The following is a 499,274-nucleotide window of genomic DNA, read 5'->3' on the forward strand; positions in this document are numbered from 1 at the left end:
AGAATTTACTTACCGATAATTCTATTTCTCATAGTCCGTAGTGGATGCTGGGCGCCCATCCCAAGTGCGGATTGTCTGCATTACTTGTACATAGTTATTGTTACAAAAATCGGGTTATTGTTGTTGTGAGCCATCTTTTCAGAGGCTACTTCTGTTATCATGCTGTTAACTGGGTTCAGATCACAAGTTGTACGGTGTGGCTGGTATGAGTCTTACCCGGGATTCAAAATCCTTCCTTATTGTGTACGCTCGTCCGGGCACAGTATCCTAACTGAGGCTTGGAGGAGGGTCATAGGGGGAGGAGCCAGTGCACACCAGGTAGTCCTAAAGCTTTTTACTTTTGTGCCCAGTCTCCTGCGGAGCCGCTATTCCCCATGGTCCTTTCGGAGTCCCCAGCATCCACTACGGACTATGAGAAATAGAATTATCGGTAAGTAAATTCTTATTTTTGAGTGAGAGTGAGATAGTGAAACTTTTGTTTTTTGATGGCTCAATGTACACAAACCTTGTTTAATGCACAAAGTTATTAAAAATATTGTATTAAATGACCTTCGGGCTGTGTGTATAAGAAACATAAATGAATTGTGTGAATGTACACACACTTTGTTTAATGCACAAAGTTAGAAAAAATATTGGCTAAAGTGACATTCAGGCAGTGTGTATAAGGTGAAAAAGAAATACCCAAAGGTATTACTATACCCAGGCGCTAGATGGGTGGTTCTCCACAGCAGCTATACAAAAAGGGGTTGGTCAGACCCCCAAACAATATGTATACAAGGAAATACAGCGCTTAAATGGTCACATAAGCAAAAACAGGTAGCATGTAAAATCTTTGTTTTATTTAAAACATGGAGTAAAATTAAATTTAAAAAGTATATAAGATGGTTGAATCAAGTGCACATAGCTGCAACTGCCACATAAATTCAAGTATAGATCAAGAAGGTGTTTTTCCTAGTGTCAAAGTCCTTGCAGAAGGTGGGTATTATATGGAACCTGTTCCTATGATAGTCCCCTTGAATATAGGACCCTAAATCCTATCCGTGAATTATAGTTACCACCAGCGTCCCTTGAGGTAATTAGGCGAATCTGCGTCCGCAAATGGCTGTTCCTCAGAGGGTGGTAGATGTAAGTCCTCCACGGTGTAGTATAGGTTCTTTTAAGGGTCCAGTTGTTGAAAAATCAATAGAGGGGGCTTGGTCCAGGTCCAATCCTTCCAAGGTCTAGGCAAACACACTGTCAGGCAAGTCCCACCAACGCGTTTCGTTGCTTGCATGCAAGCAACGAAACGCGTTGGTGGGACTTGCCTGACAGTGTGTTTGCCTAGACCTTGGAAGGATTGGACCTGGACCAAGCCCCCTCTATTGATTTTTCAACAACTGGACCCTTAAAAGAACCTATACTACACCGTGGAGGACTTACATCTACCACCCTCTGAGGAACAGCCATTTGCGGACGCAGATTCGCCTAATTACCTCAAGGGACGCTGGTGGTAACTATAATTCACGGATAGGATTTAGGGTCCTATATTCAAGGGGACTATCATAGGAACAGGTTCCATATAATACCCACCTTCTGCAAGGACTTTGACACTAGGAAAAACACCTTCTTGATCTATACTTGAATTTATGTGGCAGTTGCCAGCTATGTGCACTTGATTCAACCATCTTATATACTTTTTAAATTTAATTTTACTCCATGTTTTAAATAAAACAAAGATTTTACATGCTACCTGTTTTTGCTTATGTGACCATTTAAGCGCTGTATTTCCTTGTATACAGTGCGTATAAGGTGTATATGTAACATAAATACATTCTGTGCTTAGACTTGGGTCCCATCACCATGATATCTCATTATGGTATGGAATTATTCCAAAATACGGAAAAATGCGATATCCAAAATACCTCTGGTCCCAAGCATTTTGGATAAGGGATACTCAACCTGTATATACATCTAGAGTGACGGCGGCGCTGTCTGTGCCCAGCAGGGAGGAGAGGAAGGAGATGGAGAAGTGCCCTAGCTAGTACACTCCTAGATCCAAAGCATCGCTCGTCGCTGTACATCGCTAGCCGACACGGAGAGAAGGATTTCAAAATAAACCACCAGTTCAAGCAGCCCTTGCTGTCCAGCAGCAATGGCTTCTGGGAGCAGTAGTTTGTTTTGCGTGTGCAGTACTGTGCAGAAACTCAAAAGAAACTACCGCTCCCAGCCGCCCTTGCTGACAGGCAAGGTTTACTGGGAGCGGTAGCTTCTTTGGAGTTTCTTCACAGTACTATAGCAGAGGCGTAACTAGACTTTTTGGTGCCCTGTGCCAGAGAGAGAATTGTCACCCCCCTCCCCGCCCATTTTTCCAGTAGATACATAAGGCGCATGTCACATTGGGAAGGGACATGACAAGATTGATCCCAGAGAAAGCCCATGCTATGATGCCCCTTTCCACATTATGTATATATACATACATACATACATAGGCAGTCAGCTGCACTCCTTTCCATATTCATAAAAAAATCTCTGTAATGGCCGGTGCCCTCCATAGGTAACAATGGTAGTTCCCAGGTACATACAGCGGCTGTTGGCTGCACTCACGGCTCCATGCAAATTATGACTCAAGTGCATAGACGTTTCAATGTTTATATTCAAACCTGTCCTGATGAAAATGTTTGATCATGAACATTGAAACGTCGATGCACTTTAGGCCGCTTTGAGTCATTATTTGCATGGAGCCGTGAGTGCCGCCAACAGCCGCTGTATACTGCCTTACCCAGGATTCAAACCTATAACCAGTTGAATTCTAATCAAACACCCTACTCATTGAGCTATTTGATCCTGCATAAACACTATGAACACTATATAAAGCTACTGGTACTTTGTACAAAAAAAAAAAAAAAATCAGCATAGTAATCGAACTGATCTATGTAGTGTGGAAGACACTACATAGATCTGCTTAGCTGAAACGCTGGTCATTTTTTCACAAAGTACTAGGTAAGCTTCAAATAGAATTCTCTAGCTTAGAATTCTCTGCCTTTCTATGCAAGGGCAGATATTTCAATGAATAGATTGTCTGACTGCAATGCCACAGGCAATGGGTTTGAATCCTGGATATGCCAGCATATTGAAATGTAATAAAGGACAGTGTGACTGAATAACAAAGAAATCTGAAGTTGAGTTCATGAATGTTGTATAGGTATTAGCGACAGACGGGGTCAGTGTAGGAGACAGGTGTGGTCAGGAGATGCTGGGCTTCAAAAAACTGCAAGTGAAAGTAATTAAAACAGGTAATTGCCAAGTGCTACCAGCAGTGCCCCCTAGCCTGCAGCGCTATGTGCGGTGCCCCCTTCGCACACACCTAGTTACGGGATACGCTGTCAGATATGGTGCGGCAGCGTCAACACCACTGCCTGTTCGGCTAGTCTTGGGGAAGGCGCTGCACAAGGGGGCATTTCAGATGGGCCGCAGGAGGTTCCAGAACGCCTGATGATGTAATTGTACAAAAGACCTCAGGAACGGCGTTCTGGAGTGTTCCGGCTCAAAAGATAGCCCTGAGTAACACAATACCAAGAGGCTACTACATGTTATGTTTTTTTATAAAGGCTTGGGATCTTTTATACAGAAACCTGTTACCAAGTTCTGAAATCTAAAAGCAAAAAGAACACAATTGTTTAATGAAAATATTCTACTCCTAGATGTGTTCAATGAGCATTTCATTCTATGCTCACAGGACCCTATTGAGAATGGGTTGCTACTGAGATGGGATCGCATCTTGCCGAATATATACTAAGTTAATACTCGGATAAGGGAGATGCGATTGCATGTTACTATTGTGGACGCCTCTGTCTGACTGAAAGGCAGAGACATTTGCGGGGCAACGTTGTGGGGGCGGGCTGGCTCAAACGGGGGCGGGTCAGCAATTAATGCTGAACAAGGTCCACTGTGAGGAGCACTGCTAAACTATTTAATTAAGATTAGAATGGCACAGGAAGTATTTGGAAACTACAGATATTTTTTTTAATGTAATTTATTATGATGGACATGATTCTCCAAATTACTGGGGGAAAAAATGCATATCTGGAAAAGCCCAGGGGATATATTACCTAAAAATGTGGGCTTTCAAATGTGTAGTGGTTACCTATAGCAACCAGTCAGATTGTAGTAGTACCTATCATTATCTAGCACCTTCCTGAAGATAATAGCCAGAATCTGATTAGGTTGCTATGGGCAACATCTCCTCTTTTCTAAATGTGCTCTTTAGTTTACAGTATATACCCCCAAGTCACCAGATTTTTTGGTAATAGATGCAAAGCTTCTACTTTAAAATGGTGTTCATGATGCTATTAGCTGTGCTAATAATGAAGGATAATGTGATTATACGGAAAGTAGAGAACTGAATGCAGAAATAACGTTTATGTAACTAGCTGTGAGAACAAAGAACGGCATATACTGTATACATGCGGTATATACTGTATACATGCGGTATATACTGTATACATGCGGTATATACTGTATACATACGGTCATATTTGTCTAACAATGTCATAACTAGCATTATCCTTTAAAATCAATAGATCCACCTCCTCCATTCTGAATATCGTATATAACTAAATTAAATAAAAACAAAACAAAACAGCTTTTTACTGGCTTTACCACATACAAGTATGATAATACTGCTTGATCTATAATTTACCCTGAAGATAAAAAAATAAAAACAAAACACCAATTACTAGAATAAAGGAGATAACTTATACCAGCCACAGTAAGTAAGCCACCTGCATTTGTCTTGATGATAAGGAAAATCGTAGGAGACAAAAGAACTGGGCCGATTCAGTTCGCCTCAAAGTTGCTCAAGTGTTCTTAACGGGCTGGGGATTCCGGCGGTCAGCATACCGACTGCGGGATCCCAGCGGCGGAATGTGATCGACACAGGTTCTATTCCCACTCTGTGGGTGTCGTGGACACCCACGAGTGGAAATAGTTCCTGCTAGTGGGCATGCCGACTGTTGGGATTTAGAGGGGGGCGGGATGTAGCCGTCATTAATGTGAGACCGCCGGTCACATAACTACATTCCGTTCTCAACATGGGTTAGTCAGAAAGGATAGCCTTGATCTCTCTGCTCCCGTTTATTGGCAAGCTGCTCAATCAGCTTGTGATGTCAGTCAGGTGCTAAAAGGGAGGGGTAATTCTGGGTAAGAGACAAACATATAGCTATCCCTAATGCACACTGAGTGAGAAATAACACTACATAATAATCAGATAATACAGAGATCTTAGTTGCGTATATCTGCAGATATAGGGCTAAGGCCCCAGGCCGAACGGCAAGGCGTCTCTGTCACTGGGGGTCCCTAATACTAGGTGTGGGTTCGGGGTGCGGGACCCCATCATGCTGGTACAGGTCGGCTACCCCAGGTCAGAACACAGGTGAAAATTAGTAAGGGTTAATAAGAAGCACATAAGTGCTATGTAAGTGAGGTGTGATTAAAATAATACAAAAATATATACAATGTGATAGGGAAAAACAAAGTGTTAATAAAGTGTTAGGAAGTGCCAACCTGAAGCCGCCCAGCCATACCAACACAGGGAAAAATGCACCCCAAACCCACCCCATAAATAATGACAAATATGTCTGGGTCTAATAGCCCAGTGTAAGGCCACATGATAATGGCTCCTACAGCATCTGAGAGCCAGCTTACCTGGAGACACCCCTAACTTTGCCAATGGCACTCTGGAGTCAGCAATCCCTCCTAATGCTGACGGAGCTGACCCATCCATGCCTCTCTAAATACAATGCACATATGATGGTGAGCTGCTCAATCAGATTGTGATGTCACTCAGGTGCTAAAAGGGAGAGTTAATTCTGAGTAAGAGAAAAACATATAGCTGTCCCTAATGCACACTGAGTGAGAAATAACACTACATAATAATCAGATAACACGGAGATCTTAGTTGCGTATATCTGCATATGTCTCCATAAGCGTATGCATATGCGTATGTCTGCTCCCGCCCAACAGCGAGTCAAGCAAAAACGAGCAATGTTTACCGTTCCTTAATGCACACGCGGAACCTCGTGCTTAACTGAATCTGCCCCACTGTGTCTGCCACATACACAACCAAAATTTCAGTTCTTAAAAAGTAAAAAGAAAAATGAATGAAACATTTACAGTTATATATGTCTATATACATACGTGGCTAATATCATAGTATTACTATGTCAAAATCAAAACCTCTTTACAGTTTTTGTAAACACTAATAATCAGATAGACAGCCTTACCTTTCTCAGAATATACAACATGCTTTATTTTTGTGCAGCTTAATCTTAATTTTAAATCACCGTTTCTGCACTTAAACTTTAATTGCATTAATGGGTGTGACAACGTGATATGGATGCATTCTACCAATCAGGAGCATCCTGCAACCGTCATCATCATCCTTAGCTGATAGCCTGACCCATGGTTTTAGTAACCGCAAGTGCAGTCCTTCCAAACTGGCACATATCTGATCGCAATTAGTGTCACACCCAGGGCAGTCGGGAGCCGGGATGGGCCCAGGTACTTTTCAAGGGGTGTGGCCTAATCACAGGAGGTGTGGTCATGTACCCTTAGAAAAAATACTGTAAAAAATTGTATTTTAAGCACCTCCATGCCCACACTGCAGCCCAGTACACAGCAGCGTGTGCTGGGCTGAGGAAAAGAGCTGCAGCTACTGCTGCTAGGAAAGGGGGAGGGGGCCTGGGCCCCTACTGGACCCTCACTGGGCCCCTCCATCAAACCTGGGCTCGGGTAATTTGTACCCTCTCCCTCCCTCTCTCATACCTCCCAACTGTCCCGATTTTTGCGGGACAGTTCAGTTTTTTAGGGACTGTCCCGCTGTCCCACCCGCGGGCCGCAGTGTCCCGCGGTGGAGGGGGGGCAGCGTCTATTCAGTGCAGACAGAGGGAGAGAGGGCATGCCAGCAGCTCACAGAGCGCTGGGCATGCCCCCTCAGTGACGAAAATGGGGTGTGGCTAGTGATCGCGGGTCCTCCCGCGATGCCACGCCCCCTTTTCCATAGGCCGTGCCCCTTTTTCAGGAGCGCGCGCGGCTTCGCCGCGCATGTGTCCCTTTTTGTAAGTATGAAAAGTTGGGAGGTATGCTTTCTTGGCACCACTGGTCACACCCACATTATGCCTTACTGTACTTTGTCAGCATCTACATGCTTCCTGCAACCCCTGGCCGCTATTTGCTTTTACCTCCAAGTCTGAATGAGGTCCTATGTGATTTTTTGCTTTCCTTTCTTCCCCCTTTGGAAAATACATCGTACATGGCCAAAATATATATATATATATATATATAACGCATATCCAAGCTAATGAAAGTGTACCATTTACGCTGCATCAAGCTACTTTTATGGATCCATTTGTCCAGCTGGCTGTAAGTTTTTAGAAAACACAGAACTTTTGATGCTGCAGTGTAAATTCTCTTGCCAGAGATACCATAGAGCCAAACGACTTACGCGAGTGATAAAATACCTGCTGAATCTGTCACCTTATATATATAGAAAGTAGAGAAAACAGATGGAGGAGGCCGATAAAAATCTAAAGAAGTACAATTTAAATTGTCAGGCGCACATAGAAAATAAGAATTTACTTACCGATAATTCTATTTCTCGGAGTCCGTAGTGGATGCTGGGGTTCCTGAAAGGACCATGGGGAATAGCGGCTCCGCAGGAGACAGGGCACAAAAGTAAAGCTTTTACAGGTCAGGTGGTGTGTACTGGCTCCTCCCCCTATGACCCTCCTCCAGACTCCAGTTAGGTACTGTGCCCGGACGAGCGTACACAATAAGGGAGGATTTTGAATCCCGGGTAAGACTCATACCAGCCACACCAATCACACCGTACAACTTGTGATCTAAACCCAGTTAACAGTATGATAACAGAGGAGCCTCTGAAAGATGGCTTCCTAAACAATAACCCGAATTAGTTAACAATAACTATGTACAAGTATTGCAGATAATCCGCACTTGGGATGGGCGCCCAGCATCCACTACGGACTCCGAGAAATAGAATTATCGGTAAGTAAATTCTTATTTTCTCTATCGTCCTAAGTGGATGCTGGGGTTCCTGAAAGGACCATGGGGATTATACCAAAGCTCCCAAACGGGCGGGAGAGTGCGGATGACTCTGCAGCACCGAATGAGAGAACTCCAGGTCCTCCTTTGCCAGGGTATCAAATTTGTAAAAATTTACAAACGTGTTCTCCCCTGACCACGTAGCTGCTCGGCAGAGTTGTAATGCCGAGACCCCTCGGGCAGCCGCCCAAGATGAGCCCACCTTCCTTGCGGAATGGGCCTTAACAGATTTAGGCTGTGGCAGGCCTGCCACAGAATGTACAAGTTGAATTTTGTTACAAATCCAACGAGCAATCGACTGCTTAGAAGCAGGTGCACCCAACTTGTTGGGTGCATACAGTATAAACAGCGAGTCAGATTTTCTGACTCCAGCCGTCCTTTAAATGTATATTTTTAAGGCTCTGACAACGTCCAACAACTTGGAGTCCTTCAAGTCGTCTGTAGCCGCAGGCACTGCAATAGGCTGGTTCAGGTGAAACGCTGATACCACCTTAGGGAGAAAATGCGGACGCGTCCGCAGCTCTGCCCTATGTCGAATGGAAAATTTAATAAGGGCTTTTATAAAACAAAGCCGCCAGTTCAGATACTCTCCCGGCCGAAGCCAGGGCCAGTAACATAGTCACTTTCCATGTGAGATATTTCAAATCCACATTCTTTAGTGGTTCAAACCAATTGGATTTGAGGAAATCTAAAACTACATTTAGATCCCACGGTGCCACCTTAGGCACCACAGGAGGCTGTATATGCAGTACTCCTTTGATAAAAATCTGGACCTCAGGGACTGAGGCCAATTCTTTTTGGAAGAATATTGATAGGGCCGAAATTTGAACCTTAATAGATCCCAATTTGAGACCCATAGACAATCCTGATTGCAGGAAATGTAGGAAAACGACCCAGTTGAAATTCCTCCATCGGAGCACTCCGCTGCTCGCACCACGCAACATATTTTCGCCAAATACGGCGATAATGCTTCGCGGTGACTTCCTTCCTTGCCTTTATCAAGGTAGGAATGACTTCTTCTGGAATGCCTTTTCCTTTTAGGATCTGGCATTCAAACGCCATGCCGTCAAACGCAGCCGCGGTAAGTCTTGAAAAAGACAAGGACCCTGCTGAAGCAGGTCCCTTCTCAGAAGTAGAGACCACGGATCGTCCGTGACCATCTCTTGAAGTTCCGGGTACCAAGTCCTTCTTGGCCAATCCGGAGCCACTAGTCTTACTCCTCTTTGCCGTATAGTCCTCAATACCTTTGGTATGAGAGGCAGAGGAGGAAACACATATACCGACTGGTACACCCAAGGTGTTACCAGCGCGTCCACAGCTATTGCCTGCGGATCTCTTGACCTGGCGCAATACCTGTCCAGTGTTTTGTTGAGGCGAGACGCCATCATGTCCACCATTGGTTTTACCCAACGGTTTAATAGCATGTGGAAAACTTCTGGATGAAGTCCCCACTCTCCCGGGTGAAGGTCGTGTCTGCTGAGGAAGTCTGCTTCCCAGTTGTCCACGCCCGGGATGAATACTGCGGACAGTGCTATCACGTGATTCTCCGCCCAGCGAAGGATCCTGGCAGCTTCTGCCATTGCCCTCCTGCTTCTTGTGCCGCCCTGTCTGTTTACATGGGCGACTGCCGTGATGTTGTCCGACTGGATCAACACCGGTCTTCCTTGAAGCAGAGGTTCCGCCTGGCTTAGAGCATTGTAGATTGCTCTTAGTTCCAGAATGCTTATGTGAAGAGACTTTTTCAGGCTCGACCACACTCCCTGGAAATTTCTTCCCTGTGTGACTGCTCCCCAGCCTCTCAGGCTGGCATCCGTGGTCACCAGGATCCAATCCTGCATGCCGAATCTGCGGCCCTCCAATAGATGAGCCTCCTGCAACCACCACAGAAGGGATACCCTTGTCCTCGGCGACAGGGTTATCCGCAGGTGCATCTGAAGATGCGACCCTGACCATTTGTCCAACAGATCCCTTTGCATGGAATCTGCCGAAAGGGATTGCTTCGTAAGAAGCTACCATTTTTTCCCAGGACTCTTGTGCATTGATGTACAGACACCTTTCCTGGTTTTAGGAGGTTCCTGACCAGGTCAGATAACTCCTTGGCTTTTTCTTCGGGAAGAAAAACCTTTTTCTGAACTGTGTCCAGAATCATCCCCAGGAACAGCAGACGAGTTGTCGGCATTAATTTGGATTTTGGAATATTCAGAATCCATCCGTGCTGCTTTAGCACCTCTTGAGATAGTGCTAAACCCATCTCTAGCTGTTCTCTGGACCTTGCCCTTATTAGGAGATCGTCCAAGTATGGGATAATTAATACGCCTTTTCTTCGAAGAAGAAATATTATCTCGGCCATTACCTTTGTAAAGACCCGAGGTGCCGTGGACAAACCAAACGGCAGCGTCTGAAACTGATAGTGACAGTTTTGTACAACGAACCTGAGGTACCCCTGGTGTGAGGGGTAATTGGAACGTGGAGATACGCATCCGTGATGTCCAAGGATACCATAAAGTCCCCTTCTTCCAGGTTCGCTATCACTGCTCTGAGTGACTCCATCTTGAACTTGAACTTCTTTATGTACAGGTTCAAGGACTTCAGATTTAGAATAGGCCTTACCGAGCCATCCGGCTTCGGTACCACAAAAAGAGTGGAATAATACCCCTTCCCTTGTTGTAGAAGAGGTACCTTGACTATCACCTGCTGAGAATACAGCTTGTGAATGGCTTCCAAAACCGTCTCCCTTTCTGAGGGGGACGTTGGTAAAGCAGACTTCAGGAAACGGCGAGGTGGCTCTGTCTCTAATTTCAACCTGTACCCCTGAGATATTATCTGCAGGATCCAGGGATTTACCTGCGAGTGAGCCCACTGCGCGCTGTAATTCTTGAGACGACCGCCTACCGCCACCGAGTCCGCTTGCGAAGCCCCAGCGTCATGCTGAGGCTTTTGTAGAAGCCGGGGAGGGCTTCTGTTCCTGGGAAGGAGCTGCCTGTTGCTGTCTCTTCCCTCGTCCTCTGCCTCGTGGCAGATATGAATAGCCCTTTGCTCTCTTATTTTTAAAGGAACGAAAGGGCTGCGGTTGAAAGGTCGGTGCCTTTTTCTGTTGGGGAGTGACTTGAGGTAGAAAGGTGGATTTCCCGGCCGTAGCCGTGGCCACCAAATCCGATAGACCGACCCCAAATAACTCCTCTACGCATCGCCTGTCCACTGTCGTGTCCATAAAGCTCTTCTGGCCGAAATGGACATAGCACTTACCCGTGATGCCAGTGTGCAGATATCTCTCTGTGCATCACGCATATAAAGAAATGCATCCTTTATTTGTTCTAACGACAGTAAAATATTGTCCCTGTCCAGGGTATCAATATTTTCGATCAGGGACTCTGACCAAACTACCCCAGCACTGCACATCCAGGCAGTCGCAATAGCTGGTCGTAGTATAACACCTGCATGTGTGTATATACCTTTTTGGATATTTTCCATCCTCCTATCTGATGGATCTTTAAGTGCGGCCGTCTCAGGAGAGGGTAACGCCACTTGTTTTGATAAGCGTGTTAGCGCTTTGTCCACCCTAGGAGGTGTTTCCCAGCGCTCCCTAACCTCTGGCGGGAAAGGGTATAAAGCCAATAACTTCTTTGAAATTAGCAGTTTTTTATCGGGGCACCCCACGCTTCATCACACACGTCATTTAATTCTTCTGATTCGGTAAAAACTACTGGTAGTTTTTTCACACCCCACATAATACCCTGTTTAGTGGTACCTGTAGTATCAGCTAAATGTAACATCTCCTTTATTGCCAAAATCATATAACGTGTGGCCCTACTGGAAAATACGGTTGATTCGTCACCTTCACCACCGGAATCAGTGCCTGTGTCTGGGTCTGTGTCGACCGACTGAGGCAAGGGACGTTTTACAGCCCCTGACGGTGTTTGAGGCGCCTGGACAGGCACTAATTGAGTGTCCGGCCGCCTCATGTCGGCAACGACTGCTTAAGCGAGTTGACGCTATCCCGTAATTCCACAAATAAAGGCATCCATTCTGGTGTCGACCCCCTAGGAGGTGACATCCTCATATTTGGCAATTGCTCCCGCCTCCACACCAATAACGTCCTCATACATGTCGACACACACGTACCGACACACAGCAGACACACAGGGAATGCTCTATACGAAGACAGGACCCACTAGCCCTTTGGGGAGACAGAGGGAGAGTCTGCCAGCACACACCAAAAAGCGCTATATATGACAGGGATAGCCTTATGATTAAGTGCTCCCTTATAGCTGCTTTTATATTAATATATTGCCATTTATTTTGCCCCCCCTCTCTGTTATACCCTGTTTCTGTAGTGCAGTGCAGGGGAGAGACCTGGGAGCCTTCCTGACCAGCGGAGCTGTGACAGAAAATGGCGCCGTGTGCTGAGGAGATAGGCCCCGCCCCTTTTCCGGCGGGCTCGTCTCCCGCTATTTAGTACATTTAGGCAGGGGTAAATATCTCCATATAGCCTCTGGGGCTATATGTGAGGTATTTTTAGCCTTTTTAAAGGTTTTCATTTGCCTCCCAGGGCGCCCCCCCCCCAGCGCCCTGCACCCTCAGTGACTGCCGTGTGAAGTGTGCTGAGAGGAAAATGGCGCACAGCTGCAGTGCTGTGCGCTACCTTAAGAAGACTGCAGGAGTCTTCAGCCGCCGATTCTGGACCTCTTCTTGCTTCAGCATCTGTGAGGGGGCCGGCGGCGTGGCTCCGGTGACCATCCAGGCTGTACCTGTGATCGTCCCTCTGGAGCTTCATGTCCAGTAGCCAAGAAGCCAATCCATCCTGCACGCAGGTGAGTTCACTTCTTCTCCCCTCTGTCCCTCGTTGCAGTGATCCTGTTGCCAGCAGGAATCACTGTAAAATAAAAAAACCTAAGCTAAACTCTCTAAGCAGCTCTTTATGAGAGCCACCTAGAATTGCACCCTTCTCGGCCGGGCACAAAAATCTAACTGGAGTCTGGAGGAGGGTCATAGGGGGAGGAGCCAGTACACACCACCTGACCTGTAAAAGCTTTACTTTTGTGCCCTGTCTCCTGCGGAGCCGCTATTCCCCATGGTCCTTTCAGGAACCCCAGCATCCACTTAGGACGATAGAGAAAATATGTTGTGTAGGTAGCTTAAAATACATGAAAGTCCCCAAACATTGGTAAACTGCAGCGTGCAGTCTGGCTGATTTACCACTGCCGCCCTATGAGAAAATAAACTAGCAGTGAGCAATCGCTCCTTATACGCATGTATGGAAGTTTGGAAACTCTTGTGCTAAATATTTGTCTCTTTCTGCATGTAGGGCCTACTTCAGAGTTTATCACAGCAGCAAATTTGTTAGCAGTTGGGCAAAACCTTGGGGGTCATTCCAACCCGTTCGCACGCTGCAGTTCATCGCAGCGGTGCGAACGGGTCGGGACTGCGCATGCACGGTGGCCGCATCGCACAGGTGAATCGTTGCCCGGTGTACGAAGAAAGCGGTCGCAGCGCCGATCGCAAGAAGATTAACAGAAGGAAGGCGTTCCGGGGCATCAACTCACCGTTTTCCGGGCGTGGAGCAGCGAGTGCAGGCGTGTCCAGGCGGATGTCTGACGTCAATTCTGGGACCTTCATCGCTGGATCCGTCGCACAGGGTAAGTAACGTCAGGGCTGGTCTTGTTTTACACAAAACTTTTTTAGCATAGCAGGGCTGCACAAGGGATCGCAGCCCTGCTATGCTAAAATACACTCCCCCATAGGCGGCGTCTAGTAGATCGCACGAGCAGCGAAAAGTTGCTACGTGCGATCAACTCGGAATGACCCCCCATGTACACTGCAGGAGGGGGGGGGGGGCAGATATAACATGTGCAGAGAGAGTTAGATTTGGGTGGGGTGTGTTCAAATGGAAATCTAAATTGCAGTGTAAAAATAAAGCAGCCAGTATTTACCCTGCACAGAAACAAAATAACCCACCCAAATCTAATTCTCTCTGCACATGTTACATCTGCCCCCCCCCCCCCCCCCCCCTGCAGTACACATGGTTTTGCCCAACTGCTAACAAATTTGCTGCTATGATCAACTCTGAATAACCCCCTTAGTGTGTTCCAGGTTCTACCCTATGGATCCTATTCAGTGTCAGTTGCAGACTCTGCTACTTAATGCAAAAGAAGTTTAAAGAACTATTCCGTGCGCAGAAGCCTGTCAATGGTGAACTCCTAGATGTGTCCTTCACCCCTCACCAATAGTGCAAGCATCAACAAAAAAATGGAGAAAACCACTTAACCAGCGCTTCCGTTTGTTCAATAGTTTACTCAATTCTCTTCAGATCATCCCCGTCATATTGTATAAGTAACAAAGAAATGGGAAAGAGAATATAGCGTAACACAGTTTTTAATTTACAAACCACATATAAAAACAATTAAAATCCAATGGTCTGTGCAAAAGGCATAATATTAGACAAGGTAGGCTTCCCAGTCAAATAGATGCAATGGAGGTTTACCAGATTCGGTGGAACTGTGGTTTAGACAGTTCAAAGACAGCACATAAGGTATGGTGGGAATCCCGGGAGCACCACTCACAACCGTCCTGGCTGCTAGTTCCACCAGGTTTTCCTCTAAAGTATCAGAGCTGGAATGCCTCCTCCACCAACGCGTTTCCTCCCCTACTGGGGTCTTTGTCAAGGTTTCAATATCTAACAAATTTGCTGCTATGATCAACTCTGAATAACCCCCTTAGTGTATTCCAAGTTCTACCCTATGGACCCTATTCAGTGTCAGTTGCAGACTCTGCTACTTATTAAATTGCATGCTGGGCGCCGCCCAGCATGCTTCTCGGCGGACAGCATTGCGATCGTAAAACAATTGCAATCGCAGCGCAGAGTCAAAGATTAGGGTTGACCCCCTGCATACGCAGCGAGGCTGCATGTGCAGGCGGTCCAATGCCATTTTTCGGGTCTCAGTGGCCACGTGACAGCACGAAAACAGTCCAGACACGCCTCCGTTGTCTGGACCACGCCCCCACTTCTGTGCCGCTTTGTACTGGAGAGGGGGGTGCAGTGGGCCTCTCAACCAGGAGGGCATGATCAGTGTGATCACTACCACCACCCACACAGGCTGCTGCTGCTTAATGGCAGCGGCCTCCCTGGCTATACCGCAGCACAGCACACACCGACGTCGGAGCCAGACCCCTCCATCAGTCTCGGGCCTGGATAATTAGTACTCACCCCCTCTTCCCCCTCTCGCCGCCACTGCCCAGAATGAATCAACTGTTGTGGTCTGCATTATTGTCGCAGAAGGCCGATGTTTGACCGATGTGGGTCTGATGGTTGCGTCTTTGTGCACAAGAGGCAGTTCAGAGTCGCCGCTGGTGGGTGTCCTGATACAAATCCTGATGGCTGCGATTTATGCATATTGTCGCACATCTACTGCGTTGAAAATCAAAACTGTGACGACATTAGTGTATATCTCTGAAACAGGCCCACAGGGCGAAACAACAAAACCTCTGAATTTAATATTGATGTGACTTTGTAAACCGCCATCTATTTCACTTGGTTTACAAATGACCTAACTATCTATGTCTTGGTCAAAACCCCTGTAAAACTGCCATAATCTGTGCTAAATCACCATATCTGTCTAGCCAATCATTATGTATTGCATAAGGAGGCAGATAATGTCAAAAGATCAACAATAAGTCAACAGGGTGGAAAGGTCAACATACTTGTGAGGGTTTCCTCGGGTGCTCTGATTTCCTCCCACACTCCAAAAATATAATTGGCTACTGACAAAAATTAACTCTAGTTTGTAGGTGTGTGCATGTACATGGGCAGACTAGATTGGCCCAGTGGTTCATCTCCACCGTCACTTTCTATGTTTCTACTGTGTGTTTCTATGTGCTTAAGTTAACGAGGTTAAAAAGTTGACATTCAAATGATCTACACAGAAGAGGTCAACATATTGGTTTTCATGTTTTTCCCCCATGATTTCTAGGGTTAGGGTTAAGCACTAGGGAAAGGTTAGGGTTAGGCTACAGAAGGGGATGGTTAGGGTTAGGCCTTTGGGGAAGGGTTAGGGTTGGGCACTGGGGGGGGGGTTATCCACTTGGGGAGGGATAGAGTTAGCACTAGGGGTATGGTTAAGGTTAGGCACTTGGGGAAGGGCTGTGGTTAGGCACTAGGGGGAGTGTTAGGGTTAGGCACTTGGAAGGGCGATGGTTAGGCACTAGAGGGAGGGTTAGGGTTAGGCACTTGGGGAAGGGCTATGGTTAGGCACTAGGGGGAGAGTTAGGCACTTGGGGAAGGGCTATGGTTAGGCACTAGAGGGCGGGTTAGGGTTAGTACTAGGGGAATGGTTAGTGTTAGACACTTGGAGAAGGGTTAGGCACTTGGAGAAGGGTTAGGCACTAGGGGGAAGATAAGGGTTAAAATAACCAAAAGATGTTTACACCATTTGCACGTCAACCTTTTGACCATGTTGACCACTTGATCCCATTGACCTAAGTCCATGTCGACCATTTAACTGTCATCTTTTTGACCTTGCTGACCTGTCGCCTGTTGACCATCTAGTGTCAACTTATTGACTATCTATGTACTGTCTATCCTTCAAACCACAATCGGCAGATAACATAAATAATACTTTTATGGAGGACATATTATTTTATTAATATACTAGTAAAGGTTCACACCGGTCCTCCTGCTGCTCCGTCCTACAATCAGTTCTGCCCCACCCCCCTCTCTGCCCACCCCACACTAAGCTCCACCTTGTCTCCTACTCTGTCCCTCCCCAACTCTGGTGCATACTCATACAGTACCCCTGCTACGGTCTGTCCCGTTGCTTACTGCAGTGGGAGCCATTGGAGGGGCAGCGACCCTCCCAGTTCCCAATGCACAGGCATGTAGGAAACGGGACAGACGTTAGGAGATTATTATACAGATTAGGAGAGCAGTATTATTTAGTCATTCTATTAAAGAGCAATATTAATGAATTGTTAATTGGTGTACTTATACAGGATTTCATGACATTAAATACCTGTACATAACATTTATTATGAGTTATTTCTATCTGCGGTGGATGAGGGAAGACCAGACTCTATGCACTCTGAATCATTTTGCCACCATGTTCAAAGTGGATTTACAAGATGCATGCCGTTCCATAAAAGCAGATGCTAGTTAGTATGCAAGGGGATACGTAAATGAAACACTTTGCTAAACTGGCATTGGTATCACGGTATACTTGATGACTAAATGAAGTAAATTATGCTACATTTCATTAGAAGAAAACATTCCTTTAAATTATATTTACGCAAGGCTTGCCAAGCACCTAATGACCATTTTTCACTCGTGCGAATTTTGATTAAGTAAACGCATGCAGAACAAGTGGGAGGCTGGTCTGATATACACGGTGTAATATATCACTAGTAAGTTATACTGCATGCATAGGCATCACCATTTTATTAGACAATGTTAATTACTCCTTCTAGACATGCTGAAAATACATGCATAATTATAGACTCTACTGCCTAAATATATTAACAGCTGGGGCTATATATTACTGCGCCGACTTCTGTAACACCGGTGCTCCCCATTGGAGTCACATATTTTGTCTGAGAAATTCCGGTAATAAGTACTATAAAAGAAGAATGAAACTATATTCCTGAAAAAGAACTGCGGCAAGATAAGGTACACACCTTATTAATGGCCATTAGGAACGCATTCATTTCAGCATGACTACAAAAGCGATTGTAATTAAAGTATGAGCATGAATGGTTTACATGAAATTAATTATATATTGTACTTGGAAATTCATTTAATTACAGGGTAGTTCTTTTTTGAGGATAGATAGATAGATAGATAGATAGATAGATAGATAGATAGATAGATAGATAGATAGATAGATAGATAGATAGATTTATATGGGTGTGGTATGTTAGATAGAAAAGACTTAGGTCGACAGTGACTAGGTCGACCACTATTGGTCGACAGTAAGTAGGTCGACATAGTTTCTAGGTCGACATGTCTAGGTCGGCATGAAAAAAAAGGTCGACATGAGCTTTAAAAAAAAAATTGGTGTCATTTTCTTCGTAGAGTGATGGGGAACCCCAATTAGTGCACCGTGTCCCCTCGCATGGCTCACTTCACTGTTTCTGGCGAGGTACCTCGCTCCGCTACCACTGCGCTCGGCACAGGTTACCGTTCCCAATTGTAGTCCACTTGGATCGTAAAGTATGAAAAAGTTCAAAAAATGAAGAAAAAAAAAAGTGACAAATTCATGTCGACCTTTTGTCATGTCGACCTAGAAATCACATCGACCTACTTACTGTCGACCAATAGTGGTCCACCTAGACACTTTCGACCGAAGTCTTGTCGACCTAGAGACCGGATCCCGATTTATAGAGTGATCAGGTATGTAGCATGCTGTGAAACATAGTAAAGTGCAGTAAGACTGGCATGTTGGATCATTTACTCATCAGGCCTAACTCTTGGTCTTATGGAGTCCAAAGGGAGCCAGCCACGCCCATCTTCTCCTGGCTTGGAGTGGTAGTGTACAAAAATGGAAACACAGATATAAGGGGGAGATATATATAAAGCTTAGAGAGAGATAAAGTGAAGAGAGACAAAGCATCAACCAATCGGCTCCTACCTTTCATTTTTCAAACCCAGGAGGTCATTCAGACCTGATCGCACGCTAGTTTTTTTTTCGCTGCGCTGCGATTAGGTCAAAACTGCACATGCGCATGCACCGCAATGCGCAGGCGCGTCAAAGGATACAAAGCGGATCATTGCTGGGCGATGGGTTTAACGAAGAATCCATTCGCACAGCCGATCGCAGGGAGATTGACAGGAAGAAGCGTTTATGGGTGTCAACTGACCATTTTCTGGGAGTGGTTGGAAAAACACAGGCGTGTCCAGGCGTTTGCAGGCTGGGGGTCTGACGTCAGTTCCGGGACCGCACAGGCTGAAGTGATCGCAGCAGCTGAGTAAGTTCTGGGCTACTCAGAAACTACACGAGTATTTTTTGTACTGTCCGGCTGCACATGCGATCGCACACTTGCAAAGCAAATATACACTCCGCTGTGGGCGGCGACTATCTGCTCGCAGCAGTGCAAAAAAAACCCTAGCGAGCGATCAGGTCTGATTAATGCCCACCGTCTGTAACATGGCAGTTAGCAGCTGATTGGTTAATACTTTTTCTCTCTCTATTTTAAGTCTCTCCAAGCTTTGTTAAATCTTGCCCTACTGTAGGTCACAGGATAGGACTATGAATAGAAAACGTATTTAATTGAAAATTCACTTGCTAAAAAACGTGCCTGGGTTTCTTACTGTACCCACCTGAGTGTGTCTCTGTAAGGTTGCCCATGTACTGAATATTTAAGCTTTACTACTAGATAACAAAATAAATGCAGATCTGCCCCATTATGTACCCTACCCAGGGCCGCCACAAGGTTCCATTACTCAGTATAGTACTGCTAACATTGCTGAATTGAAATAATAATAGGAAAACAATAGTACTTCGGAGTTTAACTATGTATTCCGATTAATAACTTTACCATTGAAGTACAGCTGATGCAGCTGAAAGCACTGGGCAGTCAGAGAGTTTTTACCTCAATTCAGCAACTTTGAGATTACTTTGTCATAGACTGCAGAATTTAAACACATTTTGGTGCCATCAAATTGATGTTTATCTTAGAGCAGTCATTAAAATTCTGAAGCTGCCTGTTCTGCGCTCACTGCTCAGAATTATATCGCAATAAATAGATGTTTTCTTCAGCACAGAAGTCTTTTGATCCATATTTTTAAGATTTGTGGCCTGAATGTCAATTTGTTTTATATAGTTAAGGTCCAGGCCCTTTATCGTATATAAACGATTTTTCCATTGACCAAGTAGATTCAGCGATGATCTCTCCACTGACTCCATTTATCAATCATTAAACTTCATTGATTGTATTCAGATACATTTAAATAAATCAGTAGCAAGGGTGGCCAGGGGACTTATTAAAAATCCATTCATAGTGCTTTTCCCTTCAGATTTATTGGTTTGCCAGTCTTTGTTAAAATCCTACTTTTAAAGCGGTCAGTCATCGGATGATCAGAATCACAGAAGAAACTGTATCAGGAAATAGATGTTCTTATGCAGCAACGGACTGGCCCACAGGGGTACCAGGGAAACCACCGGTAGTCCCCACTGCCTGAGTGCCCACGCCTTCCTCTAGGGATCAGGTTCCAGACTATGCACTTGTATTATACATGGTAGATATGTTGCATTACACTGCACTAGACTATTGTGTATTTCAAGCCTCTGTAGAGGCTGGACACCCCCCCTTTGTAGGCTGGCCACACCCCTAAGTATTGGCCCCTATCACTGCATTCCCCCGGTGGGCCCTTCATGCCCCAGTCCAACACTGTTCTTATACTTTGTGAGGCAGTGGCTTGTCAGTGTGGGTTTTGTAATGCGGATATCCTTGTGATGGGGCAGTATCATAATGTGAGTAGGAGAATGGATCGGGATGCAGTCACTGTGTTGACAGTCTTAATGTCGGCAGTTATGATGTCTACATTGTTTCCTGCGTCATTATTTGGCAGTTTATTTGGAGATGTGGAACTGGGCCATATATCTAAATGCAGTGGCGCGAAAGCGTCATATTTACAAAGATCGTGCCAGAAATATGGCACAATGGCAGAGGACTCTCACATAGGGGGAGATTTATCAAAGCTTGAAGAGAGATATAGTGGAGAGGACGAAACGCGTCATCATGAGGCAGCCCTCCCACAAATTACCTTGTTCAGATAAGAGTAAACTCATGATGATGCAGTCACACTTGCCCCGTGGACTTCTCCTCCTGGATCTCCTAGAGGGGAGGTAAATGAAATGTCAGCAAGTATACCTAAAATGTTGATAATGCTGATTATCTTTACAGGAATAAAAGCTATACCTTAAACACACCGTAAATACACTTTAAACCTTTAGCCGCTGCGGCCGCTATACTTAATTCACACTACGCACCTTTTATGATATTAGCGTAAAAGGGTTTTGTAGTGTACGGACTTTGCGTACACACGCCGCGCTGACGGTACAAAGTACTCACAGCGCATACACACCCAGAGATACACTTTAAACCTTCTACAGCAATGCTATGCAATAATAGTACACTTTAAACCTGACTAGGGCAATGAGGACACAACACCAATTGTGATTTTACCGCTGGGTTCCGACACCACAGTGGATTATTTCTGAAAGGGGGTTTACAATACAAATTATACACTACAATACAAAACAATATAACAGAATAATGGCTACAGTCAATGTACATACGTGAGTGGATTCGCTTGCGCAACCCGGCCGGTCCCCGGTCATCTGATAGATAACTTTGTGAGTCTTGTGTGTGGCCAGGCTGCAGCAGGCTTTATTTATACAATTATTCCAAAAGCAATACAATGGATACTGTAATCCCTTTGTCCATTGGACACAGGGATGCACTTTTACAGTACAGGAGAGATCATAGGTTGATTTGAAAAGGTAGGCGATGTCTTTCTCAACTGCACTTATGGGTGGTCTCCTCTGCATTCCCGCCGCATACATAATATACAGTAAATACAGTTTATATCTATATTCTGCTTCTGCACATAACTATCCGCAGGAACATGCGATCTTCCGCAGACCAACACCGGAATGTTACCCTTAAAATACCCTACAGCTGGATACCAAATACCACCTTACAACCTTAGTCTGTCCCCTCTTATCCTGTAAAGGTGAATCCCTTTGTTCTGCAACCATTTAAACAGCTATAACTTTCTGATGTGGTGCAAGGAGACTATGTGTACATTGTGCACTATTTGGATTAAATATGTAATGTGTTTTGATGGCTCTCCATGCGTACACAAACCCTGCCGTAAATACCCATACCACGCGCCGATGCGCAGGACCGCGGGAGCGACCATACGCAAATTGCGGATATGTGCACGCACGGCAGAACAAGTGCACGCGCAGAGGGCATGTGTGCGCAGTTTGTACGTGATGTGTGTTCTGCAATATTTTTCGACTTTGACAATGTCTACCCAGTTTGTCTCCCAGTCCTAACCTATACCTCAGGACATACCTGCCTATCCTCCTGGAACGGCCGGGAGGCCCTTGAAAATCAGATGACGCTCCTGGCTCCCCGGAAAGGCATGCAGTGCTCCTGCATACCGCTACAGCCCCCCCCCCCCCCCCCCCCACCTTGGCCGCCCACAATAGAGAGTGCAAGTGGGTGGACCGAGAGGACCGGATGACGCAATTCACCGTGAATTGCGTCATCGTAGCACCACTCCCTGCTATACAGTGCCTAGTTTCTCTGCACTGTAGAACTGGGGTGGGGCCACGATAACGCGATCGTGCTGCCAAGCCCCTGGACAGCCCTCCTGCATGCTGGTCACACCCCCCTATGCGCCAACTGAGCTGACTCCTCCCGGAGAAGGGGGCAGCCAAGTTGGTACGTATGCCTGAGGAGTCAGGACCAAAGAAAAATCTGAACTTCTCCATTTTGTGTTAGTGACATCTATGCTAGAAAGTTCCGTGAATATGAACATAAGCAATGCTGGAGGGAGCCATTTTGAGTAAAGCAATTTATGAATTACCAGTGCCACAGGAATATTAGTTTATGAATATTAGCATTGCCTCAGTGGTTGCTAGAGAAGTGTTAGGCTGTATTATTGTAGTAGTTGAGTAGTTATTATTGAGTAGTTCAGTCAAAAAATTGCTACTTCCATTATGTATATCACAAAAGATTTTGTTTATCTGGCTTTCTGACAGGAAAAATATTATTTTAGGATTTAAAAATTGTACTTTTAACTGTCCTTTAAAAAAACAGTTGGAACACAGTGAGGACTGAGAGTTGAATCTGCAATTGGAGGATGGTGTAAAGCGGTCTGTGTGAAAATCACTATAGGAATCTGGAGAGCTACAGAAGTGTGTCCAGAGGCGCAGCTAGGGTTTTTGGAGCCCAGGGCAAGATGGAAAATGAAGGGGTGTGTCCACGCACCAGAAGGGGTGTGGCCACTGAAAATGGCCCACAGTGCCAGTTACATTGCCCCACAGTGCCGGATACATGCCCCACTGTGCCAGATACATGCCCCACTGTGCCAGATACATGCACCACAGTGCCAGATACATTGCCCCACAGTGCCAGATACATTGCCCCACAGTGCCAGATACATGCCCCACTGTGCCAGATACATGCCCCACTGTGCCAGATACATACCCCACAGTGCCAGATACATGCCCCACAGTGCCAGATACATGCCCCACAGTGCCAGATACATTGCCCCACAGTGCCAGATACAATGCCAGATACATTGCCCCACAGTGCCAGATACATTGCCCCACAGTGCCAGATACATTGCCCCACAGTGCCGGATACATGCCCCACAGTGCCAGATACATGCCCCACAGTGCCAGATACATTGCCCCACAGTGCCAGATACATTGCCAGATACATTGCCCCACAGTGCCAGTTACATTGCCCCACAGTGCCCGATACATTGCCCCACAGTGCCAGATACATTGCCCCACAGTGCCAGATACATTGCCCCACAGTGCCAGTTACATTGACCCACAGTGAGAATTACATTGCCCCACAGTGCCAGTTACATTGCCCCACAGTGCCACATACATTGCCCCACTGTGCCAGATACATGCCCCACCGTGCCAGTTACATTGCCCCACAGTGCCAGATACATTGCCCCACAGTGCCAGATACATTGCCCCACAGTGCCAGTTACATTGACCCACAGTGAGAGTTACATTGCCCCACAGTGCCAGTTACATTGCCCCACAGTGCCAGATACATTGCCCCACTGTGCCAGATACATGCCCCACCGAGCCAGTTACATTGCCCCACAGCGCCAGATACATTGCCCCGCTGTGCCAGATACATGCCCCACTGTGCCAGATACATGCCCCACAGTGCCAGATACATTGCCCCACAGTGCCAGATACATTGCCCCACAGTGCCAGATACATTGCCCCACTGTGCCAGATACATGCCCCACAGTGCCAGATACATGCCCCACAGTGCCAGTTACATTGCTCCACAGTGCCAGATACTTTGCCCCACAGTGCCAGATACTTTGCTCCACTGTGCCAAATACATGCCCCACAGTGCCAAATACATTGCCCCACAGTGCCAGATACATGCCCCACTGTGCCAGTTACATGCCCCACTGTGCCAGATACATGCCCCACTGTGCCAGATACATGCACCACTGTGCTCCCCCGAGTCCCCACCCCCCCGCCGGTCACTCACCGCCTGTTGTGTCTATGTGAGGGGAGGAGAGCGCAGCGCCTCTCCTTCCCCTCACCACTCCAGGTCTCCGGCGGCGGCTGTGTGACGCCGGTTCGCCAGCCAATCAGAGCTCGCGGACCGGCAGCCAATCAGGAGCCGGTCCGCAAGCTCTGATTGGCTAACGCCGGAGACCGGACACACGCAGCGCTGCTAGTGCTGGCAGCGGCGGTGAGGGGAGGGAGAGACGCTGCGCTCTCCTCCCCTCACATTTCGGCGTGATGGGGGCGAGTGGGGCATGATGCTCTGGCCGCCGGCGGCGCCCCCCTCTCCTGGGCCTGTCAAGGCGCCCAGGGCACATGCCCCACTCGCCCTACCCTAGTTACGCCTCTGAGTGTGTCTTTACTAGCTGCAGCCCTGCTGAATTAGGTCTGCAGAGGCACTTCCTGAATAACAGGTGGAGAGCAGTGAATCAACTTTTGCCACCCACATTAAAGCAACGTAGCATGCATCTACAGATGGGGTAGAATTTGAAACAACAACCTTCAAACTGGCCAAGTCCGAGTTTATAACTACAGGCTCTTCTTTTAGTGTTTCCAGACCACTAGTTAGTAAATCCGGCCCAACATCTTTAGCTCAACATCGATATTCCATTTAATATTTATTTTCAGATTTAACTTTGTGCTAACTTTGTTCATCCATAGCCTAGATCATGTCTAATCCTGCCAGTTACAACATATTCCCCTATAGGCGGCTGCACATCTGGTCTGCAATGCTCCTTGACAACAGAAAACATTCACAGCAGTTTTGGCTGACCCTCTATATCAGAATTCCAGCTCAGGAAGGATATATGTCAAACTATCGGAGTAATTCACCTAGAAGCTATTAATCATTTTTAATGCTCCATAGATCTATTTTGATTGGTTATTGGCCTTTGTAATAAGGCTGTGGATGGTTTTATTAGTTAATAATGGTAAAAAAGTGGCTGATTAAGTATTCATATTTCATGAAAATTGCTATGCAAGCTGACCTAATTGCTTTCTGGAGGACACTGAATTAGGAAACCTTTTAACCACAGCAGCTAAGCACAGTAGGTTTAATATTACTCTGAGCAATTGAATATATGTCTGATTAATCAAGCGAAAGTTAGCAAGGATAGTACATATATTTTAGATGTAATATATCCATATATCTCGCAGTTAATTAGCAGATAAAGTTGTTCATTTAGTCTCTAGATTTATGTTTAACTATCTGTAGTAGCACTGTAGGGATCAAATAATGTTTCAAATGCATCATTCTTGAAAGCCAATTTTTTTCTGCATTTTTATGTTAATGATGAAAGGAAACGGGGTTTCCACTTTCAACTGTTTGAAATGTATTAGTTTCTATTTATACAGCTGTAACTTTTGCTTAAAACATTGTTCTTTTTACATATATAAATATCTTCTGTCTGTGCTTTTCAGCCATGTTAATATATCATCAGTCAGAGTTGTTTACATTTCATGCCCTGGGATACTACTTTATCCAATGCAGATACTAGATACTACTTTATCCAATGCAGATAACTTGGCCAAGCTGTATCTTTATCCCAGGGCAATAATGTTAAGCAATTTCCCTTGTGATATAAATACTTGGTTAAAATGTCCAGATGGAAGCTAGAAAAAAAAAGTACAAATTGGATATACCGTAAGAATTTAATTGAATTTAGCGGTTTATTTGACACCACAATCAGCTTCCGATTTTAAAGAGCTTTGAGTCACTAACGGACTCTTCTTACGTTCTTGCCATTTTAAAATCATCAGTCAAAGCTGCTGATGATCAGTGACTTTAATAAATTGTGGCGTAGTATCCGTTGTACTGCAGTGTTACGTCACACATTAAGCGGCCTATTCATCATGAAAACAAATGTGTGATGTGCTAATTAAGGATTGAACTTGCATCAAGTTCAATGTAAATATCGGAGGCATTCCTTATGCCTCCAGTAGATAATTATCACTTCAGAAACACTCCTCTTTCTGCGGAGACAGGTTTTCGGAAGAGCGAGATACTTCCCGTTTCCTCACCTCTGCTCTTCTGGCAGCCTCTATTATATTGTCGGCCGTGAGGCGGTGCTGAGTGCAGAGACATGTCCCCATGTCAGCAGGGGAAGTTCTCCCTGGTGCCGCTTCTCCCCCGACTGTGAGCGACAGTGCTTGGGCGGCGGTTTTTGTCTAGGTACTGCTCCATGTCTATGGGGCAGCCCAAGACTGTCACTTCCCCCCAGTGTCCCTGCTCCCTCCCCTGATTCTGCCAGGAAACGCACTATGATATGTTACTCTGTCTTTATTCTTCAACATTTTTTACAAGTTAAGCCAAATTGTGTTTATTTGACTATGGCTAGCATTGCAGAATTAATTAGGTTTAACGTTCTAATAGCTGATATCTGTATTTGCTGTTCTGTAGAAATCTTCAGCATCTAGGGGGCCTGCTTCCCCCATCCACTAGACCCCCTGCCGAGGGCTTCCTCCATGGATCCCATTGGGGGACCTCTTCCCCCTAACACCCTTTGGCAGTTCCTTTTATTCCCTTACATCAGGCCCTATGAAGGGGGGGGGGGGGGGGGAGCCCCAGCTCTGAGGGGAGCGTATTTCGGCTCAGTATTGCTAACCTCCAATCTGTAGGCATCCTGACTATATAATCTTTGTGGTTGATTGTTTTATACTGTAATGTTATATCATGAACTACAGTGTATTACAGTTGTTTTTTTTTTCTCATTCATGTTTTCCTCCAGGATTTACAAATCATCAGTACGGATGAAAACCAGGTTTTTATTGCGGTCCAAGAATGGTATCAAACAGACACGTACAACCTGTACCAGTCAGACCCACAAGGAGTCTATTATTCCATTGTCCTGGAGAATGTGAGGAGCAGTAAGCAGCCGGAGGAGAACGTCCTGATAGATATTCTAGAGGTGAGAACGCCTTATTCCAGGGCACTCTCCCGCCAGATTACATTATTCCGTTAAGAATCAGTCTGCATGAGGCAGCACATTGTTCCGTAATTGGTTAATATAGCAAAGTTATCAACTAACGTGTGTGTGGGCAGATTAAGGTGACTGTTAATATGCTAATGGGCTAGCAATTTGTTATTGCACCTTATGCGTTCATTTTCCCAATGAATGCTTCTGACTTTAAAATGTGCTATCTGTAGACAATACATAATACTTGCCGACCATTGGGCTGCCCCTGTGGGAGGAGCAGCCAGGTCGGCACTGAGGGGGCCCCAGGTGTGGCAGAATTGGGCGCTATTGAGGGTGTGATGATGCTATTCTGTAATGGTTAGCATTACTGCCTCACAGCACTGAGGTCATGGGTTCGATTCACACCATGGCTCTAACTGTGTGGAGTTTGTATATTCTCCCCATACTTGCGTGGGTTTTCTCTGGGTGCTCCAGTTTCCTCTCACAATCCAGAAATATACTGGTAGGTTAATTGGCTCCCAACAAAATTAACCCTACCATGAATGTGTGTACATGTGATAGGAAATGTAGATTGTAAGCTCCACTGGGGCAGGGACCGATGTGAATGGCCAAACATTCTCTGTACAGCGCTGCGGAATATGTGTGCGCTATATAAATAACTGGAAATAATAATATTCAATGCAAATCACATCATCGGCTTCTGTACCACTCACTTTAATGTTGAAATGGGCGGCTGGGTGGAGGGCGGTCCTAGGAGACTTTCCCACTCCTCCGAGGTGCCCAGGAGCACCACACAATTATTCCAGAGCCTCCCAGCCATCCCGGCGGAGTAGGCAAACATGTAATAAATATATTAAAAGTATTTTTTTTTTTAACAGGCCGAGAAGAATAGCTAGTGACCTGGGCCAGAATAACAATGAGTGGATGGAGCTTCAGCTCCAGACCTCCACTTACTAATAGGCCTATTAGCATTGAAGTAGGATGATGACTGGCTGGCCACATAGTCAGCTATAAATCATAAGTATTAAAATAGTTTTTCTGGTTTTCTCACAAAATGATGCAATTTTTCAAATTTTTTTTATATTAAAACTGGGTACACCCTGGGCAATATATCGTCCGTTCCAGCAGGTTGGCAGGTGGGTACAATCGATATGTCTGTGAATAATTTGTTCACAGACATATTGCATCGGCTCTGCAGCAGAGCCAATGGACTATATACCTTCTATCTGCAGAAATAGTGGGACATCAGGCTGTGTGCACGGGCGTTCTGCCGACCGCCAGTACACTAGCTGCAGGGACCACCGACACAGCTGGACAGGCATTTGAATTCAAATGCCCATCCAGCTGTGACGTCGGGACGACTAATCGAGCAGCCAATCGGTAAGTGTGTATACTTACCTGGATTGGCCGCTGTGTTGATTTGACCTTGGGTCCGTGAACATGTGTCATAGTGTTTAGTGTACCCAGCTTTAGGGACACAGTGGAGGCTTACAGTGTAGGGGGTGTACACACCCACATGGCTCTGGCCACACCCACACATCACCAGTCACACCTACATGCCATTGACCACACCCCCACAGTGCTGATCGCAGATCCTCCCTTTCTCAGTATTGGCCCTTGAACATTTGCAGCCCCAGACCCATGTGGCCCTTAATTCGGCCCCGCTAGTAACCCAACAAATCATGGGTACAAAAATACTAGAATATCATAATCTCTCTAGTTCTCATTAACAATATCATGAGTTGTGTTAGTGTCTCCTTCTCACTTATTCCTCAGACCTGAAAAGAACATTCAAGACAGGCATCAAGCATATGTCTCATGATCATTACAGCAGAACACAAATCTGTTTTCCGAAGAAAATTTATATAGAACGTTCTCATTTCTTGTACATACTTCTGTTTAAAAATAAATTAATCTTGTGTTTAATTGTTTTTTGTTTTATTTTACCAGTTCATTAACCTTCCCAGTATGCTGTGATAATGTCAAGCAAATAGGTCATTGTCTATAGAAATATTAAATAAAAAGTATTAAACAGCTGTTTGCCCATTGGTGTAAAAAGTCCCTTCGCTTGGATTACCACTTCTCTAAACAACTATATAAACTAACACCACAATAAAAAGGGATTGTAATGTGCATCTGTGCATGAAAAGACTCCTACAACTGAAGCATGTATTGATCTCGCTGCAAGTGATCCCAGTTATGGAAAGCACTTGTAGTAAAATTAATGATCCAGGAGGTACAGCAAAACATTTTTTATCAAGAGCCAGCAGAAGATTAGCTCAGATGAAACGTGCGTGGCCTGGCTTTTATCTTCCTTTCTGGGATCTTTATTGTTTGCATTGTTTGAAGTCGAATGAACGCAACGCAGGCATGTGTGCACACAGGACTATGGCCTTCACTCAGAGTTGATCGCTCGCTGCCGTTTCTCGCAGCGCAGCGATCAGGTAACTACTGCGCATGTGTATGCACCGCCAGTGGCGGAACTAGCGAGCGGTGGGCCCAGGTGCGACAAAATGCTTTGGGCCCCCCCCCACACACACATCCCATCCAAGTCCACCCCCTCACCCCTGGAGAGGATCTGGTGAGGGGGACCTGCTCAGGGCCAGAGAAATGGATACCTAGCAACAGTGCCGTAACTAGACATTTTAGCACTGTGTGCAAGAAACGGCATCGAAGCCCCACCCCTGCATGCAAAACAGGGGCAGTGCGCGCCGTAGGCGCGCGCAAAAATACATAGTGGCGTGGCTTCGTGGGGAAGGGTTGTGGCCACAAAATAATACCAATTCATAAAACGGTGCACAGTAGTCTCCATTATTCAAATTACGCCGCACAGTAGCACCACTACACCAGGTAGAGACCCTTTTACACCTTACGGCGGACAGATTCCTCTTTTTACACATTACGGCAGACAGCGTGCCCTTTTTACACATAACGGCAGACAGCGTGCCCTTTTTACACATAACGGCAGACAGCGTGCCCTTTTTACACATAACGGCAGACCGCGTGCCCTTGTTACACATAGCGGCAGACAGCGTACACTTTTTATACATAACGGCAGACCGCGTGCCCTTGTTACACATAACGGCAGACCGCGTACACTTTTTACACATAACGGCAGACAGCGTGCCCTTGTTACACATTACGGCAGACAGCATCCCATTTATTACACATTACGGCAGACAGCGTGCCCTTTTTACACATAACGGCAGACAGCGTGCCCTTTTTACACATAACGGCAGACCGCGTGCCCTTGTTACACATAGCGGCAGACAGCGTACACTTTTTATACATAACGGCAGACCGCGTACACTTTTTACACATAACGGCAGACAGCGTGCCCTTGTTACACATTACGGCAGACAGCATCCCATTTATTACACATTACGGCAGACAGCGTCCCATTTTTACACATTACGGCAGACAGCGTCCCCTTATTACACATTACGGCAGACAGCGTCCCATTTTTTGCACATTACGGCAGGCAGATTCCCCATTTATTACACATTACGGCAGACAGCGTCCCATTTTTTGCACATTACGGCAGACAGCGTCCCATTTTTTGCACATTACGGCAGACAGCGTCCCATTTATTACACATTACGGCAGACAGCGTCCCATTTTTTGCACATTACGGCAGACTGCGTCCCATTTATTACACATTACGGCAGACAGCGTCCCCTTATTACGGCAGACAGCGTCTCATTTTTTGCACATTACGGCAGGCAGATTCCCCATTTATTACACATTACGGCAGACAGCGTCCCATTTTTTGCACATTACGGCAGACAGCGTCCCATTTATTACACATTACGGCAGACAGCGTCCCATTTATTACACATTACGGCAGACAGCATCCCATTTTTTACACATTATGGCAAACAGCGTCCCCCTTTTTTACACAATACGGCAGACTAGATAGATAGATAGATAAATAGATAGATAGATATACTTACCGTTTCCACTGGCTCAGGCTCCTTGTGCAGCTTCTGGCAGCCTTCTGGCAGGGGAGAAGAAGGAGGAGGGGGGTGGAGGAGGGAGCCGCAGCAGCGATGTGTAATTGGTAGAAGCGCTGCTGCTGCTGGCTCTCTCCTTTACCATAGGCCGCCCTCCACCGCTGTGACTGCTGGGATGCCAGTGCGCATCCTCTCCTCGGCCTCGGCGGCGGCACACAGCGGGAGCCAGGCGGCATGTAATGAGTCAGTTTGACTCATTACATGCCGCTCTGGCTTTGGGCCCCTTCACAGTGCACTGCCGCTAGTTCCGCCTCTGTGCACCGCAATGTGCTAGTCCTACGGGTACAGACAGCATCGTTGCTGTGCAATGCTTCTAGCAACTAATCCATTCGCACAGCCGATCGCAGGGAGATTGACAGGAAGAGGGCTTTTATGGGTGTCAACTGACCGTTTTCTGGGAGTGGTAGGAAAAACACAGGCGTTTGCAGGGCGGGTGTCTGACGTCAATTCCGGGACCTGACAGGCTGAAGTGATCGCAGCGGCTGAGTAAGTTCAGACCTACTCAGAAACTGCAAAAAACGTTTTCGTCCCGCTCGGCTGCACATGTGATTGCACACTTGCAAAGCGAAAATACACTCCCCCGTGGGCAGCGGCATTTGCCAGCTGCAAAAAGTAGCTAGCGAGCGATCAACTCGGAATGAGGGCCAATATGTATAAGCAGTATTGTGTGAATAGAAGCCCTTATGTTACAGTTATCCTTGCAGTGGAATGTGACCCAGAGCCGGCCTTAACCAATATGATGCCCTAGGCAAGATTTTGGCTCGTGCCCCCTAGCACCACCGCTGGTTCCGCCTCTGACCCTGTACCCCTTTCCCAGCACCATTACTCCTCACCCATAGCAGTCCTTATTTTGGGGTTTGTAACCCCTATATTTTAAATAGGAACAGTTCGCACATTTGGCGCACAGCCCAAAATGGAGTGTGTTTTTGCTGGCAAGGGGCATGGCCAGACAATAGTAACCCCAATTCCAATTACGTCACACAGTACTGCAACTTTATTCACATTTGATCATGCAATAGTGTCCATAATTCATATTACATCCCACAGTAGTATCACTTTACCTTATAAACGTTACTCCGCACAGTAGAGCCCCTTATTCACATTACATCACACTGAATTGCTCCTTATTCACATTACACCACACCCTATTGCTCTTTATTCACATTAGACAACACAGTAGTGCCCTTTCTTTATGCAACGCCACATAGTAGAGCACCTTATACACATAATGCCACACATTAGTAATGCATTTATACACATAAGTCCACACAGTAATGCCCCTTACACATATAAGACACATTATTAATGTCCTTATAAACATAATGCGCCTTACACATTATGACAACCTTTATTAATGCCCTTTTACACATAATGTCCCTTACAAATATGCCGCACATTATTAATGCCCTTATACACATAATGACATGCATAGTGCCCCCTACACATTTGCTGCACATTATTATTCACCCTATACACATAATGACACACATACAGTAGTACCCTGTTACACATATGCTGCACATTATTAATGCCCTTATACACATAATGACACACAGTGCCCCTTACACATATGTTGCACATTATTAATGCATTTTTACATGACACACATAATGCTCCTTACACATATTGCGAACACTACTGCACAACCAACCTACTCACATGCACACAGTACTCATACTGCCACTAACACTGTGACCTCTGCCTCTGCTTGGATACAGATGTGTCCTCATAAATCTTGCCTCAATGCTAACGTCGGGCACCTTTTTTATATGAAAATGCATCTTATTTACATTGGTATGTGGCTAGGATGCACAAGCAGCTTCTGCTGATTAAAATGATATGCAGCATGCCTTTATACTGTGGCTGTATCTGCATATGAAATGCTACACACAGAATATAGGCATGCTGCATATCATTTTAATCAGCAGAAGCTGCTGATGCCCCTAGGCATATCAAATGCCCTAGGCAATTGCCTAGTTTGCCTATGCCTATGGCCGGCTCTGATGTGACCTGTAATTGCCTGCAGCTTTAATGGCCACATACTGTATGCTGTATTGAGCAATTGGACTGATTTCACAGGATGTGAAATAAACTCATATACGTTCTAGACACAATTATACTATTATAGCCTATGTCATAGCCAATCTAACATATCAGAAAATGGGCCCTATTTATCAATTACAATTACAATATTGGAGATATCTGCTACAGTCTTCCATTTTTTACATTTGCGCAATCCTTTGTTTCACATTATCATGATAAGAAATTATAAGATAGACAGACAGAGATAGATAGATAGATAGATAGATAGATAGATAGATAGATAGATAGATAGATAGATAGAATGTTCTATTAGGGGTCTATTCATGAAGCAGTGAAAAATGTGGAGAAGTGAGTCAATGGAGAAGTTGCCCATGGCAACCAATCAGTATTTATGCAATTTTTATAATTTGCATACTATACAATTGTACGGAGCAGCTGATTGGTTGCCATAGGCAACTGCTCCACGCTTTTCACTGATTCATGAATAGACCCCTTATTCTCTTTGCTAGAAGATACAATGTCACACACATACAAGAATTTTTTTTGTGTTATTATTTTGATTGTTTTGAAATAAGTTGAGTTAAGTTGGTACACATTAAATGATAATGTGTACCTAGCGAGATCGGGAACAACGGACCCAGGGCGGGAATGCCGGCATCGGCATACATGCTGATGCCGGCAGCGATAGAGCGACGGCGGGAAGGGGCGGAGCAGGGGCCATGCTGCATTCAGTAATATGGCATCACTAGTGACATCCCCAGAATGAGCTGCATGTAAAGATGAGAGGGGATATCGCTGGTGACCCTGGGGAGCACGCATCAATATTGATGAAGTGGGTAGACAATAGGACAATTTGATCAATTTGTCCTAACGATGCGTTGTTATTGGGCAAATCGCTTAAATTGTCAGCTAATGTGTACCCAGCTTATCAAGAGTATTTTAAACTGGCCCCAGCTCAAAGGGCCCCTGTTTGAGAGCCCCCTACAAGAAGTTGCCTGTTTTTTGTACTTATAAATTTGTGTATATATACAGCACTGTGCAAAAGTTTTAGACAGGTGTGGAAAAACTGCTGCAAAGTAAGAATGCTTTAAAAAAAAGAAGTATTAATAGTTTTTCTCTAACGTCCTAGTGGATGCTGGGGACTCCGTCAGGACCATGGGGATTAGCGGCTCCGCAGGAGACAGGGCACAAAAATAAAGCTTTAGGATCAGGTGGTGTGCACTGGCTCCTCCCCCTATGACCCTCCTCCAAGCCTCAGTTAGGTTTTTGTGCCCGTCCGAGCAGGGTGCAATCTAGGTGGCTCTCCTAAAGAGCTGCTTAGAAAAAGTTTTTAGGTTTTTTATTTTCAGTGAGTCCTGCTGGCAACAGGCTCACGGCAACGAGGGACTTAGGGGAGAAGAAGTGAACTCACCTGCGTGCAGGATGGATTGGCTTCTTAGGCTACTGGACACCATTAGCTCCAGAGGGATCGAACACAGGCCCAGCCATGGAGTCCGGTCCCGGAGCCGCGCCGCCGACCCCCTTACAGATGCCGAAAAGCGAAGAGGTCCAGAAACCGGCGGCAGAAGACTTTTCAGTCTTCATGAGGTAGCGCACAGCACTGCAGCTGTGCGCCATTGTTGTCACACACTTCACACCAGCGGTCACGGAGGGTGCAGGGCGCTGCAGGGGGCGCCCTGGGCAGCAATGAGAATACCTTGTTCTGGCTAAAAAATACATCACATATAGCCCTTGGGGCTATATGGATGTATTTAACCCCTGCCAGGTCTCACAAACACCGGGAGAAGAGCCCGCCGAAATAGGGGGCGGGGCCTATCTCCTCAGCACACAGCGCCATTTTCCTGCTCAGCTCCGCTGCGAGCAAGGCTCCCAGGACTCTCCCCTGCACTGCACTACAGAAACAGGGTAAAAAAGAGAGGGGGGGGCATTTTTTTTGGCGTTTTTGATATATATTAACCTGCTATAAGGGAGACAACACTTCTATAGGGTTGTTCCTATATATTTATAGCGCTTGGGTGTGTGCTGGCAAACTCTCCCTCTGTCTCCCCAAAGGGCTAGTGGGGTCCTGTCTTCGATAAGAGCATTCCCTGTGTGTCTGCTGTGTGTCGGTACGTGTGTGTCGACATGTATGAGGATGATGTTGGTGTGGAGGCGGAGCAATTGCCGGTAATGGTGATGTCACCCCCTAGGGAGTCGACACCGGAATGGATGGCTTTATTTATGGAATTACGTGATAATGTCAGCACATTACAAAAATCAGTTGACGACATGAGACGGCCGGCAAACCAGTTAGTACCTGTACAGGCGTCTCAGACACCGTCAGGGGCTGTAAAACGCCCTTTACCTCAGTCGGTCGACACAGACCCAGACACGGACACCGAATTTAGTGTCGACGGTGAAGAAACAAACGTATTTTCCAGTAGGGCCACACGTTATATGATCACGGCAATGAAGGAGGCTTTACATATCTCTGATACTGCATGTACCACAAAAAGGGGTATTATGTGGGGTCTGAAAAAACTACCTGTAGTTTTTCCTGAATCAGACGAATTGAATGAAGTGTGTGATGAAGCGTGGGTTAACCCCGATAGAAAACTGCTAATTTCAAAGAAGTTATTGGCATTATATCCTTTCCCGCCAGAGGTTAGGGCGCGCTGGGAAACACCCCCTAGGGTGGATAAGGCGCTCACACGCTTATCACAACAAGTGGCGTTACCGTCTCCTGAAACGGCCGCCCTCAAGGATCCAGCAGATAGGAGGCTGGAAACTACCCTGAAAAGTATATACACTCATACTGGTGTTATACTGCGACCAGCCATCGCCTCTGCATGGATGTGCAGTGCTGGGGTGGTTTGGTCGGATTCCCTGACTGAAAATATTGATACCCTGGATAGGGACAGTATTTTACTGACTATAGAGCATTTAAAGGATGCATTTCTATATATGCGAGATGCACAGAGGGATATTTGCACTCTGGCATCGAGAGTAAGTGCGATGTCCATATCTGCCAGAAGAAGTTTATGGACGCGACAATGGTCAGGTGATGCAGATTCCAAACGGCATATGGAAGTATTGCCGTATAAGGGGGAGGAATTATTTGGGGTCGGTCTATCGGATTTGGTGGCCACGGCAACAGCCGGGAAATCCACCTTTTTACCTCAGGTCCCCTCCCAACAGAAAAAGACACCGTCTTTTCAGCCGCAGTCCTTTCGTTCCTATAGGAACAAGCGGGCGAAAGGACAGTCATATTTGCCCCGAGGCAAAGGAAAGGGTAAGAGAGTGCACCAAGCAGCTTCTTCCCAGGAGCAGAAGCCCCCCCCCCCCCCCGGCTTCTGCAAAGCCCTCAGCATGATGTTGGGGCTTTACAAGCGGACTCAGGGGCGGTGGGGGGTCAACTCAAGAATTTCAGCGCACAGTGGGCTCACTCACAGGTGGACCCCTGGATCCTGCAGATAATATCTCAGGGTTACAGGTTGGAATTCGAGAAGTCTCCCCCTCGCCGGTTCCTAAAGTCTGCTCTGCCAACGTCTCCCTCAGACAGGGCGACGGTATTGGAAGCCATTCACAAGCTGTATTCTCAGCAGGTGATAGTCAAGGTACCCCTCCTACAACAGGGAAAGGGGTATTATTCCACACTATTTGTGGTACCGAAGCCGGACGGCTCGGTAAGACCTATTCTAAATCTGAAATCTTTGAACCTGTACATACAAAAATTCAAGTTCAAGATGGAGTCACTCAGAGCAGTGATAGCGAATCTGGAAGAAGGGGACTTTATGGTGTCCCTGGACATCAAGGATGCTTACCTGCATGTCCCAATTTGCCCTTCACATCAAGGGTACCTCAGGTTCGTGGTGCAAAACTGTCATTATCAGTTTCAGACGCTGCCGTTTGGATTGTCCACGGCACCTCGGGTCTTTACCAAGGTAATGGCCGAAATGATGTTTCTTCTACGAAGAAAAGGCGTATTAATTATCCCTTACTTGGACGATCTCCTGATAAGGGCAAGGTCCAGGGAACAGCTGGGGGACGTAGTAGCACTAACCCAAATAGTGCTGCAACAGCACGGGTGGATTCTGAATTTTCCAAAATCTCAATTGACCCCGACGACACGTCTGCTGTTCCTGGGAATGATTCTGGACACGGTTCAGAAAAAGGTGTTTCTTCCGGAGGAGAAAGCCAAGGAGTTATCCGAACTTGTCAGGAACCTCCTAAAACCAGGGAAAGTGTCTGTGCATCAATGCACAAGAGTCCTGGGAAAGATGGTGGCTTCTTACGAAGCGATTCCATTCGGCAGATTCCACGCACGAACTTTTCAGTGGGATCTGCTGGACAAATGGTCCGGATCGCATCTGCAGATGCATCAGCGGATAACCTTGTCGCCACGGACAAGGGTGTCTCTTCTGTGGTGGTTGCAGAGTGCTCATCTGTTAGAGGGCCGCAGATTCGGCATACAGGACTGGGTCCTGGTGACCACGGATGCCAGTCTGAGAGGCTGGGGAGCGGTCACACAGGGAAGAAACTTCCAGGGAGTATGGTCAAACCTGGAGATGTCTCTTCACATAAATATACTGGAGCTAAGAGCGATTTACAATGCTCTAAGCCTGGCAAAACCCCTGCTTCAGGGTCAGCCGGTGTTGATCCAGTCGGACAACATCACGGCAGTCGCCCACGTAAACAGACAGGGCGGCACAAGAAGCAGGAGAGCAATGGCAGAAGCTGCAAGGATTCTTCGCTGGGCGGAAGATCATGTGATAGCACTGTCAGCAGTGTTCATTCTGGGAGTGGACAACTGGGAAGCAGACTTCCTCAGCAGACACGATCTACACCCGGGAGAGTGGGGACTTCATCCAGAAGTCTTCCACATGATTGTGAACCGTTGGGAAAAACCAAAGGTGGACATGATGGCGTCTCGCCTCAACAAAAAACTGGACAGGTATTGCGCCAGGTCAAGAGACCCTCAGGCAATAGCTGTGGACGCTCTGGTAACGCCGTGGGTGTTCCAGTCAGTGTATGTGTTTCCTCCTCTGCCTCTCATACCAAAAGTACTGAGAATTATACGGCAAAGGGGAGTAAGAACGATACTCGTGGCTCCGGATTGGCCAAAAAGAACTTGGTACCCGGAACTTCAGGAGATGCTCACGGAAGATCCGTGGCCTCTACCTCTAAGACGGGACCTGCTTCAGCAGGGACCGTGTCTATTCCAAGACTTACCGCGGCTGCGTTTGACGGCATGGCGGTTGAACGCCGAATTCTAAGGGAAAAAGGCATTCCGGAAGAGGTCATTCCTACACTGGTAAAAGCCAGGAAGGAGGTGACTGCACAACATTATCACCGCATTTGGAGAAAATATGTTGCGTGGTGTGAGGCCAGGAAGGCCCCCACGGACGAATTTCAATTGGGTCGATTCCTACATTTCCTGCAAACAGGATTGTCTATGGGCCTCAAGTTGGGGTCCATTAAGGTTCAAATTTCGGCCCTGTCGATTTTCTTCCAGAAAGAATTGGCTTCAGTTCCTGAAGTCCAGACTTTTGTAAAAGGAGTACTACATATACAGCCCCCGGTTGTGCCCCCAGTGGCTCCGTGGGACCTTAATGTAGTTTTGGATTTTCTCAAATCCCATTGGTTTGAGCCACTCAAATCGGCGGATTTGAAATATCTTACATGGAAAGTAACCATGCTACTGGCCCTGGCTTCAGCCAGGAGAGTGTCAGAATTGGCGGCTTTATCGTATAAAAGCCCATATCTGATTTTCCATTCGGACAGGGCAGAACTGCGGACGCGTCCTCATTTTCTGCCTAAGGTGGTGTCAGCGTTTCACCTGAACCAGCCTATTGTGGTGCCTGCGGCTACTAGCGATTTGGAGGATTCCAAGTTGCTGGACGTTGTCAGGGCATTGAAAATATATATTTCAAGGACGGCTGGAGTCAGAAAATCTGACTCGCTGTTTATACTGTATGCACCCAACAAGCTGGGTGCTCCTGCTTCTAAGCAGACGATTGCTCGTTGGATTTGTAGCACAATTCAACTTGCACATTCTGTGGCAGGCCTGCCACAGCCTAAATCTGTCAAGGCCCATTCCACAAGGAAGGTGGGCTCATCCTGGGCGGCTGCCCGAGGGGTCTCGGCATTACAACTCTGCCGAGCAGCTGCGTGGTCGGGGGAGAACACGTTTGTAAAATTCTACAAATTTGATACCCTGGCTAAAGAGGACCTGGAGTTCTCTCATTCGGTGCTGCAGAGTCATCCGCACTCTCCCGCCCGTTTGGGAGCTTTGGTATAATCCCCATGGTCCTGACGGAGTCCCCAGCATCCACTAGGACGTTAGAGAAAATAAGATTTTACTTACCGATAAATCTATTTCTCGTAGTCCGTAGTGGATGCTGGGCGCCCATCCCAAGTGCGGATTGTCTGCAATACTTGTACATAGTTATTGTTACAAAGAAATCGGGTTGTTATTGTTGTGAGCCGTCTGTTCAGAGGCTCCTACGTTGTCATACTGTTAACTGGGTTCAGATCACAAGTTGTACGGTGTGATTGGTGTGGCTGGTATGAGTCTTACCCGGGATTCAAAATCCTTCCTTATTGTGTACGCTCGTCCGGGCACAGTATCCTAACTGAGGCTTGGAGGAGGGTCATAGGGGGAGGAGCCAGTGCACACCACCTGATCCTAAAGCTTTATTTTTGTGCCCTGTCTCCTGCGGAGCCGCTAATCCCCATGGTCCTGACGGAGTCCCCAGCATCCACTACGGACTACGAGAAATAGATTTATCGGTAAGTAAAATCTTATTATTTTTTTTATCAATTAACAAAATGCAAAGTGAATGAACAGAAGAGAAAACTAAATCAAATCAATATTTGGTGTGACCACCCTTTGCCTTCAAAACAGCATCAAGTCTTCTAGGTACACTTGCACACCGTTTTTGAAGGAACTCGGCAGGGAGGTTGTTCCAAACATCTTTGAGAACTAACCACAGATCTTCTATGGATGTAGGCTTGCTCAAATACTTCTGTCTCTTCATGTAGTCCCAGACAGATTTGATATCATCACTTCCAGGACTCCTCATTCTTCTTTACGCTGAAGTTAGTTCTTAATGACATTGGCTGTATGTTTGGGGTCATTGTCCTGCTGCGGAATAAATTTGGAGCCAATCAGACACCTCCCTGATGGCACTCCATGATGGATAATTACCTGCCCGTATTTATCAGCATTGAAGCACAAAGAAATGGGCAACGTTGAGGTCCATAGACGCAGTGGCCAGCCAAGGAAACTTACTGCATCTTGATAAAAGACACATCATGCTTACTTCACTTTGAAATCAGAAAATGTCCAACAGTGCCATCAGGTCACAACTGGCAGAAACCAGTGGGACCCAGGTACACCCATCCACTGTTCGGAGAAATCGGGCCAGAAGTGTTCTTCATTGAAGAATTGCAACCAAAAAGCCATACCTTCGACATGTTGAGGGATTTGGTCAAGATTTGTGGTGTCCTCAATGCTGAGAAATACAGGCAGGTACTTGTCCATCATGCAATACCATCAGGGAGGCGTCTAATTGGCTCCAAATTTATTCTATAGCATGACAACGACCCCAAACATATAGTCAATGTCTTTAAGAACTATCTTCAGTGTAAAGAAGAACAAGGGGTCCTGGAAGTTATAATATGGCTCCCACAGAGCCCTGATCTCAACATCATCGAGTCTGTCTGGAATAACATGAAGAGAGGAGAAGGATCTGAGCAAGCCTACATCCACAGATCTGTGGTTAGTTCTCCAAGATGTTTAGAACAACCTCCATGCCAAGTTCCTCCAAAAACTGTGTGCAAGTGTACCTACAAGAATTGTGGTGTGATATAGAAGATCTACAATGTCTAGGTCTACAGTAATTAGGTCGACCCCATATGCCCGACATGCATTAGGTTGACACTGACAAAAGGTCATCCTATGAAAGGTCAACACAGGAAAAGGTTGACAGGTTCAAAAGGTCGACACGTGAAAAGGTCTACACGGAAAATGGTCACACGCAAAAAGTCGACACAACATTTTTTATTTTCTTGTGACTTTGTCACCGTCAGAGCACAGGAAACCCCAATTAGTGTGCCACATACCCTTGCATGGCCAAGGGCAGGTTACTATTTCCAATTGTAGACCACGTGAATGTAAAGTATGAAAAAAGTGTAAAAATGCAACAAAAAAACACCTTAAAAAGTTGTGTGTTGACCATTGCCACGTCGATCATTTGAACCTGTCGACCTTTTGTCAGTGTCGACCTACTACATGTCGACCATATGGGGTCGGCCTATTGACAGTCGACCTAGGCATTGTCTGCAGGGACATAGCCAGAACTTTGTGGGCCCCATAGCAACATTTTGAAGGGGCCCCCGTCCCAATGCTTCTCTGCAGCAGCTATTAATTTTATGCCCCATAACAGTTCCCTAGCTCATTTTCTCAATTATAATAGATCCTTAGTTAATGTTATGCCCCATAATAGTGCCCTAGTTTATTTAATGATCCATAGTAGTTCACATTATGTCATATTGTATGGCTGCCAGCACACATTATGCAGCACAATACCCCCAATCCATGTTATGTTATACCCTGTAAGGGCCCCAATATACCACCCAATGGTGAAAAATATATATAACACATGTAACTGTCACAGGGAAGGTGGGCCCCTCTCAGCTCTGGGCTCCATGGCAGCTGCACTCCCTGCACCTATGGTAGCTACCCTTGATTGTCTGTCTATACATTGGAACCCAAAGAACTGATGCTGTAATAAAGGCAAAGGGTGGAGACACGAAATATTGATTTGATTTAGATTTCTATTTATTCACTTTGCATTTTGTTACTTAATAAAAATAAACTATTAACACCTCTATTTTTGAAAGCGGCATTGCTTTGCAGCTTTTTTACATACCTGCCTAAAACTTTTGCACAGTATTGTATTTTTAAAATATTTATATTCAGTTTGCTACTCAATTGCTGGAAAGGAAATGTGTATGCCCAACAACTTCTGTTTCATACTTACCCACCTCCTGTGGAGCTGTGCCTTGCCATTTATACCCTGATTATATATATATATATATATATATATATGCTATTGAGAGTGTTTTAACTTATGGAATTATAGTCTTGTACGGAAACTGTACAATCCGTGAACAAGGAAAGTTAGAGCACTTGGTTCACTCAGCTGCATACCTCCCAACTTTTAATATTTGTAAGTCGGGACACTCTGCGCGGCATATCCGTGCACGTCCCGAAAAGGGGGCGTGGCCTCGGACGGGATGGGCGTGGCTACGGTCGAGTGGGCGTGGCCACACACAGAGGGTCCATTTTTGTCATTTTGGGAGCGTGCCCAGCTCTCCCTGAGCAGCTGGGCAGCCCCCGGCTCACTCCCTGCACTGAATAGATGCTGTGCGCGTGTGCACAGCATCTATTTAGAGATCACTCGCTGCTTTGCAGAACAGAGCAGCGGGTGATCAAAGCCTCCTCCAACTGCCTCCCCGCACGCGGGACACTGTGACCCGCTGGAGGGACAGCGGTACAGTGTCCGGATAGCGGGACTGTCCCGCTGAAATCGGGACAGTTGGGAGGTATGCATCTGGTAAAATTATTGGGGTCCAGTCAAGGCCGTCTTTTCATATGGGCTCAATGGGCAGTTGCCCAAGGACCCCAGGAGTATAAGGGCCCTAGGCTGATAGCTGAGGGTCCCCTCTTTCCAGGGGTACCAGATTTTTGAAAATCAGCCCTGGGGAACCGGAGATATTCGACTTTAAAGCAGTGGTCCCCATCCAAGCCTGTTAATTGCTCTTCCTAGACAGGTATCTCGGGTTTTGTCTGACGTAGAGTTTTTCTGAGGGTATACTCCAAAAGCTGGGACTCTCCCCTTTTGGTGGACACTGGCAGCTTGTCTCTACTATGCCCAGAACCAGAGATATCAGCCTTCAAGTAGCTGGTCCCTGCTCCAGCTCCACGCACCTGATATGCAGTTTTATATTTTCATTGGTGGATTGCTCTGGCTCCTGAGCTCTGATCCCCAAGTCCCCAGAACCTCCTGAAAGGTGGGACTCTCTTTTAATTCCATTCAAAGCTAAGAAAACCTTTTTTAGGAACTTGAGATATCTGCAGTCAAACAAGCTGCCCTCCTACCAGAAAATTATGACTATTTAACCCACCTCCACTATCCGCCCCTCCTCTTAGTATTAAACATCCCCTACCACCCTGGAAATCATGTACCAGTGCCCCTTTATTCAGCCCAATGCCCCCTTCTACAGTTTAGTGTTCTCCCTCCCTCCCCATCTGTGCAGTAAAGGTGTAATTAGCAGAAATTACTGCTCCAGGTTCTACATGCTGACGGAAGATAAAACACTCCCTACCACCTGCGGGACATCAAAGCTGCCAATGATCGCACTTACCCCGCCCCTAACGCTGGAGGATGGGTAGGGGCCCAGTGCGTTGCTGTGCCCAGTGGTCTACACTGCTGTTAAGATGGCCCTGGGTCCAGCAGCAGACTGTTAAAGATTTCTTTGCAGCAAGATTGATAAATAGAGCTAGGAGAATACTGTCTGATTCTAGTCATCCGTCTGCTTATCTTTTTACTAAGTTGCCTTCTGGTAAGCGTTTTAGATCTTTGAAGGGACGCACAAATCATCTACGGAACAGCTTTTTTCCAACTGCCGTGCGCATGCTAATGGGGGTCATTCTGAGTTGATCGCTCGCTGCCGATTTTCGCAGCGCAGCAATCAGGTAAAAAATGTCAAAACTGCGCATGCATATGTGCCGCAACGCGCACGTGCGTCGTACGAGCACAAAGAGCATCGCTGCTGTGCACTGAATCTAGCGAAGATTCCATTCGCACAGCCGATCGCAAGGAGATTGACAGGAAGAAGGCGTTTATGGGTGTCAAATGACCGTTTTCTGGGAGTGTTTGGGGAAACGCAGGCGTGTCCAGGCGTTTGCAGGGCGGGTAGCTGACGTCAATTACGGGACCTTCGTCGCTGCAATCATCGCACAGAATAAGTAACTACAGGACTGGTTTTGTTTTGCACAAAATGTTTTTGTACCACTCAGCTGCACAGGTGATTGCACACTTGCAAAGCGAAAATACACTACCCCGTGGGCAGCAACTATGCGTTTGCACGGCTGCTAAAAGTAGCTTAGTGAGCGATCAACTCGGAATGACCCCCAATGTGTCATCTGTAATGTGTTTTATTGTATGATCTTTTATACCTATATCCTACTTTTTTTTTATCATCATTTGGTGTGTTGTACAAATTGAATTTCACTGTCAACTCTTGTTTGATAATGACAATAAATGTATCGTATCGTATAATGTGTATTTTGCTACACAAAGAGTAATAAAAGTCTCACTCGATATTGGAACCGCCAAAATGGTAGGCAACACTCAGAGTTATGCAATGAACTTTGGGGGTCATTCCGAGTTGATCACACGTAGCAACTTTTTGCTGCTCGTGTGATCAACTTGACGCCGCCTATGGGGGAGTGTATTTTAGCAGCCCTGCTATGCTAAAAAAGTTTCCTGCAAAACAAGACCAGGGTCAGACTTGCTTACCATGTGCGACGGATCCAGCGACGAAGGTCAGACATCCGCCCTCCAAATGCCTGGACACGCCTGCTATCGGATCTCCACGCCCGGAAAACGGTGAGTATCATCCCCGGAATGCCTCCCCGCTGTCAATCTTCTTGCGATCGCGCTAGCGATCACTTTCTTCTCTCTTCTGGTTATTGCCTCGCTGGGCAACGAAGTGCGTGCTCATTGCAGGCACTGCACATGTGCAGTTCCGACCCGTTCGCACCGCAGAAAAGAACTGCTGCGTTCGAACGGCTCGGAATGACACGCTATATCAGCTCACAAAGCATCCTACCTAGGGTTCCATATGAGAGGTAATACTACCCCCTAAACTAGGATACTTTGCATTACCAATGATATGTTAGTGAGGACTGAGGGATTCCGTGCACAGCAGACGGCCATTTCTGCGCTCTGGAATATTGTGTGCATGTACTGTCGGGGCAGAGTCTCAGTGCACAGAATGTTAATATGTTTAGTGCACAGATGTTCATAATATGCATCAGACTAATTGGTTCATATAATCATGATAATTGACTGCTAATTTCAGCTTTGCAAGTGTTATGAACCAGAGTCCGTTAATCAGCACCAAGGATAATTTGCAGTGCTGTGTATGGCAGTTTATATGTGTATAATGAAGAATATTCTGATGTGCCATATTTATAGAAGGAAGAGAGAATGTCATGTAGGGTAAATATTTTCTCAATTATCTCATCTCACCTGTCCTTCAAAAGTGATGTAAGTAGTTGAGTAAATACTCGCCCCCACCAGCAGTATTAACAGCTTCCCAGCAGTGAACACCTGGAGAAATGTGACACTACCCATCCTGCACTGACACTGCCCATCCTGCACTGACACTGGCCATCCTGCACTGACACTGCCAATCCTGCACTGACACTGCCCATCCTGCACTGACACTGCCAATCCTGCACTGACCTTGCCCATCCTGCACTGACACTGCCAATCCTGCACTGACACTGCCCGTCCTGCACTGACACTGCCCGTCCTGCACTGACACTGCCCGTCCTGCACTGACACTGCCCGTCCTGCACTGACACTGCCAATCCTGCACTGACACTGCCCGTCCTGCACTGACACTGCCCGTCCTGCACTGACACTGCCCGTCCTGCACTGACACTGCCCGTCCTGCACTGACACTGCCCATCCTGCACTGACACTGCCAATCCTGCACTGACACTGTCAATCCTGCACTGACACTGCCAATCCTGCACTGACACTGCCCATCCTGCACTGACACTGCCCATCCTGCACTGACACTGCCAATCCTGCACTGACACTGCCCATCCTGCACTGACACTGCCCGTCCTGCACTGACACTGCCCGTCCTGCACTGACACTGCCCATCCTGCACTGACACTGCCAATCCTGCACTGACACTGCCCATCCTGCACTGACACTGCCCATCCTGCACTGACACTGCCAATCCTGCACTGACACTGCCCATCCTGCACTGACACTGCCAATCCTGCACTGATACTGCTCATCCTGCACTAACCCTGCCAAGTCTTCACTGACCCTTCCCAGTCTGCACTGATCCTGCACTAACTCTGACCTGATCCTGCCCAGCATGCACTGATCAAGCACTTGTCTTGCCAAGCCGCCACTGATCCTGCCCAATATGCACTGACCCTGGCCATCCTGCACTAACCCTGCCAAGTCTGCACTGACCCTGCATTAACCCTGCCGATCATGCACTGACCCTGCACTAACTCTGACCTGATCCTGCACTGCATGCACTGATCCTGCCAATCCTGAACTGACACTGCATTGATCTTGCACTAAACGTGACCTGATCTAGTCCAGCTTGTTCTGACCCTGCTTAGCCTGTTCTGACCCTGCTTAGCCTGCACTGACCTCTCCCAGCCTGTACTGACTCTGCACTGACCGTGCCCAGCCTGCTTTGTCCCTGACCAGCCTGCACTGACTCTTCCAAGCCTTCCCCAGATTACACTGTCCCTGCCAAGTCTGCACTGACCCTTTCTGTACTCTCATCATTTATGATTATGTAAATCCACAGATTACAGCAGTGCACTGATACCCCCGGGGTGGTTCCTCATTCACACACCACCCAGGATTGCCACCTCCATACAAGGGAGAACTATGCACTCCCTCACATTAGCTATGCGCTAGCGGGTCCTTAGTCTCATTTTCCCACTCCAAGCACACCTGCAAACCTTCCTAGCAATAATTTCACCCCCCCCCCCCACACACACACACACACACACACACATACAAATACACACACACACACACACACACACACCTCAAGTTGCACTGCTTGTCCATGTGTCGCTCTATGGACAGTAAGGGGGAGATGTATCAGACCAACTAAAGAGGTCAAATAGACCCATAGCAACCAATCAGATTGGGTTTGATAAATCTCCTCTCTAAATAAATCTCTAAATACAGATGTAACCACGCATCGTAGCCACTGCATCTAGAAGCGAATGCGCCTTGATTGCAGTGACTGGATGCATGCCCGGCATGCGTGTGTGTCTTAGGTGTGTCGGGCGTACAGGTATTTTGGACTGGCCCACCGGGGAACAGGGGAAATCCCGGTGGGCCCCAGCACCCAGGCCCCCACCACCTCCTCCTCCTCCTCCTCTAGGGATCAGGTTCCAGACTATGCACTTGAATTATACATTATACATACATACATACATTATACTGCACAGGACTATTCTCTACAGTGCATTGCTGTTACCATACCTCCCAACATTTTCTGATTGAAAAGTGGGACTCCTGCGTGCGTGTAGCGCGCATGCCCGAAAAGGGGCGTGACCTAACTGAAAGGGGCGTGGCCTCACGACACTGCCGCGATCGCGAGTCACGCCTCCATTTTTCATCACTAAAATGACCAGCGCTCTGTGAGCCGCTGGCATACCCCCTCTCCCTGTCTTCACTGAATAGACGCTATGTGCACAGCGTCTATTCACCGCTGCTCTGCTAAGTAGAGCAGCGATGACAGGAGCCTCCCAACTGCCCCTCCCCCACCACGGGACACTGCAGCCCGCGGGTGGGACAGCGGGACAGTTCCAAAAAAACGGGACTGTCCCGCGAAAATCGGGACAGTTGGGAGGTATGCTGTTACTAATCTGATACATTATCATGCATGCACTATAAGTATTTACTGCCTCACAGCATTGAGGTCATGGGTTCAATTCCCACCATGGCCCTAACTGTGTGGAGTTTGTATATTCTCCCCGTACTTGTGTGGGTTTCCTCCGGGTACTCCGGTTTCCTCCCACAATCCAAAAATATACTGGTAGGTTAATTGGCTCCTGACAAAATGAACCCTAATGTGAATGTGTGTGCGTGTAAAATGTGCTAAGGACAGAGGCGTAGCATGGAGACATGACACCCGGAGAAGGGTCATGTCATGGCACCCCCACCCACCACCACACACACATACATACATAGATTCACATACATTTAGGCACAGACATACATAAACACACAAATACAATATACACAGATATATACACACTGTGACAAGAACACTGGGATAGTGTTTGAGGGCAGGTATTTTTGTCCCAGGTTCTTGTCTTACATGTTTTAGAAAATGTTAACTTCTAGGAAAAATGCTTTTTGTTTTGTCTGAACCTTTTCAGTTTGCTGTAAAAGCTGGGTAAAGGCTCTGAGAGAGAGATAAGGCGAGTTCTAGACATTGGGCCCAAGGAGTCTAACAGTGAGTGGTCCAGTCCCATAGTGCTCATCCCGAAGCCCGACGGTAGCATACGCTTCTGTAATGACTTTCGTAAGTTAAATGAGGTGTCCAAGTTTGACGCATACCCCATGCCCCGTGTGGATGAGCTTGTAGAAAGGCTGGGAACAGCCAGGTTTCTCACCACATTGGACCTGACCAAAGGTTACTGGCAAATACCTTTATCTGATAGCGCCAAAGAAAAAACAGCCTTTTCGGTTCCGGAGGGGCTGTACCAGTATAAGATGTTACCCTTTGGGTTGCATGGGGCTCCAGCAACCTTTCAACGGGCGATGGATAAAATTTTGAGGCCCCATAGAAAATATGCAGCTGCCTATTTGGATGATGTGGTAATTCACAGTACAGACTGGGGGTCACATTTGGTTAAAGTACAAGCAGTACTGGACTCAATCAGAGAGGCAGGGTTAACTGCTAACCCAAAGAAGTGCTGCCTCGCAATGGAGGAGGTCAAATACTTGGGCTTCACCATAGGCAGAGGTCTGATTAGGCCCCAATTGAATAAAGTTGATGCTATTCAAAACTGGCCTCGTCCAGTGAATAAAAAACAGGTAAGGGCTTTTTTGGGAATTACTGGGTACTATAGACGGTTTATTCCTAATTTTGCGACCACAGCGGTGCCGTTGTCAGACCTTACCAAAGGGAAGCAGTCAAATGTGGTGAAATGGAACCCTGATGCAGAAAAGGCGTTCCAAGCGTTAAAAGTGGCTTTGTGTTCACAACCGGTGTTGATAACACCAGATTTTTCAAAAGAATTTGTGGTACAGACAGATGCCTCAGAGGTAGGGATAGGTGCTGTGCTGTCCCAAACCAGAGATGGGGACGAACACCCTATCATTTATTTGAGTAGGAAACTCAATGAGCATGAAAAAAGGTATGCCATTGTGGAAAAGGAGGCTTTGGCCATTAAGTGGGCACTAGATACCTTGAGATATTACCTCTTGGGTAGACAATTCAGACTAGTGACAGACCATGCCCCTTTAAAATGGATGTATGTAAATAGAGGCAAGAATGCTCGTGTAACTAGATGGTTTCTAGCGTTGCAGGACTTTAAGTTTACTGTCGAACATAGACCGGGAACACAATTGGCCAACGCAGATGCATTGTCTCGCATCTTCTGTTTGGGGGCTACAAGTGTTCCGGCCCCTAGGTCGAAACAGGGGAGGGGGATATGTGACAAGAACACTGGGATAGTGTTTGAGGGCAGGTATATTTGTCCCAGGTTCTTGTCTTACATGTTTTAGAAAATGTTAACTTCTAGGAAAAATGCTTTTTGTTTTGTCTGAACCTTTTCAGTTTGCTGTAAAAGCTGGGTAAAGGCTCTGAGAGAGAGATAAGGCGAGTTCTAGACATTGGGCCCAGTTCGGGTCTTTGGCCTCACAGAGGGCTAATCAGGGTTTCAGCTGTGTAAGAGTGATATAGTGCTTCTAACCTGATTAGTATGGGCAGACTGCCTGGGAAGGCTGCAGGATCTGTGTGTGAGAGACACGCTTTCTGATGCAAGTAAGCTATACAGTATGTACTGAAGAACTCTGTGTTTTGTTTAGTGACAGTTAGGAACATCTTATGTTTAGTTAGTGCCGGACAGGCAAGGTATTTTTATTTTGGGGTTTGTTTTATTTTCTGTTTCAATAAAACTGGCCGGGGTCAGTTGTACCAGAAACTGGACTTGTGTTGTTCCTGAGCTGCTGCGTGCTGCCATATTCCCCAGGAAAAGGCACCTTGCACCCCTACAGTGTTACAACTCACATAAACACACAAATAATAAGATTTTACTCACCGGTAAATCTATTTCTCGTAGTCCGTAGTGGATGCTGGGGACTCCGTAAGGACCATGGGAAATAGACGGGCTCCGCAGGAGACTGGGCACTCTAAGGAAGATTTAGTACTACTGGTGTGCTCTGGCTCCTCCCTCTATGTCCCTCCTCCAGACCTCAGTTAAGGAAACTGTGCCCGGACGAGCTGACATTACAAGGAAAGGATTTTGGAATCCAGGGTAAGACTCATACCAGCCACACCAATCACACCGTATAACTTGTGATAACATACCCAGTCAACAGTATGAACAACAACAGAGCATCAGACAAACCTGATGCAACCATAACATAACCCTTATTTAAGCAATAACTATATACAAGTAATGCAGAAGAAGTCCGCACTTGGGACGGGCGCCCAGCATCCACTACGGACTACGAGAAATAGATTTACCGGTGAGTAAAATCTTATTTTCTCTAACGTCCTAGTGGATGCTGGGGACTCCGTAAGGACCATGGGGATTATACCAAAGCTCCCAAACGGGCGGGAGAGTGCGGATGACTCTGCAGCACCGAATGAGCAAACACAAGGTCCTCCTCAGCCAGGGTATCAAACTTGTAGAACTTTGCAAAAGTGTTTGAACCCGACCAAGTAACTGCTCGGCAAAGCTGTAATGCCGAGACCCCTCGGGCAGCCGTCCAAGAAGAGCCCACCTTCCTTGTGGAATGGGCTTTTATTGATTTTGGAGGCGGCAAGCCAGCCGCAGAATGAGCCTGCTGAATCGTGTTACAGATCCAGCGAGCAATAGTTTGCTTTGAAGCAGGAGCACCCAGCTTGTTGGATGCATACAGGATAAACAGCGAGTCAGTTTTCCTGACTCCAGCCGTTCTGCCTACATAAATCTTCAAAGCCCTGACTACATCTAGTAACTTGGAATCCTCCAAGTCACGAGTAGCCGCAGGCACCACAATAGGTTGGTTCAAATGAAAAGATGACACCACCTTTGGCAGAAATTGCGGACGAGTCCGTAATTCTGCCCTGTCCATATGGAAAACCAGATAGGGGCTTTTACATGACAAAGCCGCCAATTCTGACACACGCCTAGCCGAAGCTAAGGCCAATAGCATGACCACTTTCCACGTGAGATATTTTAACTCCACGGTCTTAAGCGGCTCAAACCAGTGAGATTTCAGGAAACTCAACACAACGTTAAGATTCCAAGGTGCCACTGGTGGCACAAAAGGGGGCTGAATATGCAGCACTCCCTTTACAAACGTTTGAACTTCAGGTAGAGAAGCTAGTTTTTTATGAAAGAAAATGGATAGGGCCGAAATCTGGACCTTAATGGACCCCAATTCTAGGCCCAAAGTCACTCCCGACTGTAGGAAGTGAGGGAAACGGCCCAGCTGGAATTCCTCTGTAGAGGCATTCCTGGCCTCACACCCAGCAACATATTTTCGCCGTATACGGTGATAATGTTTAGCCGTCACGTCCTTCCTAGCCTTTATCAGCGTAGGAATAACCTCATCCGGAATCCCTTTTTTCTACTAGGATCCGGCGTTCAACCGCCATGCCGTCAAACGCAGCTGCGGTAAGTCTTGGAACATACAAGGTCCCGGCTGCAACAGATCCTGCCCTAGAGGCAGAGGCCATGGGTCCTCTGTGAGCATTTCTTGCAGCTCTGGATACCAAGTCCTTCTTGGCCAATCCGGAACAATGAGTATTGTTCTCACTCCTCTTTTCCTTATGATTCTCAGCACCTTGGGTAAGAGAGGAAGAGGAGGAAACACATAAACCGACTGGAACATCCACGGTGTCACCAGTGTGTCTACAGCTATCGCCTGAGAGTCTCTTGACCTGGCGCAATACCTCTGTAGCTTTTTGTTGAGGCGGGATGCCATCATGTCCACCTGTGGCAGTTCCCACCGACCTACAATCTGCGCGAAGACTTCTTGATGAAGTCCCCCCTCTCCCGGGTGGAGGTCGTGCCTGCTGAGGAAGTCTGCTTCCCAGTTGTCCACTCCCGGAATGAACACTGCTGACAGTGCTCGTACGTGATTCTCCGCCCATCGAAGAATTCTGGTGGCTTCCGCCATCGCCACCCTGCTCCTTACATGAGCCACTGCGGTGATGTTGTCTGATTGGATCAGCACAGATTGGTTGCGAAGCAGGGTCTCCGCTTGACTTAGGGCGTTGTATATGGCCCTTAGTTCCAGGATATTGATGTGAAGGCAAGTCTCCTGACTTGACCACAGCCCTTGGAAACTTCTTCCCTGAGTGACTGCCCCCCACCCTCGGAGGCTTGCATCCGTGGTCACCAGGACCCAGTCCTGAATGCCGAACCTGCGGCCCTCGAGAAGGTGAGTACTCTGCAGCCACCACCGGAGAGACACCCTGGCCCCGGGGGATAGGGTGATTAACCGATGCATCTAAAGATGTGATCCGGACCACTTTGTCCAGCAAGTCCCATTAGAAGGTCCTCTCATGGAACCTGCCGAAAGGAATGGCCTCGTATGATGCCACCATCCTTCCCAGGACTCGAGTGCAGTGATGCACTGACACCTGTTTTGGTTTTAATAGATTCCTGACCAGTGTCACGAGCTCCTGAGCTCTCTCTATCGGGAGATAAACCCTTTTCTGGTCTGTGTCAAGGATCATGCCTAGGAGAGGCAGATGAGCTGTAGGAACCAACTGCGACTTTGGAATATATAGAATCCAGCCGTATTGCCGTTACACTTCCAGAGAAAGTGATACGCTGTTCAGCCACTGCTCTCTTGATCTCGCTTTTATGAGGAGATCGTCCAAGTACGTGATAATAGTGACACCTTGCTTCCGCAGGAGCACCATCATTTCCGCCATTACCTTGGTGAATATTCTCGGGGCCGTAGAGAGACCAAACGGCAACGTCTGAAATTGGTAATGACAATCCCGTACCGCAATTTAGAGGTACGCCTGATGAGGTGGATAAATGGGGACATGAAGGTATGCCTCCTTTATGTCCCGAGTCACGATAAAATCTCCCCCTTTCAGGCTTGTAACGACCGCTCTTAGCGATTCCATCTTGAACTTGATCCTTTTCAGGTATATGTTCAGGGATTTTAAATTCAATATGGGTCTGACCGAACCGTCTGGTTTCGGGACTACCACATGGTCGAATAATAACCCCCTCCTTGTCGAAGGAGGGGAACCTTGACCACCACCTGTTGAAGCTACAATTTGTGAATTGCAGTTAACCCTGTTTCCCTCTCGTGGGGGGAAGCCGGCAGGGCCGTCAGTGAGGAGGCATCTTCTCAAAGTCCAGCTTGTATCCCTGAGACACAATATCTATTGTCCAGGGATCTAACAGGGAGTGAACCCACTTGTTGCAGAACTTACGAAAGCGTGCCCCCACCGGGCCTAGCTCCGTCTGTGGAGCCCCAGCGACATGCAGTGGATTTTCATAGAGGCCGGGGAGGACTTCTGTTCCTGGGAACTAGCTGTTGTTGTGCAGCTTCTTTCCTCTGGCCCCGCCTCTGGCAAGAAAGGACGCATCTCGGACTTTCTTGTTTCTTTGTTCGAAAAGCTGCATTTGATAATGACCTGCTTTCCTAGGCTGTGCAGGAATATAAGGCAAAATATCCGAATTACCAGCTATAGACGTGGAGACCAGGTCCGAGAACCCTTCTCCACACAATTCTCAGCCTTCCATATGCCACTTAAGTTGGCATCATCTTTCCATTGCATATTCTACAGGACACGTCAAGCAGAAATCGACATAGCTTTGACTCTAGGACCCAGTATACTCATGTCTTTTTGGGCATGTTTGATAATATATATCTCTTAAGACAGCATCTTTAATATATATACATATCTCTCTATATACATATATATATACATATATATATATGTATATATACATACTAGGGTCTCAATTTCTGCTGATAAGTTACCTGTCCACGCCGCCCCAGCGCTATAAACCCATGCCGACACAATCGCCGGTCTGAGTAGTGTACCAGAATGTGCACGCCATCTGCAGGATCCCTGAGAATAGCTAGGGCTACCTTCTGGGCAAACGTGACACCCTAGGGGAAGATTCCCATCACATCCTGGCCCTAGTGGGGAAAGGATTCTGCCTGAGAATTCTTTGTGGGAAGCTGCAGTCTCTTGTCTGGAGATTCCCGCTCTTTTTCCTCATGAGAGGAGGGAAATTTACCTCAGCTTTCTTCCCCTTAAACATGTGTACCCTTGTGTCAGGGACAAATGAGTCATCAGTGATATGCAAATCATCTTTTATTACAATAATCATATATTTAGAATACTTTTCTGCCATCTTGGCTGTAACTTTGCATTATCGTAGTCGACACTGGAGTCAAACTCCGTGTCGATATCAGTGTTTATTATTTTGGATAGTGAGCATTGTGAGACTCTGAAGGTCTCTGCGCCATAGGGACAGACATGGGTAGATTTCCTGTCTGTTCTCTAATCTTTTGTGCAATAAATTCACCTTAGCACTTACACATATCCAAACAGGTGTCGGCGTTGTCGACGGAGACACCCTCTCACACACATATTTGCTCTATCTCCTCCTTAGGGGAGCCTTTTACCTCAGACATGTCGACACACACGTACCAACACACCACACACACAGGGGATGCTCTATTTGAAGACAGTTCCCCCACAAGGCCCTTTGGAGAGAGAGAGAGAGTATGCCAGCACACACCCCAGCGCTATGTGACCCAGGAATCACACAGTAACGTAGTTAACCCAGTAGCTGCTGTATATATTGTTTTTACGCCAAATTTATGTGCCCCCCCTCTCTTTTTTGACCCTCTTCTATCGTGCTTCTGCAGGGGAGAGCCTGGGGAGCTTCCTCTCAGCTGTGGAGAGAAAATGGCGCTGGTGAGTGCTGAGGAAGAAGCCCCGCCCCCTCAGCGGCGGGCTTCTGTCCCGCGATTTTGTGTAAAAATAATGGCGGAGGCTCATGCATATTACAGTGCCCAGCTGTATATATGCTGCTTTTTGCCAGGAGGTACTCAATTGCTGCCCAGGGCGCCCCCCCCCTGCGCCCTGCACCCTACAGTGACCGGAGTGTGTGGGTTAGTGTGGGAGCAATGGCGCATAGCTGCAGTGCTGTGCGCTACCTCATATGAAGACAGGAGTCTTCTGCCGCCGATTTTGACGTCTTCTTGCTTCAACCCGCCGGCTTCTGTCTTCTGGCTCTGCGAGGGGGACGGCGGCGCGGCTCCGGGAACGGACGACCAAGGTTAAGTTCCTGTGCTCGATCCCTCTGGAGCTAATGGTGTCCAGTAGCCTAAGAAGCGCAACCTAGCCGCAGTTAGTAGGTTTGCTTCTCTCCTCTCAGTCCCACGTAGCAGAGAGTCTGTTGCCAGCAGAAGCTCTCTGAAAATAAAAAACCTAACTAAAATACTTTCTTAATAGCAAGCTCAGGAGAGCTCACTAAAATGCACCCAGCTCCTTCCGGGCACAGATTCTAACTGAGGTCTGGAGGGGCATAGAGGGAGTAGCCAGTGCACACCAGTAGTACTAAATCTTTCTTAGAGTGCCCAGTCGCCTGCGGAGCCCGTCTATTCCCCATGGTCCTTACGGAGTCCCCAGCATCCACTAGGACGTTAGAGAAATACACAGACATAAACATATACACACAGACATACATAAACACACACATATACTCACACATACTGTATACAAAGATATATACACACAAAAACACACATACATGTATACACATTAGCACACAGACATATACACACAAACACAGACATATACACATAAACACACAGTATACACATACATAAACACATATACACACAGTACTTCTCACCAAGAGGCCAGCAGCAGAGCAGCTCCTCGTTCCAGCCTGGAGGGGAGGAGCTTCTATGTGATTGACAGGCTGGGCCTCCGTGGGTAGAAGGAAAGGACTGAGGAAAGGGAAGGGCTGGCCAACACACTGCCTGCATGTTCCAGATCACTGAATTCAGATCCCTGACAGCCAGGAAAGTTCTTCTGACAAGCCTTCAAACCTCCCCTCTTCCCTGACAACACACCACACTGCACTGTGCAATTAGTGATATGCAACATGCAGGCCGTGTGGTGGCCACCCCTTCCCTCTCTTCTAGTCATCTCCTCCTACCCCTGCCCGAGATCCCGGCACTCGGCTGTGCAGTGAGCCAGCGCCTTCTGTCCCCAGCGGCGCCTGGAGCTCGAGCTCCACTTGTTCCACCCTCCCTACGCCCCTGGCTAGGGAATATAGATTGTAAGCTCCACTGTGGCAGGGACTGATGTGAATGGTATTCTCTGTAAAAGCGCTGCGGAATACATATGCGCTATATAAATAACTGGTAATAAATAAATAAGGGGCCCAGCTCATGCACTCTCTAATGGTTAGCCAAACCTCTGTAGCGGCTAGCCACACCCCCTCTGGAGACTGGACACACCCCTAAACATGGGCCCTTACCACTGAATTCCCCCGGTGGGCCCTAAATGCCCCAGTTTGACACTGGTGCTTATACACATTGCTCTGAGGAACTTTTTGTAAAGTGTTATTTTATACTTCCTATTAGGCAGATGCCACAGTACCTGCATCAACTGTTTCCACTCAAAAGCGCAGCCCCAATCTCAAACCTTTTTTTCAGGACCCTAGTCTTCCCCACTGCGGTACCATGTTATTTATTGGTTATATGTAAGAAAAACAGAACACGTACCTGGCTTACTATATTTCAATGCGTTAGGACGGATTGGCGTCACTTTTTTTGTTTTGTTTTTAGAGATTTACAAGCAAATAAAATGATGGGTCAGGTAAAGGCTATATGTCTGAAACTTTTATTGGGCATATTAAGTTATGGTTCATTCTGATTCCTTGCAGTCTTCAGAATTAACTCTTTTTAGTTTATTTTACAACTGATTCATTATACACAGGCGAAGATCGCAACCCTAACATGTGCAGTCCCGGCACATACTCCTATCAATGTACTTGGAATGTGAAGTATTTTCTATGAGCAGAAATGTTCACGGGACAGCATTGAATGAGATTTTAATGGTGTTGACAAACGTTGTGTTGGAACAGTGTTATAAATGATCTGTTACACAAACTTCATTTCCAAGCCAACCTGACTCCAGACCCACTGCTGAATAGCTGACTTTACAAATCAACAGTAATTAAATCACATTTCCAGTGTGAGAAAGCAAATCATCTTGCATTACTCAATACATGTTAACCCGTAAAGCACAGCGTTTTATTTCCTATACCTTTTTACAAGCTCACCGTGCAGGCTATGAGAAGTAGCCCATCAGCTATGGGTGGTCATTCCGAGTTGTTTGCTCGTTGCCGTTTTTTGCAACGCAGCGATTAGGTGGAAAATGCGCATGCGCATGGTACACAGCCCGCATGCGCTAAGTAATTTAACAAAAAACTTTGGAGATTTACACAAGCTCGAGCAATGTTTTTTCAATGCTCGAGTGATCGTAGTGTGATTGACAGGAAGTGGGTGTTTCTGGGCGGAAATTGGCCGTTTTCAGGGAGTGTGCTAAAAAACGCAGGCGTGACAGGTAAAAACGCAGGAGTGGCTGGATAAACGGGGGAGTGGCTGGGCGAACGCAGGGCGTGTTTGTGACGTCAAACCAGGAACTAAATGGACTGAGGTGATCGCAGTCTAGGAGTAGGTCTGGAGCTACTCAAAAACTGCAAAGAATTATTTAGTAGCAGTTCTGCTAATCTTTAATTCGCTATTCTGCTAAACTAAGATACACTCCCAGAGGGCGGCGGCCTAGCATGTGCAATGCTGCTAAAAGCAGCTAGCGAGCGAACAACTCGGAATGACCACCATTGCTCGGCCGCTGCAATTGGAATATTGATCAGATTCTTGTGGAAATGGCAGAATATCCACATAGGATACACGCCCTTTTGCGGGTGCAGGAAGTTCTCACATACTCTTGTCAAAGCCCTCCTGCCAGTCTGATCCTTCTATAAATCATACAACTGATTGGGTGGAGATCATGTGCCAGAGGTGGGGGAGGGGATGTATTGGGATGTTCCATGTCATTGGGTAATGGCCAACATGCAAGTCCTGCAATTAAACAGAGTGGGCAATTATGGTAGAGGTCGGGGGTGAGGGGGGAGTGCACTTATTCAGTAGCTCCATAAGATTTCCTACATCCAAGTGGTTCTCACATTTTCTTGTACCAAAGCGTCCTAGAGTATCAGCATTTTTTTCACAGCACCCCAAGGACATAAGTTTCTTATTGAGAAATTGAGCAACATATATTAAATTGCGCTTAACTGGTCAGGGTTGTGCTTCTGTTTGTCCACATAGTTTATGATTGGTGTACGCCAGCACTGGATTTCGCCCATTACAATGATCATTAACACGTTTGGTCGACATTTGATAGGTCGACATGGAAAAAGGTCGACATGAGTTTTTTTTTAACCTTTTTTGGTGTCGTTTTCTTCGAAAAGTGACAGGGAACCCCAATTAGTGCACCGCATCCCCTCGCATGGCTCGCTTAGCTCGCCATGCGTCGGGCACAGTGCCTCGCTCTGCTACCGCTGTGCTTGGCACAGGTTACCATTCCCAATTGTAGTCCACGTGGATCGTTAAGTAGGAAAAAGGTCAAAAAATTAAAAAAATTGTGAAATACTCATGTCGTCCGTTTTCCATGTTGAACTAGTACATGTCGACCTAATGACTGCCATCCCTTAAAATTGTGTCTGATAAATGATCTTTGCATTCCTATTAGACACAGAGTTAGAATAGTTGTGAGATTCAGTGTCATGCGCCTAGTGAATAATCGTGCAAAGAAGACCTGTCTTGTAAAACGTTTCATTTCAAAACAAACATTTATTGCATTTATTACATTTGGCACTCATTCTATTGATATTGGCTCTTTATAGCCATATTTTCACAAGAATAACTTTTGGATCCGAAGATGAGATAGGACGGAGATGCCATAACTTTTCCAAAATAGTATTTATGAGCCAATAACTGGCATCATTCCGGGGCCTGACCAGCGGGAGTGCGGCTGATCTTTGGATCTCACTTTGCACATTTTTTGTTTCGCTGTTAGCAGTCACTTTGAAAATATCTTTTATTTTTCTTTGCATTTTCTTTTTTCTCTACATTGCTGGATAACTGTATACTAAGAAATAAATAGCAACCTCTGTCAAAGTATTATTCCCAGAATTACACTTAATTACACTAATTGCTGAAACAGGTCTGCACTTATCGAATCACAATTTGGTGAACTATGAACGGATAGCTGAACGGTGCGCTCGTTCCATAAAAGTATGATTCGCGGTCTCTGTATGCATTTTCAAAGATGCTCATTTAAAAAATCCAGTTTGCGTTTAGAATAATCTGAGTGTAAAAGGGTAGCAGATTGTTGTATGTGTTATGGAGAAATCCAAATAAAATTAGGGTTTAAAATGAAAAAGTGGGGAGGGGATGGGGGGGTCAGGTGCACCATTAAGGGGGCGCAGTTGGAACCAGGACTGAGATGCGTCCTGGGTGGCAGCAGTGAGGATCAGGGGCCAGGCTAGCTGCCTGCGCACCGGCAGGCAGCCACGGGGGAACCATGGTGGTATTCTTACTATAGAGCCGACCGTGAGCCACGTGGACTGGCAGCCAATCAGGAACTGACGAAAGTGTCGAAGTTTGCGGTACCTGACTCATTTACTAAGAGAATAGTACAGAATATTCTTGTGAAAGCACGGACTAGAATCTTTCCTAACCCACTTGGGGGATATAGTTATTAATTTATTAATTATCGAGTTCTAGACCTCACAAGTGCAGGGTGGGGGACTTAGCTGAGCCCTACCCCAAGTTTTGTTGCGGGGCCTTTACCTATAACATGTGATTTCAAATGATCTTTTGGAAAATCATCTAGACAGCAAAAGGTAATCTTGCAATGAAAACTCTGGTGAGGCATAAATCAATAAGGAGTCTTACTGTCACCTTTAAGGACTCATTTTTCCATTTGAAGCAACATCGCTGAAGAGAGAGGCCAATGAGATTTTAATGTAGGAACTCCTAAATCACATTTGATTTTTTTTTTTCTCTGTGTAAATAGTGAAGTTCTCAAACGGCGCCAAACTTCCATGTGCGGCGGTCATTAATTTTCAGAATATTCAGGATCTTGCTCGTCTTTTTTAATTCCAAAGCCACAAACTGCTGCAGAAAAAGCAAATGTTTGACTGTATGGGTGTAAGCCAGATCCGTCCTGTGGTGATCTCATGACCATACTCAGGGATAAACCAGAGCACTAGAGATGCTGACAACGCAGAATGTGGGTCATCAGCACTTAATGACTTCCAGCTTTAATTTGCTACGAACATATGCACCCAAATACTTCAAAAGCATCCAGAAAATATGAGTCTGTATATTTTCCTGTCTTTACTGCCAGGTGGAGAAGATACAACATTTTGTGATCCCGCAGAGTTCCAGGAGACATAAACCTGAATGTTCCACCTCAGCAGTCTCCGTTCTATAAGCAGGGAACAAATTGCACATGAAGTTAGACTGCGATGTGGGAACTGTACAGTTTACAAGGACAGTTAATGGGATGGACCAAAATAGAAATCCTTATTAGAATTTAGAACAAAAATGGGTTGGTAAATTATGCCAATTCCTACTGGCCGCAACGATTCTGACTCACTAGTGAAAGTCACAGAAAACACATGACACAAAGGGGGACATTTACTAAGCAGTGATAAGAGCGGAGAAGTGAGCCAGTGGAGAAGTTGCCTATGTCAACCAATCAGCACTGAAGTAACATCTATAATTTGCATACTATAAAATTATACAGAGCTGCTGATTGGTCGATGGGGCAACTTCTCCACTGGCTCACCCTATCTAGCTCTTATCACTGCTAAGTAAATGTCCCCCTAAATGAATTGTAGATTGGTTCAAGTCGATGTTTCAGCACTTTGTAAGCTTGGTCAAACAGTGTTAAATGAAGACCTTTAAAGGTCCAATAACCTTTATTTGTATTGGTTGTAAATATTTACAGGTGAATCTATCATTTTAGATAAGTTCTTTTACTAAAAAAGAAAGATCCCTTGATCTACTCACAGGTGTTAATTCAGTTGGACAAGAGCTGGGACACTGGAACCACTGGTAATAGCCCACAACTTGCCCACCTCGCAGCGCAATTTTACCCCGGACTCATGGATTTTTGTATGTAGCCCTATAGCCCAGGGAGGGATTAAAGTTGGGGTGGTGGGGCTGGGGGGTTCGGGGGGAGGGGGTCGATTCCATCAACCTTAACCCTTTAATGAGCCACAGCAGTCTCTGCTTTCTCCTGGCCCATTGTGCTGCTGCTATACAGCTGTAGTGGGTAGTGGTAGATACCCACTTGCTCACAGCCGCAATTTATACGCCCCTAATTGTATCAATCACATAGAAGGTCCATATAGAATGTGGATTGGTACAAAATAGTCGTGAAAGCATCTTCTTATCGCCTTTCCTGTGATGTTCCAACCTGATCTCTCACAAGCTGCAGCTGATGACGTAGTGGTTAGCATCACTGAGATCAGTTTTGGGTCATGGTCCTTCAGTGTGGAGTTTGTATGTTTTCCACGTGTTTGGGTGGGCTTCCTCCAGGTGATGCGGTTTCTGCTCCAAAAAGATACTGTTAGGTTAATTGGCTAAATTGGTTAAAAGGACATTGGACTGTCCACTCTTTGATAAAAGGCCCTGTAGCGCCTCCTTGGTAATAGTGAATTGATCAGCTGCGCTGACATAGACCACTCACTGGCTGCATCTGCTGCAATGCTAGACAGTAAAGTAAAGTGAAAGTAGGTTACATATGATAGCCTGGGACTAGTGAGCTGACAAACGCTTATCTCCTTCACAGCCGAGACACACAGGAGCTGGTTTTGATCCCACTTTAAGCTAAAATCTAAATTCCTTCCCATATACATTGTGTTGTTAGGTGAACATATTTTCCATTTCCACGCTGTTAGGTTTCACATACATTATACAGCTTGAAAGAAGAAAAACTGCCTTAAATCATTGCCTCCTGGAGCTTTAAGCTCCCACTTTAGAAGGATGTGCTATAATTTCTCTTCTACAGCTTGACTAAAAGAAAATAGATTTATACAGAAATACACAATTTTACATTTAGTAAATCTTCACCATGGCAGATCGCGTGGAACATATAAAACTTCAGTATAGACCACTATGGAGATGGAATTTTTCTGCAGAGTATTTATAGGCACATGGAACTGGGACAAAACACACCATTGTGAATCTCTAATTTGCCCACTGTCCAGGGATCTGCATACTCGTAGATGACATCACCGACACTGTAAGTCATTGGCCGAGTTTCACTGAAGACCACGGTTGCAAAGAAAATAGTACAGTAATATAGGTTTAAGAAACTGCTGCTCTGGATTATCAATTACAAGATCTGCAAACATTTGGTGGTTTTATTTCATTTGATTTAGAAAAACTAAACTACAAAAGAACTACATTATATTTGTAAGGGGATCCAGTCAGAATACCGACGCCGGAATACAAACACTGATCCGAAAACCGACACAGGGATACTGACATGGATCACAATACCGACACCAGAATCCCGACTGCCGGCATCCCAATCGCAAGTATGCCAGGGAGAGTTAGAGTCAGGCAGCGGGGGGGGGGGGGTGTTAGGTTTAGGCTATGGGGGAAGGGTTTGGCTGTGTGTGTGGGGGGGGGGGTCGAGGGTGTAGGGTTAGGCGCTGAGAAGGGGGAGGGTAGGCACTGTGGGGGGATGGTTAGGGTTAGGCACCACTGGGAAGGGTTAGGCTGTGGGGGGGTGGAGGGGTAGGGTCGGGGGTAGACAGAAAGGGTTAGACTACTTTCCTATCAGGTGTTGGGATTATGCGATTCGGGATGACGCTGTCAGTATTCTGACTGTCGGCATCCCAAGCGCCGGGATCCCATTACCATCCCATTTCTAAGAACATCATTCCAACATTTCATATGACTCTCGGTGCGCCAGCTCCCCTGCGACTCTGCTACCGTTGAACATCTTTTCTGCATATTTTTACCCGAAAAGGCGCCTTAAGCTGGGTACACACAGGCCGATATATCAGCCGTTTACAGACAATATATTGTGAGACCATTGGCACGGGTGTACCCCTGATATGTCTGTGTATGACATCTAGCTGTGTGTACGGGTGGTCCACTGACCGCCTGTACACTTGCTGCAATGGGCTGACGTCACAGCTATGCCGGCAAATTCAAAGCCTGCCCAGCTGGATGTCCCGACCGACACATTAAGCGTCCGTTTAGTAAGTGTGTATACTTACCTGGATCAGCCACTCGGATGGTGCGACAGTGGGTCTGCTGACACGTCGGTCAGGTGTGTACCCAGCCTTAGTTGCAAAGCGATGTGACTAGGACACCCCTGGAGACTGTGTTGATTAATTTGATATGCAAGATATACAAGTTCCATTGTGCTTTGTATACAGACTCCATGCTTTGTATCAGCTGCGATGTATAATTTTGTAGAATGCACTTGATAGAAGTTTCCTCAAAGCTGATTGGTTGCCATGGGCAACTTTTCCACTGGCTCACTTCTCCACTCATGTCAACTGCTTCATGAATAGACCCACTAGTGTTAAAAACACGGCCTTACGTTAGGTGCAAAGACAAAATGAAAATTTAGCGATATAGCATTATGGGGGTCATTCCGACCCGTTCGCACACAGCGGTTCTTCGCTGCGGTGGGAAAGGGTTGGAACTGCGCATGCGCGGCGGGCACAATGCGCACGCGCGTCGTTGCCCAGCGACGGCTGTCGGCGGGCAGCGGCTATAACAAAGAAGAAAGTGATCGCTAGCGCGATTGCAAGAAGATTGACAGTGAGGAGGCGTTCTGGGCGTCTACTCACCGTTTTCCGGGGAGGAGATCCGAACGCAGGCGTGTCCAGGCGTTTGGAGGGCGGATGTCTGACGTCAATCCCTGGACCTTCGTCGCTGGATCCGTCGCACAGGATAAGTAACTCTTACCCTGGTCTTGTTTTGCAGGAAACTTTTATAGCATAGCAGGGCTGCACAAACGATCGCAGCCCTGCTATGCTAAAATACACTCCCCCATAGGCGTCGTCTAGTTGATCGCACGAGCAGCAAAAAGTTGCTACGTGCGATCAACTCGGAATGACCACTTATGTCTGTTGAACATTTGTGACTCAGTCAATATGGACAGAATGACCCCAGCTGCTCAAAATCCAGAGCAATCCATAAAAGACGTAATTTCGCCTCACAATGTCTGAAACAACAGCGCAGAGGCTGACTAAATACACCATAAACTGGAAAGTGGCCTTTGCACTCCGTCCATCTGGTGAGACGGTCATCCCCTAAGCTACAATTCTGCTTACATATAAAAAGTCACACAAACCCCAACATGGTAAAACTCCCCATAATATACTCATTATGTGTATATTTTAGATTTTGCCCCTGTGAGAATTTATCACACGTTTCCCCGTCATAGGAATCTATAATCCCCATGGATACGTATGTTAGAGATCCATCTGGTATGATAAAGCAGCATATGTGGATCAGTGTGAGTGATCAGCAGATGGGGTTGGGGTTAATAGTTTGCTTGACTTTAGACTGGTATCTGTTCTGACATATTGCATGTTTTATAGCGCATCATGTTGTGCAGGGATTACACCGAAATAGATCCAGACATTGTATGAAATGCAGCTTTCTGAAATATGAAATGTAATAAAAGAGGGAATGTATACTGTAAATGAGGAAGGCGTGGAACTAAAATAGCATTAACGTGAATATTTCCTTTATGTACCCTTTCGGACAAAGGGCCTAATTCAGATCTGATCGCAGCAGCAAATTTGCTAGCTAATGGGCAAAACCATGGGGGTCATTCCGAGTTGATCGTAGCTGTGCTAAATTTAGCACAGCTACGATCAGGCACTCAGACATGCGGGTGCATGCCAGGCACAGGGCTAGTCCGCACCGCATGTCAGTGCTGCCCCCGACCCCCCCCCCCCCCCCCGCAGAAGTGCAAAGTCATCGCACAGCAGCGATGCCTTTGTACTTCAAGAGTAGCTCCCGACCAGCGCAGCTTTAGCATGCTGGCTGGGAGCTACTCATGGCTCCCCGGCCCACAGCGGCTGCATTTGATGTCTCGCAGCCGCTGCAGGCCGCTCCCCGCAGGCGTGGCCGGACCGCACCCACGAAACGGCGCCCAAACGCCACTGTTCCGCCCCCTCCCGCCCAGCGACCGCCTCTGCCTGTCAATCAGGCAGAGGCGATCGCAGCCCAGCTGTGTCCTTCTGGCATGCGCCGGCGCACTACGGCGCATGCGCAGTGGGTACCCGTTCACTCGGCTGCGATATAAACCATGTTGCACTGCAGGGGGGCAGATATAACATGTGAAAAGAGTTAGATTTGGGTGTGGTGTGTTCAATCTGAAATCTAAATTGCAGTGTAAAAATAAAGCAGCCAGTATTTACCCTGCACAGAAACAATATAACCCACCCAAATCTAACTCTTTCTGCACATGTTATATCTGCCTCCCCTGCAGTGCACATGGTTTTGCCAAACTGCTAACAAATTTGCTGCTGCGATCAGATCTGAATTACCTCCAGTATATGTCCAGCAGGGGTTAAAGTGGGGCGGAACGGGACGGAACTGCGTTCCGTCAGTTGTATTGGGAGGCGGAACGAGTTCCGCCACCTCCAGCCCACTTATTGCCTGGCCACAGGACTCTGTGCAGGGCCAGGCAGTGCCGTCTGATTGGTCTGAGCGGCGTCCCCAATGTGCTGCGCCGCGCCTCCTATGTTAATAGAGGAGGTGGACGGGTAGCACAGTGTTTCCTTTAGCCCCGCCTCCGCTTGTCCCTCTCGCGCTGGCAGCAGGAATGAGACACGCAGGTCCGTCTCTCCTGCCGTGTAAAGGGTAGGAGCTGCTGGCGCAATGGTCAAGACAAGGAGCGGAGGACCCATGCGGACACTGTTAGAGGCTATCAATGACGGAGCAAGTAGCAAAAGAGGTAGGAAAGACCTGCATGGGTGAGCCACATAAGGGGGAGCTGTGTCCGGGGTTACATGTGCTGTGGGGAAGGGGGGGGGGGGCAGCTATATGTGGGGTTACATGTGCTGGAGGAGGAGCTATGTGTTGGGTTATATGTGCTTTGGGGGGGAGCTGTATGTGGGGTTACATGTGCTGGGGGGGAGCCGTGTCTGGGGTTACATGTGCTGGGGGAAGCTGTATCTGGGGTTACATGTGCTGGGGGGTAAACTGTGTGTGGGATTACATGTGCTGGGGGGGAGCTGAATGTGGGGTTACATGTGCTGGGGGAAGCTGTGTGCAGGATTACATGTGCTGGTGGGGAGCTGTGTGCAGAATTACATGTGATGGGGGAAACTGTGTGGATTTACATGTGCTTGGGGGGGCTGTCTGTGGGGTTACATGTGCTGTGGGGGGGAGCTGAATGTGGGGTTGCATGTGCTGGGGGAAGCTGTGTGCAGGATTATATGTGCTGGGGGGAGCTGTGTGTGTGGGATTAGATATGCTAGGGTGGGAGAGCTGTGTGTGAGATATGTGTTGTGGTGGGGGAGCTGTGTGTGAGATTATATATGCTGGGGTGGGGAGCTGTGTGTGAGATTATATATGCTGGGGTGGAGAGCTATGTGTGAGATTATATGTGCTGGGGTGGGGAGCTGTGTGTGAGATTATATATGCTGGGGTGGGGAGCTGTGTGTGAGATTATATATGCTGGGGTGGGGAGCTGTGTGTGAGATTTATGTTGGGGTGGGGAGCTGTGTGTGAGATTATATATGCTGGGGTGGGGAGCTGTGTGTGAGATTATATATGCTGGGGCAGAGAGCTATGTGTGAGAATATATGTGCTGGGGTGGGGAGCTGTGTGTGAGATTATATATGCTGGGGTGGGGAGCTGTGTGTGAGATTATATATGCTGTGGTGGGGAGCTGTGTGTGAGATTATATATGCTGGGGTGGAGAGCTATGTGTGAGATTATATGTGCTGGGGTGGGGGGAGCTGTGTGAGGGATTATATGTGCTGGGGTGGGGGAGCTATGTGAGGGATTATATATGCTGGGGAGGGGGAGCTGTTGGCTGGTTGCGTTGGGGGCACTCCCCCTGTTGTTTCAGACTAGATCTGACTTCCACATAAAAGAAGTCTAGCCAGATTCAGAGGTTTTTGGTGGGCTGTTACACTGCCTGGGGTCAGCAAGATGTGTAGAAAGAGAAAATATGAAAAGGTATATGTGGACTGTGTAGAAAGTAATTTGGGTAGAATAGTTTGTGGCTCTGGAATATGATAAACTGCCTGAAGATGTGGATTTTAGAATGCTTATAGGTTTGGAGACTGGAGGAAAGTCTTGTGAATGGAAGAGCATCACACAGAGTGGTTGCTGCATGAAAAAAATCCTTTAACTGCAACTGGGAGCAGGCAATGCTTGTGTGAGATACAAAGATCTTGTGCAGAACGGATGGGCGAGTTGGGAGATAATGTGAGATAAGGGAAGAGATGTATGTTGGTGTAGTTCTGTTAATAGAATTGTTTCAGAAGTATTTTATATGGAAATTGGTAAACTACAGGCAGCCAATGGAGAGACTGAGGGCTGAAACACACTACCCGGTTTTCCCCGGATGGCAAAAAGCCGGACAAACTTTGTCCAGATTTTTGCCACCCGGCAGAGTCTTTCACACACAACGGCTTTGAGCCGTGTGTAATGCTGGGCGCATGCGCTGCTGCAGACACGGCTTAAAAAAAACGTTGTGTGTGAAAGCTCCCCTTCACACACACGGTCCACTGTCTACAAAGACGGCATGGTGCCGGCCTGGCAGCTGGACCTTCCAGTGGATATTTCCGGCTGCAACCCGGCAGCCGGGCCCGGGACGTGCAGTGTGAAAGGACCCTACCCCTCACACTGTTAACTACAATACCGGCACGGGAAAAAGCTATCCGGCTTTTTCCCGGCCGGCAAAAGTCGGCGTGTGTGTTTCAGCCCTGACAGAGTGGAACAGCAGATTAAAGGTTTCCAAGGTGGGCAAGAAGGGGAGGGACTATGGGCGTGGCATCTGCTGGGTGGGAAAGAAGGGGAGGGGTTAGTGATGTATCAACCACAAGGGAGGGGCTGGGGGGGTGAGTTCCACCACCTCTCTAAGACCACTTTAAGCACTAATGTCCAGAGATAGACACTCATAGTATTGCAAGTGCGTTTTTTTCGGTTTCGACACTGCAGATATCCGCAAGTGAAGCTGCCGGCCAGAAATGAAAAATACGCCCACTTAAACAATCACAACCCATTTGCAATTGCGTACACATTTGCAGACTACATGCAGGAACAAGGAACATCGGGCTTAAGGGTAACCCTATGGAAACAGGCTGGACACAGTAATTTCGACACAGGCGCCATGTTTCTGTATGTAAGAGCTCACAGCTGACGCCAGATACACGCCCCAAAAATGGCCACGCCACACCTGCATTTTTGCAACCACTCCCTGTAACCTCCCCCAAACAGTCCCTCCCTGTCAATCACTTTGTGAATGAATCCTCATTGTGAGCGGATACAAAGCGGCACCTTAACGCCTGCGCAGTGTGTCGCACACATGCGTAGTCTGCCGAAAATTGCTCAGCGTGGAACATTGGCTTTGCGTCTATCACAGAATCAGGCCCTATATTTTTATAGCTAAGGGCCTGATTCCGCGATGTACACAAATTTATTTACAAATGCGATTCTCACCCGCTGTGCAATTGCGAAAATCTGCTAACGGCTCAGACGCTGTCTTGTGCATAGAGACGCCCACTGCCAGCATCCCGCATTTGCTGCTTACGTATAAAAGCGAAAACATCGGATGCAGATCGGTCGACAATGGAACGTATGAGTAAGTTCAAACAGCCTGGATTCACTGGGGGGAGATCGCGTCATACAAACCTTATTTACTTTTTTGACTGTGTGACTAAAGTAATAGCTAAAGGTGGAGCCGTAGATATAGCATATCTAGACTTAAGTAAAGCTTTTGTCACTGTCCCACATCACAGACTGCTAAATAAACTCAAAACCTTGGGATTGGATACTAAAATGGTTGAGTGGATAAGATCTTGGTTGCAGGATGGAAAACAGAGAGTTGTAGTAAATGAAGTGCATTCACAGGAGGGAAATGTTACCAGTGGAGTACCCCAGGGATCTGTACATGGACCAGAGCTTTTTAATATCTTTATTGGTGACATTGCAAATGGCAGAAAAGGGAAAGTATGCCTTTTTGCAGATGACACAAAGGTATACAACAGGGTAGACACACCAGGAGGAGTAAAATAAATGATTGAGGATCTAGATAGACTAGAGGAATGGTCAAGAGCATGGCAAACAGTTTAATGCCAAAAAATGCAAAACCATGCACTTGGGTCTCAAATTCAAAAGGTAAATATAGTATAATGGCAATATACTGGGAATTACTGAGGTGGAAAGGGATTAAGGAGTCACCATTTCAGGTAACTTAAAGGCAGGTAAGCAATGTAACAAACAGGGCCGGTGCTAGGGTGTTCGGCGCCCCCCTGCAAACGATAAATTTGCGCCCTCTCATACATAATAAATGGATAGGCGTGCACTACAAAAAGGGGTGTGTTATCACAATAGTACCCCCAATTCAAATTACGGCACACAGTAACACAATCTTATTACAACGCACGTAGTGCCCATGATTCATGTTGTGCCACATAGTAGTGTACCTTATTCATGTTACCAGACACAGTAGTACCCCGCATACACGTAATGCCCACAGTAGTAGTGCCACACATAACACCGACAGTAGTAATGCAACACATAATGGCCACAGTAATAGTGCCCCTTACACTTATGTCCACAGGAGGGGAGAGAGGGGGGTGGGGGTGGGGGGAGTGCAGTACTTACACAGGAGATTTCAGAGAGACTGAAGAGCTGTGGCCGTCAGGGCCATATTTACAGCAGAGTAGGCCCCCAGGCAAAGGGGACCCTACCGGAGGCGGTTGTGTGGGAGGGGGAAGCGGTCTGCTACTGGCGCAGTGAAGTCTGTGGTAGGTGAGGGGGGGGGACTATCGGCGGCAGTGGCAGTGATGTTCGGGGGGGGGGTAGTTGAATGTGTGGAAAATGCATAGAACAAAACGTTTTATTAACCTTTATTAAAGTTTTTAATGTTCAGTATCTCAGTTTGTGGAACCTTTAAATCAGTTTCCCTTAAGTCCCACCAGCGGTCATGTAAACAGTGGTAGCGGCAATCCATACTTAAACTAATGAATATATAACTCACAGGTGAATGCTGCTCAGTCTCTCCAACGTAGGTGTCTGACAGTAGCAAGGCGGCTGTTCACTCCTATTCGGAGCGCCTGGGAGCCGATGGTTGTAGTAGCGGGATTTCTTTCCGTCTGCAACTGTTCGGTGCACCTAGTTCCGGGATCCGCGGCTGTGGATGGAGATGTCCTCTGTGGGGGCAGCGCAAGGGATGTAGTGTCCACTCCGGGGTGTACTGTTGTGCACGTCAAAGGCATGCGCGCTGAAAAAGGGGCGTGTCCTCGGACTGGATGAGAGGGAGGACACATGGTGGACAAAGGACTGAGGAGAACGGGGGCAGTGGGTGGGAGGAAGACATAAGGAGAGGGACAGAGGAAGGGGGGGATGCAGGGTGGGAGAGGGATATATTGTGGGGGATTGGGACACTGGGTGGGAGAGGGACATATTGGGGATTGGGACTCTGGGTGGTAGAGGGTTGCAGGGTGGGAGAGGGGCACCAGGTGAGAGGGGGATGCAGGGTGTGAATAGGACATATTGGGGAGAGGGAAAGAGGAAGACAGGGACACAGTATGGGAGAGGGACACCAGGTGAGCCGGGGGTGTGCAGGGTGAGAGGACGCAGGATGAGAGGGGGGTGTGTAGGTTGGGAGAGGACGCAGGGTAAGAGGGGGGTGTGTAGGTTGGGAGAGGACGCAGGGTGAGAGGGGGGTGTGAGGGTTGGGAGAGGACACAGGGTGAGACGGACGCAGGGTGAGAGTGGGGGTATGCAGGTTGGGAGAGGATGCAGGGTGGGAGGGGGGGGTGCGGGTTGGAAGAGGATGCAGGGTGAGAGGAGGGTGTGCAGGGTGGAAGCAGGGTGAAAGAGGGTTGTGCAGGGTGGGAAAGGATGCAGGATGAGAGGGGGTTGTGCTATGCAGGGTGGGAGAGGACGCAGGGTCAGTGGGGGGCTGCAGGCTGGGAGAGGACGTAGGGTAATAGAGGGGTGAGAGGGGGTTGTGCTGTGCAGGGTGGGAGAGGACGCAAGGTGAGAAGGGGTGTGTGCAGGTTGGGAGAGGACGCAAGGTGAGAAGGGGTGTGTGCAGGTTGGGAGAGGACGCAAGGTGAGAAGGGGTGTGTGCAGGTTGGGAGAGGACGCAAGGTGAGAAGGGGTGTGTGCAGGGTGGGAGAGGACGCAAGGTGAGAAGGGGTGTGTGCAGGGTGGGAGAGGACGCAAGGTGAGAAGGGGTGTGTGCAGGTTGGGAGAGGACACAGGGTGATGGAGGGGTGCGCAGGGTGAGAGGAGACGCAGGGTGAGAGAGGGGTGTGCAGGGTGAGAGAGGACTCAGGATGAGAGGGGGGTGTGCAGTGTGGGTGAGGTTGCAGGGTGAGAGGGGGTGTAGGGTGGGAGAGGCACATATTTGATCATTTGGATTCAACAACAAAGCCTACCAGTGGGTGCATGCTGCGCAGTGCAACCCACGTGGGAGCCCGGCGGCAGCGACAGGAACCGGGAGCCTGGCGTTAGCAGGGACGAGAGCCGGGCACATCACACGTGGGCGCCCGGCGGAGCTCCGGCAGGGACGGACGGGAGCAGCATCTATAAGTACAGCAGGGGGCCACTTCCTCCGCCTCCTGCTGCACTCGGCTGCCCTGACCTGTCTTCTATGCAGCGTTGGCGGCTATGAGTTTGCCTGCCAGTGCCGCAAGGATATGGGAGCGCTGCAGCTCGGGTCGGAAGATCCGACCTGTGACGGCTGATAGGGGGCCCGGGGTACTTACCCCCAGGAACCCCCCCTGAATCCGGCTCTGGCGGCAGCGCACTTCATGCTGACGACGCTGCTGCTAAAGGGTAGGGGAGTCCACGGCGGTGGATGAGATGTCCCCTGTGTGGGCAGCGCACTTCAAGCTGGCAGCGCCGCTGCTGAAGGTGCAGGGGAGGAGGGAGAGAGGAAGGAGGGAGCCAGAGGATCCTGAGCAGAAGCCAGTAGCAACAGCAGAGTATTCAGCAGTGCGGGGAGAGCACCTCTTCAGCAGTGGCGCCTCCCTGCATTGCAGGATCTGCTGAGCGGGTTGTGCCGGCTCTGGTAACAAAGCTACGAGGAAGGCTAGTCAGATGCTTGGTTGCATAGGGAGAGGAATCAGCAGCAGAAAGAAGTAATAATGCCATGATTGTATAGGTCATTGGTACGGCCTCATCTAGAATACTGTGTTCAATTCTGGAGGCCATATCTTCAGAAGAATATTAATACATTTAGAGACTGTACAAAGAAGGGCAACTAAAATGGTGCATGGCCTACATCACAAAACATACCCAGAACAACTAAAACAAATCTCAATATGTATAGTTGGGAGCAGAGAAGGGAAACGGGGGACATGATATAATCTTTAAAATATATCAAGGGTTTTAAGAAAGTCCAAGAGGGAAACATTCTTCAAATGAAGAGAAGTATTAGAACACCAGGACATGCACTGAAACTGGAGGGAAGGGGGGTTTGGGGGTGGGGGGGGGGGGGGGGGGGGGTGAGAGAGTAGTGGACAAGTGGAATAGCCTCCCATCGGAGGTGGTAGAGGCTAAGACAATTTAAATATGCATGGGATAGACATAAGGATATCCTTACAAAAAAATAAGGATCAACTAAGGTTGGAGGTAAAAATATGGTAAAGGGGCAGACTAAATGGGCCAAGTGGTTCTTATCTGCCGTCACATTCTATGTTTCTATGTTTTTAAGTCTGTGATGTCTCAGACAGAGCGGTTCTCCTAAGATGCCGAGGGCTCTCCAGCTGCAGTGGCTGACTTTTGTTCCCCCAGAATGTTGAGAAAACCGACACCCTGTTACCTCCCCCTAACACTGACTACCTGTCACTCACTTTGCGAATACTCTTTGTGTACGCTATCACAAACCAATTGCAGCTCACACGCAGGAAGTTTTGGTGCACGATGCGCAGTGGCTAATAACTCCATTGCAGGCATTTCTGAATCAGGCACTAAGAAAAGTCAGTGATGGTGAGTATCTACAGTAAGCACTGGATAGGTTATTGTTTTGGTTTTCGTAATTCAGAAATATACAAAGTCCAAATTTAAATTTAACCAAACCAAATAATTTTCTCTAACGTCCTAGTGGATGCTGGGGACTCCGTAAGGACCATGGGGAATAGACGGGCTCCGCAGGAGACAGGGCACTTTAAGAAAGAATTTGGATTCTGGTGTGCTCTGGCTCCTCCCTCTATGTCCCTCCTCCAGACCTCAGTTTTAATCTGTGCCCGGACGAGCTGGGTGCTGTTTAGTGAGCTCTCCTGAGCTTGCTATAAGAAAGTATTTTTATTTTCAGGGAGATCTGCTGACAACAGACTCCCTGCATCGTGGGACTGAGGGGAGAGAAGCAGCCCTACTCTCTGCAGATAGGTCCTGCTTCTTAGGCTACTGGACACCATTAGCTCCAGAGGGTTCGTACACAGGATCTCACCCTTTGTCGTCCGATCCCGGAGCCGCGCCGCCGTCCCCCTCGCAGAGCCGGAAGACAGAAGCCGGGTGAAAGAAGCAAGAAGACTTAAAAATCGGCGGCAGAAGACTCCAGTCTTCACTGAGGTAGCGCACAGCACTGCAGCTGTGCGCCATTGCTCCCACACTACACCCACATACTCTGGTCACTGTAGGGTGCAGGGCACAGGGAGGGGCGCCCTGGGCAGCAATTAGGACCTCTTGGCAAAAGATGGACATATATACAGTTGGGCACTGTATATATGTATGAGCCCCCGCCATAATATTGTACAGAAACGCGGGACAGAAGCCCGCCGCTGAGGGGGCGGGGCTTCTTCCTCAGCACTCACCAGCGCCATTTTTTCTCCACAGCTCCGCTGAGAGGAAGCTCCCCAGGCTCTCCCCTGCAGATTCACGGTAGAAGAGGGTAAAAAGAGAAGGGGGGCACATAAATTAGGCGCAAAAAACATAATATACAGCAGCTACTGGGTTAACACTAAGTTACTGTGTGATTCCTGGGACATATAGCGCTGGGGTGTGTGCTGGCATACTCTCTCTCTGTCTCTCCAAAGGGCCTTGTGGGGGAACTGTCTTCAATAAAGAGCATCCCGTGTGTGTGACTGTGTGTGTGTGTGTGTGTGTGTGTGTGTGTGTGTGTGTGTGTGTCGGTACGCTTATGTCGACATGTTTGACGAGGAAGGCTATGTGGAAGCAGAGCGGGAGCAAATGAATGTGGTGTCTCCGCCGACGGCGCCGACACCTGATTGGATGGATATGTGGAAGGTTTTTAAATGATAATGTTAATTCCTTGCATAAAAAGTTGGATAAAGCTGAAACCTTAGGACAGTCTGTGTCTCAGCCCATGCCTGATCCTATGTCGCAGAGGCCGTCAGGGTCTCAGAAGCGCCCACTATCCCAAATTGTTGACACAGATACCGACATGGATTCTGACTCCAGTGTCGATTACGATGATGCAAAGTTACAGCCTAAATTGGCTAAAGCCATCCGTTATATGATTATAGCAATGAAGGATGTGTTGCACATCACAGAGGAAACCCCAGTCCCTGACAAGATGGTTAATATGTATGGTGAGAAAAGGCAGGTGGTGACCTTTCCCCCTTCACATGAGCTAAATGAGTTATGTGAAAAGGCTTGGGAATCTCCAGATAAAAAACTGCAGATTTCCAAATGGATGCTTATGGCGTATCCTTTCCCGCCAACGGACAGGTTACGCTGGGAATCCTCCCCTAGGGTGGACAAAGCTTTAACACGCTTATCCAAGAGGGTAGCCCTGCCGTCACAGGATACGGCCTCCCTAAAAGATGCTGCGGATAGAAAGCAAGAGGGTACCCTGAAGTCCATTTATACACATTCAGGTACCTTACTAAGGCCGGCAATTGCGTCGGCCTGGGTGTGTAGTGCTGTAGCAGCATGGACAGATACCTTATCTGAGGAACTTGATACCTTAGACAAGGATACTATATTAATGACCCTGGGGCATATAAAAGACGCTGTCCTATATATGAGAGATGCTCAAAGAGACATTAGCCTACTGGGCTCTAGAATAAATGCAATGTCGATTTCTGCCAGAAGGGTCCTGTGGACTCGGCAATGGACAGGCGATGCCGACTCAAAAAGGCACATGGAGGTTTTACCTCACAAGGGTGAGGAATTGTTTGGGGAGGGTCTCTCGGACCTGGTCTCCACAGCTACTGCTGGAAAGTCACATTTTTTGCCATATGTTCCCTCACAACCTAAGAAAGCACCGTATTACCAAATGCAGTCCTTTCGATCACAAAAAGGCAAGAAAGTCCGAGGTGCGTCCTTTCTTGCCAGAGGCAGGTGCAGAGGAAGGAAGCTGCACCACACAGCTAGTTCCCAGGAACAGAAGTCCTCCCCGGCTTCCACTAAATCCACCGCATGACTCTGGGGCTCCACAGGCGGCGCTAGGCCCGGTGGGGGCGCGTCTCCGATCTTTCAGCCACAAGTGGGTTCACTCCCAGGTGAATCCCTGGGCAATAGAGATTGTGTCTCAGGGATACAAGATGGAATTCGAAGAGATTCCCCCTCACCGATACCTCAAATCGGCCCTGCCAGCTTCCCCCCTCGAGAGGGAGATAGTGCTAGCTGCAATTCACAAATTGTACCTTCAACAGGTGGTCGTCAACGTTTCCCTCCTTCAACAAGGAAAGGGTTATTATTCGACCATGTTTGTAGTACCGAAACCGGACGGTTCGGTCAGACCCATATTGAATTTAAAATCCCTGAACATATACCTGAAAAGGTTCAAGTTCAAGATGGAATCGCTCAGAGCGGTCATCGCAAGCCTGGAAGGGGGGGATTTTATGGTGTCTCTGGACATAAAGGATGCATACCTTCATGTCCCCATTTATCCACCTCATCAGGCGTACCTCAGATTTGTGGTACAGGATTGCCATTACCAATTTCAGACGTTGCCGTTTGGTCTCTCCACGGCACCGAGAATATTTACCAAGGTAATGGCGGAAATGATGGTACTCCTGCGGAAGCAAGGGGTCACAATTATCCCATACTTGGACGATCTCCTCATAAAAGCGAGATCAAGAGAGCAGTTGCTGACCAGCGTATCACTTTCTCTGGAAGTGTTACAGCAACACGGCTGGATTCTAAATATTCCAAAGCCGCAGTTGGTCCCTACGACTCGTCTGCCTTTCCTGGGCATGGTTCTGGACACAGACCAGAAAAGGGTTTATCTCCCGATAGAGAAAGCTCAGGAACTCATGACCCTGGTCAAGAACCTATTAAAACCAAAACAGGTGTCAGTGCTTCACTGCACTCGAGTCCTGGGAAAGATGGTGGCATCATACGAGGCCATTCCCTTCGGCAGGTTCCATGCGAGGACCTTTCAATGGGACTTACTGGACAAGTGGTCCGGATCACATCTTCAGATGCATCGGTTAATCACCCTATCCCCCAGGGTCTCTCCTGTGGTTGCTGCAGAGCGCTCACCTTCTCGAGGGCCGCAGATTCGGCATTCAGGACTGGGTCCTGGTGACCACGGATGCAAGCCTCCGAGGGTGGGGGGCAATCACACAGGGAAGAAATTTCCAAGGTCTGTGGTCAAGTCAGGAGACTTGCCTTCACATCAACATCCTGGAACTAAGGGCCATATACAACGCCCTACGTCAAGCGGAGACCCTGCTTCGCGACCAATCGGTTCTGATTCAGTCAGACAACATCACCTCAGTGGCTCATGTAAACCGCCAAGGCGGCACAAGGAGCAGGGTGGCGATGGCGGAAGCCACCAGAATTCTTCGCTGGGCGGAGAATCACGTAAGCGCACTGTCAGCAGTGGTCATTCCAGGAGTGGACAACTGGGAAGCAGACTTCCTCAGCAGGCACGACCTCCACCCGGGAGAGTGGGGACTTCATCAAGAAGTCTTCAAGCAGATTGCAAGTCGGTGGGAACTGCCACAGGTGGACATGATGGCATCCCGCCTCAACAAAAAGCTACAGAGGTATTGCGCCAGGTCAAGAGACCCTCAGGCGATAGCTGTAGACGCACTAGTGACACCGTGGGTGTTCCAGTCGGTTTATGTGTTTCCTCCTCTTCCTCTCATACCCAAGGTATTGAGAATCATAAGAAAAAGAGGAGTGAGAACAATACTCATTGTTCCGGATTGGCCGAGAAGGACTTGGTATCCAGATCTGCAAGAAATGCTCACAGAGGACCCGTGGCCTCTGCCTCTAAGACAGGACTTGTTGCAACAGGGGCCCTGTCTGTTCCAAGACTTACCGCGGCTGCGTTTGACGGCATGGCGGTTGAACGCCGGATCCTAGCAGAAAAAGGCATTCCGGATGAGGTTATTCCTACGCTGATAAAGGCTAGGAAGGACGTGATGGCTAAACATTATCACCGTATATGGCGAAAATATGTTGCTTGGTGTGAGGCCAGGAATGCCCCCACGGAGGAATTCCAGCTGGGCCGTTTCCTTCACTTCCTACAGTCGGGAGTGATTTTGGGCCTAGAATTGGGTTCCATTAAGGTCCAGATTTCGGCCCTGTCTATTTTCTTTCAAAAAGAACTGGCTTCTCTGCCTGAAGTGCAGACGTTTGTAAAGGGAGTGCTGCATATTCAGCCCCCTTTTGTGCCTCCAGTGGCACCTTGGGATCTAAACGTGGTGTTGAGTTTCCTGAAGACACACTGGTTTGAACCACTTAAAACCGTGGAGTTAAAATATCTCACGTGGAAGGTGGTCATGCTATTAGCCTTGGCTTCGGCTAGGCGTGTGTCAGAATTAGCGGCTTTATCACATAAAATCCCCTATCTGGTTTTCCATATGGACAGAGCAGAGTTGCGAACCCGTCCACAATTTCTGCCTAAAGTGGTGTCATCTTTTCATATGAACCAACCTATTGTGGTGCCTGTGGCTACTCGTGACTTGGAGGATTCCGAGTTACTAGATGTGGTCAGGGCTTTGAAGGTTTATGTAGCCAGAACGGCTAGAGTCAGGAAAACTGAGTCGCTGTTTATCCTGTATGCATCCAACAAGCTGGGTGCTCCTGCTTCAAAGCAAACTATTGCTCGCTGGATCTGTAACATGATTCAGCAGGCTCATTCTGCGGCTGGATTGCCGCTGCCAAAATCAGTAAAAGCCCATTCCACAAGGAAGGTGGGCTCTTCTTGGGCGGCTGCCCGAGGGGTCTCGGCATTACAGCTTTGCCGAGCAGCTACTTGGTCAGGTTCAAACACTTTTGAAAAGTTCTACAAGTTTGATACCCTGGCTGAGGAGGACCTTGTGTTTGCTCATTCGGTGCTGCAGAGTCATCCGCACTCTCCCGCCCGTTTGGGAGCTTTGGTATAATCCCCATGGTCCTTACGGAGTCCCCAGCATCCACTAGGACGTTAGAGAAAATAAGATTTTACTTACCGGTAAATCTATTTCTCGTAGTCCGTAGTGGATGCTGGGCGCCCGTCCCAAGTGCGGACTTCTTCTGCAATACTTGTATATAGTTATTGCTTACATAAGGGTTATGTTATAGTTGCATCAGGGTTGATCTGATGCTCTGTTGTTGTTCATACTGTTAACTGGGTAAGTTTATCACAAGTTATACGGTGTGATTGGTGTGGCTGGTATGAGTCTTGCCCTGGATTCCAAAATCCTTTCCTTGTACTGTCAGCTCTTCCGGGCACAGTTTCTCTAACTGAGGTCTGGAGGAGGGACATAGAGGGAGGAGCCAGAGCACACCAGAATCCAAATTCTTTCTTAAAGTGCCCTGTCACCTGCGGAGCCCGTCTATTCCCCATGGTCCTTACGGAGTCCCCAGCATCCACTACGGACTACGAGAAATAGATTAACCGGTAAGTAAAATCTTATTTTCTTCACCATGTGTAATTCCTTGAAAATGAAAATGAAAGTGTCCCACATAAAGTCACTGAAATGGAACATTGGACTGTAAATTGCCAGCCGGCCAGTTTATATTAGCCTGGCCAGTAGAAATAGGAGTCAGCGAGAATATGGTAAATATACACTACGGATGTTATGGGAATGTTACTCTTTCCGCCATGTGCAATTGCAGCAAGACTCACAACCTGGATACAGTTTCGCCATTTGTACATCCACATATTTTCCAGTTTGGTAAATGTCCCTTTACGTTTTGCAGGTGAGAGGCGTTAAAGGCGTTTTTGTGGCCAATCAAAAAATTGACGGAAAAGTTACAACACTTATCACTTACAACAAAGGCCGCGATTGGGACTATCTACCTGCGCCAAGTGTGGACATGACAGGCAAGCCAATCAACTGTAAAGCGGTAGGTCTTATTCATTTGTTTATCGATCATTCGTGTTGCAAATTATCCATAATCCGGACAATTTTTTTGTCTCATGTTGCGTCCTGTAAATGTGAAATTGCATAGTCCTTACAGATACTGTACTGCAGAGGTAGGACCAGAGTATGATTCATTCGTCATGTGGCCCTATACAAGGTGCTGGTTTGGGCCTCCTGCTCCCTTCTCTCCACCTCCCTAAGACACTGGGCACTAGCGGGGTAAACACTAGGGGATGCACCCATAAGACTCTGTGCATAAGGAGACAGGTACAGAGTGCACCATTATCAAACAGTTGCTGTATATATGTTTAGAAGGGGCCCAGGGATGGCGGTTATTAGGTCAACATGAGTTATGTCGACATACATCGGGTCGACCATGTTTGGTCGATGTGCATTAGGTCGACATGATCACTATGTCGACATGGTCATTAGGTCGACATGTACTAGGTTGACATGGAAAAAGGTCGACATGAATTTTTCACAATTTTATTAATTTTTTGACCTTTTCCATACTTCACGATCCACGTGGACTACAATTGGGAACGGTAACCTCCATGACGAAGCAAGCCATGCAAGGGGACACGGTGCACTAATTTGGGTTTCCGGTCACTTTAAGGGAGAAAACGACACCAAAAAAAGTAAAAAAACTCATGTTGACCTTTTTCCATGTCGACCTAGTACATGTCGACCTAATGAACCACACCCGGGGCCCAGACCATACTAATAGTTGGCCAAACCTCTGTGGTAGCTGGCCACGCCTCTTCTGGAGGCTAGCCACACCCCTAAGCATGGGCCCCACCACAGTATTTCCCCGGTGGGCCCTTCATGCCCCAGTCCGTCACTGGCTCCCTGTCATTTCCAGCCCTGTGTCACATTGCTCCATAAGAAGGGATAACGGAGGCCAGTGACTAGAGTTCCATAGCTATTAGGGTCCTGCTAGATGAAGTGGTAGGGTCCCGGGAGACAGACCATCGGTGACGTGCAAATTGCTTGAACTAGATGTTATTCTTTTTTATTTGTTACTATGGAAGGAGTTCGTAACCTCAACAACATACAGCAAATGCAATGTACTATTTTCTAAATGTGTTTTCATAGGATAATAATCTGTATTTTGATCTCTCTTGTATCTTGACAGCCTGACTGCCACCTTCACCTCCATCTCCGCTGGGCAGATAATCCTTACGTATCGGGAACTGTCCACACCAAGGACACTGCCCCCGGCCTGATTATGGGAGCTGGTGGGTCACTTACAACACTCCCTCTCTTATCTAGCCATTGCACTGTAATGTTATAGAAAGCTTTTCCTGTGTGACCTACTGTAGGAATACAAAGTAGATCTAATCTCTGATTCCATCATTTCTAATGACCAAAGAGCTACGTGTGCAATGTGTCACCTTTATAGACAGAACAACCCACAATCATAGAGTGATGGAAAACACTCATATACTGTAACAGTATAGTGGGAGATTTATCAAAGCTTTCAGTGTGATAAAGTGGAGTGAGTTTGTACCAACCAATCAGCATCTGTTATTTTTCAAACACAGCCTGTTACATTGCAGTTTAGAGCTGATTGGTTGCAGGGCCGGATTAAGGTCTGTAGGGGGCCCCCAGGGCAACTAACTTGCAGGGGCCCCTACTAATAAAATTACATTATGCTACACAATGCCCCCATTATGCCACAATGTCCCCTGTATAAACATTATGCCACACAGTGTGTCACACAGTGCCGCCATAATACAACACAGACTATATCTCTCTCCAAACTTTGATAAATCTCCCCCTATATGTCTACACACCCCACACAGAAATAAATACTATAAAATTATAGAGTGGATAGTATTATAACGTTGTAAAAGCCTACTGATGAGTGTATTCATATGACCTATGCATTGGGTCTAGAAAAGGGACAGTATGGAAGGAAAATGACACCTGAGGAATCGGTCCAAAAGAAGGTTCATCAATCAAGTCCAGTTAGTCCAAATCAAGGTTAATTGCTCTTAGAATGTTGAAGTTAAAAATCTGCATACTCATTTGACCAGAAGTTTAGTATCTGTTGCATGGTTCCTTTTGCATGACAAAGTGGAGCAGTTATAGAAACATATTCATCACTTGTCCTGTTAATTTGAATGATACAGAATGCATGACCATAAGCAGTATGAGTTACATTTCTAGTGGACAAAAGGAACACAAGTACATGTGGACACAACGGGGCACTAGGGATGTTCTTCCCTGGGAACCCTGCCTCTAATCCCATCATCCGCTATGTGCACCTGCCCCTGATTGCCTGCATATAATACAACTTTCCCAGGTGCATGTTTTTTTTCCCTGGTGGCAAGTGTTTGGAATTATGTAAACACACTCTCACTTTGCTTGACCTATCCAAGAACACCCCCATTCAGCCCATCCAGGCGCAGGTTAGCATAAGTGCAAGGCCATCTTAACATATATGCACACTGGGCAGCTGCCCAGGGCCCTACGCTTCTAGGGGCATTCGAACAGGGGTGGGTGGTGGTCATACAATAAAAGCGGCAAGGCAGCATTCTCTACCTACCTACCAGCCTGCAGCTAGACAGTGAATTGCTGTCAGCATGCTGGTTGGTGGGCGGTTGGAGCTATCCACCAATCAGAGTGCTGAAAGCCATTCACTGAATGGAAGCATGTGGAGAGATGGCACAGGACCACAGGAGAGGTATGCTATGGTTTTTATTGAATTGGTTCCTACAAATGGGTGGGTAGGGGCCTCAGTGCATTGCTTTGCCCAGGGCCTTCAATGTAAGTACTGTTCTGTTCTTTGCCCAGGGCCCTGCGTAAGTACTGTTATGGGCATGCTCACTGCGAAAACATGCACTACACCAAATGGCACAGTACTTACTCTGCATCAGCCATTTTGTATTTAAATGGTTTTCTCCAATAATTTAAACATACACTTGGCTAATGGGTTTCTGGAGAAATTGTCCATGGTTTGTGTTGTATGTCAGTGATTAGGTTATTAGATTGTAAGCTCCCCTGGGGTAGGGTTCAGTGTGCCTTTTTTATTTGTGCAGCGCTATGCTCTATGTCCGCATTATTTAAGGAAGCGATACAAATAATAAAAGCCTCCAGTGAAGACATAAAATGAGAAGCCAAAGGTACTTGTTTGAGAGAAGATCAAGACCAGCAATTAACAGAATAAATAAAGAGAACAGTCCTATTCCGTGTAGTCATTGGAAACACTACTATCCTACCTGAGACATAGTGTTCTCTGTCTCTCTAATGCAGGTAACCTGGGCTCCCAGCTGGTGGAGTACAAGGAGGAAATGTATATAACATCCGACTGCGGAAACACATGGAGACAGGTGAGAAATTGACATTATATATACATGGTTGGTGTGCCAAGTTCAGTACATGTGTTTATTTGTTGTCTGCCACTATAACTGTAGGCAGAGACGGATTGTGCTGATACAATTGAGTGTAGGCCACGAATTGTGCCAGTGGATGAAGAAATAACTCACTTTTTGCATTTTAAATAAGCCGACTGTGTAGCCTTGTTAGGCAGCAGGTCATCATCATATTGTCATGATGATGGGCCTTGTCCGGGACCTCAGTTTATCCCTGATCTGTTTGGAAGGACCCTGCGCTCTAGCTATTGGTCAGGGCACAGTGATTCAACACACTTTACTGCCACTACCCATGATACCATTAAAAAAAGGGGGTCACACGTCCACAAAACCTTTATATAACTATTGCACATAGTCTTAACGATATACACATTCACGCAATCTGTGATATCGCACCCTAATTCGGCAATTTATATCAGTGTATTATTAATATCGTGTCGGTCTACAATTTCTCCAAAGGATTGGGTTCTGAGAGCATATATGAATTAACTAACAAAGAAAAACTTTATTTACAAAAAGGATACAATGCTTATTTAGAAAAAAATGTTAACAAAAAAATGATTACAGAGTGCATACAGGCAAGCAATTAAAATTAAAATGGCAAACCTTACAGAGTTAACGTGCAGCTAATCTGTCCCAGGAAAAACGGAAGGAAATTGCAGACTGCAGGTTGCAAACATCCATGCCAAGCATAGCTTCTCCAAAGGCTGGACCCAGAACAACAGGTGCTCTGCCCTTTAATCCAACGAATGCACCCCAGCTAGGTTTCATATTAGTTTCCACACGCTACGCTGTTATGAACATATAATTTTAAGTCATAAACCATATCCAATATGATGTGCTTTTACTCTGGTGCAGTTTCCTTTTTCAATACACATGTGACCTAATTACACCCCACTGGTTTGCTTCCTGTAGATGCCAACACAGATGAAAGGTCTGTGTCCTGTCAGGCAATTAGCCTCTTCCTCTGAATTCAATTTCCTTTGAGGTAATGACCCGACATCAACCAAAAGGACTTCCTAGGCCTGAATTAGCATTGATATGGCAATGATACTCTCCTAGGTGCTAACAAAAGGTTTCCAGTATCTGCTTTCTCTAATACCCCTTTCCCACTAGCTCTAAAAACACGGGTAAAATGCGCGGGGGCGCGCATTTACCCGGGTTTTTTCCTAGTGGAAACGGGCCCCCCTGCAAATTCCCGAATCAAATGATCCGGGAATCCTACCCAGGTAAGCTGTGTAGTGTGAACGGAAGCCGGCAGTGCCGTTCACAGTGTATGGAAGGGCGGCGCTGGGAGATCATGTGATCTCCCAGCGCCGCCCCTGCCAAGCTACTAGCAGCGTCACCAACCCGGCCGGGTTGGTGAGTGCTGTGGGAAAGGGGGCTGTAGCATGGGTCGCAGCTGTGTCAGGCTCCCGGCTGCGACTTGTGCTACAGGTGGAAAAGGGGTATTACTGTTAATTGTCAGGAGTCAGGGGCTTACTACCAGAGCTGGGGTCCGGGGCCTGCCCGTTCGACTGGTGGCGGTGCTGCGTATCCCTGGTGAAGCGGGCTGTGGTAGTGACTGGTGTGGCTTCCGGAGGGTGGGAGACGGGAGTCCAGGCAGGTGAATGGGCGCACCCTTGTGAGTCTGCAGCGCTGGGTGCTGCCATGTTGGAGACCAATTCACTGTGGCCAGTGGTTGAGGCTCTGTGGTGCGCTCAGCCAATCCCAGGCAGCTTCCTCTTACTAAAGGGGTCAGCTTAGTCTCCAACGCTGCCAGTGCTTTAAGTTACTGCCCAGTGCAGAAGCTCCAGCTCTGAGCTCCCTCAGGAATTCCCTGTGGTTACTTCCTGTGCTGCAAGGGTCTATTGTTCCGATCTTCTAGTTTTCCCGCAACCTCCTGCTGTACCCTTGCCGGTAATTCCTCAGTTCCGCAGTCCACAGCTGTTCCCCCTCTGGGCAGCGTACCCGGGTGCCTTGTGACCGTAGAGTATCTTCCCGGACATCTGCAGTGCCCCTTCAGTTCAACATACATTCTTCAGCAGCATTCTTCAGTGATCTTCAGTCACGACTATTCAGCATTCATTCTTCAGCGGCATTCTTCAGTGCTCTTCAGTCATAACGACTAATCAGCATTAATTCTTCAGTATTCAAGTCTTCATTCATCAGTGTTCTTCATCCATGTTTGCCGAGCATTTATTCGTCAGTCTTCAAGTCTTCATTCTTCAGTGTTGTTCAGCCACGTTTGCCAAGCATTAATTGTTCAATCTTCAAGTCTTCATTCTTAAGTGTTCTTCAGTCACGTTTGCCGACCATACATTCGTCAGTCTTTATTCTTCAATTGGCCATTCTTTGAGCTCTAAGATATATGAGAAGGAACTATATCTGGTCTCCTCGATTTCTTCCCATATTGGCATCCACTCCACCAGCTGACGCCCATTCGTCAGTGCCTCACCTTCAGCCCAGAGTGAAATTAATAGACAAAGCCAACATCCTGCATCATAGGACTTATCACTCTACTGACAGATGCGCGGCAGATTCATAACTCAGTTTTAAACCAAACATGACTTAAAAGTCTAATATTGATATTCTATCCTTAGAATCTATGATACTTCACAGGCCTATATTCATGTGTAGGCCTGGAGCTGGAACTCCATTTGCCCCATTGCCTTGCCCTGGTTTTCACCAAATCCTTTGTTGAATTGGAAACATTATTACATTTATAAAATACAACGTTCCTTTTTATGCTGCCATTAATGAATCTTCTCCATCACAGCTACAATATAACACATCTGTGGCATTCACCAGAAAACTGGACCGGCCTGGGTTATATTCAGGATGTTAGTATTTGAATACCAGCTGAATTATGTGTGCAAAGCTAATGTACCATTCCGTTATACCCTGCATTGTAATTACATCTGCGTGCACTCTCTCTGTCTGGGTGCATATTGATTTTGCAGCCAGCAATCAGCCTTTGCAGCTCTCCCTTCAGGCAACTGTGCCAGATTAGGAACGCTGTAATTATCATTACAGGTAATATTTTGGGATGGATCGGGTCTCTGGGGAGGGCTATGAATTTACAGATGGATAGAAAGTGGGAATTAGTTTGGAGGTACGGTACTGAGGGTTCTTAATTAATTTTCAGAAGGGCCCATCCCTTTTCTGTTGTCGTGACTGCATGTTATGGGGCCTTGCATTCAGTACATACTGCTAGTTCCCTGCTATAGTCTTCACATTTGCTGTAGTGTTCTCGAGCAGTCTACAGAGAAACTAATGATGAAGTTATTGCAGAACAGGGTGACATGAACTTGTTAAAGAAAAACAGCCTTATATTTCTGTAGGCTCCTTCTACTGTCACTTCTCTGAGTTGTTATAAATATATAGTATAACACCCCACTGGGAATTGAGGAGGGATAGAGATGAGAAAGAGATGGGATGGAGAAAATGATAAGAGAGAAACAGACTGGAGGGGGAGACGGATAAAGATGAGAGAGAAACAGACTGGGATGGTGGATGGACAGATATGAGAAAGAGAAATGGGCAGAGAAGGGAAAGAGATGAGAGAGAGATGGGATGAGGAAAGAGATAAGGGAGAAGCAAACTGGGGATGGGTAAAGATAAGAAACAGACTGGGGTGGGGTGGGGAGGAGAGATATGAGAAAGAGAGACTATTGTGAGACAGAGATGAGAGTGAAGGGGGGTACACAATTTCTAAGCAATCTGACTAGATTTCTTAGAAATTAAGCACGGATCTCTCTGTGTGTATGCCCCATAGTAGCGATAGCGATGCACGACACTATCGCCAGTACTAGATTGGCCTGCATTCAGGCACAATCTAGTAGATCGCTCACTTCACCGCTGTGTGCTGAGCGGGGGGTGAGGTGTGTTCTGAGCGGTCTGTGCTAGATCGCTCAGCACACTTCTCCCTGTGTGTACAGGCCTTAGGAGACAGAAAAGGGTGTCAGAGATCAGAGCGTTAGACAGAGATGAAGGAGAGAGAAAAAGACCAATGGGGGAAAAGCAGACACGATAGAGACACATACGGGGGGTTGAGAAGAAACAGAGGTGATAAAGTGGTGGAAGACTGGTGAAAATAAAAAACAACAACTATGCAATTACTAGTGATCCAAAATCTGAATTCTAAACGTACACACATGTAACCAATGTCTTGTGTTTGGTGTTTTGTTTTGTTTTTTTGTAACTTTTTACTTTTTGTTATTTTTTTGTTACGAAAAGCCTGATTTAAGGGGCTCATATTATTTTGGAGGATTTCTTGTAGATCATTTTTGTGCAAATCTACTTTCATTACGGAACAGGACATGTCACATGGATACAATCTTTTTCTTGTTCTTTTTTACACTTTTACCATGGCAGATTTACACTGTAGTTATAAATTCACATTTTTATGGACTTTTCAATCTTTAAATTAAGCAGGGTCAATGGGCTATTCATGTGGAGTGGACTCCACCTCCCGCTGTACAACGCCATGATTTGTGGATTTCTGCAGCAGTGACATAGTTTAATGCAAATTTCCATCAATCCCTCAGACCTCCTACTTCACCAGGGAACTGACCAGTATCGGGGAGGATGGCATACTCTCCAGAGCCCCTGGGATAGCTCACTGTAATTTGAGAGTCTCCAGGACATTTTGTGAGAGTAAGCGATATGTGGTGAACAGCTACATAAAACACAGAGCTTTAGGTAACAATCCAACCAGACCAAATCACTCCAGCCCATCTTATAGGTTTTACAGCTGACCCCACACTCAGGTATGAGAATTTGCCACAGAGCATTGGGAAGTGACCAAGGGCGGCTCCAGAGGAGGGGCTGCAGCTCAGTTCAAAATTCAAATAGAGGAGCCACACCAACTGCCAGTGAGTCAGTTTAGAATGGCAGTTGGTGACAGTTGGTGTTACTCCCGTTTGAAATTTAAACTGACCTGCAGCCCCAGCTCCTTGCTTAAAGTATGTCTCTTTGTGGTACTTAGGTATGTCACTTACTGTATATGTAGCCTAAAAACTCTCTATATCTAGACCTGTGCATAGTGTATCTTGGATTTGTGGTCCTAGGGTTGAATGTGTAAATTTAGTACTTTGAGAACGTCCCCTGGAGACAGAGCCGGCCTTAGCTATAGGCAGGCTAGGCATTTGCCTAGGGCATTCAAGCATGTCTAGGGGCATCCAAGCATGTCCCTGCAGTATCTCATGCTGAGAGGGACAGTCCGCAAACTATCTGTTACTTTCCAAATGTATTCAATCAGTACTTGTATACACTGCTGTTTACATTTGTCAAAAAAATGCACACTGTGCCTTAAACTTTCTCTGACATGCTTGAATGCCCCTGACTTGTGAGACCTCAGACAGACAGCAGAAGCCCAGTAAATGCAATTCCTGGACCTGTGACATTTTTACTGACTATATAAGGTTATTACTGGATGGCTTCTTATGATAACACACGTGTATTTTGGAAGACTGCTTCACAGAAACCTGACATCACCTATACTGCTTGTGCACATGGGGGAGGGGGACCCTGCTATCCTGTGTCCCTTATCCCTGTGCAAACCCCAGGTATCTGCAGGGACATAACATGGGTAGTGTTCTCCCCACACTTTATTTCCTAGTCAGTCCATACCGTAAAATTCCCCTGCCATCTAGCACTGTAACGTGGTCAGTAAGTTGCATTGTGCTATTTCTAATGAAACATCAGTGCAGCGTGACTTTTGGACACATCAGACTGGAGGGCAGAGCATTTAGCTCCCACAGTATAAAGTAAAGTGCATGCAGTTAACGGGAGTAACAGACACCAGCAAACACACTGAATAGTGAAGAGAATGGACAGTTTCTACATGTTTGATACTGATCTTTTTGTATAACCAGCAAGTGTGGCAGTATCTGTGGCAGTATATGTGTATTATGGGCATTACTAATGTGGGGCATATGTGTAAGGTGCATTACTGTGTGGCATTATGTGTATTATGGGCATTACTAATGTGGGGCATATGTGTAAGGTTCCTTTACTGTGTGGAATTATATGTATTATGGTCATTACTGTGTGGCATTGTGCAGAGTTGAACTGGCCCACAGGGTAACCCCCCGGTGGGCCCCACTACCTGAGCGTTGCAGGTACAGATGCAGAACTAGCGGCGGAGCTAGGGGGCACCAGACAAAATTTTGCCTAGGGCATCAAATTGGCTAGGGCCGGCTCTGCCTGGAGATGTGACCTAAGGGGGCCTGGCACATCCTCAAGTACGCTTCCTAGGAGGTGCATCTTTTGCTGGTGCCAGAGACCTGGTGTAAAGACGCAATATGGTGACACAAGAAGCACCTCTGATTAGCTGCATGTGTCCTGATCCATCCAGCCTTTATGGCTATATTATATATATATAAAAGTCAAAAAAGGAGATTGACTCACTGATTGACTCATCACGAATCTCTTAAACCACAAGGCATGCAATCTTGAAACTTGGCAGGTAGCTTCTCCTTAGGTCCCAGGTGCTTCCTAAGAATCGGTTTGCAAATGTCGCTGTCCATCAACGGAAATCGCAAATAATGGATGTGTGTGTGTGTGTGTGTGTGTGTGTGTGTGTGTATGTATGTATGTATGTATGTATGTATGTATGTATGTGTATATGTATATTCCAGCATAACTCCGGAATGCCTGCAGCAATTTACACCAAACTTGGTACACATATGCCTTACAATTTTGGAACACACACTGGAGGGGGGGGGGGGGGGGGTAACACACCCCTAGCACCCCTAGGGGAGGACAGCAGCACAGAGTATATCAGGAGACAGCATAACTCCGTAATGCCTGGACCAATTTACACCAAACTTGGTGCACATATGACTTACAATCTGGGAACAAACACTGTGGGGGTAAGACACCCCTACAACACCTAGGGGTGGGACATCAGCACAGAGTATATCAGGAGACAGCATAACTCCAGAATGCCTGGACCAATTTACACCAAACTGGGTACAGATATGACTTACAATCTGGGAACAATCACTGTGGGGGTAAGACACCCCTAGTACCCCTAGGGGTGGTGCACCAGCACAGAGTATTTCAGTAAACAGCATAACTCCGAAATGCCTGGGCCAATTTAAACTAAACTTTTACACATATGACTTACAATTTGGGAACAAATACTGTGCGGGTAAAACACCCCTAGCACCCCTAGGGGGGAGACATGCAGCATAGAGTATTTCAGCAGACAGCATAACTTGGGAATGCCTGGAGCAATTTACACCAAACTGGGTACACATATGACTTACAATCTGGGAACAAACACTGTGGGGGTAAGACACCCCTAGCACCCCTAGGGGTGAGGCAGCAGCACAGAGTATTTCAGTAAACAGCTTAACTCTGGAATGCCTAAAGCAATTTACACCAAACTTGGTACACATATGACTTACAATCTGGGAACAAACACTGTGGGGGTAAGACACCCCTAGCACCCCTACGGGTGGCACATCACAGAGTATTTCAGGAGACAGCATACATCCGGAATGCCTGGGCCAATTTACACTAAACATTTTACACATATGACTTACAATTTAGGAAAAACACTGTGGGGGTAAGACACTCCTAGCACCCCTAGGGGAGACATGCAGCATAGAGTATTTCAGCAGACAGCATAACTCGGGAATGCCTGGAGCAGTTTGCACCAAACTTGCTACACATATGACTTACACTCTGGGAACAAACATCGTTGAGGTAACACTCCCCTAGTACCCCTATGGGTGGGCCAGCAGAACAGACTATATCAGGACATGCATGATATGTCAGTGATAACAGGGCTGCATGTGGCAGGGCCAGTGACATGATGTGAGGAGGGGAATGCAGGTAGCACAAACCCACACACTGAGAGTTATATAGTGGAAGTAGCACAGTCCCCCAGCAGCACAGAGTATATCAGAAGATGCATAATGTGCTGCGCTATATAAAAAACTGTAAATAAATTGATAATTTCACAGGGGCACTGACATGATGTGAGAAGGGGAATGGAGGCAGCAGGAAGCCACAGACTGAGAGTTGTATAGTGGGAAGAGCAGGGTCCCTTGGGGGACCAAAAAGGTGTCCGGCCACTACATAAAGTGGGTCAGGGAAGCAAGATATGCCTATATACTAGATCTCCAACCAATGTAAATTGATGAACAACTATAACTCTAATTTACTATCCTCATCCCGTAGCGAAGCACGGGTATTCAGCTAGTGATATAATATAAATAACAAGACATTACACTCATGGGTATATGATTCTTCATGTAATGTGTACAAATACGGTAATGCAACTTTCTGCTTACTCTTACACTGTGGCGCCACATCTCTATGCTATTGCTGGGTGTAGGTGTACGCAGTTATGTTTCATTTATCTTCAATGAGATTCAACATACAGTACACTTCAGACTGCGATTCTTGGGACATCATTCTTACATGCTCATTTTGGGCTCAAAATGCATCAAAGCGTAAACGAGGTTCCTAATGAGGTACTAAGAGCAGAATATAACCATCAGTAATATTAACAGACATACATTGTCTTTTGTTCATTTTAATGTAGGTAATCAATTAGCTCCACGCTACATCCCGCTGTTGTGTGAAATTAAGTTTTCAGGGCGCGAGACGGATCCTGTGAAGACGGAGAAATATTTTTATACATTACTTTGCATCCAGCTGTTATTACTAATACTAACCCTCTTATTTGCTTTGCTGCGTAGTGAACCCACATCTCATTTATTTTATGCTGGGAACAATACTATCTGATAGGAAAAATTCAGCTGCTAAGTCATTGCGATTTCTACGCTGTCACTGGGGATTACCTGCGCAAAGAACGTGGGATTCCTGACATTCCTGTAGAAGGTTTCACAGCCGGACACTAACAAGGAGGAGGGGCGGACGCCTCTAGCCAAAATAAAGGGTCTCACTGACACAAGGACGTCTAGATATCATTTATTATAATTAAAATAAAGATTCAACTGAAAACCAAAATATCAATATTATACTGTATTACAAAGTAATTATATTGCTGTATTCATCATGGGAATAATAATAATAATAATAATAATAATAATAATATTATATAGAATAACAGTCATCCTGTAGTATATTATGTGAATATTGTTCTACATACAGTATGCAAGTGATAAACATTATATTTAAGTTTGATGTACTGCATACTTGCCTACTCTCCCGGAATGGCCGGGAGGCTCCCGAAAAATCGGATGACCCTCCCGGCCCCCTGGAAGAGCAGGCAAGTCTCCCAATTTCAGGGGTCCCCCCCCTGCCCACCCGCCCACTTAGCGAGTAAAGTGGGCGGTCCGGGCAGGCGATGACGCGATTCTTGTTAAATCGCGTCATCATAGCCACGCCCCCTGCTGTATAATGCCGGTAATAGCAACATTACACAGCGGGGGGCATGGCTTACGTGATGCGATCCTTCCGCCATGCCCAGTTCCGCCTCCGCCACACCCCTGTTCCGCCTCTGGTCTGCCCCCCTTTGCACGTTATGTTACTGCCTGCCCCCCTGCTGAGCCGACCTGGCTGCTCTCTCCCGGAGAGAGCAGCCTAAAAGTCGGCAAGTATGATGTACTGTTATGTAAACATAAACATTGCATAACCACTTAACTGGCATGGTCAGATCTCGTGCGCCTTCCCACTGTGTCCCCCGCCCCCTGTTTTTGACAAGGAGATCCGTTCTGCAGATGTGCAGAATATAATATTTAAATATTTTTAAAAAATACTTAAAATTTAAAAAACAATGTTATTAACAGTTTTGAAGGGGGGAAAATCGTCAGTTAAGTGGTTAAAAGACCATTATAAAATAGAAGTTAATTCAACTTATACAGAACATGTAGCCACAGCCAGATTAACCATGGGGTGGAGGTGACTACAGCTCCAGGCCTTTCACAAAAATAGGCCCATTGTCTTGTAAGCAAAAAAACTTGCACACCATCATTTCCTTTAGATACATGGAGTTTGGTCCACACAGATCTAGCTATTTAAATGTATGAAAGGTGGAGCACCCAGCGAGCGGCTATACAAATAATGTACAAGGGCACTTGCAGTTAGGTGGTGAATTATAGAGGACTTGTGTATTCAAGGCATATATCGCTGTGCACGGTCTGTCACGTCTGCACAATTTACAGCTGTGGCCTCAACGCTGAGACACTTTCATATGTTGTCTTCCAAGTTACTTAATAAGGGAACCTTCTCGCTAGGAAAGATATTGTATCACTAACTAACCCTTGCCAGAGCTCAGCCTTGTTCTTGTCTCTAAGTTATTACCTCAGGCAGTGTATAATTGTCATCTCAGGCTGGCGGGTATACTGTACCATCAGATCTTATTCATAATCTGGCTCACTGTATGTTCCCTGTGAATAGAACATTGCAATTATTAGATTTCACACATTACCCCAAAATTAATGTTTTATTAAATTTACATATGGTAACAAATGACAAAGGTAACCTAGCCACAAATATTGGGGGATAAAATTAGAATATACACAAGATAAAGATGTGGGGGTATATGTAGAAAAGAGGAGAGAGCATAGGGATACTTAAAAAAAAGTAGGGACAAATCGTGAATTAGATTTTGACATTATATCTCGAAATATTACAATATTTAAGCAGTCAGTGGCTGTTTTTATACATACATGGATTAAAAAATACTATTAACACTAATTGTAACTTAATTTCCTGGTTATGTCGCTGTTGCTATGGATTACTGCAAGTTTCCTGTGCAGCTGTTTTCTTAATATTCCAAATATCTCCTCTTCTCCCCCATGGGTTTTGCTCTGTGACCTGCATTTAATAAAATAACGAAAACGAGATGTATAAATGCTTGGATAGAGATAAAAGTATCAACCAATCAGCTCCTAACTTTCATTTTTTAAACACAGCCTGTACTTTATATCTCTCCACTCTTTGCAAGGCTTGATACATATCCCCCAGAGATTGAAAAGTGGGCTGGGTGCAATTCACCGCAGAAATCTGGGGAACTGCAGAATTGTGTCTTTACTAGCTGCAAGTCATGCTAAACAATAGTTGCAGAGGCACTTCCTGTATAACAAACACTTCCTGTTTAGCAAGGGGATGGCAATGATGTAACTACTGCCATCCACATACAGAATACCTCTACAGAGATAATGGCCATATGAGTCACTTCAGTGTATGGTTTATTTAAGAAATAAAAAAAGGAATATATACACTGCTCAAAAAAATAAAGGGAACACTAAAATAACACATCCTAGATCTGAATGAAATATTCTTATTAAATACTTTGTTCTTTACATAGTTGAATGTGCTGACAACAAAATCACACAAAAATTATCAATGGAAATCAAATTTATTAACCCATGGAGGTCTGGATTTGGAGTCACACTCAAAATTAAAGTGGAAAAACACACTACAGGCTGATCCAACTTTGATGTAATGTCCTTAAAACAAGTCAAAATGAGTCTCAGTAGTGTGTGTGGCCTCCACGTGTCTGTATGACCTCCCTACAATGCCTGGGCATGCTCCTGATGAGGTGGCGGATGGTCTCCTGAGGGATCTCCTCCCAGACCTGGACTAAAGCATCCGCCAACTCCTGGACAGTCTGTGGTGCAACATGGTGTTAGTGGATGGAGCGAGACATGATGTCCCAGATGTGCTCAATTGGATTCAGGTCTGGGGAATGGGCGGGCCAGTCCATAGCATCAATTCCTTCGTCTTGCAGGAACTGCTGACACACTCCAGCCACATGAGGTCTAGCATTGTCTTGCATTAGGAGGAACCCAGGGCCAACCGCACCAGCATATGGTCTCACAAGGGGTCTGAGGATCTCATCTCGGTACCTAATGGCAGTCAGGCTACCTCTGGCGAGCACATGGAGGGCTGTGCGGTCCCCCCAAAGAAATGCCACCCCACACCATTACTGACCCACTGCCAAACCGGTCATGCTGGAGGATGTTGCAGGCAGCAGAACGTTCTCCTTGGCGTCTCCAGACTCTGTCACGTCTGTCACATGTGCTCAGTGAGAACATGCTTTCATCTGTGAAGAGCACAGGGCGCCAGTGACGAATTTGCCAATCTTGGTGTTCTCTAGCAAATGCCAAACGTCCTGCACGATGTTGGGCTGTAAGCACAACCCCCACCTGTGGACGTCGGGCCCTCATACCACCCTCATGGAGTCTGTTTCTGATCGTTTGAGTAGACACATGCACATTTGTGGCTTGCTGGAGGTCATTTTTCAGGGCTCTGGCAGTGCTCCTCCTGTTCCTCCTTGCACAAAGGCGGAGATAGCGGTCCTGCTGCTGGGTTGTTGCCCTCCTCCACGTCTCCTGATATACTGGCCTGTCTCCTGGTAGCGCCTCCATGCCCTGGACACTACACTGACAGCCCCACAAACCTTCTTTCCACAGCTTGCATTGATGTGCCATCCTGGATGAGCTGCACTACCTGAGCCACTTGTGTGGGTTGTAGACTCCGTCTCATGCTACCACTAGAGTGAAAGCACCACCAGCTTTCAAAAGTGACCAAAACATCAGCCAGAAAGCATAGGAGCTGAGAAGTGGTCTATGATCACCACCTGCAGAACAACTCCTTTATTGGGGGTGTCTTGCTAATTGCCTATAATTTCCACCTGTTGTCTATTCCATTTGCACAACAGCACGTGAAATTGATTGTCAAGCAGTGTTGCTTCCTAAGTGGACAGTTTGATTTCACAGAAGTGTGATTTACTTGGAGTTACATTGTGTTGTTTAAGTGTTCCCTTTATTTTTTTGAGCAGTGTATATATATATATATATATAATACTGTGTATACACACACACACACACACACACACACACACACACACACACACACACACACACACCCTGAAACATAGTAAGTGCAAGCTACCTAATACTCTGATCACCCTTCCATGAGGGCATTACAGCAGCACAGTAGTATAAGGACTGCAATCTGGTATCAATATAAAGGGCCGTGGGAACGTCTCCGTTCCTCCATACAGCTAAATAAAGTTGACAGATCATTTTCAGCAGATGATGAACAAATGCAGCATCGCTGCCAGCTCCCCAAATGAGTCTCCTTTCTGATATTGCAGTAAGAAATCCTCCTTTCCACAAGGCTTTCTCCCCAGACAGAGGAAACTGGAGAGAGAGAGAGAGATTTAGGAACTGGTAGAGTGACCTGGTGGAGATTAAGCCGATTGTCATCAGAGTATTAATCTGTCACTCTGTACAGCCCCAGCTACAGGCATCTGTTTCAGTGCTGTCAAACAAAGTATTAGTCCAAAACAAACAAGTGCGTAGAATAACATGTCAGGCACAGAAATAACACTGGGCGCAAGTATCGCCTTTCTGGGCTTAACAGTTACTGTAAACTTGGGGTGAAGCTCCTCTGTGACTAACACTAAAATAACATTGGCCGCCTGTGTGATTATCCTGCAAGGCCATGTCTGCTGAACTGTGCTAAAGGGTTGTTTATTTTTAAGATCTAAAGGGGAAAAGTCAATAGATAACGCAATGCAGAGTAGTAGTACGGCTGTCAGCCCCTGTTCCGTAGATTACGCAGTGGGGCTCATTCCCTTAGTACAGATGTGTCCTCATCCGCCCATCCTTTTTGCGCTGTATAGTCGCATCACCACAGGTAACAATACATGGACTTTTGTACCTATATCTTAATTTATCGCCTGTGTCACATCACAGCTGCATCCAAAGTCCTTTTTAGTGTGCCTGGTGCTAAGGATATGTAGTTTGTCACGGTGGAGTTGGTATAAAGTCGCAGAATAAGCACAACGCTGCCTGGCGGGGGGTGCACAGCACAGGTCACTCGTTGTTGGTTCTTGGTGTTTTGCTTCTCCCAGGATAGCGCACGCAGTTGCTGCATGCTGTGCCAGCGTCATTGTTCAGGCTACTGCTGCATTGTGCGTTTGTCACAGTTACGGTGCGAATAAGACGCGTTTTGTGTACAAAACTGTGTGGCGGGACGCTTGGCGAGGATTAGTAAAATAATATATGGTGCGATTTGAGAATAGGTTAGTGTGGACACATCTGTACACTACAGTGCGGTCACGTTATTGTATTTATAAGGTGTGTCTCACTAGGGTGTGAGGACTATTCTATATTCCCTTTATATCTGCTGTTTGTCCGAATCTGCCCAGTATGGAAGTGAGTGAGGATAGAACAATCTGTAACATAATTTATTATTTATTTATTACCAGTTATTTATATAGCGCACACATATTCCACAGCACTGTACAGAGAATGTTTGGCCATTCACATCAGTCCCTGCCCCTGTGGAGCTTACAATCTATAGTCCCTATCACATGTACACACAGACACATTCACACTATAGTTAATTTTGGTTGGGAGCCAATTAACCTACCAGTATATTTTTGGATTGTGGGAGGAAACCGGAGTAGCAGAGGAAACCCACGCAAGAATGGGGAGAATATACAAACTCCACACAGTTAGGGCCATGGTGGTAATCAAACCCATGACCTCGGTGCTGTGAGGCAGTAATGCTAACCATTACACCATCCGTACTGCTCTCACAGCATCACAGAGTGTTTCAGGAATGTGTGCACCAACTCTTTTTATTATTATTATTATTATTATTATTATCATTATTATTATTATTATTATTATTATATCATCAGCATACTATATACATTTCTGTATCTTGAAAACTTTCCTAATGTCTAACATTGGCTATACTGATGTCACCAAAATAACAGTGTTATCAAATTATAATATTTTTAGATTGTTTTTTTCTGCAGCATCTGTTATACCCCCTTCAGACATAATCCTATTGCCCGTGTTTTTCGCGTGAACACGCATTGACCTGGGTCCAGCTTATGTCTGAAAGGGTCTACCCGTGTTTAAAGTCCCGGGTCCACAACCCAGCTCGTTAGCAGTGTATTTCCCAGGACTTGCAACCCAGGTAGACGACCTGGCTTAAGTGTGAAAGGTGCGACCCGGATCTTGATGACCCGGGTAACAGAAAATGATTGGCCAGGAACAGTAGCACTCGGAGATGACATCACCTCCAAGCCCATTGAATGCTGGAAGACCTGGGTCACTTGAAGACCCGAGTTTGGTGTGAAGGGGAGGTCCTGGAAATAATCTGCGTCATCATGCATGTATGAAAGGAGTAGCCCCCACTTCAACCTGTACTCTGTGCCCCTGGTCCGAGCCGGGATTTTATGTCTGAAAGTGATATTTTTTACAGGCTGTTCAGTTCTGCCAGACATTACCACAATGTCCGGGTGCGCACAGCAGCGTCTATTACGGTAGACAGTATACGCTAATTTTCCTGGTGTGTGTGTGGAAAAATGAGTGAAGTTATTGATGGCAAGGTGCCCGAGCACTACAGAGGCACCATGAGGAAATGTATAGTGTTCCTGAGATCATACATACAACTAGAAGCTGGATCAGGAGCAATGAGGAGCAGAGCTGGAGCAATGCAAAAAAACAAGTAACTTTGCACCTGGACCAACCACGTTACATTGCAAGGGGTGCAAATACCATGTATTATGTTTGCTTGCAGGGTAAATACTGGCTGCTTTTGCATATAGCCCAGACATGCTGGACAGCTTTATTATTACATTGCAATTAGATTTGAGCTTGGACCGACCCCTCGCAAATCTATCAGTCACTGCACGTGTTACTTGCTTTTTCCCCCCCGTACTTCTTCCTCAGTATCAGCCAAGCATGTCTAGTATCCTGTGTGTGTATCACGTCTTATGTGTCTATGGTGGTCATTCCGAGTTGATTGCTCGCTAGCAGTGTTTAGCAGCCGTGCAAACACATTGTCGCTGCCCACTGGGGAGTGTGTTTTCGCTTTGCAGAAGTGTGAACGCCTGTGCAGCAGAGCGCCTGCAAACACATTTTGTGCAAAACAAGACCAGCCCTGTAGTTACTTATCCTGTGCGTTGATTCTAACGTTGGAGGGTTGGCTTTTGACGTCGCCCGCCCAGCGTTCGCCCAGCCACGCCTGCGTTTTCCCTGGAACGCCTGCGTTTTTCGAAGCACTCCCTGAAAATGGTCAGTTGACACCCAGAAATGCCCACTTCCTGTCAATCTTCTTGCGGCCGCCAGTGCGAATGAAAACGTCGATAGAACCTGTGCAAAACCACAAAGGACTTTGTACCCGTACGTCGCGCGTGCGCATTGCGGTGCATACGCATGCGCAGAAATGCCAATTTTTAGCCTGATCGCTGCGCTACAAACAACGGCAGCTAGCAATCAACTCGAAATTAGCCCCTATGTTCATCACAGACAGCCATCTTGATTCCTATTCAATGTATAATATCAAGCATAGCAGCCCCACACCGACTTCACACAACCGCTTGCACCACGCCCAGGATCGTACATGGGAAGACTACAGTAGATGGGACAAGTGGTTCTTATCTGCTGTCAAATTCTATGTTTCTATGTTTTTGCCCATCAGCCATCAATGGTTAGCAACCATCGATGGTCTGACATTGGTGGTGAATAGGTTTACCACTGATGTCTGCTTATCCATGGTGAACATCGATACAGGAGTCTGATGGCAGCTAGCGCCCACAAGCTGCACATGTGCTTTCTGGTGACCATTAATAGTTCGACCATCAATGGTTTCTTCCCAGTGGTTTAAACACATCAACCATCAATAATTGTCCCATCAATGGCCATCCATATCTTACTTATATCCTAGCACTGTTATACCGCATTCAAATCGCAAATGCCGGATCCCACCCGGTAAAAGAAACGTGTACTTACCGGGTGGGATCCGGCATTTGCTCCCCTCTGCTGGCTTTCCGACCCGGCAATATACCGGGTCGGTTGCCATAGCAGCGGAGGGGCGCAGCAGCAGCAGGGACGGGGGTGGAGGCGGCGCTGGGAGCTGAGCTCATCTCCTGCGCCGCCTCTCCCTATGCTGTGAATGGGAACCGTGTCGCATCGACGCGGCTCCCATTCACACTGCACCTGACCCGGTATTCAACCCGGGTATAATCCTTCTTTTATACCGGGTTGAATTACTGGGTCAGAAGACCCGCTAATTCTGGCAGAGTGCTTTCACATTGCACACTGACCCGTGTCGACACGGCAATATGCCGTGTCGATACCGGGTTATTTGTGCGATGTGAAAGGGGTATTAGTGAACACACCCTGAATAAGTAGCTACTATAACACCCCAGATGGCCAATTACAGGTCACATACAGTATACTAAAATAAATGGTGGCAAACTGCTCTAATCAAGCTGGTAACAATCCTCAGGTGCTGCGGGAGGGGGTTACTCTAGACAAGAAAAACAAAAGGGATTTTTCCCACGCACTCTGCTGGCTGTTAGTAAGAAGAACTATATACTATGTAATAATAGAAAATGTAGAGCTCTTCGTTATATATGTTTTGCAAAAGATATGATAAGCCTCCAGGCCACTTCACGGCTGCTCTATTACTGGAGGTCCCTAACTAAGCATAAGTCCAGGGCTTGGACCCCACAAAGTCGGCTCAGGCCCGACCACCCTAGTGCAGCACACCATTGAAACACTAAAGTGTTAATATGTGTTAAGAAAGAAGCAGAAGCTATGGGTTAGAAAGTGCTACAGAAATAAGGGTGTTAATAAAATACTCAAAAGAGTAATATTAGTGAAAAAATAGGAGTGTTACATAAGTGCTAAGTAAATAATATGGCGTGCTGCCCCAAGGTAGCCCAGTCACACCAGACCTGAGGGGTACCACTCCCCAAACTCACACACATACAGTATACTGACAGTAATGGATAATAAATGACAATTGCATGCTGTTTTATGTATTTTATATTGGTAATCCACAACTTTGTTACAAATTTGTCTTTTGAGACATGTAGCTGCATTCTATGCTTTGACAAATATTTAATAAAATGATTTATTTTATGATTGTGAAGAGATAATTAGAAAAACAATAATCTGTGTGTAATATCGTCTGCTTGCATCTCCCTTTAGGTCTTTGAAGAAGAACATCATATCTTATATTTGGACCATGGAGGAGTTATTGTGGCCATCAAGGACACGTCTATTCCGTTGAAAATACTCAAGTAATGTGTTATGTTCATCCACAACTTAAACTGTGTGTTCAGAAAATACAATGCAGCATTCAGTGACAAATGAGCGACTTTTATTTAGTGTGACGGCGGTGATTGAGTGGCTGTGCGGGTTGTTGACAGCTATGACATTTGCCAGTAAATAAACTAAATAAAAGTAAAGGTGAGTCATAAGGACAATGTCAGTCCTTCACGAAATGACTTCTTTTCTTTTTTTTTAAGTCAATATACTGTTGCATATGTACTCGCTGGAACTGCCAGCCAAGCATTCTCCTTGAAAATAGGTGTTTGTAATAATACCAGAATCTCACTCTTCCTTCTCTGAGAGTACACAGTACACAGAGGCGTCATTGGCGCAGAGGGTATTTATAGCGGTACAGTGGGCCAAAAGTCTCCATCTGAACTGATATTATGGTGGAAATCTGTAAATTAAGCATTAATGAGCAGCAGCTCCAATTCACGGCCAGTGTAGAGATGAAGACAAAGCTTTTCTCGGTTTAAAGAAAAAAATGGGCTCCATCGGGGGGGGGGGGGGGGAGTTTCCGTGCACTCACATACCCTCCCTGAGTGCGCCACTGCAATACTAGTATTTTATACCTATAAACTCACCAAGTAGAATTCCACTCTGTACATTAATCTTATCAAGGTTATGCATCACTCCTTTTGTACAGCTGAGGTAGGTCATATTGTTATTATGTCATGTGACACCTTAAATACTTAGGCTGCTTCCACATTATAAACTTTGTGGAACTGTCCAGTTTTTTATCTGTGCTATGTAGAATATCATAAGCGTGGTCATGCATTTTACAGTGCTCCAGAGTTCTCGATGTTGCACTGTGTACCATGCCCATCTGTAAAACACAGGATCCGGTTAGGTTCCCGATGGTCGGTATCCCAGCTGTTGAAATACCGACACCGGAATCCCGACACTGGGCCTAATTCAGACCTGATCGCTCGCTAGGGGTTTTTCGCACTGCTGTGATCAGATAGTCGCCGCCCATAGGGGAGTGTATTTTCGCTTTGCAAGTGTGTGAACGCATGTGTAGCAGAGCTGTACAAACAGATTTTGTGCAGTCTCTGCGCAGTCCAGGACTTACTCAGCCGCTGTGATCACTTCAGCCTGTCCGGGACCGGAACTGACGTCAGACACCCGCCCTGCAAACGCTTGGACACGCCTGCGTTTTTCCAAACACTCCCAGAAAACGGTCAGTTGCCACCCACAAACGGCTTCTTCCTGTCAATCTCCTTGCAATCGCCCGTGCGAATGGATTCTTCGCACAAACCCATCACTGAGCGGCGATCCGCTTTGTACCTGTGCAACGCACCTGCGCATTGCGATGCATACGCATGCGCAGTTCCGACCTGTTCACACAGCGCTGCAAAAAACGCTAGCTAGCGATCAGGTCTGAATTACCCCCCCCCCCCCCCCCTAGACTCATTCACCTCTGTCCATTGCTTTAGGAATAGAAGATAAAAATTGTAAGGAAATGAATGAACATTTTTTTATGCATTTTTTTTTATTTATGTATCTTTTTCTTTAACCTGTTTTAATGTTTGATAATATACTTAATTTGTATAAAGCTAAGATATTTCTCTTTGCTATACAACCACGCATACATGCCATGCAAGTTAGCAATTACAGGAACAAACAATGAAACAGAAGGTGAGAGGGCCCTGCTCATTAGAGCGTGAAATCTAAAGCAGATGAGGGAAAGCAGACAGAAGGTAGAAGTGCTTGTTATGTACAATGGACAAGCCAAGTGTGTATGACAAATATGAACGCTGTCAAGTGCTAAGCATGGCTGTGCATACCAGTCAGCAAGCACAGGCATCAAATGCTGTGAGAATCAGATATTGGTGGGGGAATAAGAAAACACAACCAGGAGGACGTTGTAGGGGACAGGTGTAGGCAATAGCGGAGTTAGCTGCTTAGAATAAAACCTGAACATGTGTAATCAAAATACAGTGGGATCTATGCTGGCATGTGTCAGTTATAAATGAGTATTATCTACTGTACTGGTTTATTACTATGCAATCTGACCTCAGCTTGTTGGGAAGAGAGTGGGAGCTGCAGTGATGATCTATTGTGTGTAGTGGGCATTACCATGTGTAAAATGCATATAGTACAGTATGTATACAGTTAAAGGAAAGTTTAAATAAACGCATCTGCAGCATTACCAAGGTGCAGCAGCATTGGAGGGGGAGTGAGCGTTAAGATTATGAGACGTTGTAATCATGGACACTGTGGCTTTTGTGATGAATTCAAACATGAAGAGGCATGTGCAAGGGGGAATAAGCTTCTTTCAAAGCCACTGTCCCTGCATGTGTTTTGTGATACATTTCTGACGAAGTCTTATTGTTGCAATATTTGACATTATATCATTTCTGGATAAATATTAAATATGCCCCTAAACGGATACATTTTATAAACCGTTTATGTTGGAATGAAAATTTGGTAATGGATGAGAGCAAATGGCAATCGACCATTTGCTCCCAAAAACTGCAAAATGGACAAAAACAGTTGTTCATCCAAGTTGGTTAAATTTGTGTTTAGTATGAAAATAGGTTTTGTTAGTTTTCCAGTGTTTGGGAGCAAATGGTCGATTGTCCATTATCAGATTTTCTTTCCAACCAGCTAGATCTGGCAAATTATCTGCCAGATAATTGTAGTGTGTACCTAGCTTTAGTGTGCCGTGAGGACTGTGGTTGGGATCCCCTGGTCTAGCTGCACTGCAGTACCACAGTTTAGCCTGCAGGTGTCCCTGTTGCTGCTGTCTTCATTTGTTTCTCTTCCACATAAATGCATTGCATGATATAAAAATAATTCTGATTTCTGCAGAAGCAATCTAAGAAATGTAATGAGACATAGTAATGCTTTATTGGGAAAACCATCCACTGTACATTATCAAGAACACATTTCAAATGAGGCTCAAAACACTAGAGACGGATATCTAAAATGATCATTTTATCCACGAGCAATTTCAATCCTGTAAAATAAATATTTGCTATAATCTGTTTGGTGTAGATTTCTCTCTTAATTATTCAGTATTAAAACAGTTTTTTAGTGAAATAGTATGAGCAGAGCACATGTGATGTAGCCCATAGCAACCAACTAGTCGCTGCGGACATGACGGTTGCTAGGGGTTACAGTTTGCCGATCCTATATTCCAGGGCTGGCCAAACCGGTCCTCGAGATCTACCAACAGTTCATGTTTTCCAGGCCTCCTGGAGATCTGTGGAATTGTCAGTTAGGAATGAATGCAGCACATCTTACCTAATAATGACTACACCTGTGCACCAGCTAGGTGGTCTGGAAAATGTGAACTGTTGGTAGATCTCGAAGACTGGTTTGGCCAGCCCTGCTATATGCTTTGTGTTAGGAAACCTGTGGCTGGCATGATCATTCAGGGGTAGATTTACTAAAGCTTCTAAAACTGACAAGTGGTGTGTTGCCCCATAGCAACCAATTCTTAATTGCAGTCTAGAAAATGATAGACAGGATCTGATTGGTTGCTATTAGCAACAACAGCACGTCTCTGTTTTAGGGGGGTATTTACTAACGCTTGGCAAGAGATAAAATTGTGAGAGATAAAGTACTAACCCAGAGTTTCTCAAACGCGGTTCTTAAGGCAACCCAATTCCAGGTTTTAGATGTATTCATGGTTCAGCACAGACGGTTAAATGAAATTGACTGGAGTGCTAATTAAGGGGGACATTTACTAAGCAGTGATAAGAGCAGAGAAGTGAGCCAGTGGAGAAGTTGCCCATGGCAACCAATCAGCACTGAGGTAACATCTAAAATTTGCATACTATAAAATGATACAGAGCTGCTGATTGGTTGATGGGGCCACTTCTCCACTGACTCACTTCTCCGCTCTTATCACTGCTTAGTAAATGTCCCCCTAAGTCATCTGTGGCCAAGCATGGATATACTTAAAACCTGGACTGTTGGGGTGGCTTGAGGACCTCTGTGTTAACCAATAAGCTCCTAACTGACATGCCACACAGGCTGTGTTTGAGAAATGACAGGAGCTGATTGGTTGGCATTTCATCTTTCACTATTTTATCTCTTGCAAAACTTTGATTAATTTAATACCCCTATTAGACCATTAGTAAATCTGCCCCTCAGTCTAGAAAGTTAGTAGAAATTGGTGACATCACCAAGAGACAGCATTATCAAAGTTTGGAGAGAGATAAAGTGGAGAGAGATAAAGTACCAGACAACCAGCTCCTAACTGCATGGATGGTGTAATGGTTAGCATTACTGCCTCACAGCACTGAGGTCATGGGTTCAATCACACTATGGCAATCACTGTGTGGAGTCTGTATATTCTCCCTGTACTTGCGTGAGTTTCCTCTGGGTACTTCGGTTTCCTCTCACAATCCAAAAACATACTGGCTCTAAACAAAATTAACCCTAGCATGAATGTGTCTGCGTATACATGCGATAGGGAATATAGATTGTAAGCTCCACTGGGGCAGGGACTAATGTGAATGGCCAAGTATTCTCTGTACAGCGCTGTGGAATATGTGTGCGCTATATAAATAGCTGGTAGTAATAGTAACTGTCATTTTTCAAACACAGTCTGTAACATGGCAGTTAGGAGCTGATTGGCTGGTACTTTATCTCTCCCCACTTTATCTCTGTCAAGGCTTTGAAAAATCTGCCACTCTAGTATGAGGCACAGATTTTTTCAGGCGGCAGCTGAAGTTGAACCCCCAAAACAACCACGTTTTTGCTAACAAAATTAATAAATTGTCTTTTTTAAAAATACAAATAAATAATAATTCCTTCCCCACAAATCACCGCCACGGGTCGCCTTCCAAATACTCAGGTCAGATGTGTGTTAGGTATACAGATTAGATTTAATGTAAACTGATGAATGTGTTGTCCTCACCTCCCATTAGATTCAGCGTAGATGAAGGCTACACATGGAGTGTACATAACTTCACCAGCACACCGGTGTTCGTGGACGGCCTGCTCAGTGAACCTGGAGACGAGACCTTGGTCATGACGTAGGTTACTTACTGTCTACTAGCATTGAATTGCGGTTTTATCACATGACAGATATTGTTTTCCTCAAACGCGGCTGGTGAGATTAAAGCAGAGATCATGAGGTGGTATACATACAGGTGGCAGTGCCATGTTTTCCAAAGAGTCAGGGGGGAGACTGATGTGTGATGGTAGCACAGTGCTGCCATGAGTAAAAGCCATTTCCCCCAGCTATGACTGCACCCCAGTGATCACGGAGCGCCAGTCTCAGGAGTATTGTCAAGCCCAAAAAGTGTCTTCCTCCACTACAGACTCATGTACTGTATTGTGGGGACTTGTACCAGACTTCCTTCCCAGGTCTCTCCCACTTTCTTAGAGTAATGGGCATGTACGCGTTTCACTGTGAATGGCGTCACTGTAACCCTTTGATCTCCATTCCAGGCTCTATGAATGTGGGGGTGGGGACATTTAGTCACAGAATTGTTCATATATTATGAGACATAGGTTTGTGCTCAATGTGTCAGGATTGGATTTGGGGATTTGGGGATCTATTGAATTCCATTAGAGGGCAGCGTGGCCAATCATGGGGCACCTTGTTGAAAATACCAAGGCTCTCTTCACATGCTGCGCCACCTGCTGAAGTGGATCTGGTCACGTCATCTTGGTTTTGTTCCTACACCTGCTCAGCATCTTGGTACCCCAGAGAGGCCTTGTTTTTGTACACTCCCTCCACCTCAGGACCCCTGTCCAGCTCAGTCACATATTATAAGGGCAAAATGCAGGAATGTGGAAGCTATCAAGTCATTTTCATAATTAACATGTGACAATGTCCATATTTAACAGAACATTTGAGGCTCTGTGTGTCTCAGTGGTCATTGCAGGCACCAGGGTAACAACTGTGAATATGCCAGTAAGAAAGATGGCTGCACTGTACACAAGACAAATTTGTTTTAGTGTTAAAGTGTCATGCTGTTAACGAGGGGAGTTATAATGCCTATCCCACAGGCAAGCACTGGCATAACAACACAGGTACTGTAGCATATGCTTCCACACCCAAGGGCGATGAGGCCCAGCTGTGCTTCCCGTACTCTGCCCGATACGTTCCCTGTAGGGGCTGTGGCAGCCAGTATGGGCAACCAGCAGTTACAGAGGAGCCCCACTGACGGCAGTGCCAGTGATACGCGTCTGTGTGTGTGGCTGTAATACAGATTAGGGCACTGTGAGGGGGGGCCGGCTTGGATCTTGCAGTAGGAGCTATTTAGCTAACAGCAGATTGTTATCCATGCCGCTGGCAGTGGTTTAATAAGTCTTCATGTAATTGCCCAGTGGAGTTTGGCATCGTGACACTAAAAGAAAATAGAAATATCTAATCTCCTTTGGCTACGATGACAAAATTCCAAAATACCAGTATTTAATACGTTTTACAATGAAGCTGGAGGCAGTTACCTGGAAGACGAAGCAGGGTAACAGGGAATTAATAAACTCATGGCTGGATGACTATAAAACATGTTTTAATGAGAACAAATCGCACTTGGGAGAATTGTACTGAAAGGTGCAAGTTTTGACTTCTGAAACGAGCTGCTTATTATTATTAATGAGTCTTGGCGGCAGGGCCGGGACAGAGGCTTTTGGGGCCAAATGCAAAACTTCTAATTTACAGCAGAAAATGTAGGTGGGGCAGGCCCCATGCGTGGTAAGATAATGGGGCTAGGTAGTAATATAAGCGTGGTTGGGTGACATAGGGCAGGGGTGTGATATAGGGGTGTGTCTTCTATGGTTCAGCCCAGGGGCGGTGCTTGTTTATCCCTGTTCTTGCCTATTGAGGGTTTGGTGCTGTCACTAGTCATAGTCTGTGTGGGCTATAGAGGGGTGCAGCACATTTAGGAGGCATCCTCATATACCTTCAGTAGGATTTTCTTGCACTTTACAGATGCAATGTGTATGGGAACAGCATGTTTCTAGGCGCATGTAATAAATACACTGATCTATACAAAATGTAGCTCTGGGCACTGGCATATTTTCCATGTTTGTATATGACCTTTCCTGACTTCTGACAGACATTATTATTATTCAGCTAAATGACCCTTATTATTATTATTATTTGTTATTTTCTTTTTTATTATTATTATTATTATTATTATTATTATTATTTACTATTATACTATTTATCCCAGTAGTTTTCAAAGTAGGCTGCAATCACTGTAAAGTAATTATTATTATTGCAGATTAGAACCAAGACAATACTAAACTATGTGCGTAATAAATATATTGGCTACATCAGCACAATCAGAGGTCTGTACATGTAGATATTCCTTTTATTGCATATACCTGTATACAATTACCTTGCATTACATCCAGAACAACAAAAGGAGAGGAAAAGCCTGTTTAAGTTGATCTATGCTTTATTTTTTAAAACCTTTTTTTTATATATAAAAGCCATCTTTCTGACTACATCGCCACAAAGATGGCTCCGCCAGACCAGCATAGGGAGGGTTGGGCGGCTGCATGGCCTGTCACAGTGGTATTACCAAATCGGTCAGAGCAGGGTGCAAAGCTCCCCTGGACCCATGGGCACTGCACACCCTGCACCCATGACACATAAACCCTTGGATCAGGCCTATAATGTCCAATCATAATTCCCTACTCACTCAGAAAGTCTGGGAGACTCCCTTATTTCTGGGAGTTCTCCCAGACTCCAAGTAGAGTAGACCAGCCTCCTGGATCCAGACCACTTCGGGGGGGGGGGGGGGGGGGGGGGATGGGGGGGCCCAATCACACTCCCAGAATCAGTGTAGCCGTGAAAAGAGAAGCGCATTGACTGACAAATATGTGGCGGGGGTCTATTTGATAAGCGAGAGATAAAGTACCAATTACCCAGCTCCTAACTGTCATTTTTCAAACAAAGGGGCAAATGTATTAACCTGGAGAAGGCATTAGGAAGTGATAAACCAGTGATATGTGCAAGGTGATAAAGGCACCAGCCAATCAGATCCTAACTGTAAATTTACATATGGGAGCTGATTGGCTGGTGCCTTTATCACCTTGCACATATCACTGGTTTATCACTTCCTAATGCCTTCTCCAGGTTAATACATGTGCCCCATAGCCTGTAACATGACAGTTAGGAGCCGACTGGCTGGTACTTTTTATCTTGATTAACTTTATCTCTCTCCAAGGCTTATACCCCTTGTGAAAGGGGTCACTGACGAATTCCTGGGTCGCCTGACTCGATAATTCAAACCGAGAATAAAGAAGGGTTATTCCCGGGCTATTACCGGGTCAGGTGCAGTGTGCACGGGTTGCCGGGTCGATGCGACCCGGGACCCGTTCACAGCAGAGGCGGCGCAGAGATGATCTCCCAGCGCAGCCTCCGCACCCACTCTCGATGCCGGCTCTGCCCCCCCAGCCCGCGATGGCAACCCTACCCAGCATATTGCTGGATCAGGAAGCCTTTGTGACAGGGTCCAACGCCGGGTCGCCCCCTGGGAAGGACCCGTTTTAAATTTCTGGGTGGGACCCGGCATTGCGATCTGAAAGCAGTGTCGGACTGGGGCTTGTAGGACCCACCGGGAAAATGCAGTGGCAGGGGCCCATGTTTAGGGGTGTGGCCAGTCTCTAGAGGGGGTGTGCCCAGCCACCACATTGGTTTGCCTAACCAAACCAATGTGGTTTTGGTCCCCTAAGTGTTGGTCCCCTAGATAAATATATACAGTAAATACTGTAGTGTATGCAAGATAATGTACTAGATTAGTATCAGCACAGTCTGGAACCTGATCCCTAGAGGAGGGGGTGGAGCCCCAGGTAGTGGGGCCTACCGGTGGTTTCCCCTGTACCCCTGTGGGCCAGTCCAACCCTGTCTGAAAGAGGTATTAGTAACTAGACCCCATAGCCCATACAGTAGTTGTAGAAAAGCCGTCTCCAAGCTACTCCACTGTTGATAAAAGATCTTACGTGTTGCAGCTTGTTTGGATAAATGTTTCAAAATAAGGATGTGAAGATGTTGAACATGGTAAATGGAGCATAGTAAGAGGAATGAAGTGGGAACCGTAGAAAAATTAAGTTTTTATGTAAAATTACAAAACACACAGAGAATTTCCTTTAAGTATCCTCAGTCCCTCATCTCCTATTTTTGAAGATAAATGTAGCGTGCGTAAGTGTAATACTAGCAGATGTTCTGTAAGCTTGGTATCTTATCTGGAGTATTTAAAAAAAAATAATTTAGCAAAAGTAACAACAAATTAATCTTATGTCTGTGACTGATAGTCAGGCTTTATATAACAGTGCCACCCAGTGGTGAAAAGTGGAATTGTGGAATGGCAGATTTTAATTAACATTTTCAATATTACTGTATATCTGCCAACCATCTGAGCTTCCTGACCCGTGTCATTGGCTGCCAGGGTTAAATGAGACAATATTTAAAACGTATGTATTTTAAAAGAATGCAATCCTCATCCGTTGTGTATAATGTTCACCATCTCCTTAGCTATTAGAACTGTATATCACACTCAGCAATTCTGTTTTATTTGTGTGATATTTTATAAATCTATAGACCTTCATCTGTCATCCCTCTTTCCTGCACAGAGTGTTTGGACACATAAGTTACCGGTCAGACTGGGAGCTGGTAAAAGTGGACTTCAGACCTTCCTTCTTTAGAGAGTGCACTGAGGTTGACTATGACTCTTGGAGCCTATCTAATACACAGGTATTGTAATGATATGACAGTCCTCAGGAAACCAAGTGTGCTTAAAAAGGTCATTGTCACCTGTAAGGCTGGTCAACTTAGCAAAATGTCCAAAGAACTATAGTTCAGTGATGACTGTAGTGCTTGTTATATATAAAACTGTTTCTATTCATACTTAAGTTTATTCAAATATCCTGCGGTATTCAGAAACATTGCTACATTTTATATGTTTAATAGATTATGTGCAGTAACGCCTTATGGCCAGCAGGAGCCACTGTTTATATTTCTACTCGTATGTTGCATTTTCTCGTAAAATTTCTTCAACAACAGGAAAAGTAATGGATACATTCTATGTAACAATATACTGTGGGGCGCTGACATCATAACAGTAAAATAGCTGTATTTATAATTAATAAGCAACTGATTTGAGGGCAGAATCCGATTCTATTGCACTTGTGTTACTGTATATCTAAAATATATATTTTTATTATAGAGCATTGGTTCTGAAACTGGGTCATCTGAAGCCCAAACAGCTCACGTTTGCCAGGCCACCCAGCTGGTACACAAGTGTAATCATTACTCACCAACACATGTAAAAAAAAAATCCACAGGTGGAGCTAGTTATTTCCCTTATGATTCTGACAGGAGATCTGGAAAACATGAACTGTTTACGATCCTGAGGACCAAATTTGAGGATCTATGTTATAGTGAAGACTAGGGAATAAGTCTCTCATCTGATATATTCATTTAATAATAATCCATACACTTCACGTGCAGGGCGGAACATGCATTATGGGTCAGCAGAGAAGCTTTCGCAGGAGGAAGACGTCATCCTGGTGCGTTAAGGGAAGAAGTTTTACATCAGTCTTGGCTTCGAAAATCTGCCAGTGTGAAAGCACAGACTTTGTGTGGTAAGTTTGTGATAACGGGAACAGAGATATAGTATCCTCTTTAGGTGTGTTTCACTACTGCGTAAAACTCTATTGCAGTTTTGTTATTATTATTTTGTTATTGCCTTTTATATGTAAGCAGCTTTCATGGGTTCACAGGTCTTAGTGATTAGGTTCATAGGTCTTAGTGATTATGGTTTTCTTTGTCATAAGATGAAATCAGTTTTTACCCGATCGGTGCTATAAAATGCCCAGAAGATCAACCTGAACCCAATCAGTGCTTTAGGGTGTTGTCTAGATTAACTTTTCCCAATAAGTGCTTTAGAATGGTACCTAGATCATCTTGTACCCACTAAGTGTTTTAGAATGTTGCCTACATAATTTTGTACCTAATCAGTGCTTTGGATGGTTGCCTAGATCAACTTTTCCCAATAAGTGCTTTAGAATGTTGCCTAGATCAACTTGTACCCAATAAATGCTTTAGAATGCTGACTAGATAAACTTTTCCAATAGGAGCTTTGGAATGTTGCTTAGATCATCTTGCACCCAGTCAGTGGTTTGGGTGGTTGCCTAGATCAACTTTTCCCAATAAGTGCTTTAGAATATTGCCTACATCATCTTGTACCTAATCAGTGCTTTAGAATGTTGCCTAGATCAACTTGTACCCAATAAGTGCTTTAGAATGTTGCCTAGATCACTTTTCCCAGTAAGTGCTTTAGAATGTTGCTTAGATCAACTTGTGCCCAATAAGTGCTTTGGATGGTTGCCTAGATCAACTTTTCCCAGTAAGTGCATTTGAATATCGCCTAGATTATCTTGTACCTAATCAGTGCTTTAGAATGTTTCCTAGATCAACTTTTTTAATAATGAAGGCTGCTGAAAAAAATCACTAACCAAAAACTTTGGCTATAATTAGAAGTATTTAAGCACAGTGGAATATTTTCTAGATAAACTTGTACCCAATAAATGCTTTACAATGCTGACTAGATCAACTTTTTCAATAAGGGCTTTAGAATGTTGCTTAGATCAACTTGTACCCAATAAGTGCTTTAGAATGTTGCCTAGATCTAATCGTACCCAATCAGTGCTTTAGAATTTTGCCTAGATCAACTTGTACCCAATAAGTGCTTTAGAATGTTGCTTAGATCAACTTTTCCCAATAAGTGCTTTAGAATATTGCCTAGATTATCTTGTACCCAGTCAGTGCTTTAGAATGTTGCCTAGAAGTGCAGCGTCCGCATGTCAATCTGCGGTCTCCTCTCCCTCCCTGCTGTGTTGGAGGGACACGGAACGCACATCGCGCGTCTCTCCTGTGTCCCTCCCTGGCTCTCCCCCGGCCGGTCTAAGGAAGTGCAGTTCGTGAGCTCTGATTGGCTCACGAACCGGCACTTCTTTTATTAGACCAGCCGGGGGGAGAGCCAGGAGGGACACAGGAGAGACGCGCGATGCGCTCCGTGTCCTTCCAACACATATGGGGGGGGGGGGGGGGGAGCAGGCACAGGGGCATATACCTGGCACTGTGGGGGGAAGATCTGGCACTGGGAGCATATACCTGGCACTGTGGGGGCAGATCTGGCACTGGGGGCATATACCTGGCACTGTTGGGGGCAGACCTGGCACTGGAGGCATATACCTGGCACTGTGGGGGGGAGATCTGGCACTGGGGGCATATACCTGGCACTGTGGGGGCAGATCTGGCACTGGGGGCATATACCTGGCACTGTGGGGGCAGATCTGGCACTGGGGGCATATACCTGGCACTGTGGGGGCAGATCTGGCACTGGGGGCATATACCTGGCACTGTGGGGGGAAGATCTGGCACTGGGGGCATATACCTGGCACTGTGGGGGAATATTTGGCACTGGGGGGAGCAGGCACTGAGGGGGCATATGTGGCACTGTGGGGGAATATTTGGCACTGGGGGGAGCAGGCACTGAGGGGGCATATGTGGCACTGGGGGGGGGGGTATATGTGGCACTGGGGGCATGTACCTGGCACTGTGGGGGAATATCTGGCACTAGGGGCATATACCTGGTACTGTGGGGGAATATCTGGCACTGGGGGCATATGTGGCACTGGGAGCATGGCCCTAGCAACAAGCACTACCCCCTAGCAACGAGCATGACACCCAGTGCATGAAACCCCTGGCAACGAGCATGACACCCTGAGCATGAAAACCCCTGGCACCGTGCATGGAACCAAGAGCATGAAACCCCTGGCAACGAGCAGGTAATTTAAAAGTAATTAGAAGCCTTACTGTAGAACTTAATGTGTAATGGGCATTACGGTGTGTGGCATAATGTATCACGGACATTGCGGTGTGTGTCATAATGTATCAGGCATTACGGTGTGTTGTATACTATATCACGGGCATTGTGGTATAATGTCTCAGGATCATTGTGGTGTGTGTCATACTGTGTCACAGACATTGTATGTGCTATAATGTATCAGGGGCATTGCATTGTGTAGCATAATGTATAACGGGCATTACGGTGTGTGGCATAATGTGTCTGGGGCATTACAGTGTGTGCATATTGTGTCATGTGCATTATTGTGTGTGGAATAATGTCTAAGGGCCATTGCAGTATGTGGAATAATGTATACTGGGCATTACTATAAGGAGGAAAAATGACAAATAATGTAAGGGGCATGAATCAGGATTATTTTTCTTTCCTGTGGTGGCCAACGTCTGGGCGTGCAGGTTGCAAAACTGGGGTATAAGGTAGTCTTTTCCTGCAATGCCACGCCCTCCACGCAAAGCCACGCCCATTTCGGCAAAGCCACACACCCTTTTTGCAGGCGCGCGCCTGCGGCGCACGCATTTTTCTACCTTTGCTAGTGACAATTACGGGGGGTATGGGGGGGGGGGGGGGGGCGCCGAAGGATTTTTTGGCTTGGGGGAGAAAAATTTCTAGTTACGCCACTGGTTGCTTAGATCAACTTTTCCCAATAAGGGCTTTAGAATGGTGTCTAGATCATATTGTACCTAATCAGTGCTTTAGAATGTTGCCTAGATCAGCTTGTACCTAATAAGTGCTTTAGAATGCTAACTAGATCAACTTTTCCCAGTAAGTGCTTTAGAATGTTGCTTTAGAATGTTGCGTAGATCATCTTCTGCCCAATCAGTGCTTGGATGTATTCCTAGATCAACGTGTCCCAATAAGTGCTTTAGAATATTGCTTTGCTTATCTTGTACCTAATTAATGCTTTAGAATGTTGCCTACTGTAGATCAACTTTTTCCAATCAGTGCTTTAGAATGTTGCCTAGATCATCTTGTACCCAATAAGTGCTTTAGAATGGTGCCTAGATCAACTTTTATCCAGTCAGTGCTTTAAATGGTTGCCTAGATCAACGTTTCCTAATAAGTGCTTTATAATGGTGCCTAGATCATCTTGTACCTAATCAGTGCTTTAGAATGTTGCCTAGATCAACTTGTACCCAATAGGTGCTTTAGAATGGTGCCTAGATCATGTTGTACCTAATCAGTCCTTTAGAATGTTGCCTAGATCAACTTGTACCTAATAAGTGCTTTAGAATGTTGCCTAGATCATCTTTTCCTAGTAAGCGCTTTAGAATGTTGCTTAGATCAACTTGTGCCCAATAAGTGCATTAGAATTTTGCCTAGATCATCTTGTACCCAATAAATGCTTTAGAATGTTGCCTAGATCAACTTTTCCCAGTAAGTGCTTTAGAATTTTGCCTAGATCAGCTTGTACGCAATAAGTGATTTAGAATGTTGCCTAGATCATCTTGTGCCCAATCAGGGCTTGGATCGATTCCTTGATCAACTTGTCCCAATAAGTGCTTTAGAATAGTGCTTAGTTAGATTATCTTGTACCTTATCAGTGCTTTAGAATGTTGCCTACTGTAGATCAACTTTTTTCCAATCAGTGCTTTAGATTGTTGCCTAGATCAACTTTTCCCAGTAAGTGCTTTAGAATGTTGCTTATCTCAGCTTTTCCCAGTAAGTGCTTTAGAATGTTGCTTAGATCAACTTGTACACAATGAGTGATTTAGAATGTTGCCTAGATCAACTTGTACACAATGAGTGCGTTCGAATTTTGCCTAGATCAACTTGTACCCAATAAGTGCTCTAGAGTGCTGGCTAGATTAACTTTCCGAATAAGTGCTTTATAATGTTGCCTAGATTAACTTGTACCCAATAAATTCTTTAGAATGCTAACTAGATCAACTTTTCCCAATAATTGCTTTAGAATGTTGCCTAGATCATCTTGTACCCAGTCAGTGCTTTAGATGGTTGCCTAGATCAACTTGTACCCAATAAGTGCTTTAGAATATTGCATAGATTATCTTGTACCAAATCAGTGCAATAATATTTCTTAGATCAACTTGTACCCAATCAGGGCTTTAGACTGTTGCCTAGATCAACTTGTACCCAATCAGGGATTTAGAATTTTGTCTAGATTGACTTATACCCAATCAGTGCTTTAGAATGTTGATCAACCTGAAGTCAATGTGAGTGCTAGAAGGTTCACAGCAAAAAACAGAACCAAGTTCTTTAGACACAGCAATATGAGGCTGATATGGTGTTAGCCGAGCACTGTAATACCCCTTTTACACCGCCAGCATATAACACGGGTTATTGCATATGAACGTGCATAACCCGTGTTGCTGGCTGGTGTAAAAGGGTCGAGTTGGAACAGTCCGGGTCGAGTGACCCGGTATTCCAACTCGGGAAGTTTGCGGGGTTGAACACGTGTTCAACCCGGCAAACTATGCAGTGTAAACGGAAGCTGGGTTGATGCGACCTGGCTTCCCGTTTACAGTCTTATGTGCGGGCGGCGCATGGAAATCATGTGATCTCCAAGCGCCGCCCCCGTCGCGTCACCAGCAACGTCACCAACTCGGAAATATGCCGGGCTGGTGACTCCGGTGGGAAAGGTGGCTGACGTGGGTCGCAGCCTGGTAGCACCCGTGTCAGTCTCCCAGCTGCAACCCGCTATTTGTGGTCTAAAAGCGGTATCATTTAGAGCATAATATCAGTGTGCAGCTACAGTACAAATCAGAATCAGAATTGACTCACGTATACTAGGAATTGTTTGTGGTTTACAATGCTTCGCCAAATAACATAAAAGGAAAAGGCATAACAAAAACACACATACACACATAACATACATTAGTATAAAACACTGTTTACAATTACATAGCAGTTCATTGCACCAGACGTGTTAGGCATAATTTAGTAAGTGCACAGCTAGTGGAAAGACGCTTTTTTTTGGTTCTGGTCAACTTGGCGAGAATGGACGTATAATGCCTGCCTGATGGAAGTGTTTCACAAAGCTATCATTTATAAGGTGATGTCAAAATACAAATTGAAACAAGTGCTATGCTAACATGTTTCATGCTGATGCATAAAGTAGCAGATTTCTAAGTGTCCTCTGAAAATGGTGCAAAGTTCTGGGGGAAAGTCTATAAAAGCAAATTGCGCGCATTGCGACTTCTTATGCTGTATCATATTACATATTACTATTACTAGATCTGGCCTATCAGGGCATAAATATACAGGTATAATTAAATTTTAATTGTATCCCTAATGAACAATGAGTGAATTTGTAATCATTGTTATTATTATTATTATTATTATTTATTTTTTTACTATAAGCAGCATTAAACTTGGCATTAATGCTTTCAAATAGTCTGGTCGCTATAGAGTTAATGCTGTATGCTTAGTGAACGAATGGGCTACATTAGTTTATAATTCATTTCACAAAAATCTATTGAAATTCCAGACTCAGAAAAGTGGCATTCAACAGAATGTGCCATGTCTAGAGATCCCTGGTTGTCTCTGTCCCATAGGTCCCATACATTGGGTCATTTCCCCCTATCGTTGCTGAGGTGCTCTATTTTCAATGAGATTGTATGCTAGTTACTAAGTTTTAGACATATTCATGATCTTAATAAAAAGAGCTTTATCAAAAAGATTGTACAAAAATATGATTATGCAGGCTTGAATATTTTGATTGCATAGTACTTGAAAACAATTGTATCTCTGTGTGTGATCTTAATTTAAAAATCTTCATACTGCGTATTCTTAATGTAGCAACTTTCTTTTCATTAAAGTTTATAAAATCATGTAATGTGTGATCATCAAAGAGTGATAGTCTTGAATGATAAATGGTGCTCCAGCCAATCAGCTCCTGTCATTTTCCAAACACATGACAGTTAGGAGTTGATTGGCTAGAGTACCATTTAACATTCGTAACGAGTGATAACAAGAATATCGCTCATTGTTAAATCTGCCCCATAGTCTCACAAGAGAACAGTTTGTGGGTGTAGGGTAGTGGCAGGGTGTAGGGTGTAGGGACTGATGTCATTGGTGCATGTGATACGGTCGGGGGCTCTGACATTGGGAAACAATGATAGTGGTCAGGTCAAGGGAGACAGCTGCAATTGCCTATGGGGGAGATTTATAAAACCTCCTGAAAAAGGAAACTAGAGGTGTTGCCCATGGCAACCAATCAGATTCTAGCTATCATTTATCTTATGCATTACAGAAAATGATAGCTTGAATCTGATTGGTTGCTACTATAAATGCAGCACCTGCACTTTAGAGAAGGATTGATTACTCTCCCCAAGTTTTAAATACAGTTCCCATTCCAATATAATGTGATCAGTTAATTTCTTCTGAATCCTGGCCATCAATGACAGCACATACTGTAAGACTATTGTTTGTACAATGCAGAATTACCATGAGAACCGGAGACTGTCTGTGACCTCATGTGACATCACTAGGGAGGGACTATCGCCTAATGCGGAGGCTGATCCGTGGCAAGATTACAGCAGTGTGTGGTGACGAGGAAGGGGAGGATACAGCTTTGCCCCTTTTACTACGATATTCTATGTATATACGTACAAATACTGCACCCACTGTATACAGCTAGCAAAGCAGTACTGTATCTATAAAAATTGTATACACCCTTATTGAGGTCACATAAAAACAAAACCCATTTCTGTTCATGTAACTGTCTCAGGGTACAGAACAGATATATTTGGTATCTCTATAATGAGGACACCATGACCAGGGCCATCTTAGTATATAGCGACACTGGGCAGCAGACACAATTCCAGGGGCCTTGAGCAGGAGTGGGCTATGCTGGTGCCTCTGCAGCTTCTAGGGAATTACACCCAATAATAGGCCAGGCAGCATTCTCCACCTGCCTCCCAGCCTCCAGCCAGTCCGAGAATGAATGTCAGCATGCTGATTGGTGGATGGCTGGAGCTATCCACCAATCAAAGTGCTGACAGCCTTTCCCTGTATGGAAGCATGTGGAGAGCCGACACGGGACTATAGGAGGGGTAATTTATGGGTTTTCTTATTTATTACCATGAATAGGTGGGTAAGTGCCCCGTATATTGCTTTGACCAGGGCCTACAATGCTGCTAAGATGTCTCTGGCCATGACATATAACTATCAGGGTCATTTTAATGTTAGGTAAGTAAAGACAACAATAGAAACAAATAACAGTGTCTTTTCCATGCATTCTGTTTTTATATCTAATGTCAGGAAAATAATATCTATTTAACTATAGAAAGTGCTGTAGAAGCTGGAGGTGCTGTATGTAATAACTGTGTCTATAGAAGCTGGAGGTGCTGTATGTAATGACTGTGTCTATAGAAGCTGGAGGTGCTGTATGTAATAACTGTGTCTATAGAAGCTGGAGGTGCTGTATGTAATGACTGTGTCTATAGAAGCTGGAGATGCTGTATGTAATTGTGTCCATAGAAGCTGGAGGTGCTGTATGTAATAACTGTGTCTATAGAAGCTGGAGGTGCAGTATGTAGTAACTGTGTCTATAGAAGCTGGAGGTGCTGTATGTAATGACTGTGTCTATAGAAGCTGGAGGTGCTGTATGTAATAACTGTGTCTATAGAAGCTGGAGGTGCTGTATGTAGTAACTGTGTCTATAGAAGCTGGAGGTGCTGTATGTAGTAACTGTGTCTATAGAAGCTGGAGGTGCTGTATGTAATGACTGTGTCTATAGAAGCTGGAGGTGCTGTATGTAGTAACTGTGTCTATAGAAGCTGGAGGTGCTGTATGTAATAACTGTGTTTATAGAAGCTGGAGGTGCTGTATGTAGTAACTGTGTCTATAGAAGCTGGAGGTGCTGTATGTAGTAACTGTGTCTATAGAAGCTGGAGGTGCTGTATGTAGTAACTGTGTCTATAGAAGCTGGAGGTGCTGTATGTAGTAACTGTGTCTATAGAAGCTGGAGGTGCTGTATGTAATCAGGGCCGTCTTTTCGTATGGGCTCAATAGGCTCTTGCCCAAGGGCCCCAGGAGTGTAAGGGCCCTAGGCTGATAGCTGAGGGTCCCGTCTCTCCAGGGGTACCTGATTTTTGAAAATCGGCACTAGGGAACCGGAGATATCCGACTTTAAAGCAGTGGTCCCCATCCAAGCCTGTTAATTGTTCTTCCCAGCCAGATATCTCGGGTTATGTCTGACTTAGAGTATTTCTGAGGGTATAATTCAAAAGCAGAGACTCTCCCCTTTCAGTGGACACTGGCAGCTTGTCTCTACTATGCCCACAGCCAAAGATACCATCCTTCCAGCAGATGGTCCCTGCTCCATCTCCACGCACCTGGTATGCAGTTTTATATATTCGTTGGTGAATTGCTCTGGCTCCTGACCTCTGATCTCCAAGTCCCCAGTACCTCCTGTAAGGTGGGACTCTAGTTTTTTATCCTGTTAAAGCTAAGAAATCTATTTCCAGGAACTGGAGATATCTGCAGTAAAGCAAGCTGCCCTTGCACCAGAAAATTATGACTATTAAGACCACTCCACTATCCATCCCTCCCCTGTGTATTAAACATCCCCTACCACCCTGGAAGTCATGTACCGGGGCCCCTCCATTTCGCACAATGTCCCCTTCTACAGTTTAGTGTTCTCCTTCCTGCTCCATTTGTGCAATAAAGAAGTAATTAGCAGAAATTATTTCTCCAGGTCCTACATGCTGAGCGAAAGATAGAACATCCCCTACCGCCCGCGGGACATCAAAGCTGCCGCTGATAGCACCCCCCCACCCCTACCGCTGATGGGTGGGTAGGGGCCCCAGTGCATTGCTGTGCCCAGGGGCCTACACTGCTGTTGAGACGGCAATGTTGTAATGACTGTGTCTATAGAAGCTGGAGGTGCTGTATGTAATGACTGTGTCTATAGAAGCTAGAGGTGCTGTATGCAGTGACTGTGTCTATAGAAGCTGGAGGTGCTGTATGTAATAACTGTGTCTATAGAAGCTGGAGGTGCTGTATGTAATGACTGTGTCTATAGAAGCTGGAGGTGCTGTATGTAATAACTGTGTCTATAGAAGCTGGAGGTGCTGTATGTAATGACTGTGTCTATAGAAGCTGGAGGTGCTGTATGTAATAACTGTGTCTATAGAAGCTGGAGGTGCTGTATGTAATGACTGTGTCTATAGAAGCTGGAGATGCTGTATGTAATTGTGTCCATAGAAGCTGGAGGTGCTGTATGTAATAACTGTGTCTATAGAAGCTGGAGGTGCAGTATGTAGTAACTGTGTCTATAGAAGCTGGAGGTGCTGTATGTAATGACTGTGTCTATAGAAGCTGGAGGTGCTGTATGTAATAACTGTGTCTATAGAAGCTGGAGGTGCTGTATGTAGTAACTGTGTCTATAGAAGCTGGAGGTGCTGAATGTAATTAATGTGTCTATAGAAGCTGGAGGTGCTGTATGTAATAACTGTGTCTATAGAAGCTGGAGGTGCTGTATGTAATGACTGTGTCTATAGAAGCTGGAGGTGCTGTATGTAATGACTGTGTCTATAGAAGCTGGAGGTGCTGTATGTAGTAACTGTGTCTATAGAAGCTGGAGGTGCTGTGTATGTAATAACTGTGTCTATAGAAGCTGGAGGTGCTGTATGTAGTAACTGTGTCTATAGAAGCTGGAGGTGCTGTATGTAATTAATGTGTCTATAGAAGCTGGAGGTGCTGTATGTAATAACTGTGTCTATAGAAGCTGGAGGTGCTGTATGTAGTAACTGTGTCTATAGAAGCTGGAGGTGCTGTATGTAAGTAATGTGTCTATAGAAGCTGGAGGTGCTGTATGTAATAACTGTGTCTATGGAAGCTGGAGGTGCTGTATGTAGTAACTGTGTCTATAGAAGCTGGAGGTGCTGTATGTAATAACTGTGTCTATGGAAGCTGGTGGTGCTGTATGTAATAACTGTGTCTATAGAAGCTGGTGGTGCTGTATGTAATAACTGTGTCTATAGAAGTTGGAGGTGCTGTATGTAATAACTGTGTCTATAGAAGCTAGAGGTGCTGTATGTAATTGTGTCCATAGAAGCTGGAGGTGCTGTATGTAATAACTGTGTCTATAGAAGCTGGAGGTGCTGTATGTAGTAACTGTGTCTATAGAAGCTGGTGGTGCTGTATGTAATAACTGTGTCTATAGAAGCTGGTGGTGCTGTATGTAATAACTGTGTCTATAGAAGTTGGAGGTGCTGTATGTAATAACTGTGTCTATAGAAGCTGGAGGTGCTGTATGTAATAACTGTGTCTATAGAAGTTGGAGGTGCTGTATGTAATAACTGTGTCTATAGAAGCTGGAGGTGCTGTATGTAATTGTGTCCATAGAAGCTGGAGGTGCTGTATGTAATAACTGTGTCTAAAGAAGCTGGAGGTGCTGTATGTAGCAACTGTGTCTATAGAAGCTGGAGGTGCTGTATGTAATACCTGTGTCTATAGTAGCTGGAGGTGCTGTATGTAATGACTGTGTCTATAGAAGCTGGAGGTGCTGTATGTAATGACTGTGTCTATAGAAGCTGGAGGTGCTGTATGTAGTAACTGTGTCTATAGAAGCTGGAGGTGCTGTATGTAATGACTGTGTCTATAGAAGCTGGAGGTGCTGTATGTAATGACTGTGTCTATAGAAGCTGGAGGTGCTGTATGTAATACCTGTGTCTATAGAAGCTGGAGGTGCTGTATGTAGTAACTGTGTCTATAGAAGCTGGAGGTGCTGTATGTAGTAACTGTGTCTATAGATGCTGGAGGTGCTGTATGTAATGACTGTCTATAGAAGCTGGAGGTGCTGTATGTAATACCTGTGTCTATAGAAGCTGGAGGTGCTGTATGTAGTAACTGTGTCTATAGAATCTGGAGGTGCTGTATGTAATTACTGTGTCTATAGAAGCTGGAGGTGCTGTATGTAGTAACTGTGTCTATAGAAGCTGGAGGTGCTGTATGTAACGACTGTGTCTATAGAAGCTGGAGGTGCTGTATGTAATGACTGTGTCTATAGAAGCTGGAGGTGCTGTATGTAGTAACTGTGTCTATAGAAGCTGGAGGTGCTGTATGTAATAGCGGTGTCTATAGAAGCTGGAGGTGCTGTATGTAATGACTGTGTCTATAGAAGCTGGAGGTGCTGTATGTAATGACTGTGTCTATAGAAGCTGGAGGTGCTGTATGTAGTAACTGTGTCTATAGAAGCTGGAGGTGCTGTATGTAATAGCTGTGTCTATAGAAGCTGGAGGTGCTGTATGTAATGACTGTGTCTATAGAAGCTGGAGGTGCTGTATGTAATGACTGTGTCTATAGAAGCTGGAGGTGCTGTATGTAGTAACTGTGTCTATAGAAGCTGGAGGTGCTGTATGTAATAGCTGTGTCTATAGAAGCTGGAGGAACTGTATGTAATGACTGTGTCTATAGAAGCTGGAGGTGCTGTATGTAATGACTGTGTCTATAGAAGCTGGAGGTGCTGTATGTAGTAACTGTGTCTATAGAAGCTGGAGGTGCTGTATGTAATGACTGTGTCTATAGAAGCTGGAGGTGCTGTATGTAATACCTGTGTCTATAGAAGCTGGAGGTGCTGTATGTAGTAACTGTGTCTATAGAAGCTGGAGGTGCTGTATGTAATAGCTGTGTCTATAGAAGCTGGAGGTGCTGTATGTAATGACTGTGTCTATAGAAGCTGGAGGTGCTGTATGTAATGACTGTGTCTATAGAAGCTGGAGGTGCTGTATGTAATACCTGTGTCTATAGAAGCTGGACGTGCTGTATGTAATGACTGTGTCTATAGAAGCTGGAGGTGCTGTATGTAATAACTGTGTCTATAGAAGCTGGAGGTGCTGTATGTAATGACTGTGTCTATAGAAGCTGGAGGTGCTGTATGTAATAACTGTGTCTGTGATCCAGTGAGAGGGTCAGTGGGAAAGCAATTATATATTGGGAGTGTAAAGTGCCTCCGTGACAGGCCACATTAAGCGTATCTATAAATGAAATTAATTGGTATTGCATAATATTGTAGCAGTGTAGATTTTTTGTACTTTTTATTTGTTTGATATTTGAATGTGATCGCTGGAAACATGGATCCACCTGGATGTTCTTTTTTTCAGTGATTATGGATATGAACGTGAGATCAACCAAAAACCAACTAGCAGATGCTTTGCTGATTTCTGGTTTAACCCGGACTCTCCGCCAGAGGACTGCACCCTGGGGCAGAGCTACACCAGCACCACTGGGTAAGGGCTCAGAGTTCCACTGTATATTATGATGTAATCAGTAACTGTTCCAGGAGGGAGAAGTGGATGGGAGTATGGGCTGCACCCCCTACACCCCCCATAATTATCACTACTGTCCCTGGCATAAAGGAACATCCTGGTATTTTATTACAGCCATCCCCATACAACCCCTCATTGTGCCCTGGGGATGCTATGTAACGGGATCACAGCCCAAAAATATTATTTCAGCATCAATTAATGGCACCTCTACGTGTACATCTGTTGTGCAGGGCGAGACTGATTTCTACTGATTTATATTTATATTTTGAATCAGAGGGTCCTATATACAGTATGGTTATACACTGCTCAAAAAAATAAAGGGAACACTAAAATAACACATCCTAGATCTGAATGAATGAAATATTCTTCTTATTAAATACTTTGTTCTTTACATAGTTGAATGTGCTGACAACAAAATCACACAAAAATTATCAATGGAAATCACATTTATTAACCCATGGAGGTCTGGATTTGGAGTCACACTCAAAATGAAAGTGGAAAAACACACTACAGGCTGATCCAACTTTGATGTAATGTCCTTAAAACAAGTCAAAATGAGGCTCAGTAGTGTGTGTGGCCTCCACGTGCCTGTATGACCTCCCTACAATGCCTGGGCATGCTCCTGATGAGGTGGCGGATGGTCTCCTGAGGGATCTCCTCCCAGACCTGGACTAAAGCATCCGCCAACTCCTGGACAATCTGTGGTGCAACGTGGCATTAGTGGATGGAGCGAGACATGATGTCCCAGATGTGCTCAATTGGATTCAGGTCTGGGGAACGGGCGGGCCAGTCCATAGCATCAATGCCTTCGTCTTGCAGGAACTGCTGACACACTCCAGCCACATGAGGTCTAGCATTGTCTTGCATTAGGAGGAACCCAGGGCCAACCGCACCAGCATATGATCTCACAAGGGGTCTGAGGATCTCATCTCGGTACCTAATGGCAGTCAGGCTACCTCTGGCGAGCACATGGAGGGCTGTGCGGCCCCCCAAAGAAATGCCACCCCACACCATTACTGACCCACTGCCAAACCGGTCATGCTGGAGGATGTTGCAGGCAGCAGAACGTTCTCCTTGGCGTCTCCAGACTCTGTCACGTCTGTCACATGTGCTCAGTGAGAACCTGCTTTCATCTGTGAAGAGCACAGGGCGCCAGTGGCGAATTTGCCAATCTTGGTGTTCTCTGGCAAATGCCAAACGTCCTGCATGGTGTTGGGCTGTAAGCTCAACCCCCACCTGTGGACGTCGGGCCCTCATACCACCCTCATGGAGTCTGTTTATGATCGTTTGAGTAGACACATGCACATTTGTGGCTTGCTGGAGGTAATTTTGCAGGGCTCTGGCAGTGCTCCTCCTGTTCCTCCTTGCACAAAGGCGGAGGTAGCGGTCCTGCTGCTGGGTTGTTGCCTTCCTGCGGCCGCCTCCACGTCTCCTGATGTACTGGCCTGTCTCCTGGTAGCGCCTCCATGTTCTGGACACTACGCTGACAGACACAGCAAACCTTCTTGCCGCAGCTCGCATTGATGTGCCATCCTGGATGAGCTGCACTACCTGAGCCACTTGTGTGGGTTGTAGGGAGGTCATACAGGCACGTGGAGGCCACACACACTACTGAGCCTCATTTTGACTTGTTTTAAGGACATTACATCAAAGTTGGATCAGCCTGTAGTGTGTTTTTCCACTTTAATTTTGAGTATGACTCCAAATCCAGACCTCCATGGGTTAATAAATTTGATTTCCATTGATAATTTTTGTGTGATTTTGTTGTCAGCACATTCAACTATGTAAAGAACAAAGTATTTAATAAGAATATTTCATTCATTCAGATCTAGGATGTGTTATTTTAGTGTTCCCTCTATTTTTTTGAGCAGTGTATTTGGCGCTGTATAGAAAGACCTGCGGGAATCGTCTTCCCTCTATAATTGATTTCTATAATTGATTTCTACTTTTTTTTTTTTTACTGTCAGTAAATTTACTGACAATTGACAACCCTGGAGAAGAGAAAGGGGCGTTCTTCCCCAGCACAGAACTTGAAGGTTCAATCAATATTATATGTGTATATAGCACTGCACTCAATACATTTAAACTTGCATGCTCAGCCCTCATCAAGGGACCCCATTTCTCTGCAAGTCCTATAGGTTAAAACCCGTGTACACTGGACAATAGTGAATAGAGAAAGGGAGAGATCAGTGGTGGAAGTGAGAATAAGAAAGGATGAAAAAATGACATACAATTATTAATAAACACCAACACCAAAATTCCAAAAATTAAGAATAATTTCAACTAATGTACAGTAGCTGATATAAAGGGGTACATTTACTAAGCAGTGATAAGAGCAGAGAAGTGAGCCAGTGGAGAAGTTGCCCATGGCAACCAATCAGCACTGAAGTAACATCTATAATTTGCATACTATAAAATGATACAGAGCTGCTGATTGGTTGATGGGGAAATTTCTCCACTGGCTCACTTCTCCATTCTTATCACTGCTTAGTAAATGTACCGGTTCTGGTGGACCGAAAAGGCTATTCTTTCTACGTTTGTTGTAATAAATTGGTAATTAAGAAGCAAAGTTGCACAATCATAGGAGGTTTTCGTAACAATATATGGTCTCAAATGTAAACTAGCATACTGCTGATTGTTATTCCCCTTTCACACTACATTGCTGGGTCACACCTGGGATTTTGTACATGGGTCCTCCTTACTGGGTGTGACCCAACTGCAGACCCCTTTCAGACTGGCAGCCTGACCCGGCTTATTGCCAGGTTGATGACGTCACCTCCGACACATCCCGAGCCAGCGCTTGGAGATGAGATGATCTCCAAGTGCCGACTCTTCCTATGGTGTGAACGACCCGAGATACCTGTTCACACTGCACCGCGAGCCCGGTTGAACCTGTGTTCAACCCTGCTCGCCACCTGGGTTGAAATGTCGGGTTGCTTGACCCGAGTAATTTCAACATGGCACACTGCACAATGGGGGTCATTCCGACCCGATCGCTCGCTGCCGTTTCTTGCACCGCAGCGATTGGGTCGGAACTGCGCATGCGCCGGTGCCACAGTGCGCCGCCACATGGCAGCCGTCGTTGCCTAGCGATCGCCTCTGAGACAGAGGCGGTCACTGGGCGGGAGGGGGCTGGACGGCGGCGTTAAGCCGCCGTTTAAGGGGGCGCAGTCCGGCCAACGCAGGCGTGGCTGGACCATTGAGGAGGAGGTCCGCGGCGGCTGCGTGACGTCACACGCAGCCGCTGCGGGCCGGGGAGCGATGAGTAGCTCCCGGCCAGCACGCTAAAGCTGCGCTGGTCGGGAGCTACTCTTGAAGTGCAAAGGCATCGCCGCAGTGCGATTCCTTTGCACTTCTGAGGGGGGGCCGGCACTGACATTCGGGGCGGACTAGCCCTGTGCTGGGCGTCCCCCCGCATGTCAGTGTGAATGATCGTAGCTGTGCTAAATTTAGCATAGCTACGATCAACTTGGAATGACCCCCAATATCCTGAGTTGCTGTGCATTCACATGCAATAACTGAGGATATTTATGGCAGTGTGAACGTGGTGTGCTCTCATATAACTGAGGAGATTAGCGTTAGAATAGTAGCTGCCTAATAAAGGGACAGTAAAGGCTGAGAACTTAAGTCTTTGACTGCTACTGTCCCCAGAATGGTGCAGAATTATAGCAGAGAGCAGGTAGAACGTAGCAGACACACACAACCCCATAGGGCTGCCCATTGCCTGCACAGAAGGTTGCGCAGAAACATATTCCTATGCTCATCACAAGTAAGCAAATCTAATTGGAAAGGCCCATTGTGAGAAGCGGAGAGCTATGAGCAGTGCTGTGTGAGTGAGGCCAGTGCCTCCTTCACAGTCAGCCCCAATATCTCCTTTTGTTCGTCGGGAGGCTTGTCACCTAGCAACAGCTGGTGGGTTAGGTGCAAGCCTCCCGACAATCGCTGGAGAGGTATAGTGAAAGAAAACGTTCACTTACCTTTCCACAGCCTGGGGGAAGCGGGGACAGAGCCGCGGGTAGTGGCCGCTCCCGGACCCGTTCGCGCGCATTGCCCGCGTCACGGGAGCGTGCGCGCTCAGCCGGGCACACGCGCGCTTGCTGGGCACGTGCACGCGCACCATATAAGGCGCTAGGCCCCGCCCCCAGTTCAGATTTTACCTCAGCGCTGCAGGATGGAGGACACAGTGTCTGTGTCAGCTACAGACACCCTCATAGTGTCCCCACAGCGCAGCAAAAGAGGCAGGCAGCCTTCTAGGAAAAGCCTAGGAGAACCTGCTGACACAACTTCCTCAGATCAGGTCGGATGACAACAGGGACAGCTCTGAGGAGGGAGAAGTCAGCCAGAATGCTGAGACTCCTTCTCCTCCTGCATATTCTCACAGAGTGGTGAGAAAGTGCACAAGTAAAACGAAACACACTGACCATGTTTCTTCTAGAGATGCCTGTTCAGGTAAAAATATCTCTTTCCCAGGTATTGCCAGTGCTTGGAATACCTCTAAGGGCCATAGCAGACCCCCCTCTCCTGCCCACAGCCGACATACATTCCCTGTCACTGATCGGCAACCTGCACAGGACCGCGCTCATAAGGAGACTACTCATAGTCATACAACCCCCCTTTCCCACGCATTTAGGGAAACTGGTTACCCTCCAGTAGATTGGGAATCAGAGGAAGTAACCAGGACTAGTGCATTCTCTCGTAGAGGCGAATATAGTGACTTGCAGATGGCCCTTGTAGCCTTAGCGGGCAGAATGCCACCTTCTAAAATATATTCAGCCCACTGGGCTCTGAGCGAACGCTCCCAAGTATACAATTTTGCCCAGTTAGCCTTTAGAACGGCATTAGTTAAGGAGGATGACATGGTTCTCCGTAACCACACTGGCATCCCAGATATTCCGGCCCTATTTGCCCCTGACATCGACCCGGCCTTAACTTCACTCGTGGGAGAAAAAGTCCAGAGTGACACTATGGATAAATTGCTAAGAAAAATCCAATTTAAGGTTTCAGACGCCGCCGGTCCTTTATTATTTGTCCTTGACAAAGCAGAAAAATAAGGCGTCTCAGGGGGCTCCCTAGATTCCCTGGTAGCTTCTAAAATGGCACTCATAAAGGCTATTAGTAGGGCTACCTTAATAATTGGTCAGACATTTGATTTCATATCGAACTCACGTTGAACTCGCTGGCTAGCTAATGCAGGGCTACCTAACCTAGCACCCAGACCAGTAGATGTCCCCAATCTGATAGATTCTGACCTTTTCGGACCCGATTTCATAGACGAAGTGGAGGTCCGCTATAAAGCTCGCAAATCCTTTGTGGACCTTAAAGGACCTCAGCCTTCCAGGCGGCCCTTTCATCAGGAGGGTTGTCCTGCGGGAGCCAGCAGCTCGACCCGAGACTACAGAGGCGCTCACTGAGGTGGCCCTTCCCGTACACGGACCGCAAGAGGCGCAGGGTCCGGCGGCACATACGCCCCCAGGAAAGACAGAGGATACGGTAAGTCACTTTACTTTGCAACCTACTCCTTGTCTTTCCCAGGCAATAGCCTCCTGGAGGCAGATTACCACAGACAGGTGGTTGCTAAGAATCGTAGAAAAAGGTTTATCCCTCCCCCTTTTACATTTTCCACGACAAATTTTCCCCTGCTCAAAAAACGCCAATCCGTTATTAGATGGAGTACTGTCCCTTGCCCTACAGTTAGGCAAAATAGAGTTGGCAGACACTTCCACAAGAGGCTGGGTCAGTCACCTTTTTCCCGTCAGGAAACAGGACGGTTCATACAGACCAGTCTTAAATGTCAAATCTCTCAACCGACACATAAAACCTCGCTCTTTACGTATGGAGGGCTTAGCCGACATACCTTTCCTACTAACAAGGAACGATTTCTGTATCAAAATAGATCTCAAGGAGGCCTTTCACACAATTCAAATGCACCCAAACCACAGAAGACTTCTAAGGTTCCTGTGGAAAGACGTTCTCTATCAGTGGACCGTCATGGTTTTCGGCCTCTCCAACGCTCCCTACACGTTCACTCGTTTTATGAAAGCAGTGATCTCTCACCTACGCCAGAGAATGATCCGTTGCATAATCTACCTAGACGACTTGTTAGTAGTCCATGCAGACCAGAAAACCCTTCTGCTTCACAAAGAACTAATTCTTTCTCACCTCCAGAACCTAGGGTTTACAATAAATTACGACAAGTCCGTATTAACACCCACCCAGTCAATTGTTTTTCTGGGTTTCTTACTAGATACCCCTTCTTTCTCGATAGCAGTTCCCCCAGACAAGTGGAGAGACATTCAGGACTTAGTAACTCGAACCCTGAAACACCGTTTCTCGCTGAGAGACTTGGCCAGAGTCATAGGGAAGATGAGATCTTTAGATCCTGGTTTTCTCCACGCTCCCCTTGTCTGCAGACACTCTCAGATTCTCCTTTCAGCTCTCCTTCGTCAGGGATGGACTTGGTCAGACAAGATCATCTTGACACCCTTGGTTCTCAAAGAGATTCGCAGATGGAGGGACCTTCGGCTACCACCCCCCCAGACCTCTCCTACCTCCTCCTCCAGACATTGTCATCACATCAGATGCGTCCCTCGGGTTGGGGAGCATTTACAAGAGACCGAGCGGTAAGGGGAAGATGGTCCACTCAAGAATCGACAGCGCACATCAATCTATTAGAATTGAGGGCGGCAAAGTTAGCACTTTCCTCTCTAGTTCCCCTGACCTTCCAGAACAACTCAGTTCTTCTATGTCTAGACAACAGGACTGCAGTGTCATACCTCAACAGAATGGGGGGCACTCGATCCCTGACACTCTGTCAAGAAGCTATAGACATCTGGAACTGGGCGGTGGAAAGATCCATACTTCTCTCTGCAACATATATCCCAGGAGAGCTAAACGAGTTAGCCGACTCCTTATCCAGGAAGAAATTAACACTGGATTGGGTGACTCTGAGACCGAAAATTTTCACCAGTATCGTGAGAACCTTTGGTCAACTGCAAGTAGACCTGTTTGCAACTCCATCGAACACACAGGTCCCAACCTTCGTGTCCAAAATCTGGACTCAAGGGGCGCTCCACTCGGATGCAATGTCCTTTCCGTGGACAGATCTAGTTCTCCCATATGCTTTCCTTCCCCCAGCTGTTAGGGTCTCCTGCTCTGTGCTGCCACGTCGTCATGGCAACCGGGAGACAAGTGCTAGCGGAGTAACCTGAGCGTAGCTGATACTCCGGTTCGGGTCTTCTGCTGTGCAGTGGTTACAGGCTCTGTGCACGGCAGGGGATCCGGTGCTGGTTTTTGTGCTCACAGTCTGTGAGGTCTGAGTGGGGCGTGGACAGCACCTGCTATATAAACCCTCTTCTCAGGTTAGGCAGATGCTGCTGAATCTTTGTTGGTTAGTCAGTTCCTGAAAGCTAGCTAGTACTGTGTAAACTTTGTATTTGTTTGTTGCTTACTGCAAATAGGCCTTGGGATTTGGTATTACACTCTGCCAATCCAGACCTAGCAGTAAGACTGGAGTCAGTCGTTTAACCTGCTGGGGTTCTTTTGCTACTCTGTGAACCTAGCAAGTTTGCGGCTGTATTCTCAGACTTGCCTGCCAAAATCCTTTCTCACTGTGCAAGGTGTTCAGGTGTCAGTTTAGTGGCAGTAAGCTGAACCAGTGCACTGCAAGTGAGGACTAGGATTGTGGAGACTCTCCTTGTGTCTATTATTCCATCTCTGACCAAGGAGTTTACTGCCACACCCGTTGGTAACCCTTTAGGGTTTTGCTGTTGCCCTTAGCAACAGCATTTCGGGTTCTCTACGTATTAAATCACTACATCTCGCTTCTTTCCATCTGAGCATTCCTAATACTAGGGAGACACCCAGTTTCTTAGCCTTTGGGCTTCTTTGTTCACTTTGTGTTTATTTTGTTACCCTATCACCTTCTGTGTATGTAATGTTATATTCCCCAGTCTGTCTGTGAGTTCATTTGTTTTGCATCCCTCACCGTTCAGACACCAGTACATTCCTGCTGGCACTGGTGTGCATAACATATTCAGCAGCCCAATACTCCTGTTGAAATTTTGTGGGAATATGGAGCATACCCCTCAAAATACTTTGCAACAGGTGGTCGATCAGGTGCAGGTCCTGACTCGACAATTTAATTATTTGTCCATTAAAATGCACACCTCACAGGCCGCTGGCGGAGCTCCCGCAGCAGCAGTACCTTCAGGGGTTAAGGAGCCAAAAGTAAATCTCCCGGATCGTTTTTCTGGAGATCGCTCGCAGTTCTTTTGTTTCAAGGAGAGCTGCAAGCTATATTTCCAGCTTAGGCCTCAGTCTTCTGGGTCGGAGATTCAGCGGGTGGGCATAGTGATTTCCTTGCTACAAGGAGACCCACAGGTCTGGGCATATGGGTTGCAGCCTGACTGTCCGTCGCTTAAAAGTGTTGATGCTTTTTTTACGGCACTGGGCATGTTGTATGATGACCCTGACAAGACGGCCTCAGCCGAGGCTCAGATTTCGATCCTTAAGCAAGGGCGAAGGCCAGTTGAGGTTTATTGTACGGAGTTTCGGAGGTTGGCCCATGATACCCAGTGGAATGACCCAGCCCTGAGACACCAGTACCGAAGAGGTCTTTCTAACCAGTTAAAAGACCAACTGGTACAATATCCCTTGCCTGATAGCTTGGATCAGCTCATGCAGTTATCCATTCGGGTGGATAGACGGCTGAGAGAGCGCAGGCTTGAAAGGAAGACGGAGGTTTCCTTCTTTCCCAAGGGAACCTCAGACTCTGAGGAATTTTCCGAGAAGCCTATGCAGATTGGGGCTACCCGCCTCTCCTCGCGTGAGAAGACGCGGAGGAGACAGCAGGGGTTATGTTTGTACTGTGGGAATAAAGGTCATGTGGTAGTATCATGCCCAGAAAAGCCGGAAAACTTCAGGGCCTGAGGGTGATGGGAAATATCCTGTCAGGCCAGAAGTCAGAATTTCCCAAGAAGACTTTTATCATTCCGGTGACCTTGAAGATCCTCGGTCAAACTGTCAAGACTGAGGCCTTTGTGGACAGTGGGGCCGACGGGGTCTTTATGGACCGCCAATTCGCCCTGAAACACTCTGTTCCCTTAGTACCCTTGGCATCGGAAATTGAGATTTGTGGGTTAAACGGGGAACCATTATCCCAGGGTAAAATTACCTCTTGCACTAGCCAGATTTCTTTGTTTATTGGAGCCACACACTCTGAAAAATTGTCCTTTTATGTGACTGTCTGTACTTTTGCTCCATTGGTGTTGGGGTTACCCTGGTTAAGGGCCCACAATCCTCAATTTGACTGGGTCTCTGGGGAGATTCTTAGTTGGGGTACTGATTGTTTCAGGAGTTGCTTGAGCCTTCCAGTCAGGCTTTCGCAGCTAAGTTTGCCAGGATTGCCAGGATGTTATGCAGATTTTGCGGACGTGTTCTCCAAAAGAGTTGCAGAGGTACTACCTCCCCATCGCCCCTATGACTGTGCCATTGATTTGTTGCCGAATGCTAAGCTTCCCAAGAGCAGGTTGTACTCCCTGTCACGTCCTGAGACTCAGGCTATGGCAGAGTACTTTCAGGAGAACTTGGCTAAGGGATTTATCAGACCTTCACAGTCTCCAGTTGGGTCGGGGTTCTTCTTCGTGGGTAAAAAGGACGGTTCGTTGCGACCCTGCATCGACTTCAGGGAATTGAACCGTATCACGATTAAAAACTCATACCCACTGCCTCTCATTTCGGTCTTGTTTGACCAGCTTCGTACTGCCACCATTTTTTCTAAGATTGACCTACGCGGTGCGTACAATCTAATCCGAATAAGAGAGGGGGATGAATGGAAGACTGCCTTTAATACCCACTCAGGGCATTATGAATATTTGGTGATGCCTTTTGGGCTCTGTAATGCCCCGGCAGTCTTCCAGGACTTCATGAACGATGTGCTCAGGGAATATTTGGATAGATTCTTAGTTGTATACTTAGATGACATCCTAATCTTCTCCCATTCCCTGGAGGAACATCGGAAGCATGTACGCTTAGTCCTCCAGAAACTCAGAGACCACCGGCTTGGGGCGAAGCTGGAGAAGTGCGAATTTGAAGTTCAGCAAATCGCATTTCTAGGATATATTATCTCCCCAGAAGGTTTCCAAATGGAGGGTTCCAAGGTACAGGCAGTCCTGGATTGGGTGCAGCCCACTAGTTTGAAGGCGCTTCAGCGTTTTCTGGGCTTTGCGAATTTTTATAGACGATTTATCGCTGGATTTTCGTCTATAGTGGCGCCCTTGGTGGCACTCACTAAGAAAGGGGCGGATGTTGCTCACTGGTCTTGTGAGGCCAAAGCGGCTTTTGCCCGTCTCAAAAGGGCATTTGTCTCGGCCAAGGTGCTGCGACACCCAGATCCAGAGCGTCATTTTGTGGTGGAGGTGGATGCCTCTGAGATGGGTATTGGGGCAGTGCTCTCTCAGATGGGGGTGTCTGATAATCGCCTTCATCCCTGTGCTTACTTTTCCCGTAAATTTTCACCTGCCGAGATGAATTATGACGTGGGTAACCGGGAATTGTTGGCTATTAAGGATGCACTCGAGGAGTGGAGACACTGGCTTGAGGGGGCTAAGTTTGTGGTCTCAATTCTCACCGACCATAAGAATTTGGCATATTTAGAGTCAGCGAAGCGCCTCAATGCCAGGCAGGCACGATGGGCTTTGTTTTTTGCTCGCTTTAATTTTTTGATAACATATCGCCCTGGGTCAAAAAACATCAAGGCTGATGCGCTTTCGCGGAGTTTTGCTCCAATCCAGGAGACCACCGAGGAGCCATTGCCTATTGTGTCCCCATCATGTATTAAAGTGGGCATTACCCAGGACCTCTTGTCATTAGTCCTTAGAGCACAGGAGCAGGCTCCTCCAGACCTTCCGGTAGGTCTTTTGTTTGTGCCTCCTAGGTTAAGACAGCGAGTGTTCCTGGAATTCCATGCCAAGAAGTCGGCAGGTCACCCGGGTATTGCCAGAACTCGGTAGTTGCTATCTAGGGCGGTGTGGTGGCCCTCGGTGGCTAGGGATGTGGATCAGTGGGTTCGGGCATGTGACATCTGTGCCCGAAATAAGACTCCTAGAGGGGTTCCTGTTGGCCCATTACATCCACTCTCTATTCCATCTAAGCCATGGACCCACATTTCAATGGATTTTGTGGTGGACTTGCCCAAATCCTCGGGGATGACAGCCATCTGGGTTGTCGTTGACAGGTTTTCGAAGATGGCGCACTTCGTTCCATTGGTTGGGCTGCCATCGGCCAGACGCCTGTCTGAATTATTTATGCTGCATGTTGTGCGCCTCCACGGGTTGCCACTTGATGTGGTCTCTGACCGCGGATCCCAGTTTGTGGCCAAATTCTGGAGGGCATTTTGTTCCGATCTCCAGATTTCTGTCAGCTTGTCGTCAGGCTACCATCCGCAGTCTAATGGGCAGACTGAAAGGGTGAACCAGTCCTTGGAGCAGTTCCTCAGGTGTTATGTCTCCAAGTGTCAGACTGACTGGGTGGCTCATCTGTCCATGGCGGAGTTTGCCTATAACAACGCGGCTCACTCTGCTACAGGGATCTCTCCCTTCCTTTGTGTGTATGGGCATCATCCTAAGGCCAATTCTTTTGACCCCCTGGACTCCACGCCTGGTGGTTCCTCTGTGGTTTCGGTCCTTAGAGGTATTTGGAGGAAAGTGAAGAAAGCCCTTGTGTCTGTGTCATTAGTGACCAAAAGGGTTTTTGATAAGCGGAAAAGACCCTGCAGCTTCAAATTAGGAGACTTCGTCTGGTTGTCTACCAAGAATTTGAAGTTGAGACAGCCATCTCATAAGTTAGGCCCCCGGTTTATCGGTCCTTATAAGATCACTCCGGTGGCATTTCAGTTAGATCTACCCCGTTCTTTGGGTATCAATAAAACATTTCATTGTTCCCTTTTAAAATGGGCGATTAGTAATCCTTCTTCCAGTGGAAGACCTTCCCCTCTTCTGATACGTGGCCAGAGGGAGTTTGTTGTTGAAAGGATTCTTGACTCCAAGATGGTTCGGGGTCGGCTGTCATTTTTGGTGCACTGGAAGGGGTATGGCCCGGAGGAGCGGTCGTGGGTGCGCAGTTGTGATCTTCATGCCCCCAGACTGTTACGCTCTTTCTTCTCGCAGTTCCCCGATAAACCCGGTGGTAGGGGTTCTTTGACCCCTCGTCAGAGGGGGGGTACTGTTAGGGTCTCCTGCTCTGTGCTGCCACGTCGTCATGGCAACTGGGAGACAAGTGCTAGCGGAGTAACCTGAGCGTAGCTGGTACTCCGGTTCGGGTCTTTTGCTGTGCAGTGGTTACAGGCTCTGTGCACGGCAGGGGATCCGGTGCTGGTTTTTGTGCTCACAGTCTGTGAGGTCTGAGTGGGGCGTGGACAGCACCTGCTATATAAACCCTCTTCTCAGGTTAGGCAGATGCTGCTGAATCTTTGTTGGTTAGTCAGTTCCTGAAAGCTAGCTAGTACTGTGTAAACTTTGTATTTGTTTGTTGCTTACTGCAAATAGGCCTTGGGATTTGGTATTACACTCTGCCAATCCAGACCTAGCAGTAAGACTGGAGTCAGTCGTTTAACCTGCTGGGGTTCTTTTGCTACTCTGTGAACCTAGCAAGTTTGCGGCTGTATTCTCAGACTTGCCTGCCAAAATCCTTTCTCACTGTGCAAGGTGTTCAGGTGTCAGTTTAGTGGCAGTAAGCTGAACCAGTGCACTGCAAGTGAGGACTAGGATTGTGGAGACTCTCCTTGTGTCTATTATTCCATCTCTGACCAAGGAGTTTACTGCCACACCCGTTGGTAACCCTTTAGGGTTCTGCTGTTGCCCTTAGCAACAGCATTTCGGGTTCTCTACGTATTAAATCACTACATCTCACTTCTTTCCATCTGAGCATTCCTAATACTAGGGAGACACCCAGTTTCTTAGCCTTTGGGCTTCTCTGTTCACTTTGTGTTTATTTTGTTACCCTATCACCTTCTGTGTATGTAATGTTATATTCCCCAGTCTGTCTGTGAGTTCATTTGTTTTGCATCCCTCACCGTTCAGACACCAGTACATTCCTGCTGGCACTGGTGTGCATAACACCAGCTATGCTACTGAAGGTACTTCACAAGATCAAGACAGACAGAGTGCCTCAGAGTGACAGGTTCCCCTTGATCAACCCTCTTCGCAAGGGACCCAAGCTTCCCCTAGGCATGTCCAAGGATTGTTTCCAAGGGACTCCCGACCTACTTCAGGAACTTCCACAGTGCATGTGGATAGCGACATTACTCGGTTGCTGACCACTACTAACCTTTCGACCACCTCAGTAACCTTGATCAATGCTTCTCTTAGACCCAGAACAAAATCCAGGTACCAGTCCATCATTAATGAGTTTATGTCTTGGCAAGCTTCTCAAAATCTTCCTTCGGTTTCTTTTTCCGAACCTAACTTAGCGATAGACTTCCTAGCCGTTAAGTTTGAGTCAGGCCTGGCATCCGCCACCATACGGTCTTATGACTCAGCCCTAGCTCTTCTCATTCCAGGGCTTACGGAAAACAAGATGTACCTTAGATTACTCAAAGGTATCTTCTTGTCTAGGCCTCCATGTCCGCGATACTCTTCCACGTGGGACATTAATCCTTTCTTAAATTATTTAGCCACAATACCTTCAGATTCCGACATCCCCAATCTTTCAAGAAAACTTGCTTCTCTACTAGCATTAGCTTTCGCTGCCAGAGGAGCCGAACTTTCCGTAATAGACACATCCGAACCCTGGAATACAACCACTCCAATGGGATTCCATATCGTCCTTAAAGGTCACACAAAAACCAGTTCCATTCAAAACCCTTTGGTAGAGTTTGACCTAGTCAGTGACCAGTCAGACACAGATCTTTGCATAGTTCAGTGCTTGTCCGCTTATCTCACAACAACAGCTCCATGGAGAGATAACATTTTGCAATGCGCGCGAACGGGTTCGGAAGCGCCCGCTACCCGCGGCTCTGTCCCCGCTTCCCCCAGGCTGTGGAAAGGTAAGTGAAAGTTTTCTTTCACTATACCTTTCCAGCGATCGTCGGGAGGCTTGCACCTAACCCACCAGCTGTTGCTAGGTGGCAATCCTATTCCCTAGAACAAAGAGAGTTTGCAGGTCATAGATTCCTGCAAACTAGTGTATATACTGTACAAGAAAGTAAAAGAATGTTAACATTTTGTGAGGAAAATACAAGTATGAGCATTTGGTAATTTGGGCAGCTGGTCGTCATCCCACCACCATGATGATGGGCCTATTATTATCTGGAGGCCTGGGACTGCAGTACTATCTGGCCCATTGTTAATCTGGTCTTATGTCCGGATACACAGTATAGCTGAAAGTTACACTCTATTCTGGCCCTCTGTCACCAAATAGTACCTTACCTCACCTTACCTGAACCTTACCTTACCTTACCTGAACCTTACCTTACCTGAACCTTACCTTAGTGCCTGGTTACAGATAATGCATGAGTCATGACATATGACCAGCGGCCGCTCGTTACCTGTCTGCAGACCTCTCCTCCCGAGTCTCTGCTCTCCTGGTGATGTCCCTGGGAGGTGGAATTTAGGTCTGGCGGCATTTTGGGTGGGGCTTAAGTCCCGCACTGCTAAACAGGATGGATTCTATGTCCTGCATCAGCTGCAGCCTGTAGAAGCCAGATGGGGCTGACGCTATAGCTCTGTCCCTGGGTTAGCTAAAACCTCCCCCTGGGACTGTATAGCAACGTTCATTTGGCTCAAGTAACTGTGATAAGCATGCAAAAAAAATGCAAAAAAGCTCATTCTATAATGTGTTTTAATATATATGGGGCTATGTACTGTGTATGACTGAGTACGCCCAATACCATTATCGTACTGGTTTAGTCTCCCATATCCAATGTTCCAAAATATGTTATATTCCGAAATACAGAATCTTTTCAGTAGGACTAAGATAGTGTCACCTTTGCTTTCTCTAACGTCCTAGTGGATGCTGGGGACTCCGTCAGGACCATGGGGAATAGCGGCTCCGCAGGAGACAGGGCACAAAAGCAAGCTTTTAGGATCACATGGTGTGTACTGGCTCCTCCCCCTATGACCCTCCTCCAAGCCTCAGTTAGGTTTTTGTGCCCGGCCGAGAAGGGTGCAATCTAGGTGGCTCTCTTAAAGAGTTGCTTAGAAAAAGTTTTTAGGTTCTTTATTTTCAGTGAGTCCTGCTGGCAACAGGCTCACTGCATCGAGGGACTTAGGGGAGAGATTTTCAACTCACCTGCGTGCAGGATGGATTGGATTCTTAGGCTACTGGACATAGCTCCAGAGGGAGTCGGAACACAGGGCTCGCCCTGGGGTTCGTCCCGGAGCCGCGCCGCCGACCCCCCTTGCAGATGCTGAAGATGAAGAGGTCCGGAACCAGGCGGCAGAAGACTCTCAGTCTTCATCAGGTAGCGCACAGCACTGCAGCTGTGCGCCATTGTTGTCAGCACACTTCACACAGCGGTCACGGAGGGTGCAGGGCGCTGGGGGGGGGCGCCCTGGGCAGCAATGTATAATACCTGTATGGCGAAAAATACATCATATATAGCCCTTGAGGCTATATGGATGTATTTAACCCCTGCCAGATATCTAAAACTCCGGAGAAGAAGCCCGCCGAAAAGGGGGCGGGGCCTATTCTCCTCAGCACACAGCGCCATTTTCCCTCACAGAAAGGCTGGTGGGAAGGCTCCCATGATCTCCCCTGCACTGCACTACAGAAACAGGGTTAAAACAGAGAGGGGGGGCACTGATTTGGCGATATGTATATATATTAAAATGCTATAAAAGGAACACTTATATAAAGGTTGTCCCTGGATAATTATAGCGTTTTGGTGTGTGCTGGCAAACTCTCCCTCTGTCTCCCCAAAGGGCTAGTGGGTCCTGTCCTCTATCAGAGCATTCCCTATGTGTGTGCTGTATGTCGGTACGTGTGTGTCGACATGTATGAGGAAAATATTGGTGAGGAGGCGGAGCAAATTGCCTGTAATGGTGATGTCACTCTCTAGGGAGTCGACACCGGAATGGATGGCTTATTTATGGAAATTACGTGACAATGTCAACACGCTGCAAGCCGGTTGACGACATGAGAGGGCCGGCGAACAAATTAGTATCTGTCCAGGCGCCTCAAACACCGTCAGGGGCTGTAAAATGCCCATTTACCTCAGTCGGTCGACACAGACCCAGACACGGACACTGATTTCAGTGTCGACGGTGAAGAAACAAACGTATTTTCTTTTAGGGCCACACGTTAAGGGCAATGAAGGAGGTGTTACATATTTCTGATACTCCAAGTACCACAAAAAAGGGTATTATGTGTGAGGTGAAAAAACTACCTGTAGTTTTTCCTGAATCAGATAAATTAAATGAAGTGTGTGATGATGCGTGGGTTTCCCCCGATAGAAAATTATTGGCGGTATACCCTTTCCCGCCAGAAGTTAAGGCGCGGTGGGAAACACCCCTCAGGGTGGATAAGGCGCTCACACGCTTATCAGAACAAGTGGCGGTACCATCTACGGATAGGGCCGTACTTAAGGAGCCAGCTGATAGGAGGCTGAAAAATATCCTAAAAAGTATACACACACATGCTGGTGTTATACTGCGACCAGCGATCGCCTCAGCCTGGATGTGCAGAGCTGAGGTGGCTTGGTCGGATTCCCTGACTAAAAATATTGATACCTTTGACAGGGACAGTATTTTATTGACTATAGAGCATTTAAAGGATGCATTTCTATATATGCGAGATGCGCAGAGGGATATTTGCACTCTGGCATCAAGAGTAAATGCGATGTCCATATCTGCAAGAAGATGTTTATGGACACGACAGTGGTCAGGTGATGCAGATTCCAAACGGCACAAAGATGTATTGCCGTATAAAGGGGAGGAGTTATTTGGGGTCGGTCCATGGGACCTGGTGGCCAGGGCAACTGCTGGAAAATCCACCGTTTTTTACCCTAAGTCACATCTCTGCAGAAAAAGACACCGTCTTTTCAGCCTCAGTCCTTTCGTCCCTATAAGAGTCATATCTGCCCAGGGATAGAGGAAAGGGAAGAAGACTGCAGCAGGCAGCCCATTCCCAGGAACAGAAGCCCTCCACCGCTTCTACCAAGTTCTCAGCATGACGCTGGGACCGTACAGGACCCCTGGATCCTACAAGTAGTATCCAAGGGGTACAGATTGGAATGTCGAGAGGTTTCCCCCCTCGCAGGTTCCTGTAGTCTGCTGTACCAATGTCTCCCTCCGACAGGGAGGCAGTATTGAAAACAATTCACAAGCTGTATTCCCAGCAGGTGATAATAAAATTACCCCTCCGACAACAAGGAAAGGGGTATTACTCCACACTATATGGTGGTACTGAAGGCTAGGTGAGACCTATTCTAAATCTGAAAAATTTGAACACTTGCAAGGGTTCAAATCCAGATGGAGTCACTCAGAGCAGTGATAGCAAAGAACAAGGGGACTATATGGTGTCCCGGGACATCAGGGATGCTTACCTCCATGTCCCAAAATTTGCCTTTTCTCACCAAGGGTACCTCAGGTTCGTGGTACAGAACTGTCACTATCAGTTTCAAGACGATGCCGTTGGATTGTCCAAGGCACCCCGGGTCCTTACCAAGGTAATGACCGAAAGGAGGATTCGTCTTCAAAGAAAATGGACGACCTCCTGATAAGAACAAGGTCCAGAGAACAGTTGGAGGTCGGAGTAGCACTATCTCAAGTAGTTCTACGACAGCACGGGTGGATTCTAAATATTCCAAAACCGCAGTTGTTCCGACGACACGTCTGCTGGTCCTAGGGATGATTCTGGACACAGTCCAGGAAAAGGTGTTTCTCCCAGAGGAGAAAGCCAGGGAGTTATCCGAGCTAATCGGGATCCTCCTAAAACCAGGAAAAGTGTCAGTGCATCATTGCACAAGAGTCCTGGTAAAAATGGTGGCTTATTACGAAGCGCTTCCATTCGGCAGATTTCACGCAAGAACTCTTCAGTGGGATCTGCTGGACAAATGGTCCGGATCGCATCTTCAGATGCATCAGCGGATAACCCTATATCCAAGGACAAGGGTGTCTCTCCTGTGGTGATTACAGAGTGCTCATCTTCTAGAGGGCCTCAGATTCGGCATTCAGGATTGGATGCTGGTGACCACGGAGGCCAGCCTGAGAGGCTGGGGAGCAGTCACACAAGGAGTGTGATCAAGTCTGGAGAATTCTCTCCACATAAATATACTGGAGCTAAGAGCAAATTTATAATGCTCTAAGCTTAGCAAGACCTCTGCTTCAAGGTCAGCCGGTATTGATCCAGTGGGATAACATCACGGCAGTCGCCCACGTAAACAGAAAGGGCGGCACAAGAAGCAGGAGGGCAGTGGCAAAACTGCAAGGATTTTTCGCTAGGCGGAAAATCATGTGATAGCACTGTCAGCAGTGTTCATTCCGGGAGTGGACGACTGGGAAGCAGACTTCCTCAGCAGGCACGACCTCCACCCGGGAGAGTGGGAACTTCATCGGGAAGTTTTCCGCATGATTGTGAACCGTTGGGAAAGACCAAAGGTGGACATGATGGCGTCCCGCCCGAACAAAAAATGGGACAGGTATTGCGCCAGGTCACGAGACCTTCAGGCGATAGCTGTGGACGTCCTAGTAACACCGTGGGTGTAACAGTCGGTGTATGTGTTCCCTCCTCTGCTTCTCATAACCAAGGTATTGAGAATTATAAGACATAGAGGAGTAAGAACTATACTCGTGGCTCTGGATTGCCAAGAGGGACTTGGTAACCGGAACTTCAAGAGATGCTCACAGAGGACTAATGGCCTCGGGAGCTAAGAAGGGATTTGCTTTCAGCAAGTACCATGTCTGTTCCAAGAGGAACCGTGGCATCGGCCTTTAAGAAAGGACCTGCTCCAGCAGGGACCTTGTCTGTTCCAAGACTTACCGCGACTGCGTTTGACGGCATGGCGGTTTGAACGCCGGATCCTAAGGGAAAAGGCATTCCGGAAGAGGTCATACCTACCCTGGTCAAAGCCAGGAAGGAGGTGACCGCACAACGTTATCACCACATGTGGTAAAAATATGTTGCGTGGGTGAGGCCAGGAAGGCCCCACGAAAAAATTTCAACTAGGTCGATTTCTGCACTTCCTGAAAACAGGAGTGTCTATGAGCCTCAAATTGGGGTCCATTAAGGTTCAAGTTTCGGCCCTATAGATTTTCTTCCAGAAAGAATTGGCTTCAGTTCCTGAAGTCCAGACGTTTGTCAAGGGAGTATTGCATATACAGCCCTTGTGTGCCTCCAGTGGCACCGTGGGATCTCAACGTAGTGTTGGGATTCCTCAAATCATATTGGTTTGAACCACTCAAATCTGTGGATTTGAAATATCTCACATGGAAAGTGACCATGCTGTTGGCCCTGGCCTCGGCCAGGCGATTGTCAAAATTGGCGGCTTTGTCTTACAAAAGCCCATATTTGATTTTCCATTCGGACAGGGCAGAACTGCGGACTCGTCCCCAGTTTCTTCCTAAGGTGGTGTCAGCGTTTCACCTGAAACAACCTATTGTGGTGCCTGCGGCTACTAGGGACTTGGAGGACTCCAAGTTGCTAGACGTTGTCAGGGCCCTGAAAATATATATATATATAATTCCAGGACGGCTGGAGTCAGAAAGTCTGACTTGCTGTTTATATTGTAGGCACCCAAAAAGCTGGGTGCTCCTGCTTCTAAGCAGACTATTGCTCGTTGGATTTGTAGTACAATTCAGCTTGCACATTCTGTGGCAGGCCTGCCACAGCCAAAATCTGTAAATGCCCATTCCACAAGGAAGGTGGGCTCATCTTGGGCGGCTGCCCGAGGGGTCTCGGCTTTACAACTTTGCCGAGCAGCTACTTGGTCAGGGGCAAACACGTTTGCAAAATTCTACAAATTTGATACCCTGGCTGAGGAGGACCTGGAGTTCTCTCATTCGGTGCTGCAGAGTCATCCGCACTCTCCCGCCCGTTTGGGAGCTTTGGTATAATCCCCATGGTCCTGACGGAGTCCCCTGCATCCACTAGGACGTTAGAGAAAATAAGATTTTACTTACCGATAAATCTATTTCTCATAGTCCGTAGTGGATGCTGGGCGCCCATCCCAAGTGCGGATTGTCTGCATTACTTGTACATAGTTATTGTTACAAAAAATCGGGTTATTATTGTTGTGAGCCATCTTTTTTAGAGGCTACTTCATTGTTATCATACTGTTAACTGGGTTCAAATCACAAGTTGTACGGTGTGATTGGTGTGGCTGGTATGAGTCTTACCCGGGATTCAAGATCCTTCCTTATTGTGTATGCTCGTCCGGGCACAGTACCTAACTGAGGCTTGGAGGAGGGTCATAGGGGGAGGAGCCAGTACACACCATGTGATCCTAAAAGCTTGCTTTTGTGCCCTGTCTCCTGCGGAGCCGCTATTCCCCATGGTCCTGACGGAGTCCCCAGCATCCACTACGGACTATGAGAAATAGATTTATCGGTAAGTAAAATCTTATTTTCTGATGGGTCAGTCTATACAAACTTTATTTACTGAACAAATCATTGAAAATATTGTATAAAATGACCTCAGGCTGTGTGTATAAGGTGTATATGAAGCATTACTGAATTCTGTGTTTAGACTTGGGTCCCATCCCCAAGATATCTCATTATGGTATGTAATTATTCCACATTACAGAAATAGCCAATATCCAGAGTACTTCTGGTCCCAAGCCTTTCAGATATGGGAGACTCACCCTGTATAAGGTGAAACCAGCATTGTGGTAGGCCCTTTAAGTCCAGCGCGGCCCCATCAGATGGATGGATTGCTGCATCCTTCTGTATAAGTGGAGAACCTCCCAAGCGTGAAATTTAAAATAAAGGGCGCGCGATGCACCCCTATGACACCCAATGATGCGTGCTGAAAAATAACTCTGATTGAAAGAAAAATATAAGGCACACCAGCCAAACATGAACTGCATACGATCCCAGACCCACAAGGGTGATGTGATGAATAGTCAGCCTGTCCCTTCTTCTCTGCTGCATTTATACATCTGTTATAAATGTACTAGATGAAATGCCCACTCATGAGGAACGGCTGCCTACCGGGCCCTATTCAGCTGCTGCCGGCCACACGGGTTCACTGTGTCTACTTAATGTTCATTGTGCCAGGAATATCTCAGGCAGTGCCGCTTGGCGGCTCATGTAACAGATATAAATGTCTACACTTATCAAGACCGCTTTTTTGATAAATGTATTGCTAAAAGCATAAATATATTTCGGCTGTGCGCTCCACAGACGTGCAGCGCTGGAATCACCTGAACGCCGTACAATGAGCTGTATTCCTGTGTTCATTTTACCTTCATAGATCACCCAGATTCTGTCTAAATAAATAACACAAAACATGCTTTATCCTGTATTAGTGTATAGGATAATCTACAAGCACGTCCCATGCCCACTGTAGAATACAGAGACGGTTCACCCAGCCAGCACTCATCAAACCGATTGTCCACTCTCCTAAGCTTTTGTGTTGCACTGTGTACAGTATACACATCACATCATTGTCCAACCTTGTCTGCTTTTAGTGGCCCTCCTGGTCTAGTGTTAAACAGCCCAGGCTGTATGACATTGAAATGTAAGGGGCGCACAAAGCCTGATTTTATTATTTTCATTTACCAAGTTTCTTCCGTTCATTTCTATGGAATTTCCCATTTAGTGCACATCCTGGAAGCCCCACTGAAACTAATGGTTCATTGAAGTAAATGATGAATGTTCCATACCGCTTGCATCTGGAAGCCTACGCAAATGAATTTGAATGTGTGCAGCCAGTGGCGGAACTAGCGAGCGGTGGGCCCAGGTGCGACAAAATGCTTTGCCCCCCCCCATCCCATCCAAGTCCACCCCCTAACCCCTGGAGAGGATCTGGTGAGGGGGACCTGCTCAGGGCCAGAGAAATGGATACCTAGCAACAGTGCCGTAACTAGACATTTTAGCACTGTGTGCAAGAAACGGCATCAGTGCCCCACCCCTGCATGCAAAACAGGGGCAGTGCGCGCAAAAATACATAGTGGCGTGGCTTCGTGGGGAAGGGGTGTGGCCACAAAATAATACCAATTCATAAAACGGTGCACAGTAGTCTCCATTATTCAAATTACGCCGCACAGTAGCACCACAACACCAGGTAGAGACCCTTTTACACCTTACGGCGGACAGATTCCTCTTTTTACACATAACGGCAGACAGCGTGCCCTTGTTACACATAGCGGCAGACAGCGTACACTTTTTACACATAACGGCAGATAGCGTGCCCTTGTTAAACATAGCGGCAGACAGCGTCCCCCTTTTTACACATTACGGCAGACAGCGTCCCCCTTTTTACACATTACGGCAGACAGCGTCCCCTTTTTACACATTACGGCAGACAGCGTACACTTTTTACACATTACGGCAGACAGCGTCCCCCTTTTTACACATTGCGGCAGGCAGATTCCCCATTTTTACACATTGCGGCAGATTCCCCCTTTTTACACATTGCGGCAGGCAGATTCCCCCTTTTTACACATTGCGGCAGGCAGATACCCCATTTTTACACATTGCGGCAGGCAGATTCCCCATTTTTACACATTGCGGCAGGCAGATTCCCCATTTTTACACATATACATTGCGGCAGGCAGATTCCCCATTTTTACACATTGCGGCAGGCAGTCCCAAGAAAGACAGAAAGAAAGAAAGAAAGAAAGAAAGAAAGAAAGAAAGAAAGAAAGAACAGAAAGAAAGGACAGAAAGAAAGAAAGAAAGAAAGGACAGAAAGAAAGAAGAATTATACTTACCCTCTCCGCTGGCTCAGGCTCCTCGGTGCAGCTTCTGACGATTCCCGGGCAGGAGAGAAGGAGGAGGAGGGAGGTGGAGGAGGGAGCCGCAGCAGCGCTGTGTTATTGGTGGAGGCGCTGCTGCTGCTGCCCGGGTGTAGTACGGCTGACCGGCGGTCTCCTGACCGCCGGTCAGCTTACCGACGCGGGATCCCGGCAGCATTCCGACGCCGGGATCCCGGCGGGGAGGGGCGAGTGCAGCAAGCCCCTTGCGGGCTCGCTGCGCTCGCCACGCTGCGCTCGCCACACTGCGCTCGCCACGCTGCGGGCTCGGTGGCGACCTGCGGTCGCCACGGGTTCTATTCCCACTCTATGGGTGTCGTGGACACCCACGAGTGGAAATAGTCCCTGTTGGTCGGCATGCCGACCATCGGGACAGTGACCCGTCGGGCTGGTGGAGGAGGTCATGTGACTGTCGGTCAGCTGACCGGCGGTCACATGAATACCACCCCTGCTGCCCCTCTGCTTCACTATAGGCTGTTCTCGGAAGACAGCCTATAGTGAAACAGAGGGACAGCAGCAGCAGCGCCTCCACCAGTAACAAAGCGCTACTGCGGCTCCCTCCTCCACCTTCCTCCTCCTCCTTACCCCCGTGCCGCTGCGCTCCTCTCCGGGCGGCTGTGTGCTGCGGGCAGCGGTTGCCCGCAGCACACAGCGGCATGTAATGAGTCAGTTTGACTCATTACATGCTTTGGGCCCCTGGACAGAGGCGGGCCCCAGTGCAACGCACTGGTTGCAGTGGCGGTAGTTCCGCCTCTGTGTGCAGCCCATCTCTACTGTAGATTTATTGCATGTGAAACACATACTGAGTGCATGCGCTATCTTCTATTGGAAATCATTGGAAAATTACAAAAATGTACTTCAGTGTGTTTTTTGGGGGGGGGTTATTGTTGTTATTATAATTATTATTATTGCTGTTGTTATAATTTATATATATATATATATATATATATATATACGGAACTGGAATGGTCTGCACTCCCAATATAAAAAATGGCTTGTCTTGTCTCACCAGCATATTGCCTTGAAAAAAGCGCCCTGCGTGGCGCTGAAACGTCGGCTACGATATGCCTTTTGTTTAATTCTCTTGCCTAATACACCAACGTTTTTCATCAGTCCTTGGAGTGCCGCCTGTTCTTTCAATATTGGGAGTGGGTTGAGGAATACCCCTCTCTAGAAGGACATTGCATCTATATATATATATATATATATATATATATATATAGTTGTTGTTTTATATATATATATATATATATATGTATGTATATATATATATATACTGTTGTTGTTGTTAGATATATTTATATATATATATAATATAATTGTTATAATATTCTATAAATACATTAATATTAATAGCAGACATACTTATGCAGCGAAGACAAAGGAGAAAGGGCCCTGCTCACTAGAGCTCACAATCTAGAGGTGGTAAATATGAAGAAACACTACTGGGGCTTTTTTGCATAGGCTTCTGTGGTTTAGCTATTTGTGCGCTCTGTTCTTCTACCACTCATTATAGTGTTTGTGTCCAATGTAGCATTGTGTAGCATAAACTGCCCTTCCAGAGTCTGTTCTGTCTAATTTTAATTCATCCCGCATCAACTGCACTATTAATTAGATGCAGTGTTAGTGTTCTCCAGCCGAGCAGGCGTTCATGAAATTCCTAGAGCGTATAAGCCAATGAAGAGGAAAGCACATCTTCCATTGGAATAAACAGCCCGGCCCTTTGGAAAGTAATTGCCTACTTTACATTTTAGGCCCATCCAATTTAGAGAGGATTTTGTTTTACTGCGAACACAAGATTATTTCGTAAAACAAACCCCGTGGATGGGTTATCTCAGGCTGTTCCAGTTTCATCAGGACAGATACTGCGTATTCCCTCTGTGGTTTGATGGTATTTAATTGGCTTTCACCCTGTCTGCCGTTAAAGGAATCAGCAACTATACCATCATTTGTGATTGATATGTAGGATTACGAGACTCAAGCCAGATTTACAATGTCTCTAGGAATTCAGTACACAATAGAATACAGTGATACAGTGACCTAACACACACCATGAAATGTGTCTTATTTATGTAAGAATGCCTTACATTGTATACAGAAAAACAGGATGGTACTGTATAAAGGCCCTCATTCCGAGTTGTTCGCTCGCAAGCTGCTTTTAGCAGCATTGCACACGCTAAGCCGCCACCTACTGGGAGTGAATCTTAGCTTAGCAAAATTGCGAACGAAAGATTGCGAATAGAAATTTCTTAGCAGTTTCTGAGTAGCTCGACACTTACTCGGCATCTGCGATCAGTTCAGTTAGTTTCGTTCCTGGTTTGACGTCACAAACACACCCAGCGTTCGCCCAGACACTCCCCCGTTTCTTCAGACACTCCCGCGTTTTTCTCAGAAACGGCAGCGTTTTTTCACACACACCCATAAAACGGCCAGTTTCCGCCCAGAAACACCCACTTCCTGTCAATCACACTACGATCACCAGAACGAAGAAAAAACCTCGTAATGCCGTGAGTAAATTACCAAACTTCTTAGCAAATTTACTTGGCGCAGTCACAGTGCGAACATTGCGCATGCGCAATTAGCGGAAAATCGCTGCGATGCAAAGAAAATTACCGAGCGAACAACTCGGAATGACCACCAAAGTCTCACAACACACAAAGGGAATCATTTAATAACATTGCATTTTAGGTGCATAAATGCACAAAGTTTGTAAATGAGCCATTGAGACTAAGGTGGCCAATCGGCGGGATCCCGGAATTTGGCCAAAAATTAGCCTAGATTCAATCACAGGATTGGAGCTTCCAGTTCCGGGGATTTCAGGGTTTAGTCAGCCGTCTTTGTTTTTTCAACAAAGACGCTGCCTGGCTCCCCCTGCCCATGGCTGTGCGCACTGCGCAGTATGACGTGATGTGACGCCAGCTGCTCGCCGCCTGGACCTCGCCGCCCGCACTGCCCCGCTGCAAGTGGACCCTACCCCCCACCCATCCAGACGATCGTAAGTTGTGTGGGCTGCTTGACCATGATTCCAGATTGCTACAAAGATACTGATTACACTTTGATATTGTGTCAGGTGTACTGTATACATACAACACTACAATAGCATACAGATAAATAGAGCAAATAAAGCTACAAGTGCCCAATGCAATATATTTCATGTGACACCATTATCTAAACTGAAGGCAGATTTGCGTAACTGTTGTGGAAGTTGCATGGGACTAATTTGTCCTTGAATGAATCCTTAATGAATTGTGATGGGCAGTGTGAGCCTAAAGATATGAGTGAGTTATTATTGTGTTGTATAATTGATGATGATTCCAGTTACATGCAGCACAATACAATAGCTGTATATATACATTTTTGAGACCTGCTGCACAGTTCTAATGATGTTTTGTTCCCAATAACGGTGCTCTTCTGCCACAGTAAATCAGTGATAGTCATTCACTGAATAAATACCCTGCGCAGATACAGTAGTGCTTGATTCCCAGTTAACATCCACAGGCGTTAGTCTGGCAATTGCAGGGTTGCCACTGGGGGGGAGGGTTGGACTTCCGGGACTGGAGTCCCAGGATTGTCAGAGAGGGACTCAGCCTCCTACAGCTTGGCACCGGGATGCCAACTGGTTGCAGCTGGTTCACTTGCAGGCAGCCATGAAAAGACAGCACTGGCGACATTTAAAATTTGGCGTTAGCCGTGATCCAATTGGAGCTTGCAGACCGGCAGCCAGTCAGGAGCTTCCTCCAGCGACGGTTTCTGATTAGTTGCTGGTCCGCGAGCTCTGATGGACTCACACGGCCGGCTCCAAATTCAAACTATAGCCAGAGCTGCCTCTCCGAGGCTGTCTGCCGGTGCAGCAGCTGCAGCCAGCTGGCGGCCCTCTCCACCTCTTTCCACTCTCTGCTGCACCAGCAACTGTGTATAGCAGATAGAGTTGGTGTTTCACATATCAGATTTTAGTTATTTATCTAGTACATTCTAGGAAATGATAGATACAATCTGATTGGTTGCTAAGGGCCGTTCCTCCACTTCTCCTTTTTTCCTTAGTGGCTGTTTCTGTTCACATTGCTTGTAGGAATGAAATGCTGCTAATATGTCCTTCTCATCACATACCTTACATTGCAGGTATAGGAAAGTTGTGTCCAACGTGTGTGAAGGCGGTATTGATCTACAGGAAAACCTTATGCGTTATCAGTGTCCGCTAATTGCACCCAAAAGTCTGCGCATCACTATCAGAGGAGACTCTATGGCCGTGAAGCCAGGAGAAGATATCACATTTATTGTACAACAGGACCAGGTAACCTAATGGAAGCTCCCATATGGCCCACAGTACACAATCAGAGCTTACAAGTAGCTGGCCGTCAGAGTCATTTATAGATGAACTAATAAAATTTCCCATCAAGTCTTCACAGCTGTAATTGCCTTAGGGAGAGATGTTACAAATCTTCGTAAGAGGATGAGTGGTGAAGTTGCCCATAGGACAAATCAGCTTCTAGCTTTCATTGTGTAGAATGGACTTGTTAAATAATAGCTAGACGTTGCTTGCTTGCTATGGGCAACATCTCCACTTTTCCTCTTTAGAAGATTTGACACATCTCCCCATAATGATACACATCATAAAGAGAGATTTACCAATGGTTGCTTTTTCCAGCAAGCTGCGCCGGCAATTTGGTGCAATCACCGGAACAGCTGCCAAAAAAGGGCTATTGCTGGCGAGAGTTCCCAGGCTGCATGCAGCTGCGCAATCTGCCCAACAGAACCTCATAACATATGTACTAAGGTGGCAATTATTACTATTTAATCAAGGGGCCAAAGCAATTAATAAATGTATTTACTCTACAAGGGCTTATTGATTTACTGAATTTATTTTTGGGGGCAAATGAAGAATAAATAATAAAAAATAATAAAACATATTAAGTGGACAATATACTATTTAATAAACCCAATTTTACTTATTAATTCAATAACGGACCAAAGATCCTTATAAATTGATGATGGAGGTAGGAGCACGCTGGTACTTGTAGTTCCACAAGCTTGCCATATAAATGGCGCCTCCTTCATTAATTAATATAAAGCCAACTATCATAAACAATTTTATTGTATCAGTTATTTGATATACAAATAATATTGTCTCAGTAATAAGTATTAAATATTATATTGCCCAATGGTGGATGGTGCTCCTTTAAGCCACATAGTGGATAACAGGGTGAGAAGCCTATCCTTACTAGCCAATACAGAGTAGCTGTGTTCTGATATAGTAATAGACATATCCAGATTGTAAGCTACAGTAGGTACACACCTTTACAATCATCAGCCAGTTCTTTCAATTCCCAAACAGTTAATGAGATACAGGGCCTGATTCAGACGTTTTTCTGACTTTTTTCCAATGTTTCACCGTTTTTTTTTGTTTTTTTTACAGGCTATCCAGATTGATCGCCTGTAAAAAGAACCCATTCACCCGAAAACACACAGGTTCAGTGAAACCTGTGTGTTTCGTGTGAAACATCACCGTTTTCGGATGAAAATGGGTCTGTTTCCGGGAATCTGCTTCGCCTGCCGGAGGCAGGTGAAACTAAATCCCTGATAAGCTGCAGCACGCGCCGGCTTATTGGGGCTAATTAGCTAGCCCCTGGCGGGACAATTAGCCACGGTAAATTACCGGGGCTAATTGGATATCCCCCTAAATCTCTCTGCACATGTTACATCTGCCCCACTTGCAGTGCAGCATGGTTTTGCCCAGCTGTGTGCTTTTTTGCTTTGCTAACAAATCTGAGTCAGACCCACAGTATCTTAAGCGTGTGTATACACCTCTGATTAAGTTTTATCAGAAAAAAACTGATCTCATCTAAAGTTCAGGATTTATGCACTTCCTAATATTCAGCAGATGCGATGGTACAATATCGGACAAAATATGAAGTGTGCACTTTCCACCATTCTGTCCAATGCTTAGGCCCATTTTTAGCAGATACTTGAGACAGATGCATTTCGTGAATCGAAAGTCAGATTGTTAAAGTGTGGACCTAGTTTTACACTCGCCCTTTATGCCATGGAGAGGTAAAACAGGAGCTGACATGGCATTTTATGCATAATCCTGGATTTACGGGTACTCGAACCTGGCATTTTCACTTCTTAATAAATTAGCTTCTGCTTAAAACTGAGAACATTCAAATGCAAATACCCCTACCCAGGAGTTAAAGTGGTGGTGGTGGTGGGGGGGGGGGGTGGGGTGGAACTCAGTTCCGCCACCTGTAATGGTAGGTGGTACTAGTTCCACCTCCTCCATGGCTCTGCACAGTAACTCCAACAGAAAAGCCCACCCTACCACTTTTGTCAATAGATGATGTGGGCAGTGCTAGTATAACTGACAAGCTGCAGCTACCTCCCCCTTCCTCAGGTCCTGGCTGCCCCATGTTCCTCTGCCTGTGGCCCGCCCCTCCTGGTACTCACAAAAGCTGAGTATGTAGGATGGCATTCAACCACCACCTTAGGTCCTAGTGGCTCCCTTATCTGGCACAGTGTATGTGATATCATGCTATCACCGCTGCTGAAGTGAAGAAGAACCACAAAGAGGTGCAGGCTGAAGACAAGGGGAGAGGGGACTGGAGGGACACAGAGAGGCGGGGAATCTTCTGGAGGGACATGGGCAGTGAGCTTCTGAAGTGACAGAAGCAGAGATGTGTATAAGGGGCACTGCTGTAGGCATTATATGTTAGGGGCACTACTATTGTTGGCATTATGTGTAAAGGGCACTACTAATGTGGGCATTGTGTATAAGGGACACTACTGAGTGATGTAACATGAATAAGGGGTACTAATGTTTGTTGTAATGTGAATAAGGATAACTACTGTGTTGTAACCTGAATAAGGGGCACTACTGTGTGTTGTAACATAAATAAGGGGCACTACTACGTTTATGTGGTGTAATATGAATCAGGGGCACTACGTGCGATTTAATGTGAATAGGATTGTTCTACAGTGTGGCATAATTTTAACAGGGGTACTACTGTGTAACCACACCCATCCTTTTGAGACCACACCCCTTTTTTAACCAGGGGGGAGCTTAAACCCTAGCGCTGTCCCTGGCTCCGCCTAATGGGGGAGCGGTAGGCGGTGGGGGAAATGAGGTCCATCACCTCTCCAGGACCACTTTAAGCATTGCCAGTACCATTTTTGTTCTTTTATAAATTGTCCTAGGGAAAGCAGGACACATGGAAGACCGAGACTTGCTGGTACCTATGGGCCTAATTCAGACCTGATCGCAACAGCACAATTCTTCTCTAATGGGCAAAACCATGTGCACTGCAGGGGGGGCCGAAATAACATGTGCGGAGAGAGTTTGATTTGGGTGGGGTGTGTTCAAACTGAAATCTAAGTTGCAGTGTAAAAATAAAGCAGCCAGTATTTACCAAGCACAGAAACAAAATAACCCACCCAAATCTAACTCTCGCTGCACATGTTATATCTGCCCCACCTGCAGTGCACATGGTTTTGCCCATTAAATAAATATTTTGGTTTTGCACTCAGGTCTGAATTAGGCCCTACAGTATGTCCACTACATTGCGTTATACATAATTTATACAGATGCCCCCTCTCCCTCTCATACATATGCATGGAAATGTTGTATAGGTTTATTCAGGAAAACATCCACATAAAATCCAGATCACTGGGAATATTCTACATTGACCCTGTAAGCAAAAGATGGACAATAAGTAAAATTTATGACTCTTACTGTTTCCTACAGGGAGATGTTTTAAACACCAAGTATCAAGTAAATCTGGGAGATGGATTTAAGGCAATTTACGTGAATCTCACGCTAACTGGAGAACCCATCCGCCATCGCTATGAGAACCCCGGAATTTACAGGGTGTCTGTTAAGGCGGATAATGTTGCTGGTCACGATGAAGCTGTGATCTACGTGCAGGTCATCTGTAAGTTATGTTTTATACTATAATCTTGTTGGTGCTTATCTTTTGAGATCTATGGACATGGCCGGCTCGAGGGACATTAATGCAGAGTGTCTGTCTGAGGATGCCACCCCATATGGTGCCCAGTGTGACCACCACCTATAGTTACCACGGAAGTGTCAGGATATTACCCCCTTTTCAGCTGCACAACCTCCCCACAGCACTTCTGCACCCACCTTCTCCAGACCCACAGCCCTTTTCCTGGCCCATAGTCTTTCTACGCCCACCTTCTCCCTCCCACCAGCACTTTTCCCACTCCATAGTTTTGCTCTGCCCACCCTCTCCTGCCCCACAGCCCTTCTCCATCCACCTTCTCCTTCCCACCAACACTTTCCTTTTCCTCCTGTGCCACAGTACTTCTTCAACCACTTCTCCCTCCCCACAGTCCTTCTCTGCCCACCTTCTCCCACACCGCACAGTCCTTCTCCACCCACCGCCCTCCACCCAGCACTTTTCCTTCTGTCCCACAGTCCTTCTCCATAACCTTCTCCCGCCCCACAGTCTTTCTTCACCAACCTTCTCCCACACCATAGTCCTTCTCCATCACCTTCTCCTGCCCACAGTCCTTCTCCAGCCACCCTCTCCCACTCCACAGTCCTTCTCCATCCACCTTCTCCCACCCCATTGACCTTCTCCTCCCACCTTCTCCCGCCCCACAGCCCTTCTCCACCCACCTGCTTCTCCCTCTCACCAGTGCTTTTCCTCCTGTCCAACAGTCCTTCTCCGCCCGCTTCTCCCTCCCACTGCAGTTCTCCTCCTGCCCTACAGCCCTTTTCTACCCGCCTCCTCCCACCCCCCTAATTCATGTATTAGCTCTGTATAACTTTGAAATCCAAAGTTACACAGCACTAACACAGGAACTAATCACACAAGGTGCTAGTAGACCTGGAGCTGGCCCTGTCTATGGAACATCGTCTGCTTCAGCCACTCTGTAAAAGGCACATATTAATAAAACTGGGGGAATAACAGGATTTTAATACCTACCGGTAAATCCTTTTCTCCTAGTCCGTAGAGGATGCTGGTGGTCCACTTCAGTACCATGGGGTATAGACGGTTCCGCAGGAGCCATGGGCACTTTAAGACTTTTCAAGGGTGTGAACTGGCTCCTCCCTCTATGCCCCTCCTCCAAACCTCAGTATAGGAACTGTGCCCAGGGAGACGGATTTACTTTTAAACTAAAGGTGAGATTCATACCAGCTCACACATCAACCATCCCGCACAACATGGCATTCAACTTAACACATGCCAAAGGGCATGAACAATTGCAGCAACATGCTGAAAATAATCGTAAAACAGCACTCGTGTAACTATAAAACTAACAACTGCAGGTAAAGTATGCACTGGGTCGGGTGCCCAGCATCCTCTACGGACTAGGAGAAAAGGATTTACCGGTAGGTATTAAAATCCTGTTTTCTCATACGTCCTAGAGGATGCTGGGGTCCACTTCAGTACCATTGGGTCATACCAAAGCTCCAGTACGGGCGGGAGAGTGCGGATGACCCTGCAGCAAAATTGACCAAACTTGAGGTCCTCATCGGCCAAAGTGTCAAACTTGTAAAACTTTGCAAATGTGTTTGCCCCTGACCAAGTAGCTGCTCGGCAAAGTTGTAACACCAAGACCCCCCGGGCAGCCGCCCAGGATGAGCCCACCTTTCTAGTAGAATGGGCATTTACCGACTTCGGTATCGGCAATCCTGCCGTGGAATGAGCGTGCTGAATCGTCCCTCTGATCCAGCGCGCAATGGTCTGCTTAAAAGCAGGACATCCAATCTTGTTGGGAGCATACAGGATAAACAGAGCCTCTGTTTTCCGAATCCTAGCTGTTCTTGCGACATAAATATTCAAAGCTCTAACCACATCAAGAGACTTTGACGCAGAAAAGGTGTCAGTAGCCACTGGCACCACAATAGGCTGGTTTATATGGAAAGATGAAACCACCTTCGGAAGAAATTGTTGGCGAGTTCTTAACTCTGCCCTATCTTCATGGAAGATCAGGTAAGGGCTCTTGTGAGACAAGGCCCCCAACTCAGACACCCGCCTTGCGGATACCAAGGCCAATAGCATGACCACTTTCCAAGTGAGAAACTTCAACTCTATCTCCTGTAGAGGCTCAAACCAATCTGATTGAAGGAATTGCAACACCACATTAAGGTCCCATGGTGCCACCGGAGGCACAAATGGAGGTTGGATGTGCAGCACCCCTTTCATGAACGTCTGAACTTCTGGAAGGGAGGCCAATTGTTTTTGAAAGAAAACTGATAAGGCCGAAATCTGGACCTTGATTGAACCCAATCTTAGGCCCGCATCCACACCCGCCTGCAGAAAATGGAGAAAACGTCCCAAGTGAAACTCTTCCGTAGGAGCCTTCTTGGATTCACACCAAGACACATATTTTCTCCAAATACGGTGGTAATGTCTAGACATTACTCCTTTCCTGGCCTGAATAAGAGTGGGGATGACTTCTTTGGGAATACCCTTTCGGGCTACGATCCGGCGCTCAACAGTCATGCCATCAAAAGCAGCCGCGGTAAGTCTTGATACACGCACAGCCCCTGCAGCAGCAGGTCCTCGCGAAGAGGAAGAGGCCGAGGATCTTCTATGAGCAACTCCTGAAGATCTGGATACCACGCCCTCCTTGGCCAGTCTGGGACAATGAGGATCGCTTGAACCCTTGTTCTTCTTATGAGCTTGAGAACTTTTGGTATCAGTGGAAGTGGAGGGAAGACATACACCGACCGAAACACCCACTGTGACACCAGTGCATCCACTGCTATTGCTTGTGGGTCTCTCTACCTGGAACAATATCTCTGAAGCTTCTTGTTGAGACAAAATGCCATCATGTCTACTTGAGGAACTCCCCACTCTCCTGGATGGAGATCGTGTCTGCTGAGGAAGTCTGCTTCCCAGTTGTCCACTCCCGGAATGAAAATTGCCGACAGAGCTCTTGCATGTCTTTCTGCCTAGAGGAGAATCTTTGTCACCTCTGCCATTGCCGCTCTGCTTTTCGTTCCGCCCTGGCAGTTTATGTACGCGACTGCTGTTACATTGTCCGACTAGATCTGCATGGGTTGATCTTGAAGAAGATGCCCTGTTTGTAGAAGGCCATTGTAAATGGCTCTCAATTACAGAACGTTTATGTGAATACAGGATTCCTGACTTGACCATTTTCCTTGGAAGCTTTTTCCCTGCGTGACTGCTCCCCAGCCCCGGAGACTTGCATCCGTGGTTACTAGGACCCAGTCCTGAATCCCGAACCTGCGTCCCTCTAATAGGTGAGAACTGTGTAGCCACCACAGGAGCGAAATCCTGGCTTTGGAGGACAGGATTATCTTCTGGTGCATGTGTAGGTGGGATCCGGACCAATTGTCCAACAGGTCCCACTGGAATACTCTGGCATGGAATCGGCTAAACTGTATGGCCTTATAGGCCGCTACCATCTTTCCCAACAACCGAATGCATTGATGGATCGACACTCTTGTTGGCTTCAAAATCTGTTTGACCATTCTCTGGATTTCCAGAGCCTTTTCTACTGGAAGAAATACCCTCTGTACTTCTGTGTCCAGCATCATCCCCAGAAAGGACAATCTTGTCGTTGGTTCCAACTGCGACTTCGGAAAATTCATGATCCAACCGTGTTGTTGGAGTACTGACAGGGAGAGTGCAATGTTCTGTACCAACCGTTCCCTGGATCTCGCTTTTATCAGGAGATCGTCCAGGTAAGGAATTATATTGACTCCTTGTTGTCGAAGGAGGACCATCATCTCTGCCATCACCTTGGTGAATACCTGCGGTGCCGTGGAGAGTCCGAACGGCAACGTCTGGAACTGGTAATGGCAATCCTGTACTGCGAATCTCAGATAAGCTTGATGAGGAGGATAAATGGGAACATGCAAGTAAGCATCTTTTATGTCTACTGACACCATGAAGTCCCCTTCCTCCAGACTGGAAATCACTGCCCTCAGAGATTCCATCTTGAACTTGAATCTTTTCAGGTAGAGATTCAGAGATTTCTGGTTTAAAATTGGTCTGACCGCGCCGTCCGGCTTCGGAACTACGAAGAGGCTTTAATAAAAACCTTCTCCCTGTTGTGACAAGGGTACCAGGACAATGACTTGATCCTGACATAATTTTTGAATTGCAGCTGTTACTACTTCTCTGTCCGTAAGAGAATCTGGCAAGGTCGATTTGAAAAATCGGCATGGGGGGACGTCTTGAAACTCCAGTTTGTATCCATGGGACACAATTTGCAAGACCCATGGGTCCAGGCCAGATTGAACCCAGAGCTGACTGAAAAGTTTTAGACGTGCTCCCACCCGAGCGGACTCCTGCACGGGAACCCCAGCGTCATGCTGCAGATTTGGCAGAAGCAGGGGTTGATTTCTGCTCCTGCGTTCCTGGAGACGCTGTGGACTTTTTTCCTCTTCCCCTCCCTCTACCTGCAAAGAAAGGGGAACCTTTACCCTTTTTGTATTTGTTGTGCAGAAAGGACTGCATCTGAGAGTGATGTGTCTTTTTTGCCGGCGCAGGAGCATAAGGCAAGAATGTCGACTTACCTGCGGTAGCCGCAGAGATTAAAGCATCCAGCCCATCTCCAAACAAGGCCTCACCTTTATAAGGGAGAGCCTCCATATTTCTTTTGGAATCTGCGTCAGCATTCTATTGGCGAATCCACAAAAGCCCTCCAAGCTGATACAGCCATGGTAGCGGCTTTTGAACCCAAGAGCCCAATATCTTTCATGGCTTCTAGCATGTATGCAGCAGCGTCTTTAATATGACCTAACGTTAGGAGTATCTCGTCTCTATCTATCGTGTCAATGTCTGATGACAAGTTGTCTGACCATTTTTTCGATAGCACTACTCACCCAGGCACAAGCAATGGTGGGCCTGAGTAGCGTACCATTGGCCACGTAAATAGACTTTAACGTAGTCTCCAACTTGCGGTCTGCCGGCTCCTTTAGTGAAGCTGTCCCAGGTGCAGGGAGAATCACCTTTTTAGTTAAACGTGACAGGTCAACCTGAATTCTTTTGGGAATCTGAAATTTATTTTCAGGGTTTGCCCAAACTCCCTCAAAGAGAGTATTTAGTTTGTGAGAAGGAGGGAAAGTTACATTAATTTTATTTTCCTTATAAAAATAAGCCTTCTCCTGAGGTAAAGGAGGGGCTTCCGTAACTTCCAAGACTTCCTTTATAGCAACAATTATGTATTGAATGCTTTTTGCCAATTTAGGATCTATTTCCCTGGAATCACTAGTGTCGACACAGGAATCAGAGTCCGTGTTGGTATCAGTTTGTACTATTTGTGCAAATGGTCTCCTATGTGACCCAGAGGGGTCGCCCGTGGATGAAAAGGCAGAACTATGAAAAATCACATCCTCCACTGATTTTCTCCGGTTTTCTGCATGAGACTCAGACTTATCCAATCTCTTACTGATATGATTCACACTATCACGTAATTCTTTCACCCATTCAGGCTCGTGGTGTGCCGGCAGCGCCACCACATTACAACTCTGTGTCCCTAAAATGGCTCCCTCAGGGGAAGAGCTCCCTGACTCAGACTTGTCACACACGTGCACAATCACACCACAGACACTCCGGGACTTATAGGGGACAGACCCACAGTAAAATCTGTCAGAAGGACACAGAAAGGATTTGCCAGCTCACACCCCAGCGCTAGTGATAAAAACCCTGTGTAACACAAAAATGCCCACAGACCTGTAGCGCTTTTATAATGATAAATTCACAATATAGCACCAATTTACACTGTACCCCCCCCCCCCCCCCCCCCGTTTTGCACCCTGATACTTGTTCAGAAGTGGAGGAGGACCAGCATTCTTCTCTGCAGCTAGCTTGAAGAGAGAATGGCGCTGAGCAGTGTGCTGGCTGACTAAGGAGGAAGCCCCGCCCCCGTAATAGTGCATTTCCCCTCAGCAATTTCAATACAAATTTTTATACTGGCGGGGGTAGGACTGTGCCTCAGCAACTTATGTCCCCTTATTAGCCAGTTTTGATTAGGTTTCATGCTGCCCAGGGCGCCCCCCCGCGCCTTGCACCCTGCTGTGCCTGTGTTGAAGGGTAGCATGGCGCGCAGCGTTCCCGCCCGCTGCGCGGTACCTTTTAGCCATCACGATGTCTGAAGAATCTTCTCTTCTGTACATTCACCTGTCTTCTGACTTCTGGCTCTGTAAGGGAGGTGACGGCGTGCTGTGGGAGTGAGCGCATAGCCGCAGCTAGTGTTCAGTACCCTTCAGGAGCTAATGGTGTCCTGTCAGCCAGAAGCAGAGCCATGGAACTATTCAGGAAGTTGGTTCCTACTTCTGGCCCCTAAGTCCCATGAAGCAGAGAGACTGTTGCCAGCAGTCCTCCCTGAAAATAAAAAACCTAACATAAAGTCTTTCAGAGAAACTCAGTAGAGCTCCACTGGAGTGCATCCAGTCTGCCTGGGCACATTTTCTAAACTGAGGTCTGGAGGAGGGGCATAGAGGGAGGAGCCAGTTCACTCCCTTGAAAAGTCTTAAAATGCCCATGGCTCCTGCGGAACCGTCTATACCCCATGGTACTGAAGTGGACCCCAGCATCCTCTAGGACGTATGAGAAATATATATATATATATATATATATATATCTCTCAAAGAAATAGCCGGCACTCTGTCCTCCAAAAATCACATGCCCAGGTGCCTCCCTGAATGGTCTCTCGACCGTATACAACAACAGGATAGGTGGCACTCTCAGGACTTCAGTCAGACAGAAATGGACACTGGGTTCACACTTTCAAATGATCGACGTTTTGATAATTTAATGACGATATTAAATTATCGAAACGTCGATCATTTGAAAGTGTGACCTCCGTGTCCATTTCTGTCTGACTGAAGTCCTGAGAGTGCCACCTATCCCGTTGTTTTATATATATATATATATATATATATATATATATATATATTACATCTTATCATAATCGGTTTGAAGATCCACGATTGGGACATTTGTGCTTTAAGTTACTTGAAGTATTAATAATTTTTATTTTTACAATATATTTTTTTCCTACTTTGTTTTTTGTTTTATTTATTATGTTATATATATATATATATATATATATATATACTTATTTTTAGTTTTTCCTTCATGAAACATAAAGATGCATTCATTCTTCTATATGAAAATTAAATGGTATAAATCAGAGATTACAGGTTGCATGAGATGAAACTTATTTTTTTTTCATTTGCACATTTTAACCTATAACGTCATAGTGGTAAATTTACTAAGCAGCATTTTTCCATGTCTTCAGCTTTTTCTGCCATTGGATTTAAAGGAGCAATAGTATTATATGCAAAATTAGCCATGTTCTGTATTTAATATTAATTACTTTTTAAAATCCAGTTGTCGAAATCGCTGCAGATGCATCATCTTTGAAAAGCGCCGCTAATAAATTTACCCCAGATTGTAAAAAAGCCTCTATTCAGTCAAATGAAGAGAAATACTTGTTCTCTTAAACATATGGCATCTGCTTCGGGAAGATGTTTACACATGAATTAGTCATATGCTCGTTGTAGAAAAATCTCTTGACAATAAGAGGAAAATCTCGGCGCAAGGGAAGAATGACGGCAATTTTTGCAGAGACACCGAGAAAATTTCCCCCCGCAGTAGTCGCTTTTGTCTTCTTATGTGCTGAGACGTATAAATAAAATGACAATTCTTTATCTATGAAAACATAAAGTTTTGTGATCCTCTAAGGAAATGATCCAACCCAATAGCCGGAGATATTTCTATGCTGATATTTGCATACATCTTTTTATACCCAGTAGACCTCTGATTTATATTGTATCTCTGCTTCGCTATACCATTAAAACTGAAGTTTAATAGATGTTGTTAAACCCGCCGCAGATGAATCCCAATAGTGTATAAATACCCCTGAATATGTTTTTACAAATGAAGCACGAGCCTACTCCATATTGCCTAATCTCAGGCTATTCAGCAAAGCTTCTGCTTACAGTAACACATTTCACGGGAGGATTTCAAATGTGGAGGTAAAACAATAAACAGCCTTGAAGTGCAGGAGTAATTGTGTGCATACAGTCTGCAGGCAGTCAGATCATTAAGAAGAGTGCGTTTCCTTGTTGGCTGCACCACATCAGGGTTTTGCCAGCAAATTACATCTCTGTTATTTAATACAAGACTGCACACATAAGGAAAATTAAATCAAAGCATATGAATACAGTGAAGCACCTCAATAAATAATACAGCACATGAACATTCTGTATTTAAGTTTTCTTTTTCCTTTTTTTGTCTGATGCATTAAAAGTGAGATAACGTGAGCTGGAGAGTGATGTATTCTCATAAACGTTGCTTCCCGTTATTGGTACAGCCGCAGATATTGCACTGTACTTCCGCAATTGTGGCAAAATATTAGGATGCTTTTTTGTATTGTTAATAATGAGAAAAGCAATACAGTATGTGACCCTATATTTTAAAGGTGTGTTTCTTCAAAGTGGACTTGTCACCAGGTCCTATTACTACACTGCACCTTGGAGGTGATGCAGATATGGACAGAGTAAGTATTGGTGCTGCTTCCATATGGCAGTGCAGCAGCTGCAGGAGGCGTCTGCTATAAGTAGATGCCTCCTGTATGCATGTGTGACCCATTGCTGAGTCGCATCGGATCACCTGCGACACAACCCTTCAACTGAGTAACCCATGAGGTTATGCAGCCTGGCCACCGCAGCTCCGTAGCTGAGGCCAGGTATCCAATTATCTGCAGTAATTTACTGCAGCTCATGGATTTTTCCGGGACTATCCAATTACTTATGCACCCGGAGAAAAATCCATGATATGCAGTCGTTGGAGCCACGAGAGCTCATGGGATCTGGAACTTATCCCGGATCCCATGTATTATTGCACGATCACAAGTCATTTTTCGGACGATAAAAGCGGCTTATAATTGGATAGCTCTATAATGACCATTGGTCAGATATCGCGCTTTTGAGCTGTTTTTATCGTCTGAAAAGAATCGCACCTAATTGGATACCCCCCTTAGTCATTGAAATATATTTTTCTATTATTTAATTCAGTAATATACATATTTACAAAGTCACTTTTACCTGCACACATTTTGTGAGCTGAATCCATGAGAATGCAGTCACATCACCCATCACATGACCACCATTCATGAAGTCTGACTAATACACATTTGTTGCTAGTGAAAGGTGAATACAAAATGGTTGACACGTATAGGTGTAGGTAACAGGCGCACCTTTGAGCCATTAAAATGCCTTAAAATGCATGTATGAGCCTGCTGTTACCACTGACTGAGGGGCACATTTAACAGCGAGTGATATTCTTGTTATCCTTTGTTAAACTGTGCTCCAGCCAATCAGCTCATGGCTGTCATGTGTTTGAAAAATGACAGGAGCTGATTGGTTGGAGGCCCATTTGTCATTCGTATCGAGGGATAACAAGACTATCACTCGTTAATAAATCTATCCCTTTATTTGAAACGCATTATGTCCTTCTACATACTGTAGTACGATTTCACTGTTTTCTACAATTTTATAATTTCTATAATTTAGAAGCCATTAAAACCCAGAGACCTGTATCTTACCTCACATTAATACTCACTTACAGTTCTCAGTAGGATAACTGTTATTAAAGTACGCACCCTTTCATTCAAATGACTGGTGCAAGTCCCTAGAATAGCCACTTAATGTTGTTGCTAAACATCTTGGATAATGATTGATGAAGGATTAGATATTAGTGGCTATCTCCTTTCCTGACAGAATAATGGCACACTCAGCCAATGGGGTTGTATACTGATCTCATAAGGGTATACAAACCATATGGAAACAGTGTTCTGAGACTTACAGTATGATAGATCTCAGAGTCAGGGTGATGTCACTGGATGAAGTTAATCTTCTTGCATCTTTGCATCTTGAATGATTTAAGTCACCCCTGTGTGGTGGAACAAGTAATAGCACATGTTGTACGTATTACTGTGGAGCACTGACCACTGTACTATGTAGCACTTGGAGATCACCACTTATTATCATTACTTTGCTAGCACACATTTTACAGCAAACCTACTGAGGAAAAGAAAACGATGTTCCGAGCTACGGGAGCAGATAGAACAGATGAAAATATTTTAGTGACAGTTTAAAACATAAGGGGAATATTTATCAACATTTGGATATAGATAAAGTGGTGAGAGATAAACTACCAACCAGTCAGCTCCTAACTGTCATTTTTCAAACACATCCTGTAACACGACAGTTATGAACTGATTGGTACTTTATATCTCTCTCCACTTTATCTGTCTCCAAGCTTTGATACATCTCCCCCAAAATCTTGGCAACCAATTTTATAGACTATAGGGGGGAGATGTAATAAACTGTGGAGAGAGATGAAGTGGAGGAATTGTTCATAGCTGCCAATTAGCCTTTGTCATTTATCTAGCACAGGGAGAGAGATTAAGTACCAACCCATCAGCTCCTAATACCCCTTTCACACTGAAGCCCCACCTCCGATGGCCTGGGTCTGCCTCTCACACTGCAGCCGAGCCTGGACGCAACCCGGGTAGCAGACCTGGTGCTATATATTAGACAGCATACAGAGGAGAGGCTGTTAGGCATGGTGCTCTGGATTAGTAGCTACTAAGGGAGTGTGCTTCATACGTGGTCGCTGACTTTAGTCTAATGAGCAGCTGTATCTACAGAGCTGGCAGCTAGAATCACCGGTCATTCCGACAGTGGCCTCCTCTGGCAGTACTGAGTGCTGGTCGGAGGTACGATATATATAGGTGGCTAATATCCCTCTCACACCGCTGCTTCAACCCAGGTTATTGCTGGGTTAACCCGGGTTGTGCCTTGGTGTGAAAGGGTTCCCCCAAAAAAACGGTAATCCAACCCAGGGGGTTGGACACGGGAACAACCCAGGTTAAGAGGCCCTTTGAACGGTCCAACCCAGGACTTTGATGTGAAAGGCGTATCAATTTCAAATCTTGTCCAAAATGACACAATGGGCGGTATTCAATTCTTTTCACCACCTTCCACACCCATTCTGTTTCTGCTGATGGGCGTGGTATAATCATTTCAGCTCGCTACCCCTGCGGTTGCGAGGACACCCAACCCGTTACGCAGCTAGACCTGATTACTATGGGCACAATATGTGCTTTAACGGGGATCACTTTAGAAAGGAGATTGTGTGTGATAAATCATTTGAATACCACCCAATCTACTTGACTTCATGACCCAGAGCCTGATGAAGACGTCGTGGAGCCCTAGTCAGCACACTGGTATGGGCCCTTCCATTCCTTCCCTTTGTAAAAAAAACAAAAACAAAACATACACGCACATTTTATAGTGATGGCGACCCTTCAGTGATCACCGGTCCATTGACTGGGCCGACACATCCCCACGTGAACCAGTACTGACTCCTGGGTATTATAGTAGTGTCATTATATGTACTGATTATTCCTATTTGCTGAGTGACAGAAATGTATCTGGTCAGTAGATAACGAGTTTCCCATTGATCAGTGACGCTGTAATTGTAGCTTAGACACAGCAGGAGAGGCTTCCTAACACTGACATACAGATGAATCCGTGTTTAGGAGATACAGCTGAATTATATATACTGTAGGTTTGTTTGTGTGCAATGAAATGAAGACTCTGAATTATGTTTCAGCTCCGCTCCAGGCCCTGCATCTTGAAGTGGTGCCAGTTGCTGGTAAAAGCCAAGAAGTGAACCTGTCAGCTATTATACAGCCCAGCAATGTGAACCTGTCAGTCTATTACTGGTGGATTGGACATAACCTGCAGGTACACACACTTATATTTGTGTTGCTGTCACCCATTGTTACAGAGTGAGCCGGGAGGTCATTACTGCCAGTGGTTTGCTTTTTGCTGGATGCACAGTAACAGCCGAATCCTGCAAAGTGAACTCGATATATAAAACATGAAACAATAACTTATGCTCTGTGTTTCTGCATTATCAGGTTAGGAGGTGTGAATGATGGGGCTATGGTGGCTTACTGGCAGATTGCTATTGTCTAACATGATGCAATGTGACATTTCACTGCTGCTTTCTTTCTGCAGCCATTTCTTACTTTGGAAAGCTACTTTGTGACCAGGTTTGCGGAGGCCGGTGAGCACAGGGTGACCGTACAGGTCTTGTGCTGGAACTCCATGTTGCAGGACTCCAAAGTCGTCAGAGTGTTCGGTGAGATACGGATGTTTTATTTATTGTCAGTGCGATAATGCATGGAAATGCAGCTAATGTAACCTAAAGGGCTAATAATAACAACAAACCTAAAGGGCCAAGAATAACAACCAACCTAAAGGGCCAAGAGTAACAACTGTCCTAAAGGGCCAAGAGTAACAACCAACCTAAAGGGCCAAGAGTAACAACCAACCTAAAGGGCTAAGAGTAACAACCAACCTAAAGGGCTAAGAATAACAACCAACCTAAAGGGCTAAGAATAACAACCAACCTAAAGGGCTAAGAGTAACAACCAACCTAAAGGGCCAAGAGTAACAACCGTCCTATAGGGCCAAGAGTAACAACCAACCTAAAGGGCCAAGAGTAACAACCAACCTAAAGGGCTAAGAGTAACAACCAACCTAAAGGGCTAAGAGTAACAACCAACCTAAAGGGCCAAGAGTAACAACCGTCCTATAGGGCCAAGAGTAACAACCAACCTAAAGGGCCAAGAGTAACAACCAACCTAAAGGGCTAAGAGTAACAACCAACCTAAAGGGCTAAGAATAACAACCAACCTAAAGGGCTAAGAATAACAACCAACCTAAAGGGCTAAGAGTAACAACCAACCTAAAGGGCTAAGAATAACAACCAACCTAAAGGGCTAAGAATAACAACCAACCTAAAGGGCTAAGAATAACAACCAACCTAAAGGGCTAAGAATAACAACAAACCTAAAGGGCCAAGAATAACAACCAACCTAAAGGGCCAAGAGTAACAACCGTCCTAAAGGGCCAAGAGTAACAACCAACCTAAAGGGCCAAGAGTAACAACCAACCTAAAGGGCTAAGAGTAACAACCAACCTAAAGGGCCAAGAATAACAACCAACCTAAAGGGCCAAGAGTAACAACCGTCCTAAAGGGCCAAGAGTAACAACCAACCTAAAGGGCTAAGAGTAACAACCAATATTGGTGTACAGTGAAATCTAACCGATTTAGGGGGGGGGTGTATCAAAGTGTGGAGAGAGAAAAGTGCAGAGAGATAAAGCACTAGCCAATCAATGCAGTGGATGAAAACACTGACAACAGAACAAGACCACATGATTAATCCCATAGTAGTCCACCTGTGGGTGCTGCCTGCTTTTTGGGGATCTGTGTGAATATAACACTGCCCTGTACAGGCTGCACACATGGCCAGCGCACACAGTCACACATGTCAGGCTTGCCCGCTGGTTGGTGGAATTCTCTTTTTGCTTCTTCTACTTCTAGAGATACCTCAGTGAGAGCTTGTTTAGACGGGTTTAGTATGAAATACCTACAATCAAAATCCTGACGGTCAAAATCCCGACAACAATTGACCGGCGGTCAAAATCCCGACAAGGTCAAAATCCCAACATATAAAATGTCGACAGGTCCAAAAGTTGACACAAGTTTTCACTGCGTTTTTGGTATGTATGTCAACATCGGTCGACATGGACACCGTATGAGTGTACTGCATCACCTCGCATGGCTCGCCATGCTTCGGGCACGGTGCCTCGCTGCGCTCCGCACACTATTATATTCCCGCTCCACGTCCACTGGGATGGTAAAGTATGAACAAGTCAGTTTCAATGAAAAAATCATGAAAAACTCATGTCGACTTTTTGACCTGGTGAAATGTTAAATATCAATATTTTGAACTTGTCGGTATTTTAAATGTCTGTATTTTGACAATGTTGGGATTTTGACCGTCGGGATTTTGATTGTAGGTAAATTGACCGCATCCCCTCTGGACATATGTTTGCTGAGAGATGATGTTTAAAAACCGTTTAGCTTAGCAAGACCTAATGCGGCCGCAACTATTGCTCCATTGCAGACTGCGCACATACCGCACTGACTGTATGCACCTTTGCAGTGATTCAAACGCATCTTGACTTTTCTCTTCGTCTAAGTGGGCAGCAACTGGCCATATAAACATAAAATCACCTATGGGTGGGCAGTCAGAGACACACCATATTCGTGTGTAAGCCAAGTGGACAATGACATCAGGCGCATCTCTTGCACTTAGAAAGAAGCAGTGCCGCTGATAGTGATGTTGGCTGCTCTAGTGGACAGAGAGCTTGGGACTGTGCAAGATGCAGAGATCAGCTTTGTGCAGAATCGGGCCATGAATTTGTATATAAGTCCTCCGTAGAGCAGTGTGCACGTGACGTGGCATAGGACAGGCATACCAGTAACAGCAGTATGTGAGGTTAGACATGATGCACCACGGTGTAATACAATGCCTGATTGCTCCTCTGTGTGTCATCCTGTTTTCCAGATGAATTCCAGGTTCTTCCGCTGATGTTCAGCAAGCAGCTGGACGTCTACAATCCCAATATCCCAGAGTGGAGAGAAGACATAGGACAGATAGTAACCCGGCTGCTTGCAAAGGTATATAAGGATACAGCAGGACATTCAGCCAGCAAGAAGTAATGTTCTGTCCACAGCTCCTCTGAGTCACTGACAAGTCCTGGCATTGTACATTCAGAAATCTCGTAAAAAAATAAAAATGTAAAAACTAAATATTTTGGGATTTCATATCACAAGGAGAACTGTACTAACTCATCTGACTCTTACTCTTCTATCTGTATTGCAAGAGCTGTAAAAATACCTTGAGGTAAAAAGAGGAAATATATTTTACATTGATTGAGAACACCTGTATCTACTCTACAAACCGAGTACTGCTTCAGGGCCCCAGCTCTGTGTTGGCGCTTCCTTTCGGTTCTCCCACGGCTTTTAATGGGGGGAATCTAATTCCTGACATCAATGCAACATTCCGTTCCAGGACAAAACATTGTATCCTGCCCAGGGCTGCCATCAGAAATTGCGGGACCCGGGACTGACAAAATAGGCAGTGCCCCCCTTCCCCACTGTGGAGGAGTCAGCTTTAGAATTGCACCAGTTAAAGTGTGTGTGTGTGTGTGTGTGTTTGTGTATGTATATATATATATATATATACACACACACACGCATGCATGCATACATACATATGTGCCGCTGTCTGGAAGGCCCGGGAAGCTGATGCCGCTGCCTGCCAGCCTCCATCCCCGCTGTTCTGCTGCTCTCCTCCGTCCTCCTGCAGCTGTATTGAAAATGTCCCTCCCAAAATGGCCACCGCCTCAGAGGAGACAGTTATTCAAGATACTAGAGGGCTCCTCTAGTATCTTCAATAACTGTCTCCTCTGTGGCGTTGGCCATTTTGGGAAGGAAGTTTTCAATACAGAGCTGCTGGAGGGTCGGAGGACAGCGGAAGAACAGCGGGGAAGGCCGCGGAACGGCGGGGACGGCGGCGGGCGGGCAGGTGGCTGCATGAACATCCCAGGCCCTCCTCTCTCTGTCAGAGAGGCTGTGCCCGGGACAGCTGTGCCCCCAGCACCCCCCTGATGGCGGCCCTGGTCCTGCCGACGCAAGCTTTCCCTAGCACCCCTTAGAGGTGTCAGGGGAACTTACAACATCGGTACTACAGTAATTGGCCGATATGGGTACCGATAGGCATTGTAGCAAGTATATATGTGGGACCCAGCTTGGGCCACTGGCCAGAGATTTTGCACCTGATTTACACCAATGTTATTCAGTGTTGGTTCTCTACTTAAATTCCCCAATTCCTGCTATCCGGTTACAGTAGATGATTTTGTGGTATCCATATATAAAAACTAGAGATGAGGTTTGGTTTTGTACACCCCATGACTGCAGGTGCCATTTCACTCAGGAGAGTGTATGTTGAGGTGGGCAAAATTTATATTATTGATGTTAATGATACTACAGGAACAAACATAGGACAAGTTACTTTATTTTAGCTGTTTTTATTATTTTTATAGATTAAAAAAAATAAAACAGATCCAAACCCAAAACACTTGAGGGTGGTATTGCAAAACCAAAACACAAGTTCGTAACTCTGATCTAACAATAATTTTTTTTTTTACCAATTTTTAAAGATAACAAATCCAAAACCAAACCAAAAACACGACGATGATTTAGAACCAAAACAAGGGGGTCTGTTCACATCTATAATAAAAACACCTGTAGCTATGAGGTTTGTCTGCACTACATCAGGCATTAATTAGAAATTAGCATATATAAGAGAAACCGTCAAAATCCTGAATGGACAATTATAAACACTGTTAAGGCTATCCTGTCCACCTGTTCCTCATTGCTTTGAGTGCTGAGTTCAGTGGGCCAGCGACAGCCAGCAGTTCAGCGGGGATGCGGTTAGCATGCCAGCGGCCGGGATGCCGGCGGTCATGTGATCGACACCAGAATCCCGACTGCACTCTGAATCCCGGCCACAAACATCCCAAAGGTTAAGTATCGGAGTGACGGTTAGGGTTAGGGCCCGGGGGTGGGGGGCTTAGAGGCACTAGAGGGGGGTTTAGCCCTAGCCACCCCCGGTATCGTAGCCCTAGCCGCCAGCCCCCCCTACCCCCGAATCTTAGACATAGCCGCCACCCTAGACGGGTTAGGTTAGGGAGCAGGGGAGGAGTAGAATAATTACCCCGTCCCGTGTCAGCATTCTAATTGTCAGGATGCCGGTTTCGATCATGTGACTACCGGAATACCAACTGCCGATATAATATATCACACCCGTTCAGGGGAACAGATGAAGGTGTTCTTACTGACAGTGTGTTGGTAAGTTCTCCCCACTGATCCCAGCTTCTGTCACACACTGTAGTGGGGAGAGTGTGCAGGCACTGTCCAAGTACCATAAAGTCATGTTCACCCAAATGCATGGCATGCAGAACCCCCAGTTCTCTATGTCCACCTCCCTCAGGGGTGGGATTTACGGAATGGTCTCCGCTGGGCTACTGTTTTTTCGTCTCTGTCTCCGCTCCACTGGCAGTTTTGCAATGTTATGATGTCACATCCGCGATATTGGAGGGAACCGACACTCATGGAAGCCTCATCAGTGACCAGGGCCTGAGCAATGGTCAGCTGCACCAGCCCTTAGCGGTGCACCTGGGCAGCTGCGTCAGATACACCACAGTCCGCAACCACACTAATAATACCTAGGGTTGGACAATTACACAGATCAATAATCAGTCCATGACAGGAAAGCAAATTCAAATAATGTTTGTATTTAATTTAATTCATATTGTAATGTTGTATCTGCATCTTTATTGAATTATATTTTATATAGTGAATGTGAATTTAGTATTTATTAATTCCACTGTCCTGACACATACAGATGGTTTTATGTCAATTATACATCACTATATGGTATACAATAACGTTAGTCCCCATATGCCACTCTTCTCTCCTGGCACAATACTGCCATATTTGCTGCCTTTGGAGATCTGGGCAGTTCTTGTGATTCATCCAGTTCTGCAACCTTCTTGCCAGAATTTTACCCCTGTGTTTTGGGCGCAATTCCCCAGCATTCCCACCAGTACTAAACATACAAAACGTATATTTCTTGTAATAATCAATCAGCTTGCAACATGGAACATCGCTGGCTACTATGTGAGAGATATCCAGGGTAAATCAGGCGAGGGTGGAATTGTACAATACATAGCAGAAACTCATTAGCACGTACAAAGCTTCTCTAACATGACGTTACCCATTAATAATAAATTGCAGGAATACTTATGCATACCTTGCTTACCTTTGTTCTATCTGGTGTGCTAGATCCTGGCTAGCGGCCAGCGGCCTTCTATGTAAATGAGAGGAGGGAGGAAGGCTCAGCTAGCATTGCATGGTGTAAAAAGAAAGAAGACTCATTATACTGCAGCTCAGGGACCAAAAGATTCAAATGTCTTTCAGTAAGCTCGGATTGTGCACTGTTGCTGTAAACCCCTGATCCTGACTGTGCATTGCCAAGTGTTATGGGGTTCAGCTGATGCTTTGTAGCGGCAGATGGAGCTATACATACAGGGGTGTAAGTTCATACCAGGTGCCTGGAGGCGAGATAGAATGTGGTGCTCCGGCTTGCACATGTGGTGACATTATGTTGGCACATGCGCAGTATCATAGCTGAGGGGGCAAAGGAGGAAATAATTCACATTACGTCTCAGTGGCCTCTGGGATAGCCTGCTATTGGAGCCCCTGTCCTGGGGACTCGTCAATGGTACATCTGGGAGACTAACATTTCCTTATTGAAGGTAACTGCGGTGAAAAGGAATCTTTATAGAATAAATAAAACCCTAAAATTTTATTTTAACAATTACTGCACTTTCTTAAAAACAACTTCTGCTCTCTTTTCTTTCATCATATAATACACAACAGTAGAGCTGTAGCTCATTACAGTATATAAACACTTTAATGTGTCCCACTCTGCTGCTGCTATTACATATTCTAAGACTCTTCAGCTCAAGGCAACTACAAAGGGGGCTTATGAGCAAGGACAGCAGTCAGCAGTGACTGTAGCAGAGCACTATGAATGAGGGAAGAGAGATCTGTCCTTATTCAGTTACCCCTTCAGACTTTCCTTCTTGGTGCCCCCCTGACAGTTGTATCGCTGGAGGCCGGTGATTCCACTGTCTATATATTTCATCAGCAAACCGGATCTATCACCTTGCGGAACGGATTCCATTCTGCATGGATTAGTTATAAGCTTTTCCCGGTCTATGTAGAGTTGAACGCAAGCCAGATCTGCTGCATGTCTTGTGTGTATTCACACTGCCCCCGAGCCTAGCGCACGTATCTACAGCTGATTCAAAGTCTTTGGCGACTCAGCTGCTTCTCCGCTTGCAGCTCAATGGTGGTAATGTGTGTACGTATATGTAAGGAGGGGAATTACCTGTTTTCAGATGGATCTCTTGCGCCAAAGATAGGGCTGGTGAAATTGCGCACTAATAACGTTGACGGCTTGGGAACCAAGTATATGGAAAAGGAAGACTATAGTCTAATTTTTTTCAGTCCCTTAATGTTTAACGACCATTGATGAATTTCTATGGCAGGGAGAGTTCCTTCACTGTTCATAATGAACATAATACCATGTATTTCTTGCTAACTGTGACTGTCAGGGAGCCAGGCTGCTGACTCCGTGCTGACTGACAGTATGTGAGGCAGTTACACTATGGGAGACATTATTATTTGGTTGCACCATTTCTATACCAAGATACGAACGCCTTGGCAGCACGGTGACACTAAACTGGCCGGACAAGTGCTTATTTGGAATTTGATTATAAAATATATAGTTCTCTTCTCCAAAATGTGGATTACAGATCGTTTCATATTATTGTCAAAAAACGTATACAGTGCAAGTCTGTCCAAAGCAAAGCCCTGAGAGCAGCGGACTGATCCTGGGCTGGAAACATGATAGTCCTCTGTCTGTCTGCTTGGCGCGCTGCAAGTGTGGGCTTTGCCTCAGATACATGACTGAATTAAATTCAATTTACAGTAATTTCTTCTTGGCAGTTTTATTATGGGACCTATGCAGTGTTTGTATTGCTCTGAATGCCGTTCTTATAGTTTTAGTTCCTGTTGAAGACTCATGGCCACAGAATTAAAAGATCACATTGCGTCCTTTCTGTGTGTGAAGCTGATTTCTTAAGACAATCAGATCATCACAGAGCAAGTTAAGCTATTTGGTATCAATGGGGGTCATTCCGAGTTGTTCGCTCGTTATTTTTTTCTCGCAACGGAGCGATTAGTCGCTAATGCGCATGCGCAATGTCCGCAGTGCGACTGCGCCAAGTAAATTTGCTATGCAGTTAGGTATTTTACTCACGGCATTACAAGGTTTTTTCTTCGTTCTGGTGATCGTAATGTGATTGACAGGAAGTGGGTGTTTCTGGGCGGAAACAGGCCGTTTTATGGGTGTGTGTGAAAAAACGCTACAGTTTCTGGGAAAAACGCGGGAGTGGCTGGAGAAACGGAGGAGTGTCTGGGCGAACGCTGGGTGTGTTTGTGACGTCAAACCAGGAACGACGAGCACTGAACTGATCGCACTGGAAGAGTAAGTCACGAGCTACTCAGAAACTGCACAGAGAAGTCTTTTCGCAATATTGCAAATCTTTCGTTCGCAATTTTGAGAAGCTAAAATTCACTCCCAGTAGGCGGCGGCTTAGCGTGTGCAAAGCTGCTAAAAGCAGCTTGTGAGCGAACAACTCGGAATGACCCCCAATATGTGTTAAGGTGTATGTAAAGGTTCTGTATTACTCAGCCAAGTGTAACAAGGTGTACATGTAAAGGTTCCGTATTACTCAGCCAAGTGTAACAAGGTGTACATGTAAAGGTTCCGTATTACTCAGCTAATCTCAGCTAAGTGTAACAAGGTGTTCATGTAAAGGTTCCGTATTACTCAGCTAAGTGTAACAAGGTGTACATGTAAAGGTTCTGTATTACTCAGCCAAGTGTAACAAGGTGTACATGTAAAGGTTCCGTATTACTCAGCTAATCTCAGCTAAGTGTAACAAGGTGTACATGTAAAGGTTCCGTATTACTCAGCTAAGTGTAACAAGGTGTACATGTAAAGGTTCTGTATTACTCAGCCAAGTGTAACAAGGTGTACATGTAAAGGTTCTGTATTACTCAGCCAAGTGTAACAAGGTGTACATGTAAAGGTTCTGTATTACTCAGCCAAGTGTAACAAGGTGTACATGTAAAGGTTCTGTATTACTCAGCCAAGTGTAACAAGGTGTACATGTAAAGGTTCTGTATTACTCAGCCAAGTGTAACAAGGTGTACATGTAAAGGTTCCGTATTACTCAGCCAAGTGTAACTTGCTTACTGTATGTATCGATTCAGTTCAGCCCTTAATGACCCTTAAGTGCTTCCAAAGCCACTTTGGTAAGCAATGCAAGATCTGACCTCATCAACCTAAATGATATTTCATCCATGATCCATACTTTTTTTTTCTATTGTATCATTTGATCGCTAACCTCAAGAATTGCAAAACAATGGTCAATGGCTACATACATCAAAACTCCTTTTTCTTGAATAGGGGAATGAACGTTGTTTTCATGGAAATAAAATCCAGAGATTATCCCATATCTTAGGTTTTTGTTAAATATTTTATTTTTTACTGATGTAATTATGCAGTTACTGTAACAGAGTATTAGAATATGGTAATCATTGAGTGTTTTCATCAAATCTTTGCAGGAAACTAATATACCCGAGCAAACTCTGGTGACGGTGGTGAAGCCAGGACTGCCGACAACTGCTGACTTGTATCTACTTCCGCCTATAAATCAGCCCAAGAGAAGGAGAAGCATCCAGACTGACAAGGTAGAGCCCATAAATACTAAGCGAAGCCCTCACAGATCTGTCCACAATCCAGACAAGCTCCCACTCATCATAACTAAGGTGGTTTATGTGGCAGGTGGTGAATATGTAGAATAGAACCCACTAGAAAAGGGGTGTGGATTATTAGATCTACACTAAAAAGTTCTACAGTCAATAGGTCTACCACTAATGGTAGACATGCATTAGGTCGACAGGGTCAAAAGGTCAGCAAAGAATAGGTAGACAGTAGGAAAGGTCGACAGGGTCAAAAGGTCGACCATTTTTATTTGGCGGGGGTGTTATGTCACTTTTCTGCCACAAACAAGCTCCATTAGTGTACAACGTCCGCTCGCCATGCTTCGGGCAAGGTACTATTCCCAATCGTAGTCCACGTGGATGGAAAAGTAGGAAGAAGTTGAAAAAAATTAAAAAAACTTGTGTCTACCTTATGTGTGTCGACCATTTTAATGTCAACCTTTTGACTTTATCGACCTTTCGACCCTGTCGGTTTTTTGAATGGCCTTCCTTTTACATGTCGACCTTTTGGCTATGTCGACCTTTTGACCCTGTTGACCAAATGTATGTCTACCATTAGTGGTAGACCTATTGACTGTAGACCTTTTTAGTGTAGATCTATAGTCCGGATACCCTAGAAAAGTCAAGATTGATTGTTTCTTCCACGGCACTTACATGGTAAATGCAGGGATACTGTAGATGTGTGCTCCTAAAATTTCTGTTCATTTTGGGATTAACAGGAGCCTAAATGTTAGGGGAAAGATAATATTCTAAGATGAATAAATGAAGACTGTCCTTGATAAAGCAATCAGGAGCCTTGAGAGCTTCATCTATATGTCTCAAAATACGGTGCCACTCGTTGGAATGAACAAGCCACCAAGTCTAAAAATTGGGGTAACATGTAAGAGAGCAGTGTAGTACATTCTGGCATACTGGATAAGATTATACGGTAGGCAGTGTGTGTGAGCACCTCAGGGAATCTGCCACCTTGCACCAACCAACTAAATGCATCTGGATTTAAGATTATGCCACCGGTCCTGTGTCTGTGTTCAGTCTCTAATACTGTATATCACTTGAAACTGAACACTGGGCATCAGAGGAGCGTTTACTGAGCTGTGATTGTAGAAGTCCAATATAAGCTCCTCTGACCCCTTGTACACAGCCACATGTGATTGTGTCTGGGTGTGAGGGAAGTGGCTACAGACATTACTATTCCATTGTAGCTGAAAGAACTGTAAATCAATCAGGTGATAAGAGGCAGTAGCGGGGTACACCAATGAGAAAAGAGCATGTGGAGAATAATATGATGATGAGGGAGCATGTGTGAGAATAGCTGGTGGGCAGGGGGGCATGTGTGAGAATAGCTGGTGGGCAGAGGGGCATGTGTGAGAATAGCTGGTGGGCAGAGGGGCATGTGTGAAAATAGCTGGTGGGCATGTGTGAGAATAGCTGGTGAGCAGGGGGGCATGTGTAAGAAAAGATGGTGAGCAGGGGGGCATGTGTGAGAATAGCTGGTGGGCAGAGGGGCATGTGTGAGAATAGCTGGTGGGCAGGGGGGCATGTGTGAGAAAAGATGGTGGGCAGGGGGGCATGTGTAAGAAAAGATGGTGGACTGAGGGACATGTGAACGACAAGCTTGTGGACGGGGCAGGTGTGGGAAAAACTAGTGGGCAGCGTGGCACAGGTCAGAAAAATTAGAGGGCAACATGGCATGAATGAGACAAGCTTGTAGGTAGAGACACGTACTGTATGAGAATTTGCTGCGCAGAGCAGCATAGTAAGACGTGCAGACAAGACGAGTACAGGCTCTGCCGCCTTGGATGCAGACATACTGGACCCGGGTGTCTGGATCCAACGGCTAGCCACAGTTAGCTTCAGCTTATGCAGGATGAACGCTGCCTGGAAGCATTGCGAATCCGATGGTCACGATGGTGATCCAAGGCTGAGTCCTCAGACGCAGCACTCGGATCTCACAGGTGCATGCAGGAGGCCTCTATCTCCTACAGGCGCCCCCTGCTGTATTTAAATTCTAATCACACAGAATTGCACAGCCGCTTTGAGTGAACGCTGCACATGTTATAGACATAAGCCATTAATACTGTGCAGATTAGGGAGTAATATATGCATATTGTGTTTTCTCATTTATACAGTATACATTGTGAAATCTATTGTTAGTGAAGATTGGTTAAACGCTTGCTGTTGATAAAAGGCTGGATATATTTAAAGCTTTCTTTCTCCTGATCATATCATAATTATATGCTGATTGCATAGGGATGTGGAAATGATGTGGTTCCTTAGAAGTAGTAATACATCTCTCCTGCAATCATATTGTTGCAGGTAATTGTCTCCATATATCTGAATTAATGCTGCGCTTTACGGTCCTGTGTGACTGTCCTGATTTATTTTACAGCCTGGTGATAAGTATAAGTAAAGATATTCAATAGATAATAATTTCATCTTATTAGAATTGCATTGTTTTCCCTTACTATATATGCCTTGATCAATCCTATTTTGTACATTATAATGATAGGAGACAAATTCTAACACCAAGTTACTTGATCTTTTTGCATTGCTCCCTACGGGCCTTATTCAGGTTTGTTAGCAAATCGAAAAGCAAGCAGCTAGGCACGACCATACTACACTGCAGAGGAAGGGGGAGGGGGAAGTGGAGGGGGAAGGGGGTGGGGGGTTAACATGTGCAGAGGGAGTTAGATTTGGGTGGGGTGTGTTCAAACTGAAATCTAAATTGCAGTGTAAAATTAAAGCCCCCAGTATTTGCCCTGCACAGAAATAATATAACCCAGCCAAATCTAACTCTCTCTGCACATGTTACATCTGTCTCACTGCAGTGCAGATTGGTTTTGCCCAGTTGCTTGCTTTTTTGGTTTGCTAATAAACCTGAATAAGGCCCTACATGTGAAAAACTGAGAATTCTACCACATTACCTATTTACTTCATGGGACACAACAACCAGCTACATAAAACAAGAGAATTTCCCTCAACAGTGTTGTCAGTGTGGCAGACAAAGCTACACCAGGCATATACATACATTGGGGCAGATGTATTAACCTGGAGAAGGCATAAAGAAGTGATAAACCAGTGGCAAGTGCAACCAGCCAATCGGCTCCTAACTGTTAATTTACATATTGGAGCTGATTGGCTGGTGCATTTATCACCTTGAACTTATCACTGGTTTATCACTTCCTTATACCTTCTCCAGGATAATACATCTGCCCCTATATATGGATGTCCGGTGATCGGGATGCCAGCAGTTAGAAGGCTGACAGCAGCATCCCAATGTACTTACCCTCTCCATGTAACCCCCTAACCCCAACCCTTCCTACTTGAAGATTAACCCTAACTCTCACCCTTAGTGCCTAGACCACCCCTCCCCTTGGCCTAACCCTAATGGTCCCATGGCATAGTTACTATAGGGATGTCAGCGTCTGCATCTTGAGTGATGTCGGGATTGCAGCACCGGTGTACTGGCTGCCTGTTGGGATTACAGCGCCGGGATTTCGACTGCCAGCATCCTGACCGCAGGGTACTTGTCTGATGTTCTACTTATCTATAGGGCTTCTATGGGTCCTAATATTCCCATGACGTGCTCTTTCTTTCTATCCCATATTTTGACTCAAAGGGTGGAATTGAATTGTTTAATCACGCCCGATCACCCATCTAAAGTGACAGGAGATCATGGGGCGATATTCAATTGTCCCCCATTTTCGCGCTCATCTTGCCCATATCAGTTGGGTTTAGCCACGTAAAGCCGCAAAATCAGACTAAACGAATGGGCGCAAATGCTCAAAGTCCTGCTGTGCGCCCAAACGGGTCACTTTTCGTGCATTTCAGGGCTAGCGAGTTGAAATTAAGTTCTCACGCCTGCCGGCGGAAACATTTGAACAGCTGCCGGCGGGGGCGCGGAGACCCGCAAAAACATTTCAGTGCCGCCTATAATACTTTTTTTGTCATAAATAACAGAACTCAAATTAACTAGATAAGTTAGAATAGGGTGCTGTACTGAGGGAGACAGTGGCTTAGGTAAGTGGAGGGTGAGCGAGAAATGTATGTGGGTGTGTGTGTGTGTGTGTGTGTGTGTGTGTGTATATATATGGTGGGTGTGTGTGTGTGTCTATATGTGTGAATTGTGTGTGTGTGTGCGCACGCTTTATGGACGCTACTACTGGGGGGGGCATTACATGTAAGGATGCTACTACTACAGGGGGGGCATTACGTATAAGGACGCTACTACTGTGGGGCATTACGTATAACGACGCTAGTTCTGGGGGGGCATTACGTATAAGGACGATACTACTACTGGGGGGGCATTATGTATAAGGATGGTACTACTACTGGAGGGGGCATTACGTATAAGGACGCTGCTACTACTACTGGAGGGGGCATTACATATAAGGATGCGTCTGCTACTGGGGGTGCACTACATATAAGGACGCTACTACTACTGGGGGGGGCATTATGTATAAGGATGCTACTAATACTGGGGGGGAATTATGTATAAGGACGCTACTACTACTGGGGTGCATTACATATAAGAACGCTACTACTACGGGTGGGGCATTACGTATAAGATGAATAAGATTGTGCCACATTGTGGCATAATTTTAAATGGGGGTACTATTGTGTGGCCATGCCCCTTACTTGTGAGACCACACTCCTTTTCTCGGCGCGCGCCAAAGGAATATGGGAGGGCGCAAATTTATAGTTTGCAGGGGGGGGGCGCCGAACACCCTAGCACCGGCCCTGCCATGACCCATTGAGATATTTCTTATGTTGGGTCAAAGAAAACATTATCACTATCAGATAAGAGTACTTCATGTAACCTACCGTGTTCTTATTAATAATAATAATAATAATAATAATAATAATAATAATATAAAACAACCTCTGAATTCTTAAATGACACAGTTACTGTATATGATTGTAGAGCAGTGACATATGTGTGATGTTATTGGTGTTTAGTATCAGTGCTGACTTTTTGCTACATCATTCTGTTGTTAGTAATATATGTCTGGTGTTTTGTTTATAGAGGAGAGCTGTGATAAAGCAGGCTTTGAGCGCACATAATATAACTTTCTTCCTGAGAGGTGGATTCTGGGTCCTAGTGACACTAAGTGACGCAGAGTCGGGTAAGTTATTCCCTTGTCTTTCTTCTGTAATGATATAATATATAAGGCAGGCACAGATTACTGTATGAGCGCTAAAAGCATCAAACGGTTTCCTGATGCCGGGTGGGTGTCCTCCTTAATAGGCTGTAATTCTCCTCTAGCTAATAGTTCACATTTATAATAAGAGTTAGGAAGTTTTTGCAAACAGTCAGTGACACATATAAAGGAGAACTTATTGCAACACTTACTAATATATAGATCTGCCCGGGCAGTGCCAGATTAAGGTCCACATGGGCCTGGAGCTGAAATTTACGAAAGGCCTATCTTATGCCACTGCAAGGGATGTGAAAAACGCTGTGGGGGTATGACTCGTAATTTGGGGTGTGTGGTTGATATTGTGAGGTTCTGCACAGGGGGTGTGGCCTGTGCCATGGGGTGTGACTAGCGACTGCCTTGAAAAACCTCAATCTCCCTCACTTCTTCCCTTATATAGACAGTGTAATGTGAGAATCTACAAATGGACAAAGGTTAACATGACTGTAATATGAAAAATAGCGCTTTGTGATGACTTAAATGTGAAACCTCTCAATGAAAGAGGCTACGGGTTATTTAGTGATGTCATAAATGAGAAATCGTTCTATATGAAAAAAAAAAAACTTTACCTTTCTAATAATAGCTAAACTAAGAAGATATACGTATCAGGAATTATGGATAGATGGTGTGGGGTTGGAGAAAGGGTGTCGCATGGACAGGGCAGAACAGGGGGAAGACATAGTGGCTACATCTGTACACGAATGCGTCTGAATGTGCGAAGATTGAGACACTCATTGTCACACACATTGTCCCCCCACTGGAATAAAATAAAACACATTTGCACCTACAAAGAAAAAAAAAAAACTTACAGGAAATAACACTGTCCCCACTACAGGAAAAAAAACAAACATATTGCTGCCCATAGGAGAAAAATAAAACACATTGGTCCCTACAGGAAAAAATAAAACAAAAAACATATTGGCCTAAATAGGAATAAATAAAAAACATTGTCCCCCTACAGGTAAAATAAAACACATTGAACCCCAAAGGGGGTAAACAAAAGGAAAAACACATTGGCCCCACACTCCCTCCCTGGCGGCCTGCGCTCTATCACACTCACACAATCCTTTCCCAGGCGGCCTGCGCTCTATCACACTCGCACACTCCCTCTTCCGGCGGCCTGTGCTCTTTCACACTCATACACTTCCTCCCCCGGCGGTCTGCTCTCTATCACATGCACACACTCCCTCCCAGGCGGCCTGCGCTCTATCACACTCACACACTTCCTGCTCCCGCGGCCTGCGCTCTATCACACTCACACACTTCCTGCCCCCACTTCCTGCGCTCTATCACACTCACACACTCCCTCCTCTGGCGGCCTGCGCTCTTTCACACTCACACACTCCCTCCCCCGGCGGCCTGCGCTCTGTCACACTCACACACTCCCTCCAGGCAGCCTGCGCTCTATCACACTCACACACTTCCTGCCCCCCGCGGCCTGCGCTCTATCACACTCACACACTTCCTGCCCCCGCGGCCTACGATCTATCACACTCACACACTGCCTCCCCCGGCAGCTTGCGCTCTATCACACTCACACACTCCCTCCCAGGCGGCCTGCACTCTATCACACTCACACACTTCCTCACCCTTGCGCTATATTAAACTCTACTCCCTGCAGAAGCTCACAATCAAGACACACACAGACACACATATAGAAGTTAACATGGAAGTCACATACACACAAAGAAGTTCACACACAAACACACTGTTCCCTCCACTCACTCTTCCTTAAATGTCACTACAGTAGAGTGCAGTCTCACAGACTAAGCCGGCTCTGGATGTGCAGCATTTTCTCCTTTCCCTCTCACAGCATGGATGTGAGCAGCAGCCTGAGTGCCATGTAGCTCCACCCCCTGAGTCCCGTGTAGCTCTGCCCCCAGAGTTCAGTGTAGCTCCGCCCCCAGAGTACCGTGTATCCCTGACCCCGACTGAGTTCCTGTATCCACTGCGGCCCTGCCAGAGCGAGCGGCTCCTGGAAGCGCGGGTGTGACTGCCTGCTGACACTGCTGTAGCAGGTGGAAAAAAGTCCCCTGGCTGCAGAAGCAGCAAAGCAGATCCTGTGGGCCTATTTTGATGGGGGGCCTGGAGCTGAAGCTCCACCCGCCCCATTGTTAATCCGGCCCTGTGCCGGGGGGTGAACAAGGCATCACTGGCCCCCATAGCAAGAAGTAGATAGGGTCTCAGTCATGACACTTTCATCTCCTGGGCCTCCCTCTCTGCACCCATGGTACTTACCCCACTGGTAATGTCATTCCTCTTGCTTTAATCCGGTTTTCATTTATGTGGGACATTTGTAAGTCCATCTGTCCCATACAGTTGTATCCAAATATTTTATTGTTTATTATCATAAGTACTAGCTGTGACTTAGTAATTCATTTTTTCTCTAGCATCCATAAGGGATATTGGAGGAAACTAGTACGATGGGGTATAGATGGGGTCCAAAGGAGCCAGTGCACTTTAAATTTCTTCACTGGGTGTGCTGGCTCCTCCCCTCTATGCCTCCTCCCACAGGCAGTTTAGAAAAAAGTGCCCTCAGGAGAGGATGCACATCTCTGCAGCTCCAGAAAGTTTTCTTCAGTTTCTTTTAAACTTTAATTTTTTTCGGTATGCAGTCTGGGCAACAGCATATCTGCGCCATGGGAGTTACGGGAGGCGGTCACCGGCCTTGCGAGGTGCAGAGCCGCTTCCCCGCTGTAGGACCACCGTCCTGAGCGGTTGTTGTTCAGCGGGGCACTGCGCCTTGGCTTTCACAGCCACAGCACGCCACACACCCCTAACACTGCCTGAAGGTGACATCGGTGGTGAGTACAAACCGGGGACCCCACTAGGGGGGTCCCTGGTTCAAAGTGCGGCTGACCACGGGCGCGATGTACCCTCCCTGGGGGATCCCGAAAGGATCTCCCGTGTGTACACTGGCACAAACCTGCTTAACTAAGCACTTGTGTGAGGTTTTAAGCTTATTTGGAGACTTTGCCAGTATAAATAAGATGTACAGCTCCAACGCCGTTGGAGGGGCCGGAGCTTTCTCAGAGCGGGACCAGAGGCGTTTTGGTGCCTTTCTCTGCTTACAGCAGCCATCTACAGCATACACTCAGCGCTTCCTGCCTCACAGACACGCTGGAAACTGGTACAGGGTGTAGAAAAGGGGGAGAGCCGCTTGTGTACACTATCCTGAGCCTATTTAGAACTGCATTTGTTAGTGTTTACTGTGATCTACAGAGCTGACAGCCTCACTGGGGCTGTGCAGCTTCAGGCTGTGCTGGGGTCCTCTCTCTGTGTCTCCTCTCACATACAGTAGGGCACGCATGCATTGTAACTGTGTGTATGTGTGTGATAGCCCACTAGTATTAAGTATGCAAGATCTGCAGTCACTGTGTATAGTACATCACCCTTACCTTGCCCCGGCTGGTCATGGGTTCAGGCACAGTTACCAGAGGGTCCCCTGAAGAATCAGGTCTTTAACTACAAGTACATTGTGGGTGTGGACTACAGGTGTCGGTGCAGCGCATAAAGAATTGGGCGCCAGCCCATCTCAGATAAACAGCATAAAGTTTATTCAAACATCAAACAGGGAGATTGCAGGGATAACTTGTGAACACTCCTCCAGCACAAAGCATAAGTTACAGTGGATCACACATCAGGGCACCTCCTCCAGCGCATCGCTTAGTCGCAGCGGCATATATATGGCGAACATCAGTACGTACCAGGGCATTCTGTGAACAGTAGTGCTACACATCAGGTTGCCGTCTCTCTCTCTCTCTTACTTAGCGAGGATTCTTTTCCTTGGGGGCGCTTACTCACGCCGCGTGGCTTTCCGACCACTTCACCCAGATACCTCTCGAGATACTTTTCCATGGGGGCGCTTACTCACGCCGCGTGGCTTCCGACCACTTCACCCAGATACCTCTTAAGACTCACACCATTAGCACACTTTTCTCCTGGCATCACCCTTTCGCTGGATTCTGCATACTGCTGCTCTTACACTGCGATGTCTCCCTCTGTCATCAAGTGCTTTGCTGTGGCTGGCATCACTCCCCACCTAAACATGTGGGGAGCCCTCACTGGGGCTACATCTTTCTGGCTAAATCCACCTCACTGTCTGCTCACTCTCCTCACTGACTGTCCTCCTCCTAGGCTGCTGCAGGACAACCTTTTTATAACCCTGCATTCCCAGGTACACATTCTATCTGGGATTTCCCGCTCTGTGTTTCCCGCTCTCAGTTTCCCGCTCTGAGTCTGCAAATGAGTGAGTCATGCCCTTTGCATTTTGCAGACTAATCTGTATAGCTATGAGCTGTGCTGTTAACTCCTTCTGTGCTGCAAGCCGTAGGCTGCTGGCACAGTGCTATGCAACTCCAGCAAACATTTTACTTTTATTAAAGTCATGCTGGCACCTGTAGTGCCACAGTTGATTTGGGCTGCAGTTTCAGGGTATCACATGTGTATGTCTTTGTACTTACTGTGAAAATAGGTAAGCACAAGCTGTGCAGTATCTGTCACACCAGATTCTCTCCATTATCTAATGACTCTGTTTCCTGTAAGCAATGCAGTCAATCTTCACAAATTAGTTAAGAGGTTGGGGTAGAGGGTCCAGAGCCTCACTGGTTAGGGTCTCTTAAAACCTTCATGTCAGATATGTCATCCCAGCTCACTGCTAATGTGCAGAAAACTCAGCTACTACAACAAGCTGTTACAGATTTAGCTGCTAGGGCTGAAGTCCCCCCCCTCTCATGCAGGTCCCCAGAAGCGTGGTCTACCTGCGCTGCTCTCTGATACAGATGATGATATACAGGATGATGGGGATGACCTGGATCCCGTTAGTGGATTCTGCTCAGGGTATTGAACCCCTCATTTTGGCTATAAGGGATGTACTAAAGCTCCCTCTAGAGGACACTGCCTCGCAGCAGTCGTTTTTCTTTGTACAAAACAAGCCTAATGTCACTGTCCCTGATTCTCCAGAGTTAGATGACTTATTCAAACAGGCCTGGAAAAATCCAGCCAAAAAATTCCAAGTGTCAAAAAAGTTTTCGCGCACTTTCCCATTTGCTCCTGAAGGTAGAAAATTTTGTGAGGAACCCCCTGGCATGGATGTCTCAGTCTCTCGCCTGTCTAAGAAGGCGGTGCTACCTGTCCCGGGCTCCTTTACCACAAAGGATCCTGGGGATCGGAAAATAAAGACTACCCTAAAGTCTATACACACTGCAGCCGGCCTCTCACAAAGACCGGTTATTGCGGGTTGCTGGATGACCCATGCTATTCATTCTTGGGCCATTCAAATTCAGGGGTATATGTATGATGAACAGCAAAGAAGAAGAAAAAAGAGGAAGAACATGTGACATATAACTAGAATACACAAGTAAGGATTTGAATATGATAGTAATGCTAGGCGAGTGTCGAGTTGAACAGTTTGATTGCTTGGGGAAAGAAGCTGTTCCTGTGTCTAGCAGTTCGCGCTAGTTGCGAGCAGTACCGTCTGCCAGACGGTAGCAGACGGAACATATCATGAGCGGGATGAGAATGGTCATCAATAATCCTCCCCGCCCTCTTCATTACCCTTGCCCGATAGACATCCTCGTTTGCCGGAAGATTTGTTCCTATGATTTTTTCAGCAAACCTTACAACCCGTTGTAGTCTATTTTTGTCGTGAATTGAGGCACTTACCAGCTTTGGAGGATATGGAGGTTACGCTGCAACAGGCTATCCGAAAGTTGGTCCAAACCCACATCATTGTTCCAGTACCACTACCGCAACACGGCAAGGGGTTTTACTCAAACCTGTTTGTGGTGCCGAAACCGGACGGTTCGGTCAGGCCCATTTTGAATCTGAAAACCTTGAACTCTTATTTGAAGGTGTTCAAGTTCAAAATGGAATCCCTGAGAGCAGTGATTGCGGGCCTGGACGTACGGGAATTTATGGTCTCCTTGGATATCAAGGACGCCTATTTCCATATTTCGATTTGGCCGCCTCATCAGGCGTACTTGCATTTTGCCCTGCTGGATGATCACTTCCAATTCCAAGCTTTGCTCTTCGGCTTATCTACAGCCCGAGGGTATTCACAAAGGTGATGGTGGAGATGATGTTTCAACTCCGGGTCCAGGGGGACAATGTGGTCCCTTATCTGGACGATCTCCTGATAAAAGCAAGATCCAGGGAACTTTTGTTGCTCCATATGGACCACACCATCCATCTTCTGTCAGAACACGGGTGGATCCTCAACTTACAGAAGTCCCACCTGGAGCCAACTCAAAGGCTCCAGTTCCTGGGGATGTTGCTGGACACTCTGGCCCAGAAGGTGTTTCTACCAGAGGACAAGGTAAAGACACTTCTGGAAATGGTCCGCATGGTGCTCCGAACTATTCGAGTGTCCAAACATCTTTGCATAAGATTGTTGGGAAAGATGGTCACCTCATACAAGGCTATCCAGTATGGGAGGTATCATGGCGATCCAGTGTGGGAGGTATCATGCCAGAACTTTTCAGTTGGATCTCCTGAGCAAGTGGTCCGGCTCACATCTGCAGATGCACCGGATGATTCGGCTGTCACCTCAGGCCAGGATTTCCCTCCTGTGGTGGCTACAGTTCTCCAATCTCCTGGAAGGCCTGAGTGTCAGGATTCCGGATTGCACCCTCCTCATGATGGATGCAAGTCTACAGGGATGGGGAGCTGTCACCCTAGGGGCGCAGTTCCAGGGCAGGTGGTCTGCCCATGAGGCACTCCTTCCAATCAACATTCCGGAACTTTGGGCGATCTACAACACTCTGCTTCAGGCCTCTCCTCTGCTCAAGGATCATGTGATCTGGGTACAGTCGGACAACACCACAGCAGTGGCGTATATCAATCGACAAGGACGGACAAAAAGCAGAGCCTGCATGCGAGAGGTGTCAAAGATACTCCTCTGGGCAGAAAGAAATGCAAGAGCCATGCCAGCAATCTTCATTCCGGGTGTGGACAACTGGGAGGCGGACTTCCTGAGTCGTCACAATCTCCACCCGGGGGATTGGGGACTCCACCATCTGGTGTTCCAGCAGATCATCAACTGGTGGGGTTGCCCACAGATAGACATGATGGCTTCTTATCTTAACAAGAAACTTCCCTGGTATTGCTCGCGGACCAGGGACCCTCAGGCGAGGGCAGTGGACGCACTGGTGTCGCCTTGGCCGTACCGGCTGGTCTCCTTGTTTCCTCTGATCCTGTTGATCCCAAGGATGATAAAGCGGATTAGGAATCACAGTGTTCAGGCAGTTCTAATTGCCCCGGATTAGCCTTGGAGGGCATGGTATGCGGATCTTCTGGACATGTCCGTCGAAGACCCTTGGCCTCTACCACTCAGAAGAGATCTTCTTCAACAAGGACCATTCATCTACCCAGACTTATGGTGACTTCATTTGATGGCATGGAGTTTGAACGGAACATCCTAGCTCCCAAGGGCCTTTCCAAGAAGGTTATTGCAACCATGGTTCAGGCCAGGAAACCTGTGACGTCAAAACACTATCATCATATCTGGAGGAGGTATGTCTCTTGGTGCGAGGAATGCACGTATCCGCCTGCAGAGTTTCACTTGGGACGTTTCCTCAGTTTTCTGCAGGCTGGTGTGGATAAGGGCTTACGTCTGGGTTCCATTAAGATCCAGATTTTAGCTCTCTCCATTTTCTTTCAGAAGAAATTGGCAGTGTTGCCAGAAGTTCAAACCTTCTTGCAAGGGGTACTCCACATACAACCTACCTTTGTGCCACCTACGGCACCCTGGGATTTGGATGTAGTGTTGACTTTTCTACAGTCCTCCTGGTTTGAACCTCTGATGACGGCAGAAGACAAGTACCTCACGTGGAAGACGGTGATGTTACTGGCCTATGTCGACATACAGATGGAGCCGCGCTCATCTGAGGCGTCTCCATCGCAAACGAACACTCCTGACGTGACTAGGCGATCTGTCCGCCTAGTCACGGCGGGAGCGCACAGAGACGCTCCCGTTCAGATCGTCTCTGTCCGCGCGTGCGGACGGAGATGCTCTCCATTCTATGTACGCCGAGTCCTAGGCGCACCTAGGCACAGACGGAGCCACGACTAGCGTGGCTCCATCTGTACACAACAATAAAACAATGAAAAACTTGTGTCGACTTTTTGACCTGTCAACATTTTAAATGTAGGTATTTTGACCTTGTCGGTACTGTCAATTGTTGTCAATCGTTGTTGGGATTTTGGCCGCAGGGATTTTGATTGTAGGTATTTCATACTGATCCCGCAAATACAGTAGAATACACTTAGAGGGCCAAACTAAAAAAAAAACAACAAAAAAACAACTTCCAATGTAGTAAGCTAATATATAACAAGTAGTATATAGTAAGTAATACTATATACTAATACTACAGTATGTAAAGCATCCAAAAGACAGTTGCCTAATAAAATATCACCTGGATCTAAGTATAAAAAAGCAAAGCAAAGCTATAGTTTGCAAGCTACCACTAATCCAAACCACGTCACAGCTTCTCTGCTAGGTTAGTCCTTATAATATTATAATTGTTAAATATTACAAATTTCCGCAGCACCATAAAAAGTAAAGGTACAAAAAAAGGGTCTAAAGAAGACAACAAAGTAACATGATTACATAAATATAAGTCTAGGCATAGCTATAAAGGGGGGGGGGGGGGGGAGTGAAACAGGAGGAGAGAGGGCCCTGCTTTCAAGAGCTTACATTCTAAAAGGGAGCGGGAAGTAGTGGGGGGAATAGGGGAGAAACAATGGGTAAGAGATGGAGGAGAGAAGACCAGATCAGGCAGGGTAGGGGTGTTTAATAGTAACAATAACCACATAGGTTTCATAATTTAATGAGAGTACCCAACATTGTTGTCATGTCTTTGAACAAAGAGAGGGAATGTAGTCAAAGGGTCGACAACAACAATGTCAACATCATAGTGTCAACAGTTATGATGTTAACATTGTGAAAATGTCAACTGGCAACGTGTAGACATTGTCAGACTGCAACAGGTGAAACTGACATTGTGGGCGGGAGTGTTTAGGTTAGGCACTAGGGGAGATTAGGGTTAGGCTGCAGGGGGAGGGGTAGTTTGGGTTAGGCACTAGGGGGAGATTAGGGTTAGGCTGAGGGGGAGGGGTGCTTTTGTTTAGGCACTAGGGGGAGAAAAGGGTTAGGCTGTAGGGGAGGGGTGGTTTGAGTTAGGCACTAGGGGGAAATTAGGGTTAGGCTACAGGGGGTGGGGTGCTTTGGTTTAGGCACTAGGGGGAGACTGGGGTTAGGCTACAGGGGGTGGGGTGCTTTGATTTAGGCACTAGGGGGAGATAAAGGTTAGGCTGTAGGGGAGGGGTGGTTTGTGTTAGGCACTAGAAGGAGATTAGGGTTAGGCTGTAGGAGTAGGGGTGCTTTGGTTTAGGCACCAGGGGGAGACTAGGGTTAGGCTGCAGGGGGACGGGTGGTTTGGGTTAAGTACTAGGTGAAGATTAGGGTTAGGCTGTAGGGGAGGGGTGGTTTAGGTTAGGCACTAGGGGAGATTAGGGTTAGGCTGTAGGGGAGGGGTGGTTTGGGTTAGGCGCTAGGGGGAGATTAGGATTAGGCTACAGGGGGTGGGGTGCTTTGATTTAGGCACTAGGGGGAGACTAGGGTTAGGCTACAGGGGGTGGGGTGCTTTGGTTTAGGCACTAGGGGGAGATAAAGGTTAGGCTGGAGGGGAGGGGTGGATTGGGTTAGGCACTAGGGGGAGACTAGGGTTAGGCTGCAGGAGTAGGGATGCTTTGGGTTAGGCACTAGGGGGAGATTAGGGTTAGTCTGTAGGGGAGGGGTGGTTTGGGTTAGGCACTAGGGGGAGATTAGGGATAGGCTGTAGGGGGAGGGGTGGTTTGGGTTTGGCACTAAGGGGGGATTAGGGTTAGGCTGTAGGGGGAGGGGTGGTTTGGATTAGGCACTAGGGGGAGATAAGGGATAGGCTGTAGGGGTAGGGGTGCTTTGGTTTAGGCACTAGGGGGAGACTAGGGTTAGGCTGCAGGAGTAGGGATGCTTTGGGTTGGGCACTAGGGGGAGATTAGGATGCAGGGGGAGAGGTGCTTTGGTTTAGGCACTAGGGGAGACTAGGGTTAGGCTGCAGGAGTAGGGATGCTTTGGGTTGGGCACTAGGGAGAGATTAGGGTTAGGATGCAGGGGGAGGGGTGCTTTGGGTCAGGCACTAGAGGAATGGATAGGGATTAGGGTGAGGAATAGCAGAGAAGTATTTACCCAAACACCAGAAGATCATAAGCCTGGCCCGCAAGTGGTGGTCACATGACCGTCGGGATCCAGAAGCTGACGTTGCAGCCGTTGGGAGCAGGTAAGTCATTGCTGGGTTGCCAGGGATATGTCGACACTCCAACATGTCAACGTTTCATCCCTGTCTACATAATGAATGTCGACAGGGTCAATGTTGACATTCTGAACATATCAACATTTTCATGTCAACATGAATGTTGGCATTATAACTGCTGACATATCATACACAGACCCAAAGAGAGTAGTCCCATTGGTTTCATTACTGGATGAGAGTAACCACATTGCTGTCATACCCCTACACAACAGAAGTAAGCACTATGGTTAGCGCACTGCAATAACAGTATAAACGGGACCCACACAGTGTATACTTCTAATCATATATCACCTTGCCTGTTTATGAGTGCATTACCTGACACTAGTGTCGCCGCCCTGGTGAAGCCGTTCTAAACGTAACTAGTGTGTTTTCCATTACAGAGTCCCGGGTGATTGGAGGAGCAGGAGGCTATTGGGCCATAGTGATAATCTTTGCCATATGCCTCGTAGCGGTTGGAGCTTTCATCCTTTATAAGTTCAAAAGGCAAGTTCTATCCAATCATTTATACAGTGGGGATTAATACAGAGGTAACGGAGTTTGCATACACAGCAAATAGATACTTTTTCTTATTACCTTACGGATGGTGAAGATGAAGTGAGATGGTGAAGTGTTCCGATGCGGTGATTTAATACATGTGTTGACTTAGCTCAGTGTGAACCTCTCTTGTATCAACAGTGCTTAGAATGAGTTACCCCGCTGGTAGCCTTCCGTGTTATTACATCAGTCCACCTCGTACTACTGGAGCCACCGTAGAGACAGTGGGCCTAATTCAGATCTGATCGCTGCTGTGTGTTTTCGCACAGCAGCAATCAGGTCTGAACTGCGCATGCGCCGGCGCCGCAGTGCGCCGGCGCATGCCAGACAGCCAACGGCTGTCTCAGCCCTGCGATCACCTCTGCCGCCTGATTGATAGGCAGAGGCGGTCCCTGGGCAGGAGTGGGCCGCCGTTTAGGGGGCGCTGTCCGGGCAACGCAGGCGTGCCCGGACCGTTGGGTGGGCGGGCCGTGGCGGCTGCGTTACGTCACACACAACCACTACGACCCTCACAGCGACAGGTTGCTCCTTGCCAGCGCGCAGGAGCTGCACTGGTGGGGAGCTACTCTACAAGTAAGCATTGCCGCTGTGCGATGCTTTTGTACTTGTGCGACGAGGCAGTGCCTGACATGTGGGGCAGACTAGCCCTGTTCTGGGCGTCCCCCCGCATGTCAGGGAAGCTGCTTGTAGATGTGCTACATTTAGCACATCTACGATCAGGTCTGACTCACCCCCTATGTACATTTCTGCAGAGATATACTCTCATCTCATTCAGCACTGAGCGAACACTGGCGAGGATAGAGAAAATAACGTTAACATTAGTGATGTCTATAAATAATGAATGGAATTAACAGAAAAGTACAAATATGCGGAGCCCTCCTGGCAATACACCGTCCCCATTAATCATAATACATCGCAGCACATTCACAGGTGAAATTAAATATGGCGTACCAGCAGTTTGTCACAGTGGATCTCTCACGATGATGGGGAAACCATCGTGTTCTGCTAATAGGGATTTACATGCAGGAAAATGAACAACAACGTTTGCAAATCATCTTACGCCTACAATGAGGCAACATATGACAGCTGTCCCAGGCCTGGTTTGAAGGCTGCAGTAAAATTAAGGGAAAGAATTAGGGAATGCTAATTACTGGCATTTATCATGTAGCGCTAATCATTATTACAGTGTTTGGCTTTCAGTGCGTATATAAACCATATGCAAATGGTGGATTGTATGCATTGTGAGAGCACATTATACAGGGTGAAATTCCTGGGGAGGCTTTATGCAGTGACTGTCCCCACTCCCACCTCTACCAGAGGCACTGACCTAACCTCGCTCCATTAGACTCTCCCCGACCTTGCAAAGCTTCAAACGGGTACTGAAAACCCACCTAGTATTTATCAAAGCATACCCTCCCGATGCATAACCTAGTCCTGAGGCTGCTCCTCCATCCCCCTGCCCCATGCCTTGAACATCTCCATGCTTTGCCTGCATACTGCCATCAGGCTTCCTCCTGCCTGCTTGCACCTCGTGTCATCTGTCTATCGCCCCTCCCCACTAGATTGTTAGCTCTTCAGAGCAGGGCTCTCTTGTTGTCTAAGCCGTCTTCTCGACACATTTCACTCAGCGACCATCATTACCCGCTTTTTCTTCTGCTGGTAAAGGCTCATCTCTATCTATGGCCGCCAGCCCCAAGTAGTACAATGATTACTCCCTCACTACTTACATCTTAGCTGTATTATGTCTTGAGAATTGTGGTGCTCTTTGTTACCTGTACTCTATTTTTGTTATTTATTTACTGTTATGCTAAGTTTGGTCTCCCTGTACTGTCCTTTCTACGGCGCTGCGAAACAATTGTGTCGCCCTATAAATAAAATGTAATAATAATAATAATAATCTGCTCGCATTGTGCCCCCAGACTTGATGTTTTCCTAAGTTGGGTGGAGGTGGGGGCGGCACACTCCCCTCCTGGGACTGGGCAGGGCCGGCAACAGAAATCTTGGGGCCTAGTACAGTGATATTTCCGGAGAACCCTCAGATTATATATACATTAATTAAAATATATATATATATATATGTATATATATATTAAAGCGCAACGGAATTTGCTGTGCTATGTTAGAAACTGAAATTAATAAATATATATATTTATTTATACACACATATAAATCTGTATTTTTCTCCTTCTCTCCCACAAACACCACAGTCTGTATCTTGCTCTCTCCTTCCTCCCACACACCCCACAGTCTGTCTCTCCCCAATGACTCCATGCTGCATTCCCAGCTCCCCCACCCAATCCCAAACCCTAAGTGGCATGTCCTTGGGGCCCCTCCTATCCTTGGGGCCCGGTACTGGTGTCCCCTTTGACCCCTCCTGTCTCCGGCCCTGGGTAGGGGTGGCACACACTACCCTCCTGGGACTGGGTAGGGGTGGCACACACTTACTTCCTGGGACTGGGTAGGGGTATCACACACCTCCCTCCTGGGACTGGGTAGGGGTGGCACACACCTCCCTCCTGGGACTGGGTAGGGGTGGCACACACACGCCCCTCTTGGGACTGGAAGTGTTACCCTTGGCATGACATCACAGCAGAGTGCCATGCTCTCTGCATAACACTGAAGCAGGGAAGCTGAGAAAGAGAGGGCAGGGGCGGTCTGGTTACCTGGGCCTGGACCAGCTGCTATGGGTGGGCCAAGGACGCATAGTATTTTTCTTTTCTTAGATGGGTCATGGCCACACATCCCAATACCCAGGCCCTACATGTAAGGAGCGGACAGCCAATTCTCTTTCATGTTAACAGCCGGCGCTCCATGTAAGGGCACTGCTGGGGCATAAAAAGCACTGGGTGATTGATATTATGTCACTCATTCAGTAATTTAGGTGCCCTGACTATTGGCCCTCTCAGTAAAAACCCCTGTGAATGAATAGATATTAACATATTTTATTACTATGAATAGGAGGTATTTGGGTCCAGTATAGTGCAGGCTTTGGTGGCTGCAAATGAGCTTTCACTCTCCAGTGTCATATAGTTCTACATGATTCAACCCCCCTGGTGTGACCAGCTACACCGATACCTGATCCCTGAACCTGGCGAGGAGCATTGGCAGCTACCATACAGCACTGGTGAGTGTCACATTTACTAAGGGTTGTTTCTGTGCCACAGGAAAATGCCAGGCAGGTTGGTCTATGCGCAGATGCACAATGAGAAGGAGCAGGAGATGACGAGTCCTGTAAATCACAATGAGGACACGCAGAACATCATCCAGGGAGAAGAGTTTATTGACGACGACATGGACACGCAAACATTAGGACATGGGAGAGGTAACTGAGAACGTAGGCCTGTTCTCCACCCAATGATATTGTGTTATTCATATGTGATGGGAAATAATTGCGGAGCAATAGGGAAACATGACATTTTGCTTGAAAAGGGCTATTTGTGTTCTAATGGGTCTAGTATTATAATGTCGATGTGCATCAGGTCAGTGTCAACATGGTCAGAATGTCGACATGCCTAGTATTTTGACAGTAGCTATGTCAACATTCATCATATCTACACAGATGACATATCGACATGATAGAATGTCGACCTAACATTCCTGGTAGCCCACCGGTCACTTACCTGGTCCTAGCGGCTGCAGCAGCTTCAGCATCTTCTTTCAGGTCTCGACGGTCATGTGACATGCAGTTCTGCCGCAGGCATCTGATAAGATGTGTTCCGGTAATTATTCTGGCCCTATGCCTAATCCCTACCACCTCTGGTTTTGCCTTGTAAATGCCTGCCGCTTTAAAAATATGGGCGTTCCCTGCCGAAATCAGGCAACTCGCACCGTATTACCCAAAGCATCTAAAATAAAAAATGCAGTGTAAATTCTTGTATATTGCATTGTATAAAACAAACTGAATACAAAACGATGTCCAAAAGTGACACTATTTGGGTAGATTTTAGAACTGTTAACATATGTTATACATTTTTAATGTGCTAAACTTACAATGGAGTCATTTAATACAAAATAAAAACTTAAATTGTATTATTAAATTACATACATTACAATGATGATATAAAAATTGTCAACATAACTTATAAATTACTTTACTATTGTCATCAGTATTACTTATATTTTAATAACTTTAAGAATATTATTTCCCTACACTAAGCTAATATTTGTATATAATAATAATAATAATAATAATCATAATAATGTTTAATTAAGTATAATATTGTAGATGACTATATAATATTATCTGCAATTGTTTATCAACAATAAATACAGTCCATCGAAAACATTAACAATTATTAACTATTAGCTTTAAAATAATCTGATATACTGATAACGGTGCTTTCATTATTTAAACCATAAAAAATATTTTCCTTACAACTTGATTAGGAATACACATAGGGGCAGATTTAATTAAGCACTGAGGGGCAGATGTATTAACTTGGAGACGGCATAAGGAAGTGATAAACCAGTGATATGTGCAAGGTGATAAAGACACCAGCCAATCAGCTCCCATATGTAAATGAACAGTTAGGATCTGATTGGCTGGTGCCTTTAACACCTTGCACATATCACTGGTTTATCACTTCCTTATGCCTTCTCCAGGTTAATACATCTGCCCCAAAGTCCTGTAGGAGCCTCTCTCACTTCTGGGTAGAAACATTGGGCCTAATTCAGACCTGATCGCTGGGCAGTGATTTTTGCTGTCCTGCGATCAGATAGTCGCCGCCTACATGGGGAGGGTTGGCGAGTGTGTGATCGCATGTATAGCAGAGCTGCACAAACTGATTTTGTGCAGTCTCTGCGCAGCCCAGGTCTCACTCAGCCGCTGCGATCACTTCAGCCTGTCCAGGACCGGATTTGACATCAGACATCCTCCCTAAAACGCTTGGACACGCCTGCGATTCTCCAGACACCCCTGAAAACTGTCAGTTGCCACCCACAAACGCCCTCTTCCTGTCAATATCCTTGTGATCGCCCGTGCAATTGTTTTTTTCCGCACCATCCAGACGCTATGCACCAATGCCCGGTGCAGTCGTCCGACGTGCCTGCGCATTGTGGTGCATGCGCGGTTCGGACCTGATCTCAGGCTGTGAGAAAACGCACAACGATCAGGTCTGAATTACCCCCATTGCCATAAACAGCAAAGGATCTCACAATTAATTGAATCTGCACCTCAGTACATACAGTATCTCCAAAATAAGTATAGATGACCATGTTTTCTATTAATTAAATGTTAACAAAGATTAGACATATATATCATATTATTTCTACAGTATGTTACTTGAAGAATGCCTAATATATTAAGTGCATAATATAATTAAAATTGAAAAAAATTCTCCAAAATAGATATTTGTGTAAAAATAAAAATTAACAAAATTAAAAAAAACAAAAACTACAGGTGTAAATCTTGTTTTATTTATTTGCCTTATGCCTCAGTAGCGGCACTAGTTCCTAGTGAATTTATAGGCTTCATTCTCATGAGTATTGGTTTTCAATGCCAACATGGCTGCCTCTACACTCTATTAGTGATCTGCTACATGATTACTAAAACTAATAAACCTTCTATGTTAAAAGATGAAATAGTAAATATATTTTCACTAACAAATAAAAGCGGTATATACTTATAACCGAATGACTTGAGTGCAATAAAGAACAATTTTCAAATTTAAACAAAATAAATTGTATTCTTGGAGAAAAAAAAAAACTTGCCAAATTCAAATGGCTTTTATGCAATATCGTGGAGTTAATTTCCTGCTATGGGGTATATTCAATTGATGTTGGATCCTTTCCGACGGAAAGGATCTGACATCTCAGTATTCAATGAGCGGCCAAATCCAACAGGATATGGCTCTTCCCGACAATGCCAATCCGACTTATTTTAAAGTCGAATTGACATTGTCAGAAACGGGGCTAATTCCTGTCAGATTTGTCCACGCTTCCGACAAAACACGTGGATCCGCGGCTATTCCGACAAGACGGAATTGCTGACCTGTTGGAAAAACGGCAGTGGTATTGAATAGGTCGGAACAGTTTCTGACCTTAAAACGTTGGAAACTGCCATCTTTCCGACAAGACGGCAGTTCCGACTGTAATTGAATACCCCCCTATGTTGGATTGTACTCAGGATAGAACAACTATCAGCGAATGTTATCATATATTTGTTGGTAGGTCACATGTGAAATTACGATAATGAAACTTGGAAAAAAAAAATGTAGGATGATTAACAAGGTCACACATGCTGAAATATTACCCGTGCATCAAGATGTTTTATGTTCCGTGTACACCAAGGATGGCCTGTTTGACACTCAGGGAGTTTTGAGATGATCACTTGGTGTAAATAGTGAATCCAACATGGCTGGTGGTGGCATCATTTTAAATTGAAATGAACTGAAAGGACATAGACCAAATGGGCTAATTGTCTCCTGTTCTGGATTTGTTTTTCCTGTAGGAAATATTTTGTGCTTCATGTCATTATGTGAGAATTCCTGAGAAGACTTAGGCACACATATAGATTATGCTACCCTATGTGCTCTGTCCTAAAGAAAATCCCTTATGGGTTAGAATTCATTATTTCATGATGCATAGGGCAGAAGCCGATCATAATTGATTTAATTTAATCCACTATGGCTTGTACATACTTACTACTAAAGCAACCTGGTGACAATTATGTGTACTCACTTTGGGGATGGTTCTGAGACAGATGTCGCTGAGGGAACGGACGCATTTAGCAACTTTGTCCCATCTGCACGTGTCTCATAATCGGAAAACATGGTCTGCGCATGTGATGTCCGATGCATCGGAGGTTGGAAGTAGATCCGTCTGTGCTGCATCTTGAGCAGACAGACTCTAAGGTTAATTAGGCATTTCTGGGCATCGATTATGAAGACGCTCGTGATGGGAGAGTCATTTAGGTGTTAGGACACAGCATAGCATATTTTAATCCATAAACTGCTCGTCATGCGCAAATTAGGAAGCGACTGTGTCCAGCTGAGAACCAGCCACCATGGTAAGAACTTGACCTTGCATGATACAGGCACCTAATCATAAATCGCAGGGTAAATCTCTTTTATGATGTCATGCGCCTAATTTTGCATAATTTCACCTAGTGTTATGGAGAACAGGATAAGACAGTGACAGCAGGTTCTTGTACACTGAATATTTATAAGAGGACTTTGCAAATTATAAATGCTTACTAGAGAGGTTCAAATGAAAGTGTACCCAAATAAAGTACAGTAGTACAAATGAAAGCGGCCTTATGTGAAACAGTGGAGGATAGGCTTCTGGTGATGGTGTCGGTAAATGGTACACAAGTAGCTCCTTGCTTCTGAATCTAAAGTCCTCCTAGCCCAGTCTGTAGCATGGAGGAGGAGTGTTTGTCACCTGGAGGCAAGAGTCAAATCAGGGCAATAGGCTCCCAGAGGACCCTGTGATGAGGGGTTTGGGGAACTAAGCCTGAAGTTCTTTGCATCACTTAGTCAACTAACGCAACAATTTGACCTGAGCCTCCAGACTTCCTGGAGTGTGAAGGCTGGGTGGGCTGGTGGACCTCATTCAGGCCCTGAGATTACAGGTGGTCTAATGGGGGAAATACAGTATGCACAGCATCCAGTGTGTTCTCACCCTCCTGACTCTGTTGATCTTTCTGTCTAATCCCTTCGTACCATTTCCCCTTAGTTCCCAGGTCCCATTCTCTTGAACCTGGATGAATGTGCTGGGAGATTGGTGCCCAGAACCCACAATGCAATTGTAGTATGCACCTACTACATCCAACATTCTCTGTGACACAAGATGTAAAGTGTTTCCTATTGTTGTAGTTTCCCCAGCCATCCACCACCTGGTCCCACTCCAAAATAAAAAAAACAGTTGGGCTTTTGATTGATCAGGGAACCCATGCTCTGCAGCAGCGATTGTCCCACCAATGGGATGGGCAGCAGCCATACCTTTTCAAGGCCTGGCATGCCCCTCTACCAGTGTTGAGGTTTTCATTCTTATTAGTAAATTACAAATAAATTAGACCAGACAAAAAGAAAATGCTGCAATGAATGGAGGTGATAGATAGTGGTAGATTGAACCTTTATATTACACTTTTACTGTTTCCACTAGGGGCATCACACAGAACATCCACCAAACTGCAGAATAAGGTGCAGGTTGATTTTCTGGGGGTGTTTCCATAGATTGGGAAGTTAACTGACACATGAATCACAAATCCCCAGTTATGCGGTTCGTGAAGGACCCCTGGTGACCTTCTGATACTCCATTACCTGTCTTTATGATGTCTCTCATTTATTTCAAAGACCACTGAAACCCTTCCCTCCACACACTGGACTTGCCCTCATACCCAAGAGAGATTATTAGATTCAGCTGTCACATGGGACTCTTATTATCCATGGCTTTCAATGTTTTAGTAGGTTATCGTTACTGTGCCATTGCAATCCACAGCTTGATTTGATTTACTTTTAAAGGACCACTAAACTTTCAAGAAAGTTGCTTTGCATACAAAAGCTAAGAGAAATGCTCAGACTTGTGTAACCAAAGTTTCCATGAACGTCTCAGAAATGAAGACATGGGGCACACACGTTTTACTAGACCTTCCAAAGTTTACAATGGAAAATCATGGCGGACAACTCCTTGTGATTACTTGTCCTGCCTAGTCGGTTTAGTGGCCCTTTAACTTATCTCATGCCATTACAGCGTCCACCGGGATACTCTCAGTTTCACTCATCCTCTATTTCATTTCCCCATATACTTTATTTTGCTTGTTTGTTTGTTTTATTTGCTGCCCAACCTTGGGACTCCTCACACCTTGCAGTTTCTGGGAGAGGCGGAATCTTGAGCAGCTACAAAGTCCCTTTACTGATGCCTGCCAGTATCCAATCGCAGGTCAGTGGCATGTTAGGTGGATGTCTCCTCCCATCCCTGTGTACCCCGAGATTATCTGCACTTTTTCCCACACAAAAGACCAGCCGATGCATCTTGCCACTGTTACATTACTCCACCCATCCCCCTCGAACTGCCCCAGCGTCCATGACCTATCATGGATAAGAGCTCAGCACCTATTAATTTTCTGTATTCTTGTTGTAAAATTGCCCTTTCATTGTTCCAGTGTTTTATGAAAACGAGGAAGATACAGTCGGCAAATGTACTCATGCTTCTCTTTTTTTCCTCTGTGTTCTTAGGTAATCACTCAGGAGTGGTTTTGAGCATCAACGCTAGAGAAATGCACAATTACCTGGTTAGCTGATGTTTACACACAGAGACAAACATTACAGACTCTTCGCTATCTTGTAAGATTTCTCCTGGATAATCCGCCAGACTGGAAACCGGACTCTAGCAGCAATCGGAGAAATTATTTCGAACCCGTCCTGAAGATATAAATGTCTGCTCTCACGGATGAACGTTCCAAGCTAAATGTTTTAAAGACTCGTTTTCATACAACACAGACGGATGTTAAGATTCATATTCGATTGGTAGCAAATTTGTAACCCGAGACACATTTTTGTGTTTTATTCTTACTATGTGTACACCTTATTACCTTTTATCTAGAAGAGAGATTCTTTGGGGGTTGCTTTTTTTTTTTTTGTCCTTTTCGTTCAAGATCCAAGTTTATTTTAGAATAATAACAATTCCATCATTTTAAATTTTTCCGAATTTTCTGTATAAAGGCTTTGTGCTCTTGGGAAGACGAGTGATGTAACAATACTGTATTAATACTTCGGTAATCTCTCCACATTGGGATAAAGTCTGCGCACAATTTCACTATAGCACCTGAGAAGAAGAGATTGCTCTTTCTAATAGGAATCCTGCACCAAAATAGTGAGATGTTTTAAACAGCTGTATAGTACTTGTCAAGGATAACACAGGGCGCTGGGATTTTATTTTTTTTGTATCTTTGGAAAAAGTGAATAAAATGATAAAGTCAATTGTGAGGAATGCATTGCTGTAAATATATCAGAAAGTAGAGAGTTGCTGATTGACAAGTTGCAGCAGTGGTGGGACTTCAACTCTGGTGACTCGAGACAAGACCTTCCCCTATCTCCTCTGTGGCGGAGAAGGGGGCTCGTCCGGGGAGGAGTAAATCATCTGCACCAGGGCTCTCCTCCACACATGGCGCTACACTTGGTGCCTGTAAGCAAATGCTAACATTGCATCAGGAGTTACAGTACACAACTTAGTCACAGAACCTCCTACAAGAGAACAGATTCAGGGAAAAAAATATACTAACACATTTATGAAGGCAGGGGAGTCACTAGGGTTAAAGTCTGAAAAGGGTGTGTGGCCTTTTGACACGCCTCCGTGTTCCACAATTTGGAGGTGTGCCTAGCAATCCCAGAGGTGCTGGGCTGCCCCAGAGACACTCCCCGCACTTCCAGCTTCTTCTCAGTAACAGGAGTTGGGCGCTGTGTTATTATGCAGCGCCCCCTCCCAGCTTGTTGTCACCCTCTTGGATGGTGTCACACAGTGTGGTCTGCCCCGCCCTAGTGACACCACTGGAAGGAAAAGTGGAGTTATTTCCATGCCAACCATCCAGATGTAAAAAAGATAGCTAGTATCTAATTGGTTGCTATGGACAACAACTGAAGTTTTCCTTTTTAAAACTTGCTAAATCTACCCCCCAATGTTTGTTCTGTGGATCTATACCCTATATAGCATTTTCTAAATAATAATGAGGTTTATTTAGATAGCCTTTGGCTCCAAAAGGACTCAAAGCACTTTACATTAAATGAGAAATGTGTGTCTGGAGTAAGCTGAAGTTCAGTTAGTACAACAGATTGTAAAGATTGATCATATTTACAGGATTTATTTAGCAAATGAAACAAGTGAAAGAGTTTGAACCCTAACATTACTGTGTTATTCGGATCTAGGCAAGCCCCGTATTGTGCTAGGATGATCCCTGTATTGTGCTATGTGATCTCTGTATCGTGCTAGGTGATCCCTGCATTTGACATTGTTCTCCTGGGAGAATCTTGGAAGGGACTGGGTGTTTTAAGCTGGAGACAGCAGCACATCGGATTCACAGTTACTTACACCAGTGACATTCCCCCTCCCCCCGGGCCTGGACCTCCCCAACTCCTTAACAGGGGCACTACTGCATATATTGTCAAGCACAGTGATCGGTTAACTCCAGGGTTCTAACCCGTTAGCCCTAATCTCCCAGTCTAGTAAATAAATAGCAAATACCTTAATGCACAACAGTACTGTACTTGGTTTATTGCTGGTTTATTGCTGCGTCAGTTCTCTGTGACATACTGTAATAAAGGCAAAATAATTCTTTGTGCCTTGTACATTAGTGTAAATTTGCACTCCAGTAAAAGAGGAACACGTGCTAAACCCTTTACCAGTGTGCGATGGAGAGAATACACAGCGGCAGCTATCAGTAATCTGCTGGCCCTAAAAAGGACTGAAACCCAAAATGACAGGATAATTACACGTGATAAATGTGTTCCATCTCTTTTTAACATTTTACATTCAGTAGCGGAAATAGATTCTGCAATAGCGAGTATCGTCAGTACAGGCAGCAAAGACATGGGACAGCGCAGACATCATAGCTTTGTGTACGTTACTGCGCTATAGTAGTCACTGTTATTTCCTCTGGAGCCGGACACATTTACGTGGAATCACAGTGGGTGATGGCCGGGTCCCCTGTCATAGATACCTCTAGATCACAGGTTCTCAAACTCGGTCCCCAGGACCCCAAACAGTTCATGTTTTCCTGGTCTCCTCACAGTCACAAATTAAATAATTAGCTCCACCTATGGATGTTCTAAAATGTGTCGGTGAGGAATGAGTACACCTGTGCACCTGCCGGGTGACCTGCAAACGTGACCTGTGTGGGGTCCTGAGGACCAAGTTTGAGAACCACTGCTCTCAAACTCAGATGGTATTGGTATGCATGACAACCGGATGGGATGCCAGCGGTCACAATACTGACATGGGCACTCCAATGGTCAGGATCCCGACAGGGGCGAGGTAAGCATTCTATCTCCCGCCCTACCACCTTACCCTAACCCTCCTTACTGCCGCCTAACCCTAACTTCCCCCCCATTAGTGCCTAATCCTCCACTCAACCTGGTGGTACCTAACTCTACTGCCCCACAGCCTAACCCTAACCCCCTCTGGTGGTGCATTAACCTAAGTTCCCGCAGCCAAATCCTAACCCTCCCAATTATCCTTACCATTGGGATTCCATTATCAGGATGTTGACCTGTTTGGGATTCCGGCGTCTGTGGTCTGATAGGTGTCGGCATCTTGAACGTATACCACTCAGACTGTCGCTTATTGTATAGAGGGCATATCAGTTTTAGAACATTCTCTCACAAAACTTCTCTAAAATCTGTTTCAAAATTGCAATATATTGTGGTATGAAAGCTGGGCCCATCAGAAACTGGCCAGACAGACAACTTTCTGGTTCTCTTCCCTGCACAGACTTTTTTTGTTAATAAATATCCCCCCAATGACTTTTGTAGGTGACTTCATGATAATAAATTAATTTGGGGGGCTTTTGTCATCTTCACTCTTCACACTTCATTTCCTTAACATCTTGTGAATGATTTCATACAGGGTAAATACCTCTCATTCTTTAAAAAAGCAAGCAAACCAACAACAAGAACACACCACAATACAAGAATAGTTCTGGCAGTATAACTGCACAATCGGCTACTACTGAGTTTGTATTTTCAGCACTAAAACGAATCTCACAAAACATTTTATGTACAGTACATAGTTTGCAAAAGTAATCTCAGGATAACATCTTTTTTACCCTATTATTACTATTTAAGTATCGATAGTGTAGACTATTATTACTTCAGTAATATGGAATGCATTCACCACCATGGAGGGCTTGCCCATAATCAGTCACCACATCAGGCTTTCATTTATCTCACAGATTCGGCTGCCAGCTCTGTCATTAACATTTAGCAGGACACTATACGGGAAGCAGCTGATCTTGGTTACAGGCTTTGGCTGTAAAAGGACTGGACAGAGTCCTAGCTTGTGGGGAAAAGTACTTTGACTTATGGCTGTTTGGCGGAAGTCTCCCCATTTTGTACAAATGATTTTGTGCCCCAGGCCCATGGCATGTGCGCTGACCACATGGCTTACAGCATGCATCATTATTTGTAGTCCAAGCTTTATACGTCATGCTTCACCGTGTATATATATGCAAAACTATATAATACATCCAGATCACATGCCTTCCTATAATGTAATTACACCTCCTCTTGTCTTTCTCCCAGGTCTTTATTCAGTATTAATGGTACAGTATAATACTCATGTACTATATCTTTCTGCAAGTAGATTACAATGCCTAGCTAAAGTATTCACCCCCTTCTCCCCCTCCTCTTGGCTTTTTACCTATTTTATTACATTACATCCTGAAATTATTTATTTCTTTTTTATCTGAATTTTGCGTGATGGATATGCACAAAATAGTCTAAGTTGGTGAAGTGAAATGAGAAAAATGTATCTAAAAATAATTTTTAAAAATAATAGTATGAAAAATGGCATGTGCATATGTATTCACCCCCTTTTCTATGAAGCCCCTCAAGAATTCTGGTGCAACCAATTACCTTCAGAAGTCACATAATTTGTGCAATTAAGTCTACATGTGTGCAATCTAAGGGGGGAATTCAAATGTTTGAAAAGTCGGTTGGGTGTCTGCTTTTTCCTGTCTATTAGATAGGAAAAAGCAGACACTCAACTGACTTTTCAAACATTTGAATTCCCCCCTAAGTGTCACATGATCTGTCAGTATAAACATACCATTTCTGAAAGGCCCCAGAGGCTGCAATGCCACTAAGCAAGAGGCCTCACACCATGAAGACCAAGGATCTCTCCAAACTAATCAGGGACAAAGTTGTTGAGAAGTACAAGTCAGGGTTGGGTTATAAACAATATCCAAATCTTTGATGATCCCCCGGAGCACCATCAAATCCATCATCTTCAAATGGAAAGAACATGGTACCACAACAAACCTGCCAAGAGAGGGCCGGCCACTAAAACTCACAGACCGGGTAAGGAGGGCATTAATCAGAGAGGCAGCACAGAGACCAAAGGTAACCCTGAAGGAGCTGCAGAGTTCCACAGCAGAGACAGGTGTATCCGCGCATGTGACCACAATAAGCCGTACACTCCATAGAGCTTGGCTTTATGGAAGAGTGGCCATAAAAAAAGCCATTACTTAGTGTTAAAAATAAGAAGGCACGTTTCGAGTGTGCCAAAAGGCATGTGGACGACTCCCCAAATGTATGGAGGAAGGTGCTCTGGTCAGATGAGACTAAAATTGAACTTTTCGGCCACCAAGGAAAATTCTATATCTGGCGCAAACCCAACACATCCCATCACCCCAAGAACACCATCCCCACAGTGAAACATGGTGGTGGCAGCATCATGCTGTGGGGATGTTTTTCAGCAGCAGGGACTGGGAAACTGTTTCGAGACGAGGGAAAGATGGATGGTGCTAAATACAGGGATATTCTTGAGCAAAACCTGTTTCAGTCTGCCTGTGATTTGAGACTGGGACGGAGGTTCACCTTCCAGCAGGACAGTGACCCGAAGCATACTGCTAAAGCAGCACTTGAGTGGTTTAAGGGGAAACATTTAAATGTGTTAGACTGGCCTAGTCAAAGCCCATTTCTCAATCCAATTGAGAATCTGTGGTCAGACTTGAAGATCGCTGTTCACAAGCGGAAACCATCCAACATGAAGGACCTGGAGCAGTTTTACCTTGAGGAATGGACAAAAATCCCAGTGGCAAGATGTGGCAAGCTCATAGAGACTTATCCTAAGCGACTTGCAGCTGTAATTGCCGCAAAAGGTGGCTCTACAAAGTAATGACTTTAGGGGGGTGAATAGTAACGCACGCTGAAGTTTTCTGTTATTTTGTCCTATTTATTGTTTGCTACACAATAAGAAGAAGAAGAAAAAACATCTTCAAAGTTGTAGGCATGTTCTGTGAATGAAATGATGCAAACCTTCAAACTATCAATGTTAATTCCAGGTTGTGAGGCAACAAAACACAAAAAAATGCAAAGGGGGGGGGGGTGAATACTTTAGCAAAGCACTGTACATTTTGTAAGGTTTGTCCTCATACACCTAAAGTCTATAAAACACATGGCGTGAGACACCCAGCGCAACTGAGATGCTTCTATAGAAATAGCATACCAGAGACGCTAAGCTGCAACATTAACCCGCACAGGAATTGGTCACACACACATACAAAGTTTTGTTGATCCAGCTAAATATCTAACCTCATGTGTGGAAACAATTTCCGTTTGACTGGTAAAACATGCAATATTTCCGTGGATGTTCCTATTGTAGGTTACAGCAAGATTGTAACCTCCATAAACACAGTCTCGCCCAGTCCTAATCATTACTCCTAAAATTTTCTAATAAGCATACATTTGCTAGCTTTGTACATTTTGGATTACATTTTTATATTTTGGTGTTCTTAATTTAGTGAAAATAATCTGAGGGGGTGGGGTGGATCCTGGGGTGGAGAGTGATGGTCCAGTGTTAATAAAATAAACTACAATTGTGACTAAAAGAATACTATACTTGTTCATACTTGGAGTTCAGTCATGTAAAGCTCACTGCAATTCACACACAGCAAAAAGAGAAATAGTTCAATTTTCCGCTTTCTCAGTGGAAGGTATATAATGTGTATATAACACATGTAACTGTGACACGGAAGGTGGGCCCCTCTCAGCTCTGGGCCCCATAGCGGCTGCACTACCTGCACCTATGATACCTTTGCCCTTGTGTTTATGTGTATATATGTGTACATATTTGACAGTAATGAAATTTCCTGTTTAGCCTTAATATATAATTCATAGGAATCAGGAAATATCTGTAAGCAAATGCAGTGTACAGACCAGCCCATTCTTATCTGATGGTGACCCCAAGGGGGCGGGCAAGTATACAGACAAATAAACCTATCACAGGAAAGGGACAGGGTCTACCAATGCATACCCTCCAACATTTTACACATAAAAATCGGTACAAATTAGAAAAAAGGGGCGTGGTCACAGGTAAAGGGGGCGTGTCCCCTTTTCCTATACTTTCAATGGAAGTTTGGAGAGCCAAAAATCGGTAGAGACCATAAAAAAAGGTACTGTACCTATTAAAAAGGTACAGTTGGAGGGTATGCCAATGTTTGACCTACAGTAATGACGCTATTCAGCAATAATCTTTAAGAATGTCTAATAAAAATAAATAAATAATAAATGTTACGCTATTTGTTATAGTGTGTAATAACAACATGACGTTTCTTTAGTATGTTTTATATTTTACATCAGTTCTAAAATATTTTCTTTGTGGTCCTGTTTCGAAATGGAGAAGGGGGGGGGGGATGACTAAATCTGAAGTTTTTGTATTATCGTAAAAATTCACAAGGACACTGTCACACCATCCAGACAGATTGTCATGATCACATGATGTCACCAAACTAGTGAGGTAACAAAACATTCCAATAGCAAACATCACCTAACAGGCATACAGCTACTTATCTCAGCAATGTTTAATAGAAGTGTATATGAAAATGTGTACACATAGTAAACAGAAGGTTTTTACGCTTCCAGTTATGTTCCCCTGACAGACATATACACAATGTTCTCAGCCCATGTAACATTATTTCAGTTCAGAATCTCAATTTTTTTTTAACACTGTAAAATTTGTAAGAACAAACGGCAAAATATTTGTTGCGTTTCCTGCGAGTGATTCTATGTATGGGGGGGATGGTAACATTTCTCTAAATTATTCTGAAATAAAGGCGGATGTAAGGAATTATACCAACTTGTTTCTTCGCATTGGGGGTAATTCCAAGTTGATCGCAGCAGGAAATTATTTAGCAGTTGGGCAAAACCATGTGCACTGCAGGGGAGCCAGATATAACATTTGCAGAGAGCGTTAGATTTGGGTGGGTTATTTTGTTTCTGTGCAGGGTAAATACTGGCTGCTTTATTTTTACACTGCAATTTAGATTGCAGATTGAACACACCCGACCCAAATCTAACTCTCTCTGCACATGTTATATCTGCCTCCCCTGCAGTGCACATGGTTTTGCCCAGTTGATAAAAAATTTCCTGCTACGATCAATTTGGTATTACCCCCATTGTCTGGTCCTTTAGGAAACATAGAATTCTAGGTGGAAACAAAAGAAGATAAGTATTTGATGGCAAAGAAAGATCATTCAGCTCCTGTTTGAATAATTTTGTTTTTCAGGGATTGTTTGGTTTTAATCTTAATATTTTATATATAGATTTTAGCAACCAACCAGTTTTCCTCCCTCTGGATTAAATCAGCCTTTATCATTAAGCTGCAATGTGTCTTCTGAAGCCCTCCTGTGTCAGACATGCTTCTATAAAGATGACGGGTGTGGTTCATAGGGTCAACCACAGTAACTAAGTCGACACCTAAAATAGGTCGACACAAGCATTAGGTTGACATGACAAAAGGTGGACATGAGTTTTTTTTTTAAATGGTGTCGTTTTCTTCGTAGAGTGGCGGGGAACCCCAATTAGTGCACCGTGTCCCTCGCATCCTCGGGCAAGGTGCTGTTCCCAATTGTGGATCGTAAAAAGTACGAAAAAGTTTAAAAAAAAAATTGAAAAAAATTTGAGAAAAACTCATGTCGACCTTTTGACATGTTGAACTAATGCATGTCGACCAATAGTGGTCGACCTAGAGACCGGATACCAAAGATGACACCTTACAGTCATCCAAATAGCTTTCTAGATGCAATAAGATGCAGCTGTGGGGCCCATACATCTACGATGGACTGCAGCAATTTGCCACTCTCCAAGTCCCCCGATGGCTGGGTCGGGGATCTGTGAAATCCAACATGATAGAAATCCTCGATCGGCCAATTACGACCCAAAAATTATCCGAATAGGCGAGTCAGGGATTTTTATCATGTTGCATTTCCCCTAACCCTCAATGTATCTCCGATCATCCATGGCTGCCAATCGGCGTCAGTAGAACAGGCAATCGGCCTGAAGCGTTTATATAGGTATTTACACAAGTCTGTCTGATATAGGGCAGTGTAATGTTGTCGTTTTTTTTCCATCTCCCTCTTTCTCGTTTCTGACACAACTCCATGAATGTCACTGGAGTTTTAATATAACTGAATCTTATACAGGTTGAGTATCCCATATCCAAATATTCCGAAATACAGAATTTTTGGAGTGAGAGTGAGATAGTGAAACCCTTGTTTTCTGATGGCTCAATGTACACAAACTGTTTAATACACAGTTATTAAAAAGATTGTATTAAATGACCTTCAGGCTGTGTGTATAAGGTGTATATGAAACATAGATGCATTCTGTGCTTAGATTTAGGTCCCATCGCAATGATATCTCATTATGGTATGCAATTATTCCAAAATACAAAAAATCCGATATCCAAAATACTCCTGGTCCCAAGCATTTTGGATAAGGGATACTCAACCTGTAGTTTGTCAAACTAGTGGTATACGAGTGGTGCTTCCACCCAGGGTCCAAGACAGAGGGGGTGGAACCTTTGCAGCCTCAGTGGCACCTGAGGTGTCCCTGGGGCATCGCAATTTAACACTATTTCATCACTCCATGTCACTTATAGTTTGTTTTATATATATTTAACACCTTCACATAATTTTCTTTTACTCCTCACATTATTCACACATGCAGCAGCAGCTGCTCCTACCTCCTTAACCCTATATTTTTATCACTCCTGCGATGCCCTGGGGTTGTCTGGCTGGGTGGCTCTGGGGTGTCCTGCCCTCCGGACCTGAACCCCTATAGTTAGTGTTAGGGACTTACCCAATGAGAGGCTACCTTGATGCGGTGGGTAAGCTCATAGCCCTGGCCAGGAATATGATAAGTGCCTCTGGTTACTACAGGTTGAGCTAGTGTGAGATAGTGCACCTGCTACCTTTTCCCTCTGTATACATTACTAAGTCTCAAGCAGAGTAGCACCTCACTACCTAATTAAGGTGTGCAAATTAGGGCCCTTTTCCCTTTGAAAACATCGGAAAGAAAGGAGAAAATGTGGGAGATTCACGGAGCTGGTAGCTGGCTGACATAATTGGGAATGCAAATATTCTGTGGGATGTCTGTAGTATTTGTCAGCTGTTATATAAATTGCATGTATAACCATATTGTAGGAGATACAAAGCCACTTAGTTCACATCAACACAGGTGAATCATATTAATCTTCACTGAAATATTTCAAAGAGAAAAATAAATGGAATAAGACATGAATGCTTTACTAAATACAGATTGAATGCTGCAGCTCCAAATGTAAGAGTAAAGAAGAACATTTATTAGGTGTCATTACTTTAAGTAAAATGTTTTATTCTAACATGTGCGATGTGGTGAAGTCTATACTTGTAGGCCCTCTGCATTAGGGGCCCCATATCTTAACCCTCCTGCGATCCCAGTGCTTTACTCCACATGCTTCCATACAGTGAATGATTGTAAGCACTCGGATTGGTGGATAGCTCCAGGTATCCACCAATCAGCACGCAGGCAGCCATTCCCGGTCTGACTGCAGGCTGGGATGCATGTAGAGAATCGGAGGGCCTGGGCAGCATGCTCTACATGCCTCCCAAACAAGCTCTGGAGGCACAAGCCCATCCCTGTTTAAAGCCCCTAGAATCGTGGGGCCGTGGGCTGCTGCCCCCTGTGCCCATTCATTAAGATGTATACTTGTAAGATTTTTTTTCCAGGACTTTTAATTTAAATGTAAGTTTATTTCTGTCATTTGTACCTATATAAACAGCAGTCTTATGTGCCATGAATAAATGCCTACATACTGTTAGAGGAAACTACAGTATGTCAGAGGTTTCTTCCAGCAAACAATAACATAAACAGCATAACAATAAAGGTGGATCTGATTATTACACTTGTAACCAGCCTCCTGGCCAGAATTCTTCCTCACCTGTCACCTTCATAACACAGAATGATTGCTTTGGTCATACCTAGGCGATTGTCTGTTTCACAGCAATGGCTCAAATATATGCAGCCCAGGGGCATTATCAGACCTTCCTGTGTGACCTCTACAAGAGATTGTGTCCTTCAATAGTTCTAAAGACACCGTTTTATACCCCTAGGACAAGCAAAGGCTTCTCAAATGCAAATATTCCATCTCTCTCTCTTATATATATATATATATATATATACACACACAGTATATGTACAATATATATACAATGTATATTTTATAAATGTTTTATAGTTAGCTACTGTAAATAGTAAGATTCACATGGGCCCTGGAATTGACTGCCCCCCCCCCTCCCAACCAGAATCTTTAAATAAAATAGTCATTTAAATACTAACCCCCCCTCCATTCACCTCCACAATTGAAAGTCTCAGTGGGTTAGTGGGGATACAGCCAAGATGAGGGCTGTCGGAATACCGACAGCCAGCATTTTCCCCGACGGCCGTAATACAGACACCCGCCTGTTATTCCCACTCTGTTCATGGGTCCACGCCGCTGACCCGAGTGGGAATAGAACCTGTGGCGACAGGGCCGTAACTAGGGGGGGGGGCGCATGTGCCCCGGGTGCAGGATATGAGGGGGCGCCAAGGAGTCACAGAGGAGCAGGGTTTTTTTTAAACCGGCAGTGCTGTTCCTGTGAGCCAGCACTCAGGGCAATGTTTCTGACCCACCTGTCTGCCTGCAGCTGGCTCCAGCGCTGTGCAGGTGAGCTCCAGTACCTAGGATCTCTCCTATGCTGGCTACTGTCTTAAACTCTCTTCTTTACCATGCAGTGCTGCGACTAGCGTGCGGTGTGTCAAAGTCAGAAAAATATCACTATGCACACTGCCATATTTGCACCTCATATGTGTCCCTGCTGCGCATGCGTGCGCTCTCCCATGCGTGCGCATACTCGCTGTTGCGGGCACCCGCAGGCGCACGGTATGCGCATTTACGGTAGAGATTGTATGCGTCTAGCGGGCGACTCTTTCGTTACATATTTTTACCATATAATGTATTTTGTAGATTATGGTCCCTTTGATAGAATCTGAAAGTTTGGTTAATATAGAATGTTCATGTACGAAGAAATCCCTCTTTGTTTGATACGAAGGGTCAGACAGGAGTAATACAGTGGTGTTTAGTATCCATCGGAAGAGTATTTAATTAGCAATATTCCGGTGTTGGTTTGAAGCGAATTAATCGCTCGTGCGAATAGTTATGGACATAAGAAGTTTATGTCCATTTACTATTATTTGCACTTACTTATCCATGCGGCGGGAAACCTAGTTTCCCACCCACCTGAGCAGTTGGAAATCGTCACAGCCCACCTGTATGAATCAACCTATGACCTTTTGTTATAATGCGAGGAGGAATTCCTGTGCCCAATGAACAATGAGATTGTAGGGACCATTGAATTGTATTGTGTGTGGGGCATAAATAGACAAGCCGATCACATCCAGCTCTCACTCTTCAACGGTTCTCATTGCTGATAATCGGGAGCTGGATGTCCAGAGGCGCATGCGATCGTTCCCCTTTGTGCGTAAGTTTTTCTCCGCAATCATATTGTCTTCCTTGTTATTCTGAGCCATATCTCTCCATATCTCTCCATATCTCTCTCTCTCTCTCTCTCTCTCTCTCTCCTCTTTCTCTCGTATTCTCTTAAACGTAATAGTATTGTATTGTATTTCCTGTGTAGTTATCTGGTTAGTTAGTCTGTTATATTGTAGTGTATGACTTGTATTGTATTAATTTTTTTGCAAGTATAACATTCATAATATATATATAAGGCGTTGGACCCTAAGCACGGTATCGGTGTATTTCATATAGTGTTAAGTATTTTCAGAGCGTCGGTGACGCTCGAACAGCTTTTAAGATAATCAGGCTACACAAGCTTGCATCTACACTCTATAATTACACTAAGGTTTTGCTGCATAATACATTGTTTATGGTTTAGATATAAAGGTTTAACATTGTGAGCGTCAGCGCCGCTGGTGATCTCCTCGTGGTCCCGAGCGTCCGCTACGCTATAGCGAATCATTACGTTAGTCGGCAGCCAATAGCGTGCCTGCCTGTGATCTCTTGGCCGTGAGCGAACGTGACGCTTGAGCGTCTCGACTACGGCTAAGCGATTGTTACGCAACGTGCGTACCCTTACGGTACTCCATACGTGAATAGCGTACAGTGTTCTTAGACCTCATAAAGGGTGTTATATAAGATAAATATTTAGCTTTATCAATTGGCGGCTCGTCCTGTCCTTCACATATCTCTGCTAGGTAATTTCAGCAGACATTATCCATCAGCAAAGGGCGGGAGATCATATTCTTCGCAGTGCTGACGGGATAAGCGTCTGCTTCGCTTAGTAAAGGGTGCTGAGGGAATCCGGAACCGGAGGTAAGAACAACACGCTAGTGTCTTTTAAAACTGTTTTTTCTATCTTGCGTACGCACACACGCATATCTGCATTTCTTTTTCGTGTATTTTCATATATCACTCTCCTGTTTGCCATTTTATAATTGATAAAACGTGCTAAGAGAGATTTGTCGCTATTTCATAGTTAAAGTGTAAAAGTAATATTAAGGGATAAAGTGTAAAGCACACACGCAGCTCTACCTAAAGGTACAAGGAGAGATTGGTGTGGGGTTCAGTAGATGATCGAGGATCATCTACATTGATAAACGTGTACATTGTGTTACGGTGGACATTGGTTTTGTGTACACGTGTCTCTAACAAAGGGCTGAGACTCGCGTACGCAAAGGCCGACGCACGCAGCGTAAATTACGCAACGGAGCGTCTGGGTACGCCCACGTAACTCAAGTCACACGATAGTGTTGATTTTTAACAGGCGATAAATAGCGCAACAGGCAATAAATAGCGCAACAGGCGATAAATAGCGCAACAGGCGATAAGTAGCGCAACAGGCGATAAATAGCGCAAGTTTATTTTAGTATTCGAAATTTAAATTAACAGATCCTTCTCCAAATTTACAACACATCTGGTCTAAAGAAAATTTCTGCGCAGAAATAGAAATAGAAACAAAAGTGTATATGTGGTGAGTGAGTGTTTGTTTTTACAATTTTGGGGATTGAACCACAGAAATCATCGAGTTCTCGTGAAGGTACATACGTGTAAGTGACATGCACGGTGGCTAGGGAGGCATCCCTGGTTAAACATAAAATTTGAGCATTAGAGTGTAGCGGACCAGGAGGTATAGCAGACCAGGAGGTCGTATAACAGACCAGGAGGTCTAGGTACAAAGAAGTCCGCTATAGAGACAAGGCACAACACCAAGAAGGGTTGGTGCAACACCCATATAGGCCATAAAAGCTCAGGCTGAAGGAATTCGCAGCTGCCGAATGTCGATTCCACTGGTCACTCCGTACATAAGATTAGTTGCTTATGTGCTGAACGACTGTACCGCACGTAATTGTGTGCATTAGTTAGTAACCTGACCAGTACCATTTGTGTACAAACCCGGTCACAAACGCTATTTGTACATTCTAGTGTGATTTGTGTAATTTTTTATTTTTTCAAAAAGGGAAGTTCGCTGGTCACTCTAGAACTATCCGACAACCCCACCTTTACTGGAAAGGGTTAATGCTCTTCGGATCATACCTACATGTTCCAGTAAACTAAGGTTAATAGGGGCCCTGGGTCGAGTACGCCAGCACTATATCAGTGTGTGGGCATATTGGTCGGCGTGGGCGAGTGAGTGAGGTGCTCGGTAAACTTCACCGTCAACCTATCTTTGAATATTTTGTTTTTTTGTAAGGGTTCGCTGAACACCCTGATCTAAAGGTCAGAGGTAGAGCACGCAAAACCTGCAAATTATGGGGGCCAGTTGTTCAGGAAGGGGGCGATCAACCTCGGTTCGGGTTGATTCTGTAAACCGACCAGTCGGGTCGGCAAGGTACGTAATGTGTGAAAAATACGGAAGACACACAGAAATTTTATGTGATGAATGGGAGAAAATGACTGTACATGACGGGGAGAAATTCCCAAGAGTAGGCAGCTTAAGCCCAGAAGTGTTGCAAAATTTAAGGAGAAGGATATGTCTCATTAAATCAGCAAAGAGACGAATCAAACATTATGATTATTTGCAGTTATGGCAACAGGAGGGTGAAATACAGAGAGGATTGGCTCAGGCGGCGGGATCTGGCCCTATCAGGAAACTGATAGCCACGGCCCCGCCGCCACCATACATATCAGGAGAGAAATTGGTTGCGGAGAATGACGCATCAGGGGGTAACAAACAGGCACTTAGCAACTGTATAAATGTTAAGGATAATGTTAATAAGTTAACCCATGCAAGTATTAACCCGTGCAAGTTGTACCCTGTTTTGAACTTTCCCCAGGAGTGTGATCAAGAGGACGAATCGGCAACAATATCGGCGCTCTCTCTAGCAGCCACTATATCAGAAACGACAGTAGGCACGGCCCAACCCATAAGATTAGTAACAAAGCCCCCTAGCGGAGGGACAGGTGAGGTCGTATCAACGGGTAAGTACGGCACCATACACTATGCTGAAACTATTTCACCACAGACTGTAGAATCTACACAGAATGATGTTGTTAAACTTGCTCCCGTGAGGGTAATAGCAGTCCCAAATGGGAAAACGGACACCACAGGAGTCACTCCTATCAGGAACATTGCCATGTACAGCCCATTTTCCCGAATGGAATTAAGAACCATAGTGTCTGAATTCCCTGATCCTAGAAAAGACTTAGTTGCTAGCCAAAAATACATCAGAGACCTAGGAAACACTTTAGAGCCCAATAACAAAGATTGGCAGATATTGCTGAGGGCTTGTTTACCCTCCAATGTCGACGCAGCTCAATTTTTAGCTGACTGTGGACTGGATCAGGATGTACCTCTTACAGATGTGTACAACAAAGACAATGTAAACAGAATAAATTTACAGTTAAAGGAGTATTTCCCAGCTGTAGCCAAATGGAATAGAATTTTTTCCATTAAACAAAAAGAGTCAGAAACAGCTGCTGATTATTTTCACCGGGCATTATTAGAAATGGCAAAATACACTGGCATAGAGGACATTAGGACCAATGCAAATCATCAAGAAGTAGCAGTATCTGTACTAATGGATGGTTTAAAAGAGGCATTAAAGACCAGGGTACAGACCACACAACCATGTTGGCGAGGTCTGTCGGTAGCTACTTTGAGAGAGGCTGCTATTGATCACGACCGGAATATCACCAGACACAGGGAGTCACAAGGTGATAAGTTAATGTCAGTAAGTATACAGGCCCTGACCACAAAACAGCCTGTGTTTATATCACCAAACCCTGTGGGTAAGTCAAATGTGGTAACATGTTATTTTTGTCATAAACAGGGACACATAGCACGAGACTGTAGAGCGAAAAATTCGCAAAGATCATACCAACCCCCTAGACAACGACACGACACACGACATTGGGAGCAAGGTCCGCAGAGACGGAGTTATGAGCCACATACAGGGGAAACAAAAAGATACCCCCCGAACAGAGACTGGCACGCCTCTGGTAGTTCCCAGCTAACTCCCTCACAAGTAGTTGCTGCCAGCGGGATTCAGGGAGGTCACCATACCCAATAGGGGTGTGGCCATACCTGTAATCTCCAGCCAGTAAAACTGATTGCAAATCTTGGAAGTGAACCCGAGATTGCAATAAATGTAGCTGGTAAATCATTAAACTTTCTTGTAGATACGGGGGCGGCCAAATCAGTGATAAATTCGACAGTGGGCATGAGAACCACTGGTAAGACAATTCCAGCCATAGGAGTAACGGGAGTAGTCCAGCACTACCCTGTTAGCAAACCAGTCGAGATTACAATAGGGCCTTTACATACCAAGCATTCCTTTTTGCTGGCTGCATCGGCACCGACTAATCTCCTGGGAAGAGACTTATTGTGTAAAATGGGGTGCGTCATTTATTGTACTCCTGAAGGTGTATTCTTGGACATACCTGAGAATCACGCTCAGGAAGTGCGAGACATGTTAGACTCCCCATCAAAATTAATGTCACATACCATTATGACAAATAGGACTCCATCCCAAGTAGAAGAAATGACATCCCAGATACCAGAGTCACTTTGGACTAAAGATGGACAGGACACTGGATTAATGGCAAACGTAGCTCCGGTAGTTGTACAAGTAAAAGATGGTAGGATAGCTCCAAAAATCCCACAGTACCCTCTGAAGCCAGAGGTGGAGTTAGGAGTGTATCCCGTAATAGAGCGCTTGCTACAACAGGGCATTCTGGTAAGAACGTCCAGCACTGCCAATAGTCCCATCTTCCCTGTTAAAAAGAGTGGGAGGAGGGGTTACCGGCTAGTGCAGGATCTAAGGGGGATTAACAAAATAGTTGAGAGTCAGTTCCCCGTAGTGCCAAATCCAGCTGTCATCCTTATGCAAATCCCTCCCACTGCGAAATTTTTCACTGTTATTGACCTCTGCTCCGCTTTCTTTTCGGTACCTCTGCACCCTGACAGCCAATACTTGTTTGCATTCACATACAGAGGAGTCCAATACACATGGACTCGATTACCACAAGGTTTCATAGACAGTCCAAGTATATTTTCCCAGGCTTTGCATGATTGTTTACAGTCTTTCCAACCAGAGAGTGGATCAGTATTAATACAGTACGTGGATGATCTACTACTGTGTTCTGATTCAGTGGAAGCATCCCTGAAGGATACGAAACAGCTCCTGTTTCATCTTTCAGACACAGGACACAAGGTTTCCAAAGACAAGTTGCAATTATGCCAAACTAAAGTAAAATATTTGGGACACTGTCTAACACAAGGACTGAGACACCTGACCGCTGATAGAATTCAAGCAATTAGAGACATGACTCTGCCACAAACCCAGCAACAGATCAGAACATTTTTAGGAATGTGTGGGTATTGCCGTAACTGGATCCCAGGGTTTTCCATTCTAGCGTTACCTTTGCAGGAGATGGTCTCCTCAAACAAACCTGATCGGATTTCGCATACAGACGAGTCCGAGATGGCATTTGAGAGACTTAAACAGTGCCTAACGCAGGCACCAGCATTAGGTATGCCAGACTATGGGAAACCCTTTGAGCTGTACGGAACAGAAAGTGCTGGTTGCGCGGCAGGCGTCCTAACCCAAAAGCACGGTGATGCCAGCAGGCCGGTAGCATACTACAGCGCTCAGCTAGATACGGTAGCGCGATCCCTCCCCACATGCTTGCGAAGCGTTGCTGCGATAGCATTGCTAGTAACGAAAAGCGAAGATGTAGTGCTAGGTCACAACCTCACAATTCATACACCACATGCAGTGTCAGCCTTGCTAAATTCTGCCCAAACCAGGCACGTCTCATCAGCGCGGTTTACAAGATGGGAATTGGCACTAATGGCCCCCGTAAACATCACCATAAGGAGATGCAGTGCATTAAATCCTGCAACATATCTCCCAGGTGTGCCTGGACAGGCACAAAGGGTGGAGGATGAGAGTGGTGGGGAAGGAGAATTTAATACAAAGGAGGACACACATGATTGTATGGAATATTTGACCCAAAATTTTACCGCAAGGCCTGACATCAGTGACAACCCACTGGAAGATGTAGATCTAACTTTCTACACGGACGGTAGTTGTCACAGACAGTCAGACTCGGGAGACTTGTGTACTGGATACGCAGTCGTAGATGACCAAGGCACCATAGAAGCAGAACCGCTAGGCCCACCTCACTCAGCCCAGGTTGCTGAACTGGTCGCCCTAACCAGAGCATGTGAATTGGCTAAGGGCAAATCAGCCAATATCTACACCGACTCTATATACGCATTCGGGGTAGTCCATGATTTCGGAGCCCTATGGCGCCTCAGAAATTTCATGACGGCAGCTGGTACACCGGTAGCGCATGCAGCTCACATCAAAAGGCTTCTAACAGCGATACAGGAACCCGACAGAGTGGCTGTTATCAAGTGTAAAGCACACACATATAGTCAAGATCCAATATCACTTGGTAACAGCCGAGCAGACGAAGCTGCTAAGTTAGCAGCTGGTACCCCCAGACAGACAGACACCACACAACTGATGGTATTTAATACCATCAACACACAGAAGTTGTGTGAAATGCAAAATTTGTGTTCCACACAGGAAAAGGCAGTCTGGAAGGCAAAGGGATATGGCCAGGAGTCCTCAGGACTCTGGACGGATGGACATGGTAAACCGGTGGCCCCCAGAGCATATCTCCCATGTTTAGCTGAGGCAGGACTCATCTGGGCAAGGAAGGAATGTGCAAGTTGGTAAGAGCATATTGGTGCGCCCCAGGATTTTCATCTCATGCAAGTAAGAGAGCAATGTCATGCCTTACATGCTTGAGAAAGAATATTGGAAAGGCAATACCAACAGAACCATCTCATATCCCACCCGCAGGCGGCCCTTTCCAGGTAATACAGATTAACTTCATTCAATTACCCCCTTGTCGAAATTTGAAATATGTACTTGTTTGTATAGATGTTTTTTCAAATTGGGTCGAAGCATTTCCTGCGGCCACAAATACCGCTATGTTTACTGCTAAGAAAATTGTGCAGGAATTTGTATGTAGATATGGTATCCCTAGAATTATCGAAAGTGATAGGGGTACCCATTTTACAGGTGATGTCTTTCAAGGAATGTGTAAGTTGATGGGAATTGATAGCAAGCTGCACACTCCATACCGTCCACAGGCGAGTGCGAAGGTGGAAAGAGTGAACAGCACTATTAAAAATAAACTGAGCAAAGTTATGGCAGAGACAGGATTGACATGGCCAGAAGCTTTACCCATTGTACTGTACAGCATCAGAACCACTCCCAGGTCCCCTCTTAATCTGTCTCCCTTTGAAATCTTGTTTGGTCGACAACCGCATGTTATGATTAACCCTCAGGATGATTTGAAGTGTAACAATGAAGTGACTGTAAAATACTTGATTAACATGAGTAAACAGCTAAGGAATCAAAATGATAATTTGAAGTTGGTGATTCCTGATTTACCAGATAGTAATTGTCATGACATTGAACCTGGGGATTATGTAATGATACGGAATTTTCTACGCTCAGGTTGCCTTATTGACAGATGGGAAGGACCATACCAAGTCTTATTGACTAGCACTACAGCATTGAAAGTTGCCGAGAGAGAGACTTGGGTTCATTCGTCCCATTGTAATAAGGTTGCTGATCCAGAGAGGTCCCGTGATAAGGAACAGACGGTAGAGGAAGTTGTATCACTGGAGTGTCTGTTCCGGGAGGACTGAGGCGGCACCCGAGCATTGAAAATCACAAGATCAAAAGCAGTTGTCGATTCCCCGTTTCCCTTTTATTGTTTTTCTCCACTTCCCATCCCCTCTCATTCAATTATTTTTTCCCCCTTCTCATTCTTCTTCGTTTCCTCCTATAAGATGGACTTGCCCCAAGAGACTGTGATCCGGATTTTCCTGTTGACCATGATGTTGACCAGAGCAGTCTGTTCCGGCGAGAGTACCATGGAGGTCGAGAAAGGTTCTGGAATGGGTTCTGATGACAGAGATGGAGGCGTAGTTTTCCGAGAACAACATAATCAACAAGCAAAGGCGAGTATCAGAAAACGATCCGATAACATAGACCATAGAAGGAATTGTGAAGGATTGTTAGCTGAAGAAAACTGTATCTGAAGGCTCTGTGACAATGTGGTTGAGGATGGGTGCATCAAGAAATGCCAATCCAGTTTTAATATCCACATGGACCGGCACCCCTTGAGTGACTATCACTCCTTAGTGGGTAGTGTGTTAAATCAAACAGATTGTTGGGTATGCTCTCAAGTACCTCAAGGTCATAGCAAATCAGGACTAGTACCATTTCCTTTAACGATAGGGGAGGTACTTGAGCTAAAGGGTGGGAGACCGGTGGACAGGAGGTTTAATATCTCCAGTCCTCCTAGTTTGAAGCTCCACCAATATCATGTGGATAGATCCCTAATATGTTTTAACATTACCAATCCCCGAAAGCCGGGAAATTGGGAAGTGTCATGGAGTAACCAAACCATGACCTTTTCATATAGAGCAGATAGAATGCCTACAGATACAGAGCTTATACGCCACATAGCCAGTAGAGAAAAATCTTTCCGATATAGGTATACCCTAGGAAGTAGGATTACGAGAGTTGGAGAGGTATCACCAGGATACTGCGCACATATCGTACAAACTGATACGTGTACTAAACAGATGGGAGCATTAGGGTTAGGAGATTTCACATGGAAGATGTGTAATATGGTTATGTCCTACTCCGTCCCATATGTTCTCCCCGATGATGCATATTTCATATGCGGGAGGAAGGCGTATAAGTGGCTTGCCCCAAACTCTGAAGGATTGTGTTATATTGGAAAAGTACTGCCTGAAGTAATGACTGTATCACATGCCAAAATGAAAAATATACACCGTGTTGCCCAAACTCCTTATACTCACACCCACTACGAGCACGTAGTTAAACGGCACCTGATAGAAAGAACAGAGCATCCGGCCTCTGACATGATCCATGAATCCACCGGGATTCAGTTTCTAATCGCGTTAGACATCACCCGCACCGCCAGAGGAGTGTTGAATTATAAATACATATCTGCGCTTGCAAATTTGTTAGACAATATCACAGAAATGTATGATGACACGTTTAGGTATACTGGAAGAGAACTTCAAGCTTATAAAACAGAACTGGTCCAGCATAGAATGGTTCTTAATTATCTCACAGCAGTGACAGGCGGATATTGTGTCACACTGGCAACGCAGTACGGCGTGAAATGCTGCACATATATTACGAATAGTACCGAGGACCCAGTCGAGGTCATAGACCAAAAGATGGACGATATTCTCCAATTGAAGTGGGAATTTCGCAGGAGACACAATCTCACACTTGCTGCTGTAGGTAATAAGCTGACTGGTTGGGTGTCATGGTTGAACCCGCGAAATTGGTTCTCTGGTTTAGGAGAATGGGCTCAAGGAGTCATAATGGATGTTGGGAAGTTTCTTCTATGTATCTTAGGTGTTGTCATATCCATTGGCTTGATATTTAGATGCGGTCAGGCTTTAATGAAGTGCAAACGTCGTACCAGGGTAATGAGTTTAAGGAGTGAGGAAATTGTAATTTCAATGGATTTGATTTATGACCCAAATGTAGAAACAATGATGTGATGAAAATGCGATTTCTACGGTCCGTTTCTTTCACCTGTTTTTCTGGTTTTTCCAAGGTAAAAAGACCCACTTTTGACGAGGAATTTGATGATCCGGTATACAGACAACTGATGGATTAAAGAAGAAGTTTTGACAACCTTATACACAGATTTTGATGAACAATGCCATAGACCCCCAGTTTCCCTAGAAATTTTAAAATTACGCTAGCCCAACACTTTTGTAAGCCTATGGACATTGACAAAGCTTTTTGCCCACACGCCTTTTGGCAAAAGCACAAAGAAGACTGCATTCAACAGACACCGAACAAGACTTCAACCGACAAATGTTCATTAACCTGACATAGAATACCACTGCATTTACCGTAATTATGTCTTTTCTTCATCTCTACAACCTTCAGGTAATTACACACATAGTCGATAGGGAATACAGGCACAGATATCAGCAATCACATATTCCCCCATTCATGTATCATCAACTAGAATGTGCTCCCCCATTTTGTTGCAACCAAAATCCGAAAAGAGCTCGGTAAAGTTTGACAGCCCATCCACAGACCCGTACCACGGGATAAGAAGGAATTCAAATGTATACTTCGCAATACCTCGAAGCTTGATTTAAAACACGTACGGCACAATGATACATGACCCCCAAACATGGATTCATACACACATGCTTCTGCTATCTCACTAGGTCATACCCTCTTCACACCTTCTCCTCTCTCCTCCCTTACCCAACCATGGAAATGTATTAACCCCTGACATATATTTTTCTCGTTTTGAAATGTTTTAGGAAGTGGCAGTTATTGTTGACTGCCAAAGGGTGGACTGTCAAAGTCAGAAAAATATCACTATGCACACTGCCATATTTGCACCTCATATGTGTCCCTGCTGCGCATGCGTGCGCTCTCCCGTGCATGCGCATACTCGCTGTTGCGGGCACCCGCAGGCGCACGGTATGCGCATTTACGGTAGAGATTGTATGCGTCTAGCGGGCGACTCTTTCGTTACATATTTTTACCATATAATGTATTTTGTAGATTATGGTCCCTTTGATAGAATCTGAAAGTTTGGTTAATATAGAATGTTCATGTACGGAGAAATCCCTCTTTGTTTGATACGAAGGGTCAGACAGGAGTAATACAGTGGTGTTTAGTATCCATCGGAAGAGTATTTAATTAGCAATATTCCGGTGTTGGTTTGAAGCGAATTAATCGCTCGTGCGAATAGTTATGGACATAAGAAGTTTATGTCCATTTACTATTATTTGCACTTACTTATCCATGCGGCGGGAAACCTAGTTTCCCACCCACCTGAGCAGTTGGAAATCGTCACAGCCCACCTGTATGAATCAACCTATGACCTTTTGTTATAATGCGAGGAGGAATTCCTGTGTCCAATGAACAATGAGATTGTAGGGACCATTGAATTGTATTGTGTGTGGGGCATAAATAGACAAGCCGATCACATCCAGCTCTCACTCTTCAACGGTTCTCATTGCTGATAATCGGGAGCTGGATGTCCAGAGGCGCATGCGATCGTTCCCCTTTGTGCGTAAGTTTTTCTCCGCAATCATATTGTCTTCCTTGTTATTCTGAGCCATATCTCTCCATATCTCTCTCTCTCTCTCCTCTTTCTCTCGTATTCTCTTAAACGTAATAGTATTGTACTGTATTTCCTGTGTAGTTATCTGGTTAGTTAGTCTGTGTTATATTGTAGTGTATGACTTGTATTGTATTAATTCTTTTGCAAGTATAACATTCATAATATATATATAAGGCGTTGGACCCTAAGCACGGTATCAGTGTATTTCATATAGTGTTAAGTATTTTCAGAGCGTCGGTGACGCTCGAACAGCTTTTAAGATAATCAGGCTACACAAGGTTGCATCTACACTCTATCATTACACTAAGGTTTTGCTGCATAATACATTGTTTATGGTTTAGATATAAAGGTTTAACATTGTGAGCGTCAGCGCCGCTGGTGATCTCCTCGTGGTCCCGAGCGTCCGCTACGCTATAGCGAATCATTACGTTAGTCGGCAGCCAATAGCGTGCCTGCCTGTGATCTCTTGGCCGTGAGCGAACGGGACGCTTGAGCGTCTCGACTACGGCTAAGCGATTGTTACGCAACGTGCGTACCCTTACGGTACTCCATACGTGAATAGCGTACAGTGTTCTTAGACCTCATAAAGGGTGTTATATAAGATAAATATTTAGCTTTATCAGGTGCAGTGTACAAGCTATAGAAGCGCACTGTGCTCCCAGTTAGCAGAATCAACCTCCACTTTGCCTCCCAGATGGGGGGGATTTGGTGTAGCTTATAGAATATGTAGTGTAGTAATGTATTGCAGTATATAGGGGCACGTAGTTCACTGATGTGGTGTAGCATATATCAGGGGATGTAGTGTAGTGATGTAGTGTAGCATATCGGGTATGTAGTACAGTGCATAGGGGCATGTAGTGTAGTGATGTAGTTCAGCATGTAGGGCATGGGTCTTCAACCTGCGACCCTCCAGCTGCTGTGGAACTACACATCCCAGCATGCCCTGCCTCAGTTTTAGCATACCTTAATAGCAAAACTGTGGCAGGGCATGCTGGGATGTGTAGTTTCACAGCAGCTGGAGGGCCACAGGATGAAGACCCATGATGTAGGGGATGTAGTATATGGATGTAGTGCAGTGGATAGGGGAATGTAGTACAGCGATGAAGTGTTATGATATAGTGCAATGGATGGAGACACACAGAGGAGCATGTAGTTGAACACGCTGGCGGGGCATGTGACGCATAGGGTATTTGAGGCACATAGGGGAATATTGTCCAATAGTATCCTCTTTTTACGCATTTTTTGATAATCCGATTATTTTAGTCTGACAGAGTTTGTTTTTTGGTTGTATTTTTTGGGAGGGGAGCGCCAATTTTCTGCCTTGCCCCGGGTGACGAAAATCCTAGTTTCGGCCCTGATGGCGAGCGCGAGAACTCTCTGCTGGTATTCCAGCAAATGGGATGCCGCTATCTGGATACTGACAGTCGGCATCCCGTCAGCCGGTTTTACAACCGGATCCTCTTAGCGAACTCATGCCATAAGTTTGTAGAATTTATTATGTACCTATATGGACGCATGGGATGGATATTATGCTTGGATCATAAACATTTTTTGGAGTAATAAAAACTTATGTTAACCTAAAATATGTGGTACGTACAATACAAAGGCATCCATTATTATATATCCATGGCAGAGCAAATACTTCATATTGCGTGTTATCTGGTGAAGTACCTGTGTTCCCCCTGCTGTATGGTGGCACGGTACAGTGCTGGGGTGATGGGATCCACTCTGATCAGGGAATGACCTGAGTTGGAGTCTGTGTGTTCTCCCAATATATGTGTAGGATTAATCTAAGTGCTCCATCCTCTATACTTAGGGGGACATGTACTAAGCAGTGATAAAAGTGAGAAGTGAGCCAGTGGAGAAGTTGCCTACGGCAACCAATCAGCATTGATGTAACATTTATAATTTGCATACCATAAAAGTATACAGAGCAGCTGATTGGTTGCCATTGCCATCTTCTCCACTGGCTCACTTCTCCACTCTTATCACCGCTTAGTACATGTCCCCCTCTGTCCAAAGTTATGCAGACAAAAGGCTGCCTGTAGCCCATTATTTAATCAGATAGAGTGCTGCTGGACTTGCTGTGGATGCTATAAAATACAGCAACTATTATGTATCATATGAGGGGGAGGAGACAATTAGGGAATATTGATAACAATATTGTAACAATTTATAATATAAATTATAATATAGTTTCAAGGAGAGGCAAACACTATGAATGTCAGGCAGCACTGGGAACAGGTGAGAGCTTACAGAGTCCAAAGACGCTGCAAATTTTCCCTCCAAGCTGCCGGCTGCCCTCTTCTGGCCGATTCCTCCTCAGAGCCGGCGTCTTGCTTGTTGACACAGGGATAGGAAAACAGCTCTCCCGGCAATTCTTACGTAGGGTCATGTGACTATGGACTTCACTGAAGGTGCCACATTTGAATGGGACAATGGAACTGTCAAGGTGACAGGATATTAAGCTTCATGAATTTAGTCACCAACTTTCCCAAATATTTGTACTGTTCTCAGCAATAACCTACCTTGCGGCTGCCTCTCTATATGGCAAATGTACTAAGCCTTGCATAGAGAAAGTGGAGAGAAATAAAGTACCAACCAAACGGGATGCGGTCGTAATCCCGACCGGCAGCCTCCCGACATATTCTCCCTCTGTGGGTGTCCACGACACTCATAGAGGGAGAAAAAAATTAGTGTGCCGAGCGTAGCGAGGCGGCGAGCCCGCAAGGGGCTGCGTTGCGCTCGCCCCCGTCGGGATTGTGCCGGTCGGGATTCCGGTGTCGGTATTCCGACCGCCGGAATCCCGTCCGGTGGGATTTCGTACTGATCCCCTCCTAACTGCAATTTTTAAAACACAGCATTTAGGAGCTGATTGGCCGGTACTTCATCTCTCTCCACTTTATCACTCTCTAATGCTTCGTACATCTCCCACTGTGTCTCAACACCTGGCTATGTACTGTGCTACATGTAGTACATGCTTGTGGACCGACCATCCCTCTTGTCCTACCGTTTTGGCTTTGCAATACTGCATGACATGTGAAATACTTTGTGCAGCAGAGCCCATCCCTACTAGGGGGGCCCCCGGTGAATACCACCAGTGCGTCAGTTGCTGAGCTGTTGTTGATTGTGCAAATCACAGCTGCAAGTACAAATCCACATTTCTGACCAAGAAACATGACATGAATTTTAGAAGGGTAAAGTTGTATCCTCTCTAGGAAGCACTGAAACCTGTAATCCTGGGAAATGACAAAGACAAAAGGGGAAAATGTTTGAAATATTTTAATATTCTAAAAAGGAATTCAGTTTAGCAAATATTCACACTGAAAAACAGATTGGACAGATTAGGGAGTTTGTCTACTAATCGGTGGGTTTGCCATGGGATTTATAGTGCTTTTTCTAAGGCAATACACAAAGCTTTAAAATGTAAAATTAGTAAATAAGCATGGCAAAACCATAACGTTGTAGATATTGTCGAATGACATTACTGATTGCAGTGACACGTTCTGAATTAATAAGCTAAACAATTAAAGTGAAACATTATATTTAGTCTGTAAACGTAATGGCCCCCATACATCAGATGTCCCACTTGCCCGATTCCCCAACACCGCCGATCCGCGGCCAGCGATAATCGAAAATCCGCCAGGGAATTGCCGAAATTCTTAATTTTAAAAATGCTTGATTTGTTGAACCAGATTGTTCTCTGGATTTGGAAACATGTATGTACACCCTTATAAACATTCCACACAAATCGTCACAAAGAGGTTGTTCTAATCTTTAAAAACAAAACTGGAAGGGGAAAGAGACTGACTGCGCAGTTTCACTTGTGTCGTCAGTAAATTATCTGCGTAGATTCTAAGAGGAGCAATGCTGAAAAATATTGTAGAAAACGAGTTTTATGGTAAGAACTTACCTTTGTTAAAACTCTTTCTGCGAGGTACACTGGGCTCCACAAGGATTGGACAATGGGGTGTAGAATAGGATCTTGATCCGAGGCACCAACAGGCTCAAAGCTTTGACTGTTCCCAGAATGCACAGCGCCGCCTCCTATATCACCCCGCCTCCCAGCACAGGAGCTCAGTTTTTAGTTAACCAGCCCAATGCAGTAGCAGGAAAAGAGACGACAACAGTTAGTAGCCACATACACCACACTCTCACGACAAGAGAAGTGTCAGCGGCTAATGCCATACCAACCCAAAGAAGCTAAGTGCGTCAGGGTGGGCGCCTTGTGGAGCCCAGTGTACCTCGCAGAAAGAGTTTTAACAAAGGTAAGTTCTTACCATAAAACTCGTTTTCTGCATCGGTGTACACTGGGCTCCACAAGGATTGGACAATGGGGATGTCCTAAAGCAGTTCCTTATGGGAGGGGACGCACTGTAGCGGGCACAAGAACCCGGCGTCCAAAGGAAGCATCCTGGGAAGCGGCAGTATCGAAGGCATAGAACCTTATGAACGTGTTCCCAGAAGACCACGTAGCCGCCTTGCACAATTGTTCAAGGGTCGCACCACGTTGGGCCGCCCAAGAAGGTCCAACAGACCGAGTAGAATGGGCCTTAATGTGAACAGGAGCAGAGAGACCAGCCTTCACATAAGCATGTACAATCACCATTCTAATCCATCTGGCCAGGGTCTGCTTGTGAGCAGGCCAGCCACGTTTGTGAAATCCAAACAAAACAAAGAGAGAATCAGACTTTCGGATAGAAGCAGTTCTCTTCACATATATATATATATATATACGGAGAGCCTGTACCACATACAAAGACCGCTCTTTGGGAGACAAATCAGGAGAGACAAAGGCTGGAACCACAATCTCCTGATTAAGGTGAAACGAAGAAACCACCTTAGGTAAATATCCGGGACGAGTCCTAAGAACCGCCCGATCACGGTGAAAAATCAGATATGGGGAACTACAAGACAAGGCACCCAGATCCGACACTCTTCTAGCAGAGGCAATAGCCAGCAAGAACACCACCTTAAGGGAAAGCCACTTAAGGTCAGCTGAACCAAGGGGTTCAAACGTAGGCTCCTGCAACGCCTCCAAAACCACCGACAAGTCCCAAGGAGCCACAGGCGGGACATAAGGAGGTTGGATACGCAACACACCCTGAGTGAAAGTATGAACATCAGGCAAAGTTGCAAGTTTTTCTCCGAAACCACACCGACAAGGCAGAAATATGAACCTTTAGGGAGGCCAGACGCAGGCCCAACTCTAGGCCTTGCTGCAGAAAAGCCAAAAGCTTGGCTGTACTAAACTTGGAAGCGTCATAATTGTTAGATGTGCACCAAACAAAGTAGGAATGCCAGACCCTATGGTAAATCCGAGCAGAAGCCGGTTTCCGGGCCCGCAACAGTTTTAATGACCTCTTCAGAAAAACCCTTAGCCCTTAAGACGGAAACTTCAAGAGCCACGCCGTCAAAGACAGCCGGGCTAGGTCCTGGTAGACACAGGGGCCCTGAACGAGGAGGTCTGGGCGTTGTGGAAGTAGAATTGTACGCTCTGACGATAGGCCCTGCAGGTCTGAGAACCAGTGACGTCTGGGCCACGCTGGAGCTATGAGAAGCAGAATTCCTTTTTCTTGCTTGAACTTCCGAATTACCCTGGGCAGGAGTGACACCACCGGAGGGAACACATACGGCAGCCGAAACCTCCACGGTACCGCCAGCGCATCCACGAATGCTGCTTGAGGATCCCTTGTCCTTGCTCCGAAGACCAGAACCTTGTGATTGTGTCGAGACGCCATCAGATCCACGTCTGGAAGACCCCACTTTTCCACGAGGAGTTGAAACACTTCTGGATGGAGGCCCCACTCGCCGGCATGCACGTCCTGACGACTGAGAAAGTCCGCTTCCCAACTCAGGACTCCTGGAATGAATATTGCAGATATAGCCGGTAGATGGCGTTCCGCCCAACGTAGAATCCGTGAGACTTCCTTCATTGCCAAACGGCTTCGAGGCTGTCTTGATGATTTATGTAAGCCACTGTGGTGGCGTTGTCAGACTGTACTTGAACAGGACGGTTCTGAATTAAATGCTGGGCCAGGTTCAACGCATTGAAGACAGCCCGCAATTCCAGAATGTTGATCGAGAGGAGAGATTCCTCCTTGGTCCACCGACCCTGAAGGGAGTGTTGCTCAAGCACCGCGCCCCAACCTCTTAGACTGGCATCTGTCGTCAACAGGACCCAGTGGATATCCAGAAGGGACGACCCCTGCACAATTGTTGGTCCCGGAGCCACCAGTGTAGCGACAGACGGACCTCCGGAGTCAAGAAGATCATTTGAGATCTGATCTGGTGAGGCAGGCCATCCCACTTGGCAAGAATCAGCCTCTGGAGGGGGCGAGAATGGAATTGAGCATACTCCACCATGTCGAATGCTGATACCATTAGGCCCAGCACCTGCATTGCCGAATGTATCGACACTTGCGGACGAGAAAGGAAGCAACGAATCCTGTCCTGGATCTTCAGGACTTTCTCCTGAGACAAGAACAACCTCTGGTTGTGAGTGTCCAACAACGCTCCCAGGTGCACCATGCTCTGAGCAGGGACCAGGGAGGATTTCTTCCAGTTGATGAGCCACCCGTGGGCTTGTAGAAACCGGACCGTCATATCCAGATGACGCAGGAGAAGATCTGGGGAATTTGCCAGGATAAACAAGTCGTCCAGATACGGCAGTATCCTGACCCCTTGACGGCGGAGTACCACCGTCATCACCGCCATAACTTTGGTGAAGACTTGCAGAGCTGTTGTTAAACCAAAAGGTAACGCCCGAAACTGGTAATGTAGGTTGCCAATAGCGAACCTCAGGTATTGTTGATGTGACACTGCTATAGGAATATGCAGGTAAGCATCCTGTATGTCCAGGGAGACCATGTAGTCCCCAGGTTCCAAGGCCAGAACTATAGAGCGAAGGGTTTCCTATACGGAACTTGGAAACCTTCACAAACCTGTTCAATGCCTTGAGGTTGAGAATGGGCCAGGAGGACCCATTCGGTTTCGGGACTAGAAACAGCGGAGAATAGTACCCCCGGCCCCTCTGAGCAAGAGGCACCTATACGACGACTCCTGTATCCAGGAGTGTCTGTACCACCGAGTGTAGAGCTTTTGCCTTTGTCTGGTCCAAAGGGACGTCTGTCTGGCAAAATCGATTAGGGGGTCGGTTTTTGAAGGCTATGGCGTAACCTCGAGTGACGACTTCCCGTACCCAGGCATCTGAAGTGGTCTTCAACCATTCCTGGGTATACCCTATGAAGCCGCCCCCCCCCCACCCTGGGATCCCCCAGGGGGAGGCCCACCCCGTCATGCGGCAGGCTTATCGGTCTTGGCAGCTGGCTGATGGGCAGCCCAGGCTCTTTTGGGCTTCGGCTTACCAGGCTTGGAAGTGCGGGCCTGCTTATGGTACGCCTGACCTTTTGCTTTACCTGAAGGACGAAAGGACGTACCTTTAGCCTTCGACACAGAAGGAGCGGTATTAGGCAGACAGGCAGTTTTGTCAGTAGCCAAGTCAGCCACAATCTTTTTTAAGTCCTCCCCAAACCGAATATCTTCCTTGAAAGGGAGTACCTCCAGGGTTTTTCTAGAGTCCAGATCCACAGACCAGGATCTCAGCCACAATATCCGGTGAGCCAGGACTGATGTAGTAGAGGCCTTGGCTGCTAGGATACCGGCATCAGAAGCCACCTCTTTAATATATCGAGAAGCTGTGACAATATATGACAAGCATTGTCTAGCATGGTCAGAAGAGATTTCAGCTTCTAACTCCAAGGCCCATGCTTCAATAGCCTCTGCAGCCCATGTAGCTGCAATAGTGGGCCTTTGTGCAGCACCCATGAGGGTGTAAATCGCTTTCGGACAACCCTCCACATGTTTATCCGTAGGCTCCTTTAGAGACGTGACTGTAGTGACAGGTAGAGCAGAGGAAACCACCATCCTAGCCACATGCGAGTCCACTGGAGGAGGCATTTCCCAATTTTTAGACAACTCTGGCGCGAGGGGATAGCGAGCCAGCATCTTCTTTTGAGGCACAAACTTCGTACCCGAGTTTTCCCAGGTTTCCTGACGTATATCCACTAGGTGGTCAGAGTGAGGTAAAACTTGCTTAACCACCTTCTGACGCTTGAACCTATCAGGTTTCTTAGGAGGGACGGATGGCTCGGGATCATCCGTAATCTCTAGAATTAATTTAATAGCCTCCAAAAGATCAGGAACATCCACACGTTAACTACCCTCCCCATCAGGCGCATCTGAGTCAAAACCTGAGGGGTCAGTATATGTGCCGTCTTCATCAGACGAGGGGTCAGTGACAGCAGTAGATTGTGAGGAGATAAGCGCTCGCTTAGAGGACCTCTTGGACTTAGGCGAGCGTTGGTCAGACTTTTTAGTAGTCAAGGACTGGTTCAACTTCTTTAATTGAGCAGAAAAATCGTCCGCCCAGGGCGGGTTAGCTGCAGGGATCACATACGGTTGTACCGGCATTGGGGGTCCCATAGGGGGAGTTAGTTTATGAACTAGCGTATGCAGAAGCGTGGAAAAAGCGGCCACGGTGGGTATGTGCCTCCGTTGCCACAGTCCCACTGGGGGGCAAGGAGCCCCCAGAACCAGAGCCCACAGCTGCTATATTCTCCTCATATGGCTTCGTGGCGTCAGCAACACCGGCAGTGTGTTCAGCCCCAGAACCTTTACCCTCAGAAGCAGACATGATATAACTTGCAGTAGGAGGTTAACACAGTACAATTATCAGCAGCACTATACCTCTAAACCCAAACCCCTGCGCAGTGTAGTCAGCACTAGCAGAGATAAAAGAGAGATATGGTGACTAAATCACAGAGAAAAATACGTAATACAGTATACCTCTGTGAAAATCCTATATTAGATAAAACCTGACGCACCAAGCCCCCTCAGGTTATAGAATATAGGGATAGCAGGTTGAGTGAAAGACACGAAATGGACACCACTCAGCTATCAAATGCACACACAGAAAGTCACAGTTTGTACAATGCAGAGGTTATTACTGACAATAATACTGCACTGGACTAGCTTACACAGCTATATAACAATAGATATAACAGTATACAGTAAGAACTGGATGTATATCACGGGGTAATTGTACTATAAAACACTGACTAAGTGCACTCTTTCTTAACTATCACTGTCTAAAAAGGCAGGTAGATATGCAGCTCCAGGGCGGGAACACTTGCTAGAAATGGCGCCCTGGGGCTGGGGCTTCAGGTCTAAGCCTTATCCCCTCTGCTGGCAAAACCACCGGGTTTTGTGGGCGATATAAGATGTTTTAGAGAGAAAACCTGACCTGCGCCCATGCCCTGGTGATGTAGTGGGATCGCCTGTACTGCCACAGTGTCCACCGCCAGCGCGCGCGGCCCACCTCCCACTGACCGCGCCGGATCGCGATAAAGACCGGGTCCGACCCACTTACCATCTCCCGAAGCACGGCCACGCGATCCTGCAGAGCTCAAGCCGTGTGTGTCTAACGTGAAGAAAACCGGAGCCTCCACTGTAGGTACCCGGCAACCAGGGCTTGAGAGTGTACAGCGCCGCTGGGGAGAGCTGGAGCTGCAGCAGTGAATGTCACAAGACATTTACCACCACTGCTGCCCTTGAAGTCTTCACTTTTTACCTCATAAAAAGCTTTTCTCAGGGCTGCTTGGAGCAGCCCCTCTGTTCAGTGCCTGCTTACTGCAGCACCAACTTACAAAACTGAGCTCCTGTGCTGGGAGGCGGGGTGATATAGGAGGCGGCGCTGTGCATTCTGGGAACAGTCAAAGCTTTGAGCCTGTTGGTGCCTCGGATCAAGATCCTATTCTACACCCCATTGTCCAATCCTTGAGGAGCCCAGTGTACCCCGCAGCAGAAAAGAATTTTAGAACATAGCACACGTTTCATCCAAAGAAGACCTGTTTAATGGTGTCAAGTGGCTTTACTTTGTGGTGATAGTAGTACTCTCCAGCCACTGGACGATTACCTACACTCAAAATTGCTTTGTGCATGTTATCTACCAGTGTACGATAGGTGAGCTTGCTTTACCCCATTAGGGAGATATTGCAATATGCATTGCTTTTGTTTTGAAAGTGTAGGTTTATGTCATTTATTAAACAGAATACGGTAGACTTCAGTTCCCTTTTCTACTGGTTTCCATGAAATTCTCATCAGGAGAACCTGGATCAAAGTGTACCCAATGTTAGGATCTTCTATGTGTTGGGATAGTCTGTGACTCGAAAAATGTTCACAGTGGGTTATGCTATAGTGTGTGTTGCACGAAGTTCAGTGCTTGGAAGAAATTTCACATCTACAGGGATAGAGCCTATACACATGCGGTAATTTATCACAAATTACATTGCGGTGATGATAAAAAAGCATACATTTACTACTATACTGTAATATTCTCATTTTCATTTTTTGTATACATGCAACAATTTGGAGCTAAGATGTTAATGTTATAACAAATTCACAAATGTCCAAAAGACATACTATGACAAAACTAATCTTAAAAAAGGGCCAACAAAGTTATAAAAGTGACAAAAGTGGGCCAACAAAGTTACAAAAGTAGGCCAACAAAGTTAAAAATGTGTAATTATAAAGTAGATCAGGCTAAGCTCAATAATTAATGCTGCTTTATATGTTAGACAAGCTGCTAACAGCTGCAATTCACAAAGGCAGTGTGTAGTTGTGTAGTTTGTGTATTTGGCTATAAACAGTCCACCTAAAATTGAACTACCAAATCAAATATCATTGTGGTAAATATAACTGGACACAAACACAACTTAGTTTTGTAAATGAACTTTTATTAATAGTGCACATAACTGAAAGCACTCAAAGTGAGTGCAAGTCCATATTAATACAGTGTACAGAAATATTTAAAGAATATTCTAAAATACAATAATCCGTTGTATCCACTTTAAATAACAAGTAGACATGTCTTATTTAAATAAAATATGCATTTTAAAAATTAAATATGTCCCATAAAATAAATCTATTTACAGACCTTATGAAAAGGGATAACCAGGATATGCAGCACCTCTTTTTATTGCAGGAATTCAACACAAAAATGTCCTTTTGAAATGGACTAAAAACAAATTACAAATCCTGAAATGCAGTACATGCATGGCAGGAAGTGCAGACATCAATACGTATATTACAGACACCTTAGTGTATGCAATAAAACACTGATGTGTACCTGCCTGAAAGTGTTACTATTTGTTGGAAACATGTCATTGCACATTGATGTTCATTCACTTTATTTTTTTACCCACCAGTAAAGAAAATATTCATTTACCTCTTCAAAAGGAAAAAAAGCACCAGATAACCTCTATAAATCTATTCTTTACATGCCTAATTTATCTCATGGTTATAACGAATGATGGTAAAAAAATATGGGTGGTCATTCCGAGTTGATCGCAGCAGGTACTTTGTTAGCAGTTGGGCAAAACCATGTGCACTGCAGGGGAGGCAGATATAACATGTGCAGAGAGCGTTAGATTTGGGTGGGGTGTTCAATTTGCAATCTAAATTGCAGTGTAAAAACATAGCAGCCAGTATTTACCCTGCACAGAAACAATATAATCCACCCAAATCTAACTCTTTCTGCACATGTTATATCTGCCTCCCCTGCAGTGCACATGGTTTTGCCCAACTGCTAACAAATTTGCTGCTGCGATCAACTCAGAATTACCCCCATGGTATGATAATGTTGAGAGAAAGTTACCAATTGCAGCGATACATTCTGGGTTAGCAAACTAAACAATTGACGTTTAAACCTTAGATTTATGGGGAGATTTACCAAAGTTTGCAGAGAGATAAAGTTCCAACCAATCAGCTCCTGTTACGTTAAAGGCTGCTTTTGAAAAATAACAGAAGCTGATTGGTTGGTACTTTCTCTCTCTACAAGCTTTGATAAATCTCCCCTGTAGTCTGTAAACCTAAGATGTTGTAAACTAAACCATTATGTATACTGGAAAAACACGTTGTTTGTCGTGAACCAATAATTTTGAGAAAACAGCCAATCTATGACATCACTGTTGTCCCTAGTCTTCGGGAGAACGGATGTATTTAAAAAAAGAAATTAAATAAAACATCAAATATAGGGGAGTACCAAAATGACCAGAGGTTGGTCTACATGCCAGTTCTCATTGATTTATCCAGTTATGTATTTATTTCTGCAGTCGATTTCATCTAAAACGTTTGGAAAGATTACAGACCATGAAAAAAACAAAATTGTTTTTTAGGCTACAGAGGGCCCATCAGGAGTCAGAACCATCTTATCCAGACAAACACTGTATGTAAAATAACTGCATAAAAAAATAATAATACTATTTTAATAAACTCAGTACTTTGTTCTAACGATAGGTAAGTACCCTATGGCATATCTCAGTAGCTTCTGTATTTCTGTTCCTATACATGTGCCAAAATAAGACAACAGGCCAGAGACAAATAATTATTACATGATAAAATGGCAGAAGAAAGAATATTTAAAAAGAAGAAATATTTCAGTAATGTCAGTACTAACTAGTGACACCCACATGTGGGGAGAGAACCTAAACACACACAACATGTAGTACATATGAAGCACAATAATACACCATAACGTGGCACCAGACATAATGGCAATTACTAGATTATAGTGAGTGCGGTCATTATTATACATCTCTTCTCTGTTGTGTGAGAACATGTATAACAACAACTGGCAGCACTGCACAATCTTACATGACAAGTGAATGGCCTATTTCATGTATTTCACCAGGTACTAGGATATTTTATATTTATCAAGGCAGTTTTCAAAGAACCAATCAGATGTCTCATTTGATTTTTAGCTGTACTAGAAAAATGACTGTCACATGCTGACTGGTTACTACGGGCAACACTTCCTTATGTTCTTCTTCTGGGGAAGGTGATGAATAAGTACATATGGTATACATAAAATTAATTTAATTTTTAAAACCGGCATTCAGAAAAAAAAAAACACCTGAGTTGTCCAAAAAAGATATCTGCTTATACTGGGAAACATCCTGTAACAAATGCTGAATACATTACTCTGCAACCAGACACTTAATCACATTATAATGAATTAAAGCTGTGTACACCAAAATGATTTATGTATATAGGGCACTAATGTACTGTGTACGCATCGCGAGTTTCCGGACCATACATAGACAGTGTCTAGTGAGACAGCCAATAGATCGACACCATATGGTCGAGAGGCATTAGGTCAACGGAGACAAAAGGTTGACAGGCAAATTGCTGACAGTACAAAATGTAGACACTTTTTGGGAGGGTTTCACATTTTTTGAACTTATGCTTGATTTGCCATCCACGTGGACTACAATTGGGAATGGTAACCTTGCCCGAAGCATGATCGGAGTAGCCCGCAAGGGTACACATTTCCACTAATTGGAGTTACAGGTGATGAAACATACAAAATGACACAAAAAACACACAAAAAACTTGTGTTGACCTTTTTTTGTCGACCATTTCCATGTCAACCCTGTCGACCTTTTGTACATCTACCTTTTACCAGTTGACCTTTTGACCCTGTTAACCTAATTCCTGTCTATCTAATAACTGTAGATCTTTTATACCACAGCTGTGCAGCACGATATACAGTAAGGGTGAATGGGGAAACTTATCCTGTAATACATACATTTTCAAGCTCAGTATGTGTTAAAATATGAAAAAAGTTAAAAACAAGTAAATTACTCAGAAAGACAGGAGAAAAAAAAATAAAAAATCTTTTTTTAGTTTTCAATAGGGCAGCAGATGATCAAATACTACATAATATTAAAAGTTTTTTTTTTTTTTTAAATGAATATTTTATACCTGTTTTGCAGTTGTTTTTTTTTTTTTTTGGGGGGGGGACCACTAGTGGTTGGAGAAACGCAGCTTGCCCTGACTACTATGGAGAATATGGCAATCACCTATGCCGCAGACGGTCCCATGGAGTGTAATACAAAGCGTTTAGCTGTCAGTTTTCCCTACGGTATAATGAAGACTGCGTCACCCTCACTGATCCATTTAATGCAGAACGAAGACAGAAACAAGACATGTAAAGATTGTAATTACAAGTTTGTTTTTTGTTTTTTTTACTTTTTCTTTTTTTGACCAAATGTCCAACAAAACCCTACAGTTAATGCTTCCCAGAAATTATTTACAAATATAAATTAAAACCATTAACAATATTCGCTGAAATATACAAATAAATAATTAAATTCAAAGTAACAAAATGATTCTTAATATTTCTTGTAACAGTTTTGGCTTTTTGTGGGCACAGATTTCGGAGCACTATGGGCCAAATGTAATAGGTCCCGACTTGACAAAAGTGCCAATGTAAAAATTGCCGCTACATGTGGCATTATGTACGTAATACGAATATGCTATAACCCATAGCAACAGAGACAGATTTTGAGTCTTCTGTGACACAGATGAAAGCGGATATTAGTTGAGTTTTTTTACAAAACATGTGCTTGCCATGTGCTATTATTAACATGTACCTTACGCCGCAACACATGGGGGGCAAATTCTGACACACAAAGCTGTTGCGGCATGACAGATGCACACCGGGCACAGCAAGGAATACTTATACAAAGACTGGCATCCACTTAGGTAACACTTGCAGCATTTAAGGCCCTATGTGACTTCAGAACAAGATATTCATGTGAGTTGATATAAAAATGTGACCTGATGCTAAAGAAATAAAAAACTTTGGGACAGATTTAACATCGAGTGATATACTTGTTATCACTCGTTCCGAATGACAAATGGTGCTCCGGCCAATCAGCTCCTGTCATTTTTGAAACACAGGACAGTTAGGAGCGGATTGGCTGGGGCACCACTTATCACTCGGAACAAGTGATAACAAAAATTTCACTTGTTGTTAAATCTGCCCCTTTTTTGGAGTTCCGGGGTGGAATATGCTCTAAGTGCTCACACCGATTAGTCGCAAGCTCACCTGCTGCGCGAGTAGGTGTGACTGTATGCTACACTTACGGTACCGCTGCACTCGCCAATTCTTGTCGTAGCGCCCTAGGTGCGAGTCCGAGATGAGATTGCACAGTGAAGGCGGCAGGATGCGACTAACCCCTAGGACTGCCGTTGGCACCGTTCTTGTATATTACTGCGATTGCCAAGGTGTGACTTCATATCGGAACCGCATTGCGTTTAGGTTCTGTGGCCCTTTACACTGACTTATAAATGTACAAACTCCTCTCACACATTAGTATTACCATTAGCTGAACCAAGACACGTCTTACAGCAATATGTTACCATCCTGATTATACCTGTTAGGAGTAACAAGATCCATATGATATATGGTGTGCTCCTGCTGGGTGACTGACAACACAGCGTGGAAATATTTTATCAAAAAACGTGGGACTCTTTCCCAAAGACACAGCGTTATTATGTGACTCTGCCGTTGTACTATCTTATACATTATTATATGTGCAGAAACCTAAAATGAGAAAGTGGCCACACACATTCAGGCATTTGGTACGTCAACCAACTAGCAGGTAAGTTCCAGTACTCCTTTTCCCATCCAATTGGAATTCTCCAAGCAGCTGCGTCTGAGGAATGACCGCACCCACATCACTCCCTCACAATGGGTGCTGTGGGTCGAATCAGTATTCATTAGAATGTAGCCTAACAATTCACCAAACACCAGTGACATCACTAAAGCATGCTGAGCCATTGTCGAGTGATGTCACTGGCACTGAACTGAATATGAGATCACCAAATCCCTGCTTCCCACAGGGGTAGGTGACTTTTGCCAAGGGGTTTATATATTTACAACGCGGCCACTGACTGCCACACGTTTTGTACTGCAGAATTTAAAACAGCGATCGCCTTATGTGCAAAACACACCTGGCAAAATCGCAGACAGGCTGCCGTGTAGTAAATACACCATAAAGTGTTTTTTCTTTCTTGTGTCAACATTACATAATATATTTCTCCATTTAACCTTGGTTGGAAAATGCACAGTGCCGTGCAGATGAGATGTACAGTATTTCGCGGATTCAATTACAGCTGTAGTAACTATGGATAACAAACATAAAGGGCCCTGTATTTCAGTGTCTTTTAAAAGGATTTGGACACCGCAAAGGTGCATCATGTTCCAAAATAAATATCTCTTGAGTTACACGGATCCGGAAGGATGTAAAGTTTGCACACACTAAAATAAAGTTCTGGCATTGTTGGTTGGACTTTTATACACTAGATTTCAGGTTGCACATAAGATGGGAGTTCTGTTTAAGATGGGATGTTGCCCATAGCAACCAATCACATTCCAGGTAATCTATTCTAGAAGGTGCTAGATAAATGAGAAGTAGAATCTGATTGGTTGCTATGGGCAACATCCCATCTTAAATAGAACTCCCATCTTGGTAAATTTACCCCATAGTGTGGTTATAACCCGGCCTAGTAGGTTTTTTTTTAGCCAAGACCAGTGGCTACAGATGGTGATAAGAGGTCAATCATGAGAAATCCCCGGGCTACTCAGACACATAAATAATATGTACAAATGATATAGTAGCACATTTCATAGGTGTATGAGCCATGTCATATCATAATCATTATCTCGTGCCGCACCCTTCCCACCGACAGTAAATTAAAAACATATTTACAAATGATCAGTGAATAAAAATAAAGACAACACAACATCTGGCAATTCACTAAGACCCACAATCTCATCCACGATCATGCGAATTCCACCTCATTTTCAACATCAGGGAATAGCTCTCACGCGGTTGCCCAGGGCGATTTTGGTTACTGTAGGCAGGCCAACTCACACCAATCGCTCTGTGCGCAGACATATTCTCAGGTTGTGCAGTGGAGAGTGGAATGTACAAAGTAAGGATCGATGGCTTTCTCCCGACTCTTGGCAGGAATCAGTCAGGAACCCTCCAAACCTTACATCAGACAGCCGAAGCAAACACAAGAAACACCACAATTATGTGTGAAGGCATGGTGCGAGTGTTTAGGGTAAGGTTCTGTAATTGTCAGCGTAGAGAAGGAAGTTGGGAGACACCAATGAGCATTCAGCCCTCACATCGAAGGGTCAACGCACCAACAGTGAAGAGAATGAGCCTGTCCGAGAGCGCTCCGTAAGGCAGAATAATTGCTCCGCTGAGACAGCTGCTCCGTAGCTGCCCTGTCATGTGCAGCAGAGAACTTCATGTAACAAACAAGCAAAGTACGCTGTACCCTCGTATACAAAATACCGTGTTCAGTCTCTTGGTCCGTGCTAGTTAAGGCTCTGATACAGGAAACGCAAGGAATAGTTCTGGTTTATGTGCCGTTTTTCAGCTCCCATTCCTGAAATAATAATAAAAAATTATTATTATTATATATAAGTAATGAATGAATGAATGATAGGACAGTAATGGGATTGTACTCATTTATTCTTTCCCTGCCAGGACCATTTTGCTTGATTTCTATTTACTTTCTTTCTATCTATCTATCAGAACCTGAGAAAACCATTCCTTAGTAAAATAATATGATGTGGAACTTCAATAACAGATAGAACAATTCCATGAATGTGCCACTAGAGGGAGTACAGATTCTCTTCTGACTTCCAATGTGAGCCGCACTTTGTAATGATCTAATCCTGTACTCCTGATTGCTTCTCTGTTACATCAGTCCCCAGCGTGGCCACACGTTATCCAAATTTAGATCCAGTTAGATCAGAGTGACGGAGCCATTTAGATCATCGAGCGTCATTCCAACCACCTCACCCAGCTATTCCAATCTAGCAACATTATGGTCATTCGCTGCTCACACACTTATGGGAGGATAACGGAAAAAAATAAAAAATATGATTGTTCAGAGTGACTGTGGACCTCCAGCTGTTGTAGAACTACATATCCCAGCATGCCCTAATAGCAAAATTGTGGCAGGGCATGCTGGGATATGTGGTTCCATTACAGCTGGAGGGTCGCATGCTGAATACATGTCTAGCCTATTTAAATGCCTGACGGCAGAACAATGAATACAGACTTGTGCGTTACTGTAAATATTTCTGGAACTACGGGAAGGTTTCTAGGCTATACCTAGCAGATATTCTAGGTATCACTGATAACAGAGAACAATAGCATATACACATCCACACTGCACACGTACAGTACATGCAATGCTAAATACCTCACATTCTGCCAAGGTATGATCGCATTACACATCTATGTGCGAATGTTAGCAGCTTTATTACAGAAGTGTGATTTAGCGCTAGTGATCCTTTAAGGCGTATAAGTTCAGTGTCACACTAGTGAGTAATTACTTATCCAATAAAGTCCAATGCCAGCAGTTTATTAATCTGCAGCGATGGGAGCCGTCTCCTCCCTGCACAGTGCATCACAAGCTAATGTAATAACCCCGAAACTCCCATTCTGCCAAGCTATTTTGTAGCCTGAAGGAGATGGCTGGCTTTTATGTGGAAAAGGACATTTTAGGCTGCCAAGGAGTTATTGCACTGGGGTTTCCCAACAACTGCGGAGGTCAATGCAGAGCTCTGCGAGTAGGCTCAACTAGTTCAGCCAATCAGAGTACAATGGAAGCGGCCAGATTTTCACAGTCCATAGCAGAATTTGCTACAATTGGGCATTATACAGCCCATAGCAAATCCCCCCCTCCCCCCCTTACCCCAGCAGTTTAGAGAAATGGTGACGTCTGCACTGTGCTTAGTTATTTAAAGGAACACGTTGCCTCCAAGCTTATGAATCTAAGAACGTCACGTGAGGTACGTCCTTGTTGGAGCACTACAATTCCCATAATGTCTGTTCTGCAGAACTTAATTATAATGCAAGGCTCATTTTAAGGATCCCTGAGCCTGGAGAAGTGATAAAGAAGTGATAAGTGGCAGATGATAACACACCAGCCAATCAACTCCTGTCATTTTTCAAACCCATGAGGATTGGCTGGTGCGTTATAACATTCCACTTATTACTGCGTTATCACTTCTCCAGGCTTAATACATCTGCCCCCATGTACACTAAATATTCAGTTCTGTTCTCTGATTACAAATGTTACCACACATGCTTCACCAACTTATTCTCTCTCTCTCAGATCCCAGGGTCCCTAAATCCATCCAAAAACTGACACGGCATATTTTACATTGTAGTCAAGTGCAGAATAGCGTTCCATTGGAGAGCACAGTTACTTCTATCTCTGAAGCAATGTGGTTCACTTGTCAGATGGAACAGGTTTCTAGCATAGTTGATAATGAAATTGCTCCCTTTCTCTCCGCCTGGTCCTCAATTGTCCTTTCATAAGGCTCCTCCCCATATGACTTTGGGGTTTTAACTTAGTGGCCTCCAGGTGGGGGGGATCTCTCAGCAGCCGGACGTTGTCTTGTGTGTGATCCACTGTCACTATTCAGATATGTTACTTGCGTCATCACTATGATGTTTTGTTAACCTGACTTACCATGTTTGGATATATTCTACTGCTACCTCCCCTAATCCATTTAAATTGTTAAAAATGATTTTCAATAAAAAATGATTAACTTATGAAGCCCACAGAAAAAAAACAGAGGGAACAATTACAGGGACAACGACCTCCAGGGATGAATCTTTAAACCCAGTCCATGGAACTATGTACAATACACTGCTTGTAAGGATTGTGGTCTCTACCACCACTCTCACCTTTGCCTTCCTTAGGACGTGCCCGCGTACCGGGGAGCTCTTGGCTGCAGCCTGTCTCTTTAATGCCGCAGCGCTGTTTACTGGTAAAGAGCATTCTGCGTCACTGGTGTCACAGCTGGAGATGGGAGAGTTTTCCACCGTGCGATGCCGGAGAACTGGAGACTGAAGAGACGCACTGTTACTAGACACCGGGAGAATACACTATGAATGCTTGCTGTAATACTGTACTGCTGTGCTCAGGGGCTGCTGTGAAGGTCATTTATGAAGTACTCACTAGCCGCTGTTTGGGGGGGGGCTACGATCTAGCTCTGCGCCCGCACTTGTGCAGATTATCGCTTCAGGGGCAGGACGTGGGAGTAGACGTTTGCACAGGCAGACAGGAGGAGTTGGGGGGGGGGGGGGGGGGGTGCAGGCATTGTTAGTAGAGTGCAGAGTAGGAGCACAGCCTGTATTTGCAGACTTTAGTGGGTCAGTGGATTAGTGGGGTTTTGCACCAATTGAGAACTGGCAGAGAATTAGCTCATTATATGATATATATATATATATATATATATACACACATACATACAACCAGGCTGTACCCCTGTCGGGTATTGATTGCTGGCAGTAATGTGGCGGAACGGCAAGCCAGCCCTTACTGGCGACACCAGAATTAAGTAGTGACCTGTGCAGTTTAATTTCTGTATTAAACAAGAAACGTTGGCATTGTGTTTGTTTCGGGTATAGTGTGCGATAAGGGAGAGGTGGGAGCATGCGGAAGACAAAACGTGGAGATATAGTGGGAGATGCATCAAACCTTGGAGGGAGATAAAGTGGAGATGTTGCCCAAAGCAACCGATCCACGTCTGTCAATTCAATGCCGATTGGCTGCTTTGGGCAACTTCTTCACTTTATCGCTCTCCAAGGCTTGATACCACTTCCCCTAAAAGTGTCAGACAGGAGATGGGGAGACTAGGAGCAGCAGGAGGCAAGAGAGAGACATGAGGCACAGGGCAGAAGCAAGACACGGGAGAGTGCAGCACCAGTCATGATACATAGGGCAGAAGCAAGACATGGGAGAGTGCAGCACCAGTCATGATGCACAGGGCAGTAGGAAGACATGGGAGAGTGCAGCACCAGTCATGATGCAGCGGGCACAGGGAAGACATGGGAGAGTGCAGCACCAGTCACGATGCACAGGGCAGAAGCAATACATGGGAGAGTGCAACACCAGGCATGATGCACAGGGCAGTAGGAAGACATGGGAGAGTGCAGCACCAGACATGATGCACAGGGCAGAAGCAAGACATGGGAGAGTGCAGCACCTGACATGATGCACAGGGCACAAGGAAGACATGGGAAAGTGCAGCACCAGTCATGTTGCAGCGGGCACAGGGAAAAATAAGATTTTACTTACCGATAAATCTATTTCTCGTAGTCCGTAGTGGATGCTGGGACTCCGTAAGGACCATGGGGAATAGCGGCTCCGCAGGAGACAGGGCACAAAATAAAAGCTTAAGGATCAGGTGGTGTGCACTGGCTCCTCCCCCTATGACCCTCCTCCAAGCCTCAGTTAGGATACTGTGCCCGGACGAGCGTACATAATAAGGAAGGATATTGAATCCCGGGTAAGACTCATACCAGCCACACCAATCACACCGTACAACTTGTGATCTGAACCCAGTTAACAGTATGATAAACGCAAGGGAGCCTCTGAAAAGATGGCTCACAACAATAATAACCCGAATTTTTGTAACAATAACTATATACAAGTATTGCAGACAATCCGCACTAGGGATGGGCGCCCAGCATCCACTACGGACTACGAGAAATAGATTTATCGGTAAGTAAAATCTTATTTTCTCTGACGTCCTAGTGGATGCTGGGACTCCGTAAGGACCATGGGGATTATACCAAAGCTCCCAAACGGGCGGGAGAGTGCGGATGACTCTGCAGCACCGAATGAGAGAACTCCAGGTCCTCCTCAGCCAGGGTATCAAATTTGTAGAATTTAGCAAACGTGTTTGCCCCTGACCAAGTAGCTGCTCGGCAAAGTTGTAAAGCCGAGACCCCTCGGGCAGCCGCCCAAGATGAGCCCACTTTCCTTGTGGAATGGGCTTTTATTGATTTTGGCTGTGGCAGGCCTGCCACAGAATGTGCAAGCTGAATTGTACTACAAATCCAACGAGCAATCGTCTGCTTAGAAGCAGGGGCACCCAGCTTGTTGGGTGCATACAGGATAAACAGCGAGTCAGATTTTCTGACTCCAGCCGTCCTGGAAACATATATTTTTAAGGCCCTGACAACGTCAAGCAACTTAGAGTCCTCTAAGTCCCTGGTAGCCGCAGGTACCACAATAGGTTGGTTCATGTGAAATGCAGAAACCACCTTAGGTAGAAATTGAGGACGAGTCCTCAATTCCGCCCTGTCAGAATGAAAAATTAAGTAAGGGCTTTTATATGATAAAGCCGCCAATTCTGACACACGCCTGGCTGAAGCCAAGGCTAACAGCGTCGACACCTTCCATGTGAGATATTTCAAGTCCACAGTGGAAAGTGGTTCAAACCAATGTGACTTTAGAAAACTCAACACCACGTTGAGATCCCAAGGTGCCACTGGAGGCACAAAAGGAGGCTGTATGTGCAGCACCCCTTTTACAAATGTCTGAACTTCAGGTACTGAAGCCAGTTCTTTTCTGGAAGAAAATCGACAGGGCCGAAATTTGAACCTTAATGGACCCTAATTTTAGGCCCATAGACAGTCCTGTTTGCAGGAAATGAAGGAAACGACCCAGTTGAAATTCCTCTGTAGGGGCCCTCTTGGCCTCACACCACGCAACATATTTACGCCAAATGCGGTGATAATGTTTTGCGGTTACGTCCTTCCTGGCTTTGACCAGAGTAGGAATGACTTCTTCTGGAATGCCTTTTTCCCTCAGGATCCGGCGTTCAACCGCCATGCCGTCAAACGCAGCCGCGGTAAGTCTTGGAACAGACAAGGCCCCTGCAGTAGCAGGTCCTTTCTTAGAGGTAGAGGCCACGGTTCGTCCGTGAGCATCTCTTGAAGTTCCGGGTACCAAGTCCTTCTTGGCCAATCCGGGACCACGAGTATAGTTCTTACTCCTCTCCTTCTTATGATTCTCAGTACTTTTGGTATGAGAGGCAGAGGAGGGAACACATACACTGACTGGTACACCCACGGCGTTACCAGAGCGTCCACTGCTATTGCCTGAGGGTCCCTTGACCTGGCGCAATATCTGTCCAGTTTTTTGTTTAGACGTGACGCCATCATGTCCACCTTTGGTTTTTCCCAACGGTTTACAATCAGGTGGAAGACTTCTGGGTGAAGTCCCCACTCTCCCGGGTGAAGGTCGTGTCTGCTGAGGAAGTCTGCTTCCCAGTTGTCCACTCCCGGAATAAAAACTGCTGACAGTGCTATCACATGATTTTCCGCCCAGCGAAGAATCCTTGCAGCTTCTGCCATTGCCCTCCTGCTTCTCGTGCCGCCCTGTCTGTTTACGTGGGCGACTGACGTGATGTTGTCCGATTGGATCAACACCGCCTGACCCTGAAGCAGAGGTTTTGCTTGACTTAGGGCATTGTAAATGGCCCTTAGTTCCAGAATGTTTATATGAAGAGATGTTTCCATGCTTGACCACAGGCCCTGGAAATTCCTTCCCTGTGTGACTGCTCCCCAGCCTCTCAGGCTGGCATCCGTGGTTACCAGGATCCAATCCTGAATGCCAAATCTGCGGCCCTCTAGTAGATGAGCACTCTGCAGCCACCACAGGAGAGACACCCTTGTCCTTGGCGACAGGGTTATCCGCTGATGCATCTGCAGATGCGATCCGGACCATTTGTCCAGTAGATCCCACTGAAATGTTCTTGCATGGAATCTTCCGAATGGAATCGCTTCGTAAGAAGCCACCATTTTTCCCAGGACCCTCGTGCACTGATGCACTGAGACCTGGCCTGGTTTTAGGAGGTTCCTGACTAGCTCGGATAACTCCCTGGCCTTCTCCTCCGGGAGAAACACCTTCTTCTGGACTGTGTCCAGAATCATTCCTAGGAACAGTAGACGTGTCGTTGGAATCAGCTGCGATTTTGGAATATTTAGAATCCACCCGTGCTGACGTAACACTACCTGAGATAGTGCTACTCCGACTTCTAACTGTTCCCTGGATCTTGCCCTTATCAGGAGATCGTCCAAGTAAGGGATAATTAAAATGCCTTTTCTTCGTAGAAGAATCATCATTTCGGCCATTACCTTGGTAAAGACCCGAGGTGCCGTGGACAATCCAAACGGCAGCGTCTGAAACTGATAATGACAGTTTTGTACTACAAACCTGAGGTACCCTTGGTGAGAAGGGTATATTGGGACGTGGAGATAAGCATCTTTGATGTCCAGAGACACCATATAGTCCCCTTCTTCCAGGTTCGCTATCACTGCTCTGAGTGACTCCATCTTGAATTTGAACCTTTTTATGTAAGTGTTCAAGGATTTCAGATTTAAAATTGGTCTCACCGAGCCGTCCGGCTTCGGTACCACAAACAGCGTGGAATAATACCCCTTTCCTTGTTGCAGGAGGGGTACCTTGATTATCACCTGCTGGGAATACAGCTTGTGAATGGCTTCCAAAACTGCCTCCCTGTCGGAGGGAGACTTTGGTAAAGCAGACTTCAGGAACCGACGAGGGGGAAACGCCTCGAATTCCAGTTTGTACCCCTGCGATACTACCTGTAGAATCCAGGGATCCACTTGCGAGTGAGCCCACTGCGCGTTGAAATTCTTGAGACGGGCCCCCACCATATCTGAGTCTGCTTGTAAAGCCCCAGCGTCATGCTGAAGACTTGGCAGAAGCAGGGGAGGGCTTCTGCTCCTGGGAAGCGGCTGCATGGAGCAGTCTTTTTCCTCTTCCTCTGCCCCGGGGCAGAAAAGAGTGGCCTTTTGCTCGCTTGTACTTATGGGAACGAAAGGACTGAGTTTGAAAAGACGGTGTCTTTTTCTGCTGATGTGGAGTGACCTGGGGTAAAAAGGTGGATTTTCCAGCCGTTGCCGTGGCCACCAGGTCCGATAGACCAGCCCCAAATAACTCCTCCCCTTTATACGGCAATACTTCCATGTGCCGTTTGGAATCCGCATCCCCTGACCACTGTCGCGTCCATAACGCTCTTCTGGCAGAGATGGACATAGCACTTACTCTTGATGCCAGGGTGCAAATATCCCTCTGTGCATCACGCATATATAGTAATGCATCCTTTAAATGTTCTATAGTTAACAAAATATTGTCCCTATCCAGGGTATCAATATTCTCAGTCAGGGAATCCGACCATGCGACTCCAGCACTGCACATCCAGGCTGAGGCGATTGCTGGTCGCAGTATAACACCAGTATGTGTGTATATACTTTTTAGGATATTTTCCAGCCTTCTATCAGCTGGTTCTTTGAGGGTGGCCGTATCAGGAGACGGTAACGCTACTTGTTTAGATAAACGTGTGAGCGCCTTATCTACCCTGGGGGGTGTTTCCCAACGCGACCTAACCTCTGGCGGGAAAGGATATAATGCTAATAATTTTTTAGAAATTAGCTGTTTTTTATCGGGGGAAACCCACGCTTTTTCACACACCTCATTTATTTCCTCTGACTCAGGAAAAACTATTGGTAGTTTTTTCTCACCCCACATAATACCCTTCTTTGTGGTACTTGTAGTGTCAGAAAGGTTCAATGCCTCTTTCATTGCCGTGATCATGTAACGTGTGGCCCTACTGGACATTACGTTTGTCTCGTCACCGTCGACACTAGACTCAGTATCTGTGTCAGGGTCTGTGTCGACCCACTGAGGTAACGGGCGTTTTAGCGCCCCTGACGGTGTCTGAGACGCCTGGACAGGCACTAATTGATTTGCCGGCTGTCTCATGTCGTCAACAGTTTTTTGCAAATTGCTGACATTATCACTTAATTGTTTAAATACAATCATCCAGTCAGGTGTCGACTCCCTAGGGGGTGACATCACCAACACAGGCAACTGCTCCGCCTCCACATCATTTTCCTCCTCATACATGTCGACACACGCGTACCGACACACAGCACACACACCGGGAATGCTCTGATAGAGGACAGGACCCCACTTAGCCCTTTGGAGAGACAGAGGGAGAGTCTGCCAGCACACACCCAGCGCTATATATATATATATATACAGGGATAACCTTATATAAGTGTTACTCCCTTATAGCTGCTGTTAATATATTTATTTGCTGCCAAACGTGCCCCCCCTTCTCTTTTTTACCCTGATTCTGAAGCAGGACTGCAGGGGAGAGTCAGGGAGCCGTCCTTCCAGCGGAGCTGTGAGGGAAAATGGCGCTTGTGTGCTGAGGAGATAGGCTCCGCCCCTTCACGACGTCCTTATCTCCCGCTTTTTCTGTGTAAAATGGCAGGGGTAAAATACATCCATATAGCCCAGGAGCTATATGTGATGTATTCTTTTTAGCCACCTAAGGTATATACTGTAATATTGTGTCTCAGGGCGCTCCCCCCCCAGCACCCTGCACCCTCAGTGACCGGAGTGTGAAGTGTGCTGAGAGCAATGGCGCACAGCTGCGGTGCTGTGCGCTACCTTAGTCTGAAGACAGGATCGTCTTCTGCCGCCGATTTCACCGGACCTCTTCGTCTCTTCTGGCTCTGTAAGGGGGACGGCGGCGCGGCTCCGGTGACCCATCCAGGCTGAACCTGTGATCGTCCCTCTGGAGCTAATGTCCAGTAGCCTAAGAAACCCGATCCACTCTGCACTCAGGTGAGTCCGTTTCTTCTCCCCTTAGTCCCACGATGCAGTGAGCCTGTTGCCAGCAGGACTCACTGAAAATAAAAAATCCTAAACTAAACTTTTATTCTAAGCAGCTCAGGAGAGCCACCTAGATTGCACCGTTCTCGGCCGGGCACAAAAATCTAACTGAGGCTTGGAGGAGGGTCATAGGGGGAGGAGCCAGTGCACACCACCTGATCCTTAAGCTTTTATTTTGTGCCCTGTCTCCTGCGGAGCCGCTATTCCCCATGGTCCTTACGGAGTCCCAGCATCCACTAGGACGTCAGAGAAACATGGGAGAGTGCAGCACCAGTCATGATGCACAGGGCAGAAGCAAGACATGGGAGAGCGCAGCACCAGTCATGATGCACAGGGCAGAAGCAAGAGATGGGAGAGTGCAGCACCAGTCATGATGCACAGGGCAGAAGCAAGACATGGGAGAGTGCAGCACCAGTCATGATGCACAGGGCAGAAGCAAGACATGGGAGAGTGCAGCACCTGACGTGATGCACAGGGCACAAGGAAGACATGGGAAAGTGCAGCACCAGTCATGTTGCAGCGGGCACAGGGAAGACATGGGAGATTGCAGCACCAGTCACGATGCACAGGGCAGAAGCAAGACATGGGAGAGTGCAGCACCAGACATGATGCACAGGGCAGTAGGAAGACATGGGAGAGTGCAGCACCAGTCATGATGCACATGGCAGTAGGAAGACATGGGAGAGTGCAGCACCAGTCACGATGAACAGGGCAGAAGCAAGACATGGGATAGTGCAGCACCAGTCATGATGCACAGGGCAGAAGCAAGACATGGGAGAGTGCAGCACCTGACATGATGCACAGGGCACAAGGAAGACATGGGAAAGTGCAGCACCAGTCATGTTGCAGCGGGCACAGGGAAGACATGGGAGAGTGCAGCACCTGACATGATGCACAGGGCAGAAGCAAGACATAGGAGAGAGTGCAGCACCAGACATGATGCACAGGGCAAAAGCAAGACATGGGAGAGTGCAGCACCAGACATGATGCACAGGGCAGAAGCAAGACATGGGAGAGTGCAGCACCAGACATGATGCACAGGGCAGAAGAAAGACATGGGAGAGTGCAGCACCAGACATGATGCACAGGGCAGAAGCAAGAGCATTCCAGTCCATAAACCAGCAGTGTGTCCCTACTGTGGGGCCACCAGGCAAGGTATAACTTCTGCAGTACAGCTCTGCAATGCGGAATAGTACACAGGACGAGACGCATGCTGTGTGCCGGTGGCAGGCATTGTATTATAATGGACAATGAAGGGCGCAAACTAGTACTTGTAACATGACTGGCACTGTGTAACTGTAGTAGGCAGAGGAGTCACACTGCCTTTTCTTTATGTACAAATGTAGCACTGACCTTCTTGTTGCACAGAGAAATGGATTACTAGGTGCACTCTGAGCAATCTTATAAAAATATCAAATACGCTGAGCACAGGCAGCCCCATGCCATTTCATGATCAGTTTAAGGAAAAATTAGGCTAAAGAGGACTCTCAGGGTACTGAAACGAGAGAGAGAGAGAGAGAGAGAGAGAGAGAGAGAGAGAGGGGGGGGGGGGGGGGGGGGGGGGGGAGGGGAGGTATGCAACCGGAATGTGCAGGGTGGTATGTGCGGTAGGTGTGCAACCAGAGTGTAAAGCATTTTGAAGTGCACCAGCATCTTCAGCAATGACCTCATCTGCACTGTCACTGGGCACCTTAATTGTCTCACCTGGGGCCTCGATGTCTCGTTCTTGGGTTCTATAGCAAGACCAAGAGTTATTCCACCGGCCATAGCCTTCTTCAGACTTTCCTTCACCTCCGTCAAGTCCAACTCCAGAGTTACTCGCTCACCCTCCTTTAGCTTACACTCCTCCTCCAGCTTCTTTAGCTTTTCCTCCAGCAGAATCTGGGACTTTCGCCCTGTAAATCAAGGAAATATCAAATGACAGTGAATTAGTGGGGGCGAACACATCACTTCGGTGCAACTCTGGATAACTCCTCATACAACCTGCAGCCAGGGTAGTAAAAGAACAAACCTGTAACTGAGCTTAAGGTCAGTGTGTACATGCAATCAGGACATTTCCCTACAGGTTCCCCTCTGCAATGTATTCACTTTCTACATTCTTCTACACCAATGTCATTGATAATCTGGTCACTATGGACCCCTCTAGAACAGTTGTCAGAAATGTTTCCATCGTATTGTCTTTTAGTATTTCAATGCAATAATTGGTAATAAACATGATGGAAAGTATTAAAAGTGCAACATAACAAGGCATATAAAATCATTTTATTGTGATTATTAATAAATAGGTGGGACTCTGCCTTTGGCACTTTCATCAACACTTTAAAAGCAAAACGTCCTTTAGACACAAATAAATTTTTTTGGTATCTCTGATCTTATAGAGATTCCGGTGGTTGAACTGGTATAATATGGTGGGCAGCGCATTGGGATCCTGAGTGCTGCAGGAGTTATAGATAAAATAAGAATTTACTCACCGGTAATTCTATTTCTCATAGTCCGTAGTGGATGCTGGGGACTCCGTAAGGACCATGGGGATTAGCGGCTCCGCAGGAGACTGGGCACAACTACAAAGAAAGCTTTTAGACTACTGGTGTGCACTGGCTCCTCCCACTAAGACCCTCCTCCAGACCTCAGTTAGGATACTGTGCCCGGAAGAGCTGACACAATTAGGAAGGATTTTGAATCCCGGGTAAGACTCATACCAGCCACACCAATCACACCGTATAACTCGTGATACAATACCCAGTTAACAGCATGATAACAACTGAGCCTCTCAATAGATGGCTCAACAATAACTCTTTAGTTGAGCAATAACTATATACAAGTATTGCAGACAATCCGCACTTGGGATGGGCGCCCAGCATCCACTACGGACTATGAGAAATAGAATTACCGGTGAGTAAATTCTTATTTTCTCTAACGTCCTAAGTGGATGCTGGGGACTCCGTAAGGACCATGGGGATTATACCAAAGCTCCCAAACGGGCGGGAGAGTGCGGATGACTCTGCAGCACCGAATGAGAGAACTCAAGGTCCTCCTCAGCCAGGGTATCAAATTTGTAGAATTTAGCAAACATGTTCCTGACCAAGTAGCAGCTCGGCAAAGTTGAAGAGCCGAGACCCCTCGGGCAGCCGCCCAAGAAGAGCCCACTTTCCTTGTGGAATGGGCTTTTACTGATTTAGGATGCGGCAGTCCAGCCGCAGAATGTGCAAGCAGAATCGTACTACAGATCCAGCGAGCAATAGTCTGCTTAGAAGCAGGTGCACCCAACTTGTTGGGCGCATACAGGATAAAAAGCGAGTCAGTCTTCCTGACTCCAGCTGTCCTGGAAACATAAATTTTTAGGGCCCTGACTACATCCAACAACTTGGAAGCCTCCAAGTCATTCGTAGCCGCAGGCACCACGATAGGTTGGTTCAGATGAAAAGCTGATACCACTTTGGGGAGAAACTGGGGACCGATCGGTACACCCACGGTGTTACCAGAGCGTCCACAGCTATCGCCTGCGGGTCTCTTGACCTGGCGCAATATTTTTCTAGCTTTTTGTTTAGGTGGGACGCCATCATGTCCACCTGTGGTTTTTCCCACTGGTTTACTATAATTTGAAAGACTTCTGGATGAAGTCCCCACTCTCCCGGGTGGAGGTCGTGCCTGCTGAGGAAGTCTGCTTCCCAGTTGTCCACTCCCGGAATGAACACTGCTGACAGTGCTAACACGTGATTTTCCGCCCATCGGAGAATCCTTGTGGCTTCTGCCATCGCCGTCCTGCTTCTCGTGCCGCCCTGTCGATTTACATGGGCGACTGCCGTGATGTTGTCTGACTGGATCAGTACCGGCTGGTTTTGACTTAGGGCATTGTAAATGGCCCTTAGTTCCAGAATATTTATGTGCAGGGAAGTCTCCTGACTTGACCATAGTCCTTGGAAGTTTCTTCCCTGTGTGACTGCTCCCCAGCCTCGAAGGCTGGCATCCGTGGTCACCAGGACCCAGTCCTGTATGCAGAATCTGCGGCCCTCTTGAAGATGAGCACTCTGCAGCCACCACAGCAGACACCCTTGTCCTTGGAGACAGGGTTATCAGACGGTGCATCTGAAGATGCGATCCGGACCACTTGTCCAACAGGTCCCACTGAAAGGTTCTTGCATGAAACCTGCCGAATGGAATCGCTTCGTAGGAAGCTACCATTTTTCCCAGGATCCGCGTGCAGTGATGCACCGACACCTGCTTTGGTTTTAGGAGGCCTCTGACTAGAGATGACAGCTCCTTGGCCTTCTCCCCCGGGAGAAACACTTTTCTCTGTTCTGTGTCCAGAACCATCCCTAGGAACAGCAGGCGTGTCGTAGGGACCAGCTGTGACTTTGGAATGTTTAGAATCCAGCCGTGCTGTTGTAGCACTTCCCGAGATAGTGCTACCCCTACCAACAACTGCTCTCTGGACCTCGCCTTTATCAGGAGATCGTCCAAGTACGGGATAATTAAAACTCCCTTCCTTCGAAGGAGTATCATCATTTCCGCCATTACCTTGGTAAAGACCCTCGGAGCCGTGGAGAGACCGAACGGCAACGTCTGGAATCGGTAATGACAATCTTGTACCACAAACCTGAGGTACTCCTGGTGAGGATGGTAAATGGGGACATGTAGGTAAGCATCCTTGATGTCCAGCGATACCATGTAATCTCCCTCGTCCAGGCTCGCAATAACCGCCATGAGCGATTCCATCTTGAACTTGAATTTTTTGATATATGTGTTCAAGGATTTCAAATTTAAAATGGGTCTCACCGAACCATCCGGTTTCGGTACCACAAACATTGTGGAATAGTAACCCCTTCCTTGTTGAAGTAGGGGCACCTTTACTATCACTTGTTGTGAATACAGCTTTTGAATTGCCTGTAACACTGCCTCCCTGCCTGAGGGAGTGGTTGGCAAGGCAGATTTGAGGAAACGGCGGGGGGGGGGGGGAGACGTCTCGAATTCCAGTTTGTACCCCTGAGATACTATTTGAAGGATCCAGGGATCCACCCGTGAGCGAGCCCACTGCTTGCTGAAATGCTTGAGACGGGCCCCCACCGTACCTGGCTCTGCCTGTGGAGCCCCAGCGTCATGCTGTGGACTTAGAGGAAGCGGGGGAGGACTTTTGCTCCTGGGAACTGGCTGTATGCTGCAGCTTTTTCCCTCTACCTCTGCCTCTGGGCAGAAAGGACGCGCCTTTAACCCGCTTGCCCCTATTGGGCCGAAGGGACTGTACCTGATAATACGGTGCTTTCTTTGGTTGTGAGGGAACATGGGGCAAAAATGTAGACTTCCCAGCTGTTGCTGTGGAAACGAGGTCCGAGAGACCATCCCCGAACAATTCCTCACCCTTATAAGGCAGAACTTCCATGTGTCGTTTGGAATCTGCATCACCTGTCCACTGCCGAGTCCATAACCCTCTCCTGGCAGAAATGGACATTGCACTAATTTTGGATGCCAGCCGGCAAATATCCCTCTGTGCATCCCTCATGTATAAAAGTGCGTCTTTTATATGCTCTACGTTTAGCAAAATAGTGTCCCTGTATAGGGTATCTATATTTTCTGACAGGGAATCTGACCACGCAGCAGCAGCGCTGCACATCCAGGCTGAAGCAATAGCTGGTCTCAGTATCACACCTGTGTGTGTATATATAGATTTCAGGACAGCCTCCTGCTTTCTATCAGCAGATTCCTTCAGGGCGGCCGTATCCGGAGACGGTAGTGCCACCTTCTTTGACAAGCGCGTGAGCGCTTTATCCACCCTAGGGGATGTTTCCCAGCGTGACCTATCCTCTGGCGGGAAAGGGTACGCCATTAGTAACCTCTTAGAAATTACCATCTTTTTACACACTTCATTTAATTCTTCAGATGGAGGAAAAGCTACTGGTAGTTTTTTCTCTCCAAACATTATACCCTTTTTTGTGGTACCTGGGGTAATATCAGAAATGTGCAACACATTTTTCATTGCCTCAATCATGTAACGTGTGGCCCTACTGGAAGTTACATTAGTCTCTTCGTCGTCGACACTGGAGTCAGTATCCGTGTCGACATCTGTGTCAACCATCTGAGGTAGCGGGCGTTTTAGAGCCCCTGATGGTTTTTGAGACGCCTGGGCAGGCACAGGCTGAGAAGCCGGCTGTCCCACATTAGGTATGTCGTCAAACCTTTTATGTAAGGAGTCGACACTATCACGTAATTCCTTCCACAGCACCATCCACTCAGGTGTCGAACCCGCAGGGGGTGACATCACATTTACAGGCATCTGCTCCGCCTCCACATAAGCCTCCTCATCAAACATGTCGACACAGCTGTACCGACACACCGCAAACACACAGGGAATGCTCTGACAGAGGACAGGACCCCACAAAGCCCTTTGGGGAGACAGAGAGAGAGTATGCCAGCACACACCAGAGCGCTATATAACACTGGGATCCCACTATCAATGAGTGTTTTCCCTATAGCTGCTTTTTTATATATATTACATATATATATATATCTATACTGCGCCTAAATTTAGTGCCCCCCCTCTCTTTTTTACCCTTCTGTAGTTTTCTCAGACTGCAGGGGAGAGCCAGGGAGCTTCCTTCCAGCGGAACTGTGAGGGAAAAATGGCGCCAGTGTGCTGAGGGAGAAGCCCCGCCCCCTTTTCGGCTGACTTTCTCCCGCTTTTTCTGTGATACTGGCAGGGGTAATTTTACATCTATATAGCCTCTGGGACTATATATGATGTATATTTTGCCAGCCCAGGTGTTATCTATTGTCCTCAGGGCGCCCCCCCCCAGCGCCCTGCACCCATCAGTGACCGAAGTATGAGGTGTACATGAGGAGCAATGGCGCACAGCTGCAGTGCTGTGCGCTACCTTGGTGAAGACTGAAGTCTTCTGCCGCCGATTTTCCGGACCTTCTTCGTGCTTCTGGCTCTGTAAGGGGGACGGCGGCGCGGCTCCGGGAACGAACACCAAGGTCGGGTCCTGCGGTCGATCCCTCTGGAGCTAATGGTGTCCAGTAGCCTAAGAAGCCCAAACTACCACCTGTTAGGTAGGTTCGCTTCTTCTACCCTTAGTCCCTCGCTGCAGTGAGTCTGTTGCCAGCAGATCTCACTGAAAATAAAAAACCTAAATATACTTTCTTTCTAGGTGCTCAGGAGAGCCCCTAGTGTGCATCCAGCTCGGCCGGGCACAAGAATCTAACTGGGGTCTGGAGGAGGGTCTTAGTGGGAGGAGCCAGTGCACACCAGTAGTCTAAAAGCTTTCTTTGTAGTTGTGCCCAGTCTCCTGCAGAGTCGCTAATCCCCATGGTCCTTACGGAGTCCCCAGCATCCACTTAGGACGTTAGAGAAGTATGGTTTACACTCTGCACTACTTCAGCTCCTTCTGTATATTTAAAGCAGAACTACTTTATTTACTAAGCGAAAAAAAGGAGAGAAAGGATCGTCTTATACTGGCGCACAAGAAGAGGATTTAAACTATAACCTTAATTTAATATTGTTTAAAAATCCTAACCTGTGAAATACATTTGAAATAAAGTTAGCACAATAAAATGTGTAAGAGTAGTGAAATAAAGTTGGAAGTTTGATTAAAGACACCAGTCTCGCTGTTCCATCATTATATGCTGTTGTCCTGTATATTAAATTATATATATTAATTCATTAATAAATAACAGTAACTCATAATGCTGACATATGGGGGGGTTTCAAATCTTATTGCACTCCCGATTTTCCGTCTAAAGTGACGGGAGATCGAGGGGCGACATTCAAATGCCCTCCGTTATCGCGCCCATTACGCTCTGGTTTAGGCGCGCAAAGCACCTAAACCTGACTAAAGTAATGGGCGCAAGCGTGGAAAAAACCTGTTTAGGCGCCCAACGGGTCTCTTTACGCGCATTTCAGCTCGCTACCCCCTGGGGGTAGTGAGCTGAAATGAACTTGTTGTGCCCGTCGGCAGCAACATTAGAATAGCAGTGGATGCGATTGCGGGTGGGACATTAGAATCCGGCCCTTATAGTATGTGCATGAAAAGAAAAGGGGGGAGGGGTTACATATAAGCTGTGTTATATAGTAACAATACACTGATAAGAAAGTGATAACTAAATATTTAATAAATAACACTTAATTGATCTGTTGCTTCAAAAAAATAAGAATTTACTTACCGATAATTCTATTTCTCATAGTCCGTAGTGGATGCTGGGAACTCCGTAAGGACCATGGGGAATAGCGGCTCCGCAGGAGACTGGGCACAAAAGTAAAAGCTTTAGGACTACCTGGTGTGCACTGGCTCCTCCCCCTATGACCCTCCTCCAAGCCTCAGTTAGGATACTGTGCCCGGACGAGCGTACACAATAAGGAAGGATTTTGAATCCCGGGTAAGACTCATACCAGCCACACCAATCACACCGTACAACCTGTGATCTGAACCCAGTTAACAGCATGATAACAGAGGAGCCTCTGAAAAGATGGCTCACAACAATAATAACCCGATTTTTGTAACAATAACTATGTACAAGTATTGCAGACAATCCGCACTTGGGATGGGCGCCCAGCATCCACTACGGACTATGAGAAATAGAATTATCGGTAAGTAAATTCTTATTTTCTCTGACGTCCTAGTGGATGCTGGGAACTCCGTAAGGACCATGGGGATTATACCAAAGCTCCCAAACGGGCGGGAGAGTGCGGATGACTCTGCAGCACCGAATGAGAGAACTCCAGGTCCTCCTCAGCCAGGGTATCAAATTTGTAGAATTTAGCAAACGTGTTTGCCCCTGACCAAGTAGCTGCTCGGCAAAGTTGTAAAGCCGAGACCCCTCGGGCAGCCGCCCAAGATGAGCCCACTTTCCTTGTGGAATGGGCTTTTACAGATTTTGGCTGTGGCAGGCCTGCCACAGAATGTGCAAGCTGAATTGTACTACAAATCCAACGAGCAATAGTCTGCTTAGAAGCAGGAGCACCCAGCTTGTTGGGTGCATACAGGATAAACAGCGAGTCAGATTTTCTGACTTCAGCCGTCCTGGAAACATATATTTTCAGGGCCCTGACTACGTCCAGCAACTTGGAGTCCTCCAAGTCCCTAGTAGCCGCAGGTACCACAATAGGCTGGTTCAAGTGAAACGCTGAAACCACCTTAGGGAGAAATTGAGGACGAGTCCTCAATTCTGCCCTGTCCGTATGAAAAATTAGGTAAGGGCTTTTATAGGATAAAGCCGCCAATTCTGAGACACGCCTGGCTGACGCCAGGGCTAACAGCATTACCACTTTCCATGTGAGATATTTTAAGTCCACAGTGGTGAGTGGTTCAAACCAATGTGATTTTAGGAACCCCAAAACTACATTGAGATCCCAAGGTGCCACTGGAGGCACAAAAGGAGGCTGTATATGCAGTACCCCCTTGACAAACGTCTGAACTTCAGGAACTGAAGCCAGTTCTTTCTGGAAGAAAATCGACAGGGCCGAAATTTGAACCTTAATGGACCCTAATTTTAGGCCCATAGACAGTCCTGTTTGCAGGAAATGCAGGAAACGACCCAGTTGAAATTCCTCTGTAGGGGCCTTCCTGGCCTCACACCACGCAACATATTTACGCCAAATACGGTGATAATGTTGTACGGTTACATCCTTCCTGGCTTTGATCAGGGTAGGGATGACTTCATCCGGAATGCCTTTTTCCTTCAGGATCCGGCGTTCAACCGCCATGCCGTCAAACGCAGCCGCGGTAAGTCTTGGAACAGACAGGGTCCCTGCTGGAGCAGGTCCTTTCTTAGAGGTAGAGGCCACGGGTCCTCCGTGAGCATCTCTTGAAGTTCCGGGTACCAAGTCCTTCTTGGCCAATCCGGAGCCACGAGTATAGTCCTTACTCCTCTCCTTCTTATGATTCTCAGTACCTTGGGTATGAGAGGCAGAGGAGGGAATACATACACTGACTGGTACACCCACGGTGTTACCAGAGCGTCCACAGCTATTGCCTGAGGGTCCCTTGACCTGGCGCAATATCTGTCTAGTTTTTTGTTGAGGCGGGACGCCATCATGTCCACCTTTGGTTTTTCCCACCGGTTCACAATCATGTGGAAGACTTCTGGGTGAAGTCCCCACTCCCCCGGGTGGAGGTCGTGTCTGCTGAGGAAGTCTGCTTCCCAGTTGTCCACTCCCGGAATGAACACTGCTGACAGTGCTATCACATGATTTTCCGCCCCGCGAAGAATCCTTGCAACTTCTGCCATTGCCCTCCTGCTTCTTGTGCCGCCCTGTCTGTTTACGTGGGCGACTGCCGTGATGTTGTCCGACTGGATCAACACCGGCTGACCCTGAAGCAGAGGCCTTGCTTGACTTAGGGCATTGTAAATAGCCCTTAGTTCCAGGATATTTATGTGAAATGACGTTTCCATGCTTGACCACAAGCCCTGGAAATTTCCTCCCTGTGTGACTGCTCCCCAGCCTCTCAGGCTGGCATCCGTGGTCACCAGGACCCAGTCCTGAATGCCGAATCTGCGGCCCTCTAGAAGATGAGCACTCTGCAACCACCACAGGAGAGACACCCTTGTCCTTGGAGACAGGGTTATCCGCTGATGCATCTGAAGATGCGATCCGGACCATTTGTCCAGCAGATCCCACTGAAAAGTTCTTGCGTGGAATCTGCCGAATGGAATCGCTTCGTAAGAAGCCACCATTTTTCCCAGGACCCTTGTGCATTGAAGCACTGACACTTGGCCTGGTTTTAGGAGGTTCCTGACTAGCTCGGATAACTCCCTGGCTTTCTCCTCCGGGAGAAACACCTTTTTCTGGACTGTGTCCAGAATCATCCCTAGGAACAGCAGACGTCCACCCGTGCTGTCGTAGTACTACTTGAGATAGTGCTACTCCGACCTCTAACTGTTCCCTGGACCTTGCCCTTATCAGGAGATCGTCCAAGTAAGGGATAATTAAGACGCCTTTTCTTCGAAGAAGAATCATCATTTCGGCCATTACCTTGGTAAAGACCCGGGGTGCCGTGGACAATCCAAACGGCAGCGTCTGAAACTGATAGTGACAGTTCTGTACCACAAACCTGAGGTACCCTTGGTGAGAAGGGCAAATTGGGACATGGAGGTAAGCATCCTTGATGTCCAGAGACACCATATAGTCCCCTTCTTCCAGGTTCGCTATCACTGCTCTGAGTGACTCCATCTTGAATTTGAACCTTTTTATGTAAGTGTTCAATGATTTCAGATTTAAAATAGGTCTCACCGAGCCGTCCGGCTTCGGTACCACAAACAGCGTGGAATAATACCCCTTTCCCTGTTGTAGGAGGGGTACCTTGATTATCACCTGCTGGGAATACAGCCTGTGAATGGCTTCCAATACCGCCTCCCTTTCGGAGGGAGACGTTGGAAAAGCAGACTTCAGGAACCGGCGAGGGGGAGACGTCTCGAATTCCAATTTGTACCCCTGAGATACTACCTGCAGGATCCAGGGGTCCACTTGCGAGTGAGCCCACTGCGCGCTGAAATTCTTGAGACGACCCCCCACCGTACCTGAGTCCGCTTGTAAGGCCCCAGCGTCATGCTGAGGACTTGGCAGAAGCGGGGGAGGGCTTCTGTTCCTGGGAAGAGGCTGCCTGCTGCAGTCTTTTTCCCCTTCCTCTGCCCCGGGGCAGATATGAGTGGCCTTTTGCCCGCTTGCCCTTATGGGGACGAAAGGACTGAGCCTGAAAAGACGGTGTCTTTTTCTGCTGAGAGGTGACCTGGGGTAAAAAGGTGGATTTCCCAGCCGTTGCCGTGGCCACCAGGTCCGATAGACCGACCCCAAATAACTCCTCCCCTTTATACGGCAATACTTCCATATGCTGTTTGGAATCCGCATCACCTGACCACTGTCGCGTCCATAACCCTCTTCTGGGAGAAATGGACAGCGCACTTACTCTTGATGCCAGAGTGCAAATATCCCTCTGTGCATCTCGCATATATAGAAATGCATCCTTTAAATGCTCTATAGTCAATAATATACTGTCCCTGTCCAGGGTATCAATATTTTCAGTCAGGGAATCCGACCAAGCCAGCCCCGCACTGCACATCCAGGCTGAGGCGATTGCTGGTCGCAGTATAACACCAGTATGTGTGTATATACTTTTTAGGATATTTTCCAGCTTCCTATCAGCTGGCTCTTTGAGGGCGGCCGTATCAGGAGACGGTAACGCCACTTGTTTTGATAAGCGTGTGAGCGCCTTATCTACCCTAGGGGTGTTTCCCAACGCGCCCTAACCTCTGGCGGGAAAGGGTATAATGCCAATAATTTTTTAGAAATTAGCAGTTTTTTATCGGGGGAAACCCACGCATCATCACACACCTCATTTAATTCATCTGATTCAGGAAAAACTACGGGTAGTTTTTTCACACCCCACATAATACCCTTTTTTGTGGTACTTGTAGTATCAGAAATGTTCAAAACCTCCTTCATTGCCGTGATCATGTAACGTGTGGCCCTACTGGAAAATACATTTGTTTCCTCACCGTCGACACTGGAGTCAGTGTCCGTGTCTGGGTCTGTGTCGACCATCTGAGGTAACGGGCGCTTTAGAGCCCCTGACGGTGTTTGAGACGTCTGGACAGGTATTAACTGTTTTTCCGGCTGTCTCATGTCGTCAACAGTCTTTTGTAAAGTGCTGACGCTATCACGTAATTCCTTCCATAAGACCATCCAGTCAGGTGTCGACTCCCTAGGGGGTGACATCACTATTACAGGCAATTGCTCCGCCTCCATACCATTTTCCTCCTCATACATGTCGACACAACGTACCGACACACAGCACACACACAGGGAATGCTCTGATAGAGGACAGGACCCCACTAGCCCTTTGGGGAGACAGAGGGAGAGTTTGCCAGCACACACCAGAGCGCTATATATATACAGGGATAACCTTATATAAGTGTTTTTCCCTTATATAGCTGCTGTTTATTATTAATCTGCCAAATTAGTGCCCCCCTCTCTTGTTTTACCCTGTTTCTGTAGTGCAGGACTGCAGGGGAGAGCCAGGGAGCTTCCCTCCAACGGAGCTGTGAGGGAAAATGGCGCTTGTGTGCTGAGGAGATAGGCTCCGCCCCCTTCTCGACGGCCTTTCTCCCGCTTTTTTAAGGAAAAACTGGCAGGGGTTAAATGCATCCATATAGCCCAGGAGCTATATGTGATGTATTTTTAGCCATCTAAGGTATTTTTATTGCGTCTCAGGGCGCCCCCCCCCCAGCGCCCTGCACCCTCAGTGACCGGAGTGTGGAGTGTGAAGTGTGCTGAGAGCAATGGCGCACAGCTGCGGTGCTGTGCGCTACCTTATTGAAGACAGGACGTCTTCTGCCGCCGATTTTCCGGACCTCTTCTGTCTTCTGGCTCTGTAAGGGGGCCGGCGGCGCGGCTCTGGGACCCATCCATGGCTGGGCCTGTGATCGTCCCTCTGGAGCTAATGTCCAGTAGCCTAAGAAGCCCAATCCACTCTGCACGCAGGTGAGTTCGCTTCTTCTCCCCTTAGTCCCTCGGTGCAGTGAGCCTGTTGCCAGCAGGTCTCACTGAAAATAAAAAACCTAATTTAAACTTTTACTCTAAGCAGCTCAGGAGAGCCACCTAGTATGCACCCTTCTCGTTCGGGCACAAAAATCTAACTGAGGCTTGGAGGAGGGTCATAGGGGGAGGAGCCAGTGCACACCAGGTAGTCCTAAAGCTTTTACTTTTGTGCCCAGTCTCCTGCGGAGCCGCTATTCCCCATGGTCCTTACGGAGTTCCCAGCATCCACTAGGACGTCAGAGAAAAGCAATTAGTAATTACTCATTATATATTTGAATAGTGAAGGTCACAATTGTGTATGGTGACAAAGTTGTGCATCTTGCCGAACCTAGTCTTGTGGACCATCTATAAGTTTTATTGTATGTATAAACTTCCAATGGACTAGAATAAAGGTAAATATGACAGTTGGGAGCAAGATTTGTAATGAGTAACAACAAGAAAACCATTTGTTGGTAAATCTGCCGCTATGTAATTGAACCCCCCGGTCATTTTGGTGACTGCTCTAGTGCAACACCATGGGTCCCCTCACCAAGGGCAATGCTGTGTTTGCTCCTGAAGCATTCGGCATAGACTAAGGGGGTAATTCAGACCTGATCGCTGCTGTGCGAATTCACAAGGCGGACGATTATCTAACGTCTGCGCATGCGTACGTGTGAACACCCAAGGCCAAACTGCAAAAAAAAATCCTGCGTCTTTTTTGATCGCCAGGTGTATGCAAGTTGACTGCCAGGAAGCGGACGTTTGGGGGTGGTAACTGTCCGTTTTCTGGGAGTGTCAGGAAAAATGCAGGCGTGGCCAAGCGTTTTCAGGGAGGGTGTGTAACGTCAGCTCCGGCCCCGATCAGCCTGTTTGTATGGCACTGTAGGAGTAGGTCCTGGGCTACGCTCAGACTGCACAGACTGGAATAATCATTCGATGGTGAGTGAGTTGCAGTTGGATTTGCAACTGACCGGCGTTTGCAAAGCTTTTCGCAGGGCGTATGCAGACTTGCACGGGCGGGTATTCACTCCGTCTGGGCGGTGACTATCTGACCGCAAACCTCTGCAAATTCACGATCAGATCTGAATTTGGTACTAAATCTGCTGTTCCCAACTGATGAGGGGGTGTGCAGTCCCCATGCATGAGGTGACCAGCTGGCGGGTGTGAGGAATGAGATTAAGGAGTACTGTAGTATAGGATAACAAGAACTAGTCCTGATTTTCATGGGACTGTGTGGATTATATTATTTATATGGCGCCACAAGTGATCTGCAGCGTCCAGTTACAGAGTACATAAAGAAATGAGCAAAACAAGAAAAATAAGAATTTACTCACCGGTAATTCTATTTCTCGTAGTCCGTAGTGGATGCTGGGAACTCCGTAAGGACCATGGGGAATAGCGGGCTCCGAAGGAGACTGGGCACTCTAAGAAAGAATTAGGACTACCTGGTGTGCACTGGCTCCTCCCTCTATGCCCCTCCTCCAGACCTCAGTTAGGGAAACTGTGCCCGGAAGAGCTGACACCATAAGGAAGGGATTTGGAATCCCGGGTAAGACTCATACCAGCCACACCAATCACACCGTACAACTCGTGATACTATATCCAGTTAACAGTATGAACAATAACTGAGCCTCAATCAACAGATGGCTCATAACAATAACCCTTTAGTTAGGCAATAACTATATACAAGTATTGCAGACAATCCGCACTTGGGATGGGCGCCCAGCATCCACTACGGACTACGAGAAATAGAATTACCGGTGAGTAAATTCTTATTTTCTCTGACGTCCTAGTGGATGCTGGGAACTCCGTAAGGACCATGGGGATTATACCAAAGCTCCCAAACGGGCGGGAGAGTGCGGATGACTCTGCAGCACCGAATGAGCAAACTCAAGGTCCTCCTCAGCCAGGGTATCAAACTTGTAGAATTTAGCAAATGTGTTTGAACCCGACCAAGTAGCAGCTCGGCAAAGTTGTAAAGCCGAGACCCCTCGGGCAGCCGCCCAAGAAGAGCCCACTTTCCTCGTGGACTGGGCTTTTACAGATTTAGGATGCAGCAGTCCAGCCGCAGAATGTGCAAGTTGAATCGTGCTACAGATCCAGCGAGCAATAGTCTGCTTAGAAGCAGGAACACCCAGCTTGTTGGGTGCATACAGGATAAATAGCGAGTCAGTTTTCCTGACTCCAGCAGTCCTGGAAACATATATTTTCAGGGCCCCGACTACGTCCAGTAACTTGGAATCCTCCAAGTCCCGAGTAGCCGCAGGCACCACAATAGGTTGGTTCACATGAAAAGCTGAAACCACCTTAGGAAGGAATTGGGAACGAGTCCTCAATTCCACCCTATCCATATGAAAAATCAGATAAGGGCTTTTACATGACAAAGCCGCCAATTCTGATACACGCCTGGCCGACGCCAAGGCCAACAGCATGACCACTTTCCACGTGAGGTATTTTAGCTCCACGGTTTTAAGTGGCTCAAACCAATGCGACTTTAGGAAATCCAACACCACGTTGAGATCCCACGGTGCCACTGGAGGCACAAAAGGGGGCTGAATATGCAGCACTCCTTTAACAAAAGTCTGAACTTCAGGCAGTGAAGCCAGTTCTTTTTGGAAGAAAATCGACAGAGCCGAGATCTGGACCTTAATGGAACCCAATTTTAGGCCCATAGTCACTCCTGACTGTAGGAAGTGCAGAAATCGACCGAGCTGAAATTCCTCCGTCGGGGCCTTCCTGGCCTCACACCAAGCAACATATTTCCGCCATATGCGGTGATAATGTCTTACGGTCACATCTTTCCTAGCTTTAATCAGCGTAGGAATGACTTCCTCCGGAATGCCCTTTTCTTTTAGGAACCGGTGTTCAACCGCCATGCCGTCAAACGCAGCCGCGGTAAGTCTTGGAACAGACAGGGCCCCTGCTGCAGCAGGTCCTGTCTGAGCGGCAGAGGCCATGGGTCCTCTGAGATCATTTCTTGAAGTTCTGGGTACCAAGCTCTTCTTGGCCAATCCGGAACCACAAGTATAGTTCTTACTCCTCTCCTTCTTATTATTCTCAGTACCTTGGGTATGAGAGGCAGAGGAGGGAACACATAAACCGACTGGTACACCCATGGTGTCACTAGAGCGTCCACAGCTATCGCCTGAGGGTCCCTTGACCTGGCGCAATATCTTTTTAGCTTTTTGTTGAGGCGGGACGCCATCATGTCCACCTGTGGCCTTTCCCAACGGTGTACAATCATTTGGAAGACTTCTGGATGAAGTCCCCACTCTCCCGGGTGGAGGTCGTGCCTGCTGAGGAAGTCTGCTTCCCAGTTGTCCACTCCCGGAATGAACACTGCCGACAGTGTTAACACATGATTTTCCGCCCATCGGAGAATCCTTGTGGCTTCTGCCATCGCCATCCTGCTTCTTGTGCCGCCCTGACGGTTTACATGGGCGACCGCCGTGATGTTGTCTGACTGGATCAGCACCGGCTGGTGTTGAAGCAGGGGTCTTGCCTGACTTAGGGCATTGTAAATGGCCCTTAGTTTCAGAATATTTATGTGTAGGGAAGTCTCCTGATTCGTCCATAGTCCTTGGAAGTTTCTTCCCTGTGTGACTGCCCCCCAACCTCGAAGGCTGGCATCCGTGGTCACCAGGACCCAGTCCTGTATGCCGAATCTGCGGCCCTCTAGAAGATGAGCACTCTGCAGCCACCACAACAGCGACACCCTGGTCCTTGGAGACAGGGTTATCAGACGATGCATCTGAAGATGCGATCCGGACCACTTGTCTAACAGATCCCACTGAAAGATCCTTGCATGGAACCTTCCGAATGGAATTGCTTCGTAAGAAGCTACCATCTTTCCCAGGACTCGCGTGCAGTGGTGCACCGACACCTGTTTTGGTTTTAGGAGGTCTCTGACTAGAGATGGCAACTCCTTGGCCTTCTCCTCTGGGAGAAACACCTTCTGTTCTGTGTCCAGAACCATCCCCAGGAACAGTAGATGCGTTGTAGGAACCAGCTGCGACTTTGGAATATTCAAGATCCAGCCGTGCTGTTGTAGCACTTCCCGAGCTAGTGCTACTCCGATCAACAACTGTTCCCCGGACCTCGCCTTTATAAGGAGATTGTCCAAGTACGGGATAATTATAACTCCCTTTTTTCGAAGGAGTATCATCATTTCGGCCATTACCTTGGTAAATACCCTCGGTGCCGTGGACAGACCAAACGGCAACGTCTGGAATTGGTAATGACAGTCCTGTACCACAAATCTGAGGTACTCCTGGTGAGGAGGGTAAATGGGGACATGCAGGTAAGCATCCTTGATGTCCAGTGATACCATGTAATCCCCTTCGTCCAGGCTTGCAATAACCGCCCTGAGCGATTCCATTTTGAACTTGAACCTTCTTATATAAGTGTTCAAGGATTTCAAATTTAAAATGGGTCTCACCGAACCGTCCGGTTTCGGTACCACAAACATTGTGGAATAGTAACCCCGTCCCTGTTGAAGGAGGGGTACTTTGGTTATCACCTGCTGGGAGTACAGCTTGTGAATCGCCTCCAGCACCGCCTCCCTGTCTGGGGGAGTAGTTGGCAAGGCTGATTTGAGGAAACAGCGAGGGGGAGACGTCTCGAATTCCAGCTTGTACCCCTGAGATACCACTTGTAGAATCCAGGGATCCACCCGTGAGCGAACCCACTGGTCGCTGAAGTTCCGAAGACGGGCCCCCACCGCACCTGGCTCCACCTGTGGAGCCCCAGCGTCATGCGGTGGACTTAGAGGAAGCGGGAGAGGACTTTTGTTCCTGGGAACTTGCTGTTTGGTGCAGCTTTTTCCCCCTACCTCTGCCTCTGGGCAGAAAGGACGCGCCTCTAACCAGCTTGCCTTTCTGGGGCCGAAAGGACTGTACCTGATAATACGGTGCTTTCTTTGGCTGTGAGGGAACATGGGGTAAAAATGTCGACGACTTCCCAGCCGTCGCTGTGGAAACGAGGTCCGAGAGACCATCCCCAAACAATTCCTCACCCTTGTAAGGCAAAACCTCCATGTGCCTTTTAGAATCCGCATCACCTGTCCACTGCCGAGTCCATAATACTCTCCTGGCAGAAATGGACATTGCGTTTATTCTAGATGCCAGTTGGCAAATATCCCTCTGTGCATCTCTCATGTATAAGACTACGTCTTTAATATGCTCTACTGTTAGCAATATAGTGTCCCTGTCAAGAGTATCAATGTTATCAGACAGGGAATCGGACCACGCAGCTGCAGCACTGCACATCCATGCTGAAGCAATAGCCGGTCTCAGTATAATACCTGAGTGTGTATATAATACCTGAGTGTGCATCTCTCATGTATAAGACTACGTCTTTAATATGCTCTACTGTTCGCAATATAGTGTCCCTGTCAAGAGTATCAATGTTATCAGACAGGGAATCGGACCACGCAGCTGCAGCACTGCACATCCATGCTGAAGCAATAGCCGGTCTCAGTATAATACCTGAGTGTGTATATACAGACTTCAGGATAGCCTCCTGCTTTCTATCCGCAGGCTCCTTTAGGGCGGCCGTATCCGGAGACGGTAGTGCCACCTTCTTTGACAAGCGTGTGAGCGCTTTATCCACCCTAGGGGATGTCTCCCAACGTATCCTATCCTCTGGCGCTGAAAAGGTACGCCCTTAGCAACTTTTTGGAAATTACCAGTTTCTTATCGGGGGAAACCCACGCTTCATCACACACTTCATTTAACTCTTTAGAAGGGGGAAAAACCACAGGTTGCTTTTTCTCCCCAAACATAATACCCTTTTTAGTGGTACCAGGGTTAATCTCAGAAATGTGCAACACATTTTTCATTGCCGTAATCATGTAACGGATGGCCCTATTGGAATGTACACTAGTCTCATCGTCGTCGACACTGGAGTCAGTATCCGTGTCGACATCTGTGTCTGCCATCTGAGGTAGCGGGCGTTTTTGAGCCCCTGATGGCTTTTGAGACGCCTGGGCAGGCACGGACTGAGAAGCCGGCTGTCCCACATCTGCTATGTCATCAAACCTCTTATGTAAGGAGTCGACACTGTCACGTAATTCCTTCCACATAACCATCCACTCAGGTGTCGACCCCGCAGGGGGTGACATCACATTTATCGGCACCAGCTCCGCCTCCACATAAGCCTCCTCATCAAACATGTCGACACAGCCGTACCGACACTCCGCACACACACAGGGAATGCTCTGACTGAGGACAGGACCCCACAAAGTCCTTTGGGGAGACAGAGAGAGAGAGTATGCCAGCACACACCACAGCGCTATAAATCACAGGGATGGACACTATAATGAGTGATTTTACCCTATAGCAGCTATATATATATATATATATATATATATATATATATATATATATATATATATATATATATATATATATGTATTTGCGCCTAAATTTAGTGCCCCCCTCTCTTTTTTACCCTATTGAGCCTGGAAACTGCAGGGGAGAGCCTGGGGAGCGTCCTTCCAGCGGAGCTGTGAGAGGAAATGGCGCCAGTGTGCTGAGGGAGATAGCCCCGCCCCCTTCACGGTGGACTTCTCCCGCTTTTTTCATGGATATATGGCAGGGGATTTTACACATATATAGTCTTAATGACTATATTATGTGTATTTTTGCCAATGTAAGGTAATCTTATTGCAGCCCGGGGCGCCCCCCCCCCCTCCCAGCGCCCTGCACCCATCAGTGACCGGAGTGTGAGGTGTGCATGGGGAGCAATGGCGCACAGCTGCAGTGCTGTGCGCTACCTTAATGAAGACCGGAGTCTTCAGCCGCCGATTTCCTGGACGTTCTTCTTGCTTCTGGCTCTGCAAGGGGGACGGCGGCGCGGCTCTGGGACCGGACGACCGAGGCTGGGCCTGTGTTCGATCCCTCTGGAGCTAATGGTGTCCAGTAGCCTAGAAGCCCAAGCTAGCTGCAAGCAGGTAGGTTCGCTTCTCTCCCCTAAGTCCCTCGTAGCAGTGAGTCTGTTGCCAGCAGATCTCACTGAAAATAAAAAACCTAAATATACTTTCTTTTCTAGAAGCTCAGGAGAGCCCCTAGTGTGCATCCAGCTCGAGCCGGGCACAGATTCTAACTGAGGTCTGGAGGAGGGGCATAGAGGGAGGAGCCAGTGCACACCAGGTAGTCCTAATTCTTTCTTAGAGTGCCCAGTCTCCTTCGGAGCCCGCTATTCCCCATGGTCCTTACGGAGCTCCCAGCATCCACTAGGACGTCAGAGAAACAGTGACTTACAGTCCAAGACAATATAGGACAAGTACAGGGTACAGTATATGAACATAGCAGCATCAGCAGATGACACTGAAATAAGTATTAGGGCGGCAGAAAAGCGAGGGATTTGGTGCTGCTGAAGGAGGTATGGAGTAGAAGATGGCTTAAGTAAGAGAAGGAAATGCACATAAGGGAAGAGGGCCCTGCTTATCAGAGCTTACATTCTAAAGAGGTGGGGCAGACAGACAGAGGTGACACAGATGGGGTAGACCGTGAGCGTGGAATTAGTGGCACCTAATAGGCACAAGGTCCACAGTTCCATCTGGAAAGCGCGGTCTGTAAACCAGTTAGGAAGATATAGGAGTACCTGCATTGGCTTCAATGGCTGCTCTTATGTCGCGTTTCTCTTTCCGGAGTTGGGCCAGTCTGTTGCGAAGCGCTTCCTTCTTCCTCAGCAGCTCCTCCTCTCTCATCTGTAGCTTCTTAGCGTCTGCCTCCACTCGGTTCTTCCCATACTTATACTGCTCAGCATCTAAATGCCAGAGGATGGATAGAACGCATGAATGGAACAAGCACCAATACTTTATACTTTGTTACTAACACAACCGTCCGCTCCGGGCTGGGGAAATTAGCAAGGATACTACAGCGGAAACAAATCAGCCAATCCGACGTTCCGGCAGAACCATTTGTGGCTGCAGCTTTACCATAGTGAAACCTGAGGAACATGCATAGGGGCACCACACCACATAGTGCAAGTCTGCATAGCTGTCACTCAGACACTATCTGCTAACATGGTAACCTGCTTGTAGAGGAGAAAACAAGGGGATGATGTACATATTTAGTGAAGTATAAACATTCCAGTCAGTTAATACACATTATTCAGCCTTTCACATATATCACTTTAAATGCTGGGCTTTAAATTCTTTAAAATCTGCTTACTGGAGACATTGCGCTTCACAGTGCTGGCTGTGCTGGGCTTCTTCTGCAGGCTGTTGGTTACTCTGGATTTTGATGCAATACCATTGGACGCCACAGGAGGCTTCTTGCTCTTCAGCTGTACGGGAGAAGCAACAGAAGAGTACCCATTATTTTTTGGTCAGGGCTACAGAGCAGTTACCATAGAGTCTATGGGGCAGATTCAATTAGCCGCAGGGTTTGTCAGCCCTGAAATATTCAGCTAAGGGTAGCCACCCCGGCGTCAAGCCCAAAAGGGTGCAATTAAAGCTGATTTTTCCTTGCAGCCTTAGGGACTGCAGAGGGAAAATCTGAGTTAAACGCGTAGCCATCGATTTGGGCCACCCTCTGGGCCATCGTAACCCATCGATTTTGGCACTTAGGGGGTAATTCAGAGTTGATCGCAGCAGCAAATTTGTTAGCAGTTGGGCAAAACCATGTGCACTGCAGGGGGGCAGATATAACATGTGCAGAGAGAGTTAGATTTGGGTGGGTTATTTTGTTTCTGTGCAGGGTAAATACTGGCTGCTTTATTTTTACACTGCAATTTAGATTTCAGATTGAACACACCCCACCCAAATCTATCTCTCTCTGCACATGTTATATCTGCCCCCCCTAGCAGTGCTCATAGTTTTGGACAACTGCTAACAAATTTGCTGCTGCAATCAACTCAGAATTAGGCCCTTAATGCGGAATCTATGCGTTTAGGTGCTTTCGACATGGTAAACTCCATAAATAATTGAATCTTCCCTATATATGTAGGACGTGTATAAATTGGCTTCATTGTGTTATTTCAGAGACATAAAGGGGGATTTATCAAAACTTGGAGAGGGATAAAGTGGACAGAGACAAAGTAGCAGCCAATCAGATCGTAACTGTCATTTTTCAAACACAGCCTGTAATATGACAGTTAGGAGCCGATTGGTTGGAATTTTATCGCTCTCCACCTTATCTCTCTTCAAGGTTTGATACATCTCCCTCATAGGCTGACATATAAAGTACATGGATACATGAAATGAAAGAAAGTCAGAAATGAAAAAAATAAAGTGGAAATAAAGACTATCGACTAATTAACTGAGTGACAGGGCAGCGACAGATGGGAAGTTCTGAGGCGTCTGCTCCATTCTCATGTACTGCAGCAACGGAGACTTACATGCAGCCCTGCAAACATCGCTGCCAATGTTTAAAGTGCACCTGTCACCCCTAAAGTGCACCCTTCTGCGGGCTGAAGAGATCGGCAAGAAGCAGATGATCAGATCATTATAGACCAGTAATATCAGGGATGAGATGGGGCAAAAGCAGGGGAGGCAAACCCTGGAAGAGCCACTAAAGCAGGGGTGGTGGTGGTGGGAGGGGGTGGTTGGGGGGGGAGAGATGTCAATCAAATTAAATTATACACTGAAGGAGGAGTTGGAATTTGTTTATGGATTACACGTATTTAAGGCAGCAATTAGCTACAGCACAGAGAAGGGTTAATATGCTTGGCTTTGTTAATGTTTTGGTTGGTTGGCAATTATATATACAGTATACACACACACCGTAAGGATGAGAATCCGCTTATTTTACTATATCAAAGGCAACGTGATACTATGACTAACGACAAGCCTGATCTGTAACATCACATTTACATTGCACTTATGATCCAGTCTCAGGTCTGTGCTGTAAACGAAGCAGAGTAATCAGTAAGGCAGACTGACAATGCACAGACCGCAGCCTAGCCAGCATTACGTCTCCATCACACACAGAACAAAGGGGTCTCAGTCTGCTCTGGAACACATCTGACTACACTGGCATCATCTAGATAAGGGGAACAAGATGCATGTTATTATGACAGCATAACTGAGGAATAATCACAGATCTGCTGGTGCATTTACGGAGAATAATTCCGAGTCAGTGCCAGCGGTAAGAATCACCATTACGGAATGTTAATCCTGTCCCTGCAATCGGGAAAGTGAAATTACCCAGAGGGGGGAAAACACAGAAACTTGTCAAAATCAATGATGGGTTACTGATGAGTCATTGGTATTAGAGAATGCAGGAGGTACCGGTAGATGGCAAGTTGTAGGCTTACTGTTACATTAGGTACAGCGCTCCTTCCTAGCATCTGATAAGGCTGCCATGCACCACACTGCTGGAAATGACACACTAAGGGACAAATTAAATTAGACTCAAAATTGCGGTAATTTACAGCAATTGCGGCTTTCGCTGCTTTTTTGCCACGAAAATGGGATTTTCGCGGGTATGCCCACTCCCGCGATTCACCCTATTCCATTGCAAAGTTGCAAAAACGGTATTACCACAAAAATTGTGCTGGCAGTAAAATGTGAAAAATGGTTAAATCTGCCTGTAACCCCCCCAAAATAAAATAAATAAAAATAAAAGCTAAATTAGCATCGGATAACAATATAAAAGTGTATTATTGGTTATAGGAAAAGTATTTCTGGTGCTTAAAATTGGGTCAAATGGCTGTTTTATGCATTATTTTTAAATGTTTTAAAAAAAATGACAGACACCTGGGACCATCTGTATGAAACGCTCCACTGCTTTGGTGCACCTGAGGACTTTGTCTCTCTTATTTCCCGATTATATTAATCTCCCTCCACTCAAGTTTTGGGGAATGGTATCCTCTCATCCCCTTTTCTTATCCTGAGTGGCTCACATCAGGGCTGCCCCTTGTCACCTTTATTATTTGCCTTAGCTTTAGAACCCCTAGCTGTTTCCCTGAGAAATTCTCCCAGATTTACAGGCATAAAAATAATGGACACCATGGTAAAATTATCACTGTATGCTGACGACATGCTTCTATTTATTTCTCATCCTGATACGTCCATCCCTGCAATTGTCTCCCTGATTGAACAATTTGGTTCCTTTGCGGGATACAAAATTTATATATCTAAATCAGAGCTTCTCCTCCTTTCAGGAGACTCTTCCCATTACACCCGGTCCTGTCCCGATTCCCAGTGGCTCGAGATAGTCTTAGATATTTAGGAGTTCAGATCCCTACTTCCCTCCCGGATCTATGTGCGGTTAATTTTGGTCCTATTTTGTCCAAGGTGTCTAAAATCCGTACAGACTGGGCGTCTCTGCCCTTGTCTCTTATGGGTCGCGCAGAAGTTATTAAATCTGTTGTTTTTCCCAAGATTGCTTATTTTCTTCTTATGCTCCCTATTGCCCTTGTTGAGAAAGATGTCCTTTTTCTTAAACAGTGTTTCACTAGATTTCTATGGGCAGGTAAACGACCAAGAGTCCCCTACACTAGGTTACAGCTATTACGTGAAGAGGGAGGTATGGGAATCCCGGATCCTGTTCTATTTAGTAGAGCAGCGATGTACCGGTATATCACAGACTGGCTTTGGGGCAGATCAGTATTTACGAACTTGCCACTTGAACTGGCTGTATTCCATCCTTTCTCACCTGCTGCACTCTTACACACCCCAAACTCCCGTCTCCCATCTGAGATAAAACATAATATTTTATTTTGGCATACATATCGAGCATGGCAGGCCACTCACACTAAAGCCCAGAGAAAACCTGACACCTCTCTTCACACTACGTTTTGGGGAAACCCATGTTTCCTTCCTGGCCTTGATAACGCACATTTTTTGAGTTGGAGAGAAAAGGGGACCGAGCTATTAGAGACATATACGACCCAGGAGGCAACGCAGTGCTTTCTTTCTCTGATATCCAGATAAAATTTGGTATTTCCCACCGGGAATTTTTTATGTACCTGCAGGCTAGACACTTTGCTCAATCCCAGTCTCACCCAATGATTTCTGAGGCTACCACAGACCCGCTGCGCACCTTAATGGTGCTTACTAAAGATTGTCCTTACCATCTTAGTTACTTCAGAAACACCTTTAGGGTCTCATATAGAGACCGGCTCTGGGACTCCGCGTTGTCTTCATGGTCCAGAGATATCCCCAATATGGGATTGTGCGCTGAATTGTTAGATAACATTTTACCCACTTTTAGGTTCTTATACTCTGCCTCTTTGCAAGAGGTTCACTTGAAGACGCTCCAAAGGGCATATATAGCGCCTAATCAGAGGGCCCACATGGTCCCAGACGACACTGGCTGTTGCATCAAATGTACTGCGCAGAGTGCCACCTTGTACCACAATATGTGGTCTTGCTGGAAAATATCTAAGTTTTGGTACAAGGTGGTCGCTTATCTCAACACAGTATTTAACTTACGATTAATAAAACGCCCGAGGGCTTGTTTGCTACTTGATTTTAGGGAGTGGTCTCTTGGGCCTGAAGATAGAGATATTGTTCCGGTACTCTCTGTTATCCTGACAATTGCCAAGAAACAAATTCTTAATAATTGGATCAAACCGTCTACCCCTTCTTTGATGGCTGTGAAACACATGACCCTCCGGATTATTTATTTTGAGAGGCGTGCTACTCTTCCTGATATTGAATTGGGGGTCAGGCGGTATGCCAAGAAGTGGGAGAGGTATATTGATACTCTAGACCCGGATGTACAGTCGTTCATCTATAAACTTTTTGAGACCACAACGTGGTATCTATATAGACAAATCGATAGGGCCTCTTGACAACCTAGGCCCATGTACTGTTCCTTTGGGACCCCCTGCTGTTTTCTTAGGAAATGCAATTATATTAATTTTAATAACCCATGCTGTATGTTTAGTCTGATGCCATATGGGTACTGAACCTTCTCTTTGGTTAGAACGGCTAACCATGCCTGAATTACTTCTTTAATATTTTTACTTAGGACTTCTTTGGCCGCTACTCATTCATGATATGATTATACTTGTATTGTTTTCCCCATTTGTTTCTCCCCCCCCCCCCACCCCCTCCTGTCTGTCTTCTTTACTGACCTCTCGTGTATACTGATGTCCTGTGAATCCTCAGGTAGAATTGTATGCTTAGCCTTAGGTATATGGTGATTTCTTATGCTAAGACGCACGTCGGTAATGTCTTCATCATTTCCTAGACCTCATGTAGGTTAAGATTGTTTATCCTTTACCTCTTATGGGCCCTACAGACATGCCGATCCGCCGCCGAGCTGCCCGACGGCAGATACGGCCGACGAGCGACCCGAGGGCGGGGGGGGGGCAGTGACGGGGGGAGTGAAGTTTCTTCACTCCCCCCGTCACGCGGCTCCATTGAAGTGCAGGCAAATATGGACGAGATCGTCCATATTGGCCTGCATGCAAAGCCGACGGGGGACCAGCGATGAACGAGCGCGGGGCCGCGCATCGTTCATCGCTGGAGCCTCCACACTGAAAGATATGAACGAGTTCTCGTTCATTTATGAACGAGATCGTTCATATCTTTCAAAAAAATCGGCATGTGTGTAGGACCTATTACTCAAGCCTACAAGTACCGACTATGTATCTGTGGTTTCACTGATGTGGCTTAAAAGCACCTTACGATGGATTATTGTAACTATACCGGTTTCTCTCCGGTTTTTGGTATGTCTGTATCATGAAGGTCTTCCCTGTTCTTGTATTTCTATAAAAAATCTAATAAAAATTGTTGAATTAAAAAAAAAACTCTCATTATGCTATATAAATCAGGTAACAGTCCGTTTTAAAATACTTATGCAGCATGTTTACTTTTCCTTTAATCATTTTTGTACTAATATCTTTGGGTGTTGAATGCATGGGTGGTAATAAACGAAAAATGAGAGCAAATTGTCATGAAACAAAATATAATAAAAGTAACATTTTGTAAATGATACTAAGAATATTACATATAAATTTATATACTGGGATGCTGTGTGTACTCTATGGCAGTCACTAGGATGCTGTGTGTACTCTATGGCAGTCACTGGGATGCTGTGTGTACTCTATGGCAGTCACTGGGATGCTGTGTGTACTCTATGGCAGTCACTGGGATGCTGTGTGTACTCTATGGCAGTCACTGGGATGCTGTGTGTACTCTATGGCAGTCACTGGGATGCTGTGTGTACTCTATGGCAGTCACTGGGATGCTGTGTGTACTCTATGGCAGTCACTGGGATGCTGTGTGTACTCTATGGCAGTCACTAGGATGCTGTGTGTACTCTATGGCAGTCACTGGGATGCTGTGTGTACTCTATGGCAGTCACTGGGATGCTGTGTGTACTCTATGGCAGTCACTGGGATGCTGTGTGTACTCTATGGCAGTCACTGGGATGCTGTGTGTATTCTATGGCAGTCACTGGGATGCTGTGTGTACTCTATGGCAGTCACTGGGATGCTGTGTGTACTCTATGGCAGTCACTGGGATGCTCAATGTACTACAGAACAGTTTCTAGGATGTTATGTATCCTGTATGATGGTATATTATTTGGACAATTTTATTGGTAGGGGCAAGTTAGTTACCCTGGGGCCTTCATAAACCTTAATACGACCCTGCAGTACTCTAAACACATTTCTGCCACACATAGGAGACAAAATTGCAATGAGCTATTTCAAATGGGCAGATGGAGGTTACCGACCAACACTATTCAGCTCAGCTAGCTCTGGATGGATGGGGCCACATAAACTGGGCTAATATGACTGCCCCCATGGTGTCTAGGCAACAGATGCAGTTGTTTATCAATGTAACCTTCCATGGGGAATGAGCTTGCACACAACCACATGCAGTGAACGGAGACACAAGCAATATATAGTACCTGAGATGGGGAACCGACAGATGCCCTCCCCAGAGCAGAGTTGTTAGTGACAGACGGAGAAGACAGGCGGGATGAGACAGGAGATTTGTAGTGGTTAGGAGATAGTTTGTCAGTGGAAAACCTATTGGGCTTTTTGTCAGCCGGCGGGTAGCGTGCAAAGATTTTCGGAGACGGTAAGTTATCATACACATCTGCATCATCATAATGCACCTCTTCTCCTTTCTTTCTGTTATAAGCCAAGTCCTCCTCTGGTCTCCACTGCAATTACACATGGCTTAGCTATTAGTCAGAGCAACATTCATGGAACAGAGGGAAGCAAACCAGATCAGCTGCCATGATACCACAGCATGACACATCACGTCAGAAACGCTACTACAACACAAGACACAACAACCACGATACTACAACACAAGACACAACAACCACGATACTACAACACAAGACACAACAACCACGATACTACAACACACGACACATTACCAGGATACTACCACACGAGACACCACGTCACCCATTATACTACAACACACGACACATTACCAGGATACTACCACATGAGATACCACGCCATCAAAAATAGAGTCACATCTATTCACAGTACAGAGGTATAGATAATGTAGATTAGGGTTAAAAAGACTAATGCCCCCCTCCAGGGCCTTGTAGGCAAAAAACAATAGGGTATACCTGTCACCGGGAATTATTGCTATACATTATTTATGCAATGTGCTGCTATAGGCCACCTATCCTGCTAATGCCAGTGGCTCAGATATACGATATAAATAAGAAGAATGAGACAGATTTAGGTCTCATAGCCCCTGGAGTCAATTTTGCACATTGCACCAGTAGCCTTTAGCGCTAGGATAACACACAAGGACAGGCCTGAATGTGACCACATGCCCACTGGTGATGTCACATGGGTTCCGGAGCACTTTGGCTGCGTAACAGCTTTATTAACTCAGTCTGATCCCCTCAAAGCATTCATCACAGGTTAAAAGCATCAAAGCCATCGGGGCAACCTCCTGAACACAAGTAAAACGACCACATGACAAAAGCATTAGCATGTGGTTTTACTAGTGCTTGAACTGTGAATGTAAACCAAATGCCACTGGGTGCCTGGACTTAAACACTCTGGTGATAATAATTCACAATGTCCTATGGGGGTAATTCAGAGTTGATCGCAGCAGCAAATTTGTTAGCAGTTGGGCAAAACCATGTGCACTGCCGAAGGGGGGAAGGGGGTAGGGGCAGATGTAACATGTGCAGAGAGATTTAGATTTGGATGGGTTATTTTGTTCCTGTGCATGGTAAATACTGGCTGCTTTATTTTTACACTGCAATTTAGATTTCAGTTTGAACACACCACACCTAAATCTAACTCTCTCTGCACATGTTATATCTGCCCCCCCCCCCCCCCCCTGCAGTGCACATGGTTATGCGCAACTGCTAACAAATTTGCTGCTGCAATCAGATCTGAATTAGGCCCTATGTTTGTATAAAACAGGGATTGAAGGAGTTTTATAATATAGGGGTCTATTCATGAAGCAGTGAAAAGTGTGGAAAAGTGAGCCAGTGGAGTAGTTGCCCCCCCCCCCCCCCGGCAACCAATCAGCACTGAAGTAACATTTGTAATTTGCATACTATACAATTGTACGGAGCAGCTGATTGGTTGCCATGGGCAACTTCTCTACAGGCTCACTTCTCCACTCTTTTCACCGCTTCATGAATAGACCCCATAGTGATCAAAATAATGAATGATGTGTCTGCCACATACAAACAGCTTCAGCATTTACTCTACATTACATGCGATCTATGCTGTGTTTATGGGATGGATACAGATAACAGAAAGGGTGACATTACTGATAACAGGTGCTCAGGTAACTGTTGCTATGGGTTCCAGCACGTCAGTTACCAATGCTCCAGTATCCCTCAAGCGCCCCCCAGTGATCTGCAGGTTACACATAACATTCCATTCTTACCAATCCATTAATGCAGGGAACGTCGTCGTAGTGCAGTGCCACTCCGCTAGGACAGGAATAGCCATTTGTGGGGGCTTCTCGGTATGGGTTTGTGGATATTACTCTCCTGTTCATAAAACTAACACACAGATAAAAGACAGAGACATCATTCACTATAGATAAAAAATAAAATACACAAACAGTTAATGGATTAAAATATAATTAAACACTGGAGTAAAATGATAATTTTAAGCATAAAATATCTGGATTCTGTCAAATCAAACATCCTGCTGCAATAATGTGACAGAGGCAACAATATGTTAGAATATTTTACACAGAGGATGAAATTCACTTAGCCGCAAGGTTTCTGAGGAAGACTTGCTGCTCCTGCTTTCATCCTACAGAACAGCAGGTTCCATAATTTCCACTCATTTTCAGTCTATTCTGAACACCTCACACCTCAAAATATTATTTTTAGCCCTAAAATTTGCACCGAGGTCGCTGGATGACTAAGCCAAGCGACCCAAGTGGCCGACACAAACACCTGGCCCATCTAGGAGTGGCACTGCAGTGTCAGACAGGATGGCACTTCAAAAAAATAGTCCCCAAACAGCACATGATGCAAAGAAAAAAAGAGGCGCAATGAGGTAGCTGTGTGACTAAGCTAAGTGACCCAAGTGGCCGACAAAAACACCTGGCCCATCTAGGAGTGGCACTGCAGTGTCAGGCAGGATGGCACTTCAAAAAAATAGTCCCCAAACAGCACATGATGCAAAGAAAAATGAAAGAAAAAAGAGGTGCAAGATGGAATTGTCCTTGGGCCCTCCCACCCACCCTTATGTTGTATAAACAGGACATGCACACTTTAACAAACCCATCATTTCAGCGACAGGGTCTGCCACACGACTGTGACTGAAATGACTGGTTGGTTTGGGCCCCCACCAAAAAAGAAGCAATCAATCTCTCCTTGCACAAACTGGCTCTATAGAGGCAAGATGTCCACCTCCTCCTCATCGTCCGATTCCTCACCCCTTTCACTGTGTACATCCCCCTCCTCACAGATTATTAATTCGTCCCCACTGGAATTCACCATCTCAGGTCCCTGTGTACTTTCTGGAGGCAATTGCTGGTGAATGTCTCCACGGAGGAATTGATTATAATTTATTTTGATGAACATCATCTTCTCCACATTTTCTGGAAGTAACCTCGTACGCCGATTGCTGACAAGGTGAGCGGCTGCACTAAACACTCTTTCGGAGTACACACTGGAGGGGGGGCAACTTAGGTCAAATACAGCCAGTTTGTGCAAGGGCCTCCAAATTGCCTCTTTTTCCTGCCAGTATACGTACGGACTGTCTGACGTGCCTACTTGGATGCGGTCACTCATATAATCCTCCACCATTCTTTCAATGGTGACAGAATCATATGCAGTGACAGTAGACGACATGTCAGTAATCGTTGGCAGGTCCTTCAGTCCGGACCAGATGTCAGCACTCGCTCCAGACTGCCCTGCATCACCGCCAGCGGGTGGGCTCGGAATTCTTAGCCTTTTCCTCGCTCCCCCAGTTGCGGGAGAATGTGAAGGAGGAGCTGTTGACGGGTCACGTTCCGCTTGACTTGACAATTTTCTCACCAGCAGGTCTTTGAACCTCTGCAGACTTGTGTCTGCCGGAAATAGATACAACGTAGGTTTTAAATCTAGGATCGAGCACGGTGGCCAAAATGTAGTGCTCTGATTTCAACAGATTGACCACCCGTGAATCCTGGTTAAGCGAATTAAGGGCTCCATCCACAAGTCCCACATGCCTAGCGGAATCGCTCTGTTTTAGCTCCTCCTTCAATGGCTCCAGCTTCTTCTGCAAAAGCCTGATGAGGGGAATGACCTGACTCAGGCTGGCAGTGTCTGAACTGACTTCACGTGTGGCAGGTTCAAAGGGTTGCAGAACCTTGCACAACGTTGAAATCATTCTCCACTGCGCTTGAGTCAGGTGCATTCCCCCTCCTTTGCCTATATCGTAGGCAGACGTATAGGCTTGAATGGCCTTTTGCTGCTCCTCCATCCTCTGAAGCAGATACAGGGTTGAATTCCACCTCGTTACCACCTCTTGCTTCAGATGTTGGCAGGGCAGGTTCAGGACTGTTTGCTGGTGCTCCAGTCTTCGGCAAGCGGTGGCTGAATGCCGAAAGTGGCCCGCAATTCTTCGGGCCACCGACAGCATCTCTTGCACGCCCCTTTCGTTTTTTAAATAATTCTGCACCACCAAATTCAATGTATGTGCAAAACATGGGACGTGCTGGAATTTGCCCAGATGTAATGCACGCACAATATTGGTGGCGTTGTCCGATGTCACAAATCCCCAGGAGAGTCCAATTGGGGTAAGCCATTCTGCAATGATGTTCCTCAGTTTCCGTAAGAGGTTGTCAGCTGTGTGCCTCTTATGGAAAGCGGCGATCTAAAGCGTAGCCTGCCTAGGAACGAGTTGGCGTTTGCGAGATGCTGCTACTGGTGCCGCCGCTGCTGTTCTTGCTGCGGGAGTCAATACATCTACCCAGTGGGCTGTCACAGTCATATAGTCCTGAGTCTGCCCTGCTCCACTTGTCCACATGTCCGTGGTTAAGTGGACATTGGGTACAACTGCATTTTTTAGGACACTGGTGACTCTTTTTCTGACGTCTGTGTACATTTTCGGTATCGCCTGCCTAGAGAAATGGAACCTAGATGGTATTTGGTACCGGGGACACAGTACCTCAATCAAGTCTCTAGTTCCCTGTGAATTAACGGTGGATACCGGAAACACGTTTCTCACCACCCAGGCTGCCAAGGCCTGAGTTATCCGCTTTGCAGCAGGATGACTGCTGTGATATTTCATCTTCCTCGCAAAGGACTGTTGGACAGTCAATTGCTTACTGGAAGTAGTACAAGTGGTCTTCCGACTTCCCCTCTGGGATGATGATCGACTCCCAGCAGCAACAACAGCAGCCCCAGCAGCAGTAGGCGTTACACTATTCCAGGCAGGAGAGGACTCGTCAGACTTGACAGTGACATGGCCTGCAGGACTATTGGCTTTCCGGTCTAAGGAGGAAATTGACACTGAGGGAGTTGGTGGTATGGTTTGCAGGAGCTTGGTTACAAGAGGAAGGGATTTAGAGGTCAGTGGACTGCTCCCGCTGTCATCCAAAGTTTTTGAACTTGTCACTGACTTCTGATGAATGCGGTCCAGGTGACGTATAAGGGAGGATGTTCCTAGGTGGTTAACGTCCTTACCCCTACTTATTACAGCTTGACAAAGGCAACACACGGCTTGACACCAGTTGTCCGCATTTCTGTTGAAATAATTCCACACCGAAGAGCTGATTTTTTTTGTATTTTGACCAGGCATGTCAATGGCCATATTCGTCCCACGGACAACAGGTGTCTCCCCGGGTGCCTGACTTAAACAAACCACCTCACCATCAGAATCCTCCTGGTCAATTTCCTCCCCAGCGCCAGCAACACCCATATCCTCATCCTGGTGTACTTCAACAGTGACATCTTCAATTTGACTATCAGGAACTGGACTGCGGGTGCTCCTTCCAGCACTTGCAGGGGGCATGCAAATGGTGGAAGGTGCAACCTCTTCCCGTCCAGTGTTGGGAAGGTCAGGCATCGCAACCGACACAATTGGACTCTCCTTGGGGATTTGTGATTTAGAAGAACGCACAGTTCTTTGCTGTGCTTTTGCCATCTTAACTCTTAAGTTTTCTAGCAGGAGGATGAGTGCTTCCATCCTCAGGTGAAGCTGAACCACTAGCCTTGAACACAGGCCAGGGCCTCAGCCGTTCCTTGCCACTCCGTGTCGTAAATGGCACATTGGCAAGTTTACGCTTCTCCTCAGACGATTTTGATTTAGATTTTTGGGTCATTTTACTGAGTTTTATTTTTTGGGATTTTACATGCTCTCTACTATGACATTGGGCATCGGCCTTGGCAGACGACGTTGATGGCATTTCATCGTCTCGGCCATGACTAGTGGCAGCAGCTTCAGCACGAGGTGGAAGTGGACCTTGATCTTTCCCTATTTTACCCTCCACATTTTTGTTCTCCATTTTTTAATGTGTGGAATTATATGCCAGTAATATATCAATAGCAATGGCCTATTACTATATATACTGCGCACAACTGAAATGCACCACGGGTATGGATGGATAGTATACTTGACGACACAGAGGTATGTAGAGCAGTGGCCTACTGTACTGTACTGCTATATAGTATATACTGGTGGTCAGCAAACTGTGCAAAACTGAAATGCACCCCAGGTATGGATGGATAGTATACTTGACGACACAGAGGTAGGTAGAGCAGTGGCCTTCTGTACCGTACTGCTATATAGTATATACTGGTGGTCAGCAAACTGTGCAAAACTGAAATGCACCCCAGGTATGGATGGATAGTATACTTGACGACACAGAGGTAGGTAGAGCAGTGGCCTTCTGTACCGTACTGCTATATAGTATATACTGGTGGTCAGCAAACTGTGCAAAACTGAAATGCACCCCAGGTATGGATGGATAGTATACTTGACGACACAGAGGTAGGTAGAGCAGTGGCCTTCTGTACCGTACTGCTATATAGTATATACTGGTGGTCAGCAAACTGTGCAAAACTGAAATGCACCACAGGTATGGATGGATAGTATACTTGACGACACAGAGGTAGGTAGAGCAGTGGCCTTCTGTACCGTACTGCTATATAGTATATACTGGTGGTCAGCAAACTGTGCAAAACTGAAATGCACCACAGGTATGGATGGATAGTATACTTGACGACACAGAGGTAGGTAGAGCAGTGGATTACTGTACCGTACTGCTATATATATATATATATATATATATATATATATATATAGTTATACTGGTGGTCAGCAAAATTCTGCACTGTCCTCCTACTATATACTACAATGAAGCACAGATATGGAGCGTTTTTCAGGCAGAGAACGTATAATACTGGTGGTCACTGGTCACTGGTCACTGGTCAGCAAAACTCTGCACTGTCCTCCTACTATATAATACTGCTGGTCCCCAGTCCCCACAATAAAGCAATTAGCACACTGAGCACAGATATTTGCAGCACACTGAGCACAGTCAGATATGGAGCGTTTTTCAGGCAGAGAACGTAGATATTTGCACTTGCAGCACACTGAGCACAGATATTTGCAGCACACTGAGCACAGATATTTGCAGCACAATTTGCAGCCCACTGAACATAGAAACTGAGAGGACGCCAGCCACGTCCTCTCACGATCATCTCCAATGCACGAGTGAAAAATGGCGGCAACGTGCGGTTCCTTATATAGAATACGAATCTCGCGAGAATCCGACCGCGGGATGATGACGTTCGGGCGCGCTCGGGTTAACCGAGCAAGGCGGGAGGATCAGAGTTGCTCGGACCCGTGAAAATAAAGGTGAAGTTCGGGCGGGTTCGGATCCTGAGGATCCGAACCTGCTCATCACTAGTCAAAACGTGCTTACAAAACACATTAAATGATAGAAAGATAGATAGATAGCTACCAAAAAACATAGCACATTCCATTTTAGGATTAGGCGGCCGATCACTTTGCAGTCCTGCCTTCTACCACTGTATAACCACTCCTATTAATTTCAACATTGTTTCCTAAAAGCATCTTGCAAGTCTTACATAGGGACATTGTGATTAACTGTATTACATAATAATAATTTTATTTACTATATATAGCGCTCTTTCTCCAATAGGACTCAAGGTGCTTGTTACATGTGTTACTGCTGAACATTTTATTTTTTTGTTATCCTGCGAGAGAGAGAGAGAGAGAGAGAAAAGTGAGCACGGAAAGAAAACGAGCGAGATAGAAAAACTGAAAAAGAATGTGAAAAAAAGAAAGAAAGAGAAAAAAAAGAACGAATGAACGAAAGAGAAATAAAGAGAAAGAAAGAACGAATGAACGAACGAAAGAGAAATAAAGAAAAAGAAAGAAAGAAAGAAAGAAAGAAAAAGAAAGAAAAAAAGAAAGAGAAATCGAAAGAAAGAAAGAAAGAAAAAGAAAGATCGAAAGAAAGAAAAAGAAAGAAAAAGAAAGAAAGAAAGAAAGAAAAAGCAAAAGAAAGAAAAAGCAAAAGAAAGAAAAAGAAAAAGAAAGAAAAAGCAAAAGAAAGAAAAAGAAAGAAAGAAAGAAAGAAAGAAAAAGAAAGAAAAAAAGAAAGAGAAATCGAAAGAAAGAAAGAAAGAAAAAGAAAGATCGAAAGAAAGAAAAAGAAAGAAAAAGAAAGAAAGAAAGAAAAAGCAAAAGAAAGAAAAAGCAAAAGAAAGAAAAAGAAAAAGAAAGAAAAAGCAAAAGAAAGAAAAAGAAAGAAAGAAAGAAAAAGCAAAAGAAAGAAAAAGCAAAAGAAAGAAAAAGCTAAAGAAAGAGAGAGAAAGAAAGAAAAAGCAAAAGAAAGAAGGAAAGAAAGCAAAAGAAAGAAAGAGAAAGCAAAATAAAGAAAGAAAGAAAGAGAAAGCAAAAGAAAGAAAGAAAGAAAGAGAAAGCAAAAGAAAGAAAGAAAGAAAAAGAAAGAAAGAAAAAGAAAGAAAGAAAGAAAGAAAAAGAAAGCTTTGTGGGCTGTGCCCATTAACGCATAGTTATATTTGTGTATGCGATAATATATTCCATACGCTAAGTAGTATAACTTTAAGCCTAACCCATTCCATCAGGCAATTCCCAACCTCGGACCTCAAGGCACACTAAAGGGCCTTACACACTGGACGACATTTTAGAAAGATATCGTTCAAAAATGAACGATATATCGTGCATATCATTCAGTGTGGAGGCACAGACGACGAACGATGCGCGTCCCCGCAGACGTTCATCGTTGGGGTCTACTATTGTTTCTCATTGCAAGCCAATCTGGACGATATTGATGTTTGCAATGTCAAATTGTTCATACAAATCGTTCAGTGTGTATGCCAAAAATCGTTACTGAAAAATTGTTCATATCGTTCAAAATCGCCTAATGTGTAGGGCCCTTAACAGTGCAGGTTTTAGCGATATCCAAGCTTCAGCACAGATGGTTAAATCAAAATAACTAAAATACTGATTAAGTCTCAAGCCTGGACCACTAAAACCCAGACTGTTAGTGTGCCTCGAGGGCTGAGGTTGAGAATGCTGCATTACATGGAGAAAAGGCTGCGCTTGGAAGATTACATTGTACACTGCTAATCCTGGTGAGTGCAATAACTTGGACACCGCTATCACCAGGAGAGGTCTCGCCTGACAGAACTGACTAAGACTCTGACCATTCCTCTCGTTAGGTGCTCTCTATATCTCCCTCAAATTGGAGATTTACCACAGCAAGTTGCTGCACTGGGCAGGACACTGATAAGTACTGGGTGTGAGATATCTGCAGGAGCTGCCATGCCCCCCACATGTGCTGCTCTCAGTATGTCCTGCTGTGCTATGTTAAGGGGTGGGTTCTACTGGAAAGGGCTCAAGATGATGTTATAATGGGTGTAGAACATCAATGTGTAACAGGTCATTCATGGTAACAATGTGTTAACAAAGGTCAAATAGCTGTTAGCGTAACTATTCCCGCATCAATATAAGTGTTCTGGATATCATCAAAATCATTATACTGAAAACACTGAAGAAATATTTGGCACAAGCATTCTGTGGAGTAAGGTGCAGACCGCGGATCATCTCTCTGTACATTACAAGCTGGCTCTGTTTCTGCTCTGCAATCTCTACGGTGTACCAGAACAACAGGCGTTATAGCTCCTGTGACTGAGACAGCGTGATGTGTGCTCCAGGCGCTGGCTGCATGCCCGACTCTCACAATAGCTTCAAGTGCTCTGTATGTAAATGTGGCAGTGTAACTAAATGTAAGAGTCTGTTACGCGGCAGAACATGGATAGCGGGCCTGTCATTACGCTGTAACATCTCCTATCACAGACACACAGTGTACTGCACCTTAAGCATTTGAAAAGCACAATAAGTCGCTATTATTAATAAATGATCAGACATTTTTGGAACAAAGACCTATGCAGAAAAGCAATCAAATGCTTCACGTGTCTTAAGAACAAATAGGACAGAGCACAGGTATACCACTAGACGTGCAATAAGCTATACTGTACCACTAGATGTGATTTGGGGTTTGTAAAAAGGGTTAAAAATAAATCGGGCTTCAGATCATATTTCAGAGTAAATGTGCAAGAGGTGTCCTTTTTGTCATCTACAAGTATGCTTCCCCTCATGCTGGTCAGCGACTATGTGTGCATTCACATGCACTCCACCTTAAATGCGTTACATGGATGTCTGTGCGTGGGTGCTACTGCCATCCACTTGTGTGTTAGCGCCTGTACTGTGCAAACAGTGGTCTACACTTGTAATGCATTAAGTCTCATAGAATTTCTATACTGTGCCCAGTAATAGAGCACACAGTTATACTCATTGTCTATACTCCAAATGTCAATGGCTGCACTCCGCATACACTGCCTGCAAGGGGAAATTAATGGTTATTGGTGTGTGTGTCACTATGTGCTTCATCATGAAGTCGCTGTATGAGTGATAATGTGATACAATTGGAGGAACAGAAGAAGGGGCAGAAATAAGCTGTGAGTAGTAATGGAGGGGCATCACCAGGTCTCTTCAGTCCCTTCAGAATTTTGTGTCAGAATCCATTATTATTTATTCTTCTTCATCATCATCATCATCATCATCATCATCATCATACTTTATTGTTTATTGCTGTAACTGCAGTTTATTAGCAGACCACATGGTGGCAGTGTGTAGACAGAGAAAAGTCCGAAGGTCATGGCAGTTTTATAAGTATGTGGATGAATAAGCACTTGAATGGGAAGACTAAATTTCTTTTAGCTTTATTTTCATAAAAAGAGACCAGTGGGAATAGAGACAAAAAAAAAAACTTAATTGTATTTTTAACCTGGTCTCCTGAAGAACAGTAAATGAAACCAGACAGAAAGAAATTAAACCAAAAGGTTTTATGTGTAAACATATACGTCTCAAACTAATGTGAATAGACATATAGGAGTTATACAGCAAGTGACTAAGATCTGGGCTTGCAAAAATCTTTCACACAAAGGAAAGCCAACAGCGGAGGCAGCCGTCTTGGGAGTCACTGACCAGAAGAATGCCGGGGTTGGATCCCGGGTAACCAGTGACATCCCTGAGGCACATACCGTGTATGTACTTTACTGATTGCAGAATACTTTTATGAGTTACAATAACAGGGAGCTGCAGCGTCTCACCGCGCAGTGCCATATAACAGCCCCTCTCAGCACACCCAAACCTGTTCGGCTTAAACCACAAAGAAGCATATAAACAATGAAACGTCACTGCTAATGTACACTGATCAATTTAACATATTTACCTATGTGCGTGTGACTGAGCATCAAATCAGTGTAATAAGGGCTCCGATGCGAGCAGTCGAGGCTTTTTCTCGCGCCAAATTTATGGTGCGTCATCTGTGGCTTTGTAGGCGTGTAAAACCAATTCCTCTGTGGTTAAAGTCGCAGCCTGGCGGCTCTGGTACACTGCGGGTACTGTTTTGCAGTGTTCATGATGCGAATAAGATGCAACATTTAAAGAAAAATACGGTACAGAACCCCTATGGAAGCGTCTCAATAACACAGATGTCTTGTGTTGTATGGACACATCTTAGGGGTATATTCAAATGAAGTTGAAAGCTGCCGTCTGTCGAAAAGACGGCAGTTCTCGACTTTTTTCGGTCGGAAGGGGTTCCGACCTGTTCAATCTAACACAAAATTATTTGACAAGTTGAGGAATTCGACTTGTCGAAAAGCACGTGGATTGGCGGAATAGCTGCCGATCCGTGTGTTTGTGTCAAAAACAGGGCCAAAACTGACCGGTTTTGGCCCTCTTTTCGACCATCTCAATTAGACTTGCCGCGGGCAGACGGGGGAAAGCAGCGCCGGAGGATGCATCACAGCAGCATTCATCCGGCTCCAGCAAGCGAGACCTTGCTTGCTGTAGCCGGGTGGACGCTGCCGTGAGCGGCGGCTGTGATGCGGGATCTGAGAGGGGGGAGAGCCGCGGGCAGATGGGGGAGAGCAGAGCTACAGCAGCAGCAGTGTAGCCGGAGGATGTGTCACAGCTGCCGCTCACAGCAGCGTCCACCCGGCTCCAGAAAGCGAGACCTCGCGAGCTGGAGCCGGGTGGACGCTGCCATGAGCGGCGGCTGTGACACATCCTCCGGCTATGCTACTGTAGCTCTGCTCTCCCCCGTCTGCCCGCGGCTCTCCCCCGTCTCAGCTCCCGCATCTCAATTCGACTTTTTTTAAAGTCGAATTGAGATTGCATTGAATAGCCCAGGTCGGATCCATTTCGACAAAAGAATGTCGGAATGGATCCGACTTCAATTGAATATACCCCTTAGTGTTTCATTTACTGTCCAATAAAGACACAACAAAATAACAAATGTAAAGGATATGTACTGGCAAGAAGTAAAATTTAGTTGGAGGATACATAGGGGCCCAGTTATCAATGAGCGAAAAAACTCACTGTGAATGATAGAACTCGATAAATGATGATCCAGCCAATCGGCTCCCAACTGTCATTTTTCAAACACATGACAGTTAGGATGTGATTGGCTGGAGCACCATTTATCATGCGCAACGAGTTCTATCATTCACAACGAATTTGATCACTCGTTGATAAATGAGCCCTATAGTTCCTATCTGTAATGCATGTGTGAGCCAATCCAGCAGGTCGCCCAAGACCTTAAACCATCGGCCAGTGCAAAAAACCAGTTGACGTTCTTGGTGGTGCCTCACCAGCATGCACAGCATGACAAGCTCAAAGACCAGAGGAATAGCGCCCCATCGCTGGGCCCAAAACGGGATTCACTGCACATGCTCAGTAGTACGAGGGGCTGTGAAGCGGATGTACTGACATCAACAGCTCCTCTTGCACTAGGTTCTATAGCAGCCACATTGGCTGTTCTGGCGGTAGTTTTGCCAATAGTCTCTACACCACCACTTTGACTAAAATATGCCTGTCCAAATAGGACAGGCCAGGTCAACATTGGGCTACCGGAGCTCTCTGGGAAACCGTGTATTTCAGCATCAGATCTACCTTTAATGTGGCAGATTAATGTAAGCATGAGGTGACAAGACACCTCCTCTTTCATTTGCATATTTTCGCACAGCAGCTGCTGCACAAACTACGCCCATCTCTAAATCAGGCTCTTATTTCAGCCATGATGGAAAACTAAGGTCCCAGAGCCCTAGATATGGAGGCTGTACAACATGGGTCCTCAGCCTGCGGCCCACCAGCTGCTGTGAAACTACACATCCCAGCATGCCCTGCCACAATTTTGCTATTAAGGCATGCTAAAACTGAGGCAGTGCTTGCTGGGATGTGTAGTTCCAGAGCAGCTGGAGGGACGCAGGTTGAAGACCCATGCTGTACAACATTAAGGACGGAAGGAATCCCTTTAAGGTGCAAGCCTTGTATTGTTGAGAAGACAGGGTCCATAGAACTAGGTTGCCGATAACATTCTATTAGTGAAGAAAAGGATGTAAAAGCAGCTGAAGAGACGCCTTGATTATCTGTCCACTTACCAGAAGGTCTGCTTAGCGGTCTGGATTACATTGGCTGTAGTGTCCACATCAATGTAATCATAATGCAGAGCTCCGGGATCCGTAGAAGAGCCGGTCTCAGCCAGTAATATTCCTATCCACCTGCCCATGTTTTCTGAAGATGAAGCCTTAGAATGGAGAGAAGAAGACGGCAATTTAATCTGTATGTTACACAAATGAATCTTTATTATTAAACAAGGCAATAACAATGGTAAAACTTGCCTATCCTATATACAAAACGCGTTTGAGAACTCACAGTACTCGGTTTACTAATAGGTTACTAATGGTTATTCAATGGTGATATTTGTTTGATATGGCAAAGTGACGCATACACCAGTCAGGTAGCAGCGACAGAAGTGCAGCATCCGGTAAGGAGCACATTGGGGGACAATCAATATGTTTAAAACTTCCTGCCCCAATTAGAGACGACATTTTTACACTTGCCATGTACAAAACAGCCGCCTTGGTGCAGAAGTTTCAACAGTATTTCAGAGGTGTTGCACCTTCAAAGCACTGTTGGCTATCGCACATACCTCCATGGTATAAAGACTGTAGAAGACTAGCAGCCACTTCCTATGAACTCATTCACGTCTTTCGTGGGTTATGAGAAACAGAATATAAACCTAATGCAGGAAATGGAGTAAAACATACCAGTGGGTGCAATATATGGAAGCGGGTATCAGACAATCTAAAGACACAGAAATCCGTACCTCCAGGACAGCCACCTCCTGTGCATTGCGGAGTAGACGGAATGTCAGAGGATGCTTGGAGTCAAGGCCGGGGATAACCTCACACCCTCTAAGAGGTATAGATACTATGTGCGTTTTCAGATCCGTTCGGTCTTTGTGGAAGATGAGCTTATTATCTTTCACTCTGCACCAGCGCTCCCTCCAGCGGTTATTGGTAAGGACATTTAGGTATCCTAAGAAGAGGTGGGGAAAAAAAAACCAAGTGGTCTATTTACTAAGCCTTGGATAGAGATAAAGTGCCTGGAGATAAAGTACCAGCCAATCGGCTCCTAACTGTCATTCTTAAAGTGCACATGGCTCCTAGTGGACCTGTCTATACCCCATGGTACTAATGTGGACCCCAGTATCCTCTAGAACGTAAGAGAAGAAGAAAACTAAATACCACTAAAACAACGTTACATTCTGACTAGGTGTACTTCTAAAAGCAGTTATGTGGCAATATTATTATATTTATTACTAGCATTGGTTTGGGGCTCTATAAAGTTCCATATAGTACATGAAGTGTCTACATAATTACATAAACTTCAGCATAACGGTAAAGCATAATGTAGCTTAATCAAAGTCACTTAGATAACTTAAGGGTCTATTTACTAAGCCTTAGATGGAGATAAAGTGGACGGAGATAAAGCTCCAGGCAACCAGCTCCTGACCGTCATTTTTCATACCCAGCGTGTAACATGGCAGTTAGGAGCTGATTGGCTGGTGCATTATCTCCATCCAAGGCTTAGTAAATAGACTGCACAGTAGTAAATCAAACTGTATAATGCAAAGCAAGCACTATTTACAGAAGGTAATTACAACGATATCAAGGGAACCTAAGGAAAGTGGGACACAAGGGAGAACAGAAGAAGGGAACTTGAAGGAGGGCCCAGATTATGAGAGCATACACTCTCAAAGCGAGGGTAGGATGGGACACAGAAGGGCTGGAATGTAACAGACAGCAGTCTAGTAATCTTTAGTAAATAGACGAGTCTCTAAAAATAAGATTTTACTTACCGGTAAATCTGTTTCTCGTAGTCCGTAGTGGATGCTGGGGACTCCATAAGGACCATGGGGAATAGACGGGCTCCGCAGGAGACATGGGCACCTTAAGAAAGAAATTAGATTCTGGTGTGCTCTGGCTCCTCCCTCTATGTCCCTCCTCCAGACCTCAGTTAAAGAAACTGTGCCCGGAAGAGCTGACAGTACAAGGAAAGGATTTTGGTAATCCAGGGCAAGATACATACCAGCCACACCACTCACACCATATAACTTGTGATAAACTTACCCAGTCAACAGTATGAACAACAACAGAGCATCAGTTCAACCCTGATGCAACTATAACATAACCCTTATTGCAGCAATAACTATATACAAGTATTGCAGAAGAAGTCCGCACTTGGGACGGGCGCCCAGCATCCACTACGGACTACGAGAAATAGATTTACCGGTAAGTAAAATCTTATTTTCTCTAACGTCCTAGTGGATGCTGGGGACTCCGTAAGGACCATGGGGATTATACCAAAGTTCCCAAACGGGCGGGAGAGTGCGGATGACTCTGCAGCACTGATTGAGCAAACACAAGGTCCTCCTCAGTCAGGGTATCAAACTTATAGAACTTTGCAAAAGTGTTTGAACCTGACCAAGTAGCCGCTCGGCACAGCTGTAATGCCGAGACCCCTCGGGCAGCCGCCCAAGAAGAGCCCACCTTCCTAGTGGAATGGGCCTTAACTGATTTTGGCAGCGGCAATCCAGCCGCAGAAAGAGCCTACTGAATCGTGTTACAGATCCAGCGAGCAATAGTTTGCTTTGAAGCAGGAGCACCAAGCTTGTTGGAAGCATACAGGATAAACAAAGACTCTGTTTTCCTGACCCTAGCCGTTCTGGCTACATAAACCTTCAAAGCCCTGACTACATCAAGCAACTCGGAATCCTCTAAGTCAGTAGTAGCCACAGGCACCACAATAGGTTGGTTTATATGAAAAGATGAAACCACTTTCGGCAGGAATTGTGGACGGGTCCTCAATTCTGCTCTATCCGCATGGAAAACCAGATAGGGGCTTTTATGTGACAAAGCCGCCAATTCTGACACACGCCTAGCCGAAGCCAAGGCTAGTAGCATGACCACCTTCCACGTGAGATATTTCAATTCCACCGTTTTGAGTGGTTCAAACCAGTGGTATTTCAGGAAACTCAACACCACGTTAAGATCCCAAGGTGCCACTGGAGGCACAAAAGGGGGCTGAATATGCAGCACTCCCTTTACAAACGTGTGAACTTCAGGTAGAGAAGCCAGCTCTTTTTGAAAGAAAATGGATAGGGCCGAAATCTGGACCTTAATGGAACCCAATTTTAGGCCCAAAGTCACTCCTGACTGTAGGAAGTGAAGGAAACGGCCCAGCTGGAATTCCTCCGTAGGGGCATTCCTGGCCTCAAACCAAGCAACATATTTTCGCCATATCCGGTGATAATGTTGAGCTGTCACGTCCTTCCTAGCCATTATCAGCGTAGGAATAACCTCATCCGGAATGCCTTTCTCTGCTAGGATCCGGCGTTCAATCGCCATGCCGTCAAACGCAGTCGCGGTAAGTCTTGGAACAGACAGGGCCCCTGTTGCAACAAGTCCTGTCTTAGAGGAAGAGGCCACGGGTCCTCTGTGAGCATTTCTTGCAGATCTGGATACCAAGTCCTTCTTGGCCAATCCGGAACAATGAGTATTGTTCTCACTCCTCTTTTTCTTATGATTCTCAGCACCTTGGGTATGAGAGGAAGAGGAGGAAATACATAGACCGACTGGAACACCCACGGTGTCACCAGTGCGTCCACAGCTATCGCCTGAGGGTCTCTTGACCTGGCGCAATACCTCTGTAACTTTTTGTTGAGGCGGGATGCCATCATGTCCACCTGTGGCAGTTCCCACCGACTTGCAATCTGCGTGAAGACTTCTTGATGAAGTCCCCACTCTCCCGGGTGGAGGTCGTGCCTGCTGAGGAAGTCTGCTTCCCAGTTGTCCACTCCCGGGATGAACACTGCTGACAGTGCGCTTACGTGATTCTCCGCCCAGCGAAGAATTCTGGTGGCTTCCGCCATTGCCACCCTGCTCCTTGTGCCGCCTTGTCGGTTTACATGAGCCACAGCGGTGATGTTGTCTGACTGAATCAGAACCGGTTGGTCGCGAAGCAGGGTCTCCGCTTGACGTAGGGCGTTGTATATGGCCCTTAGTTCCAGGATGTTGATGTGAAGGCAAGTCTCCTGACTTGACCACAGACCTTGGAAATCTCTTCCCTGTGCGACTGCTCCCCACCCTCGGAGGCTTGCATCCGTGGTCACCAGGACCCAGTCCTGAATGCCGAATCTGCGGCCCTCGAGAAGGTGAGCACTCTGCAGCCACCACAGGAGAGACACCCTGGCCCTGGGGGATAGGGTGATTAACCGATGCATCTGAAGATGTGATCCGGATCATTTGTCCAGTAAGTCCCATTCAAAGGTCCTCGCATGGAACCTGCCGAAGGGAATGGCCTCGTATGATGCCACCATCTTTCCCAGGACTTGAGTGCAGTGATGCACTGACACCTGTTTTGGTTTTAATAGGTTTCTGACCAGTGTCATGAGTTCCTGAGCTTTCTCTATCGGGAGATAAACACTTTTCTGGTCTGTGTCCAGAATCATGCCCAGGAAAGGCAGACGAGTCGTAGGAATCAACTGCGACTTTGGAATATTTAGAATCCAGCCGTGTTGCCGTAACACTTCCAGAGAACGTGCTACGCTGATCAGCAACTGCTCTCTTGACCTTGCTTTTATGAGGAGATCGTCCAAGTATGGGATAATTGTGACCCCTTGATTCCGCAGGAGTACCATCATTTCCGCCATTACCTTGGTAAATATTCTCTGAGCCGTGGAGAGACCAAACGGCAACGTCTGAAATTGGTAATGACAATCCTGTACCACAAATCTGAGGTACGCCTGATGAGGTGGATAAATGGGGACATGAAGGTATGCATCCTTTATGTCCAGAGACACCATAAAATCCCCCCCTTCCAGGCTTGCGATGACCGCTCTCAGCGATTCCATCTTGAACCGGAACCTTTTCAGGTACATGTTCAGGGATTTTAAATTCAATATGGGTCTGACCGAACCGTCCGGTTTCGGTACTACAAACATGGTCAAATAATAACCCCTTCCTTGTTGAAGGAGGAGAACCTTGACCACCACCTGTTGAAGATACAATTTGTGAATTGCAGTGTACACTATTTCCCTCTCGAGGGGGGAAGCTGGCAGGGCCGATCTGAGGTATCGGTGAAGGGGCATCTCTTCGAATTCCAGCTTGTATCCCTGAGACACAATATCTATTGCCCAGGGATCAAACTGGGAGTGAACCCACTTGTGGCTGAAATTTCGGAGACGCGCCCCCACCGGGCCTAGCTCCGCCTGTGGAGCCCCAGCGTCATGCGGTGGATTTTGTGGAAGCCGGGGAGGACTTCTGTTCCTGGGAACTAGCTGTGTTGTGCAGCATCTTTCCTCTGCCCCTGCCAAGAAAGGACGCACCTCAGACTTTCTTGCTTTTCTGTGATCGAAAGGACTGCATTTGGTAATACGGTGCTTTCTTAGGCTGTGAGGAAACATATGGCAAAAAAATTGACTTTCCAGCAGTAGCTGTGGAGACCAGGTCCGAGAGACCCTCCCCAAACAATTCCTCACCCTTGTAAGGTAAAACCTCCTTTCTGGCAGAAATCGACATAGCATTTATTCTAGAACCCAGTAGACTAATGTCTCTTTGAGCATCTCTCATATATAGGACAGCGTCTTTTATATACCCCAGGGTCAATAATATAGTATCCTTGTCTAAGGTATCAAGTTCCTCAGACAGGGTGTCCGTACATGCTGCTACAGCACTACACACCCAGGCCGACGCGATCGCCGGCCTCAGTAAGGTACCTGAATGTGTATAAATGGACTTCAGGGTACCCTCCTGCTTTCTATCCGCAGCATCTTTGAGGGTAGCCGTATCCTGTGACGGCAGGGCTACCTTCTTGGATAAGCGTGTTAAAGCTTTGTCCACCCTAGGGGAGGATTCCCAGCGTAACCTGTCCGTTGGCGGGAAAGGATACGCCATAAGAATCTGTTTGGAAATCTGCAGTTTTTTATCTGGAGATTCCCAAGCCTTTTCACATAACTCATTTAGCTCGTGTGAAGGAGGAAAGGTTACCACCTGCCTCTTTTCCCCATACATATGAACCCACTTGTCAGGGACTGGGGTTTCCTCTGTGATGTGCAACACATCCTTAATTGCTATAATCATATAACGGATGGATTTAGCCAATTTTGGCTGTAACTTTGCATCATCGTAATCGACACTGGAATCAGAATCCATGTCGGTATCTGTGTCAACAATTTGGGATAGTGGGCACTTCTGAGACCTTGACGGCCTCTGCGACATAGGATCAGGCACGGGCTGAGACCCTGACTGTCCTGAGGCTTCAGCTTTTTCCAACCTTTTATGCAAGGAATTAACATTATCATTTAAAACCTTCCAGATTATCCATCCAATCAGGTGTCGGCGCCGTCGGCGGAGACACCACATTCATTTGCTCCCGCTCTGCTTCCACATAGCCTTCCTCGTCAAACATGTCGACACAAGCGTACTGACACACCACACACACAGGGAATGCCCTTTTTGAAGACAGTTCCCCCACAAGGCCCTTTGGAGAGACAGAGAGAGAGTATGCCAGCACACACCCCAGCGCTATAAACCCAGGAATAACACAGTAACTTAATGTTAACCGTGTAGCTGCTGTTATATTGATTTTTGCGCCTAATTATGTGCCCCCCCTCTCTATTTACCCTCTTCTACCGTGTATCTGCAGGGGAGAGCCTGGGGAGCTTCCTCTCAGCGGAGCTGTGGAGAAAAAATGGCGCTGGTGAGTGCTGAGGAAGAAGCCCCGCCCCCTCGACGGCGGGATTCTGTCCCGCTTAAATATGCATTTTCTTGGCGGGGGCTCATACATATATACAGTGCCCAACTGTATATATGTTCACTTTTGCCAAAAAGAGGTCCAAATGCTGCCCAGGGTGCCCCCCCCCCTGCGCCCTGCACCCTTACAGTGACCGGAGTATGTGAGGTGTGTGGGAGCAATGGCGCACAGCTGCAGTGCTGTGCGTTACCTCAGTGAAGACCGGAGTCTTCTGCCGCCGATTTCGAAGTCTTCTTGCTTTTCATACTCACCCGGCTTCTGTCTTCCGGCTCTGCGAGGGGGACGGCGGCGCGGCTCTGGGATCGGACGACGAGGGTGAGATCCTGTGTACGATCCCTCTGGAGCTAATGGTGTCCAGTAGCCTAAGAAGCACGACCTAGCTTCAGAGAGTAGTGCTGCTTCTCTCCCCTCTGTCCCACGATGCAGGGAGTCTGTTGCCAGCAGAGCTCCCTGAAAATAAAAAACCTAACAAAATACTTTCTCACAGCAAGCTCACTGAACAGCACCCAGCTCGTCCGGGCACAGATTCAAACTGGGGTCTGGAGGGGGGACATAGGGGGAGGAGCCAGAGCACACCAGAATCTAAATTCTTTCTTGGGGTGCCCATGTCTCCTGCAGAGCCCGTCTATTCCCCATGGTCCTTACGGAGTCCCCAGCATCCACTAGGACGTTAGAGAAAAGGTTTAAAGCATTGAAGACTGGAGAGAACATGATAGAGTAAAGGAGTGTGTTCAATGGAATGGGGAGCATAAATGGGTGAAATCTTGGAGGTGGGAGTGAGAGGTGGATACCAGAGAGGCATCCATCGCTCCAACCAGAGAGGGCAGAAGGGAGAGTGGAGAGAGATGAAGATAAGGGAGAGGGGAGAGAGATGAAGATAAGGGAGTGGGGAGAAGGAGAGGGCAAGAGCTTTGTACATAAGGGTGCTCTGCCACAGTTTTAGCATGTTCTAGCAGCAAAACTGCAGCAGGTCATGCTGGGATGTGTTGTTCCACAGGAACTGGAGGACTGAATTTTGAATACCCCTGCTGTAGGAGATAGGGAGCCAGTGGAGGAACTGGCATAGATGGGTGACAGAAGAGCAGTGATCAGCAGCGCTAAGCAACGATATACAGGGATGCTGTCGGTATCCCGAGAGTCAGAATACCAATCCTATTCTGAATGCAGACACCGGCATTCAGAATGGGTACACTATCCCGGAATATAGACAGCCGGGATCCACGAGGACACACTACGCCACAAGTCAGGTAAGCTGGGGGTGCTGGGGGTTAGGTTTAGGCAGCTGGGACGGGAGGTTAGGTTTAGGCACCTACAGAGGGTGATTAAGGTTAGGCAACAAAGGGAGGGTTAGGGGGTTTGTGAGAGGGGGTGGGGGAGCACCCCTTACTCACCCTACGGCTTCTCAAACATCGGGATCCCGGCATCGGTATTATGACCGCCAGGATCCCGTGCACCGGCAAAACATACTGATCCCCTATATAAAATGTTATATTTATAGCATAATCTAGGGTGGTGTGTCACTATTATACATAAATAAAGCAACATGCTACAAAATCTACTTTGGATTGCACCTTGGTGTCATCAGTTCTCCACCTTTGGATTGCACCTTGGTGTTCTCTGTACTCACCACACGTGGGGACATCTTCTTCTGCAGATGACGTCTGTTCATCTGTACTCGGCTTCTTCTTCCCCAGGCTAATTATTTTTGTTATTTTCTTTCCGGTTACCTTAGTGACTGCACCTTTTGGCTCTGATTTTGTACTTTTCTTTCTTTTCACTTATGGGATAAACAGAATACTTTGTTAAAATTTCTGAAACGTAGCATGACAAGTATAACCACAGCATTAGTTCAAAGTAAAGATGTGCTCTTCCATGGGACATACTGTACATGTGTATAATCATTTGACTGCTCAATGATGAAGATAAAAGGGAAATAAATATTACACAAAAAGTCCACACAAATCTTATCCAGATAGGTGTGTAACCGGTGATCATGTAAGTCAGGTGTCTTCAACCTGCTGCTGTTGAACTACACATCCGAGCAGGGTGGTCTTCAGTATGCCGGCGGTCGGGCTCCCGGCGACCAGCATATCGGCGCTGGGAGCCCGACAGCCGGCATACCGACACTTATTCTCCCTCGTGGGGGTCCACGACCCCCCTGGAGGGAGAATAAAATAGTGTGGCGCGCGTAGCGAGCCCGCAAGGGGCTCATTTGCGCTCGCCACACTGTCGGTAAGCCGGCGGCCGGCCTCCCGAAGCCGGTATGCTGGTCGCCGGGAGGCCGGCCGCCGGCAGATCGTAGTGAACCCTCCGAGCATGCCCTGCCACAGTTTTGCTATTAAGGCATGTTAAAACGGAGGCACTGCATGCTGGGATGTGTAGCTCCAAACAGCTGGAGGGCCGCAGGTTGAAGACCCATGATGTAAGTTATTGTGACAATCAACTGTGGCTGTATATGCACTTGATGTACAAGCAATTATCAGCCAAAGATTCCTACTTATAGTGTACTGTTACAGCAAGTCTATAGAACAAAACACAAAATATTTCTAACCCAATAGGTTTGATGGGCCTTAAAACTATAAAGAGCAGCCATCCCATCACAATTAAAAATTACACCAGCCTCATTAGCTGGCAGATACTGTGGAGTAGAAGAGATCTACTCCTTACAGGAGGAGCTTGCTAGATATGGGCAGATATTAAAAAAAAAAAAAAAAAAAAAGAGAGAAAACGCATGTGCACACTCAAAATATTAAACACTGGTAATCAGAATAATAACAATAATAATAATAATAATAAACTCTGCAATATAACAGATAAGTAAATTTGAGGTGCTTAGCATATTTTTTTGCCAAAAATGTGGGCACACCTACCACGACCAGATGACCTCCATCTGGTGGGTTCCTAACACTAAGATTCAAGTTCAGGGCACAGGACCCCACAGGCCAGCACAAACCAAATGCCCCAAGGCATCACACTAATTATTACCTTTCACCTACGTAACACTTTCAACACATAGCTGCTGTAAAATACTAATGCAGGCATTCCCAACCGCGGTCCTCAAGGCACACCAACAGTGCAGGTTTTCGTGATATCCAGGCTTCAGCACAGGTGGTTAAATCAAAATAACTGAGCTACTAATTAAGTCACCTGTGTTCAAGCAGGAATAGCGCTAAAACCAGGACTGTTCGTGTGCCTTGAGGACTGAGGTTGGGAAACACTGTACTAATGTAACACCTTTTAACACTTACCTAGCTCTAGTATGATGCCTTGGGGCAGTTGACTTGTGCTGGCCTGGGGGGTCCTGCGCCCTGGACTTGAACCTTAGGGACCCACCAGATGAGGTCACCTGGTCGCAGTTGGTGGGCACATATTTTCGGACCAAATTATGCTAAGCACCTCAAATTTACTCTGTGTTATATTGCACAGTTTATTATAATTATTTTGATTCAGAGATTGCGCCTGCATTTGTTTCTTTTTTCTGTGTGGAGCTACAAGTCTCAGCATGGCAGCACCTCTCCTTATGTTTAAAATTAGGGTGTGCAGTCCAAGGCATTCTTTGCTCGATGCGCAAGAGCCACAGTAATGCGCTTGGGTAAAAAAGGAAATTTATGGTAGACTTACCATGGTTAAATCTCTTTCTACGAGGTACACTGGGTTTCACAGGGAACACATCGGGGTGTAGAGTTGGATCTTGATCTGAGGCACCAACAGGCTAAAGCTTTGACTGTTCCCAGGATGCATTGCACCATCTCCTCTATAACCCCGCCTCCAGGCACTGTAGCTTAGTTTCGTTAACCAGTCCAATGCAGTAACAGGTAAAAGAGACGGTAGATGTTAGTCACATAGAACCACATTCTTACAACAGGAGAAGGGACTAGCGGCTAATGCCATACAAACCCAAAGAAGCCAAGTGCGTCAGGGTGGGCGCCCTGTGGAACCCAGAGTACCTCGCAGAAAGAGATTTAACCATGGTAAGTCTACCATAAATCTCCTTTTCTGCAGCGGGGTACACTGGGATTCCACAGGGAATACATCGGGGATGTCCTAGAGCAGTTCCTCATGGGAGGGGACGCACCGCAGCGGGCACAAGAACCCAAAGGAAGCATCCTAGGAGGCGGAAATATCAAAGGCATAGAACCTGATGTACGTGCTCACTGAGGACCAACACGTAGCCGCCTTGTACAATTGGTCAGCGGACGCGCCTCGGCGGGCCGCCCAAGAAGGTCCACCAGACCGAGTAGAATGGGCTTTAATAACAGCAAGAGCTGGGAGTCCAGCCTGCGCATAGGCTTGTGCAATCACCATTCTAATCCATCTGGCCAAGGTTTGCTTATTCGCAGGCCAGCCACGTTTGTGAAAACCAAAAATTACAAAAAGGGTATCTGACCTCCTGAGGGAGGCAGTCCTCTCTACGTAAATACAGAGAGCCCGTACCACATCCAAAGACCGCTCTCTGGAGGACAAACCAGAAGAGATAAAGGTTGGAACCACAATCTCTTGGTTAAGATGAAAAGAAAATACCACCTTAGGTAGGTAACCAGGGCGAGTTCGAAGAACTGCCCAGTGATGGTGAAAAATCAGAAAGGGTGGACGACAGGACAAAGCGCCTAAGTCCGACACCCTCCTAGCAGAGGCAATAGCCAGTAAAAACACGACCTTAAGTGTAAGACATTTAAGATCCACAGACTCAAGAAGTTAAAATGGAGACTCTTGCAAGGCATTTAAGACAACCGACAGACCCCATGGAGACACAGGAGAGACATAGGGAGGCTGAATCCGTAAAACACCCTGAGTGATAGTATGAACGTCAGGAAGACACACAATTTTCCTCTGAAACCACACCAACAAGGCAGGTATATGAACCTTGAGGGAGGCCAGACGAAGGCCTAAATCTAGGCCTTGTTGTAGAAAAGCCAAAAGCCTAGAAGTTCTGAATGAATAGGCATCATAATTCTTAGCACCACACCATGTGAAGTAAGAGTTCCAGACCCTGTAATAAATCCGTGCATAAGCCGGTTTGCGGGCCTTCAACATAGTTTGAATAACCGCCTCAGAGAATCCCTTGGCCCTCAGGAGTGAAGCTTCAAGAGCCACGCCGTCAAAGCCAGTCTGGCCAGGTGGGAATAGACACAAGGGCCCTGAACGAGGAGGTCTGGGTGTTGAGGAAGTGGAAGAGGACGCTCTATCTATAGACCCTGCAGGTCTGAGAACCAATGCCGTCTGGGCCACGCTGTAGCGCCTAGAAGTAGCATTCCTCTTTCTTGCTTCAACTTCCGTAGTACCCCTGGCAGAAGTGACACTGGAGGGAACACGTATGGCAGCCGAAAGTTACATGGAATTGCCAGTGCGTCCACGAACACTGCTTGAGGATCCCTTGTCCTTGATCCGAAGACCAGAACCTTGTGATTGTGTCGAGACGCCATCAGGTCTACATCTGGTAGGCCCCACTTGAACACTAGTAGTTGAAAGACTTCACTCTCCGGCGTGAACGTCCTGACGACTGAGGAAATCTGCTTCCCAGTTGAGGACTCAGATATTGCTGGCAGATGGTGTTCCGCCCAACGGAGGATTTTTGATACTTCCAGCATTGCCATGCGGCTTCGAGTGCCGCCTTGATGATTTATGTACGCCACCATGGTGGCGTTGTCTGATTGAACTTGAACAGGCCTGTTCTGTACTAGAGGCAGGGCTAGTGTCAACGCATTGAACACTGCCCGCAATTCTATAATGTTTATCGGGAGGAGAGATTCCTCCCTGGTCCACCGACCCTGGAGAGAGTGTTGCTCCAACACCGCGCCCCAACCCCGCAGACTGGTATCCGTTGTCAGGAGGACCCAGTTGGAGATCCAGAAGGGACGTCCCCTGCTCAACTGTTAGTACTGTAGCCACCAGCTCAGTGACAGACGAACCTCCGGAGTCAAGGAGATCATTTGAGACCTGATCCGATGAGGCAGACCGTCCCACTTGGAAAGGATTAACCCCTGCAGAGGGCGAGAATGAAATTGAGCATACTCTACCATGGCGAAAGCCGACACCATGAGGCCTAGTACTTGCATCGCTGAGTGTATCGACACTCTTGGGCGAGAAAGGAAATATCTGATCCTGTCCTGAAGTTTCAGGACTTTCTCTGCAGACAAAACCAACCGTTGGCTGTGTGTGTCCAATAGTGCCCCAAGGTGCACCATGCTCCAAGCAGGGACCAGTGAGGACATTTTCCAGTTGATGAGCAACCCGTGGGCTTGTAGGAATTGGACCGCCAGCTCCAGATGACCGAGGAGAACCTCTTGGGAGTTCGCCAGGATCAGCAAGTCGTCCAGATATGGCAGGATCCGGATTCCCTGACGGCGGAGAAGAGCCATCATCACGGCCATAACCTTGGTAAAGATCCGAGGGGCCGCGGCCAGTACAAAAGGCAGGGCCTGGAATTGATAATGTAGGTTGCCAATAGCAATAGATATTGCTGATGCGACATGGCAATAGGTATGTGCAGGTAGGCATCCTGTATGTCCAGGGATACCATATAGCCTTCGGGTTCCATGGCCGGCACAATAGAGCACAGAGTTTCCATACGGAATTTGGATACCCTCACAAACTTGTTCAATGATTTGAGGTTGAGCATAGGCCGGAAGGACCCATTTGGTTTCGGAACTAGAAACAGGGTCGAATAGTATTCCCTGCCTCTCTTAGACAGAGGTACTGGCACTACCACTCCTGTGTCCAGGAGGGATTGTACAACCAAGTGTAGAGCTTGCACTTTTAACAGTTCCGCAGGGATAACTGTTGTGCGAAACTGTAGGGACGTCTCTTGAAAGAGATTGCATAACCGTGAGAGACAAATTCCCGCACCCAGGCGTCCGAACTGCAGAAGTCGGCCTCCCACCCTGGGTTCTCCCAGGGTTAGGCCCACACCGTCATGCAGCAGGCTTATCCTGTTTGGAAGCAGGCTGACGGGTGTCCCAGGATTGTTTAGATTTGGGCTTAGTGGTTTTGGAAACACAAGCCTGTCTCAGATATGCCTGACCTTTTGCTTTCCCTGGTGGTAGAAAGGAACGAAAAGTTGTACTCTTAGCCTTCGGAGCAGAAGGATTAGTACTTGGGAGAAACGCAGTCTTGACAGTCGCAAAGTCAGTCACAATCTTGTTCAGATCCTCCCCAAATAGGATGTCTCCCTTGAAAAGGGAGCACCACCAAGGTCTTTTTGGAGTCAATGTCCATCTTCCAGGACCACAACCACAGAATTCGGCGAGCCAGGATAGACGAAGTAGATGCCTTGGCTGCCATTACACCTGCATCAGAGGCTGCCTCCTGAATATAGTGGGAGGCTGTGGTAATATAAGATAGATATTGTCTGGCAGTGTCATAAAAATCCAGAGGCAGCTCATCCTCAATTACCTGAACCCATGCTTCAATTCCTTTCACAGCCCAGGACGCTGCCATAGTAGGTCTATGTACCACACCAGTAAGAGACTAAAGAGACTACAGGCATCCCTCCACATGCTTATCAGTCGGTTCCTTCAGTGAGGTGACAGTGGTGACAGGCAGAGTAGATGACACCTCAAGACGGGCGACATGAGAGTCCACCGGCGGTGGCATTTCCCACTTGTTACTCAACTCCGCAGGGATAGGATAACGAGCTAGCATCATTTTAGACAGGGAAAATGTCTTTACTGGAGACGACCAGGATTCCAGACGTATGTCAATTAAATGGTCAGAATGTGGTAAGACTATTTTAGCAACCTTCCGACGTTTGAACTTATCAGGTTTCTTAGATGCAGTAGTAGGCTCAGTCTCATCATCTATTTGGAGAATCAGCTTAATAGCCTTCACTAGCTCAGGATCAACAACCTGGGTTGTAGATTCCTCATCAGAAGCAACAGTATCAGTATCTGACGGATCAGTATATTCCCCATCCTCATCGCAAGAATTATCCGAAATATTAGTGGATTGTGAGGAAGAAATGGCCCACCTAGATGACCCCTTGGCCCCAGAGGGGCGCGTGGTAGACTTTAGTCTAACCAAAGATTGATTTAATTGTTGTAATTGGGTAGACAGAGTATCCGCCCAGGGTGGATTAACTACAGGGACAATATTTGGCTGTAATGGCACAGGAGGTCCCACTGGGGGTGTAAGAGGTGTCACAAGTGTATTCAGCATACTTGAGAACACTGCCCAAGGTGGGTCCTGATTGGCCACAGGTGCTGCAGGTTGACTGGGTGTATGGCACCCAGCGCCTGAACCAGCATCTAAAACTTCCCCCTCAGGTAAATCCATGGTGCAAGCACTGCAGGATGCAGAAGCATCCGCGGATTTCCCGCCCTGTGTGGCAGACACTATAAGGAACGTAGCTTTAGGGCGTAACAGTACAATATAGACAGACAAACATAATACCTGCAAACAACCCCCTATGTCATGTGACAGTAAATACAGGACACAGAGGATTTAAGCAGTATGAGGTGACAAACGCACAGTAAAAATACCAAATCGTATATTCTGGGTAGCACTAATATATATATATATATATATATATACATATACACACACACACACACACACACACACACACACACACAGTGGGGCAAAAAAAGTATTTGGACAGCCAAATAGAGAAGATCTGCATGGAAGAGTGGGACAAAATACCTGCTACAGTGTGTGCAAACCTGGTCAAAAACTACAGGAAACGTTTGACCTCTGTAAGTGCCAACCGAGGTTATATTACAAAGTATTGAGCTAAACATTTTGATTGTCCAAATATTTATTTTCCACAAGATTATAAAAGTAAATTGTTTAAAAATCATACATTGTAATTTTCTGTTTTTTTTTTCAGAATCTGTCTCTCACAGTTGAAGTGTACCTATGATGGAAATTACAGACCTCTCTCATCTTTTCAAGTGGGTCAACTTGCACAATCGGTGGCTGTCCAAACTACTTTTTTGCCCATATTATATATGTGTATATATATGTATATATGTATATATGTATATATATATATATATATATATATATATATATATATATATATATATATATATATATAGTACCCTGACGCACCTTGCCCCTCAGGGTACAGAATAATAAGATTTTACTCACCGGTAAATCTATTTCTCGTAGTCCGTAGTGGATGCTGGGACTCCGTAAGGACCATGGGGAATAGCGGCTCCGAAGGAGACTGGGCACAACTAAAGAAAGCTTTAGGACTACCTGGTGTGCACTGGCTCCTCCCACTATGACCCTCCTCCAGACCTCAGTTAGGATACTGTGCCCGGAAGAGCTTTACACAATAAGGAAGGATTTTGAATCCCGGGTAAGACTCATACCAGCCACACCAATCACACCGTATAACTCGTGATACTATACCCAGTTAACAGTATGAAATATAACTGAGCCTCTCAACAGATGGCTCAACAATAACCCTTTAGTTAAACAATAACTATATACAAGTATTGCAGACAAGCCGCACTTGGGATGGGCGCCCAGCATCCACTACGGACTACGAGAAATAGATTTACCGGTGAGTAAAATCTTATTTTCTCTGACGTCCTAAGTGGATGCTGGGACTCCGTAAGGACCATGGGGATTATACCAAAGCTCCCAAACGGGCGGGAGAGTGCGGATGACTCTGCAGCACCGAATGAGCAAACTCTAGGTCCTCCTCAGCCAGGGTATCAAACTTGTAGAATTTTGCAAATGTGTTTGACCCCGACCAAGTAGCTGCTCGGCAAAGTTGTAAAGCCGAGACCCCTCGGGCAGCCGCCCAAGAAGAGCCCACCTTCCTCGTGGAATGGCTTTCACTGATCTAGGATGCGGCAGTCCAGCCGCTGAATGTGCAAGCTGAATCGTACTACAGATCCAGCGAGCAATAGTCTGCTTTGAAGCAGGAGCACCCAGCTTGTTGGGTGCATACAGGATAAATAGCGAGTCAGTTTTCCTGACACTAGCTGTCCTGGAAACATAAATTTTCAGGGCCCTGACTACGTCCAACAACTTGGAATCCTCCAAGTCTTTAGTAGCCGCAGGCACTACAATAGGTTGGTTCAAATGAAAAGCTGATACCACCTTAGGGAGAAACTGGGGACGAGTCCTCAATTCTGCCCTATCCATATGGAAAACAAGATAAGGGCTTTTACATGACAAAGCCGCCAATTCTGACACACGCCTGGCCGAAGCCAAGGCCAACAGCAAGACCACTTTCCACGTGAGATATTTCAAATCCACGGTTTTAAGTGGCTCAAACCAATGCGACTTTAGGAAATCCAACACCACGTTGAGATCCCAAGGTGCCACTGGAGGCACAAAAGGGGGCTGAATATGCAGCACTCCCTTAACAAATGTCTGAACTTCAGGCAGTGAAGCCAGTTCTTTCTGGAAGAAAATCGACAGTCGAAATCTGTACCTTTATGGAACCCAATTTTAGGCCCATAGTCCCCCCTGACTGTAGGAAGTGCAGAAAACGGCCCAGCTGAAATTCCTCCGTTGGGGCCTTCCTGGCCTCACACCACGCAACATATTTTCGCCATATGCGGTGATAATGGTTTGCGGTCACTTCTTTCCTAGCTTTAATCAGCGTAGGGATGACTTCCTCCGGAATGCCCTTTTCCTTCAGGATCCGGCGTTCAACCGCCATGCCGTCAAACGCAGCCGCGGTAAGTCTTGGAACAGACAGGGCCCCTGCTGCAGCAGGTCCTGTCTGAGCGGCAGAGGCCATGGGTCCTCCGAGATCAGTTCTTGAAGTTCCGGGTACCAAGCTCTTCTTGGCCAATCCGGAACAATGAGTATAGTTCTTACTCCTCTTTTTCTTATTATCCTCAGTACCTTGGGTATGAGAGGAAGAGGAGGGAACACAATAACCGACTGGTACACCCACGGTGTCACTAGAGCGTCCACAGCTATTGCCTGAGGGTCTCTCGACCTGGCGCAATATCTTTCTAGCTTTTTGTTTAGGCGGGACGCCATCATGTCCACCTGTGGCCGTTCCCAACGGTTTACAATCAGCTGGAAGACTTCTGGATGAAGTCCCCACTCTCCCGGGTGGAGGTCGTGCCTGCTGAGGAAGTCTGCTTCCCAGTTGTCCACTCCCGGAATGAACACTGCTGACAGTGCTAACACGTGATTTTCCGCCCATCGGAGAATCCTTGTGGCTTCTGCCATCGCCATCCTGCTTCTTGTGCTGCCCTGTCAGTTTACATGGGCGACTGCCGTGATGTTGTCTGACTGAATCAGTACCGGCTGGTTTTGAAGCAGGGGTCTTGCCTGACTTAGGGCATTGTAAATGGCCCTCAGTTCCAGAATATTTATGTGTAGGGAAGTCTCCTGACTTGACCACAGTCCCTGGAAGTTTCTTCCCTGTGTGACTGCCCCCCAGCCTCGAAGGCTGGCATCCGTGGTCACCAGGACCCAGTCCTGTATGCCGAATCTGCGGCCCTCTTGAAGATGAGCACTCTGCAGCCACCACAGCAGAGACACCCTGGTCCTTGGAGACAGGGTTATCAGCCGATGCATCTGAAGATGCGATCCGGACCACTTGTCCAACAGGTCCCACTGAAAGGTCCTTGCATGGAACCTGCCGAATGGAATTGCTTCGTAGGAAGCTACTATTTTTCCCAGGACTCGCGTGCAGTGATGCACCGACACCTGTTTTGGTTTCAGGAGGCCTCTGACTAGAGATGACAGCTCCTTGGCTTTCTCCTCCGGGAGAAACACTTTTTTCTGTTCTGTGTCCAGAACCATCCCCAGGAAGAGTAGACGTGTCGTAGGGACCAGCTGTGACTTTGGAATATTTAGAATCCAACCGTGCTGTTGTAGCACCTCCCGAGATAGTGCTACCCCGACCAACCACTGCTCCCTGGACCTCGCCTTTATCAGGAGATCGTCCAAGTACGGGATAATTAAAACTCCCTTTTTTCGAAGGAGTACCATCATTTCGGCCATTACCTTGGTAAATACCCTCGGTGCCGTGGACAGACCAAACGGCAACGTCTGGAATTGGTAATGACAATCCTGTACCACAAATCTGAGGTTCTCCTGGTGAGGATGGTAAATGGGGACATGCAGGTAAGCATCCTTGATGTCCAGTGATACCATGTAATCCCCCTCGTCCAGGCTTGAAATAACCGCCCTGAGCGATTCCATCTTGAACTTGAATTTTTTTATATAAGTGTTCAAGGATTTCAAATTTAAAATGGGTCTCACCGAACCGTCCGGTTTCGGTACCACAAACATTGTGGAATAGTAACCCCGTCCTTGTTGAAGGAGGGGCACCTTGACTATCACCTGTTGGGAATACAGCTTGTTAATTGCCTCTAGCACAGCCTCCCTGTCTGAGGGAGTTGTTGGCAAGGCAGATTTGAGAAAACGGCGAGGGGGAGACGTCTCGAATTCCAGCTTGTACCCCTGAGATACCACTTGAAGAATCCAGGGATCTACCCGTGAGCGAGCCCCACTGATTGCTGAAGTTCTTGAGACGGGCCCCCACCGTCACTGGCTCCGCCTGTGGAGCCCCAGCGTCATGCGGTGGACTTAGAGGAAACGGGGGAGGACTTTTGTTCCTGGGAACTGGCTGTATGCTGCAGCTTTTTCCCTCTACCTCTGCCTCTGGGCAGAAAGGACGCGCCTTTAACCCGCTTGCCTTTTTGGGGCCGAAAGGACTGTACCTGATAATACGGTGCTTTCTTTGCCTGTGAGGGAACATGGGGTAGAAAAGCTGACTTCCCAGCTGTCGCTGTGGAAACGAGGTCCGAGAGACCATCCCCAAACAACTCCTCACCTTTATAAGGCAAAACTTCCATATGCCTTTTAGAATCTGCATCCCCTGTCCACTGCCGAGTCCATAACCCTCTCCTGGCAGAAATGGACATTGCACTTATTTTAGATGCCAGCCGGCAAATATCCCTCTGTGCATCTCTCATGTATAAGACTGCGTCTTTTATATGCTCTATGGTTAGCAATACAGTGTCCCTGTCAAGGGTATCAATATTTTCCGAGAGGGAATCTGACCACGCAGCTGCAGCACTGCACATCCATGCTGAAGCAATAGCCGGTCTTAAAATAATACCTGAGTGTGTATATACAGACTTCAGGATAGCCTCCTGCTTCCTATCAGCAGGCTCCTTCAGGGCGGCCGTATCCGGAGACGGTAGTGCCACCTTCTTTGACAGGCGTGTGAGCGCTTTATCCACCCTAGGGGATGTTTCCCAACGTGACCTATCCTCTGGCGGGAAAGGGTACGCCATTAGTAACTTTTTAGAAATTACCAGTTTCTTATCGGGGGAAGCCCACGCTTCTTCACACACCTCATTTAATTCATCAGATGGGGGAAAAACCACTGGTAGTTTTTTCTCCCCAAACATAATACCCTTTTTTGTGGTACCTGGGGTAACATCAGAAATGTGCAACACATTTTTCATTGCCTCAATCATGTAACGTGTGGCCCTATTGGAAGTTACATTAGTCTCATCGTCGTCGACACTGGATTCAGTATCCGTGTCGACATCTGTGTCTGCCATCTGATGTAGCGGGCGTTTTAGAGCCCCTGATGGCTTTTGAGACAGTTGGGCAGGCACGAGCTGAGAAGCCGGCTGTCCCACATCTGCTATGTCGTCAAACCTTTTATGTAAGGAGTTGACACTTTCACGTAATTCCTTCCACAAGTTTATCAGCATCTGCTCCGCCTCCACATAAGCCTCCTCATCAAACATGTCGACACAGCCGTACCGACACACCGCACACACACAGGGAATGCTCTGACTGAGGACAGGACCCCACAAAGCCCTTTGGGGAGACAGAGAGAGAGTATGCCAGCACACACCAGAGCGCTATATAACACAGGGATTAACACTATAACTGAGTGATTTTCCCTTATAGCTGCTTATATGTATACTACTGTGCCTAAATTTAGTGCCCCCCCTCTCTTTTTTACCCTTTGTAGTCTTGAAACTGCAGGGGAGAGCCTGGGAGCAATCCTTCCAGCGGAGCTGTGAGGGAAAAATGGCGCCAGTGTGCTGAGGGAGATAGCCCCGCCCCTTTTTCGGCGGACTTCTCCCGCTTTTTTATGGTTATCTGGCAGGGGTATTTTTCACATATATAGCCTCTAAGACTATATTATGTGAGTTTTATGCCAGCAAGGTGTTTAATATTGCTGCTCAGGGCGCCCCCCCCAGCGCCCTGCACCCATCAGTGACCGGAGTGTGAGGTGTGCATGAGGAGCAATGGCGCATAGCTGCAGTGCTGTGTGCTACCTTATTGAAGACCGAAGTCTTCTGCCGCCGATTTCCAGGACCATCTTCTTGCTTCTGGCTCTGTAAGGGGGGACGGCGGCGCGGCTCCGGGACCGGACGACCGAGGCTGGGCCTGTGTTCGATCCCTCTGGAGCTAATGGTGTCCAGTAGCCTAAGAAGCCCAAGCTAGCTGCAAGCAGGTAGGTTCGCTTCTTCTCCCCTTAGTCCCTCGTAGCAGTGAGTCTGTTGCCAGCAGATCTCACTGAAAATAAAAAACCTAAAAGTATACTTTCTTTTCTAGGAGCTCAGGAGAGCCCCTAGTGTGCATCCAGCTCAGCCGGGCACAAGATTCTAACTGAGGTCTGGAGGAGGGTCATAGTGGGAGGAGCCAGTGCACACCAGGTAGTCCTAAAGCTTTCTTTAGTTGTGCCCAGTCTCCTGCAGAGTCGCTATTCCCCATGGTCCTTACGGAGTCCCAGCATCCACTTAGGACGTCAGAGAAATATTGATAGCAATATGTGTGATACAGGAGAATGACATCTACACAACAGCTACAGACACACTCAGTCACAGGTACAATGCAGAAGTTATTACATATAAACAATAAAACTGCACTGGACTAGTAGAACTACATATAAATATGTATGAGTACAGATATCTCAATGCACAGTAGATACTGGATGTATATCACAGAATACTTGTACTAAATATTCAGATAGCAGTACGCTTGTTCTTAACGAACACTGTCTCAAATGACATGTAGAATACTTAAGTGCCTGTAAATGCACAGCGCTGATGAGACAGGCGGGTTTACAGAGGAGACAGAGCCCTGCAGTCCCGGAGATCAGCCCAGCTAGTAGTGAAGATGGCGCCAAAATCTCTGCCAGGGAGTGAGGGAGAGTGAAATGCAGCTCCAGGGCGGGAACACCAGCAGTAGATGGCACCCAGAGCTGGGGGAGGGGCTACAGGTCTGCGCCTTGTCCCTTATGCTGGTCCTCATCACCGGGTACTGTGGAGCCTATATAAAACGTATTTTAGTAAATCCGACCTGTGCTCCCTTGCCCTGGTGGATATAGTGGGGTCCCTGTGCAGTACAGTGTCCACGCCAGCTGCGCAGTCTGTCTCCCTGGATCGCGACCACAATTAACCGGCGGGTCCCACCTGGGGGACAGTCTTACCTCCTCCCTGATGTGCAGCCACGCGATCTTGGAGAGCGTCAGCGGTGCTGTGCCTGATGACCGGTGCCACAGACTGGGTGCGGCTGCTGCTGCAGAGGAGTTGGACAGAGTTTGAAGAAGAAACCCTGTCTTGAGCTCCATGTGAATCAGTCCGGGACTCTATGTCATATCTGTTATGAGATCCTTTTACAAGGGAATGACTGGATGATGGTTCTGTGCGTTTCCTGGTCAGTGAAACGCATATAAACAGCAAGGATATCCACGTATTACAGTGAAGGAACGCCGATTTGAAGACTTCCGGGTATGTGGAACGCATGGTGACACGCACCGACGACTTACGGTTTCCGGTTGTCATCGCGCATGTGCGCTGGACGGAGCGCAACGAGCGGATGACAATTGGAGACAGCTGGGACCATCAATCAGCACAGTATAAAAACACCAGTTTGGAGCCATTAATCCACGCTTCTGATGAAGGACGCTTGGTCCGATACGCGTTAAGCGTGGCTCTCGTTTTTAATTTGTGACTGACCCTGGGACATTTGGACACAATTACCCACTGTTATCCTGCATGCTAGTGGACACCTGGAGAGACTGTGCACACCCTCCAACACCATCTGCTGTGGCTGCAAGGAATCGTTGGGTGATATAACATCTGTGTTATCCCATGAAGTATTTTATGACATGCTTTTGTTCTTTTAACTTCTTGTAAGTTTTATCTGTGCATTAAAACTAGTGCGTGTTTTTATCAAAACTACTACACTATGGTCTGTGTTTAATGGTGCCTCTTATTTTATACCCATTCATATTGGGGAAAGAGGCACTTATCTTTCAGATTTTTGGGAATTCATCTGCTCTATTTTGAATATCGATGCTTGTTATGAGGATCCCCTAGAGTGAATCTCCATCCTCCATTCATTTCATCAATGAGGAATACCTTTATTAAGGGTGAATGCATTTTATACCAGTTGTTTATACACTTTTGCATGTCACTTGGTGAGCGCTATTGTCATATGTGAAAGTTTTCTTTTTTCCACTCTGCTGCAAGTACTCAGGAACCCAGCCGCGGGAGTATGCAGCCCTGCTGGGGAGGTGATGGAGCCGCAGCACAGAATGTCAGCCTGACATAAGTGCTGTGGCCCTTAAAGTCTTCTTATAAAGCTCTTTTCAGGGTTGCCTAGCGCAGCCCCACCTGTTAGTGACCTGCACTGCAGGCACCAACTTACAAACTGAGCTCCAGTGCCTGGAGGCGGGGTTATAGAGGAGGCGGTGACATGCATCCTGGGAACAGTCTAAGCTTTAACATGTTGGTGCCTCGGATCAAGATCCAACTCTACACCCCAATGTATTCCCTGTGGAATCCCAGTGTACCCCGCTGCAGAAACAAGATTTTTATTTTGCAGGAAGTGAATGAATAAACCACCAGAACTACAGATTAAACATTGTGAAGGTTATTAATGAAGAATAAAAAAAATGTACTTTTGTTTTCGCACATTGATTTCCCAATGAAGGCGGCAATGGTAGCTTTGGAATATTAAAACTACGGGCATTTGCACATGTGGAAGTGGCGGTTGAAATACTGTAGCCAGACACTTGCTAAAACAGAGGTTAAAGTGTGACTTTTACCACAGTGATTTTACTTGTGCTATAAAGTGATCTATGCCTACAGCATGTGCCAACATCCAGCTCCAGCTATACTGCAATAAAAAGGAATGTCAGCGATCAGCTTTCCTTTGTCTATTGCTGTATTATAATAAAACAGAGTGTTAAGAGGGTAAAACAATGGTGTCAACGTCTCATTGTGATTTACAGAGGATGTGCGGGTGACCATAAAAGCACGCTAACCAGATGGAACATAACACTTAAGAAAGACAAAACAAACTCCCCCCTCATTGTGTACACACAGTTCAGTTTTTATAGGATTGGTTTTTAATTATAGACTTTTTGATTAATGTTTTTAATTATCTTCCTAGTTTGTATTTCTGTTCTTCCACCTTCAGTAAAATGGAAGGAAAACATAAAAAAGAAAAAAAAAATGATTGTGCAAACTGACAAGTTACATGAATAGGAGACATCTAAATGACCTTTCAACCAGTGGGGAAAAACCGAAAAGTACATCAGCTAAAATAAAATAAATAAATCCAACTTAGATAATTTTATGTAATAATAAGTTATTGTGCAAATCATTATCTCCTTTTCAAAATCTCTCTAGAGGGACACGTATAACTGACCAACACAGACTAACAGTTCTCAGCATGTCATGTTATGTGATGGCAAAGGGGGAGAAGGTCACAAACAAAACATCTCTGTCCATTACGTTCATGTGTCATGTAACTGTGGTTGTCATGGTAGTTACATAAACACTGTAAAATGTAATAATAATAGCAATCTGAAGAAACAAACCAAGGAGAAAAACCTAGCACTGTCAGTGGATAACACCTTTCCAACAAGTCAGTTTGTCAAATGTTTGCCCTTTGCTGCCCTTTATCAGCTCTTCATGCTGTTATTGTAAAGTGGAAAAGTCTTCGAGAAACAGCCACTTAGCGGCCAACTGCTGAAGTGCTTAGTGCATTACAATTGTCTGTCCTTGTTTGCAACACTCACTATAGAATTCCAAACTAACATCAGCACCAGAATGGGTTCCATGGCCAAGCCGCTATAAGCCTCAGATCAGCATGTGCAAGAGTGGAAATACGTTCTTTAGAGTGACAGATCACACTTCATCTGGCAGTCTGTGGCTCTGGCTTGGCATACGGTCAACTGTGAAGTTTGGTGGTGGAGGAACAATTGTCTGGAGCCATTTACAAGAAGCCCATTAGTTCTAGTGAAGAGAAATCTTATTGTTCCAGTATATAATGACACTCTAGAGCAGTGTTTCTCATGTCCTCAGGAACCCTAACAGCGCTTGTTATCAAGGTATTACCAGGAATAATTAGTGCCACTTGTAGAGCTATACAGTCAAGAACCCTGTGCTCCAGCTAGATGATCTGGAAAACATGCATGGTTAGGTTTTCATGAAGACCGGACACGGTAAACACTGCTCTAGAGAATTATGTGCTTCCAATTTTTCAGCAGCACTTCGGGCGGGGGGGGGGGGGGGGGGGGGAGGAGAGCTTTTCCGGCTTCAGCTTGGCAATACCCTCGTACACAAAGAGGGGTCCATCAAAGAATGCTTTGCCGAGTGTTGTGTGGAAGGAAGAGACCTGGCTGCACAAGGCCTGCATGTCAGGCACCCGGGTCATAGGCCTGGAAGTCCTGTAATAGCAAAGGACAGTTTGTCGGGACTGCTGTCCTCTGCAATTTTAATCACAACTCTAGGTACATACTGGTGTTAGTAACTATTAAGTGGCGGGATGTATTGCACATTTATGTGGAACATGCAGAGGTAACAGGAGTCCCATTAAAAGTGAAGGGTAAGACCCAATCTCTGCCTGCTCTACACCGTCCTCACTTTACTCTGCCCCTGGCAAAGCCATGTGCTATCGAGCAGATCCAGATAGTATTTTGATTTGCGTCTCTCTCATTAATGAGCCCCCACAGTGAGCATTGTCAGTGAATGAATCTGGCTCAGACTACTGGAGGCCACATCATCAGTCATAAAAGCAATGAAACGCTCTGTCAACATTCTGCAGACTGTTCCCATGGTCATACTTCCAGCCCTGAGAAAATATGGCTGTGTGATTGTTGGTCCAACAGCGGTTGCATAAATTGCATCAGGAAATCAATACAGAGTCCACTGAGATTCATCAAAATGTTACAGAGATTTGATTGGTTTAAGAAAGATGACAAATTTAATGACCAGCCTAAGCCAAGGGCACACAGCCATTTCCACTCGGCAAAGAGACCTGCATATCGGAGCTGGAGGAGGTTGGGCCTCAGCCTTTACTTTTAAAGGGACACCTTCTGCACGTTCCCGCTGCTCCACATGTCAGAGACTCTGGATGTCTCCTCGCTCTTATGAATGTAAGCAATAAATAAGGCTGTACGGGGCAGTATCTGAGAAGCACATAGAAATTTTATTTTGGCTGTAATGAAGTAGGAAGCTGGACTTGTGATAGGAGGTCTGTGCTTTGCTTAGGTCATCTCTGGTGATTCCTCCATCTCCCCACAAGCAGCATCCCACACAGTACAACACTGCAGAGCAAAGACTCTGCGCTGCCAGCTCTCTACGGGAATGGAGCGAGTCTGAGCTTCTGGATCTAATGCAGGGATGGGGAACCTTTGGCTCTCCAGCTGTTGTTGAACTACACATCCCAGCATGCCCTGCAACAGTTTTTGCATGGCCAAATTGCAAAACTGTTGCAAGGCATGCTGGTATGTGTAGTTTAGCAACAGCTGGAGGGCCAAAGGTTTCCCATCCATGATCTAATGGCTCAGGCCCTGTGAGGAAAACCGAATACAATAAAATGTGCAGAAGAGGTGAATTAAACAGAGCAATGAGTGTCATTCTGAGACACAGGCAGCAGCATCCATTGGCGGTCGCCCATCTGCGACTATACACAAATGCAGCTACAGACCCCTCCTATTGTGTAGATCTGTGCGGCTGAATGTGCAAGGTCTGAAATAGACATTTTTAGCATCTTGGTACTGTACGCTGTAATACAGATTGGTGCATCCTTACGCGCCACCGTTGTTCTCACCATTGATACTAGCACCAGCCTTTTGGCAGGTGCTTTATCTCAGTCTGACCACAGCCTCCTGTGCTTGTGGCTCTGCAGTAGCTTGCACTGGCCCCTCACACTCCAATTGCACATGCTCACTGAGAGGCCCAGTTTTGCACGGAGTCTACCACCAAGCCACAACCCAGTCAATGCCCATCACATTTCCACAGCAGCTATGACACCCTGTGCGTATACTCTGTGAGTGCGACTCAGAACCAGGCCCCATATCCCAAACACATATCAGGCAGTCCCTGACAAATATTTACCTAATATCAGTCCACCTTCAGATCACCATTATCTACTGTAGCCTGTGTGTGTACTGCACCTTTTATGTATTACACTGCTGTGTCAGCTTCTCCCTTGTGATATTTTTGCTGTACTTACACAACCAGTGTGTGTTCAAACACCCAGCAGCCAACATTTGCTACAGGCCATCGGCCTAATTCAGACCTGATCGCTCCTCTACGTTTTTTGCAGAGGTCTGCGATCGGATAGTCGCCGCCCATAGAGAGTGAAAACCCGAATGCATGCGTATGCCGTGCAAAACTTCGTGAGACAGCGGGCAACGGCAAATCCGTTCGCAACTCACTCACCATTTCCAGTCTGTGCATAACCGGTGCGGAAATCACACACATGAAAACGCTTGGGAACGACTGCGTTTTTCCTGACACTCCCAGAAAACGGGCGGTTACCACCCACAAACGCTTCCTGTCGATCACCTTGCAATCAAAATTTTCACACCATCCTGTCGCTGTTTGGGCTCGCGCCTGTGTATTGCGGTGCATATGCAGTCATTCCATAATCGGCCGCTGTGCGATTTCGCACAATAGCGATCAGGTCTGTATTAGGCCACATGTTGTGTTCTCTGGGGAGACGTACCAAACCTTCTAAAAACGACCACTGGATAGGTTGCCGACAGCAATGAATCAGGTTCTAGCTATCATTTATCAAGTACATTCTATAAAATGATAGCTAGAATCTGATTGGTAGCTATAGGCAACAGCTCTACTTATTGTCTGTAGAAGCTTGAATACCCCCCTGCCGCGCCCCCTTTTTTCTGCCAAGCAGCCATGAACAGTTACTGCATATGTGAGTGCTGGGACCACCCATAATACAACGAATAGTGGGAAAGACCCCCCCCCCCACCCACCGATCATATTTAATGTGGAAGCCCATACATGTTATAACATCAATCACCTGTGCAGTACACATAACTACATGTGATTTGCCCTATGTTTACAGATACTCTACTTATAAACATAAAGAGGTATTCTCATACACATTTGCCACAGTAGCGCCAAACATCCCTTCCCAGCAGGCCAGGTTCCACACGACTTGGGCTTCCGTTAAGCATGTTTATTTCTTATGAATGTGCATCCTAACTGCAATGCAACAAAACCACTTCACGAGACTGCACTGATTAATTTGATATGTGACACTTGTACATCTGTGTGCGACAGAGTCAGACTCTGCACACGATGGGGTTACGATGCAACAGCTTTCGCCACAGCCGAGTTCCATTGTGTTTTATATGCAACTTTGCACACATTTAGAAATAATTCATGTGGGGTCAAATTTGCAGCCCGGCATCTCGTGTACAGACTGAGTGGTGTTTCCCTGCGCCTGCGGTGCGAAGAGGACGTAAATTTAAAGAAAAGGTTGCTACGTTACACCTGTCAGCACAGCTCTCTTGTGCCGCAAGATGTATTAAAGTTAGGTGTATAAGGACACATTTGTGTTGATCTGTACAAAAAAAATAAAAAATAAATGAACACCCTGTTTTACAGTAGTTACAGAATCGCCTGCACTTTCTGAAGACAAACTTTGCCTCAGAGGTGGTTCCCAGTCAGTGATGTATATAGGGTTGATAAATGCTGCTAAAATGACTGCTGCCAACTAGACCCTAGACCAGTCTGCGATAAGTAGGTCTACAATTCCCTACAAGAGAAACAACGATAAGGAATATGGAAATACTGCCAGCTCTTATTTCATACACATTGGAATCTGCCTACAAGGAGCAAAGCAATCAGAGACTCCACACTCAATGCATGTGTGATGGGAAACTGCAATCGGCTGCGTAAAATCTACATCATTAACATGAGGTGACTTGTTGTCACACATCCCTGCTAGACCACAGGTGTAATCATAACATTTACATGAGGTCACTGTGTAGGAACCTGCTGTCACACAGCCCTGATAGACCACAGGTGTAAACAGGACATTTACATGAGGTCACTGTGTAGGAACATGCTGCCACACAGCCCTGCTAGACCACAGGTGTAACCAGGACATTTACATGAGGTCACTGTGTAGGAATTTGCTGTCACACAGCCCTGATAGACCACAGGTGTAACCAGGACATTTACATGAGGGAGGATAGTGTAAGACGAGTGTTTATGAAACCTCAGCTACTGCAAGCAAATGGAACGTGTGGCCCGTCACACACAGGGACCACAGGGTCACACATGATCTACAGCACGGAAGTATATTCTCCATGACGGGAAACACTAGAACAAGGAATAGAGACATAAAGATGCAGGGTGGTCTACCCAGGGGAGAGAAGAGGAAGTAATTCAATCTCAAAGACTGAAACGGTGGAGGAAACTCTACTGAAATCATTCATCTGTAGCAGGTAAATGTACACAAGAGCCTTCATTAATAGGATAGCTATAGACAAAACGTGTGCTATAGTATCTACAATACAAAGACCTCTTTTAAAAAGAATACAGTTCCTACACTTATTAAAAACAGAAACCGCTCAAGAGCATTTATTGTTATATAACAGTTGTAAATAAAAATCCAAGCGAGAGAGAGTGTGTGTGTGTGTATATATATATATATATATATATATATATACACATACACACATATACATATATATATATATATATATATATATACACACACACACATACATACACACACATATCTTATGTCTATCTATCTACTGTACATTTACACATGCATACACTTATATAAATACAATAAAAAATGTATACATTACACACTGGCGATCTCTGAATCAAGATCCAATATTACATAGTGTAGTTTCTTAGGTTGAAAAAAGACAATTTGTCCATCGAGTTCAAACTATTTGTGGTCTCCTACGCTGTATTATCCACCATAACCCTGTATATCCTTTTCCATTAGGAATTTATCTAGCCCATTCTTAAAAGTAATGACCGAGTCCGCCTTTACTACTCTCTCAGGCAGGAAATTCCAAACACGTATTGTCCTTACTGTGAAGAAACCTTTTTGTCTCTGTGTGCGAAATCTCCTCTCCTCCAACCTGAGCGGATGTCCACGTGTCCCCTGTGTCGATCTTATCAAAAACAGATCCTCTGCAAGCTCAGTGTATTGTCCCCTTACTTATTTGTAAATGTTAATCATATCCCCTCTTAATCTCCTCTTTTCCAATGTAAACATGCCTATCCTAGCAAGCCTTTCCTCATCTTCCAGCGTCTCCATCCCCTTGGAACAGTTTGGTCGCCATCTCTGAACCGTTTCTAGTTCTAGGATATCTTTTTTTTGTAGTATGGTGCCCAAAATTGTGCACAGTGTTCAAGATGTGGCCTCGTTAGGGATTGATGCATGCTAATACCTTGTTTACCTTCTTTGCTGCATTCCTACTTTGGGTACTACTGCTAAATTTGTTATCTATGTGAACACCTAAGTCTTTTTCAAGTACAGAATCCCCTAGTTTTACCCCATTTAGTATGTAGGTGTTATTTTTGTTCTTGCTACCAAAGTGCATTACCTTACACTTGTCTGTATTGAACCTCATTTGCCATTTTGCTGCCCATGCTTCCAGTTTAAATAAGTCATTCTGAAGAGACTCCGCATCTCCCTCTGAATTTATAACCTTACACAGTTTGGTATCGTCTTCAAAAATTGACACCATGCTCTCTAGCCCTACTGCTAGATCATTTATGAAAATGTTGAACAATAGTGGTCCAAGTACAGAACCTTGTGGCACAACACTTAGTACTTCAGTCCAATTCAAATACGTTCCATTTACCACAACGCGCTGCTCCCTATTATCTAACCAATTTCTGACCCAAGTGCATATTGTGCTCCCTAGCCCCAGTTCTTGTAACTTGTAGATAAGTCTCATGTGCGGTACTGTGTCGAAAGCTTCAGCAAAGTCTAAAAAGATTACATCCACCTCCTTACCCCGATCTAAGTTCGCACTGTTTCATAAAAGCCTAACAAGTTTGTTTGACATGATCTATCCTTCACAAATCCATGTTGGCCATTATAATAACCTTATTGGCTTCAAGGAAATTCTGTATACTATCCCTTAACCACTTGCCTGGCATGGTCACAAGTGCTTTATCTGACCTGGTTGCACAGGATGCAACCAGTCAGATAAATGGTGTTAACAGCAGCAGGGAAGGTAAACTTCCCTACGCTGCTGCTGCTGTCAGAGGGACCGGAAGATCCCTCTGCCTTCCAGCACCCAGTGTTGCCATGCTGCTGATCATTGCTGATCGGTCAGCACGGCAGGATCCTCCACCCCAGTGGCTGCAGACAATATCAGCCATTGGTAAGTGTAAATCATCGCCCCCAAGTCACCCCCAGGCCCCCCTGAGTACCTGGCAGCTGTCCAGGCTCTAAAAACTAAAGTTGTGATGGTCGCGATGTTACCGATGTTCCGATGGTCGCAATGTTCCCGATCGATGTTTGAAAAGAAATATTTCTATTTTTTTTATTATTGTTTTTTTAAACTAAAATCATTTCTCTTACGTCCTAGAGGATGCTGGGGACTCCAAAAGGACCATGGGGTATAGACGGGATCCACAGGAGCTTGGGCATACTAAAAAGACTTTGAGTGGGTGTGACCTGGCTCCTCCCTCTATGCCCCTCCCCCAGACCTCAGTTAGACTTTGTGCCCAGGAGTGACTGGACACACACTAGGGGAGCTCTACTGAGTTTCTCTGGAAAGACTTTTGTTAGGTTTTTTATTTTCAGGGAGACCTGCTGGCTACAGGCTCCCTGCTTCGTGGGACTGAGGGGAGAGAAGTCAGACCTACTTCTTAGTTAAAGGCTCTGCTTCTTAGGCTACTGGACACCATTAGCTCCAGAGGGTTCGATCACTTGGTTCGCCTAGCTGCTTGTTCCCGGAGCCGCGCCGTCACCCCCCTCACAGAAGCCAGAAGAAAGAAGCCGGGTGAGTATTAGAAGAACCGAAGACATCAGACGGCAGAAGACTTCAGTAACGGTACAGCGCAGCTTTTATCCTAATTAGACAGCGCTAGACACATATATTATCTCTTTTAGTATATGGGCGCTGGGGTGTGAGCTGGCATACTCCCTCTGCGTTTCTCTCTACAGGCTTCCCTTTGGGTCTGTCCCCTTGTTTTTGGCCGGTGTGAGTGTGGGTGTGTCGGTACTTCAGGTCGACATGTCTGAGGCTGAGTGTTCCTCCCCGGAGGAAGTTACTGGGGGCGCAGAGAGGGATTTGGGTATGACTCTGTCGGCACAGCCGACTGCTGATTGGGTGGCTATGCTGAGTACACTGAATGCAAATGTGGCTTTATTGTCTAAGAGACTGGATAAATCTGATTCGCAGACACAAACATGGAGGAAATCCATGGAGGAGGCTTTGTCTCAGGTACAGACCACCTCAGGGTCACAAAAGCGTTCTTTTACCCAGATGGCAGATACAGATACTGACACGGACTCTGATTCCGATGTCGATTTCGATGAGGCTTCTTTACATCCAAGGGTTGTTAGGAGTATTCAGTATATGATTGTAGCTATCAAAGATGTTTTACGTATCTCTGAGGAACCTGCTGTCCCAGACACAAGGGTTTGCTTATTTAAGGGGAAAAAGCCTGAGGTGAAGTTTCCCCCCTCACATGAAATGAACGCGCTTTGTGAAAAGGCTTGGGAGTCGCCTGACAAAAGATGGCAGATTCCCAAGAGAATTTTGATGGCGTATCCTTTCCCCTCTGACGACAGGGACAAATAGGAGTCGTCCCCCAATGTGGACAAGGCTCTATCACGACTGTCCAAGAAGGTGGCGCTTCTGTCTCCTGACACGGCTGCTCTCAAGGATCCGGCGGATCGCAAGCTGGAGACGACATTGAAGTCCATTTTCGTTAATACTGGTGCATTGCTCAGACCTGCTGTGGCGTCGGTTTGGGTGAGTAGTGCTATTGCTAAGTGGGCTGATAATTTGGCTTCTGATATGAATACCCTTGATAAGGATAACATTCTTTTGACTCTTGGTTATATCAAGGATGCTGTAGATTACCTAAAGGATGCGGCGAGGGATGTTTGCTTCTTGGGATCAAGAGCCAATGCCATGGCGGTCACGGCCAGGAGGGCGCTGTGGATTCATCAATGGAATGCTGATGCCGACTCCAAGAAGAATATGGAAGCTCTCCCTTTTAAAGGTAGTGTCTTGTTTGGTGACTGTCTTGCTGACCTGGTGGCTACCGCTACTGTGGGTAAGTCATCTTTTCTTCCTTATGTTCCCACACAACAGAAAAAGGCACCCCATCATCAGATGCAGTCCTTTCAGCCTAATAAATACAAAAAAGGAAAGGGCTTGTCCTTCCTCGCTTCAAAGGGTAGAGGAAGGGGAAAGAAGTCGCCCGCCGTGTCAGGCTCCCAGGACCAAAAGTCCTCCCCTGTCTCTACCAAATCTACAGCATGACGCTTCCGTACCGGTGGGGGGGCCGTCTCCGATTCTTCAGTCAGGTCTGGTGTCAATCGGCCCTGGATCCTTGCGTCTTAGACATAGTGTCCAAAGGGTACAAACTGGAGTTTCAGGAGATACTCCCCCCGCCGCTTTTTCATGTCGGCCTTGCCAGTGTCTCTTCCCGAAAGAGAAGTGGTAACTGCTGCAATACAAAAGTTGTGTCAACAGAGGGTCGTTATGCCGGTTCCCCCGTCCCAACGGGGGGGAAGGGTTCTATTCGAGCCTCTTTGTCGTGCCGAAGCCGGACGACTCGGTCAGACCTATTTTGAACCTGAAATCCCTCAATCCATACTTGAAAATTTTCAAGTTCAAGATGGAGTCTCTATGAGCGGTGATCTCCAGCCTCGAAGGGTGGGATTTTATGGCGCCAGTCGACATAAAGGATGCTTACTTGCATGTCCCGATATACCCTCCTCATCAGGCCTTCTTGAGGTTTGCGGTACAGTATTGTCATTACCAATTTCAGGCATTGCCGTTTGGGCTTTCCGCGGCCCCGAGGGTTTTCACCAAGGTAATGGCGGAAATGATGGTTCTCCTTCGCAAGCAAGGGGTCACAATTATCCCGTACTTGGACGATCTCCTGATAAAGGCGAGGTCCAAGGAACAGTTGTTAAGAAATGTGGATCTCTCCCTGTCGGTCCTGCGACATCACGGTTGGATTCTAAATTTGGCAAAGTCTCAGTTGATCCCGTCCACTCGGCTGCCCTTCCTGGGCATGATCTTAGACACGGAGCTACAGAGAGTGTTTCTTCCGGAGGACAAAGCTCTGGAAATCCAGACCATGGTCAGGGAGCTTCTGAGGCCGACAAGTGTGTCGATTCATCAATGCACTCTGGTGCTAGGGAAGATGGTTGCGGCTTACGAAGCCATTCCGGTTGGCAGGTTTCATGCACGGGTGTTTTAATGGGATCTGCTGAACAAATGGTCCGGGTCTCACCTGCACATGCACCGGAAAATAAGTTTAATCTTCCAGGGCCAGGATTTCTCTCCTGTGGTGGCTGCAAGGTTCTCACCTTCTAGAGGGGGCGCCGATTCGGAATCCAGAACTGGGTCCTACTGACCACAGATGCAAATCTCCGAGGCTGGGGCGCAGTCACGCAAGGAGGAAGTTTCCAGGGAAAGTGGTAAAGCCAGGAATCTTGTCTCCACATAAATGTTCTAGAGTTAAGAGCAATTAACAATGGCCTCCTGCAAGCGAAGAACCTTCTTCAGGGTCTCCCTGTCCTGATCCAGTCGGACAACATAACAGCGGTGGCGTACGTAAACCGCCAAGGCGGAACAAGGAGCAGGGTGGCAATGGCGGAGGCCACAAGAATCCTTCGCTGGGCGGAACAGCATGTGAGCGCTCTCTGTCAGCAGTCTTCCTCCCGGGCGTGGACAACTGGGAAGCAAACTTCCTCAGCAGACACGATCGCCATCCGGGAGAGTGGGCTCTTCATCAAGAGGTATTTGCAGAAGTGACAAGGCGTTGGGGAATTCCTCTTATAGACATGATGGCGTCTCGTCTCAACAAGAAGCTTCCGAGGTATTGTTCCAGGTCAAGGGACCCCCAAGCCAGTGCAGTGGACACCTGGTAACTCCGTGGGTGTTTCAGTCGGTGTATGTGTTCCCTCCAGGTCCTCTCATTCCAAAGGTGCTGAGGATCGTAAGACGAACGACGGTTCAGGCAATACTCGTCGTTCCAGATTGGCCACAGAGGGCCTGGTATCCGGATCTTCAGGAATTGCTTGTAGAAGATCCTTGGCCGCTTCCTCTAAGAGAGGACCGGTTACTGCAGGGGCCCTGCGTGTTTCCGGACTTACCGCGGCTGCGTTTGACGGCGTGGAAGTTGAGCGCCAAATCCTAGCTCGGAAAGGTATTCCCGGGGAGGTCAACCCCACTCTCCTTAAAGCTAGGAAGGAGGTTACGGCAAAACATTATCATCGTATTTGGAGAAAGTATGTGTCATGGTGTGAAACCAAAGCAGCTCCTGCGGAGGAGTTTCACTTGGGTCGTTTCCTCCATTTTTTGCAGGCAGGCGTGGATGCAGGCCTGAAATTGGGTTCCATCAAAGTGCAGATTTCGGCTTTATCTATTTTCTTTCAAAAGGAATTGGCCGTTCTTTCTGGGGTTCAGACTTTCGTGAAGGGAGTGCTGCATATCCATCCTCCATTTGCGCCACCCATGGCGCCGTGAGATCTTGAAGTGGTGTTGCAGTTTCTTATGTCTCACTGGTTTGAACCTTTGCGTAAGGTTGAGTTAAAGTTTCTCACTTGGAAAGTGGTCATGCTTTTGGCTCTGGCGTCGGCCAGACGAGTGTCCGAGTTGGCGGCTTTGTCTCACAAGAGCCCATATTTGATCTTTCATTCGGATAGAGCGGAATTGAGGACTCGTCAACAATTTCTGCTGAAGGTGGTTTCTTCGTTTCACATGGTACCCGTGGCTACGGATGCTGTGGCGGTCCCAAAATCTTTTGATGTTGTAAGAGCTTTGAAAATTTATGTCGCCAGAACGGCTCTTACTAGGACGACAGAGGCTCTGTTTGTCCTGTATGCTTCCAACAAGATTGGAAATCCTGCTTCTAAGCAAACTATGAGAACATGGAAAAAAGAAAAAAGAAGAAGACTCTTGTTGGGAAGCACTCTGTATACAGATAACGTTGTACGACTAAATGTCACAATAGCTAACTAAAATACAATATTTTATTAATTCTCATTAAAATTAATTATTGAGGAGTTCAATGGGTGCCGATGTTTGTTAATTGGTGACATTGCGAAAATATAAAGAGAAATATATGAATTGTAAGGTACAAATGCCTAATTCAGGCCGAAGTGGGTATGTCTATAGTTTTGTTAGTAATCACACTCCAACTGCAGGACAACCTGTGATAATGAATTGCTCATTTATTGAAAATATGACCATCATTTATAAGCTGCTATATATCCCAAATGGGAATTTTAATCCTAGCAGATAGTAGAATCATAGGTCATAACCGAGATATAATGCAATGCTCTGTATTGGTGATAGATGGGTGGCAAATATTTGCAGTACCAGGGTGTTCCTTGGTAGTCTCCTATCCAAGTACTTAACCCGGCCCTCCACTGCTTGGCTTCCAAGATCAGATGAGATTGGGCATCTCCAGCGGGGTATGACCGCAGACCTTATGCTCACCCTTGTCACACTGTGTCCACAATTGGGTACAGACGGGAGCCAATTTGCATTGTTATATGAGCCACAGGTATCGGCACAGCTGATTTGATATGGAAATAAAATTTTTATAAAAAATGATAAGGTATGACAAAAGATTAAATACCCATCTAGGTTTTCACGGCTTAGTTTAGTCGCAGTATCAGTAGGAATAAACCTCTCAGCTGCACAGTTTATCGTGTATATAAAAATGAAACATTAGATCATAATAATATTTTAACTGTGCAGGAAAGGGAAACCTCCAAATCTGGTCTCCAAAACAGTGATGAACGTATGATATTACATTTTGAATTATGAAAATCAAAGAAGCAGGAAAACATAAACAATGAAACCTTCAGCTCTCATGACCAACCAGAAATTATTCTCAGGTAATAGACAAATAATAATAAATTGACACAGAGTGTGTTTTATATGATATATACGTGTCATAAGGAAATACTGAGATAATTATGGGTTTCTGCAGTGTAAAAAAGAGAGAGAGAGAGGGCGTTTATGTGCTAGATAAGGTCCAAAAATAGCAGACGTATCCATGTCCGTTTTTTAGATAGAGATATAGACCCCAAACAGGTTTGCATTAATTCCCTTGCTGGTGATAATTGATTGTCAGTAGTATAATAGTCTCTGCACCATGTGGGTAAGATATTGTTAATACCAGTCCGTGCAATGAAAATGCACTGGTGCAAAAAAACATATGTATATACCAAACCTGGTGTACATTCATACAGTTCTAGTCCTACTTGTATATTGGGGGAGATCCTGGTATAAGGAAGGTGCCGGCCGCATCTGCCCGCGTTCTGCCTTCTGCCGAGCTCCGGCCGCACTGTGCTTCCTGTTTGGCTGGTTCCCTTGGCGACGGACTTTGCCGAGAACGGCTCGTTGCGGTCACGTGTGCGCACCACGTGACCGTGAGGATGTAGTCTCCTTCCTGACGTACGTTTCGCAAGTAGCTTGGTCACAGGACGCCCTGTGACCAAGCTACTTGCGAAACGTACGTCAGGAAGGAGACTACATCCTCACGGTCACGTGGTGCGCACACGTGACCGCAACGAGCCGTTCTCGGCAAAGTCCGTCGCCAAGGGAACCAGCCAAACAGGAAGCACAGTGCGGCCGGAGCTCGGCAGAAGGCAGAACGCGGGCAGATGCGGCCGGCACCTTCCTTATACCAGGATCTCCCCCAATATACAAGTAGGACTAGAACTGTATGAATGTACACCAGGTTTGGTATATACATATGTTTTTTTGCACCAGTGCATTTTCATTGCACGGACTGGTATTAACAATATCTTACCCACATGGTGCAGAGACTATTATACTACTGACAATCAATTATCACCAGCAAGGGAATTAATGCAAACCTGTTTGGGGTCTATATCTCTATCTAAAAAACGGACATGGATACGTCTGCTATTTTTGGACCTTATCTAGCACATAAACGCCCTCTCTCTCTCTCTTTTTTACACTGCAGAAACCCATAATTATCTCAGTATTTCCTTATGACACGTATATATCATATAAAACACACTCTGTGTCAATTTATTATTATTTGTCTATTACCTGAGAATAATTTCTGGTTGGTCATGAGAGCTGAAGGTTTCATTGTTTATGTTTTCCTGCTTCTTTGATTTTCATAATTCAAAATGTAATATCATACGTTCATCACTGTTTTGGAGACCAGATTTGGAGGTTTCCCTTTCCTGCACAGTTAAAATATTATTATGATCTAATGTTTCATTTTTATATACACGATAAACTGTGCAGCTGAGAGGTTTATTCCTACTGATACTGCGACTAAACTAAGCCGTGAAAACCTAGATGGGTATTTAATCTTTTGTCATACCTTATCATTTTTTATAAAAATTTTATTTCCATATCAAATCAGCTGTGCCGATACCTGTGGCTCATATAACAATGCAAATTGGCTCCCGTCTGTACCCAATTGTGGACACAGTGTGACAAGGGTGAGCATAAGGTCTGCGGTCATACCCCGCTGGAGATGCCCAATCTCATCTGATCTTGGAAGCCAAGCAGTGGAGGGCCGGGTTAAGTACTTGGATAGGAGACTACCAAGGAACACCCTGGTACTGCAAATATTTGCCACCCATCTATCACCAATACAGAGCATTGCATTATATCTCGGTTATGACCTATGATTCTACTATCTGCTAGGATTAAAATTCCCATTTGGGATATATAGCAGCTTATAAATGATGGTCATATTTTCAATAAATGAGCAATTCATTATCACAGGTTGTCCTGCAGTTGGAGTGTGATTACTAACAAAACTATAGACATACCCACTTCGGCCTGAATTAGGCATTTGTACCTTACAATTCATATATTTCTCTTTATATTTTCGCAATGTCACCAATTAACAAACATCGGCACCCATTGAACTCCTCAATAATTAATTTTAATGAGAATTAATAAAATATTGTATTTTAGTTAGCTATTGTGACATTTAGTCGTACAACGTTATCTGTATACAGAGTGCTTCCCAACAAGAGTCTTCTTCTTTTTTCTTTTTTCCATGTTCTCACTATGAATAACTGACTCGGGGGAGCACCACTGATGGGTAGCTTTTTTGATACACAAAAATAAGGAATGTGTTGCCTGAAGTATCTGCTCCCCAAAATAAGGATTTGAACCATAAATTTATTTATCAGTTTATACAGATAACCATCATTATACACATACACCAATTATACCAGTGCGGTTTCCAATTTTTTTGTTTCTCAATCTAAGCAAACTATTGCACGCTGGATTTGGAATATGATTCAGCAAGCTCATTCTTCGGCTGGGCTACCGTTGCCGAAGTCAGTAAAGGCCCATTCTACCAGGAAGGTGGGCTTATCTTGGGCGGCTGCCCGAGGGGTCTCGGCACTTCAACTTTGCCGAGCAGCTACGTGGTCGGGTTCAAACACTTTTGCTAAGTTCTACAAGTTTGATACCCTGGCTGATGAGGACCTCATGTTTGCTCAATCGGTGCTGCAGAGTCGTCCGCACTCTCCCGCCCGTTCTGGAGCTTTGGTATAGACCCCATGGTCCTTTTGGAGTCCCCAGCATCCTCTAGGACGTATGAGAAAAATAAGAATTTACTCACCGGTAATTCTATTTCTCGCAGTCCGTAGTGGATGCTGGGAACTCCGTAAGGACCATGGGGAATAGACGGGCTCCGCAGGAGACTGGACACTCTAAAGAAAAGATTAGGTACTATCTGGTGTGCACTGGCTCCTCCCACTATGCCCCTCCTCCAGACCTCAGTTAGGGAAACTGTGCCCGGAAGAGCTGACATTACAAGGAAAGGATATTTTGAATCCAGGGTAAGACTCATACCAGCCACACCAATCACACCGTACAACTTGTGATAACCTTACCCAGTTAACAGTATGAACAACAACTGAGCCTCACTCAACGGATGGCTCATAACAATAACCCTTATTTAAGCAATAACTATATACACGTATTGCAGAAAGTCCGCACTTGGGACGGGCGCCCAGCATCCACTACGGACAACGAGAAATAGAATTACCGGTGAGTAAATTCTTATTTTCTCTGACGTACTAGTGGATGCTGGGAACTCCGTAAGGACCATGGGGATTATACCAAAGCTCCCAAACGGGCGGGAGAGTGCGGATGACTCTGCAGCACCGAATGAGCAAACACAAGGTCCTCCTCAGCCAGGGTATCAAACTTGTAGAACTTTGCAAAGGTGTTTGAACCCGACCAAGTAGCCGCTCGGCAAAGCTGTAAAGCCGAGACCCCTCGGGCAGCCGCCCAAGAAGAGCCCACCTTCCTTGTGGAATGGGCTTTTACTGATTTTGGATGCTGCAATACAGCCGCAGAATGAGCCAGCTGAATCGTGCTACAGATCCAGTGAGCAATAGTTTGCTTTCAAGCAGGAGCACCCAGCTTGTTGTGTGCATGCAGGATAAACAGCGAGTCAGTCTTCCTGACTCCAGCCGGTCCGGAAACATATTTTTTTAAAGCCCTGACTACGTCCAGCAACTTGGAGTCCTCCAAGTCCCGAGTAGCCGCAGGCACCACAATAGGTTGGTTCAAATGAAACGATGATACCACCTTTGGGAGAAATTGGGGACGAGTCCTCAATTCTGCCCTGTCCATATGGAAGATCAGATATGGGCTTTTAACATGACAAAGCCGCCAATTCCGACACACGCCTAGCCGATGCGAAGGCCAACAGCATGACCACTTTCCACGTGAGATACTTTAGTTCCACAGTCTTAAGTGGCTCAAACCAGTGGGATTTCAGGAAATCCAACACAACGTTAAGATCCCAGGGTGCCACTGGTGGCACAAAAGGGGGCTGAATATGCAGCACTCCCTTAACAAACGTCTGAACCTCAGGCAGTGAAGCCAGTTCTTTTTGAAAGAAAATGGATAGGGCCGAAATCTGGACCTTTATGGACCCCAATTTTAGGCCCATAGTCACCCCTGACTGTAGGAAGTGCAGGAAACGACCCAGCTGGAATTCCTCTGTAGGGGCCTTCCTGGCCTCACACGAAGCAACATATTTTCGCCATATACGGTGATAATGCTTTGCTGTCACGTCTTTCCTAGCCTTTATCAGCGTAGGAATAACTTAATCCGGAATGCCTTTTTCCGCTAGGATCCGGCGTTCAACCGCCATGCCGTCAAATGCAGCCGCGGTAAGTCTTGGAACAGACAGGGCCCTTGTTGCAGCAGGTCCTGTCTGAGAGGCAGAGGCCATGGGTCCTCTGTGCGCATTTCTTGCAGTTCCGGGTACCAAGTCCTTCTTGGCCAATCCGGAACAATGAGTATTGTTCGTATTCCTCTCTTTCTTACTATTCTCAGTACCTTGGGTATGAGAGGAAGAGGAGGAAACACATATACCGACTGGTACACCCACGGTGTCACTAGGGCGTCCACAGCTATCGCCTGAGGGTCCCTTGACCTGGCGCAATATCTTTTTAGCTTTTTGTTGAGGCGGGACGCCATCATGTCCACCTGTGGCAGTTCCCATCGCTTTGCAATCTGTGTGAAGACTTCTTGATGAAGTCCCCACTCTCCCGGGTGGAGGTCGTGTCTGCTGAGGAAGTCTGCTTCCCAGTTGTCCACTCACGGAATGAACACTGCTGACAGTGCTTGCACGTGATTCTCCGCCCACCGAAGAATCTTTGTGGCTTCCGCCATTGCCATCCTGCTTCTTGTGCCGCCCTGGCGGTTTACATGGGCGACCGCCGTGATGTTGTCTGACTGAATCAGCACTGGCCGGTTTCGAAGCAGGGGCTCTGCTTGACTCAGGGCGTTGTAAATGGCCCTTAGTTCCGGTATATTTATGTGTAGAGAAGTCTCCAGACTTGACCACAGCCCTTGGAAGTTTCTTCCCTGAGTGACTGCCCCCCATCCTCGGAGGCTTGCATCCGTGGTCACCAGGACCCAGTCCTGTATGCCGAACCTGCGGCCCTCAAGAAGGTGAGCACTCTGCAGCCACCACAGAAGAGACACCCTGGCCCTTGGGGACAGGGTGATCAGCCGATGCATCTGAAGATGCGATCCGGACCACTTGTCCAACAGATCCCACTGAAAGATCCTCGCATGGAACCTGCCGAAGGGAATGGCTTCGTATGAAGCCACCATCTTTCCCAGGACTCGCGTGCAGTGATGCACCGATACCTGTTTTGGGTTCAGGAGGTCCCTGACCAGAGATGCTAATTCCTGGGCATTCTCCACTGGGAGAAACACCTTCTTCTGTTCTGTGTCCAGAACCATGCCCAGGAAAAGCAGATGCGTCGTAGGAATCAGCTGCAACTTTGAAACATTCAGAATCCAGCCGTGCTGTTGCAACACTTCCTGAGAGAGTGCTACGCTGATCAACAACTGCTCCCTGGACCTCGCCTTTATGAGGAGATCGTCCAAGTACGGGATAATTATAACTCCCTTCTTCCGAAGGAGTATCATCATTTTGGCCATTACTTTGGTAAATATCCTCGGTGCCGTGGACAGGCCAAACGGCAACGTCTGGAACTGGTAATGACAGTCCTGTACCACAAACCTGAGGTACTTCTGGTGAGGTGGGTAAATGGGGACATGCAAGTAAGCATCCTTGATGTCCAGCGACACCATAAAATCCCCCTCTTCCAGGCTTGCAATAAACGCTCTGAGCGATTCCATTTTGAACTTGAATTTCTTTATATAAGTGTTCAAGGATTTTAAATTCAGAATGGGTCTCACCGAACCGTCCGGTTTCGGTACCACAAACATTGTGGAATAGTAACCCCTTCCCTGTTGAAGGAGGGGGACCCTGATAATCACTTGCTGGAGGTACAGCTTGTGAATTGCCGCCAGTACTACCTCCCTTTCCATGGGGGAAGCTGGCAAGGCTGATTTGAGGTAACGGCGGGGTGGAGTCGCTTCGAATTCCAGCTTGTATCCCTGAGATACAATTTGTACAGCCCAGAGATCCACCTGTGAGCGAACCCACTCTTTGCTGAAGTTTCGGAGACGCTCCCCACCGCACCTGGCTCCGCCTGTGGAGCCCCAACGTCATGCGGTGGACTTAGTGGAAGCAGGGGAGGACTTTTATTCCTGTGAACTGGCTGCATGGTGCAGCTTCTTACCTCTACCCCTGCCTCTGGCAAGAAAGGATGCACCCCTGACCCTCTTGCCTTTCTGAGAACGAAAGGACTGCATTTGATAATACGGTGCTTTCTTGGGCTGTGAGGAAACCCGAGGCAAGAAAGTCGACTTTCCAGCTGTCGCTGTGGACACGAGGTCCGATAGACCGTCCCCAAACAATTCCTCACCCTTATAAGGCAAAACCTCCATGTGTTTTTTAGAATCAGCATCTCCTGTCCATTGCCGAGTCCATAAGACCCTCATGGCAGAAATGGACATAGCATTAATTCTAGAGCCCAGCAGGCAAATGTCCCTCTGAGCATCCCGCATATATAAGACAACGTCTTTTATATGGCCCAGGGTTAGCAAAACAGTATCCCTGTCGAGGGAATCTATGTCGTCTGACAGAGTATCTGTCCATGCTGCTACAGCACTACACATCCAGGCTGAAGCAATAGCAGGTCTCAGTAGAGTACCGGAGTGTGTATACACGGACTTCAGGATAGCTTCCTGCTTTCTATCCGCAGGCTCCTTTAGGGCGGCCGTATCCTGAGACGGCAGGGCCACCTTTTTAGATAAGCGTGTCAGCGCCTTGTCCACCCTAGGGGATGTTTCCCAACGTAACCTGTACGTTGGCGGGAAAGGGTACGCCATCAGTAACCTCTTAGAAATCACTAGTTTCTTATCAGGGGAACTCCACGCTTCTTCACACAATTCATTTAATTCATCAGATGGGGGAAAAGTCACTGGCTGCTTTTTCTCCCCAAACATATAAACCCTCTTGGTATTAACAGGGTTAATCTCAGAAATGTGTAATACATCTTTTATTGCAATAATCATGTATCGGATGGCCTTGGTCATTTTAGACTGTAAATGTGCCTCATCATCGTCGACACTGGAGTCGGACTCCGTGTCGACATCTGTGTCAACCATCTGAGATAGAGGGCGTTTATGAGCCCCTGCCGGTTTCTGAGTCGCCTGGGCAGACGCGGGCTGAGACCCCGGCTGTCCCAAGGCTGCAGCGTCATCAAACCTTTTATGTAAAGAGCTTACATTGTCGTTTAAGACCTTCCACATATCCATCCAATCAGGTGTCGGCCCCGACGGGGGCGACACCACACTTATCTGCCCTTGCTCCGCCTCCACGTAACCCTCCTCATCAAACATGTCGACACAGCCGTACCGACACACCGCACACACACAGGGAATGCTCAGACTGAGGACAGGACCCCACAAAGTCCTTTGGGGAGACAGAGAGAGAGTATGCCTGCACACACCACAGCGCTATATAACACAGGGATTTTCACTTATAATAAGTGATTACCCAATAGCTGCTTTATATGTCTTATTTGCGCCTAAATTTATGTGCCCCCCCTCTCTTTTTTACCCTTCTTGTACCTGGATACTGCAGGGGAGAGCCTGGGGAGCTGCTTCCAGCGGAGCTGTGAAGGGAAATGGCGCTGGTGTGCTGAGGAAGAAGGCCCCGCCCCCTCAGTGGCGGGCTTCTGTCCCGCTTTCTGTGTAAAAAAATGGTGGGGGTTTTTACATATATACAGTGCCAGACTGTATATATGTATTTTTATTGCCAAAGGTACTTCAATTGCTGCCCAGGGCGCCTCCCCCCCCAGCGCCCTGCACCCTACAGTGACCGGAGTGTGTAAGTGTGCTGGGAGCAATGGCGCACAGCTGCGGTGCTGTGCGCTACCTTAAATGAAGACAGGAGTCTTCTGCCGCCGATTTCGTCGTCTTCAAGCTTCTGTTCTTCTGGCTCTGCGAGGGGGACGGCGGCGCGGCTCCGGGAACGGACGATCGAGGACAGGTGCCTGTGTTCGAACCCTCTGGAGCTAATGGTGTCCAGTAGCCTAAGAAGCACAAGCTAGCTGCAAGCAGGTAGGTTTGCTTCTCTCCCCTTAGTCCCACGTAGTAGTGAGTCTGTTGCCAGCAGAAGCTCACTGAAAATAAAAAACCTAATAAATAAATACTTTCTTTACTAGTAAGCTCAGGAGAGCCCACTAGGAGCACCCAGCTCTGGCCGGGCACAGATTCTAACTGAGGTCTGGAGGAGGGGCATAGAGGGAGGAGCCAGTGCACACCAGATAGTACCTAATCTTTTCTTTAGAGTGCCCAGTCTCCTGCGGAGCCCGTCTATTCCCCATGGTCCTTACGGAGTTCCCAGCATCCACTAGGACGTCAGAATAATAGGATTTTAATACCTACCGGTAAATCCTTTTCTCCTAGTCCATAGAGGATGCTGGGCGCCCATCCCAGTGCGGACTGTTCCTTGCAGTTGTATTGATACTGGTTACTTATGGTTACACGTGGTTTGTGTATCAGTTATATTCAGCTTGTTGCTGTTGTTAGTTCATACTGTTATCTGGTTTCCTGCTACTCTGGTTGTACGGTATGTTTGTGGTGTGGGCTGGTATGTTTCTCGCCCTTAGTATAACAAAAATCCTAGCCTCGAAATATCCGTCTCTCCTGGGCACAGTTCCTATAACTGAGGTCTGGGGGAGTGGCATAGAGGGAGGACCCAGTTCACACCCAGTCAAAGTCTTTTTAGTGTGCCCAAGCTCCTGCGGATCCCGTCTATACCCTATGGTCCTTTTGGAGTCCCCAGCATCCTCTACGGACTAGGAGAAAAGGATTTACCGGTAGGTATTAAAATCCTATTTTTGGATAGGGTTAAAATCAGTGGTCTCCAACTTTAATTGGGGTTTGAGCTACTTTCGGAAAATAAAACCTCTGAAGGAGCTACCCCCTCCCCCCAATGTGTGTGCGTTCCTGCGAAAGTGGGTGTGGCCTCACAAAAGTGGGTGTGGCCTCACAACTACAAGTAATGCCCCCCCGCGTAGTGCCAGATACACAAATAATGCCTCCCAGCAGTGCCAGATACACAAATCATGCCCGCCCACAGTGTTCGATACAGTTCCCCACACAGTGCTAACCCTTGCTGGCTTCTTCTACTGCCGCCGGTGCTGCTCCTCCTGTATGAGGTATGGAAGGGGAGGAGAGCGCAGCGCACGCCTCTCCTGTAAAGTCCAAAGAGCGGCTGAAGTGAGGGTGACAGTGTCTCTGGCGGTGGGCATTTAAAATATGGTGCCGATAAGTGAGCCAATCAAAACTCGCGGTCCGGCAGCCAATCAGGTGCCGCCACTGCCGGTCCATGAGCTCTGGTTGGCTGACGGCCGGCACCAAGTAAAAAATGAAGGGAGGAGGAGTGCCAGTGACTGCCCAAGCCCGTGTGCTCTGTGAGCTACCGAAAATACTTCGGCGAGCTACCGGTAGCTCGCGAGCTACGGGTTGGAGATCACTGTGTAAAATTCATGTTCTTCACCTAATTCACTCATAAAAAAATAATTTCTGAGCGTTTTTTGGGGGGGAAAAATAGTCAGTTAAGTGGTTAAAATACCTTCCAGTACTTTCCCCACTATAGATGTAAGAATAACTGGTCTATATAGTTACCCGGTTCAGATTTACTTCCGTTTTTGAATATTGGCACTACTTCCGCTATACGCCAGTCTTTGGGAACCATGCCTGATGTAAGCGAGTCATTCAAGATCACTCATAAGGGGCAGATATGAACCTACTGTATGTCTAATAGTTCCAAAGTAATCTTTCCAAACTATAATTGTTTGGCTGCAGAGAGCTGACAGACCTGTTCTTTGGACTAATTTTGGAGCTTGTCTGACCCCAAAACGGCGCCCAATAACGATCTGCTCAAAGCTGATGGGGGTCAATAGTGGGCATTTTAGTAAATGCATTCAGAAGATGACCACTGATAATGGTATGTGCAATTTAAACATGAGGGATCCCAGTGTATAACAAAGTAGACAGTAGGAAACAAACGGATCACACTGGATTTGTCCACACGTGATCACAGGTAGCAATCTCTGGAAGACAAGACTGTTACTGTCAGCCCTGCTGTTTGTTCTGTTTCTGCTAGCGGCTCCAAGATGTGAATGTCTTATGAAGCCAATAATGCTCCATACACAAGCTATATCCTATACATATATAGAATACCGCAATGATATAGGTAAATTATAGCTTAGTAAATGCATCCATTAATACATCCCAATGAGAGGATTATCACACACACGTGCAGTTTTGCTGATAGGATAAGAATGGCCAGGCTGCACAGTATCATATTGTAAGAAGGGTTCTGAAGAAGATGAAGGACTATGGAAGAGACAATGAGAATCTAGTGCATGCTAAGCTCAGCAAAAACAATTATTTATGCATCATGCAAAAAATATTATAGCCTTTCAGATAAAGGACTACACACATCTATATTAATATTTCCATTAGGTTAATAAAAAGAGAATTAATGTGCATAAATACTTACAATGGGAAAAGATGGATGCATGTGAGATACTATGGGGTCTATTTACTAAGCCTTGGATGGAGATAAAGTGGACGGAGATAAAGTGCCAGCCAATCAGCTCCTATCTGTCATTTTTCAAACACAGCCTGTAACATGACAGTTAGGAACTGATTGGCTGGCACTTTATCTCCATCCAAGGCTTAGTAAATAGACCCTTAAACCCCTGTAAAGTATCTGCCTTACTGCACCCGGCAGCCACAGCGACAGACTTACCAGGCTCCTTGCCATTGACCATGGCTGTGCCGTTCTCCAGGTTACACTCCCCGTCTGAGCTGGGCCTCTCCAATGACAATTTCTGTTCAAAAGAAAAACACTGTTTGTACAGAAGCGGACTCCCTCATTCATCATTATCCAAGTACAGGGGGATATAGAGATAATTGCACTGCAATACAGACAAAAGAGACAGGGAATCCATGTTTCCTGGCTATTGCTTCCATGCTACTCTTAAGTCACTGGAGACACCAGCAGGTCCCACCTATAGTGACACTAGGTCCAATGTCACCTGGATCTTACGGTACCTTATGCAGTAGTGACCATTAGATCCACTGCAGCATGTAATGTACGTAGCAGTGCTGGCATGCACGCGAGGTCTGATGTATGCATCTATCCGAGCCTGACTTGACAAGCCGATACCAGGGGACTAATCTATAAAATGCAAAGGAGGGACGTCAACTGGAAGGGGCTAACTAAACGGCCTCCATCCTGTCTTTAAGCTTGAACGGTCAGGCCGCCATCGCCCCAAGGGTGTGCAGCTGCCACCTTTAACATGATATGTATAAATATTTTCCTGTAGGAAGGGGTTAATGTGCACAGGGCAAAAAATAACCTGCGCCCGCCCGTGTGTTCTGTGGGACATCTGTAAAGCGTTACGTGAAAGTAACTTTACTGAAAATACATTTTCACTCCCAAACGTCACTTTAAGAGCAAACAGGGAAGGATTTTACAGTCTATATATTACAGCAAGGTTTATACTTTTTCCAGTTCTGTCCTTGGCACGGGGGAACTTGAGGAGTGTCCGTCCGAGTCCACAGGCCCACCACAGCTGCTGCACACTTCTTTTATCACCTGCAATAAAAGTTACACTTCAGCCACTGCAACAGCAAAAAACAAACAAAAAAAAACAAAAACAATTCACTTTCTTTTTTTGTAATATGCTCTAACCAGCGATTCCCAAAGTCCCTAACAGTCATGTTCTACTCAGTACTGCGAGTGATATAATTATCATGGTAATGAAGACACCTGTGCACCAACCAGAAGATCTGGAGAACATGTACTGTTAGGCGTTCACCGAGTACTGGGACGTTGGGGAACACTGCCAGTAAACGGAATAAGCCTCTTCCCTCTCATTTGCATAGAGTCAATGGAATTACAGTAGGGATGGGAGCAGGAATGAGATTGGGGATATCTTGTTATACTCCGAATACGTATGTGAATGCTCCTTCACTAGGGGAAAGAATACAATAATTTATAGTACGAGAGCTATGACCCAACGTGAGCTTTCAGGACTCACAGCCTTATTGCAAACACTTATCTTCCGTGCCATCAAACTTCCGAAATTATTGTAATTCCGAAATGTAGGGGCAGTGCAAGATTGTCATACTGCCATCTTAGTGGTTGCTTATAGTAACATCCCGCGCAAAAAAAACCCCAACCCTTCAATAATGACTATTTTAACAGCTGATTGTTGTACCAGCATACATATGGGCTGGACAGGTTATCAGACCATGAGATTACGTAGGGTTACAATATACGCAGCTATGGGGGACATTTACTAAGTAATAAGAGCGGAGAAGTGAGCCAGTGGAGAAGTGCCCACGGCAACCAATCAGCACTGACATAACATCTATAATTTGCATACTATAAAATTATACAGAGCTGCTGATTGGTTGATGGGGCCACTTCACCACTGGCTCACTTCTCTGCTCTTATCACTGCTTAGTAAATGTACCCCTACTGTATATCTATTAAACGTCTGGTGTCTTGTTTTGCATCAACATCAAATACTGACTGCGTACCAAGTCTCTGAACCAACTTCAAAAGCCATTAACAGGGCCCTTCCCCAAAACAAACATAGTGTCCACATTGTGCACGTCCAATTCTCGCTACGAGACAAATGTGCTTGCACTGCCATTAGGACATTGAATAATGGGGAGAAAATAGAAACTGCTGAGCTCGTGTGGAAGGACACCTAACTTAATTCCACAAGAAGACAGATAACGGCCCTAAACCACATAATAAGCATTAATTGTGGAAAGAAAAACATTTTGCCGTCAATTAACTATTGCAACTCTACAAATGGAAGAGAGAAAAGAAATGGAAAAGCTGAACTGACATAAACCATGACAAAGTGAGAGTGTGGTGAAGCGGGAAAGGAACGTGGATGAATGTGTATTTTGGCAGATAACGGGATACAGTTGGACTAACAGATGCTGGGGGTTACAGGTGTCTAAACAATGTTTGTGGAGGATGCAGAATTCTCTGGCAATCCTAGTTATCGGAAAATGCCATGTGTCACACTGGGTCGACCTTTAGCAGTGTGGGCTGGACAGAGGTCAAGGGCTCTGCCATTAGGGGGCACCAGAGTGTAACTGTGAAACATGTTATATGAAAGGCTGACTCATAGGTGTATGATAAGAAGTACTGGCACCATTTCTGTACAGGGTGGAACCACAAGGTAGGGCCATGTGTAAGGTTAAACACAGGTACTGTCAGGGATATGCTACACAAGCGCTTTGGACCTGCATGTGACCACAGGTAAATTTCATGTGATTATTGCAAACAGACGGTACACCCATGTCACGCTCTCATGTGACAGTCAGAGGAGTTTGCAGCTTGCTGCGTTTACTCCCCAGTACAGTCCAAAAGAAGCTGAGGTAAATAGTCGGCGGTCACACTTTCTCCAGCGATTTTATGTACGTAATTGTGCGTCACACTCTGCTGTACTGCCCTGGTCTTACTGCTGCCATACACAGAACAATACCAGTGTTTAGCTCATGAAATGCCACAGGGACAGCCAAATTGGATATGTTGGACAAAAAAAATAGATGTATCATTTCTGGAGCTGTGGAAGGGGCTGTTTGTGTAGTCAGTACATGACCATACACAGTCACCTGCTGACCAGTTCTACGGCTATGACCTAACCTAATTGTCATTGAGTTCATTTTACGCCAACACACTCGGTGGTTAGAAGCACCTTAAGGGGTGAAATATAAAAGAATCGGGAAATGTGTTGTCCTACTAAAAAGAAAGTAGTATTAGGTGAAATCTCAGCAGATAGCGGCTACACGGTGAATGAGACCTGTCTGCCCATTGTTCAGGTAGCAGAGTCACCGAGAGATTTTCTTAGTGTACTGGGCTACGCAATGGTTCTGGCCACACATTACTGGTTATCCATGGCTTACACACACACACACACACACACACACACACACACACACTGACTGTCTGTATGCTTAATAAAACATTTTCAAGGAGAGGAAGGGGGTGTCTGTTTTTTCCTACAATCTTTATATGATGTAGACACCTGGATTCTCCACCACACAGATCAATGGGGAGCACGTATTTAACTCATCACTCATTTACATAGCCCCAGAACCTGTATAATTCATAGATCTCCCATCCAGGAGCCTAATGGATAGGGTGCCTAATTGACCTCATCAGATATGTACTGCCTATAGAAAGGATGAATTGGTATGTCACAAAATGATCAATTGCTAACACTGTAGTCAAGTAAAAAATCTTTACAGTGAGTAGACAGGTCCGCTTTAGAATCTCTTTATTAGATTTACTCCAGTCAGTCTTGTAGGAGAAGTAAAATAAGGGTCCTGTGGGCGCTGAAGGCAGCTAAGTATATAAGACAGACATGCTTTTCTGAAACCCGTCTCTTCTGAGGAGATTAACCACTCCTGAGTTTCTGGCCCATGAATCACAGGACTGGCTGATTCAGTCGTTTCTAGAATCCCCAGCTCCTCCATCAAATCAGAAAGCTCATTTTACTATAAATGCAAGACGATTTCCATTAATTGTGTGTGGTACGGGTCATGGCACAGCACTGTGCATTGTTATTACACATGACTAAAGGGACAGCGACTATCAACAGGGTGTATAAACAGGCAGATACAATCTGTCCACAAACATCAGAGACCAAACTGCAGATTCAGCGAGCCACACCACCGCAGGGCAGCCAGGGGCATCACACGTGCGCTACAGGAAGACAATGGCTGTTCCAATTCAGTCCAATCTACTTTTAATAGATTATTTATATGCCACGAGGCGGTCACGCACTGTTCAATGACCAAATTGTCCAATTAAATCTGCAAGTTTGACTAAATGTCATTACACTGGGGAGCTGCAAACAGTGACCATGTTTGGTGGGGCAAAATGGGCAGCAGTCTGATCCCTATGGAGATGCACAGCAACGTCTACAGCTTAGGAGGCGGAGATCAGAATAGATGAGCGATATCACAGGTGAAACACAGCAAACGTCTAATCTCTTTAACTGTATACAAGTGGCTGTCAGGGCATGATGGGACTTATAGTTCAGTGCTGCCTATAAATGCACAGGTAACCTAAGCCTGACCCGCTTAAACTATGTACAGCACAAACTCTTCCCTCACACCAAGGAATTCAATTACACAGCATCCTGGAACTTTATTTTTACCTCTTCTGTGACATTTGAACCCATTGTGGACTTTTTTTTGGCTCCGACCACTGATTAAGTTATTTTGGCAAGCACTTTGTGCAATGCAAGCTGCAGACAAAACACTGGGAAGCGATTTGGCAAGTGCACAAAGTAGCACAGACGAATTCATGCTCTCAGCCGAGTACTCCCCATGTCACACCTCTTGCACTTATAGGTGCGGGCTCCATTATAAACACATGTTTATGTTAAAGTGGAAATCCTGCTAAAAACTGCTGCATTCAACACATTCTGCAGTGAGCTGCTATAAAAGGACCGGACACAGAAGGGCAGACTATATAAACAGAGAAAGACTTTTATTCCATAGATATTGCTCGTAACAACTATTTTATCTTCAGTTGTCCACTTTGTCACAATGTTCCATTCAACCAATATGTAATCCCTCAATGTAACTCAGGTGAGAAAGCAAATGACATACATTATACTGGTATTAAGAAATACAAATAGGAACACAGGTAAAGCTCTCTGCGAAAATTCCGGGGCCTAGGACAGAAAACAAACACACAGTCTATGCCAATTTATAGCTTCAAAATGATTATAAGGACAAATGTCCAGCCAATCAGGGCGTTAAAACCTTCACAAGGCTAGACCAACATGTAGCCAATCAGAGCATTAGAATGTGCAAACAGCTAGACAACAGTGTATCCAATCACTAGAACATGCACAGGCTGGAACCGAAATGGGATAAAAGCACAGGCTGGCACTGTGTGATAAAAGGTTGAGGCTAGCACTGTAAGTACGATAGCTGGGGGTTTAAAAGGAAGTCCAGCTGCAGCATTCTGGTCCTGAGCAACTCTACTGTGACTACAGAAGTCCTGCTTCCTGAGTTACTGTGTTCACCATCTATGGACCAGGCTCTCACCGGTTCCAGTCCGGCTCCGCAAGCCTCACCGGTTCCAGTCCGGCTCCGCAAGCCTCACCGGTTCCAGTCCGGCTCCGCAAGCCTCACCGGTTCCAGTCCGGCTCCGCAAGCCTCACCGGTTCCAGTCCGGCTCCGCAAGCCTCACCGGTTCCAGTCCGGCTCCGCAAGCCTCACCGGTTCCAGTTCGGCTCCACAAGCCTCACTGGTTCCAGTCCGGCTAAGCAAGCCTCGCCGGTCCCAGTTTGGTTCTACTATGTCTCACCAGTTCCAGTCCAGTTCTACTAAGCTTCACCAGTTCCAGTCCGGTTTTACTAAGGTCTCACCCGTTCAGTCCGGAATTTCCAAAGTCTCATCCCAAGTGTCATCATCCCGGTTCCAGCCCGGTTAGCACTCCACTCCAGTATTAATCCAGTTTAGCTCGGAACCTCTTCACAAGTGATCCAGCATCTCTAATACCATCAACTGCAACAGCTTTCCAGAGATTCTTCGAGCTTTAACATTACAAGGTAGTTTTCACTGCCACCACCTATTCATGCGAAAAAGCTATATTCAACCTCCTTGCTCCATTCCAGTTCCGGTGTCCACAATTCTCGTGCCAAAGCCATCCACAGGTAAGCCCAAGTCACAAGTAGTGACACTGGCATTAAGTGCAAGTAATGGGGGCACAGGCTGGCGCCAAGTGCCATGGGGGCACAGGCTGGTGCCAAGTGCCATGGGAGCACAGGCTGGCGCCAAGTGCAAGCAATGGAGGCACAGGCTGGCACCAAGGGCAAGCAATGGAGGCACAGGCTGGCACCAAGTGCAAGCAATGGAGGCACAGGTTGGCAGCAAGTGCAATGGAGGCACAGGCTGGCAGAAAGTGCAATGGAGGCACAAGCTGGCACTAAGTGTGATGGAGGCACAGGCTTTCACAGTAAAGTCTGATAGGGGCACAGGCTTTCACTGTAAAGTCTGATGGAGGCACAGGCTGGCAGCAAGTGCAATGGAGGCACAGGCTGGCACTAAGTGTGATGGAGGCACAGGCTTTCACAGTAAAGTCCGATAGGGGCACAGGCTTTCACTGTAAAGTCTGATGGAGGCACAGGTTGGCAGTTTGAGCAGCCAATTAACCTTCAAGTATTTTTTAGGATTGAGGGAGGAAACCAGAGTACCCGGAGGAAATCTATGCAAACACAGGAGAACATACAAACTCCACACAGTTAGGGTCTTGCTGAGAATAGAACACAAACACACTCAGTCTTTTATAATACAGTATTTCTTTCTGTAACATTTTAGCTATACAACCATACCAAATAATGTCTGGGTATGATTCGTGGAATAAAATGTGAAGAATGGTTGTGTAAAATTGGAGAACTTGTTCCACCGAAACACATTATTAACTGAGGACACTGAGACTAAAGTGGAAATCTCAGGATGGTCTGCAACATCATGAAGCGTAAAATGGAGCTTCCATACATAACAGCAAACAAACACAAATTACCAGTGGACACTAAAGTACAGTATGTCATGTAAAACATACCTTGCTTATACGCTAATCTTAAAATGTTTATTTTTTATTTTTTTTTAAAGAAAATATTTTTATTCATGCAAACTAAGCTGCAGTCCTGCATTACAGTACAAAATAATAAGAATTTACTTACCGATAATTCTATTTCTCGCAGTCCGTAGTGGATGCTGGGGACTCCGTCAGGACCATGGGGATTAGCGGCTCCGCAGGAGACAGGGCACAAAAATAAAAGCTTTAGGACTAGGTGGTGTGCACTGGCTCCTCCCCCTATGACCCTCCTCCAAGCCTCAGTTAGGATACTGTGCCCGGACGAGCGTACACAATAAGGAAAGATTTTGAATCCCGGGTAAGACTCATACCAGCCACACCAATCACACTGTACAACTTGTGATCTGAACCCAGTTAACAGCATGATAACAGAGGAGCCTCTGAAAAGATGGCTCACAACAATAATAACCCGATTTTTGTAACAATAACTATGTACAAGTATTGCAGACAATCCGCACTTGGGATGGGCGCCCAGCATCCACTACGGACTACGAGAAATAGAATTATCGGTAAGTAAATTCTTATTTTCTCTGACGTCCTAAGTGGATGCTGGGGACTCCGTCAGGACCATGGGGATTATACCAAAGCTCCCAAACGGGCGGGAGAGTGCGGATGACTCTGCAGCACCGAATGAGAGAACTCCAGGTCCTCCTCAGCCAGGGTATCAAATTTGTAGAATTTTGCAAACGTGTTTGCCCCTGACCAAGTAGCAGCTCGACAAAGTTGTTAAGCCGAGACCCCTCGGGCAGCCGCCCAAGATGAGCCCACCTTCCTTGTGGAATGGGCATTTACAGATTTTGGCTGTGGCAGGCCTGCCACAGAATGTGCAAGCTGAATTGTACTACAAATCCAACGAGCAATCGTCTGCTTAGAAGCAGGAGCACCCAGCTTGTTGGGTGCATACAGGATAAACAGCGAGTCAGTTTTCCTGACTCCAGCCGTCCTGGAAATATATATTTTCAGGGCCCTGACAACGTCTAGCAACTTGGAGTCCTCCAAGTCCCTAGTAGCCGCAGGCACCACAATAGGTTGGTTCAGGTGAAACGCTGACACCACCTTAGGGAGAAACTGGGGACGAGTCCGCAGTTCTGCCCTGTCCGAATGGAAAATCAGATATGGGCTTTTGTGAGACAAAGCCGCCAATTCTGACACTCGCCTGGCCGAGGCCAGGGCCAACAGCATGGTCACTTTCCTTGTGAGATATTTCAAATCCACAGATTTGAGCGGTTCAAACCAATGTGATTTGAGGAATCCCAGAACTACGTTGAGATCCCACGGTGCCACTGGAGGCACAAAAGGGGGTTGTATATGCAGTACTCCCTTGACGAATGTCTGGACTTCAGGAACTGAAGCCAATTCTTTCTGGAAGAAAATCGACAGGGCCGAAATTTGAACCTTAATGGACCCCAATTTGAGGCTCATAGACACTCCTGTTTGCAGGAAATGCAGGAATCGACCGAGTTGAAATTCCTCCGTGGGGGCCTTCCTGGCCTCACACCACGCAACATATTTTCGCCAAATGCGGTGATAATGTTGTGCGGTCACCTCCTTCCTGGCTTTGACCAGGGTAGGAATGACCTCTTCCGGAATGCCTTTTTCCCTTAGGATCCGGCGTTCAACCGCCATGCCGTCAAACGCAGCCGCGGTAAGTCTTGGAACAGACAGGGTCCTTGCTGAAGCAAGTCCCTTCTTAACGGCAGAGGCCATGGGTCTTCTGTGAGCATCTCTTGAAGTTCCGGGTACCAAGTCCTCCTTGGCCAATCCGGAGCCACGAGTATAGTTCTTACTCCTCTCCGTCTTATAATTCTCAGTACCTTGGGTATGAGAGGAAGAGGAGGGAACACATACACTGACTGGTACACCCACGGTGTTACCAGAGCGTCCACAGCTATTGCCTGAGGGTCCCTTGACCTGGCGCAATACCTGTCCAGTTTTTTGTTGAGGCGGGACGCCATCATGTCCACCTTTGGTTTTTCCCAATGGTTCACAATCATGTGGAAGACTTCCGTGTGAAGTCCCCACTCTCCCGGGTGGAGGTCGTGCCTGCTGAGGAAGTCTGCTTCCCAGTTGTCCACTCCCGGAATGAACACTGCTGACAGTGCTATCACATGATTTTCCGCCCAGCGAAGAATCCTTGCAGCTTCTGCCATTGCCCTCCTGCTTCTTGTGCCGCCCTGTCTGTTTACGTGGGCGACTTCCGTGATGTTGTCCGACTGGATCAGCACCGGCTGACCTTGAAGCAGAGGTCTTGCTAGGCATAGAGCATTGTAAATTGCCCTTAGCTCCAGTATATTTATGTGGAGAGAAGTCTCTAGACTTGACCACGTTCCCTGGAAATTTCTTCCCTGTGTGACTGCTCCCCAGCCTCTCAGGCTGGCATCCGTGGTCACCAGGATCCAATCCTGAATGCCGAATCTGCGGCCCTCTAGTAGATGAGCACTCTGCAGCCACCACAGAAGAGACACCCTTGTCCTCGGAGACAGGGTTATCCGCTGATGCATCTGAAGATGCGATCCGGACCATTTGTCCAGCAGATCCCACTGAAAAGTTCTTGCGTGAAATCTGCCGAATGGAATCGCTTCGCAAGAAGCCACCATTTTTCCCAGGACCCTTGTGCAATGATGCACTGACACTTTTCCTGGTTTTAGGAGGTTCCTGACTAGCTCGGATAACTCCCTGGCTTTCTCCTCCGGTAGAAACACCTTTTTCTGGACTGTCCAGAATCATCCCTAGGAACAGCAGACGTGTCGTCGGGATCAGCTGCGATTTTGGAATATTTAGAATCCACCCGTGCTGTTGTAGCAGTACCCGAGATAGTGCTACTCCGACCTCCAACTGTTCCCTGGACTTTGCCCTTATCAGGAGATCGTCCAAGTAAGGGATAATTAAGACGCCTTTTCTTCGAAGAAGAATCATCATTTCGGCCATTACCTTGGTAAAGACCCGGGGTGCCGTGGACAATCCAAACGGCAGCGTCTGAAACTGATAATGACAGTTCTGTACTACGAACCTGAGGTACCCTTGGTGAGAAGGGCAAATTGGGACATGAAGGTAAGCATCCTTGATGTCCAGGGACACCATATAGTCCCCTTCTTCCAGGTTCGCTATCACTGCTCTGAAAGACTCCATCTTGAATTTGAACCTTTGTATGTAAGTGTTCAAAGATTTCAGATTTAGAATAGGTCTCACCGAGCCGTCTGGCTTCGGTACCACAAATAGTGTGGAATAATACCCCTTTCCCTGTTGTAGGAGGGGTACTTTGATTATCACCTGCTGGGAATACAGCTTGTGAATTGCTTCCAATACTGCCTCCCTGTCGGAGGGAGACGTTGGTAAAGCAGACTTCAGGAACCTGCGAGGGGGAGACGTCTCGAATTCCAATCTGTACCCCTGGGATACTACCTGTAGGATCCAGGGGTCCACTTGCGAGTGAGCCCACTGCGCGCTGAAACTCTTGAGACGACCCCCCACCGCACCTGAGTCCGCTTGTAAGGCCCCAGCGTCATGCTGAGGACTTGGCAGAAGCGGTGGAGGGCTTCTGTTCCTGGGAAGAGGCTGTCTGCTGCAGTCTTTTTCCCTTTCCTCTACCCCGGGGCAGATATGACTGGCCTTTTGCCCGCTTGCCCTTATGGGGACGAAAGGACTGAGGCTGAAAAGACGGTGTCTTTTTCTGCTGAGAGGTGAGTTGGGGTAAAAAAAGGTGGATTTTCCAGCTGTTGCCGTGGCCACCAGGTCCGAAAGACCGACCCCAAATAACTCCTCCCCTTTATACGGCAATACTTCCATATGCCGTTTGGAATCCGCATCACCTGACCACTGTCGTGTCCATAAACATCTTCTGGCAGAAATGGACATCGCACTTACTCTTGATGCCAGGGTGCAAATATCCCTCTGTGCATCACGCATATATAGAAACGCATCTTTTAAACGCTCTATAGTCAATAAAATACTGTCCCTGTCCAGGGTATCAATATTTTCAGTCAGGGACTCCGACCACGCCACCCCAGCGCTGCACATCCAGGCTGAGGCAATCGCTGGTCGCAGTATAACACCAGTATGTGTGTATATACTTTTTAGGACATATTCCAGCTTCCTATCAACTGGCTCCTTGAGGGCGGCCGTATCAGGAGACGGTAACGCCACTTGTTTTGATAAGCGTGTGAGTGCCTTATCCACCCTAGGGGGTGTTTCCCAACGCGCCCTAACTTCTGGCGGGAAAGGGTATAATGCCAATAATTTCTTAGATATCAGCAATTTTTTATCGGGGGAGACCCACGCATCATCACACACTTCATTTAATTCTTCTGATTCAGGAAAAACTACGGGTAGTTTTTTCACACCCCACATAATACCCTTTTTTGTGGTACTTGTAGTATCAGAAATATGCAAAGCCTCCTTCATTGCCGTGATCATGTAACGTGTGGCCCTACTGGAAAATACGTTTGTTTCTTCACCGTCGACACTGGAGTCAGTGTCCGTGTCTGTGTCGACCGACTGAGGTAATGGGCGCTTTAGAGCCCCTGACGGTGTTTGAGACGCCTGGACAGGCACTAACTGACTTGCCGGCTGTCTCATGTCGTCAACAGTTTTTTGTAAAGTGCTGACACTATCACGTAAATCCTTAAATAAGACCATCCAGTCAGGTGTCGACTCCCTAGGGGGTGACATCACTAATACAGGCAATTGCTCCGCCTCCACACCATTTTCCTCCTCATACATGTCGACACACGCGTACCGACACACAGCACACACACAGGGAATGCTCTGATAGAGGACAGGACCCCACTAGCCCTTTGGGGAGACAGAGGGAGAGTTTGCCAGCACACACCAGAGCGCTATATATGTATAGGGACAACCTTATAAATAAGTGTTTCTCCCTTATAGCTGCTATATATGTTTTTATATGCCAAATTAGTGCCCCCCCCCTCTCTTTTTTACCCTGTTTCTGTAGTGCAGGACTGCAGGGGAGAGTCAGGGAGACGTCCTTCCAGCGGAGCTGTGAGGGAAAATGGAGCTTGTGTGCTGAGGAGATAGGCTCCGCCCCCTTCACGGCGGCCTTTCTCCCGCTTTTTATGAGGTAAAATGGCATGGGTTAAATACATCCATATAGCCCAGGAGCTATATGTGATGTATTTTTTACCATAAATAGTGTTTTCATTGCGTCTCAGGGCGCCCCCCCCCCAGCGCCCTGCACCCTCAGTGACCGGAGTGAGTGTGAAGTGTGCTGAGAGCAATGGCGCACAGCTGCAGTGCTGTGCGCTACCTTTCTTGAAGACAAGATGCCTTCTGCCGCCGATTTCTGGACCTCTTCACTCTTCTGGCTCTGTAAGGGGGCCGGCGGCGCGGCTCCGGGACCCATCCATGGCTGGGCCTGTGATCGTCCCTCTGGAGCTAATGTCCAGTAGCCAAGAAGCACAATCCACTCTGCACGCAGGTGAGTTCGCTTCTTCTCCCCTTAGTCCCTCGATGCAGTGAGCCTGTTGCCAGCAGGACTCACTGAAAATAAAAAAACCTAAGTCTATACTTTTATTCTAAGCAGCTCAGGAGAGCTACCTAGATTGCACCCTTCTCGGCCGGGCACAAAAACCTAACTGAGGCTTGGAGGAGGGTCATAGGGGGAGGAGCCAGTGCACACCACCTAGTCCTAAAGCTTTTATTTTTGTGCCCTGTCTCCTGCGGAGCCGCTAATCCCCATGGTCCTGACGGAGTCCCCAGCATCCACTTAGGACGTCAGAGAAAAGGGGCGATTAAGCCAAAAACATACAAAAAAAAGTAAGCATTTTTAACTTGACATTTATTTGATCCTTCTTTTTATTACGTGTCCTTTTGTATGTTGTTTGACTCAATCTTGGTACCTGCACATGACTTATATGACGGTGGTATCTGATGATTACTGCCTGCAGCAGATTATACGGAGCTGTAGCTAGACATGACATTTGTGGTCATCCGTTCCCTCCCTCAATGGTTTCCGTGAAATACAGCAAAAAGTCTAATAGTGTGTGATAAAAGCACAAAGGATGCTATACCAAGGGCACAGAATCGTACGAAGTAACAAAGCAAGGGCTGCAACTGAGGTAAAACTTTTGTCTAGACAGCAAACCACATTAATGACCCCAGGGCGGCTTATAAGGAAATGTTCTGGTAAAATCACTGTCATTTAAATAAAGCCTTTACTTTAATATACAAACACAAAAACTACTAATTAAATTGAAGATTTCGACCAAGGGAAGGGGTCGCGACCCAGGCGGGTAACAGACTGTCTGTTCTGCAAGACAACACTCATTTACTGTACAAAGTGAATCACTGATATTTCATATGCAGCATAAGATTAGATAGATACATAAACAGACTGTTTAAGAACTGAATCACTTAGGCCTTCCTTAGCGATATACATTTTTATGTTTCTCCTTGTGCCCTCACTGCAACACCATGGGGTATATGTAAAGGAGGGTACTGACGGGGAAGATGTGTGCTGAGCGATCTTAACACAGACCGCTCAGCATACATCTCTCCCCCACGCTCAGCACAGCGCGTTGTGCTGAGCGAGGGGACGGACGGACTGGGGGCCGCTCACTTCACACAGCGCTTAAGTGAGTGACCCGCTAGATTGAGACTGCAGTAGGGTCAATCTAGCACCGGTGATAGCGATGCGCGGGGCCGCAAATCGCTATCGCTGGGGGGCATACACATGGCAAATCCGTGCTTAAATTCTAGCGCCCTAACGCGTTTCGTCACATTCAAGTGACTTTTCAAAGGTGCCTGAAAGTGACGAAACGCGTTAGACTCCTCCCTTTTGCTGCTATCCGATCCAGCACATCGGATCCCCTAACATCACTATCCAGTCCACACGTCCGGTCCGCCTCGGGGAGCGACAGTCAGCACACACAACTAAGCAGCAGCCGTGCATGCGGCTAGCCGGAATCCACGACTGACAGCACCTCCATCGGAAGTGAGCAGCAGTCACACTCGAGGCGAGCACAGTCCTACTCCGGCTCTCCCTCTGATCATTACCGGGCAACTAGCACTGTGGGACGCCACATGTTTACCTGGTCTATCTACCGGCCTTCCATCGATTTTCTACAGTGAACACTGCTCAGCCGCTTTCCATGATTATCGTCCCCATTACAGTGTTCTTGAGACAGACAGCTCATGTTATTTTGTTGCCTTTCATGTTTTTAATTTTTAAACATTGTATTTATCGAACGATCTCTCTATACATATTCAACTACAGTAATACTGTGCACAGTATCGTTCTAATGTTCTATTTGGTTTTATTATAAAAATTCATCTATATAACAAACCAGTGAGCTTTTCTATTTGATACATAGTGGTATTCTCTATGTATACATTGTTATTTATTTCTCTCACCCGTTAATCCCAAGCGCAGTTGAATTCTTTCGTTTTTTTCAACAGTTTAAGCACGGCCGAATAGCAAAACTGCAGCAGGGCATGCTGGTATGTGTAGTTCACCAACAGCTGGAGGGCCAAAGGTTCCCCATCCCTGGTATAAAGCTTCCTGCTTCACAGCACTCTGGTGCCAGTTCCATAGTCACACAGCAGTGTAAGTATAAGAGCTGCGCTCCCTTAGTGATACTCTAGCCTCGGTTCCGAGTATCACTGTGGAAACCCTGCTACACAAGCATTATTCCAGTCCGGTTACACTCCAGACCCAGTATCATCATTCTGGTACCAGCTTGGTCATCATTCCAGTTCTGTTCCAGCTGGTCAGACCACCAGCCTAAAAGCCAAACCTTTCCCGAACATCTACACCAGGTAACCCAGGCAGGGGGCCGCGACTGGCTAACTGGGTGCAGCGAAGCCCAATGTTCCTTGCAGGGCTTCCTGGTGAAGACTCCCAGTGGGGTAAGACTCCGTGCCCCTGTTCTGGGTCTCGTCAACCTCCTGGAACTAGCTCTGCCCATTTTCCAGTAATAGCCAAGGACTAATTAATTCTATGCGAAAGCACCATCTCCGGCTTCCCAGCTTCCAATACAACAACACCCAGAGGACCAGCATCTCTGACACCAGTCCAGAGACATCTGAAACCCAGAATCAGACAAAGTAAAAACTAATCAGCTCCTAACTGCCATGTTACAGGCGGAGTTTAAAAATGACAGTTCGGAGCCGATTGGTTGGTACTTTATCACCTTGCAATATATCACTCTCCAAGGCTGGATAAATCTGGGCCTATGTGAGTGGTTGCAGGGCTGCATATGAGGGATGGCACTCTGTAAGGTCTTGTGCATAATGTGAGTTTCCTCAGAGGGCTCCATTTCTCTCCCATAATCCAAAGACCATGGTTGGTGGAGGTTGGTGTTAATGAGGTCTTACTAGTTTTGGGCCTAATGTTGGGCACCCATTGAGGTTGGCGCGTTCATATTTTCACTGGGGGGGTAGCATAGGACTGTCACAGTGTATTCTTTTATACATGACACTGAGGGGGAGATTTATCAAAGTTTGGAGAGAGGTAAAGTACCAAGCAATCAGGTCCTGCTTTTTCAAACACAGCCTGTAAGATAGCACTTAAAAGCTTACTGGTTGGTACTTTCTCTCTCTCCAAGTTTTGATAAATCTCTCAAGTGGCGTATAACAATGGGAGGATATATGCCGCTGCAAATACAATAAAGGACTCAACAGGCGATATGCGCACTGGAAAGCACAGACCTGAGTAATACATAACTTTTGTGTTCTAGATTCCCAGAGTCACTACGACAATTCCATTTCTGGACAGCCACAACACCGCACCAAAATACACCCAGTGCAGGTCTACTATACAGCGGGAAGCACCATTCTCTTGTTGCAGTGTAAACACATGCTGAGTACATTCCATCACCTGAAATACTGTATGAAGAAACGGAAATCTGAGAACAAATCTAAAATGAAATGAAGCTAAAAGCTACTAACAAACTGTAGATTTTCGTCCCAAATGAAATTTGTTCGAGTTGGCTTAACTCTTGCAGTATTCTATGGTCTGATAGGAGGAGTGAGTGCCTCACATGTATTTAGAGGGCACGTGCTTCCCACCCTGTACAATACCCTTCTCCTATCCCCTTATGTAGTAAACGGGTACCAGGTCGCATTGACTCGGGAATCCGTTTACGCTGCCACTGACCCAGTATTCAACCCGGGAATAACCCTTCTTATTAATTACCCGAATTCTCCAAGGCCCCTTTCACATCGCACACTGACCCCTGTCGACCCAGCAATATGCCGGGTCGATACTGGGTTATTTTTGCGATGTGAAAGGGGTATAACAGTAAAAGCATTATCAGTTTCTTAACATGTTGGGTAACACAAAATAATTTTAGCAGATTTCTAGCAGAACTAAAAGCATAAATAAAAAAAAATAAAACTTTTTATATATATATATATATATATATATATATATATATATATATATATATATATATACACACACACACACACACACACACACACACACACACACACACACACACACGTATTTTAAGTCATAGCACCAAGACAATTGTGTTTGTGGATTACAGTAACATTGATGGGGCCAGGAGATTTGCATAGAAAGCAGCAAAGTGCGCCTCCTGCAGGCTGTAATAAGGCACTATAGTGCATAATACACACAAAAAAACATAGTATAGATTATCGCATCAACCCATTTTCTGAGCAAGCAAAATCGAAAGTAAAAAAGGTACGAAGGAGCCATTATAATTGCGTCTTCCTTTAAAAATATTATAATATATATGTCCGCCTGATGTCACTGCGCACATCTGAAGTGCAGTTTCTCAGTTCAGAGTTGTGTGATATTTAATTTATCACTGTAATTTACTCCCCAAAAAATATATGCGTGCAAAAAGGAATGTATGAGGTGATACTGTAACCATTTTTTGTTTCTAGGACATGTGCATGTGATAAAAAGTAAATGGAAATTTTATTACAAGTTTGGTTTTGCCAAGGGAAAAAAATAAATACTTTTGATAGAAATAAACAGGCGACTACAATACAAAGGCTCTGTATAGATCCGATAGCGAGAGCTGGAAGTAGCACTTTAAAGATTCCCGCCTCATCAGTAAGAAAGCGGATAGCAGCTGCGATGTTACAGAACCCTCCGTAGTAACCTCTCCCTCCCTCCAACGGAGAAGAGATCTGGTACTTCGTACAGTACATTCTCACTTAGCACCGCGCTCGGCCAACTGCTAGCGCCAGAGAGGGTTTCTCAGTGTTCTACTCCTTGTTCTGTAACTTGCAGCCGTTTATGAAGTAATTCATTTCATAAAAGAGTCGAGTGCCTTCCAAATGGGGCTCAGATGGATATTTCACGCATTAATGTGTTGTAGTTGGAAATGTAACTTGAAAGTATTACATGAAACAGATTTTCGTGCTCTAAAATGAAAATAGTCACATAATGCTTGAGAATTTGATGAAACTTAAGAGAAATAAGAGAACAAAAAATAATGAAACCCACACTCCGAGCGCAATACTGGTATTCACAGGCGGAGAGAAGAGAAAGGGGCCGGATTCTGGTGAAGGAATGTTAGCGCCAGAGTCTAAGATCCCACAGGGCCCTATGCTCGACAACTGTTTTGGAACCCTTGATTCCTTTGTCAAAAAACACACATGAGAACAGGTTTAAACAGTTTCCTGAACTCCGCCATTACAGTCAAGCACAGGTTTTAAGGATATCCATACTTGAGTCCAATTGGTTAAATCAACTGACTGAGGTACTAACTAATGGCCCAAATGTATTAAGCCTTAAAAAGTGATAGAGTGGAGATGGATAAATGAACCATCTCCTGTCATTTTTCAGACACAGCCTGTAACATGGCAGTTAGAAGCAAACTGGCTGGTACATTATTTCTCTCCACTTTATCACTTTTTAAGGCTTAATACATTTGGGCCTAAGGGGTACATTTACTAAGCAGTGATAAGAACGGAGAAGTGAGCCAGTGAAGAAAGTTCCCTATCAACCGATCAGCAGCTCTATCATTTTATAGTATGCAAATTATAGATGTTACTTCAGCGCCGATTGGTTGATGGGGAAATTTCTCCACTGGCTCACTTCTCTGCTCTTATCACTGCTTAGTAAATGTACCTCTAAGTCACATGTTCTCCTGCATCAATAGCCTTAAAAACTTGACTGCAATGGCAGAGTGGACAAATCTGGGTTAAAGTAATTACTCAGGTCCCTCAGTGCCCAGTGGGCCCTAGGCACGGGTGTAGTATTGGTATGCCGGCGGTCAGCATACCGGCGCCGGAATCCCAACCACCGGCATACAGACAGCTGGGCGAGCGCAAATGAGCCCTTTGCGGGCGGCATACAGACAGCTGGGCGAGCGCAAATGAGCCCCTTGCAGGCTCGCTGCGCTCGCCACGTTACTCGCACCACGCTATCTATTCTCCCTCCAGGAGGGTCGTGGACCCTCAAGAGGGCGAAAAGATGTCGGTATGCCGGCGCCGGTATGGTGGTCGCCGGGAGCCCGACGCCGGCAACCTGAAGACTACCCCTAGGCAGAAGCCCATGTTGACTAATAGACAATCAGTCTCTGACAGGCCATGAATCTGTGGCTGAGAATGATGGAAATTGCAATTTAACAACCTCTGAAGTGCTAGAGGCTCTGTAAACATACTTTGAAGCAGGCGTAGGCAACTCAGTATATTTGTCTTGTACAGACTGTAAGAATATTATGGACCATAGTGACACCCCCCCCCCCCCACTCCCACCAACATGTTTTATAGCAAACAAGAGTCAGATACGATTCATAGCTCAAAATCTTCTGCGCCCCACCAGATCAGGCTTCTACAGGAACCAATGCAAAGAGGTAGGTGATGGGAGACGACAGGCTGCAAAGCAGCACCACCTCAGCTGGCAAGAGGCATCTGATTGCATGAGCACCCCAAGTGTATAGCGTGACCAAAGAGGAGGGCAGGTGAGAGAGCGCTGTCAGAGTAATAATGGGGAGGGGAGATTTGTAGGCTCCCACCCATGGAAGCTGAATAGCTCAGTTAATACACACAGTTAAAATGATTAATTCCATCATGAGTCGGAAAACTTTACTAATACAATTATGGATGATACAACAAAATGAACTTCAGTTTTACCTTTCGGAACCCTTTAAGAATCATTCTAATTTCTAGCAGATTAAGGGGTCTATTTACAAAGCCTTGGACGGAGATAAAGTACCAGCCAATCAGCTCCTATCTGCCATGTCACAGGCTGCGTTTGAAAAAGGACAGTTAGGAGGTGATTGGCTGGTGCTTTATCTCCATCCACTTTATCTTCACCTGAGGCTTAGTAAATAGACCCCTAAGTGACTTACCACAGCCTAGTGTCAGAACTGCGACTACCACTATGAGCACCAGTTAGCTTTCAATGCTACGGTTCTTTCTTATACTGTATTCATTTATTAACTATGAATCCGTTATTACAATGAGCATCCTGTCACCTTCACACCTGCATATCTGCCATATGTCTGGGTGGGAAACCATTACATGGGACTGGTAAGAAATCCCTCTCCTGAGTAGCTCATAGGCTACAACAGCTAGCGGCATCTATAGCTGGCGTTCACTATCGGAGCCAAGCTCCGGAGCGTGTAACATTTCAGATTTTAGCAGCACCCCATGGAAACCTGAGGGAACTGGTTTTACAATAGAAAACAGAGGGGACTGCAGAAGATACCCTTCACCCCTGCTTAAAGTTAGGGATACTCCATCTTTGCTGGTTTCCTGACAAATCGTGATAATAAATAGACCAATAACTGAGATACATTTAGCCAAGGCCCTCTATATTATACTTCCTATACGGTTACTGGAAGATACCTATAACTATGGGGGTCATTCTGAGTTGTTCGCTCACTAGCAGTTTTTAGCAGCCGTGCAAATGCTAAGCCGCCTCCCACTGGGAGTGTATGTTAGCTTAGCAGAAGTGCGAACGAAAGGATCGCAGCGCCGCTACAAAAAAATATTGTGCAGTTTTAGAGTAGCTTCAGACCTACCCAGCGCTTGCGATCACTTCAGACTTTTTAGTTCCTGTTTTGACGTCACAAACACGCCCTGCGTTCGCCCAGCTACGCCTGCGTTTTTCCTGGCACGCCTGCGTTTTTTCGAACACTCCCTGAAAACTGTCAGTTGACACCCAGAAACGCCCAGTTCATGTCAATCACTCTGCGTCCACCAGTGCGACTGAAAAGCTTTGCTAGACCTTGTGTTAAACTACATCGGCCGTTGTGAAAGTACGTTGCGCGTGCGCATTGTGCCGCATACGCAGAAGTGCCGAGTTTTTGCATCATCGCTGCGCAGCGAACATTTTCAGCTAGCGATCAACTCGGAATGACCCCCAATGTACAGTGCTGGGAGTTTGTCCTTCTTGACACAGTACCATACAGTATGTCTGCCAGCAGCAAAACTGACAAAGTGCTCTGACTGCAAACTTGTATGTCTCCACCCTTTCAGTGGCTGGCCTGGCCGCAGAGCAGTCCATCTCTATCGCTGATTGCACGGACCTAGGGGGTCTATGTACTAAGCCTTGGAGAGAGCTAAAGTGGACGGAGATAAAGTACCAGCCAATCAGCTCCTAATAGCCATCTTACAGGCGTCATGAGTATTAGTCAGAATGAGCCTCTGTGAGGTCAATGGTTCCTGTGTAAACTCAATACTGCAACCCCTGAGGTAAGCAAGACATGCACCATATATCAGCATGATGGCAAGTTCACCTACCCTCAACCACTGCTCAGCCTGCTCTTCGCTCTGGACAGCAAGAACCAAAGCGTCTGTACCCTGGTGAGTAATCTTCAGTTCATGCTTCTTCTTTTTACTGTCCTTTGGTACGTAGGAGACTGAGCAGCCATTCAACAGCAGCTCCATCTGAGGTTGCTGGTCCTTGGAGGATTTGTAGCACTGATAAGGAGAAACGGTATAATAATCAATGACTGAGACAGTGAGGGGAAGAGGAGAACTAGTGACAGAAGAGCGAAAGAGAGAGAAAATGAAAAGATCTCTTTAAGTAAAAATGTTGTTGTAACTGTAGGCCATGTAATGTTAATTAAAGGTCAACTTAAGACAAATATAAATATATATATATATATACACATACATATCTATCTATCTATCTATCTATCAATCATATCAGGTACATTACATAATATTCTGTGTTGAGACATACAATAGCTTTACAATGCCTCACTGGTTAAATGTAAAGCCTGATAGAGGATTTATGTTACCTAGAAGACTGCAGGACAAGTGCTAAACTTCTTTATACCCACTGTTACCTTGATTCCATAGTTAAAAAAATTAAAAAAAAATTGTTTTGTTTTCTACTATTGTCTTTTAAATAAGATCATCAGTTCTATTTTAGATTCAAATTTCCCACAATAAATAAGCACAGAAAAATGTGTGAAAAGAATTACTGCTAAATGGAAACATCAATTTTCCAGCTCAGTTCGCACATTGCATATAACCAGGCACCAAACATTTCACAGTAACACAAAAAGCATCCCCCCACAGCCACCCTGCTAATCATGAGATCATTAGACTGAAGCTATTAAAGATTTATACGAGTAATGCAATTCCTGAAACAAGGGACAGTAAGCCAAGTTTACCATTAACTTGTTGTCTTTAATGACACACAGAAGCTTGGTCCACTGCCCAAATCTTTTCTTCCGCAAGAGGAATGCACATATCTTTGCATCCTTCACAAGGTCCATAGAGGCTTCTTCTGATGGCCACTGAAGTCTCTTCTTTTGTCCTTTCCCATCTTCCTCCTCTTCATCGTAAGATTCATATGAACTGCTCATGACATCCGAGTCATAATCTTTAGAAAAAGAAAAGAACAACCCTATATAAAGCATTAATATATGGAACATTCATGCACAACATTCAGAAACACTGACGTTGTTTTGCACTTTTATATTCATTTAAAGTATTGTCTTCTCCATGCCCTCCTATAACATTTACTAAATAGTTTTCTAATGATTTGATTCCTAAAATAATATGTAGTATGACAACCTTAACCCTATGCGTAACGTGATAACGATAAGGAAAAAATGCAATAAACAGTATTATAATGATAAAGATTCTGTTTTTATTATAAATGAATAATAAATGCTGAGAGTGTGATAAAAGGAAGAAAAAAAGAAAAAAAGGGGGGGGGGGGTCAGGGGAAGTGGGTATGAGGATAATCCTCTGCTGTCAATAACAGCGATGGAGTTCTAAGTTAGAAAAAGTGGAATTTTTCTAAAATGTTGGTCACTCCAGAATGGTGGCGTCCCACCTCTGAGTGAATCGTTACTATGTGCAAGGCAAAATGTCCAGAGCTTCAGGTGAAGTAGTCTATTGTCTTTGGATCCGGAAAAAAGGAAAAAAAGAAAAGGAAAAAAGGAACAAGAAAAATATGTGGGGTACCCCTGGGTTGCCGCTGGCGATGAGGGGTCAGGGTATGGTGAGTGCTAAGGTAGTTAGGACTCCGGACAGGCTGTGCCCCTCTACGCCCTGGGCCACCCTGATGTCGCTCTAATGAGCGCAACACGGTGCCCTGGACAGAAGGGGAACAGTCATGAGTCTTGGAGAGGGAGGTAGGGGCTGCTTCTAGCACAGTTAGTGCTGTCCGCCGCGCCTTCTCCTCTCCTACAGAGTCCCTTACCTTGTAGCTTCTGTTCCGTCTCCTTGTCCCTCCGCCAGCGGTCTTCTCCGTGTCGGTCGTGGCCCGGCGTTCTCCTGCACTTCCGGGTTGGTCTAACCACGTGACCAGTCTCGGGTGCCTCCGGGTCCCGTCTATCTCTCGTCGTCCTCTCGTTCTCTCCGTCCTCCGTCTTTCTGGTCTCTTGTTCTGCCGCTCTGTTAGTTAGATGGTCAGTAGATAATTGATGTATGAGGGTAGTAAATGCGTTTGCTCCAACGCGTATCGGCCAGTGTTGGCCTTCGTCAGGGAGTCCGTCTCCCTGACGAAGGCCAACACTGGCCGATACGCGTTGGAGCAAACGCATTTACTACCCTCATACATCAATTATCTACTGACCATCTAACTAACAGAGCGGCAGAACAAGAGACCAGAAAGACGGAGGACGGAGAGAACGAGAGGACGACGAGAGATAGACGGGACCCGGAGGCACCCGAGACTGGTCACGTGGTTAGACCAACCCGGAAGTGCAGGAGAACGCCGGGCCACGACCGACACGGAGAAGACCGCTGGCGGAGGGACAAGGAGACGGAACAGAAGCTACAAGGTAAGGGACTCTGTAGGAGAGGAGAAGGCGCGGCGGACAGCACTAACTGTGCTAGAAGCAGCCCCTACCTCCCTCTCCAAGACTCATGACTGTTCCCCTTCTGTCCAGGGCACCGTGTTGCGCTCATTAGAGCGACATCAGGGTGGCCCAGGGCGTAGAGGGGCACAGCCTGTCCGGAGTCCTAACTACCTTAGCACTCACCATACCCTGACCCCTCATCGCCAGCGGCAACCCAGGGGTACCCCACATATTTTTCTTGTTCCTTTTTTCCTTTTCTTTTTTTCCTTTTTTCCGGATCCAAAGACAATAGACTACTTCACCTGAAGCTCTGGACATTTTGCCTTGCACATAGTAACGATTCACTCAGAGGTGGGACGCCACCATTCTGGAGTGACCAACATTTTAGAAAAATTCCACTTTTTCTAACTTAGAACTCCATCGCTGTTATTGACAGCAGAGGATTATCCTCATACCCACTTCCCCTGACCCCCCCCCCCTTTTTTTCTTCTTTTTATCACACTCTCAGCATTTATTATTCATTTATAATAAAAACAGAATCTTTATCATTATAATACTGTTTATTGCATTTTTTCCTTATCGTTATCACGTTACGCATAGGGTTAAGGTTGTCATACTACATATTATTTTAGGAATCAAATCATTAGAAAACCTCTTTACACACACACCATAGGTATCAGGCGCACCTGTGAAAACCCGTTATCATTATTGTCTACGTGAAGTACTCTTGGAGGTGCTTCATCCATAGGTTGCAGCCCAAACAAAATATCCAGACACACGAGCGCCATTCACCCCCTTTTTATACATTTACTAAATAGTGTTTTATAGGTCTAGCTTCAGTCTGTGCTTTCATTCCATGTATTTATACTATCTAGCAGTGTTGTTTATTTAGTCTTGGATACTACACAGCTCTCTACATTGGATTTATCGGGTGTTCAGAATGCAGCTTAAGGCCATAGACTGAAAAAAAAAGCAGCAGTTTTACCTGATGATAAAAAGAAATGGATGAAAAGCTCAGATGGAAGCAAGAAGTATAAAAGGGATGTTATTAGCAAAAGTTACACAGCAGTGTTCAACTACTTGGCCATCATCCTAAGGCGGAAGCACACGTTAAAGATATTGCAATATTGCCAACTGGGGAGGGTTTATTTACCAGGTGTTGGGTTCTAAAACCTGGTGTTTCTGATTGCGTTTAGGACCGAAATGTAAAATGCCACTGCATTTACTAACCATACACAGTTGGTAAAAGTATTGCCCTTTTTAACACACAATTGGAAGCGCCGGGATTTAGAACCCCATGCTTTGTAAATAATTTCCAAGTACCACTTGAAAACTAGAAATTAATCGTTGGAGGGGGTCTTTGTTTTGGACACTACTTATCCAGTGCTGGAACATTTACAGACCCCCAACATCTTCATGTTCAGATGTGAACTCATTTTTTATTTTCCTATGATAGCGCGCCCGAAACAGCAAGCCAAAGTCCTCAGCTGACAGTCTTGGCCTCTCGCGCAAACTTAATCATTTTTATGTTTATCTTTCAAGCAATATCACAACATGGAAAGCGTCCAGCTCCGTCCCATAACAAACACTAAAGATCAAACATATAATGCATGCTGGTACCAAACTGTGAATAATGTTCTATCCCTGCAGAGAACAAGCCGTCATATATTTGCTGATTTGCTTTCTGGAAGACTTAGCCAATGGTTTGGCTCGCACCGAACTTCAAACCACAAACTCTAATCACCTTCCGAGTTTCACTTTTTTTCAACACTTTTTTTTTTTTTTTAAATTGCGGATAGTTTGGTTTGTAACTGTGAGAGCGACATCAAATAGCGGCATCCACTGATATCAAATGCTAGCGACACCCCTCCTCTCCCAAGCCACTGAGTAGATTCCCAAAAGCCTGGATTGCATTAACGCTGTCAACAGCAGAGGCCGTAAGGGTGCCGCTCACCACCAGCATTAACCTACTGTGTCTTGTTTTTGGCTTTTCTTCTGGAATGTTCCCATTGAATTGAAATGTGTTTAAAGTGCAATAATACTAAAGTAAATCCTGTTATACATAATTTCAAAAAATAATAATAAATAGAATATTTTTGCAATGGTGCAGGGGTGTTTTTTTTTTTTTTTTTGCTAAGACAATACACAGAATGGCAGCCATGACCGAAGTGTGGATGGGTTATGTCAGGCATTTCAAAGAGTCACATGCAAGACATTATAAAGGTGTTTTGAGGGAGAAAAAGTTTTTTCCCCCTGCCATGAGATCTGCGGCAGAGAGCAGTGTACCTCATTGGGGCAGTGTGGGGTGTATTCAGTAGCGGCTCTTGCCACGGGCAAGCAGGACTTTTGCCCGGGGCGCCGCTGCCGTGGCTAGAGATGCTACCAACTAGGATGGCGGTGGTTATGAAAAGGTCCTCTCCGCGAAGGGAATCTAGACGCGCAGTGAGGTAGCATCTAGTTTCCCTTCGCGGAGAGGACCTTTCTATGCGGCGCTATGGGAGAGACGTCATGACGTCTCTCCCATAGATCAGAGGAGCGGCAGGAATGGGGCTGGTAAGTATTTTTTATTTTTTTACTAGGGGCACAGCTACTGATGGGGACAACTAAGGGGGGCACAACTACTGGGGGCACAGCTGCAGGGGGCACAACAGCTACTGTGGGCACAGCGCTACAGGGTGCACATCTTTACAGGGGGCAAAACCACAGGGAGCAAACTGACCACGCCCCTTTCCTGTGAAGCCACACCACTAACCTACGGCGCGCACTAACCGTTTCACCGTCGGGGGGGAGCGCCAAAGGAAAATTTCACCCTGGGTGCCACAAGGTCTAGAACCAGCCCTGGGTGTATTGTGACCTGGCTTGCTGCCTTAAGTCCCAGAATGCCTTGCAACTAAGTTGTTTCCGCCAATACTACAACATTCATAAAGTCTGGTGGCAGTGCGGTCTCTGATGACGCAAACTACCAAACCAAGCACCATACAGAAGGTTATAACACTGCTTATAGGAGACTATACACTTTTAGTTCTGTGCCTGCAATCCGGCAGCATCTATGGCTGGTCTGCGTGCAACAATGCCTCAGGCCCAAGTGTATAATTTGGGTGCAGACTTTCGGTGTACCAAAGAGAATGTTGGTGCATGCCATGTCTAATGCAGTGCACGCAGTTAAATTCATGACGCTATTCACAACTCACTGGAAGTTATATATTCAGGAGCTTTACCAGGGCCGAGAGGCACAGCTTCTTCATAATACCCCTCTGGGAGCGACGACGTTGGTAATGGTGGAGGCCCGTTGTCTGGAGGCTGCCATGACAGAAACACACAGAGTCAAGAACAGAACAATAAACATGGCAATGCTAAATAGCACAGCAGGTACAAAGGATGGCTAAACATTTACCGCTGACAACACTGGGGAGTAATATCTGGATGCATAGAAAGGCAGTCTGGTCCCTATATTCCCTAACTGGCACATCATTTATCCATTTAATAAGGAAATTAGGGAAAGATTTATCAAAGCTGGAAGAAATAAAGTGTAGAGAGATAAATGCCTTTTTTCAAACACAATGGGAGATGTACTAAGCCTTGGAGAGAGAGATAAAGTGGAGAGATAGAAAGTAACAGCCATGTCATAGGCTGTGTTTGAAAAATGACAGGAGCGGATTGGTTGGTAGTTTATCTCTCCACTTGATCACTCTTAAGGCTTAGAACATCTGCCTCATTGTCTGCAGCTGATTGGCGGGTACTCTCTCTCTCTAAGCTCAGATAAATCTGCCTCTTAATCCTCAATGGTCCCCATCATGAGTGGAAGACTTGTGGAATGATGCAGCCATTCAGCATGGAACACTTATTTAATTCCATACTGTACATGTGTGGACAGCATGCACTCCACAAGAGAGGCACCCGGTGGCATGCATCTGGCAATATACTCAGGTTCCATTTTGTTTTGGAAAACAATGACAGAACTCATTGTGTGGACATGGCTGTAAAGGCTAGGCCCAGATGTACCTGAGCATATCTGAGGCATTCTGATGGCTGCCAATGCACTCAAATTGGCTCAAGAGGCTCATGAGTGTCTACGTGTATCTCTGTTTAGAACATAATATGTACAGACATGGACAATGAAGACGGCCAGGCTTTTCACGCTCCTGGACACGGTATTATTCAATGGCAGTTTTTAGACAATTAAATAATACATCATTCAGACACACCAAACATCTTGTTAGCTCTAATTGTAAGTCAGTAACACACACCATGGTAGAGATACAAGTAACATACTACATCCAGAGCTGAATTGGCCGGGGTCTATGGCTAATGGCTTTGGACATAGGACTTGTTCATGCTTAGCGCAATAAAACCGCAGACACGGAAGAGTCGACACAGACTGAGGGGGAGTTCTATCAAAGCTTAGAGAGACAAAGTGGAGAGAGATAAAGTATTTATCAGCACTTCTAATTTCTCTGACGTCCTAGTGGATGCTGGGGACTCCGTAAGGACCATGGGGATATAGCGGCTCCGCAGGAGACAGGGCACAACAATAAAAGCTTTAGGATCAGGTGGTGTGCACTGGCTCCTCCCCCTATGACCCTCCTCCAAGCCTCAGTTAGATTTTTGTGCCCGGCCGAGAAGGGTGCAATCTAGGTGGCTCTCCTGAGCTGCTTAGAATAAAAGTTTAAGTTAGGTTTTTTTCTTTCAGTGAGACCTGCTGGCAACAGGCTCACTGCTACGAGGGACTTAGGGGAGAGAAGTAAACTCACCTGCGTGCAGGATGGATTTGCTTCTTAGGCTACTGGACACCATTAGCTCCAGAGGGAGTCGGAACACAGGTCTCACCCTGGGGTTCGTCCCGGAGCCGTGCCGCCGACCCCCCTTGCAGATGCCGAAGTTGAAGAGGTCCAGAAACAGGCGGCAGAAGACTTTCAGTCTTCATAAGGTAGCGCACAGCACTGCAGCTGTGCGCCATTGTTGTCAGCACACTTCACCAACAGTCACCAACTGTCACTGAGGGTGCAGGGCGCTGGGGGGGGCGCCCTGGGCAGCAATGTATAATACCTTTTTATGGCTAAAATACATCACATATAGCCCTTGAGGCTATATGGATGTATTTAACCCCTGCCAGATCTCACAAACTCCGGGAGAAGAGCCCGCCGAAAAGGGGGCGGGGCCTATTCTCCTCAGCACACGGCGCCATTTTCCTGCTCAGCTCTGCTGTGAGGAAGGCTCCCAGGCTCTCCCCTGCACTGCACTACAGAAACAGGGTTAAAACAGAGAGGGGGGGCACTTATTTGGCGATATGATTACATATATAAAAATGCTATAAGGGAAAACACTTGTATAAGGGGTTGTCCCTGTATAATTATAGCGTTTTTGGTGTGTGCTGGCAAACTCTCCCTCTGTCTCCCCAAAGGGCTAGTGGGGTCCTGTCCTCTATCAGAGCATTCCCTGTGTGTGTGCTGTGTGTCGGTACGTGTGTGTCGACATGTAGGAGGACGATGTTGGTGAGGAGGCGGAGCAAATTGCCTGTATTGGTGATGTCACTCTCTAGGGAGTCGACACTGGAATGGATGGCTTATTTAGGAATTACGTGATAATGTCAACACGCTGCAAGGTCGGTTGACGACATGAGACGGCCGGCAAACAAATTAGTACCTGTCCAGGCGTCTCAGACACCGTCAGGGGCTTGTAAAAACGCCCATTTACCTCAGTCGGTTGACACAGACACAGACACGGACACTGACTCCAGTGTCGACGGTGAATAAACAAACGTATTTTCCTTTAGGGCCACACGTTTCATGTTAAGGGCAATGAAGGAGGTGTTACATATTTCTGATACTACAAGTACCACAAATAAGGGTATTATGTAGGGTGTGAATAAACTACTTGTAGTTTTTCCTGAATCAGATAAATTAAATGAAGTGTGTGATGATACGTGGGTTTCCTCCGATAGAAAATTATTGGCGGTATACCTTTTCCCGCCAGAAGTTAGGGCGAGCTGGGAAACACACCTTAGGGTGGATAAGGCGCTCACACGCTTATAAAAACAAGGGGCGTTACCGTCTCCAGATACGGCAGCCCTCAAGGAGCCAGCTGATAGGAAGCTGAAAAATATCCTAAAAGTATATACACACATACTGGTGTTATACTACGACCAGCAATCGCCTCAGCCTGGATGTGCAGCGCTGAGGGGGCTTGGTCGGATTTCCTGACTGAAAATATTGATACCCTTGACAGGGACAAGATTTTATTGACTATAGATGCATTTCTATATATGCGAGATGCGCAGAGGGATATTTGCATTCTGGCATCAAGAGTAAATGTGATGTCCATATCTGCCAGACGAAGACACGACAGTGGTCAGGTGATGCAGATTCCAGACGGCACATGGAAGTATTGCCGTATAAAGGGGCGGTCCATCGGACCTGGTGGCCATGGCAACAGCTGAAAAATCCACCTTTTGTTACCCCAAGTCACATCTCAGCAGAAAAGGACACAGTCTTTTCAGTCTCAGTCCTTTCGTCCCCATAAGGGCAGGCGGGCAAAAGGGCCAGTCATATCTGCCCAGGGGTAGAGGAAAGGGAAGAAGACTGCAGCAGGCAGCCCATTCCCAGGAACAGAAGCCCTCCACAGCTTCTGCCAAGTCCGCAGCATGACGCTGGGGCAGTACAAGCGGACTCAGGTGCGGTAGGGGGTCATCTCAAGAGTTTCAGCACGCAGGGGGCTCACTCACAAGTGGACTCCTGGATCCTACACGTAGTATCCCAGGTGTACATTGGAAATTCGAGACGTCTCCCCCTCACAAGTTCCTGAAGTCTGCTTTACCAACGTCTCCCTCCGACAGGGAGGCAGTATTGGGAACAATTCACAGGCTGTATTCCCAGCAGGTGATAATCAAAGTACCCCTTCTACAACAAGGGAAGGGGTATTATTCCACACTATATTGTGGTACTGAAGCCAGACGGCTCGGTGAGATCTGAAATATTTGAACACTTACATACAAGCGTTCAAATCAAGATGGAGTCACTCAGAGTAGTGATAGCGAACCAGGAAGAAGGGGACGATATGGTGTCACTGGATATCAGGGACGCTTACCTACATGTCCAAATTTGCCTTCTCACCAAGGGTACCTCAGGTTCGTGGTACAGAACTGTCACTATCAGTTCAGACGCTGCCGTTTGGATTGTCCACGGCACCCCGGGTCTTTACCAAGGTAATGGCCGAAATGATGATTCTTCTTAAAAGAAATATGGACGCTTTCCTGATAAAGGCAAGGTCCAGAGAACAGTTGGAGGTCGGAGTAGCACTATCTTAAGTAGTTCTACGACAGCACGAGTGGATTCTAAATATTCCAAAATCGCAGTTTTTTCCGACGACACGTCTACTGTTCCTAGGGATGATTCTGGACACAGTCCAGAAAAGGATGTTTTCTCCCGGAGAAGAAAGCCAGGGAGTTATCCGAGCTAGTCAGGAACCTCCTAAAACCAGGAAAAGTATCAGTGCATCATTGCACAAGGATCCTGTGAAAAATGGTGGTTTCTTACAAAGCGATCCCATTCGGTAGATTTCACGCAAGAACCTTTCCGTGGGATCTGCTGGAAAAATGGTCCGGATCGCATCTTCAGATGCATCAGCGGATAACCCTGTCTCCAAGGACAAGGGTGTTTCTTCTGCGGTGGCTGCAGAGTGCTCATCTATGAAAGGGCCGCAGATTCGGCATTCAGGACTGGGTCCTGGTGACCACGGATGCCAGCCTGAGTGGCTGGGGAGCAGTCACACAAGGAAAAAATTTCCAGAGAGTGTGATCAAGTCTGGAGACTTCTCTCCACATAAATATACTGGAGCTAAGGGCAATTTACAATGCTCTAAGCTTAGCAAGACCTCTGCTTCAAGGTCAGCCGGTATTGATCCAGTGGGACAACATCACGGCAGTCGCCCACGTAAACAGGGCGGCACAAGAAGCAGGAGGGAAATGGCAGAAACTACAAGGATTCTTCGCTGGGCGAAAAATCATGTGATAACACTCTCAGCAGTGTTCATTCCGGGAGTGGAAAACTGGGAAGCAGACTTCCTCAGCAGGCATGACCTCTACCCGGGAGAGTGGGGACTTCATCGGGAAGTCTTCCACATGATTGTAAACCGTTGGGAAAAACCAAAGGTGGACATGATGGCGTCCCGCCTGAACAAAAAACTAGACAGATATTGCGCCAGGTCAAGGGACCCTCAGGCAATAGCGGTGGACGCTCTGGTAACACTGTGGGTGTACCAGTCAGAGTATGTGTTCCCTCCTATGCCTCTCATACCAAAAGTACTGAGAATCATAAGAGGGAGATGAGTAAGAACGATACTCGTGGTTCCGGATTGGCCAAGAAGGACTTGGTACCCGAAACTTCAAGAGATGTTCACGGAAGACCCGTGGCCTCTACCTTTAAGAAAGGACCTGCTCCAGCAGGGGCCTTGTCTGTTCCAAGACTTACCGCGGCCGCGTTTGACGGCATGGCGGTTGAACGCCGGATCCTGAAAGGGCATTCCAGATGAAGTCATCCCTACCCTGGTCGAAGACAGGAAGGATGTAACCGCAAAACATTTTCACCGCATTTGGTGAAGATATGTTGCGTGGTGTGAGGCCAAGAAGGCCCCTACAGAGGAATTCCAACTGGGTCGTTTCCTACATTTCCTGAAAACAGGACTGTCTATGGGCCTAAAATTAGGGTCCATTAAGGTTCAAATTTCGGCCCTGTCGAATTTCTTCCAGAAAGAACTGGCTTTAGTGCCTGACGTTCAGATGTTTGTAAAAGGGGTACTGCATATACAGCCTCATTTTGTGCCCCAGTGGCACCTTGGGATCTCAATGTTGTTTTGAGTTTCCTAAAGTCACATTGGTTTGAACCACTCACCACTGTGGACTTAAAATATCTCACATGGAAGGTGACGATGCTATTAGCCCTGGCTTCAGCCAGGCGTGTGTCAGAATTGGCGGCTTTATCATATATAAAGCCCTTACTTAATTTTTCATTCTGACAGGGCAGAATTGAGGACTCGTCCTCAATTTCTCCTTAAGGTGTTTTCTGTTTTTCACATGAACCAACCTATTGTGGTACCTGCGGGTACTAGGGACTTGGAGGACTCCAAGTTACTTGACGTTGTCAGGGCCCTGAAAAATATGTTTCCAGGACGGCTGGAGTCAGAAAATCTGACTCGCTGTTTAGCCTGTATGCACCCAACAAGATGGGTGCTCCTGCTTCTAAGCAGACGATTGCTCGCTGGATTTGTAATACAATTCAGTTTACACATTCTGTGGCAGGCCTGCCACAGCCAAAATCTGTAAAAGCCCATTCCAAAAGGAAGGGGGCTCATCTTGGGCGACTCGTCTCGGCTTTACAACTTTGCCGAGCAGTTACTTGGTCAGGGGCAAACACGTTTGCTAAATTCTACAAATTTGATACCCTGGCTGAGGAGGACATGGAGTCTCTCATTCGGTGCTGCAGGGTCATCCGCACTCTCCCGCCCGTTTGGGAGCTTTGGTATAATCCCCATGGTCCTTACGGAGTCCCCAGCATCCACTAGGACGTCAGAGAAAATAAGATTTTACTTACCGATAAATCTATTTCTCGTAGTCCGTAGTGGATGCTGGGCGCCCATCCCAAGTGCGGATTGTCTGCAATACTTGTACATAGTTATTGTTACAAAAATCGGGTTATTCTTGTTGTGAGCCATCTTGTCAGAGGCTCCTTCGTTGTTATCATACTGTTAACTGGGTTCAGATCACAGGTTGTACGGTGTAATTGGTGTGGCTGGTATGAGTCTTACCCGGGATTCAATATCCTTCCTTATTATGCACGCTCGTCCGGGCACAGTATCCTAACTGAGGCTTGGAGGAGGGTCATAGGGGGAGGAGCCAGTGCACACCACCTGATCCTAAAGCTTTTATTGTTGTGCCCTGTCTCCTGCGGAGCCGCTATATCCCCATGGTCCTTACGGAGTCCCCAGCATCCACTACGGACTACGAGAAATAGATTTATCGGTAAGTAAAATCTTATTTTTTCAAACACAGCCTGTAATGATAGAAGCAGGTTGGTTGGTTGGCACTTAACCTCTCTCCACATTCTCTCTCTCCTAGGCTTAGTACATCTCCTCGTGAATGTCTACATTCAAAATGTCAGTCGCAAAGTCAACAACTGACATATTGACAGTGTCGACACTGACATAATGTTGACATGACATGTTGACCGTTCTATTTTACCCTAACGCTCATATGTTCATAATGTAGACATGCATTATGAACATGTTGACATTAGTGTCACCCTTCTAAGGGTGCAATTCAATTGTTTGGAAAGTCGGTTGGGTGTCTGTTTTTTCCTGCCTATTACATGGGTGTCTGTTTTTTCCTATCTAATAGAAAGGAAAAAAACAGACACCCAACTGACTTTACAAACAATTGAATATCCCCTTAAATGTAGATATTGTAGCTACATACCATGCTGACAATTGATCTTAGTAAATAGGGGACAAGCTATCCCTATGCTGTAACATGACCGGCTACGAGTGCACATAATGACCACAGATATACAGCCATGGACAAAAGTTTTTAAAAAATGACACAATCCTACTTTTCACAAAGCCTGCTGCCTCAGTTTTTATGATGGCAATTTGCTCATACTCCAGAAAGTCATGAAGAGTGATCAGATGATTTGCATTTAATTGCCACGTTCCTTGACGATGAACTTAATCCCCAAAACATTTCCACTGCATTTCAGCCCTGCCACAAAATGACCAGCTGACTTCATGTCCATGATTCTCTCATTAACACAGGTGAGAGTGTTGACTAGGACAAGGCTGGAGATGACTCTGTCATGCTGATTGAGTCAGAATAGCAGACTGGAAGCTTTAAGAGGAGGGTGGTGTTTGAAATCATTGTTCTTTCTTTGTTAACCTGTTGTTACCTGCAAGGAAACACGTGCAGTCAGTCATAATTGCTTTGCACAAAAAGGGCTTCACGGGAAGGATATTGCTGCTAGTAAGATTGCACCTAAATCAACCATTTATCAGATCATCAAGAACTTCAAGGAGAGAGGTTCAATAATTGTGAAGAAGACTTCAGGGCGCCCAAGAACGTCCAGCAAGTGTCAGGACCGCCTCTTAAAGTTGATTCAGCTGCAGGATCAGGGCACCGCCGGTGCAGAGCTTGCTCAGGAATGGCAGCAGGCAGGTGTGAGTGCATCTGCACGCACAGTGAGGTGAAGACTTTTGGAGGAAGGCCTGGTGTCTAGAAGGACAGCAAAGAAGCCACTTCTCTCCAGGAAAAACATCAGGGACAGACTGATATTCTGCAAAAGGTACAAGGATTGGACTGCTGAGGACTGGGGTAAAGTCATTTTCTCTGATGAATCCTCTTTCAGATTGTTTGGGGCATCTGGAAAAACGCTTGTCTAAAGAAGGAAAGGTTACCGCTACCATCAGCCCTGTGTCATGCTAATAGTAACGCATCCTGAGACCATTCATGTGTGGTGTTGCTTCTCAGCCAAGGGGGTGGGCTCACTCATAATATTGCCTAAGAACATAGCCATGAATAAGGAATTGTACCAAAACATCCTCCAAGAACAACTTCACCCAACCATCCAAGAACAGTTTGGTAAAAACCATGCCTTTTCCAGCATGATGGAGCACCTTGCCATAAGGCAAAAGTGATAACTAAGTGGCTCAGGGAACAAAACATCAACATTTTGGTATCATGGCCATGACACTCCCCAGACCTTAATCCCATTGAGAACTTGCGGCAATCCTCAAGAAGCAAGTGGACAAACATAAACCCACAAATTCTAACAAACCCCAAGCATTGATTAGGCAAGAATGGGCGGCCATCAGTCAGTATGTGGCCCAGAAGTTGAGTAACAGCATGCCAGGGCGAATTGCAGAGGTCTTGAAACAGAAGGGTCAACACTGCAAATATTGACTCTTTGCCAAAACTTAATGTAATTGTCAATAAAAGCCTTTGACACATATGAAATGCTTGTAATTTTACTTCCGTATACCATAGTAACACCTGACAAGAAGGTCTAAAAACAGTGAAGCAGCAAACTTTGTGAAAACCAATACTTGGGTCAGTCTCAAAACTTTAGGCCACGGCTGTAAATACTAATAAAAAAAAAAGGAGCTGCAGCTGAAGATGTAGACAACCACATGTGGCCCCTTGGCTGCACGTTGCCCAAAAATGGTATACTGAATAGCATTCACAATAATCTATGGGCTAAAACAGTAACTGGTACTGGTTTTTGGAGATTTAACTTTTTATATGTGCGGAGGCAGCCTATTATTTGGGCTGAACAAATTTCATCACAACCCTGCTCATCAATTCACTGGGAACCGAGGGGCAGATGTATTAAGTTTGGAGAAGTGATAAAGCAGTGATAAGTGGAAGGAGATAAAATACCAGCCAATCAGCTCCTAACTGATCATTTACATATTGGTGCTGATTGCCTGGTACGTTATCACGTTACACTTATCACTGCTTTATCACTTCTCCAAGTTTAATACATCTGCCCCCTAGGTGCTTTGTGCCTCAGCAAAGTTACTAGTTCTTAGCGAACGGATAGGCTGCATATCGGTTCATCCTACAGTGGCCTTCAGTGAGGGTAAGTATCAGGTACACTTCGTAATATATTATATACTACTATACACTAGTTCAAAGTGTCATAACAAATCATGGAACAAAAATATATGGGAATAGGTTGATGAAGTCCTGTGAGTAAACCGGTCCTTACAATGAGGAGAACAACATCATAAAGGTTATACTTTACGGAACATAAATACTAGCAAATAAATCTAAAGGCATAAATCTCAGGCACAGCGGAGGCCCTTAAGTCAGAAAAGCCATTCATAATTAATTTGTAAGTCAATATTTTAAGTCAAGCTCCTCTTGTTTTCCTCTATGTGGAAGTAATACAGAAAACTGGCAATGAAGGAAATGAAACACAAATGGTTCATGTCTGAGTCAGATACCTTTACACCAATGGTTACTACAGGGCCGGGCCGAGGCTCAGTGTTTGGCCAATGTCAACACAGATGGAATCAATTTACGATTGTACTAGATGTACTTTGAAGCTGTCTAGCAATGTTTCACTGCGGATAGGTCTGTCATGGAAAAGTCCATGTTTCAAACAAACTTCTGTTACTGCAAAAATGAAGGGGAAAAAACCCCCAAAAACAAACAAAAAAACCTTCGATGGACGAACCAACAAGTTGTTGACGTGAACATCCTACAAGGTTACATGCACAGACCCTTGCTCATGTTAACCAAACTTTAAATGGTTAACGCCATAAAACTTGAAAGCAGTATCTATCTATCTATCAAGAAAATCTGTCAAGGGTAACTTTTAATAATCCAACACCGCTAAGCACTGAAGTGCTCCACCCAAATCAGTCCACCGCAAGGTAATTCCTGAAGTAAATATAGTGTAATTTCTAAATAGAATCAAGTAACTGGACACGTGACATCATTTGCAGCTTTCTATTGGTTGGACCTCGGCACCTGTCCATACAAAACACAGGCCGAGCCGAGTCAGCTGCTGGTTTTCCTCAATCACCGTTTGTTTCAAGAAATTCCCTCCAAATGTAAGGTCAGGTGAAATCCCTTTTCCGTTCCCAGCATGTTGTTCTACATCACTTCCAAAAATTGTAGCCCATTTGGCTCATTAGGACTTGCTGTCAGCATGCCTGTGGGAAATGCTGAATCACACTTTTTCCTTTTGGCTGCCGGACTAACGAAGACGAGGATGTAGACGGCATCGTTTGCACTGGGCTGTAGATATTAAGAGGGACATAAAACCCTGAAGACGTTATGAGAACGGCACAGACAGACTCATTTGGCAAAACCCATAATTTAACTGCAATATTTAAAGCTCTCTCTAGTCTCTATATCTATCGATTTTCAAAAAACTAGGCCGCACTCTCATAATGGTTGCCTCTCTTGTGCGCAGAATTGCTACGTTAACCCATTATGTCAGGGCAGCATTCCTTCTACAATCACAAGCAAAATTATCCCAAAAATTACAGCAATTACGGTCTCATGCTGAAAAGAAGAAGAGTACGCTTAGCACCTGCTTTGTGTAGCTTGGAACATACGTTTTTAGTTTCTGTGGCAGATATTAAAAGACACCTTCATATTTTTTCACTGGCAGGAATTGAACTTGGCGCAGGTCGCCGGATGCCATTCCCTACCAACAGAAATTCTTTTTTTTTCTTTTTTTTTTTACGTTTGCAAATCTCTCTTTCCAAATATACGGTACTTGTATTCAGACGTTAGTCGAGAGACTGTGGCCATCTGTTACTCTGCAGAAGACTACTCGGAACCAGCAATTAACAGTTTTGCTGCTTCTAGAAAGTTCATGTTGGCATTCCTGGCACAACCACACCATGTGCAGGTATACTTTATTTTGGCAATCTTCTTTCCAAGTTGCTCGGATAACCATTTCCACACATGCTGCGGTCATATGAGGCAATCTGTGGATCACACAATATACAGTAGCTATATAGTGTAGACACCACTCACATAGCTGCGCATATATTTCCACTAGAAGGCCATGGGTCTGCTGATGGAGGTGGCTGCAGATCAGCACTGTTGTGTACAGGCTGAGTGGAGAAGTTGGGCTGAGAAAGGGCACCGAGACCTAAGCGCAGCAGGGAACTTCACTCAGCAGAGCAGTAGGTAATGAATCTTCATTTTGCAGTATGAGAGAGTACTGAGGTCAGATGTATGGAGAGAGCGCACGCCTTTCTGGGCAGAGGACTTTCATTTTACAAGCCCTCAGAGCCGTTAGCGTTCGGGTGGCATCTGTTGAGTACGAATGGGAGTATTCTGGGCCTCCATGTTGTTTCAGCAGAGAACCGTATTGCTAAAATCTTTCCGACAGATGTGATGAAAAGTTTCACAAACACGAATGTGCCACAAGTAATAAATACAGGGCAATTTGGACCGGCATTCCCATAATAAATTTAGGCCAGTAATTAGAAATAGCATGCAATATTTTTGTAGGCATACAGAAAAACTTTTTACTTTTTTTATTTTTAACCTAGGTGTACTTCTAGTCTGTGGCGATTCCCTAGAGTGGAAGACATGAACGCACCTTGGGCCTGTTTCGGTTCCGGTATGAATGGTCGACCATGTTATGGTCGACAGTCATTAGGTCGACCACTATTGGTCGACATTGATATGGTCGACATGGACACATGGTCGACACATGAAAATGGTTGACACATGAAAGGTCGACATATGAAAAGGTCGACATGAGTTTTTTTACTTTTTTTGGTGTCGTTTTTTGCGTAAAGTGACTGGGAACCCCAATTAGTGCACCGCGTCCCCTCGCATGGCTCGCTTCGCTCGCCATGCTTCGGGCATGGTGCCTTCGCTCCGCTACCGCTTCGCTCGGCACACTTTACCGTTCCAATCGTAGTCCATGTGGATCGTAAAGTATGGAAAAGTTCCCCAAAAGAAGAAAAAGTTAAAAAAATCATGTCGACCTTTTCATGTGTCGACCATGTGTCCATGTCGACCATGTCAATGTCGACCAATAGTGGTCGACCTAATGACTGTCGACCATAACATGGTCGACCATGTGAATATAACTGCCTGTTTCAAGGTAGTACACTAATGCTGCCGCAGATGCCATTTATGATGATTTCTGTGTACAGGATTTCAGTTGGCGGCTGATACCTGCCCCATAAACAGTCCCAAAATGCTTGCATTTTGCTGCCACTCCCCGTTAATCACGTGCGAATGAATCCTCACTACAAGTGTAATTGCAAATCAATTGCTGCTTATGCTCATTACAGCACTGACATATGTATAGTTCACCGATAATCGCTCAATTGCGAAAATATTTTATTTATTTACAGGCGCAGCATATTCCGTTGCGTTTTACAATTGGACTCAGCAGTGATAAGACAAACTTATCGGCATATAGCGTACAACTGTGTATCAGGCTTAGGGCTGTCCTTCAACCATCGATGGTTAATAACATAATATAGATTGTTTTTTCTTTATTGTTGTCCCTATCAATGGTGGAGAAACCAATGGTTCTCCACCATCGATGGTACAAGGCCCTAAATGTTTTTTTTTCCTCCCCCTACTTGATGCTGGGACACGGAGCCTAGCTCTGTTCCCGACACGACCAGCAAACCCCTGATTGGTCCACAGGCCAGCGAGTTAAAGAGCAGGAATAACCAATGGTTGATGGTCTTTTACCGCATTATCCCTAGTCAGGCCTCTTGTGCGGATTTATTCATGTGCACTGGGATATGTTCTCCACTTACAACTATCCTTCCCATATCATTGAGTTTTTAACAAAAAAACTGGACAAGCTATGAGCAGAGAAAGTGTGTAACTGATTCAGATAAGTACGCAAAACCGATGTTCCACGGAACCGAGTGATTATCGGCAGACTGCGCGCGTGCTGCGTTCGCATTGCACACGTGTCAAGGTTCCGCTGCAAAGCCGCAAGCAATGAGGATTCTTTTGCAAAGTGATTGACAGGAAGGGACTGTTTGGGGGTATTAACGGGCAGTGGTTGTTAAAACGCAGACGTGGCATGGCCGTTTTCAGGGGGTGTGTATCTGACGTCAGCTGCGAGCTCTAACATACAAAAACATGGTTGTCCAGTCTGCGCAGACATAGGGCTACCTTTCAGCCCGATGTTCCTTGTTCTTGCGATAGTACGCAATTGCGAATAAATTCTGGTAGCTCCGGTGGGCGTCTATTAATTTGTGGGCGTCAGCTTCGCTTGCCGTTGTGGAGAAAATCACTCTTGCAGCTGCGTACTTCTCTGAATCAGGTACTAGATCTATATCTACTACTAATATCACATACATAGAACCATCAAAAAAACACATTATAGTTCTATAGGCAAACAGTGCAGCTTACCTTCTTAGTCTTGCATAGACCATGCCATTCAGACGATAGAGGTGTAAGTCAGAAATAAGGACTTTGCATTATGTCCCACTAGCACCGCACTGAAAAGCACAACATCCTACACACCGAGCCCCGGGGAGATGTACTACTACAACAACAGCTGAAGAAAGTGCAGGTTGCCAAGCCTATAAGTCTAGCACAGATTCAATCAGCTACTAAAATAATATGCTGCATATTTGTCTCTCCCGCCCTTCAGCAAACCCCAGGCACAACCCTGAAGGGATCCGCATACTGTGAATTTTGGAACCATTTCTTGTTACTTTTGCTTTCCAAGAAAAAGTAATCTGACAGAGATGTGTATAGAGATAGCGCTGATGTGATTACATCTGCTGCGTTGTAGACTCCACCCGACCTATCCCATGGGCACAATCGTTATTTACTTAGGACACAGCAGTGAGGCCCTAAATGGAACAGCGGGCATCTTACCAGCCAGGGCTGCGGGATCTCCGGGAGAGGCATCTGCGGCGGGGCCGGAACGCTGCTCAGCGTCTCTGCTTTGTGAACGTGGTTTTTCAGCTCAAACTCTGCTAAGAAGAATTGTGAATGGCCAGACATTAATGAGCTGTCAACATAGACTGTATTGCTATATGGCATATAATAACGCGTAGTAAAGGGTACTTATTCATTATTCAGGCAGGGGCTGAATTACACCTGTTTCCAGGGTCATGGGCCTCATACGGCTTTGCTAGTTCGGTATCCTTGTTAAATGAAGCATGTGAATAGAGTTTACTTTCAATATACACACAGTGGGGTAGATTTAGCAAAGCTTGGAGAGAAAGTGCCAACCAATCAGCTTTTGTCATTTTTAAAACACAGCCTATAAAATGACCAATAAAATCTCATTGGTTGGTACCTCAAGCTTTGATGCATCTTCCCCTTTATCCCTCTCCAACGTTTGATATATTTCCCCCTTAATCTCTCTCAAAGCTTTGATAAATCTTCCTCACTGCATTTAAAAACAACAAAATACCCAACTTTTGCACTTGCTCACGGTCATCTTCCCCTCCGTCAATCTGTTCCATAGGCTTGATTATTATATGGTTGTGGAGGAGATTACCATGGCTGCATTATCTTACTGTCACATGACTTAGCTGGCTGGAGTTCAAGGAATCTAATATAGATTATATATAGTATCTTGCCCATAGAAACATAGAATTTGACGTCAGATAAGAACCACTTGGCCCATCTAGTCTACCCCTTTTTTTATCCTTTAGGTAATTCTCAACCCTTTTCGAACCTTAATTCTTTGTTAATTCCATGTACCCGTCTTCACTTCCTCTTGCTGGCTCTACACCTAAGAGGTGAACGGTGAGCTCACCTACCTTTCCTCACCACCTTACTTCTCGTTTTGTGCCTATGTGCTGTGTGTACATTTAGTTCCCCCCGTATCACAAAAATGGAAAACTCGGGTGGGGTGTTAGAAGTGCTTTCTTCATGTGGGATACAGGGGGTCATTCAGTCCTGATCGCACGCTAGATTTTTTTTGCTGTGCTGCGTTCAGCTCAGAACCGCGCATGCGTATGCACCGCAATGCGCAAGTGCGCCGTACGGGTGCAAAGTGGATCGTTGCTGTGCGATGGGTTTTTACGAAGAATCCATTCGCACAGCCGATCGCAGGGAGATTGACAGGAAGAGGGCGTTCATGGGTGTCAACTGACCATTTTCTGGGAGTGTTTGGAAAAACGCAGGCGTGTCCAGGCGTTTGCAGGGCGGGTGTCTGACGTCAATTCCGGTACCTGACAGGCTGAAGTGATCGCAGCGGCTGAGTAAGTTCTGGGCATCTCAGAAACTGCACAAAACTTTTTTCTAGTGCTCGGCTGCACATGCGATCGCACACTTGCAAAGCGGAAATACACTCTCCTATAGGCGGCGACTATCTGATCGCAGCGCTGCAAAAAACTTCTAGCGAGCGATCAGGTCTGAATTAGGCCCACAGTATATATGATAACCCTTCTCCCCATCTGCTAACGGATGTAACAGTGATTATTAACCCAAGAACTGTGCATAGTTCCAGGGCAGCAGACGCCTCACTGACCTTTGGATGACTGTATCCTCTGCAGGAGGTTGCTTATTAGGCTCTTTTTCTCCTTGACGGTGGTTGTAAGATATTCATGGTCCAGCAGTTGCAGAAACAGTCGTAGCTCCACGATCAACTCCTCCATTTCTGGAAGAAAAGAGATCAAGAATGACACTGAAGCATAATGAGAAGGTTAGGACATCATTCATTCTGGATTAGGACACTGAAATAAAACGTTCATAGTGTAGGAACATATTTACAGAACATGTAGAATGGAGCGTTCGTCTAACAGGCCGTATACCCACTGGCATTGTGGTGGGTTTTTATATCCCCAGTATGGGACACCACACTTGGTGATGGGGCAGGTTTTGTACGAGACAGGTAAGGAGCAAGCAGTAAGTGTGATTACACAACAACAAACTTACTACTTACTGAGGCACCTAGTTTCCTTGAGCATTCCAAAGACAATAACTCATTCTTAATAGCAAGATAGTTGATAATTGGGGGGAAAGGGCACATTTTAAGGGCATGCCTTGCTGTGTGTACAGCGAATAATAAGAATTTACTTACCGATAATTCTATTTCTCGTAGTCCGTAGTGGATGCTGGGGACTCCGTCAGGACCATGGGGTTTAGCGGCTCCGCAGGAGACAGGGCACAAAAGTAAAAGCTTTAGGATCAGGTGGTGTGCACTGGCTCCTCCCCCTATGACCCTCCTCCAAGCCTCAGTTAGGATACTGTGCCCGGACGAGCGTACACAATAAGGAAGGATTTTGAATCCCGGGTAAGACTCATACCAGCCACACCAATCACACTGTACAACCTGTGATCTGAACCCAGTTAACAGCATGATAACAGCGGAGCATCTGAAAAGATGGCTCACAACAATAATAACCCGATTTTTGTAACAATAACTATGTACAAGTATTGCAGACAATCCGCACTTGGGATGGGCGCCCAGCATCCACTACGGACTACGAGAAATAGAATTATCGGTAAGTAAATTCTTATTTTCTCTGACGTCCTAAGTGGATGCTGGGGACTCCGTCAGGACCATGGGGATTATACCAAAGCTCCCAAACGGGCGGGAGAGTGCGGATGACTCTGCAGCACCGAATGAGAGAACTCCAGGTCCTCCTCAGTGAGGGTGTGCCCCTGACCAAGTATCAGCTCGGCAAAGTTGTAAAGATGAGCCCCCTTCCTTGTGGAATGGGCATTTACATATTTTGGCTGTGGCAGGCCTGCCACAGAATGTGCAAGCTGAATTGTACTACACATCCATCTAGCAATCGTCTGCTTAGAAGCAAGAGCACCCAGTTTGTTGGGTGCATACAGGATAACAGCAAGTCAGGTTTCCTGACTCCAGCCGTCCTGGAAACTATATTTTCAGGGCCCTGACAACATCTAGCAACTTGGAGTCCTCCAAGTCCCTAGTAGCCGCAGGTACCACAATAAGCTGGTTCGGGTGAAACACTGACACCACCTTAGGGAGAAACTGGGGATGAGTCCGCAGCTCTGCCCTGTCCGACTGGACAATCAGATATGGGCTTTTTTGAGACAAACGCCGCCAATTCTGACACTCGCCTGGCCGAGGCCAGGGCCAACAGCATGGTCACTTTCCCTGTGAGATATTTCAAATCCACAGATTTGAGCGGTTTAAACCAATGTGATTTTAGGAATCCCAGAACTACGTTGAGATCCCACAGTGCCACTGGAGGCACAAAAGGGGGTTGTATGTGCAGTACTCCCTTGACAAACTTCTGGACTTCAGGAACTGAAGCCAATTCTTTCTGGAAGAAAATCGACAGGGCCGAAATTTGAACCTTAATGGACCCCAATTTGAGGCCCATAGACACTCCTGTTTGCAGGAAATGCAGGAAACGACAGAGTTGAAATTTCTTCATGGGGCCTTCCTGGCCTCACACCACGCAACATATTTTCGCCACATGTGGTGATAATGTTGTGCGGTCACCTCCTTCCTGGCTTTGACCAGGGTAGGAATGACCTCTTCCGGAATGCCTTTTTCCCTTAGGATCCGGCGTTCAACCGCCATGCCGTCAAACGCAGCCGCGGTAAGTCTTGGAACAGACATGGTACTTGCTGAAGCAAGTCCCTTCTTAGCGGCAGAGGCCATGAGTCCTCTGTGAGCATCTCTTGAAGTTCCGGGTACCAAGTCCTTCTTGGCCAATCCGGAGCCACGAGTATAGTTCTTACTCCTCTACGTCTTATAATTCTCAATACCTTGGGTATGAGAAGCAGAGGAGGGAAGACATACACCGACTGGTACACCCACGGTGTTACCAGAACGTCCACAGCTATTGCCTGAGGGTCTTTTGACCTGGCGCAATACTTGTCCAGTTTTTTGTTCAGGCGGGACGCCATCATGTCCACCTTTGGTCTTTTCCAACGGTTCACAATCATGTGGAAGACTTCCCGATGAAAAATCCTTGCAGTTTCTGCCATTGCCCTCCTGCTTCTTGTGCCGCCCTGTCTGTTTACGTGGGCGACTGCCGTGATGTTGTCCCACTGGATCAATACCGGCTGACCTTGAAGCAGAGGTCTTGCTAAGCTTAGAGCATTGTAAATTGCCCTTAGCTCCAGTATATTTATGTGGAGAAAAATCTCCAGACTTGATCACACTCCCTGGAAATTTTTTCCCTGTGTGACTGCTCCCCAGCCTCTCAGGCTGGCCTCCGTGGTCACCAGCATCCAATCCTGAATGCCGAATCTGCGGCCCTCTAGAAGATGAGCACTCTGTAACCACCACAGGAGAGACACCCTTGTCCTTGGAGATAGGGTTATCCGCTGATGCATCTGAAAATGCGATCCGGACCATTTGTCCAGCAGATCCCACTGAAAAGTTCTTGCGTGGAATCTGCCGAATGGAATCGCTTCGTAATAAGCCACCATTTTTCCCAGGACTCTTGTGCAATGATGCACTGACACTTTTCCTGGTTTTAGGAGGTTCCTGACTAGCTCGGATAACTCCCTGGCTTTCTCCTCCAGGAGAAACACCTTTTTCTGGACTGTGTCCAGAACCATCCCTAGGAACAGCAGACGTGTCGTCGGAAACGGCTGCGATTTTGGATATTTAGAATCCACCCGTGCTGTCGTAGAACTACTTGAGATAGTGCTACTCCGACTTCCAACTGTTCTCTGGACCTTGCCCTTATCAGGAGATCGTCCAAGTAAGGGATAATTAAGACGCCTTTTCTTTGAAGAAGAATCATCATTTCGGCCATTACTTTGGTAAAGACCCGGGGTGCCGTGGACAATCCAAACGGCAGCGTCTGAAACTGATAGTGACAGTTCCGTACCACGAACCTGAGGTACCCTTGGTGAGAAGGGCAATTTAGGACATGGAGGTAAGCATCCTTGATGTCCAGGGACACCATATAGTCCCCTTCTTCCTGGTTCGCTATCACTGCTCTGAGTGACTCCATCTTGATTTGAACCTTTGTATGTAAGTGTTCAAAGATTTCCCATTTAGAATAGGTCTCACCGAGCCGTCTGGCTTCAGTACCACAATATAGTGTGGAATAATACCCCTTTCCTTGTTGTAGGAGGGGTACTTTGATTATCACCTGCTGGGAATACAGCTTGTGAATTGTTTCCAATACTGCCTCCCTGTCGGAGGAAGACGTTGGTAAAGCAGACATCAGGAGCCTGCGAGGGGGAGACGTCTCGAATCTCCAGTCTGTACCCCTGGGATACTACTTGTAGGATCCAGGGGTCCACTTGCGAGTGAGCCCACTACGCGCTGAAACTCTTGAGACGACCCCCCACCGCACTTGAGTCCGCTTGTACGGCCCCAGCGTCATGCTGAGGACTTGGCAGAAGCTGTGGAGGGCTTCTGTTCCTGGGAATGGGCTGCCTGCTGCAGTCTTCTTCCCTTTCCTCTATCCCTGGGCAGATATGACTGGCCTTTTGCCCGCTTGCCCTTATGGGGACGAAAGGACTGAGGCTGAAAAGACGGTGTCTTTTTCTGCTGAGATGTGATTTGGGGTAAAAAAGGTGGATTTTCCAGCTGTTGCCGAGGCCACCAGGTCCGATGGACCGACCCCAAATAACTCCTCCCTTTTATACGGCAATACTTCCATGTGCCGTTTGGCATCTGCATCACCTGACCACTGTCGTGTCCATAAACATCTTCTGGCAGATATGGACATCGCACTTACTCTTGATGCCAGAGTGCAAATATCCCTCTGTGCATCTCGCATATATAGAAATGCATCCTTTAAATGCTCTATAGTCAATAAAATACTGTCCCTGTCAAGGGTATCAATATTTTCAGTCAGGGAATCCGACCAAGCCACCCCAGCGCTGCACATCCAGGCTGAGGCGATCGCTGGTCGCAGTATAACACCAGTATGTGTGTATATACCTTTTTAGGATATTTTCCAGCCTCTCAGCTGGCTCCTTGAGGGCGGCCCTATCTAGGGACGGTACCGCCACTTGTTTTGATAAGTGTGTGAGCGCCTTATCAACCCTAAAGGGTGTTTCCCAACGCGCCCTAACTTCTGGCGGGAAAGGGTATACCGCCAATAATTTTCTATCGGGGGAAACCCACGCATCATCACACACTTCATTTAATTTATCTGATTCAGGAAAAACTACAGGTAGTTTTTTCACACCCCACATAATACCCTTCTTGTGGTACTTGTAGTATCAGAAATATGTAACACCTCCTTCATTGCCCTTAACATGTAACGTGTGGCCCTAAAGGAAAATACGTTTGTTTCTTCACCGTCGACACTGGAGTCAGTGTCCGTGTCTGTGTCTGTGTCGACCGACTGAGGTAAATGAGCGTTTTACAGCCCCTGACGGTGTTTGAGACGCCTGGACAGGTACTAATTTGTTTGCCGGCCGTCTCATGTCGTCAACCGACCTTGCAGCGTGTTGACATTATCACGTAATTCCTTAAATAAGCCATCCATTCCGGTGTCGACTCCCTAGAGAGTGACATCACCATTTCAGGCAATTGCTCCGCCTCCTCACCAACATCGTCCTCATACATGTCGACACACACGTACCGACACACAGCACACACACAGGGAATGCTCTGACAGGACCCCACTAGCCCTTTGGGGAGACAGAGGGAGAGTTTGCCAGCACACACCAAAAACGCTATAATTATACAGGGACAACCTTTATATAAGTGTTTTTCCCTTATAGCATTTTAATATATATATACATATCGCCAAATAAGTGCCCCCCCTCTCTGTTTTAACCCTGTTTCTGTAGTGCAGTGCAGGGGAGAGCCTGGGAGCCTTCCCACCAGCATTTCTGTGAGGGAAAATGGCGCTGTGTGCTGAGGAGAATAGGCCCCGCCCCCTTTTCGGCGGGCTTCTTCTCCCGTTTTTCTGAGACCTGGCAGGGGTTAAATACATCCATATAGCCCCCAGGGGCTATATGTGATGTATTTTAGCCAGAATAAGGTACTATCATTGCTGCCCAGGGCGCCCCCCCCCAGCGCCCTGCACCCTCAGTGACCGCTGCTATGAAGTGTGCTGACAACAATGGCGCACAGCTGCAGTGCTGTGCGCTCCCTTATGAAGACTGAAGAGTCTTCTGCCGCCGTTTCTGGACCTTCACTTTTCGGCATCTGCAAGGGGGGTCGGCGGCGCGGCTCCGGGACGAACCCCAGGGTGAGACCTGTGTTCCGACTCCCTCTGGAGCTAATGGTGTCCAGTAGCCTAAGAAGCCAATCCATCCTGCACGCAGGTGAGTTCACTTCTCTCCCCTAAGTCCCTCGTAGCAGTGAGCCTGTTGCCAGCAGGACTCACTGAAAATAAAAAACCTAACAAACTTTTACTCTAAGCAGCTCTTTAGGAGAGCCACCTAGATTGCACCCTTCTCGGCCGGGCACAAAAATCTAACTGAGGCTTGGAGGAGGGTCATAGGGGGAGGAGCCAGTGCACACCACCTGATCCTAAAGCTTTTACTTTTGTGCCCTGTCTCCTGCGGAGCCGCTAAACCCCATGGTCCTGACGGAGTCCCCAGCATCCACTTAGGACGTCAGAGAAAGTTATTTCCATTCCGCCATAGGACTTGGATGCTAGTACCAGCACTGAGCAAAGAACAATTCATTCTATACCACTAAAAGAGCATATGTGAGCTTTCCAGTTGTATGTGAAAGGAGAAGGACATTTATTGGAGCAGTCTGGCTGCAAAACACCAGTATTACATTCCTGTAATTGTCTCAGGCGCAAAATATAGGACCAAAATTCACTTTTCAGATATAAGTACCACAAAAAGTGCCACGGAGTTCAGAGACAGCACAATAGGCAGTCTTACATAACTTACTATTTATTTTACATCACTTATACCCCTTTCACATCTCCAATGCCGTATCCCACCCGGGAAATGGAAACGGGTCATTCCCAGGTGGGATTTGGCATTGTAGACTATCTACTGGGTTCCCGACTCAGCAAATTGCCTTAGCGGCGGGGAAAGGGGGGGGGGGGGGGACGGAGCCGGCAGCGGAGGCGGCACTGGGATGTGAGCTCATCTCCGCGCCGCCTCTCCCTATACTGTGAATGGGTACCGGGTCGCATCGACCCGGCAACCCATTCACACTGCGCCTGACCCTTCTTATTATACCCGGGTTGAATTACTGGGTCAGGCGACACGAGAATTCTCCAAGGCCCCTTTCACACCGCACACTGACCCGTGTGGACCCGGCAATATGCAGGGTCGATATCGGGTTATTTGTGCGATGTGAAAGGGGTATTACAAACTAAGGATGGTGATGAATTATGGCTGCCAGTCCTAGTTAGCCTACCACACAGATACAGGTCCTTCAGACTCTCAGCGTGATGACCGAAGGGGAGAAATGGAAGGATGTCACAGTGTATACAGAGGTGCCCTGAAAAGCCTCTCGGCTCACTATACTAGGTGCAATGCGACAGTGGTTGTCATAGTAGCCACATAAAATGGTAGAAATTCTAGAGTTACTGTATGCATCATTACAAGTCTGAAGAAACAAACAGACTGGAAAAGGATAATCACTGAGCTGCTTCTTACATCCTGCAACATGATGTAAAAATCACACACAAAAAAAACAAAAAACAATAAGAGATCAGTATTGGTTGACTGTTTCACTCCATATCCACACACGATGCTGTATGTATCATTTAGAGAAATACTGTTCCCATACAGCAAAACATCTGATAGTAATACTATCAGAAGAAACCAAAACGGATATGCATGTTGGTACCTTGTTCCCTCCCCGGCTGATACTGCCATTTCTTGCCACACAGTAACCTTAATCAGCCAGGCAACGTTCCGTGCAGTACAGCAGCCATTGTTAGCTGTTCAGAAGTGAGCAGTGTAAGCAGGATCAACCGCAAGTGTCACCATGAGAGGAAGGTGACAGACAGCAGATGTAGAGTCTTTCATGCCAAACTGGCATGCTCTGCCATCCCTGTAATTTCCCCTCATGATGCAGCCTAGGGCACGCCGCTCACCTCACCCCATATTACAGCAGCTACACCCCTGCATATAATCTAGAGCAGGCATGTCCAAACTGCGGCCCTCCAGCTGTTGTGAAACTACATATCCCAGCATGCCCTGACACAGTTTTGCTGTCAGATAATGCTAAAGCTGTGTCAGGGCATGCTGGGATGTGTAGTTTCTCAACAGCTGGAGGGCCGCAGTTTGGACATGCCTGATCTAGAGTATATCTCATGTCTAATTAGCTGCAGTCTCTGCAATCAGCATTGTGTCTAGATATTAAATGAATGCTCTGTAATGAAGCTTGGCACCTTTCCTGCGGAATATCTAACACATAATCCTATCTCATCTGCTGTACCTTCTAGCAACACAGCGATTACAAATCAGGGCTGCTAGTAAAGTCTGTTTTCCATATGATGCCGCTGTCATAATGTTATCCAGGTGTCATGCAGAATATGGCTGCACCCACGTTTCACATGAAGATCATCCAAAGTATTAACACATCAGTAACTTGCATCATTAAATAGCATTAACAACAAAAACAAAAGAAAACCAGACATTTCTGTTCGCTAAGATAAACGTGGCCCTTACCATATACACAGAGACAAATGAGGTCACTGCGTACCAGCGTATGGTGATTGTAATAGGGAGAAGAGAAACAGAAGGATTACTGGAATGGTTTGTTGGGTGTCTCTGGGCTCGCTCATACAAGTGCTCTGTAAACCATTATGTTATCATGGTCAGCAGTTTTATTAACATAAACTATTGTACTATAGCACTACATTGTACTGGTATGAAGGATCCGGTATAATATACCGACACACAGCATGGCGGCTGTCAAGATCGCGACATTGGCATCCCGTCTTCTGGAATCCTGGCCGCGAGTCCCCTCACAGGCTCACTGCGCTCAACACGCTTCAAGCCCATTGGCTAGCTTCGCCTATCACAGGTGGTTCTATTCCCACTTGTTTGGTGGCATGGACCAACCAACTGAGTGAGAATTTCGGGTGGGTGTCGGGATTCCTGCTGCGGTATAACGTCAGCTTTTGGGACTGCGGAATTGGTATCCTGAATGAAGCCCCAATCAGAGCGGTAACCACTAGGACGCATGTGCAGTGCCACTGGTCATACGCACAGACCGAAAACATTGTCTGCTTTCATCCACTGCAATCACCTCTGAACCAGTCCCATGGTAACCAATATCGGCTGCCGTTTCCCGATGTCTTTACCATCGATGAGGGAGATCAAATAGTAGAAGTCCATCACTTTTCTGTATAGTGCATTCCCAGCTGAAGTCTCAGTTGGTACATATGCAGACCTGAGCCATTACTGGTTTCACCATCAATCGCAGACGATTAACCCATTGGTGAAAACTCTAGATCTAGCTAGTTTGGCCTGTAATGTCTTTCAGCCCACGAAAACGTACAGTACTGTACATCAACAGAAAATTCAGCACTCACCATAGCAAGGATAAGTGAGCTTGCTATGGTGAGTGCTGAATTTTCTATTTGTATATATTTAAGTAGGTGGCCATGGGCTACATGCACCCCACCCTATGAGTGGTGAGTGCAGACATTGCACCCCGCTTCTGGGGTGGCGAGTGCTGTGGTTTTATATTTGTTTGTATATTGCAGGGTTAATCTTTCGTTAACTCTTATTAACTGTGGCCACAAGCTTTTTCATGCACCCCTATGTAAACTCAATTGTTCTAAACCTGTGTCAGCTGTTCCTTAGTAATTTATCAGCCAGTGTCAGGTGACTAGTGTGCCTTTAAAAGCCATAAGGTATGTGGCATGTGCACATTAAACCAAGTAGGCATATTTGCAGCATACTTGCCTAACTGACCCTCTCCATGAGCGAGAAAATGCTCTGTTCCTGGACTTTCCTGGTAATGTATGATTGCCATCACCTGTGGTGAAACACCTTTCTTATCAATTAACTAGCTCACCACAGGTGATGGCAATCATACATTACCAGGACAGTCCAGGAACAGAGCATTTTCTCCCTCATGGAGAGGGTCAGGTAGGCAAGTATGGTGTGATACAGTTGCCAGGTTTTAATTTTTCAGACTGTGTGATAGTGTAGGACCTGCATGAAGGTGGGGTACCTTGGCAATCGGTTTGCAGGCTTCCGTGCACTGGCCAAACCCCCATCATTTATTTATTGATGTTGTGAGGATAAGTGAGCTTGTTATGGTGAGTGCTGAACTTTCTGTTCATATACACACACACACACACACACACACACACACACACACACACATACATACACACACAGTATATATTTATTTTATTCTAAGGTTAGTAGCATTACAGCAGTACAAGCAACACTGATACTTGCTAAATAGGCTTATTTGTTTAATAGGATGTTAATCCTGGAGGAAAGCCTGTTGTTGTAGAGGGAGGCAATATAAAACTCTGGTTTTACTGTGCAACAAGGCTCTACACTCTTTCTATAAATAGACCCCCCCCGTAAAGCACTGCAACATCTGTTGGGAGTATAGCAACAGCTACAGGCCGTGTGTTGCATGGATGCTACACTGGAGTGGCAGTAGGTTGTGCGCTATCAAATCGGGACTCTGTAGTCTCTATATGGTAGTGTTATAGGGGAATTCAACTGGGGGCGAGGTTTTGACCTTGCGCCCAATTTTGATTTATCATTGGTATGCGTCCTCCTGATACCTGCGGTATTCAATTTAAGAAAAAAAAAATGCACACAGGTTTTCCAGCTTTGAAAATGAAAAAAATAAATTATACTCATCAGTCTGATGGTCTCCGCGGCTCCCAGTAATCTCCCCTCCATCTTTGTATTGGGGAGGGGGATGCTGGGAGGAGAGGGGACTGCTTGAAGACGAGGGGGGAGGGGGGGGGGGAAGGGGATGGGTGCAGAGCAACTCACGCTGATTTTTCCTAAAAATATAGATTTTAGGAAAAAAAATAAGAATTTACTTACCGATAATTCTATTTCTCGTAGTCCGTAGTGGATGCTGGGGACTCCGTAAGGACCATGGGGAATAGCGGCTCCGCAGGAGACTGGGCACAAAAGTAAAGCTTTAGAACTACCTGGTGTGCACTGGCTCCTCCCCCTATGACCCTCCTCCAAGCCTCAGTTAGGATACTGTGCCCGGACGAGCGTACACAATAAGGAAGGATTTTGAATCCCGGGTAAGACTCATACCAGCCACACCAATCACACCGTATAACTTGTGATCTAAACCCAGTTAACAGCATGATAACAGAGGAGCCTCTAGAAAAGATGGTTCACTACAGCAATAACCCGATTTTTTGGTAACAATAACTATGTACCAGTATTGCAGACAATCCGCACTTGGGATGGGCGCCCAGCATCCACTACGGACTACGAGAAATAGAATTATCGGTAAGTAAATTCTTATTTTCTCTAACGTCCTAAGTGGATGCTGGGGACTCCGTAAAGACCATGGGGATTATACCAAAGCTCCCAAACGGGCGGGAGAGTGCGGATGACTCTGCAGCACCAAATGAGAGAACTCCAGGTCCTCCTCAGCCAGGGTATCAAATTTGTAGAATTTTACAAACGTATTTGCTCCTGACCAAGTAGCTGCTCGGCAAAGTTGTAAAGCCGAGACCCCTCGGGCAGCCGCCCAAGATGAGCCCACCTTCCTTGTGGAATGGGCTTTTACAGATTTTGGCTGTGGAAGGCCTGCCACAGAATGTGCAAGCTGAATTGTACTACAAATCCAACGAGCAATAGTCTGCTTAGAAGCAGGAGCACCCAGCTTGTTGGGTGCATACAGAATAAACAACGAGTCAGATTTTCTGACTCCAGCCGTCCTGGAAACCTAGATGTCCAGGGCTCTGACAACGTCTAGCAACTTGGAGTCCTCCAAGTCCCTAGTAGCCGCAGGCACCACAATAGGTTGATTCAGGTTAAACGCTGAAAACCACCTTAGGGAGAAACTGAGGACAAGTCCTCAATTCCGCCCTGTCCGAATGGAAAATCAGATGAGGGCTTTTACAGGATAAAGCCGCCAATTCTGACACGCACCTGGCCCAGGCCAGGGCCAACAGCATGACCACTTTCCATGTGAGATATTTTAACTCCACATATTTAAGTGGTTCAAACCAATGTGACTTTTGGAACCCAAAAACTACATTTAGATCCCAATGTGCCACTGGAGGCACAAAAGGAGGCTGTATATACAGTACTCCTTTCACAAACGTCTGAACTTCAGGGACTGAAGCTAGTTCTTTTTGGAAGAAAATTGACAGGGCCAAAACTTGAACCTTAATGGACCCCCATTTCAGGCCCATAGACACTCCTGTTTGCAGGAAATGTAGGAATCGACCTAGTTGAAAATTCCTCCGTCGGGGCCTTACTGGCCTCGCACCACGCAACATATTTTCGCCAAATGCGGTGATAATGTTTTGCGGTTATATCTTTCCTGGCTTTGATCAGGATAGGAATGACTTCATTCGGAATGCCTTTCTCCTTCAGGATCCGGCGTTCAACCGCCATGCCGTCAAACGCAGCCGCGGTAAGTCTTGGAACAGACAGGGTCCTTGCTGGAGCAGGTCCCTTCTTAGAGGTAGAGGCCCCGGATCCTCCTCCTCTCTTGAAGTTCCGGTTACCAAGTCCTTCTTGGCCAATCCGGAGCCACGAATATAGTGCTTACTCCTCTCCATCTTATAATTCTCAGTACCTTGGGTATGAGAGGCAGAGGAGGGAACACATACACTGACTGGTACACCCACTGTGTTACCAGAGCGTCTACAGCTATTGCCTGAGGGTCCCTTGACCTGGCGCAATACTTGTCGAGTTTTATAAACATGTGGAAGACTTCTGGGTGAAGTCCCCACTCTCCCGGGTGGAGGTCGTGTCTGCTGAGGAAGTCTGCTTCCCAGTTGTCCACTCCCGGAATGAATACTGCTGACAGTGCTATCACATGATTTTCCGCCCAGCGAAGAATCGTTGCAGCTTCTGCCATTGCCCTCCTGCTTCTTGTGTCACCCTGTCTGTTTACGTGGGTGACTGCCGTGATGTTGTCCGAATGGATCAACTCCGAGTGACCTTGAAGCAGAGGTCTTGCTGAGCTTAGAGCATTGTAAATGGCCCTTAGCTTCAGGATATTTATGTGAAGTGATGTCTCCAGGCTTGACCATAAGCTCTGGAAATTCCTTCCCTGTGTGACTGCTCCCCAGCCTCGCAGGCTGACATCCGTGGTCACCAGGACCCAGTCCTGAATGTGCGGCCCTCTAGAAGATGAGCACTCTGCAACCACCACAGGAGAGACACCCTTGTGCTTGGTGACAGGGTTATCCGCTGATGCATCTGAAGATGCGACCCGGACCATTTGTCCAGCAGGTCCCACTGGAAAGTTCTTGCGTGGAATCTGCCGAATGGGATTGCTTCGTAGGAAGCCACCATTTTTCCCAGAACCATTTCATTGATGTACTGAGACTTGGCTCGGTTATAGGAGGTTCCCGACTAGCTCGGATAACTCCCTGACTTTCTCCTCCGGGAGAAACACCTTTTTCTGGACTGTGTCCAGGATCATTCCTAAGAACAGAAGACGAGTCGTCGGAATCAGCTGCGATTTTGGAATATTGAGAATCCAATCGTGCTGCCGCAACACTACCTGAGATAGTGCTACACCGACCTCCAACTGTTCCCTGGATCTTACCCTTATCAGGGAATCGCCCAAGTAAGGGATAACTAAAATTCCCTTCCTTCGAAGGAGTATCATCATTTCGGCCATTACCTTGGTAAAGACCCGGGGTGCCGTGGACCATCCCTACGGCAGCGTCTGAAACTGATAGTGACAGTTCTGTACCATAAACCTGAGGTACCCTTGGTGAGAAGGGTAAATTTTAACATGAAGGTAAGCATCCTTGATGTCCCGAGACATCATGTAGTCCCCTTCTTCCAGGTTCGCAATCACTGCTCTGAGTGACTCAATCTTGAATTTGAACCTCCGTATGTAAGTGTTCAAGATTTTAGATTTAGAATCGGTCTCACCGAGCCGTCCGGCTTCGGTACCACAACAGTGTGGAATAATACCCCGTTCCCTGTTGCAGGAGGGGTATCTTGATTATCACCTGCTGGGAATACAGCTTGTGAATGGCTTCCAAAACTGCCTCCCTGTCAGAAGGAGACATCGTTAAAGCCGACTTTAGGAAACGGCGAGGGGGAGACGTCTCGAATTCCAATTTGTACCCCTGAGATATCACCTGAAGGATCCAGGGGTCTACTTGCGAGTGAGCCCACTGCGCGCTGAAATTCATTGAGACGGGCCCCCACCGTGCCTGATTCTGCTTGTAAAGCCCCAGCGTCATACTGAGGGCTTGGCAGAGGCGGGAGAGGGTTTCTGTTCCTGGGAACTGGCTGATTTCTGCAGCCTATTTCCTCTCCCTCTGTCACGAGGCAGAAATGAGGAACCTTTTGCCCGCTTGCCTACGAAAAGACTGCGCCTGATAATACGGCGTCTTCTTATGTTGAGAGGCGACCTGGGGTACAAACGTGGATTTCCCAGCTGTTGCCGTGGCCACCAGGTATGAAAAGACCGACCCCAAATAACTCCTCCCCTTAATAAGGCAATACTTCCAAATGCCGTTTTGGAATCCGCCTCACCTGACCACTGTCGTGTCCATAACCCTCTACTGGCAGAAATGGACAACGCACTTAGACTTGATGCCAGTCGGCAAATATTCCGCTGTGCATCACGCATATATAGAAATGCATCTTTTAAATGCTCTATAGGCAATAATATACTGTCCCTATCTAGGGTATCAATATTTTCAGTCAGGGAATCCGACCATGCCAACCCAGCACTGCACATCCAGGCTGAGGCGATTGCTGGTCGCAGTATAACACCAGTATGTGTGTAAATACATTTTAGGATACCCTCCTGCTTTCCATCAGCAGGATCCTTAAGGGCGGCCATCTCAGGAGAGGGTAGAGCCCTTGTTCTTACAAGCGTGTGAGCGCTTTATCCACCCTAGGGGGTGTTTCCCAACGCACCCTAACCTCTGGCGGGAAAGGATATAATGCCAATAACATTTTAGAAATTATCAGTTGTTATCGGGGGAAACCCACGCATCATCACACACCTCATTTAATTTCTCAGATTCAGGAAAACTACAGGTAGTTTTTCCTCACCGAACATAATACCCCTTTTTGGTGGTACTCGTATTATCAGAAATGTGTAAAACATTTTTCATTGCCTCAATCATGTAACGTGTGGCCCTACTGGAAGTCCCATTTGTCTCTTCACCGTCGACACTGGAGTCAGTATCCGTGTCGGCGTCTATATCTGCCATCTGAGGTAACGGGCGCTTTAGAGCCCCTGACGGCCTATGAGACGTCTGGACAGGCACAAGCTGAGTAGCCGGCTGTCTCATGTCAACCACTGTCTTTTATACAGAGCTGACACTGTTACGTAATTCCTTCCAACAGTTCATCCACTCAGGTGTCGACCCCCTAGGGGGTGACATCACTATTATAGGCAATCTGCTCCGTCTCCACATCCTTTTTCTCCTCATACATGTCGACACAAACGTACCGACACACAGCACACACACAGGGAATGCTCTGATAGAGGACAGGACCCCACTAGCCCTTTGGGGAGACAGAGGGAGAGTTTGCCAGCACACACCAGAGCGCTATATATATACAGGGATAACCTTATATAAGTGTTTTTCCCCTTATAGCTGCTGTAATTTTTAATACTGCGCGTAATTAGTGCCCCCCTCTCTTTTTTAACCCTTTCTGTAGTGTAGTGACTGCAGGGGAAAGCCAGGAAGCTTCCCTCCAACGGAGCTGTGAGGGAAAATGGCGCCAGTGTGCTGAGGAGATAAGGCCGCCGAGAAGGGGGCGGAGCCTATCTCCCGTTTTTTTGTGTATTTTGGCAGGGGTTAAATTCATCCATATAGCCCAGGAGCTATATGTGATGCATTTTTTGCCATCCAAGGTGTTTTTATTGCGTCTCAGGGCGCCCCCCCCCCAGCGCCCTGCACCCTCAGTGACCGGAGTGTGAAGTGTGCTGAGAGCAATGGCGCACAGCTGCAGTGCTGTGCGCTACCTTGTTGAAGACAGGACGTCTTCTGCCGCCGATTTTCCGGACCTCTTCTGTCTTCTGGCTCTGTAAGGGGGCCGGCGGCGCGGCTCTGGGACCTATCCATGGCTGGGCCTGTGATCGGTCCCTCTGGAGCTAATGTCCAGTAGCCTAAGAAGCCCAATCCACTCTGCACGCAGGTGAGTTCGCTTCTTCTCCCCTTAGTCCCTCGATGCAGTGAGCCTGTTGCCAGCAGGTCTCACTGAACATAAAAAACCTAAAACTAAACTTTTCACTAAGCAGCTCAGGAGAGCCACCTAGTGTGCACCCTTCTCGTTCGGGCACAAAAATCTAACTGAGGCTTGGAGGAGGGTCATAGGGGGAGGAGCCAGTGCACACCAGGTAGTTCTAAAGCTTTACTTTTGTGCCCAGTCTCCTGCGGAGCCGCTATTCCCCATGGTCCTTACGGAGTCCCCAGCATCCACTTAGGACGTTCGAGAAATCTGAATTGCTCTGGAGGTGCATAAAAAAATACATGGTGATTTCTCTAGAAATCACCGCATCTCATCTTCTGTCCTCTAATCGAATAGGACAACCCAGCAGCTGCGGGGATTTTTTAAATTTCCCGCTCTCAAATGAATTCCCCCCTTAGTGTACTCTATTCTCTATTAGTCCTCCATACTATGTTATGAAATTTAAAGCTTATGGTCACAGTAAAATTTATCCCACAATCTTCCCTGTGTGTTGATGCTTCAACAACGTAGAACATTCGTTTAATGCTTGTTGATCACAATATTCTCACTGGGCAGTGCGAAATGTCACATTAGGTCCATCATCTACACACCATAGAAGCAGCCATAATGGGCGGGATGTACTAAAGGGAAAATAAGCTCCGGAATGCCATACATACTGGAGCTTTGAGCTGGCGAGTAAGGACATCTTTATGTGGTGTTACCGAATAGAAGCCTATGGGAGTCTTTTTACAATTCCCCCTGAGAGGGATCCAATCAGATCCCTCCCAGAATCCCCGGCGGTGCACTCGTCAGTCTACGTATTTGCAGAAGGGCTCCTGGGTCCTAAACCCGGAACTCCTTTGATCACAAAGGAAAGCTCTTATTGCAAGAGCTGTCCTTTGAGATTTTACCAAATTTTTAAGTACATAGCAGCATAAGTAACACCGTTATGTACCCGATAAGTGGCGAGACGTACTACATCGTGGATGCGATGCTTAGTACAGCCCATTGTGCGCTCTTTCAATATCTATGCAAAAGCAGCCTATTCAGTCATTACTGGTGACTTCACTGAGGCCTGAGGCATTAATTACCTCATGCCGTGTATAGGTGACAGATCTACTGTCTATTTCTCAGATGTATTATCCATACAGTGGCAAGTCTTTACTTTCTATACAGTGTTAATGCATGCTTTTTATTCTGCTTAAAACAGCAACTCGTGAATAACTTGGATGGTTTTCCCGGCTGCTTTGATGTTAATCAAGATCTGAACATTGCACTGCTGTCTACTTTCCCCTTACTGAGATTAATTATGTGGTATGACCGATTTCCTCTTTATCTTCTGTAGCCAAATCTCTTTATTGTACAGTAACACATCATTTAAGCTGACCTGCTAAATCTATTGCAGCATGTCAGCCTTAATAAAGATCCAGCCGAACCAGGAGTCGGGAGATTTGACATTTTCCTCTGGATTTGTCATGGCCCGAAACAAAGAAATGTCCGGGGAAGAAGGCACATACAGATTTATGTCACCATGACTTAGAAGAAGAGTGTGAGCTACTGGCTGAATCGTCTATAACTGCAAAAAAAATATGGGGTAGATGTATATTATCTTGGAGAGAGATAACGTGGAGAGAGACAAAAGGGGGCATGTACTAAGCAGTGATAAAATTGGAGAAGTGAGCCAGTGGAGAAGTTGCCCATGGCAACCAATCAGCACTGACATAACATTTATAATTTGCATACTATATAAGCATACAGTGCAGCTGATTGGTTGCCAAGGGCAACTTCTCCACTGGCTCACTTTTCCACTTTTATCACTGCTTAGTACATGTCCCCCAAAGTACCAGACAATCAGCTCCTGTCATTAAATGGGCTGTGTTTGAAAAATGACAGGAGTTGATTGGGTGGTACTTTCTTTCTCTCCAAGCTTTGATAAGTTTCCCTCTACATATATCAATTGCAGTAACTAAAAGGCTTCCACTGAATAAAGGAAATGTACATTGTTCAGTCATATTTATCCTTTATAAAGTAAAAAATAGATAAGGCATACAAGAACATAAAAATGTTGGGTAATTCTATAAATATGGATCCTATGCCCCATGTCAGTGATGTCACTGGTTCAAAGTTAACTCATAGGCTGCCTCCTCATGTATATTAGCCAGACCATAAAATGGCCGCCTCTACCATGTTCAATTTAAAGTGGACCTTATACTTTATCCTACCCTCTTCTCCTCATAAAAAGCCTTTTAAATTTAAGACCACGGTCTAGAGTTGTTATGTTAATCATAAAGTCTATAAGGTCTATAAATTATATTATTATGGTGTTTCAAACTACTGTGGCTGGGGCCAATTTCTTTTCACGAGTGCCAAAAGGGCAGCTTAGGAACACAGCAACTGCTATTTTGTAATGCCAATGGGAAAAACAAAACAGCGTTTGGACTGTACACTTGCGTGGTGTATTCATCCGCTGTAGGAACGACAGCATTGCGCATGGTGAAACCGGAAGTAATGGTTTCTTGGGTCATCTAGGTTAAACGCAATTATTAATTATCACTGAAAAATGTTGAAAGGACTTCACCACAAAACTAAATTACAGAGAATATAGGAGTACCCTCTCACTCTTCCCTCCAATCTATGTGTACACAAGGAAAATCAGTGGGGCCTTGTGTCTGGGAAAACACAGTTCTAAGCTCTCAAATAAGGGATATGGGTTACGTCAGAGAGAGAAAAGTTTTTCCCCTTCAAAATGACAAGAGCAATAGTCAATTGATTTAATTTTGGATGGTTGGCAGCTAACCCCCCGCACATTATTACAACTTAAAAGGGTTAAAGGTAACGGAACTTATTACTGGGTGTAGTCCTTCATTAGCAAACACAAGCATAGCATAGGCTATAAATAATATGCTACCAATAGACATAACCAGTAATTACAAAGTAGACTTGCTTCGCTACCGAAGAATATCACTGCTGCTGGGACACACAGGCAGATGATGCAAGTTCATGCAATATGCTGATACACAGCTGAGGCGGAGAGAGAGCTACCAGATCCTGCCAGGGTAATAAAAATAACCGCAGTGTTCACAGTGTACTGACACTATATTATTACATCAAATTGTATTGGCGAGACTGGGAGACTTTCATTATTAGGTCTATAATACACGCAATATGAACCATGCACACATCAAAATGGCTTAATACTAAAGTGGACAAAGAAGATCATATTTGTACTTGTACTCAGCCCTTGATACAGTACCAACGCAGCAGTTAGCAGCCTAAAACATATGGAAATCATTCCAAAATCAGAGTGCAGAGGTTTTCCCATGTATAAGGCCGTAGCTAGGTCTGAGTGACAGACCCTTTTCCTCAACAATAACTTACCCGTGACAGACAAGACAAATGGCCTCCTCTGTTCTGTTGTAACTTGATTCCAAAATAGTGAATACAAACCTCCAGATTTTCTTAAAATCCACCGTTTCCTGGTTTAAGTCCAATCCTTGGCATTTACAGAAGTTTCTCGTTGCTTTTCCCTTCGGTTCCACATGAATTTATCATGGCGAGTCCGCGCTAGGGCTTGTGCACAGACTAGGAAGGACGTGCGGTGGCAGATACACCCTATGAAACGACACAGGAGCCGCTCTCTGGTGCAAGCCCCAGTCCCATATGCTGGAGGCAGACACAGCACTTCTGTGCTAGAGGTAAACAGTCAGCCCTTAGCCCCAGGCCGCAGCTCTCTTGTGCAGCAGATGGCAGCCAGCTCTATAGCTGGTCCCATGGGGTGAGTAGTCAATGTTAATGTTAGTCAATTAAGGCATATATTTAGCATTATATACTGGCACACACCCTCCACGAGGAAAGGCCCTTTTGCTGTTCAATTGTCTCAATTTCCTGAATACAATAATCTGGTTGTGCGTCTGGGTAATGAGTCAGTATAGGTGCAATTATCATTATTTACAAGTTAGCATGCACACAGAGGGCCTCACTTATTAGGGTTACACTAAGTACAATTGCACCTTTCTGCATCGCAGCATTATTTGTCCAGGTGCAAATTGGCTTCCTTTAGCTGGATCCACTGCTAACCCTAAATGAGGCCCTGGATGAGCTGGGGACATGTGGCTTCTCCTGACCGTGTTTTCTCTTCCTGCAGACTATTATTAATTTACTACTGCTCATTATTTATACATTACCACCAAGTTACATAACGCTGTATACAGAACATTTCATCATTCTGGTGTCCTGGCACCACTGGAGCCTACAGTCCGAGGGGTCAATGTGTGAACGGTTTCACTGACAAAAGTGGTTATTACTGTTTCTCCACATATATATTTCAAGGTAGTTATTATTATTCTTTATTTATATGGCGCCACAAGGGATTTGCAGCGCCCAATTACAGGGTACATAAACAAGTGAGCAAAACAAGAAAACAGCGACTTATGGTGCCCATACACTTGTGCGATGCCCCAAGACGCGACATTGCAGGGCATCACACCAGCAGTTCAGGTGCGATGAAATCGCACCTGAACTGCCAAAAAGATTACCATGCGATCATGCGATAGATCGCATGGTAATCACGTGATGGGCACGTCACCGGCGGGTGCCCATCGCAGTGCGATATATAGCATGTATTCCTAGAAACACATGCGATCGCACTGCGATGCAATAAATATTATGTGCAGCATATAATATCTTGAGATGCAATATTCGTCCGGAGTGCCCGCGCATCGCGTCGAAAGGTACTAAAATGTGCATACAATCCTTCGATTTCTCTCACAGATGTGGTCGAAATCGAAGGCTAGTACCGGGCACCATTACAGTTCAAGACAATATAGGACAAGTACATGGTATATAAACAAAGCTACATTAGAGGGAAGAGGGCCCTGCTCGTGAGATGCGGTCAAGATTCCGCCGGACGGGATCCCGGCGGTCAACATACCGACACCGGGATCCCGACCGGCACAATCCCGACATTCTCCCTCGACACACACAGAGGCAGAATAAATTAGTGTGCCATGCGTAGCTCGCCCCCCTGTCAGGATTGTGCCGGTCGGGATCCCGGTGTCTGTATTCCGACTGCCGGGATCCCGTCAGGCGGCATCTCGTACGGATTCCCTGCTCGTAATAGTTTGCATTCTAAAAGGAAGTTAGTGGAGATAATACTGCCGCAGCCACAGCATGATGGCTACTTATCTAGCAAGGAATAGCCAAGCATTTCATTTCGTCACATGGCATATAGGGCCTCATTCAAAGTTGGACACAAATGCGTCTGCTATTCTAACCAGCTGCGACGGCCTTCCTGCTACATTATGCCAAGGTGCGTATCCGTAGGTCTATGGCGATTATCTGTCCGTTCGTCTTCATGAGGATGATCGACCCGCCCACTGTTTTCCCTCCCACACCATGCTGGGTGCAAAAGATCTATCAGTAACAGTTCACAAGCTCCGTATCTGTTCTGTTGCTCTGGATCTGGTTAGTACTATACGGATTAGCAAATAAAATACTGAACTTGGAATGCAGAAATGCCACACTACAGATGTGTCCTCATACATCACTGCTGCAGTCGCGCCAAACAGCCCCTCTCAGCGCAGCCAGTTTCCGTGATACTCTTCTAGCATCAGGCATACTTTTTGTCTTTTTTGCTGGAAATGCATCCTAGGTGCAATGTGATGCGGCGAGGACGCACCAGGAGACTGTGATGGTTAATTTGAAATGCAACACTTGTATATCTGTGTGCGACCAGTTCTCTGAATCTATATACCAAGTGCTACGAAGCAGCTTTTTTCCTTGCCAAGTTACGTTGTGCTCTGTATACAGACTCAGTCACACACACAATATACAAGTGTTGCATAGCAACACTCCGGGAACGTCCTAGTCACATCGCATTGCGACTAAGACGCATTTTCATGAAAAAATAGGATTTTAATTACCTACCGGTAAATCCTTTTCTCGTAGTCCGTTGAGGATACTGGGGATCCATTTAGTACCATGGGGTATAGATGGGTCCACTAGGAGCCATGGGCACTAAGAATTTGTTAGTGTGGACTGGCTCCTCCCTCTATGCCCCTCCTACCAGACTCAGTCTAGGAAACTGTGCCCAAGGAGACGGACATACTTTGAGAGAAGGATATAAAAGGATAGTGGTGAGATTCAGAACCAGCACACACAAACAAGAGGAAAGCAATGCTAACCAAACTTGAAACAGAAACAGCAACGGCTGAACCAAACAACAATACTTAACCAAGTAATAGTGCAGGACGAACGAAGCACTGGGTGTGCGCCCAGTATCCTCTACGGATTACAAGAAAAGGATTTACCGGTAGGTAAATAAAAATAGGATTTTAATATCTACCGGTAAATCCTTTTCTCTTAGTCCGTAGAGGATGCTGGGGACACCATAAGAACCATGGGGTATAGACGGGATCCGCAGGAGACATGGTCACTTTAAGACTTTGAAAGGGGTGTGAAATGGCTCCTCCCTCTATGCCCCTCCTCCAGACTCCAGTTATGCTGTGATGTTGTCTGATTGAATCAGAACCGGTAGGTCGCGAAGAAGATACTCCGCTTGTCGTAGGCAGTTGTATATGGCCCTCAATTCCAGTACGTTGATGTGTAGACAAGCCTCCTGGCTTGACCATATCCCCTGAAAATGTCTTCCTTTTGTGACTGCTCCCCATCCTCGGAGGCTCGCGTCCGAGGTCACCAGAACCCAGTCTTGAACACCGAACCTGCTACCCTCTAGAAGGTGAGCACTCTGCAGCCACCACCGGAGAGACACCCTGGCCCTGGGGGACAGGCTTATCTTTTGATGAAGGTGTAGATGGGACCCCGACCATTTGTCGAGAAGGGCCCACTGAAACGTCCTCGCATGGAACCTGCCGAAGGGAATTGCCTCGTAGGCTGCCACCATTTTTCCCAGAACTCGAGTGCATTGATGCACCGACACTCTTTTTGGTTTTAGCAGGTCCCTGACCATGTTCTGGATGTCCTGGGCTTTTTCTATTGGTAGAAAAACCCTCTTCTGTTCCGTGTCCAGAATCATGCCTAGGAATGATAGTCGAGTTGTTGGAATCAACTGTGACTTTGGCAGATTGAGAATCCAACCGTGTTGATGTAACACTCTCAGGGAGAGTGACACGCTTTTCAGCAATTGATCCCTTGATCTCACCTTTATCAGGAGATCGTCCAAGTACGGGATAATTGTGACACCCTGATTGCGCAGGAGCACCATCATTTCTGCCATTACCTTGGTGAAAATCCTCGGGGACGTGGAAAGCCCAAACGGCAACGTCTGAAACTGGTAATGACAGTCCTGTACCACGAAACTTAGGTATTCTTGATGAAGAGGAAATATGGGAACATGAAGGTAGGCATCCTTCACGTCCAGCGACACCATAAAATCTCCTGCTTCCAGACTGGATATCACAGTCTGGAGTGATTCCATCTTGAATTCAAACTTTTTCAAGTATAGGTTTAGTGATTTTACATTCAAAATTGGTCTGACCGAACCATCCGGCTTCGGGACCACAAACATTGTTGAATAGTACCCTTTTTCCTGTTGGCCTAGGAGAACCTTGACAATCACTTGCTGTTGACACAGCTTTTGAACTGCATCTAACACCACTCCTCTCTCCAGGGAAGAAGTTGGCAAAGCCGACTTGAGAAATCGGCGAGGGAGCACCTCTTACAAACTCCAGTTTGTAACCTTGGGATACAATTTCCAATGCCCAAGGATCCATGCCCGATAGGACTCAGACCTGGCTGAAGAGTCGAAGACGTGCCCCCACCGGTGCGGACTCCCTCCGTGGAGCCCCAGCGTCATGCAGTGGATTTAGCAGAAGCCGGGGAGGACTTCTGCTCCTGGGAACTAGCCGAAGCAGGTGTTCTCTTACCTCTACCCTTACCTCTGTCGAGGAAAGAGGAGCCCCGACCTCTTCTGGACTTATGCGACCGAAAGGACTGCATCTGATATTGTGGGGTTTTCTTTTGCTGTGGGGGAACAAAAGGCAAAAATGTAGATTTACCCGCGGTAGCTGTGGAAACCAGGTCCGCGAGACCATCCCCAAACAAAACTTCACCCTTGTAAGGTAAAACCTCCATATGCTTTTTTGAGTCGGTATCACCCGACCATTGGTGGGTCCACAGAGCTCGCCTTGCCGAAACTGCCATGGCGTTGGCTCTGGAACCAAGCAGCCCCACGTCTCTTTGAGCGTCTCTCATATACAAGACTGCGTCCTTAATGTGGCCTAAAGTCAGGACAATGGCATCCTTGTCCATGGTATCCATGTCAGCCAACAAGATATCTGTCCATGCTGCAACAGCGCTACAGACCCATGCCGATGCTATTGCCGGCCTGAGTAAAGCCCCTGTATGTGCATAAATAGACTTTAAGGTAGTCTCCTGTCTACGATCCGCAGGATCCTTAAGGGCCGCGGTGTCTGTAGACGGTAGCGCCACCTTCTTGGACAGACGCGTTAATGCCTTGTCCACCCTGGGTGAGGATTCCCAACGTACCCTGTCCTTTGCAGGGAAAGGATACGCCATAAGGATTCTCTTGGGAATCTGCAGTTTTTTGTCTGGAGTTTCCCAAGCTTTTTCAAATAATTCGTTCAGTTCATGAGATGGAGGAAACGTTACCTTAGGTTTCTTCCCCTTAAACATGTGTACCCTCGTGTCAGGAACAGAGGGGTCATCTGTAATATGCAAGACATCTTTTATTGCCATAATCATATAATGAATACTTTTGGTCACCTTAGGGTGCAACCTTGCCTCATCATAGTCGACACTGGAGTCAGAATCCGTGTTGGTAGCAGTGTCTACTATTTGTGATAAGGGACGCTTTTGAGACCCTGACGGGCCCTGTGACCCAGCCAAATCCGCGGATTGACTCCCTGCCATTTCCTTGGACTCAGCTTTGTCCATTCTCTTATGTAATAAGGTCACATTAGCATATAAAATATTCCACATATCATACCAATCATGAGTCGGCGTTGCCGACGGAGACACCACAATCATCTGCTCCACCTCCTCCTTGGATGAGCCTTCCGCCACAGACATGTTGACACACGCGTACCGACACCCTCACACACACACAGGGATCTATCTATAAGGGGACAGGTCCCCAACAAGGCCCTTTGGAGAGACAGAGAGAGAGTATGCCAGCACACACCCAGCGCCAACTGACATTGGAAATAATTCCCAGATATAGCGCTTTTATATTATGTCAATCGTGTAATACACCTACTGCGCCAAAATGTGCCCCCCCCTCTTTTTCAGCCCTGTATCACCGTTCTGCAGGGGAGAGTCCGGGGAGACAGCTTCTCTTCAGCACACTTTGGAGAAAATGGCGCTGGCTAGTGCTGTGCGACCAAGCCCCGCCCCCTCTAGTGGCGGGCTTCGGTCCCGCTCAAATTTACAATTAATGGCGGGGGATAAACATATTCACTGACTCCGCAGCCCATATGTGTCTAACATGCCAAAAATAGAAGTATATATTGCTGCCCAGGGCGCCCCCCCTGCGCCCTGCACCCATCTGTGCCTGCCGTGTGTGTAACGTGTGGGAGCAATGGCGTGCAGCGTTACCGCTGCGCGCTTACCTCAGTGAAGATCTGAAGTCTTCTGCCGCCTTAGAAGTCTTCTTTCTTCTTATACTCACTTGGCTTCTATCTTTCAGCTCTGCGAGGAGGACGGCGGCGCGGCTCTGAGTCGAATGGCAGGGGGAGACCTGCGTTCCGATCCCTCTGGAGCTAATGGTGTCCAGTAGCCTAAGAAGCAGAGCCTATCATTTAAGTAGGTCTGTTTCTCTCCCCTCAGTCCCACGATGCAGGGAGCCTGTTGCCAGCAGTGCTCCCTGAAAATAAAAAAACCTAACAAAATTATTTTATCAGAGAAACTCAGTAGAGCTCCCCTGTAGAGAATCCATTCTCCTCTGGGCACAGAATCTAACTGAGGTCTGGAGGAAGGGCATAGAGGGAGGAGCCAGTGCACACCCATACTAAAAGTTCTTTAGAGTGCCCATATCTCCTGCGGAACCCGTCTATACCCCATGGTCCTTACGGAGTCCCCAGCATCCTCTAGGACGTAAGAGAAATAAGATTCATCAAACTCCTCTGTCACCTTATCAGCACATCTCTGATGGCTTCTATAAGAGCCTGTATTCCCTGTGACAGAGCAGAGTCCCCTCCCCCCTTCTGAATACACCTCCCCATCCACCATGTCTGACCCTTCAGCGTCACAGTCAGACTGCAGGATACGGGCCAGAGTTCGTTTTTGTGGACAAATAGCAAGGGACTGACACGCTTGTTTGGGGACCGAGTCTCTGTTTATAATCTCATCCACAGACTGTCTTAAGTATTGAGTCTCTCGCTCATTGCGGGACAATTTATTAGATATTAGAAATCATTCCTTTGAGGGAATCCAGCCACGTTGGTTCAGCCCCGCTAGCCTGAGAAGGTGCACTACACTGAGTACATAGCAGTGAGCTCCCTGGGGAAGAGGAAAACTCTGTCACATGAAACACACTCTTTGCCTGACATATTGTAAATAGGACACACACACACACACACACACACACACACACACACACACACACACACACACAGAGGAAAGGTTAAAACACAATTAACCCACAAAGAGCCCTTCCAGGGAGACACAGAGGTATTCGGAGCCAGCACACCGTGCCCTTATTGCTAACGCCAAGCTTAGCCGGGTCGCAGACTAAATACCCAAATTGGGGACTTCGTACACTAATAATCCCCCCCCCCTCATTGACCCCCTGGTACCGCAGAAGTAATCTGGAGTCACCACGGAGGAGCTGCGCGTCCCTGTCAGTCAACGTCTGTGTCCACTGCAGAGGGAAAATGCGCTGGTGAGCTGCTGGAACCGTTCATAGTGAAGCCCCGCCCCTTCAATGGCGTGCGGTCTTCCCGCTTATTTTATACTGGCTGAGGTAATCTGTGCTTAAAATGGAGACAGAACCGTTTTAAGGCTTAAGTTTGCCAGTGTGGGTACTGTGTAAAGTGTACTGAGACGCAGTTGTGTACTGAGTTTGGAGACGCAATCCGCCCCGGTTAGAAGCCCTGCGTCTCCGTACCCTTATGCCGCCATAATGGCCGGTGACCTGCTAACCGGGACGCCGGCTTAGTACTCACTGCTCTACTTTCTTCTGGCTCTGTTAGGAGTGGCGGCGTGCTGCGTGAATGTACGCTCGCCATGGTGGGGCTTGCGAATAGTTCCCTCAGGAGCTAGTGTCCTGTCAGCGGGGAACGGGACCATTAACCATTCAAGGGGTTGGGCCGTTCCCCTCCCTAAGTCCCATGAAGCAGGCAGGCTGGTGCCATCCAGTCCTGCCTGAAAATAACAAACCGAAAAATAAATGCAGAAAACTCTTCAGCGGCTTCCATAAGCGTGACCGGCTCCTCCGGGCACATTTTCTAAACCGAGTCTGGTAGGAGGGGCATAGAGGGAGGAGCCAGCCCACACTATCAAATTCTTAAAGTGCCCATGGCTCCTAGTGGACCTGTCTATACCCCATGGTACTAAATGGAACCCCAGTATCCTCTAGGACGTAAGAGAAATATATACTCGACGTTATCAGAGTTGCACGGAATCTGGCAGCTCACGCCTGGCATCTGGTGCTGCGTGGAGTATTGAGGCCAGATGTAGGAGGAAGCATCTGTATTCTGTAAAAGCACAGGTTACATAGCCAGTCCTGTTATGGTGACAAAACCTTTGTTCCTCCAATTACATTCTGAGATTCAAACATTTATTTATTTTGTTAAAATACTTGAAATTACCATATAATAAACAGGAACATATATTGGCCGTGGGTGTGTGGGGGAAGGAAGCTGTAAGTATCCTCCTAATACTGTAACCGTGACTATATTATTACACCCAAATACTTAAGAATAAGTAGCATAAAGTGTAAAAACAGAAAAATACAATATACATCAACCACCTAATTCAGTAGCTTTATTTTCTCACCACAACTTAATTACAGAACTGTCCAAGTGACCATCATGAGCCTTATAAAGCAATCTTAGGCTTTTATGTGGTTCCAAGCTCGACCAAGAATGTCCTTATATCAGTTTATAAGGTTAGCGGTACTCAACACGGACTAGCACGTATAGTACTGATCCAATAATGGTTGGCTCAGCTTCATTCTATCCTGACCCTGGTGCCCTGGTTGTCATTCTCAGCCAAGCAATCTGTCGCAATCAGATCAAGGCTGGAGCATTATTTGGAAATAATACAGATTCTCTCTGGTAAATGAAGCCTTGCCATGAGACGCTGGACCTGCCAGACTGGTCTGCGGGATTCCTGGAAAGCCTTCAGCAGGATGACTGGAATGAGCAAACCAGAGGCGACTGTAATTGGGAAAAGATATCGCACAATGTTTATATACAACGCGACTCCTTTTACATGTACAATGGCGCAGACATAACTTCAGCGCAGCATGATCCAGACAGATTCCCTCTATCTACATTCTAAATAATACACACCACATGGGCTCAACGATGAGCGTGGGAATGTACCATGTAGCTTTATTACATTACTATAACATAGGGATAGCTCAGATGGGATCATTATTACTGGTGCACGTGGGGAAATGTGAATAATGGGCTAAATAAAGAACCAAACGGGTGTGGTATACTAGGTTGACAGTAACTAGGTCGACCACTATTGGTTGACAGTAACTAGGTCGACATGGTGTAGGTCGACAGGTCAAAAGGTCAACATGAGGTTTTTAATGTTTTTTTTTGGTGTGGTTTTCTCCGTACAGTGACCGGGAACACCAACTAGTACACAGTGTCCGCTCGCCATGCTTTGGGCAAGGTTACTATTCCCAATCGTACTCCGCGTGGATCATAAAGTATGAAAAAGGCAAAAAAAAGAAAAAAATTGTGAAAAACCCATGTCGACCTTTTGACCTACCGAATATGTCTACCTTTTGATCTACCGAATATGTCGACCTAGTTACTGTCAACTAATAGTGGTCGACCTAGTTACCGGATTCCAACCAAACTCCATAACAGTGAATTGTGGAACTTTGGATGAGTGAGAAATCATCAGATGAAATAGCATAAAAGAACATAGAGCCAAAAGCAATAAAGAACAATAGTATCTGTTCACTGTACTGAGGACACACTCACTAACAATGTGGGATTTACTTAAGAGTTCGACATTTGCAGAGCATAATACATACTTCTGTACTGCCATGAATACCATATAAAATCCATATCTAGATAATGTACCAAAGATTGCCCCTTAGGCATGGTCAGGCAGAACGGGGATAGATAAGTGCTAGCCGAGTACAGTAACACGCAGCCCATTGAGGCCTCAATGCAATATAACTACCAGCACAAGAGTCAATAAGTCAGGATGATCGGGAGGGATGGTCGGGAGGTATAAGACAGGTGGTAGTGGAACAGGAAACTCCTTCTGGCCAAACATCTGGAACAAAAAGCGGAGAGCTTCTGTCTCTGCATTTCCAGGTTGCCCAGTTCCAGGGCTCATACACACTGGAGTTACACTAAACACATTTATTATTATTGTTAATGCTAGTACAAGTCAGAAATGGAACCCATAGATTCCAATGGGTGTGGTTCGTACCGATTTTCTGTATGTCGATGTATTTGTTTGTCGAACAATTACTTGTCGGTCTATGGTTTGTCGATCTTCAGTAAGTCGATGTATTTGTTTGTCGCACAATTACATGTCGATCTATGTTTTGTCGGTCTATGGTTTGTCGATCTTCAGTAGGTCGATGTATTTGTTTGTCGAACAATTACATGTCGATGATTTGTTGGTCGACCTGACGTTGTTTCGCTGTTGTGCGTGATCGATCATTTTTTGTGTCGATGTATTGTTTGCCGAGTATACGTATTGTCGATGTTCGGGGTTTGTCGATGTAGTGTGTGTCGATGTTGGTGTGATGTCGATCTTGTGTTTGTCGATGTTCGATCACTGTCGATGTAGGTGTTGTCTATGTTGCGTGGTCGATGTTCGCATTGTCGAACAAGCGGCTGCCGATCCATCGACCGGATACAGATTCCAATACCTCCGTGTGTTTTAATATGCGTTTAGGCCTGTTACATTCTCATTGTCATTTTCCATACACTTATTGTGCCCTTCCATGTGTTTTCCAGAGCGACATCCGATAACCTTGTGAATGTAAGTAAGAAGACTCGTCAGCAATAAACGTAAACCAAAACCCACCAGGTATAAAGCCTAAAATGTACATCCACGCCAGTCGGTCAGCAAATGGTTAATATGATTTCCAAGGTTGTGGTGTAACGGTTAATGTTCTAAAATGTCCAGCACCAGACTGCTGTGTGCAGTGTAGATAGAGCAGGCTTCGGGTCTCTGCTAAGTGAGCTCAGTGTTATTCATCGTCAATATGGTAAATAAATAATGGATCAAACGAGAAAGAAATTATAATAAAATATCTGTTGCGGCTAAACGCTGTCAGATCCGCGGTGAACACGCTGGGTGTCTTAATGTAAACTTTACTTGGGTAGGCACAGACAGGATCCTACATTATAAACTAATGACACAAGCTGTATATACTGTACATTGTGTATACACTGTGCACAGACCCAAGCTCTGTGTCAGACGCACTACTGCTACCACAAAAATGTTGCAATGTCTTAGGGAGACCTACAGTACTTGCACCAGAATTATTGTTAGAACTGAAATATGAAAATGCAGCCTAGCTGCACTATTGCTGGTTGTACACTGGGGGACGGGGGGGTGCCGACATAATGCCGTCAATACCAGAACCGTCGCTAATTGTCCCTCACACCCCAGAGAAGCAGAGAAAAAAACTGTCAGTATTTTCTATTTTGTAACTGTACTGTACCATGATGTGTGCAGCCACATTGCAGAATTGGTTACCTCACTAACATCAGTATATTAGGCTAAAAAGTATTCTTTAACAGCAGGGCAAAGTTATCTCTAGCTGGTAGGTCCCCTTGATGCCTCTTAACAGTCCGGATCTGCTCCCAATATGTGGTTAATGGCTCACCCATCTCATACAGGCAGTGATGTTGTCACTGCCCTTCCCATGCGAGTCTCACATCTGCATAGATACGAGGCTCACTGTGGAAGTGTCAGCAACACTTCTGCAGCACAGAGGATGAAAGCACCAGACTCATACAGGTACTGCCAGCACAAGACAAGACACTGCTAAAACTCTAATCCACGCTCTCTATCTCCCGCATAGATTATTACAATAGTCTCCTAACTGGTCTTCCCAAAACGAGACTCTCACCACTACAATCCATTCTGAATGCAGCTGCGAGGCTTATCTTCCTCGCTAGACGTTCATCGTCTGCAGAGCTACTCTGTCAGCTCCTCCATTGGTTACCAGTATTCTGTCGTAGTCAATATAAAATACTTTTACTCACACATAGGACCATTAACCAAACTACACCAACATACATCACTTCACTTATCTCAAAATATCTCCCAACCCGACCTCTTCGCTCTTCACAAGACCTGCGTCTCTCATCCACACTCATTACTCGCTCCCACTCACGAGTGGAAGACTTGCTTCAGGCTGCACCCACTCTGTGGAATGCCCTACTATGCACAATAAGACTCTCATCTAGTCTCCAAACCTTCAAGCATTCCCTGAAACTCACCTCTTCAGGCAAAATCCAGAACCGCCCACATAACTTTCATAAACTTTCTAACTGCATCCACTCTGCACAGTCCACACATATCCTCACATGTCTTCTCATTCTTCACTTTCCCTTCCTCCCGACCCCATCATCATTGCTGTGTGACCATATCATACAGCCCACCAGGAACCTTTGCAATCTGGTGGACAACTCTGCAATAGATAGCACCTATCCTGATGTATCCAAGCCTATTTCCCTATAAGATTGTAAGCTTGCGAGCAGGGCCTTCCTACCTCTATGACTGTTTACAGTACATTGCCCAACCAACAGAGACCAACATGCATTATTCTCATTTTAAACAAATAATGTGCTTTGGTTTTTAGGAGAGGTTGGATTTTCCAATCAGGTAATTTAGATGTTCATGTAGTCATCTAGTCATGTAGTAATAGATGTAAAGCTGTGGATTATTTCCGTGCCTCACGAGATTATTCACTGCAATACACTTGACACTGCGGTTGGGGATTCCAGGAGACTTTGGGGTCTATTCATGAAGGAGTGAATAGAATGGAGAAGTGAGCCATACGCTGCTCAGTACAATTGTATAGTATGAAAACTATAACTTAATTCAATGCTGATTGGTTGCCATGGGCAACTTCTCCGCTCTTTTTACTGCTTCATGAATAGACCCTTTTGACAGATCACATTGTGTGGGCAATAGGCATTCGCTCTTGCACCGCATAACACAGAGTTGGAGATATACCAAAACTTGGCAAGAGATAAAGTGAAGATGTAAAAAGTACCTACCAATCAGCTTCTCTGTGTTTGAAAAAATTAAAATTTGAGTGGATTGGTTGGTACCTAGGGGGTCTATTTACTAAGCCATGGAGGAGATAAAGTGGACGGAGATAAAGCACCAGCCAATCGGCTCCTAACTGCCATGTCAAAGGCTGTGTTTGAAAAATGGAAGCTAGGAGCTGATTGGCTGGGACTTTATCTCAGTACACTTTGGGGGACAATTACTAAGCAGTGATAAGAGTGGAGAAGTTGCCCCATCAACCAATCAGCTGCTCTGTATCATTTTATAGTATGAAAATTATAGATGTTACTTCAGTGCTGGTCGGTTGCCATGGGCAACTTCTCCACTGGCTCACTTCTCCACTCTTATCACTGCTTAGTAAATGTCCCCCTTTACCTCCATCAAAGGCTTAGTAAATAGACCTCTTAAACTCTCTGTACTTTATCTCTCTCCAAGCTTTGATAATATCCCCCCGAGTTTTCTTAATAGTGCAGGCTACGTGTTTCTCAGTGAATGTATTGGGCACAACCCCCCCCCCCCACACACACACACACACACACACACACACACACACACACACACAAAATAAAGCGACAGATTGAAGAATAAAAAATTGCCATACATGTAGAACTTGATTCTGCAAAATGACTTCCACAGCGTTACATTGTTATTGCGATTGATAATAATGCAAACAGATTGGGGGACATAGCCGCAGAAAAAGTCATAATTATTCTCCTATTCAGACAAAATGGCCCAGAAGTAAGCTGTGTGTCGTAATTATATGTATCTTAAGGAAAACAGATGCAGCAATAGCTTTTACATCCAAGAGCCGCCCTATTAATTCTGGAGTGTGGAGCAGATGGCGAGGAGGGGGGGTGCGGCATGTCAGCGCCAGGCGACTGATATCCTATAACCTTTGTGAAATAAAATTGGATGTCCGATGGAGGAGTCAGTGGGAGACTGATTTCTAGCAAGTCTGTGACCAGCTGTGTCCCAGGCCCGTGGCTCTTTGTAAAGGCTTTTAAGCTTCAATATTGTGAATGTGCTGGAAAATATGCAGATTTTAGAGAATAAAAACGAGACTGCGAGTGATGTATTAGGCGTGGAGCCTACAGGATTCTCTTCTAATCTCTCCGATGTAAAGATATTTACTAATGGGCTGTTCTCAGGCCTCCCCCACCCTGTACTCCTCTAAATGCCATTTGCAACATCTGACAGGGAGTGAGGCTGCTTAGTGCCATCTAAAAGCATATTAAGTCATTGCCGGGTTACTTATGAAGAGAAAGAAGTAGCTGGAGCAGCAAATACAAAGAGAAGTCACTGTACATACAGTGTGTTTCCGGGGGGGGGGGGTGGACCATAGGGTCGACAGTAACTAGGTCTGACAGGCATTAGGTCGGCATGGAAAAAGGTCGACACGAGTTTTTGTTGGTGTTGTTTCTTCGTAAAGTGACCAGGGACCCCAATTAGTGCACCGTGTCCGCTCGCAATGCTTCAGGTTACTATTCCCAATCGTAGTCCACATGGAATGTAAAGCATGAAAAAGTAAAAAAAAAAAAAGACAAAAAAAAAAGACAAAAAAAACCAACAACTTATGTCGACCTTTTCATGTGTCGACCAAGTGGCCATGTCGACCTAACGCACGTCGACCAAAAGTGGTCGACATGAGTTCTGTCAACCTAGAGACCGGATACCATTTCCGGGCCTGCACATACCTTACTGAGGTAACACTTTATGCACATGTGCAATTAATGGAAGTCAGGGCAAGTCTTGCAGAGCCGACACCTTCCACACTGTGAATGTCTCATTATTATTAGTGATATTAGCAATTACAAAGCAGCATGTCGAATTATCGGACTAACGCAAAAACAACACAAGCGTTTAAACTGGCTAAAAAGTAACCAGAAGAAAGAGAATTTCTGGAAGATATCTGTAGATGAGACATTGACAACTGTGTTGTATGGGAAAGGCCGGGTGAATTTTTAGTCTCAACATTAAATGTAACAATCACGGTTTAGGTAAAGAAAAATGACAGATTTTTAAAGCTACAATCCCACATATGGGTTATTTTTTGTCAAATAGCTTTTAAGCATGCATCTGAGCATTTTACTCCACTGTCCTCCTACAAATCATTATCTCCTTACACAATCTCTCTGGAGTGAAAACACTTATATTTGCCAAACAGACACAGTCAGTCCACTACACAGACACACAGCTCTCTGCATGTCATGTGGTGGTGATGGGGAGGGATTGGGGGGGGGGGGGGGGGGGGAGGTTCCTCAGGGAACAGAGCTCAGAGAGTCATTCCAAAGCCTCTCTGGTCACTACATTACGTGTCTTGTGACTGTGGTCGCCATCATTTATCAGCCTGAAAAAAAAATACAAACAAGGCAAAATAGTACATAAAAGTCTGCTAAAAGCCAGCCACACTGTCACATGTTGTTGCAGGACTGCTGCGAAAATACATGAAATTATATTCTTCCTTTATCTAGAGACCTAACCTCACATCTTTTCTTTTTCCCCCTCGCCTACCAAGCAGTAAAACACCCGAGATGAGACTGTACTAAGCCTAGATGATGTCATATGCCTCCGGACTCTATTACTTCGGAGCGGTTACTGCTGATAGTACAAGTGAGACTCCAACATTTCGTCTCATTACATCAGTGTGCAGCACGCTAAGTGATGAGGTCATTCTTCCCCAAGCGCTGACCTGATCCCAGATTACTGCAGCCTTCAGCATCTGGCAGAGTGAATTAACACTGCACTGTAAGCCATTCCACTTTTATAACGCTGTAAAAACCGTCAGGTGGTCAGACAAGGTCTTATTCTACTCGTTAGCACTGAGGAAATGTCCTTTCTTCAAGGAGAAATGTCATCACTCCATAGATCCATGCTGGCTTGTGTAATAATAACACGGTGCAATGTGCTGCAACCAGTCAGATCATTTAGTTGTAAAAGAATGATTGGGTGCTATGCATTATGTCACATTTCTGCACAATGCATTATTTTTATTAAATAAGCTCAAGTTGTGTAGTTTTGCATTATTTTAGGACACGTTCAGCTGAAGTAGATATTCCTTCTTTGCGTGTCATAGGAGCTGTTTACTGAAGTCATTCTGTCGAGGAGCACTAAACCCCAGCACAGAAATCTGCACATGAAAATCACTGCAAATGTTATGTACTGTATAACCTCCTCCTTTAATACCGCAAGTGGTTACTCCCACCACGTCTCAAGGTCCTAACGTCAGCTGATGCAGGTTAAAATTGCAGTCATATCAGCTGCTGTGACATCACTGGTCTTGTCCATGTAAAGCAACCAGTCAACCCACACTGAGCATTTATGCACAGCAAGAGAGAGATTAAGCACCAACCAATCAGCTCCTAATGATCATGTTACAGGCTGTGTTTGCAAAACGACAATTAGGGACTAATTGGTTGGAACTTTTTCTGTCTCCAAACTTTGATAAATCTCCCCAAGTCTGCTGTCAGTCACCTCCCTCTCTTTGATGTTTTGAAGGCTTTGCATAGATGACAGTGGTAATAACAGTGCCCCAAATAACCTTGCCCACTATATCCTTGGCAATAGATTATGGAGGAGACACATAGAACAATCTAAATGGTACAGATGGAGATGTTGGGAGGCTATGGGAGTAGGTAAATCACCGCTGGGACACCATCAAATATCCAATGTTGGCATTATGACCATGTCAACATGACCGTCAACATATCATACCACACCACTACGGAGAATTGCAATGCCCATAACACCATTCTATAACCATTATTACAGTACCACGTCCATTTTAGAGAATGAGACAATAGAGGGAGATTTAGCAAATCTTCAAAAAAAAAAAAGTACAAGTAGAGTTGTTGCCTATAGCAACCAGATTATTGCTATCATATTTTAAAATGCACTAGATAAATTATAGCTAGAACTTATTGGTTCAGAAGGTTTGATAAAAATATCTCCCAAAGTTGGAAAGTATTGCATTACACAAGCAGAGAATTGTATTGTGCACTTGACCTATAATTGAAAAAAAAAACACTCCCTGGGACAAGTCCTTGAAACCTGGGACGGTACCTGGAAATAAGGGACAGTTGGCTGCAATGATTGTACATCCAAGGCCGAGCCCACAGTGCAAGGTTATAGCATTCAGCGGAAGCCAGCGCTACACATGTAACCAGTAGTTTAGCATACGTTCCCACCATCGCTATCACTGATTGAGGAGCGATTTCCAGGACACTCACCTACACACAGAAAGCATTTACAGTAAACTATCTCTTGCTACATGAGGTCTAGTGTTTCCGCTAGGATGCTGGCAGGGGTAGGGCGCAGGGGCAGTGTCTTTGGCGTACGCATGCATGAAAAGGGGGCGCAAATGGCTGGGGAAGTGGCTTGGCCTTGTTGACATCGCTATTGGGGGTGTTCCTGCCCCCTTGATGTCACTAATGGGGGCGTACACCAGCTATCGGCGTCACTGATTGGGGCATGCCCAGCACCTATGGAGGTGCTGGGCTTCCCCCAATTTCTCCCTTTAATGTGAATAGATGCCATGCGTGTGCACACGGCATCTATTCATGCGGCAGTAGCAAGCAGGCTGTTTTAGCGGGGCGCAGCTATAGGGGCAGGGCGCATTTTGCCTTTTAAAACAGCCTAGCAGGAACACTAATGTCAATTGTAAGATTACATGGTATATGATGTGTTAAGATGACAGAAATCCCAGTATTGGACAAACTAGATCACATGAATGTGCATTATTTCCCAATGACCGCATCCCCCATGTAACCGCCCGACTGTCACCAAAACCACATCACTAAAGCCACAGTTATATCACTACACAAATGTAAACAACAGCATCACTCTGAGACACATCTCCGCCTCACTGACCACGGCACATCCACGGCTCACTGTCATTTCTGACTTTTCGTTCCATTTAGCTCACCACCTCCAAGGGCTGCGATCCGAAATGCTGCCGCCAACAGCTGTTCATGTCCGAATGGAGCTACAATTGAATTGCCATCTAGTTGGCACGATAAACAATTAAATCCCCCCACACCCCCCAAAAGGACCTGACATTAATCCTCGCCAAAGATGTGTACAATACTGATATCTTCAAAGAAGTGTAACAGGACTATTTTTTCCTCATATTCTGTGTCTGTTTCACCCTACATCATCTCCATGTAGAACTACTTCATCAGAACAGGGACCATTTTATAAGATAAATATATCACTCTGGGCCGTGCGGTCGTGCTCCGACATATGCACGGCTTAGGTAGTTGAACACAAGACCTCTTGCCTGTTACGCCACAACAAGTCTAAGCGCAACCGCACACACACACACACACACACACACACACACACACATATATATTATATACACACACTGTATATCTACACACACGCAGACTTTATCCCAGGTGTACAACTAATGTATACAGCTAAAGTCTATGTTCAGCATTCCAGACAGGAAACTCTGAGAACATAAATTGGATGTACGACATCACAAATCTTTTAGATGCTAGTAAACAGATGGAAACGGTTATGGGGATGGAACCTATTGCGCCTGCTGTCGGACCCTGCGTCTGCTCTACATTCTTGCGTGTCCTCTACTGACCCACCCCTCCCCGACCACGAATGCAAACGTTCGCTATAACCGCATGTCAGACAGTATCGCACTCACTTACTCATTATTACTGGACATTTAGCTCCATATTAGCAATTCCAGCAAACTGATTGGTTGTAATTAGCACCCAATTAAAATCTCTTTAGGCATTATGTAAATGAAAGGCAGTATGTCTGGAAGTAAACCATGTCACTGGCTGTGGATTGATGTGAAAAATATGTCGTCTCTTAATGGCTGTTTAAAAAAAGTAGTATAGTACATACAATATCATCCCCTTGTATCACCTGAAACATACATGCAATGTATAGTCGTTAACCTTCCAGTAGGTTTGAGTCTGTGTTAGCAAACCTGCCCAGAACATACAGAGGTAGAGCCCAGAGTGGAACTAAAGTCATGACCCCAGCGCTTTGAGGGAGAAATGCGAACCACTGTGCTACCTGGGAAACGAATTACCTAAACATGGTTATGTCATTTTCATGCAATTACTGTTCACTCCCCAACATACACCTAAATGTATTCTTCAACTGCTACATGCACTTTTATTAATGTACATATCAGACTGGTTATAATGTATATGTTCGTTAGAGATTTTCCTCCCCACTAAGGGAGTTACAGACATTTTACATATTACGCAGGAACATTGGCTTATCAGCGACGTCAGCGAGATGGCATGTTGGCAGAATATGCATTATTACGGAATGCGGTCATGAAGTCAACATTGACTTTGGGCGGAACTCAAATCTTATTGTGGGTCCCCGTACCTGCGGCAGCTATTCACATGTTTCTGCTGGCGGGCGCAAGACTTTCATTTCAGCTCGCTACCCCCGCGGGTGGCAAGCTGAAATGCGCGAAAAGTGACCCGTTTGGATGCCAAAACAGGACTTTTTCCATCAAGCCTGTTTGCTTAGACGGGTTTTGGCGCTTTATGCGGCTAAACATGACTGATTATGGGTGCAATTAGCGCAATAACGGGGTACAATTGAATATCGCTGAGTAATATCCCATCACTTTAGATGGGGGATCGGGTACAATTAAACAACTGAATTCCCCCCCAGTGACCGCATACATGATGTCGATGTGAGGTCATCAACATGGTTACAATGTTGACAGCATAAATGTTAAGAACGTCAACCATGGGAATTGTTGACAATGTCAAAATGTTGACATTTGGGTTAGAAAAGACTCACAACAGTTCTCATCTTAAACCAATTAAATGTGCTCTATGAGCTTTATTGAAAAGCAGCAAATTAATGTAACCTGGGGTCAAATTAGGGAAACCGTGGCGGATATATGGAAACTGAAACTACACTAATAAAATAGTTGAAGTCTTGCTGGGTTGTTCTCTTGCTGGATAAAACCATTTTGATACTACAGGTGCGGCAGATGTGCAGAGAGATTTAGATTTGGGGGAGGTATGTCGAAACTGAAAAACTTCAATTGCAGTATAAAAATAAAGCTGCCTAGCATTTGTAGGCTGCATGCAAAAGCAGCCAGTATTAACCCTGCACAGAAACAATATAAATCTATTTGCTCCCCTAGCAGGATACAGACGCGGGAATCCCGACCGCTGGCAATGGCGACAGATGGAATCCCGCCTAACAGGGACTATTCCCACTCGTGGGTGTCCATGACAGCCATAGAGTGGGAATAGAATCTGTGGCGAGCGCAGTGAGCCCACAAATGGACTCTTTGTGCTTGCCCTGCTGCCGGCATACTGACAGCTGGAATACAGTTGTCAGTATACCGAAGGACAGCATACCGGCTGCAGGTACATCATACTGATCCCAGCATGGTTTGTTCTAGATACAAAGTTATTTTTATTTTATTTTTTGCTTTACACAAATCAGAATCAGGCCCACCTATGCCTCCAAAATGTTTGATGGAGCAGAACGGTTGTACTCACCCATTTGTCTTAAATTAAGTATTTGCAGAAAGATATTTGTGTGTGTGTGTGTGGTTTTTTCACTCCCTTGCTCATCAATCAAATGCTTTTAAGCAGCTCAACACAACAGTACAGTGAATTACGGCATTAGGAGAGGGTGAAAAAAGGGAACCTTCAAAAGGTACAGCTCATGGAATTTCAGAGGTAACGCAAGTTAGTACAGGTTGTCAGTCCAAAGCTATATCGTACAATCATAATGTATAAATGTATAAACGATTGCACCTTAAGCGCTCCATACACACAGCAATTGGAACGGCCAACTTTGTCATCATAGGGCAAACTGGCTACAAACCACTGTGCAAGTGGATCACAATCAACTGGGGATCCGTTTCAACACATTGATGATAAACACTAACCTTTTATTGGTCCCTGCAGAAGAAACCTCCTCTAACATTCTAGAATTAATTTTTTTTTAAAAGATAATATTAGGACAAGAGTCAAAGCCACCAATTTGCCCAGACCATGTCCCAAGCCACTTGCCATGCTCTCATTTATGGATATTACAAGTGATGTCATGCTCAACCAAAAAAATGACAGCCCTTGTGGGCATGTATACCACAGTAACATTTCTGCTCACCACCTCAGGAGGGTGCAAGAAGAAATAATGGGCGGCCACGGCACTCGCACCTGATCGGGGCAACAATTGAATAGATCCATCGGATGCACCAAAAAACAATTGGCTCCCCCTCCATGCCCCAACTAATCAGTAACGTTCATATTTACTTTTTTTTTTAAAGTAGTTTCTGGTGATCTCAACGAGAAACCCGGCATAGACACACACACAAAAAGAAACTAGGCCAACCTAATAAGCCACAAGGTCGTTGCAGCTAAACAACCTTCATTTTTATTCTCCCTTTTAATTATACATTAAACGTACCAAAGTGTAATCCATCAAGTAGTCTTCTAAGAGCCCACAGACAGGGCTCTTTCAAGGTCTGAAGATCACAGTTGCCACTGCCAGCCCCTAACAGAGGAACGTCTACCCCAGAGCCAAGTCATGTTATTTTAGCTTAAACATCGCTGCAATTTGGCATCATCTCTCTGTTCTTTTTATAGCCTGGAAAGTCTACTTTTGGCCTAAAAACCCATGATCACAAAGAATTAGAAGCAGAATTAGTAGGAGGGAAAAAAGACGGCGATATTATGCGTAACAAACCAAAATCTTTAAGGATTCCCACAAATCTGCCATATAGAATTTCATTGCAAAAAGAGGAGCCCAACCAACAGGAGCCCCGTCTTTGAAGGAGGAAACGAAAATTAAAATAAATGAAACAAAAATTAAAATAAATGAATGCTGAAGGATAGCCTTGAAGGTCATGGAAGGTTAATGTAACAATCTGAACATCAAAAAATGGACATGGTGTTTATATCAGTCTCATTTATAAACATTCATTCTGTGTTTTCTGTCAGGAAATGGAGTAAATGTAAAAAAAAAATCAATTCCAAATGTCAAATTTAATTTTGGTTTTTCTATTGTGGTGATCAGTAAAATGATAACATATACAGTATTTTGTTACCTTGTATAAAAATAAGACAGAATATAAAACACACATTAAAGTCCACTAGTACTTTTGGGGGTGATGTATCAAGCAGTGAAAGAGGACCAGTGGAGAAGTTGCCAGTAGCAACCAATCAGCTATAAATGCTAGGTTAGAATTCACTGGTTGCTATGAGCAACTTCTGCACTAGTCCGCTCCACTCTTTTCACTGCAATGAGGTGCAGGCTAAAGAAACTGTCTCCGTGCTTCACTTGAGGAATTGGGGAAGGAGCTTGCTTGCAACATGCAGTGGACAACCCTTAATTTCAACATGCATTATACGCCACTGTTTTACAGTCCTCGGTGCTTTCCGATTCAGAATTAGCCTTAAAATGACAGACTTTCCAATATGATCTCTTCCACCCGGTACAAAAAGCTAATGAGAACAGTGCTTTTAACCATGAATTAATTTGACACCGGTAACGGCTATAGTAAATGAAGTGAAGCAGAGTATTCTGCACTGGATGGGTCATCCAGACACTGCTCGGAACGCCGGTACTGGTATTCCGACAAGGATTACAATCGATAACGAACGAGGGTTTGCCGGGGCTGCAGAGAGGATAGTTTCAGGCTGCGAAAGGAGGGTTAGGCTTAGGCTCCGGGAAAGAGAGGGTCAGGCGGCGGGGAGTGGGGTTAGGTTTAGGCAAAGGTGGGTTAGGGATCAGGGTTAGCTTTCTTAATTAGTCTGTGTCAGGGGGGGGGGGGGGGGTTAGGTTGCGTAAAGAGAGGGATAGGGGGGCATTGGGGAAAGCTGACTACACTTACCTAGCCCCTGTCATAAGTCTCACCATCGGGACACCGTGGTCAGTCTTCTGACGGCAGGCATATCATACCCATATCATATGTTCTTGCCTGTATCCAAACCCTCCAACATTCTGTAAGTGGCCATATAACCCTAGTGGAAAGCCCTCCTCTGTGTCAGCGCTTATCCATAAAGATATTCCCATTCAGTCGCTGTGTAAATGTGAGCCATAATGTCTGAGGACATAAAGCACGTTACTGAAAGTAATATTGAGGTCAACGTAATGAGCTCTTCCCAGATTCAACACAGATGTCTCACAGTAGTCACTCATTGTCTGGCAGCACAGAGATATTGTCTTCACACATGATGTTTGCTTCATGTGGTTTGTGCGGATCCCATAACATGTTATCAAGGTAGAGCTGAAGTAGACAAAGACTTTGCAAACACATTTTATGAATTAGGTGAAAGAAAATACTGTACTTTAGGGAGGATTTGTTCTCAGGAAATCAAACACAGAGCTGCAGGACTTTCAGGGCTGAGAACCAGGAGGACAGTGAGATCTGCATGTGCAATACCATCATAGTAGGAATGTCGTGCAACACTGCGTACCTGGCAATGGCAAGGTTCCGTGTTGCCACATAACAAGCAATATTGCAATAACCTTAAAAATTCTGTCACAGGACCAGGCCAGTTACTGTAATGAGAAAACAAGGGGGATATTTAGCAAAGCTTGGAGAGAGATAAAGTGAAGAAAAAGTACCAATCATCTTCTGTCATTTCTTCTTCAAGTCCATGGTCTCCACAGGGTTAACGGTGGGTATGAATGGTGGAGACAAGGACTGGCAAAGCTTTTAGATCCTACCAGGATGCAGTGGGGTCCATCTCCCCTCATACCCCACCCCCAGCCACTTCAGGGTTTTTTTTGGTGCCAACAGGAGCTGGTCACCAGTGAACAGTGGGGCTGCGGGAGCAGCCAAAGCTTTGAAGTTTTTACTTTTAAACTATTTTATTTTTCCTTTCACTACTTCTATGAACAGACAGCGTTAGGCAGTTCATGAGACGCCAGCGCTGCTGCTCCACCTCCACACCAGTGCCACAACACAAGCTCCGGCTAGGTGATTTCGGCAGGGGTCCAACCTACATGCCTTCACTAGCAGAGGCCGCAGGGGACACCCGGACTGCACCAATCCTATTCTGCCATTTTACCGCCTGTGTTTAAATAAAAAACTAAATAAATAAAAAAGGAGAGTTAGAAGCTGATTGGTCGGTAAATTAGCCCCTCCGTTACCATGACAAGTAATCTTCTTTTGACCTATCCAGGTCAAAAACACAATCACCTGCAGAACAGACATCAGAAGGGCGGTGTTACCTCAGGTTCTGTCCTAGACAGCTTGAAACTCACGCAGGAATAGCCAGTCTCACTTTGCCAGTTTCAATGTTGTGAAGCATTTACGCAGCACCTTTTATTTATTATTTTATTTATTAACAGTTTCTTATATTGCGCAGCATATTCCGTTGCGCTTTACAATTAGAACAACAGTAATAGAACAAAACTGGGTAAAAACAGACAGACTTGCTGCTTGCAAGCTTACAATCTATATGGAAATAGGCATTGATACACAGGGATAGATGCTACCTATTGCATAATGGTCCACCAGATTGCTAGGTTCTTAATGGGTTGTATGATATGATCACCCCGCAATGTTGGCCAAGTGTCAGGAGGGTGTGAGAGTAAAGAAAGACAAGATATGTGATGTTATGTATACCGTACAGAGAGGATGTTATTAGATAGGGAAGCACTGAAGGTTATGTGGGTGAGTCTGCAATTTGATAGGCTTGTCTGAAGAGGTGAGTTTTTAGGGAACGTTTAAAGCAGGGGTGGGGAACCTTTTTTCTACGAAGGGCCATTTGGATATTTATAAAATCCTTCGGGGGCCATTCAAAAATTATCAACATAAAAATTAGCCTGCCACCAGTAGTAATGCCCCCAGTCAGTAGTTATGCCCCCAGTATATATACCCCCGGTCAGTTGTTATGCCCCAGTAGATATGCCTCCAGTAAGTATGCCCCAAGTCACTTGTTATGCCCCATTAGATATGCCACCAGTCCGTTGTTATGCCCCATTAGATATGTCCCCTAGTAGCGACGCTTACACACACACACATTAAAAGAAAAAAAAACACAATACTCACCAGACCCCTCTCCTGCTTCCGGACCGTTGCCCTCCGCCTGGCTGCTCGCTCCTCAGAACTATGGGAGAGAAGTCATGACATCTCTCCCATAACACCGCACAGCAGCACACGCACACTGCCAGAGCCTGAAGCCAGAACTCAGGAGTGAGCTCCTGCCTCCGGCTGCTACTTAAGGGTAAGAATCCAGACGCCCACTAGTAACAAAATCTCAGCGGGTGCCCGACAAGGTGAGCCTGGCCGGGCCGGATCAAGTGGCTCTGCGGGCCTTACACGGCCCTCGGGACTGAGGTTCCCCACCCCTGGTTTAAAGGTTTGGAGACTAGAGGCGAGTCTTTTTGTGCATGGGAGGGCATTCCACAGAGTGGGTGAAGCCCGGATAAAGTACTGCAATTTTGAGTGTTACACTGCTCTTTATAAATACAGGCTAAATGCAATATGATAGAATGAAAAAATATAGCTGCATAAAACATCAGTCAAATAAGTCCCATTAAATGAACTGCAATTTGATATACAGGTTGAGTATCCCATATCCAAATATCCGAAATACGGAATATTCCGAAATACGGACTTTTTTGAGTGAGAGTGAGATAGTGAAACCTTTGTTTTCTGATGGCTCAATGTACACAAACTTTGTTTAATACACAAAGTTATTAAAAATATTGTATTAAATGACCTTCAGGCTGTGTGTATAAGGTGTATATGAAACATAAATGAATTGTGTGAATGTAGACACACTTTGTTTAATGCACAAAGTTATAAAAAATATTGGCTATAATGACCTTCAGGCTGTGTGTATAAGGTGTATATGAAACATAAACGCATTCTGTGCTTAGACTTAGGTACCATCACCATGATATCTCATTATGGTATGCAATTATTCCAAAATACGGAAAAATCCCATATCCAAAATACCTCTGGTCCCAAGCATTTTGGATAAGGGATACTCAACCTGTATAAAAAAATAAAAATACCACATAAAAATGCTTAATAATTCAAATGACTGATTATTTAGGAATTTCTATATACAGTTCTAACGCAACAACACAGCAGATATAAAACAGGGTGGTCCCCTAAACAGCATGGGAAGTAAACAACTGGAGCCTATGTAGCAATCCCTTTAATGTTATGGTTAGCTGCCTTCATATGCCAAATGAACCACACATTACACACACACACACACACACACACACAGTAGGAATATTACAAGTTAACATTTCATATGTGTAATATAAACCTAGAACAATGTACATTTAAAGTGAATGATAATAAAAAATAAATATTTTGTACAAAAACATCAAATTATAAAACTACTGCGATGAAGCACTGTCATCTGTGGTTTTTGTGTTGCACAATGACAGTACACAGACAATTACACAATACTAAAGATGAGACAGACACACAGAATGCTGATTGAGTAAAGTTGAATCCTGGCAGCTGCTCATCTATGTGGTGTTCTAGAGAAGAATGTGATATGGGTAAAAGGAGACGCAAGGCACTAATAGAAAGACTGGAAAATGAATACGATTCAGAATCGCACCCAAATGATAGATCCTTGCTCTCTAAATATCCTTTTGAAAATCTTAAGGTCCACACAAATAGGTCATCCTGTTGTACACTTGTCAGTGACGAAGGATTCTGATTGGTAGAAACTACTAATCAATCATAAATGTAGGGAATTGATGGAGTGCAGATCTGACTTGCGGTCACCAGTGAGGAATGAGGCACTAGGAACTAATTTCTTGGAACTGTTGGTCCTTCAGACCATTCAAGATTCAGGAGAAAGTCTAAAAGAGATATCTGCAGACTATTAAGCTACACTAGCATCTGGTCGACTGTGCTTTCTGAATCACCCTCCATGCGCGCCTGCCGCCATATCTGGCATTAGGATGTGACTGTGAGAATGAGAGGCGCCACAGGAAAGCGGTTGAATGGAGTAGCCCCTGGAAATAATGCTATGTCGGAGTCAGATAATGCAAATGCAACTCCAGAAGCCCGCGGTGAGCAAAATGCTATTGTGACTGAGGGGTCTATGTACTAAGCTTTGGCGAGAAATACAGTGGCCAGAGACACAGTACAAGCCAGTCGGCTCCTAACTGCCATGTTACAGGCTGTGTTAGAAAAATTACCGTTAGGAGCTATTTGGCTGGTACTTTATCTCTCTCCAAGGCTTAGTACATAGACCACTCAATATGGAAGCATTCACTCTTGCATGCGACTCAGAATGCCCGATAAGACCAGAATTGATTTGACGTTGATCAGAGAATTGCTAAATCTTATTGGACAATGTCAGCACCCTCAGCCAATAGCACAGAAGGCCCCTCAGCCAGGCAAAGATACAGGGGCAGAGATAAACTACCAACCAATCACCTCCTGTAATTTTTCAAACACAGCCTTTAACATGGGGGCTGATTGGCTGGTACGTTATCTCTCAACAAGGCTTAGCATATCTCTTCCACAGCGCCTTGGCCCGTACTGCCAACTGGCCGAATCAGGCAAGTCACAAAAATCATACAGTATGTTTCCGGCATTACTGAGGGACTACAATCTAATTACCTTATCACAACTATACATGTCCTCTCACGCTACGTCATGCTGAATGAAAAACAAACAGAACTTCAAAAGGATCCCAATCTTCCCACTTATCTACCGAAACATGTCTGCAATTGCACCAACACGTTTATCACTATCACTCGACAACAAATATCATTCCTTCTGCTACACTTCTGTCTATTAAAGATTTTTTACATTCTACTCCATGCTTAATATTAAGGGACAGGCATTATGCAACTAGAGAGAAAAAAATAAGATTTTACTTACCGATAAATCTATTTCTCATAGTCCGTAGTGGATGCTGGGGACTCCGTCAGGACCATGGGGAATAGCGGCTCCGCAGGAGACAGGGCACAAAAGCAAGCTTTTAGGATCACATGGTGTGTACTGGCTCCTCCCCCTATGACCCTCCTCCAAGCCTCAGTTAGGTACTGTGCCCGGACGAGCGTACACAATAAGGAAGGATCTTGAATCCCGGGTAAGACTCATACCAGCCACACCAATCACACCGTACAACTTGTGATTTGAACCCAGGTAACAGTATGATAACAATGAAGTAGCCTCTAAAAAAGATGGCTCACAACAATAATAACCCGATTTTTTTGTAACAATAACTATGTACAAGTAATGCAGACAATCCGCACTTGGGATGGGCGCCCAGCATCCACTACGGACTATGAGAAATAGATTTATCGGTAAGTAAAATCTTATTTTCTCTAACGTCCTAGTGGATGCTGGGGACTCCGTCAGGACCATGGGGATTATACCAAAGCTCCCAAACGGGCGGGAGAGTGCGGATGACTCTGCAGCACCGAATGAGAGAACTCCAGGTCCTCCTCAGCCAGGGTATCAAATTTGTAGAATTTAGCAAACGTGTTTGCCCCTGACCAAGTAGCTGCTCGGCAAAGTTGTAAAGCCGAGACCCCTCGGGCAGCCGCCCAAGATGAGCCCACCTTCCTTGTGGAATGGGCATTTACAGATTTTGGCTGTGGCAGGCCTGCCACAGAATGTGCAAGCTGAATTGTACTACAAATCCAACGAGCAATAGTCTGCTTAGAAGCAGGAGCACCCAGCTTTTTGGGTGCCTACAATATAAACAGCAAGTCAGACTTTCTGACTCCAGCCGTCCTGGAATTATATATATATATATATATTTTCAGGGCCCTGACAACGTCTAGCAACTTGGAGTCCTCCAAGTCCCTAGTAGCCGCAGGCACCACAATAGGTTGTTTCAGGTGAAACGCTGACACCACCTTAGGAAGAAACTGGGGACGAGTCCGCAGTTCTGCCCTGTCCGAATGGAAAATCAAATATGGGCTTTTGTAAGACAAAGCCGCCAATTTTGACAATCGCCTGGCCGAGGCCAGGGCCAACAGCATGGTCACTTTCCATGTGAGATATTTCAAATCCACAGATTTGAGTGGTTCAAACCAATATGATTTGAGGAATCCCAACACTACGTTGAGATCCCACGGTGCCACTGGAGGCACACAAGGGCTGTATATGCAATACTCCCTTGACAAACGTCTGGACTTCAGGAACTGAAGCCAATTCTTTCTGGAAGAAAATCTATAGGGCCGAAACTTGAACCTTAATGGACCCCAATTTGAGGCTCATAGACACTCCAGTTTGCAGGTAGTGCAGAAGTCGACCTAGTTGAAATTTTTTCGTGGGGCCTTCCTGGCCTCACCCACGCAACATATTTTTACCACATGTGGTGATAACGTTGTGCGGTCACCTCCTTCCTGGCTTTGACCAGGGTAGGTATGACCTCTTCCGGAATGCCTTTTCCCTTAGGATCCGGCGTTCAAACCGCCATGCCGTCAAACGCAGTCGCGGTAAGTCTTGGAACAGACAAGGTCCCTGCTGGAGCAGGTCCTTTCTTAAAGGCCGATGCCACGGTTCCTCTTGGAACAGACATGGTACTTGCTGAAAGCAAATCCCTTCTTATCTCCCGAGGCCATTAGTCCTCTGTGAGCATCTCTTGAAGTTCCGGTTACCAAGTCCCTCTTGGCCAATCCGGAGCCACGAGTATAGTTCTTACTCCTCTATGTCTTATAATTCTCAATACCTTGGTTATGAGAAGCAGAGAAGGGAACACATACACCGACTATTACACCCACGGTGTTACCAGGACGTCCACAGCTATCGCCTGAAGGTCTCGTGACCTGGCGCAATACCTGTCCCATTTTTTTTGTTCGGGCGGGACGCCATCATGTCCACCTTTGGTCTTTCCCAACGGTTCACAATCATGCGGAAAACTTCCCGATGAAGTTCCCACTCTCCCGGGTAGAGGTCGTGCCTGCTGAGGAAGTCTGCTTCCCAGTCGTCCACTCCCGGAATGAACACTGCTGACAGTGCTATCACATGATTTTCCGCCTAGCGAAAAATCCTTGCAGTTTTGCCACTGCCCTCCTGCTTCTTGTGCCGCCCTTTCTGTTTACGTGGGCGACTGCCGTGATGTTATCCCACTGGATCAATACCGGCTGACCTTGAAGCAGAGGTCTTGCTAAGCTTAGAGCATTATAAATTTGCTCTTAGCTCCAGTATATTTATGTGGAGAGAATTCTCCAGACTTGATCACACTCCTTGTGTGACTGCTCCCCAGCCTCTCAGGCTGGCCTCCGTGGTCACGAGCATCCAATCCTGAATGCCGAATCTGCGGCCCTCTAGAAGATGAGCACTCTGTAATCACCACAGGAGAGACACCCTTGTCCTTGGATATAGGGTTATCCGCTGATGCATCTGAAGATGCGATCCGGACCATTTGTCCAGCAGATCCCACTGAAGAGTTCTTGCGTGAAATCTGCCGAATGGAAGCGCTTCGTAATAAGCCACCATTTTTACCAGGACTCTTGTGCAATGATGCACTGACACTTTTCCTGGTTTTAGGAGGATCCCGATTAGCTCGGATAACTCCCTGGCTTTCTCCTCTGGGAGAAACACCTTTTTCTGGACTGTGTCCAGAATCATCCCTAGGACCAGCAGACGTGTCGTCGGAACAACTGCGGTTTTGGAATATTTAGAATCCACCCGTGCTGTCGTAGAACTACTTGAGATAGTGCTACTCCGACCTCCAACTGTTCTCTGGACCTTGTTCTTATCAGGAGGTCGTCCATTTTCTTTGAAGACGAATCCTCCTTTCGGTCATTACCTTGGTAAGGACCCGGGGTGCCTTGGACAATCCAACGGCATCGTCTTGAAACTGATAGTGACAGTTCTGTACCACGAACCTGAGGTACCCTTGGTGAGAAAAGGCAAATTTTGGGACATGGAGGTAAGCATCCCTGATGTCCCGGGACACCATATAGTCCCCTTGTTCTTTGCTATCACTGCTCTGAGTGACTCCATCTGGATTTGAACCCTTGTAAGTGTTCAAATTTTTCAGATTTAGAATAGGTCTCACCTAGCCTTCAGTACCACCATATAGTGTGGAGTAATACCCCTTTCCTTGTTGTCGGAGGGGTAAATTTATTATCACCTGCTGGGAATACAGCTTGTGAATTGTTTTCAATACTGCCTCCCTGTCGGAGGGAGACATTGGTACAGCAGACTACAGGAACCTGCGAGGGGGGAAACCTCTCGACATTCCAATCTGTACCCCTTGGATACTACTTGTAGGATCCAGGGGTCCTGTACGGTCCCAGCGTCATGCTGAGAACTTGGTAGAAGCGGTGGAGGGCTTCTGTTCCTGGGAATGGGCTGCCTGCTGCAGTCTTCTTTCCTTTCCTCTATCCCTGGGCAGATATGACTCTTATAGGGACGAAAGGACTGAGGCTGAAAAGACGGTGTCTTTTTCTGCAGAGATGTGACTTAGGGTAAAAAACGGTGGATTTTCCAGCAGTTGCCCTGGCCACCAGGTCCCATGGACCGACCCCAAATAACTCCTCCCCTTTATACGGCAATACATCTTTGTGCCGTTTGGAATCTGCATCACCTGACCACCGTCGTGTCCATAAACATCTTCTTGCAGATATGGACATCGCATTTACTCTTGATGCCAGAGTGCAAATATCCCTCTGCGCATCTCGCATATATAGAAATGCATCCTTTAAATGCTCTATAGTCAATAAAATACTGTCCCTGTCAAAGGTATCAATATTTTTAGTCAGGGAATCCGACCAAGCCACCTCAGCTCTGCACATCCAGGCTGAGGCGATCGCTGGTCGCAGTATAACACCAGCATGTGTGTGTATACTTTTTAGGATATTTTTCAGCCTCCTATCAGCTGGCTCCTTAAGTACGGCCCTATCCGTAGATGGTACCGCCACTTGTTCTGATAAGCGTGTGAGCGCCTTATCCACCCTGAGGGGTGTTTCCCACCGCGCCTTAACTTCTGGCGGGAAAGGGTATACCGCCAATAATTTTCTATCGGGGGAAACCCACGCATCATCACACACTTCATTTAATTTATCTGATTCAGGAAAAACTACAGGTAGTTTTTTCACCTCACACATAATACCCTTTTTTGTGGTACTTGGAGTATCAGAAATATGTAACACCTCCTTCATTGCCCTTAACGTGTGGCCCTAAAAGAAAATACGTTTGTTTCTTCACCGTCGACACTGAAATCAGTGTCCGTGTCTGGGTCTGTGTCGACCGACTGAGGTAAATGGGCATTTTACAGCCCCTGACGGTGTTTGAGACGCCTGGACAGATACTAATTTGTTCGCCGGCCCTCTCATGTCGTCAACCGGCTTGCAGCGTGTTGACATTGTCACGTAATTTCCATAAATAAGCCATCCATTCCGGTGTCGACTCCCTAGAGAGTGACATCACCATTACAGGCAATTTGCTCCGCCTCCTCACCAATATTTTCCTCATACATGTCGACACACACGTACCGACATACAGCACACACATAGGGAATGCTCTGATAGAGGACAGGACCCACTAGCCCTTTGGGGAGACAGAGGGAGAGTTTGCCAGCACACACCAAAACGCTATAATTATCCAGGGACAACCTTTATATAAGTGTTCCTCCCTTATAGCATTTTAATATATATACATATCGCCAAATCAGTGCCCCCCCCTCTCTGTTTTAACCCTGTTTCTGTAGTGCAGTGCAGGGGAGAGCATGGGAGCCTTCCCACCAGCCTTTCTGTGAGGGAAAATGGCGCTGTGTGCTGAGGAGAATAGGCCCCGCCCCCTTTTCGGCGGGCTTCTTCTCCGGAGTTTTAGATATCTGGCAGGGGTTAAATACATCCATATAGCCTCAAGGGCTATATGTGATGTATTTTTCGCCATACAGGTATTATACATTGCTGCCCAGGGCGCCCCCCCCCAGCGCCCTGCACCCTCCGTGACCGCTGTGTGAAGTGTGCTGACAACAATGGCGCACAGCTGCAGTGCTGTGCGCTACCTAATGAAGACTGAGAGTCTTCTGCCGCCTGGTTCCGGACCTCTTCATCTTCAGCGTCTGCAAGGGGGGTCGGCGGCGCGGCTCCGGGACGAACCCCAGGGCGAGCCCTGTGTTCCGACTCCCTCTGGAGCTATGTCCAGTAGCCTAAGAATCCAATCCATCCTGCACGCAGGTGAGTTGAAAATCTCTCCCCTAAGTCCCTCGATGCAGTGAGCCTGTTGCCAGCAGGACTCACTGAAAATAAAGAACCTAAAAACTTTTTCTAAGCAACTCTTTAAGAGAGCCACCTAGATTGCACCCTGCTCGGCCGGGCACAAAAACCTAACTGAGGCTTGGAGGAGGGTCATAGGGGGAGGAGACAGTACACACCATGTGATCCTAAAAGCTTGCTTTTGTGCCCTGTCTCCTGCGGAGCCGCTATTCCCCATGGTCCTGACGGAGTCCCCAGCATCCACTAGGACGTTAGAGAAAAGATCAGTGACACATGTACAAGTTAGAAAGACTGAATATTTTGGAAAACAAATATGTTTTACAACCTTCCTGTCTCCTATCCTAAAGATAAATATGGCTCTCCATACCATTAATAGTGCCAGACAGCCCCTCCCGGCACACAAGGTCCCAGGTACTTATTCGCTCAAAATTTGCACAAATAAAACAACTGGAAGTGACAAAACTACTTTGCTAGACTGCACTAATCAATCTGATGTGTGAATGAGTCTGAATCTGCACAGGAAGTGCTACATTGCAGCGGCCACAGCCGCTGTGCTACCTCTGAGACTTTGTACATGTTTAAACTAATTCAGAGCCCGGCATCTCTGGTACACTGTGAGTGGTATTTCACTGCATATACAATTTAAAGAAAAAGTGGCTATGCTATACCGCTTGGTGCGGCTCTGTCACGACGGGTGTCCTGCACTATATGGCGTACTAATTGTAGGTGTATGATGACACAGCTGTACATAGGTGTTATATAGGTGTTTAATACTAGCTTAGATGCATTTACATATGTATTAATGTGTATTGTTTTTAAGAATGCAGATGGCGGCACACAGAGAAACTGTGGAAAAATAATCCAGACCGGGGGGGGGGATTTCTGATACTTTCACCTGGAGCGACTTCATTTAATACAACTGGTTATAATTTTATTTTACTTCCGTTTACTTGGGCAAAGCATGTTTTAAATGCAGTATTTAAACCAAATATGTAGATAGCCTTAAATCGGGGTCCTGGGCTGAAAAAAATAGAAGTTAGTACACATTCCAACATAACGGTCCTCTTAATAAATATACCAATCTCTGCTCTTTTGTAGTGTTCAATCGGGATGTAGTTATGTGACCGGTGGTCGGGAGACCTCCAGTCAATACACAGACGCCGGAATCCCGACCAATTGACAGCCCGACAGTCGGCATGACGTCTGACAGGGACTATTCCCACTCGTGGGTGTCCACGACACCCATAGAGTGGGAATAGAACATGTGGCCAACTGCAATCTAAAGCTCAGGATCCCGGCGTCCATATGGTGACCGCCCGAACCCAACCCGTTCATTCTAGTACCCTGCACCTGTCACAATCCGTGCAGTTCCTCTTCCTGGGGTGTTGTTCTCTGCTCTGGTGCTTCTAGCACATTCTGGTCTGCATCTCAGTGCTGAGATAAAGACCCAAGTGTGCTAGAAGCACCATAGCAGAGAGCGACACTGCAGGTGCAGAGTGCTAGATTTAACACTATTTTGTAAAGCTAGTCACGTATAATGCAATATCGCGGCCAATATGGGGCAAACGGTTTAATATCACCGAGTTTGTGCCCACTAAACAACCATAAGGCTGGTACTATTTTGGCGAAATCAATAGGATCTTTATCAGAAATGTATGTAAATCTGACTGTCAAGGTGCCCGCTGTGTGATGAGCTCCAGATGATCTTGTCCAAAATGGGACTATAATGGCCAATCCACTAGGGTCTGGACTGACACGTCTAACAGTGATTGTGCTTTTCCTGAACACATAGCATGGAAAAGATGTGGCGAGCAATGGCCCTCACTCCGAGTTGATCGCACCAAGCAACTTTTTGCTGCTGATGCGATCAACTAATCTCTGCCTATGGGTGAGTGTATTTTAGCTTAGGGCTGTGATCGCTTGTGCAGCCCTGCAATGCTAAAAAAGTTTCCTGCAAAACAAGACCAGCCCTGGACATACTTACCCTGTGCGACGGATCCAGCGATGATGGGCTCGGCTTTGACGTCAGACATCCGCCCTCCGTTCGCCTGGACACGCCTGCGTTTTCCTCACCACTCCACGAAAACAGCTCCAAACGGTGAGTTGCCGCCCCGCAACGCCTTCCTGCAGTCATCTTCTTGCGGTCGCCGCTGCAACCGCTTTCTTCGTAGTCAGCGTCGTTGCCCGGCGACGGCCACACGCGCGTGCGCATTACGGCCCCCGCGCGTGCGCAGTAGTGACACGGTCGCAGCTGTGCGAACGAAAGCACGCTGCGATCGGGTCAAAATGACCCCCAATGTCCAGAGTCTGCTTAGGGCTGCAAAATTCGAAAAAGCCAGAAGCAGCAGTCACAAAGGGGAATTTGAAAACTCAGTCTATTATATTCTCTTACAGATTTGAAACACATTATTCCAACTCAAGTCATAAATTTATTATATTTAGAAGATATATAGGGGGTAATTCAGACCTGATCGCTAGGCAGCGATTTTTGCTGTCCTGCGATCAGATAGTCGCCGCCTACAGGGGGAGTGTATTTTCACTGTACAAGTGTGCGAACGCATGTGTAGCAGCGCTGCACAAACTGATTTTGTGCAGTCTCTGCGCAGTCCAGGACTTACTCATACATTGCGATCACATCAGCCTGATCTGGACCGGAATTGACGTCAGACACCCTCCCTTCAAACACTTGGACACACCTGTGTTTTTCCAGACACTCCACGAAAATGGTCAGTTGCCACCCACAAACGCCCTCTTCCTGTCAATCTCCTTGCAAACGCCCGTGCGAATGGGTCCTTCACACAAACCTGTCCTTGACCGGCGATTCCTTTTGCAGCCGTCCGAAGCGCCTACGCATGCGCAGTTCGGCTCTAATCACCCGCTGTGCGAAAACGCACAGCAGCGATCAGATCTGAAATTAACTCCATAGTTCTGGATCTTACACAATTTTACTGCTAGAAGTTCTAATGGCCAGATTGGAGAGTTTCAGTCAAGAAAGCCTCTTCTACTGTAGGGTCCGTCTCTCTTCTTTACTTAACTTGAAAGCTAATTGAAGTCAGATTTGCCAGGTGCACCATGCAATATAAAACACAAATCTGTGAAATAATGGCAGCTGTATCTATTCATCATATAATCCACTGGGAAGAAAGAAAATAAAAAGCATACAGTATCTTGGGCAGTTCTCTCCCGAGGACAGGAGAAAGTTATAGGACAACATGTGTCAGAAATGAGGCAACAATAAAATAAAGAAAGTGCAGCAATGAGCTGAAAGAAACCGATGTATGCTAAAAAGAAGAAGCAAAGAGGGAGTATTATCACAACAGCCATAAAAGGTTATTTTCAGCATTCATTTTTCTGAGGTCTTTAAGGTCATGTGAATTAAGCTGTACTGTACACATTACTTTGTCAATGTCATGTAAATTTTCGCTACAATATCCGGATTTGGGGAACGGCCATATTGGCCGAAGTCTAGGGGAACGCCATTGCACACGTTGTACCTCATCGTTGTAAGATTTATTGCTTGGCAAAATAATAATTATAGATTAAAAGAATTGGACAATAAAGCTGATAGGTATGCGCTATATATTTCTATCATACTTGTGGGACATTTGCACATCATGAAGAAAGCTACTCAGCCCTTTATAGATTACTAGTTACCAGTCCATCAAAATTACGGAACATTGCAACAGTAATGTCAGCGCTGGTAGCTGCTCGCGACAGAACGGAGCAACACCTGAATTGCTCCGTTGGACGCCATCTGCTGGCCACTGCCGTGAACAGCACATAGAGGTGAGGAGCAGCGTTAGACTTTTATTATATAGGAGAATTAACTTTGAAGCCTCCTCAGAGTTCTATTACCTGAACACACACATCTAAATTGGACAGGATACAGTTAAATGCTGTACCCTCAAGTAAAAAAAACAAAACAAAAAAAAACCCAACGTTGTGCAGGGGTTACAAAGCACAGCAGAGAAGTATTACTATTCAACCAGGTGTCACAATAAGCTTTTAAATATGCAATATATTGCCATGTTTATATCCCCCAAATGATGTTACCAAAGTGAATAGGTAGATTTGGTTGTAAAATGAGCACTTAGGAGGGGCGATTCAATTCATGCGTGGGAATTTGGCTCACGGCTAAAAAAAAAACTGCTTACTGTGTTTATAACTAAAATAAGATTTTACTCACCGGTAAATCTATTTCTCGTAGTCCGTAGTGGATGCTGGGAACTCCGAAAGGACCATGGGGAATAGCGGCTCCGCAGGAGACTGGGCACAATTAAAGAAAGCTTTAGGTCACCTGGTGTGCACTGGCTCCTCCCACTATGACCCTCCTCCAAGCCTCAGTTAGGACACTGTGCCCGGACGAGCTGACATAATAAGGAAGGATTTTGAATCCCGGGTAAGACTCTTACCAGCCACAGCAATCACACCGTATAACTCGTGATACCATACCCAGTTTAACAGTATGAAAACAACTGAGCCTCTCAACAGATGGCTCAACAATAACCCTTTAGTTAGGCAATAACTATATACAAGTATTGCAGACAATCCGCACTTGGGACGGGCGCCCAGCATCCACTACGGACTACGAGAAATAGATTTACCGGTGAGTAAAATCTTATTTTCTCTGACGTCCTAGTGGATGCTGGGAACTCCGAAAGGACCATGGGGATTATACCAAAGCTCCCAAACGGGCGGGAGAGTGCGGATGACTCTGCAGCACCGAATGAGAGAACTCAAGGTCCTCCTCAGCCAGGGTATCAAATTTGTAGAATTTTGCAAACGTGTTTGCCCCTGACCAAGTAGCAGCTCGGCAAAGTTGTAAAGCCGAGACCCCTCGGGCAGCCGCCCAAGATGAGCCCACCTTCCTTGTGGAATGGGCTTTAACTGATTTAGGATGCGGCAGTCCAGCCGCAGAATGCGCCAGCTGAATTGTGCTACAAATCCAGCGAGCAATAGTCTGCTTAGAAGCAGGAGCACCCAGCTTGTTGGGTGCATACAGGATAAATAGCGAGTCAGTTTTCCTGACTCTAGCCGTCCTGGAAACATAAATTTTCAAGGCCCTGACTACGTCCAGTAACTTGGAATCCTCCAAGTCCCTAGTAGCCGCAGGCACCACAATTGGTTGGTTCAAGTGAAAAGCTGATACCACCTTAGGGAGAAACTGGGGACGAGTCCTCAATTCTGCCCTATCCATATGGAAAATCAGATAAGGGCTTTTACATGACAAAGCCGCCAATTCTGACACACGCCTGGCTGAAGCCAAGGCCAATAACATGACCACTTTCCACGTGAGATATTTTAGATCCACGGTTTTAAGTGGCTCAAACCAATGTGATTTTAAGAAACTCAACAGCACGTTGAGATTCCAAGGTGCCACTGGAGGCACAAAAGGGGCTGAATATGCAGCACTCCCTTAACAAACGTCTGAACTTCAGGTAGTGAAGCTAGTTCTTTCTGGAAGAAAATCGACAGAGCCGAGATCTGTACCTTAATGGAGCCTAATTTCAGGCCCATAGTCACTCCTGCTTGTAGGAAATGCAGAAATCGACCCAGTTGAAATTCCTCTGTTGGGGCCTTTTTGGCCTCACACCAAGCAACATACATCCGCCATATGCGGTGATAATGCTTTGCAGTTACATCTTTCCTGGCTTTAATCAGCGTAGGAATGACTTCCTCCGGAATGCCCTTTTCCTTCAGGATCCGGCGTTCAACCGCCATGCCGTCAGACGCAGCCGCGGTAAGTCTTGGAACAGACAGGGCCCCTGCTGCAGCAGGTCCTGTCTGAGCGGCAGAGGCCATGGGTCCTCTGAGATCATCTCTTGAAGTTCCGGGTACCACGCTCGTCTTGGCCAATCCGGAACCACGAGTATTGTTCTTACTCCTCGTTTTCTTATTATTCTCAGTACCCTTGGTATGAGAGGCAGAGGAGGGAACACATAAACTGACTGGTACACCCACGGTGTCACTAGAGCGTCCACAGCTATCACCTGAGGGTCCCTTGACCTGGCGCAATATCTCTCTAGTTTTTTGTTTAAGCGGGACGCCATCATGTCCACCTGTGGCCTTTCCCAACGGTTTACCAACAGTTGGAAGACTTCTGGATGAAGTCCCCACTCTCCCGGGTGTAGGTCGTGTCCGCTGAGGAAGTCTGCTTCCCAGTTGTCCACTCCCGGAATGAACACTGCTGACAGTGCTAAGACGTGATTTTCCGCCCATCGGAGAATCCTTGTGGCTTCTGCCATCACCATCCTGCTTCTTGTGCCGCCCTGTCGGTTTACATGGGCGACTGCCGTGATGTTGTCTGATTGGATCAGTACCGGCTGGTTTTGAAGCAGAGGCCTTGCCAGACTTAGGGCATTGTAAATGGCCCTCAGTTCCAGAATATTTATGTGTAGGGACGACTCCTGACTTGACCAAAGTCCTTGGAAATTTCTTCCCTGTGTGACTGCCCCCCAGCCTCGAAGGCTGGCATCCGTGGTTACCAGGACCCAGTCCTGTATGCCGAATCTGCGGCCCTCTTGAAGATGAGCACTCTGCAGCCACCACAGTAGAGATACCCTGGTCCTTGGAGACAGGGTTATCAGCCGATGCATCTGAAGATGCGATCCCGACCACTTGTCCAAGAGGTCCCACTGATAGGTTCTTGCATGGAACCTGCCGAATGGAATTTTGCTTCGTAAGAAGCTACCATTTTTCCCAGGACTCGTGTGCAGTGATGCACCGATACCTGTTTTGGTTTCAGGAGGTCTCTGACTAGAGATGACAGCTCCTTGGCTTTCTCCTGCGGGAGAAACACTTTTTTTCTGTTCTGTGTCCAGAACCATCTCCAGGAACAGTAGACGTGTGGTAGGAACCAGCTGTGACTTTGGAATGTATAGAATCCATCCGTGCTGTTGTAGCACTTCCCGAGATAGTGCTACTCCGACCAACAACTGCTCCTTGGACCTCGCCTTTATAAGGAGATCGTCCAAGTACGGGATAATTAAAACTCCCTTTTTTCGAAGGAGTATCATCATTTCTGCCATTACCTTAGTAAAGACCCTCGGTGCCGTGGACAGTCCAAACGGCAGTGTTTGGAATTGGTAATGGCAATCCTGTACCACAAATCTGAGGTACTCCTGGTGATGATGGTAAATGGGGACATGTAGGTAAGCCTCCTTGATGTCCAGGGATACCATGTAATCCCCCTCCTCCAGGCTTGCAATAATCGCCCTCAGCGATTCCATCTTGAACTTGAATTTTTTTTATGTATGTGTTCAAGGATTTCAAATATAAAATGGGTCTCACCGAACCGTCCGGTTTCGGTACCACAAACAGTGTGGAATAGTAACCCCGTCCTTGTTGAAGTAGGGGCACCTTGACTATCACCTGCTGGGAATACAGCTTGTGAATTGCCTTTAGCACAGTCTCCCTGCCTGAGGGAGTTGTCGGCAAGGCAGATTTGAGGAAACAGCGGGGGGGGGGAGACGCCTCGAATTCCAGCTTGTACCCCTGAAATACTACTTGAAGGATCTAGGGATCCACCTGTGAGCGAGCCCACTGATCGCTGAAATTTTTGAGGCGGCCCCCCACCGTACCTGGCTACGCCTGTGGAGCCCCCGCGTCATGCGGTGGACTCAGAGGAAGCGGGGGAAGAATTTTGATTCTGGGAACTGGCTGACTGGTGCAGCTTTTTCCCTCTTCCCTCGTTTTACACGCTTGCATTTCTGAAGCCGAAAGGACTGTACCTGATAATACAGTGCTTTCTGAGGCTGTGAGGAAACCTGAGGTAAAAAATTTTCTTCCCAGCTGTTGCTGTGGATAAGAGGTCCCAGAGACCATCCCCAAACAATTCCTCACCCTTAGAAGGCTCTATGTGCCTTTTAAAGTCAGCATCACCTGTCCAGTGTCGGGTCTCTAATAACCTCCTGACCGAATGGACATTGCATTAATTCTGGATGCCAGCCGGCAAAATATCCCTCTGTGCATCCCTCATATATAAGACGACGTCTTATGTTCGCAAACTAGTATCCCTGTTTGACAGGGTTACAGACCACGCTGCAGCAGCACTATCTGCAGGTCTCAGTCTAGTACCTGAGTGTGTAAATACAGACTTCAGGATAGCCTCCTGCTTTTTATCAGCAGGTACCTTCAAGTGGCCGTATCCTAAGACGGCAGTGCCACCTTTTTTGACAAACGTGTGAGCGCCTTATCCACCCTAGGGGATATCTCCCAGCGTAACTTATCCTCTGGCGGGAAAGGGTACGCCATCAGTAACTTTTTAGAAATTACCAGTTTCTTATCGGGGGAACCCACGCTTTTTCACACTTCATTCACTCATTTGATGGAGGAACAAAACACTGCCTGCTTTTTCTCCCCAAACATAAAACCCTTTTTTAGTGGTACTTGGGTTAATGTCAGAAATGCGTAACACATTTTTTATTTGCCGGGATCATGTAACGGATGTTCCTAGTGGATTGTGTATATGTCTCAACCTCGTCGACACTGGAGTCAGACTCCGTGTCGACATCTGTGTCTGCCATCTGAGGGAGCGGGCGTTTTTGAGCCCCTGATGGCCTTTGAGACGCCTGGGCAGGCGCGGGCTGAGAAGCCGGCTGTCCCATAGCTGTTACGTCATCCAGCCTTTTATGTAAGGAGTTGACACTGTCGGTTTATACCTTCCACCTATCCATCCACTCTGGTGTCGGCCCCCAGGGGGCGACATCACATTTATCGGCATCTGCTCTGCCATCACATAAGCCTCCTCATCAAACGTGTCGACACAGCCGTACCGACACACCGCACACACACAGGGAATGCTCTGACTGAGGACAGGACCCCACACAGCCCTTTGGGGAGACAGAGAGAGAGTATGCCAGCACACACCAGAGCGCTATATAATTTAGGGATTAACACTATTGAGTGAATTTTTCCCAATAGCTGCTTGTATATACAATACTGCGCCTAAATTTAGTGCCCCCCCTCTCTTTTTAACCCTTTGAGCCTGAAAACTACAGGAGAGAGCCTGGGGAGCTGTCTTCCAGTTGCACTGTGAAGAGAAAATGGCGCCAGTGTGCTGCGAGAGATAACTCCGCCCCTTTTTCGCAGACTTTTCTCCCGCATTTTTATGGATTCTGGCAGGGGTATTTATCACATATATAGCCTCTGGGGCTATATATTGTGATATATATGCCAGCCAAGGTGTTTTACATTGCTGCTCAGGGCGCCCCCCCCCCCAGCGCCCTGCACCCTCAGTGACCGGAGTGTGAAGTGTGCATGAGGAGCAATGGCGCACAGCTGCAGTGCTGTGCGCTACCTTGGTGAAGACTGATGTCTTCTGCCGCCGATTTTCCGGACCTCTTCTTGCTTCTGGCTCTGTAAGGGGGGCGGCGGCGCGGCTCCGGGACCGAACACCAAGGCCAGTTCCATGCGGTCGATCCCTCTGGAGCTAATGGTGTCCAGTAGCCTAAGAAGCCCAAGCTAGCTGCAAGCAGGTAGGTTCGCTTCTTCTCCCCTTAGTCCCTCGCTGCAGTGAGCCTGTTGCCAGCAGGTCTCACTGTAAAATAAAAAACCTAATTATATACTTTCTTTCTAGAAGCTCAGGAGAGCCCCTAGTGTGCATCCAACCTCGGCCGGGCACAAAATCTAACTGAGGCTTGGAGGAGGGTCATAGTGGGAGGAGCCAGTGCACACCAGGTGACCTAAAGCTTTCTTTAATTGTGCCCAGTCTCCTGCGGAGCCGCTATTCCCCATGGTCCTTTCGGAGTTCCCAGCATCCACTAGGACGTCAGAGAAATAAGAATAAAGAAATCTAACATGGTATTTATGAATCGTTTACATCCCACTTCTACCTAGATTTAAAGCACATGGAATGCTTGGTAAAAGTGTACAAACTTTAGGTAATACAGGTTGAGTATCCCTTATCCAAAATGCTTGGGACCAGAGGTATTTTGGATATGGGATTTTTCCGTATTTTGGAATAATTGCATACCATAATGAGATATCATGGTGATGGGACCTAAGTCTAAGCACAGGATGCATTTATGTTACATATACACCTTATACACACAGCCCGAAGTTCATTTTTGCCAATATTTTTTGTAACTTTGTGCATTAAACAAAGTGTGTCTACATTCACACAATTCACTTATGTTTCATATACACCTTATACACACAGCCTGAAGGTCATTTAATACAATATTTCTCTAACGTCCTAAGTGGATGCTGGGGACTCCGTCAGGACCATGGGGAATAGCGGCTCCGCAGGAGACAGGGCACAAAAATAAAGCTTTAGGATTAGGTGGTGTGTACTGGCTCCTACCCCTATGACCCTCCTCCAAGCCTCAGTTAGGTTTTTGTGCCCGTCCGAGCAGGGTGCAATCTAGGTGGCTCTCCTAAAGAGCTGCTTAGAAAAAGTTTTTAGGTTTTTTATTTTCAGTGAGTCCTGCTGGCAACAGGCTCACTGCATCGAGGGACTTAGGGGAGAGAATTTCAACTCACTTGCGTGCAGGATGGATTGGATTCTTAGGCTACTGGACACCATTAGCTCCAGAGGGAGTCGGAACACAGGTCTCACCCTGGGGTTCGTCCCGGAGCCGCGCCGCCGACCCCCCTTACAGATGCTGAAGATTGAAGGTCCGGAAACAGGCGGCAGAAGGCTCTTCAGTCTTCATGAAGGTAGCGCACAGCACTGCAGCTGTGCGCCATTGTTGTCACACACTTCACACCAAGCGGTCACGGAGGGTGCAGGGCGCTGCTGGGGGCGCCCTGGGCAGCAATATTTAATACCTTTATGGCAAAAGAATACATCACATATAGCCATTGAGGCTATATGTATGTATTTAACCCATGCCAGATATCTAAAACTCCGGGAGAAAAGCCCGCCGAAATAGGGGGCGGGGCTTATTCTCCTCAGCACACAGCGCCATTTTCCTGCTCAGCTCCGCTGTGAGGAAGGCTCCCAGGACTCTCCCCTGCACTGCACTACAGAAACAGGGTAAAACAGAGAGGGGGGGCATTTTTTGGCGATATTTTGATATATTTAAGCTGCTATAAGGAACAACACTTATATAAGGTTGTTCCCATATATATTATAGCGCTTGGGTGTGTGCTGGCAAACTCTCCCTCTGTCTCCCCAAAGGGCTAGTGGGGTCCTGTCTTCGATAAGAGCATTCCCTGTGTGTCTGCTGTGTGTCGGTACGTGTGTGTCGACATGTATGAGGACGATGTTGGTGTGGAGGCAGAGCAATTGCCGATAATGGTGATGTCACCCCCCAGGGAGTCGACACCGGAATGGATGGCTTTGTTTATGGAATTACGTGATAATGTCAGCACATTACAAAAATCAGTTGACGACATGAGACGGCCGGCAAACCAGTTAGTACCTGCCCAGGCGTCTCAGACACCGTCAGGGGCTGTAAAGCGCCCTTTACCTCAGTCGGTCGACACAGACCCAGACACAGACACTGAATCTAGTGTCGACGGTGATGAAACAAACGTATTTTCAAGTAGGGCCACACGTTATATGATCACGGCAATGAAGGAGGCTTTGCATATCTCTGATACTGCAAGTACCACAAAAAGGGGTATTATGTGGGGGGTGAAAAAACTACCAGTAGTTTTTCCTGAATCAGAGGAATTAAATGATGTATGTGATGAAGCGTGGGTTAACCCAGATAGAAAAGTGCTAATTTCAAAAAAGTTATTAGCATTATACCCTTTCCCGCCAGAGGTTAGGGCGCGCTGGGAAACACCCCCTAGGGTGGATAAGGCGCTCACACGCTTATCAAAACAAGTGGCGTTACCGTCTCCTGATACGGCCGCCCTCAGGGATCCAGCTGATAGGAGACTGGAAACTACCCTAAAAAGTATATACACACATACTGGTGTTATACTGCGACCAGCCATCGCCTCAGCCTGGATGTGCAGTGCTGGGGTCGTCTGGTTGGATTCCCTGACTGAAAATATTGATACCCTGGATAGGGACAGTATTTTATTGACTATAGAGCAATTAAAGGATGCTTTCCTTTATATGCGAGATGCTCAGAGAGATATTTGCACTCTGGCATCGAGAGTAAATGCGATGTCCATATCTGCCAGAAGGAGTTTATGGACGCGACAGTGGTCAGGTGATGCGGATTCCAAACGACATATGGAAGTATTGCCGTATAAAGGGGAGGAATTATTTGGCGTCGGTCTATCGGATCTGGTGGCCACGGCAACTGCCGGAAAATCCACCTTTTTACCTCAGACCCCCTCCCAACAGAAAAAGACACCGTCTTTTCAGCCGCAGTCCTTTCGGTCCTATAAGAACAAGCGGACAAAAGGACAGTCATATCTGCCTCGGGGCAGAGGAAGGGGTAAGAGAGGGCAGCAAGCAGCCCCTGCCCAGGAACAGAAGCCCTCTCAGGGTTCTGCAAAGCCCTCAGCATGACGCTGGGGCCTTACAAGCGGACTCAGGAGCGGTGGGGGGTCGACTCAAGAATTTCAGCGCACAGTGGGCTTGCTCACAGGTGGACCCCTGGATCCTGCAGGTAGTATCTCAGGGTTACAGGTTGGAATTCGAGAAGTCTCCCCCTCGCAGGTTCCTAAAGTCTGCTTTGCCAACGTCTCCCTCAGACAGGGCGACAATATTGGAAGCCATTCACAAGCTGTTTTCTCAGCAGGTGATAGTCAAGGTACCCCTCCTACAACAGGGAAAGGGGTATTACTCCACGCTATTTGTGGTACCGAAGCCGGACGGCTCGGTAAGACCTATTCTAAATCTGAAATCTTTGAACCTGTACATACAAAAATTCAAGTTCAAGATGGAGTCACTCAGAGCAGTGATAGCGAATCTGGAAGAAGGGGACTTTATGGTGTCCCTGGACATAAAGGATGCTTACTTGCATGTCCCAATTTGCCCTTCACATCAAGGGTACCTCAGGTTCGTGGTGCAAAACTGTCATTATCAGTTTCAGACGCTGCCGTTTGGATTGTCCACGGCACCTCGGGTCTTTACCAAGGTAATGGCCGAAATGATGATTCTTCTGCGAAGAAGAGGCGTATTAATTATCCCTTACTTGGACGATCTCCTGATAAGGGCAAGGTCCAGAGAACAGCTGGAGGACGGAGTAGCACTAACCCGACTAGTGCTGCAACAACACGGGTGGATTCTGAATTTTCCAAAATCTCAGTTGACCCCGACGACACGTCTGCTGTTCCTGGGAATGATTCTGGACACGGTTCAGAAAAAGGTGTTTCTTCCGGAGGAGAAAGCCAGGGAGTTATCCGAACTTGTCAGGAACCTCCTAAAACCAGGGAAAGTGTCTGTGCATCAATGCACAAGAGTCCTGGGAAAGATGGTGGCTTCTTGCGAAGCGATTCCATTCGGCAGATTCCACGCACGAACTTTTCAGTGGGATCTGCTGGACAAATGGTCCGGATCACATCTGCAGATGCATCAGCGGATAACCTTATCGCCACGGACAAGGGTGTCTCTTCTGTGGTGGTTGCAGAGTGCTCATCTGTTAGAGGGCCGCAGATTCGGCATACAGGACTGGGTCCTGGTGACCACGGATGCCAGTCTGAGAGGCTGGGGAGCGGTCACACAGGGAAGAAACTTCCAGGGAGTATGGTCAAGCCTGGAGATGTCTCTTCACATAAATATACTGGAGCTAAGAGCGATTTACAATGCTCTAAGTCTGGCAAAACCCCTGCTTCAGGGTCAGCCGGTGTTGATCCAGTCGGACAACATCACGGCAGTCGCCCACGTAAACAGACAGGGCGGCACAAGAAGCAGGACAGCAATGGCAGAAGCTGCAAGGATTCTTCGCTGGGCGGAAGATCATGTGATAGCACTGTCAGCAGTATTCATTCCGGGAGTGGACAACTGGGAAGCAGACTTCCTCAGCAGACACGATCTACACCCGGGAGAGTGGGGACTTCATCCAGAAGTCTTCCACATGATTGTGAACCGTTGGGAAAAACCAATGGTGGATATGATGGCGTCCCGCCTCAACAAAAAACTGGACAGGTATTGCGCCAGGTCAAGAGACCCTCAGGCAATAGCTGTGGACGCTTTGGTAACACCGTGGGTGTTCCAGTCAGTGTATGTGTTCCCTCCTCTGCCTCTCATACCAAAAGTACTGAGAATTATATGGCAAAAGGGAGTAAGAACGATACTAGTGGCTCCGGATTGGCCAAGAAGAACTTGGTACCCGGAACTTCAAGAGATGCTCACGGAGGATCCGTGGCCTCTACCTCTAAGACGGGACCTGCTTCAGCAGGGACCGTGTCTATTCCAAGACTTACCGCGGCTGCGTTTGACGGCATGGCGGTTGAACGCCGAATTCTAAGGGAAAAAGGCATTCCGGAAGAGGTCATTCCTACACTGGTAAAAGCCAGGAAGGAGGTGACTGCACAACATTATCACCGCATTTGGAGAAAATATGTTGCGTGGTGTGAGGCCAGGAAGGCCCCCACGGAGGAATTTCAACTGGGTCGATTCCTACATTTCCTGCAAACAGGATTGTCTATGGGCCTCAAATTGGGGTCCATTAAGGTTCAAATTTCGGCCCTGTCGATTTTCTTCCAGAAAGAATTGGCTTCAGTTCCTGAAGTCCAGACTTTTGTAAAAGGAGTACTACATATACAGCCCCCGGTTGTGCCCCCAGTGGCACCGTGGGATCTTAATGTAGTCTTGGATTTTCTCAAATCCCATTGGTTTGAGCCGCTCAAATCGGTGGAGTTGAAGTATCTTACATGGAAAGTAACCATGCTACTGGCCCTGGCTTCAGCCAGGAGAGTATCAGAATTGGCGGCTTTATCATATAAGAGCCCATATCTGATTTTCCATACGGACAGGGCAGAACTGCGGACGCGTCCTCATTTTCTGCCTAAGGTGGTGTCAGCGTTTCACCTGAACCAGCCTATTGTGGTGCCTGCGGCTACTAACGATTTGGAGGATTCCAAGTTGTTGGACGTGGTCCGGGCATTGAAAATATATATTTCAAGAACGGCGGGAGTCAGAAAGTCTGACTCACTGTTTATATTGTATGCACCCAACAAGATGGGTGCTCCTGCTTCTAAGCAGACGATTGCTCGTTGGATTTGTAGCACAATTCAACTTGCACATTCTGTGGCAGGCTTGCCACAACCTAAATCTGTCAAGGCCCATTCCACAAGGAAAGTGGGCTCATCCTGGGCGGCTGCCCGGGGGGTCTCGGCATTACAACTCTGCCGAGCTGCTACTTGGTCAGGGGCAAACACGTTTGCAAAATTCTACAAATTTGATACCCTGGCTGAGGAGGACCTTGAGTTCTCTCATTCGGTGCTGCAGAGTCATCCGCACTCTCCCGCCCGTTTGGGAGCTTTGGTATAATCCCCATGGTCCTGACGGAGTCCCCAGCATCCACTTAGGACGTTAGAGAAAATAAGAATTTACTTACCGATAATTCTATTTCTCGTAGTCCGTAGTGGATGCTGGGCGCCCATCCCAAGTGCGGATTGTCTGCAATACTTGTACATAGTTATTGTTACAAACAAATTCGGGTTGTTATTGTTGTAAGCCGTCTGTTCAGAGGCTCCTACGTTTGTCATACTGTTAACTGGGTTCAGATCACAAGTTATACGGTGTGATTGGTGTGGCTGGTATGAGTCTTACCCGGGATTCAATATCCTTCCTTATTGTGTACGCTCGTCCGGGCACAGTATCCTAACTGAGGCTTGGAGGAGGGTCATAGGGGGAGGAGCCAGTACACACCACCTAATCCTAAAGCTTTATTTTTGTGCCCTGTCTCCTGCGGAGCCGCTATTCCCCATGGTCCTGACGGAGTCCCCAGCATCCACTACGGACTACGAGAAATAGAATTATCGGTAAGTAAATTCTTATTTTTTAATAACTGTGTGTATTAAACAAAGTTTGTGTACATTGAGCCACAGAAAACAAAGGTTTCACTATCTCACTCTCACGCAAAAAAGTCCGTATTTCGGAATATTTGGATATGGGATACTCAACCTGTAGTTTCAGAAACAATTCATCTAATCTGTGCAGACATCTCTAAGTAGGAGACAAAAAAAAGCAAAAAACAAATATTAAAATTAAAACGACTCCTAAATGGCACCATTACCTTTATTGTGTGTCTCGGCTGGAAAGTCTATATGCCTAAAACAATGTAGAACTGTGATAACATAATCTTCATAACTGGAATATGAGATCATCTGATTTGGCCCGTACAGATGGTAAATCTGTCATATGGTAACAACACAGGGAAAACACTGACATTCCAGGATAAATCTACCCGACTCCTCCTATACTGGGCTTGTTTGCAGCTGCCTCACCACTAACCCATGACTCTCCACCTAACACTGCCCCGAGGCAGCTGTTCTCTGCCATCACCCTGTGTATACACAGCACAAAGAATCCATATGGATTTGACAGTCACATGTAAAACTTCAGTCTGCATGTGGTGACTCACAACACATTACCACCAGTGCACAGTATAACTGCATTTAAATGACGCTTACCCCGCTCACCTTTAGTAACCTGAGAGTAGGTTGTCTGAGGTAATGACACTACACCGTGTTCTCAGTTACTTACACCAAAACAAATAGATCGGCGCCTAAAATAGCCGAATGACAGGATGCCGCTGATCCATTTAGTTTCGCACAGATACAGATCAGATTTTTGGACAAAACAGAGATAGGTCATCTAATTGGGGGGGGGGGCAGCGACGACGCAACATAGCTGTGCTTCACTAATGAGAATATGGAGAGGTGTAATTGGGACCCTTGGGGTGAAATAGTGAGGTGATTGGTTAACAAGAAGGGCAAGATGATTTTCTATTCCGAAATAACTAAATTATTATCCTTTTTGTTTATATGGCGCCACAAGGAGTTCGCAGTGCTTTACAGATGAGCTTAGCAAATAGTGGGGCAGATGTATTAACCTGGAGAAGGCACAAGGAAGTGATAAACCAGTGATAAATGCAAGGTGATAAACGCACCAGCCAATCAGCTCCTAACTGTTAATTTACATATTGGAGCTGATTGGCTAGTGCATTTATCACCGGTTTATCACTTCCTTGTGCCTTCTCCAGGTTAATACATCTGCCCCAGCATCAGCAAAACATGAAAGGTGACTTACAGTACAGAACACTACAGGACATGGTTTAAATACATTGCTGTAGCAGCAGTCATGGTACCTAAATAAGCAGCAGGGTTAGGGTGTCGCTGTTGGTAGTGAGGAGGAGATGATGGTGTAAGTGGAGGAAGGAAAAGTACATGAGGGAAGAGGGTCCTGCTCGTAAGAGCTTACAGCATGGGTCTTCAACCTGAGGCCCTCCGGCTGCTGTGGAACTGCACATCCTAGCATGCCCTGCCACAGTTTTGCTATTAAGGCATGCTGGGATGTGTAGTTCCACAACAGTTGGAGGGCCACAGGTTGAAGAAGCATGGCTTACAGTCTATGCAGACAGACACACCGCCTAACCTATTGGTTGGCCATTACATTGCCTTTCTCAAAATACATTTTACATAATGTACTTCTTTGACTTAGCCTACACCTGCTACACCTCCTACTGCTCAAACATGAGCCCCGCCTCCAACATACCCAATCCCCACCCAAAAGAACTGTAGCTCTATTTTAGCATATGTTCCCCAGTATTTGGAACTGTCCTGTCCTGATCTACAAAGCCGCGTGACATTGTGCATACTTCATATTACACACACAAATACACGCATTATAAAATATACTTCATACAAAGGACGTGTTATTGACGCTTTGCTACTTTATTGCTAAATTATACTTCTTGTTTGTAGCGCTGTGGTTTACTCTGTACTTATTCTGGGGAGATACAAGTACGTTTACTACAACCAACCAAATGATCTCATTCAGGTTCCATACAAATATACTGTATTTCTCCAATAATGTGTGTATTCATTAAATATATCTGTAGAGAATACGAAGCTCTTGCACAACCCGCAAATTACTCCAAGAGGAGCCAATTTTCTTTAGCTCATACATACACTGCCCACAGAAACTACTGCAACCTTGTCACATGACCAATTCACAGTAGAATACTAATAATAGTTTTGTCCTAATGGAGAAAGAGCGCTATATAAATAAATTATTATTTGTGTATATAGCGCTTTCCTCCAATTACGTTTTGTACATAAAAACAAAGACATTATAGATTACATTTTCCTACAGCATAAACTCAATTATTTTTAAATGTGAGCTATGCAACACAATTATAGGTATTCATTTCATTGTGTACTAGTCTCTCCAGGATAAATACTACCTTTCATAGACTCACATCCACGGTACACGGTCTATTTAAACGCCATAATCACAGGTTTGTTTTATGTGTGTCTCCTTCAGATACAATACTTCCTGCAGCTCCAAACTCTCTACAGATGTCCGCTATGTATGAATAATATACTTTAAAACAACGGTGAAGAAGCTTTATGCAGAGTGGACGAGGAGAGTTAGAGTAGAGGGTGGACAAATGCCAAGTGGCCGAGTTGCAATACCCCGACCCTGGGTTACAAAGATGGCCTCCACGTAGTAAATGAATATACCAAAATTGAGGCCATCAGTATAAATACCTTAAACTGGGTACACACCTGGCTGATGGGGCGGTTGTTTGCCTGATCTAACGAGCACACACACTTACCAATCGTTCACCCAATGCAATGAGTCATGCCTGACGTCATAACCGAGTAGTCATTTAAACGTTTGATTGAACGGCTGATATATCGCTCAGTGGGTACCCAGCTTAAGGTTGGGTATAAACTCGCCGATACATTGTTCATACAGCCGACAAATGATATATCGGCAGGACCATCGGCTCGCGTGTACAGATACGTCTACAAACAACACTGCTCACAGACATATCATGTCAGGGGATGCAGTTATGTGACCGGCAGTCTCCCGACAATACCTCCCAATACAGCCCGCACCTTCAAAATCCCAACAGTCGGCATGCCGACCAACAGGGACTATTCCCACTCCTGGGTGTCCGCAGTGTGGCGAGTGCAGTGAGCCCACAAGGGGTTTGTTGCACTCCCCCCATCAGCATTCCGCTGCCGGGATACCGGCGGAGGTATGCTGACACGCATACCACAACCCATGTTAGCACTGCTGCACAGCCAATGCAGATACATTGGTACATCTGCCTGGGTGTATGGGAGACCCGCTGACTGAATGGTATATCGGCCGCACAATCCATTGAATACGATGTCACAAGTGGGCAGGCATATTGAAGAGAGTCTGCAGGCCAGACATGTTGGGTGGACGACTGGTTTGTGCATAAACCTTACCAATCGTTAGATCGGGTGGTGGGTCGGCTGGATGGCTGGTCCGCTGGCCAGGTGTGTACCCAGCCTTATGGTCAGGGACGCTTTGACAAGACTCCCCTGCTACTATGAGTCCTCCCCTGTTATTGCTCACTGATCTTCATGTACACCCATTTTGGGTAAGCCTGTGTGTTATATTGCACTGGCGCGGACTACACCTTGTAAATAACCTAGGGTGGAAGCAGCAGCATTAGTAGATGCATTTCTTGTGCTGCGACTGGGCACAAGAGCAGAAGGCCCTCACCTCTGTACTAGCTCAGGGTTTCCATCTAATACACAGGTCTGCAAACTCGGTCCTCATTACCCCACACGGTGCATGTTTTGCAGGTAACCCAGCAGGTGCACAGGTGTATTAATTGCTCACTGACACATTATAAAAGGTCCAGAGGTGGAGCTAATTATTTCACTTGTGATTCTGTGAGGAGACCTGCAAAACATGCACTGTGTGGGGTAATGAGGACCGAGTGTGCAGACTTCCGATCTAATGGGTGCAATTTTGCGCCTCAAAGTTGCACCATGCCTCTCCTCACTCTCACGTATAATGAGAGGCGGCCTATGGCTCTGCATGCGTGTGGAAATATTTGGGGTAGCCCAGTTGCTTCAAAACATAGTATTCATTAATGTGTTAATCTTGGTTATACCCTTTGTATAACCTAAAATTAGTACTTACAATAACAGTTCTATATTCAATCAAAGGGGGATATTCAATTGTTTGAAAAGTTGGTTGGGTGTCTGTTTTTTCCCCAACAACTGAATACCCCCCCAAAATGTTCTATTTTATCCAGTCAGAGATGACCAATCACCACTCTACAGACCAGAATCTCATTTCCTTCCAGCTCTAGTTCTCTGGGTTATCACACGTCATCTGGATGATTCAAGGCAGCAGGAAGAATTCCAGCCCTGATACTCATATGTTAGAGTCCCACTGCTCTACGGGATCCATATGCTCTAGTCTACACATGATGGAACACAGAAGACATAATGGCTGCACAGTGTATTCATCTTTTATTTTTAGAGCTGTGAAGACCTAAACAGAACTTACTATCCGTGTCCTCCAGAGTGATGAAAATAAAAAAATAAATGTGCTACTTCTCTAACAACTCAAGCACTATTAGCAAAAGTTTAAAAAAAATACAAATAAAAATCATGAGACATACTAGATGCAAACCATAAATTAGCTATGGTCTTGCATCATGGACTTCTCTGCAACACCCAACGCATTTCGAGATTCAGCAGAAACGTGAACACTGTAAATTTGTTCCCAGGGTTGCGGCATCCCGTATGGAATACAGAATTCCCAGCTCAATATTAGAAACACTCTCAAATCAAGTCTGCACATAAGGAATTTCCTTCTATACAGTAGGATCTTCACATACAATGCAGTCACAGAAATACAACTAAACCATGATCGGGAGGCAAGCAGGAGACAGTCTGTGTGATCCCGGCGGTCACAATGCCGACGCCAGAAACCAGACAGGCGGTGAAATACCGGTGCCACAGCCTCTATGATCATATGGACAGAGACTATTAAGATGTGCACAAACACTTCTACTGATCCCAAATAGCAGAAACATACAGTAAAACCACGACCCAAGGCTACTAAATGTTCCTAAATTCAAAAATTATATACTGTGACAAGGATGGGCTAAGGCAAAGATAAATGTGGTACCCCGACAGATGTCCCGTAACAAATCACAGGCACGCTCTCTGACCTCCTGTCCCACAATGGATGGGTTGCTATGGGTTATAGGTTAATCACGCTAATAAAACATCAGTTCAGATCTTGTGCAAAATTAGGACGGTCAATTTTTTCCAGATTTCCTTATACATATGGACTACAAATTCTAAAGATGCCACTCATTAATGCAAAACCATGTCTTCACGAATATCCTGCTCCCTTTATAAGGAAGAATGTTCTGTGTTAGAAATGCACACATAGGGGTGTATTCAATAATTGTCGGAAAGACGGCAGCTTCAGACAGGTTTAAGTTGGAAGGGGTTCCGACCTATTCAATGCCTGCAGCTTTTTTCCGTCGGAAACCACGTTGGCTGTCGGAAGCGCGGCCAAACCCAACAGGTTTTAGCCCCGTTTCCGACAATATCAATCCTACTTTAAAGAAAGTCGGATTGCCATTGTCAGGAATGGGCCAAACCTGTCGGGTTTGGCCCGCGCATTGAATACTGACCTGTCGGATCCTTTCTGCTGGAAAGGATTTGATAGGTATTGGATATACCCCATATTCTTAAAACAATCTTTACATACTAAGGCCTAGATTTATCAAGCCTTGGAGAGTGATAAATAGCACGGTGATTAAGCACCAACCAATCAGCTTCTGTCATTTTTCAAACCCAGCCTGTGACATGGAAGGTAGGGCTGATTGGTTGGTACTTTATCACTGTGCTATTTATCATTCTCTAAGGCTTGATAAATGGGGACCTAATGTACAGTACGGCGGATGTGGGACAGCACTGGTTTATATGGGAACATGCAGATTCCATTCATTTTTAAATTTGAATTTAGGATTAATGGTTCCAGAAATAATCCTGGCAGAAATCAGTGGGAACCCATGACGATCTCTCAACCCTTATATGAGCTTAAGGGGGTGGGGGATTCAAATCCCAACATGGACGCAATGTGCCATTCCGGAACTGAAGCGAGAAAACAATTGAATCACCTCCAATGTATGCACAGTTGTGAGCTGGGACCTGGGAGTCGTTCTCACAGCGAACTCGCACTGCAAAATACATTTGTAATCCAATTCCAAACTCGCATTTGAAATTCACATTTTTTTGCAGTTGCAGTCCGGAAGGTCAGAATTTCATTTTAACCAAATAGAATATGCATGACACATGAAATGCTGTCACCAGGTTGATGCGCGTTGAGGAGTGAATCAGCTTTTTGCAGGAAATATGTTTCCTTTCAAACAAGTCAAAAATTGGCAGTTTCTACATAATGATGCAGTGTAAATAAGGGCCACTCACGCCTGACAAATAGGATGGGGTTTTATGAGGAGATCCGTTTAAAGCAGCAATCTCAGTTCAGTGCCTTTTAAGCAGTTTATTTTTCTCATCTGTACTAGGACTGGGCTACAAAGTTAATAGTGTTGTACCAGTTGGATCTCACCCGTGCCTTTTACTTTTCAATTTTTTACATAGCAGGTAATAGGAGGTTTCCATTGCTGATGACACTAAGCTAAGCTATGTAAGGTAACACAGAGCAGCATAGTAAATTCACTAATGAAAATTTAGACAAAATCACAAAGGCCCATAAAAGAGGTCACCCTTCAAAAATAGATGAAATAAGGTTCCACCATCAGCATCAGAAGGGTTCTTTACTGTAAGAGCATTACACCACACCAAGGGCTGAAGGTAAAATCACTAACAGAATAGCTTGCTTGAAAAAGACAAAAAAAGTTGGACAGAAAAGCGCTCATTACAATTACTGACACTGCAGGAGTGATTGGTCTGATTTTGGTGGTCAGGAAGTGATTAGGCACAACCAAGATGGTTAGGATGCAGGGGGGGGGGAGCTAGGTCTGCACTGCGGTGAGGGAAGAGTTAAGGTTAGGGGGTTAGTTAGAATTGATTCCCGATCACTTTTGGGATTCTAACAATTGGGATGCCGCGATTGGTAATTTGAACGGCATTTTAGATCCCCAACCTGCCTGTTAAGTAAACTGAAGATAATAACTGTGGAGATGAGGTTGAGTGTTCTGTTTATGGCAAACTACAGAGACCCCCAGGCATTGGACCCCCATAATTTTACTAGCCAGTGGAAGCGATTTCAACAAAAAAATAAAACAAAACATCGAGATCTCCTTCACTTCAGGCTGGAATAAAATGGGGGGGGGGGTTATTTGAACAAGAAAAGATTCCTGTTTGTATATATAAACATACATTTTAGCAAAGGCTTGCTATTTATTTAACAGCGGGCGCAGTAATGAACAGCTGCATCTGGTTTTAGAGCACCTTCAATTATGAAGGCCAAAATCACAGGTCATGGAGAAAGGAGTGTGCTAGGCCCGAACAGATCTGCTTACCTCAGCGATGTCCTTACTTTTATGTGGACAGGTAATCCTTTAAAAAGAAAGTGGAGGCGAATAGCATTATAGCCTCAGACTCCCACAGGAAGGGACTCTGAGCTGCGTGGTAAACCATACAGGTCTCTGGTTTAGAAGAGCCTGGTGCAGGGATAAGAAATGCAGCGTGGACAGAATCCTTTGACGTTCCCCAGTGTTGTGGCTCCGCATATCAATACCAGTTTCTGGGAATGCCAGCCTTGCACTTTACATTGTCCTGCAGATGTCACGTCAAGGAAAACAATCTAAAAACAGGACATGGCGAGGACTTGGGTGGTCCACCGCCGCTTTCATGACAAATTTTTTTATATATAAATATATCCCGAAGGCTCTGCATCCTGATTAGAAAAATACCAATGTTCGGTACTTTTCACATGCGCAGGACCCGTTCTGCATGTGCAGGTTCTGCAACGCAAGACGCAGTACAGCATCAGACTGTCAGTGATTGACAATCTGATGCCATTTGGTGGCAACGATGGCCTCAGTTTGTGCACATGGAGGTGTGTCGCCGTTTAGCAGGAGGGAAGAAGCCAGGATCTCCGTCGTCGGATTGAAATTTCCTGGCCTCACACAAAACGGGCAGCTTGCACGACCCCATGGGTGTTGCAAGCCTCCCAAAGGTATCGCAGGCTGCATCCTAGAACACAGGTCGGAGCACTACTGCAGCAGGAGGCGTCTACTTTTAATAGATGCCTCCTGCTGTAAGTTGTTAAGCATTAGTCCTACTTATTACTTATAATGAAATAAATCTAAATAGTAAAATGGATAGTGCAAAAGCACTTTTCAAAGAAACACACACACACAAAAGGTTCAGTATCAGCACTGAGCATGCCATTGGCATTAAACATTTTGAATAAAAACACTTTTTTTCTTTTTTTAGTATAATAGGCTTTTGTTTTTTTGTTTTGTTTTTTTTAGACGTCACAGCGTTCTGCCTGTAGTCACAGCATAATAAAAAATTTTTTTGTTTTGAGGCACCCAAAGTAGTGGGAGCCCATCAGAGCAATTCAATTGTTGCTCTGATTGTGTGCCCATTACTTTTTAAATAGACGGGGTTTAGCCGTGAATGGCAGCTAATCCCATCTAACGTAATGAACTTTTCACTCATTTCTTCTCGACACCACAAAAGGCAGTGATAAGAAATCTCTCTCCCGTGGCTAATAGGCACCCAAACAGAGCAGCAATTGAATTGCTCCGTTTTGCACCCCCCTAGGGGTAGATCTGGGGGAAACCAATTAAATTGCCCCCTTTATGTGCACATTTTAAATCTGCCATTCCTGGTTTTTGCAGCATGGTTTTACCAATATGCAGTTACTCTCAGCTCAGAACCAGGCCCTATAACTTTCCTACCCTTGCACTAGTGAGGCATTCCTCAAGTTGTACTTACGACCCTACAGTATTTTTAGGAGAAATGTAGTTTAACATTATCCTAAGTGGCCTTTACCCACAAACCAAACAGCTGTTCCATTATCATAAATCCTATAGAGTCAACGTTCTCCAGGACATTGCTGGGGAGAGACAAGTACATATACATTCACCATATGTATGATTAAAAATGGTTTGTTTGTATTAATGTTTATTACAGAAAATGTATCTTAAGAGGTTAATAACGACTAATATGCTACATAATTATGAACCGTGCAGATACAAATAAAAGGTAATTGTGTGCTCATAATAGCTTACAGCCTAAATATAAATCTTTTTTTTCTTTTTAAGCATCCCCCTTTAGTCCACAAATGAGGCCAAAGTGTAAATTGTAGCCTGACGGAAACATTTTGTGGCTTGTTTTGTGTTCTTTGGAAACATAGTTGGAGAGGTATCCAGGGTTTCCGAAACGTCAGCAGATGTTTTCACAATTAATGTTGCTTTATAATGATTTCATGTTACATTTTACACAACGGAGCGTCTGGTTCAGTATGGGCTTGTTTTGGAACAATGGGGAACATATAACATGCTTAGAGGAGACACGTGTCGCAACCTTTATGCGGCGCGTCAAAGAGAACTTGTTTCAAGTGTCAGAATGAGTGACAGGAGAGGGGAAAGCTCCCTTTGGTGATAGGGATTACAATACATGACCCGTCTGCCTTTTGTGTCTCCTCTGAAAGACAGCTAGCGATCGTCCTTGTACAAGTAGCAGTATTAGCGTTATCCTCCCTTTCTATTGGCGAGACGTGTGTTAGTATCAGTAGTCAGTGACTAACTAGTAAAGCAACTAGCATGTATGTATGGCATTCTAGGTATAAAACTGGTGATGGTAAGCAATATATAGTACTAGGCATAAACAACAAATGTTTGTATCTAAAGAAAGACATGCAGATGTTTGTCATAGACAGTGGGTCTCAAATAACTTGTGGCTGCCCTCTACAAGGACCAGCTACCGTAGCGTCTAATTTAAGAGGCACAACATGAAATGCGGTTGAAGCAACTGAACTGAAGAACCTTGGCCAGTATGTATCTGTCTAGGCTGCGGTCTATATTGTGCGGCAGTTTGTATAATGCACTCTGTATTTTACAGTCACTCAGATGCTCTCTGTATTGTACAGCAGTCACATGGATGCTGACTGTATTGTATGGCAGTCCCTAGGATGCTCTCTGTACGGTAATGTGGTCACTAAGATGGTGAGCACGGTCTAAAATTGTAGTCCCTCTGATAGTATGGCGTGAGGAGCAAGGCCATAAAGCTGGTTGCTGTCAGATTTGTTTTTACAGATCACGATTTACAGTTGTGACCAAGATGTAAAATAATGACATATACTAGATGTTTTTCAAGGTGCACCAAATACAACTGCACATTTTTTATTCCCGGAGAAATACACCCAATAAAATGTGCACACCGTCACTGTAAAGCCAAAACAGCTATGCTTTGTAAAAAAAGAGAAAGAGTGTATACAACAGGATTTATAACATTTCCCATGTAATAGTTTGCCGGGAACTGGACTTCTATTTGGGATGGTAAGAAATGTGGGTGTCTGGGTTACTAGGAGTGAGGGGTGTGTGCCAGTCTTCGGATGGACAAGCCGCCCAATACCAACCACGCACTGGTTTTACATATACAAACCGAGCGTGGTCTTTCCATCGCTGTGGGTAGCGATTAAACATACCTGCCTGTCATATAATAATTTCCCTGGTCTCTATGTTTAGACAGCGCACAGGCAATGTACACAGCATTCTGTATGGATTATCCTAAAGATGGTAACTAGCGCTGACTCACAGGGGTTTCAATCAAATTTCTGGTTCCTGTGACAGACAGACAAAGCATGAACTCTGCGACTCCTTTTCCTACACATCTTGGAAACTAGGAAATGTAAATTATGCACCCAAGTAATACAGGTGTGAGTTCTGGAGCTGCTGCTGACGACGACTGTTACATCCTATCCCTGGAAACTTATATACGCTAGATGTAAGTTTGCACGCACGTAATCTTCCGGATTCTGAAACTAGGAATACATATGTCAAACAAGTATCAATGTAAATCAAACCCTTAGGGGGACATTTACTAAGCAGTGATAAGAGCGGAGAAGTGAACCAGTGGAGAAGTTGACCCATCAACCAATCAGCAGCTTTGTATCATTTTATAGTATGCAAATTATAGATGTTACTTCAGTGCTGATTGGTTGCCATGGGCACTTCTCCACTGGCTCACTTCTCCGCTCTTATCACTGCTTAGTAAATGTCCCCCTTAATACTTTAGGTCATGACGTTAAATACAGTTTGGACCACAAATTATTAAACTTCATCTAGGGTCAATCCAGCTATTGAAATAACCATTAAATGTGGTCAATAAAGTGACCTACTTTACTGCTAGAGCTCTGTATATTGATGCAGTCATGTTGCAGTAGGTGCAGCAGGGGGAAGAGGTGGTAGACGTGGGAAGGGGGGGGGGGGGGGGGGCAGTATACGGTTCCATAGCGCATTACAGCAAATAGTGTAGTCATTCACATCAGTGTCTGCCCCAACAGAGCTTACAGCCTATACGTCCTACCACATCAGTACACCCACTGGGGGTCTTTTATGTCATAATCCAATAACTCTACAGTACCAATATGTATTTGAATTGTGGGAGAAAACTGGAGTACTCAGAGGAAACCCACACAAACACGTGAAGAACATACAAATGCAACACAGATAAGGCCTTGGTCGAACCTGAAAACATGGCCAAGCATGGTCAGGCGGCAATGCTAACCACTGTGCTTCAAATAAATGGAAGACGAAACAGAAAGCTAAATCGTAAAAATGTTTGGCTGATAAACCAGTAATAGGGTACTTGTTTAATGCTCCAACTGGAAATAACCAGAGCCCCAGAAAATACTAACTCCCTTATCATATAACGTCAGCCTGGGCTTAGCCGAGATCAAACACTACCAAACATTCCCTGAAATATTTCTCATTCTACAAACACACTGCGACAGGCCAGATACTGCGCTGTCTCAGTGGCATACATTTTTGGATTAAGATGTTTATCGTGCCCTGCGGACAGCAGTAACAACTCTCCCTATTGTTCCTCAGTCCCAGCCTTGCCCTTGGGCAGGTGCTTTCTCCTCTGCGTGGAAGGCTAAAAAACCCTTTCCAAAGCCCGGAAAGCACACATTACCCTTGTATCATCAGATTACAGAAACTAGATACTGTAACGCTCAGGTCATTCAAAGGATTCTGAACACCATTTCCACTCCCACATTTTACGATAGATAGATAGATAGATAGATAGATAGATAGATAGATAGATAGATAGATAGATAGATAGATAGATATTGGGTGGCAGAAGGAGCTCAGCTATTAATAGCAGGTTATGCTGTTATCTGTAGTCTCAGAACTGGAAAATCCAAAGTTGCATAAACCACATTTAGGCCGCATGTTACTTAAGCCTTGCAAGACGTGCAGTTGTGCTAACTGTAGCAGTATGCGTTTTACGATTGTCAGTGTATTTTCACACGCAAAGATTGTACACTCATACCTGAATAGCATTTAAATCTCTGTAAACATGCAGAGTTATGTTGTGTGTTAGGGCCAGATTCATTCAGGCTCTTGGATACTTACCACGCGTGGAAAGGCGCTTGTACCCTCGGACATTTGTGCCCGAAGCTGTTCAATACCAAGCTCTTTTCCTCATGCGGTAAATCGGCGACTGACGCGTGTTAACCCATAGATTCCGGGATAAGTGCCCAGAGCTATGGGTTAATGCGTTTGCTGCAAATAGGACAGAAGCTCGAGCAGGAAACTGGGTTAAGTGCAGCCTTATCGCACGCAACAACTGAATAGCTCCGTCCACTGCTACATGCCCGCTGTAATTAGTGCAGCTAATTGAATTCGGCCATTAAATCTGCAGAAAGTGGCTGACAAACCATAAATTAGCAGTGAATCGGCTCGAAGTGCATGCAAGTGTGGCTATATGCCGCAATAAAGGTGGCCCCCAACTCACGGATTTCTGTTTACTGCGTACAAGAATCTGAGAATCCGGGGTGAAGTGAGGGGCTGACTTTGGGCCAGATGTATTAAGCCTGGAGAAGTGATAAAGCAGTGATAAGTGCAAGGTTTTAATGCATCAGCCAATCACCTCCAATATGTAAATCGACAGGATGAGATTGGCTGGTGCATTATTACCTTACACTTATCACTTCTCCAGGCTTACTACATATGCCCCATATGTTCCGTATTAAACAGTGGGAATAAGTAAAACCCAACTAAAATTAAGAAAACAGAAATGAGCTAATTCAGGCACCATCCCAAAAGGTGTGTGCCTTCTTTTCAGTCCCCAATCTCCTTTTTTGACAGCATTGTGTTGTCCTGAAACACAATTAGAGCTCCACACAGACCCCAGGGAGAGGTGACATATGCTCGTGTGAGAATAATGACCGATCCCAAATTACCTTATGGAGCAGCCCATGAATTAATTATTCTCACTTTAAGTGCCCATCGGCCTAATATTTTGAGTTCTAACTTCGTAGCAGCTTATTATCTGGCGATACCTGGAAAACAAGCAATACAATGATTTCCACACTATCTCATGACAAATAGCAGAACATAGTCATTGCTACTGTATTTTGTATACCATGGCATCACGTCTGCAGCAAAGTGTTTAGCGGAAAACGTAACATGCATGAACCAGGGCAATCGCTCACCCCAGGCTGCAAAGACAAGGACACAGCACTTCATTACGCTGCAATGAGATTCTCCACACACAGCTATACACTGGGCGAGCACACATGTAATGGAACAAATTAAATGAGAGGTAAGCGTAAAGGCTGGTAATGATATTACAATGAGAACATTATAACCACATATCACTTTAACTAGTTGGCTGCCAAAAAACATCTGTGCCGCCCTGGCTTGGCAGGGCTCAGAGAATTCATTCAGTTGCTTTTTTTTTTTTCCCTGGTTTGAAATGAGGACAAAATTCCCAGAGGAAGAAATTGAAACACGTCTTACTGAGCTAAGCCGGAGTCCTACCAATCAGAGGAGGTGCCTGCAGCAGTCTCAGGGCTCCTCACAGGAAACTAGAGGGTTACAGCGGCAAACCCACTCACAGCCCATTCCCTGTCTATGCAAGTGCCTAAGGAGTCATGGACAGGGCGGTATGGTGGGCGTCATAGGAGGGAGAGGGCACTAGCAGTACAGAGGTGTCAGGGTCCATCATGACACATCTGCTAAAGTATATATTATACATACACACACGCCCATACATACGATGCACCTCCTAATGCATATCTATTAAAATAGTTTATATATATATGTGTACACACATACATAAGGAGTTATTACAATTGCAATGACTGAATGCACAGATGCAGCGAGATGTTCTGCAGCAGCTGCTGCTGCTGTCAGCTGGTCATTGGGGCTGTGTGTATGTGCACAGCATGCATATGAGAGCCAGTGGTGTGATGCACAGAACATCTATGGGAGCCTGTGTGCCTATGCAGCATGCAGTGCTACTACAGGGGGCTGGGGAGAGCACATGAGCCGGGGTCTAGCTGGAGGAAGCACAGCCTGCCTCTCTATCTCACCCCAGGATCAGGAGGGTATGGCCGGGAGCCCCCTTACCTCTGTAGTACTTCTGCATAGCTGCTCCCGGGGATCTGCGGCGTGGAGCCGGTAACAATGGCAGGCTGGAGCGCGGAGCACACTGCACGGTCCCGGGAACCCGAAGCCTGGGCTATCGGCAGCGGCAGCAGCAGCAGCACATAACAGTCAGCAGCAGCGTGAGTGACGGACAGCGGACGCAGCCAATAGGAGGGCAGACACGACCAGGGGGCGGACGCCGGGGGAACAAAGGAGGGTGACTGACAGTCAGTGTGTGACTGGGGGCCAGCCCTGTGTATACAAACAAAGGGGTCTGACTCCTCACAGGGGCACCCTCACTGCTCCATCACTGCTATCACACGTGCATTATACTCTGTAAGGGTCACAGAGCTGATGCACAGGGCTTTCCCTATCAGCATAGCAATGCTTCCCTCTCATTCATAGCATTATTGCCAGTGGTGTGTTCCTGGCAAACACTGCCACTGTTGTCACAGGCAGTATATGAAGTGTAACCAAGTAGTGCTGGGGCATTATTATAGACAGCCAGATTAGGAGAACACAGTGGCCAAGATGGTTGCCTACGGTCCCCTCATGCATAGCTACATCACAAGGCACTGTGGCATAGGTGAACTGGGGTTTCTGTGTGGTACAATGTAAACCGGAGACACTACATTCTTGGTGCTGGGAGTATTTACACATTGGGCCTAATCCAGACCTGATCGCTAGCAAGCGATTTTTGCACTGCTGTGATCAGATAGTCGCTGCCTAGAGAGGGAGTGTATTTTAGCAGTGCAAGTGTGCGAACACGTGTATCAGAGCTGTACAAACAGATCTTGTGCAGTCTCTGCGCAGCCCAGGACTTACTCAGCCGCTGCGGTCACATCAGCCTGACCGGGACCGGAATTGATGTCAGGAACCCTCCCTGCAAACACTTGGACACGCCTGCATTTTCCAACCACTCCCTGAAAACGGTCAATTGACACCCACAAACGCCCTCTTCCTGTCAATCTCCTTGTGTTCGCACGTGCAAATGGATTCTTCGCACAAACCCATCGCTGAGCACCAATCCGCTTTGTACCCGTGCGACGCGCCTGCGCATTGTGGTGCATGCGCAGTTTATACGTGATCGTCCGCTGTGCGAAAACGCAGCCTAGAGATCAGGTCTGAATTACCCCCATTGTTCGGCAGTGCTACTTTAGTATCCAGCTTGCTGCGATCAGCTGTCCCCGCCATCCTTATCACAGCTGCAGTGGTAGCAGTGGAACATATCACTGGCGAGTCTGACTTGGCAGTGCTAGTGTGCATGCATGAACTTGGGTTCATGCATATGCATAAAGAAGTCAGCGTCCAGCGGAGGGATCCGAAAGGATTCCATTTTGCAACACGGACCTACTTCCTATTGGAAGGAGCAGGGATCCGGGAATCATGGCCATTTTCTTTAAAAGCTTACAATATTAACTATTCAGAGTCTGTCTACACTAGTGCTATCAGCTCTCCGTACCTGACCTCTGTCACTCAGTTTTCTCTGCTATGATAGTTCCCGCCTCCGATAGCCCCAGGACGCCAGTTGGCTATCCATTCAGCTCAGCATCCAGTTCCTGGTTCATCCCTCAGTAGTCAGTTTGCACGAGAAGGAGTTTCAATAAGCTGCCCAGCTTCATTCACTGTCCCATCAAATTAGCTAGCCCTAGGGCTCCTGACCCAAGTCACCAAAACCCAAGTGACGTGACAATTTGTTCTGGCCAAATGGACTCAGCAGGGGATGGGACCCTAAGAGTGGACTCGGTCCAATTTCTGGCTTGTCATTTGGAGGAGCAAGAAGCAACCCAATGCCATAAAATATTATTATTATTCTTTTTTTTTTTTTCATTATTATTATTGGTTACTTATATAACGCAGCATATTACGTTGCGCTTTAAAATTGGGAATAAACAGTAATAAAACAAGACTGGGTATGACATACCGACGTAGAGGTAAGAGGGCCCTGCTCGCAAGCTTACAATCTATAGGGAAATAGGCCTTTATCCTACCTATTGCTTAATGGTCCAGCCAGATTGCAGAGGTCCTTCACGGGGTGTATAATACACTCACACACAGGACCACCATCAGAGGGTGGACTGCCGGGACTGAGTCCTGGACCTGGGCAGAGAGGGGACCCGCCTCTGACTTCTACCAGGTGTAGATGGCTCTATTAGTGTGGTGTGGGGTCCGGGGTCGGGCAGCTGCTGGCACTTGCAAGTGGCTTGCCTGCCTGGTACAATTAATAAAGTTGTTGTTTTTTTAAATTGAGACAAAACACCCCCACTTGCACCACACTTCTTTCAGACAGAGGAGCCGTCCACAACATGAAAAGGACACCTGCAACCAGAAAAGAAGGTAAGTGACTGTAGGCTGCAAGGGCTGGAGCTGTAGGAACAAAAGGGGTGTTGGCTGGAGGGATAGAAGGGAATCTGGAACTGGAGAGACAAAAGGGGTGTTGGCTGAAGAGATAAAAGGGGGAATGGAGCTGGAGAGACAGAACGGGGCAGGCTGGAGAAACAGAAGGAGGCTGGCTGGGAGACTGAAGGGGGGCTGGATGGTGACACTGGAAGGGTCTGGCTGGAGTGACAGAAGGAGAGATGGCCTGTGAGACAAAAGGGGGGCTGGCTGGAGAGTCAGAATGAAGGGGAGCTGGATGGAAAGACAGAAGTGTTGGAGATGGAGTGTCAGAATGAAAGGGAGCTGGCTGGAGAGACAGAAGGGGTGCTGGAGCTGGAGAAAAAGAAGTGAGGCTGGCAGTGGATGGTGAGATAGAAGGGGGTTGTCTGGAGAGACTGAAGGGACTGGCTGGAAAAACAAAAGGAGGGCTGCTGGTGAGATAAAAAGCAGGACGGCTAGTGAGACAGAAGTGGGGCTGGCTGGTGAGACAGTAGGAGGGCTGGCAGGAGATACAGAAGGGGGGCTGGCTGGAGACACAGAAGGGAGGCTGCTGGAGGGACAGAATGGTGGCTGGCTGGAGCTGTCCTCATCATCCAGACTTCACCTTCCTACTCCAACCAAATTAAATGGGAACCCAAAGACCTGCAGAGGATTTCTTAACTAATGTATCATTAATTTCAAGCTGCAACTGGGAACTTCCCTACTGCAAGAAGTAAAACTGCCTATATCATATCATTGATCTCCAGGCAAGCCCGGCATGGGCATCACCACTTTCTGAAAGGTCTGACTCCATCCTATCTGATTCTGATCACTTTATGGCCACCTTTCGTAGGATCTTTGATGAATCAGGTAGAACCCCATCGGCTGCATCTGATATCCTGTGTCTGCATCAAGGTTCTTATACCGTGAGCACTAAAGAGGACAGTTCCATACCCTATCCTCTGAGTTGTGGTGGAATGATGAGGCGCTTGTCACTGTTCTTCTGGAAGGCCTTTCGGATCGAGAAAAAGGCAAACTAGCTGTTCGTATCCTACCTACCAATCAATGGGGCAGATGTATTAACCTGTAGAAGGCAAGGTGATAAATGCAGCAGCCAATAAGCTCCTAACTGTTCATTTACATATTGGAGCTGATTGGCTGGTGCCTTTATCACCTTGCACTCATCACTGGTTTATCACTTTTTTCTCCAGGTTAATACATCTTCCCCATTATCCCTTTGCAATAGGCTGGACCTCCGCTAAGAGAGAGCGCTCTAGAAAAAGGAAGGAATGAGCGCCCTAAAAGGCATCTGGTTTCCCCGACAGCTGCAGTCTCCCAGCACAGAGGAACACATGCAAATAGGTTGCTCCCCTCTCACTCCAGACGAATGTGAGGGATGCATAATCTTTGTTTATACTATGCCAGGCCTGAGCATTTGCCTGGTTCTAGCCTGAAGAGGTCTGGAAAAGCCAGCTTCTACCTCATAATGCAGGGGTTAGTTTAGGAGCATCCTCACAGTCTCCATCTAAACCTGATTTGTATTACATTTACCTTGGAGCTTTCACAAGGGTCAGAATATCTTCCAGTCTTGTTCGATTCCAGGGCAGCCAGGAACTTCATGACAGCAGGCTTGGCTGAGACACTGGCTATTCCACTGACTTCCTATACCCACCTATCTCACAGCTGTTAATGGAAGTTGTATTTCCGGTGGTACCATCGCTTATAAATAATCTCTGTTGAGACTCGCATTGGAAGTTCCACATTCTGAGGTCCCGTCATACCTCATTATACCCAAGGCTTCCAATCCACTTGTTTTCAGGTTCCACTGGCTCCAGCAATATATCCCGTACATTGATTGATCCTTACCCCAAGTGTTGGCCTGAGGATCAGCTTGTCAACAATCCACCAGTGATGTGACATAGATGTTACATGTTTAATATTACTGTACTATAATAGCACTTATAAACAGAACTTCAAAATACGTTAGAGAAAACAGACTATTGGGGAGATGTAAGAGTGTCAGAGTTTGCGGAGGTCTGGGATTTCAGCCTGTATTTTTAAAACGACAATCATTTACAAGGCAAAACCCTGGGGAGATCGGACAGAAAGGATCATAGGGCCTAATTCAGACCTGATCACCGTGCTTCAAATTTGCAGAGGTCCGCGATCAGACAGTCTCTACCCAGGGAGAGTGAAAACCCGCCCCGTGCAATTGTGCGAATGCATGTGTACGCCGTGCAAAAATTCCACCAGACAGCGAAAATCTGCAAATCCGTTCGCAACTCACTCTCCATCAAATGATTTTTCCAGGTTGTGCAGTCTGTGCGTAGCCCAGGACTTACTCCTACAGTGCGATAGAAGCAGGCTGATCGGGTCCGGAGGTGACGTCACACACCCTCCCAGACAACGCTTGGGAAAGCCTGCGTTTTTCCTGACACTCCCAGAAAACGGGCAGTTACCACCCACAAACTTCCTCTTCCTGTCAGTCACCTTGCTAACGCTTTGCGCTCAACATTTTTGCACCATCCTGACGCTGTTTGGTGACGCGCCTGCGCATTGCGGTGCACATGCATGCGCAGTCATTAAATAATCGCCCGCTGTGCGAATTCGCACAACAATAATCAGGTCTGAATCGGGCCCATACTTACTGTCTGTGAGAGTGTACTGGAAGCAAGCAGGTTGATAACGCTATGGGCTCGGTGGCTCATTGCGCTCACCACAGGGTCTATTTCCACTGTATGGGTGTTGTGGACATCCACGAGTGGGAATAGCCCTGGTGCAGCTGTCGGCGGTCGGGATCCCAACGGCGGTATTTTGACTGCAGGGAACCCGACCGCCAGGTTATTAACTACATCCCATTTTAATTAATAGAGGTTTCTACATGGAACAATTTATTTTTAAACTACATTTTAATAAATGTTCAATATTGATTTCAGCAGCCAAGGAAATACTGACGCCAGATCCCGACACTACTCGAAATGCCGGCACCGGGCACCCAACATTAATCACTATTCCGGCACAAGAATCCTGACCACCTGGATTTCTCGGGACGTCGGAGGCGTAAGCGCGCACATGGAGGGGGAGGGAGGTGGTTAGGGTTAGGCTGCGGGGAGGGAGGGTTAGAGTTAGATACCCCCTGGGGAGGGTAAGGCAGAGCGGTCCATAGGCAAACTAGGCAAATGCCTAGGGCATATGGTATGCTTAGGGGCACCAGCAGCTTCTGCTGATTAAAATGATATGCGGCATGCCTATATTCTGTGTGTGACTGCGGCTGTATCTGCATACGAAATACTACTTTGCAGTGTATTCCTGGAAATCACTGGATTCAGGTCTGGGGAACGGGCGGGCCAGTCCATAGCATCAATGCCTTTGTGTTGCAGGAACTGCTGACACACTCCAGCCACATGAGGTCTAGCATTGTCTTGCATTAGGAGGAACCCAGGGCCAACCGCACCAGCATATGGTCTCACAAGAGGTCTGAGGATCTCATCTCGGTACCTAATGGCAGTCAGGCTACCTCTGGCGAGCACATGGAGGGCTGTGCAGCCCCCCAAATAAATGCCACCACACACCATTACTGACCCACTGCCAAACTGGTCATGCTGGAGGATGTTGCAGGCAGCAGAACGTTCTCCTTGGCGTCTCCAGACTCTGTCACGTCTGTCACATGTGCTCAGTGAGAACCTGCTTTCATCTGTGAAGAGCACAGGGCGCCAGTGACGAATTTGCTAATCTTGGTATTCTCTGGCAAATGCCAAACGTCCTGCACGGTGTTGGGCTGTAAGCGCAACCCCCACCTGTGGACGTCGGGCCTTCATACCACCCTCATGGAGTCTGTTTCTGATTGTTTGAGTAGACACATGCACATTTGTGGCTTGCTGGAGGTCATTTTGCAGGGCTCTGGCAGTGCTCTTCCTGTTCCTCCTTGCACAAAGGCGGAGGTAGCGGTCCTGCTGCTGGGTTGTTGCCCTCCTACGGCCTCCTCCACGTCTCCTGATGTACTGGCCTGTCTCCTGGTAGTGCCTCCATGCTCTGGACACTACGCTGACAGACACAGCAAACCTTCTTGCCACAGCTCACATTGATGTGCCATCCTGGATGAGCTGCACTACCTGAGCCACTTGTGTGGGTTGTAGACTCCATCTCATGCTACCACTAGAGTGAAAGCACCGCCAGCTTTCAAAAGTGATCAAAACATCAGCCAGAAAGCATAGGAGCTGAGAAGTGGTCTGTGGTCACCACCTGCAGAACAACACCTTTATTGGGGGTGTCTTGCTAGTTGCCTATAATTTCTACCTGTTGTCTATTCCATTTGCACAACAGCATGTGAAATTGATTGTCAATCAGTGTTGCTTCCTATGTGGACAGTTTGATTTCACAGAAGTGTTATTGACTTGGAGTTACATTGTGTTGTTTAAGTGTTCCCTTTATTTCTCTAACGTCCTAAGTGGATGCTGGGGACTCCGTAAGGACCATGGGGATTAGCGGCTCCGCAGGAGACTGGGCACAAAAGTAAAGCTTTAGAACTACCTGGTGTGCACTGGCTCCTCCCCCTATGACCCTCCTCCAAGCCTCAGTTAGATTTCTGTGCCCGAACGAGAAGGGTGCACACTAGGTGGCTCTCCTGAGCTGCTTAGTGAAAAGTTTAGTTTTAGGTTTTTTATTTTCAGTGAGACCTGCTGGCAACAGGCTCACTGCATCGAGGGACTAAGGGGAGAAGAAGCTAACTCACCTGCGTGCAGAGTGGATTGGGCTTCTTAGGCTACTGGACATTAGCTCCAGAGGGACGATCACAGGCCCAGCCATGGATGGGTCCCAGAGCCGCGCCGCCGGCCCCCTTACAGAGCCAGAAGACAGAAGAGGTCCAGAAAATCGGCGGCAGAAGACGTCCTGTCTTCAACAAGGTAGCGCACAGCACTGCAGCTGTGCGCCATTGCTCTCAGCACACTTCACACTCCGGTCACTGAGGGTGCAGGGCGCTGGGGCGGGGGCGCCCTGAGACGCAATATAAACACCTTGGATGGCAAAAAATGCATCACATATAGCTCCTGGGCTATATGGATGCATTTAACCCCTGCCAGAATACTTAGAAAAACGGGAGATAAGGCTGCCGATAAGGGGGCGGAGCCTATCTCCTCAGCACACTGGCGCCATTTTCCCTCACAGCTCCGTTGGAGGGAAGCTCCCTGGCTCTCCCCTGCAGTCACTACACTACAGAAAGGGTTAAAAAAGAGAGGGGGGGCACTAATTACGCGCAGTATTAAAGATACAGCAGCTATACACTTATATAAGGTTATCCCTGTATATATATAGCGCTCTGGTGTGTGCTGGCAAACTCTCCATCTGTCTCCCCAAAGGGCTAGTGGGGTCCTGTCCTCTATCAGAGCATTCCCTGTGTGTGTGCTGTATGTCGGTACGTTTGTGTCGACATGTATGAGGAGAAAAATGATGTGGAGCGGAGCAGATTGCCTGTAATAGTGATGTCACCCCCTAGGGGGTCGACACCTGAGTGGATGAACTGTTGGAAGGAATTACGTGACAGTGTCAGCTTTGTATAAAAGACAGTGGTTGACATGAGACAGCCGGCTACTCAGCTTGTGCCTGTCCAGACGTCTCATAGGCCGTCAGGGGCTCTAAAGCGCCCGTTACCTCAGATGGCAGATATAGACGCCGACACGGATACTGACTCCAGTGTCGACGGTGAAGAGACAAATGTGACTTCCAGTAGGGCCACACGTTACATGATGGAGGCAATGAAAAATGTTTTACACATTTCTGATAATACGAGTACCACCAAAAAGGGGTATTATGTTCGGTGAGGAAAAACTACCTGTAGTTTTCCTGAATCTGAGAAATTAAATGAGGTGTGTGATGATGCGTGGGTTTCCCCCGATAACAACTGATAATTTCTAAAATGTTATTGGCATTATATCCTTTCCCGCCAGAGGTTAGGGTGCGTTGGGAAACACCCCCTAGGGTGGATAAAGCGCTCACACGCTTGTAAGGGCTCTACCCTCTCCTGAGATGGCCGCCCTTAAGGATCCTGCTGATAGAAAGCAGGAGGGTATCCTAAAATGTATTTACACACATACTGGTGTTATACTGCGACCAGCAATCGCCTCAGCCTGGATGTGCAGTGCTGGGTTGGCGTGGTCGGATTCCCTGACTGAAAATATTGATACCCTAGATAGGGACAGTATATTTTTGCCTATAGAGCATTTAAAAGATGCATTTCTATATATGCGTGATACACAGCGGAATATTTGCCGACTGGCATCAAGTCTAAGTGCGTTGTCCATTTCTACCAGTAGAGGGTTATGGACACGACAGTGGTCAGGTGATGCGGATTTCAAACGGCATTTGGAAGTATTGCCTTATTAAGGGGAGGAGTTATTTGGGGTCGGTCTTTCAGACCTGGTGGCCACGGCAACAGCTGGGAAATCCACGTTTGTACCCCAGGTCGCCTCTCAACATGAGAAGATGCCGTATTATCAGGCGCAGTCTTTTCGTGGACAAGCGGGCAAAAGGTTCCTCATTTCTGCCCGTGACAGAGGGAGAGGAAAAAAGGCTGCAGAAATCAGCCAGTTCCCAGGAACAGAAACCCTCTCCCGCCTCTGCCAAGCCCTCAGTATGACGCTGGGGCTTTACAAGCAGAATCAGGCACGGTGGGGGGCCCGTCTCAATGATTTTCAGCGCGCAGTGGGCTCACTCGCAAGTAGACCCCTGGATCCTTCAGGTGATATCTCAGGGGTACAAATTGGAATTCGAGACGTCTCCCCCTCGCCGTTTCCTAAAGTCGGCTTTACCGATGTCTCCTTCTGACAGGGAGACAGTTTTGGAAGCCATTCACAAGCTGTATTCCCAGCAGGTGATAATCAAGGTACCCCTCCTGCAACAGGGAACGGGGTATTATTCCACACTGTTGTGGTACCGAAGCCGGACGGCTCGGTGAGACCGATTCTAAATCTAAAATCTTTGAACACTTACATACAGAGGTTCAAATTCAAGATTGAGTCACTCAGAGCAGTGATTGCGAACCTGGAAGAAAGGGACTACATGATGTCTCGGGACATCAAGGATGCTTACCTTCATGTCCAAATTTACCCTTCTCACCAAGGGTACCTCAGGTTTATGGTACAGAACTGTCACTATCAGTTCAGACGCTGCCGTATGGATGGTCCACGGCACCCCGGGTCTTTACCAAGGTAATGGCCGAAATTATGATATTCCTTCGAAGGAAGGGAATTTTAGTTATCCCTTACTTGGACGATTCCCTGATAAGGGTAAGATCCAGGGAACAGTTGGAGGTCGGTGTAGCACTATCTCAGGTAGTGTTGCGGCAGCACGATTGGATTCTCAATATTCCAAAATCGCAGCTGGTTCCGACGACTCGTCTTCTGTTCCTAGGGATGATCCTGGACACAGTCCAGAAAAAGGTGTTTCTCCCGGAGGAGAAAGCCAGGGAGTTATCCGAGCTAGTCAGGAACCTCCTAAAACCGAGCCAAGTCTCAGTGCATCAATGCACAAGAGTTCTGGGTAAAATGGTGGCTTCCTATGAAGCAATCCCATTCGGCAGATTCCACGCAAGAACTTTCCAGTGGGACCTGCTGGACAAATGGTCCGAGTCGCATCTTCAGATGCATCAGCGGATAACCCTGTCACCAAGAACAAGGGTGTCCCTCCTGTGTTGGTTGCAGAGTGCTCATCTTCTAGAGGGCCGCAGATTCGGCATTCAGGACTGGGTCCTGGTGACCACGGATGCCAGCCTGCGAGGCTGGGGAGCAGTCACACAGGGAAGGAATTTCCAGGGCTTATGGTCAAGCCTGGAGACATCACTTCACATAAATATCCTGAAGCTAAGGGCCATTTACAATGCTCTAAGCTTAGCAAGACCTCTGCTTCAAGGTCAGCCGGTGTTGATCCAGTCGGACAACATCACGGCAGTCACCCACGTAAACAGACAGGGTGGCACTAGAAGCAGGAGGGCAATGGCAGAAGCTGCAAGGATTCTTCGCTGGGCGGAAAATCATGTGATAGCACTGTCAGCAATTCCGGGAGTGTACAACTGGGAAGCAGACTTCCTCAGCAGACACGACCTCCACCCGGGAGAGTGGGGACTTCACCCAGAAGTCTTCCACATGATTATAAACCGTTGGGAAAAACTCGACAGGTATTGCGCCAGGTCAAGGGACCCTCAGGCAATAGCTGTAGATGCTCTGGTAACACCGTGGGTGTACCAGTCAGTGTATGTGTTCCCTCATCTGCCTCTCATACCCAAGGTACTGAGATTGATAAGATGGAGAGGAGTAAGCACTATATTCGTGGCTCCGGATTGGCCAAGAAGGACTTGGTAACCGGAACTTCAAGAGATGCTCACGGAGGATCCGTGGCCTCTACCTCTAAGAAGGGACCTGCTCCAGCAAGGACCCTGTCTGTTCCAAGACTTACCGCGGCTGCGTTTGACGGCATGGCGGTTGAACGCCGGATCCTGAAGGAAAAAAGGCATTCCGGATGAAGTCATCCCTATCCTGATCAAAGCCAGGAAGGATGTAACCGCAAAACATTATCACCGCATTTGGCGAAAATATGTTGCGTGGTGCGAGGCCAGTAAGGCCCGACGGAGGAAATTCAACTGGGTCGATTCCTACATTTCCTGCAAACAGGAGTGTCTATGGGCCTGAAATTGGGGTCCATTAAGGTTCAAATTTCGGCCCTGTCAATTTTCTTCCAAAAAGAACTAGCTTCAGTCCCTGAAGTTCAGACGTTGTAAAAGGGGTACTGCATATACAGCCTCCTTTTGTGCCTCCAGTGGCACCTTGGGATCTCAATGTAGTTTTTGGGTTCCAAAAGTCACATTGGTTTGAACCACTTAAATCTGTGGTGTTAAAATATCTCACATGGAAAGTGGTCATGCTGTTGGCCCTGGCCTGGGCCAGGCGCGTGTCAGAATTGGCGGCTTTATCCTGTAAAAGCCCTTATCTGATTTTCCATTCGGACAGGGCGGAATTGAGGACTCGTCCTCAGTTTCTCCCTAAGGTGGTTTCAGCGTTTCACCTGAACCAACCTATTGTGGTGCCTGCGGCTACTAGGGACTTGGAGGACTCCAAGTTGCTAGACGTTGTCAGGGCACTGAAAATATATATTTCCAGGACGGCTGGAGTCAGAAAATCTGACTCGCTGTTTATCCTGTATGCACCCAACAAGCTGGGTGCTCCTGCTTCTAAGCAGACTATTGCTCGTTGGATTTGTAGTACAATTCAGCTTGCACATTCTGTGGCAGGCCTGCCACAGCCAAAAATCTATAAATGCCCACTCCAAAAGGAAGATGGGCTCATCTTGGGCGGTTGCCCGAGGGGTCTCGGCTTTACAACTTTGCCGAGCAGCTACTTGGTCAGGAGCAAATACGTTTGTAAAATTCTACAAAATTGATATCCTGGCTGAGGAGGACCTGGAGTTCTCTCATTCGGTGCTGCAGAGTCATCCGCACTCTCCCGCCCGTTTGGGAGCTTTGGTATAATCCCCATGGTCCTTACGGAGTCCCCAGCATCCACTTAGGACATTAGAGAAAATAAGAATTTACTTACCGATAATTCTATTTCTCGTAGTCCGTAGTGGATGCTGGGCGCCCATCCCAAGTGCGGATTGTCTGCAATACTGGTACATAGTTATTGTTACCAAAAAATCGGGTTATTGCTGTAGTGAGCCATCTTTTCTAGAGGCTCCTCTGTTATCATGCTGTTAACTGGGTTTAGATCACGAGTTGTACGGTGTGATTGGTGTGGCTGGTATGAGTCTTACCCGGGATTCAAAATCCTTCCTTATTGTGTACGCTCGTCCGGGCACAGTATCCTAACTGAGGCTTGGAGGAGGGTCATAGGGGGAGGAGCCAGTGCACACCAGGTAGTTCTAAAGCTTTACTTTTGTGCCCAGTCTCCTGCGGAGCCGCTAATCCCCATGGTCCTTACGGAGTCCCCAGCATCCACTACGGACTACGAGAAATAGAATTATCGGTAAGTAAATTCTTATTTTTTTTGAGCAGTATATATATATATATATATATATATATATATATAATGAGCATATATCATATAGTTATACTATAGAATATTTCCAGTAGAGCTGTAATATATTTTCTTTACACCTAATACCCAAGAGGGGGGAGGGCCCTGCCTGCCAGAGCTTACACTCTAAATGCAAATACTAAAAGTTGTAGTTATTTTGCATCAAAACTATTACATGCAATATTGCGCCCCCTAGTGTAAAATATAAGGATAATAGACGTCACCTCATAGCTCAGTGACCTGTAATAAAGCACTTGGCTGCTGGTGGCCTCGTGCTTTTATTTGATCACATGAGATTTCAGTAACCTTTAATATCTTCATATTTCACAGTAGGAGGTGTATTATCCCATCTATAAATCATTTGGAATCCTGAAGATTGCCTATCCCTCTTGTAGGATGCCTTTGGGTTTATTTAACTAAAGTATGAGGCAGCATTTTCTGCACTGGGACAATAAAATAAAAGCTGTCAGCATCACAAACAGCATCCACACCCCACCGATAAGGGCTTAAGCACATAAGAATTTGGAATCTGCAGATCTGAAACATTTGACATCATGACATCTGAGAATCATAACCCTTGGCTCCTCCCACACAAATGTCTTGGGAGAACGGGCTGAGAAGATTATTAAGCCAAGTAGTTCCCTCAACACTGGAGACTGTAAATAATTGGACATTAATCTGCTTTTTCTTATGACAAAAGACTGAGTTTCCTGTCTGCGTGGGGAATAATCAGAAGTCCCCAGAGAAGAGTCAGATGTTTGCAGATGTTTGGGGTAGATTTGTGCAGTTAGCATTTACGTCCTTGTTCTACGCACACTTTATCAAAGCAAAGCATTTTTGTTATGAAAGTTCACTGAGCGCAGAGAGACAAACAGAGGCGAGCCTAAGAGCCATTACACATTCCTTGCAGGAAAAGGAGATCCTTCAAACAATTTCCATTTTGTTTTGTACATTTCACGGATTGTCTGTTTGACTGTTGATCACTCAAATGTTCTCTTCCTTTATTCCTAATTGTGGGGGAAATGTATCTAACCTTGGAGAGAGATAACGTGTAGAGAGATCAAGTATCAGCCAATCAGCTTCTTTCATTTCAGATACTGCATGACGGGAGCAGTTTGGTTGGTACTTTATCTCTTTCCACACTATCTCTCCATGGTTTGCTACATCTTCCCCTATGTCTGTTAGTTTACAGATGTTGGATACAGTTCATAACCATTGCATTTTATGACATTGGGCCTAATTCACGTTTGTACGTAAATGCAATTGCGATTTTCTAGGCTACGGAACTGCTAATGTTAGCAAGCTGTTGCCCTGAAAAAAAAAGAGACGCTCACCGGAGCATTCACAAACTCATTCGCAATTGCGTACACGTTTACGACCTATATGCAAAAAAACAACTAACATCAGGGCTAAGGGTTTGTCTATGGTTATGATTACGCAGACTAGACACAGCAGAAGAGACTCAGAAGCCATGTTTTTGCACCTACGAGCTCGCAGCCGTCACCGGATACATGCCCATAAAACAGCAATGACACGCCTGTGTTTTCCCAACCGCTCCCTCTAAACTCCCAGTTAACACCTCCAAACGGTGACTTCCTGCCAATCACTACTCCATGAAATCCTCAGATTGAGAGTAAAGGTGTGTACACACGGTAAGATATTTTCTTCCGATTCTGACTATATAGTCAGAATCGGAAGAAAATATAGTGCAGATCGCAAGGTGACAGTCACCTTGCGATCCCGATCCGATGCCGATGCGCGGCCCCGCGCGGTCGGCATCGGAAGAAAAAATAGGCTGTGCAGGCAAGTCAATCCTGACTATCTCTATAGAAGAGATAGTCAGGATTGAAATCGCACATAGCCAGCATCGCAAGCACAGTTATTATGTGCTTGCGATACTGGCTAAGTGCCGACCCGGCCCCCTGTCGCACGGTGAGAATCGGATAAGTCCGAATCTCACCGTGTGTATGCACCCTTAGATCACAGCGGCACTTGCTGCATGCTCATTGTGATCGCAGCACATGCATTGCGTACAAACATGAATTAGGCCCTATGACCATATATTATATACTAGGTTCTTTATCGTGCCCTATGGGCGCTCTTCACACCGTCGCAAGGGGCTACGCCCCCTTAACCCTTGCATACCTTTCTGGGGTTCAAAATTTGTATTATATGAAGTATTACCTGCATTCCTTTGTTAGTGGTTAGATATTGCACGATGAAAGGGTGTGCGATGGTGAAGGAGACGCAGCCCCTTGCGATGGTGTGAACAGCGCCTGCAGTGCACGATGTACAGAATGTAGCGGGTGCGGGGGGACTGCAGATGGGGGAGGGTGTCTGTAGATACTGCGGGTGAAGGGGGGGGGGGGTGCGCGGGGGGGGTCCCGGATGGGGAAGGGTTGGGAGGTGCTGAGGGTGGGGGAGGGGTAGAGGAGTGGGGGCTGAAGGTGGGGGAGGGGTCCAGAGGCACTGCATGTGGGGGAGGGGCAGGGGTGCTGCGGGTGGGGGAGGGGCAGGTGCAGGGATGTTGCGGATGGGTGAAGGGTGCCGGGGGTGGGGTGGGGTAGGGGGTCCGGAGGCGCCGCGGGTGGGGTGGGGGTAGGGGGTCCGGAGGCACCGCGGATGGGGGAGGGGCAGGGGCGGGTGGTGCGACGGATGGGGAAGGGGTCCGGAAGCGCTGCAGGTGGTGGAGGGGCGAGTGCGGGGGTGCAGTGGGTGGGGGAGGAGCGGGTGTGGGGGGGGGGGGGACCGCGGATGGGGGAGGGTGTCTGCAGATGCTGCGAGTGGAGGGGGCAAGTGTGGGGAGAGACATATATGGGGGGTGGATGGTGGAGGGGGTCTGGAGGTGCTGTGGGTGGTGGAGGGGTGGGGGAGTGGGAGCCGCGGGTGGTGTAGGGGGTCTGGAGGCACAGCGTGTGGGGGAGGGGTGCCGCATGTGGTGGAGGGGAAGGTGCGGAGGTGTGGTGCATTGGGGAGGGGTCTGGAGGCGCTGCGGGTACTGTACCTGCCAAAAAGGTAGTTGGAAGGTATGCAGTAACAGGGACAGGACAGGGGTGAGGGGGTCAGAACAGGGGCGGCGGGGCCAGGACAGGGGTGACGGGGCCAGGATAGGGTTGACAGGGCAAGCACAGGGGTGACAGGGCCAGGATAGGGGTGACAGGGCCAGGATAAGGGTGAAAGGGCCAGGATAAGGGTTACAGGGCAAGGCCAGGGGTGAAAGGGACATGACAGAATACAGGGCACGGGAGAGATTGTTATTAGGGACAAAACAGTGGTGACAGTGACAGACAGATGTGTCTTACCGGAGTCACTGCTGCTGGCTGCTGCTGTTCCACTCCAACCTGTTGGGATCTGCTGCTGGTGGAGACTTGGCATGGCTGATTCTCTCAGGCTGGAGTCCTGCTTCCTCTGCCCGTCCGCATCCCTCCCCCCACTCCTCAGTCACACACCGCGGACCTCGCGCGGCTGTCGGGCACTGTGGTAAGGGGAGACTGGAAGTGACTGGTTAGCCCCAGGAGATGCTGCGGCCGGAGGGAGGAAGGGGTCATAGCATGCACGCGGCGTGAACATCGCGGTTGCCGGGCACTTTGGTAAGGGGAGACTGGGAGTCACTGGTTAGCCCCCAGGAGACGCTGCGGCTGGAGGGAGGAGGGGGTCGGAGCCTGCAAGTAGCGCGGACTTCTGCAGCGCTGCCCGCCGGCTAAAGTGTGAGAAGGAGCCGGGCGCACCTCTCTGCGGGCGGCAGCGCTGTAGCTAGCGGTGGGGTTGCCGGGGCTGGAGATAACAGAGGCGGTACGGAACCTGCACAGCGGCAGGTGCCCCACAAAATTGCAGCTAAGAAGCGTGTAGTGTGCCAGAAAGTGACGCTCCTCCGCGCCAGAGAGCCCCTGCTGAGTATGCTGATGTGGGGGGTCAAGCACACAGTGAGCCGGTGCCCGTCTGTCTGTACGGCATACCCCCTCACACACCCCTGCCTGTTCCATGCCCGTACCATCTGCTTCTGCTCCTAGTCTCCTATAGATTTGCTCAGATCTGTGACTCATTTGACTAACTCCGCCCAGCGATGTGACTCCACCCAGCGTTAGCAAATAAGGCACAAAGTCACAGATCTGGACTAATATATAGGAGATTCTCCTATACTATAAAAGTGGAAGGTCCAGGTTTTGGATTTTGATCACTTTTCTGGTTAGAAAAGATTGCATTGGCTTCCCCTCACCAACCTCTCCCCCTAACCCCAACCCTTTTACCACATCCCCTATACAGCCTTTTTGGGCTTAATGTTGTTCCCCCATCCAAATTAATCTATGTCCTCAAGCCTGTCCCCTCTCTCTTCAAGCATGCACTCATCTCCCCTATTCTTAAAAAACCTACCCTTTATCCAAACACCCTCTCCAACTACCAACCCATCTCTCTCCTCCCTTTTGCCGCCAAACTCCTTGAGCGTATTGTCTACAGTCGTCTTACTGCCTTTCTTTCCTCCCACTCAATGCTTGACCCTTTCCAGTGTAGCTTCTGTTCTCTCCACTCCAGTGAAACTGCCCTCACAAAAGTTTGCAATGACCCTCATGCTGCCAAATCTAAGGGCCACTACTCTGCTTATTCTTCTTGACCTCTCTGCTGCTTTTGACACTGTGTACCACACTCTCCTTCTGCAGAATCTTCACTCCCTTGGTCTGCATGATACTGCCCTCTCCTGGCTGTCCTCCTACCTCCCTAACCGTTCCTTCTTTGTCTCCTTTCATGACTCCACCTCCTCCCCCCCCCCCCTTACACGAACTGTAGGTGTCCCCCAAGGTCCTGTTCTTGGTCCTCCTTTTCTCTCTCTATACATCCTCTTTAGGTAATCTCATTAGAGCTTTTGATTTTGAATATCATCTCTATTTTGATAATACTCAAATCTACCTTTCCGCCCCTGACCTCTCCCCTGCTCTCCTCACTTGTATCTCCATATGGATTCAGTATGAATTCCCAACTGTAGGGATCCCGGTAATCAGGAGACCAGCGCCAGAATGCCGACATCGATCCCAGCGTGTCCCCTCGAGGGCTAGGTGCACACGCCGCGATTCGGGGTCAGTGGCGAGCTTCGCTTGCCACACTATTCTAATCCCCTCGGGTGGTGGCGTGGACCACAACCCTAGAGGGAATACTGGCCATCTGTTGGGATTTTGACCGCCGGCATTGTTTCAGCTGTCGGTATTTCGGCCGCTGGGATCCCGACAGTTGGGAAATGAACTGCATACCCTCCTAGTGTCTCTCTGCTATCTCTTCTTGGAAGTCCCAGCGCTTTCTTAAACTCAACATATCTAAGACTGGGCTGATCTTCTCCCACCCTCCTGCTCAACCACACCTCCCCCAATTTCATTATCTATTGATGGCACTATTATCTCCTCTAGTCCCCTAGACAGTGTGCTGTCTTGAGTAATCCTTGACTCCTCCCTCTCCTTCAAACCACACATTCAGCACCTCTCACAAACCTGCCATTTTCATCTCTCAAATATTTCCAGGATCAGACCCAGGATGCTACTAAGACTCTTATCCACTCACTGGTCATCTCCAGACTGGACTACTGTAATCTCCTCTTAACTGGCATCTCTGACAAACACCTCTCTCCACTTCAATCTATCCTCAACGCTGCAGCCTGGCTCATCTTCCTCACCAAACGTACTTCGTCCACCTCCTCTCTCCTCGAAGCCCGTCTCTGGCTTCCCTTCCCTTTCAGAATCCAATTCAAACTTCTCACACTCACTTACTCCTCTCCCATTTACATCTCTGACCTTATCTCTCTCTACACTCCCACCCATCATTTTCACTCCGCTATTGCACGCCCCCTCCCCTGCCTACTGATTAGTTCCTCTCACTCCTACCTTCAAGATTTCTCACACGCTGCTCCCATTCTCTAGAAGTCTCTACCTCTCCCCCTCAGACTATCTTCCTCTCTACAAAACTTCAAATGGGCTCTGAAGACCCACTTCATCACCAAGCCCAGCCTAATATCATCCTAACCCTCTGTTCCTCGCTCACTGTCTACCCCATCTGTGTCACCCCTGTCTGTCTGCCTCTCTCCTTAGAATGTAAGCTCTCTCACAAGCAGGGCCCTCAAACCACTCATGCGCTTGTCCTTCTCTTACTTAAACCTTCTTCGCTGGCACTAATCCCACAGTTTTCTGCCATCCTGATACTTATGTCAGTGTCATCTGCTGCTGTAGCTATGTTTTTTTACCCTGTACTTGTCCTATATTGTCTTCAACTGTAAGTATCTATCTTCTGTTTTGGTTATTTTGTTTATGTACTCTGTAATTGGTTGCTGTGGAGCCCTTGTGGCACCATATAAATAAAGGATAATAAAATAATAATAATAATAATAATAATAATAATAATAATGATAATAAAATCCCTGCAGCAGTCATATATTAGGTTGTCTTTATATGTTTGTCTTTTTCTCTCTCTGGTTTCTGTCCTTTGTTGGCTTTGTGGCTCTTACTGTAACACTATACTTTGACAACTGTTAATACTCCGTTGTGTTGTTGTATTCTACAAAAATAATTAATATATTTATTTTTAAAAAAACTTGTATTGGCTGCCTGGCGGCACCTATTACACAAAGCCAGGGGATCAATTTTTAAAAATAGTTATCCAATGTTTTTATAGACAGAACAAATCCTTTACAGATAGAATGTGACTTTGTATTGTCTATTGGGTGTTTTGGTAACACTGGTGCTGACTGGTAAAATAGTAAAAAAATAAGTGTTCCCCTCTGCTTATTTTATTATAGGTGGAGTCTTCCATATCCAAAAATCAGAAATACGTTTTTTTTTCCGAGCGTGACTGAGATAGTGACACTTTTGCTTTCTGATGTCTCAGTGTACACAGACTTTGTTTCAGGCACAAAATACTGTAAATGTATTCTGTGTTTACACTTGGGTCCCATCCACAAGATATCTCATTATGGTATACAAATATTCCATAATGTGGAGAAATACAATATTCAAAATACTGATTGGTCCCAACCATATGGGAGACTTAGGGGTATATTCAATAACTGTCGGAAGCTGCCGTCTTGTCGGAAAGACGGCAGTTTCCGACTGTGTTAGGTCGGAAGGGGTTCCGACCTATTCATTAGGGCCCCGACTTGTCGGAATGCTGTCGGAATGCACGCTGATTGGCGTGCATTGTCAGAAGCAGGGCCAAACCGACAGGTTTTAGCCCCCTTTCCGACAATCTCAATCCGACTTTAAAAAAAGTTGGATTGAGATGAGGGATCTGAGAGCAGGAGATGGGGGGGGGGGGGGGGAGAGCAGCGCTGCAGCAAGGAGAGCAGGAACCCAGCGGCAGCATCCACCCAGCTTGCTAGAGCTGGATGGATGCCGCCGTGAGCCTCCGCTGATGCAGCCGCTGCTCGCCCCGTCTCCTCCTCTCCGTCTCCCCTCCTCCGCTGCTCTCCCGCTGCTGCCCCCACCGCCGCAGACATCTCTATCACGGCAGCCGCTGACAGCTCTGCCCCCCCCCCCCTCCGTTCCCAACACTGCTGACAGTTCCCACCGCCGCTGCTGTCAGCGGCAGGAAGATCCGTCAGTCGGATTTGGCCGCTCTTTGAATAGGGGTTGTCGGGTCCATTCCGACAACTGCATGTCGGAATTGACCCGACTCTTATTGAATATACCCTTGTATATGAAAATCAGCCCCTTTTATATTTATATTAAAGTGGGTATTTCTAATAAGGAAATGTTATAGTAATGTGGGATTCACTCTTGTATTTATCTCATAAAATAACAATTTAAAGAAAGTAATGGGGCTGATTCAGGTTGAATCGCTAACTGCGATCCAACCGCAAAAATTGCTACAAGTATGCGGGCGCATTTTCTGCTTTCCTAGGCGGAGACGGAGCATTGTGGAGACGGAGCCGGGTGAAAAGAGGGCAGTGTTATAAAAACGGGGGGCGTGGCATGTGCGTGATGACACGCAGCCGCCGTGATCAGGAGGCTACCCTAATTTCTACGATGAAGCAGAAAATGCGATGCAATCGCAATTTCTGCTTCACCAAGGGGGGGCGGCGGTCAGCATGCTGGGCGCCTTGCTCTGCGATGGGCGGCCCCCAGCATGCTATCTCATGGATTGCAAAGTCTGCTACTTAGCAGAATTTGCAATCCAACCTGAATCAGGACCAATGGGGGTAATTCCAAGTTGATCGCAGCAGGAAATTTTTTAGCAGTTTGGGCAAAACCATGTGCACTGCAGGTGTGGCAGATATAACATTTGCATAGAGAGTTAGATTTGGGTGGGTTATTTAATTTTGTGCAGGGTAAATACTGGCTGCTTTATTTTTAAACTGCAAATTAGATTGCAGATTGAGCACACCACACCCAAATCTAACTCTCTCTGCACATGTTATATCTGCCTCCCCTGCAGTGCACATGGTTTTGCCCAATTGCTAACAGAATTCCTGCTGCGATCAACTTGGAATCACCCCAAATGTGCGATGATGTGCTGCAATACCGGGTACAGACATGTTAGGTTCCTGGTGCTCAGAACAAGGGAGATGTTATGAAGTGAGTCCAGAGCACCAGGGCGTAATGCTGGGAAAAGGGAATGGAAAGGGAATAGCCCCTGGCGCCCTATCTCCGTTGTCTCGCCCGTGCTGTCAGTACACTCTTGCGAGACTATGGTTGCTTGAGCCCATGGCAGCCGCGTTTGAAGGGTGGATTACGTCTGCCCAACTTCGATGCCCCCTCAGGTCTTAATGAGAGACAAAGAGTGAACCGAGACAGGGTGATAACAAGGGGCCCTCTAACTAAACAACAAGGCCAGGGGCTACTAACAAACCTAAAACCAAAGTATGTGCGGCTTGCCGCCAAAGGAAAAGAACAACAAAGGAAATGCTGACCACACGCCGACACAATACTTTTGTGTACCGGCGGTGACAGCATAAGCAGAACCCTCTGCAAAACACCAGTGACAGAAATAATAACGGAATACAGCGGCCTAGGCCGACGGACGCGGCAGAGCCGCTACTCACGGAACCGGTACGAATAATGGCAAACGGACAGGAACCCCCAATGCTGCCGACACAGACTCTCAGAACTGGAGGACAGGCAGAATCCCAAACAACAGACCGGTGGACACCAAGAAGCCAGAAACTCGACCAGGCATAGGCAAAGCCACAGGACTTCTGGACAGGAACGCTTCACGGCAGGACACGGGATCAGACACAGGAATCGACACAGGGACTGACACAGGAATCGACACAGGAAGCAGCTCGACAGACACTGCTACACAGGAGCTCAGGAACTGGCAGGAACAAGCTCAGAACTCAAGCAGACTGGAAACCTAGAAATATCACCAGCGTCTGTGAATTGCACTCAGCCAGCATATAACAGAGAGGCCTAATTAATTATGTCATGCAGCTGCCCCGTTGCATGACTCCAAACTGACAAGATGCAATTAGCAGCCAGGTGAGGCTGAATACATGGGAACAGACTGCAATTACACAGACTGACCACTGACAGCAAACAATAATCCTCTAAACCAGAGCAAAGGGAAATCCTGGCCTGCAAGAGAACTATAAACATAAAATAGTAATGAACCACTACCTGTGGTTCATAACAGTATCCTCTCCTTAAGGGAGAGCTCCAAGCACCCCATGACACCCACGGGGAACATAAACAGAAGTATAACATAAAATACCTAACCGACATGCAAAACAGGAATGAGCCACAGCCGTGGCTCATAACAAGACAACAGGTGGCAGAGCACTGTCAACAGTGTCAACGCTGATAACAGTAGCATAACCACATTACACAACAAGTGCATACTGCATGGTGCAGCAATTTTATACAACGCCGCACAGTACGGATGGTGTAATGGTTAGCATTACTGCCTCACAGCACCGAGGTCATGGGTTCAATTCCCACCATGGCCCTAACTGTGTGGAGTTCGTATATTCTCCCCGTACTTGCGTGGGTTTTCTCCGGGTTCTCCGGTTTCCTCCCACAATCCAAAAATATACTGGTAGGTTAATTAGCTCCTAACAAAATTAACCCTGGCGTGAATGTGTCTGTGTGTACATGTGATAGGGAATTAGATTGTAAGCTCCACTGGGGCAGGGACTGATGTGAATGGCCAAATATTCTCTGTAAAGCGCTGCGGAATATGTGTGCGCTATATAAATAACTGGTAATAAATAATAAATAAATACAGTCAGCACTTCTGCTAAACTTCAGCACAATCAGGTCTAGAATACCTCAACGCCTTTCTAACGCCCTCTTCCTACCCAGATGAGCAAAGTGATGATTGGTGTTTCCTTGTTGTCTGGTCCAGTCTCTGTCTGACTGTATTCCCCGTCTGTACTTTCCTATAATCCTGCCTGGCATCTATACTGCTCTGATGCTCATTATTCCTGTGTCTGTTTTTGTTATTCCTTATCTATGTTTACTTATTACCACTTCCTTTATTTGTGTCCTGTTGTCGCTGCTGATCTGAGTAATGGAGGACGTCACCCACATAGAAACTTGGCTACTTTAGATCAAAAAATACACAGAGACCAAGTATTTTGGTTTCTACGAATGTTCTGGATATCAGTTGTATTCTTCTGTCCTGGTCTATGACCTGTAATGTGTCTGATCCTCTTGTTAGAAGCACTGGATAAACAGGTAGGTATCCAATAGTCAGAGAGGAATGAGAGACAAACTTGCTCATAACTACACTTTGGCATATTTATCAATATTATTTTAGTATGCCACATAATTTTAGTATCACCTAAATGTTCTAATGGGCAATTGGAGGAAAATTCTTAAAAGCAATTTTTTTAGTAAGCAGATTGCACATTTGTAATGGGAAATGCGATCTGCTTCAGATTGACTAAAATCTGATTAAAAAAATAAATAAAAAATATGGAGGAAGCCCTGTGATAATAATGCCATTTTCAAGTGGAGTTATTATGGTTTTCCTTTGGTTCCCCTGTTCTAGCTCAGCATTTCTAGCCTGCTGGCAGTGAAGGCTGAGCATGGAGTCCCCTTCTGTGATTAGCCATGTGTGACTGATAGACCACAGACTGATCACTGTATAAAAAACGGTTATTTGGTAAGCTCCTGTCATCTCTTCCTGTGCACCTGCTGTGACCCCGTCATCTGATCAGCTGTGACCCCCGGCAGCTGCAAAGTGCCGGCATCTCTGCTCATTGTACTGATCTACAGGGGTCATGGCAGGAGCATAGGAGAACAAATTACCAGAGCGCACTGATCACCATTTCTGGGTGTGCAAGTAAGTGTAAGCTCTGGGGGGGGGGGGGGGGGGGGGAATTGCGGTAGCTGGTGGTGGCAACATCGGGATTCCAGCATCGGTATTCGTACCACTGACATCCCACACACCGGTCTCATGTATCACACCCATCCATAGGGCAAAGATGGCCATAGAGCAATGCAAAATGTGGTTTAATTCCCAGTCGCTTATTGCTGCGACCACTTTAACATCTTTTCTGTAGTTGTATCTGCGACTTTATTCTAAGGCTAATATCAGCCCTTCCCCTGGTGTACAGCCGTACATCCGAATGTCTTTATCAGTGTCAGTCCGTTTCAGTGTCAGTATGTTTCAGTGTCAGTCCGCATCAGTTTCAGTCCTTTTCAGTGTCAAACTGTATCAGTGTCAGTCCGTATCAGTGTAAGTCAGTATCAGTTTCGGTCTATATCAGTGTCAGTCCGTTTCAGTCCGTATCAGTGTCAGTCTGTTTCAGTGTCAGTCCGTATCAGTGTAAGTCAGTATCAGTTTCGGTCTATATCAGTGTCAGTCCGTTTCAGTCCGTATCAGTGTCAGTCTGTTTCAGTGTCAGTCCGTTTCAGTGTCGGTCGGTATCAAAGTCAGTCTGTATCAGCTTCAGTCCGTATCAGTGTCAGTCTGTTTCAGTGTCAATCTGTATCAGTATCATTCTGTTTCACTATCAGTCTGTATTTGTTGGCAGAGTGTTTCGGTGTCGGATAGGGATGTTAGTCCACACAATGGCACTTAACCATGATGATTGTTTTTTTCAGATAACAGAGATAACAGCTTGTAGTATATAGAAGATGTTCTACAGCAGCAGGAACTCACAGTATACATATGAAGCAGTACAGCGGTAACACAGCGTCTCAGTACACACAGGATGCGGCTGTATACACACAGGGTGCGGCTGTGGGGTAGACAAGGTCACACACTGAGGAGAGCAGAAGCTGCATGTCAGTGCAGTTGTCTCTCCTAGGAAGAACTCTCTCAGACTGTGAGCTAAGCACCTCCTCCTGCACTGAGCTAACACTAGGAGGGAAAACACTAGAGCAGGGAAGCTGCCTCTAGTGCTGGGAACGGAGACAGACCACAGAGTGATCCACTGTCTAACACCCCCCTCGCTCAAGGCTGTCTCCGGTTACACACATTTCCATAACACTTTATCAAAACATCTCTCAATAAAGTTTTCCTGTAACCGAAAACACATTAATAAAGCATGGTAAGCAAACAGTAAAACAAATCAACATTTCTCAAAAGTATTCCAGTTCACATTTTGTCATGAACATGTTCAGCAAGTGTGATGACAGTCCCTTTGTCAACATATCAGCAGCATTGCGCTCGCTTGCTGTGTAATCCACATTGACAGACTTGTTTTCCACTAACTCACGAATAAAGTGATGTCTAATGGCAATGTGTATGGGTCATCCATAATGCTCGGTGCTGGAAGACAAATCAATTTCTCCCTTGTTATCACACACAGTGTTGATAATCTCACTGAAGAAGGCTAAGCTCACATAAAGTCTCCTTTATCCATAAAGCTTCTTTCTCTGACGTCCTAGTGGATGCTGGGGGCTCCGTAAGGACCATGGGGAATAGACGGGCTCCGCAGGAGACTGGGCACTCTAAAAGAAAGATTAGGTACTATCTGGTGTGCACTGACTCCTCCCTCTATGCCCCTCCTCCAGACCTCAGTTAGAATCTGTGCCCGGCCAGAGCTGGATGCACCTAGTGGGCTCTCCTGAGCCTGCTAGTAAAGAAAGTAATGTTAGTTTTTTTTATTTTCAGTGAGATCTGCTGGCAACAGACTCACTGCTACGTGGGACCGAGGGGAGAGAAGCAAACGTACCTGTTCACAGCTATGTTGCGCTTCTTAGGCTACTGGACACCATTAGCTCCAGAGGGTTCGAACACAGGCAAAGGTCCTCGGTCGTCCGTTCCCGGAGCCGCACCGCCGCCCCCCTCGCAGAGCCAGAAGATCAGAAGTTGGTGATGAAATCGGCGGCTGAAGACTCCTGTCTTCATTAAGGTAGCGCACAGCACCGCAGCTGTGCGCCATTGCTCCCACTGCACACCACACACTCCGGTCACTGTAGGGTGCAGGGCGCTGGGGGCGGGGGGCGCCCTGGGCAGCAATAAGAATACCTTTGGCATAAAAAAGACACATAATACAGTCTGTGACTGTATATGTGTAGAACCCCCGCCATTTTTTAGTCAGAAACAGCGGGACAGAAGCCCGCCGCTGAGGGGACGGGGCCTTCTTCCTCAGCACACCAGCGCCATTTCTCTTCACAGCTCCGCTGGAAAGACGCTCCCCAGGCTCTCCCCTGCAGTCTCCTGGCACTAAGAGGGTAAAAAGAGAGGGGGGGCACATAAATTTAGGCAAAAGGTGTATTGATACAGCAGCTATTGGGAAAAATTCACTTCTGGTAGTGTGTATCCCTGTGTATATAGCGCTGTGGTGTGTGCTGGCATACTCTTTCTCTGTCTCCCCATAGACCTTGTGGGGTCCTGTCCTCAGTCAGAGCATTCCCTGTGTGTGTGCTGTGTGTCGGTACGGCTGTGTCGACATGTTTGATGAGGAGGGTTACGTGGAGGCGGAGCAAGTGCAGATAAATGTGGTGTCGCCCCCGTCGGTGCCGACACCTGATTGGATGCATATGTGGAAGGTCTTAAATGACAATGTAAACTCATTACATAAGAGATTTGATTATGTTGCTGCCGGGGGACAGCCGGGCTCTCAACCCGGGCCTGCCCAGGCGCCTCAGAGGCCGTCAGCGTCTCAAAAACGCCCACTATCTCAGTTGGTTGACACAGATGTCGACACGGAGTCCGACTCCAGCGTTGACGAGGATGAGGCACTATTACAGCCCAAAATGACTAAGGCCATCCGATACATGATTATTGCAATGAAAAATGTATTACACATTTCAGAGGCTGACCCTGTCCCTGACAAGAGGGTAAATATGTTTGGGGAGAAAAAGCAGCCAGTGACTTTTCCCCCGTCACATGAATTAAATGAGTTATGTGAAGAAGCGTGGTCTTCCCCTGATAAGAAAGTGGTGATTCCCAAGAGAATACTAATGGCGTACCCTTTCCCGCCAACGGATAGGTTACGCTGGGAATCCTCCCCTAGGGTTGACTAGGCCCTGACGCGCTTATCTAAAAGAGTGGCCCTGCCGTCTCAGGATACGGCCACCCTAAAGGAACCTGCGGATAGGAAGCAGGAAGGTATCTTGAAGTCTGTGTATACACACTCTGGTACTCTACTGAGACCGGCTATTGCTTCAGCTTGGATGTGCAGTGCTGTTGCAGCATGGACAGATACTCTGTCAGAGGGGTTGGATACCCTGGACAGGGATACCGTATTGCTAACACTTAGCCATATTAAAGACGTCGTCTTATATATGCGGGATGCCCAGAGGGACATTTGCCTGCTGGGCTCTCGAATAAATGCAATGTCCATTTCTGCCAGGAGGGTCTTATGGACTCGGCAATGGACAGGGGATGCCGACTCTAAAAAACACATGGAGGTTTTGCCTTATAAGGGTGAGGAATTGTTTGGGGACGGTCTCTCGGACCTCGTATCCACAGCGACAGCTGGAAAGTCGACTTTCTTGCCACAGGTTTCCTCACAGCCTAAGAAAGCACCGTATTACCAAATGCAGTCCTTTCGTTCTCAAAAAAGCAAGAGAGTCAGAGGTGCATCCTTTCTTGCCAGAGGCAGGGGTAGAGGAAAGAAGCTGCACCATGCAGCCAGATCTCAGGAACAAAAGTCCTCCCCTGCTTCCACTAAGTCCACCGCATGACGCTGGGGCTCCACAGGCGGAGCCAGGAGCGGTGGGGGCGCGTCTCCGAAATTTCTGCAACCAGTGGGTTCGCTCACAAGTGGATCCTTGGGCTATACAAATTGTATCTCAGGGATACAAGCTGGAATTCGAAGTGACGCCCCCTCACCGTTACCTAAAATCCGCCTTGCCAGCTTCTCCCACGGGGAGGGAGATAGTCCTGACGGCTATTCACAAGCTATACCTCCAGCAAGTGATAATAATGGTACCCCCCCTTCAGCAGGGAAGGGGTTACTATTCCACACTGTTTGTGGTACCGAAACCGGACGGTTCGGTAAGACCCATTCTAAATTTAAAATCCTTGAACATTTACATGAAATTCAAAATGGAATCGCTCAGAGCGGTCATTGCCAGCCTGGAAGAGGGGGATTTTATGGTATCTCTGGACATCAAGAATGCGTACTTGCATGTCCCCATTTATCCGCCTCACCAGGAGTACCTCAGGTTTGTGGTACAGGACTGTCATTACCAATTCCAGACGTTGCCGTTTGGTCTATCCACTGCACCGAGAGTCTTTACCAAGGTAATGGCGGAGATGATGGTACTTCTCCGGAAGCAAGGAGTTACAGTTATCCCGTTGTGGCCGGAGAGGCCCCAGCCACGTGGAAAATGGCCGCCGCGGCACTGAAGGGGTTAACCCCTAGTGCCCGGCACCATTAACAGACAATGGGCGCTTGGCGCCAGGTTTAAAATACTGTGGGCGCTAGGCGCCGTGTTTTATAAATGTCTTAAAAAAATGTATTTCATATGTGTGCCGTGGTCCCGGACCTCTCCGGAGACCACGGCAGTGAGGGCAGCCCCCGGCGCGCTGAGCAGAGTGTGCGCGCCGGGGGAGAGGGGTGCCGCTGACCGCCAGAGTCCGGGAGCTCCGCTCCCGGCAGTGGTCAGTGCAGCCCCGGGCGCACTAGCTGTGTGCGCGCCGGGGAGAAGGGAGAGCTGCTACAGACGGGAGATCCACTCCCGCTGCAGCGCTCTCTGTGTGTGCCACCGCTGGGGGCCGGGAGCTCTGCTCCCGGCGCCTCAGCCCATCGGAGGTGGCCAGCCGCGGCAGCCGGGACGAACGTCCCGGGCTGGTGGGCGGCAAGGGGAGTGCGCCGCAGCCCGGATCCCCGCCGGACGCTGCGACGAGGGCACCGTACTCTGCGCCGCATACAGGGGACCGGGCTAGCCGGCTCCCTGCGCGGCGAGGCCACCAGAGTGCGCCGCTCATGGGGGACTAGGCTAGCCGGCTCCCTAGCGGCGGAGGCACGTAAGGGGCAGTGGACACTGGGGACCGGGAGCTACGCTCCCGGCACCTCAGTGCTCGAGAAGCACAGAGCTGCGGCGGCCGGGACAAGCGTCCTGAGCCGCCGGGCTTTAGGTCCGGGGGGTGCGCCGCTCCGGGCGGCGAGGCCACAAAGTGAGTGCCCCACTGGGGGGACAGGGAGAGCCAGCTCCCTGGACCCCAGTGGCAGGCATTACAGGCAGGCTGGAGGATGGGGGAAGCCACCCCCATACCTCCCGCGCAGCACTGAGAGAGCCCTAGCAGCCAGGCTGCAGGGCTAGGGAAGCCCAGCGCTGAGCACTGGGCACAGTAGTTAAAAAACAAGACATTGTTTTAAACGTAATAACATACAGTGTGTTGTAAGGCACTGCAGTGCCTGGGTATGTAGAGCCTGTGCAGAGCACCGGCTCAGTGTATATTTAAAGGGGAATGTACAGTGTGTTTTAAATGTGATGTATTTAAAGGTAAATTGCACTTCCTTGGTTGTGTGTCCCAGGAGGGGGGAATCCATGGCTGTGCAGGCTGATGGATTCTCCCAGACCTTTTCCCCAAAAACGGAATACTTTCCCATCCAGCCTCACACTTTAAAGGGGCATTGGGAGAAAGAGAAGAAGCTCAGCTGTGAAACAAGCTGAGTGGTTTTCTGGAGCTCCATGGAGATCACCCGTAGTGGCCTGGAAACCTTGACCGGGGAGCCAGGCTGCCCAGCTCTGGAACCCAAATCCAGGCTGCAGGCAGTGGGCTGGGTCCCGGGCAGGTTTCTGGAAGTCAGTTTAGGAGGGAAAACTTCCCCCAGCCTAGACTGAACGGCACCGGGGCGTATCCTGATCCTCCAGGATGGGACAGTCAATGGAGAACGACCACTCCCCACTGTCCATAGGGAACAATTTTAGCTGTGCATGTGACCAAGGCATGCACAGCTCATGGGTAAACATTGATTGGTTGTACACCACAGGGCGGGCTTACCCCCTGTGGTAATGTGTATTGGAGTGGGATAAAAGGAGGGCAGTTGGCCCATAGAGATTGTATTGTACCATCTTTATTCTGCTGAAACATCTTGTTGTATGCTGTTGCCCCTAGCAATAGGGAGGAGCCTTTTTAAAGGTTATGTTTGAGCAAATAAACATCATTGCCTCAAGAAGATTGCTTCATCTTGTGACCTACAGGGTTATGCCAACCATAGCCCCGTCCTCCGGCTGTCCAGGGAAGCACCTAACGTCTCCAAGTTCCGCCTTCCGCCAGCTACCGGTAGAGGCCTAGCAAGTGGCTAGTGGGGATTCGTCAACACTACACAGGTGTGGTAAGGCAGTGCGTCGGCACATACAGAGCAGAACCGTGGTTCCAAACGCCACGGCAGGTTAGGAGTTTGGTGGCAGCAAAAACCCGCCCACAACGCAGTGGGTGGAGTCAGTAACAGGCGGTTACTGACGGTAAGCAGGAATCCCCTATGTGGTCAGGCCTCGTGTAACTTGACTTTCCATTCTGTGCGCAGCCAACGGGACGCGAAAGCGGCGAGTACTTTCGTACGGGACCGTCCTGTCACACCCGTACTTGGACGATCTCCTCATAAAGGCGAGGTCCAGAGAGCAGTTGTTGGTCAGCGTGGCGCACTCTCAGGAAGTGTTGCTACGGCACGGCTGGATTCTGAATATTCCAAAGTCGCAGCTGATTCCTACGACGCGTCTGCCCTTCCTGGGCATGGTTCTGGACACAGAACAGAAGAAGGTATTTCTCCCGGAGGAGAAGGCTCAGGAGTTAGTGACCATGGTCAGGGATCTCCTGAAACCAAAGCAGGTGTCGGTGCATCACTGCACGCGAGTCCTGGGAAAGATGGAAGCGTCATACGAAGCCATTCCTTTCGGCAGGTTCCATGCCAGGATCTTTCAGTGGGATCTGTTGGACAAGTGGTCCGGATCGCATCTTCAGATGCATCGGCTGATCGCCCTGTCCCCGAGGGCCAGGGTGTCTCTTCTGTGGTGGCTGCAGAGTGCTCATCTTCTCGAGGGCCGCAGGTTCGGCATACAGGACTGGGTCCTGGTGACCACGGATGCAAGCCTCCGCGGATGGGGGGCAGTCACTCAGGGAAGAAACTTCCAGGGGCTGTGGTCAAGTCAGGAGACTCGTCGGCACATAAACATACTGGAATTAAGGGCCATATACAACGCCCTGAGTCAAGCGGAGCCCCTGCTTCGAGACCAACCAGTGCTGATTCAGTCAGACAATATCACGGCAGTCGCCCATGTAAACCGACAGGGCGGCACAAGAAGCAGGGTGGCGATGGCGGAAGCCACAAGGATTCTTCGTTGGGCGGAGAGTCACGTACAAGCACTGTCAGCAGTGTTCATTCCGGGAGTGGACAACTGGGAAGCAGACTTCCTCAGCAGGCACGACCTCCACCCGGGAGAGTGGGGACTTCATCAAGAAGTCTTCGAGCAGATTGCAAATCGGTGGGAACGGCCACAGGTGGACATGATGGCGTCCCGCCTAAACAAAAAGCTAAAAAAATATTGCGCCAGGTCAAGGGACCCTCAGGCGATAGCTGTGGACGCACTGGTTACTCCGTGGGTGTTCCAGTCGGTATATGTGTTTCCTTCTCTTCCTCTCATACACAAGGTACTAAGAATAGTAAGAAAAAGAGGAGTGAGAACGATACTCATTGTTCCGGATTGGCCAAGAAGGACTTGGTACCCAGAACTTCAAGAGATGGTCACAGAGGACCCATGGCCTCTGCCTCTCAGACAGGACCTGTTGCAGCAGGGGCCCTGTCTGTTCCAAGACTTACCGCGGCTGCGTTTGAAGGCATGGCGGTTGAACGCCGGATCCTAGCGGAAAAGGGTATACCGGATGAAGTAATTCCTACGCTGATAAGAGCTAGGAAGGATGTGACAGCAAAGCATTATCACCGCATATGGCGGAAATATGTTGCTTGATGTGAGGCCAGGAAGGCCCCTACAGAGGACTTCCAGTTGGGTCGTTTTCTGCATTTCCTACAGTCAGGTGTGACTATGGGCCTCAAATTAGGGTCCATAAAGGTTCATATCTCGGCCCTATCCATTTTCTTTCAAAAAGAACTGGCTTCACTGCCTGAGGTTCAGACGTTTGTAAAGGGAGTGCTGCATATTCAGCCTCCTTTTGTGCCACCAGTGGCACCTTGGGATCTTAACGTTGTGTTGGATTTCCTGAAATCCCACTGGTTTGAGCCACTTAAGACCGTGGAGCTAAAATATCTCACGTGGAAAGTGGTCATGCTATTGGCCTTAGCTTCGGCTAGGCGTGTGTCAGAATTGGCGGCTTTGTCATGTAAAAGCCCCTATCTGATCTTCCATATGGACAGGGCAGAATTGAGGACTCGTCCCCAATTTCTCCCTAAGGTGGTATCATCGTTTCATTTGAACCAAGCTATTGTGGTGCCTGCGGCTACTAGGGACTTGGAGGATTCCAAGTTGCTGGACGTAGTCCGGGCTTTGAAAATTTATGTTTCCAGAACGGCGGGAGTCAGAAAGTCTGACTCACTGTTTATTCTGTATGCAGCCAACAAGGTTGGCGCTCCTGCTTCGAAGCAGACTATTGCTCGCTGGATCTGTAGCACGATTCAGCTAGCTCACTCTGCGGCTGGATTGCCGCATTTAAAATCAGTAAAAGCCCATTCCACAAGGAAGGTGGGCTCTTCTTGGGCGGCTGCCCGAGGGGTCTCGGCTTTACAGCTTTGCCGAGCTGCTACTTGGTCGGGTTCAAACACATTTGCTAAGTTCTACAAGTTTGATACCCTGGCTGAGGAGGACCTTGAGTTTGCTCATTCGTTGCTGCAGAGTCGTCCGCACTCTCCCGCCCGTTTGGGAGTTTTGGTATAATCCCCATGGTCCTTACGGAGTCCCCAGCATCCACTAGGACGTCAGAGAAAATAAGAATTTACTCACCGGTAATTCTATTTCTCGTAGTCCGTAGTGGATGCTGGGCGCCCGTCCCAAGTGCGGACTTCTTCTGCAATACGTGTATATAGTTATTGCTTACTTAAGGGTTATTGTTATG

The 499,274-nt window shown here is 46.3% G+C and overlaps 2 protein-coding genes, 2 long non-coding RNA genes and 2 pseudogenes across 11 annotated transcripts in view; 3 read left to right on the plus strand and 3 right to left on the minus strand.

Annotated features, from left to right (window-relative positions):
- The window catches only part of LOC134928331 (uncharacterized), a 179,879-nt gene extending 123,580 nt beyond the window's left edge, over positions 1-56,299 (minus strand). Inside the window, exons 1-2 of the long non-coding RNA XR_010177896.1 lie at positions 56,246-56,299; positions 20,849-20,919 (exon numbers count right to left, since the gene is read on the minus strand). This is a non-coding gene — a long non-coding RNA (uncharacterized LOC134928331). The remainder of the gene's footprint in view (positions 1-20,848; positions 20,920-56,245) is intronic.
- Positions 1-202,707, plus strand: part of SORCS2 (sortilin related VPS10 domain containing receptor 2) — a 1,363,792-nt gene extending 1,161,085 nt beyond the window's left edge. For all 4 annotated transcript variants that reach the window (XM_063923915.1, XM_063923923.1, XM_063923934.1 and 1 more), the window contains 19 exons: positions 27,098-27,277; positions 79,761-79,907; positions 81,060-81,162; positions 83,183-83,259; positions 101,238-101,329; positions 106,244-106,351; positions 110,910-111,030; positions 111,787-111,920; positions 124,273-124,398; positions 151,466-151,637; positions 155,082-155,268; positions 166,972-167,105; positions 167,382-167,505; positions 169,784-169,896; positions 176,545-176,670; positions 181,730-181,829; positions 192,634-192,736; positions 195,952-196,109; positions 201,964-202,707. In XM_063923915.1, coding sequence (XP_063779985.1) covers positions 27,098-27,277; positions 79,761-79,907; positions 81,060-81,162; positions 83,183-83,259; positions 101,238-101,329; positions 106,244-106,351; positions 110,910-111,030; positions 111,787-111,920; positions 124,273-124,398; positions 151,466-151,637; positions 155,082-155,268; positions 166,972-167,105; positions 167,382-167,505; positions 169,784-169,896; positions 176,545-176,670; positions 181,730-181,829; positions 192,634-192,736; positions 195,952-196,109; positions 201,964-202,028 — 2,370 coding nt within the window. In that variant the 3' untranslated portion in view covers positions 202,029-202,707. The remainder of the gene's footprint in view (positions 1-27,097; positions 27,278-79,760; positions 79,908-81,059; positions 81,163-83,182; positions 83,260-101,237; positions 101,330-106,243; positions 106,352-110,909; positions 111,031-111,786; positions 111,921-124,272; positions 124,399-151,465; positions 151,638-155,081; positions 155,269-166,971; positions 167,106-167,381; positions 167,506-169,783; positions 169,897-176,544; positions 176,671-181,729; positions 181,830-192,633; positions 192,737-195,951; positions 196,110-201,963) is intronic.
- Positions 202,708-236,295: 33,588 nt separating this feature from the next.
- On the minus strand, positions 236,296-466,597 carry AFAP1 (actin filament associated protein 1). 5 transcript variants are annotated; one of them, XM_063923969.1, is made up of 18 exons: positions 466,450-466,597; positions 383,745-383,873; positions 382,136-382,233; positions 367,950-368,058; positions 363,118-363,329; positions 362,237-362,416; positions 342,407-342,499; positions 341,648-341,729; positions 302,143-302,292; positions 294,526-294,737; positions 293,798-293,943; positions 282,235-282,352; positions 280,259-280,516; positions 273,620-273,734; positions 273,048-273,212; positions 253,643-253,833; positions 245,122-245,283; positions 236,296-242,800 (listed from the first exon to the last, which is right to left on the minus strand). In XM_063923969.1, exons 1-18 carry the CDS (start codon positions 466,466-466,468, stop codon positions 242,774-242,776), a joined length of 2,466 nt encoding a protein of 821 aa, XP_063780039.1. In that variant the 5' UTR covers positions 466,469-466,597; the 3' UTR covers positions 236,296-242,773. The 5 variants fall into 5 exon arrangements, with proteins under 5 accessions (XP_063780039.1, XP_063780052.1, XP_063780044.1 ...); XM_063923982.1 differs by having other exon boundaries at positions 280,469-280,516; positions 367,977-368,058; positions 382,136-382,236; XM_063923974.1 differs by having other exon boundaries at positions 280,469-280,516; positions 382,136-382,236; positions 466,450-466,596.
- On the minus strand, positions 330,289-330,409 carry LOC134942986 (5S ribosomal RNA; annotated as a pseudogene).
- LOC134942997 (5S ribosomal RNA) lies at positions 332,426-332,546 on the plus strand (annotated as a pseudogene).
- Positions 402,981-418,783, plus strand: LOC135000155 (uncharacterized). The gene is made up of 3 exons (XR_010202213.1): positions 402,981-403,220; positions 413,584-413,608; positions 418,395-418,783. It is a non-coding gene; the product is annotated as an uncharacterized LOC135000155 (long non-coding RNA).
- Positions 466,598-499,274: the final 32,677 nt, after the last annotated feature.

The sequence above is a fragment of the Pseudophryne corroboree genome, chromosome 1, assembly GCF_028390025.1.
Source record: "Pseudophryne corroboree isolate aPseCor3 chromosome 1, aPseCor3.hap2, whole genome shotgun sequence".
NCBI lineage: Eukaryota > Metazoa > Chordata > Amphibia > Anura > Myobatrachidae > Pseudophryne > Pseudophryne corroboree.

Coding starts and splice junctions, on each gene's coding strand:
- AFAP1 (XM_063923969.1), bottom strand. Junction 342,500..362,236: donor AGGCTGAGCAGTGGTTGAGG/GTAGGTGAACTT, acceptor CTTTTATTGCAG/GTGATAAAAGAAGTGTGCAG. Junction 273,213..273,619: donor TGTGAAGCGCAATGTCTCCA/GTAAGCAGATTT, acceptor TCTGGCATTTAG/ATGCTGAGCAGTATAAGTAT.